The 500,621-nt window shown below is 44.8% G+C and overlaps 4 protein-coding genes and 2 long non-coding RNA genes across 10 annotated transcripts; 3 read left to right on the top strand and 3 right to left on the bottom strand.

The window, feature by feature from the left end:
* Positions 1-33,690: 33,690 nt before the first annotated feature.
* nipa1 (NIPA magnesium transporter 1) lies at positions 33,691-52,780 on the bottom strand. The gene is made up of 6 exons (XM_085999561.1): positions 52,543-52,780; positions 52,172-52,397; positions 46,889-46,936; positions 42,727-42,817; positions 40,997-41,157; positions 33,691-37,562 (listed from the first exon to the last, which is right to left on the bottom strand). Exons 2-6 carry the CDS (start codon positions 52,296-52,298, stop codon positions 37,051-37,053), a joined length of 939 nt encoding a protein of 312 aa, XP_085855687.1. The 5' UTR covers positions 52,299-52,397; positions 52,543-52,780; the 3' UTR covers positions 33,691-37,050.
* Positions 52,781-70,101: 17,321 nt separating this feature from the next.
* mpeg1.1 (macrophage expressed 1, tandem duplicate 1) lies at positions 70,102-74,124 on the top strand. The gene has a single exon (XM_085999560.1). It carries the CDS (start codon positions 70,281-70,283, stop codon positions 72,465-72,467), a length of 2,187 nt encoding a protein of 728 aa, XP_085855686.1. The 5' UTR covers positions 70,102-70,280; the 3' UTR covers positions 72,468-74,124.
* Positions 74,125-76,157: 2,033 nt separating this feature from the next.
* On the top strand, positions 76,158-128,883 carry LOC147112055 (uncharacterized). The gene is made up of 9 exons (XM_085999559.1): positions 76,158-76,310; positions 97,822-98,196; positions 101,380-101,655; positions 104,478-104,927; positions 106,293-106,323; positions 109,649-109,695; positions 110,147-110,221; positions 111,828-111,880; positions 128,450-128,883. Exons 1-9 carry the CDS (start codon positions 76,265-76,267, stop codon positions 128,528-128,530), a joined length of 1,434 nt encoding a protein of 477 aa, XP_085855685.1. The 5' UTR covers positions 76,158-76,264; the 3' UTR covers positions 128,531-128,883.
* A 683-nt stretch (positions 128,884-129,566) lies between these two features.
* LOC147112054 (uncharacterized) lies at positions 129,567-183,430 on the bottom strand. The gene is made up of 3 exons (XR_015079806.1): positions 183,239-183,430; positions 179,071-179,173; positions 129,567-130,543 (listed from the first exon to the last, which is right to left on the bottom strand). It is a non-coding gene; the product is annotated as an uncharacterized LOC147112054 (long non-coding RNA).
* herc2 (HECT and RLD domain containing E3 ubiquitin protein ligase 2) lies at positions 139,358-373,330 on the top strand. Of its 5 annotated transcripts, none has more exons than XM_085999555.1 (94): positions 139,358-139,576; positions 139,706-139,796; positions 172,188-172,305; positions 180,439-180,576; positions 187,189-187,408; positions 193,846-193,946; positions 194,060-194,216; positions 194,320-194,430; positions 199,729-199,894; positions 204,355-204,528; positions 205,935-206,123; positions 214,481-214,632; positions 216,100-216,257; positions 225,474-225,587; positions 227,094-227,345; positions 232,355-232,548; positions 235,195-235,395; positions 235,787-236,015; positions 236,397-236,521; positions 238,980-239,158; positions 239,749-239,933; positions 240,359-240,514; positions 244,050-244,235; positions 244,404-244,574; positions 246,869-246,972; positions 247,227-247,377; positions 248,064-248,272; positions 250,820-250,952; positions 256,687-256,814; positions 256,949-257,144; positions 258,184-258,317; positions 263,504-263,677; positions 263,800-263,936; positions 267,336-267,487; positions 272,584-272,775; positions 274,578-274,646; positions 279,680-279,867; positions 281,785-281,977; positions 283,455-283,637; positions 284,878-285,062; positions 286,966-287,113; positions 287,230-287,426; positions 288,489-288,719; positions 288,854-288,989; positions 289,605-289,748; positions 291,338-291,480; positions 293,030-293,297; positions 295,069-295,238; positions 295,340-295,438; positions 295,568-295,736; positions 295,864-295,989; positions 298,113-298,221; positions 299,668-299,807; positions 300,682-300,872; positions 303,420-303,525; positions 303,614-303,705; positions 306,060-306,238; positions 308,449-308,560; positions 308,994-309,075; positions 311,125-311,268; positions 311,350-311,440; positions 312,309-312,486; positions 312,988-313,069; positions 313,172-313,343; positions 313,498-313,642; positions 314,435-314,660; positions 315,521-315,692; positions 318,512-318,698; positions 320,952-321,092; positions 322,136-322,327; positions 324,342-324,495; positions 324,670-324,777; positions 327,062-327,193; positions 332,907-333,065; positions 333,162-333,280; positions 333,398-333,523; positions 336,997-337,152; positions 338,786-338,901; positions 339,619-339,817; positions 340,810-341,024; positions 341,895-342,072; positions 346,249-346,410; positions 350,140-350,231; positions 355,004-355,143; positions 357,868-358,052; positions 358,475-358,672; positions 359,371-359,454; positions 362,907-363,048; positions 363,196-363,390; positions 366,008-366,120; positions 367,508-367,698; positions 367,914-368,019; positions 370,950-371,162; positions 372,166-373,330. In XM_085999555.1, the coding sequence occupies exons 2-94, from the start codon at positions 139,725-139,727 to the stop codon at positions 372,436-372,438; spliced, it is 14,604 nt and encodes a 4,867-aa protein (XP_085855681.1). In that variant the 5' UTR covers positions 139,358-139,576; positions 139,706-139,724; the 3' UTR covers positions 372,439-373,330. The 5 variants fall into 5 exon arrangements, with proteins under 5 accessions (XP_085855681.1, XP_085855683.1, XP_085855684.1 ...); XM_085999557.1 differs by having other exon boundaries at positions 139,359-139,576; positions 194,060-194,201; positions 357,865-358,052; XM_085999558.1 differs by having other exon boundaries at positions 139,359-139,576; positions 274,578-274,622; positions 357,865-358,052.
* A 104,234-nt stretch (positions 373,331-477,564) lies between these two features.
* On the bottom strand, positions 477,565-486,562 carry LOC147112052 (uncharacterized). Its single transcript, XR_015079861.1, has 2 exons — positions 486,496-486,562; positions 477,565-477,812 (listed from the first exon to the last, which is right to left on the bottom strand). It is a non-coding gene; the product is annotated as an uncharacterized LOC147112052 (long non-coding RNA).
* Between the last annotated feature and the right edge of the window lie 14,059 nt (positions 486,563-500,621).

Raw genomic sequence — 500,621 nt, 5'->3', positions numbered from 1 at the left:
CCCCCTTCTTCGAAATAGTACCATAGGCTCTTTTGCATTCAGTTTAACGTCACATCCGAAAGATGGCACCTCCGACAGTGCAACACTCCCTCAGCACTGCGCTGGAGTGTCAGCCTAGATTTTTGTGCTCAAGTCTCTTCTGACTCAGAGGCGAGAGTGCTACCCACTGAGCCACAGCTGACACTCAGGAATCATAGAATAGTAAAAAAATATCTTTCATTTATATCAAAAAAACACCTCACTAGCTGTAAAGTGCTTTGGGATGTCCAGTGGTCACGAAAGGCGCTATATGAATGCAAGTCTTTCTTTTATATAGTGCCTTTCATGACCACCGGCTGTCCCAAAGCGCTTTACAGCCAATGAAGTACTTTTGGAGTGTAGTCACTGTTGTAATGTAGGAAGTATAGCACAGAAGGAGGCCATTCAGCCCATCCAGTCCACGTTGGCTCTTTCAGAGAGCAATCCCGTTCATCCCACTCCCCTGCTCTTTCACCACATCCCTGCAATTTTTTTCTCCTTGCAAGTATTTATCCAATTCCCATTTAAAGGCTACTATTGAATCTGGATCCACCACCCTATCAGGTAGTGCATTCCAAACCCTAACCACTCTCCATGTAGTAGAAAATCCAGTATTTTTTGATCTAAACAAAGACTTGCATTTATTTATTTTTATTTTTATTTGTTTATGGGATCTGGGCGTCTATTACCCATCCCTAGTTGCCCTTGAGAAGGTGGTGGTGAGCCGCCTTCTTGAACTGCAGTCCGTGTGGTGATGGTACTCCCACAGTGCTGTTAGGTAGGGAGTTCTAGGATTTTGACCCAGCGACAATGAAGGATCGGCGATATACTTCTAAGTCAGGATGGTGTGTGACTTGGAGGAGAACTTGGAGCTGGTGGTGTTCCCATGCGCCTGCTACCCTTGTCCTGCTAGGTGGAAGAGGTCGCGGGTTTGGGAGGTGCTGTCGAAGAAGCCTTGGTGAGTTGCTGCAGTGCATCTTTGTCCTGGATGGTGTCAAGCTTCTTGAGTGTTGTTGGAGCTGTACCCATCCAGGCAAGTGGAGAGTATTCCATCACACTCCTTACTTGCACCTTGTAGATGGTTGAAAGGCTTTGGGTAGTCAGGAGATGAGACACTTGCCACAGAATACCTAGCCTCTGACCTGCTCTTGTTGCCACAGTATTTATATGACTGGTCCAGTTAAGTTTCTGGTCAATGGTAACCCCCAGGATGTTGATAGTGGGGGATTCGGCGATGGTAATGCCATTGAATGTCAAGGGGAGGTGGTTAGACTCTCGCTTGTTGGAGATAGTCATTGCCTGGCACTTCTGTGGCGCGAATGTTACCTGCCACTTATCAGCCCAAGCCTGAACGTCGTCCACGTCTTGTTGCATGTGGGCATGGACTGCTTCATTATCTGCGGAGTTGTAAATGGTGCTGAACACTGTGCAGTCATCAGCGAACATCCCCATTTCTGACCTTATGTTGGAGGGAAGGTCATTGATGAAGCCGCTGAAGATGGTTGGGCCTAGGACACTGCCCTGAGGAACTCCTGCAGCGATGTCCTGTGGCTGTGATGATTGACCTTCAACCACCACAACCATCTTCCTTTGTGCTAGCTATGACTCCAGCCAGTGGAGTGTTTTCCCCCTGATTCCCATTGACTTCAGTTTTACTAGGGCTCCTTGATGCCAGACTTGGTCAAATGCTGCCTTGATGTCAAGGGCAGTCACTCACCTCATCTCTGGAATTCAGCTCCTTTGTCCATGTAATGAGGTCGGGAGCTGAGTGTTCTTGGTGGAACCCAAACTGGACATCAGTGAGCAGGTTATTGGTGAGTAAGTGCCGCTTGATAGCACTGTTGATGACACCTACCATCACTTTGCTGATGATTGAGAGTAGACTGATGGGACGGTAATTGGCCGGGTTGGATTTGTCCTGCTTTTTGTGGACGGGACATACCTGGGCAGTTTTCCACATTGTTGGATAGATGCTAGTGTTGTAGCTGTACTGGAACAGCTTGGCTAGAGGTACAGCTAGTTCTGGAGCACAAGTCTTCAGCATGATAGCCAATGTTGTCGGGGCCCATAGCCTTTGCTGTATCCAGTGCGCTCAGCCGTTTCTTGATATCACGTGGAGTGAATCGAATTGGCTGAAGACTGATTTCTGTGATGGTGGTGATCTCAGGAGTAGGCCGATATGGATCATCCACTCGGCACTTCTGGCTGAAGTTGGTTGCAAATGCTTCAGCCTTGTCTTTTGCACTCACATGCTGGGCTCCACCATCATTGAGGATGGGGATATTCTTGGAGCCTCCTCCTCCCGTTAGTTGTTTAATGGTCCACCACCATTCACGACTGGATGTGGCAAGACTGCAGGGCTTTGATCTGATCCGTTCATTGTGGGATCACTTAGCCCTGTCTATAGGATGCTGCTTCTGCTTTTTAGCATGCATGTAGTCCTGCGTTGCAGCTTCCCCAGGTTGGCACCTCATTTTTAGGTATGCCTGGTGCTGCTCCTGGCATGCTCGTCCACACTCATTGTTGAACCAGCGTTGGTCCCCTGGCTTGGTGGTAATGGTAGAGTGAGGGATATGTCGGGCCATGAGGATACAGATTGTGGTGGAATACAATTCTGCTGCTGCTGATGGCTTACATTGCCTTATGGATGCCCAGTTTTGAGCTGCTAGATCTGTTCTGAATCTATCCCATTTAGCATGGTGGTAGTGCCACACAACACGATGGAGGGTGTTCTCAGTGTGAAGACGGGACTTCGTCTCCACAATGACTGTGCGGTGGTTACTGCTGCCAATGCTGTCATGGACAGATGCATCTGCAACAGGTAGACTGGTGAGGACGAGATCAAGTAGGTTTTTCCCTCGTGTTTTTTCTCTCACCACCTGTCGCAGGCCCAGACTGGCAGCTATGTCCTGAAGGGCTCGGCCAGCTCGGTCGGTCTTGGTGATGGACATTGAAGTCCCCCACCCAGAGGACATTCTGTGCCCTTGCTACTCTCAGTGCTTCTTCCAAGTGGTGTTCAACATGGAGGAGTACTGATTCATCAGCTGAGGGAGGGCAGTAGGTGGTAATGAGCAGGAGGTTTCCTTGCCCATGCTTGACCTGAAGCCATGAGACTTCGTAGGGTCCGAAGTCAATGTTGAGAACTCCCAGGGCCACTCCTTCCCGACTGTATACTACTGTGCCACCACCCCTGGTGGGTCTGTCCTGCTGGTGGGACAGGACATACCCAGGGATACAGCACAGAAGGAAGCCATTCGGCCCATTGTGCTGGCTCTTTGAAAGAGCTATCCAATTAGTCCCGCTCCCATGCTCTTTCCCCACAGCCCAGCAATGTTTTTTCTCCCTTCAAGTATTTATCCAATTCCCTTTTGAAAGTCCACCACCCTTTCAGGCAGTGCATTCCAGATCATGTCAACTTGCTACGTTAAAGAAATTCTCCTCATCTCCCCTCTGGTTCTGTTACCAGGAGGAGGTTGCTGAAATAATTGCTGGAAATGCACAGTAACTCTCTCAGCAAATGAAAGAGAAAGATACGTTAGTGTTTCCAGTGTGACCCTTTGTCCGACTGGCCAGTTCTAACCAATACATTTATTGACCACTCACTGTTCTGATGACCTTTGATGATTTCAGATGCTCCAAAGCCCCAATCATCGTTTTACCATGGACTTTGTTTTATTGTGCACCTTCCTCCCGCTTCAGGATGAGCTCCAAGGTCACAGAATCACAGAATCTACAGTGCAGATAGAGGCCATTTCGGCCCATCGAGCCTGCACTGACACATATCCCACCCTATCCCCGTAACCCCACGTATTTAATCCCCTAACACTAAGGGTCAATTTATCATAGCCAAATCAACCTAACCTGCACATCTTTGGACTGTGGGAGGAAACCGGAGCACCCGGAGGAAACCCACGCAGACACAGGGAGAATGTGCAAACTCCACACAGACAGTCGCCCGAGGCCAGATTTGAACCCGGGTCCCTGGCGCTGTGAGGCAACAGTGCTAACCACTATGCCACCGTGCCCCTGATTTCTTGACTAGTGGCCAAACAAATCCCCACCCACCTCCTCCGCATGTCTGAACTTATTTTCAACTTGAACAACTCATTTCTCCAGACAAAAGGTGTTGCTGTGGGAGCTACTCCCAACGATGCTGTCTCTTTACAGGATTCCTGCAGGGCACTCTTTGTTCCAATCCTAGGTTGTATCCAACCCCAACCTTTTCATACATTGCTGACCAGGTTGGTAATGCTTCCTGCTGTCACCCTGATCTTGAAAATTTCATTAAGTGCGCTTCCACTTTCCACCCATCCTTCGCTTTCATGTGGTCCATCTCTGACTTTTCCCTTCCCTTTCTGGACTTTTCTCTTTCTATCTCTGGCGATGGGCTTTCCACAGAAATCTATTAAAATCACAGATTCCCTCAACTACCTGGAGCATGATTTTCCCCAGCCTGATTTATGTAAGGTCGCTATGCTGTTCTCCCAATGTCTTCATCGCCGTTGCTTCTGCTATGATGACTCCATCTTCCACACCAGAGCCTCTGAAATGCCCTTTTTCTCAGTCGACATTTCCCCTCCATGAGGGCCAATGGTGTCCTTGAGTGCATCCATTCCATTTCCTGTGCCTCTGTTGTCACCTCCTCCCCTAACTCTCACTCGAACAGGGTTTCCCTTGTTCTCACCTTCCACCCCACCAGCCTCCGTATTTGCCAGATCATCTGTCATTTACACCACTTACAACGTTGATCCCACCACCAAGCACATCTTCCCCTCCCCATCCCTCTCCATTTTCTGGAAAGAACTTTCCCTCCACAATATGCTTGTCCACTTTTCCATCACCCTAACTTTTCCCCTTCCCCTTCCAACTGGAGCAGGTGCAACACTTATGTTCAAGAGGGCAGGGGCAATGTGGCTGTAAGAGCGGTCACTGATGCTGAAACAGGGGGAAGTGAAGAACAAGGAGTAAACCCAGTGAAAGAGGATTCTGAAAGGGACAGCTGGAGAACATCACTGAGGGAAGATGGGATGAGACCATGGAGGGATTTGAAGGCAAGGATTAGAAAGTCAGTATGTTGTGGCATGGGAATCAAGTACAGCTTGGCAAGGACAAAGGTGATGGGAGTGCAGCTGAGGACATTTTTGAGTAAGTTGTAGTTTTTGGAGCATGGAGGCTAGCAGGAAGGGTATTGGAGAAGCAAAGCTGCACTATGATAAAGGTGTGGATGACAGTTTTGACAGCAGTGGGGAAGAGATAGGTGAACAGGCAAGCAATATTCCAGAGGTGGAGGAAGGCAGTTTTGGAAATAGATTGAATGTGAGGAAACCAGCTCAGGGTTGAGCACTGTGTCAACGTTCCACATCTCTGGAATTACCCTAAGACAGCAGTTGGAAAGGTTTAAGAAGTCAAGGCCACAAATGTTGTCAAGAATGGAAGAGGATGACTTTGATCTTGCTGACATCAAGGAGGTGTTTCTGGATGATATTGTCAAAGGGTAGTTTATGAATATTGAAAAGGAGGCGGCCAAGGGAGAAAACCTCTGGTAAACTGGAGGTGTTGTTTGGGAATGGAAGGAGGAACCATTAGAGGGGATGTAATACATTTGCTGCTACAGACATGAACGAAAATATAATAAAACAATGCTGTAGAAGTGGATTGCAGAGAAGAGACATTGGAGAGCGATGGAGTTGTTGGCTGTGTCAGAGGCAACAGAGTTGTCAAGGAGATAACGAAAGACAAAAACAACTACGTGGTGCATTTATCACTAAGGAAGCCAAGAAGTGATTTTTCAAAATAGGTGTCACTAAGGAAATACAGCATACACCAAAGGCAGAGAAAATTTGGGAAAGAGAAAGAAACTGGAAAATATATAATAAATGAAGTTTCATTCTTCAAGCAGGTTGCTTTCATAGGAACAGGAGTAGGCCATTCAGTGCCTTGAACCTGTTCTGCAGCAGGGAGTGTTAAAATGTCAGTCATTTTTTTACCTTTGATTTGTGATTGTCTTATACAGTCATGGTTCATTGCAATAGACCTTACGTTACAAATATATGCATTATATATATTGAACAACTTGACATATGGCATGCAACCATCAATGGCTTGTGGACAGTTCCGGCAATTTGTTTTATTTTTTTTTTGTTGCCTCCTTGGATACAGGCATTCAGAAAAGCATTCTATAAATGTCTTGGCTTTTTTGATCCATATCCATATGGCTCCCTTCCAGCTGGGCGTCTTGCCATATAGATTCCTGTTTGCGTAATTCATGTAAAGATATTGCTGGTTTGGCTTATGTGGTGCTGGCAATAGGCCAGAAACAGAGACTGCAGGAAGAAGGAAACTAAAGAAAATAAAAACAGAAAATGCTGGAAATACTCAGCAGGCCAGGCAGCATCTGTGGAGAGAGAAACAGAGTTAACGTTTCAGGTCATTGACCTTTCATCAGAACTGGAAAAAGTTAGAGATTTAGCAGGTTTTAAGCAAGTACAGAGGCAGAGTAAAGGGAAGGTCTGTGATAGGATGGAAGGCAGGAGTGATTAAATGACAAAAGGGATTATGGGGCAAGGCAAAATGGGGTGGTAATGTGACAAGTGAAGAAACAAAAGATGGGTCTAGTTGAGCTGTGAATGACAACAGCTGAACCATTACCAGAGCCTGCTGTGCGAAAAATTGGAAGCAGTGGTTATGATCTGAAATTGTTGAACTCGATGTTGAGTCCGGAAGGCTGTAAAGTGCCTGATCGAAAGATGAGGTGCTGTTCCTCGAGCTTCCGTTGAGCTTCATTGGAACAGTGTAGGAGACCGAGGACAGAGAGGTCAGGGTGGGAGTGGGACAGAGAATTAAAATGGTAAGCAACCGAAAGCTCAGGGCCACACTTACAGACTGAGCGGAGGTGGTCAGCAAAGTGATCACTCAATCTGCGTTTGGTCTCCCTAATGTAGAGGAGACCACATCGTCAGCAGCGAATACACTATACTAGATTGAAGGAAGTACAAGTAAATCGCTGTTTCACCTGGAAGGAGTGTTTGGGGACCTGAATGGTGGGAAGGGAGGAGGTAAAAGGGCAGGTGTTGCATCGTCTACGCTTGCATGGGAAGTTGCCGTGGGAAGAGGAGGGGGTGTTGGGGGTGATTGAAAAGTGGACCAGGGTGTCAGGGAGGGAATGGCCCCTTCGGAATGCTGAGAGGGGAGGGGAGGGGAAGATGTGTTTGGCGGGGGCCTCACGCTGGAGATGACAAAAATTGGCAGAGGAGGATCCATTGAATCTGAAGGCTGGTGGGGTGGAAGGTGAGGTCAAGGGGAACCCTATCGTGGTTCGAGGAGGTAGAGCAAAAGTGCGGGAAATGAAATGGACATGCTCAAGTGCCCGGTCAACCACGGCGGAGGGGAATCCTCGGTTGTGGAAGAAGGAAGACATATCGGAAAACGGGAAAGCAGGACATAAAGAAAACAAAAGAATTTGCTTGTATTCAAGTCTAGAAGAGTCACCAAGGTGAATGTCAGGAGACTGTGCTGGGTTCAGCCCAATGATGAACAGAGTAATTGCTTTGATTTCTCCAACATATTTTGTCAGTGGGAATGAGTTTTTGGGGCCACCTACAAGACAGAGGTTAGTGTCCTTTTACCACAGCTGCTCCAACACGTTCCTGAAAGTTTGGGATTCTATATGTAAGTTACTATAAGCTTATCAAATGGTCAACTGATTACCAGAACATAAGAACATAAGAAATAGGAGCAGGAGTAGGCCAATCGGCCCCTCGAGCCTGCTCAGCCATTTAATAAGATCATGGCTGATCTGATCCTAACCGCCAATCTACTATCACAGAACCATCTCCTGAATCTAACAGAATTAGACACACGAAATAGGAGCAGGATCAGGCTACACGGCCCCTGGGCCCGCTCCGCTACCCACAGGGCTTTGTCCGATCCGAATCTAGACTCATGTCCAAATTCCTGCCCGCTCCCCGTAACCCTTAATTCCCTTTACTTCTAGGAAACTGTCTGTTTCTGTTTTAAATTTATGTAATGATGTAGCTTCTACAGCTTTTTGGGGCAGCATATTCCATGGACCTACCACCCTCTGAGTGAAGTAGTTCCTCCTCATCTCAGTTTTGAAAGAGCAGCCCCTTATTCTAAGACTATGCCCCCTAGTTCTAGTTTCACCCATCATCGGGAACATCCTCCCCGCATCCACCCGATCCAACCCCTTCACAATCTTATATGTTTCAATAAGATCGCCTCTCATTCTTCTGAACTCCAATGAGTAGAGTCCCAATCTACTCAACCTCTCCTCATATGTCCATCCCCTCATCCCCGGGATTAACCGAGTGAACCTTCTTTGTACTGACTCGAGAGCAAGTATGTCCTTTCTTAAGTATGGACACCAAAACTGTATGCAGTATTCCAGGTGCGGTCTCACCAATACCTTGTACAACTGAAGCAATACATCCCTATTTTTATATTCTATCCCCCTAGCAATGAAAGCCAACATTCCATTGGCCTTCTTAATCACTTGCTGCACCTGCATACTAACCTTTTGAGTTTCGTGCACCAGGACCCCCAGATCCCTTTGTACTTCAGTACTTTCCAGTTTCTTGCCATTAAGATAATAGCTTGCTCTACGATTTTTCCTGCCAAAGTGCATAACCTCACACTTTCCAGTATTGTATTCCATCTGCCAAATCTCTGCCCACTTACTTAGCCTGTCTATGTCCCCTTGCAGGTTTTTTATGTCCTCCTCACTCACTACTTTCCCTCCCATCTTAGTATCATCTGCAAACTTTGATATGTTACACTCGGTCCCCTCCTCCAAATCATTAATATAGATTGTAAAGAGTTGGGGACCCAGCACCGACCCCTGCAGAACACCACTAGTTACTGATTGCCATTTTGAGAATGAACCATTTATCCCAACTCTCTGCCTTCTGTTAGATAGCCAATCCTCTATCCATGCCAGAATATTACCCCCAATCCCGTGATTTTTTATCTTAAGCAATAATCTTTTGTGTGGCACCTTATCAAATGCCTTTTGGAAGTCTAAATACACTACGTCCACTGGTTCCCCTTTATCCACCCTATAGGTTACTTCCTCAAAGAACTCCAGCAAATTTGTCAAACATGACTTCCCCTTCATAAAACCATGCTGACTTTGTCCTATTAAATGATGATTATCCAAATGTCCTGTTACTGTCTCCTTAATAATGGACTCCAAAATTTTACCTACCACAGATGTTAGGCTAACCGGTCTATAGTTTCCAGCCTTCTGTCTACTGCCATTTTTAAATAAGGGTGTTACATTAGCAGTTTTCCAGTCTGCTGGGACCTTTGCTGAGTCCAGGGAGTTTTGGAAAATTATTACCAATGCATCCACAATCCCTACCGCCACTTCCCTCAAGACCCTAGGATGTAAGCCATCAGGTCCAGGTGATTTATCCGCCTTGAGTCCCATTATTTTACCGAGTACCACTTCCTTAGTGATTTTGATCGTGTTTAGCTCCTCCCCCCCTATAGCCCCCTGTTTGTCCAGTGTTGGGATATTCTTAGTGTCTTCTACTGTAAAGACCGATACAAAATATTCATTCAGTGTTTTTGCCATCTCCATATTTCCCACCATTAATTTCCCGGTCTCATCCTCTAAGGGACCAACATTTACTTTAGCCACCCTTTTTCTTTTTATATAACTATAAAAACTCTTACTATCTGTTTTTATATTTTTTGCTAATTTACTTTCATAATCTATCTTCCCTTTCTTAATCAATCTTTTTGTTATTTTTTGCTGTCTTTTAAAGTTTTCCCAATCCTCTATCCTCCCACTAGATTTGGCTACCTTATATGCCCTTGTTTTTAGTCGAATACTATCCTTAATTTCTTTACTTAGCCACGGATGGCTGTCTTTTCTTTTACACCCTTTTCTTCTCAGTGGAATATATTTTTTTTGGAAGTTGTAAAATAACTCCTTAAATGTACACCACTGATCATGTATCGTCTTACCCTTTAATCTATTTTCCCAATCCACTCTACTCAATTCCGCTCTCATACCTTCATAGTCTCCTTTATTCAAGCTTAGCACGCTTGTTTCAGATCCAACCTTCTCACCCTCTAATTGAATATGGAATTCAACCATGTTATGGTCACTCATTCCAAGGGGATCCTTTACTAGGACATTTTTAATTAATCCTGTCTCGTTACACAGGACCAGATCTAAGGTTGCTTGCCCCCTGGTCGGTTCAGTTCCATACTGCTCAAGAAACCCATCCCTAATACACTCAATGAACTCATCCTCAAGGCAGCCCTGCCCAATTTGATTTGTCCAATTAATATGATTGTTAAAATCCCCCATAATTATAGATGTTCCCTTATTACAAGCCTCAACTATTTCCTGATTGATACTCTGTCCAACAGAGTTGCAACTGTTCGGAGGCCTATAGACTACGCCCACTAGTGTTTTTTCCCCCTTATTATTCCTTACCTCCACCCAAACTGTTTCATTATCCTGATCTTTTGACCCAATATCATTTCTCTGTATTACAGTGATTCCTTCCTTTATTAACATGGCCACCCCACCTCCCCTTCCTTCCTGCCTGTCCTTCCTGATTGTTAAATAACCTGGTATGTTTAATTCCCAGGCATTGTCACCCTGCAGCCATGTTTCTGTAATGGCCACAAGATCATACCCATATGTAGTTATTTGTGCCATTAACTCGTCTATTTTGTTACGAATGCTACGTGCATTCAGATAGAGAACTTTCAAATATGTTTTGTGACACTTAGTTCCTGCTTTTGCCCTTTTTATTACTTTACCTTTTACTCCATACCTTCTGCCCCTTCCTGACATGCTCTGGTTTTTAATTTCCCCATTGCTACCTAAGTCTATGACCTTCTCTGTTGTCATTTTTATTATTTGCTCTCTAGGAACCTCCCCCCCACTAGTTAGTTTAAAGCCCTCTCTACAGCCCTAGTTATATGATCCGCCAGGGCTCTAGTCCCAGCACTGGCCAAGTGAAGCCCGTCCCAACGGAACAGCTCCCTCCTGCCCCAGGGATTATAACTAGTGCATTTCTATTTTAAATCTGGTATATATCATTATATAAATAGCATACATTGTAGTTCTTCTTCTTAGGCATCCCTCAGAACTGAGGATGACTTGCTTCCACATGAAAAATGAGTTCGCAGGTGACTGATGAGTCCAATGCGGGACCTACAGTCTCTGTCACAGGTGGGGCAGACGGTGGTTGAAGGGGCGGGTGGGTGGGGTGCTTGGGTTGACGTGCGCTCCTTCCGCTGTTTGCGCTTGGCTTCCGCTTGCTCCCGGCGAAGAGACTCGAGGTGTTAGGCGCATTCCCGGATGCTTCTCCTCCAGTTTGTGCGGTCTTGGGCCAGGGATTCCCAGGTGTCAATGGGGATGTTACACTTTTTCAAGGAGGCTTTGAGGGTGTCCTTGAAGCGTTTCCTCTGCCCACCTGGGGCTCTCTTGCCGTGCCGGAGCTCCGAGTAGAGCGCTTGTTTTGGGAGTCTCATATCGGGCATGCGGACAATGTGACCCGTCCATCGGAACTGATTGAGCGTGGTCAAAGCTTCGATGCTGGGGATGTTGGCCTGAGCAAGAACACTGACTGACGTAAGAAAACTACTAGACACTTGGTCTAAGCATTAAACAAAGCTTTAATCAACTGTTTTTCAACATGGAGATCTAGTTGTGTCCTTCGCTAGTTCCTGTTAAAGAATGTCCTGAGCAAGCTGGGCCCATGCCCGAGTATTTATACTCTCCCTGGACAGCACCACCAGCAGGCCGCCCAGCATTATTTCATAAGTAATTTCCACATGAATGACAAGATTCATGTCACTGACGTTGATGCGCCTATCCTGCCAATGGATTTGCAGGATCTTGCGGAGGCAGCGTTGGTGGTACCTCTCCAGTGCTTTCTCGTACATACCTCACCACCCTTTCAGGCAGTGCATTCCAGATCACAACAACTCGCTGCGTAAAAAATGTTTCCTCATGTCACCTCTGGTTCTTTTGCCAATCACCTTAAATCTGTGTCCTCTGGTTACTGACCCTTCTGCCACTGGAAAGTTTCTCCTTATTTACTCTATCAAAACCCTTCATGATCTTGAACACCTCTATCAAATCTCCTCTTAATCTTCTCTGCTGTAAGGAGAAAAGCCTTGGCTTCTCCAGTCTCTCTACATAATTGTAGTTACCAGGCAGTGTGATACTATATTTCAATAACTCATTCCCGTCTGAAAATAATTTACTCATCACTTCAGAACACTCATGTTCCGCAGTCAGATATACTTGCACAAGTATTATATCACACCAGTAGCCTTGGGTACCAAATGGTGGATTATTGGCAAGAAATCAAGGTATTTTATAGTAATAGAACTAGGATACAACAATTAACAAATTCTATAGTGCTCTTCACGTGCAGGAAGATGTCTCAAAAGCATTAGGACAAAACAATGGATGCTGAGCAGGAGGGAGAAAAGGGAAGAATGGAGAAGGTAGAGTTGAGGAGAAAGAATTGGAGCAGCGAGGGAGGTGGCAAGGTGGAGGCAGTGCCCGACCAGCAGGACCAAAGTGGCTAAAAGAGCAGCCAGCAACAGTGGATCAAAGAAGCCCAGTGTTAGGATATATTTCATTTGACTGTTAATAAAAAAGACTTGCATTTCTATAGCACCTTTAACGACTTCAGGACATCCCAAAGTGCTTTACAGCCAATGAAGTACTTTTGCAATGTAATCACGGACGTAATGTAGGAAACGCGACAACCAATTTGCGCACAGCAAGCTCCTACAAACAGCAATGTGGGTAATGACCAGATAAATCTGTTTTATAGTGATGTTGATTGAGGGATAAATATTGGCGAGGACAATATGGAGGGGGTGAGAAAATCAAATCCTTAAGAACTAATTTAGAAGAGCCAAATCGTCTTCTTCTCAGGCAGTCCCTCGGAACCGAGGATGACTTGCTTCCACATTAAAAATGAGTTCTTGGGTGACTGATGAGTCCAATGCGAGACCTACAGTCTCTGTCGCAGGTGGGGCAGACGGTGGTTGAAGGGGCAGGTGGGTGGAGTGCTTGGGTTGACATGCGCTCCTTCCACTGTTTGCGCTTGGCTTCCGCTTGCTCCCGGCGAAGAGACTCGAGGTGTTCGGCGCCTTCCCAGATGCTTCTCCTCCACTTTGTGCGGTCTTGGGCCAGGGATTCCAGGTGTCGGAGGGGATGTTGCACTTTTTCAAGGGGGCTTTGAGGGTGTCCTTGAATATGTGTATGGAGTATGCCAATTGACAGTGATCTATAAATTAAGTCACTGAAAACTAAAAACTGTACTTGAATCAAGGGTTAAATGAAAGGCAAAGATAACACTTCACCACATGCTCAGACTGCTGGGCCTCGATTTTCATTGGGCTTTGAGGCAGGCGGGGGGTTAAAATCGCAAAAACTGGGGGCCGGGACCCCCCCCGCCTGGTTCCCGCCTCCACACCATTTTAACCTAGGTGTGTCTGATTGACCCGTTTCAGTCCCACCTGCAACAGGCGGGACTGGTCTTTAGGGCCCTTAAACAGCACTGATTGGCCTTTATAATCCCATTTTAACAGGCCCTTGCCTGTTTAACCCTTTTCCCACGTAAAACGCGCCTGGTGGGGATGACGCCTGTGAAACCTGGCGTGAACACTACTGGCTTGCTGACTATCAGCTGCAGGTCCAACATTAAAGAGGATATTTGATCAGTCATCATTTGCAGGTGGCAGGACTTTGTTGTCTCAGGTCTGGGGCAACTTTTACCAGGCCTAACCACACCTGTGGAAGGTTGGAGCCCAGTGTGACCTCCTGCGAAACCCCTCTCACCAGCCTCACTCAGCGCTTCCTCAACTGAGGCACCTACCAGAAGCATGGGAGGCCTTTTTCTCCTTCTCCTTTTGGCATTAGAGGACCTCCAGCCCCATTTGCGAAATGACACACGCCACAACTGCAGAAGTTGCCATCAGAATTTTTATCAAAAACACACAACTGATGGCATTTTCACAAAATACACAGCATTTCACCCAAGTGACTACCCTTGTGACTATTTGTGCTTTATTTTCCTCTTACGCATGCTCCTACGTAGTGATTCCCCTGTGGCTTCGGCAGATGTGGAGGCCCCTTGCTCACTTTCCTGCTGCTCCTGTCTCGACACCTTTGGCGGGCGTCCTCTGGGATGGCGAGCCTGTGAGGGCTCGTCAGCAGTCTGCTGCTCCTGCGGCTATGCAGAGGTTGAGACCTTTATCTCCGTTGGGTGTGGACTCCGGCGGGGCTCTGACCGAGGGCTCTGCAGTGGCATGGAAGTGTGAGCGCTTGGAGAGGAGCCCCCACTTCCTTGAGGTCTGCCACCAACCTCCCTCTCATGGGTCAGGCCCCCCTCAGTGCCTGCAAGTGGCTTGAGAGCAGCTTGCTGCACATCAGGGGGGCCCATGTGGACCTGTATCTGCAATGGCAGTCCTACTCAGAAGGACTTCCATGAAGGTCTGGTTTCTATGTTCAATAGATGCCCATTGCTCCTCAAGAGATGTCATTCTATTCTGAACACTCACCATGTTTTCCATACCCTGGTGACTAACCTCCTCCATGGCCGTAGCCCTCCTCTCCTCTACCGTAGCCAGCCTTACCACGGAGGCAGCAATCATTTCCACGTAGGTAGCCATCCTTTCCGTGTTGATGCGTTCATGTGCCAATGACTCCACAAAGGCTCTGCTCATGTTCGCTATGGACTCCTCCATTCGCTCCACACTCGCAGCTGTTGTGTATGTACCTTTAAGAGAAGAACTGATTTTATACTGCAGTACCGGCAGTGACCACACCTGTATAAAAAGCCATAGCAGGCTTCTGTACGTCAGTCTTAAGTTTACCCTCTGTTCAGTAAATACCTGTTTTATTGTTCTCCTGCAGTCCGTGTATTATTGATACTCGGACACTACACTGGCGACGAGCAGGTTCGAACTCACCTGCAGTACTACATCACCTCATGGGGATCTTTCCCCGAGAAGAAGCTTCTTGGAGGTCGAAGTCAGAGCAACGGGCGTCGACCGCGGGCAACCGCCCAAGGATCCATCGGTGTTCGGAGAATTGCAGGAGAGGCTGTGGCGAGCTGGGCTTGGCTCCCCAGTCAAGGTGTTCCAGCAAATCGTGCTGGTAGCAGGTAGTGCGCTGACCCTTCCGGACTGCGGCGGGCTCGAGCTCAATCGAGCGGCTCTGCAAAGGGGCCACGCAGCGTCGTCGGGAGGAAAGGGAGAGAGAGAGGGTGGAGTGCACAGGGCGCGGTCGGTGCTCAAGAACTGGGCAGCGTAGAGAAAATAAAACGAGGGGAAGGAAAAGTGAGACGCGCCGAAGCCACGGGTCGCCGCCATTACCCTGTAGAACGCTAGGAGCAGCGTGGCAGCAAGGAGAAGAAGGAAAAGCGCGGGAGGCGCCATTTTATTCCATTGGGGAAGAAGAAAAAGCGCGGGAGGCGCCATTTTAAATCACCCAAGATGCCGAAGAGTGGCAGTATCACTGCTTTCGACAACGAGGTAGAAGACTGGACCACGTATGTGGAAAGAATTGAAGTGTACTGCAATGCCAATGAGGTGGCCAATGGAAAGAAGGCGCCGGTATTATTAAATTTGCTGGGCGCGAGAACGTACGGCCTATTGCAGAATTTAATTACCCCAGCTAAACCAATGGAGAAAAGTTTTGAAGAGATTGTGAATATCTCTAAACCCTACACTGCTGCTGATGGCAGAAAGATTCAAGTTCCATAAAAGAAACCAGCACAACGATGAGAACAATGCTGACTATCTTACGGAACTACGCAAGTTATCGAAGCACTGCCAGTTCGGAGCAGGACTGGCAGGCACCTTACGGGATAAGTTTGTCTGCGGGCTCCAGAGTGAAGGAACCCAGAAACGACTACTTTCGGAAAAGGACCTGACGCGAGAACAGGCTTTCAGCGTGGCAGTATCCTACGAAGCAGCAGCACAGGGAGCTGCGGAAATACAACAGAAACCACAAGAATACAGCGCTAACGAAATGGCATGTGGAGCAGAAAAGTGCTATCGCTGCGGCAGAACGACCCATGATCAGAAGGACTGCTGGTTTAAGGACAAAGTATGCAGGCAATGCGGGAAAATGGGACATATAGCAAGAGTCTGCAGGTCGGGAAAGAAAACCAACACTGCAAGAACTACTAAGGAAAAGTACAAGAAAGTAAAAAAAATGACAGACAGTAGTTCGGAAGATCAGGAGAGTGATAATGACTCCGGGAGCAGGAGACTAAGTTGTCTAAAGTTACACAACGTGATCGCAAAGGAGGATCACCGAACCATTTGGGTCACCCTCATGACAGCAGGGTCCCAAGTAAAGATGGAATTGGATACAGGATCAGCCCTAACTGTCATGAATCGACGAGACTATGAGCGGCTATTCTCACACATACCCTTAAAGGACACGTCCATTGTATTGAAGACATACACGGGGCAAAAAGTCTACCCCAGAGGAAAAATAAGGGTGCCAGTTAAATACAAGGACTTGGGACTCTAAAAGGAGTAAAGGCAACGATAAAAATCAAAGATAACGCAAACCCAAAATTTTTAAAGGCCAGACCGGTACCGTACGCGATCCGCACAGCCGTTGAAGCAGAACTGGAGAGTCTGGAGTGTTCGGGTGTGCTGTCCAAGGTGGACTGGAGCGAGTGGGCCACACCCATCGTTCCTGTAATGAAGAAATCATTGAGCAGCACGCCTGGGGAGTCGAAGAAGGTTCGCATCTGTGGGGACTTCAAGGTAACTGTGAACCCAGTCCTGCACACAGTACAATATCCTCTTCCACGGATAGAAGATATTTTCGCCTCACTATCTGGAGGGAAATGCTTTACGAAGGTTGATCTGGCCCAAGCGTATCTACAAATGGAGGTGGAAGAAGCATCTAGGAAATACCTCACGATAAACACTCACAAAGGCCTTTACCAGTACAATCGACTGGTATTCGGGGTAGCATCAGCCCTGGCTATTTGGCAGAGGGCGATGGAACAAGTCCTGCAAGGGATCCCGGGGACCCAGTGTTATTTGGATGACATCCTGGTTACGGGCGAAAATGACAGTGAACACCTTGCCAACCTGGAGCAGGTGCTCACTAGATTGCAGGAATATGGGCTATGAGCCAACCGCCCCAAATGCGAGTTCTTCAGGAGACAAATCTCGTATTGTGGCCACATGATTGATGAGGAAGGGTTGCATAAGTCGCCAGACAAGATTGAGGCTGTAGTCAAGGCTCCAGTACCGGATATTGTGTCGCAACGGAGGTCGTTTCTCGGGTTGGTGAACTACTACCATAAGTTCTTGCCGGATTTATCTACAATTCTGCACCCACTGAACGCCCTGCTGCAAACTGGAGTAACATGGAAATGGAGTGATGAGTGTAAGTGTGCCTTTCAGAAATGTAAATGCATAATCACTTCAAAAGAAGTATTGGCCCACTACAACCCAACACTACCGATTCGGTTGGCATGTGATGCGTCTCCCTACGGCATTGGAGCGGTGCTGTCACACAAATTCCTTGACGGTTCAGAGAGGCCAATAGCCTTTGCGTCGCGCTCGTTAACCTCAGCCGAGCGTAACTATGCCCAGATTGACAGGGAGGCCCTCAGCCTGGTGTGGGGGGTGAAGAAGTTCAATCACTATCTGCACGGGCAGAAATTCACCCTACTGACTGATCATCAGCCCCTGGTCTCCATTTTTAACCCAAAGAAGGGCGTTCCGGTGATGACGGCGCAACGGCTGCAAAGATGGTCACTTTTTCTAGGGGCACATCAGTACGACATAGAGTACAAGGGTACAAAACAGCATGGAAACGCTGATGGGCTGTCGCACCTACCGTTGCCTACGGTAGAGGAAGCACCTGCAGTGGACCCTGTTGAGATATTCCATGCGACCATAGTCGAATGTCTACCTGTTACAAACTCAAGTATAGAGAAGGAAACCCGAAATGACCCGACACTCTCTCGGGTCTATGATTTGACGGTGAAGGGATGGCCGGCACATGGCGACTCACTGTTGCCAGCATTCTCGCCAAGGAGAGAACAGCTGTCAGTGTGCCGGGGGACCTTGATGTGTGGATCCTGAGTGGTAATTCCACCCAAGTTGAGAGACAGAGTGCTCAATGAGCTTCATGAGGGTCATCTGGGAGGGGTAAAAATGAAAAGCCTAGCCAGGGCTTATGTGTGGTGGCCGGGAATCGATAAACAAATCGAGGACCTGACCAAGAGCTGCTCAGGATGCCAGAAAGTCCAAAAATGCACCACCACAGGCCCCTCTACACCCATGGGAGTGGCCCTCATCTCCATGGCAACGGGTACACATTGATTTTGCTGGTCCATTTATGGACTCAATGTTTCTAATCGCCGTGGATGCCCATTCGAAATGGCCAGAGGTCATCAAAATGTCCTCCACCACCACGGAGAAAACTATTGCAGTCCTACGGACCATCTTCACCAGGAATGGCTTGCCAGAACAAATTTGCTCCGACAATGGGCCACAGTTTGTGTCCGAGGATTTCCGGAGGTTTCTGAGGAATAATGGGGTGAAACATTACACATCTGCCCCATAGCATCCAGCCACAAATGGATTGGCTGAGAGGTTTGTTCAGACCTTTAAAAAGGCAATAAAGGCGATGTATAACGACGACATACCACTACAACACAAGGTAGATAATTTCTTGTTTGCTTACCGGAATGCGACACATGCAGTCACCAACCAAGCTCCAGCCATAATGTTCTTCAACCGAAGGCTAAGATGTTGCCTGGATTTGCTCAAACCAAACATAAGACGAGATGTTGAGGATAAGCAATTCCAGCACATCAATGAGAAGCCAACCAGGAGCTTCAAGATAGGGCAACCAGTCTTGGCCCGTGACTACCGAACAGAAAAATGGCAGCCAGGAACGATATGCACACAGCAGGGACCACTAATGTACACAGTGGACGTTGGAGAGAGCATCGTGAGACGCCATGCTGACCAGATTCTAGAGTCACAGGAACAAGCCAAACCCATACCACGAGCATGTGCACCTGGTAATGAACCCGAAGTACAGATTGCGTCTACCTCAGAAGCAGTGGTATTGGAAGCTGACGAACCAACCAATGACAATGAGCCAGAACCGACTCCGCCGCAAGAACAGGATACTCGAGAAAGGCACTATCCAGTCAGGATCAGGAAGCCTCCTCAAAGACTGAACTTATAAATAATTATTTCAGTTGATGTATATAGTACAGAGACAATTGTAATTGTAATTAGTTATTATTTAGTTGTTAAATGAATGTTATGTACTGTTTATCTAAAAGGGGAGGAATTGTTGTGTATGTACCTTTAAGAGAAGAACTGATTTTATACTGCAGTACCAGCAGTGACCACACCTGTATAAAAAGCCATAGCAGGCTTCTGTACATCAGTCTTAAGTTTACCCTCTGTTCAGTAAATACCTGTTTTATTGTTCTCCTGCAGTCCATGTATTATTGATACTCGGACACTACAGCAGCGACCCCAGAGACAAAACCTGCCAAAGACTCCTGCATCTGTGCCTGGTGTTCCATCACCTCTGATCTTACGGATGGACCCAGAGGCAAAGGGTTGACATGCAGCTGAGCCGAGCTGGCAGAGTCCTGCGCCGTCCGACGAGAACTCTCCACTGCTGTCCCTGTCTCCACAATCTGCTGATGCTCACTTGTGAGCTGTGATACACCAGGTGACAACTCTACTCTATGTCCCGAAGGTCCCACCAAGGTGTGAGTGTCTGCGCTGGTGCTGGGTGCGCTTATTTCTGCTGACGCTGCGCCCTCAGAGGTTGCAGAATCCTCTGAGGAGTCTGGCTGCTCAGGCTCTTCCTCCTGCACAGTGGGGATGGGGGCTCTCGATGGTCCTGTGGGGGAGTCAAGGAAAAAGTTAGAGATGTGATGCCAAGGTTACATGCACATTGCATTTTGCAGATGATCATAAGTCCATATGATGTAGCTTCAGAATCATTATCAGTGACTCACGCAATGCCAATGAGAGAGATGGAAAAGTATTCTGTCACCAGCTTGCGGGGATGCTCCTGTCTGTCCTTCCCCAACATCCACATCTCGGTCAGCCCCGGCAATCTCCAGGACGCCTTCCTCCCAGGGGGTGAGCTGGGCTAATGAGGGCGGCCCTCCTCCTGTCTTGGCTCACTCTCTCCTGTTGTGAGCTCTCTTTTCCTGCAATGAGGGAGACAAGTGGAGGTTGAGTGAGAATGAAGGAGTGAGTGCAGAGATTGCACAGCATAGATACTTAGAAGGAGACAAAGATGGAGTGAGGTTGCAATACCAAGGGCCCTCTCTGTGTGTTGTCAGTTGTGGTCAAAGCATCAGAGTGAGAGGGAGTGTGAGGGCTGCATGGTGGCATAGTTCTGTGAATGTGAGCATAGAGAGAGAGGGAATGGGTAAGGGTGCATGGATGTGAGTGTCTAATGGGATGTGCAGGAAGAGATTGCTAAAGCTGAGTGCTGGTGAGGAAAGGCAATGGGGATCAGATTGAGGGTGATGGAAACATCATACAGTACTTACTTTTCCAGTGCGAAGAAGGTCATGGAATCTTTTCCTGCACTGCAACCACGTTCTTCGTGTGAGCCCCAAGCAGTTGACTTGACCTGCCACCTCTAGCCACACAGCCTTGGTCTGGCTGGGAGGCCTCTTCCTCCCTGAAGAAGGGAAGAAGACTTCCATGTGGGCCCTAGCACCATCCAGTAATGCCTGTAGTGAAGCCTCATCAAATTTGGGTGCAGATCTGGCCCTCCCGCTGGCCGTTCCTCCTGCGGGCTCCTGTGCCGTCTTAATGTGGAAGGTTGGAAGCCTGCAGAGGAAGCAAGGCTTAAAAGCAGCAGCAATGATGACGTCATATTCTGCGACTTTCTGACTGGAAATACTCAATTGCCAAGGCTTCCCACACGCTGGAAATCAATTGGCCAATTGAGTTAAAATTGCATCAATCTCAGACCCATTTAGAATCGTGTCAGAATCACTAAATTCAGGGAACCCGCCAATTCCCCGCACCTGAGATAAAATCGACCCCCTAGGAGTACACAAGCTGTCTAGATTCTCCAATTCTACCTTTTATCTCCAGCGATTCAGAACATATATATAATACTGTGGAGATAAAAACAATTGAAAACTAGAAATCTGAAATAAAACCAGAAAGTATTGGAAATGCACAGGAAGTCAGTCAGCATCTGAATGAGAAAATCAAATTGAGTTGGGTGTCAAACTTCCCATTTGTGTTTTTATAAAAATGTGGCCACTTTTAAAACTTACATCTCAAACGTTCAGTGACTTTATACAAAAAAAATTAATTTCAGTCTGCCAAACTCAAAACAGCGCCTGCTTAATAGCATTTTGTTTCAGAATATACTGTAGTAAGATATTATGAAAACAAATAATTAGAATCATTGAATAATACAGCACAGAAGGCGGCCATTCGGCCCATTGTGCCTGTGCCGGCTCTTTGGTAGAGCTGTCCAATTAGTCCCACTTCCCTGCTTTCCCCAAAGCCTTGTAAATTTTTTCCCTTCAAGTACTTAGCCAATTCCCTTTTGAAAGTGACCACTGAATCTGCTTCCACCACACTTTCAGGCAGTGCATTCCGGATCACAACAACTCGCTGCGTAAAAAATGTTTTCTCGTGTCGCCTCTCGTTCTTTTGCCAATCACCTTAAATCTGTGCCCTCCTGTTACCGACCCTTCTGCCACTGGAAACAGTTTCTCCTTATTTACTCTATCAAAACCCTTCATGATCTTGAACACCTCCATCAAATCTCCTCTTAATCTTCTCTGCTCCAAGGAGAAAAGCCTTGGCTTCTCCAGTCTCTCTACATAATTGAAGTGCCTCATCTCTGGTACCATTGTAGTAAATCTCTTCTCTACCCTCTCTAAGGCTTTGACATCCTTCCTAAAGTGTGGTGCCCAGAATTGAACACAATACTCCAGCTGGGGTCTAACCCGTGTTTTATAAAGGTTTAGCGTAACTTCCTTGCTTTTGTACTCTATACCTCTATTTATAAACGGGAACGGTAGCATAGTGGTAATGTCACTGGACTAATAATCCAGAGGTCTGGACTAATGATCCATGAGACGTGAGTTCAAATCCCACCACGGTAGCTACGGAATTTAAATTCAGTTAATTACATAAATCTGGAATAAAAAGCTAGTATCAGTAATGGTGACCATGAAACTATTGGATTGTCGTAAAAACCCATCTGGTTCACTAATGCCCTTTAGGGAAGGAAATCTACCGTCCTTACCTGGTCTGGCCTATATGTAACTCCAGACCCACAGCAATGACTCTTAACTGCTCTCTGAAATGGCCTAACAAGTCACTCAGTTGTAATTCACCGCTACAAAACAAAATAAGAATGAAACTGGACGATCGACACTGGCAACGGCATACCCAGCCCAGTCAACCCTGCAAAGTTCTCCTCACCAACATCTGGGGACTTGTGCCAAAATTGGGAGAGCTGTCCCATAGACTAGTCCCACAACAGCCTGACGTAGCCATACTCACAGAATCATACCTTTCAGCCAACGTCCCGAACTCCTCCATCACGATCCGTGGATATGTCCTGTCCCACCGGCAGGACAGACCCACCAGGCAGGGGTGGTGGCACAGTGGTATACAGTCGGGGAGGAGTGGCCCTGGGCGTCGTCAACATTGACTCCGGACTCCATGAAGTCTCATGGTTTCAGGTCAAGCATGGGCAAGGAAACCTCCTGCTGATTACCTCCCTCAGCTGATCAATCAGTACTCCTCCATGTTGAACACCACTTGGAAGAAGCACTGAGAGTAGCAAGGGCACAGAATGTACTCTGGGTGGGGGACTTCAATGTCCATCACCAAGAGTGGCTCGGTAGCACCACTACTGACCGAGCTGGCCGAATCCTGAAGGACATAACTACCAGTCTGGGCCTGTGACAGGGGGTGAGTGAACCAACACAAGGGGAAAAACCTACTTGACCTCGTCCTCACCAATCTACCTGTCACAGATGCATCTGTCCATGGCAGCATTGACCATCACACAGTCATTGTGAAGACAAAGTCCTGCCTTCACACTGAGAACACCCATCGTGTTGTATGGCACTACCACCGTGCTAAATGGGATAGATTCAGAACAGATCTAGCAGCTCAAAATTGGGCATCCATGAGGCGCTGTGGGCCATCAGCAGCAGCAGAATTGTATTCCACCACAATCTGCAACCTCATGGCTCAGTATATGCCTCACTCTACCATTACCATCAAGCCAGGGGACCAACCCTAGTTCAACGATGAGTGTAGAAGAGCATGCCAGGAGCAGCACCAGGCGTACCTAAAAATGTGGTGCCAACCTGGGGAAGCTGCAATACAGGACTACATGCATGCTAAAAAGCAGAAGCAGCATGCTATAGACAGGGCTAAGTGATCCCACAATCAAGCTCTGCAGTCCTGCCACATCCAGTTGTGAATGGTGATGAACCATTAAATAACTAACAGGAGGAGGAGGCTCCAAGAATACCCCCATCCTCAATGATGGTGGAGCCCAGCACGTGAGTGCAAAAGACAAGGCTGAAACGTTTGCAACCAACTTCAGCCAGAAGTGCCGAGTGGATGATCCATATCGGCCTAATCCTGAGATCCCCACCATCACAGAAGCCAGTCTTCAGTCAATTCGATTCACTCCACGTGATATCAAGAAACGGCTGAGCGCACTGGATACAGCAAAGGCTATGGGCCCCGACAACATCCCGGCTATCGTGCTGAAGACATGTGCTCCAGAACTAGCCGCGCCTCTAGCCAAGCTGTTCCAGTACAGCTACAACACTGGTATCTATCCGACGATGTGGAAAACAGCCCAGGTATGTCCTGTCCACAAAAAGCAGGACAAATCCAATCCGGCCAATTACCATCCCATCAGTCTACTCTCAATCATCAGCAAAGTGATGGAAGGTGTCATCAACAGTGCTATCAAGCGGCGCTTACTCACCAATAACCTACTCACTGATGCCCAGTTTGGGTTCCGCCAAGACCACTCGGCTCCCGACCTCATTACATGGACCAAGGAGCTGAATTCCAGAGGTGAGGTGAGAGTGACTGCCCTTGACATCAAGGTAGCATTTGACCGAGTCTGGCATCAAGGAGCCCTAGTAAAACTGAAGTCAATGGGAATCAGGGGGAAAATGCTCCACTGGCTGGAGTCATACCTAGCACAAAGGAAGGTGGTTGTGGTGGTTGAAGGTCAATCATCACAGCCGCAGGACATCGCTGCAGGAGTTCCTCAGGGCAGTGTCCTAGGCCCAACCATCTTCAGCTGCTTCATCAATGACCTTCCCACCAACATAAGGTCAGAAATGGGGATGTTCGCTGATGACTGCACAGTGTTCAGGGCCATTCGCAATTCCTCAGATGATGAAGCAGTCCATGCCCGCATGCAACAAGACCTGGATGACATTCAGGCTTGGGCTGATAAGTGGCAGGTAACATTCGTGCCACAGAAGTGCCAGGCAAGGACTATCTCCAACAAGCGAGAGTCTAACCACCTCCCCTTGACATTCAATGGCATTATCATCGCCGAATCCCCCACTATCAACATCCTGGGGGTCACCATTAACCAGAAACTTAACTGGACCAGCCACTTAAATACTGTGGCAACAAGAGCAGGTCAGAGGCTAGGTATTCTGCGGCGAGTGTCTCACCTCCCGACTCCCCAAAGCCTTTCCACCATCTACAAGGCACAAGTCAGGAGTGTGATGGAATACTCTCCACTTGCTTGGATGAGTGCAGCTCCAACAACACTCAAGAAGCTCAACACCATCCAGGACAAAGCAGCCCGCTTGATTGGTACCCCATCCACCACCTTCAGCATTCACTCCCTCCACCACCGGCGTACCATGGCTACAGTGTGTACCAGCTACAAGATGCACTGCAGCAACTCGCCAAGGCTTCTTCGGCAGCACCTCCCAAACCCGTGACCTCTTCCATCTAGAAGGACAAGGGCAGCAGGCGCATGGGAACACCACCACCTCCAAGTCACACACAATCTTGACTTAGAAGTATATCGCCGATCCTTCATCGTCGCTGGGTCAAAATCTTGGAACTCCCTGCCTAACAGCACTGTGGGAGTATCATCATCACACGGACTGCAGCAGTTGAAGGCGGCGGCTCACCACCACCTTCTCAGGGCAACTAGGGATGGGCAATAAATGCTGGCATTGCCAGCGACGCCCTGATCCCATAAACAAATAAAAAAATAAAAAATAAAGCTAAGGAACCCATATGCTTTTTAAACAGCTTTCTCGGCTTGTTCTGCCACCTTCAAAGATTTGTGTACGTACACCCCCAGGTCTCTCTGTTCCTGCACCCCCTTTAAAATTATACCATTTAGTTCATATTACCTCTCCTCATTCTTCCTTCCAAAACATATCACTTCACACTAACCTGCATTAAACTGCATCTGCCATGCGTCTGCCCATTTCACCAGTCTGTCTATGTCCTCCTGAAGTCTGTTGCTATCCTCCTCATTGTTTACTCGATTTGCAAGTTTCATGTCATCTGCAAATTATGCCCTGTATACCTAAGTCCAGGTCATTAATATATATCAAAAAGAGCAGTGGTCCTAATACTGACCCCAGGGGAACACCACTGTGCACCACCCTCCAGCCTGAAAAACAACCAACCGTTCATCACTACTCTCTGCTTTCTGTCCCTTAGCCAATTTTGTATCCACACTGCCACTGTCCCTTTAACCCCATGGGCTTTAATATTGCTAACAAGCCTATTACATGGTACTTTGTCATACACCTTTTGAAAAGCCAGATACACAATATCAACTGCACTACCCTAATCAACCCTCTCCGTTACTTCCTCAAGAACTCGACTGTGATAGCCAAACACGATTTGGCTTTAACAAATCCGTGCTGACTTTCATTTATTAGTCCATACTTTACCAAATGCCAATTAATTTTGTCCCGGATTATTGTCTCTGAAAGTTTCCCCACCACTGATGTTAGGCTGACTGGTCTGTCGATGCTGGGTTTATCCCTCTTCCCTTACAGGGGTGTAACATTTGCAACCCTCCAGTCCTCTGGCACCACCCCCAATATCCAAATTTACAGTTAATTTGGTTCAATAAAAAAGAGGACCCCCAATATCCAAAGAGGATTGGAAAATTGTGGTCAGAGCCTCTGTAATATCTACCCTTACTCCCTCAGTAACCTGGAATGCATCATATCCGGACCGGGTGACATTTCTACTTTGAGGAGTGCCAAACTTTTAAGTAACTCCTCTTTTTATTTTATCCAATATTCCTACTGCCTTTCCTTTACTGCTACATTGGCAGCATCCTCTTCTTGAATGAAGACAGATGCAAAGTATTCATTTAGTACCTCAGCTATGCCCTTATGCCTCCACAAGAATATCTCCTTTTTGGTCCCTAATTGGCCCCACCTTTCCTTTGACTACCTTTTACTATTTACATGTTTATAAAAGACTTTTGGGTTCCTTTTATGTTAGCCACTAATCTATTCTCATATACTCTCTCGCTCTTTGCCCCTCTTATTCCCTTTTTTTTTAGATCTCTGAACTTTCTGTATTCAGCTTGGGTTTGCTACTGTATTATGAACCTTATTTTTGTTATAAGCCTCCTTTTTCTGTCTTATTTTAACCTCTATATCTTTAGTCATCCAGTGAACTCTAGCTTTAGACACCCCTCATTTCCCTCTCATGAGAATGTCTCTACTCTGTACCTGAACCATCTCCTGCCTCCCATTATTCAATTACTGATTTGCCTGCCAATTTTTGACTCCAATCCACCCGGGCCAGATCACTTTTCAACTCACTGAAGTTAGCCCTCCTCCAGTTAAATATTTTTATGCTTGATTGTTCCTTGTCCTTTTCCACAACTATTCTGAACCTGATATTGGTCACTGTTCCCCAAATGCTCTCCCACTGAAACATGCTCCACTTCATTCCCCAGAACTAAATTCAGCACTTCTTCCTTCTTCGTTGGGCTGGGAACACACTGATCAAGAAAATTCTCTTGTACACATTTCAGGAATTCCTCCCCCTCTTTTCCCTTTACACTGTTACTATCCCAGTCTATATTAGGATAATTGAACTCCCCTATTATCACTACCCTGTAGTTTTTGCATCTTTCTGTGATTCACCTGCAAATTTGCTCCTCTATCTCCTTCCCACTATTTGGTGGCCTATAGTATACACCCATGTACCACAGGCACCTCAAAGCACTGGAGACGTACCAGCAACGCTGCCTCCGCAAGATCCTGCAAATCCATCGACAGGATAGGCGCACCAACGTCAGTGTTCTTGCTCAGGCCAACATCCCCAGCATCGAAGCTTTGACCACGCGCAATCAGCTCCGATGGATGGGTCATATTGTCCGCATGCCCGATACGAGACTCCCAAAACAAGCGCTCTACTCGGAGCTCCGGCACGGCAAGAAAGCCCCAGGTGGGCAGAGGAAACGCTTCAAGGACACCCTCAAAGCCTCCTTGAAAAAGTGTAACATCCCAATCGACATCTGGGAATCCCTGGCCCAAGATCGCACAAAATGGAGGAGAAGCATCCGGCAAGGTGCCGAACACCTCGAGTCTCTTCACCGGGAGCAAGCAGAAGCCAAGCGCAGGCAGCGCAAGGAGCGCACGACAACCCAAGCACCCCACCCAACCGCCCCTTCAACCACCGTCTGCCCCACCTGTGACAGAGACTGTAGGTCGCGCATTGGATTCATCAGTCACCCAAGAACTCATTTTTAATGTGGAAGCAAGTCATCCTCGGTTCCAAGGGACTGCCTAAGAAGAAGAATAGCTCCTCTATTGTTCCTTAATATTAACCAAATAGATTCTGGCTCGGATTTTTCAGTCAGCAGCGAAGGAACGCCGCTCGCCTTTGACTGCGAAAAAAGCTGCCCACAAAGTTTTAGCGGGCTCTAGCATGCAGACTTCTTGTTTTCTGACATCAGTTTGAATTTGGCGCCTTCTACAGGGGATCTGTGGCATCCAAGAACAGTGCAGGCAGCAGGCAGGCTGTTCAACCAATCTGATTGAAGAATTCTCACAGCTGGCAAAGCAGGAAGTAAAAAGCAGAGAATATAAATCACTTTTAATCATTCTACAGAAAGCACAATAAAGATTCGGACACATACATAGGATTAAGGGAGAAACTTCAATAGCAAAACACAAACTTTAAAAAAGTGTAATTTTTAATTTTTCTAAATCTACAACATTTAAATTTTCTTGAGGGAATGAGACCTCACATTTGTAAAATTAATTTTTCAGGGCCGGAGAGGTTGTTCAGCAGTAATTATGACTTAGTTTGCCGTTAAAAACTCACTTACTCCTGACTGAACAAGGCTTAACTTTTTCATCAGTCTTTACAGTGAAAATAGTGGGTAAATAGTTTAAGTTCACGCCAAATCAGTGATTTGTATGTTGATTCCACCTGGGAAGACTGCAACAGCACATCCTGTGGAGCAGCAGGGTATCTGGAAACATAGGACATAGAAAAATAGGAGCAGGAGTAGGCCATTCGGCTCTTCGAGCCTGCTCCATCACTCAATATGATCATGGCTGATCCTCTACCTTAATACCATATTCCAGCTCTCTGCCCATACCTCTGACAGCAACCTTCGATTTCCACGTTTAACTCTGCATGTGCGGACACCAGGTGTTGCTGTCAGTTTTACCCTGTAATAACAGCGAGCGCCGACAGCCTCGCCATTAGAACCACCGTAAATTCCGGGCCACTGTCTTTGACTCCTTAACTACATCGTCCCTCTTCAGTGCTAGAATAGTTTCTTTGATCAGTACTGCCAACCCTCCTCCTTTTATTTCCTTCCCTAAATACCTTGAGGCTAGGAATATTAAGTTCCCAATCCTTCCATTCTTTGAGCCAGGTCTCTGTTACTGCCACTAAATCATAGTCCCATGTGGAGACTTGTGCCTGTAGCTCACCAACCTTATTTACCACGCTACATGTATTTATGCACATGCACTCCAAACCCATCTTAGACTGCCTCACATATTCCAGTCTGATCCATCCCATTTTGGAACTATTCTTTACTCTAGTACTATTTGTCTCTCCGAGTCCTCTGTGCACTAATTCATTCATTCAGTCAGATTGTCCAATATTCGGACTACATTACATAGAAGATAGGAGCAGGAGTAGGCCATTCGGCCCCTCAAGCCTGTTCCGCCATTTAATGAGATCATGGCTGATCATCCAAATTCAGTACCCTGTTCCTGCCTTCTCTCCATATCCCTTGATCCCTTTAGCCTTAAGAAATATATCTTAATAGATTATCACATCCATATCAGCCTGTTGTTACACGGAATAGTTCATAAATGGAAACCACACTGTATTACTCAGACAGACAACTTACTTTCCATTGGGTTAGTGATCAGTTAATAAGTTCAGTATAAAAAATTATTTTAGCTATTTTTGGTTAACGTTTTGATAAATAATTTTAGTCACATCAAAAAAAACGTAAATACAAAATGAACCAGTTCCTACTGAAACGATGCTAAACCTTTCAATTACTGTAGAGTACAATAATAACTTACATTTCTAGGTACAAAAGGGTTCATTGCAACCATATGCAAACAAATGGTACTAACTGAACAAGATTAATGGAAAAAGACGGAAGAATATTTAATTTATAATTACAGAACACGCAAAGGCGTGCCAGACCTTTGATGTCAAATTGAGATCGCATCGGTCTGTTCCAGTGGACATTAATGATCCCACTGCATTATTCAAAGGGAAGCCAGAGTGTTCTCATTGTCCTGGTCAATTTTCCTCTGTCACAGTACAGTAGCCTGATGATTATGGCAGTGGACTAGCAACCTATATGTGGAGAATTCAAATCCCACTGTCGCAAGTTATAGAATCAAATTTGTGGGCACTAGAAAAAAAATTGACCATGAAAGCTGCTGGATGGTTATAAAACCCTACTGGTTCAATAAAGTCCTTCAGGGAGGGGAACCTGCAACCCCTGTATGTGACTCAAGTCCTGCAAAATGTGGTTGATTCAATGCTCTCTAAACGTGGCCGAGCAAGACATCCATTTGAAAAACAAACAATCACTACAAAACTGAACAATGAACTAGGCATTGGATCAGGCAATCTCAGCCCAGTAGATCCTGCAAGGTCCTCCTCCCCAACATCCGGAGGATCCAAGTTGGGATAGCTGCTCTGTCAGAGGATTGTTTTTAAATTTAGGATTAGATGTTCTATCAATTCCTCAAAGTCAATAAGCTTCTAGAAACGTTAAGGTCAAGTATTCAGAGATTTATTAAGTATATCATCATACACTTAAAATATTTACAACCACAACTGGATTTACAGTTCTGAGCTCAGTATTCAGGTTGATCAAATTCTTTGAATCCAAATCCTCATTACAGTCGGCCACTTTTTATACCTTTCTGCTACTTGACAACCAATATGTCTACTAGATTACATATTTAAACCAAAAATTACCTACTTGTATTTGCTGCACTTAATCCCTGTTCGACCATGAGCTTTTAACTACAAATTACTAACCTAAATGTATTTTCACATCACTAAAATTGCAGATTATAGGAATGATAGGTAATTTAACAATACTTAAGATTGATCGACATGGGTGAAGCTGTAAACATCTCGCTTCCCACTTTCTCAGGCGCCTTATCGCTTTCTCAAGGTCGCAAGACCATTCTAATTTCAGGCATTCTAATTTCTGTACTCTGTCTCGTGGCTCATGTCATGATAAAAATGAAGGTGTTTGCCTTTCTCTCTCTCTCTCTCATTCTCTGGCAGGAAACCTTTCTCCCTGTGATTCATGGAGAACTGAAGTTAGAACTCCACGTTTTAACCTTTTCGTACCCATGTCTCCCTACGATTCCAGAGTGTTCAAGCAACAGTTTTCAACAGAGTCATACTCACAGAATTACATTTAATCAGTGAATATCCCAGACTCCGCCATCTCCATCACCATCTCTGGGTATATCCTGTCCCAGTACTGTACAGTTGGCGGAATTGGCCTATGGGAGTCCTCAACATGGACTCCACGAAGCATCATATTATCATGTGAAATGAGGACAAGTAAACCTCCTTGTGACTGCTAACTACTGTTCGCCCTGCCCCTCTCCACTGATGAATCAGTACACCTCCGTGTAAAACATCACAAGAAAGCAAGGACACATAAAATACTCTGGGTGGGGGACTTCAATTGTATGACCACTGGTTGACAGAAAGGAGGATAAAAACCATATGGAATCAGGACAGCCACATAGAATTAGGACTACTGCTTTTGTGAAGGATAAACACCAGACTGTTAGGCCAAATATTTCCATAATTTTGTATTAACTGTGTAATTCTATTACATAACTTCTTCTTCTTAGGCAGTCCCTCGGAACCGAGGATGACTTGCTTCCACATTAAAAATAAGTTCTCAGGTGACTGAGGAGTCCAATGCGAGCCATGAAAGTCCTGACGTTCCAGGTCCCGAACTTCATTTTAAAAGGGTGGAAGATGCCTGTGCGTGAATTCTTTTAACGTGGGGTGGTCGTTGCACACCAGCTACCACACGGGCTTGACAGAGCAAGGTCTTGGTCCAATGGCAAGGGGATCCAAGACGATTGGAGACCAGGCTCTGCTACAACAGCCTAGCACACACACACACTTGTACTGTCCTCCTCCCCGCAGGTCCTCTCTGCCTGGGTTTCATAGGATGCATTGTGGTCCTCCCGACCTTGCTGTTGGCCCGTGCCGCACCGTCCCTGGGCCCCGACCCCACTGCTGAGCCACGCTGCACACTCTGGAGTCTTGAACTCACTGCTGGGCTCGTCCTCGCTCCTGGGACCCGGCCTCGGACATGAATGATGTTGTCTCTCACAGGATCAAATTAGCACTGATATTCTCGCGATCCCTGGTCCCGAGCTCCACTCGTGATCCTGCCAGAATGGGAATAACCTATTTGACCTCATCCCCACCAACCTGTCACAGACACGTCTGTCCACAATAACATTGTTAGGAGTAAACATTGCATAGTCCTTGTGAAGATAAAAGTTTCATCTTCATATGGGGGGCACCCTCTACTGTATAGTTTGGGACAGATCTCGCAACCCAAAACTGGGCAGCCACAGGTACTATGGTCCAGCAGCAGAATTGTATACCACATGACTCAGCATATCCCTCACTACCAACACAGAGCAGAGGCTGGGTATTCTGAAGAGTGGATCACCTCCCGACCCCCTCCCCAGTGTCTCTTAACAAGGGTCAAGCCAAAAGTCTGATGGAATACGCACCACGTATAACTGCAACACTGAAGACGCTCAACATCATCCGGGACAGAGCAATCCACTAGATCGCACCTTTGCCACCAAACGCAATATCCACCCTCTCCACCACTGGCACACTATGGCTGACGTACAGGATGCACTGCAGCAACTTGCTAGTTGCACAACCCCGACCACCGAGAACAACAAGAGCAGCAACATCATTATTTCCAAGTCACACACCACCCTGACTTGGGCATATACCGCTCTCCGTCATTGTTACTGGGTCAATGAATTCCCTACCTAACACTACCGTGGGAGTACCATCACCACGAGGGCTGCACCAGTTCAAGAAGGCCTTCAACCAGCACCTTCCCAGGGCACCTAGGGATAAGGCAATAAAAGCAGCCTTGCCAACATCACCCACACCCAAAGAACTAAAACGAAACTATCCAAAATAAAAGATTTCGTCTCGCCTTGAATATCTCTTAATGTCTCTTCACCTCTCAGACCTTCCCTTTTGTTCTTTCATCCCCTCCCCCATTTCCCAGCCCCCTAAACTTGCTTTTTCATCCGTTTCATTTCCTGCTTTTTTCTCAGTTCTGACGAAGGGCTTTCGACCTGAAACGTTAACTCTGTTTCTCTCTCCACGGATGTTGCCTGGCCTGCTGAGTTTTTCCAGCGTTTTCTGTTGTTATTTTAAAATAAAAGATTGACTGCTTATATGTCTCAGTTGTTTGTGGGACACTGCCGGCACAGAATGGCTGCCACAATTTGCATCCGTGTACACCTCAAAAAAATTCATCGTGTGAAACGCTTTGAGACGTACAGTTAGGGTTTCCATTTCTGATTGCTGTTCAGTGACCTCTGCTGGACAGTGCGGGCAAGAACAGGACCTAACTCAGCTGTGACAGCCTCCACCACTCCCTGCGAAAAAGCATTCCACGCTCTAACAATTCTCTGCGTAAAGACATTTCTCCTAACCTCTCTCCCTACACTGACAGTTTTAAACTGATAGCCCCTCGTCCCCAACCAAAGGATGTAGTCTTTCCCCTATCAAAATCATTCAAATTAAAAAATATATATTTTTCCAATTTAAAAGGAGCTACTATAGTCTAACAGTTACACACGCGTAATTATATACAATCTGTTATTTACTCATTTTGTTCATCTATTGTTCAATAAATTCATTTGGTAGTTAAAAATAAGACTCACCTATTATAGCTTAATTATGCAAGCTTAAATATCTAGCGTAAAGAGGGTGGCAAAGACCCAAAAAACATAAATGGTTTTAACACTTTTTCCTCTGTAATTAATTCTAGCAATGAAGGACTCAGTAATTACCAGCACAACATATGAATATTAGTCTTTATTACAGGATTCATGTGACAGGATACAGTATTCTAAAGCAGTTTTAAAAATACATACTTTTCCATTCTTGCCATAAAACACACATGTATTACATACGCACATCTATTAAATAGATTTCTGAATTACTTTCAGTTGCAGTCTGAGATTCTTTTCACAACAGCAGCCCTGATGCAGAATAATTAAAACTTCCAAGATGCAATTAAAATTATACCTCCATCAGTTTTATAAATCATCACACTCTTAATACAATTTCACAAAACTTCAAGTACTCCATTAATTCCAACGCAAGCGGAATATTCTCTCATCACAACACCCACCCCCCCTCCGACGTACAATTTGCGACTTGTAATATGTTAAAAGATATCTTCAAGTTTAATGCAGGCTTAATACATCCCACACAGAAGAACTAAATGGACATGGTATCTTAAGGTTGAATCATTAAAACAAATACCCATCCATTACTTCAGGACACTAAATATTTGATCAGGTTTTGAATGCCACAGTTACATTTAAAAAAAAGTGAGGCAAACTGACAGAAAAGTGCCAGCTCGCTATAAAATCCTTGAAAAGAAAACAAAAAGAGAGTTATTCAGAAGTGTCATTTTGGAAGGCGTATTGTGCAGAGCTAACCAACCAAAATTATTCACATCCATCATTTTGAAAACCACTAGTTTTACAGCTAGCTTTTTAATGAACCTTGTTACAGTGTATTCACCCATTTTAATACATAGGAAAATTGAACTAAACAACAAAAACCTTCAAGAGATTATTAGAGACACTAATCAGGATGACTTGTATTCAGAGCACTTCAGCCTCCATAAATCAAAGGAATGAACAAACGGTAGACTTTAACTTTGGGAGAACCAATACTGCAATCGCATCATAAAGCAACCCAAGCTTTCTTTCCCCTCCAGAGACTAGTGGACCTCTGGAACAGGCTGAGGGCTCGTGCGGTGGAGGCTGATCGCCGAATTCCTTCAAGCGAGAACTGGACCCGTTTCTGGGAATTCAGGGCCAGGGAGTGATCTCCTGGACTAGTTTTGATTGCCTAGATGGGTCGGAGAGGAATTTACCAGATTTTTTCTCCCCCCACAAATTGGCCTGGTTTTTAAAAAAATCTGTTTTTTCGCCTCTCCCAGGAAATCACATGGTTATCGGTGGAGTGGAGAGTATATGTTGTGATACACAAGGTATCGCAATTGTGGGGGACAGGCTCGATGGCAGAGGGTCTTTACTTGTCAGTCATTGTTAATTTAAAAGCTACTTAAAAAAATAATAATTGTGAAGGCAGCTGGGTGGATAAGTCGATAGGAGTCGGCACTATTTGCACATCTCAATTCTGACTCCATTTCCCAAGCCTTGGTGGTACAACCACACATGGAAGACAGGACTGGCTGGATGGAGAATGTGCTGGTAACTTAAAAAATTATTGCTTATAAAAATTACTCACAGCTCATGTGGAATGAAATACAAGAAGCTGCATTCAATAATAATCTCAACCCCACAGCAGAAAGTCACATTAGCGTCAGTCCTGTTCCTGGAAACATTGCTTTAAGTTGCACCTGTAGCCTTTGTTTAACTGTGCGGAGCAAGTTGTATATTTTTTAAAATTACTGTAAGTTGAAAAATCTACAAATTCCATTAAAAAAAAAAATCCATGTAAACTCATTTTAGCTCTCAAAATTATAATCACTTAAAATCTTCCAATTGCATTGAAGATTTGAGTTTTACAGCAGTAATGGTTAGTTTAACCCTTTGATCTGCATTCCCACTAAAGGATCATTTCTGATAAAAAGGCTTGTTCCAGGCCTCAGCACTGCACACTCCAGTGGGAGGCGCAGTCTTTCGGATGAGACGTTAAACCGTGGTCCCGTCTGCTCTCTCAGGCGGACGTAAAAGATCCCATGGCACTATTTTGAAGAAGAAGGGGAGTTGTCCCCGGTGTCCTGGCCAATATTTATCCCTCAACCAACATAACAAAAACAGATTATTTGGTCATTATCACATTGCTGTTTGTGGGAGCTTGCTGTGTGCAAACTGGCTGCCACGTTTCCCACATCACAACAGTGACTACACTTCAAAAGTACTTAATTGACTGTAAAGCGCTTTGAGACATCCGGTGGTCGTGAAAGGCGCTATATAAATACAAGTCTTTCTTTCTTGCTTTTAGAAGTTTCAGGTGACAATTCAGTACTCAAAAGATTAACAATTCATTGCCGCTATTTAGTGGTCACAAACACCGTGCATGAAGGCAATTAATTATATTAAAAGCATCACATGACAAGATTTCAGTTTTCAAAGGAGCAGTAGGTCTTTGGCAAGCATAAAAGAAACTGGAATATAAAGAATAAAAACTAATTGAAGTACCAACACATTAACAAATTCCCTTTTAGTCTTTATAAAACAGTGTTACTGCCCAACTTTCTGTTGTGAGCCATAATTCTGAGCAACTTCCTACTCAGCAGTGACTCTAGGCAACAACCCAAGTGCAGTGTAACTACAGAGTGACGGGACGTGGGTCTCTGCCTGTGATTTCTCATACAGTTAACGCGTCACACGGGCAGTCGCTAAGTGGAGGTTAGTTATTTCCTTGAAAAGAAAAGGTGGGACGAGGTGGGGACATATTACCAGGACCAATCCTTGTATTAAAACTATGGGTCCTACAGATGCTGGCACTGCCCTACTGCCTGGGCACACTCCCTAACATTCTCTCAATGGACAGCAAGTGAAAGATAGTGAATGGGGGCAGCAGGTGAAGGATAGTGAATAGTGAACCAGGGGCACAGAGAAGGAGGTCCGATGAGGGCCACAAATGATGGGGAAAGTGAGTCACATTAATCATACCAAGTACAGGAAACTCTTTTTTATCCAGCACCGACGGGACCGGCGTGGTGCCGGTTGATCAAAAAGTCCGGATTACAGAGATATACTTACCAAGGTACGAGAGCCCCGTACACGGCCACAGGTGCAGGAGCCCCGGTTACACGGCACTTGTGCAGGAGTCCCAGTTACACGGCCACAGATCCAGGAGTCCCTGTTGCACAGCCACAGGTGCAGGAACCCTGGTTACACGGCCACAGATCCAGGAACCCCAGTTACGCAGCCACTAATATATAGTAAAACTTACCTGAACCTACTCCTGAATTTTGCCGGTTAAGAGAGATTTCCAGATATTTAGGTGTTGGTTAAGAGAGAGTTTCCTGTACATGAAAAAGGGTTAAAATTGTTGCAACTTCCATTATTCGTGTTCCAAATGTCCCACGATATTCATTACTGCACAAGTATTTATCTGTTCATAAACTGAAATACAGCTGTGAAAGAGGCAGCAAATTCTTATGTTTCAGTGTTTCTTTGAAGCGACTTTTCTTAAGTCACCGATGGAGATGCTGAATTCCTTGAAGACCTGCAAGAGGATGATCCCAACAGAAACAGTGATAAATCCACACAGCATTCCAAGAAAATCTACAAATCCAACATCACTCCACTCTCGAAAGAGGATGGCGGATGCCAGAATGACCAAAACCGTGAAAACCACGTAGTAGATAGCACTGAAAATGGAGGAATCAAAGTACCGTAATGCCTTATTAATGTACATAAACTGAATGAGAATACTGCAAACCAGTGTTACCAACAGGATGCCAAAGAGGCACAGGGCTCTTCGACTTGACGGGTTATCACTAAATGCATCTTGAGCCGCTAAGCCGATGCCTTTACTGCTGGGTACAGTAAAGGTGCCCAGCAACGAACAAATGCCGATGTAAACCATGACGTTGGTGGAGCCATGAGAAGGTGCAATCCAGAAGATAAGCAGGATGAGAAGTGCGAGAATAACACAGACGTACGCAAGAAACACTGTAAAAGGAAGAAAAAAAAATCATTTTGAAAAGAGAAGTCAAAACTGTTTATATATTTAAAAAAAAAAAAAAATTTTTTTTAACCTCTTCCTTCTTCCACCCCCAATATGCAAAAGTTTTGCTAGTACCACAACAGACCTTGTTATAGGCTTGAATATTTCTAGTGCAGGTACAATGGCCCAAGCAGCCTTGTTCTGCGCTGTACAGTTCTATGATTCTATTCCCCCCTCCCTGATGTGCACGATTCCCTGACTGAGGGCATTCCGGCTGCACCAGTGATCTCAAGCAGACATTAAGCAGGTACAGCAGTGAGCTTGGTACAAGCTTAGTCACGTTCGGATTTTCCCTGCTTCGGTGGAAGACACAATCTGTATCTCATTAGAGAGAGAGACACATTAGCAGGCACATCAGTGGGCATGGCACAAGTTTAGTCACGCTCGGATTTTCCTTCCTTCGGTGGGGAAGATACAACCTTTATCTCATTAGACAGACACAGCTGTGATTCAAAAAAAATCACGAGGGACAACCCACTGTCTTGCACCAAAATTTATTTTTTTTATTTTTTTTAAACTCACCGGGATTTAAATGTTACTGGCACAAAAGTACAGCACTTACTTGCCCATGACGTGCATTTTTTCCATTTCCTTATAAACATTAATTGCACCACACTAAGCAATATAAAAGATTGTTTCAAATTTGGGAAATCTAGTTGAAAGGACAAGGCCCATGTTGCAGGAAAGAAAGACTTGCATTTATATAGCGTCTTTCACGACCTCGGTGTCCCAAAGCGCTTTACAACCGATGAAGTACTTTTTGAAGTGTAGTCAGTGTTGTAATGTAGGAAACGCAGTAACCAATTTGTGCACAGCAAGCTCCCACAAACAGCAATGTGATCATTTTTTTTTTTTTTTTTTATAAAAGTGATGTTGATTGAGGGATAAATATTGGCTAGCACACTAGGGAGAACTAGCGTGTAAAGTTAAGGCACATGGGATTGGGGGCAAGGTACTGACTTGGATAGAGAACTGGTTGGCAGACAGGAAGCAAAGAGTTGGAATAAACGGGTCTTTTTCCGAGTGGCAGGCAGTGACTAGTGGGGTACCGCAGGTAACGGTCCTAGGACCCCAGCTATTCACAATATATATATATATATATATATATATATATATAAAAATATAAATAAATGATCTAGACGAAGAAACTAGATGTAATATCTCCAAGTTTGCAGATGACACAAAGCTGGGTGGACGTGTGTGCTGTGAGGAGGATGCCGAGAAACTCCAGTACGATTTGGACAGGTTGGGTGATTGGGCAGAAGCATGGCAGATGCAGTATAATGTGGATAAATGCGAGGTTATCCACTTTGGTGGCAAAAACAGGAAGGTGTGGCGGAGCCACCAAGGGTCTCAGAACAATTAGTAATAACTACAGTATAGTGCAACCGCGGACTGCACCTTTAAACTGCCTGTTAACTGTACTGTATGGTGTTTTCCTGCACTCCACGTGATGACGTCATGACGCTGCTCACATGACCACCAGTGGCGCGAAGAACGTGATCACGTCAGCTTCCAGAATCTTCCAGTAGTCGTCGAGTGCCCAGCAAGCTGTATAGACCTGTATACCGTTTCTCCTGTAGTTTCCCTGCTAGCTTCATTGTTCATTAAAACCTGTTGATTTGATTCATCGAGTCGAATACTTTATTCAGCTAGGAACCTCCGTTCCTACAAAGGCAGATTATTATCTGAACTGCAATAAATTGAGAGAAGGGGAAGTGCAACGAGACCTGGGTGTCCTTGTGCACCAGTTGCTGAAGGTAAGCATGCAGGTGCAGCAGGCGGTTAAGAAGGCAAATGGTATGTTGGCCTTCGTAACAAGAGGGTTCGAGTACAGGAACAAGGTTGTCTTGCTGCAGTTGTACAAGGCCTTGGTGAGACCACACCTTGAGTATTGTGTGCAGTTTTGGTCGCCTTATCGGAGGAAGGATGTTCTTGCCATGGAGGGAGTGCAGCGAAGATTCACCAGGCTGATACCTGGGATGGCAGGAATGACGTATGAGGAGAGATTGGGTCGACTGGGCTTATACTCGCTGGAGTTTAGAAGAATGAGGGGGGATCTCATTGAAACTTATAAAATTCTAACAGGACTGGACAGACTAGATGCAGGAAGGATGTTCCCGATGGCCAGGGAGTCCAGAACCAGGGGTCACAGTCTAAGGATAAGGGGTAGGCCATTTAGGACAGCGATGAGGAGGAATTTCTTCACCCAGAGAGTGGTGAACCAGTGGAATTCTCTACCACAGAAGGCAGTTGAGGCCAATTCATTAAATATATTCAAGAAGGAGTTAGATATATTTCTTAAGGCTAAAGGGCTCAAGGGGTATGGGGAGAAGGCAAGGACAGGGTACTGAAATTGGATGATCAGCCATGATCTCATTGAATGGCAGAGCAGGCTCGAGGGGCCGAATGGCCTACTCCTGCTCCTATCTTCTATGTTTCTATGTTTCTAACTCCCCTGCTCTTCTTCAAAATAATGCCATGGGATCTTTTACGTCTGCCTGAGAGAGCAGACGGGGCCTCAGTTTAACATCTCGTCCAAAAGATGGCACCTCCGACAGTGCAGCACTCCCTCAGCACTGCACTGGAGTGTCAGCCTAGATTTGTATGCTCAAGTGGAGTGGGACCCACAACCTTCTGGGTCAGAGGCGAGGCTGCTACCAACTGAGCCATGGCTGACACTATGAAGGCAGAAAAAGGTAGGAGAGATGATGATGGAAATAAAAATGGAAGTTTTAGGCTAAAAAAGCTCAAAACAAATAAATGGTATTTATCCCAGTTACCAATAAAGATAAGGGATGAGATTTCTGATGCTCATTATATTGAAGCTGAACACTGACGAGGTCCCAATAGTTTGAAAATAGGCTAACATGGTGCCATTTGCAAAAAGGGTGACAAACACACCCAAGTAACTAGAGACCCAATTGTATTAAATCACGTCCAGGTAAAATAATTGAATCAATTATCAGAGTAAGATCAGGGATCAGCTGTACAATTATAACCCAGCAAATACCAGCCAACATAAATGTAGAAGGGGACGATCCTACCTGACCAACCTCTGACCTTTTCAGGAAGTGATAGCTTAAGCGAATCGTGGACAGCCCTACAACATGGTGGGACTGCATTCCCAAAAAGCATTGGACAAAGTTTTGCATGAAAAGCTACGATTTAAAGTTAAAGCTGTGGGGGTTCAGGGTAAAATTTCAGAATGGATTCAAAAAAATTGGCTCAAGGTTACGAAACTGGGTGAGTGTTGGAGGAGTTACATCAGGTAGTGGGAACTGCTGACTGGGGTGCTTCAGTGATCAGCGTTAGGGCCCTCCCATCCACTCTTTCTAATTTACATTAATGACACAGCACTACATCTACTCAAATTTACCTGGGTCTGTGAGTTTCTCTTCCAGTTGCACCCTCGATGTTATATTCTCCGTTTTGGGAGCATGAATGAGCAGTACAATTGATCCAGCACAGCTGAGCAGACATCCTAGTTTTCCCAACAAGTTTAGCTTCTCCTGCAATATATAGGAAGCCAAGAGTGACCTGGAAAGACAGACCAGGGTAGAAAAAGGATGGATTGGGTTAAAGAAAAGGAACATTGCGCATGCGCACACACACTTTTTAAATTCGTTCCTGGGATGTGGGCGTCGCTGGCAAGGCCAGCATTTATTGCCCATCCCTAGTTGCCCTCGAGAAGGTGGTGGTGAGCCGCCTTCTTGAACCGCTGCAGTCCGTGTGGTGAAGGTACTCTCACAGTGCTGTTAGGGAGGGAGTTCCAGCGACGATTAAGGAACGGTGATATATTTCCAAGTCAGGATGGAGTGTAAATATGTATACATTACACATTGGGGCAGAAATTCCTCCCCAAACGCGTGAGTACGGAAGGGGTACTCACGCGTCTGGACGGAGGAAATGCCGGTTTTCAGCATGCACAGCGCATGCGCTGAAAACCGGCATTTCCTCTCCTCCAACCCAAGAGTTGAAGAGGCTAGCGCGTGCGCTGTGCGGGGCAGCGCGTGCGTCTTGGATTTCCTCTGTTTTGGGGGATTTGCGCATGTGTAAAGGCCTCCGGTCTTTACGCTTGTAAAAAGCACACGTAAGTATTTATTTTTTACAGGTAAGTGGTGTTTTAGTGCAATTTAGAATTTTTTTTCCCCCCCCACAGGTTTACTATTTTAAAGAATCTACAATAAGGTAAGTTTAGTTTTAGACCCTTTTTATAAAAAATTTATTTTTTTCAAAAAAAAATTGTTTAAATTTTTTTTTAAACTTATTTATACTTAATTTAATGATTGGGGTGTTTTTTAAAATTTTATTTAAAGTTTAAGTAGTGTTTTGGGGTGCAGTACTTCTCATGAGTTTGACAGTTCTTACTCTCAAACTTATGAATGAAGTTTCCCCTCCCCTGATTGGCTGAACAGTGCTCACCTGATCCCAGCCGGCACATCGCACTAACTACGCCGCTGGGTCAGGTTAGCACAGCGCGCCGACATCAGAACCTGGCCACTGAAAGGAAATCCACTGCGGGCCAGGTTTCAGATGTCGGCGCGTCGGGTGAGCGCACATCGGGGGCTTGCACGCGCGGCAAGCCCCTGACACCAAGTTCTGGGCCATTAAAAAACTTATTTACTACACTATGGACGGTTGTGCAACATGTCACCAAAGCAGATTCCTGTCCTATTATTTTGAGTTCTAAACAGCTACTTCCCAAGTTCTTCAGCGAAGTCCTTCAGCAGTACATGCATTCCACTGGATTCATATTTTATCATTATTTCTAATTAAAAAGTTGGAGAACAGGAACTAGGTTATAATTACTGAAAATTTAAACATTAAATTGAGATTGTTTGAGAATCTGGGTGCTCCATCTCAGGAAACACTGAAACATCTATCTCTGAGCCGGCTTTGGAAGGGGGATGCGACCAAATCATCTAACACTTAAAGTTAGAACTATTTGTAACAAACACGGATACATCAGCAGGAGTCATACAACTATTAGTCAAACATTTTTTATGATCAGCCAGGCTACTATCATAGCCCTGCAATTGGACTCCGTAAGAAGTAATTTCCACGCCGTACATCAATATATACACAGATATCAAGTAAAAATAGTACCCAAATGGCACACCGAGGGCTCCTAGTGGCGTCACCAGTGCAGCAGGGGCAGTGTTGTATGCTAAGAAGTTTCCTATTTGACCCAGTCCCACTGTAACGAGGAGAAAATTGCAAAATATTAATTCACTCATGCTGGTTTCAAAAAAAGGTGTTGAACCACTTACCCCCAAAACCAAACATCTAGAAGACCATAATTTCAAGAATAAGAGGGTGATGCAGTATCACGGCACAATGAGCGCCAATATGTGACACCAGAGAGTGGCTTTAGTCTTCCTACTCCAACCTCAGGATCTGGACCTACCCGTGAGGAAAGTGCCAAATCCAGAATATAGCAAAAAACATATAAATTGTACTGTTTTTTTTAAAGCAATATATTTTCTGACACTGAACACTTTTTTGTAGGTTTGTGTTTTTAACAATGGCTCAGATTTTGCATTAAGAATAACGATGAGGCTATCAGCGCTCACCATTATGGAGAAAATGGGACAGCAACTTCCGGCATCTGCACGTGCCCAATTAAACGCAGAAATCCAGAGGTTGCTGACCGATTTGCCCTGCTCCTCCACAAGCTGTACTACACCAGTACCTCGCTGATACCCTTCATGTATTTTAATACGGAATCTATGATGTTGCTGTACTTACTCACTAGTTACCCACTAACCATGCCAGAAAAAGTTAGGGCGGGTGTAATCAAGTGTAAATGAATTTTTAACAGCATAAGTCTTCATTACTGCCAAACAACCGAACATTTAATTTTACAAAGTGTGGAGTCTCATTCCTACAGAATTTAATTATTGTTGCAGATTTTTTAAAAAAAACAAACATTTTCTTTGTCTCTGATCTCTCTCTCCCATCTTTCTTTCCCTCTCTTTATTTCGCTTTCTGTGCATGATTTTACATTGAATTAAATATTCTAAGTTATACTTCCTGGTTCAGACTCTGTGTCTCAGTGAGAATTCTTCAATCTGACTGGTTGAAGAGACACGCTGTTGTTTGTCCTGCTCACACACGCCACAGATCCCCTGTAGAGGAGGCAGTGCTGAAAATGATCGCTAAATACCGCAAGTTGCCGCTCACAAGCCCATGAAAAGTACGTGGGCAGCTGCAAGCAACGTTCCCCGTGAGCTGCGCCTTGTTCTGCGCGGCCTGTTTCTTTTATTGCGCAGTCCCTTTGAATTTCTGCGCGTGCGTTATTTACGATGTAAAAGCTGGTGAGCGGCCTGTGCGGGACCTTGCAGATCACTGCGCGGCCATGTCCGCGTGCACCTTAACGGGAACATTGGCTGTAAGCATAATGAATGGCGAACGCTGTTCCTTCGCAGCGGACCACAGAATCCGGGCTTGTGTGTTTTACAAATTCATCGAAACCAAGGTTTGCAAAACTCTTTCTCTAAATAAGCCCAGCACTTCAAATCAAATCCACCAGTTGGATTATTGGGAGTTAAAAAAAAGTTCAATCACAAAATTCTCCTCATCAAGAAATTCAAGACTACCGTCTTCTATTTTATTTCCCAACTTACTAATATGCAAGGTTTAATGAGAATTGGTGACTTAATCGTCTTGACAGCCAATGATAGTTATCAGAAGGAGTACATCTAAAAGAAAAAAGACTTGCATTTATATAGGGCGAGACTTGAACCCGCACCCTTCTGACTCGGAGGTGAGAGTGCTACCCACTGAGCCACATCTGACACTCAGAAATCAGAATAGTAAAAAATAGACTTGCAGTTATATTAAAAAAAGTACCTCACTGGCTGTAAAGCGCTTTGGGGCATCCGGTGGTTGCGAAAGGCGTTATATAAATGCAAGTCTTTCTTTTACATAACATCTTTTACAACCACCGGACATCCCAAAGCACTTTACAGCCAATGAAGTACTTTTGGAGTGTAGTCACTGTTGTAATGTAGGAAGTACAGCACAGGAGGCGGCCATTCGGCCCATCCAGTCCGCGCCAGCTCTTCCGGAGAGCAATCCAGTTACTCCCACTCCCCCCGCTCTTTCACCACATCCCTGCAATTTTTTTCTCCTTCAAGTATTTATCCAATTAACTTCTGAAGTCTACTATTGAATCTGGATCCACCACCCTATCAGGCGGTGCATTCCAAACCCTAACCACTCTCCATGCAGTAGAAAATCCAGTATTTTTTGATTTTTACAAAGACTTGCATTTATATAGCGCCTTTCACGACCACCAGACATCCCAAAGCGCTTCACAGCCAATGAAGTACTTTTGAACTGTAGTCACTGCTGTAATCTACATTAAACTATCCGCTCAAATAAGCAGTTGGGTCATCTTTTAATTTTTTTAAAAAAAGGTGTCAATATTTCCCATGATCCCTTCCCCGCATGGCTCAGTTAATAAACAAATATTGCAAGTGTCGCACAGAACCACACGGAACAGGAAACCCCAGGTTTAAATGCCTAATCTTTGATGAACTAAAACAGAAAATGCAAGAAAGACTCAGCAGGTTAATACAGACCTGTAGAGAGAACGGACAAATTGATGTTGCATTAAAACGGGAAAAAAATAATGCACAGCATTTAAAAAAAAAGAACAAAAAGGGGGGAAAGAAACCACACAGACACGAGAGGAAGTTATGTGTAGAATGGCCATGGTTGCATTTTTTTCTCCTGGGGTTACTCAAACCTGTCCAACTTTGCCAGCTTCCCCCATTTCCATTTCAGGCCTGCCTTATCCCCACCGCCTCAGCTATTCACACACATTCTCCAGGTCTCTTACATATCTTTAATTTCCTTTATTATTATGCTTATTCCTATATTAATAGGACTTCAACATCAACTTGCATTTGTATAGCGCCTTTGATGCAGCAAAACGTCCCAAGCAACGCTCCCTCGAAGCTGCACGGATGCGCTGCAGTCTGTGAGTTCCCGCGCAGGCCGCTCACCAGCGTTTGCATCGTAAAATAAAAAACCCGCGCAGCGCAAAATTTGAATAGGCCACGCAGCAATTAGGGATGGGCAACAAATGCTGGCCTTGCCAGCGACGCCCACGTCCCATAAACAAATTTTAATTTTTTTAAAATTTTTTTATAAAGGGACCACGCACGAAAAAAGAAATTAGAAGGAACATTGGTCCTAAGGCACTTCACAGGAGCGTTAACAGACAGAATTGGACACCGAGTCACATTAGGACAGGTGACCGAAAGCTTGGTCAAAGAGGCAGGTTTTGAGTATCTTAAAGGAGAGAGAGGTAGAGAAGCGGTGAGATTTCAGCCATTTAACAAGCTCCCGTTTTCCTTTTAAGCACTTTACAAGTCATTCTATAAATACTTCCTCTTGTCTGAGTGTTTTTTTTCTCCTCCCCTTTGTTCTGTTCCTATTAAAATACTATTTAACTTTGTTTCCAGTTCTGATGAAGGGTTACAATGAATCATTAGCTTGTCTGTTTCTCCGCAGATGCCTATTGACTCACTCCAGCATTTTCTATTTTTAGTCCGATTTCCAGCATTTGCATATTTTTAAAAACTTTTTATATTTCTTTGACGAACTATTTGATCTCAGCTGGGGTTAGTAGCGAGAAATAGCCACATGGGTAGGAGTCTCTCTCCTGATTGCTATCAAAGTGTGCAGGCGTGATGGGCAAAACACTCAATTAATTCACTGGCACTTACTGTGAAGGCTTAAACATAAATAAATAATCTCCACTTGGACAAGGTACTGGAGGATCAAGATGCTGATGGAGCTTTATCCCAGCAAATGTTGGCTAGCTTCTGAAAAGGGTTTAGATGAAATGGGGGGGTGGAAAGACAAGAGACACAACAACTTGTACTTAAATAGCGCCCTTAACGTAGTTAAACATCCCAAGGCGCTTCACAGGAGCGATTAACAAAATTTGACACCGAGCCACATAAGGAGATATTAGGACAGATGGCCAAAAGCTTGGTCAAAGAGGTAGGTTTTAAAGGCACGTCTTAAAAAGGAGAGGGATAGAGAGGCGAAGAGGTTTAGGGAGGGATTTCCAGAGCTTAGGGCTTTGGCAGCTGAAGGTATGGCAACCAATGGTGGAGCAATTAAAATTGGGGATGCGCAAGAGTGCCAGAATTGGAGGTGCTTGTAGGCCTGGTAGAGGTTACAGAGATAGAGGGGCGACGCCATGGAGGGATTTGCAAACAAGGATGATAATTTTAAAATCGACACTTACTTCCTACAGTTCCAGTCCACCAAACCAATTCTGTTAAATAGGAAGCACCTGTCAAAAGACAAGAGTTAGCATTTTCTCATTAGTAATCATTAGAAAAAGTTAGACCTCTGTTGATTTTTGAAGGAAGGCTGTGTCACGAATAGGGTCGGGACCTTGAGAACTTCTATCCCAAGCACCTCCCTACTGACCGCTATCTCTAGCGAACCAGACTGCGGTTCACTAGCCAGGGTGCGGGGGGATTTGTGCCTTAGGCTCAAGCACGGTTAGCCATACCGATAAATAGATTTGTTTAAAGAACTGATTATTTATTTAACATCAAGTTTCCTCATATACACGAATCGGACTTCAGGTGCCTTAGTTGAGCATCGACAGGCAGACAACAGAAGTTGACTTTACAACAGCAGTAGTCACATGCATTCCAGCTTACCCATAACCACACGACCGACTCAGGGTCATCTGATGCAATCAAGAGGCTTCACCAGGCCAGATTGCCTCAGATGTGTAGCTTACATCACGTTTTCTCTCGCAGCCAAGTCCCATCATATCCCGCAATGCTATTTCGTTATTAAATTCGCTCATCCCCCAATCATAAATTTTAGCTTTGGGTTTTTTCCATTACCAAGTGACTTCGATGGTGTTCAAAAAAAACCACAGCCTCTAGTTTCAGTCTCCTGTTAGTCAGAAATCACACTTCAGTTTGGTTAATCCATTTTCATGTTTTTACAATCTGACTAAGCCAGGGTCAGAGAACATATTTGTCCACTTCCATAGCACATGGGCGATTCCGGTCAAACATTTTTGCCTGCTTCAATAGGAAGTAGACTTTTCTAAATCTGTCACTGCAGCTTTGGTCAGCTTCAAGAGGAAATGAGCGAAGGCCACATGTTAAATACATCATAAATAGGCCCATTTTAACCTATTCATCATAAATAGGCCCATTTTAACCTATTCATCATTCCTTCAGAAATCACTCACATTCTCATACCAACAGAAGAAACGCAATACAGAAAATTTAGCGTGGAGATCACTGAAAGGCCCATTTGAAAAATTAGTGTTTTACTCAACTGTACAGGAAGATCCCAGAATCCATTACATGACAGCTGGCAGGCAGCACCTTAGCCCTTTGGGGTAAAGTATTGAACAGCAGTCATGTGAATTTGTCATCTTCATAATAATGTTTGTTGAATTGGATCTTAAGGCACCTTTTAAGTGAAGCTCCTGTTTAAAAACCATACCAAACAAATTTTTATTATAAAGATCCCAGTAGATTAAAATTTTCACCTAACACTTCCCCTCCCCACCCCAAGAATCCCATTTGCCTTTTAACGGCCTTTTCTACCTGCACCCTCATCTTTTAAAAATTACGTAGCAGCACTCCTTAATTCCATTAAGAATCCACTATTAGTGCACATCTCCTCCTGTGCTAACTGGCCCTCCAGCTAGTACCACGCTCCACAAAGCAGTGATCCACACAGTGTCTACCAATCCTCATTTCCTTCAGAACCAGCCTCCAGAGACTGGTCTTAACTAATTTCTCACATTTCAGACAGGAGATAAAGTTGGTTTGTTTCAGTCCCATTGGCTTCCAACTTGCCTCCTCCTGACTACACCTGCTGGCTTCCCTTGTCTTCCCTTTTCCTGATAACTTCTCTCAGGCCTTCCTCAACTTCCTGGCCAAGAACACCCATACTGTGGAACATCTGGCATAAAACTTTCACATCAACTGGTCTACTACGAAATGCACCGAGTTGCTTCTCAAGTTGACCAACAGTTGCTCAAATGCCATTACTAATTAATGCTTAGTGCAAATGTATTAATCTTCTATCATGCTCAGATATGCATACACATTGCATTTCACTGATCTCACCTTGGTATACACCCTTTATTAAATAACTTGCATCTTTATCTATAAAAGTCTTCTTACCTGAAATTTCTCATCACCCGTTGCCTTTTACAAAAAAAGAGCAATCACCACTTTTTACTCTATCACCCCTAACAGCCCTTCCCCTTCACCTTCCCGTGCAAGCGCAGGAGATGCAACACCTGCCCTTATACCTCCCCCCTTCCCACTGTCCAGGGCCCCAAACACCCCTTCCAGGTGAAACAGCAATTTACTTGGACTTCTTGCAATCTAGTATACTGTATTCGCTGCTCACGATGCGGTCTCCTCTACATTGGGGGAGACCAAACGCAGATTGGGTGACCGCTTTGCGGAACACCTCCGTTCAGTCCGTAAGGTTGACCCCGAGCTTCCGGTCGCCTGTCATTTTAATTCACCGCCCCATTCCCGCTCAGACCTCACTGTCCGCGGGCTCTTGCATTGTTCCACGGAAGCTCAGCGTAAGCTTGAGGAACAGCACCTCATCTTCCGATTAGGCACTTTACAGCCTTCCGGGCTCAATATCAAAGTTCAACAATTTCAGATCATAACCTTGGCCCCTATTACATTTTTACTTATATTTTTTATGCACACCTTTGTTTTGGCCCTTTCCTCCCCCCCTTTTTTTCTCCCACATGGCAGCTGTCTCCCATTCTGCCAGCGCATTTCACACCTAATCTAGAGCCGTCTTTTGTCTCCACTAGTCCTATCACCATCTCGTCTCGTTTTGAATACCTCTTAATGTCTCTTCACTTCTCTTTTGTTCTGTCCCAGCCCCCAAACTGCCCTTTTAACCTATTTCATTTCCTGTGCTTTTTCAGTCTTGATAAAGGGTTTTGACCTGAAACGTTGACTCTATTTTCTCTCCACGGATGTTGCCTGGCCTGCTGAGTTTTTCCAGCATTTTCTGTTGTTTTTATTCACTGCCCTCTAAACCTAAAGCAGTTTCTATATGCAAGCTGAGGACTAAGTGTCTCAGGAAAATTCCCAGCATATATCTGGTCCACAATTTCCTCGGTATATTCACAGTTGCATCATTCTGTGGTACTGTACTGCCTGGTTTAATACCTCAATTCAGGCAGTTTGCTTATAAACAGGCATCTCTTGCTCAAAAAGCAGAAGATTCATAAGCTACAATTTTCGACCATTGTCTTTTCAAATGTTGGCTTCCTGTAGTTAAGCAAGTCATTGCAACAACTTTTGAATTAATTGTGATCTACAAGTCTTTCAACACTGGTACACTGAGGGTAACAATTATCCTATTTAAAATGATCAGTTTTGTAATAAAATAATTCAAAAACACAATCTATGAAATTTTCCTGTAAAATAATGACAACTAAACCCCAATTTCATGTTGTTAAATGGGCTATATAATAAGTTTGAAAAACCAAGCTTAAACGCAAGTCATGTTTGACAAATTTAAGTTTTTGAAGTGACTGATTGGATAGGTAAGTGGAATGCAGTAGATGTAGTGCAAATGGATTTTCAGAAGGCATTCTATAAAAGGTGTCTCGCAAAAGACAATATATCAGCATTGATAGTAAGTTTGACGAGCAAGAAACAATGGCAAATGGATGTTGCTTGGATCGGAAAAAAGAGTTGAAAGTGGTATACCCCAGGGGTCAGTGCTGGCCCACTTTGAGTGTGCGTGTGCACGCGCGAGCGAGAGAGTATATATCCCTAGCTCTTTGTAAAATTGTATATATAGATACATGATTTCGGTTTTGGCACAGGGAGGACATTATTGAAATTTGCTAATGATACAAAAGTTGGGGGCTTGGCAAACAGCAAGAAAGACTGTAAAAAATGTCATAAATACATAGACTAGTTAGCAAAATGCAGACAAGTGGCGAATGCAAGCTAATGTGGAAGAGTGTGGGGTAATGCATTTTTGGAGAAAAACAAGGAATTCGATAGAAAGATGCTGAAAGGTGTGGATCAACAGAGACCTAGAGGTTCAATTACCTGTATATGGCAAAGCATTCTATGCTACAACAACCCTGAATAAAGACGTCTATCCTGACTTCTCCTCACTCTTCGTGACAATTTTAAATTGATGACCCCCCTTATCACCGATTCCCTAACCAGAGGAAATAATCTCTCCTTATTCACTATCAAAACCCCATCATAATTTGGAAAACCTCTATTAAATCTCCTCTCAACTGCTCCACTAGAAAAGTTCCAGTATGTTGAGCCTCTTTCCATAACTGTAATTTCTCATTCCTGACATCATCTGGGTGAATCTATGCTGTAAAACATTAATGTCTTTTCTATAATGGGGTGCCCAGAACTCTGCACAGTACTCTAACTGTGGCCTAATCAATGCTCTGTATAGATTTATCATTACTTCTTTACTTTCGTATTCTATGCCCCATTTATAAAATCAAAAAGCTGCACTCGAACTTTCAGGGAACAATATACTGTACATAGAAAAAGTTTCAGTAGATTTGACAACATCTATGTTGGATAATCCCATTTTTTTCTCTTGTATGACAACATAATCCTTTTATCTTTTTCAATATAACTACAGAATATTTTAGAGGATGCAATAATTTGAAAATATTGTTCTACTGTGAGACGCGAAAGACAAAAACCTAATTCATTGTAAATGCTATAGAACAATGATAGAATGTGTTAGATTTACTTTTTGAAGCCATCAAATGTGTGGCAAAGGCCAAATCAAATCACAAACTCCTTAATACACAGAATTTTACAAACTAATATTAGATAGCATTCCAATATAAAATGGTGGCTATCCAATTTATTTAATATATACACCTTACAAAATTGCTTGAAATAACCAAGCTAATTTAACCTTGTTGGAAAGACTTGCATTTCTATAGCGCCTTTCACAACCACCGCATGTCCCAAAGCGCTTTACAGCTAATGAAGTACTTCTGAAGTGTAGTCATAGGGTTACATAGATATATACGGCACAGAAACAGGCCATTCGGCCCAAACAGTCAACGTTTATGCTCAACTCGAGCCTCCTCCCGTCTTTCCTCATCTAAATCTATCAGCACTGTTGTAATATGGGCAACAGGGCAGCCAATTTGTGCACAGCAAGCTCCCACAAACAGCAATGTGATAATGACCAGATAATCCGTTTTTAATGTTGATTACTAGCACATTATTAAGTGAAAATAACACAGTTAAAACTTCAACTTTATCAGTATTGCTGCTGGTTGAATCGATGTTGTAAAACAACCACATATATGTCATCAGCGTCGAGCATTTCTGCTGCTCCTTCCCGTCAATGCTGCAATGTGGGCAGGCTAAGTCCTTTTCAGAGAAAGTTTGTGATGCAATGCTGCGAGGGCAGAATTTTTTTTTTTTGGGAAATTTGCTCCAAGTTTAATTTTGGAGAATTTGTTTCGGGTGGGAGGAATTCAGAATTTACACACCTCTGCTCTCGGCTCGGAGGATGCCTTTTCTCTGCAAAGCGAAAGTGGAGCCATTCACTAGGCTGGAAAGCAGGGCGATGGTGAGCCCGGTGCTCGCGGCTGCACCCTGCTCCGGGCCGCGTTCCATCCCGCGCGCGCTCGCTCGCTCACCTGGGCCAGGTAAAAGGGGCTGGCGCGACCCAGCCGCACGCCGATTAAACAGCTCGCACTGCACCACAACTCCAACCTGTTCAACAACAGTTAGCATTTAAAAAAATTATAATATCACTAATCAATCCAATGCATTTAATTTCCAAACAACAAAGAACATTTATCAGTAAGATTTTTTTTGTTTCATGAAAGTGATTAAAACAATGCATTTAATTTCCAACCTATCAAAGAACGTTTATCAGTAAGATTTTTATCAATAAAAAGTGATTCAAACAATGCACTTCCGTATTCTGAGACGGACACAACCCGGTTCCTACACATGCGCAGTGGAGAGAAAATAAAATAACAAGTTGCAAAGTCTGTTTCTCCAAGAGATTCCTCGCCGCCTAAGCAGCAGGCTCCAGGGCACCCCCTTACTGTCCGAGCACGGCAGTGCCAGAGACCAAATCTGATGTTAGCACAAAAAAGGGCTTTTCTGTTGGGTTAATCAATTTGCAGACCAGTCAAGTTTCACTCATTACTTTTTAAACGATCCATAAGGATGACACGAGGTTGCCCCTGTGTCATAAACAGATTTTTTTTTTTACACGTGCCACCTTTTTTTTTATTGGTTCAAGGGGTGTGGGCGTCGCTGGCAAGTCTGGCATTTATTGCCCATCCCTAGTTGCCCTTGAGAAGGTGGTGGTGAGCCACCTTTTTGAACCGCTGCAGTCCGTGTGGCGAACGTACTCCCACAGTGCTGTTAGAATCATAGAAATTTACAGCACAGAAGGAGGCCATTTGGCCCATCTTGTCCATGCCGGCCGACAAAGAGCTATCCACCCTAATCCCACTTTCCAGCACTTGGTCCGTAGCCCTGTAGGTTATGGCACTTCAAGAGCATATCCAAGTACTTTGTAAATGTGATGAGGGTCTCTGCCTCTACCACCCTTTCAGGCAGTGAGTTCCAGACCCCCACCACCTGGGTGAAAAAATTTCTCCTCAAATCCCCTCTAAACCTCCAACCAATTACTTTAAATCTATGCCCCCTGGTTATCGGCCCATCTGCTAAGGGAAATAAGTCCTTCCTATCCACTCTATCTAGGCCCCTCATAATTTTATACACCTCAATTCAGTCTCCCCTCAGCCTCCTCTGTTCCAAAGAAAACAACCCCAGCCTATCCAATCTTTCCTCATAGCTAAATGCCCCAGCCGAGGCAACATCCTCGTAAATCTCCTCTGCACCCTCTGTAGTGCAATCACATTCTTCCTGTAATGTGGTGACCAGAACTGCATGCAGCACTCTAGCTGCGCCCTAACTCGTGTTTTATACAGTTCAAGCATAACCCCCCTGCTCTTATATTCTGTGCCTCGACTAATAAAGGCAAGTAGCCTGTATGCCTTCTTAACCACCTTATCTACTTGTCCTGCTACCTTCAGGGATCTGTGGACATGCACTCCAAGGTCCCTCTGATCCTCTGCACTTCTCAGTGTCCTACCATTTATTGTGTATTCCCTTGCCTTGCTAGCCCTCCCCAAATGCATTACCTCACACTTCTCTGGATTGAATTCCATTTGCCACTGTTCTGCCCACCTGACCAGTCCATTGATATCTTCCTGCAGTCTACAGCTTCCTTCTTTATTATCAACCACACAGCCAATTTTTGTATTATCAGCAAATCATTGATATATACCACAAAAAGTAAAGGACCCAGTACTGAGGTAACAAGGAGGGTAGTGCGATTGATGTAGTCTATTTGGATTTTAGCAAGGCTTTTGATAAGCTCCCGCTTGGCAGACCCCACTGGAAACAGCCTTCCAGTCACAAAAACATCCGTTGACCATTACCCTTTGTTTCCTGCCTCTGAGCCAATTTTGGATATAACTTGCCACTTTGCCTTGGATCCCATGGGCTTTTACTTTCGTGGCCAGTCTGCCAAGCGGGACCTTATCAAAAGCCTTGCTAAAATCCATATAGACTACATCAATCGCACTACCCTCATCGACCCTCCTTGTTACCTCCTCAAAAAATTCAATCAAGTTAGTCGGACACGACCTTTCCTTAACAAATCCATGCTGACTGTCCCTGATTAATCCGTGTCTTTCTAACTGAAGATTTATCCTGTCCCTCAGAATTTTTTCCAATAATTTTCCCACCACTGAGCTTAGGCTAACTGGCCTCTAATTACTCGATCTATCCCTTTCTCCCTTTTTAAACAACGGTACCATGTTAGCAGTCCTCCAGTCTTCCGGCACCACACCTGTAGCCAGAGAGGACTGGAAAATGATGGTCAGAGCCTCTGCCATTTCCCCTCTTACTTCTCTTAACAGTCTGGGATACATTTCATTTGGGCCTGGGGATTTATCCACTTTCAAAGATGCTAAGCCCCTTAATACTTCCGCTTTCACTGTGTTTATTCCATCTAATATTTCACACTCCTCCTCCCTGATTGCAATTTCTGCATCGTCCCTCTCTTTTGTGAAAACAGACGCAAAGTATTCATTAAGAACCATACCCATGTCTTCTGCCTCCACACACATTACCTTTATGGTCCCTAATAGGCCCTACTCTTACTTTAGTTATCCTCTTGCTCTTAATGTATTTATAAAACATCTTTGGGTTTTCTTTGATTTTTACTTGCCAATATTTTTTCATGCCCTCTCTTTGCTTTCTTAATTTCCTTTTTAATTTCCCCCCTGCACTTTCTATACTCCTCTAGGATTTCTGCAGTATTGAGCCCTCGGTATCTGTCATAAGCTTCCCTTTTTTTCGTTACCCTTCCCTGTATGCCCCTTGACATCCAGGGAGCTCTAGATTTGTTAGTCCCACCCTTTTTCTTTAAGGGAACATACTTGCTCTGGACCCTCACTATCTCCTCCTTGAATGCCTCCCACTGCTCTGACACTGATTTACCTTCAAGTTTCTGTCTTCAGTCCACTTCGGCTAAATCACATCTCAGCTTAGTAAAATGAGCTTTTCCCCAATTTAGAACTTTTATTCCTGATCTATCCTTGTTCTTTTCCATAGCTACGCTAAATCTAACTGAATTATGATCACTACAATCAATATGCTTTCCCACTGATACCCTTTCCACCTGCCCAGCTTCATTCCCTAAAACTAGGTCCAGAACCGCCCCCTCTCTTGTTGGGCTTGCTACGTACTGGTTAGGGAGGGAACTCCTGAATGTTGACCCAGCCACAATGAAGGAACGGCGATATATTTCCAAGTCAGGATGGTGTGTGACTTAGAGGGGAACTTGGAAGTGATGGGGGGAAAAACTCAGTATCGCCCCATTTGGGGCGCCATTATCGGCCGTGCGCAAAGTTTAGCGCCTGGCGCTACTTATCGCCTCCGACGGCAAACTTGGCTTTTATTGCCCCTGGAGGTGATTGGAGCGCTAAATCAGGTGCTTCACACCTGTCTTAAGGCACAAAGGCTGAGGAGCGAGGCGCTACCTCAGAGCGCTGGCAAAGCAAGGAAGGGCAGATAAACCTGCAAAGTGCTGCTCAGTACTCAAAACTCCTTCACACAGCGTTGAATCTCTTCAGAAGTCTCTCTCTCTCAGAATGCGTGGTGCAAAAATGTCACCGACAAAAAAAAGGCAGGAAGCGGTCGCCTTTAAATAGCGCTCCCCCAGTCCCTTCCCAACTGCAAAACGCTCCCCTCAACCTGTCATTGCTAGCGGCAGGCGGTAAGGCAGGGTTAGTACCACGAGTTGCTGGGCGAGTTCATCATGCGGTGAGTATGGCGCTGGGGCATATCATTATCAGGAAAGGGTACTACACAAACATAGGACCCTAATTTGAATATTTTATTCATTGTTTTAAATAGTTCTGGCATATGCTCTGGACGCCTAGGGAGCAGTCCGATCCAATATGGCAGGTGGTACACTTGCAGCTCGTGATGAGTGCGCGGATATCCCTCAGCCATATTGGATGCTTAGACACCCATTTTGCACCTGAAAAACGGGTGCGGTGACATCTTTTCTAGGTGATATTCATCTCAAACAGAGCAAGCTTCAAGTTGTGCACCTGAATGGGCTACCACGTCTCTTGTGGGATTCAAAGAAGTACAACAGATCAGCCATGATCTTATTGAATGGCGGAGCAGGCTTGAGGGGCTGAATGGCCTGCTCCTGTTCCTATGTTCCTAGATGCTGGCTCCAAAAGCACATCACACAAAAGGCAACTAATCAAGGTGATGCAGGTATCTATCCTCTGATGAAAACCGTAAGTTTCTGTGGCAGTTACTGTAACAAAGAACTATTTGTTATACTATACCAATATATTATCAGTGAATCATTTTGAGACCATAGCCTAGAAATTACTGTTGGTAATATTGGTGAACAAAACCCCAATTTTTTGGTATAATATTCTTCGGTTTGCTATTTTAGCAGAGATGTTAACCTGTTTAAAATAAATGGGTTAACTCCTGCCTCAAAGTAATGGACAAAGAAACATCATATGAATGTATTAAGCATTTCACTAGTTAACTAATTTTTGGCTTAAAAATATAATGATATAGCAAGAAACAAGTTGAATCAAGAAACAAATATATTATTTTACGAATGATAATAATAATCAACTTTATTGTCATTGTTAGTGCACAAGTGCAGTACAACGAAATGTAAGCTTGCGGCTCCCGAGAGTGTACATTTTAGAAACATAGAAACATAGAAGATAGGAGCAGGAGTAGGCCATTCGGCCCTTCAAGCCTGCTCCGCCATTCAATGAGATCATGGCTGATCATCCAAATTCAGTACCCTGTCCCTGCCTTCTCCCCATATCCCTTGATCCCTTTAGCCTTAAGAAATATATCCAACTCTTTTTTGAATATATTTAATGAACTGGCCTCCACCGCCCTCTGTGGCAGAGAATTCCACAGGTTCACCACTCTCTGGGTGAAGAAATTCCTCCTCATTTCAGTCCTAAATGGCTTACCCCTTATCCTTAGACTATGACCACTGGTTCTGGACTCCCCGGCCATCATAAACATCCTTCCTGTATCTAGTCTGTCCAGGCCTGACAGAATTATATAGGTTTCGATGAGATCCCCTCTCAATCTTCTAAACTCCAGTGAGTATAAGCCCAATTGACACAATCTCTCCTCATATGTCATTCCTGCCATCCCAGGTATCAGCCTGGTGAATCTTCGCTGCACTCCTTCCATGGCAAGAACGTCCTTCCTCAGGTAAGGCGACCAAAACTGCACACAATACTCAAGGTGCGGTCTCACCAAGGCCCTGTACAACTGTAGCAAGACATCCTTGTTCCTGTACTCGAACCCTCTTGCTACGAAGGCCAACATACCATTTGCCTTCTTAACCGCCTGCTGCACCTGCATGCTTACCTTCAGCGACTGGTGCACAAGAACACCCAGGTCTCTTTGCACTTCCCCTTCTCCCAATCTATTGCCATTCAAATAATAATCTGCCTTCCTGTTTTTGCCACCAAAGTGGATAACCTCACATTTATCCAGATGATAGTGCATTTGCCATGTTTCTGCCCAATTACCCAATCTGTCAAAATCGTACTGGAGTTTCACGACATAATAAAGTGCATTGGCAGATGCGCAGGCTTTAGAGTTTATTTGCAGAGTTCAATAGGATGACAGCCCTGGGAAAGAAGCTGTTCCTAAATCTGGTCGTTCGGGTGCGAATGCATCTGTAGCGTCTCCCAGTTGGCAGGGGGGCGAACAAACTGTGGCTGGGGTGGGTAGGGTCTTTGATGATGGTCAGTGACCTCCGTAAACAGCGTTTCTGGTAGATGTTCTCAATGGTCGGTAGCCGGGTGCCGGTAATGCGCTGGGCAGTTTTGACTACCCGCTGCAGGGCTTTCCGGTCATAGGAGCTACAGCTACCATACCACACTGTGATACAGTTCGTCAGGATGCTCTCTATTGTGCAGCGGTAAAAGTTAGAGAGGATCTGGGGTGACAGGTTACATCCCTTCAGCCTCCTTAGGAAATATAGGCGCTGCTGGGCCTTCTTCACCAGAGAGGAGGTATTGAGGGACCAAGAGAGGTCTTCCGTGATGTGGACTCCGAGGAACTTAAAGCTGTCCACCCTTTCCACCACAGCCCCATGGATGTGGATGATTTACCACAATGTACAAGGTTCACTATTACAGTTTTCCACCCATCGCAGTAGGGTAAGTTCTCTCTTCTGAAATAGTATACAGATTCTAAAATATATACAGATATATAAAAATTGACTTCAAATTGCACCAAATAAAGTATCCAATCAAAACCCAAACATCCCGAGAAAATAAATACCATACATGGTGTACAGAATACCCACTTTAAAGTTTGCTATTATACAATTGTCTTTCTTTGACAATGCAAAACACTTATGCCTATTAAAATGATGTGCCCTGCAATAGTCCCACACAGATATATGATATGCAACAGTCAACAAGCAAGGCTGGTAATTTTAGAAGCATGGACGCTGAGACCAATGCTTCCTTCTTGGCAAATGTCTTAAGGGTTGTTCACTCTTGCTTAGTTCCTTCCCAGATGCTATACTATTTCCCCAGTATTATGCGGCATAGTGAAGTCAGTGAGAGATACAACTTGGTAAAAGCAGTGTGTGAGGAGGAAACGGTAGGGCGAGAGAGAAAATGAAGCTTGAAAGTTATATAAAATCTATTGGAATCGGTGCTCTATTACATTTAAGAAAACGCCATCCTCTCTGTCCCACACTTTCTACGTATATCAGCCGATTTTTGTTGAAATACATCATACGAAAAACAAAACACAATTTAAAAAAAGCTAACATTGCCACCATCTCTTGAATAACATTACATTACCAGAGATAAAGGTTTGTTTTAAAAAAAAATATTTCCTTCAGAGGCGATATATCTTCAGAGTGTATGGCAGCTCCAAGTCGCTGCATCTTAGAATAGTAAGTAATGAGCTTGATAATGCAATTTCCTGCATGGTGAGTTGTGGGGAAGTGCTGAGCAGAGGCTGCAAGGATGGCAGGAAAATCAGTCACGCTAGGCTAGACAAGCACACTTCCTAACTATCCAACAGCAACAGCGTGGGGTTATTGAACCTGCACCTCTCACTGCTGTGGCGCGGTGCGTTGATGTTCCAGGATGCTGTTCTACCACGCCATTCTAGATTCAACTTAAAAAAAAAATGTGCTGATCAGTGTTAAATATATATTAAAATAAGAACTGATGAAACTGCCCTTCTACCTGTAAGTATTAGTGTATTGAGTTCCTAAGGGAACTTGTGGCAGTTTTGTTGGACAATTGACAACTTCTGCAGGAAACATCTGCATTTTCCCATTCTTATCCATGCTTTTTAATCAAACATGTCCCCTAATGTAAATTTTTTAAATATAGAATTATTTTTGCTTATATCTAAAAAAGTGCATTTAAGCCTTTTATTTTGTAGAGGAATTATATATACAGGTAGACTATCCTTTATCCGAAAACCTCGGGACCAGCCGTGTTTCGGTTTTCGGAGAATTTCGGATTTCGGAAGGTGGGTCGGCAGGGGTCCGCGGGGGGATCGGCGGGGGGTCGTGCGCACAACTTACGCTGACGCGCAGCGTAAGTCGTGCGCACGACCCCCCGCCGACCCCCCCGTGGACCCCCGCCGGCGCCGACCCCCCCGCGGACCCCCGCTGACCCCCCGCCGACCCCGTCGACTTACGGTCGGGGTCGGCGGGGGTCCGCGGGGGGGTCGGCGGGGGTCGGGGCCGGCGGGGGTCCGCGGGGGGTCGTGCGCACGACTTACGCTGACGCTCAGCATAAGTCGGCGGGGGTCGGGGTCAGCGGGGGTCCGCGGGGGGGTCGGCGGGGGTCGGGGCCGGCGGGGGGGTCGGCGGGGGTCAGGGCCGGCGGGGGTCGGGGCCGGCGGGGGTCCGCGGGGGTCCTGCGCACGACTTACGCTGGACTTACGCTGACCGAAAAAACCTTCGGTTTTTAGAGGGTTTCGGTTTTCGGAAGTCCGGATAAAGGGTAGTCTACCTGTACTGGATGGAAGGCTCCATTTACAGTCTGTAAAGCCCGGACATTTCTGGGTCGTGTCTTTGCTGCCGGAAGTGCGATGGAGCACGATTCTCGTGCGTCGACAACCAAAGTTGTAGAACCCATTCTAAATCATGGTGACAGGACCTTTTCCATCATCGATCTAGTTGGTCCTTTCTCTGAGGTGTGTCTTGGGACCTTTGGAAGCCCCAGGACGATCTTAATCCAGCTGGATTTTTTTGGGTGGCGTGAAGGACAGAATTCCTAGGGTAGCCCAGGAATACCTCAGAAATGCCTCCAAAGTCTCTTCCAGACTTTACGGAGCCCTGATTTATACAGCAGTAAGGCTGTCACGTAACATTAGCACACAAGCTTAATTAAATTGAAATTCCTATCACAGCACCAACTATAGGGACAACTGCTGTTGCGTCTGAATATTAACACTTTTGAAATAGATTTTGCCATAGGCAGACACTGACATAGGAGTTTTCAATGAATTTTGAAATGGAATGTTACAACCTACTCATTGGTTTTAATATATACAGTAATAGATACTCCTTTACCTGTATATTTAATTTTTAAAGCAGTACTGGGAAAGGGGTGATGCGATTTAGGCACACTTGGGGGAATGTCCTGCATTTTGGTAGCACTGGGAGATGGTCCTTGGATTTAGTAGCACTGGACAATTATCCTGGAAATTGGGATGTGGTCCTGGGCTTTGACCAAACTGTGGCAAAACTGAGGTTTGACACATCTGGGGTGGAATGTGAGGTTTGGTGCACTGGTGGAATCCTGGTGTCTGTCACATCGCTTGCTTGCACTAAAGGCCTCTACAATCTCAGGCTGAAGGACCTCCCTGATCTGGACACCCCTTTGAAAGAAGAAGAAAAAACTTCCATTTCTAAAGCACCTTTCATGACCTCAGGACGTGCCAAAGCTCTTCACAGCCAATGAAGTACTTTTGAAATGTAGTCACTGTTCTAATGTAGGGAAACATGGGAGCAATTTGTGTTGTATCCGTGTTTAATGGAGACACGGAATGCAGGAGTTGGTTTACAGGTGTTTATTGAACAAAGTCTGGAGGTGAACTAAAAGATACAAGACACTATACAGGCTTATATAGCCCGAGTGGCCACTACCGGCATTACAGTACACAGGGGCTCTTAAAGGTACATACACCACAATTTGCATACAGCAAGGTCCCACAAGCAGCAATTGGCTGAGGGATAAATATTGGCCAGGAAACTGGGAGACCTTTCCTGCTCTTCTTTGAATAATACCATAGGATCTTTTACAGCCGCCTGAGAGGGCAGACAGAGACATCCGAAAGAGGATACCTCAGACAGTGCAGCACTCTCTCACTGGGAGTGTTGATTTGGATTATGGGCTCAAGTCTCTGGAATGGGGCTCAGACATGAGATTTCTACTAATGAGTCAAGGCTGACACAAAGGACTCTCAAGAGCATGGTCCCCATCACACCTCTTTTCTCAGCTGTTCCTTCTCGGAGTCCATCCCTGCCCCCCTCCGCCCCCCCACCAGTCTGGTGCCCTTATCAGCTCCCTGGTGATCTCCAGCACCAAGACCGCCTACTTCCACTTCAGTAACATCGCCCGACTCCACCTCTGCCTCAACTCATTTGCTGCCGAAATCCTCATCCATGCCTTTGTTACCACTAGACATGACTATTCAAATGCTCTCCTGGCCAGACTCCCACCTTGCAACCTCCATAAATTTGAGCTCGTCCAAAACTCTGCTACCCATATCCTAACTCGCACTAAGTCTCGTTCACCCATCACTCCTGTGCTCACTGACCTACATTGGCTCCCGGTCCAGCAACGCCTTGAGTTCTCATCCTTGTTTTTAAATCGCTCCATGGCCTCGTCCCTCCCTATCTCTGTAACCTCCTCTAGCCCTACAACCCTTCATGGTCTCTACACTCGTCCAATTCCTGCCTCTTGCGCTTCCCTGATCTTCATCGCTCCACCATTGGCGACCGTGCCTTCAGCTACTTAAACCCTAAACTCTGGAATTCCCTCCCTAAATCTTTTCGCTTCTCTGTCCTCCTTTAAGTCGCTCCTTAAAACCTACCCCTTTGGCAACCTGTCCTAATATCTCTTCATATTGGTCAGAGTCAAATTTTGTTTGATAATCGCTCCTGTGAAGCACCTTGAGACATTTTTACTATGTTAAAGGCACTATATAAATGCAAATTATTGTTGTTGTTACATAAGAACATAAGACGTAGGAGCAGGAGTCGGTCATTTGGCCCCTCGAGCCTGCTCCACCATTCAATAAGATCATGGCTGATCTGATCTTGGCCTCAGCTCCACTTCCCTGCCCGCTCCCCATAACCCTTGACTCCCTTACCTTTCAAAAATCTGTCTATCTCCACCTTAAATATATTCAGAGACTGTTGGTGATGGTGATCTTCACAACTAAGAACAGATTAGTTTCTCTTGCTGCACTCCGTTTCATAAGAACATAAGAAATAGGAGCAAGAGTAGGCTATTCGGCCCTTCGAACCTGCTCCACCATTCAATAAGGTCATGGCTGATCTTGTACCTCAACTCCATCTTCCTGCACTATCCCCATATCCCTTGATTCCCTTATTATCCAAAAATCTATCGATCTCTGTCTTGAATATACTCAACGACTGAGCCTCCACAGCCCTCTGGGGTAGAGAATTCCAAAGTTTCACTTCCTCAAAGATGGTTTTAGAATAAGCGTGATTTAATTCCCCATATCAGTTAGGGAATTATTCAGATAAGGAAGCTTCTTTATCCGAATAATTCACTAACTGATCTGGGGAATTAAATCATGTTTATTCTAAAACCACCTTTGAGGAAGTGAAACTCTTTGCCCACATGAAGCAAGACCTGGATGACATTCAGGTTTGGGCTGATAAGTGGCAAGTAACATTCGCGTCACACAAATGCCAGGCAATGACTATCTCCAACAAGTGAGAGTCTAACCACCGCCCCTTGACACTCAACGGCATTACAATAGCCGAATCCCCCACAATCGACATCCTGGGGGGTCACCATTGACCAAAAACTTAACTGGACCAGCCACATAAATACTGTGGCAACAAGAGCAGGTCAGGGGCTAGGTATTCTGTGGCGATTGTCTCACCTCCTGACTCCCCAAAGTCTTTCTACCATCTACAAGGCACAAGTAAGGAGTGTGATGGAATACTCTCCACTTGCCTGGATGAGTGCAGCTCCAACAACACTCAAGAAGCTCAACACCATCCAGGACAAAGCAGTCTGCTTGATTGGCACCCGATCCACCACCTTAAACATTTAGTCCCCCCAACGCTGGTGTACCATGGCTGCAGTGTGTACCATCTCCAAGTTCCCCTCCAAGTCACACACCATCCTGACTTGGAAGTATATCGGCATTCCTTCACCGTTGCTGGGTCAAAATCCTGTAACTCCCTCCCTACCAGCACTGTAGGAATACCTTCACCACGCGGACTGCAGCGGTTCAACAAGGCGGCTCACCACCACCTTCTCAAGGGCAATTAGGGATGGGCAATAAGAACATAAGAAATAGGAGCAGGAGTCGGCCATTTGACCCTTCGAGCCTGCTCTGCCATTCAATAAGATCATGGCTGATCTTCTACCTCATCTCCACTTTCCAGCACTATCCCCATATCCCTTGATTCTCTTAATATTCAAAAATCTATCCATCTCTGTCTTGAATATACTCAACGACTGAGCCTGCACAGCCCTCTGGGGTAGAGAATTCCAAAGATTCACCACCCTCTGAGTGAAGAAATTTCTCCTCATCTCAGTCCTAAATGGCCGACCCCTTATTCTGAGACTGTGACCACTGGTTCTAGACTCCCCAGCCAGGGGAAACATCCTCCCTGCATCTACCCTGTCAAGTCCAGTAAGAGTTTTTTATGTTTCAATGAGATCACCTCTCATTCGCCTAAACTCTAGAGAATATAGGCCTAGTCTACTCAATCTCTCCTCATAGGACAATCCCCCATCCCAGGAACCAGTCTGGTGAACCTTCATTGCACTCCCTCTATGGCAAGTATATCCTTCCTTAGGTAAGGAGACCAAAATTGTACACAATACTCCAGGTGTGGTCTCACCAGGGCCCTATATAATTGCAGTAAGACGTCTTTATTCTTAGTGGATAACTTCACATTTCTCCACATTATATTCCATTTGCCATGTTCTTGTCCACTCACTTAGCATTTTCCCTACTACTGATATCAGGCTAACTGGTCTGTAGTTCCCCGTTTTTCTCTCTCCCTCCTTTCTTAAATAGTGGGGTTACGTTTGCCACCTTCCAATCTGCGGGAACCGTTCAAGAATCTATGGAATTTTAGAAAATGACAAACAATGCATTCACTATCTTTATAGACACCTCTTTCAAAACCCTAAGATGCAAGCCATCAGGTCCAGGAGATTTATTGGCTTTCAGTCCAATTAATTTCTCCAGTACTATTTTTTTTCTAATACTAATTTCTTTCAGTTCCTCATTCTTGCTAGACCCTTGGTTCTCCACTATTACCGGAAAGTTTTTTACATCTTCCGTGAAGACAGACACAAAGGGCTCGATTTTCCAAGCCCCGAGGAGGCGGGTTTGGAGGCGGGAGTGGTGGGAAAATTGCAGAATCGGGGAGCAGGAACCCATCCCGCCCCCAACCCGCCTCGGTGCCAATGTCCCAGGAGGCGGGTACCCGACCTGTGCTGGGAGCCGCCTCCCTGAGGCGGGAAGGGGATTAGTGCCAATTAACTGCCTGTTAACAGGTAGTTAACAGGCAGTTTTTTGCCTAATCCCTATTTTTAGCCCTGATGAGTGGGCGTCCGACAGCTCCGAACCACGCCAAGTTAGCGAGGCGGACCGCCAGTCTGCAGGGGTTGGAGGGGTCGAGATGTCCGTTGTGCAGGCGAGCGATGGGTGCATGTGTGCAGAGGTAAGTGTGTGAGGTAAGTGTAAAGTGTTTTAATAAGTTTTACTTACCCTTACTTTCTCCTGCAGGCTTCCTTCCTTCAGGTCTCGGGAGTCCCTCAGTTCACCGGCACAGAAAGCAGAATGGCCGCTGAACTGTCAAAAGCTGCAGCCTCTGCTTTCTGGTCTGGAGAGCTCTCTAACTGAGTCTGAGTAGAAGGACTCAAGTTAGAAGACAGACTGTCAGTGTTTGACAGCTTCACAGAGCTGACAAAGGCTGATTTTTCATCTGTCAAAAGCTCTTGACAGATGAAATGTCAATCGCTGATGTCACCAGTAACCAGGTGTCCCTTAATTGGCCTGCTGAGCCCGCTGGGTGGGCTTAACAAGGTCAATCAAGGGAAAATAGCGTGGGTTGGCCACAAGTCGATGGGGACTACAACCCAAAAAGTGGGAGTCCCGCCTCCAAAAGCTCCCCATTGACAAAATCGAGCCCAAAGTATTTGATTAATTTCTCTGCCATTTCCTTATACCCTGTTATAATTTCTCCTGTCTCAGCCTGTAAGGGTCCCATATTTACTTTCGCTAATCTTTTCCTTTTTACATACATATAGAAGCTTTTACAGTCTGTTTTATGTCTCGCTAGTTTACTCTCATATTCTATTTTCCCTTTCTTTATCAATTTCTTGGTCCTCCTTTGCTGAATTCTAAAATCCTCCCAATCCTCAGGCTTACTATGCTTTTTGGCAACATTATAAGCCTCTTCCTTTGATCTAATACTATCTTTAACTTCTCTTAGCCACGGTTGAACCACTTTTCCTGTGAGGATTTTGTGCCTTAAAGGAATGTATATTTGTTGTAAATTATGTATTAATTCTTTAAATGCTAACCATTGCTTCTCTACCGTCATACCTTTTAAAGTAGTTTCCCAATCTACCTTAGCCAACTCTCCCCTCATACCTAAGTAGTTTGCTTTGTTTAGATTTAAGACCCTAGTTTTGGATTTAACTAAATCACTTTCAAGCTCAATATAAAATTCCAGCATATTATGGTCACTCTTCCCTAAAGGCCCCTCTACTACAAGGTTATTAATTTACCCTTTCTCATTGTACAATACTAGATCTAAAATAGCCTGTTCCCTAGTTGGTTCCTCAACATACTGATCTAGAAATCTATCTTGCGTACATTCCATGAATTCGTCCTCCACACTATTACTGCAAATCTGGTTTGCCCAGTCTATATGTAGATTAAAGTCCCCCATGATTACTGTATTACCCTTGTTACATGTGCCTCTAATTTCCTGATTTATACTCTGCCCTATATGCTGGCTTTGCCAGCGACGCCCACATCCCAGGAACTAAGAAAAAAAAGCTGACAAAGTAATTACGTTTCTTTAAAGGAGCAAAGTTTTGTGTTCAGAGTGAGATTTGAAGCTCTTTTAAAACTCAACGAGGCTAATTTTAATCTAACCGCCCCACTTCCCCAAGGTGGGAAACTAGGGGGATCGAGGCAGACTCCCGTTACATACCCCTCCCCCTCGCTCGATTTTAAACTCCATTGAAGTCCACGGAGAGTAAAATTGAGGGCGGTGTATAAAACAGGCGGCCGGTTTGCTAGCTCCTATTTTTAGCTCCGCCCCCCCCTGACCAATTTAACCCCACAACAAGAAAAAAGAAAGAACTCCCATTTATATAGCATCTTTCATGACTTCAGGACATCCCAAAGGGCTTTACAACCAATGAAGTACTTTTTTGAAGTGTAGTCACTGTTCCGATGTAGGAAATCTGGTAGCCAATTTGCGCACAGCAAGCTCCCACAAACAGCACTGAGATAATGACCAGGTAATCTGTTTTTAGTGATGTTGGTTGAGGGATAAATATTGGTCCAGCACACCGGGCAGAACGTCCCTACTCTTCTTCCAATAGTGCCATGAGATCTTTTACGTCCAACTGAGAGGGCAGATGTGGCGTCGGTTTAACATTTCATCCGAAAGATGGTATCTCCGATACTGCTGTATTCCTTCAGTACTGCACTGGTGTGTCAGCCTGGATTATGGGCACAAGTCTCTGGAAATGATTTGAACCCATGACTTTCTGACTCAGAGGCACTAAACCACAGCTAACACTTGGAACACAACAAACTCATCTCTGACTTGCAGCTGCTCGAGAATATATGACGGTGCACAACTCTCCTCTATTTCTGACAGAACAAGACTGGACCTAAACTGGCTCAACGGGAAATTCACAGAATCACAGAAACCCCACAGTGCAGATAGAGGCCATTTCGGCCCATCGAGCCTGCACCGACACATATCCCACCTGATCCCCGTAACCCCTACACCAACACATATCCCACCCTATCCCCATGTATTTAATCCCCCTAACACTAAAGGTCAATTTATCATAGCCAATCAACCTAACCTGCACATCTTTGGACTGTGGGAGGAAACCAGAGCACCCGGAGGAAACCCACGCAAACACGGGGAGAATGTGCAAACTCCACACAGTCACCCGAGGCCGGATTCGAACCCGGGTCCCTGGCACTGTGAGGCAACAGTGCTAACCACTATGCCACCGTCCTGGAAAGGGTTGTTGAGAATGAAGAACACAATGCCCCAGTAAGGTTTGGACAGAGAGTCAATTCAGCTGGTCGAAGGGGAGATCGGTACTTTTTGTTTTAACATTCATTCTAGGGATGTGGGCGTTGCTGGCAGGGCCAACATTTATTGCCCATCCGTATTTGGCCTGAGAAGTTGGCGGTGGGCCTGCGGCTTGAACTGCTGGGTCGCGGTTTTGGTACAAACTGCGTGGCTCGCTAGGCCACTTCAGAGGGCAGTTAAGAGTCAAACACGCTGGCGTGGGACTGGAGTCACAAATAGGCCAGACCGGGTAAGGAGGGCAGGTTTCCTTCCCTAAAGGAACCAGTTTTTTGACAATGCGACAGCTTCATGGTCACTTTTACTGACACCAGCTTTTTATTTCAACTGAATTCAAATTCCCAAGCTGCCATGGTGGGATTTGAGCTCACACTCTCTGGATTATTAGTCCAAGGCCTCTGGATTACTGGCCCAGTAACATAACTACAGTCGCTTGGGCATTAGGGATATTAAGGACAAGAGCAAGGAACTGGGATTAGAGAGACAGTGCTGTCGTGTCTCACCAACAGACTGGATTTTCCCAAGGGTCCCCAGACGTTCCCTAAAGTTAGAAAATGTACTGAAGGTTTTAGTGACTGAATCAGTGCTGGCGGGAGTGACGTACTCTTCCAATGTACAGAAGGCGGCAGGTTATCCGTGTGTGGCTTCATAAGAATATCCAACTCCCTTTTGAAAGGTAAGATTGAGTCTGCCTCCACCACCCTTTCAGGCAGTGCATTCCAAACCTTAACCACTCACTGTGTAAAGAAGTTTTTTCTTATGTCGCCTTTGGTTCTTTTGCCAAACACCTTAAATCTGTTTCCTCTGGTTCTTGCCGCTTCTGCTAATGGGAACAGTTTCTCTCTATCTACTCTGTCCAGACCCCTCATGATTTTGAACACCTCTATCAAATCTCCTCTCAATCTTCTCTGCTCCAAGGAGAACAACCCCAGCTTCTCCAGTCTATCAACATAACTGATGTCCTCCTGTGATTTGTTGCAGTCCTCCTCAGTATTGACTATCTCCCCCAATTTGGTGTCATCTGTAAATTTAGAAATTGTGTTTTTGATTCCTAAGTCTAAATCGTTAATGTAAATTGTGAACAGCAGTGGTCCCAGCACTGATCCTTGTGGAACACCACTACCCACCTTCTGCCACTGTGAATAGCTACCCTTTACTCCTACTCTCTGCTTTCTGTCCTGAAGCCAGCTAGCAATCCATTTTGCTACTTGTCTCCTGACTCTGTATTCTCTGACCTTGTTCATCAGTCTATTATGGGGTACCTTTTCAAAGGCCTTTTGAAAATCCAGATAAATTACATTTACTGCATTACCATCTGTCAATGGTGAGAGAGGTTGTTCCAATGAGGTGACACTGGATAGAGAGTTTGCTCCAAACACTTGCTAGCTGCATAAAGGTCAATCTGTCTTCCAAATTGATGCGCTATCAATTACTCATAAAAGACTGAGAGTTAGAAGAGTAACTAAAGGCTTTTATTAACAACAGAATGGAGGTCTGCCTCGAGTGGTCGACCGGTCCAGGATACCAAGGGCTGGGGAGCAGTCACCTTTATACTAGGACCTGTGGGAGGAGTCAGCCGAGGCATGTCCAGGCATGTACACAGTGGAATACAAACAGGACAAACAGGAATACAAACAGTGGTTTACCACACAAATGCAGTAAGCAACAGCTTCTAACCTTGGAGGGATACCGACCCGCTGCCAATCTTTGTGATTTTGACAGCGGACCCGCCTCCGAACCCGCTGTCTGAGCGCCGGCAAAATTCTGGCTTATAGAGGGTGATGTGCCTCAATAAATCCGAGACTCAATGTTAGCGGAACAAAACAAGGCTTTTATTAACTTAGAAGGTAACACACAGTGGAGAGGTGTCTTCCATCCAGAGGTCTGCAGCACTGGATGTGAGGCACGCTGAGCCTGCTTACATAGGGGCCAGGTATGGGCGGAGCCCTACACACAATACAATACAAGGTGAGGAAACAGAACTGAGGTAAGGGAAAGGAAACTGAAACTAAACCACAGTCACAGTCACAATCACACAGAGAATACAGATGAGTGATGAATGGCATATTTCATCACAGAGGGGTTGACTGGCCTCCTCCTGTTCTTAACTAACAGGCTTGAGTGGCTGAATTGCCAACTCCTGTTCCTAGCTATCCTCCATCCAAATTAAATAATGGTTGAATGCAAGTAAATTACCTCTTTAAGAGGATGTAGTGGGAAATGAAAGAGTTGACCTGAGATTTTCACCTGATGTGTGTTGACTGTGGAGTTCCCCTTTTGGAATTTCATTTTAAATGATGACGAACACCATTGTGAGTGGGAATGAGGAAGTAGCATGCATAAAAATAGAAAAGAAAGCAATAGCAGAAGCTCACTAGCTAAGAGATTTTGGTCGGATTAGGAGCTGCGAGAGAGAGGACTGGTCTTCAAGGATGGGTCTGGTCCTGGTCAATGCGTTCCTGTGGATTCTGACAGTGGGGGCAATAGACCCGGGGCTTCGAGTGCCAAGTGGGGATGGTCTGGCAGAATGTCGGAAGGGTCAAAGCTTGACCGCCCTGGAAGTTCTGCCGGGAGGAGGCTGGGATAACCTGAGGAACCTGGACCGGGGGCGAGTGATGAACATTAGCTACTCGCAGTGTAAAACCACAGATGACGGGACCTATTTCATCCCGGACCAGGTCTACGTGGTGCCCCAGAAGCAGACCAGCGTTGAGATTGTGTCGGAGCTGATTGAGAACTGGCGGTTCTACAAGAGCTCCACCAGTGCGTCGGTCAACGACGAGGTGTCCTACCTCTCCTTCTTGAACGGCAAGTTCTCCGCGGACAGCGAGAGGGTCAAAACCCACCAGGTGCGGGACAGCAGCATGACCACCAGGATCCAGGTGAGGAACTTGATGTACGAGGTCAAAGCCTCGCCCAATTTCCAACTGGACCAGGGCTTCAAGGGGCAGCTGATTGAGATAGCCAACTACCTGGAGAACAACCAGACGAAAGCTGCCGATTACTACGCTGAGCTGCTTGTCTTGAACTACGGGACCCATGTCTTGACCGAGGTCCACGCCGGGGCCAACCTGGTGCAGGAGGACCAGGTGCGCTCCAGCTTCGTGTCGGACAGCTGGAGTAGCAAGTCCACCATCACCACCTCGGCCGGTGTCACCTTCTTCCACATGGTGAACGTCGGGCTGAGCGCTCAGACGGAGAGCAGCCAGGAGTTCACCAGGCAATATGTGGGCAACAGGTCCCACTCCAGGATCGAGAGCCACGGGGGGGTGCCCTTCTACCCCGGCATCACCCTGCAGAAGTGGCAGCAGGAGATCTCCAACCAGCTGGTGGCCATCGACCGCTCCGGCCGGCCTTTGAGCTTCTTCGTCGGCCCGCACACCGTCCCGGAGCTCCCGGAGCCCACGGTCAGGAAGCTGGCCCGGACCCTCGAGAGGGCCATCGCCCTCTACTACACCGTCAACACCCACCCGGGCTGCGAGGACCTCCGCTCCCCCAACTTCAACTTCCAGGCCAACGTCGACGATGGCTCTTGCGAGGAAACGGGCACCAATTTCACCTTCGGGGGCCTTTACCAGGAATGTGCTGGGTTGTCGGGGGCGGACGCCCAGCCTCTGTGCCAGGCCCTGGGGCAGAGGAACCCCCTGACGGGGTCGTTCAGTTGCCCGGCTGAATACACAGCCATCCACCTGCACACGGGGGTGAAGGAGGAGGCCTACAGCCAGTACGAGTGCCACCAGCACTGCCATTCCTGTTGGATTTTCTTAGAATGCTGCAAGGACGTGTGCGGCGACGCTTACCACGTGCGCAAAGCCCAGTTCAAGGCGTACTGGTGCGCGGCGACAGGCCCGGTGAGCCAGTCCTCGGGCTACCTCTTCGGCGGTCTCTACAGCGCCGACGCCGGGAACCCGCTGACCCAGTCCCGCGCGTGCCCGCCGTCCTTCCACCCGCTGGGCCTCTTAGGAGACCTGAAGGTCTGCGTGAGCGATGACTACGAGATGGGGTTCCGCTACTCGGCGCCATTCGGCGGCTTCTTCAGCTGCGAGGCGGGCAACCCCCTGGCCGACCATCCCGGAGGTGACCGAGGCTCGGGGGGGCTGCGGAGCTTCATGCAGAAGGAGCCGAGCCCTTACCCCAAGAGGTGCCCCAAGGGCTACAGTCAACACCAAGCTGTCATCAGCGACGGGTGTGAGATACTCTACTGTGTAAAATTTGGCGCCTTTGATGCGGCTAATTTGCTCCCCATCAATCTGCCCCCATTCGCGCAGCTCCCTCTTCTGACCGTGGGTTCCACCAACACGGTGGTTGTCCTCTCTGAGTACCAAGAGCCCTGGCTGAAGGACACCAAGACCCACATGTGGAGAACGGTCAAGGCGTCGGAGGTCCACCGATTATTCGACGAGGGCTCGGCCATGTCCGGAGGGGCCGTGGCTGCCATCTCCATCACCGTCACCCTGGCCCTGGTGGGTTTGATTGCCCTTGCTTTCTACGGCAAGAAGCGGTGGAGAAACCGGGGCTACCAAGGTCTGGAGAGATACTCGGTGATTTCCAACCAGGAGACTGCGGAACACCAGGAAACGGCTGCTCTGTGTCCTCAAACCCAGAACGGTGACGACTGATTGGACAAAACGTTGGGTTGGGGGCAGGGGAGGGGAGGTTGCTGTATCCTTGACTACAACTCATTAAACTGGGAGTGCAGACATTCCTATATTCAGTCATGGGTTAGATTGACCAAAAAATATCACTGAGTGGATAGTTAAGTGAGCAGGAGAGTGGGATTAGACTGAATGGGACATTAAAGGGTATGGGGAATGAGCAAGAGTGTGGGGATAGACTGGTTGGGATATTAAAGGGTATGGTAAGTGAGCAGGAGAGCGGGAATAGGCTTGGTGGGATATGAAGGGGTAAGGGGAGTAACCAGGAGAGTGGGAATAGACTGGGTTGGATATTAAAGGGTATGTGACAGGGAGCAGGAGAGTGGAATATTAATGGTATGGGGAGTGAGCAGGAGAGTGGGATTAGACTAGATGGGACATTAAAGGGTATGGGGCAGTGAGCAGGAGAGTGGGATATTAAAGGGTATGGGGAGTGAGTAGGATTGAGTGGGATTAGACTGGTTGGGATATTAAAGGGTATGGTAAGTGAGCTGGAGAGCAGGAATAGGCTTGGTGGGATATGAAGGGGTAAGGGGAGTAACCAGGAGAGTGGGAATAGACTGGGTTGGATATTAAAGGGAATGGTGAGTGTTCAGGAGAGTGGGATTAGACTAGATGGGATACTAAAGGGTATGTGACAGGGAGCAGGAGAGCGGAATATTAATGGGAATGGGGGGTGAGCAGGAGAGTGGGGTTAGACTGGTTGGGACATTAAAGGGTATGGGGCAGTGAGCAGGAGAGTGGGATATTAAAGGGTATGGGGAGTGAGTAGGATTGAGTGGGATTAGACTGTGTGGGACATTAAAGGGTATGGTAAGTGAGCAGGAGAGTGGAGTTAGACAAAGTGGGGCATTAAAGGGTATGGTAAGTGAGCAGGAGAGTGGGGTTAGACAAAGTGGGACATTAAAGGGTATGGGGAGTGAGCAGGAGGAGTGGGATTAGACTGGGTGTGATATTAGAGTGTATGAGGGAATGAGCAGGAAGAGTGGGATTAGACTGGGTGGGATATTAAAGGGTATGGGGAGTGAGCAGGAGAGTGGGATTAGACTGGGTGGGATATTAAAGGGCATGGGGAGTGAGCAGGAGGAGTGGGCTTAGACTGGGTGTGATATTAGAGTGTATGAGGGAATGAGCAGGAGGAGTGGGATTAGACTGGGTGGGATATTAAAGGGTATGGGGAGTGAGCAGGAGAGTGGGATTAGACTGGGTGGGACATTAAAGGGTATGGGGAGTGAGCAGGAGGAGTGGGATTAGACTGGGTGGACCATGTTGAGTTAAACACTAGCACAGACACTGACTGTCCTGTTTCTGTCTGAAGACATTCTGTGATTCGAACTGAATTTCCTCAAATTCCATAATCGGCTGTTCTCTTGATCCTCTCAGTGTTATTTTTTGTTTTACCCCTTTGAACTGAGCGAGGCATTTTGACAAAGAATCACCTTGATTTGATGTTGTGAATCTTCTGTTAATTGAGATTGTGAATGGAATGACTGGGAAATGAGATGTAATTTTATTAACCGCGGTAACCCCTCTATATTGTTTGCAAAATTATACATGTAAACTACTAATGTAACCTCGAGAGAGCGAGAGGGAGAGAAAGCAATAAAATGTTAAAACGCAATTGAGGTGTGTTTGCTAAGTAAATTGAGCCGAATTCATTCACTCGATTTTTGCAGTGTGTGTCCACAATTTTCATTTTTATAGCAGCTTAAACGTGGCAAAACGTCCCAAGGCGTTTCACAGGAGCTAATCAGCAAAATTTTACACTGAGCCACATCAGGAGATCATAGGACAGGAGACCTGGTCAAAGAGGTAGGTTTTAAACAGGGTCTTGAAGGAGGAGAAAGAGGTCGAGAGGCTGGAGAGGTTTAGGGAAGGAACTCTGGAGCTTAGGGGCGAGGCAGCTGAAGGCACGGCCACCACTGGTGGGGTGAAGGGAGTCGCTTTTAATCTTAAATGGAAACAAGAAGCAAAACACCGCCGATGCTGCAATTGTGAAAATTCAGAAAATAACTGAAAACACACTGCTTCTCCGCAGCTGCTGTCTGATCTGCTCTGTGTCGTTCCTTTTTTGAATTCCTGCCTTAAAATTAATCCTGTGCACCAGCTTCGTGGTTCAGTGTTTCTCCGATTATATTTACTACTTAAGATTTAGATATAATCGTAATTTAAAAATATGTTGCCGGCTGTTGGGTTGTCCTGAGGGTGTGAAAGGACCTATAGAAATGGAAGATCTTTCTTCCTTAAAATGTCAAGTTCAAGCCCAGGCTTTTGGGAGGGGCTGGGGCCTTGAAAAGAAGAAAACTTTTGTCGAATGCAATTTTTGATGATAAAAGATTTAAAAAAAGACAATTCAATTGATAAATTTAATCATGTTATTTTGCAATAAGTAACTTTCCCAACTTTCCCCACAATAGACAATAGTTACCTTTCGTTTTATTTCATCTCTCCATCCTTGGAAGGATAGATTTGCTCTTGGACTCCTGCTTTTACTGGCAGAGGAAGTGGCAAATTTTTCTTTCAGGCTGTTTAATGCTGCACATGGCACTGCATTTTCCACTCTAACTTGTTTTTTTGTGCCCAGGTTTGTGTTGATTTGGCTCTCGGTATTGTTTGCATCAATGAATTTAATCTTCTGGTGACCTTCCCAGCTTTATCTGTAATAATATAAGTATTCTTTCCTGTTTCTCCTCCTGTGCTTTCTGCTTCCCAAAATTCGATATTAATTGGCGCTAATTTGTCAGTCACATTTGGACTGATCATAAGAATGGCTGTCGTGGTACAGTGGGCATTTTGGCATCTGAGATCGGGACAAAGCCACAGTATTACAGCAGGGTAGATGAACCTATACTCGGTATCTTATTCATTCTACACTTGACCTGGGTGTTCTGGATGTTGACACAAGGTGCAAAAAAAAAATTTAAATGTTCCACTTGGTAATTGTGAAACACTCACTTTGGTCACCATAAAATGAATGACGTATGAGGAGAGATTGGGTCTATATTCGCTGGAGTTTAGAAGAATGAGAGGGGATCTCATTGAAACTTATAAAATTCTAACAGGACTGGACAGACTAGATGCAGGAAGGATGTTCCCGATGGTGGGGGAGTCCAGAACCAGGGGTCACAGTCTAAGGATAAGGGGTAAGCCATTTAGGACAGAGATGAGGAGGAATTTCTTCACCCAGAGAGTGGTGAACCTGTGGAATTCTCTACCACAGAAGACAGTTGAGGCCAATTCATTAAATATATTCAAGAAGGAGTTAGATATATTTCTTAAGGCTAAAAGGATCAAGGGATATGGGGAGAAAGCAGGGACAAGGTACTGAATTTGGATGATCAGCCATGATCTCATTAAATGGCGGAGCAGGCTCGAGGGGCCGAATGGCCTACTCCTGCTCCTATTTTCTATGTTTCTATGCTCCCCCACTTTTTTTAACTAGGCAAATCAAATTGCTCTATATCTTTAAGTGGTTTCCCTTTCATCAGTTCCATTCAACAGCTTGCGTGTAATCGACAGAGCAACATATTTCTGAGAATTTTTTTAAAGTGTCGTTATTGGCAATGTTTGCATCAGTAGTTCAGGAAACACGCTAAAGCAAATTGGAGCTGTGTCTGTTGGGCCTTTTATTTTTTTGCCATTTATGGACAGGAATCAAAACCCTGTGTCTTCAGGATGTGAGGGTTAGTGTTTATTTCTGGTGCAATGAGGAAAAATCAGGTTTTCGGACTCTGACTGCGATCCCATTCACAGCTGAAACAATGCAATCCTGCAACATCTATCTACACCTCCAACTCCTCAGCCTGGGTGAGTACAACTGCCGACAGCAGCTCAGAACAAAAAATGATTGGGAGTTCAGTTGACTGGGGACAAGTAGGGACTTTTCTTATTAGAGTGGCATTGATTCTTTCAAGAGACTACAAAATAGTGTTGCCGTGGTAGCCCAGCATCATTATTCGTGTCATTTTTTCCAATTCTCCCAAGAAGTCATCTTGAAAAACAGCATCAGATATGATAGACTTCTTTGTCTCCGCAATGGAAAAATTCTTAAAAACAGGAAGGAAAACTAAAGTAACTCATTTACAATCACTTGACAGAGATCTTAACCAGTGAGTTTGGCAGAATTTTTAGAATCTTTCAGCAAACCCATCTTCAGGAAACTCAACTAGTTACGTTTGAGTGGTTTCGATAGGGTAGATAGGGAGAAAGTGTTTCCACTGAGAGGAGGGGCAGTAACCAGGAATCACAGATTTAAGATAATTGCCAAGAAAGCCGGTGGGGGGAGGAGATGAGGAGAATTAATTTTACTCAGCGAGTTGTGATGATCCGGAATGTATTGTCTGAAAGGGTGGTGGAAGGAGATTCAATAGTAGATTTCAAAAGGCAATTGGATATATACTTAAAAAGGAAAAGTTTGCTGGGCTTTGGAGAAAGAGCGGGGGAGTGGGACTAATTGGTAGTTCTTTCAGGGAGCCGGCACAGGCACGATGGACTAAATGGCCTCCTTCTGGTGTGTATATGATTATATGAAAACCCCAAGTGAAAGGCCAAAGCAAGAGACAACAAAGGTTGAAAGAATAGGATAACAGGTGTGGTACATCAAAAATAATGGGCAGGTGACTCCAAGGCTTGGTTTTAAAAACTTGCAGGGAAGAGAACAACGTGTAGAAACTGAATAGCCATCTATTAATACTCTTACAATGCCATTATACAGTACAGTAGAAAGTGCAGTACTGTATCAGCAAGATAATTAAGATAATATTAGCAAATGTGGGTTTTATTCTTTCGGGTTATATGCACCTCATTTTTAGAGATCATGGGGCAATATGCATCGTGTTTCACCTGCCAATCTCCAATCTTAAATAATTTGTTCAAGCCTGCATCTGAATATGGAAGTGTACATCATACACATATTTGTATTTATTTTTGTGAGAGATTTCCCCTCCACTATTTGTCGTTATTTGAGGGAAGGCAAGTTATTATTATTATTTGAAACAAGTTCATTCAGTTTTATAGTTTTATCATTTGGCTATTTCATATCGAGAAAAGCCAAGTAAATCTACACTCAATATAATTGAAGGTAAAGTCAATAAATAATGTTTTAATATTTCAGTCCTTGCATACTCTTAAACATTTCTTTCATCAGGTGTAGTTAGAATCTATTTCTGTCTCTATATAAGAAAAGCTAAACTTAGGCCTTTTAAAGAGGAATTATGTCAATGCTTTATGAAGAATTCTTCTCTCTCATCGTGAATGAATGAACCATTAGGCAAAATTAGATTGTATTGTACAATGGATAAGGACATTTTACACACTGCCTGTCCTCCAGGAGAGCTACTTTTATTGCTGTGTTTAGAACTTTTCTTATATTTACAATATATTTTTCACATTAAGTTGTCAGAATTAAATGTTGTTAAATCTTCTGGGGTGTTCGTCTGAGTACATTATTCGAGCAGAGTAGAGGGAACTTTACCTGACCTGGGAGTGCCTGACATGGGAAAAGTTCCATGCCTCACCATTCTCAAATTCTGCATTCTAAAACAATTTTCGATAGAATATTTTAGGTCTTGAAATGACACTGTGCAAATATTAAACTCTTTGTGTGTGTGTGTGTGTGTGTGTGTGTGTGGAATGTCCCTTGTCCGCTAATTTAAGTGAAAATGAACTTTGGAAATGCCCTTTTATAAAATCTTATTTTGTCCGATGGTGCATTTCTTTACAGTGAGCAAAGAAAATATCTAAGAATTCTTTGTAAAGGATTTTTCCATAACATTCCTTTTCCAACTCACTCAATCCTTAATGGATAATTTTGATTTACAAGGTCAAAGACAATATCAATGTTCAGCAACTCTAATCTGTCTTGGGTTAGGGAAGTAACTGAGCCAGACCAGGCGTGCAGTACTTCAGGCATGTTGATGATTGACGAGCTAGCCTGGCGGCTCATTAATGGAGCATAAAAGGCTTCACTCGCTTCTGGGAGCTGGCAATTTTCTCACTTATCTCCAGATTATCTTGTAAATGAATGCCTGCAAAGAGTAGGGTGGGCTGACTCAGGCTGGATAAACAGGAGAATGTTTACTCTGGTCTGTGCAGATAAGCTATGCAGTTTTATCTGGATACCTGGGCTCATGTCAACTTGTATCGAAACTCAAGATTTAGGTATGTGGCGCACCTTGACGGGAAGAGAGTGTGTACTCGAAATCAGTCAAACAGAAAATCTGCTGGTGTAGATTTCTCAGTATTTTTTTTTGGAGACTCTTAATGATTAGTTTCTGCTTATGTCAGCCACCTGGCCGACTAAAAAAAAAATCAAATTGAAGTTGCATTTCTTATTACAAAAGCAAAATACTGCGGATGCTGGAAATCTGAAATAAAAACAGAAAATGCTGGAAATACTCAGCAGGTCAGGCAGCATCTGTGGAGTGAGAAACAGAGTTAACATTTCAGGTCTGTGACCCTTCGTCAGAACTGGAAAAAGCTGGAGATGGAACAGGTTTTTAAGCACGGGGCGGGGAAAGGGGGGAGGGGAGGAAAGAACAAAAGGGAAGGTCTGTGATAGGATGGAAGGCAGGAGAGATTAAGAGATGGTGCAAGGCAAAAGGAGATGGTAATGGGACAAATTAAGAAACAAAAGATGGCTCTAGATGAAGTGTAAATGGTACTGGCAGAATGCAAAGACAGCTGCCAGGCGAGAGAGAGAAAAAAAAATGATAGGGGCCGAGGTTATGATCTGAAATTGTTGAACTCGATGTTGAGTTCAGAAGGCTGTAAAGTGCCTAATCAAAAGATGAGGTGCTGTTCCTCGAGCTCGTTAACTCTGTTTCTCTCTCCACAGATGCTGCCTGACCTGCTGAGTATTTCCAGCATTTTCTGTTTGCATTTCTTATTGTTCCCCTCCAGTTTTCTCCCCTCTTCTTTTGAAGGCACTGACTCATGCTAGGGTACAGCTTTTTTACATTTGTATATGGGATGTGGGCGTCGCTGGCAAGGCCAGCATTTATTGCCCATCCCTAACTGCCCTTGAGAAGCTGGTGGTGAGCCGCCTTCTTAGGTGCCAGTTATCCTCTATTAAATCATGAGTGATTGTTCTTCATACTTTTTGGCTTAGAAATTCGGTCGCGCAGCGCCCGTTTTTCTGTCGTTAAATGGCCTGATATGATGCCAATATGGCAGGCAGGAAGCGGGCGCACATTTCCATGTTGGAAGTACGCCTGCCAGCCATATTGGATAAGGCAGTTGAGCTGGGGTCAGGAGTGCATGTCGGCAGTATTTAAATGGAGAAATAATTTCTTTCAATTAGGGTCCTGCTCTTCTTGCAGGACCCATTCTCCGTTTACCAAGGCCTCAGCGCCTTCACCCACCCACGTGCTGAACTCGCACAGCACAACGTGTCACTAACAGGCAGGAAGGCCCCCAAACTTACCTGAACGTGGGAAGGAGAAGGAAGGCACATAATGCCAGGAGACAGCATCTCCACTCTCAGTCATCATGAAGAGGAAGCACTGTCAATCAGTGGAACAAACTCTGGACAAACAATTGAGAATGGAGATGGGAATGGGAATCAATTTTTTCTACATTTTCTACATTAAAAGAACACAGGCGACTCCACTGCCCCGGCTACCAATTCTCCCCCAAACCCGGCTACCAAAAATTACCGCCTCTGAATTTCTAGGCTGGGTGTATCAATAGACTATTCAACCATTTAGAAAAAAAAGGACTTTTTTTAACCATTTAGAGCGTCAAAATTATGACCAATCCTGTTGTCACCTGACCACTGTCATGAATCTGACCATTCATGTAGAAATGACTCATGAGATAACACTGGGCGGCCAGCTGGTGGCGCCGTCCAAGGAAAGTATAAATACTCGGGCGTGGGCCCAGCTTGCTCAGGACGTTTTTTCTACATGAATGGTAAGATTCATGACAACCACTGCACTCATCTACTTTCCACGGGAGTGACTGGTACCGGTCAAAAGCAGGAACACTGGCTGATATCTTCCCCTCCCTAATTTAGGGTCTGTTGGGCCAATAGTAACAACCCCTACTGCTATTCCAGTTGAGATCAGCACAGGTTAGAGATAAAACATGGGACCTTTTTAGCTTTAGGATTTAAAATTAATCCTTCTATATTGTAGTCGGACTTATATGAACACATTTTTACAAGAAGTGTGTACTGTAAGTTGTTTGCTTAGCTAGCACATGATCACACCGAGAGTGGTTAGAATGTGGAACTCGCTACCATATGAGATAGTTGAGGTGAACAGCATAGATGCATTTAAGGGGACGCTATATAAACAAATGAGAGAGGAAGGAATAGAAGGTTATGCTGATGGGGTTAAGTGCAGGGCGGTGGGAGGAGGCTCGCGTGGAGCATAAGAAATAGGAGCAGGAATAGGTGATTCGGCCCCTCAAAAAGATCATGGCTGATCTTCTACCTCAACTCCACCTTCCTGCACTATCCCCATATCCCTTGGGTCCCTTAGTATCCAAAAATCTATCGCTCTCGGTCTTGAATATACTCAACGACTGAGCATCCACAGCCCTCTGGGGTAGAAAACTCCAAAGATTCACCACCATCTGAGTGAAGAAATTTCTCCTCATCTCAGTCCTAAATGGCCGACCCCTTATTCTGCGACTGTGACCCCTGGTTCTAGACTCACCAGCCAGGGGAAACATCCTCCAAGCATCAACTCTATCAAGCCCCTTAAGAATTTTATACATTTCAATTAGATCATCATTCATCTTCTAAACTCTAGGGAATATAGGCCCATTCTACTCATCTTTCCTCACAGGACAATCCATTTTAGTGAATCTTAGTTGCACTCCCTCTATGGCAAGTATATCCTTCCTTAGGTAAGGAGACCAAAACTGTACACAATACCCCAGGTGTGATCTCACCAGGGCCCTATATAATTGCAGTAAGACGTCTTTACCCTTGTACTCAAATCCTTTTGTAATAAAGGCTAACATAACATTTGCTTTCCTGATTGCTCGCTGTACCTGCATGTTAACTTTCTGAATACCAACATTTCCCAATCTCTCACCATTTAAAAAATATTCTGCTTTTTTATTTTTCCTACCAAAGTGGATAACTTCACATTTCTCCACATTGTATTCCATCTGCCACATTCTTGCCCATTCACTTAGCCTGTCTATATCCCCTTGGAGCCTCTTTGCATCCTCCTCACAACTTACACTCCCACCCAGCTTTGTATCGTCAGCAAACTTGGATACATTACACTCGGTCCCCTCATCTAAGTCATTGATATAGATTGTGAATAGCTGAGGCCCAAGCACTGATCCCTGCGGTACCCCGCTAGTTACAGCCTTTACAGCCTGAAAATGACCCATTCCTACTCTCTGTTTTCTGTCCGTTAACCAATCCTCAATCAATGCTAATATTGTACTCCCAATCCCGTGAGCCCTAATTTTGTGTAATAACCTCTTGTGTGTCCCCTTATCGAATGTTTTTTTTAAATCCAAATAAACTACATCCACTGGTTCCCCCTTATCTACCCTGCTAGTTACAATCTCAAAAACACAATTTCCCTTTCATAAATCTGTGTTGACTCTGCCCAACCATATTGTGATTTTCTAAGTGCCCTGTTACCACGTCCCTAATAATAGATTCTAGCATTTTCCTTACTGCATGGACCAGTTGGGCCGAATGGCCTGTTTCTGTGCTGTACATTCTATGTATGTAATATGTGGACATGGCAATATCATGCCAAGCACTGCTGCACCATCACCGTCATTCAGAGAAAAGCACCAATCAAACGCATTAGCTCAGTCACTACAGAATCTTATCTGCAATGTATACATTTTTAAATATTATGGGCTGCTGAAGAGTTATTAATGAATTGGCCGTTAATGGGATCTTGCTGTATGCAAACTGGCTTTTGTGTTTGTCTATATAACAACTGTTAGTGAAATCAAAAGTAATTCATCAGTTGTAAAGTACTTTGAGATACCCTAAGAATGTGAAAGGTATATATTTTTTATTCATCCATAGGATGCGGGCGTCACTGGCAAGACCAGCATTTATTGTCCATCACTAATTGCTGTCTTGAAGGGGGTGGTGAGCCGCCTTCCTGAATACAACTGAGTGGCTTGCTAGGGAATTTCAGAGGGCAGTTAAGAGTCAACTACAGGAAACTCTTGTTTAAACGGCACCTAAATATCCGGAATTCTCTATTAACCGGCAAAATTCATACTCCGAAAACAACACCTCAATAACCGGAGATGTTGCCGAGTCCGAGTCAGTCTCCCGCGGTGGCCGAGTTAGTCAGTGGGGGTAGTTCTCCAAACTGCCACTACTTGGCTTCTTGGCGCTGTCGGAAGTCCGAACACCTCAATAACAGGAGTCTGACTCTCTCGCTGCCGGGAGTACCCAATTACTGTATACTGCACATTTCTTGATTTTTTAATTTTTGTTTGTTAAAAATAGCCTCAGTAGATATCCCTCTCCGTCATCCGGAATTTTTAATCAACCGGCACCATCCCGGTCCTGTCGGCGCCGGATACCAAAGAGTTTCCTGGATATTGCTGTGGGTCTGGAGTCAAAAATAGGCCAGACTGGATAAGGGTGGCAGATTTCCTTCCCTAAAGGACATGAGTGAACCGGATGGGTTTTTATGACAATCCGGCAGTTACATAGTCACCATTACTGATACTAGCTTTTTATTCCAGATTTATTTAATTAACTGAATTTAAATTCCCCAGCTGCCATGGTGGGATTTAAATGAGAGTTATTTCTTTTTTTATCTACATCCTAGATACTTTCCTCTGAATCAGAAGATTGTGGGTTCAAGCTCTATTTCAGAACTTAAGCGCATAACTGACACTTCTGTGCAGTACTGAGGGTGTGCTACACTGTCGAAGGTGCCGTCCTTTGGATGAGATGTAAAAGATCCCATGGCCAACGTTCCCTTTAAGCCGCGAGGCCGTGCAGCGCTCTGGACCTCCTACGCAGCTGGCTCGATGGCTTTTAAATGGGAAAAAACGCGCAATATGCAGCGCACCCCCCCCCCCCCCCCAAAAAAATTAAAGGGAACGTTGCCCATGGCACTATTTAAAGAGGAGCAGAGGAGTTCCCCTGGATTCCTGGTTAATATTTATCGCTCAACCCACATCACCAAAAAATACCTGATCATTTATCTCATTGTTGTTTGTGGGAGCTTGCTGTGCGTTAATAGGCTGCCGTGTTTCACTACATTACAACAGTACTTCTCGAGGGCAATTAGGGATGGGCAATAAATGCTGGCCTTGCCAGCGATGCCCACATCCCCGTGAACGAATAAAACAAAATTTCAAAAAGTACTTTATTGGCTGTGAAGTGTTTTGGGACATACTGAGGTCATGAAAGATGCTTTACAAATGCAAGTTCTTTCTTACACACTGCAGTTTTCTATACTAAGGCAGTAAAAGAAAATGGAATTGACAAACTCATTCTTTTTTACAGACACCAAATAAATATAACTGAGTAATCTATAGGTGTGGAATGGTTGTACTTTTTAAAAAAAAAATTGTCTGCATTCCAGTAAATTTACAGAGGTTGGCATCATTAGGTTGCACACAAATTTAGGCTGACAAGGAAATATTATTCTGTGTCTTAAATTGCTCATGTGTGGCCCAAAAAAAAGATTTTTCTTCCTATGTGACCTGAGCAGTACATTTACCCACTGGGCTATCAAGAGAGTCCACACTTAGGAATTTTCTAAACTTTTCAGGCAACATTTTTACTGCACTCTAGTGTGCACTGGCGTTATTTGTAAAATTATATTGTGACAATACACATATACAATTGATTAGAATCAAAATTATTGGTATCATTGAACCCTTTTATTGTCCCATGCAGGCGCATGGGAACACCGCCACCTCCGAGTTCCCCTCCAAGTCACACACCATCCTGACTTGGAAGTATATCTCCGTTCCTTCATCGTCGCTTGGTCAAAATCCATTAACTCCCTCCCTAACAGCACTGTGGGAGCACCTTCACCACACGGACTTCAGCGGTTCAAGAAGGCGGCTCACCACCACCTTCTCAAGGGCAGTTAGGGATGGGCAATAAATGTTGGCCTTGCCAGCGACGCCCACATCCCAGGAACGAATAAAAAAAATAGTTCTTTCTGTCAACCTGTTGCAAATACCAGGGTCCCATTCTGAATACAAAGTAAAGAATAACCGGGTATAAAACTGGAAAACTTATGTTGTTAACACCCTGGATCCTAGTGCCTGCCATGTGATACTGTATCATATTTTATTAAAATAAAAGCAGAAAATGCTGGAAATACTCAGCAGGGGATCAGGCAGCATCTGTGGAGAGAAAAACAGAGTTAACGTTTCAGGTTGATGACCCTTGATCAGAACATATAGGGGGTGAAATTGGTCATGGACGGGGATGCAAAACAGGCTGTATCACATCAGTCGCCTGTTATAGGTTCCGCCCGATATTCAGTTCCATTGACGTCAATATAACTGAATATCAGGCATGTTGTATAATGGTCGGCAAATGCGATTCCGCCTTTTCTGCATTCCTGCCCATGACCAATTTTAAACCCGTGGGGGGGAAAATTCAGTTGTTTGCGCCTCCCGTTAGCGCCTTAAGAGGGCGCTAATAGGGCTCAAAGCAACTAGCGCCCGTGCGCGGCGATGTTTGTGCTGCTCGTGAAATTAACTAGACATTTTGCAGTGGCGCTAAACACTACCACCACGATCTCCTGCGCCGGCAGGTCGTGATGTCAGTCGAGTGCGCAGCGCCCCGACCGGATAGTGAGTGGCGCCCCCTGCCTTACTGCCTGCTGCTAGCAACGACAGGTTGAGGGGAGCGTTTTGCAGTCAGGAAGGGACTGGGGGAGCGCTATTTAAAGGTGACCGCTTATTGCCTATTTTTGTTGGTGACATTTTTGCACCACGCATTCTGAGAGAGAGAGAGAGAGAGAGAGACTTCTGGAGAGATTCAACGCTGTGTGAAGGAGTTTTGGGTACTGAGCAGCACTTTGCAGGTTCATTTTGATTTGCCCTTCCTTGTATCGATTTAGAAGAGACTGTGGGGGCTGCACTGTGAGCTCTTTCCCTGGGCCTCTCGATTGTTCTTTCCAGCAGATTTGATGTACAGGTCTCTCCAGGCCGAGATTCAAGGCTGCAATGAGCAGAGTGTGGATGGAGAGCAAAATCAACCCTCCCCTTTAAGATAAAAACAGAAAATGCTGGAGAAACTCAGCAGGTCAAGCAGCATCTGTGAAGAGAGAAACAGAGTTAACGTTTCAGGCCGATGACCTTTCGTCAGAACTCCCCTTTAAGAACTGGCCAGCGCCAGTGTGTCTGTGTTCCATTGCTGACTGACATCACATGAGCTTCGCCAGCGCTCTGAGGTAGCGCCTCGCTCCTCGGCCTTTGCTCCTGAAGACAGGTGTGTAGCTCCTGATTTAGCGCTCCAATCACCTCCAGGGGCGATTAAAGCCAAGTTTGCCGTCAGAGGTGATAATTAGCACCAGGCGCTAAACTTTGCGCACAGCTGATAATGGCGCCCCAAATGGGGTGATACTGAATTTTTCCCCCATGCTATATTATTATATAAATAAAAACAGAAAATGATGGAAATACTCAGCAGGTCAGGCAGCATCTGTGGAGCGAGAAACCGAGTTAACGGGCTGGATTTTGCCAATGGGGAGCTTTTGGAGGTGGGACTCCCACTTGTCAGGTTTCAGTCCCGCCTCCATCGAGTTCTGACCAACCCACGCTATTTTCCCTTGATTGACCTTGTTAAGCTCGCCCAGTGGGCTCAGCAGGCCAATTAAGGGGAAGCCGGTTACAGAGAACATCAACGTATGATGTTTCATCTGTCAAAAATTTTTGATAGATGAATTGTCATCGTTTGACAGCTCTGTGAAACTGACATTCTCTGTAGTTTGATGAGTTCTTCAATTCAAGACTCATCAAACCTCTTTATTTAGCAGAAATTAGATGGTTGCTGTATTGGAGGATGCAGCAACCATCTGTCATCTCTGCCGCGGAGGTGCGAGACTCTCCACATACCCAACTGTTGAAGCCTGCAGGAAGAAACAAAGGTAAGTAAACTTTTTCTAACACTTTCCACTTACCTCACATACTCAGCTCTCCACACTTACACCCAACACTTACCTTCACAGCGCACCTTTGCACCCCTCCGACCCCCGCAGACCCACTGCTCGCCTCGGTGACCCTGGCGGGGTTTGCAGCCTTCGGGAGGCCTGCACTTGCGTGGGTAAAATGGGGATAATCCTCTTATCTGCCTGTTAACTACCCGTTAGCAGGCAGTTAAGTGGCACTAATCCCCGTCCCGCCTCCAAGGAGACGGGACCCGGTGCGGGTCGGCTACCCGCCTCCTGGCAAGATGGCACGGAGGCGGGTTGGGAGCGGGTTGGGCACCCGCCCCCAAATTCTGCCATTTTCCTGGCAGTCCCGCCTCCATATCCGCCTCCCCAGGGCTGGCAAGATCGCGCCCAACATTTCAGGTCGCTGAACTTTCATCAGAACTGGAAAAAGTTAGAGGAGTAACAGGTTTTAAGCAAGTGCAAGGGCAGGGAAAGGGGGAGGAAGGAGAGGAAAGAACAAAAGGGAAGCTCTGTGATAGGGTGGAAGGCAGGAGTGACTAAATGACAGAAGGGATGTTAGTACAAAGCAAAAGCAGATGGTAATGGGACAAGTAAAGAAACAACAGCTGAGACTAGAAGAGGCGTAAATGGGAATGGCAGAATCATCAACAGCTGCCATCTGAAAAAATAGGGGCAAAGGTTATGGTCTGAAATTGTTGAACTCGATGTTGAGTCCAGAAGGCTGTAAAGTGCCGAATCGAAAGATGAGGTGCTGTTCCTCGAGCTTACATTATGCTTTGTTGGAACAGTGTAAGAGGCTGAGGACAGAGAAGTCAGAGTGGGAGCAGGGTGGAGAATTAAAGTGACAGGCGACCGGAAACTCAGGGGGACTCTTATGGATTGAACGGAGGTGTTTCGCAAAGCGGTCACCCAATCTGCGTTTTGTAATGTATGTACCTTTAAGGGGCGAACTACTTTTTACAGCTTCTGTATACTGTAGTACCGGCAGTGACCACACCTGTATATAAACCCTGAGTAGTGATCTGTATAGTTAGTTCTAGAGTAACCCTCATTCAGTAAACACCTGTTGAATCGTTCCCTTCAGTCTGTTGTCTGATTATTGAAGGACACAACATTAAGATACACGGACATAACATTGGCGACGAGCAGATTCGAACCTACCTGCAACTCTGCATCACCTCCCAGGGATTCGCTCCTGGAGAACAGTGGAAGAAGGTCGAGTCCAGAAGCACGGGCGTCGACCACGGGCAACCGCCAATCATCCAGCGGAGATTTGAGCATCGCAGGGGAGGCTGTCGAGAGCCAGGCTTGGCTTTCCAGTCATGGTGGTCCAGCGAAACGGGCTGGCAACAGGTACTGCGCAGACCCTTCCCGGACAGCGACAGGCTAGAGCCCGACCGAGCGGCACAGATATAGGCCGAGCAGCGTCGACGGGGGAGAGAGAGAGGGCAGAGCGCACAGGGCGCAGCCGGTGTTCAGGACCGAGCGGCGTCAACGGGGGAGAGAGGCGAGAGAGAGCAGAGCGCAGCTGGTGTTCAAGGGCCGAGCAGCGTCAACGGGGGAGAGAGGCGCGCAGGAAAACGCGCAGAGCGCAGCCGGTGTTCAAGGGCCGAGCAGCGTCAATGGGGGAGAGAGGCGCGCAGGAAAACGCGCAGAGCGCAGCCGGTGTTCAAGGGCCAAGCAGCATCAACGGGGGAGAGAGGCGCGCAGGAAAACGCGAGGCGCTGCCATTGCCACGAGGACCGCAGAGAGCGGCGTTGGCAGCAGCGCAGGAGCAGCGCACGAAACCCACAGGGTGTCGCCATTTGTCACGAGGACCGCCGAGAGTAGCATTGGCAGCAGCGCGGGAGACGCCATTTTAAGCTGCAGCGGGGAAGAAAGGAAAGCGTGGGAGACGCCATTTTAAGCCGCAGCGGGGAAGAAAGGAAAGCGCGGGAGATGCCATTTTAAGCCAGTCTAACCGCACCCAAAAATGCCGAAGAGTGGCAGTATCACAGCGTTCGACAATGAAGTCGAAGATTGGACGACATATGTCGAACGCATAGAAGTATACTGCAAGGCGAATGAAGTGCCAGATGACAAGAAAGCGCTGGCATTGTTGAATTCAATGGGTGCCAAAACGTATGGCTTACCACGAAACCTAGTAACCCCAGAGAAGCCAGTAGAAAAGGATTTTGAAAACATAGTGTCAATCCTACAGGACCACTTAAACCCCACACCGCTGCTGATAGCAGAAAGATTTAAGTTTCACAAAAGGAACCAGCATAAAGATGAAAGTAATGCTGAGTATTTAACGGAACTGCGCTAGCTATCGAAACACTGCCAGTTTGGAACGGGACTAGCAGATACTTTAAATCAAATCAAATCAACTTTTACTGTCATTGTTAGGGCACAAGTGCAGTACAACGAAATGTAGGCTTGCGGCTCCCGAGAGTGTACATTTAGATTAAGACATTTAAACATTCAACATACATTTGGCTTGTAATACATTAACATAAACATAACCATAATAAAGTGCATTGGCAGATGTGCAGGCTTTAGAGTTTATTTGTGGAGTTCAGTAGGATGACAGCCCTGGGAAAGAAGCTGTTCCTAAATCTGGTCGTACGGGTGCGAATGCATCTGTAGCATCTCCCAGATGGCAGGAGGGCGAACAGACTGTGGCTGGGGTGGGTAGGGTCTTTGATGATGGACCGTGACCTCCGTAAACAGCGTTTCTGGTATATGTGCTCTATGGTCGGTAGCCGGGTGCCGGTAATGCGTTGGGCAGTTTTGACTACCCGCTGCAGGGCTTTCCGGTCATTGTAGCTACAGCTGCCATACCATACTGTGATACAGTTCGTCAGGATGCTCTCTATTGTGCAGCGGTAAAAGTTAGAGAGGATCAGGGGTGACAGGTTACATCCCTTCAGCCTCCTTAGGAAATATAGGCGCTGCTGGGCCTTCTTCACCAGAGAGGAGGTATTGAGGGACCAGGAGAGGTCTTCCGTGATGTGGACTCCGAGGAAGTTAAAGCTGTCCACCCTTTCCACCACAGCCCCATTGATGTGGATGGGGGTGTGACTTCCGCCTTTAGACTTCCTGAAGTCCACAATGATTTCTTTGGTTTTCTTGATGTTAAGGGCCAGGTTGTTATCGGCGCACCACTTCACGAGATGCTGGACCTCCTCCCTGTAGGCTGATTCATCGTTGTTGGTGATCTGGCCTACTACCGTGGTATCATCCGCAAACTTGATGATGGTGTTGGAGCCATGAACAGCCACACAGTCGTGGGTGAAGAGGGAATAGAGGAGGGGGCTCAGCACACATCCTTGTGGGGCCCCCGTGTTCAGGGTCAGGGGGGGGAGGTGTGGTTACCTAATTTGACAGACTGGGGTCTGTTTGTTAGGAAGTCCAGGGTCCAGTTGCAGAGGGAAGTGTTCAGGCCAAGAGTTTGGAGTTTGGTGGCCAGCTTGTTGGGGACGATAGTGTTGAATGCTGAGCTGTAGTCTATGAACAGCATTCTGATGTAGGTCTCTTTACCATCTAAGTGATTCAGTGCCGAGTGTAGAGCAGTTGTGATTGCATCCTCCGTTGATCTATTTGCACGATAGGCAAACTGGTGTTGGTCAAGAGAGGCGGGAACACTGGCTTTGATGTGAGCCAGGACCAGTCTCTCGAAACACTTCATTATGATGGGTGTGAGTGCGACAGGTCGATAGTCGTTCAGGCACGTCACAGCCGTTTGTTTTGGCACAGGAATAATGGTAGCGGTCTTGAAGCATGTAGGGACTACTGCCTGGGCCAATGACAGATTGAAGATGGCAGTGAAGACATCAGCCAGCTGATCAGCACATTCCTTGAGTACCCGTCCAGGGATTGAATGCTTGCCAGTAACTAACACTGGTATAGAGAAGGAGACCCGAAATCACCCGACACTGTCTCGGGTATATGATTTGACGGTGAAGGGATGGCCAGCACATGACGACTCACTGTTGCCAGCATTCTCATCCAGAAGAGAACAGCTGTCAGTATGCCAGGGGACCTTGATGTGTGGATCCCAAGTGGTAATTCCACCCAAGTTAAGGGAGAGAGTGCTCAATGAGCTTCACGAAGGTCATCTGGGAGGGGTGAAAATGAAAAGCCTTGCTAGGGCTTATGTGTGGTGGCCGGGGATCGATCAGCAAATCGAGGACCTGACAAAGAGCTGCTCAGGATGCCAGAAGGTCCAAAATGCATCACCACATGCCCCTCTACACCCATGGGAGTGGCCCTCATCTCCATGGCAACGGGTGCATATTGATTTTGCTGGTCCATTCATGGACTCAATCGGCTGAAAATTCAGTAGCCTTAGCGCCTCATTTGAGGCGCTAGAGGGCCTTGCGCCGGAGTTATGGCCAGTAGTGAAATTCCCTGGGGCCCTAAATCGGCGTTGCTCCGGTAGCGCTGCGCCGGCACCGATGACGTCATCGGTGTGCGCAGCGTCCCGGTTGCCGTGGTAACCCGCCCGAACTCTGAAATTGAGTTGCGGCCGCCTCGCCCGTGGCAGCCGCAACCAGCGTTTTGTCAGAGGTGCCTTACTGCAGTTAGCGCCGGCGCATTAAAGACCCCGCGGCGGCCGGCCGCTTTCCCGCCGGCCGCCTGCCCGCAGCTCCCTCCCCGGACTTCTCTCCCCCCCCCCGCCCGGAACAGATGCAAGCCCGGCACTTGTCCGAGGTGCTGGGCTCATTTTTAAGCAGATTTCCGCGGGCCGCGGCCAGGTGCAGGCAGCTCCTCCTTAACGGAAGGAGGAGGCCTGCACTTCCCCAGCCTGCCGCACCGCATCGGGTGCCGCAGCGCCGGAATTGCGGCGCGAAACGGCAGTTAGCGCCCTTTTCCAGGCGCTAAGACCCTTCAGTAGCGCCGGCAGCCGTTTGGGCGCGGCGCCACTGAATTTTTGGCGCGCGCAGGGGACTTAGCGCCGGCACTAATTTCCGGCGCTAAAGCCCTGTCTAAGCCAAAACCCAATTTCTAGGCCAATGTTTTTAATAGCCGTGGATGCGCACTCGAAATGGCCTGAGGTCATCAAAATGTCCTCCACCACCACGGAGAAAACTATTGCAGTCCTACGGACCATTTTTGCCAGGAACGGCTTGCCAGAGCAGATTTGCTCTGATAACGGACCACAGTTTGTGTCCGAAGAGTTTCGAAGATTTATGAGAAGGAATGGGGTAAGGCATTACACATCCACCCCGTATCATCCAGCCACAAATGGATTGGCTGAGAGGTTCGTACAAACCTTTAAGAAGGCAATAAAGGCTATGTACAATGACAACATTCCGCTGCAGCACAAGGTGGACAATTTCCTGTTCGCCTACCGGAATGCAACACATGCAGTCACCAGCCAGGCCCCAGCCATGATGTTCTTCAACCGAAGGTTAAGATCTCGCCTGGATTTGCTCAGACCAAACGTACGAAGAGATGTTGAGAGTAAGCAATTCCAGCACATCCATGAGAAGCCAACAAGGAGCTTCAATGTAGGGCAACCAGTCTTGGCCTGCGACTACCGAACAGAGAAATGGCAACCAGGAACGATATGCACACGGCAGGGCCCACTAATGTACACAGTGGACGTTGGGGAGAGCATCATGAGACGCCATGCTGACCAGATCCTAGAGTCACAGGAACAAGTCAACCCCATGCCTCGCCCATACGTACCTGGTGATGAACCCGACATACAGGTAGCATCTACCCCAGAAACAGTAGCATCGGAAGCTGATGAACCAACCGACGACAGGGGGCCAGAATCGCTTCCGCACCAAGAGCAAGACACTCGGGAAAAGCGCTATCCAGAAAGGATCAGGAAGCCTCCCCAAAGACTGAATTTATAAATAGACTATTTTCAGCTAATGTTGCATGTTAAAAGTGTTAATTGTAATTAGTTTGTTATTTAATTGTTAAATGAGTGTTATGGTACTGTTAATCTAAAAGGGGAGGAATTGTAATGTATGTACCTTTAAGGGGGGAACTACTTTTTACAGCTCCTGTATACTGTAGTACCAGCAGTGACCACACCTGTATGTAAACCCTGAGTAGTGATCTGTATAGTTAGTTCTAGAGTAACCCTCATTCAGTAAACACCTGTTGAATCGTTCCCGTCAGTCTGTTGTCTGATTATTGAAGGACACAACATTAAGATACACGGACATAACACGTTTGGCCTCCCCAGTGTAGAGGAGACCGCATCGTGAACAGCGAATACAGTTTACTAAATTGCAAGAAATTACAAGTAAATCGCTGTTTCACCTGGAAGGAGTGTTTGGGGCGCTGGATTATTATGTTGTTTGTGCCATGTTATTTGCTGCCATGTGTCTTGTAGGCTAGCCAGTTCCTAGTAATATAGTCAATATGATTGCTAAAGTAAAGACAACTGGGGTGAAATTCTACTTTTGCAAACCGGGTGGTAGTGGATTGGCTGCTCTTGATACACCCAGCCTGATTTTCAATAGAAAGGAAAATCAGGCAGGGTGTATATCTGGTGGCCGATTTGCTACCGTCCATTTTGCGCCCCTGCTGAAGTTGAATTTTATCCCCAGCAAGTCAGACAACATCCAAAAGAAAAAAAGATAGATTATCATTTGGGTGGGGCTTCTATTTTTCATCAGAGCTGGCTCGAAATGTAAAACTTATCATGTCTTTTACAGAAGCTGACTTGACTTGTGGTGCATTTTGATTTTATTTCAGAATTATAACTTTCATTAGTTTTCTGTTTTCTCTATTGTATGATTACTAACTGCATTGTAGACAGTTATTTTAAAACAACAACAACTTGTATTTATATAGCACCTTTAACGTAGTAAAACGTCCCAAGGCGATTCACAGGAGTATTATAAAACAAAATTTGACACCGAGCCACATAAGGCATTATTAGGGCAGGTGAGCAAAAGCTTGGTCAAAGAGGTAGGTTTTAAGGACTGTCTTAAAGGAGGAAAGAGAGGCAGAGAAGTGGAGAAGTTTAGGGAGGGAATTCCAGAGCTTAGGGCCTAGGCAGCTGAAGGCAAAGCTGCCAATGGTGGAGCGATTAAAATCGGGGACGCTCAAGAGGTCAGAATTAGGGGAGCGCAGATATCTCGGGGGGTTGTGGGGCTGGAGGAGATGACAGAGATAGGGAGGGGCGAGGCCGTGGAGCGATCTGAAAACAAGGATGAGATTTTTAAAATCGTGGCGTTGCTTAACCGGGAGCCAATGTAGGTCAGCGAGCACAGGGGGTGATGGGTGAATGGGACTTGGTGCGAGTTAGGACACGGGCAGCCGTGTTTTAGATGACCTCAAGTTTACGTAGGGTAGAACATGGGAGGCCAGCCAGGAGTGCAGTGGAATAGTTGAAATAAAGAGTAGATTGCCTTTCAAAAGCTAGGCTTTATTAACCTTAAAAAACCAACAAGTACATGTTGAGCACCCAGTCTCAACCACTGTAGAAAACTGAATTTAAGATGGCCACCACAGGTCACATGGAATCAACTAACCAATAAGTTTACAGCATATATCTCAAGGCAGGAAAACAGGCAACCAATTACAATGCTTCTTATAAAACAAGAATAATCACCACAATAGTCAAGTCTACAGGTAGCAAAGGCATGGATGAGCCTGAATTTCTCCAAACACTATCATATAACTGTGTTGTATTACTTGAGACATATGTAGAAGCCTCTGAATTATGACTGACACAAAACTAAAGAAACTTGGACTGAGCAAAATGACAGTGTTCTGAATCACTGAAAGGCCACTCGGACAGTTTATGTGAGCAGCAGGATTGGTGATTAATTTGCAAAGACAGTTTGCATTCATATGTAGAAGGAACAAGCCTGAGAAGAAGACCAGGAAATCATTGGTTAGATCATAATGCTTGAGGCAAACAGTTCAACAACAATGTGCATTTATATAGCACCTTTAATGTAATAAAATGTCCCAAGGCACTTCACAGGAGCATTATCAGACAAAATTTGACACCGCGCCACATAAGGAGATATTAAGACAGGTGACTAAAAGCTTGGTCAAAGAGGTAAGTTTTAAGGAGCGACTTAAAGGAGGAGGGAGAGGTAGAGATGCGGAGAGGTTTGGGGAGGGAATTCTAGAACTTGGTGCCTAGGCAGCTGAAGGCACGGCCGCCAATTCAGCTTTATTGAAGCAATGCATCAGCATGTAACTGAGCCATAAAGTCTGGAACGTCGCAAGTTTTATTCCAGGCATATGTTGAGTTCATTCATTTCATCTGAGGCACTAAACTTTGGCCTCAATGTCACTAGGTTGGAGAGGTTTAGGGCTGGATTTTGATACCGGAGGCGTGTAGGAGGTGGGACTACAACTTTCGGGGTTGTAGTCCCGCCTCCATCGAGTTGTGGCCAACCCACGCGATTTTCACTTGATTGACCTTGTTGAGCCAGCCCAGCGGGCTCAGCAGGCCAATTAAGGGCCACACGGCAACAGCTGACGTCATAGATTGACATTTCATCTGTCAAGAGCTTTTGACAGATGAAATATCAGCGTTTGACAGCTGTTTGAAGCTGTCAAACACTGACAATCTGTACTCCAAGTTAATTCCTTCCTCTCAGGCTGATTTAGAGATCTCTCCAGAACAGAAAGCTGAATGCTGCAGCTTTTGACAGATCGCGGCCATTCTGCTTTCTGTGCCGGTGAGATGCGGGACTCCCGAGACCTGAAGGAAGGAAGGCTGTAAAGGTAAGTAAAGGTAATTAAACTTCTTTAAACACTTTACACACACCAAACACACTTACCTCTGCACTCATGCACCCATCACTCACCTGAACACTGGACATCTCGAACCCTCCAAGCCCTTCAGCCCGACGGTCCGCCTTGCTAACTTGCCGTGGTTTGGAGCCGTCGGGAATCCCACACTTCAGCAATAAAAATAGGGATTAGGCTAAAAACTGCCTGTTAACTACCTGTTAACAGGCAGTTAATTGGCACTAATCCCCTTCCCGCCTCGGGGAGGCGGGTCCCAGCACAGGTCGGGTATCCGCCTCCTTTGAAACTGGCATGGAGGCGGGTTGGGGGCAGGATGGGTTCGTGCCCCCCGATTTCGAGATTTTAACCCCCCACACACCTCCAATCCCGCCTCCACGGCCCAATGAAAATCCTGCCCAAAAAGTCAAGAAGAGTTCCCACTCTTAACTGCTAAACAATAACCCCTGCCGCTAAGTGTGTGTTGGTGAACATTGGTTAACGATAGGGCCAGCCTTGGCTGTGATGCCCTGCATGGTTAAAAAGCTGGCCTACACTCTTTGTATCTCAGTTCATCCAGGAAGAATGGCCACTTGAAGTACCAGAGGGCAATTGCCAGCCATGGAGCTGTACCCCAGCAAGAAGTCAATGCCGTTAGGTGTCAAGGAGAGGGAAGATCTGGCAATATATTAATAAAATCAACTTAGAAACGCATGCAAAAAAGAAAAAATACCTCAAGTGTATTTTCAGCTATTATATTTGCGAATGTAAACTTTTTATTAGAGATAAAAAGAAAAACTGAATGCTGGAAATAAAAGCAGAAAATGCTAGAAATAGACAGTCAGCATGTGAAAGAGTAATGTGGCCCTGCATCAGAACTCAACTTATAGCTCATAGTGTAACTCAGGAACTCAGTCACATTGTTTAGTTGTGTCAGTATTTCATATGTAACCAGCTATTGTCTTAAGTAAGCTTCTTTGTAGTTACAATGGGATACAATGTCTTCTGTGTTGTGTAACAAAATCATAAAGCTGTTTAGAAAGTAGAATAGAACAGAAATCTTCCCCCGGTGTTGGCATCATCATTAGTATTCCAGGAAATGCCAAGATTTAGCAACAGAGGGCAATAGTCAACAACTAGAAGTGAAACGGGCTGAACCTCAGCTCGGAAACAGACTTCAGAAACAAAGAAATAGGATCATTCGAATTTTATTAAGTTCATTATTTCCTTTTAAAGCTTCTTTTCATCGTGTCGTCTTCAAAAACAGTCAGATCTACTTGTATGTAAATGTTATGCAAGTAAATTCCTAATAAATGAATATTCAGCAAATAATTTTCATCTAGTTTTACATATGGTTGTCTTTTCAGCAGGTTATTTGTTTGTGGGAACCATCAGAGCCTATCCCAAAATTATTGGCACCTGATGTCCCAATATATGTATATTCTAACTAAGTTCACTCGATAGCAAATGGAGTGGGAACACTGGTTCATTTTCCCCATTCCTAGCTAAAGACAACTGTACTGCCCCCTGCTGCCTCAGTAGGATGCAACCAATTTAACAAACTATTGTATCTCTGTGGGACTGCCCTTGCATGGTTCCATCCCTACCTATCCAAATGTCGCCAGTGCATCTCCAGAAATGTCTTCTCTTCTCTCCCCTGCACTCTTTGGAACACCCTTCCTAAACCTTCCTGCATCTCTCTCCACCTTCAAAAACCTCTTCACAACCCATCGCTTCAGCCTAGCTTTTAGTTCCTCCTCCCAATCTCTCCCTTCTTGGGTAGGTGTCCATTTTCCTTATGCCTATGTGTAAAGTGCCGAGGGATTTTTTTTTCACGCTAAAGGTGCTATATAAGTGCAACCTGGGACTCATCATTGTACGATAGCATCATTGTACGTCTGCCCTCAGCAGATCTCCAATTTCCAAAATAAACAGTTTGCTACCAATATTGCAAATGTTATAGTTCTGACTAGTTCCCCATTAGCACGGTGTAGAAATGAGCCATAGAGACCAGGAAAGTCACAGTTTTAATCCCTGATCAGCGCTAGGGTGAAAGTACAGGTGATATTATTATCCTCAGTACCCTTAGACTGCAGATAATCACCATCTTGTTTTTTTTATTCCTCATAAACATCACATATGCCATTCTACACACTGTTCTTCCTCACTGAATCCCTGCTGTGTTGAAATTAAGTCCCATTTTATTTCAGTCTCATACACTAACTTGTTCTTTGCAGTACCTCAGAACTATAGGGCACCTTACCTCCCCCCTTACGTCACTTCCTCCTACATGCTTCAGACTTTTGAAACCTAAGATTGATAGCATCTAATCATCACTTCTTGATTTACTTAATCTCCTCTTCTATTCTTTTCAGTGTTGGTGGTGTCCTATACTTTGGACCTTAGCTACCCATCCAGGTTTCTCAATAAAAAGAAAATTCCTACAGTTAATGGTAATTAATGAATTTTTAAGTAACATTGATACTGAAATTATGGTACATAATCTTGTGTTGCTATTTTAGCTCTGCTTGCCTTCATTGAACTGGCTGTTGGAGATAAACAGAAGGAGGTGTCAATGACCGTTGGGAATGTTGCTCCACTTAGCTGCTTAATCTCAGGGCAACTTCCGTATGACCGTCCTGTGACCTGGTATTGGACACCACTCTATCCAGAATGCAGCGGTTCCAATGGCGGCAAGGTTCTGGACATTTATCCGGATGGGCGAACAGTATTCGAAGAAGCGTTCAAAGGGCGCGTGCTTGTATACCGATCAAAAGTTAAAAAGGGTGACTATTCAATCACTCTAAGGGGAATAAAGATACCGGATTCAGGAGAGTTCATCTGCACCCATGAATACCTTTCAGAAGAGCAGAAAGTGAGGCTAATAGTGAAACCAGGTACGTGAGAGTAAAATACAGGCTGAGCAGATATAAAAGAGTTGGTTTGTCTCTATGTCTGTATGTCCGCTATACACTCAAAAGTTATAGGGCGTACCTACACACATGTTATATCAGAAGAAAGCTGATGATCAGGGGAGTGTCATAGGCATATTTACTTTTTGGTCAGACAAAAATTGTTCGGACAGTAGACCAAAAACTTTCAAAAAACTGAAATAATTCCACTCATTAGCCGTTGACCAATCCTACCGCTCATTAGCATTGAGTGACGTGATGGTTCACCAATCGTACAGGGGATAGCATTGAGTGACATGATGGTTGACCAATCCTACACTTCAGTGACCTGATGGTTGACCAATCGCTGCGTCACCGGGGGTGTTTCATTCTGTGTGTGGGCGGGCCTAATCCTGCAGCCTCCCGAAACTTTGCCGCCATTTTTAAAATGCCGAACGCGGGCACCCGCCGCATTAAGTAACACAATTAAATTGTTTTTAAAAAAAGTAAATTAATTTGTAAATATATTTTCTAAGCTCATTAATTTTCCCAGCTTTCACCCTATATTTTTGCTCTTGACTCGCTGCCTCCGCCGGGCGCCGCAACCTTGGAGGGTTACCCCGCCTGCAGGCCTCGAAGCCTCGGCCTCTCCTCGCCAGCCACGCCTGAGCTAGGCACCGCCCGTCCCGCTGGCCCCGATTACAAACAAGCGGCCCGCGATCGCTGCCATCTTCGTAAAGGCTGGCAGGGCGGTACGGAGCTCCGCGGAGCCATCACCTCCATCTTCCTAAAGGCTGGTGGGGTGGAACTGAGGCTGGGGTCACTTGCGCCGAGCCTGACCACTACGCCACCCACGGGGCCTCCGGCTCACCAAGGCCGGGCTCCCTCCCTCTCTCTCCCTCCTCCCCCACTCCTCTCCTCCTCCCCCCTCCCCGTCCCCTCGCCCCTCCTCCCCCCTCCTCTCTCCCCCTCTCTCCTCCCCCCTCCTCTCTCTCCTCCCCCTCTCCTCTCTCCTCTCCCCCTCTCTCCTCCCCCCTCTCCTCCCCCCTCCCCCTCTCCTCCCCTCCCTCTCTCCCCCCCTCCCCCTCTCCTTCCCACCCTCCCCCCCTCTCGCTCCTCCCCCTCCCTCTCCTCCCCCCCTCTCTCCTCCCCCCTCTCCTCCCCCCTCTCTCCTCCCCCTCTCTCTCCTCCCCCTCTCCTCTCTCCTCCCCCTCTCTCCTCCCCCCCTCCCCCCTCTCCTCCCCCCTCCCCCATCTCTCTCTTCCCCCTCTCTCCTCCCCCTCCCCCTCTCTCTCTCTTCCCCCTCTCTCCTCCCCCTCCCCCCTCTCTCTCCTCCTCCTCCCCCTCTCCTCCCCCCTCTCCTCCCCCTCCCCTCTCTCTCCTCCCCCCTCCCCCCTCTCCTCCCCCCTCCCCCCCTCTTCTCCCCCTCCCCCCTCTCCTCCCCCCTCTCCTCCCCCTCTCCTCCCCCCTCCCCCTCTCTCCTCCCCCTCCCCCCTCCACCCCTCCCCCTCTCTCCTCCCCCCTCTCTCCTCCCCCCTCTCTCCTGCCCCCTCTCTCCTCCCCCCCTCTCTCCTCCCCCCCCTCTCCTCCCCCCTCTCCTCTACTTTTTTCATAACAACATGCCGGGCACTCCAGCTGGTATGAATTAAATTGTTTCCCAATTTTCTCAGCTCCTTTCCTGTAGGCAATGATTCTCGCTGGAGTACATTTCCACGGATGCCAGCAGGCTCCAAAATCTGGCCCAGGTGGCCATTCATTACGCATGAGCCGAGGTACCTTAATCTAACTGGTTGAGTCAGAAGATGCAAAGGGTAATTGTTAAGCTTGTATCTACATGGAAAGAGGTGACTAGCGAGGTACTGTAGGATTCGATTCTGGGACTATTTGTTGTTTCCAATGTATGTTTATGATTTAGATCAAGGGAAAGTAACAAAGCTCACCGAGTTTGCTGCTGACACCAAATTGTGAGGAGTCATAAATAGTAGGGAACAAGCGGATCAGTCGCAGGTGGATCTGAGTAGATCAGGGGATTGGGCCAAAAAGCGGAAGATGTTGTTTAATGTAGAAAAGTGAAAAGTTATAAAGTTGAAAAAGAGGAAAAACAATGTGAAGTACAGAATAAATGGGGATAATTTACAGGGAAAGATAAAGGTGAGGGATCTGGGGGGGTTTAGTGAAAAACACACTTAAACCATCAGTGCAGTGTGGAGATAAGTGAAAAAGCAGTTTGAAGGATAGAGCACGTACCCCATCAAGTGGTAGTTAGCTTGTACAAAGCACTGATCTGTTTCACCTTGAGTACTGTGTACAGCTTTTGGCACTATACCACAGAGAGGGCCTTGGAGAAAGTACAAAGTAGGTCAATCAAATTGATAGAGGACCTTAGCTAGGAGGAAAGACAAAAAGATACTAGGGATGTTTACACTGGGGAAAAGGTAGCTTAGCGATGTCCTCAATGAGTTATTTAAGATCTTGGGGACTGGTCCGATGGATGGCGATGGTACTTTCTGATTTAATAGTCTTATGTTCCTGAGAACATTGGGACATATGTAGGATGGGGTAGGCGAGTTAGTTTAAGTATATCTAGTAATGCAACAGGAGTAATCATTGGACTTCTGGAGCTTGCTTGATTGCCTTAGATATTCAAGAGGAAATTCCTGGAGTTTTTTCTGAAATTTATCTCTTTTTTTCTCTCTGCTTGCTTGTCTCCTTCAGGAATATTGATTGTTGGGGAGGGTGATGCATCAGGTTGTACGATTCAGTGAATAGGATGAGCATCGATGGGCCTGGTGGCCTTTTCGCACCTCTCTTTTCATATGTCATTCTTCAAGTATGAGCTTGGACAGAAAATGTTGACAGGCTATTTGATTAGAATTGGCTGGTCAGCCACCACATCCACTTCCCTAGTTCAGGGATGCTGGAGCCCTAATAGCACCCCAGCCATGATCAACACATTCAGCACAGACAGTTGACTGACCCAGGGACCATCCTTGTCTCTAAAGGTTCAGTACCATCTCATAAGGAGCACTTACCCTTGAATCTATATTTAACTGAACCCATGATATTGTACGGGAAGACCATCTGTACAGAGAAGCTGTTTGAAGTCTACCCAAACATATATTTGTTACAGCTACTGTTGTTATTATTTTATATATAATACAGAAAGACTTGTATCTTTTTTTTTCCTAGGTTGCTGGTCTAACCTCCACCTCACAGTGGACCCACCTGTTGTGTCAGTTGGAGACAAAGTCACATTAACGTGCACGTACTGTGGGTCGAAAGTGCTAACGCCCCGAATAAAATGGCAGTACGATGGACTATCTATATCAGATACTGGAGTTGTGAGCATCAACAACGACGGACAGTCTCTTGTTATTAATCGTGTGGATCAGGAGCACTTAAAGAAGTATGGATGTAGTATGGCCAAAAAAGAATCTGTAGTTACTGAAATATGCCTGGACATAGGTAAAAAAAAACTTCCAATCAAAGTAATGGTATCTGAGAATTTACACCAACATTAATGTGTTTTAGGCTGGATGTACCAGAAAATGGGGCCACCCCTCCCAACTAGCATATTGCACTCAACCCCCATAACAGAAGGAACGCAAGGGCTACCCAATGCGAGCAGAGTTGTCAGCACCCTAATGCCTTGCTAAACTTCCACAGGGAGCAAGTGTTATCTAAACCCAGCATCCAGTGAGTCCCCTGTCCCAGCCTCCCCCATGTGTAACCCAAGTCCCGTGTCAGGGTACGGTTTCAGCCCTGTCATCAGTTACTGAACTGTGCTGGTCCCTCACTGTATGCATCTGCCAATATAATCTGTATATCATAATGTACTCTGTATTGTACCATCAAGTCAAAAGGTGCATATTTTGTACAATTTACTACAAATTTACCATTTTAATTTTTGAAATAATTTTTAACGTAATAGGGTAGATCTTGACTCTGAGCGATAGTGTAAAACAGGTGATGTGAGTTGGCAGCCGGGTTTACTTCTCTCCCGATTGAAGTCAATGGAAATAAAAACCGGGAGAGATGTAAACCGGGCTGCTGATTCGCTATCACCCGTTTTACACAAAGTCAAAATCTAACCCTTTTTTTTCGCTCCGGTTTTTCATAAAAATTTCCCCACTCCTTTTTGGGTCTTATAGTTGAGAGCAACGGCAGACTAACCACTTCCACTGCTGCTCTTGACCCAAGTGTGAGCAGGAGTGTAAAAGCAGCCCTGCGAAACTTGTACTTCAAAATTCCTTCCTTGTGGAGAATGTACTCGCCTCTGTTCCGCTTCTATTTCTTATACCACAGCCAAGGTCATGAACTCTTCCCACTGTTTCACCTTTTTCAGACATATTTTTCGGAGCTATGGCACGCCCTGAGGCGGCTGTTATTGATACGGCTCTGCTGCTAACATATTGGGGTGGGGTGGGGGGGCAGTTGGACCTTGTTATTGTGCTCTGTGTGGCTGCTGGTGAAACACTTGGAACCATTTTTTTTCTGCCAACTCCTCATCTCCTGAGGTACAACTCCATGGGCACTGACTGTCTTCCAGTATCTAGTCAGTGTTGACATAAGTGAATTTGGAATCACTCTTCAGTTGGCATGGTGAACTTACACTTGAGTGCTTGCAGGCTATTCCACCACAGAGGATATTAGAGCTGAATCTGATCCCACCCGATGTCCTTGTGTGCACACACTGCCAGCAGGACTCAAGGGATAGCAATTACGAATGAGGACAATGGTTTATTTTCTCCCCTCCCTAACCCAGAGACCTAGGGCGCTATCTTGCCAGCCCTGGGGAGGTGGGTTTGGAGGCGGGACCGCCGGGAAAATGGCAGAATCTGGGGGCGGGTGCCCATCCCGCCCCCAACCCGCCTCTGTGCCATCTTCCCAGGAAGCAGGTAGCCGACCCGCGCCGGGTCCCATCACCTGGAGGCGGGAAGGGGATTACAGCCACTTAACTGCCTGTTAACAGGTAGTTAACAGGCAGTTAAGAGGATTATCCCCATTTTTCCAGCAGAGGTGCGGGCTTCCCGACGTCGGGAAACCCCGCCAGAGTCACCGAGGCGAGCAGTGGGTCTGCGGGGGTCGGAGGGGTTCAAAAGTGCGCTGTGAAGGTAAGTGATGGGTGCAAGTGTGGAGGGGTGAGTATGTGAGGTGAGTGTAAAGTGATAGAAAATGTTTACTTATCTTTGTTTCTTCCTGCAGGCTTCAAACGTTGGGGATGCGGAGAGTCTCGCATCTCACCGGCAGAGATGACAGATGCCTGCTGCATTCTCCGATGTAACATCCATCTAATTTCTGCTCACAAAAGAGGTTTGATGAGCCTTGAATACAAGAACTCATCAAACAGAGATTGTCAGTGTTTGACAGCTTCACAGACCTGTCAAACAATGACAATGCATCTGTGAAAATTGTTTGACAGATGAAACGTCATACACTGACGTTCTCTGTAACCGGCTTCCCCTTAATTGGCCTGCTAAGCCTGCTGGGCGGGCTTAACAAGGTCAATCAAGGGAAAATAGCGTGGTTGGCCGAAAGTCGATGGAGGCGGGACTAAAACCCGACAAGCAGCAGTTCCGCCTCCAACGCATCCCCATTGACAAAATCGCCCCCATTGAGGCCATTTATAGCTCCTCTAATCTGCATTCTATCCAAGTTCGGCTAATTCAGCGAACAGGAGATCAAACCTGGGACTTTCCTGGTTAGTGTTGTTCAGTTACGCCCCACCTTGATGGACCACATGATGGCTTTGTTGAACTCAAGTCAAAGCCACAGGCCTTCAGGTTCAGTGACGGAGCTACAGAGTTGCCTATTTCTCAATTTTTGCAATTCCTTCAGCAGCATCTTGACCTGAAGTGTGTTATAAATTGTGGTGAAACTATTGGCAGTGTTGTCACTAGGATTTCAGTAATGCGTAAAGGTGGGCGCGAGACATTTTTGAATCATATCTACTTCAACTGTGGAAAAAATCTCAGCAGCACAATTATTGATTTTGTGCACCCAAATTTGGGTTTTCGCTAGCAAGAGCTGTACGACACCAGAGTGAAGTACTGGTGGTAACAGGCCTGTCAGTGGTGGTGATAGGAATGGGAACAATTTGACGTGATGTCTTAAAAGTATCGCAAAACATTGGCACAACATTAAAACATACCTTGATTTAATGCTTTGGCTAAAATGTGATTTTTCCTGTCATCAATTCACACCAGTACATTCAGTAAGCCAAGTGACAACACAGGTGTTTTTTTGGCTCTTGTTCAAAAAATCTAAAGTTTACTTCATTGTTTCAGAGCTTGATTTTCTAGACACCACAATGTTTGCTGGAGATTATGATTATCCAGTGAGTACACCAATACCTGTTATTACTTCTGAATCGACAACCACGTCAACCACCCCAGAAACCACTACACCGGTGATACCAACACCCGAGGCCACAAATGCTTCACTGATCATGTGGAACGATCTAGAGTGGATGCAGGACACCTCTCCAGTTACTAGTCTGAGAACTGAAAGTGACCCCACCAGAATACAATCTACAGTCAAAACCGAGGAAACATCTGATCCATGGAATGAAGACGTAAATCACGGTCAACTGGGATCAACTGAAAGAGACTGTCCTGTTGTAGTAGCAAATGGTCGTATGAGTCATCTTCCCACATACATGTGCATCATCCTGGGTGGAATTCTGCTACTTATAATCATCGCATTCCTTATCAAGCGACTCAAAGGATCCTGTAAACGTAAATATTTTCTTCTTTTTAAAAGTAGAAGTTTCCCCACTGGTTGAATGTAAATGTACCAATTGGATGTTACTGAGGCATGCAGGCCCAAGAAGATCCTGCTCTCTGCTGAGCAAGTTGATCTCGACCAGGGCAGCAGTGGAGTGCTCCAATTGGCTTGTGTATGGGAGTGTGGGAGGGGGGTTGATGAAATCAGCCGTGACTTACACTCCCGATGGCTGTTTAGTGACAACTGCTGGAAAGTGAATGCTTGAACTTTGTGTGAAGGCAGAATCAGGCTTGACTGTGATGCTCAGGTGAATGGCCACTCGGGCAACCGACATATGAAACCATGTCATAGCATGAGTCTGCACCTTTACGAGAAGGGGGGTGGGGGGCGCGGGGGTTAAGAGAGAGGAGAAAAAAATATAAAAATAGAGGGAATGTAACAGAGACCTGGTGGTAGAATTTCTGCAGAGTTCGCCCAATGATCTGCCATAACTTAGGTGGAAGATTGGCAGAAACGCCAGAGAAACTGCATAAACAACCATCTATGCTATTTCTCCAGGGTTTCTGCTGAAGTAATGACGGATAATCTGGAGAAACCATACAGAAATTCAGGAGCAGCTCTTTATGTAAAATAAATTACAAGGTGGTGCCTGCCAAGCACCATTAGGCCAACCATGGTTTATTTTGTGGGCCGATGGCTCTCAACAAATATTTTAGTTACACAACACAATTGATTCACAATTTTTTCTTAAGAGCATCGATCAACTTTACTTAGCTTTTCACTGATTTTGGATAGAAGTTAGAGCATGGACTTAGTGAGAGGCTACGGCGCATCACGCGTTCTACCATTGTCTGATGTGACTTGAATTTTTCAAGAAAGGTAACTTCCAACCTCAGTAAAGCTGGTGGTATCAGATCGGCGGCCCGTTATACATCCTGACATGAATCAGTCATTCATGAGAGAAAGACCTATGAAATAATACTGAGCGGCCTATGGGTGGCACTGTCCAGGGAGAGTATAAATACTCGGGCACGGGCCCAGCTTGCGCAGGACATTCTTAACAGGAACTAGTGAAGGACACAACTAGACCTCCATGTTGTAAAACAGTTGATTAAAGCTTTGTTTAACGCTTAGACCAAGTGCCTGGTAGTTTTCTTACGTCACACCCCGCCCCATTTTCCTTTTCACTGAATTCAATAGTAGCGATTGATGCGCCACCGTCCGTTTTGCTCCCCGCCCAAGTTGAATTTTACCCCGGTTTAATGCATTTCAAAGTGAGTGGTTTACAAAAAATAAGCAATGAGGAGCACAAAATGTAACCGTGAAAAGAGAAGCACAACCGCATTTAAGATGTTTGATTTCTGTTTTTTTAACAGGTGGAACCCATGATGTGGAACACAATGCAAGGTACAAACCAACGTGGATTTTCCACATATTACAGACTTTATCACATCGTCCTTGTTCGCACATCCTCAGTATTTTCAGATATGCCAGGCAGCAGGACAAAATGGCAAGGCTCAGGACCGTGAAGACCAAATTTAGGAAAATGTCAAGGGAATATTTGTTCACACAATGAGTGATCAACAGTTGGAACAGGTTGCCAGGGAAAGTGGTGGAGGTCATTCATTCAAGGAACAGCTAGATGCTGCAATGGGAATCCAGTAGGGATGGCACTCAGGAAGCTTATCAAATGAGTCTTCTTCATCTGTACCCATCTGGTGAAAAATTATGTTTTCATAAATATTTTTCTTGATACAACTTGCAGAAAAATTTGAGCCGTACATACACTAAATGGGATAGAATTATCAAGCGCCACAAATTGAATTTCCAATCCTGGCCATGATAATGCAGTTCTAGCTTTTCCCTAAACACTGAAATCAGTTCATGAAATCAGTTGAGAATACATGCAATGGAAGGACTTCCTCTAACCCATGTTTGAGATCTTTGACCAAACTGCATGCTGGAACATAAGAACATAAGAATTAGGAGCAGGAGTAGGCCATACGGCCCCTCGAGCCTGCTCCACCATTCAATAAGATCATGGCTGATCATCGACCTCAACTCCACTTTCCTGCCTGATCTCCATATCCCTTGATTCCCCTAGAGTCCAAAAATCTATCTATCTCAGCTTTGAATATACTCAAAGACTCAGCATTCACAGCCCTCTAGGGCAGAGAGTTCCAAAGATTCACAACCCTCTAAGTGAAGAAATTCTTCCTCATCTCAGTCTTAAATGGCCGACCCCTTATCCTGAGATTATGCCCCCTAGTTCTAAACACTCCAGCCAGAGGAAACAACCTCGTAGCATCTATTGGATTTGTGACAAAAAGGAGAAATGGTAGCAGGGAGGTAGGGCTCTGTCCTACCTCTACCTGTTACTTAGCATTTTGCAGTGGGAGACCGCCTCATGGCACCCCTTATATGAAGACTTCGATTGAACAGTTGGTGACAAGTACATCTGTTACACATCATTATACCTGGATATCTAGGCCATTAAGCTGGTTCGCATATCTTATGCTCTCATGCATAAGTCCATCATGCTAAAGCCAGATGTCTACCATATCGTTTAAGAAAGGCTTGGCATAACAGTTGCTGGAAGGCACTACCTGCAGAACAGTTTGAGACCATGGAGGAGAAATTTGGTATAGCCCCGTTTGGGGGCGCTAAAACTTTAAAAGTTGAAAGGGTAGCACCAGGCGCTAATCATTCTCGCCTCCCGCGAAATTCAGTTTTAGCGCTCCAAGAGGGAAGTGGAGCGCTAAATCAAGTGCTAAACTTAGGGCGCTCAAGTCCGAGAGCGGAGCAGTAGCGGCAGAGCACTAAACAATTTCGAGCGCATTGTAAATGGCACTCTTTCATCATGGAGGCTGCTTCCCTCGCTTAAAGGGAAGGGCCAATGATGCTGCACAAGCTAGTTGTCCGTCAGTTCTGTTTTGCAAGGCGACCTGGGCGACTGCCAGTACAGCCCCAAACACTCTCACAAAGTGGAGGGCATGGACATCTCGCACCAATGAAACATTAAAAACTTTGTGCAGGCACCAGACTGGTGCAAATAATAAAGGTTGCGCTAGCTGAAAAGCATTCCCTTTAATTACTGCCCCCGAAGCGGCCAGCCGAGTTCACAATGCCTCCTCTTGCTGGTGTTGTCGATGCGAGGCGATAAAGCAGAGGGCGAGAATCAATTTTCCAGCTGGGGCGATAACGGGGCGGTGAGCACTTTCTGACGTCACGATCTGCGAGGCACTAGAGGCCCAGGCGCTAAGAGTTACCGGCACTGAAGTTCGTGGGCGTTGCTGCATTCGCCGCGCCCGGGCACTAACTCCTTAACGCCCCCACTAGGCGCTAACGGGAGCCGTTAACATACCGAATTTCGCGGCCACACCTTGAGTATTATGTGCAGTTTTGGTCGCCTTATCTGAGGAAGGATGTTCTTGCCATTGAGGGAGTGCAGCGAAGTTTCACCAGACTGATACCTGGGATGGCAGGAATGATGTATGAGGAGAGATTGGGTCGATTGGGCTTATACTCGCTGGAGTTTAGAAGAATGAGAGGGGACCTCATTGAAACTTATAAAATTCTAACAGGACTAGACAGACTAGATGCAGGAAGGATGTTCCCGATGGCGGGGGAGTCCAGGACCAGGGGTCACAGTCTAAGGATAAGGGGTAAGCCATTTAGGACTGAGATGAGGAGGAATTTCTTCACCCAGAGAGTGGTGAACCTGTGGAATTCTCTGCCACAGAAGGCCATTTCATTAAATATATTCAAGAAGGAGTTAGATATATTTCTTGAGGCTAAAGGGATCAAGGGATATGGGGAGAAAGCAGGGACAGGGTACTGAATTTGGATGATCAGCCATGATCTCATTAAATGGCGGAGCGGGCTCGAGGGGCCGAATGGCCTACTCCTGCTCCTATCTTCTATGTTTCTATACATCCAGGGTTCAGTGCTTGCCAGGTTTGGAGGGGGCAAGAAGTTGCAACTGACACTCCACACTTCCATTTGGGAAAATGTTCTTGTTCAGTGTCCCTGCTCTGCTCAGTGGGATGGTCACACATTGTATGGTAAATTGCGCTACACACCATGCAGCAGAAACCCAGTTGCTCTGATTTCCTTATAAGGGCTGGAACCTCTGTCCACCCCTTACAGGGCAAATGACAAGAGGATGGAGACTCATGATGCCAGGAGCTCCCACTCCTTTGGCTGGAATGGGACCCAGTGTATCAGTGGACGGCAATACGCTGAGTGAAGTGAGGCATACCAGCTTCCTCACGGGCCCCACCTATGGAGTCGAGGCCAGGGAAGTGGCACTGGACCCCTGCAGAATTTTTGTTTCTTAAATTATTTTAATAGAGTGGCCTTTTTGCTCAAGGGGCTGAGGGGACCATGGCCAGGGGGCTGGACACCCTCCAGTGAGTGGTGGCTGAAGTCTCTGCACCATGGGGCAGGTTGGTGTCAGCAATGTGCCTGAACTGGCACTTGTGCTCATCTGCTCCATGTTAATTAGGCTCCTTCTCAGTGACCCCGCAAACTCTGGTGTAGTCAATGCTGGAGGGCGTCAACAGGTCCATCCTCATGTAACTGCCAGAATTGGGTCCCAAGGAATTTCAGCCAGGATAGCTATTACCAGTTAAATGCTAATACATGAATTTTCCATTCAGATTTATTTCTGTGGTATTTACATTTCTTCAGTATTTGGCAAAGTTCTCATTTAAAAAAATTGTTGTTGCAGTGATCCAATCAACCATGATTCCTCGGGCTCAGAGGGAATGCCACTTGGTAAGGAAGAATAAAGCATATCCCATTTCTCTTTAATAGGGTGGTTTGCATCTAAAAATGTTTTTTCTTCTTTTCCGTGCTTGGCATGCTGCATCTCTGGTCAACAACATAGACAAATTAGCTACTCACAGGCTTACACCAATGCTACTGTGAAATCAGATGCTCGGAGGCCTGTGAGGGCAGTCCAATGTGACTCTGTCTTCGATTTTACTTCTTTCTGTGTGGGGAAGCACTTGTCCTCCACTCACCACAGTGGCTACGGCTGAAATTGAGATCAGAGGATTGATGTGTAAACATATTCTCCTACTCTGTGCTGCAGTGTGTCCACACATTGCTGTGCTATACTCCCATGCAACTCTCAGTATCTGTATGATAAAGTGCACTGTCATCAATTTATGCTGTGTTTTTAACAAGGTTCACCTCATTTTGCTATTTGCTGTTTTTTTGAAAGAAACGCAAGATGAGTGCCTGGCGCAGACAGGGAATGAAGATGATGGCACTGGGGGGACTGCAAATGACATTAATGGTGAGTAGAATTACTTATAAGAAAATTAACTGTGCGGCTCATTAACGACACCATTCCATTTGACCAAAAACATTTGTGATGGACTCCAATGTAATATAACGCATTGCTTTTATTTTCAAGTTCACATCTCCCCTTTTATTCGGTCTCCCTACAACATCCCTAACTATGAGGGTGGGAAGACACTTGCTGTCCTATACTAATGTTTTCCTGTAATAAGCTGCCAGGATGTGAAAGTGAGCAGGCCAGGTGACTGTCTCTTTTTCTGAATATCTCTGTGGGGAAGTCTTTGAGTCATGCAAAACACATCGATTCCCCAACTGTGCTGAGTTAGTTGATCTTATCTGAGATGGTGGACCGGTGCTAAAATTAGCTTTAGTTCTAGAGATAGGGAGTGGGGAAAATCTACTGTATATCTCACCACATCATTCTTCTTCTTAGGCAGTCCCTCGGAACCGAGGATGACTTGCTTCCACATTAAAATGAGTTCGCAGGTGACTGATTAGTCCAATGCGGGACCTACAGTCTCTGTCACAGGTGGGGCAGACGGTGGTTGAAGGGATGGGTGGGTGGGGTGCTTGGGTTGACGTGCGCTCCTTGCGCTGCCTGCACTTGGCTTCCGCTTGCTCCCGGCGAAGAGACTCGAGGTGTTCGGCGCCGTCCCGGATGTTTCTCCTCCACTTTGTGCGGTCTTGGGCCAGGGATTCCCAGGTGTCGGTGGGGATGTTACACTTTTTCAAGGAGGCTTTGAGGGTTTCCTTGAAGCGTTCCCTCTGCCCACCTGGGGCTCTCTTGCCGTGCCGGAGCTCCGAGTAGAGCGCTTGTTTTGGGAGTCTCGTATCGGGCATGCAGACATCATTATACTCATCATCATTATACTCCAATCCTTGCTTAGGATATTGGGTGAGGATCAGAAATGCAGTGATATTTCCCCATAGTCAAATAGCCTCCTGCATTCATGGTCTAGGCTCTAACATGAAAAATGGCCACTTGCGTGAAGTACTTGGAGGGAAACTTGTGCCTGTAGAACCATAGCCTAATTTGTCTTCAAGAAAGAAATTAAAGCAGAGGTTAGACATTCAAGCTGCCTCTGGTATCAGCCTGCTATGGCATCACAACTTCCTTGTTTTGTTGAGCACTTGACATCACACACCTTTAAGTGCTTACCATCTCTAGTTGTCACATAGGGCAATTACTGAATTACTACATCTAGATCTTCATAATGCCCACCAATGGGAGTTTTTTCTCCAATTCTTCAAAGACAGTTTCTTCATGTCTTTAGCAAGTCTAACCAACAGTCAAGATACCTTAGTTTTGATGACTCCACTCAAGTCACCATACTGCAATATCCAGATTACCTCATCTTCTCTTTTATTCTTTCCAATCATGATGGTATCCTGCACAAAGGGCCTGGTCCCTTCACCGTGATTTTACAGGACAGACTGTTTTGCAAACTTTGCAACAAAAAAAAACGTTTTACTTAAATAAGAGCCCACAAAGTTGCGACAAGATTTATCACTGTGACATAAGACTGCTTTTTAAGAGTTACTGTGAAAAGGCAATGACATACTGGCTGTAGATTGCTGCATGTTGCTTATTGTCTCTCCAGGCAAAGTGCAGGAACCCAGCAAGGATGAAGATGAGGATACAACAGAATCTGAGGTCAGATCCTTTTGACAAAATGTGCGATAAATTAGTTGACTGAAAATCACTAGATAAACCCGAGGGCATTTACATAGAAACATAGAAAAATAGGAGCAGGAGTAGGCTATTTGGCCCTTCAAACCTACTCCGCCATTCAATATGAACATGGCTGATCCTCTATCTCAATACCATATTCCCGCTCTCTCCCCATACCCCTTGATGCCTTTTGTGTCTAGAAGTTTACAATTGATAACTTTCTCATCATGGAATGATTTTAGGTTGTCGCCCCCAATTTAGGCTAATTTAGCTTATATCACAATGCACAAGGTAAAGTCTGTAGGATTAGTCGTGTGGCTGTTCTACCAGTAATTTCCTTCACCATGAATGTAATTAAATCTCTTTGTATGTAGGTATGAAGTATTGCAGTAGCTGCAGCAGTTCTAAATCACACACTTGGAAATGTATGGAATAGAAGGTAGAAAATTGCAAATGTCATACCATTATTTAAGACAGGAGGGAGAGAGAAACCAGGAAACTACTGGTCAGTTTAACGTCTGCTGTGGGGATATTACTGGAATCTGTCATCAGGAACAGAATGACTGAGCATTTGAACAAGTATGAGGTTATCAGAGAGTCAGCATGGATTTGTGAAGGGTTGGTCATATCAGACTACTATAGTTGACGTGATGAAATATTCCATTCATCACTCATCAGTATTTCTCTGCCTGTGACTGTGGTTGGTTTCAGTTTCATTTCCATTGTATTGTACTGTGTGTAGGGCTCCGCCCATATCTGGCTCCTATGTAAGCTGGCCCAGCCTGCAGCACATCCAGTACGGCAGACCTCTGGATGGAAGATACATTCTCCTCTGTGTGTTACCTTCTAAGTCAATAAAAGCCTTGTTTTGTTTCGCTAACATCGAGTCTCGGATTTATTGAGGCACATCAATTTTATTGACTTAATTTTCAACACAATGGATCAACTCTTGAAACCCAAACGTTTGGATTTGGACCAGCATGCTTCGGACGCATCGGCACACTTCGGACACTGGTTTATGTGTATGGAATTCTTCCTGGACAATTCCGCAGCCGTCAAAGACGCTACGGACGCTGCGAGTATGAAACTCGGAATTCTGCAGAATTGGGTAAGCCACCGGGTTTACCCCCTCATCCAAGACGCCGACACGTACCCGGCCGCCTGCGACATCTTAAAGGCGCATTACCAGCAGCCTACGAATGAGGTGTATGCTAGGCATCTGCTCGCTAGTCGCGCACAGCGACCTGGGGAATCGGTGGAGGAGTTCCTAGGCACCCTGAAAACGCTTGGCAAAGACTGCAAGTGCCAAGATGTAAAAGCCGCAGTGTACACTGACGAGCTTGCTCACGATGCCTTTATCACAGGCCTCAGCTCCACTTACATCCGGCAGAGACTGCTGGAAAAAACGGGATTGGACCTGAAACAGGCTGCGGACACAGCACGATCCCTGGATGTGGCCCAGAGAAACTCGGACGCCTACTCTTCAGCCCGCGCCATCCACGCCGCCACCTGTGCACCAAGGGCACCGCCATCTTGGAAGGCATCTTCCCCGCCCGGCAGCCCGACACCGTCGGGGCCCCGCTCTCCCCCCAGAAGCCCTACGACAGCCGCGACGCGTCGGGGACCCAACTGCTACTTCTGCGGGCAGCCGAAGCACACCAGAAACCTGTGCCCGGCGAAAGGCACCACCTGCTTTAAGTGCGGTAAGAAGGGGCACTTCGGGAAGGTGTGCAGAGGGAACCCCGCCGGAAAACCCGCCACCGCCGCGTGTGCGCCGTGGGAGCGGCCATCTTGGACGCCATCTTGCCCGACCTCGTGGGGTCCGCCATCTTGTGAGCAGACAGCGTGGACGCCATCTTGTCTCGATCAGGGCCCTACAGTGGCATCGGTCACAGTGGACCAGACCAGGCCGCACCCGCTATCCAAATCAATGGTGGACATCGAGGTAAACGGGTGCAGGGTTAAATGTTTAATTGACAGTGGAAGCACGGAGAGTTTTATCCACCCTGAACTGGTACAACAACTCTCCCTAAAGGTGGTCCCTACTCGGGGTACCATCTCCATGGCTGATAAAACCCAGACATCGACCATTATGGGTTACTGCACGGTACAATTGTCCGTTAACGGAACTGTATACGATAATTTTAAAGTATTAATCATGAAGAATCTATGTGCGAGCGTGATCTTGGGCCTGGATTTCCAGTGCTACCACCAAAGCATCACGCTCAATTACGGTGGGTCCCAGCCGCCCCTCACAGTGTGCGGTCTGGCTACCCTGAAGGTAAAGCCGCCTTCGCTATTCGCGAACCTTACCCCTAACTGCCGGCCAATAGCGACCAAAAGCAGGAGGTACAGCTGGGAGGACAGGCGGTTTATCGCGACCGAGGTAGACAGGCTCCTGAAAGAGCGCATTATTGAACGCAGCAATAGCCCGTGGCGCGCCCAAGTGGTGGTGGTAAGGGGTAGCGAGAAGAAACGGATGGTGATCGACTATAGCCAAACGATCAACAGGTACACCCAACTAGACGCCTACCCGCTACCCCGCATATCAGAAATGGTGAACCAAATCGCCCAATACCGGGTGTTCTCCACCATCGACCTCAAGTCAGCGTACCACCAGCTCCCTATCAGACCAGAGGACCGCCCGTACACCGCCTTCGAGGCGAACGGACGCCTCTACCAATTCCTGAGTCCCCTTTGGGGTGACAAATGGGGTCTCGGTCTTCCAGAGGGAGATGGACCGCATGGTCGATGACCACCACTTGCAGGCAACCTTCCCCTACCTCGACAACGTCACCATCTGCGGTCACAACCAGCAGGATCACGACTCGAACCTCGAGAGGTTCCTGAAAACCGCACAAAAACTCAACCTCACCTACAACGAGGACAAGTGCGTTTACAACACCACGCGCCTCTGCATACTAGGCAGCGTGGTGGAGAATGGGGAAATCGGACCAGACCCCGACCGATTGCGCCCCCTACGGGAGCTGCCCCTGCCCAACACTCCCAAAGCCCTGAAAAGGTGCCTGGGGTTATTTTCTTATTATTCCCAATGGGTCCCCAACTACTCCGACAAAGCCCGCCCCCTCTTGAAAGCATCCTCTTTTCCACTCTCTGCTGAGGCCCATGCCGCCTTCAAAAGCATTAAGCAGGATATTGAGCGGGCCACGCTACAGGCAGTGGACGAGAACACTCCCTTTCAAGTGGAAAGTGATGCGTCTGACTTTGCCTTGGCGGCCACCCTCAACCAGGCGGGGCGGCCCGTAGCTTTCTTCTCGAGGACCCTCCAAGGGCCCGAGATCAGACACTCCTCCGTAGAAAAGGAGGCCCAAGCCATCGTGGAGGCAGTGCGCCACTGGCGCCACTACCTAGCCGGCAAACGCTTCACCCTACTTACCGACCAGCGGTCGGTAGCGTTTATGTTCAATAATAAACAGAGGGGGAAGATTAAAAATGATAAGATTCTTAGGTGGCGGATCGAGCTCTCCACCTTCGATTATGACATCATTTACCGGCCAGGGGCCCTTAACGAATCCCCCGACGCCCTCTCACGAGGGATGTGTGCCAGCGCCACCGGGGATCGGCTACAGACCCTCCACAATGACCTCTGCCACCCAGGGGTCACGCGGCTGTTCCACTTCATAAAGTCCCGCAACTTACCCTACTCGATTGAGGAAGTTCGGTCCCTGACCAGGAACTGTCGCACTTGCGCTGAGTGCAAGCCTCAGTTCTACCGCCCAGATAGAGCCCACTTAATCAAAGCTACACGGCCCTTTGAGCGGCTCAGCTTAGATTTCAAGGGCCCCCTCCCGTCCGTCGACCGCAATGTTTACTTCCTGAACATTGTGGATGAATACTCTCGTTTCCCATTCGCCTTCCCCTGCCCGGACATGACCAGCGCCACGGTCATTAAATGCCGCAACAGCCTGTTCTGCCTGTTCGGTATGCCGAGCTACATCCATACGGATAGGGGGGCGTCCTTCATGAGTGAAGAGCTACGCCAGTACATGCTGTCCAGGGGGATCGCCACGAGCCGTACCACCAGCTACAACCCCCGGGGTAACGGTCAAGTGGAGCGAGAGAACGGGACAGTATGGAAAGCAGTCACTCTAGCTCTAAGGACCAAAGGCCTCCCTATCTCCCGCTGGCAGGAAGTCCTCCCAGATGTGCTCCATTCGATATGGTCGCTATTGTGTACTGCCACTAATGCCACGCCTCATGAGCGAATGTTTGTCTTTCCCCGGAAATCCACCTCAGGCGTATCCATGCCGTCATGGCTCTCCACCCCAGGTCCAGTATTCGTGCGAAGGCATGTGAGGGGCCACAAGACGGACCCTCTCGTGGAGTCAGTGCACCTACTCCACGCCAACCCCCAATACGCGTATGTCCGGCACGCCGACGGAAGGGAGGACACCGTGTCCATAAAAGACGTCGCCCCAGCCGGTAACGACAACAACCACGACAACAGCAGCAACAACGACCACAGCAACTCTTACCCACCCACTACTCTTTCATCACCCCCGGAAGAACATCGACCAACGGTACCCCCACCAACTACCCCTTCAACAACCCTGGCGGCACCCCCGGCAGAGACCCAGGAGGCCACCGGGGACACCCAGCCGACACCCGCGGCACCACAACAGCCACGTCGGTCGCAGGGGACTATCAAACCCCCGAACAGACTAAATCTATAGAAGGGGTGAATGTGATGAAATATTCCATTCATCACTCATCAGTATTTCTCTGCCTGTGACTGTGGTTGGTTTCAGTTTCATTTCCATTGTATTGTACTGTGTGTAGGGCTCCGCCCATACCTGGCTCCTATGTAAGCTGGCCCAGCCTGCAGCACATCCAGTACGGCAGACCTCTGGATGGAAGATACATTCTCCTCTGTGTGTTACCTTCTAAGTCAATAAAAGCCTTGTTTTGTTTCGCTAACATCGAGTCTCGGATTTATTGAGGCACATCAGTTGATCGTTTGAGATTACTAATATGGTGGACAGGAGCGTCTATGAATGGTATCTATATGGCCATCCAGAAGGCATTTGATAAGGTTCCGCAAAAGAGATTATCAGCAAAAATGAGAGTGCATGGAAGGAGTTAGTATTTGGTTGGGAAGTAGGAGACAGAATAGGGATAAAGGGAATGCACTCTGATTAGCAGGATGTGACAAATGGTATTCCTCAGTAATCTGTACTTGGGCCTCAGCGTTTCACCGTATATATCAATAACTTGGATAAAGGAAAAGAGAACTGTATATCCAAGATTGCAGATGACACTGTTAGCAGGCACAGTAAGGGAGCAGGAAGTTACAAAGGGATACAGACAGATTAAGTGAGTGGGCAAAACTGTAGCAGATAATGTTCAACGTGGGGAAGTGTGAGGTCATCCACTCTGAATCCAAAACGCCCCAAATCAGAATATTTCTTAATGGCGAGAGACTAGAAGAGCAAAGGGATTTGGGTGTCCAAATTATTAAAAGCTAGTTCACAGGTACAAAAGTAATCAAAAAGGCTAATGGAATGTTGTCCTTTATCTCAAGGGGGTGGAATACAAAAGGAAATTATGCTTCAGTTGTAGAGCCTTGGTCAGACACCATCTGGAATACTGCGTTCAGTTTTGGGCATCGCCTCTCAGGAAAAATATATTGGCCTTGGAGGGGGTACAGTGAGGTTCACCAATATACCAGGGCAAAAAGGGTTAAAATTGTGAGAACAGATTGCACATACTTGACTTGTATTCCCTTGAATTTATAAGGTTGAGGGGTGATTTAATTTAGGTGTTTAAAATGATTCACCGGCAGCAGATGCAGTGAGTGCGGCCCTGGGTGGAGACCGAGCGCAGAGTCTGAGTGCGGTTTAAACAGATTGCTGCGAGTTGGGAATTGGTTCTTACTTTACACCAAGGAAAGAGTCCGAGAGCGGGAGCAGTCAAACAACAACAACTGCAAAGCCGCTAAAGTGACGTCACAACCAGGGAAGGAGCTGATTGGTAAGTACGACCTGGTGAGTATTTCTACAGTCCAGTCGTTAAAGTGAAAGTAAGGTCTCTAGTTTAGAGTAAGTAGTGTTTAAAGTGAAGTAAGGTCCCTAGTGTATTTAATATTCTTTAATTTAAAGGACGTAAAGGGAGTAAATTAAGGGTAGGACATGGCAGGGCAGCTCGGCAGGGTGGAGTGCTCCTCCTGTGCTATGTGGGAAGTCAGGGACACTTCAGGTGTCCAGGGCGAACACATGTGCAGGGTGTCTCCAGCTGCAGCTACTCGAAATCCACGTTTCGGAGCTGGAGCTGCGGCTGGAGTCACTGTGGAGCATCCACGAAGCTGAGATCTTCGTGGATAGCACGTTTAACGAGGTGGTCACACCGCAGGTAAAGAGTGCACAGGCAGACAGGAAATGGGTGACCGCCAGACAGAGTAAAAGAACGAGGAAGGTATTGCAGGAGTCCCCTGGGCTCATCTCCCTCTCCAACAGATTTTCCGTTTTGGATACTGCTGGGGGAGATGGTTTCTCAGGGGAATGCAGCAAGAGCCAAGTCCGTGGTACTACGAGTGGCTCAGCTGCACAGGAGGGGAGGAAAAAGAGTGGGAGAGCAATAGCGATAGGGGATTCTATCGTAAGGGGAACAGATAGACGTTTCTGTGGCTGCAGACGTGACTCCAGGATGGTTTGTTGCCTCCCTGGTGCCAGGGTCACTGAATGGCTGCAGGGCATTCTGAAGGGGGAGGGCGAACAGTCAGAGGTCGTGGTTCACATTGGTACCAATGACATGGGTAGAAAGATGGATGAGGTCCTGCAACAAGAATTTAGGGAGCTAGGTAGCAGATTAAAAAGGACCTCAAAGGTTGTAATCTCTGGATTACTCCCGGTGCCACGCGCTAGTGAGTATAGGAATAGGAGGATAGAGCAGATGAATGCGTGGCTAAAGAGTTGGTGCAGGAGGGAAGGCTTTAGTTTCCTGGATCACTGGGTCTGCTTCTGGGGAAGGTGGGACCTTTACAAGTCAGATGGGTTTCACCTGAACCGGAACGGGACCAACATCCTTGCGGGGAGGTTTGCTAGTACTGTTGCGGGGGGTTTAAACTAACTTGGCAGGGGGATGGGATACGGAGTGGAGCTATAGTAGGGGGTGATGCACAGCCAAATATAGAGGAAAAAACAAGTCAGCCTGGAAGGCAGAGCAAATATGTAATGGCACAAGGGAATATGGCAAGGCTGGATGGCATTTATTTTAATGCAAGGAGTCTTGCAAGTAAGGCAGATGAATTGAAGGTGTTGATGAACACATGGGAGTATGATATTGTTGATATCACAGAGACATGGCTGAGGGAGGGGCAGCACTGGCAGCTCAATATTCCGGGGTATAGAATCTTCAGGCGAGACAGAGGGGGGTGTAAAAGAGGAGGGGGTGTTGCAATATTAATCAAGGATTCAATTACTGCTGTAAGGAGGGATGATATCTTAGCAGGTTCCTCTAATGAGGCCATATGGGTAGAACTTAAAAACAAAAAGGGGGCAAGCACTTTGCTGGGAGTGTACTATAGGCCCCCAAACAGTCAGGGGGAGATAGAGGAACAGGTATGTAGGCAAATCTCAGAGAAGTGTAGAAATAATAGGGTAATAATAGTAGGGGATTTCAACTTCCCCAATATTAACTGGGATAGTCAGAGTGTGAAAGGCTTAGAGGGTGCGGAATTCTTAAAGTGCATCCAGGAGAGCTTTCTGAGCCAGCATGTAGAAAGTCCTACAAGAGAGGGGGCGGTACTGGACCTAATTCTAGGGAATGTAGCCGGGCAAATGGTAGATGTGTCAGTAGGAGAGCATTTTGGTGACAGTGACCATAATTCGGTGAGATTTAAGGTAGTCATGGAAAATGACAAAGATGGACCGGAAATAAAGGTTCTAATTTGGGAGAAGGCCGATTTTAATATGATAAGGCAGGATCTGGCCAAAGTGGGCTGGGATCAGATACTTGTAGGAAAATCCACATCAGAGCAGTGGGAGTCTTTCAGAAAGGAAATAGAGAGAGTACAACGGCAACATGTTCCCGTAAAGGTCAAGGATGAGACCAACAAGCCCAGGGAACCCTGGATGTCAAGGGATATACAAGAATGGATTAGGAAAAAAGGGAGGCTTTTGGCAGATACAAAGGACTAAAAACAGTGGAAGCCCTAGAGGAGTATAGAAAGTGCAGGGGGGTACTTAAAAAAGAAATTAGGACAGCGAAGAGGGGGCATGAAAAGACACTGGCGGGCAAAATAAAGGAAAATCCCAAGGTGTTTTATAAGTATATTAAGGGCAAGAGGATAACAAGGGAAAGAGTAGGGCCCATTAGGGACCAAAGTGGCAATGTGTGTGTAGAGCTGGAAGATGTAGGTGAGGTTTTAAATGAATATTTTGCATCTGTGTTCACTATGGAGAAGGGTGATGTTGGCATAGAAATCAGGCAGGAGGATTGTGATATACTTGAACAAATTAGTATTGCGAGGGAGGAGGTACTAACGGTTTTAGCGAGCTTAAAAGTGGATAAATCCCCAGGCCCTGACGGGATGTATCCCAGGCTGCTGTGTGAGGCAAGGGAGGAGATTGCAGGGGCTCTGACACAAATTTTCAGAACCTATCTGGCCACGGGGGAGGTGCCAGAGGACTGGAGAACAGCTAACATAGTACCATTGTTCAAGAAGGGTAGTGGGGATAAACCAGGGAATTACAGGCCAGTGAGCCCGAGGGACAGAATTAGTCTCCACTTGGAGAGGCAGGGATTAATCAGGGATAGTCAGCATGGCTTTGTTAGTGGGAGATCATGTCTGACCAATTTGATTGAATTTTTTTGAGGGGGTGACTAGGTGTGTGGATGAGGGTAGTGCAGTTGATGTAGTCTACATGGACTTCAGTAAGGCTTTTGACAAAGTCCCACATGGGAGAGTGGTCAAGAAGGTAAGAGCCCATGGGATCCAGGGCAATTTGGCACATTGGATCCAAAATTGGCTTAGTGGCAGGAGGCAGAGGGTGATGGTCGAAGGTTGTTTTTGTGACTGGAAACCTGTGTCCATTGGTGTACCATAGGGATCAGTGCTGGGTCCTTTATTGTTTGTACTGTACATTAATGATTTAGATATGAATGTAGGAGGTATGATCAGTAAGTTTGCAGATGACACCAAAATTGGTGGAGTGGTAAATAGCAAGGAGGGAAGCCTCAGGCTACAGGACGATATAAACGGGATGGTTAGATGGGCAGAACAGTGGCAAATGGAAGTTAACCCTGAAAAGTGTGAGGTGATGCATTTTGGGAGGACAAACAAGGCAAGGGAATACACAATGAATGGTAGGATCCGAGGAAAGACAGAGGATCAGAGGGACCTTGGTGTGCATGTACATAGATCCCTGAAGGCAGCAGGACAGGTAAAGTGGTTAAAAACGCACATGGGATACTTGCCTTCATTAGCCGAGACATAGACTATAAGAGCAGGGAGGTTATGATGGAGCTGTACAAAATGCTAGTTAGGTCACAGCTGGAATACTGTGTGCAGTTCTGGTTGCCACACTATAGGAAAGATGTGATTGCATTGGAGAGGGTGCAGAGGAGATTCACCAGGATGTTACCTGGGCTGGAGCACTTCAGCTATGAAGAGAGACTGGACAGGCTGGGGTTGTTTTCATTAGAGCAGAGAAGGCTGAGGGGGGACCTGATGGAGGTGTACAAAATTATAAGGGGCATAGATAGGGTAGATAGAAAGGAACTTTTCCCCTTAGTTGAGGGGTCAATAACCAGGGGGCATAGATTCAAGGTAAGGGGCAGGAGGTTTAGAGGGGATTTGAGGAAAAACTTTTTCACCCAGAGGGTGGTTGGAATCTGGAACTCACTGCTTGAAAGGGTGGTAGAGGCAGGAACCCTCACAACATTCAAGAAGCATTTAGATGAGCACTTGAAACGCCATAGCATACAAGGCTACGGACCAAGTGCTGGAAAATGGGATTAGATTGGACAGGGCTTGATGGCCGGCGTGGACACGATGGGCTGAAGGGCCTCTTTCTGTGCTGTATAACACTATGATGGCATTTGATGGAGTAGATACAGAATAGCTATTTCCTCTGGTAGGTAATCCAAAACAAGGGGGAACAATCATAAAATTAATTCTAGACCATTTAGGAGTGAAATCAGGAAGCACTTTATCGCACAAGGGTAGGAAATCTGGAATCCCCACTCCAACCCCAAAAGGCTATGGATGCTAAATCAATTCAAATAGTCAAGGCTATGATTGATAATATATTGGTTAGGTTAGGGTATCAAGGGATATGATCAAAGGTGAGTAAATGGAATTGAGGTGCAGATCATCCATGATCTAATGAAATAGTGGAACCAGCTCGAGGGGCTGAATCGCCCACTTGGGGTCCTATTTTGCTATGTAGTGTGCTGTCCATGTAAATCTTGGATGCCATGTTTCCTTTATTAATTTCCACAGTTGAGCTAGAAGGTTCTGCTTTTTGGGAATGTTGTGCTTTGTGGCTATCAACAGATTATTAAGCGTGTTGTAGCTAAATAGATTGTTAACAGTAATTTTCCACACGAATGTAATAGAATGTACACTCGGCTAACTACTCCACGTATACTTTACCAAGTTTGGTTTGTCAGGGGGCGATTTTTCCAGCCCTGGGGAGGCGGGTATGGAGGCGGGACTGCCAGGAAAATGGCAGAATTTGGTGGCGGGTGCCCAACCCACCCCCAAGCCATCTTCCCAGGATGCGAGTAGCCGTCCCGCGCCGGGTCCCGTCTCCTTGGAGGCGGGAAGGGATTAAAGCCTATTAACTGCCTGTTAACAATTACTTAACAGGCAGAAAATAGGATTATCCCGAAGGCTCCAAAACACGCCAGCTCAGCAAGGCGAGTACTGGGTCTGTGGGGGTGCAAAAGTGTTGTGTGAAGGTAAGTGATGGGTGCAGGAGTGTTGAGGTGAGTACCTGAGGTAAGTGCAAAGTGTTAGTAAAAGTGTACTTACCTTTGTTTCTTCCTGCAGGCTTCGGTCGGTGTGTAAGCGGAGAGTCTCGGACCTCCGTGTTGAGATTGACAGGTGGCCGTTGCATTCACAGATGCAACAACCATCTCAATTCTGTTAAAGAAAGAGGTTTGATGGGGCCTTGTATTCAAGACCTCATCAAACTGCAGAGAATGTCACTGTTTGACAGCTTCACAGAGCTGTCAAATGATGACAATTCATCTGTCAAAGATTTTTGACAGATGAAACATCATGCGTTGACGTGTTCTGCAACCGGCTTTCCCTTGATTGGCCTGCTAATCCCGCTGGGCGGGCTTAACAAGGTGAATCAAGGGAAAATAGCGTTGGTTGGCCACAAATCAATAGAGGCGGGACATTGACCCGACAAGCAGCAGTCTCGCCTCCAACGCACCCCCAGTCACAAAATCGCCCCCTCAGTTTTCACATTATGTTTTATAGGGGAGACTGGGGGATAAGTGACAGTGGGGGTAAATTTGACTTTGGGCAATAGTGTAAAATGGGTGATATTGGATCAGCCACCCAATTTTCATTTCTATTCCCTTCTACCGGGACAGATGTTCAAGAGGCAGCTAATCCCATATCGCCCGTTCCACACTTTCGCCCTCAATCAAAATTACCCCCCAGTGTATTCTTTGCATCCCTGTGAAAAAGATGAAAGCCATGGATGGACATTAACATACCAGCCAACTATTTAAAGGAATTGTTAACTGCATGGCCAAACATGATCACAGATAGTTACATAAAGGAGAAGGCAATTTTGCAGATAATTGCCATCACTTGCAGGTATTTCTGGAGACATAAAAATAATGTTTTTCATTTTTAGTTTTTAAATAACCTTCAATTACAGGGCTCCTCCGTGGAGTAGTCAGCCTTCATTTCAGGCATCCATGTAGAGTAGGGCACACGGGTTTGGGCAAGGATTGCTCCTTCAACACATCTTTCCCACAGAACAAGATCTTCTATTGCCAATTACATAGAGTCTATAATTGTGTGGTGGGTATTTCATTTTTCATTCAAGTTCCCTTATATTTTGGGAAATATTAGTTGATGCACATTAGTTGCCCCACGGAACTTATCTCTTCCTATCTTGACTCTATCTTTTCTCCCCTTGTCCAGTCTCTTCCCACCTACATCCGCGACTCTTCGGACGCCCTCCGCCACTTTAACAGTTTCCAGTTTCCTGGCCCCAACCGCTTCCTTTTCACCATGGACGTACAATCCCCCACCCGGATGGCCTGAGGGCGCTCCGCTTCTTCCTTGAACAGAGGCCCGACCAGTCCCCATCCACCACTACCCTCCTCCGCCTGGCTGAACTTGTTCTCACATTAAACAACTTCTCCTTTAACTCCACTCATTTCCTCCAAATCAAAGGTGTTGCCATGGGTACCCGCATGGGTCCTAGCTATGCCTGCCTTTTCGTGGGCTATGTGGAACAATCTTTGTTCCAGTCCTACTCGGGTCCCCTCCCTCACCTCTTTTTCCGATACATTGATGACTGTATCGGTGCCGTTTCCTGCTCTCGCCCCGAACTTGACAATTTCATTCACTTTGCCTCCAATTTCCACCCTTCCTTCACCTTCACATGGTCCATCTCTGACTCTTCCCTTCCCTTCCTCAACTTCTCCGTCTCCATCTCTGGGGATAGGTTATCGACCAATATTCACTACAATCCCACTGACTCCCACAGCTACCTGGACTACACTTCCTCCCACCCCGCCTCCTGTAAGGACTCTATTCCATTCTCCCAGTTTCTCCGTCTCCGCCGTATCTGCTCTGACGATGCCACCTTCCACACCAGTGCTTCAGACATGTCTTCCTTTTTCCGCAACCGAGGATTCCCCTCTACCGTGGTTGACACTGCCCTCGACCGTGTCAGTTCTATCTCCCGCACTTCTGCCCCTCCCTCCCGGAACCACGATAGGGTTCCCCTTGTCCTCACCTTTCACCCCACCAGCCTCCACATTCAACGGATCATCCTCCGGCATTTCCGCTACCTCCAAAGTGATCCCACCACCAAACGTATCTTCCCCTCCCCTTTCAGCATTCCGCAGGGACCGCTCCCTCCGAGACACCCTAGTCCACTCCTCTATCACCCCAAACAGCCCTTCCCCTGGCACCTTCCCGTGCAAGCGGAGATGTAACACCTGCCCCTATACCTCCCCCCTTCCCACTGTCCAGGGCCCCAAACACCCCTTCCAGGTGAAACAGCGATTTACTTGTACTTCTCGCAATCTAGTATACTGTATTCGCAGCTCATGATGCGGTCTCCTCTACATTGGGGAGACCAAACGCAGATTGGGTGACCGCTTTGCGGAACACCTCCATTCAGTCCGTAAGGGTGACCCCGAGCTTCCAGTCGCCTGTCATTTTAATTCACCGCTCCATTCCCACTCGGACCTCACCGTCCTTGGCCTCTTGTATTGTTCCACGGAAGCTCAACGTAAACTCGAGGAACAGCACCTCATCTTCCGATTAGGCACTCTGCAGCCTTCTGGACTCAATATCGAGTTCAACAATTTCAGATCATAAGCTCGGCCCCTATTTCATTTTTTCTTGTAATTTTTCCACTCCTTTCCCCCCCCCCCCTTTCCTTTTGTTTCTCTCTCACACCTGGTAGCTATCTCTTGCCCTGCCAGTACACTTTACACCTAATCTCAGCCTATTACCATCTCGTCTAGCTTCTAATCTCTTTTACTTCTTTTGTTTCTTTTATTCTTTTGTCCAATCGCAGCCCTGCCTTCGATCTAGTTTCTTTTCTTTCCAGTTTTGAAGAAGGGTTCAACCCGAAACGTCAACTCAAATTTCTCTCCACGGATGTTGCCTGACCTGCTGAGTTTTTCCAGCATTTTCTGTTGTTATTTCGGATTTCCAACATCTGCAGTATTTTGCTATCAACTAGATTCTTACTGCCTTTGGTGAAGGTAATGGAGAAGTGCAAAAGTCCCTGGGAAATAGGGAGTGACATAATTAATGGCATAAGTCACTTACTCCATCATTTCCTTACTCCTGCATCATTCAAGGGTCCCTGTGCTAATGGCGCAAGTCCCCAGGAAAATCTGGGCTACAGTTTATGGTCTCATTTACACTGAAAGGATCAGAATTACTTGTGAGTTGCAATGGTAAAGATTTCCAGATGAGTTGCTCCATAGATTTGACCACGTCTCACATTGTGAAGTTAAGTATATCTAATAATGCAGGGTTGAGGAAGAGTGTGAAATGGTTTTCAGTGGGAGGACACAGTTAGAACTTGAATGCTAAAAACAGCAGCTAGTCTAAAACTGTTACATGTAGCCTATTATTTATAGAATACTGGAGTTACATGTCATGACTTAAGCTATACTATAAATAATAACTGTTTCAGTGGCTAGCATGCTGCGCTGTCATTAACCTTGGGCACCCTGGTGGTCTCAGCTCCTAATACAAAATGTTCTCCCCTCCATTTTCAATGCTAATTTCCCATATTACTGCTAGATTATTTCTTAAATTAGTCAGGTACATAAATAATTGATCTGTGCTCCTCACCCATCATAGTTACACAAATAAATCTGTGCTCTTTATACCCATCCGGACATAAATAAATCAATCATCACCCTCATCTGTTCTTGGTTACAAGTAAATCTATGCTCCTTAGCCATGTCAGTTACATAAGTAATTACTCTACCCCATACTCATCCATTACATAAATAATCTGTGTGCTTCACCCATCGCAGCTACATAATAGGTGCCCCCTCATTCATTCTAGTTACCTAAATAAATTAACCTATGCCCCTCACTCACCATACTATAACCATTATTAAATAAATCTGCAACCCATAAATAAATCAATCAGTAGCCCTCAGAGCCCTGTCTCTTGCTGCATTAACCAGAGTTTGAGGCCAGATTGATGTCTCTCCTTATTCATTGGCCTGGAAGTTGAGCACTGCATTTCATAGGCCTTTCATTTATTGTGCTTCTTGGTGAAATTAACCATTATGAAACCGTTCACTGTTGTGCAGCAGTATCTTTGCATTTGTGTTGAAGATGAGGGTATTCATTAGCTGGGTACAAGGAGTGGGTGTGGTGGTAGCAGGGACTGTTGGTGCATTGGAGGCTGTGGAACTGTTCATTGATGATTCGCTGATGCACAGGTCTGGCAGCATTGCTGCCCAATGCTCTTCCTGTTCACGGCTGTAAGGCTTTCGCCCTGCTAAGGGCGAAGTTGTAGAGAATGCAGCAGACGCTGTTTCAGAACACCAATGGTTTGCTCTACGAGAGCTCCGGTGGTGTCCTGGCTTTGATTGTAGCACTGCTCAGCATCTGTCCATAGATTCCCGACAGAAGTTGTGAGCCAGGCGGTCGGGGATGAGCCCTTGTTCCCAAGCAGCCAGCCCAACACCTAATGGCCTGGATTTAAAATAGGAGGAAATTGAGGACTGGCGCAGGATAGAGGTGTAATGGCGACCGGCAAGAAATGGAGTACAGAGCTGCATGATCCGCTGCCTGTGGTCACACATCAGCTGAATATTCAGAGAACGGAAGCCCTTTCTATTGATGAATACTCTGGGGCTTTCATATGGAGCACGCAAAGCTATGTGAAAACAACTGGCGATTCCTTGGACATGTGGGAAGCCAGTAAATCAGGGGTAGCCCAAAGCTCTCTTCTCTTGTTTGGCAGACTCCATAGGAAAGATAATGAATGGTTCCACCTGTCAGAGTGCATTGGTCACCTGCCTTATGCAGCAGTGCACTGCAACTTGACATATTGGTGAGGTCACCTGTTTGCAGCCTAGAATGACCCTGAAACATAGCCATCGAGGGCCACAGTGACCTATACAGCCATGGCAATGCTGTGCATGCCATGCTGCTGGGCTGCAGTTTTTGTGCAACACGTGGCATAGCTCAGTCACAGCCTTCCTGCTGAAGGAGAGGTCACATTGCTCCTCACTGAAGTGGAGCTACAACATTGTTGTGGAAGACCCGTGTGATGCAAGGCCTTTGTGGTGCACCCGACCCTCCATCGCCCTCTTGTACCAGTAGCTGCAGGTCTCTGCTTGCTCCTCCAGCCCCATTTTTCAGCATTGAAGAGCTCAAGCCCCTGAACAAAATGCTGAAGCTCCTGAAAGTCACTTGCCACAAGATTTTCCAAATAGCCACTCAACTTTTCTCCTCTAGTTTGTTGCTAAAAGATTTTACACCCAAAATTTTATTACAAATTATGTATGGACACAGCTTTAAATGCTGATGTTTAAACATTGATCAATACGTATAATTTCCAAGGTAGTTTGTTTAACTGACAAATTTATAGATGAAGACTTGGGTTTTTGAAAATCCTTTGCCAACCTACCTGTGAGTATGTGACCACTGAGAAAAATTAGTGGTGCAGTGTGTGTTAGTGCACTGAGGGAGCTGGTCACTTGCTCGCTGCGTAGCCTGATATAAGGTAGGATGCAGGGAGGAGGTAAACAAAGAGAAAATACATTTAAAGGGTTGGATGTAAAGACATTTTCTTTGCATTGAATATAAAGTATATTAAAATACAAATGCTACTCTTTCTTTAGGTGAAAGAAATTGATGTAGGAGACTCCAATCAGGTAAAGGAATCAGAAGATTTGAAGTTACAAGATGAAGACCAGCAATGAATGACTTCTTCGTCTGTGGCTCAAATTTAACACATTGCATTCCCTAGGATACACAACAGCAGTTTGTGTTAATGTAGTGCCAGTGCTGTGCTTGCTGTCAAACAGCCGATGAATATCATTCACAAGATCATGTTAAGTCAACTAAATGTGCCCTTTACCCTCTCTATAATCTTGTTAATCATTCTAACTTTTAATGAAATAATAATCTACTTTCTGCTCCCTTAATAATGTTACTGTTATAGATGAACAGGACCTTTAAAAAAATCATATTGTACTATTTTATATAATACTACATAAAGAAGCTTGATACAACTGTATTTGTTCCTCGCTTGGTTGAATAAAGTGTGCTGTTGGAATTACTTTATTCATGCTTTCAATTAAGAAGTTACATATAATAAGTTTATGTTGGCCCATGATTAGAAAAGCTTTGGGTTGTATTTCTTACAGAATTACATGATTCTCTCTGACAAGTATTCCAGCTGTTGGTAAATGAGAGCCAGGAACAATTTTTTCCATTAGTCTCTCCCAATCAGTGTCTTCCTTGAAGGGCATTTTCAGGAACAACCCAACATACTGCTTGCACTACAAAGTGACAGGATGTGGGATCGTACCTCCAGTTACCCACAGGGTGAGAGGCTGGTTTTTCATTTGTTCATGGGATGTGGGTGTCGCCAGCAAGGCCAGCATTTATTGCCCATCACTAATTGCCCTTGAGAAGGTGGTGAGCCACCATTTCAGAGGGCAGTTAAGAGTCAATCACATTGCTCTTTGGTCTGGAGTTACATATGGGCCAGGTCAGGTAAGGATGGCAGATTTCCTTCCCTAAAGGAACCAGATGGGTTTTTACGACAATCACCATGGTCACCATTACTGATACAGGAAACTCTCGATTTAACGGCACCTGAATAACCGGAAATCTCTGTTAACCGGCAAAATTCAGGAGTAGGTTCAGGTAAGTTTTACTTCATATTAGTGGCCATTCCTGGATCTGTGGCCGTGTAACCGGGGATCCTGCACCTGTTGCTATGCAACAGGGACGCCTGCACCTGTTGCTATGCAACAGGGACGCCTGGATCTGTGACTGGGGTCCGTGCACCTGTTGCCATGCAACAGGGATGCTTGGTCTGTGGCTGGGGTTCCTGCACCTGTTGCCATGCAATAGGGACACCTGGATCTGTGGCCGTGTACGGGGCTCTCGTACCTTTTACTATACCTCTCTGTAATCCGGACTTTCTGATAAACCAGCACCACGCCGGTCCCGTCGGTGCCGGATAAAAAAGTTTCCTGTACTAGCTTTTTATTCCAGATATTTTTTTTTAATTAACTGAATTTAAATTCCCCAGCTGCTGTGGTGGGATGTGAACTCGCGTCTCCAGATCATTCGTCCAGGTCTCTGGATTACGAGTCCAGTAACATAAACACTATGCTACCGTCCGTGATCGGTGCTGGAAGTGCACATTTGTGAGCTTTGACAATGAATATCTGCAAGCTTTTCAATCAGAGAGCCATTATGGTTGAGCGGGAGGACAGGCTCACACTCAGCTGTGATCGATAAGCTTGCAGACAGTCATTGGCAAGGCCCACACAAGAATAGTGGCCACTTGGATTAGGCATTGGAGGATGTTTGGTACCTGTGGAAACATATGGCAGCAAGGAATCAATGCATTCAGTAAAAGGAGGGGGTAAAATTCTACCCAGTTTAGTCATATTCCCCCTCAATCATTCCTACTTGATGTGGGGCAAATGGTGACTTGGTCCCAAGATTTTGTAATTTGAAGACGACAAGGAGCTACGAGAGCAGCAAGATTGACTTTTTTGCCCATCCCTAATTGCCCTTGAGAAGATGGTGGTGAACTGCCGCAGTCCGTGCGGCGAAGGTACTCCCACAGTGCTGTTAGGGAGGGAGTTCCAGGATTCTGACCCAGCGACGATGAAAGATCGGCGATATACTTCTAAGTCAGGATGGTGTGTGACTTTGGAGGGGAACTGGGAGGTGGTGGTGTTCCCATGCGCCTGGGGAGGAAGAGAAAAGTTACACAGAGGATACCATATTAATATTTCAGAAAGTAAAATTTGAATAGTATACTCTCCCTGTTCCAGACAACCAGTTAGAGACTGGAGGAAAAACCTGCTGAGGTCAGAGCATGAACATCAGCTGAGACTGGAGTTTGAAGTCAAGTTCTCCAATGCTAAACTACTTGACCTATTTATATTTACAGATTCACATTGACTGTATTGTTAGCAGTTTCCCCCAATAAAAGGCATATAGTTATCAACATAATCTTATAATCCACACTCAGTCATTCCAATTTATTATATATAAGTACTCTATACAGAGAAACTATAGCTGCAATTTTTAAAAATGTTAACTTATCCATATCCCACGAGTGGTCAATAACCTTTTGAGAGATTCTCACTCTCAAGATACTTCAATTAGGTCATTATTTTAACTACAGATTCATTTTGTTCTTATACTATGAGCCTCAGTAACTCCTCCATGCCAGCTCTTTGATGATATCATCTAGCATTCAAACTAAAAGACTTACAAAATTCAACAATAAACAAGAAAACCCCCAAAAAAGGACTGAAGATAATCATGATTCTTTCCAACAGGTTTGATGGTGAAACTCACAAGGTGCACGTCGGACTAAATTAACATGTGTCATGTGTTTACCATGTTGCAGTTTCCAGAGATTAGTGTCAGAGAATTATTAGTGCTGGGAGACCAACTTGGAGCTGAAAAAATTCTCTCATTTTTCCTGTTAAATTTTGTATTATTCTCTTGAGATTTATTGAATGTTAATTAACATTAAAGCTCATCAACATATTCTGTGTAGGACGATAGCACTACTATAATTTTCAGAAAGAGCCCTGTTCTTTGCAATACTGCAAGTACTCACAAAGTACTGCTGTGGGTAATGGGTGATGTTCGAGGAACAGGAGTCGGCCATTCAGCCCCAAGCCTGTTCTGCTGTGCAATTAGATCATGGTGTGGAGATGCCGGAGTTGGACTGGGGTGGACAAATGTAAGAAGTCACAGGATCTGCTCAGACGAGGAGGAACGCGATGGACACCTACAGACACTGAAAGACGCCCTTGTAAGAACGGGATATGACGCTCGACTCGTCGATCGACAGTTCCGACGGGCCACAGCGAAAAATCGCATAGACCTCCTCAGAAGACAAACACGGGACACAACCAACAGAGTACCCTTCGTCGTCCAGTACTTCCCCGGAGCGGAGAAACTACGCCATGTTCTTCGCAGCCTTCAACATGTCATCTATGACGACGAACACCTCGCTAAGGCCATCCCCACGCCTCCACTACTCGCTTTCAAACAGCCGCCTAACCTCAAACAGACCATCGTTCGCAGCAAATTACCCAGCTTTCAGGAGAACAGCGACCACGACACCACACAACCCTGCCACAGCAACCTCTGCAAGACATGCCAGATCATCAACACAGATACCATCATCACACGTGAGGACACCACCCACCAGGTACATGGTACATACTCATGTGACTCGGCCAACGTTGTCTACCTCATACGTTGCAGGAAAGGATGCCCCGGAGCATGGTACATCGGCGAGACCATGCAGACACTGCGACAACGGATGAACGGACACCGCGCAACAATCACCAGGCAGGAGTGTTCCCTCCCAGTCGGGGAACACTTCAGCAGTCAAGGACATTCAGCCTCCGATCTTCGGGTAAGCATTCTCCAAGGTGGCCTTCGAGACACACGACAACGCAAAATCGTCGAGCAGAAACTGATAGCCAAGTTCCGCACCCATGAGGACGGCCTCAACCGAGATCTTGGGTTCATGTCACGCTACATGTAACCCCACCCGATGCAGGGTCATCCAGACTCGAGTCGACATTGGCTTGTTCTCTCTACACAAATGCGGCCGGACCTGCTGTGATTTCCAGCCAAAAAAAATGTTTTTTGTCTGTTTTTTTGTTTTTCATACAGACCCCAGCATCTGCAATATTTGACCCCTTGTGACCCCACCTCATTGTTCTTTGATGTAATGTTTCCCTGACTGACCTGTTTGGACACCATTCACACCTTTGACTGCTGTGATTATCTCTCTGCCGAGGTGTGATAAATGGCAGTTGGAAAGGTTACCTGTAAACATCTGACATGATTCTCTGACTATATAAGCTGTGTCTTTATGCATTTCTCCACTTCACCTGAAGGAGCAGCGCTCCAAAAGCTTGTGATTTCAAATAAAGCTGTTGGACTATAACCTGGTGTTGTGTGACTTCTTACAATTAGATCATGGCTGATCTGTATGATCTGACAAGGGCAGAGACTCACCAACTATAATTCCAATTTTTCCAACAGAGAGAGTAGACAATGGTAATGCAGTAGATGTAATTTATCTGGATTTTCAAAAGGCCTTCGATAAGGTATCCCATAATAGACTGATGAACAAGGTCAGAGAATGCGGAGTCAGAGGACATGTAGCAGAATGGATTGCTAGCTGGCTTCAAGACAGAAAGCAGAGAGTAGGAGTAAAGGATAGCTTTTCACAGTGGCAGAAGGTGGGTAGTCATGTTCCACAAGGATCAGTGCTATTGTTCACAATTTACATTAACGATTTAGACTTTGGAATCAAAATCACAATTTCTAAATTTGTAGATGACACCAAATTGGGGAGGATAGTCAATACTGAGGAGGACTGCAACAAATTAGAGGATTACATTAATAAACTTGCAGAATGGGCATATAATTGGCAAATGAAGTTCAACACAGATAAATATGAGGTATTACATTTTAGTAGGAATAGGGAGGTCACTGATGACATAAGAACTAGGAGCAGTAGGCCATACAGCCCCTCGAGCCTGCTCCGCCATTCAATAAGATCCTGGCTAATCTTCTACCTCAACTCCACTTTCCCGCCCGATCTCCATATCCCCCGATTCCCCATGAGTTCAAAAATCTGTCTATCCCAGTCTTGAATTTACTCAAAGACTCAGCATCCACAGCCCTTTGGGGTAGAGAATTTCAAAGATTCGCAGCCCTCTGAGTGAAGAAATTCCTCCTCATCTCAGTCTTAAATGGCTGACCCCTTATCCTGAGACTATGCCCCCTAGTTCTAGACACTCGAGCCAGGGGGAAACAACCTCTCAGCATCTACCCTGTCAATCCCCTTCAGAATCTTGTATTACTTGGAGGGTGTGAGTCTAGGTGGGGTAGTGGAACAAAGGGATCTCGGAGTACAAATACACAAATCACTAACAGTTGCGACGCAGATTAGCAAGGCCATAAAAAAAGCAAACCAAGCACTAGGGTTTATTTCTGGAGGGATAGAATTGAAAAGTAGGGAAGTTATGCTAAACCTGCATCGAACCTTGGTTAGACCACACTTAAGAGTACAGCGTACAGTTCTGGTCGCCATATTATAAAAAGGATATAGAGGTACTGGAGAGGATGCAGAGAAGATTTACAAGGATGATACCACAAATGTGAGGGTATACATATCAGGAAAGGATGAACAGGCTGGGCCTCTTTTCTCTTGAAAAAAGGCTGAGGGTGACATAATAGAAGTCTATAAAATTATGAAAGGTTTTGATAGAGTGGATAGAGAGAGAATGTTTCCACTTGTGGGGAAGAGCATAACTAGAGGCCATCAATATAAGACAGTCACCAAGAAATAGGGAATTCAGAAGAAACTTCTTTACCCAGAGAGTGGTGAGAATGTGGAACTCACTACCACAGGGAGTGGTTGAAGCGAATAACATAGATGCATTTAACGGAAGGCTAGACAAGCATATGAGGGAGAAGGGAATAGAGGGTTCTGCTGATAGATTTAGATAAGGAAAGACGGGAGGAGGCTCGAGTGGAGCATAACCGCCGGCATGGACTGCTTGGGCCGAATGGCCTGTTTCTGTGCCGTATATCCCATGTAATTTACTAAATGTGTGTGTGGAGTTTAATCAGTTAGCAGTTCTGCTGCTATATTCTACATCTTACCACAGGGAAGAAAAAAGGTAGAAACACCTTTAAAATGGATATATATCTAGTGCCATCTTGGGATTTTAGTGAAGCGTAATGGTATACTTTTTTTTATACGATGTTCACTTAAACTATGTAAAACACCCAGTATCACAATTATAGATTTTGTCCTTCCAAATCTGGTTTATGCCTGGCTAAAGTATTTTGCCCTATGTAACAGGGTGGCAGTACTGATGGTTACAGGTCTGTACAGTCTAATAGGGAAAGCAACTTGGTGAATTCAGATATTTTTTCCTACCGAGTAACGTTACACCATAAACTGCATAATACAAGTCACACAGACAGGCATAGGAGTCAAGAAAAAAAATCAGGCTCTTCCAGCTTCTAAGCAAGTGGCTAAGTGCTTGATCGAGGTATCTAAAATAGCAAATGGTGGAGAAACAAAATTGGTAAAGCATGTCAATGGGACAAGGGGGACACATGTTTGAGGCAATCCATAGTACCAAATGGAGAGGTTGGACATTATTAATGGTGCTAAAGATATCAAGCAGACTTCAGAGAGGAAAGTTTGTCTTGTTCAGGGTAAGATCAAGTTGCTCGTTTAAAAAAAAAGGGTTGAGAAAGAGAAATGCATCAGCCCAGCCTGAATATATGAATAAAAACTGAAAATGCTGGATACACTCAGCAGTTGACGTTTCAGGTCGATGACCTTTCATCAGAACTGGGAATATTATTTACCGACACCACTGCTCATTCTAAAACCCTTTTCTTCTATAACAGAGACACAAAAAAACTCCTCTGGTGATAAATTTAAAAAAAGCATTTCCCTTCACATCTACGACCCACACAGGTTGCCCTAAGTGTCAGCTGTGGCTCAGTTGGCAGTACTCTTGCCTCTCAGTCACAAGGTTGTGGGTTCAAGTCCCATTCCAGAGCTTTGAGCACAAAAATCTAGGCTGACACTCCAGTGCAGTACTGAAGGGGTGCTGCACTGTCGGAGGAGCCGTCTTTCAGATGAGATGTTTAACCGAGGCCCCGCCTGTCCTCTCAGGTGGATGTAAAAGATCCTATGGCACTATTTCTAACAGCAGGGGAGTTCTCCCCAGTGTCCTGGCCAGTGTTTATCACTCAATCAACATCACTATACCAGGTTATCTGGTCATTATCACATTGCTGTTTGTGGGAGCTTGCTATGTGCAAATTGGCTGCTGCGTTTCCTACATTACAACAGTGACAACACTTCAAAAAGTACTTCATTGGCTGTAAAGTGCTTTGTGACGTCCGGTGGTCATGAAAGGTGCTATATAAATAGTTATAAATTTTGTCCTTCCAAATCTGGTTTGTGTCTGGATAAAGTATTCTGCACGATATAACAGGGTGGAGCTACTGATGGTTACAGGTCTGTACCGGGGGTGATGATAGTGGAAGTAACTTGGTGAATTCAGAAATTTTTCCTACAGAATAACGGTGCACCATAAACTGCATAATACAAGTCACACAGACAGACATAGGAGTTAAGAAAAAATCAAACTCTTCCAGCTTGTAAGCAAGTGGACAGGAGGGTTCTTCATAGAGGTATCTAAAACAGCAAATGGCAGAGAAACAAAATTGGTTTGCCATGTCAATAGGACAAAGGGAACACATGTTTGAGGCAATCCACAGTACCAAATGGAGAGGTACTTTCATTCACGGGTCACCCAGAGTCTCTCTCTCTCCCTCCCTGGCCAGTGAGCCCCAAAGAAAATAAAGACTTGCATTTATATAGAGCCTTTCACGACCACCAGATGTTCCAAAGCACTTTACAGCCAGTAAAGTACTTGTTTTGAAGTGCAGTTACTGTTGTAATGTAGGAAACGCAGCAGCCAATTTTGCACACAAGCTCCCAAAGAGCAATTTGATAAATACGGGGTAATGTTTTAGAGATATTGATTGACGGATAAATATTAGTCAGGACAACTCTTCGTCGAAATAGTGCCATGGGATCTTTTACGTCCACCCGAGAGGGCAGACGGTTTAATGTCTCGTCGGAAAGACGGCGCCTCCGACAGTGTGGCGCTCCCTCTGTACTGTAGTGGGAGTTTCAGCCTAGATTTAGTGCTCCAGTCTCTGGAGTGGGGACTTGAACCCACAACCTTCCGCGCCGCTGCCTTCAGGTTTGGTTGGTTGCCACTTGCCCACCTGGAGTGAGGCTGGCGAGAGAAAGGGAAAAAAAATAAAGCAGCTGACTGACTGTCTGTTCTGACTGAGTGGGTAGCACTCTCACCTCTGAAGTCGTGGATTCAAGTCCCACCCCAGAGACTTGAGCACAAAAATCTAGGCCGACATTCCAGTGCAGTGCTGAGCGAGCGCCACACTGTCAGAGGTGCCATCTTTTGGGTGAGATGTTAAACCGAGGCCCCGCCTGCCCTCTCAGCTGGATGTAAAAGATCCCATGAAATGGCACTATTTCGAAGAAGAAGCAGGGGAGTTATCCCCGGTGTCCCGGACAATATTTCTCCCTCAATCAACATCTTCTTCTTCTTAGGCAGTCCCTCGGAACCGAGGATGACTTGCTTCCACATTAAAAAAGAGTTCTCAGGTGACTGATGAGTCCAATGCGGAACCTACAGTCTCTGTCACAGGTGGGGCAGACGGCGGTTGAAGGGGCGGGTGGGTGAGGTGCTTGGGTTGACGTGCGCTCCTTGCGCTGCCTGCGCTTGGCTTCCGCTTGCTCCCGGTGAAAAGACTCGAGGTGTTTGGCGCCTTCCTGGATGCTTCTCCTCCACTTTTACGGTCTTGGGCCAGGGATTCCCAGGTGTCGGTGGGGATGTTGCACTTTTTCCAAGGAGGTTTTGAGGGTGTCCTTGAAGCGCTTCCTCTGCCCACCTGGAGCTCTCTTGCCGTAACGGAGCTCAGAGTAGAGCGCTTGTTTTGGGAGTCTCGTACCGGGCATGCGGACGATGTGGCCCGTCCATCGGAGCTGATCGAACGTCGTCAGAGCTTCGATGCTGGCCTGAGCGCGAACACTGATGTTGGTGCGCCTATGCTGCCAATGGATTTGCAGGATCTTGCGGAGGCAGCGTTGGTGGTACCACTCTAGTGCTTTGAGGTGCCTTCTGTACATGGTCCATGTCTCTGAAGCATACAGGAGGGCGGGTATCACTACTGCTCTACCCTTGATAACGTGGACCACGTTCCATACCTCGGGAGCCTACTGTCAACAAGGGCAGACGTCGATGACGAAGTCCAACAATGCCTTCAGTGTGCCAGTGCAGCCTTCGGTCGCCTGAGGAAGAGTGTGTTTGAAGACCAGGACCTCAAACCCGGCACCAAGCTCATGGTCTACAGAGCAGATCAACATCACTAAAAAACAGATTATCTGGTCGCTATCACAATGGGCCAGAAATTCGGGTCCCCACGGGTGAGTACGCACTGTGTACTCACCCATAAGGCCAATGGAAGTGCCGGTTTCGCGCATGCACTGGAATCCGGAACTTCCGTTCCCTTGAAGGAAGGAGTTCGGCAGTCAAACGCGTGCGCCAAAGAGGCAGCGCGTAGACCTGGAACTTTCAATTTTTTTTATACAGGTTTCTCCGTGTGGATAAGTCCCTAGCAGCTGCGCGTGAAAAAAGCAGGCGCAAGGCCTGCTTTTAACATGGTAAGAGGTTAATTAAGTAAAATTAAAACATTTTTTCTTCTTCTTAGGCAGTCCCTCGGAACCGAGGATGACTTGCTTCCACACTAAAATGAGTTCTCAGGTGACTGATGAGTCCAATGCGGGACCTACAGTCTCTGTCACAGGTGGGGCAGACGGTGGTTGAAGGGGCAGGTGGGTGGGGTTTAAAATACTTTAAAAAAAGGCATGTTTATTTTTTAGCCCTGTTAAAAACTTTAAATAATTTTTTCAAAAATTTAAATTTGTTTAAAATAGTTAATTTATGTAATTTATATAGTTTTTAAAAATGTGATGTTTTTAAAAACATTTATTTGAAGTTTTACTGAGGTTTTGGGACCGATCTCTATTCAGATTTGACAGGTCTTCCTGTCGAATCTATGAATGGAGATTCCCTGCTCCGATTGGCTCCCCATGGCCCACGTGATCCCAGGGGACGCTGCGTACTAACTACGCCCCTGGGATACACAAGCACTGCACACCGGCAGCTGGAGGAGGTCCAGGATCGGAATCCCACGTGGGCCCCACAGCACAACGGCCGGCACGCTAGGTAACTGCAGGTCGGGGGGCTTTGCGCCCGCGGGAAGCCTCCGCCCCGAATTTCTGGCCCACTGTTGTTTGCGGGAGCTTGCGGAGTGCAAATTGGCTGCCGCGTTTCCTACATTACAACAAGTGACTGCACTTCAACAAAAAGTACTTGATTGGCTGTAAACGTGAAAGGCGCTGTGGAAATGCAAGTCTGAGAGGGGGGGGGGAAAGAGATTGCTGCTGCCAACTGGTGCCACTGGCTGACAGCAAAAAAAACCCCATCTCCCTCACACAGGTCAGCTCGGTGCGGCTGGTGTTAAAGTGAGGGAGGCGAAACCACGATCATATCGACTTCAACTGTCTTGATAAAGGGTTTTGACCCGAAACGTTGACTCTAATTTCTCTCCACGGATGTTGCCTGGCCTGCTGAGGTTTTTCCAGCATTTTCTGTTGTTATTTCGACTGCAACTGTACTTGAAAGAGCGCCTATTCACTCGACAACCTCACCACCAGCAAGCCGCCCGCTTCCCTCCCTCCTCCCCAAACCGACCGCTCACTCCAACTTGCTCGCGCCCAGGAAGTCCCGCCTCCAGCCCGCCACCGGCCAACCCGATTGGTCCCCGAGGGCGGGGCGGGCGCTGGCGCCGGCGTCCGATTGGCTGGGAGGAGAGGGGGGGGGGTTGCTGTCACTCGCCGTGACGTCATCGCTGCTAATGGCCGCTGCCTGCAGGTTTGGTTGGTCGCCACTTCCCCCCCTGAACTGAGGCTGGCAAAAGGAGAGAGAGCGGAAAAAAATAATAGCAGCTGATTGACTGTCCTGTTCTGAGCCAGGGGGGAGAAAGCGGGCTTTAACGGTATGGGGGAGGCGATGACGACGACACCCCCCTGTTAAAATTATCACAGGGTAAGGCCCGAGCTTGTGCAGACAGTGGTGGGGTGAACCTGGAGGGATTTGTGCACTGCATCTCCATTTATAATAATGCGTGTGTTTTTTACTTCCTCCCCTTTCTCTTGGCATTGAATCCACTTGAAGACCTGAGGTAGGGGGGAAGATGCCTTTCGAGTGTTTCTGCTTGGCAGCACAGGCTCGTTTCGACTCAAAGTGGTTGAAGACGGATTTGCAGGTATTAAAAAATTAAATAGGTGAATTATTTTTCAGGCTATGCGGGTGGAAGCTGAATCTGTTTCTAATCTAGGTTAATATAACTGTGATGATATTCTTTCTCCCCCCCCCCCCCCCCGAGAACTAGGGATGTAAAAGATGGACAGTTAGTGCTAATGTGTGTTTGGTTGGTTGGGTGAGGGATGCAGATTAATGCAGTGTGGTCATATTTCTAGTCTCTTCTGCAGACAAGCAGCCATGGGTCTGGATGGGTCTTTTCTCCCCTTCCCTCCTTTCCTCTACCATGCCTCTGTCAGCTTCAAGGATGGAAATATGAATTTTAAGTGTGATTTAAGAGGGCGTAAACAGGAACGCGTTTAAAAAGAAAAATATATTAATGTACATTTATTAAAGGCCCTTGTATTGTCTTGAGTTCAGTTTGCTCCTGGGGCGTGTATCAGCAGACACTGCAGGCAGTTACCAGTACTGAAACATTATACTGTATTTCAAAGATCAGTATGTACTTTCACTTCAGCATTGGATATTTAAAGAATTGCATCAATATCAACAAAATATCTGTTGCCATGCATTATCCTAATCTCGTTAGGACTTTAAGTAGGCCCACATTAAATGGAGATGCAGTAAGGTGAAGAACAGATGCATTAAAAAAAACCTATCATATAGAAGTATAATTAACAGGTTAACTTTATAAGACTCTCTTTCTGGAAGGTGTATTCATTGTGCTGAATTATTTGCATGCGTTGAGTAGCATTCAGAATGTATTCTATTGGTAGGTTACTTGTTTTGTGAAGATGCACTGTGTGGGGAGCATTCTATAGACTCTGGAACAGTTCCCATGGATTGGAGGGTAGCTAATGTAACCCCAATATTTAAAAAAGGTGGTAGAGAGAAAATGGGGAATTATAGACCGATAAGCCTGACATCGGTAGTGGGGAAAATGCTAGAGTCCATTATAAAAGATGTACTAGCAGAGCACTTGGAAAACAGTGACAGGATCGGACAAAGTCAACATGGATTTACAAAAGGTAAATCATGCTTGACTAATCTACTGGAATTTTTTGATGATGTAACTGGTAGAATAGATAAGGGAGAACCAGTGGATGTGGTGTATTTGGACTTTCAGAAGGCTTTCGATAAGGTCCTGCATAAGAGATTAGCATGCAAAGTTAAAGCACATGGGATTGGGGGATAAGGTACTGAGTATGATTTGGACAGGTTGGGTGATTTGGCAGATGCAGTATAATGTGGATAAATGCGAGGTTATCCAATTTGGTGGCAAAAACAGGAAGGCAGATTATTATCTGAATGGCAATAGATTGGGGAAAAAGGGAAGTGCAATGAGACCTGGGTGTCCTTGTGCACCAGTCGCTGAAGGTAAGCATGCAGATGCAGCAGACGGTTAAGAAGACAAATGGTATGTTGGCCTTCATAGCGTGAGGATTCGAGTACAGGAGCAAGGATGTCTTGCTGCAGTTGTTCAGGGCCTTGATGAGACCACACCTTGAGTATTGTGTGCAGTTTTGGTCGCCTTATCTGAGGAAGGATGTTCTTGCCATGGAAGGAGTGCAGCGAAGATTCACCAGACTGGTACCTGGGATGGCAGGAATGACGTATGAAGTGAGATTGGGTCGATTAGGCTTATATTCGCTAGAGTTTAGAAGAATGAGAGGGGATCTCATTGAAACTTATAAAATTCTAACAGGACTAGACAGACTAGATGCAGAAAGGATGTTCCCGATGGCCGAGGAGTCCAGAACCAAGGGTCACAGTCTAAGGATAAGGGGTAAGCCATTTAGGACTGTGATGAGGAGGAATTTCTTCACCTAGAGAGTGGTGAACCTTTGGAATTCTCTACCACAAAAGGCAGTTGAGGCCAATTCATTAAATATATTGAAGAAGGAGTTAGATATATTTCTTCAGGCTAAAGGGATCAAGGGATATGGGGAGAAGGCAGGGACAGGGTACTGAATTTGGATGATCAGCCATTATCTCATTGAATGGTGGAGCAGGCTCGAGGGGCTGAATGGCCTACTCCTGCTCCTATCTTCTATGTTTCTGAGAGGGAAGGACCCGATTGTCAATATGACTAAAGTAAACACCTATTAAAGGAGTGAATATTTGTGATGTGAATAAAAATTGGAAATTGATAGGATAGGGTAGTAATGCAGTATGTGCTGCAAATTACTTTCCTATGGAATATTGGTGTATAGATTTGTTCTTGCTGTTTTCCACAGATTGAATTTCAAACTCAATTGTGCAAATAGGGGAGAGGCCAGTAGAGGAAATGCATATTCCCATGTAATGCAGGGAGGAGAATTGTCATTTCAATGTGAGCTTATTTTCTCCTCTTGCCCCCCCAGCCAAAATCTTGCTGCTTTAATTTATCTTCTGGCATTCAGTTAGAGAGTAGGGGGAGAACTGAGAGCAGACCAGCTCTTTATCTTGTATGCAAGACAGAGTGATACATACTGAATTATACAGAAATTACAACATGGAAACAAGCTGTTTGGCCCCACCAATCCACATTGTCGTTTATCCTAATTCCATGTTCCTGCCCTCTTCTGATATCCCTTTATTCCCCTTTCCTTCAGTCACCTATGTAACCTATTCTTAAATGTTGATAGGGGCGCTGCTTCAGTCACTAACTCTGGTAGTCTCACAACCAAGAGAAGTTTCTGTCCTAAATCTCTTGCATTTTATTTTACTTGTGTCCCCTTGTTGTAGTCCCCATAATCACTGTAAATGGTCGTTATGATGTAGGAAGAACTGAAAATCCGAAACCATTGTAATTATGGGATTTCCTGCACAATTTCTATTCTCCAACAACCACTGAACTTATAGGGTCTTTAATTAATGCAACAAAATGTCCCAAGATAGAGTGGGAATAACAACAGAAAACTCTGGAAAAACTCAGCAGGCCAGGCAACATCCGTGGAGAGAGAAACAGAGTTAACGTTTCAGGTCGAAGACCCTTCGTCAGGACTGAGGAAAAAAAAGCAGGAAATGAAACAGATTAAGAAGCAAGTTACGGGGCTGGGAAATGGGGGTGGGGATGAAAGAACAAAAGGGAAGGTCTGGGAGGGGTGAGGAGACATTAAGAGATATTCAAGGTGAGACGAGATGGTAATAGGACAGGTAAAGAGACAGGATGGTTCTAGATGAAGTGTGAAATGTGCTGGCAGAATGAAAGACAGCTGCCTTGTGGGAGAGAGGGGGGAAAAAAAGGAAAAGGCACAAACCAAAAAGATAGAGGGGGATTGGACACTGAGCAGGAATTGGGAGAGGTGTTAGGAGAGGTGACTGAAAGCTAAGTCAAAGTGAAGGTTTTGGAAAAACTTCGAGCAAGATGGGGGTTTTAGGAAGAGCACGTCAGAGTGCAGGGCCGTGATAGCTGAAAAGGTTGGGGGCGGTGTTGTACATTAGCGAAGACCCAGCATAATGGAGGAGGCAAGCTGGGAAGTAGGATTGAAAGAGGTTGCTTAAGTAGGGTGGAATGGAGTCATTGAATGATTTGCGGATTGGGAAGAGAGGGTTTTGAAATCTATGTGCTGGATGTTGGGTAGCTAATGAAAGTTGGTGGAACAACAGTGATAGGCAGTGGGACTTGGGGATAAGAATGGAATTGGAGTTCTAGATGAGTTGAAGTAGACTGGACCATAGGCGGTGAACTAGAAGATCCTTGGGGGAGGGGGAAATGAGCCTGGCGATGAGCAAGGCATGGATGAGGATTTCAATGGTAAGACCCAGAGACTGACGTGGAAATACATAGTGCTGGTAATGGAATTGATGTAGGGTTCAGCCAAGGGTGTGCAATGTTGGGTTCAGTCTAAGTGAGCAGTGTGGGGAGGGATGGAATCTGGGCTGAGATGTGGGGGTATCAGCTGATGCATTACAGGGTTTCAGAAAGATTCTAATAAATGAGTTTCTAATGACCAGCACTTGTAGATAATCTGGCATCGTGATGAAGGTATTGAGCAACGGTATTGTCATGCTGTGTTGAAACAGCTTTACAAACCTGGTGTAAACAAATAGATTTAACGTTTTAAATGGATACTGATGAATTTTAAAACATTGGATTTGATTTTTGTTTTGTTAAAGTATAGTTTTGGAATAGCTTTTGTTGAAAGAAACACAAATTTACAGAAAGGAATATTAAGCTGATTCTTTTTGGTCCAAATGATCTTGTTCTGTTTACAGTCTTGTTGTAGTGAACAGAGTTTCATCCGAAACCATTAATAGAAAGAAATGTTTGCATTTATATCACCCCTTTTATGACCACTGGATGTCCCAAAGTGCTTTACAGCCAATGAAGTACTTTTTGAAGTGTAATCACTGTTGTAATGTAGGAAATGAGGCAGCCAATTTGCGCACAGCAAGCTCCCACAAACAGCAATGCGATAATCTGTTTAGTGATGTTGATTGAGGGATGAATATTGGCCAGGACACCAGAGAGAACTCCCCTGCTCTTTTTCGAAATAGTGCCATGGGATCTCTTGTGTCCACCTGAGAGAGCAGACAGTGCCTCGGTTTAATGTCTCATCTGAAAGACGGGCACCTCTGACAGTGCAGCACTCAATTCAATTCAATTCAATTCAAATCGCTTTATTGGCATGACAAGGTACATCTTATGTTGCCAAAGCATCGAAAAACATTTATGGTTGAACACATAAACACAGATCTATCCATACAGTGTATAAACAGATATATCCCTGAGTGTATAAATATACATACATTCATATAATTTGTATATACTCTTTTCTTAGATTTAATGGTTGTCCCTCTGTTTATGGCAAGCTGTAACATAGTGTGCCGCTAAGGTTACACAATTTCTCTCTTCCCCTAGTAGGTATGGGAGTTTTTGGTTGTCATTCAAATTTCTGAATTCCGGGCATATTTTTGTGAATTTTGGGTAGAAATTCTCCCTTATGCCCTGATATTTTCTACAAGCTGTGAGGAAGTGCATCTCTGTCTCCACCACTCCCTGACTGCAGTGAGAGCATATCCTGTCCTCTCTTGGTAGCCGGGTCTGCCTGTGTCTACCTTTTTCGATGGCCAGGCTATGTTCACGAAGTCTGTACATTGCCAAGGTTTTTCTCAGTTTGCTACCCTTTACCATGGTCAGGTAATCAGCCATGTTGTATTGTCTGTTTAGGGCCAAGTAGCAATTGAGTTTGTTTTGGGTTTTTGTTGTTTCTGCCCAATATGACATATTTTTCCTTTTGCTTAGTGACGATTGTGTTGGGTCGAATTCTTTGTGTTACGCTGTCGCTGTCCTTGGGCTGGTTATTGTTACTAGTGTTCAGTACTGTACTGGAGTGTCAGCCTAGATTATTGTGCTCCAGTCTCAGGAGTGGGACCTGAACCCACAACCTTCCGACTCGGGGGAGGGTGCTACCAACTGAGCCACAGCAGACACTTCAGAACTTGTGTATGTTCCCTGTAGAATTTCAATATAATTTCCCTACCACAAAGTAAAAGTTTTCTTCGTTCCATTCTAATGCAAAACAAAATAAATGGACTTGAAAAGTGGTGCTCGCTGATCCTTTGTAAGATTAACAAAAGGATGTTGATTGTAATGAGATGGAACAGATTAGTGATGTGATTTTTTTTTAGACTGATTGCAAAGCAAGAAAGAAAGACTGAGAACATAGATTTTGTCACCGGCAATGTTAGGATTTTTTGAAGAAAAAGGATATCTCTTCCAAACTTCTCTCTTGCCGTAGAAAGTAAAAGTAATGGTTTATTTAAAATTTGATGGTGTTCAGTTTAGGATGAAAGCAAAGTTCTGTGGGCAGTGAACACATTTTAGTAAAAATTGAAGTGCTCTATTTGTTTACTGTGCTCTGGTAGTACTGTGCATTGTAAGTAAGAGTGTAGTCATCTGGAACACAGCCCATTGTACGAAGAAGCTTAAATATCAAGTTAACCATCTCTTGGCTGTGGGAAGCCTCTGACTTGCTCAGTTCCACTCCTACAATTTGTTTGTCTTTTTATGCTCTCAACAACATGTGTCAAATTTGTGATCTGCTATGACAAAAATTGCATTTTGCTAAATCTTTAAGGCAAAATAATGGTAGCTGGGAATGCCGTAATGCATTAAAAAATGTATAATATACTGAACTGAGATAATCTAATCACTATTGGTATTTGTTTCTTGAACACATTTTAAAATTTTATTTAAACTATAGTTACTTTTGCTGATCAGTTTGCTTTGCATCTTTGTCTTGTGAAGGGGAGAGTTTTATTTTTTTTAAACACTGGATGACGATCTTTCAACTGCAAAGTGCAGTATGTCTTTTTCCCCTCTGAGGCATCTTAGTGAAAAATGGTATTTATATGTTGCATCTTAAAAATGTGGATGACATTGCTGTGAAATCCAGATCTGCTATCTACTAATGAGGAATGATCTTTATTGTATTTTAAGTATTTTCTCTCGGGCAGGCTTCTACGATGGGCTTTAAATTCCAACTAAAATGGGTACATGGTACCAGATTTGTAAGCAAGATGTATTTATACAAGTGTATGTTACTGATGCAAATACTAGAGCAATTCGCAGATTTCACTAGTCTTTGTGTGGTGTTTTTAACTTTCTATATACCTTGTAAGTTTCCCAATCTATCCTGTAGGATCACTCATCATCTGTGCTGGCCTGCACAAGTCCTGATGTTGCAGACTTATTAACTGCACTAGCCCACACAGCCCCCACGGGCTCTTGCATTGTTCCACGGAAGCTCAGCGTAAGCTCGAGGAACAGCACCTCATCTTCCGATTAGGCACTTTACAGCCTTCTGGACTCCATATCGAGTTCAACAATTTCAGCCCCTATTACATTTTTACTTTTTTATCCACACCTTTGTTTTGGCCTTTTTCTCCGCCCCCCCCTTTTTTCCTCTCCCACATGGCAGCTGTCTCCCATTCTGCCAGCGCATTTCACACCTAATCTAGAGCCGTCTTTTATCTCCACTAGTCCTATCACCATCTCGTCTCGTTTTGAATACCTTTTAATGTCTCTTCACTTCTCTTTTGTTCTCTCCCAGCCTGGCCTTTTAATCTATTTCATTTCCTGTGCTTCTCTAGTCTTGACAAAGGGTTTTGACCTGAAACGTTGGCCCAGAAATTCGAGTCGGGGGCTTGCCGCGCGTGTAAGCCCCCGATCTGCACTTACCCGACGCGCCGGCCGTTGAGCTTCAGGGACGCCTGGAATTGCTGTTTTAAAATGTTGACTCCCGGGCAGCGTCTGACGTCACGCCGCCCAGGAGTGCAGCCAGCGCGAAGCCTGTAGCGCGCTGTGCAACTGAGACACGCCCCTTGAGGTCTCAGTTTAACAGGACACGCCCCCAATGTTTCTGCCAAGCTGCTAAGCATTTTTACATGCAAAGCAGCAGTTTAAATAGGTTTTTGGAAGTTTTTTGAAGCTTTTGGTAACTTTTATAAACTTTTAAAAACGTTTACATTATTTTGAAGAATCTGAAGTAGTTTTAAACAGAATTAAAGCAATTTAAAGACTTTTAAAAGCCCTAAAAGAATTTTTTAAATTCCATTTATTTATTTAGCAATGTCGTCGTCATACGTGTCTTCACACTGTTCCCTTTGGGGAACTGTATGAAGTGGTGGAAGGATTTATGGCCATGATTAACGCTCATTCCGTGACCGTAACCATCTTTGAACCAGCCATTAGGGCGGTTAGTCCTATGGCGGGAGGGTTTTACGGGCTCCCACAAGCTATACAAGGAGGGGGGGCCACCCACACCCACGGACGCAAATATCCCACTGGATGTCAACCCAGAATTTAGAGCCGGAGCTCCGACTCCACTTGCCGGGACTGTCTGGAGCAGGGTTCGAAACCCTACCCTGATCTGGCCCAGCGGCGGGGATCCTACCGCTATGCCAAAGGCCCAATCCGATTAGCAACGTGAAATGGCTGGAATGAGCACAATTCACGGCATTAAAAGAACTCACAATTGAACTGATGATGACCTCAGCAATCTCCTCAAGGAGGTTGAGGTGCAGCACCTGCTCATCATTGGTAATGAGAAGTCAAAGGCGCCGCAAAAAGGGCAGATGATAGCTTGGTCTTTCAAGTGGCAGCATAGGGCTCCAGTCACAGGGAGGGAAAAGGCGCAGGAAACGTATGGGTGTCACCTTTTGTGCGGAGTGGGCCTTTTGCATAGCAGTAAGCATCCCCGCCGCTGGGCCAGAAGGAGTAGGGTTTCGAACCCCACTCCAGACAGTCCCGGCAAGTGGAGTCGGAGCTTCAACTATAAATTCTGGGTGGACATCCAGCGGGATACTTACGTCCGTGGGTGTGGGTGGCCCCCCCCCCCCTCAGATGGGTTGTGGGAGCCCGTAAAACCCTCACGCCATAGGACTAACCACCCTAATGGCTGGTTCAAAGATGGTTACGGTCACGGAATGAGCGTTAATCACGGCCATAAATCCTTCCACCACTTCATACAGTTCCCGAAAGGGAACAGTGTGAGGATAGGTACAACGATGACCTCTTGCACAATGCACCTCCTTGGACCCTCAGTCGCAGATGCGAGGGGGCAAATCGTGCAATTGTTAAATTTTTCATTTTATTGACATGTAAAATGTTGGCCCAGTAATTCCCTTCCAAATGCGCGAGTACGGTCGGGGTACTTACGCGTCTGGCCGGAGGAAATGCCGGTTTTCAGCATGCACAGCGCATGCGGGGAAAACCGGCATTTCCTGTCCTCTGAACGAAGGGGTTCAGAGGCAGAACGCGTGCGCAGTAAAATTCGCCGCTTTCATTCATGCTTTCAGTGAGGTCAAGTCCTTACAAGTTACACATGAAAAAAGCATGGGTACAGTTGCTCCAGAGGCTGCGGAGGAAGATATTTCTTATCGTGGAGCTTCTGAAAGTATGTATGTCTGTATATATTCCTTTGCGTGTTATGTATATATTCCTTATGTGTATGAATATTATTTAATTATGACTTTCAGAGAAAGTAACTTATTGGAAAATCATAATTAAAAACATACATTCATACACATAAGTAAAGGAATATAAAACATACATATACGTAAAGGAATATATGTGGACATACATACATAATTACTTACTGATGAAAAGTTTCTTTCTTAAAAGTGCTGGAAATGTTACATTACTCATTTTAGAACACTCATTTTCACATTCCATTCACACAGCCACAATTGCTCCTTCTACCTACCGTTCTGAAAACCCATTTAAAAAAAAAAAAAAAAAAAAAAAAAATTTAAACTTTAAAACTTACTTAAAATTTCTTAAAATAACTTCCCCCCCCCTTTCCCAAACAAAAATATTGCCTTTCAGAAGCTCCACGATAAAATATATCTTCCTCCGCAGCCTTGGAACAACTTTACACATGCTTTTTTCAAGTGTAACTTGTAAGGACTTACCCTCACTGAATCCATGAATGAAATCGACGAAGTTCACTGCGCAAGCGCTGCCTGTGCAGTCGCACGCGCTGTGCCTATGAACCCCTTCGTTCCGAGGACTGGAAATGCCGGCGTTCCCCGCATGCGCTGTGCATGCTGAACGCCGGCATTTCCAACGGCCAGATGCGTGAGTACCCAGACCGTACTCACGCATTTGGTCACGAATTTCTGGCCCTACGACTCTATTTTCTCTCCATGGATGTTGCCTGGCCTGCTGAGTTTTCCCAGCATTTTCTGTTGTTATTTCGGATTTCCAGCATCTGCAGTATTTTGCTATGTTGCCAAAGTTGGGCGCTGCTATTGAGTTGCCCCTTGTGTATGGCGTGGGGAGAGAGGAAGAGGAAAAGACCCCCAATGTGATGTGACCTTTACTATGTTGGTCTGTTGTGAGTCCTGGTTAAAGTTCCTGGTGAGGATCGAAATACTTTGGAATGGATAATATAAAGTGACAAGGAAATCCTGAAGGGCTTACAAGTGCTTGACAGAGAAATCTTTATTTGTCTGTTATGTCACTTTAGCCCTGCTGTGCTTAGTTTTACACAGTTTAACCTTTAAACAGCAGAGAAATATTTAAGGTGGTAAAGGAAGCAGAGAATCATCTGGAACTTCAATGTCCAATATGTGTATTGACTATTCTGAACTTCGATGAATTGTGAACTAGCACCCCTCCAAAAAATTGTTTTTCGTAACTGCAGATTAAACATGCTTTGTATTGTATTTTATCTCCATAGAACTTCTGATGAACCACTGAGATTATATAAGGCCTACAGTTTAACTAGTCCAGTTCAAACATTTCCTGTGTGTGTGCCTGCCCTTCCCATTTCACATTGCCAAGCACTTAAATTGTCAGCTTGTATGTTATGAAGGGAAGCTAAACTGAAGAGAGACGGGGTCAGATATTTAACTTTGGCCGTTGCCCAATTTCTGTTTATATCTGTGAAAAGAGACAACTGAGGCTACGAGAAAGAATGGAGAAATTAGATCTAACTGCTCCCCAGTCCCTGCCAAAGATCTTTGTGACAGTTGATGTGAGTCTTGCCCATTGTCCTGCCTATAAACCACTTTTTATCAGGCCTGGAGATCTGGCTCCATTCCAGAGCAGTTGTAAAAGGATACCAAATTTGACATTATTGTACAAGTGCACCATAAAGCTTGTGGGTTTGTTTCAGTCTCAAAATCTACCTGCGACCCATAGCTGAAAATTAGCCCCTTAGATAACTATCCAGCTTTTCTTGAGAATAGTTCTTGGCACTGGCGTACCTGCAGATATATCAGCAACAGCTTACATTTATATAGCGCCATTAACGTAGAGAAACTTCCCAAATCCTTGTTTAGTGGCCTGGCCTGTAGGGGTAAGCCAAGGGTGATATATTGTTGATTCTCTGGAATGCTTTCCAAAGCCTGCTGGAATTCTCGGAATAGTGAACATAACACATGATTCATGTTTTTTTTTATTCCGCGTATAGTCAGCAAAAGTTACAGAAACCAGTGTCCTATGCGTTGTATACAAGTCCATGAAAAACACTATTCTCTTTCGGATCACTGTTAGCTATATTGCCTCTGAATCAGAAGGTCATGTGTTCAAGCCCCACTCCAGGGACTTGAGCACATAATCTAGGCTGACAGTTAAGTGCAGTACTGAGAGAGCATTGCATTGTTGGTGGTGCCGTTTTTCAGATGAGGTGTTAAACCGAATCCCCATCTGACAGTTCAGTTGTACATAAAAGATCCCACAAAAAAATTTGGAGAGGAGCAGAGGAGTTCTTGCTCTGCCCTGGCCAACATTTATCCTTTATCCAACAGCACAATAAACAGATTAGTTGGTCATCTGATTGTGGAATTTTGATGTGCGCAAATAGGTTGTTCGAAAACACAATGGCAGATTCCATATGTACACTGACGACACCCAGCTCTACCTCACTATCACCTCTCTCGACCCCTCCACTGTCTCTGATTTGTCACACTGCTTGTCCGACATCTATTACTGGATGAGCAGAAATTTCCTCCAACCAAATATTGGGAAATATTAGGAAGACTGAAGCCATTGTCTTCGGTCCCCACCACAAACTCTGTTCCCTAGCCACCGACTCCATCCCTCTCCCTACCAACTATCTGAGGCTGAACCAGACCGTTCACGGCCTTGGAGTCTTATTTGACCCCGAAATGAGCTTCAGACCACATATCTGCACCATCACCCAGACTGTCTAATTTCATCTCCGTAACATCGGCCGACTCCGCCCCTGCCTCAGCACATCTGCTCATTCATGCCTTTGTTACCTCTATATTTGACTAGTCCAATGCTTTCCTGGCCGGCCTTCCATCTTCCTCCCTTCATAAACTGGAGCTCATCCAAAACTCTGCTGCTCGTATCCTAACTCGCACCAAGTTCCGTTCACCCATCGCACCTGTGGCCTCGCCCCTCCCTATCTCTAACCTCCTCCAACCCTCTGAGATTTCTGCACTCCTCCAATTCTGGTCTCTTACACATTCCTGATTTTAATCGCTCCACCATAGGTGGCCTGCGAAGTGCCTTGGGACGTTTTACTACATTAAAGGCGCTATATGAATGAAAGTTGTTGTTGTTTAATGACAAAATAACTATGTCCACACTTCAAAAGTAATTTATTGGCTGTAGACCACCGAGGGATGTTTTGAAGATGTCAGTAGTGCTATATATGTCATGGAGACATAATGGCACATAAGGAGGCCATTCGGCCCATCGAGTCCATGCCGGCTCTCTGTAGAGCAATCCAGTCAGTCCCATTCCCCCGCTCTATCCCCGTACCCCTGCAAGTTTATTTCTCTCAAGTACCTATCCAGTCTCCCCTTGAAAACATTGAGTGTCTCCGCTTCCACCACTTCCGTCAGCAGCGAGTTCCAGGTCCTCACCACTCGCTGCGTAAAAAAGTTTTTCCTCACATCCCCCCTGTATCTCTTGCCCAAAACCTTAAATCTGTGTCCCCTAGTCCTTGTACCATCAACTAGTGGGAACAGCCTTTCCCCGTCTAGCCTATCCAAACCCGTCATAATCTTGTACACCTCTATCAAATCACCCCTCAACCTCCTTTGGGACACCACTGTCCACCATCCTCCAGTCTGAAAAACAGCCATTTACCATAACTCGCTGTTTTCTGTCCTTAAACCAATTCCTTATCCAAGCTGCCACTATTCCATGAGCCTCAACTTTGTTAACCAGTCTTCTATGTGGTACTTTGTCAAACGCCTTCCTAAAATCCATGTAGACAACATCCATTGCATTCCCTTTATCGATCTTCCCTAGTACTTCATCAAAAAATTAAATTAGGTTAGTCAAACATGATCTGCCTTTTACAAATCCGTGTTGGCGCTCTTTCATTAGCTTAAACCTCTCCGAGTGTCTGTTAATTTTTTCCTTGATTATTGTTTCTAAAACTTTATCCATCAATGATGTTAAACTGACCGGCCTGTAGTTACTAAGATTGTCCTTGCACCCTTTCTTGGACAGTGGTGTCACATTTGCCACTTTCCAATCCCCAGGCACCTCCCCCGCATCTAGGGAAGATTGGAAAATTATGGCAAGCCCTTCTGCTATCTCCTCTCTCTTTGCCAATCTTATTTTCATCTTCACATCCCCTCTCAACTTATTGTATTTGGTCAGGTTCTCCCTTGAAGAATTCACCTGAGATGCAGCATACACCCTCCTTTGTTTGTTTCATTCCTTCTCTATCTCCCTCACCATCCAAGGAGCCCTTGCTTTGGTTCCCTTACCCTTCTCTCTTGTTGGAATGTACCTAGCCTGTACTTGGAACATCTCCTTAAAGATCACCCATTGTTCTGTTAACAGTTTTTCCTGTCAGTCTCTGGTTCCATTTTACCCTGGCTAGATCCTTTTGCATCCCGTTGAAGTTAGCCCTATTCCAGTTTAGAAGTTCCACTCTAGATTGTTCCTTGCTCCTCTTTATTGCTAATCTAAATCTTATGATACGATGATCACTCGTACCCAAGTGTTCTCCCACAGACACTTGGTCGACCTGGCCCACCTCATTCCCCAGCACCAGATCCAGCAATGGCTCCTTTCTAGTTGGGCCAAGAACATACTGGTCAAGGAAATTCTCCTGAACACATTTCAGAAATTCCTCCCCCCTCCTTTCCCTTTACCCTAGCATTATCCCAATCGATATTTGGGTAATTAAAGTCCCCCAATATCACCACTCTATGGCTCTTGCATATCTCTGCGATTTCCCTGCAGATTTGCTCCTCTTCCTCCCTCAATATTTGGAGGCCTGTAGAATACCCCCAATAGTGTGATCATACCCTTTTTGCTCCTCAACTCTAACCAAATGGATTCTGTCCTTGACCCCTCAATAACATCCTCCCTTTCCAACACTACAATGTCTTCCTTAATCAGCACTGCCGCCCACCTTCCTTTTTTCCTTCCCTATCTTTTCTGAACAGCTTGTACCCTTGAATATGAAGTGCCCAGTCCTCACCGTTTTTAAGCCACGTTTCCGTTATTTCCACAACATCATATTGCCACACGGCTAATTGTGCTTGTAGCTCACCAACCTTATCCACCACACTTTGTGTGTTTACGTACATGCATTCTAAACCCATTTTTGAATTTTTCTTAGTCTGCTTCTATTTAATATGGTACTACTTTCAACTCTAGTACTATCCGACACAATCACTCTTATGCACCTTATTCCTCTTTTCTACTCCTATATGCTGGTGCCCATCCCGTTGCCAAGCTAGCTTAAACCCTCCCCAACAGCACGAGCAAAATTCCCCACGAGAATATTGGTCCCGGCTCTGTTGAGGTGTAACCTCTCGGGCTTGTAGAGGTCCCAACTTCCGCAGAAATGGTCCCAATACCAGGAATCTAAAGCCCTCCCTCCTGCACCATCTCTCCAGCCACGCATTCATCTGTTCTATCCTCCTATTCCTGTATTCACTAGCACGTGGCACCGGGAGTAATCCGGAGATTGCTACCTTTTGAGGTCCTGCTTTTTAATCTCTCCTAGCACCCTAAACTCTGCATGCAGGACCTCATCCGTCTTTCTGCCTATGTTGTTGGTACCAATATGGACAACGACCTCTGGCTGTTCACGCTACCCCTTCAGCCGCTTAGTGACATCCTTGACCCTGGCACCAGGGAGGCAACATACCATCCTGGAGTCACGTATGCGACCGCAGAAACGCCTGTCTGCCCCCTTAACTATCGATTTCCCTACCACTATTGCTCTTCCACTCTTTTTCCCTCCCCCGGTGTGCAGCTGAGCCACCCATGGTGCCATGGACTTGTCTCTGGCTGCACTCCCCAGAGGAACCATCGCCCCCCACCAGTACACAGAACAGAATACTGGTTGGAGAGCGAGATGTACTCCGGGGACTCCTGCACTACATGCCTGGTCCTCCTCCTTCTGTCTGGCGGTCACCCTCTCTGCCTGCACACTCTTAAGCTGCGGGGTGACCACCTCCAGAAACGTGCCATCCACATAACTCTCAGCCTCCATTATTCGGAATGTATTATTCGGCAATATCTTCTGGATCAGTTGGAGCCTGGCCCTCACTGTTGTCCTATATATCATAATAATCCAGCATATTCTAGCATTTCAGTTAATTTTGATGTATAGTTGAGGGGGGTGGGAAGCAGTTGCGAAAGGTAGGTCGTGAGAGGAGCTTTGCCTATCACATAAGAACTTAATTCTGTCTGAGGGTCAGACCCAGGTTAACAGTGAACAACTCAACCATCACTTGAAGAGGAAACTTGAAATGATGTAATTTCTATTTCTCTTGCTCCTGCTCATTACCCAGCCCCAAAACAAAGCATCCTAAGGACCTGGAGTAATCTAATTGAAGATACTTCCCTTATGGCAGGAGTATCCAAACCTTGCAGGTCACATCAATGAACCCATTAATTGTTCATGTATCTCAAGTTACTGATGCTACCAGATTCTGATTCAGGATTTATCTATGAATATGGCTATAGTGGTAAGAACAACTCCTTCCAAGCTTCCAGGTCCATGAAATTCAAAAGGAGTACCAGGGAGTAAGGACAAAAATGGAATTAAATTGCCTAAGATTTGTTGGCTGGATTGACGGGGCTTGTGGTTTGGATGTGGTCCACATGCTGTATCTGGGAAGCCTTGCCATATGGCTTTCTGCATTTTATTGAGGTGAACCTGATTTTAAAGTTATTTAAAGCAGATTGTAGTATACAATCATTACCTTTTAAACTTTTTTAAGAAGCTATTCCATGTAGAAATGGTGTGAATAATGAATAAAAGTATACAGTCCCTACCACTTTATATCATCCATGCTTACCACGGGCAGCTGCCTATATCGGGCAAATGGCGCTAACCATTTGTCATTACCATTGAAGTCAATTACAAAGACGTCGCTAATAACACATTCGGGCTACATGGGAGGTGGAAAATCAGTATTCTTAATGTTCACAAGTTGCCACCGGTCCATTTAAATGCTTTTGAGTTAGCTGTATAAAGACACACAACACTTATTGAATGACTCCGATGTGGTGTAGCAGCAAACCGAGTTCACAAGGGAGTCCGGAGCAATAGGGAGAATCCCAATGATCCAGAGATGGAGACCTGGAGAAAATCCACGATTTTGATTTTTGTATACATCGTGCAGCAGTTTTACTGTCCACTCCCTTAATAGTGGGCAAATCACGTTAACACCAACGCACCCGCTATAAACAGGGACTGTATTTAGGAGTAGATTGCTGCTCAAGTTAGAGATCTTCCAATATTTATACTTTGTGACACGAGTATGAAATTATGTGATTAAAATAATATAACAACAACTTGTATTTATATAGCGCCTTTAACGTAGTCAGACGTCATAAGGTGTTATAAAACAAAATTTGGCACTGAGCGACATAAGGAGAAATTTGGGCAGATGGCCAAAAGCTTGGTCAAGAGGTAGGTTTTAAGGAGCGTCTTAAAGGGGGAAAGAGAGGCGGAAAGGTTTAGGGAGGGTATTCCGGAACTTAGGGCCTTGGCAGCTGAAAGCACGGCCACCAATGGTTGAGCGATTTATAATCAGGGATTTTCAAGAGGCCAGAATTTGAGAAGCGCAGATATCTCCGGGGTGGGTGGTGTGGCTGGAGGAGATTGCAGAGAGAGGGAGGGGCGAGGTCATGGAGGGATTTGATAACAAGGATGCTTAACTGGGAGCCAATGTAGGTCCGTGAGCACAGGGGTGATGGGCGAGCGGGACTTGGTGCGAGTTCGGACACAGGCAGCAGAGTTTTGGATGAGCTCAAGTTTACATATGGTAGAAGGTGGGAGGCCGGCCAGGAGTGTGTTGGAATAGTCAAGTCTGGAGGTAAGAAAGGCACGGCTGAGGGTTTCAGCAGCAGATGAGCAGAGGCAGAGTCGGGTGATGTGATGGAGGTGGAAATAAGCGGTCCTAGGTTTGGTGTGGATATGTGGTCAGAAGCCCATTTTAGGGTCAAATATGATGCCAAGGTTGCGAACAGTCTGGTTCCGCCTCAGACAGATGTTAGGGAGAGGGATGGAGTTGGTGGCTAGGGAACGGAGAGATTACCATAAGAACATAAGACGTAGGAGCAGGAGTAGGTCATTTGGCCCCTCGAGCCTGCTCCGCCATTCAGTAAGGTCATGGCTGGTCTGATCTTGGCCTCAACTCCACTTCCCTGCCCACTCCCCATAACCCTTGACTCCCTTATCGTTCAAAAATCTGTCTATCTCCACCTTAAATATATTCAATGGCTCCGCCTCCACAGCTCTCGGGAAGAGAATTCCAAATTTTCACGACCCTCTGAGAGAAGAAATTTCTCCTCATTTACGATTTAAGGGTGCCCTCTTATTCTTAAATTATGCCCCCTAGTTCTAGATTCCCCCACGAGGGAAAACATCCTCTCTGCATCTACCCTGTCAAGCCCCTTCAGAATCTTATGTTTCAATAAGATCCCCTCTCATTGTTCTAAACTCCAATGAGTATAGGCTCAACCTTCCTTCATTAGATAACCCCTTCATCTCCGGAATCAACCTCGTGAACCTTCTCTGAACTGCCTCCAATGCAAGTATATCCTTCCTTAAATAAGGAGACCAAAACTGTACGCAGTACTCCAGGTGTGGTCTCACCAGTGCCCTGTACAGTTGTAACAGGACTTTCCTACTTTTGTACTCCATTCCCTTTGCAATAAAGGCCAACACTCCATTTGCCTTCCTAATTACTTGCTATACTTGCATGCTAACATTTTGTGATTCATGTACAAGGACCCCCAGATCCCTCTGTACCTCAGCATTTAAATAATTTACTTTTTTATTTCCCACCCCAATAGCCCCTTAATTATCCATTATTGGGATGCTTTTAGTGTCTCTACCGTGAAGACTGATACAAAATATTTGTTTTGGTCTCTGCCATTTTCCTGTTTCCCACGATTAATTCCCCAGACTCATCCTCTCGGGGACCAACGTTCGCTATCATGTAGTACCTTCTCTCCAATTCCATAATGTTTGGTTCAAATCAATAAATGTAAGTCTATTCGTCTCTCTCAGCTAAATGCTATCTATCCCATATATTTATTTGTTTTGAGCACATTTAGTCTGCCTGGAACTTCTATACCATATGGTGAAATCATTAATTGTACTTCGGATATCTTTAGGAAAGGGCATGTTACTCATAACTTCCCTTGTGAATATGCATCTTTTATGGCTTGTACTTCTCTAACTGCCTTATTTAGTGGTAACTGTACTGAATTTTTTTTTTTTTTTTACTGTTATGCTTAACCCTAGCTAGTGCCTATCTCCAAGTCTTTCTTTTGTTTCTCTGATCACCCTTTTAACATATTACTGCACCTTCTATTATATTCATCCCAATGCACCCTTCCCCTTTTTCCAAACAGGATTTATCCAGGCCATTTTCCTCTTTATTTTACATCTAATTTATTTGTTAATCCATTTAGTGTCAAGTTTGCCTAGTCAGAGCTTGTAGGTTTTGGGAATGTTTTTATCCTGCATGCTCAGTGTTATTCCTTTTAAAGGTGCTCCACTTGTCGTCTTCTAAAGCATTGCTGGATAATGTTCTCCAATTGATTTGTTTTAGTTGTTTCCACTTTTATATTTTATTGCACTTTTAAAATTATATACCTGGCTCCTGTTCTTTGGTATTTCTGACTTCCAGGGCATGTTGAACGTTACCATTCTATGGTTGCTGTCCCACAGGGGTGCGACACTTCCATTTCTTGTACATTTCTCGGACATTAACTTAAACCAGGTCAAGAGAATCATTTCCTCCTGCGGATTCCTTGACACGGTAACCTTAGATAATATTGACGAGCAATGTCTGTTAGTGCAAATGTGTGGGCAAACTTGATTTATTTAAACTCCTTTGGGAAGGATTCAAAGAGCAGCTTAGATTAAGAATTCCATTGTTAACATTTTCTACTTAAATGGTCTTGAGAGTTTGCCATGATTGTACTTAATTGAATTTCTTGCAAAATAGTTGCTGCTCTTCCTGTGTATTTATGGTGCCAGAATTGTTTAAAAAAAAAAATTCAGCTTTTTTTTCTCCCTCGGATTTAACTATCTGCAACATTTCTTATTCAGATTTTAGTACCGATGAGGATGTTCCACGAACCACTGCAGATATGCTGTTTAATTGCAACATTCATAGGTTGTGAAGTAGCTATCACATCACTTATGGAGTTGAGATTGTATTTCCATAGTCCAGTTGTGAATTTTAGCAGCTTACTAAATGCCATATTTTTCAAATAATGCAGAAATAATAGAAGCTGTGTACCAAACCAAAAAAGTACGCAATTTACAAAGTTTAGGCTGTGATTTTTGGATATGTTCAGTCAGATTATTATACAAATAAACTAAATTAATGAGAGATATAAACAGAAAATGCTGGAAATACCCAGCAGGCCAGGCAGCATCTGTGGAGAGAGAAACCGAGTTATTGGCCCTGAATTTGCGGTCGGAGGCGTACCAGAAGAATATGCCTCCGAACCGAGAAAAAAATCTGAACTTACCTGGTGTCTCTGGAGCTTCGGACTCTTCGGGTCCTGGGACTGCAGGCATACGCCTGCGTAAAGGCCCACTGATCCCAGGGGCGCATGCGGTTTGCAAGCGTCCCTGGGATCATGTGGGCTCAGTCAGCCAATCAAAACGGGATTCCTATGATGCTTATGGGGATCCCATTTACGTACGGAATCCCCATAAGCATAATAGAAATCACCAAATAAATAAGAATTCACACCACTTAAATAAAAATAAATGATTACATGTTCAAAACTAATTAAAAGACCCTTTAATCATTTAAAATAAAAAAAAATATAAAAGCGATCACCCAATCTGCGTTTGGTCTCCCCAGTGTAGAGGAGACGGCATTGTGATCATCGTTTGCAATATCCTAAATTGAAAGAAGTACAAGTAAATCGTTGTTTCACCTGGAAGGAGTGTTTGGAGCCCTGGAAGGTGGGAAAGGAGGAGGTAAAAAGGCACCTCTTGCGCTTGCATGGGAAGGTGCTGTGGGAAGGGGAGGGGGTGATGGAAGAGTGGACCGGGGTGTCACAAAGGGAGCGGTCCCTTTGGAATGTTGAAAGGGGAGGGGCAGATGTGTTTGGTGGTGTCATCGCGCTGGAGATGGCATTATGGAGGATGGAGGATGAAATTAATATGAGACTCACTTTTTAAAAAACAAACATGTTATGTTGGGATATTCAACTGTGGTCTACTTTGGAGCTGGTAGCTTCAGAATTAGAGAGCTGATTATGAAATTGGGCCTACAGGATCTCTGGGATAAAAACATAAAATGCTGGAAATACTCGGCAGGTCAGGCAGCATCTGTGGAGAGAGAAACGGAGTTAACGTTTCAGGTCGATGAACTTTTGTCAGAACTGGAAATAGTGAAGTCTGCCATGTTGTTTAGAGTCTCCATTAAACCACAGTTGTCTTACTGCAATCTCAAGTGTGCGGGCAAAATGGCTGTCACCTAGAGCCCAAGTTTGTCTAACTCTTCATCCTTTCCTCTTTGCCTGGCCTCCTACCATTTGTTTGACAAAGTACCAAATAGAAGGTTGGTTAACAAAATTGAGGCTCATGGAATAGGTGGGTCAGTGGCAGTGAGCTGTGGTAAATGGCTGTTTTTCAGACTGGAGGATGGTGTATATATATCTGACTGCGACAGGACATAGAAAGGCTAGCAGAATGGGCCGACAAGTGGCAGATGGAATTTAGTACAGCGAAGAAGTGTGAGGTGATGAATTTTGGCAGAAGGAACAGGGAGAGGCAATATACACTTAATGGCACAGTTTTAAAGAGTGTGCAGGGACAGAGGGACCTGGGAGTTAATGTGCATAGGTCCCTGAAGGTGGCAGGACATATTGAGAGAGTGGTTAGCAAAGCATATGGGATCTTGGGCTTCATAAATAGAGGTATTGAGTACAAAAGTAGGGAAGTTATGCTGAACTTTATAAAGTGCTGGTTAGGCCACAACTGGAGTATTGTGTCCAGTTCTGGTCAACACACTTTAGGAAGGATGTGAAGGCCCTTGAGAGGGTGCAGAGGAGATTTACCAGAATGGTTCTGGGGATGTGGGGATCTTAGCTACAAGGACAGGTTGGAGAAGCTGGATTTGTTTTCATTAGAGCAAAGGAGGTTGAGGGGTGATTTGATAGAGGTGTACAAGATTATGACGGGTTTGGATAGGCTAGATGGGGAAAGGCTGTTCCCACTAGTTGATGGTACAAGGACTAGGGGACACAGATTTAAAGTTTTGGGCAAGAGATACAGGGGGGATGTGAGGGAAAACTTTTACGCAGCGAGTGGTGAGGACCTGGAACTCGCTGCTGATGGAAGTAGTGGAAGCGGAGACACTTGATGTTTTCAAGGGGAGACTGGATAGGCACTTGAGGCAAATAAACTTGCAGGGCTACAGGGATAGAGCGGGGGAATGGGACTGACTGCATTGCTCTACAGAAAGCAGGCTCGGACTTGATGGGCCGAATGGCCTCCTTCTGTGCCGTTATGACTATGACTCTATGATCATTTCTCCCAGTCAAACTTTCCTTGCTCCCTGACCTCACATGTTGCTTCTTCGCCTGCTGAACTTGTTTCCCTCCATTGTGATCTTTCCTCTGGATTAATTGTAAGCCTTCTCCCTATCTTCTGGCATGACCCAATGTCCTTCAAAACTGCTTACATCAACCTTTTTCTGTCCCACTTCTTAAAAAATACCTGCGCTCAACACCTCCGTTCTTTCCAACTATAGTCCCATCTCCAACTTTCCCTTTTTCTAAAGTCCTATGATTTGTATTGCATTGGATTTATGTCCCCAACTCGCCTCTCATTTCCTCATTAATACTCTCCAATCAGGCATCTGCATGCCCATAGACAATTTGATCGTAGGCTCAATTCAGCTGCATTGACCCCCATCTTCACGTGATCTCGCGTGTATGCATTATAGCAGGGGTTGCACTAGTAATCAAGAGCAGGAACCCTGGCTTTTCCTCCTCCTTCGGCCAATTGTACTGCTCCAATGCCGTCCCACAGGTCAGTTAACTCATTAAACCTGGAATCTTTGGTCTGTGTAAATAGCAAAAGAAAAAAAGAATGACTTGCATTTATATAGCGTCTTTCACGACCACTGGACATCCCAAAGTGCCTTACAGCCAATGAAGTACTTTTTGAAGTGTAGTCACTGTTGTAATGTAGGAAACACGACAGCCAATTTGCGCACAGCAAGTTCCCACAAACGACAATGTGATAATGACCAGATAATCTGTTTTAGTGATGTTAGTTGAGGGTTAAATATTGGCCAGGACACCGGGGATAACTCCCCTGCTCTCCTTCGAAATAGTGCCATGGGATCTTTTATGTCCACCTGAGAGAGCAGATGGGGCCTCGGTTTAACGTCTCATCTGAAAGACGGCGCCTCCGACAGTGCAGCACTCCCTCAGCACTGCACTAGAGTGTCGGCCTAGATTTTTGTGCTCCAGTCTCTGGAGTGGGACTTGAACCCACAACCTTCTGACTGAGGTGAGGGTGCTACCAGCTGAGCTACGGCTGACACTTACAGTGCAGTAACACGCCATAAGGTGTATTTACTCTTGAGAGCAGCTTAAATGCATGTATTTTTAGGGTTTGTTTTTTAATGTCTAGCTTAGATATTCTTCATGTTGTTTGAATTCAGGCACATGGGTTTAATTCCAACTGATGGAGGTAATATGAGGCCTGTAGCTATGAATATTTTTTGTTTGGTGTTGGCTGCAGGATTATGGTGCTAGTTTCTTAGCTTTGGCAGATGATATCTGTTTTGCAACATAATAACCTGTTGCCAGCCAACAAACTGATGAGCGGGAAGTGACGTAGACTGAGTTCAGTCCAGTAACGTGTACAAGGCTTAGATTGAACAGTTGCCTCTTTCATCATTTGAGTTTTGAAGACTGCATTGTCGGCTGCTTGAGTTTTTAAAAAAAAACTTGGATCCCCAGCAGCAGTAATGAGAGACGATGTGGTTTCACTAGTAATGCTAAACTGTAAAATCAGCATTGTTGTGCGGTGTGTTTTGATAAATCAGTGGCACAAATGAGATAGAGCAATGCCAATATTGCAATATAACTAACGTTAAAGGTTATACGGACGACTGGTGTGAGAAATGGAATAAAATGATTGTCTGTTTAGTAGGGGTGATTTTTGAGTTGATGCCAAGAGGTAGACGATTAGAGGAAAGGTTGCTGTTTATATAAAATAACAACAGAAAATGCTGGAAAAACTCAGCAGGTCAGGCAACATCCGTGGACAGAAATTTGAGTTGACGTTTCGGGTCGAACCCTTCTTCAGAACTGGAAAGAAAAGATAGATCGGAGGCAGGGCTGCGATCGGACAAAAGAATAAAAGAAACAAAAGAAGTAAAAAAGAGACAATGAAAGGTGTTAGAAGCTAGACGAGATGGTAATGGGCTGAGATTGGGTGTAAAGTGTACTGGCAGGGCAAGGGATAGCTGCCAGGTGTGAGAGCGAAACAAAAGGAAAGGGGGGGGGGGTGGGGGGGGGGGAAAGGAGTGGAAAAATTACAAGAAAAAATGAAATAGGGGCCGAGGTTATGATCTGAAATTGTTGAATTCGATATCGAGTCCGGAAGGCTGCAGACTGCCTAATCGGAAGATGAGGTGCTGTTCCTCACGTTTACGTTGAGCTTCTGTGGAACAATACAAGAGGCCAAGGACGGTGAGGTCCGAGTGGGAATGGAGCGTTGAATTAAAATGACAGGCGACCGGAAGCTCGGGGTCACCCTTACGGACTGAACGGAGGTGTTCCGCAAAGCTGTTTATATAACCTGCCTTTTTACGGCAAACTACTCCCACGGCCCTATATCTGCTAGTGGGATCCCAGAGTATAATAATGAAAGTCCCTTGTGATCTAGACTGGACCTGTGTGTCTTCAGCACATTCACTGGGCCTCGGCTTTTCACCATATTAATGACATAAACCAAGGAATAGAGAGTTGTATATCCAATTTTGAAGATGACACTCAGTTAAGAGTCGTGTGGATGGGAGCGGGAAGTTACAAAGGGACATAGACCGAGTAAGTGGGTGGGCAAAATTCACTTTGGATCTGCGAGACAAACCAGAATATTTTTTTAATAGCGAGATATAAGGAGCTATGGAGGAGCAAAGAGATTTAGGCGTCCATGTACATTATTTGAAGTGGAAAGATGAGAGCCTGTATTTTGCGGTCAGCAATCAACAAACGGCACCTGCTGTTCATTACACTTGCCCACAGACTTTCCATGGAGCTTTGCATTGGAACTTGCTGTGATTAGAAAGTCATTTTGGCGCAGCGTCCTCTATAGGGGATCTTGGACCAGTGTGAACAGAGTAAGCAACTGTGTATTTCCTTACGATAGCAAAATACTGCGGATGCTGGAAATCTGAAATAACAACAGAAAATGCTGGAAAAACTCAGCAGGTCAGGCAACATCCGTGGAGAGAAAATAGAGTCAACGTTTCGGGTCAAACCCTTTGTCGAGACTGAAGAAGCAGAGGAAATGAAATAGATTAAAAGGCCAGGCTGGGAGAGAACAAAATCTAGAGCTGTCTTTTGTCTCCACTAGTCCTATCACCATCTCGTCTCGTTTTGAATACCTCTTAATGTCTCTTCACTTCTCTTTTGTTTTCTCCCAGCCTGGCCTTTTAATCTATTCCATTTCCTGTGCTTTTTCAGTCTTGACAAAGGGTTTGACCCAAAACGTTGACTCTATTTTCTCTCCACGGATGTTGCCTGGCCTGCTGAGTTTTTCCAGCATTTTCTGTTGTTATTGTGTATTTCCTTAAGCAATCAGACTGAAGAATTTTTAATACGGCACAAAGAATCTGAACCAGGAAGTGTAAGAATAGTTAATTCAACACCAAATCATGTGCGGAAAGCAAAATAAAAGAGGGAAAGAAAGATATAGTTAAGAGAGAAAAAGTTTTTAATAAAAAGTTATTTGCATTTTATATATTTAAAAAATCTTCAATAATTAAAATCTGAAGGAATGAGACTCCACATTTGTAAGAGTTAATTTTTAGCGCCAGAGAGGTTGCTTAACAGTAATTAAGACATCACGCCGTTAAAAGTTTACTTACACTGGAATGTACAAGCCCTAACTCTGCCGTGTTTAGTGGGTATATATTATGTAAGAACAGCAACTTCACGCCGTTCCACGTGTTTTAATGCTGAGTCTCTCGGCGAGATACCAGTATCGAGCAGAGCAATTCGGACAGCAACTTCCTGATTTCCGCGTTTAACTGCACGTGTGGTCGCTGGAAGTTGCTGTCCAATTTACACTACAATAACTGTGAGCGTTGAGAGCGTTATTTTTACTGCAGAAACCGAGCTGAGGTTATGACTTGCAAATATTTTGAAGAGGAAGCTCAGTTTGCAGTGGAGGGCTATCCAGTTGATTGAGTTTATCTGGATTTTCAAAAAGTGATTTTGAAATGTAAAAATTTGAAAAATCTTGAGTTTCTAATGATGGTGGGTAGAATAAATACATAAATAAATTAGTGAGCTGTATTATGAATCATCTTGGCAGTAGGTAAGAGATGATGATCAATGGACAAGGATTGTTTGGTGGAGTTCTGCAGAAGACCATTATAACAGAAGTCTGCCCGTCAGTTGCCTCTATAGTGTATATATGCCCATTGGATGCGTCACACTTGACATGCAAAGTATGTATGCATTCACACGTGCTCCTGATTAACTCAGATATCATGTTTGTGAAACAGCAACAAATTACAACTGAGGAGGTAGGCTGTGTACCAATGACCAAGTTGCTAATGGGAATGAAAACTACCAATCAAGCATTTCAAACTACTAGTCTATGATTGGCAGTCAGCAAACATAAGAACATAAGAAATAGGAGCAGGAGTAGGCCAATTGGCCCCTTGAGCCTGCTCCACCATTCAATAAGATCATGGCTGATCTGATCCTAACCGCCAATCCACTATGACAGGACTATCTCCTGAATCTAACAGAATTAGACACACAAAACAGGAGCAGGATCAGGCTACCTGAGCCCGCTCCGCTACCCACAGGGCCATGACCGATCCGAATGAACCTAGACTCATGTCCAAATTCCTGCCCGCTCCCCGTAACCCTTAATTCCCTTTTCTTCTAGGAAACTGTCTATTTCTGTTCTAAATTTATGTAATGATGTAGCTTCGACAGCTTTTTGGGACAGCATATTCCATGGACCTACCACCCTCTGAGTGAAGTAGTTCCTCCTCATCTCAGTTTTGAAAGAGCAGCCCCTTATTCTAAGACTATGCCCCCTAGTTCTAGTTTCACCCATCATCTGGAACATCCTCCCTGCATCCACCCGATCCAACCCCTTCACAATCTTATGTGTTTCAATAAGATCGCCTCTCATTCTTCTGAACTCCAATGAGTAGAGTCCCAATCTACTCAACCTCTCCTCATATGTCCATCCCCTCATCCCCGGGATTAACCGAGTGAACCTTCTTTGTACTGACTCGAGAGCAAGTATGTCTTTTCTTAAGTATGGACACCAAAACTGTATGCAGTATTCCAGGTGCGGTCTCACCAATACCTTGTACAACTGAAGCAATACCTCCCTATTTTTATATTCTATCCCCCTAGCAATGAAAGCCAACATTCCATTGGCCGCCTTAATCACTTGCTGCACCTGCATACTAACCTTTTGAGTTTCGTGCACCAGGACCCCCAGATCCCTTTGTACTTCAGTACTTTCCAGTTTCTTGCCATTAAGATAATAACTTGCTCTACAATTTTTCCTGCCAAAGTGCATAACCTCACACTTTCCAGTATTGTATTCCATCTGCCAAATCTCTGCCCACTTACTTAGCCTGTCTATGTCCCCTTGCAGGTTTTTTATGTCCTCTTCACTCACTACTTTCCCTCCCATCTTAGTATCATCTGCAAACTTTGATATGTTACACTCGGTCCCCTCCTCCAAATCGTTAATATAGATTGTAAAGAGTTGGGGACCCAGCACTGACCCCTGCGGAACACCACTGGTTACTGATTGCCAGTCTGAGAATGAACCATTTATCCCAACTCTCTGCCTTCTGTTAGATAGCCAATCCTCTATCCATGCAAGAATATTACCCCCAATCCCGTGATTTTTTATCTTAAGCAATAATCTTTTGTGTGGCACCTTGTCAAATGCCTTTTGGAAGTCTAAATACACTACGTCCACTGGTTCACCTTTATCCACCCTATATGTTACTTCCTCACAGAACTCCAGCAAATTTGTCAAACATGACTTCCCCTTCATAAAACCATGCTGACTTTGTCTTATTAAATTATGATTATCCAAATGTCCTGTTACTGTCTCCTTAATAATGGACTCCAAAATTTTACCTATCACAGATGTTAGGCTAACCGGTCTATAGTTTCCAGCCTTCTGTCTACTGCCCTTTTTAAATAAGGGTGTTACATTAGCAGTTTTCCAGTCTGCCGGGACCTTTGCTGAGTCCAGGGAGTTTTGGAAGATTATTACCAATGCATCCACAATCCCTACCGCCACTTCCCTCAAGACCCTAGGATGTAAGCCATCAGGTCCAGGTGATTTATCCGCCTTGAGTCCCATTTATTTTACCGAGTACCACTTCCTTAGTGATTTTGATCGTGTTTATCTCCTTCCCCCCCCCCCCCCCCCCCCATAGCCCCCTGCTTGTCCAGTGTCCTCTACTGTAAAGACTGATACAAAATATTCATTCAGTGTTTTTGCCATCTCCATATTTCCCACCATTAATTTCCCGGTCTCATCCTCTAAGGGACCAACATTTACTTTAGCCACCCTTTTTCTTTTTATATAACTATAAAAACTCTTACTATCTGTTTTTTTATATTTTTTGCTAATTTACTTTCATAATCTATCTTCCCTTTCTTAATCAATCTTTTTGTTATTTTTTGCTGTCTTTTAAAGTTTTCCCAATCCTCTATCCTCCCACTAGATTTGGCTACCTTATATGCCCTTGTTTTTAGTCGAATACTATCCTTAATTTCTTTACTTAGCTACGGATGGCTGTCTTTTCTTCGACACCCTTTTTTTCTCAGTGGAATATACTTTTTTTGGAAGTTGTAAAATAACTCCTTAAATGTACACCACTGATCATGTATCGTCTTACCCTTTAATCTATTTTCCCAATCCACTTTACTCAATTCCGCTCTCATACCTTCATAGTCTCCTTTATTCAAGCTTAGCACGCTTGTTTGAGATACAACCTCCTCACCCTCTAATTGAATATGGAATTCAACCATGTTATGGTCACTCATTCCAAGGGGATCCTTTACTGGGACATTTTTAATTAATCCTGTCTCGTTACACAGGACCAGATCTAAGGTTGCTTGCCCCCTGGTTGGTTCAGTTACATACTGCTTAAGAAACCCATCCCTAATACACTCAATGAACTCATCCTCAAGGCAGCCCTGCCCAATTTGATTTGTCCAATTAATATAATAGTTAAAATCCCCCATAATTATAGATGTTCCCTTATTACAAGCCTCAACTATTTCCTGATTGATACTCCGTCCAACCGAGTTGCGACTGTTCGGAGGCCTATAGACTATGCCCACTAGTGTTTTTTTCCCCTTATTATTCCTTATCTCCACCCAAACTGTTTCATTATCCTGATCTTTTGACCCAATATCATTTCTCTGTATTAGTGATTCCTTCCTTTATTAACATAGCCACCCCATCTCCCCTTCCTTCCTGCCTGTCCTTCCTGATTGTTAAATAACCTGGTATGTTTAATTCCCAGGCATTGTCACCCTGCAGCCATGTTTCTGTAATGGCCACAAGATCATACCCATATGTAGTTATTTGCGCCATTAACTCGTCTATTTTGTTACGAATGCTACGTGCATTCAGATAGAGAACTTTCAAATGTGTTTTGTGACACTTAGTTCCTGCTTTTGCCCTTTTTATTACTTTACCTTTTACTCCATACCTTCTGCCCCTTCCTGACACGCTCTGGTTTTTAATTTCCCCACTGCTACCTAGGTTTATGACCTTCTCTTGTTATTTTTATTATTTGTTCTCTAGGAACCTTCCCCCCCCCCCCCCCCCCTAACCGCTACCAATTGCAAGGAACAGAAAGGGAACTGATGAAAACACTTAACACTTTTTCAAAACCTTTCCGGCCGCCACCTTTCCCTCTTACTAAGCTGAGAGACATAGGTTTAAATGTGAGGAGTTTTGATTATAAAGACATAAAAAATTCATAGTTCATAGGAAAATGATTCAACTTAACTATATAGTTGCCTTTGCTGTGTTTAAAATACCTGCAACATTTTTGTCTGAGGTCAGTTCCTCTGAAGTTTGGGGCTTCAAATCATGGGGGTTTCCCAGAGCTTTCATTAACTTAGCTGAATGGAAAGGCTCAAAGAAGAAGCAGACCAACTCCCAGCATAGACCAGCATCATTATATGGAAGTGGTCAATGCAGTACAAATCCTAGAATGTAGATAAAGAAAGCCTCCCTTCAGAATTTTTTTAAATGATTCATTCATGGGATGTGGGCGTCGCTGGCAAGGCCAATATTTATTGCCCATCCCTAATTGACCTTGAGAAGGTGGCGGTGAGCCGCCGCCTTGAACCACTGCAGTCGGTGTGTTGAAAGTACTCCCACAGTGAGTGGCTTGCTAGGGCATTTCAGAGGGCAGTTAAGAGTTAACCACATTGCTGTCTGGAGTCACATATAGGCCAGACCGGGTAAGGACGGCAGATTTCCTTCCCTAAAGGACATTAGTGAACCAGTGGGTTTTTACGACAATCCGATAGTTTCATGGTTACCATTACTGATACTAGCTTTTTATTCCAGATTTTATTTAGTTAAATCTAAGGAACACCACCATATTTTGGAGTTTGGGGCACGTAATATATTTTGGAGTTTGGGGCACGGAATCGACCACGAGTACATGTCCAATCACAAAGCATACCCGGCTTGCTGTTTGCAAGGTTCCCTCCCCTGCTAGTCCTACGATGGAAAAGGCCTGATAGCACTGAAACCAGGAAAGCCATTATAAGGACTACCAGCACAAACTTGAAGTTATCTGAATTGTTTCCTCCAAAACAGTGAAACATGAACTTTCGAGGTAACTTTAAAGGAAAAACAATGTATAAATAACTATAAAAAGACAGCAATGTCTTGGTGAATGGCGGGGGGGGGGTCGGCATTGTGGGGGGAAAGATCTATATACTGAGTCCTAGCACAAAAAACTCCCTATTATTGGCAGCCCAAGATCAATTCAAACTGTGTATTTTGTATTTTGAAAGTGGGGTGCCCACAACTGTAGGTAATATTCCACAGCACAGTGATGCATTGGAAATGGTTCAGGAAAGAGCAACAATGATTATGCTGTCTTTTTTCGATTATAAGAAAAATATAGCAGAAAAAATGAATGAAAGAAAACACAATTCAAATAGATAAAAAACTGCAAGATTGGATAATAAGTGGATTATGTAACTTAAAGTGCAACTCCATAATTAGAGGATTCTTGAGCCTCAAATCAAACGAGAGATTAGAAAGAATTTTGTTTCTTTCCACCACTAAGTATATCTCTGGAATTGGCTCTTGAGAATAGTTCATGCTCTTTCAAAGTTCCTTTTTAAAACAAAAAGAAATGAGTTTTATATCTTGAAGAATGAGACTGAAGGTTACAAATGATGAGATGACCTGAACAGCACAGGTGGTGAATTGTCTTTTTGAAGGAGCGGACAGATGGCTTTTTTTTTTTGTTCCATATTTAGTTCTCATGTTCTCAACATTAAAAGGTGCTCAGTCTTTGGTGCACCTGCCATCTTCCTTATCCAGTTTCATTAAGGTTTTTTTTTGCATTTGGCAGATGACCTTTGTATTCATATTGGCTTAAATAGAGGTTCATTCAAACACCTTTTTGGTACATTGGAGTGAATTTCCGCGTGATCGCTTTCATCGGGTGGGCGGAGCGAGCCCATCACCCACCCAATCAGTTGTGACGACAAAATAAAACTCCTGGAATGGAGCTCTGTTTAGATTTAACAAAAAAAAAACCTGCCACTCTGAAGATCCCTGAAAACCGTACATCATTTGTTGGTCAAGCTGTCTGGCAGTGCTACTGCTGTCAAGATGGTCACTCGATGTTGCTTAAGCAGTTCCCCAAATCTATGTGATGGCACAGCTGAGCTGGGGCACTTGCTGTGTGCCAAGTGATTGCTACATCAACCCGATGCATTGCTTGCAATCCCAGATATTTAATTGTTTCTGACCATTCATGTGAAGGGGAGTTCGTTCAGTAAAATGTATTCAACTGTCTGGGTTTAAGTGAGTTCCAGTTCATATGGGGTAATAGTTTTTAGTTTTGTAGGGAGGGGGAAGGACCTAAATATTGTAATATTCCATTGGTGTAGCGGCAGATGCAGCACACTGGCATCCTACTCTCATTCCTAGCAACCACGACACTTTCCATGTAGAATCTTTCAAAGAAAAAAAAGCACATTGGCCCAGAAATTCGGGTCTCCACGGGTGAGTACGCACGGAGTACTCACCCGTAGGCCCACTGGAAGTGCCGGTTTCCTGCATGCACTGCGCATGTGCAGGAAACCGGCACTTCCGTTCCCCTGAACGAAGAGGTTCAGAGGTCGAACGCGTGCGCGGGAGAGGCTACGCGTGCGCATCGAACTTAGGTTTTTTTTTACAGGTTTTCCTAGGAGGGTAAGTCTCCAGAAGTTAGACATGTAAAAAGCAGTCGCAAGGCCTGCTTGTTACAAGGTAAGTGGTGAATTAATTAAAATTAAAACATTTTTTCCACAGGTTTATTATTTTTAAATACTTTAAAGCAAGGTAAGTTTATTTTTAGCCCTGTTAGAAAATAAAATTATTTTTCCCAAAAATTTAAATTGTTTAAAATAGTTATTTCATGTAATTTATAGTTTATTTAAAAAATGTGATTTAAAAAAAAATTATTTGAAGATTTAGTGCTGTTTTGGGGCCGTAGTATTTATAACTTTTGACAGGTCTTCCTGTCAATCTTATGAATGGAGCATTCCCTGCTCCGATTGGCTCTCCATGGCCCACGTGATCCCAGGGGACGCATCGAACTAACTGCGCCCCTGGGATACGCAAGCACTGCGCGCCGGCAGTTGGAGGAGGCCCAGGATCGCAATTCCACGGGGGCCCACAGCTCAACGGCCGGCGCGTAAGGTAAGTGCAGATCGGGGGCTTGCACCCGCGAGAAGCCTCCGCCCCGAATTTCTGGGCCATTGCTAATACTAAGGGCACTGGAGTTACTTTAGTTTGGGAAGGAAAGGAATGAAGCAGAAGAATCTGTGTATAAATTCATTTCTGGACCTTTCTAACTTGCTCTTTGGAACTGTAGACTCTGTTGCCTTTACTTCTGAAGTTGAGGGGTTTTAAACTATTAAACTGTAAAGATAGCACTTAGTCATCTTTCTATTTTGCTTTAATCTTAGCTTGCCTTCACTCGAGATGGACTCTGTGGACTTTGGAATGAAATGGTCAAAGATGGCGAAATTGTTTATACTGGTCCTGAAGCGATGCAAAATCTCAATGACTCACTAACATCGAAAGGTAAGAATTTAAGTATGGTGTGAAATGAATATTCTTCATGTGACTGTCAGTCGTGTCAAGTTTCTTATCTTCGATTTTTCTTCTTCACTGACATGTTTAAGGGTTGTGTTTTAAAACGAAGTACATTTGCAGAAGTTTAAAAAAAGAAAGGCTACAGGCATTGGATAACATATGCGGGAAACTCTCTTTTTACCGACACCTAAATAACCGGAAAAATCTCTTAACCGGCAAAATTCAAGAGTAGGTTCAGGTAAGTTTTACTATATATTAGTGGCCGTGTAACCGGGGTTCCTGCACCTGTTGCCATGCAACAGGGACGCCTGGATCTGTGGCCGTGTACGGGGCTCTCTTAGCTTAGTAAGTATACCTCTCTGTAATCCAGACTTTTTGATCAACCGGCACCACGCCGGTCCCGTCGGTGCCGGATAAAAGAGAGTTTCCTGTATTAAAGCCAGTTGGGGAAATGTCACAATCAGTATTTCAAAGACCAATTCTTTTCATGTGGGCATGGCATGAGGTAACTGCAAACAATATACGCCTGAGAACAGGTAGATGATTTCGTGGTCGAGCCTACTGCCAAATCCCTGCACAGGAAGGTGCCAGAGACACCGTCCTCCTGTTTCCTGGGGTCAGAAAGGACTGTGACACACGGCGCTTGGTTGAAGCTGGAAGCTTAAAAATACAAGTAGGTCATGTCTTGTAGTTAGAAGTTGTCTGGAGAGACAGGAATGTCAAAAGCAAGTCGTCCCAAGAAAAGGGACAGTGTGTGGTTCATTTTTCCCCCTATTTTTTGAGAGGTGTGGAACTTGTTTTGACTGTTACGCTTTATGTTCACTTGCTGGTGGAATAAAACAACTTAATGATTTGTATCCAGGCTCATTCTCACCAAGGTCTGCCTTTGGAAAGATTGGAGAAGCACATGTAAGAGCAAGTGAGAAAGATACAATATCCAGTTCTGATCACTCGGATTATGCTATTGTATAGTTAGATATTGAGCAGTACTGGTACACTTCAGCTGCTCAGACTATTTACGGGTGTGACCAGCACTACTGTAACTGAGAGACTCCACGGACTCTAAACTTGTAGGCCACTTAACTGTGGGGCTATAACACCCAAAGCCAGTCCAATCTTTTGCTTTTCCACGTCATGCACCATTTTTGGGCTGAGGGAGTTAGTTGGCTGTTGATAATGAAGCCGCTTTTATTTTAATCAAATGACTGCTCCCGGTGTGTGAGTCTCAAGCAGCCAGCGGTAACATCCCTCTGATTACATTACCTGGTTTGCTAAGACCAGGGGTTGGGAAGAATTGTTTCTCTTATTTTTAAACTTGATCTTTCTAACTACTGCTAGTCTTTGAGGTTAAAAGCACTGATTCATTGTGTGCAGCCCATTGCTGTGACATTGTGACCCTCCATAGTGGTATGATACTAGCACAAAGAGGCACGTAGTCGACTCTTTTGTGTGCTTAAAAGACTGTCAGTGGTGAATGCGCAAGCATGGAATACTGGTCATCTTTTTACTTTGTACGTGTGCACAAATACTGAAGATTAAGTGCCACAATGTGGCTGCACTGTGTGGATGTAAACACGGAAGAGCAGCGTAATGAGGCTGCTCCATTCTGACCTAGCTTTAGAATATGGCATTGGGAGTTGTCAGGGTGGCCTGAGCTGACTGGTGCTGAGGCTTCTGCCCTTATCCCTGTGGAAAAACATCTGACAGCCACTTGTGGCCTCCCACGATGGCATTGCTGAAATTGGAAATTCGTCTTGTTGGTAATCATAAGTACCTTGGACCTCCAGTAAGCTGAGATGTCCCAATTGCAAAACAAACCCTGAGTCATGCACATACATGGTACTTATAATGCACTATTTTCTTGGCTTGCAAAGACAACATCCCACCAATCTTCCGCCGAATTTTAAAGTTGAGTGCACGGTTCTTTTAACGGGCTGCGCAGCCCATTCAAAGTTTTGCGCATGCGTGAAATTTCACATTGGAAAAGCCAGTCCTGGGCTGCGCGGGACTGGCAGCTTAGTGGGAACGTTGCATCCGACCCATAAGCCACCTCAATTCCATCATATATGGCAAATACAGTTCAGATTTAAAATAAAATAAGACAAACAGATCCTCCACCCTATCACAGACCCCTTTGTTCTTTTCTTGCCCCCCCTCCCCACCCAGATCTTTCCTGGCTCTGCACTTGTTTAAAAGCAATTCATTTCTAACCTCAGTTCTGATGAAAGGTCGTCGACCTGAAACATTAACTCTGTTTCTCTCTCCACAGTTGCTGCCTAACCTGCTGAGTGTTTCCCTGCATTTTCTGTTTGTATTTCATATTTCCAGCTTCTGCAGTATTTTGCTTTTGTGTCGGATTGTAAATCACCTGATTCAGAATAAACCATTCTTAGTGAATTTCTAATTATTTTTGTTGTCGTGAGAACCAAAGTAACTTGCGAGTGACAAAAATCCTACATCTTAAAAATACTTTTGGTTTCCAAGTTTTGTAATTGAAATCACAAGCTTTGTATCAATGATAATGCACAACCGTTAGACCAGCCTTGATGTGATTTGATATGATGTATTTTAATTTGGATGAGGTTACTATTAATAATTTTCAAATGGTACCTTTCTTGATGTTCACCCAACCAATTCTATGATAATCTTTGATTTGCAATGTTGTTTTGAAAGCCTGACAGAACATACGCAGTCAAATTTCAAGGCTTTGGATCATTTTTCTTTAACTTTAGGTGAAAAATTCCAGAGCAGGTATTTTTCTGAACACCCTCTTACAGATGGATTGTTACTTTAATGCTTCTGACAAATAGTGTAAACTGGGTATAAAAGAGTTTTCTATTACTTAGCAATGCTGCTGGTCTTAAATAGGATGCATTTCACCTTCATTATTATGATTGTTACTGTGATATCGGATACTAAGCTGCTGTGACAGATACTGGCCTAGAAATTTGGTTTTGGCGCAGCGACGGCTTTAGCGCCGGAAGTTAGTGCCGGAGCTAAGTCGCGCTGGGCGTGCCAAAAATTCACTAGTTCTGCGCCCAAACGGCTGCCGGCGCTGCTGAAAGCTGTTTGCGCCTGAAAACTGGCGCTACGCGCTGAATTGCGGCGCTATTCCGGCGCTGCGGCGCCCGCTGCGGTGCGGCAGGTTCGGGAAGTGCAGGCCTCCTCCTTCCCTTAAGGAGGAGCTGCCTGCACCCGGCCGCGGCCCGCGAAAATCATTGTAAAAATGAGCCCGGCACCTCGGACAAGTGCCGGGCTTGCATCTGTCCCGGGGGGGGGGGGGGGGGGGGGAGAGGAGGAGAGGAGAGAGAAGTCCGGGGAGGGAGCTGCGGCCAGGCGGCTGGTGGGAAAGCGGCCGGCCGCCGCGGGGCCTTTAATGCGCCGGCGCAAAGTCCAGTAAGGCACCTCTGCCAGAACGTTGCTTGCGGCTGCCACGGGCGAGGCGGCCGCAAGTCAATTTCGGAGTTCGGGCGGGTTACCATGGCAACCGGGACGCTGCGCACACCGATGACGTCATCGGTGCCGGCGCAGCGCTAACGGCCTAACGCCGATTTAGGGACCCACTCAATTTCCAAACTGGCCATAACTCCGGCGCTAGGCCCTCTAGCGCCTCAAAAGCGGCGCTAAGCCTACCGAATTTCTAGGCCACAATGTGTGTAGTTCCACTCGGGCGTGGGTAGGCGGGGCAACGGGTAGTAGTAGAATTTGCAATTTCATGAATTTCAATTGCAGGCGTCAAGGTGGTGCACAGAACTCCTTGAAATGTTTTTGCCCTAATGATGGAAGGGTTAGAAATAAAATGCTGGAATTACAGGCACCTGCTTTCAATATAGAATGTAAATGTAATTGGTATCTCTGAAACCTGGTTGGGTAATAATGATGGATTGGAAGTTCAGTTGAAAGGTTACACTGGATTTCATAAAGGTAGGCTGGGTCACAAAGAAGTGGCTGTAGCTTTAATTGCGAAGCAGGATATAACTAATTGAGTGGGAGGATATTGGTCAGCATAGTAATAACCGTGTTTCAGTAAAAAAAAATTATAATTTTAAATCAATGCTGCAGTACAATGAAATCTTGTACACCTATAGCTGGAAAAAGCTGGGGGGAGTCAAGGTTAAGGGAAGCCTACACCGTTAAATAGGGACATGAAAATAGAAATTTCCCGAACGAAAAGCATTTTACTATGTATAAAAAGTTCAGTTCTCAACAAAATAAGGACAAGTGTAAGAAGCAACTGAAGGGAACTAAAGCCAGGATTAGAAGATGGCATTAGAAAAAAAATGTACAATGGCCAATTGTACTAATGACGGCTGGGCTTTTCATTTCCAGTTATGTTAGAAGTCAGAGAATAATTAAGGGCTGCACTGTTCCTTTGCAGGATTTATCAGGGCAGGTTAAGTATGAAGATAAAGATATAGCAATTGAGCTAAGTAACTACAAAAATGGTTTTAGCTAAGGTTAGTTATGTGTAAAATTGTTAGGGCTGCAGGACTTGATGTAATTTACCCTAGAGTCCATGGGGAAGTGGAGAAGGTCATAATGAGTCAATGGCCTGTATATTCAATAGCTAATTAAGGTCCAGGTTGATTGCCAGGATTAAAGGGTGTGTCACTGCTCCCATTATTGGACCCTGCAACTTACAGGTTTATGAATTTGCCTTTGGAAGTAGGGAAGCAGTTGGAAAGTGTTATATTTTTTTTTATTCGTTCCGGGAGGTGGGCGTCGCTGGCAAGGCCAGCATTTATTGCCCATCCCTAATTGCCCTTGAAAAGGTGGTGGTGAGCCACCTTCTTGAACTGCTGCAGTCCATGTGAAGGTACTCCCACAGTGCTGTTAGGGAGGGAGTTCCAGGATTTTGACCCAGCGACAACGAAGGATCGGCAATATACTTCTAAGTCAGGATGGTGTGTGACTTGGAGGGGGACTTGGAGGGGAACTTGGAGGTGGTGGTGTTCCCATGCGCCTGCTGCCCTTGTCGCAGGTATGGGAGGTGCTGCCGAAGAAGCCTTGGCGAGTTGCTGCAGTGCATCTTGTAGATGAACGTATATGGAACGTGGCATATCATCATCTAGTGAGTTTTGGCAGTTACATAGAAACATAGAAGATAGGAGCAGGGTCGGCCATTCAATGCGATCATGGCTGATCATCCAAATTCAGTACCCTGTCCCTGCTTTCTCCCCATATCCCTTGATCCCTTTAGCCTTAAGAAATACATCCAACACCTTCTTGAGTATATTTAATGAATTGGCCTCTACTGCCTTCTGTGGTAGAGAATTCCACAGGTTCACCACTCTCTGGGTGAAGAAATTCCACCTCATTTCTGTCCTAAATGGCTTACCCCTTATTCTTAGACTGTGACCCCTGGTTCTGGACTCCCCGACCATCGGGAACATCCTTCCTGCATCTAGTCTGTCCAGTCCTGTCAGAATTTTATAAATTTCAATGAGATCCCCTCTCATTCTTCTAAACTGAAGCGAGGATAAGCCCAATCGACCCAATCTCTCCTCATACGTCATTCCTGCCATCCCAGGTATCAGCCTGGTGAATCTTTGCTGAACTCCCTTCATGGCAAGAACATCCTTCCTCAGATAAGACGACCAAAACTGCACACAATACTCTGTGGTCTCACCAAGGCCCTATACAACTGCAACAAGACATCCTTGTTCTTGTACTCAAACCCTCTTGCTACGAAGGCCAACATACCATTTGCCTTCTTAACTGCCTGCTGCACCTGCATGCTTACCTTCAGCGACTGGTGCACAAGGACACCCAGGTCTCGTTGCACTTCCCCTTCTTCCAATCTATTGCCATTCAGATAATCTGCCTTCCTGTTTTTGCCACCAAAGTGGATAACCTCGCATTTATCCACATTATATTGCATCTGCCATGCTTCTGCCCAATCACCCAACCTGTCCAAATCATCCTGGAGTTTCTCGGCATCCTCCTCACAGCACACACGCCCACCCAGCTTTGTGTCGTCTGCAAACTTGGAGATATTACATCTAATTCCCTTGTCTAGATCATTAATATATATTGTGAATAGCTGGGGTCCAAGGACCGATCCCTGCGGTACCCCACTAGTCACTGCCTGCCACTCGGAAAAAGACCCGTTTATTCCCGATACCCAACATGACTTTAGGAGACATGGGTCCTGCCTCACTAAACTGATTGGTTCTTGGAGGAAGTGACCAGAATAATGGATGAAGATGGCCTGGTTGATGTTGTATACTTCAACTTGCAAAAAACATTTGATAATGTAACATTAATAGCTATTAGAAAAAAATAGATCTCATGAGATTATAGTACACTTATTAGGTTGGATCGGTAGCTGGCTGAAATCATGGAAGCAAAGTATTGTTAATGGAAGTAGTTCTGATAGAAATCAAAATACAATTGGAGACCCACAGGGCTCTGTATTAGGATCACTGCTGATTATCAGTAATGATCTAGAGGGCTTAAATGAAATAAATCATAAATTCATGGACAATACAAAAATGTGAATGGGGATTAATCATCCCGCCTAATATCTCCTCCTGTGCCTAGCGTGATTTTAGTCTGATTATGTTTCTGTGAAGTGCTTTGGGATGTTTTTCCACGTTAAAGCAGCTATATAAATGTAAGTTGTTGAATAAATTACCTGCACAATCCCTCTACATTTTGTGTTTTAAGATTACAATTTTGAAGCGTGGAAAAAGTAAACACGTTTCTGATTAAATAGTTAACTAGCGGTGAAGGGATAATTACTAGTCTTACCCCGGATCAGGCGTATTCCTCAGACGTTCACTTTCAACTGAAGCTTGAGGTAGTTGAATCCTAAAGGCGCTTAATTGGGTCTAAAGGTCCAGACTATCTCTCCCTAAAGGAAAGGAACAACCTGAAGATGTTACTGTCCTCCAGATAGCACTTTTAATAAGTTTAGCTAGACTGTAACCTTCCGGATATTATGAGGGTCCGGAAAACTCCCTCAGAGTTCTGCAACTCCTCACCAAGGAGCGTACAGAGATTGAGTTTGCGAGTTTGATACAGAAGTATTATGCGAGACAATTCTAAAAAAAATATATAGGTTTATTAAAGAACAGACAGGTAATTACAGTAGGTGTTTCAGTCGCAACATTAACAGTTCCAAAAACAGAAAGCTTATAATTCTATTATCAGAGATCCTTATTCTCAAATCTTAACTTCTCTACAGTTTTACAGTTCTCGGTCTTATTCAGAATATCCACCAAAATCAAATACCTTTGATACCCGAGGTACAAAGAGGTGTAGACTTACAGGGCCTGCCTCTGAAGCTGAGAATCGCTTTGCCCCTTCACAGCGAATCTATCATCCCATTTGAAAGTTCAATTTTTATACCCTTTTCCAGTGGTATTTCCTTTGAAGTTTTCTGCTGATGTAAGCTAATTATCTCTCGTCATTTTTCTGCTGACCCCTACTATTCTCAGATCAGCTGGTAGCATTAAGAAGTATGTCTCTACCTCAGGTGTTCGAAGCTTATCATAAAAAACGGTGTAATCAGCAGGTGCATCTATTTGATGTCATTTTTACCAAGGTCTTCTGTTTGTGTCTTTTTACGACGTGTAAATTAAAACACCTCAACTAGGGTGATCTATGCAATTCTTATTTACCTCTGCTGGTTGCAACACAGAATCTTGTCTCCTGTGTTTTCTTTTGATGTCATTTTTACGAAGGCATATGTTAATTTTCTGTGTTTCTTTCCGAAGTGTAATTTAGGACACCTTAACAGGGTGTACCATTGTGTTCTTTCCAAGGCTGCAGACTTCAGGAGCCTCCAACCTCCTGTTTCAATAAGGTTATTGATTCAGTGTCAACAACTTATCTTATCTCAATAGCCTGTATGCTGTTAACAGCTTTAGATTGTTGAGGCTTCCAGATTTCCAGACCCAGTTTGTCATGTTTCAATAAGACTAGAATTCTTTCATAGAATGGAGTATTTTTCTGAATATGGCTTATTCCTTCACAGCGGCTCCTCCTCCTGTTCTAGTTAGAATTTGTATTTCATTATAATCCACAAAGTGATTGTGTTGTGTTCCACCATTGTATTTGGTGAAAGTACGGTTATATTCTGAGCCTTAATGTGTGACTTTCCCCCCCACCTCCCAGAGGATAATAATGAATGTCAGGCTGGCTCAAAGAAGGATGAGCAGAATGACAAAGAGAAAAAGGATGAAGAGGAGACCCCAGCATCCATTCATCGAGCCAAATCAATCATTGAGTCGTGGGTTTGGGGCAGGCAGCCAGGTAATATATATATACAGAAGCATGATGCCTCCTCCTGAGTTGTAATACATTCATAAGCGTACAAGTATTGCTCGTATCATTAAGTTTTAATGCTGTTGGTGTATGGTGTTGCTTTGTGTTTGTCATGTGTCTTTGTGGAAAATTTACTGCAATTACGGAATCCATCACTACAGAACTGTAGGTCACACGGCCTAGTTAACCAGTATTACTATGCTTAGTGTTAATTTTTTCTGAATTCAGTTGGAATTTCTTCTGAATTTAGAAAAGATTGTTACTGAATTTACTTCAATATTTACAGACCATTACTATGCTTGACCCCTTTTCAGTACTGAAAGACCGTAATTAAAAAAAAAAAATGTTCTCCTTCCTTTCCTTGACTATGGAACTGGTTCTACAAACTTGTGAATTGTTCTAGAATTGGCACACAGGGCAAGAATATTGCTTAATGTTAAAACCTATCCTGCTAAATCCTAGGTCCTGCTAGACCTTATAAAATGAGATTTCAGATTTTCCAGCCTCTGCAGTATTTTGCTTTTGTATTGCAAAACAAGATATCTGCGCACTCATTTATTGCCTATTGGTTGTGTTTTATGTTTTAGAACTGCTATTTAGAGGTAGCTTTGGGATGCCTAACTTACCTGTGATATGTGAAGTTCTAATCCAGAGACATCCAGGGCGGGGTGTGCTGTCCATGTTGTATCTGGACTAGAACTTTGTGATTTGACTAGGGAGGAAAGTGCTGTTGGGAGTGTAAACATTTCTGTATACTCTGTTGCCATCTCCACGGTTTCTGACTTCTGATTCAGGAAACTCATGTCTATGATGGGTCCATTGAAATCTAGCTATCTGGACCACCTCAATCTTTGATTGTTGATTAATTCTCATTGACATTGAGTTATGGATGACATAAAGACTACCATCAGTTTGCTGGTCATTCATCTTTTGATGTGCCACAATTCTCATTTTACTTTGTATGATCTTGACTAAAGATCCTTTTAGCCTCCACTTGCGTCTTAATTTTCTCCAGTCTCCACTCCATCTGCTTTTTTCATGATTTTAGTTATCTGCCATTTCATTTAGGTTCCTCCACTCTCTACCCCTCTTGCTTCTATTTTATCTTTGTACCACTCTTTCATTTGCCATCCTGAGCGTCTGCAGCAACTCTGATTTTCTTGGAATCATACAGCACTAAAGGAGGCCGTTCGGCACATTATACCTGTTTCAGCTCTTTTGAAAGAGCTATTCAATTAATCCCACTCCCCTGCTCTTTCTCCATAACCCTGTAAATTCAGATCACAACAGTTCACCGTGTGGAAAAAATTCTCCTCGTCTCCCCACTGGAATTTTTGCCAATTATCTTAAACGTCTTGAGGTTGTGAAAGGCTCTATATAAATGCTAGTTAGTTAGTTAGCTGACTCTATTAAAACCCCACATAATTTTGAACACCTGTATTAAATCTCCCCTTAACCTTCTTTGCGCTAAAGAGAACAACCCCATTCTGTTAAATCTCCTCTGCACCCTCTCCAAGGCCTGGATGTCCTCTCTAAAGTGTGGTGCTGAGAATTGGCCACAATACTCCAGCTGAGGTCTAACCAGCGATTTATAAAGGCTTACCATCACTCCCTTGCTTTTATACTCTATGCCTCTATAAAGCCGAGGATCCTGTATGCTTTTTTAACAGCTTCATCAACTTGTCCTGCCACCTTCAAAGATTTGTGTATATGAATTTTGAGGAGATATTTGAGGATTCAGGCTGTCCTCAGATTTTTTTCCCCCCACCTTTGTTCTTTTGGGTTTTTTGTTAGTCTCATCGGAGTTTACATTTCTGTAGAGTAAACTCCGATGAGACTAACAAAGTTTTTAGTTTTTGGCCATTATGCAAGCTGCCCATTTAGTGGCATTCTCTTCTCTTTTCCCCATACCTTTTTAAATTTTTCTTTTTCAAATATTTAACCACTTCCCTTTTTAAAAGCTGATATGGATTCTTTTTCCACCACTATAGGACATTTCATATCTGTCTTAAAAAAAATTTGTAACTTCTCCCTTCATCTTTTTAGTATTGATCTTAAATTTATGCCCATTTATCAACATTGACCAGTAGAAATTATTTTTCAGGATTTAGTTTATCAAAACCTCTAATGATTTTTAAGCACCTCTACTAGATATCTTAACCACCTTTGCTCTAAAGAGCCCCAATTGCTCTAATCCGTCCTCCTGTCTAACGCCTGATATTTTAGTGAATCTCCTCTGCACCCTCTCCATGGTCTTAATAGACTTCTCAAAATAAGACGCCCGGAGCTGGACATAGTATTATAACTGCCGGTTAACCAGTGTATAAGTTTAGCATTACCTCTTCCATTTTCACTCCAGTAGCTACTAGCTATAAAACCTAGCATCCCATATGCATTTTTGACAGCTTTAACAACATGTCCTCCTACTTTTATTGCATTTATACATAGCTTACTGTCCTTGGCTTGTTGTGGGGACAGTGTGGTGGTGGGGGAGCAGGGGGTGTACTTCTAAGTCTCGACCGTTGAAGATGCTCACGAGGGAAAAGCTGCTTTAACAGGGGCAAGAACTGCAATGTTGGTCGTTTCCTCTCCAGATTTTGTCCCTCGGCTAAGAATGATCAAAACTAACCGAACCGGGAAATCGACTCACATGACTGGCAGGCATGGGATGTGACGTTCTTATTTTGGTCAGATGCCACCTGTTCCACTGATTTTGGTACAGGGTTTCACTGGACTTCGGTGTGTTTCGAAAGGTCACTGCTTAGTCCATGAAAACATTGCGCTCCCCAGGATGCACAGTGCAGGGCTGATCAGGCCTGTGGAGCAGCTGCTTGTTGTGCAGCTGAACTCGAGTCACAAGACCAGCCTGGCTAACAGATCGGTTAAAAGATCATTGGCACGTGATGGGTGTCATCTTGGTGCTGCTGCCAAATTATTAGCTGTGTACAAACTTGCAGAGGACATTAAACTTGCAATACACTTTTTGCTATGTTCTGGTTAAAGGAAAACAAAAATGTTTTCTATACTGGTTAATGCAGCTACTGGTATTTTTTGGAGGCAACCCTTTGTTAATCTGATTCTTTCTTCATTACTGTTTTAACTTGTATTTTTAAATTCTTACTGATCAGAAGATGAAAGTTTATTTAAACTTTTTTTTACAATGAATTTAAATGTTGAATCCAGTTTAAAAAAAAAAAAAAAACAGTTTTGAAGTGTGCTCAAGAAACTAATTGTTCTGATCTAAAGCGAGAAAATTGATGTGTGTGAAGTGTGACATAAGTTGGTTCTTGGAAACTGCATTACAGGGAAGTTGGTTTTGCTTGGCTCAGATGTGACATTTTGCAAGTTGACAGCAGGATTAGTGAGCTGATCTGTGGCCCATTGTCATGCTAACCACCTGGAAGCTGAAGGAGTAATTAAGCACAAGTATAAAAAGATATTTTTGTAACCTATAGATAAAAGAAATAAGCAAGGGAGCTTGTAACACATAGCCATAAGTAAGACCACAGTAGTATTGTATAACGTTGGGAAAATAACTCCCATTTACAGAAAAAGTAGTTAGTCCCTACTGGTACAAAGTAATATATACTGAATGGAAAGGGGAGAATAAGTTAACATGATTGGTAAAGAAAAAAGACTTGCATTTATATAGCGCCTTTCATGACCACTGGGCATCCCAAAGCGCTTTACAACCAGTGAAATACGTTTTAGAGTGTAGTTACAGTTGTAATGTGGGAAATGCGGCAGACAATTTACGCACAGCAAGCTCCACAAACAGCAACAGTGATAATGACCAGATAATCTCTTTTTTTAGTGATGTTGATTGAGGGATAAATATTGGCCAGGATGCCGGGGAGAACTCTCCTGCTTTTCAAAATAGTGTCCTGGGATCTTTTACGTCCACCTGAGAGAGCAGATGGGGCCTCGGTTTAACGTCTCATCCGAAAGACGGCACCTCCGACAGTGCAGCACTCCCTCAGCACTGCACTGGAGTGTCAGCCTAGATTCTTTTTTTGTGCTCTATTGTCTGGCGTGGGATTTGAACCCACAATCTTCTGACTCCGGCGAGGGTGCTACCCACTGAGCCACACTGACATAAATGACACCCAAAAGAGATTCTACCTGACGGACCTTGACTTTTTTTTGAAGAAGTTAACATCCCAAGTAAACCTGGGAAGGCCCTTTGATTTAGTGCAGCTTGACTTCCCAAAGCCTGCAATAAATTCCTGCATGTAAGTCTGCTACACAAGCTTAAGGCAGTGCATATCATAGGTAAAACCTGAAAGTGGATAAAGAATTGGTGATAAAGGAAGCATCACATCGAGGAATGATGCAAGGTTGGGGAAATGTACGAATTGGAGAGTCCCAGGGATCAGTGCTGGGGCCTCTTAAGTGCATCCCCCATATTTTTCTTTGAATGTGCAACAGTAATGAATGGTGATGAACAGGCTAAGGGAGATGCTGAAGGAAATCTGGCAGTGGTCGTAGATCTAACCAGGGGGTCACAGACTAAAGATATTTAGGACTGAGATGAGGAGGAATTTCTTCACCCAGAGAGTGGTGAACCTGTGGAATTCTCTACCACAAAAGGCAGTTGAGGCCAATTCATTAAATATATTCAAGAAGGAGTTAGATATATTTCTCAAGGCTAAAGGGATCAAGGGATTTGGGGAGACAGCAGGGACAGGGTACTGAGTTTGGATGATCAGCCATGATCTCATTAAATGGCAGAGCAGGCTCGAGGGGCCGAATAGCCTACTCCTGCTCCTATCTTCTATGCTTCTGTTTCTAACACTTACCTTGTCCAGTCATTGTAGAGCAGCAGTCAACAAACCCAGCAGAATTCTGTGCTACATTGCCAAATCAGTAGATTATAAATATGAATGAGGATTGAGTTATGATGCATACATGCCAGCCTGGTACATGAAAGCCTGAAAGGGGAATTACAAACATTGAAGGCACAAAATTGGTGGTGCAATTCTAGGGAGTTTGGGAGCATGCTTTCCTGGAAAATGTTGAATTTTTACATTAAAATGATGCAATTTATCAGTTTTATATTTCACAATTGAGATATTTAATGTTAAAGAGAAAAAGAAAATGATATTTCAATTTTCAACAGACCATCACTACCCTAAAAGTTCTCAACAGTTACACTCCCACATTCAAACCCCACACCCCCATCCCGACCAACTTCACAGAGGCACTCTCGCCCCTCTAGGTTCATATTCCCTGGATGCCATCCAACCCCTCACCCTTTTACGGAGACACTTGTCCCCAAACCTGCAAGTTGATACTGGCCCTCTTCTTCCTTTCTCCTCATAATTCAACTTGGCACATTTTTCTACCCATTGTTCAAGTTGGAACTCTTCCTTCCAACCTTCTCATCCCTGCCCCTCCTCAAAACACTGCTCCCAGCTTCTCGCACTCTCTCTCGCTCTTTTCCCCCCCCCCCCCCTTTCACTCTATATCTCTCTCCTACAATTTTCTATCCCTCTGGTTTTCTGTATTTCTCTTCTCAATTCCCTCTTATTTTTCTCATTCCTCTGTTTCGCGTTGTCCATTTGTGGGTTACTGATTCATTCTCCACACATTGTGATGCTGAAATTCAAATAAGACAGTTTTAGTATGTTAATCTTATACAACTAAAATAAATACTTTAAGTAAGAATATATATCTGTTTGCTGCCTATTTTTGCTTTTATTTATCTAATATAACCTATTCTACATTTTATACGTGTGTGTGTGTGTGTGTGTGTGTATACTACATCAAGTGAAGCATTTTTTTAATCAGCTGGGTTGCTGTGGTCTGGCCTGGGAGAGAACAGGGAGGCTGCTATCGAGTGGAGGGGGAACGGGCATGGCGTGTGTGGGCATTGGTTCCTGATTAGTATGTGGTTACTGGGAACACTTGGCAGTAAGGACATGATAAGCACATTTGTGTATGTGTATATCTCAACGCATGGTTTGTATTTAGTGAGATAAGGAAATGTCAGAATATTCTAATTATGGGTTTGCATGCAGATACAGGAAATTTGTCTGATTTTTAATGTTAAAATGCAAGACACCTACTTGGAAGATGAATTGTTTTCAATCATTTTGCAAAACAGAATCTTTTTTTCCCCCCTTTTTGAATGAATGTTTTCTTTGACCCTGAAAAAGGATATAATGTGCTACTTCAGAGCCATATAGATGTGTCTGTGGGCTGTCTGCTGCTCAAATGTGCTTGAAGTGATCTGTCAATTATTGGGATGATGCAGATTGAATGTACCACTTGAGATTTCTGAAATGGGGGGAGTGAATGAGAGAAAAAAGTGAAGTATTTTTCTGTCTTGGTTTGTAGTAGGTGTCCTTCTGTTGGATGCACACGAGACAGAGGGGGTTTTGGAATAATCTGTGGTCTCACTCTCCTATATGAATGAAGTTGCATTGAGTCATGAAGCTTTCTTGAGGGAGGGATGTACTCGAATAAGCTCTGGTGAAAATACTGTGCATTAACGTCTCATATTCTACAGGCTATACTAATCTCCTTTTGATATTTACAATGGAGAGCATTTTTTTTTATTCCTTGAAAGTAATAACTATTATTGAATTTTAATTGTAGATGTGAGCGAATTGAAAGAGTGTCTACATGTACTTGTGAAGGAGCAGCAGACAGTTGCTGCACAAGCTGCGACCACGACCCTCTCTGGGATAAGAGTGAAGCAGAGATTGGCAGTCCTTGAACGATACTTCATCGCATTGAGTAGAAGTGTGCTCCTGGAACATACAAATGTTAAATGGAAGAGCATTAGTGTTGCTATGCCTGTTGCTGACAAGAAAAGGTATATTTCAAGACTAATATTGTTCCTCCTTTGTCGATAAGATTGAGGCCATCCGTTCAGCTGCCTCTGCTGCTATTCCCCTTCCCCTTGCCTGCCCTAGCCCTGAACTCACGTCATTCTCTAGTTTCTCTCCTCTCTCCCCTTGCGCCATCTCCAAATTCACCTTGTCCATGAGACCCACCTCTGCTCTCTTAACCGCATTCCCGCTAAATTGTTGACCATCCAACTTCCCTTCCTGACCCCCATGCTAGTTGACATTGTACATGATTCCCTCTCCTCCAGTACTGCCCCCTCCCTTTCAAAAGTGCAGTCATCACCTCCCTCCTCAAAAAAGATTCTCGATCTTTATGCCCTTTCAAACTACTGCACCATCTCCAACCCCTCTTTCCTCTCAAGTCCTTGAATATGTTGCCTCTAATATGTGCCCATCTTCCTGCAACTCCATCTTTGAATCTCTCCAATCAGGTTTCCAGCCCTGCCACAGCACTGAAATAGTCCTAATGAAAGTCACAAATGACATCCTCTGCGACTGTGACCATGTACACTATCCCTCCTTGTCCTCCTTTGATCTGCCTGCAGCTTTTGACATGGTTGACCACACTATCCTTCTCCAACACCACCTCTATTGTCAGTGGACTGCCCTGGTTGGTTCCACTCTTAGCTATCTGAGCACAGCCATAACATCTCTATCAATTCCTTCCCTTCCCAGCCTTACAGCATTACCTCTGGAGTCTCCCAAGGATCTATCCTTCTCCCCACGCCCCTTCCTCATCTACATGCTGCCCCTTGGTGACATCATCCGCAAGCAGGAGGCCAGCTTCCACATGTCCGTTGGTGGGACCCAGCTGTACCTTTCTACCACCGCTGTTGACTGCTTTACTGTCTGTGTTGTTAGAGTGCTTATCTGACATCCAGTCCTGGATGAGCCACAATTTCCTCCTGTTAAACATTGGGAAGACCAAAGCCGCTGCCACAAACTCTCTTCCCTTGCCAGCGATTCCATCCTTCTCCCTGACCACAGTCGTCCTTTGGCTTGGTGTCACTTTTCATCTGATTACGCTTCTGTAAAGTACTTTAGGACATTTTTCTATGTTAAAGGTGCTATCTAAATGCAAGTTATTTTTTGTGAGATATCTTTATTGCTGCTTACACATAAAATAAGGTTTAGATAGGCATTTGAAGTGGGCTTGTTTTTCACTGCTTTCATTTGATCCTTGACCTTTGGTTCAACTTTGGAGGAAAAACCGGTCCATGCTGCCTGCGCTGTACATACTGGGGGTTATTTTAACTTGGGTGTTAGCTTCAATTTCCAACGGCTTTAGTGGAAATAAAAATCGGGAGAGTTGTAAAACGGGCTGCCGACTCTCTTTCACCCATTTACCACTATCGCACAAAGTCAAGGCCTACCACTTTGGCCCAGTAATTCCGTTCCAAACGTGAGAGTACGGTCGGGGTACTCACGCGTCTGGCCGGAGGAAATGCCGGTTTTCAGCATGCATAGCGCATGCGGGGAAAACCGGCATTTCCTGTCCTCTGAACGAAGGGGTTCAGAGGCACAGCGCGTGCGACTGCACAGGCAGCGCGTGCGCAGTGAACTTCGTCGATTTCATTCGTGGATTCAGTGAGGTTAAGTCCTTACAACTTACACATGAAAAAAGCATGTGTAAAGTTGCTCCAGAGGCTGCGGAGGAAGATATATTTTATCGTGGAGCTTCTGAAGGGCAATATTTTTGTTTGGGAAAGGGAGGAAAGTTATTTTAAGAAATGCTGAGGTAAGTTTTAAAGTTTAATTTTTTTTTTTTAAACGGGTTTTCAGTACTGTAGGTAGAAGGAGCAATTGTGGCTGTGTGAATTGAATTTGCTGTGTTTATTAAATGTGAAAATGACTGTTCTAAAATGAGAGTAATGTAACATTTCCAACATTTTTAAGAAAGAAACTGTTCATCAGTAATATATTCTTTTAAGTAATTATGTATGTATGTCCGTATATATTCCTTTACGTATATGTATATATTCCTTTACTTATGTGTATGAATATATGTATTTAATTATGATTTTCCAATAAGTTACTTTCTCTGAAAGTCATAATTAAATACATACATTCATACACATAAGTAAAGGAATATATACATACATATACGCAAAGGAATATATACAGACATACATACATAATTACTTAAAAGATATTACTGATGAAAAGTTTTTTTCTTAAAAATGTTGGAGTCATTTTCACATTTAATAAACACAGCAAATTCAATTCACATAGCCACAATTGCTCCTTCTACCTACAGTACTGAAAACCCGTTTTAAAAAACAAAAATAAACTTTAAAACTTACCTCAGCATTTCTTAAAATAACTTTCCTCCCTTTCCCAAACACAAATATTGCCTTTCAGAAGCTCCACGATAAAATATATCTTCCTCCGCAGCCTCTGGAGCAACTGTACTCATGCTTTTTTCATGTGTAAGTTGTAAGGACTTAACCTCACTGAAAGCATGAATGAAACCGGCGAATTTTACTGCGCACGCGCTGCCTGTGCAGTCGCACGTGTTCTGCCTCTGAACCCCTTCGTTCAGAGGACAGGAAATGCTGGTTTTCCCCGCATGCACTGTGCATGCTGAAAACCGGCATTTCCTCCGGCCAGACGCGTGAGTACCCCGACCGTACTCACGCGTTTGGAATGGAATTACTGGGCCAACATTTTACATGTCAATAAAATGAAAAATTTAACAATTGCACGATTTGCCCCCTTGCATCTGCGACTGAGGGTCCAAGGAAGTGCATTGCGCAAGAGGTCATCGTCGTACGTATCCTCACACTGTTCCCTTTCGGGAACTGTATGAAGTGGTGGAAGGATTTCTGGCCACGTTAACGCTCCTTCCGTGACCATAACCATCTTCATACCAGCCATTAGGGTGGTTAGTCCTATGGCGTGAGGGTTTTACGGGCTCCCACAACCCATCTGAGGGGGGGGGGCCACCCACACCCGCGGACGCAAGTATCCCGCTGGATGTCCACCCAGAATTTATAGTTGGAGCTCCGACTCCACTGTGTGGAGCGGGGATCGAAACCCTACTCCTTCTGGCCTAGCGGCGGGGATGCTTACCGCTACGCAAAAGGCCCACTCCGCGCAAAAGGTGATACCCATACGTTTCCTGCGCCTTTTCCCTCCCCGTGACTGGAGCCCTATGCTGCCACTTGAAAGACCAAGCTATCATCTGTCCTTTTTGCGGCGCCTTTGACTTCTCATTACCAATGATGAGCAGGCGCTGCGCCTCCACCTCGTTGAGGAGATTGCTGAGGTCATCATCAGTTCAATTGTGAGTTCTTTTAATGCCGTGAATTGTGCTCATTCCAGCCATTTCACGTTGCTAATCGGAGTGGGCCTTTGGCGTAGCGGTAGGATCCCCGCCGCTGGGCCAGACGGGGTAGGGTTTCGAACCCCGCTCCAGACAGTCCCGGCAAGTGGAGTCGGAGCTCCGGCTCTAAATTCTGGGTTGACATCCAGTGGGATATTTGCGTCCGTGGGTGTGGGTGGCCTCCCCTGCCCCCCCTCCTCGTATAGTTTGTGGGAGCCCGTAAAACCCTCCCGCCATAGGACTAACCACCCTAATGGCTGGTTCAAAGATGGTTACGGTCACGGAATGAGCGTTAATCACGGCCATAAATCCTTCCACCACTTCATACAGTTCCCCAAAGGGAACAGTGTGAAGACACGTATGACGACGATGTTGCTAAATAAATAAATGGAATGAAAAAAATTCTTTCAGGGCTTTTAAAAGTCTTTAAATTGCTTTAATTCTGTTTAAAGCTACTTCAGATTCTTCAAAATAATGTAAACGTTTTTAAAAGTTTATAAAAGTTACCAAATGCTTCATAAAAATACCAAAAACCTATTTGAAATGCTGCTCTGCATGTAAAAATGCTTTTCAGCTTGTGAGAAACATTGGGGGCGTGTCCTATTAAACTGAGACCTCAAGGGGCGTGTCTCACTTGCACTGCGCGCTACAGGCTTCGCGCTGGCTGCACTCCTGGGCGGCGTGACGTCAGACGCTGCCCGGGATTCTTCTGTTTCAAAAAGGAATTCCAGGCGTCCCTGGAGGTGAACGGCAGGCGCGTCGGGTAAGTGCAGATCGGGGGTTTGCACGCACGGCAAGCCCCCGACCCGAATTTCTGCCCCATTGTCTTTTGACCTCTTTCACTTTTTACTAATGGTTGATATTTCTGTTAGGCTGAAAATGTGGCCAAACAGCCTTCTGCAGGTCAGTTTTAGTGAACTGAAGTTGCATAAGATTAACTGTAATCACAGGTGCACATTGCAGCTACATGGGCTTCCATTGAGGTGGAGTTGGACTGGATTGTTTGGACCAGTTAAAGATCATCTCTGGATTTTTAAAATATTTGTTAATAGTTGGGTATACTTAATGCTGACTGCATATATTGGGCCTGAATTTGCGGTCGGCGGCTTCCCGCAGGCAGATGTCTCCGAACGGCAAAAAATCTACGAACCTACCTGATGGTCCCAGATCCATGGAAACTCATACTCCTGGATGCCTCTGCGTAGAGGCCCACGTATCCCAGGGGCGCAGGCGGTTTGCAATCACCCCTGGGATCACGTGGGCCGGCCCAACCAATGAAAGAAGGGGGAATCCCCATTCATGCTTATGGAGGTTCGTACGTATGGAATCCCCATAAGCATGAATGGGGATCACATTAAAAACATTTACATAACAAATTTAAAAAAAGGAATTGCATATTTAAAATGAATTAAAATACAATTTAATTAAACATTTAAAACAAAAATGTAATTTTTTGAAAAATAAATTTAAATGTTTTACGGGGCTAAAAATAACCGTAACTTATTTTACAGGTGTTTTAATGTTTAAATAATTGAAAGAAAATTATTTTTATATTCATTTAAACTCTTACGCTGGTAAAAGCAGGCCTTGTGTCTGCTTTTACCAGGTGTAAGAATTTCACGGGCAATCGTTGGGCCCATAGCCCAACTCTCCGCCTGCAGATGCCCTTTTCCCTGGGATGGCGCGCGCGAAAACCTGGAACTTGCGGGACCCTTATGGGCGTGTACGCACCCATAAGCCCTGGAAAATCCGGGCCATTATTTTTTTTTCCCTGAGTTTTAAACAAATGCAGTTGGATAGTTTTGAAATGTTTGAGACTTATAAAACAAGATGTTGCTAAGCAGTATTGATTTTAAATTTGCACATATGCACAATTTTTAAAAATGTATTCTTGGGATGTGAGCATCGCTGGCAAGACTGGCATTTATTGCTCATCCCTAATAGCCCTGTTTGATACAACTGAGCGTCTTGCTAGGCCACATCAGAGGGCAGTTCAGAATCAGCCACATTGGGATAGGACTGGAGCCACGTATAGGCCAGGATGGCAGGTTTCCTTCCCTAAAGGATATTAGTGAACCAGTTACTGTACAACAATTTGAAAATAAGGTAACTTTCAAATAAAAGGGAGCAAGAACAGAATAAAAGAAAATAAAAAGTAAAATTTAGAAAAAATTGAGTTAAATAGAGCAATGGAATGAGCCAAACCTAATACAGGAAACTTTTTTTTATCCGGGACCGACGTGGTGCCGGTTCATCAACAATTCCGGATAACCGAAAGCTATAGTAAAAGATACGGAGCTGAGAGCTCCGTATAAAGCAACAAACCCTGTTGCTTAGCAACAGGTTCAGAACAATGGCCACAAGTTCCAAGCGTCTCTGTAGCTTAGCAACAGCTGCAGCCACACCCTTGCACAGCAACAGATGGAGGAAGGCAAGTAATAAAACTTACCTGAACCCACTCCTGAATTTTGCCGGTTAACCAAGATTTCCGGTTATTTAGGTGCCGATAAATCGAAAGTTTCCTGTAAAAGAAACACCTATATTTGCCTTACTAACCATATTTATGCATATTAAAACGTATTATAACCCTCTCCGATGGTGCCTGATGTAGCACTAAGCTTTACAGAGCAGAAGGTTCCAGGTTCGATTCTCGGTCTGCGCTGATTTCATTTGGGATGCAACAGTTGGTCTCGGCCCCACAGGGTTAGACAGTGGAAAGATTGGCCAGGGTTCCTTTCCTGAATGCTGTCGAGTGACCCCGATGAACAGTGTGCATGGGGTGTGTGAATGTCGGATGAGAACAGCATCAGGTTTATTAGTGAAGCCCTCCAGGGTCAACTGGCCTGCTGATACTCTGTCTTGGTTTACATGTGAAGAATGATCACTTGGGTGAGATAATGGAGGCCAGCTGCTATTCGGAAGCACCATTGACATTCATAGAACTGTACCCCCATCAAGAGCTGGTGCTTTTAAGAGAGAATAGAAGAAAAAAAAGGGGTTATTTTGTTTCTATTTCAAACATTTGAAAGTTTGCATATGTGTTGCCGCTTGTCATTTTAACATTTTTTTTAATGTTAGTTCTAGGCCAGTTGGGAAAGGTGTTGAAGGACTTGCTAGAGTTGGATCTAGAGCAGCACTTTCATTTGCCTTTGCATTCCTTCGCAGAGCTTGGAGATCAGGTAAGGGGATGCTGCACGGCATTGTAGAGCCTTGTTATTTTTTTAAGGGTTAATTGCAGATTTCGCCTCTGTGAGCTCTCTGGACACATTTTTCTTTGTCGTTTGCTTTTAAGGTGAAGATGCAGACCTGTGCAGTGAGTTACTGCAGGAATCTCTTGATGCACTTCGTTCTCTCCCGGAAGCATCATTGTTCGACGAAGGCACAGTATCCAGCGTGTGGCTCGAAGTTGTGGAGAGAGCAACAAAATTTCTCAGGTCTGTTGTTACAGGGTAAGTTGGTATTAACAGACAAGTTAAGTTTGATATTTCAATTAGAAAGGAAATGGTTATTTATGGTAGTTAATAATTGGCTTAAAATTCTGTTGTTCTGCAGTGATCTTCATGGAGCACCAAGCTCTAAGGGGCCAGGGAACATTCCACTTCAGGACCAGCACTTAGCTCTTGCAATACTTCTAGAACTGGCTGTGCAGAGGGGAACACTGAGGTAAGGAATACAAAATAGTGTATTGTTCGTGCTTAAATCACCTTACTTGACTATACAGAATTTTGTAACTGAACAGTTTTATTTCCAAGCAGTTGGTGAGCTACACAGCCTTAATCATGGAGAGGGAAGGTGGGTGTCAAGTTAATTTGAGGCACTGGCTGGCAATCTCCTGGTTTAGTCCATCTGTTGATATTTATGAAAAAATTAGACTTTAATATATAGTGGGGTAAAAATTGGTTATGGCCCCTATTCGGCAGCATAACCAACAGGGCTTGCAAAACAACCGGGAGGCCCGAGGATTTAAATAATCTGGGTGAGTTGCCGGCACCTGTCGCTCGGCCATTGCTAGTATTCCAATTTCGGGCCACCTGCCTCGCCGGCAGCAAGCCTCAGGTAAGTCCCGGGGGATGGGGTGGGAACGATCGAGGACCGATACTCCTATTCCTCCCGGCGCTGTAAAAAAAAAAAAAATGTTCTTTATGGCAGTGGTCGCTACTTAGGCCGCAGTAACCACTGAAGAATCCTGAGCCAGAGTAGGCCTGGAGCCAACTCCACTCATTGCGCACCAATTTAGTGTAGGGACCCTAAAATGGGCTTTGGGCCCCTCATTTACATATGTAAGTGACCTAGCCAGTTTGAGGCGGGCACCTGCCTATGTTGATATGGTGGCACCTGTACCCTTGGTGCTGATCGGGCGCTGGATGTTGCTCCCTGAAATTGGCCCTTGTGCCTATTTTGGCCTTGAATCATGAATCACAAAATGTTAGCATGCAGGTACAGCAAATAATTAGGAAGGCAAATGGAATGTTGGCTTTTATTGCAAAGGGAATGGAGTATAAAAGCAGGGAAGTTCTGTTACAACTGTACAGGGTGTTGGTGAGACCACACCTGGAGTACTGCATACAGTTTTGGCCTCCTTATTTACGGAAGGATATACTTGCATTGGAGGCAGTTCAGAGAAGGTTCACAAGGTTGATTCCGAAGATGAAGGGGTTGTCTTTTGAAGAAAGGTTGGGTCTATACTCATTGGAGTTTAGAAGAATGAGAGGGGATCTTATTGAAACATAGAAGATTCTGAAGGGGCTTGACAGGGTAGATGCAGAAAGGATGTTTCCCCTCGTGGGGGAATCTAGAACTAGGGGGCATAATTTCAGAATAAGGGGGCACCCTTTTAAATCGGAAATGAGGAGGAATTTCTTGTCTGAGGGTCGTGAATCTTTGGAATTCTCTTCCCCAGAGAGCTGTGGAGGCTGGGTCATTGAATATATTTAAGGTGGAGATGGACAGATTTTTTATAGGTGAGGGAGTCGAGGGTGTGTGCTGTGAGGAGGATGCCGAGAAACTCCAGGATGATTTGGACAGGTTGGGTGATTGGGCAAAAGCATGGCAGATGCAATACAACGTGGATAAATGCGAGGTTATCCACTTTGGTGGCAAAAACAGGAAGGCAGATTATTATCTGAATGGCAATAGATTGGGAGAAGGGGAAGTGAAATGAGACCTGGGTGTCCTTGTGCACCAGTCACTGAAGGTAAGCATGCAGGTGCAGCAGGCGGTTAAGAAGGCAAATGGCATGTTGGCCTTCGTAGCGAGAGGGTTTGAGTGCAGGAACAAGGATGTCTTGCTGCAGTTATACAGGCCTTGGTGAGACCACATCTTGAGTATTGTGTGCCGTTTTGGTCGCCTTATCTGAGGAAGGATGTTCTTGCCATGGAAGGAGTTCAGCGAAGATTCACCAGGCTGATACCTGGGATGGCAGGAATGACGTATGAGGAGAGATTGGGTCGATTGGGTTTGTACTCGCTGGAGTTTAGAAGAATGAGAGGGGATCTCATTGAAACTTATAAAATTCTGTCAGGCCTGGACAGACTAGATGCAGGCCTGATGTTCCTGATGGCGGGGGAGTCCAGAACCAGGGGTCGCAGTCTAAGGATAAGGGGTAAGCCATTTAGGACAGAAATGAGGAGGAATTTCTTCACCCAGAGAGTGGTGAACCTGTGGAATTCTCTACCACAGAGGGCAGTTGAGGCCAATACATTAAATATATTGAAGAAGGAGTTGGACATATTTCTTATGGCTAAAGGGATCAAGGGGTATGGGGAGAAAGCCGGGACCGGGTACTGAATTTGGATGATCAGCCATGATCGCATTGAATGGCGGAGCAGGCTCGAGGGGCCGAATGGCCTACTCCTGCTCCTATCTTCTATGTTGCATTGGAGGCAGTTCAGAGAAGGTTCACGAGGTTGATTCTGAAGATGAAGGGGTTGCCTTTTGAAGAAAGGTTGAGCAGGTTGGTCCTATACTCATTGTAGTTTAGAAGAATGAGAGGGGATCTTATTGAAATATAGAAGATTCTGAAGGGGCTTGACAGGGTAGATGCAGAGAGGATGTTTCCCCTCATGGGGGAATCTAGAACTAGGGGGCATAATTTCAGAATAAGTGGGCACCCTTTTAAATCTGAAATGAGGAGGAATTTCTTCTGAGGGTCGTGAATGTTTGGAATTCTCTTCCCCAGAGAGCTGTGGAGGCTGGGTCATTGAATATATTTAAGGCGGAGATAGACAGATTTTTGAACGATAAGGGAGTCAAGGGTTATGGGGAGCGGGCAGGGAAGTGGAGTTGAGGCCAAGATCAGATCAGCCATGATCTTATTGAATGGCGGAGCAGGCTCGAGGGGCCAAGTGACCTACTCCTGCTCCTAGGTCTTATGTTCTTGTGTAGGCTTGTAAAATGGGTGCAGCGAGGTCTAATTTCTACCCCACTGACTGTTACTTTCCAGTAATCAATTGCACAAGGAGGGTTTTTGCAGCTGTTGTCCATCATGATGCCCATAAAGTTAAAAATAAAAGTGCGAAAGCACAGATTGTACAACTGATGGGTGGGAGTGTCTATAAGCAGTTATCTCAGTATTCTTGAGGTTTGACATATGAACCCCTCGCCGAGTTTACAGCCTTGTAATCACGCCCAAGTATCCAGTATTATGTCTACTGTATAACCAACCTTTCTAAATGACTTACTACTTGCTATCATACAGCTTCCTTTATGAAAATTGGTGTACTGAGCCCTCCTCAGATCTTGCTCTTGTATCTCAGTGGTGTGTTACTGTAATATCTTCAGAGCTAATTATTGGATTTTCAGTGACTTCTTTGGTGATTGGCTGGAAATTACCCACATGTTGATCCTGTGCATTTGTAAGCACCAACTTGGAACTTTGGTATATGTCAAGATAATCTAATTTCTACAAAGTAACATCCTTTTATACATTGGGTTAATTTTGAAAACTTCTCATGCTGACATCACATTCTAGACATTTCAGAACACTAACCTCGGCTCTTCACTGGCTTAAGCCTGACATTTCGCTTATCAAGTCAGTTCCTATATTTTGTTAGCTGTGACGACTCTTTTTAACCATATACTCTTGCCCTTTCCTCATAATCGTTAATACACTTGCTTCACAATCAAGTATCTATCTCCCTTTCAAACCCCTCAATTGATTCTGCAACTGTGGCTTTCTGGGGTGGTGCATGTCACATTCTTATGACCTTGCGTGTCACCCTTGGCTCAGTGGTAGCACTCTCACTTCTGAATCAGAAGGTTGTGGGTTCAAACCCCACTCCAGAGACTTAAGCACATAATCTTGGCTAACACTTCAGTGCAGTACGGAGGGAGTTCTGCACTGTCGGAGGTCCTGTCTTGTTGATGAGACGTTGAACCACGTCAGGTGGGCGTAAACGATCCACGGCACTATTAGAAGAAGAGCAGGGGAGTTATCCCTGGTGTCTTGGTCAATATTTATCCCTAAACCAACATCAAAAACAGATTATCTGGTCATTATCACATTGCTGTTTGTGGGAGCTTGCTGTGTGCAAATTGGTTGCCTCGCCTCCTGCAGTACAACAGCGACTACACTTCAAAAGTACCTAATCAGCTGTGAAATGCTTTGGGAAATCCTGAGGGCTGGGAAGGGGCTATATAAATGGAAGCTCTTTTCCTTTTTGTTCTTTCCTGTGATTTGCTTTTCTGGCTTGTATTGAATTCGAAGATTATGAACCCTTGTTCTGGATTTTCCTGCTGGAGGGAAGAGTCATTAACCTATCTACCTTATCAATTCCTGCATTATTTTAGCCACCTTGATCAGATCACCTCTTAATCTCGTAATCTCCAGCCCCTCTTCTTTGGTATCATTCTGGTGAGTTGTTATTGGACTTTCTCCAATTGTGTCCTTCCTAAGGTGGAGCACCCAAAATTGTTCACCATATTCCAAATGAGGCCTGACCGAGACCTGTGTGTAATTGCAGTAATACTTCATCGATTTTATGTTTATACCTTTTATGATGAAGCCTAGCATCCTAGTTAGCTTTTTTGGCTGCTTTTTGTACTTCTTTGACCAAGCTATTGGTCACTTCTTCTACTCTCTGCATCCATTTTGTTTCCTTGCTCCTCTGTGAAGAGCCTTGGGATGTTGTTCTACTTTAAATGTGCTTATATAAATGCAAATTGTTACTGTTGTTGAAAATGTACAAGTATGGATGCCAGGTGAGAATAGGAACAGTAATACAAAACGAAAATACTGCAGATGCTAGAAATCTGAAATAAAAACAGAAAATGCTGGAGGTACTCAGCAGGTCAGGCAGCATCTGTGAAGAGAGAAACAGAGTTAACGTTTCAGGTCGATGACCTTTTGTCAGAACTGGAAAAAAGCAGGAAATGGAACAGATTTTTTAAGCAAGTGTAGGGGCTGGGAAATGGGGGAGGGGATGAAAGAACAAAAGGGAAGGTCTGTGATAGGATAGAAGGCAGGAGAGGTTACGAGATATTCAAGGCAAAAGGAGATGGTAATGGGACAGGTTAAGAAACAAAGAATAGGAACAGGCTTGTCTACGAGGACTTCCATGGTTGAAGGGCCCACTGATGCTCGCTGTCTAGCCTCACACTTAGAGTGGCCACTTGGGTGGGGACTCTGCACCTCTGAGAGGAGGGGAGGAAAATGGGCTTGTAGAGTTCACCAGTATCACACTCTCAGGATATGTGACTTTTTGCTGAACCAAAAAATTATGCAAAACAACATGCTGATGTACAAGTTAGACCCTTACATGTACACTAAAACTAAATGGGTTTTAAATAGTGGACAAGTACAGTGTTTTGGCATTAGCGCATACGAAACATGGAATGAATGAAGGGCATTTGATCTGTCAAGGCTGCTCAAATATTTTTATCACTCTTTGAAATATTGACCAAGTGTGAGAGAGAACCTTGGCTTGAGTGCCTCGTTTATTGAATGTTTATTTCCTTTTATAGCCAAATGCTGTCCGCTGTGTTACTACTACTGCAGCTTTGGGAAAATGGAACCAGAGAAACTGACAACGAACGATCATCACAGGGAACCAGCGCACCACTTTTACCTCTTCTGCAGAGATTCCAGAGCATACAGTGCAGCAAAGATTTGCCAACTGCTGATGAAGAGGTACAGGTAGACTTGTGGAAGTGCTTTTAGTGGCATGTCAGTGAAGTGTTTCATGCTTTTGTCTTGCACTGTTGGTATGAAATACAAAAGGTTCAATGAATTCTTGTGTGCATTTTTGAATGAAGGTTGCTGAGAATATGATGTCATCAAGCATGCTTGCACCCCCCCACCCCCAGCCTCTGCTGATAGCAGAATGTAAAGTTTGTTTCATTTTATTGACCGTAGTAGTTCCGAGTAATACAAAATGTCAGTGAAGGGAACCATTTGAATTTACACTGGGGAAACCCTGGTTTAGAAATTCCTTTTTTTTAATAAAAAAAATTGCATTCACAAGCTTAAGGATGGGCAGTGTGGGGAGTAGAGCGACCGATCCATTTGGCGTACTGTTCTGAGGTTGAGGTTAAAGCAAAAGGCAAAATACATTCAATTCTCAGCTTTTGATTGGACATTAAATCGAAAAAGTGTTGATGGAGAGCATATGCATCCAGCAACAGGTTTGTGGCTCAGTTACTTGCGAGTATTTTGGGGGAATTTGAATTTATTGTCTGTACCAATCTATCTGATGTTGATTTAAAAAAAAAAAAAGCCACTAGTTTCTTGATTGTGGCCTCTTGAACATCCCTGATTTTAATCGCTCCATCATTGGCAGCCGTGTCTTCAGCTGCCTAGGTCCTAAGCTCTGGAATTCCTTCCCTAAACCTCTCCACCTCTCCTCCTTAAAACCTACCTCTTTGGCTCGGTGTCAAACCTTGGTTTTGATAACGCTCCTGTGAAGCGCCTTGGGACGTTTTATTACGTTAAAGGTGCTATATAAATACAAGTTGTTGTAGTTACAGAATTCTAATGTTTGCAGTTTTTTGCCTCTATTTTAATCAGTTTTCATTTCTAGCTTCTATATGAGCCACTCATTAATTTCATGATTAAGTTGGGAAGGTGTTGGTGTGGATTCTGGATTTTGCTATGCTTGTTAGCAATGGCATATTGTATTGGTTGCCAGGAGATGCAGCTATTATGGCGATATGACTGACTGTCAGATTTTCCCCTTCTACGCAAATGGAGTGCTCGCCCATATCATGTTGCCCTACCTGACAGCTTGGCTGAGAATTGAGTAAACGTAATCGCAGTAGTGAGAAGCGAGCCTAAGTGAGTAGTCCTGAGACTTGAACTCTTAACTGTTGGGTTGTAAAGTAGAAATAATAATTCCCGAGCCTTGGGTCACTTCATAAAGCTTCTACACATCTGCTTGCAATTGGTGCACTGGGTTAGCACATCGATCTTTCACCTCCGAGCCTAATGCAGTGAAGATCTTCCCTCTATGTTGGCTGTAATGTTCCAGCTGTCATAAGTTTAGACAATCTCATTGTAGGTCCCAGGGAGCATGAGGCTACAGTTTATAAAAAAAAACAAACACTTTTTCAGTATTTGGCACAAATTGCCGGTTGAATTCGGAGACACTAAGAATAGGACCTGTGAGGGGAGAAAGGAAAATTTGCACTGATGTCGTAGGGAGTGCTCTTGTGCGTTGGTTTATGACAGATTAGATAGATTAGGTTTTTCCCAGATTTACTCTACAACTATCTGTGCCATACCTGGTCTGGAAAGGTTGATGAATAGAAAGGAAAAAAATGTTCTTTTACTCTGCATCGATGTATCATCTTGATCGACAGTTGCCCCCAAAAAGTTGGGGGTTTCTGTTTGAGTGCTCCTATACTTAGAGTTTAAAATGTAAACCATGATGTTTAGTTGAAATGCCTGTGTATTTTTAGTCAGTAGACCAGATGAAACTTCATTGAAATAAACCCATGATGAGAATTAGTTCTGCATACATATATGGGCTTATTACAGTATGAAGCCGAGCACAGCACATCGTACTCTAACTGAGGTCATATTAAGGTGTTTTATAAGCCCAGCATTACCTCTTGGCTTTATATTCTATACCTCGTGATAAAACCTGGAATTCCATTAGCATTTTTTATCACTTTATCCACCTGCTCCCTTTAATGTCCTGTGAACCTGTACCCTCAAATCACTCTGCATTCAGAGTATAATTACTGCTAATTTTTTTACCAAAATGCATCACTTCACATTCATTGACATTGAATTCATCTGTCACTTTATAGCCCATTCGTCCATCTTCTCAATATCCCTTTGCAGCTTCCTTTAGTCTTCTAAAGTATTAACGAAACCTCTTATTTTGGTATTGTCTGCAAATTTTGACCCCACTCCCTCTAGGCCTATATTCAAATCATTGATATACACAGTGAACAGACGTGGCCCTAGAACTGAACCCTATGGGACACCACTACCCACTTCCAACCACTCCGAGAAACTGCCCTTAACTCTGACTCTCTGTTTTCTCCCTTCTAAACTATTTTAAATTCCGTTTGCTACCCTCCCCTCAATTCCAACCCCCTTATTCTTCTTTAGTAATCTCCCATGTGGCACCTTGTCAAAGGCTTTCCTAAAGTCCATGCCCGTTACATCCACTGCATTTCCCCATCTACCATATCTGTTACCTTTGGAAACAATTCCATGAGCACAATTAACCGTTTTGAAATCCGTGCTGGCTACTTCTAACTATTGTTTCTTTATCTAGATACGTGGTAATTTCATCCTAGAGACTCAAATATTTTCTCTGTCACATACGTTAAACTAACTGGTCTATAATTATCCGGATGAGCTCTGTCTCCCTTTTTAAAAATGGGTACTACATTGGCCACTCTCCATACCTCTGGCTCACAGCCGCACTTGAAACAGCCCTGAAATACAATTTCTCGGACCACTGCAATTTCCTTCCTCGGGGCCCTAGAATGTATGCTGTGAGCCTGGGCGTTTTTGTCTTCCTTTAGCCTAACTAACCGATTGAAAATTTCCTTTTATTCATAATAATAACTAACCGCTTCCAGATTCATCTGTTCTGATATCCTTCACTTTTAGTAAAGAGCAATGTAACGTACTTAAATACCTCCGCTATTTTTTAAACGTCATTTACAAATTGACAGTCCTCTCCTCTCGGGTCCCACCTCGCTTCAGAAATTCTCTTGTTACTGATATACTTGTAAAATGATTGACTCTTCCTTTTGATGTTTTAAAAAATGTTTCCTCATACTCCCTCTTGGCTTTATTTATCCCATTCTTAACTTTTTTAAATATTCTCATAGTCTACTATAGTATTTTAATTATTATTCTGATAGTCCTTACAGGCCCTCTTCAATTTTAATTGGTGTCTAACCTCTTTAGTTATCCATAACTTCCCAAAAAAACTACCAGTAGTTTCCTTTTTTGGGGGAATTTACTAAGAACATAAAACAGAACGTAAGAAATAGGAGCAGGAGTTGGCCATTTGGCCCTTTGCTCCGCCATTCAATAAGATCATGGCTGATCTTCTACCTCATCACTTTCCTTCACTATCCCCATATCTGTTGATTCCCTTAATATTCAAAAATCTTTCAATCCCTGTCTTGAATATACTCAACAACTGAGCCTCCACAGCCCTCTGGGGTAGAGAATTCCAAAGATTCACCACCCTCTGAGTGAAGAACTTTCTCCTCATCTCAGTCCTAAATGGCCGACCCCTTATTCTGAGACTGTGATCCCTGGTTCTAGACTCCCCAGCCAGGGGAAACATCCTCCCTGCATCTACCCTGTCAAACCCTGTAAGAATTTTGTATGTTTCAATGAGATCACCTCTCATTCTTCTAAACTCCAGAGAATATAGGCCTCGTCTACTCAATCTCTCCTCATAGGACAATCCCCCCATCCCAGGAACCAGTCTGGTGAACCTTCGTTGCATTCCCTCTATGGCAAGTATATCCGTCCTTGGGTAAGGAGACAAAAACTGTACACAATACTCCAGGTGTGGTCTCACCAGGGCCCGATATAATTGCAGTCTTTACTCTTGTACTCAAATCTTCTTGTAATAAAGGCCAACATATCATTTGCTTTCCTAATTGCTTGCTGTACCTAATTTTGTATCTTTGCAATCTTCCACTGTTGCTCTACAGGCCTGAATGCCAACTTCTCCTTCCACCTAAGCTAGCTTGCTCCTCATCTTTCTAAAATCTACCCTAATGTGGTGTTCTAGCTTTGGTACTGACTTTTTCCTTTTCTAATTGGATCTTAAAGTTTATCATATTGTGGTCGCTACTCCCAAGGTGCTCATGCACATTTAGATTATCCACCTGATATAGTTCATTACCCAGAAGCAGCTCTAGCATCACCTCCACCTCTGTAGGCTTATTAACACACTGCTTGAGGAAGAAGCCCTGTACACATTTTAGGAATTCCATTCCTGTTTCTCCATTTAATCGCTCTGGTTTCATGAGCTTGTTAGAGGGTTTGTCTAATTTTAGATTTGCACCGTTGTCATATAACTAACTGAGTGGTGAGTGGCCGTAATTTACTAGCTATTGAAAAATCATTAACTAAATAAGGAATTTTTTGTTTGCGTTTTTTTCCAGATATTGGGAAATCCCTTGAGCCCAAATGAATGCTTTTTGAGGTACCTTACTTTACCGCAAGATAATGATTTGGCCATAGATCTACGGCAGACAGCAGTTGTGATTATGGCTCATCTGGACCGTTTGGCAGTTCCTTGCATGCCACCACAGTGTAGCTCTCCTCCATCTCAAAAGGTAAAAATATGTGTAAATAACCTCAAAAGGCTCAACTACCTTGTGTAGAAACATCCACTTCAAATTGTTTGCCATACATTCTGCTTGAAATGTCTGTACTCCAAATTTGGATGCTATATATTATAAAGCTATGTTGCTGTGACAAAAGGGTATTGGAAGACTGCAGTTTCACCTTTTACTACCTTTATTTGAATCCAGTTCTATCATAGCTGCGTGTGTCTTGAGGTTGCAAGAATGGCTGGTTGAAAAATGGGAATATCACACTGCTACAGTAACAGATGCCCTTCTGAAGTTGAAGTGAAAGGCTCGTTGGTGCAGACTAGAGGGGACTTTCCTTGGCAATCTAAGGTGTTAAATATTTTGGGTTGGCCTTAGGTATTCTCTTGGGTTCAGCAGTGCTCATCATTCCCAAATATCCCTTGCTATTTTTAAAATGAAAGGGACCATCTAGACATAATAGCTCCAATATTTACGGAGAGGCGGGTGAGTGTGTTTGCGGGGAGGGAAATCCATGGAATGCCGAGTTTAAGTGGAATGATAGGAAAATAAGAGTCCACATTTTAATACGAACTGTAACTTCAGATTGAGCTTGGGTAAGTACACTACAGATTGAGTTTGCAGCAGGTAGTAGGGATACCAACTCTGGTTGGGCATATCTCTGGAGGCTTCATCACATAACCTTTTGCCTCCAACCGCCCAGTCAAATAGTCCTTCTTCTCCATCTCTAATATTTTTATAACTCAGAAATAAGTGTTCAAAGAAAATGAAAACACACTCTGTTTCTTTTATACCTCTATGATTTTTCTCCTGGGGTGCTTGTAGCAGTGTTCTGGAGATTAATCTTCAATCCCTGGAGACTCCAGGGCAATCCTGGTGGGTTGGCAACCCTAAGCAGTAGTCAACTCCTGGAGTGTACTCCTGGGCTCAGGAACAGCTCCCAGGCTGGTCTGAAGTTGTGGCCCTCGTTGAACTGGACCCGAGCAGCTCCAGGACACGGGCAGCTCCAGGACACGGGCAGCTCCTTGCTATTGAAGCAGTCTCTGCAACAACTCTGGAGGGAGACCTCAAAAAATTGTGGAAACTTCATAAGATTCCAGGATACTTCTAAGCAAAAACAGAAAGTGCTGTAACTATGCAGCAGGCGAGTCAGCATCTGTGGAGAGAAAAGACAGGTTGATGTTTCTGACGGGGCTCTTCCCACTCCCCCACCCCCCCCTCCCCAGCATTTGCAGTTTTTTGCTTTTTATTAAAATATTTCTGTAACTTGTTAGAGTAAGTCTATCACCAGATAATTGTTTCCCCTTTAACTAGAATTTGCAAAGAAAGGTGAGTACTGTACTAACTTTTTTCCCCAGAAGCAACTTTTACATTAGAAGGCTTTTTTGTCTGCTTTATTTTTGTGGTAGGGATCTTTGCAAGAAGTCCTTGGCTGGGGGTTGCTTGGTTGGAGAAGTCAGACAACAGTGATTTGTCCCATTCAATGTGAAGGTATTGCTAATCTTGGAGTCACGCAGATAGCCTGTGCTGAGAAATGCTTTATTATTCTGTCAAGGAACGGAAGGGTTTACATGCAAGTATACAGCAGTGATACACTGGTAAGTTATGATGTTTCTTTTTCCTTTCTGCTGATTACTGGTATTGATTGAGTTTCCCGTAGTATCTCCAATGATTCACTCCAGCGTAAAGATAGCAATAAAAACCAGTTGTAAAATGAGATGTAAGTTTAAGGTGTTATGATCGCAAATACTGAAAGTCGTTCATGTGGGATGTTTGTGTGAGAAACTGTATTTTGGTGGGGACCTTATTTTTTGTGAATCATGTGGTTGCTTGTCTTGTCACAGAAGAAAATTGTAACCACTTCAACCGTTTTCATCACATTTATACAAAATTAAAATCATGCAAATTTTTTTAAAGAAAGAGCTTGCATTTATATAGCACCTTTCATGTCCTCACAGCTAATAAATTACTTTTGAAATGTAGCCACTTTTGTTCAGTCGGCAAGTGTAATATCCACACAGCAAGGCCCCAAAAACAGCAAATGAGAGAACTGACCAGTTAATCTGTGTTTGTGCTGTTGGTTGAACAGGATACTCAGAGAACTCCCTACTCTTTGAAAACGATCCCTGGGATCTTTTACATCAAAATACATAGCTACACAGAATCACAGAAACCCCACAATGCAGATAGAGGCCATTTCGGCCCATTGAGCCTGCACCGACACATATCCCACCCGATCCCCGTAACCCCTACACCAACACATATCCCACCCTATCCCCGTAACCCCATGTATTTAATCCCCCTAACACTAAGGGTCAATTTATCATAGCCAATCAACCTAACCCGCACATCTTTGGACTGTGGGAGGAAACCGGAGCACCCGGAGGAAACCCACGCAAAACAAACATTTGGCCCAACTAGTCCATTTAGGCATTTACCCTCCAAATGGGTAAATAGTTCGAAACATTTAGCCACCGTGTTCCCATATCCCTTCAACCATCATCTATTTCCTTCACCACCTACGTGATCTAATCTTGAATGTTTGTATGGTTTCTGCCACTGGTGAATTCCACAGCCTCACAACTCTCTGTGCAAAGATGTTTTCCCAGCCCTCTTCTAAACCTCTTGCATTTCATCTTGTGTCTTGTGGTCCCTTGTTCTTGACCCCACAACTACTGGACAAAGCCTGCTTCTATCTACCCAGTTCCACCCTTTCATACGAACATACGAATTAGGAGCAGAATTAGGCCTCTCGGCCCCTTGCGCCTGCTCCGCCATTCAGTAAGATTCTGGCTGATCTGATTACTCCACATTCTCGCCTACCCCCGATAACCTTGCTTATCAAGAATCTATCTACCTCTGCCTTAAAAATATTCAAAGACTTTGCTTCCACCACCCTCTGAGGAAGAGAGTTCCAAAGACTCCTGACCCTCTGAGGGAAAAAATTTCTCCTCATCTCTGTCTTAAATGGGCGACCCCTTATTTTTAAACAGTGACCCCCTAGTTCTAGATTCTCCCACAAGAGGAAACATCCACCCTGTCAAGACCCCTCAGGATCTTGTATGTTTCAATCAAGTCACCTCTTACTCGTCTAAACTCCAGCGGATACAAGCCCAGCCTGTCCAACCTTTCCTCATAAGACAACCCGCCCATTCCAGGTATTAGTCTAGTAAACCTCCTCTGAACTGCTTCCAACGCATTTACATCCTTCCATGAATAAGGAGACCAATACTGTACACAGTACTCCAGATGTGGTCTCACCAATGCCCTGTATAACTGAAGCATAATCTCCCACTTTTGTATTCAATTCCCCTCGCAATAAACAATAACATTCTATTAGCTTTCCTAATTACTTGCTGTACCTGCATAGTAACCTTTTGCGATTCATGCACTAGGACACCCAGATCCCTCTGCATCTCGGAGCTCTGCAATCTCTCACCATTTAGATAATATGCTTCTTTTTTATTCTTCCTGCCAAAATGGACAACTTCACATTTTCCCACATTATACTCCATTTGCCAGATCTTTGCCCACTCACTTAACCTATTTATATTCTTTTGTAGCCTCCTTATGTCCTCTTCACAATTTACTTTCCTACCTATCTTTGTGTCATCAGCAAATTTAGCAACCATACCTTCGGTCCCTTCATCCAAGTCATTTATATAAATTGTAAAAAGTTGAGGCCCCAGCACTGGTCCCTGTGGCACACCACTCGTTCCATCTTACCAATCAGAAAATGACCCATTTATGCCTACTCTCTGTTTCCTGTTAGCTAGCCAATCTTCTATCCATGCCAATATGTTACCCCCTACACCATGAGCTTTTATTTTCCACAATAACCTTTGATGTGGCATCTTATCAAATGCCTTCTGGAATAAGTACAGTACACCCACCAGTTCCCCTTTATCCACAGCACATGTTACTTCCTCAAAGAACTCCAATAAATTGGTTAAACATGATTTCCCTTTCACAAAACCAGGTTGACTCTGCCTGATTACCTTCAACTTTTCCAAGTGCCCTGCTATAACGTCTTTAATAATAGCTTCTAACATCTTCCCTATGACGGATGTTAAGCTAATTGGCCTGTAGTTTCCTGCTTTCTGTCTCCCTCTCTTTTTGAATAATGGAGTTGCATTCGCTATTTTCCAATCTAATGGAACCTTCCCCGAATCTAGGGAATTTTGGAAAATTAAAACCAACACATCAACTATCTCACTAGCCACTTCTTTAAGACCCTAACTTTAACCATTCTATCATATCGCCTGACAATTTGCAATGTTCTAATGGGAAAAAAAGCACAATATTTTTAACTCTTTGTATTTATATTTACTTATACCAGGCAGCATCCTAGTGAATCTGCATTGCACCCTCACTAAAGCCTCAATACCCTTCCTATAGTATGGAGCCCAACACTGCAAGCAATACTCTAACTGAAATCTTATTAAAGTTTTATATAGGCTCATCTTTGCTTCTTGTTTTTTATATTTTATATCTCGTGATGAAACCTAGAATATTATTAGCATTTTTTTTACAGCCTTATCAACCGGAGGTGCTGCCTTCAGCATCCTGTGAACCTGTACCTCCAAATCACTCTGTTTATTCAGAGTATAATTACTGCTGTTAATGCATCACCTCACACTTGCTGATATTGAAATCAATCTGCCACTTTTTATCCCATTCCCCCATCTATTCAATATCATTTTGCAGCTTCTAAAGAATTTACTATTTTGGTATCATTTGCAAATTTTGACACCACTCCCTCTGGGCCTATAATCCAGATCATTTGATATACACAGTGAACAGAAAGGGCCCCAGAACTGAATGCTTCAGGACACCACTATCCACTTTCAAATACTCTGGGGGAAAAACTAACCTTAACTCCTGCTCTCCTTATCTCCAACCAATTTCAAACCAGTTTGTTTTGCTCTACCTAATTCTATACCCCTTAACCTTCTTTAGTAATCTCCAGTGTGGTACCTCCAAAGGCTTTCTTAAAATCCATGTCCACGATATTCACTGCATTTCTCCCCGCTACAATGTCTGTTACCTCCTCAAATAATTAAGGTTTGCCGAGCAACTTCATCCCTTTCGAAATCCATGCTGGCTACATCTATTTTCTCTTTATCTAGATATGTGGTAATTTCATAGTTAATTAGCAACTCTAAAATTTTCATAGGTTAAGCTAACTTGCCTGTAATTACCCGGAATACCTCTGTCTTCCCTTTTAAAAAATGAGTACTGCATTGGCCACTCCCCAGTCCTCTGGCACATGTCCACAATCGATGCAGCTGTGAAATATAATTTCTCGGGATTCTGCACTTTCCACCTGAACAGATGGAAGGAGCCTTGGTTTAATGTCTTATCCAAAAGACTGCACATCCAGCAGAACAACACACGTTCATTACAGCATTGAAGTGTCAGCTTAGATTATATTATTAAATCCTGGATTGGGGCTTGAACGCACAACCTTCTGACCCAGTGGCGAGAGCACTAGCGTTGAGCCAAGCTGAAGCTTGCTTTTACAAACATTATCTGATTTCCATCATTTCTAATTCACCAAGCAGCCCAGCTGCTGCTTATTGTATTAACAATTATTACACGAAAGAAACAAGTAAAAGTTTGATAAGTCTTTTCAGACGCCTGAACCTAATCTCTCTCGTACTGTCTAGCAAGGGTGTGGTTATGTTACTGGACTAGTAATCCAGAGGCCTGGACTAATGATCCAGAGACAGGAGTTCAAATCCCACCATGGCAGCTGGGGAATTTAAATTCAGGATTAAAAAGCTAGTATCAGTGATGTGACCATGACCCTAGCGGATTGTCGTAACAACCCATCTGGTTCACTAATTCACAATCTTTTAGGGAAGGAAACCTGCCGTGTCCTTACCCTGTCTGTGACGATGTGACTCCAGACTTCTCGATGGCAATTAGGGATGGGCGATAAATGCTGGCCTTGCCAGCGACGCCCACATCCAATAAATAAAAAAAAGACTTCAGTTTACGCTGCTTAGCATTTTAAATTTCTTCTCTGGGTGTGGACAACGCTGGCAAGGCCGTACTTTCTGCTCATTTTTAGTTGCCCTCAGAGGGTGTTCGTGGAACTTCTCATTGAACCGCTGCATGCTTTGTGGTGTTAGGTACAAAATCCCAGGAGATTGACGCAGCGATGATGAAGGAATGTCAGAGTCAGGAAGGTGTGTGACTTGGGAACCTGGAGGCGATGGTGTCGCTGTGACATTGCCGCTCTTGTCTGTCTCTGGTAGCATTCGTGGGGAAAGGGTGTATTGTTGAAGTAACCTTGGTTAGATGCAGTGCATCTGTAGATACTGTAGCCACAGTGTGTGACACAAGAAAACTATTAGGCACTTGGTCTGAGTATTAAACAAGGCTTTAATCAACTGTTTTTCAACATGGAGATCGAGTTGTGTCCTTCACTAGTTCCTGTTAAAGAATGCCCTGAGCAAGCTGGGCCCATGCCCGAGTATTTATACTCTCCCTGGACAGTGCCACCAGCAGGACGTCCAGTATAATTTCATAAGTCATTTCCACATGAATGGCAAGATTCATGAGTGCTGATAGTGGAGGGGATGGATATTGAGTCTAATGCCAGGGCACGAATCAAGCGAATTACTGTGAAATAAAAACAGAAAATGTTGGAAATACTCAGCATGTCAGGCAGCATCTGTGGAGAGAGAAACAGAGTTAATGTTTCAGGTCGATGACCTTTCATCAGAACTGGAAAATGTTAGAGATGTAACAGATTTTAAGCAAGTGCTGGGGCAGGGAAAGGGGGAGGGGAGGAAAGAACAAAAGGAAAGGTCTGTGATAGGGTGGAGGGCAGGATTGATTAAATGACAAAGGGTATGATTGTACAAAGCAAAAGGAGATGGTAATGGGACAAGTCAAGAAACAAAAGATGAGTCTAGAAGATGTGTAAATGGGAATGGCAGAATCATAAACAGCTGCCATCTGGAAAAAATAGGGGCAGAGGTTATGGTCTGAAATTGTTGAAGTCAGTGTTGAGTCCAGAAGGCTGTAAGTGCCAATAGAAAGATGAGGTGCTGTTCCTTGAGCTTCGTTGGAACAGTATAAGAGGCCGAGAACAGAGGTCAGAGTGTGAGCGGAGAATTAAAGTGACAGGCGACGGGAAGCTCGAGGTCAAGCTTGTGTACTGAACGGAGGTGTTCCGCAAAGTGGTCACTCAATCTTCATTTGGTCTCCTCAGTGTAGAGGAGTCCGCATCGGGAGGTGTAAAAGCAAGTTTTGGTAGATACCTAATCAAACACGAGAAGGGAAACCGAAAGTAATGAAGATGAACAAGGTAAAAGTGAATTACTCTGTCCTGCATGGTGTTGAGCTGCTTGAGTATTGTTGCAGTGGCATCCATCCAGGCAAGTCGTGAGTATTCCATCATACTCTGAACTTGAACTTTGCAGATGGTGGAAAGGCTTTAAGGACGTGAGCCAGTCGTCGCATTGTACCTAGTCTCTCTTCTACTTTTGCAGATATGGTGTTGATATGGTTAATCCAGTTCAGTTTCTAGTCACTGGGTGTTGATGGTGGGCTATATTTTGATGGTACCATTGAAGGGCAGGGCTAAATGGCTGGGCTTTCTCTTGTTCAAGATGGTCATTTTCTGGCACTTGTGTGCCACAAATGGCACCAAGACAAACTAATGGGGCTAAAGGCCGATAAGTCCCCTGGACCTGATGGCCTGCATCCTAGGGTCTTAAAAGAAGTGGCTGCAAAGATAGTGGATGCGTTGGTTGTAATCTACCAAAATTCCCTGGATTCTGGAGAGGTCCCAGCGGATTGGAAAACCGTAAATGTAACGCCACTATTCAAGAAAGGAGGGAGACAGAAAGCAGGAAACTATAGGCCAGTTAGCCTAACATCTGTCATTGGGAAAATGCTGGAATCCATTATTAAGGAGGTAATAGCAGGACATTTAGAAAATCATAATACAATCAAGCAGCATCAACATGGTTTTATGAAAGGGAAATTGTGTTTGACAAATTTGCTAGAGTTCTTTGAGGATGTAACAAACAGGGTGGATAAAGGGGAACCAGTGGATGTGGTGTATTTGGATTTCCAGAAGGGATTCGATAAGGTGCCACATAAATGGTTACCGCACAAGATAAGAACGCACGGGGTTGGGGGTAATATTTTGGCATGGATAGGGGATTGGCTAACTAACAGAAAACAGTCGGGATAAATGGGTCATTTTCCGGTTGGCAACCAGTAACTAGTGGGGTGCCACAGGGATCAGTGCTGGGGCCTCAACTATTTATACAATCTATATTAATGACTTGGATGAAGGGACTGCGTGTACTGCAGCCAAATTTGCTGATGATACAAAGATAGGTGGGTTAGCAAGTTGTGAGGGGGGACCCAGAGAGTCTGCAAACTGTATGCAGTACTCCAGGTGCATTGTGGATATACAGTAGGTAGGTTAAGTGAGTGGGCAAAAATTTGGCAGATGGAGTACAATGGGAAAATGTGAGGAAGAATGAAAAAGCAAATTATTATTTAAATGGAATGAGACTACAAAATGCTGTGGTACAGAGGGATCTGGGGGTCCTAGGACATGAAACACAAAAAGTGAGCATGCAGGTACAGCAAGTAATTGGGAAGGCTAATGGAATGTTGGCCTTTATTGCAAGGGGCATGGAGTATAAAAGTAGGGAAGTTTTGATGCAACTTTACAGGATGCTGGTGAGACCGCACCTGGAGTACTGCGTACAGTTGTGGTTTCCGTATTTAAGGAAGGATATACTTGCCTTGGAGGCAGTGCAGAGAAGGTTCACGAGGTTGATTCCTGGGATGAAGGGGTTGACGTATGACGAAAGGTTGAGCAGGTTGGGCCTATACTCATTGGAGTTTAGATGAATGAGAGGTGATCTTATTGAAACATATACGATTCTGAGGGGGATTGACTGGGTGAATGCTGAGAGGATGTTTCCCCTCGTGGGGGTATCTAGAACTAGGGGGCATAGTTTCAGAATAAGGGGTCGCCCATTTAAGACGGAGATGAGGAGGAATTTCTTCTCTCAGAGGGTCGTGAATCTTTGGAATTCTCTACCCCAGAGAGCTGTGGAGGCGGAGTCATTGAATATATTCAAGGCGGAGATTGACAGACATTTGAACTACAAGGGAGTCGAGGGTTATGGGGAGAGGGCGGGAAAGTGGTGATGACAAGATTGGATCAGCCATGATCTTATTGAATGGCGGAGCAGGCTCGAGGGGCCGATTGGCCTACTCCTGCTCCTGTTCTTATGTTCTTAATCACTTGTCATCCCAAGTCTGGGTGTTACTCAGATCCTGCTGGAGACTGGCATGAGCTGCTTCGTTATCAGAGGCATTGTGAATGGAGATGAACACTGTAGAATCATCAGTGAATAGCCACACTCCTGACTCCTTGCAGGCAGCTGTATTTTTGAATGTGCCCATGTCTTTGATGACATTACTTGGTAGATTACTCTAAACGGTTAACTGTTGAATGAACAATTTTTCTAATCTGTTTTGAATTTATTTTTCCTTCCTATAAATGTGTGCCATCTTGCCCTACTGACTTTGCCGACCTTGAAGTAATATTTTGGCTCACCTCAACTATATCGTTTAGTAGTAATTTATACATCTCGGTGAGGTTCCTCCCTTAATCTCTGTCTCGATGAAAGACCTAAAGCTTCTCTAACTTTTCCTCATGGCTCATCCCCTTTACACTTGGCATCATTTTTGTTGCTGTTCTTAATAAATCCATGTTTCTGTTAACCTTTTGCAATATAGATACTCTTCCAGCCTCACCCTATTGATAGACTATTGGGTTGGTGGTACTTGGGTCAGATTTGTTTTTCTAAAATATGTTGGTATGCTTGCTCGCTTCAAGAATAGATTTACTTTTTATGTGCTTCATGTTGCTGATATGGTCATAATTTTTCATTTCTTTTTTAAACAGGCACCTCAGTTGGTGCAAGGACTTGCCTCAAGGAACATTATAAAAATTGCAGCACATCCTGATGGTCAACATTTTCTGGCTTTGTCTGCAGCTGGGGAGGTGTTCTCTTGGGGCTGTGGTGATGGTGGAAGACTTGGCCACGGAGACACTGTGTATGTATTAGAAAACCTTTCAATTACTATAATACAACCACAGTGAATAACTGAACAAGTGTTGTCATGGAAGTGGAAAAAAACCCTAAAATGGTTGAATTTGATGGCATTCGTTAGTGTGAACTTTTTGTGCTCACCAAGGTGAACGATGTTCGTGCTGGGCAATGGTACTCTTAACGATTTTGTGCACTCAGTGCCAACATAGAGCACTCCTATATGTCAACTGCGGTAGAAAATGCAAAGTGAAACACCTACTCTCTGCCAACAATGTGCGTTGGCCGCAGTTTTAGAGGAGCACATTTTATTGTGCTAGAGAGGCATCTTTTCATTTCGCTGCCATCAGTTCTGGGTCTTCGCTGATTGAGATTGCCAACTTGGTGCCAATTAACCAAATGAGGAACATTTACTTGAGCCAAACTTTTGTCCTGCTCCACGGGAGGTTTCTGTCCTCCCTGAGCATGCATTGTGTTCAATGCCAAATAAGGAGCATTTTTGTGCTTTTACCCTCTGCCCACTTGAAACTGGACTAAGACAGCAAAGATTTATGTCGGACCTTTTACGCTTTGCAAAGAGAAGACTTTGATCTTCGAGCCTAGAGGTGAAAGGGCAATATCTAACCCACTACACCCCAGTCCGTAACAGCTTTTTAAACCTTAGGATTGCTGAAAAAGCCAAATCAGCACATTATTACTTGTGTGATATCATCGAGTCATGTAAACTGTGTATTTTTCATTTTTCATTAAACTTGCTCTCCTCCTGTAGCTCCTTGTGTACCATTTCCTGACCTGGTACAGAGGCTGGTGATCTGTTTTCAGCTTTCTCTCAATGGTGGTCTGTGATTGACTGCTAGCAGTTTGTTGAGTGATGTGGGGGGAATTTCTTTGACCGCTTGTTTTTTTTTTGGTGTGGCGCCTCCTTCTGAAAATCTAACTTAAACTGGGAGCCCTACCACTCTGCATGGTGTGATAGAATTAAACACGACTAAGTCAGGCATTGTGTGTAGCTCCCCATATCCTTAAGAATATGCTCCATTCTGGAGAGAGTGGACACTTTTATGCATATGGCCAGATTTCAAATCTTTAAAACGTTCAGGTATGTGAGAATGGATTAAAAGACTTACCTGTGTAAGAGTTTAATTTTAGGCTTTTTCTGACCTGGAGCTGAAAATTTATCAGTACATTACATTTGTTATTTAATTGTGTCCTAAAACACAGAAAATTATATTGGAAATGTTTTAATATTTCCAAGGGTGTGTTTTTTCATACATTTTTATTTTCACTGATCGATGTGAATGGTATAATATTTGGTAAACTCCACTATGATAACTGATGTGATATCAGCAAACTTCATTTATTTAAAGGGTTTGATTGAAAATAACCATAATCCATATTTATGAGGTACCTTTTTGAAGAAGGTCTAAAAAATGTTTTGTTATATTTTGAGTGTCTTTTTGTGTATTTTGAACAGATCCCTTGAAGAGCCAAAAATGTTAGCTGCTTTGTCAGGGAAGCAAGTGGGCAAGCACGTTGTTCACGTGGCCTGTGGAAGCACCTACAGTGCAGCTATAACCTCAGATGGAGAACTGTATACATGGGGAAGAGGAAACTATGGTCGACTTGGGCATGGTACTGATGCAATTTGTTTGCTGAAAGTTCTGCGCTAATTGTAACAGATACGAAGCGTATTTCCCCTTTTGGATCTTGGGTATTCAGAAAGACAGTGCTTCGGTTGGCACAGTGCTATGCCAAATACTCTACACTGGAATTGTCAAAAACGGAAATTTATTTAGATATTTCTAATTTCCTAATATTCTCGGACATTAAATATCTTGAGATAAATTTTCTTTATTTGAGGGAAGGGTAAATGTTTATGAACACTTAATTTTTTCCTGATTTATCTTCTATATACTGTGGGTAAGCTGGACAATTGAATCGGCCAAACTTGTCTCTGTTAGACAGTTGGATCGTGGAAAGCTGAAGTAAATGGTAGTCAGTATAGAGTTACTAATCTTTGTATTTATAAATTTTATTTTTATCATGATTTCATTTTTCTTCCACCTGATGCTATTTAAGATATTCTTTAAAATCATTGTAAATGGCAGTGCGAGTGTTGGAAAAGGACAAAGGCTGGAGAGTCGCATTGCCAGCGGGTAATGGATGGCGGGGCTCGGGGGCGTAATGAACCCGACGTGGGCGGATAGGCTTCATAAACAGTTGGTGTAGGCCGCAAGCCCCGATTAATAACCTAATGGTCCCGCAATTGCTGCTGCGGGGCTTTTTCCCGGTAGTAGGCCCAGGTTAACGGCTGCCATCCTGGTAAAGGAGAGTGGGAAGCTTCACTGTGCAGCCATCTTGGTACAGGAACGACGAGTGGGCTGCGCTTCAGGGGCCCTGTTCCCAACCTGAGCCAAGTGCCCCGGGGGTGAAAACCATTGGTGGATTGTGTGTCACGTGTGTGTCCAGCTGCAGGTTTGATTGGTCAGTTATGCCCGGGTTACCCAGGGGTTTAAAGTCACAGCAGGGCGCATGCGCGGCCACCTTGGGACAGGAACCAGGAGGAGAGAATGTTCTCAATTTCTATACTGGACTCTCAGTGATGGCTTTTGTAAACTGAGAGTGTGCAGCTATCAGGAAAGATTGAACAGGTTGGGGATTTTTTCTTCAGAAAAGGGAAGACTTCGAGGAGACCTGATAGAGGTCTGTAAAATTATAAATGGCTTGGACAGGATAGATGTGAAGAGAATCCAAAACTAGGGGCCATAAATACAAGATAGTTACTAATAAATCCAACAGGGAAATGAGAAATTTCTTTACTCCGAGTGGTTAGAATGTGGAACTCGCTAATACAGGAATAAAAACAGAAAATGCTGGAAATATATTAATGATCTAGACGAGGGAACTAGATGTAATATCTCCAAGTTTGCAGACAACACAAAGCTGGGTGGGCGTGTGCGCTGTGAGGAGGATGCTGCAAAACTCCAGTATGATTTGGATAGGTTGGGTGATTGGGCAGATGCATGGCAGATGCAGTATAATGTGGATAAATGCGAGGTTATCCACTTTGGTGGCAAAAACAGGAAGGCAGATTATTATCTGAATAGCAATAGATTGGGAGAAGGGGAAGTGCAACGAGACCTGGGTGTCCTTGTGCACCAGTCGCTGAAGGTAAGCATGCAGGTGCAGCAGGCGGTTAAGAAGGCAAATGGTATGTTGGCCTTCGTAGTGAGAGGGTTCGAGTACAGGAACAAGGATGTCTTGCTGCAGTTATACAGGGCCTTGGTGAGACCACACCTTGAGTATCGTGTAGTTTTGGTCGCCTTATCTGAGGAAGGATGTTCTTGCCATGGAGGGAGTGCAGCGAAGATTCACCAGACTGATACCTGGGATGGCAGGAATGAAGTATGAAGAGAGATTGAGTCGATTGGGCTTATACTCGCTGGAGTTTAGAAGAATGAGAGGGATCTCATTGAAACTTATAAAACTCTAACAGGATTAGACAGACTAGATGCAGGAAGGATGTTCCCGATGGCCGGGGAGTCCAGAACCAGGAGTCACAGTCTAAGGATAAGGGGTAAGCCATTTAGGACAGAGATGAGGAGGAATTTCTTCACCCAGAGAGTGGTGAACCTGTGGAATTCTCTACCACAGAAGGCAGTTGAGGCCAATTCATTAAATATATTCAAGAAGGAGTTAGATATATTTCTTAAGGCTAAAGGGATCAAGGGATATGTGGAGAAAGGGACAGGGTACTGAATTTGGATGATCAGCCATGATCGCATTGAATGGCGGAGCAGGCTCAAGGGGCCGAATGGCCTACTCCTGCTCCTATCTTCTATGTTTCTAAATCCCTGTAGCTCGATAAACCTAAGAAGGCTGACAATCTTGGGGAAGATTTCCTGTGTTTATTTGTGGCAGCATTTTGTAAATACTTTTCATAAATGTTTGTTTTTGCTGAAAGTAACACCTGATGGAAATCTTTCCTCTTGGTCTTTACATTTACATCAATCTCTGGAAAAACAGTCAATAAGGAACAGTTTTACATGTGTTCTCATTTCTTTAATTACCTAAATAGAGTCAATTAAAATGTTTGCATTAGATGTAACAAAATTGGAAAGATACTCTTTATATACAAGTTTATGATTTTGCTACACTTGGTGAACATGGAAAATCGTCCCCATTGCTTTTTTTTTAATAAAAGCTATTTTTACCATACATTTGCATTTTTTTTGGTAAGTTCAGCTTTACATACATAGGATATATGGCACAGGCACAGAAACAGGTCATTCGGCCCAACCAGTCCAGGCTGGCATTTATGCTCCTCTCAAGCCTCCTCCCGTCTTTCCTCGTCTAAATCTATCAGCATGACCCTCCATTCCCTTCTCCCTCATATGCTTGTCTAACCTCCCCTTAAATGCATCTATACTTTTCGCTTCAACCACTCCCTGTGGTAGCGAGTTCCACATTCTCACCACTCTCTGGGTAAAGAAGTTTCTTCTGAATTTCCTATTGGATTTCTTGGTAACTATCTTATATTGATGACCTCTCGTTATGCTCTTCCCCACAAGTGGAAACATTCTCTCTCTATCCACTCTATCAAAACCTTTCATAATTTTAAAGACCTCTATTAGGTCACCGCTCAGCCTTTTTTCAAGAGAAAAGAGACCCATCCTGTTCATCCTCTCCTGATATGTATACCCTCTCATTTCTGGTGTCACCCTTGTAAACCTCATATTTATCTGTGTTGAACTTCATTTGCCAATTATATGCCCATTCTGCAAGTTTATTAATGTCCTCCTGTAATGTGTTGCAGTCCGCCTCAGTATTGACTACCCCCCCCCCCCCACACACAATTTGGTGTTATCCACAAATTTAGAAATTGTGTTTTTGATTCCAAAGTCTAAATCGTTGATATAAATTGTGAACAGCAGTGGTCCCAGCACTGATCCTTGTGGAACACTACTATCCACCTTCTGCCACTGTGAATAGCTATCTTTTACCCATACTCTCTGCTTTCTGTCTTGAAGTCAGCTAGCTATCCATTCTGCTACATGTCCCCGACTCCGCATTCTCTGACCTTGTTCCTCAGTCTATTATGGGGTACCTCATCGAAGGCCTTTTGAAAATCTAGATAAATTACATCTACTGCATTACCATTGTCTACTCTCTCTGTTACCTCTTCAAAAAATTCAGTGAGGTTGGCCAAGCAAGACTTTCCTTTTTGGAATCCATGCTGAATATTCATTACTATGTTTTTCGTTTCTAGATGTTCTTCTATTTTCTTCTTTAGTAGGGATTCCATTATTTTTCCTACCACCGATGTTAAACTGACTGGTCTATAATTCCCTGGACATGTTCACAGAATCACACAGAAACCCCACAGTGCAGATAGAGGCCATTTCGGCCCATCGAGCCTGCACCGACACATAGCCCACCCGATCCCCATAACCCCTACACCAACACATGTCCCACCCTATCCCTGTAACCCCACGTATTTAATCCCCCTAACACGAAGGGTCAATTTATCATAGCCAATCAACCTAACCCGCACATCTATCCCCTTTCTTAAATATAGGTATTATGTTAGCTATCCGCCAGTCCTCTGGCACTGCACCTTTTTCTAATGAATTATTAAATATGTGTAGTAATGCCTCTGCTATCACTTTGCTAGATTTTTAAAAAAATGCGTAGATGCAATCCATCCGGATCAGGGGTTTTATCCTCTTTGAGTTTGATTAGTTTATTTAACATATCCCCTCTTTATTTTTAATGCACTTATCTCATTACTAATCTCATCATCCAATGTCATGTCCACCTGTTCTATCTCCCTGGTACATAAGAACATAAGAAATAGGAGCAGGAGTAGGCCATACGGCCCCTCGGGCCTGCTTCGCCATTCAATAGGATCATGGCTGATCCGAATCTAGACTCGCGTCCACTTCCCTGCCCTCTCCCCGTAACCCCTAATTCCCTTATCTGCTAGGACAATGTCTATCTCCATTTTAATTTTATTTAATGTTGCAGCTTCCACAGCTCTCTGGGGTAGCAAATTCCATAGATTTATTACCCTCTGAGTGAAGAAGTTTCTCCTCATCTCAGTTTTGAAAGGGCAGCCCCTTATTCTGAGATTATGCCCCCTAGTTCTAGTCTCACCCATCAGTGGAAACATCCTCCCCGCATCCACCCGATCAAGCCCCCTCACAATCTTATACGTTTCGATAAGATCGCCTCACATTCTTCTGAATTCCAATGAGTAGAGTCCCAACCTATTCAACCTTTCCTTATACGTCAACCCCCTCATCTCTGGAATCAACCGAGTGAACCTTCTCTGAACCGCCTCGAGAGCAAGTATATCTTTTCTTAAATATGGAAACCAAAACTGCACGCAGTATTCCAGGTGTGGCCTCACCAATACCCTGTATAACTGCAGCAAGACTTCCCTGTTTTTATACTCCATCCCCTTGCAATAAATGCCAAGATTCCATTGGCCTTCCTGATCACCTGCATACTAACTTTGTGTTTCATGTACCAGGACCCCCAGATCCCTTTGTACTGTAGCACTTTGCAGTTTCTCTCCATTTAGATAATAACTTGCTCTTTGATTTTTTTCTGCCAAAGTGCATAACCTCACACTTTCCAACATTATATTGCATCTGCCAAATCTCTGCCCACTCACTTAGCCTGTCTATGTCCTTTTGCAGGTTTTTTTATGTCCTCCTCACACTGCTTTCCCTCCCATCTTTGTATCGTCGGCAAACTTGGATATGTTGCACTCGGTCCCTTCCTCCAAATCGTTCATATAGATTGTAAAGAGTTGGGGTCCCAACACTGACCCCTGCGGAACACCACTAGTTACTGATTGCCAGCCCGAGAACGAACCATTTATCCCAACTCTTTGTTTTCTGTTAGATAGCCAATCTTCCACCCATGCCAGTATATTACCCCCAATCCTGTGATTTTTTAACTTGATCAGTAATCTTTTGTGTGGAACCTTGTCAAATGCCTTTTGGAAGTCCAAATACACTACATCCACTGGTTCCCCATTATCCACCCTGTATGTTACATCCTCAAAGAATTCGAGCAAATTTGTCAAACATGACTTCCCCTTCGTAAAACCATGCTGACTCTGTCCTATTAAATTATGTTTATCCAAATGCTCTGTTACTGTTTCCTTAATAATGGACTCCAAGATTTTGCCAACCACAGATGTTAGGCTAACTAGTTCCAGCTTTTTGCCTACTTCCTTTCTTAAATAAGGGTGTTACATTAGCAGTTTTCCAATCTGCCGGGACCTTTCCTGAGTCCAGGGAGTTCTGGAAAATGATCACCAATGCATCCACAATCCCTACCGCCACTTCTCTCAAGACCCTAGGATGTAGGCCATCAGGTCCGGGGGATTTATCCGCCTTAAGTCCCATTATTTTACTGAGTACCATCTCTTTAGTGATTTTAATCATGTTTAGCTCCTCCCCCCCCCCCCCCCCCCCCCATTGCACCCTGTTTGTCCAGTGTTGGGATATTTTTAGTGTCCTCTCCTGTAAAGACTGATACAAAATATTTGTTCAGCGTCTTTGCCATCTCCATGTTCCCCACCACTAGTTTCCCAGTCCCATCCTCTAAGGGACCAATGTTCACTTTAGCCATCCTTTTTCTTTTTATATAGCTGTAGAAACTCTTGCTATCTGTTTTTATATTTTTTGCTAGTTTACTTTCATAATCTATCTTCCCTTTCTTAATTAATCTTTTAGTTATTGTTTGCTGGCTTTTAAATGCTTCCCAATCTTCTATCCTCCCACTAGATTTGGCTAATTTATATGCCCTTGTTTTCAGTCGAATATTATCCTTTATTACTTTACTAAGCCACGGATGGCTGTCTTTTCTTTTACTCCCCTTTTTCCTCAGTGGAATATATTTATCTTGAAAGATGTGAAATATCTCCTTTTAATGTAGACCACTGCTCTTGTACCGTCTTACACTTTAATCTGTTTTCCCAGTCCACTTTAGTCAATTCTACTCTCATACCTTCACAGTCTCCTTTATTTAAGCTTAGTATGCTGGTTTGAGATCCAACTCTCTCACCCTCAAACTGAATTTGGAATTCAACCATGTTATGGTCACTCATTCCAAGGGGATCCTTTACTAGGACATTTTTTATTAATCCTGTCTCATTACACAGGACCAGATCTAAGATTGCCTGCCCCCTGGTTGGTTCAGTTACATACTGCTCAAGGAAGCCGTCCCTAATACACTCTATGAACTCTTCCTCAATGCTGCCATGCTCAATTTGATTAGTCCAGTCAATATGAAAGTTAAAATCCCCCATGATTATAGCTGTTCCCTTATTACAAGCCCCAACTATTTCCTGATTTATATTCCGACCAACAGAGTTGCAACTGTTAGGAGGCCTATAGACTACGCCCACTAGTGACTTTTTCCCCTTATTATTCCTTATCTCCACCCAAACTGTTTCACTATCCTGATCCTTTGACCCAATATCATTTCTGACTTAACAACAGAAAATGCTGGAAAAGCTCAGCAGGTCAGGCAACATCCGTGGAGAGAAATTTGAGTTGACGTTTCGGGTTGGACCCTTCTTCAAAACTGGAAAGAAAAGAAACTAGATCGGAGGCAGGGCTGCGATCGGACAAAAGAATAAAAGAAACAAAAGAAGTAAAAGAGATTAGAAGCTAGACGGTAATAGGCTGGGATTAGGTGTAAAGTGTACTGGCAGGGCAAAAGATAGCTGCCAGGTGTGAGAGAGAAACAAAAGGAAAGGGGGGGGGGGGGGGGGGGGGAAGGAGTGGAACAATTACAAGAGAAAATGAAATGGGGGCCGAGCTTATGATCTGAAATTGTTGAACTCGATATTGAGTCCGGAAGGCTGCAGACTGCCTAATCGGAAGATGAGGTGCTGTTCCTCGAGTTTACGTTGAGCTTCCGTGGAACAATACAAGAGGCCAAGGACGGTGAGGTCCAAGTGGGAATGGAGCGGTGAATTAAAATGACAGGCGACCGGAAGCTCATTTCTGACTATTGCAGTGATTCCATCCTTGATTAACATAGCAACCCCACCTCCCTTTCCTTCCTGTCTATCCTTCCTAATTGTCAAATACCCTTGTATGTTTGGTTCCCAGTCATGATTATCTTGTAGCCATGTTTCCGTAATGGCCACCAGATCATACCCATGTGTAGTTATTTGCACCGTCAACTCGTCAATTTTGTTACGAATGCTGCGTGCATTCAGATAAAGAATTTTCAAATATGTTTTCTGACAATTTATTCCTGCTTTTACCCCTTTTACTACTTTACCTTTATCATTATACATCCTGTCCCTTCCTGACACGCTCTGGTTTTTAATTCCCCCACTGCTACCTTGCTCTATTGCCTTCTCCGCTGTCATTTTTATTTTTCGCTCTCTTAAAACCTCCCCCCCACTAATTAGTTTAAAGCCCTCTCTACAGCCCTAGTTATTCGATTCGCCAGGATTCTAGTCCCAGCACTGGCCAAGTGAAGTCCGTCCCAACGGAACAGCTCTCTCCTGTCCCAGTACTGATGCCAGTGTCCCAGGAAGCAAAACCCATTTCTCCCACACCAGTCTTTGAGCCACGCATTTAACTCTCTAATTTTATTTACCCTAGCCAAATTTGCATGTGGCTCAGGTAGTAATCCAGAGATTATTACCCTTGTGGTTCTGCTTTTTAATTTGGCCCCTAGCTGCTCAAACTCCCTCAGCAGAACCTCCTTCCTTGTCCTATCTATGTCGTTGGTACCAACATGGACCACGACAACTGGATCCTCCACCTCCCACTCCAAGTTTCTCTCCAGCCCAGAGGAGATGTCCTTAACCCTGGCACCGGGCAGGCAACACAGCCTTCGGGGCTCTCGCTCTCGGCTGCAAAGAACTCTTATCTATCCCCCTAACGATACTGAAGCAGAATTATTTAATATTTCTGCCATCTCTCTATCGTTACCTGTGGTATTATCAATTGTTCCCTCATGGCTTTATTTATCCATGGAGTTTCATTCGTGTTTAGTTTGTTCTTTCCTTTTAGTAGAGTATATTGTTCCTGCACTCTGTTCAACACTGTTTTAAATATTTCCCATTGCTGTTCTATATCGTTGTTTGCCAATATTGTTGCCCATTTTATTTTCCCAAGCCCCTCAAAATCAGCTTTTCTCCAATCTATTACCCTGGTTTTCATCACACTTATGTCCTTCTCAATTATCATCTTAAATTGTATTATATTATGGTCACTATTGCCTAGATGTTCCCCTACTTTAACTTCTCTTATCTGCTCTGGTTTATTCCCCAATACTAAGATCCAATAGCGAATCCTCCCTTGTTGGGCTTTTTACATATTGGGTTAGAAAAGAGTCCTATACACATTGTAGGAACTGCATTCCCTTATCTCCTTTACCTACCTCTTCTATCCAGTTAATATCAGGATAGTTGAAATCCCCCATGATTATTTTGTTTTTTCACTCATTTCTCTAATTTGTCTGCATATTTCTTCCTCCACCTCCCTTCCACTATTAGGTGGTCTGTAGACTGCACCTATTAGTGTGATTGATCCTTTATTATCTTTTATCTCTATCCACATGGATTCTATTTTTGTCTTGCTGATATCTGTCACTTTTTTCTACTGCCATTGTTATCCCTAATAAGTACAACTACTCCACCTCCCCTTTTTCCCTCCCTATCTTTTCTAAATATGTTATACCCTGCAATGTTTAATTCCCAGCCCTGATTTTTCTGCAGCCATGTCTCAGTAATCCTTACTAGCTGTTATTGAGAAAACAAAATATGTAAGTGCTCAATTTTTTTAAACTTCTCTGCCTTTTCAGGGTCCAGTGAAGATCAGACCACACCCATACTGGTGACTGGATTGAAAGGATTGAAAATTATCGATGTTGCATGTGGCAGTGGGGATGCCCAGACACTAGCAGTGGCTGAGAATGGTAGGTAATAAAGATTAACCTGCAGTACCATTTCAAGTTAAACCTCAACTGTAGTGCATAAGACTGTAGGGACATGCAATCAAACTGGTAAAAAGGCAAATTCAGGACTGTTGTCATGAAGTACTTTTCCATGGAGTAGTGGAGACCAAAAGACTGGAATTTGTTCAAGAGTAAGTTGAATGCTGTGGTGGGATCATCGGCTTCTGTGGAAATTTGGGCTGAATGGCCTCCCCCAGGTGTTCCGATCTTTGATGCCTCATCTTTAACTTCTACAAACGAAGAGGGGGAATATTTTAATAGTTAACTTGTTTGGTACAAAATATATCTATATATGCTGGGTATGTTCTTTCATGGAGGGGTTTATTGAGGGAAGAGCCATTCTAGCTGTAATTGTGCACCTCAAACAATCTGTTCTGTGATATTAGGAGAGATCTAGGATCAGGTGGCCTTCTGCCATTTTGCTTCAAAATAGTGTGCAATGCAGGAGGACCAACAGTTGAAAAGGAGCAAATATGTAATAGGAGTCTTGCCTTCAGGAAAATCCTTTGGGCAAAAATTGGGTGGCGCCCATGTCGGGGCGCTAATTTCAGCAAAAAGTTAGCCCCCCCCCCCCCCCCCCCCCGGCCCGTAAATTCAGTAGTGGCGCCCCAAGCAGGAGGTGGAGTGCTACTGGAGAGGTGCTGGCAGTTGGCCAAAATAAAAATGGCCGCCCGACACCTGCCCTTTAACTTGAGCCGCCTCCGCTGCCAAACTGCCCCTTGATCCTGTCGCACATATCGCGCGGTGATAAGTCAGGGGGTGCAAGGGAAGTTTGCGTCCGGGGCGCTGTGCACGGCGATGACGTCATTGCTGGGGGCGCCACGGGGTGCTACCGGCTACCGCCGCAGCTAACCTCCCGCTGAATTTCGCGGGAGGCGTTGGCAGCGCCGTGCCCTGGCGCTCGGGGATTTGCGCCCCGGGGGGCACTAACGAGGTGCAAGCCAACCCAATTTTCCCCCCCTTTGTGTGCAATGAGAATTGGGGGAGGTGGCTTAATTGGAACATAAATTAGACGCTTTGTAATTTGAGCCTCGGGCATGACTATTTAGAGGGGTGTCTCATGATGTAATTTACTATGGTAACCTACTTCTGCTTGCGTATTGTGTGTACTAGTTGCAGAAAACACTCTTGATTTTGAGGAAGTGCGCTGAATTAGTTTTTTAAAAAGCTTTTGTTGTCTGGAAGAATACTTTTTTATGATTTGATCTGTTACTGTGTAATTCAATCCTTCTGCTGTCCGTATCAGTGGTTTTGGCAAAGAAAAGAAACCACTTGCGATAAGGAAACATTTGAGACTGCGGTGTATCTCCTGTAGCTGTTACTATGTACTCTATTTCAGCTCTGTTATCCTTGTATACTAAAATTTTAATTTGAAGTAGTTTTTTTGTGAATACTGTATGATGCTTCTTGAACATTTTTCCTGTTCTAGATATGTGAGCTTAATGTGTGATTTTAATTTCTATGCAGGCCAAGTATGGTCCTGGGGAGATGGTGACTATGGAAAATTGGGCCGAGGTGGCAGCGATGGCTGTAAGACCCCTAAGTTGATTGAAAAGCTTCAAGACCTTGATATTATAAAAGTGTGCTGTGGCAGCCAGTTCTCAGTTGCTATTACAAAAGATGGACAGATTTACACCTGGGGAAAGGGTGATACCCAAAGACTTGGACATGGAACTGAAGAGCATGTGCGATATCCCAAATTATTGGAGTGTCTTCAGGGTTAGTACTGTTTAGCCTCAGCTCATCTGCTGCTGAAACCCGAATCCATGCCTTTGTTACCTCTAGACTTGACTCTTCCAATGGTCTCCTGGCTGGCCTCCCATCGTCCACCCTCCATTAACTTGAGCTCATCTGAAACTCGGCTGCTCGTGTCCTAACTCGCACCAAGTCCCGTTCACCCATCACCCCTGTGCTCGCTGACCTACTTTGGCTCCCGGTCCAGCGCGCCTTGATTTTAAAATTCTCATCCTAGTTTTTACATCCCTCCATGGCCTCGCCCTTCCCTATCTCTGTAACCACTTCTAGCCGTACAACCCTCAGAGCTCTTTGCTCCTCCAATTCTGGCCTCTTGCGAGTTCCCGATCTGAATCGCTGCACCATTGGCGGCCGTGCCTTCAGTAACCTAAGCCCTAAACTCTGGAATTCCCTCCCTAAATCTCTCTGCCTCTCTACCTTTCTTTCCTCCTTAAAACCTACCTCTTTGACCAAGCTTTTGGTCACATGCTCTAATATCTCCTTAGATGGCTCGGTGCCAAATTTTGTTTGATATTCACTCCTGTGAAGCGCCTTGGAACGTTTTGCTGCGTTAAAGACGTAATATAAATGCAAGTTGTTGTCCTTGTTGCATTGAATCTTTTCAAAAGTTGAAAATAAACTTGCATCCCTGATGGCTAAAGTGGTCAAGTTGGTGAGTAACTAAGCCTTGATCATGAAGATCCCAGCTTCGAGCCCTGGTCTATATTGAATAATCTGATCTCAGTGGTAGGTACAATTGGCCGTAGCAAATTTGGGGGGAGAAGTTGAAAATTGGTCAGAGTTCTTGCTTCTGATCGCTGTTCAGCAACTTCTGTTAGAATTAGGATATTGTAGATATTGGGTGATGAGAAAATCAGGCTCTGCTCCCACTAATCAAATAGCCTATCGCCACTCACTGTTTAAGCGAGTGCATAAAGAGTGGTGACTGGACAGAATCAATATATTCAGTTGCGCAAAACACTGTTTTTAAGTCTGCGGAATCCAAGAGACATTGAAATCAATAGTTCATAGAAATATGTGATTCCAGAAAAAAATTATACTCTTAGCAATATTAAAATGGCAATTTGCTGAATTCAGTTTTAGCTAATGTTCAACAAACTTGGGGCGGAGGGAGGGGAAAAGATCCTATGGTACCATTCGAAGAAGAACTGGGGAGTTCTCCTATCGGCCTGGCCAACATGCATCCCTCAACCAATGCTGAGCAGATTGTCTGGTCATTCATCTCATTGCTGTTTGTGGGACCTTGCTGTGGGCAAATTGGCTGCTGCATTCACCTACATACAGGAAACAGAGTAGGAATAAATGGGTCTTTCAGGGTGGCAGACGGTGACTAGGGGTGGGTACCGCAGGGATCAATGCTTACATAAGAAATAGGAGCAGGAGTAGGCCATACGGCCCCTCGGGCCTGCTCCGCCATTCAATAGGATCATGGCTGATCCAAATCAAGACTCACGTCCACTTCCCTGCCCTCTCCCCGTAACCCCTAATTCCCTTATCTGCTAGGAAACTGTCTGGCCTAGAAATTCAGTGCCCTTGGCACCGATTTTGCGGCGCTAGAGGGCCTAGCGCTGCAATTGGCGCCGGTTCCTAAATTGCCTGGGGCCCTTCTGCGGCGGTAGACCGGTAGCGCTGCGCCGGCACCGATGACGTCATCGGTCTGCGCAGCGTCCCGGTTCCCGTGGTAACCCGGCCCCAAGCTGAAATTCAGTTGCGCCCGCCTCGCCCGTGGCAGGCGCAACTAAGACTCTGGCAACAGAGTCTTCCCCCAGTGTGCGCCGGCGCATAAAGGTGGAGCGGCGGCCGGCCGCGTTCCCGGCGGCCGCCTGCCCGCACCTCCCTTCCCGGACTCCTGCATTCCCCCCCCCGCGGCCCTGATCAGTGTCTCATGCGAGCCCGGCACTTCCCCGAGGTGCCGGGCTCAGATGTCGGGTCAATCCGCCGGACAGTTGTCGGCTGCAGGCAGCTCCTCCTTAACAGGAGGAGGAGGCCTGCAGTTCCCCCACCTGCCGCACCGCATCGGGTGCCGCAGCGGGGGATTAGCGCCGGGAAACCGAAGTTCACGCCCGTTTTGAGGCGCTAAAGGAGGGTTTTAGCGCCCGCCGCACCCGAATTTTCGTCGGGCGCTGCCGCATTACCGCTGGCGCAAACTTTCTGGCGCTACAGCCCTGGCAAGACCAGAACCCAATTTCTAGGCCTCTATCTCCGTTTTAAATTTATTTAATGTTGCAGCTTCCACAGCTCTCTGGGGTAGCAAATTTCATAGATTTACTACCCTCTGAGTGAAGAAGTTTCTCCTCATCTCAGTTTTGAAAGGGCAGCCCCTTATTCTAAGATTATGCCCCCTAGTTCTAGTTTCACCCATCAGTGGAAACATCCTCACCGCATCCACCCGATCAAGCCCCCTCACAATCTTATATGTTTCGATAAGATCGCCTCTCATTCTTCTGAATTCCAATGAGTAGAGGCCCAACCTACTCAACCTTTCCTCATACGTCAACCCCCTCATCTCTGGAATCAACCGAGTGAACCTTCTCTGAACCGCCTCAAGAGCAAGTATATCTTTTCTTAAATATGGAAACCAAAACTGCACGCAGTATTCCAGGTGTGGCCTCACCAATACCCTGTATAACTGCAGCAAGACTTCCCTGTTTTTATACTCCATCCCCCTTGCAATAAAAGCCAAGATTCCATTGGCCTTCCTGATCACCTGCATACTAACTTTTTGTATTTCATGCACCAGGACCCCCAGATCCCTTTGTACTATAGCACTTTGCAGTTTCTCTCCATTTAGATAATAACTTGCTCTTTGATTTTTTTCTGCCAAAGTGCATAACCTCACACTTTCCAATATTATATTCTATCTGCCAAATCTCTGCCCACTCACTTAGCCTGTCTATGTCCTTTTGCAGGTTTTTTATGTCCTCCTCACTCACTGCTTTCCCTCCCATCTTTGTATCGTCGGCAAACTTGGATATGTTGCACTCGGTCCCTTCCTCCAAATCGTTCATATAGATTGGGCCCCAGCTGTTCACAATATATATCAATGATTTGGATGAGGGAACCAAATGTAATATTCCCAAGTTTGCTGACAACACAAAGCTAGGTGGGATTGTGAGTTGTGAAGAGGATGCAAGGAGGCTTCAAGGCGATTTGGGCAAGTTGAGTGAGTGGGCAAATACATGGCAGATGCAGTATAATGTGGATAAATGTGAAGTTATTCACTTCGGTAGGAAAAACAGAAAGGCAGAGTATTATTTAAATGGTGATCGATTGGGAAATGTTGATGTACAGAGGGACCTGGGTGTCTTTGTACACCAGTCACTGAAAGCAAACATGCAGGTGCAGCAAGCAGTTAGGAAGGCAAATGGTATGTTGGCCTTCATTGCAAGAGGATTTGAGTACAGGAGCAAGGATGTCTTACTACAGTTGTACAGGGCCTTGGTGAGACCACACCTGGAGTACTGTGTGCAGTTTTGGTCTCCTTACCCAAGAAAGGATAGACTTGCCATAGAGGGAGTGCAGCGAAGATTCACCAGACTGATTCCTGGGATGGCGGGTCTGTCATATGAGGAGAGATTGGGTCGACTGGGCCTGTATTCACTAGAGTTTAGAAGAATGAGAGGGGATCTCGTGGAAACGTATAAAATTCTGACGGGGCTAGACAGACTGGATGCAGGGAGGATGTTTCCCCTGGCGGGGTGTTCTAGAACGAGGGGTCACAGTCTCAGGATACAGGGTAGGACATTTATGACTGAGATGAGGAGAAATGTCTTCACTCAGAGGGTGGTGAACCTGTGGAATTCTCTACCACAGAAGGCTGTGGAGGCCAAGTCACTGAATATATTTAAGAAGGAGATAGATAGATTTCTGGACACAAAAGGCATCAAGGGGTATGGGGAGAGAGCGCGAATATTGTACTGTATTGAGATAGAGGATCAGCCATGGTCATATTGAATGGCGGAGCAGGCTCGAAGGGCCGAATGGCCCACTACTCCTCCTATTTTTCTATGTTACATAATAACAGTGACTGTACTTTAAAAGTACTTCATTGGCTGTGAAGTACTTTGGGACATTGTGAGGTGCTATTTAAATGAAATTTCTATTTATCGATCCATTTTCTTTGACAGAAAAAGAAAATCCTAACTTTTTGTTGCAACCGAAATTCTGACCTGACTTGCAGATAAGGGATCAAGCTAGGGTTGTGTATAGCTTAGTGGCACAGCACATGGTACATTTTCTTATTCCATAGAGAGGCATGCGCAGCAATCTTTTTGAAAACTTCTTATGCGATATGCCCCCATGCCCATGAGGAAATAGATTGAGACTCATCAAATCCATCTCTTGCAGCCAGAACAGGAAGGAGAGGTTCTTTGAGTTCAGATGCAGCACAGATGAAGGGGCATTGTGCAAATCAACAGTATGCTAGTCTCGCTCATGTATTTTCTAAATTGATAATTGCAACAGTTTTTGCAAACTACTTCCAGTATAATTTTATTGTCTGGAACATTTGGTCCACAAAGTATCTTCTCTGCACTTTGAGTTCTATACTTGAACAGTTTGGTGGGAGATAGGGAAACATCTGGCATTGTCAGAGTTCACAGCTCAGTGTTTACAGCTGGTTACAGAGCCTGGCAAAAAATGCACGATAATTCTTTGCAAACGTTTCATCAGGCAACAGAGTTTATGATCCACAGATTTATACTTCAATCATTTGTACAAATATATACACTTGTAATTCTCTCTGCTTTTGTGCTTCTAACAGGTATAGTTACATTTTTGTGCCATAGGTAAGGGTTATTTTTAATTGCAGGGCAAAAGAGGAAAGCTTTTTTGAGCCTTCCCTGGAACGTTTCTTCAGAGTTTTCAACACATTATTCCGATGCCTTCCACTCCATTAGAAAGTATATATGTATATATGCATCCGCTTCAGATGCTAAATGATTTGTTTTGTGGGTTATTCTGTTTAATTGCAGGTAAAAAAGTAGTTGATGTAGCTGTTGGATCCACACACTGCATGGTACTGACTGAAGATGGTGAAGTACATAGTTGGGGCAGCAATGATCAGTGTCAGCATTTTGATACTCTGAGGATAACAAAACCAGAACCAGCTGCTCTGCCCGGGCTAGATACAAAACACATCGTTGGTATTGCTTGTGGGGCTGCTCAGGTAAACTCACTGAATTTCAAATGCACACCTGTCCCTGTATCCTGAGGTGATTTCTTTTGTTAAGACAATTTAAATTACACCCTACTTCTTATTGGCAGTAGGATTTGAGTAAAGCGCAATGGTGAGTGTATAAAGTTTTCATGCAATGTTCATTTAAACTGTGGAAAAGCATCCATCAATGCAGTTAATAGAATTGTGTCTGAAGACAGTATTTTTAACTGTATAACTCGAGGGTGCAGCACTGATAGTCACAGGGGTGTCCATAGTAGTGGTAGCGGTCGGACCAATTTGAGGAGATGAATTGTAACAGTTTTACCTTTCTCCTATAATGCACTTAGTACAAGTAGATATCCAGTCAAAAGACTTATTTTGGGAAAATGGTAAAGTACAGGAGCAGAAGTCCATCTGGCCAGTCCCAAAAACCAAAAATCAATTATTTGACCACTCCCTGAAATATCTCTGCAATTCTCCCTTAAATTGTTTCCACACTTCATCCACTGCCTTCCTACGCAGTCTGTTTCACATGTTAAACCTAATCTGTCTGTGCACTTTATTATTTATAAGCTTGAGCCTGTGATCACTGATTGGAGAGTTGGTGGCAATCTCAAACATATATAAGTTCAATTTATCTATTCCCATAAGAAATTGGAATACTTGAATGACATCTCCCAAGCCATCTCCTCCGGAGTAAACCGTCCTAGGCTCTTCAACCTCTTCTCGTAGCTCAAATGCCCAAAGCCAGGTATCAGTTTAGTTGCACTTTTCTACACTGCTCTAATGCCTGGAGATCCTTGCTGTGGTATGGTGACCAAAATTGCCGCAGCACAGTGTGTAGTCGTACCAGTGCCCTTTTTTTTCAATCCTTACATGCTGTCTTTCCATCTTGGCACCTTTGTTCCAGCAAAACTTCAATTGCTGGCACAACATATTTATAATTTATCTATTTTCCTAGTTTTGTTTCCACTGCTGAATAATTCTGATATTTACATGTTAATATTGAAACTCATATGCTGAAGTTTTTTGGTATAAGAGTGTCTTTTATCACTTCTTCTGGTGTCTGGGTTTGAGTCCTACACAGTCAAACAAAGTACCAGCTTCCTTTCAGTTAGCTGTCAATGGCCTGAAGTTAAAGCATTTTAATTCGGGTTTTACAGCAATTAATATATTTAATTGGAGTTGACTGGTTAGAAACCCTTAAGTATGACTTGAATGAGAAATAATAATGTCGCAGTTTCCCCAATTAAAAAAAAAAAATCCTTAAATAAAGCTTGTCCACAAAGATTTACAGTGAGCTTTACAGACTGTGTCTTCAATATGTTCCCTTATCTCAAGATAATTATGAATGAGGAAGGCCATTTGGCCCATCTTAATTCACCCATTTGGAAAGACTCTAGTCCCCCCCTCTATTGCAGCATGTAATTGTTTCATAACTGATTCCAGGGTTTCTGCCTCCACTACTCTTATCAGGAAGTCCATTCCATGTGTTGATCACTCTTGGCATGAAGCAGAGCTTCCTGATATCAGCCCTAAATTTACCTTCTACTAGTTTAAACCTCTGTCCCCTTACACTATGCCTCTATAAGATCACCTCTCAAGGCACCTCCTTTGCAAGCTGAAAAGGCTAAGTAACTGCAGTCTTTCCTCATAATTCAGGCCTTTAGTACTAGGAATCAGCCTTGTGTTTCTTTGCACTCTCTCCAATGCTCGAGCATCTCCCTTTTGTTATGGCGACCAGAAGTGAACTTAGTACTCCATGTATGGTCTGATGAGATCATTGTATGGTTTGATCGTGACTTCTATTCGAACTTATATTCTAGTTTTGGCTATGTGGTTCAACATTTTATTGGCTTTGTTGATGCTCTGCATTGGTTGGACATGTTAAATGTTGAGTCAATTAAGACTCTTGGGTTCCTTTCAACTTTGTCCTTAGCTATTTTGTGAATGGTTTAAATGTGTTGACCATTTTCCCTTCCTATGTACAGTACTTTGCACCTGGTTGTCTGCATTAAATTCCATCTGCCATTATTTTGCCCACTTGTATATTTTGAATTGATTTTATTAGGATTTCCAGGCCAGACTTTTAAGGCAGATGAAGGGACGTTTTTGTAACAATTGTTCATTTGAAATGGGGTGAAAATATATCTTAAAAATCTTAGAACTATGTTTTTATTTCTTCTCTTGCCAGCTACTTTCTGTAAGGTTTTGGCACTGAGTTACAGTTGGATGGGTTGCACTTCCCAGACTTGGTCCAAGTGGCCATCATTCTCGTGTCAGCCTTTCTTGGTGAATGTCAGTACGTATTTTATTTGATTAAAGAGAGCATCATACCTGAGCCTGATTTATCCTCAGCTGATGTGCACACCCTCGCTTCGCTAGGTGCCAGTGATCAGGAGCATTGGCATCTTTTTTTAACACTCTAGCTCAAGGACGATGAAGCTGCTTGTAGCTCCTTTATCAGGGGCTGAAATGTGGCACCTTCCTCGTCTGCATGACTCAGTTACTCATTTGGACTTGCTCAATGAGAGAGTCAAGAGTGGTTTAAATTTTGAGCTGTAAGAATGAATTCTAGGTCACGTATCAGTAAATTAACAGCATTATAGCTGCATCATTTGGCTTTGTGTATAAAATTACTTTCTGTTGCTTTAGAGCTTTGCTTGGTCCTCGTGTTCAGAATGGTCAATTGGCCTACGTGTGCCCTTTGTTGTGGATGTTTGCCAGATGACATATGAGCAACTGGATTTGCTGTTGCGGCAAGTAAGTGAAGGGATGGATGGTAGTTCGGACTGGCCTCCACCACAGGAGAAAGAATGTATGGCCGTGGCAACGCTCAATCTACTGAGGCTTCAGGTAATGGGATGTCTGCACCTAAATCAAGAGCTGTGTGTTTCAATTCATCACAATTTAACTTTTTAGCAATGGTGAAGGCAGCTCCTTAAAACACAAATTACTCCGAGGAAAAAGCATTGTTGAATTCAACTGCAAAATGCGGGATTTTTTTTGTAATTGAATGACTCGCTGTGATTTTAATTCTTCCCAACTATGTATTGTCTTGGCTGTATACCAGGCAAATGGACTGACCAGAATTAGCATTTTTTTTTAAATGAATTTCCTTTTGCCTGCCTTTTAAGCTGGGGGGTGAGCCGGGTTTTTTGGGGGGCGGGAGACGGGAAGGAAATCTGACTGAGAAATAGACAAACTATATAATTTAATTTTAATTTTCTTTTGTTTTTTATTCTAGCTTCATGCTGCTATTAGCCATCAAGTTGACCCAGAATGCCTTGGTTTGGGCATAGGCAGTGGCCTGTTGAATAGCTTGAAACAGACTGTGGTGACTCTTGCCAGCAACGCTGGGGTTCTCAATACAGTACAATCATCTGCACAGGCTGTGTTGCAGAGCGGCTGGTCTGTGTTGCTCCCTACAGCAGAAGAGCGAGCCAGAGCCCTTTCGGCATTGCTGCCTAATGCAGGTAAGGCTGAGAGTTTTTTTATGAGGGATGTTGGTGCTGAAAATGGAAACTGTCCCATTCCCTAGCAGTAGGTCCAAGGCCAGTTAAAACATGCTCTGATGTACAGTGAAGCTCTCATCTGTTTTGCCCTAACAGTATACCTCAGTCCTGCTGAGTGCACCCGCGTGGCTTCTCTGAGTGAGGTTGCCAAATTAGGCACAGGATTTTACTACCCACGGAGCCCTGGTGAGACTTACTCTTTGAGCCCAGGTTCAGTGGGTGAAAGGCCAGTATTTAACCCACCGCACCACCAAGCCCACTGTGCAAAGACTTCAATTTAAACCCGTTACATTTTTGTGCATATTCAGAGTTGATCTCATTTTAATTTTATTGCAAATTAAGTTTCAGGGAATGAAATGAATGTAAGTCCGGGTCGTCGCTTTATGATCGATCTTTTGGTGAGCAGTCTGATGGCAGATGGTGGCTTGGAGTCGGCACTCAATGCTGCAATTACAGCTGAAATCCAGGTAAAAAACAATCATTTAACTCCAACTCCTTCAGTATTCAGGCCGTCTTCAATTATTTAGAGGCTGAAATTTCACAGGGTAAGAGCCCTTTTTACTTTTACACGTGAAACACTGTGTCATGGAACTGGTTGTAAATTGATTTAGCATATTCAAACAGTAGGACTGATGAATGACCGATCATTGCATCATTTTGCTCCATAACGTGTGTGGTCTATAGAGATTATACTTCATTGCTTCAGGACCACTTCCATTGACTGTCCAATTTTGCCATACGCCTCTGCTTCAAGATAGCTTTCTTTAGACCGACATCACTTTCTTTATCTCTCTTTAATCTGCCTCTTTCTTTCCGGTGTGTCTCTTTCCTTAGATCCTATTTTCTTCCATTTATATCTTATTAGTTTTCTAGGTGTGGTTACTCCAGCAGGCCTATCTAAGTTATAGTGCTGCAGAAATGTTTTGTTTAACATCAGACCTTTATTATAATTGGATCTATCAAAACAAGGATAAACCGTACTAATTTAGTTTTATGAAAAGTTCAATTTCAAACCTCACTATAATGTAATACATAAAAAAAGAAACTACTTGTATTTAAATATCAACTTTCATAACCTCAGGATGACCCAAAGCACTTCAGAGCCAATTAATTATTTTACAGTTTAGTCACTAATATAGGAAGCACAGCAGCCAATTTGTGCATGGCAGTATCCCACAAACGTCAAATGAGGTAAATGACCATTTAATCTGTTTTGCTTATTTTTGAGGGATAGATCTAGGCCAAGATTCCGGGAGGAATTCCCTGCTCCTCTTCGAATAGTGCTATGGGATTATTAATGTCTTGCTGAACAGGTGTTGGTTTAGTGTCTCATCCGAAAGACAGCACCTCCAACAATGCAGCGCTCCCTCAGAACTGTAACCTAGATTATTTGTTCAAGTCCTTTTGGCTAGGACTTGAACCCATGACCTTGTGGCTCAGAGTGAGAGTGCTACTGTTAACACCTTATAAACAGTGTTTGCCTTCTTAGCATTGTGACCTTTAGTTTGTGATTTTGCTTTTGGTGAACCTTTGCTATGAATTGTTATAATGCATTGTCTTACATTATGTACGTAATTGGTACATTTCAGCAAAATTATGCTTGACATTTCCCCCCCCCCCCCCCCCCCCCCCCCCCCCCAATCCCCCTCTGCCGAATGTGCTGATTTATGCTGGAGCACTCATCCGCAAGTGCCAATAGTCTTCCAGTACCCTATTGAAGTGACCATTTCTCCCCTGTGAACCTAACTGTGTTTACTCCTCCAGCCCAACAACCCTCCAAGAACACTGCTTTCCTCCAATTCTGGCCTCTTCTGCCTCCCCGATTTCCTTTGCCCCTCCATTGGCGGCTGTGCCTTCAGCTGCCCTGCCCTAAGTTTTGGACTTTTCTTCCTCAACCTCTCCGCCTCTCTAGCTCTTTCTCTCCTCCTTTAAGACGCTCTTTAAACAAGCTTCTGGGCACCTGCCCCAATTTCTCCTTCAGTGCCTCGGTGTCAGGTTTTTGCCTGATCGCTCCTGTGACGTGCCTTGGTATGTTTTACTATATTAAAGGTGCTATATAAATGCAAGTTGTTGTCGTCGTCATCGTCAGTTGAAGCACTCCTCCAGCCACCTTGGCAGAATCGGCTAACTCAACATGGACCCGAGATCAAGCCTGGAAATTTACTGGTTTTATGGCTCAGTATCACTTGATGTAGTGGGGGGGAATGGGGGGGAGACGGCTAGTTAAGTTTGTAATTTTAAAACTGTTTTAACCACCCTTTCACCATTCCTCTGGCCGAGTGTCAGGGCAGGAGGCTTCTGCTAGTGCTGCATTGGTAACTGGTTACTGGAATGTAGGAGAGATCGAATTGGGGTAACTCGGCCACACAGATATATTCCTTCCTTTCTTGAAAACTTTTGTCAGCTTTTCCCAGAATATCCAAACAAAAAGTTAAGGAATAGCAAAATACTGCGGATGCTGGAAATCTGAAATAACAACAGAAAATGATGGAAACACTGAGCAGGCCAGGCAGCATCCGTGGAGAGAGACTGAGTCAAGGTTTCGGGTTCTGACGAAGGGTGTGACCCGAACCGTTAACTCTGTTTCTCTCTCCTCGATGCCGGCTGACCTGCTGAGTGTTTCCAGCACTTTGTTATTTAAAAAGTTAAGGAACTCTAATATACAGAATTGCTTGTAGAAAGCTGTGTTAATGTGCTATGCACTGGTTCCTGACACATTGTTAAGGAATATAAGGGTGTAAAAATATCCAGACGCTATAGTTTGCTCAAATTCCCATATCTTCAAATGGAATCCGAATGTGACTGCTTATGTAATGCATTTAACTATCTTATAGCCGTACAAAACATTGATTCAAGCAACTGTGTTTCTTTGGATGATCAGCAGTGAGTTCTTGTCTGTTGAATAATAATTTTTGTTTTTTTTAGGACATAGAAGCTAAGAAAGAAGCCCAAAAAGAGAAGGAGATAGATGAACAGGAAGCCAATGCTTCAACGCTCCATCGGAGCAGAACACCACTGGATAAGGATCTCATCAATACTGGCATATACGAGTCTTCTGGGAAACAAAGCTTACCACTCGTTCAGCTTGTACAGCAGTTATTGAGGTACTGGTAAATATTTTGTTGCACTTATTTTTCTTCTTCTTTCTCTCTCCCTCTTTTCTCCCCATCACTCCTAAAAAGAATGGTGTATGCTGAAATATGGCTCTACAGGCACCGGCCATACTTTAATGCTTCACCCAGTGGTTATTCTTCATATGCAAGCCTAGATGCTGAATGTTAGCAGTCTGTTGAACCATGGGGGAAATTCACCAGACTGTGTCCTCAGCAGAGGTCATTCGAACCTAGGGAATTGGGTTCTTTCTGCTGAGTTATCTGATCTTGGGTGCGCTCGTAGCAGGAGTGCTGCACTTCGCTCTCCTGATCACTGTTGAGTGGTACCCATTGGAAGTTCATACGTGTGGATATCAGATGTGTTCAGGACTGGGCTCAGCTGTGATGCTTTCTGTGAATCCAATACCTTGTGAATGAGTAGTGGCCGTTTGGGTAACAGCTAGCACTCCAGCAAGGAGTCAGCGCCTTGGAGAGGAAGGGAGAAGACAAAATTGGCAAGTAAAAAGGGAAGAGAAAATAAAACTAATGTCTTATTTAAAAAAAAAAAGAGATATTGAGCTGTTTATCTTTTTCTTTTAAAGAAACATTGCATCGCAGAGTATAGCTAAATTGAAAGATGTCACTCGCCACATTTCTTCATGTTTGGACCATGAGCACTTCAATCAAGAAAGGTCGGCTTCTTTGGATCTGTTGCTGCGATTTCAGCGTCTGCTAATCAGCAAACTTTACCCAGGTGTAAATTTCAGCTATGAGACCAATGGATACAGTAAGTGAATTTTCTGATAAACTTCTCTCACCACCTTCGTGTAGCTAATGAACAATGCAATGCAAATCTAGCTTACGGGTCAGTAGATTCGATATGAAAGTCACATTCAATTGATACAGAATCTGCAGTAAAGCTGCAATGATCTGAGCCCAATTTGGTTTGAAGAAGAAGGTGGTGTCTCGTGTCAACTCACCTGTTGGCTCAAGGAGAATAATACGTGATGTGTCTGAATAATTACAATTGATGGGCATCACTTTGTTTAATTATGAATGGTTTTAATTTGATCAATATTTTTAAAGTTGGGTGACGAATACTCTCATGTTTTACCTTTTACAAAACTAGTGTGCTTTTAATCTTTCAGTTTTAATGTTTATGATTTGAAATTGGCCAACCTAACTAGTAACTACCATTTCATTTTTTTGCAGGTCCAGAGCTTTTAGGAGTGGGATCATTGCTTAAAAAATATATTGCCCTTCTGTGTACACACATAGGGGACATTTTGCCGGTGGCAATCAGCATTGCTTCAACCAGTTACAGGCATTTTGCAGAGGTGTCTCATATTCTCGAAGGAGATTTGACAGGTGATTTACAGTGATACTTTTAAACAAATAAATGTGCATATAGTATTCTAGGAAAGGATATTTAGAATTTCAGTGCATCTGTTCTCAATGCACTTGAAATATGCAGTTGCTACAGTGATGCATTGTAGAACAAGGCAACCCTTATAGCATTTCTGATGAAGAGTGCGCCTGAAACATTATCTCGTCTGTTGTCTCTATAGGCTGCTGCCAGACCTGCTGAGTATTTTCAGCATTTTCTGTTGTTTCAGATTTCCAGCATCTGCATTATTTTACTTTTTGTTCCACCCATGTAACATAATCTTCAAAATAGAAGTCATATAATCATAGCTATATGGGCACGGTAGTGTAGTGATTGTTACTGGACCAGTAATCCAGAGGCCTGCAGTAATAATCTAGAGAACTTGAGTTCAAATCCCACCATATTTAAAAAAAAATCCTGGAAGTAAAAAGCTGGTATTGGTAAAAGTGACCATGAAGCTGTTGGATTATTGTAAAAACCCAACTAGTTCACTACCGTGTCCTTTAGGGAAGGAAACCTGCTGTTCTTAGCTGGTCTGGCCTATATGTGACTTCAGTTTACTCTTAATTGCCCTTTGAAATGGACTAGCAAGCCACAGTTGTGTCATTCAGTTGTATTGAAGAAGGCGGCCCACCATCACCTTATCAGGGCATCTAGGGATGGGCAGTAAGTGTCAGCCTTGCCAGTGATGCCTTTGCTGGCACTTTCTGTCTCCACTTTCTTTGCTACAATTTGGGTTAATTCCCAATATTCTTTTCAGGTTCTCCACAATAATCCACTTCTTCAGGCAAGCTTGCACTTCCCACCTGCTTTTTCTGCAGTGTGAATCCCGCATTGGGTTATGTACAGGAACTGATATGGCTGCCGCATTGTGTGCTCCAGATTTCTCCTGAAGTGATGGGAGAACGGCATGCTGCCGGAACATGTTGTTCAGGCTAAAAGTACTCATTTGTATTTATTAAATAATAGACGTGTAGAGGCAAAAAAATGCAGATTAAATAGCATACAGTATTCTACTTAACTTTACACCATCTATTCCAAAATAATGAATTCCAAACTCTTAGCAGTTCTCTTCAATAACTTTTCAATAAATTGGTGCAAAGGATGATGAAAAGATATCCTTCACAATTAAACAAAACAACTATATTGATCAAATCCAATGTCCAAGATACTTGTATCATTATACAAGCTAAATTAATTACCAATAAATCCCCATTCAGGTCTTGCATATTCAATAAATGTCTTGATAAGTCATTGTGCCCAAGTAATTCAGGCACCAGGTTTTGTACCTGTTCTCTTTCTCTCTGTTTAGTCCCATTTAAGGACTTGCTTATCTTCCAGTTTCCAGTGCTGAGTCTACACTCAAAAACATTAATACGATAGCAAAATACTGCAGATGCTGGAAATCCGAAATAACAGAAAACGCTGGAAAAACTCAGCAGGCCAGGCAACATCCGTGGAGAGAGAAATAGAGTTAACATTTCAGGTCGAAGACCCTTCGTCAGAACTGAGAAAAAAAGCAGGAAATGCAACAGATTAAAAAGCAAGTTTGGGGGCTGGGAAATGGGGGAGGGGATGAAAGAATAAAAGGGAAGATCTGTGGGGGGTGAAGAGACATTAAGAGATATTCAAGGCGAGACGAGATGGTAATAGGACAGGTAAAGAGACAAAGGATGGCTCTAGATGAAGTGTGAAATGCGCTGGCAGAATGAGAGACAGCTGCCATGTGGGAGAGAAAAAAAAAAGGAAAAGGCACAAACCAAAAGTGTGGATAAAAAATAAATAAAAATATGATAGGGGCCGAGGTTATGATCTGAAATTGTTGAACTCGATATAGAGTCCGGAAGGCTGTAAAGTGCCTAATCAGAAGATGAGGTGCTGTTCCGCGAGCTTATGCTGAGCTTCCATGGAACAATGCAAGAGGCCAAGGACGGTGAGGTCTGAGTGGGAATGGAGCAGTGAATTAAAGTGACAGGCAACCGGAAGCTCGGGGTCACCCTTACGGACTGAACGGAGGTGTTCCGCAAAGCAGTCACCCAATCTGCGTTTGGTCTCCCCAATGTAGAGGAGACCACATTGTGAGCAGCGATGTTCTCACCTTTCACCCCACCAGCCTCCACATTCAACGGATCATCCTCTGCCATTTCTGCCACCTCCAACGTGATCCCACCACCAAACGCACCTTCCCTTCCCCCTCCCCTCCCCTCCCCTTTCAGCATTCCATAGGGACCGCTCCCTCCGAGACACCCTAGTCCACTCCTCTATCACCCCCCCTTCCCCTTCCCCTTCGCCTGGCACCTTCCCGTGCAAGCGCAGGAGATGCAACACCTGCCCTTATACCTCCCCCACTCCCCCCTTCCACTGTCCAGGGCCCCAAACACCCCTTCCAGGTGAAACAGCGATTTACTTGTACTTCTTGCAATCTAGTATACTGTATTCGCTGCTCACGATGTGGTCTCCTTTACATTGGGGAGACCAAATGCAGATTGGGTGTCTGCTTTGCGGAACACCTCCATTCAGTCCGTAAGGGTGACTCCGAGCTTCCGGTCGCCTGTCATTTCAGTTCACCGCTCCATTCCCACTCGGACCTCACCGTCCTCGGCCTCTTGCATTGTTCCACGGAAGCTCAGCGTAAGCTCGAGGAACAGCACCTCATCTTCCGATTAGGCACTTTACAGCCTTCCGGACTCTCTATCGAGTTCAACAATTTCAGATCATAACCTCGGCCCCTATCATTTTTATTTATTTTTTATCCACACTTTTGGTTTGTGCCTTTTCCTTTTTTTCTCTTCCACATGGCAGCTGTCTCTCACTCTGCCAGCGCATTTCACACTTCATCTAGAGCCATCCTTTGTCTCTTTACCTGTCCTATTACCATCTCGTCTCGCCTTGAATATCTCTTAATGTCTCTTCACCTCCCACAGACCTTCCCTTTTGTTCTTTCATCCCCTCCCCCATTTCCCAGCCCCCAAACTTGCTTTTTAATCTGTTTCATTTCCTGCTTTTTTCTCAGTTCTGACGAAGGGTCTTCGACCTGAAACGTTAACTCTGTTTCTTTCTCCGCGGATGTTGCCTGGCCTGCTGAGTTTTTCCAGCATTTTCTGTTGTTATTTCTCAAACATTAACTTGTCTCTTCTCTTTTACAGTTAAATTTCAGTCTGTTCAGATTTTTAATTCAGGTTCATCATTGCAAACATTTACAAATACTTTTCAAGCAACTGCACCTGTTGTGAACAAAGGGATTGTCTGGTATTCCTAAAATGTGAAACTTTTGCGCTGTTTTCTTCTTTTTCTTTTTACTTTTGCCTTCTGACTTTCATCCTGTAAGAAAATCTTTTTGAGGTTGGTGGGGGAAAAAAGACTGAAAAGCTTCAAGTACTGTCTGTGTTTAAATTTAATATAAAGTAACTTGTCGCTAAGTGCAGGATTTCAACTTTGGCGAGTGAGTTAATGGATAGGTACAAGGGCCACTTCTGTTTTGGCTGTTATGTTCTATTCTGTTTTGTTTTGATGTAGGAGTTCTGTTTCCTGAGCTGGTGGTTTGTGTTGTGCTGCTTCTCACTAAAAATGCTGGACTGATGCAAGAGGCTGGGGCCATCCCTCTGTTGGCTGGCTTGTTGGAACATTTAGACAGGTTTAACCAATTGGCACCTGGCAAAGAGAGGGATGATAACGATGATTTAGCATGGCCTGGAATAATGGGTATGTCAATTTAACGGATAGTTTGTCCATTATTTTAATGCAAATTTGGTTAAAAAAAATACTTGAAGTTGAGTTAAGTTGTCAGTCATTCACATTTTAACTGTAACCTAGAGATTTGCAGATTGATTTTTTAAATTGTCATTAATTTTTTAATATATGGTTTTACAGGTTCATTCTTCACAAATCCGAGCTCGCGAAATAATGAGGAGATTACTCTCATTAGAAAAGCTGATCTTGAAAATCATAATAAAGATGGTGGCTTTTGGACAGTAATTGATGCAAAGGTTTATGACATCAAAGATTTCCAGACCCAATCATTGAGTGGGAGCAGCATACTTGGTGAGATTAATTTATAATATTTCAAAAGGAATTTCACTGATTATAGTGAACATGACGAGGTGGTTCAATCAGCTCTCAACGCATAAGCCCTGTCGCCCTGTTCAGGACTAATGTATCCCAACTTGTATCACAAACCTGGGGCACCCTCATACAGAAACCGTACAAAACCTTTTCTAGGACCTGGTGGGTCTTATTGCTGCACAAAAAAATCTAACCTGTTTTGAAATCAGTCAAGATTTCTGTAATTGATAGATTTTTTAAACCATAACATGGATAGTACTTTGAACAAAAAGTGCTTCTTCCCCCTCCCCTGGACTTCATCCTGTAGACTGGCAGCCCAGCAATAATAGTGCTAGCTCCCCAGCTAGATATTAGTTTGTGTTCAAACTTCAGGATTATCATTCAGGATAAGTTATTACATCTCCATGTGCAGATAATTTTTTTCAAAATTATTACACACTGACAGGTAAGCAGTTTAATCACTTTTTTCTCAATTCTGCATTCCAGTCAAATTACTTTCTTTTTGTTTGGTGCCTTCATCTAGACGAAGGATGTGCGTGGAATGGAACACTCCTCTGCTTTTAGTGTCTAGTTTATATATCGTATTCCCAGATCAGGATAGCTCATTAAGCACTTCCTACTCTGCCCCAACAATGTGTCTTCATCCCGACTGCAAAGGAAAGCACCTACTGCACCAGTGGGACATTTCCATTTCCCACACTCGCCATTCTTATAGTCTGCGCATATGACAGCCAGCTAGTATAGAATTGTGACTTTTTTTTGTGCCTTTAGACTAATGTTCATTAGGGAATTGGTTGAGACTGTCAAACTTAACTTCACTTGTAGGATCGTTATTCTGACTTGGTAGGTACAGTGTTGATGCTATTTATATAGTGGTGTGCGAAGGAAGTGCCCAATCGCAGTGCCTACTCGCAATGCTATGGGCAGTTAATGAGAGAGCTCCAAGCAGGCTTATACACAGAGTGTAATTTACTGGTCCTTTGTCCTGCCAAGTGTCCAATGATTGAAAAAAGGCTAACGGGAAAATAGCGTGACTATATAGCTGACTGGAATATAGATTGATTGCACAGGAGATCGTCTTAAGGTTTTTTATAAAAAGGAAGGTGCTGGGCACTAAGAAAACTGATGCAGGACTGCTTCTTTGAGATGATCTTGCTAAGTTTGGAAGAGTGATGGCTGAGCCAATATTGACAGTAGTTCTACTGCTGTTTTTCGAGCCATGCGGGGTATGATCCCAAAAGTGCATAAAAATTTTATGACATTAGGGCTATTATGGTCAGGAGAGAAAAGGAACATTTCTCATCAGTCAATCCAAGAAGTGACAGAAGAGAGTTCTAACTCACTCTGCTTGTGTACTTAAATTTTTAACAGCTTTTTGTAGTCACCCCTTGTCCTATTTCTTTTTTTTTTTTTATAAATACTTTTTGTAAATAATGTCTTTAATTTCTTATGACTCATAATTTCAACTACACTAAAAATTATGGCCACTTTTAGCAATGTACCACTATTGACTTTTTTTTTTCGTTCTTGGGACAGGTACAGTTTAATTTACATGTCAACCAGGTTACTTGCCTGCTTTTGGGCATGTAAGTATAGGAATTTTGAACCCATGTAATGAGATCTGCCTGCCACTGTTCCTTGTTTGTGTTGTTGGGTCGTGGAGGATTCCACTTTTTAGGTGGGGAGATTTTAACGCTATGAGGTAGAAATTCATCTTGGGCGGTGGCACAAAATGGGCGGTATTGGATTGGATCGGATCAGCCGCCCGTTATACGCAGCGCCTGATAGTCAGTACTATTGCAGTCAATAGAACTGAATATCTGGCGTTTTGTATAACAGGCGGCCGGTCTGATAGCTCTTGTTTTGCGCCACCGCCTGAGACGAAATTCTACCCGTGTGTGTCTTGCCCTCACTCCATGTATGCCTCATTTTCACCGATCAGAGCGGGGTTGGTTGCGTTTATGGGGAAGTCGGTGCCCAGGGATCTTGTGACTAAAGGAGGTTGTTTTGAGAGTGCAACCCTTGGGAAGGCGACAATGTGCTTAAAATTTACAAATTTATATTGGTTGAGACAAAAATAACAATCAGATCCCAATTGTGAAGAGGCCTGCAAAATAAATAGAGTAGCCATTTGCCCATTGGAATAAAAAAGCCAGCGCGTTTCGTTAATCCAGACAACGCTAACAGGATTGGTATTTTACAAATGTGCTTGTTACTGGTAGAAAGCTTCTTTGTTGTAAATGACGGTGATAGCAGGGTATTTTTGCTTTCAGCTCAATTTGCTGGAGAAGACCCAGTGGTTGCATTGGAAGCTGCCCTCCAGTTCGAAGATACACGAGAATCGATGCAAGCATTTTGCGTTGGCCAGTATGTGGAGGTACAGAAGCATTTAGTAAAGCTGTACAAAGATCTGCTCCATTGTTACCTCAGAGTTTAATGAATGGGTTAATTGTTCTTGGCTTCCATTTTTAAGTCCATTTTGAAAACAAAAAATACTGCATCATATACTACTGTTTGTAATGTAAGGAAAAATAAGTATAACATTTCTAACCTACTTCAGACTGAGTAAATAGTTTTTTTTTAAATGTGTTTAATAGCTTTTTAATCTCTTTCCTTGTCTCTCCAATATAGCCAGATCAGGAAGTAGTCACCACGCCAGACCTTGGCAGTTTGTCTTCGCCTCTGATAGACACAGAAAGGAATCTTGGTCTCCTCCTAGGATTACATGCATCATATTTGGGAATGAGTACCCCTTTGTCGTCTCTGGAGGTCGAATGTGCCAGTTAGTATGCTGACAATACCTCATGCGCCAAAGCCCTTAGTTTTGTAATACTTTGAGGATTGCCAATATTTTGCATCCAAAGTAAAAAAGGGTTTAACACAGTTGTTGTGCTAATGTCTCCTCTGTACACCTGCCCAGGTCAAACAGCTTAAAAGATTTTGAGAGTGTTTTACAAGCTTAGCTTTTCAAAGCATAAGCTTCTATAGTTTTGAAGTTGGGTTTATTTAGCAGTTAGGGTCTCGCTGTATACTTTTACTAGCTGGGGGAGCCCGGCTTTGCCAGGGCTGTTTTGGGCCGGGTGGTTTAAATCGAGTGCGAGGCTTTGGGGCGCCTCTGTGTCCCTCTGTGAATCTGCTGCCGGGCAACATTTTAAATCGAGTCCCAGGCTTTTGGGCCCTGTCTGTGTCCCTCTCTCAATCTGCTGCCGGGCAACATTTCTACCTTTTTAATACCTTGAAAGATGAAAGTGAAAGTACTTATAAAACGTTTTTGGTAAATCTTATGTTATTTTTAAAAGAGATACTAACTTTTTCAAAGCTGGATGATCAAAGTAGTTTGAGCTGGAAGCAGTGAAACAATGGCTGCCACATCCCTGGACAGTTAACCTCCAGAATAAACCAAAGTTTCCTGTAATGTGAAAAACGTGCAGTTGTTTGTAGAATTAATACAATTTCTATCTTTAACAGAATGGCTGCAATCTTCCCTTTTCTCCGGTGGCTTGCAGACAAGCCAGATTCATTACAGTTACAATGAGGAGAAAGATGAGGACCATTGCAGCTCCACCACTACGCCAGACAAGGCCAAACTGTATGTCCGAAATTTAACACTAGGTGATCACACTCAGCCATTCCTGCAGGCAATTGCAGACAACAATATTCAAGATCACAATGTAAAGGTGCGTGTTCCAAACAATCAGCTTCTGAAAGGTGAAGAAAATGCTTTACTTTGCCTGTTGCTACTTTTATCTGAGATTTAAGATGATTGTCCACTTTAGGCACTTTAAATAACATTAAATTAAGTTTTTGTATAAAATTTGCATGACAAACCTGTGGGCTAAAGGAAGCTGCAGTACAAATTGATGTCACGATTGGGTAGGAGAAACAGGGTAATCAATGATTTCAATTGATTGCTGGTCCACGGGTCTTATGGCAGACCAATTGACTGAATACAAACTCATTTAAACTGAATTTGAAGCCATTTAAAGTCATTGTAGCATCAGTATGAGAAACAGCCGAGTAAGGCTGCTTCAGTTGACTGCTGGTCACTGCAGTTGTGACCACGGATGCCTGTGTGCCTGAAATCCTGGCCGCAATGTGATGAGCACCCCTGAACTGGCGCAGTTGGCAGAAACTCGCCGTGCCAACCTGGGGGCGAGACCAGTTTTGTGGGCGGGGACTGCTTAGGGGAAAATTGATTTGACAGTGTAAAAGATCGCGGAACTTCGAGCGTAAATGGTTATGGGCAATGTTCCCTGGAAGCTAGCACTCCAGGGATGTGCGCTATTTTGAATGCCCCGCCCGGCCCCAAACAAAATTAGAGGGAACATTGGTTATGCCCGTAACTCACGCACGTTTTAAATTCCGCGATTTTTTAACGCTATTTCAGTTGATTCCGCTCAGATTGCACTGGTATCTGGGCGGAAACCAAGTCGAAACTCCAGACCATTGTGTTAAATAAAAGTTACTTACAAATTTATGGATACTGTTACGAATTTGGGTCTGCTGTGGATACCTCTTTGGGTTCAGTGATGTAATTTGCTCTATTAAGTACTCTGAGTGCCTTACTTAGATGGGAGTTGATTTGCACTGCTCCATATCTGCTTATGTGATGGCGTTAACCAGAGATGTAACAAAAGCATCTCCTTATAATCTGGACTGGATGCTGGTATCTTTTGCACGTGTATTCAGTCTCTCGCTCTCTCTGAAGGTGAACCAAGAGAATGTGGCAAGGCTTGATACAAAAAGTTAAGCTGTGTTATTTCACGTTGGGTGAATGTACAGTGCAACACTTATGATCAGCTTCACTGATTTAAATCAGTACAACGTGCCTTTGTGTAATAATATAAAATAATGAAGATGTTTACACTTCCCCACATCAGTGGTCATCTTATTTAACATAGACAGATAAGCTTTCTGGCCTTCAGCCCTGGGTAGAACCTCGTTTTCCTGCAGCCTTCTGCCTTTTTGCTGAGCCTGCCTACAGCTTTCACGGCTCTCTGTTTAATAAAAAAAAAGCTTGACTACTGGTGGCCTTGCTAAGATCAGCTGACTCAGTACAGAACAGCTTTGCGCCTAACCCCTTCTAATCTGCATTGTTTAGTGTGACAACATACTGTACATTTATCCATGGTGTCATTGGGCAAGCTTGAAATACTGATTCTAGAGGAAGAGATACAGATGGTGGGGACCTGGGTGTCCTGAGCTGAGTTTCCAACTCCCGTGTGCTCTCCATCTCAAAGACTTGCATTACCTCGTCTGTCACGGCTCATCTGCTACTGAAATGCTCATTGATGCCTTTCTCACCTCCAGACTCATTTTACTTTCAATGCGGTTCTGGCCAGGCTACCATCTTTCACCCTTCATAAACTTCAGTTCACTCTATTGCCAATATCCTATCCTGCACTAAGTCCCCCTCACTCATCACCCCAGTCCTCTTGGTCCCCCAGTGCCTCGCATTTAAAATTTTCATTCTTGTGTTTAAAGTTCCCCATAACCTTGCCCCTCCCCATGTCTAACTTCCTTCAGCTCTACAACTGCACCGTCCCCAAACTCTCTATTCCCGAGTCTGGCTTCTTGTGCATCCCCTCCAGTGGTAGCCATGCTACAGCTGCTTAGGCCCCATGTCCGTCTAATTGCCTTCCCAAACCCCTCTGCCCCTCAGTCTCCCTCTCCTTAAAGACCCTTGTTAAATCCCACCTCTTTGTCCAAGCTTTTGCTCACCCCTCTCCTAATCTTTCCTTCTTGGCATCTGTTTTTCCTTATTTTCCATCAGTTGTCTTGAGGCATTTCTCTATATCAAAGGTGCTATATAAATGCATGGTGGTGGTGGTGCTGCTGCTGCTCCTTTCTGACTGATCTTTGTGAGCTAGATGGTTATCATGCTCTCAAGGCACCTATTTGGTATCTTCGGGATGGGGTGAGTGGAAGAATGTATCCAACCAGTCCCAGAGAATTTTTTTTTAAACCAAAGCCAAGTACAGTGTCTTGGCTTACATTATAGAAGTTAAAACTTAAAAATGATTAAGATCTAATTTTATTTGCTAGAATGAATTATGTGGAAAAATGAAGCTGTGTAGGTTTTTCTTTATAGAAATAGCTTTACTGAATTTTTAAAGCATTTGCTTTGAAGTGAAATGTTGTGCACTGCTCTCCAAATCTTGGTTTTCTTCATTACTACTGTATCTGTATTTGTTTATATTGACCCACTTACATTCCATTGGCAGGATTTCTTGTGCCAAATAGAACGCTATTGCAAGCAGTGTCACCTGACGACACCAATCACTTTCCCTCCTGAGCATCCCGTGGAAGACGTAGGGCGGTTACTCATGTGCTGTCTTCTGAAGCACCAGGATTTAGGTTGGACTCTTTGCTAAATCTTAAACTCCTATTACTGAACATAGAATTATTTTTAATAATTTGCATGCCATGTTCTGAACTGTCGACGGGCCTCAAAATAGCTGATACCAGAATCTTTTTGCAGATGCAAGAATTTTTTGGTCTGAGCAGATCTAATGGTCTAATTTTCCTTCAGTATCGCTAGTGTGTTAGATACATAGTGCTATCAAAGTAATCTCCACTTATCCTCTGCTACTTGAGACTGCAGCCCAAAGTCCTCACTGACGTGCACATCGGTCATCTCTCCTTTTTAGTGTGTATTGTTCCCTATTGTTCATTTGTAGACATCATCAGCAAGCGGTCTCTAGTTCCTTATTGGTGTGCTGAGTTGAACTCTAATTTTGCAATTATATGTAAGGCTTCATTTTTCTAAAACTTTGATTAGTTCAGATTTTGGCATTGAGGGGTACATTTTCCTATCAGCACTGTTTTACTGCTGCCTTTAATCTGTTTACTTTAGACTGATTACTGCTGGTATTGAAATAAAGCTGATAGGAAAACATTACACCTTAGAATCATGAGTGCACTGGCGCTGATAGGAAAATCATAATACTTGTCAACATGCTTCTAATGTAAAAGGAAATTCAGCACTTCCAACATTTTGATTTTTTTTTTGTATACTCTCTGGCCGAAATTTTCTGAGGTAAGAGTGGGTGGGTTGGATGCGTAGGGGGAGGGAAAGTTGAAAAAATGTGAACCCCGACCCCAACCCGCTCACTTTCACCTTTTCATACGGGGGGCGGGCTGCCAAGAGGCGGGTTGGCAATTTAAATATTATAATAAGGCCTGAAGCCTCTACTTTAACCTGCTTTGCAGGCTGTCAAGCAACCTCCTTTCTCCTCTGGTTCACAACAACACATTTCGAGTAAGCATGAGACTTCGCAGTGGAGTATAGGGACTTTATTGATACACCGTAAAGGTGGTCGGCCGTAACTATATACAGAGTGACTACCGGTTTCTGTATCTTTCGCGTACACTCTGAGATACTGTTGAAAACCATGATCCTTCAAATTCCAAATTCCAAAAACGATTATCTATGTAAACAGCTTGCAATTGTTTACCTCAGAACCATTTCCCTTAAACAAAACTTCCTTTACCTACTGTTATCTTTAGCAAATGGACTCTACCCCTGTTTTATTGCACACCACTTATTTCCTTACACAGGCACTTTACATACCAGAAGACAAGCGATGCTTTCTCCGCAACACTTCAATGTCGTCCTGTTTATTTCGGAAAGCCTGACGATGCATTCCTTTAACGACACTTCAATATCATCCTGTTTAACAAAGAAGTTCGACTGTTAAACTTTTAACTCCCCAAGGTGTCCAACATACATCTCTCCGGGATGTCTTGACACAGGCGGCTGGGGATCCCGGTGCTTGAGATTCCCGGTGGCTGCAATGAGGCGGCCTCGGCCTCGGAGAGCAAGGCTTGGGGGCCGGCAGGAGCAGGAGTGCTTCCTTTCTGCCCTGCAAGCTCCCCCAGCAGCCTGGCCCTCCGCCCACCCCCCCGACTCCAACCCCCTTGGGATCGCAATTTGGCCTTGGAGTCGGGGATCGTGACTCCGATCAGACACCTGGGCGACCCCATCCCCCCCGGGCTTGGACCCCCACCCCACCCCCCAACATCCTGGGCCCAGCACTTACCTGTTGCTGTGGCCTCCTTCTCCGTGTTCCCTGCATGACTGGAAGCCAGTCTGTCAATCAGGCTGACTTGGAGAAACATAGAAGATAGGAGCAGGAGTAGGCCATTCGGCCCCTCAAGCCTGCTCCGCCATTCAATGAGATCATGGCTGATCATCCAAATTCAGTACCCTGTCCCTGCTTTCTCCCCATATCTCTTGGTCCCTTTAACCTTAAGAAATATATCTAACTCCTTCTTGAATATATTTAATGAATTGGCCTCAACTGCCTTCTGTGGTAGAGAATTCCACAGGTTCACCACTCTCTGGATGAAGAAATTCCTCCTCATTTCTGTCCTAAATGGCTTACCCCTTATTCTTAGACTGTGACCCCTGGTTCTGGACTCCCCCGCCATCAGGAACATCCTTCCTGCATCTAGTCTGTCTAGTCCTGTTAGAATTTTATAAGTTTCAATGAGATCTCCTCTCATTCTTCTAAACTCCAGCGAATATAAGCCCAGTCGACCCAATCTCTCCTCATAAGTCATTCCTGCCATCCCAGGTATCAGTCTGGTGAATCTTCGCTGCACTCCCTCCATGGCAAGAACACCCTTCCTCAGATTAGGCGACCAAAACTGCACACAATACTCAAGGTGTGGTCTCGCCAAGGCCCTGTACAACTGCAGCAAGACATCCTTGTTCCTGTACTCAAACCCTCTCGCTATGAAGGCCAACATACCATTTGCCTTCATAACCGCCTGCTGCACCTGCATGCTTACCTTCAGCGACTGGTGCACAAGGACACCCAGGTCTCGTTGCACTTCCCCTTCTCCCAATCTATTGCCGTTCAGATAATCTGCCTTCCTGTTTTTGCCACCAAAGTGGATAACCTCGCATTTATCCACATTATACTGCATCTGCCATGCGTCTGCCCAATCACCCAACCTGTCCAAATCATACTGGAGTTTCTCAGCATCCTCCTCACAGCGCACACGCCCACCCAGCTTTGTGTCTTCTGCAAACTTGGAGATATTACATCTAGTTCCCTCGTCTAGATCATTAATATCTATTGTGAATAGCTGGGGTCCTAGCACCGATCCCTGCGGTACTCCACTAGTCACTGCCTGCCTCTCGGAAAAAGACCCGTTTATTCCAACTCTTTGCTTCCTGTCTGCCAACTAGTTCACTATCCAAGTCAGTACCTTACCCCCAATCCCATGTGCTTTAACTTTGCACTCTAATCTCTTATGTGGGACCTTATCGAAAGCCTTCTGCAAGTCCAAATACACCACATCCACTGGTTCTCCCTTATCTATTCTACCAGTTACATCCTCAAAAAATTCCAGTAGATTAGTCAAGCACGATTTACCTTTTGTAAATCCATGTTGACTTTGTCCGATCCTGTCACTGCTTTCGAAGTGCTCTGCTATTACATCTTTTATAATGGACTCTAGCATTTTCTCCAATGGTATCAGGCTTACCGGTCTATAATTCCCCATTTTCTCTCTACCACCTTTTTTAAATATTGGGGTTACATTAGCTACCCTCCAATCCATGGGAACTGTGCCAGAGTCTATAGAATTTTGGAAGATGACCAGCAATGCATCTACTATTTCTAGGGCCACTTCCTTAAGTACCCTAGGATGTAGATTATCAGGCTCTGGGGATTTATCGGCCTCCAATCCCGTCAATTTCCCTAACGCCATTTCCGTACAAATACTGATTTCATTCAGTTCCTCCCTTTCATTAGACCCTATGTTCCCCGACATCTCTGGGAGGTTATTGGTGTCCTCCTTTGTGAAGACAGAACCAAAGTATGTATTTAATTGGTCAGCCATTTCTTTGTTCTTCATTATAAATTCCTCTGATTCTGATTGCAAGGGACCTACGCTTGACTTCACCAATCTTTTTCTCTTCACATATCTATAGAAGCTTTTACAGTCAGTTTTTATGTTCCCTGCAAGCTTACTCTCATACTCTATTTCCCCCCTCTTAATTAATCCTTTTGTCCTCCTTTGCTGAATCCTAAACTGCTCCCAATCCTCAGGTTTGCTGCTTTTACTGGCCAATTTATATGTCCTCTCCTTGGATCTTATGCTATCCCTAATTTCCCTTGTTAGCAACGGTTGCGCCACCTTTTTTGTTTTATTTTTTTGCCAGACGGATGAACAAATTCTGTAGTTCATCCATGCGATCTTTAAATATTTGCCATTGCCTATTTACCGTCAACCCTTTAAGTAACATTCCCCAATCCCTCCTAGCCAACTCTCGCCTCATACCATCGTAGTTTCCTTTATTTAAATTCAGGATCCTAGTCTCTGAGTCAACTACTTCACTCTTCATCTTAATGAGGAATTCTATCATATTATGATCGCTCCTCCCCAAGTGGCCTCGCACAACAAGATTGCTAATCAATCCTTTCTCATGACATAATACCCGGGCAGGGAACCCGTCCCCGACGTCGCACGCACGCTGTGAAGTTAAAACTCCGCAGTGTGTCGGAAAACCCGACTTTCCAGGTTCCCGCCGGGTCCCCCCGCACCATATGTGTGGGACCTGGGAAATTCCAGTCCTTTCTCGTTTTGTCCTCTTCTCCCCCCCCCCCCCCCCCCCAAACCCAGAAAGATCTTAGACAGTGGTAGGATTTAGATTCTTATAATTTGAATAATGGAAAGTAGACACTATTTTTAATCCTTCTCAGCTGCAATCAGTACTGTTGCTGTCAACACGCACCCCCCCCCCCTCGCAGCCCCCTGCAAACAAACTGATACCATTTGGCTGCACTTGATGGCTGCACTTGATGTGCTGCAGAAATACAGTGGAACCCTTTATATAAAAATATATTGCAATCCACTGTTCCTCATGTAACAAAACTCCCTGAAACAAATGACAATATCAGTACCTGATGAGATAGGGAAGACAAAGTGGTGCGCTGCAATAGTGCACTGACTTTAGAGAGTGGGAGGACACGATCACCCAGCGGGTGAATTCCTGATTAGATACTGGTTGTTAGACACGAAGGAAAATAGGAGGAGCATGTTACTTGCATGCTGCATACTCTAGGAATGTTGGGTTGGAATAGCAAGAGGGGAGGGGAAATGGAAAAAAAAGTTGCAAATGAAATGGAGAAGTATAAACTAAATTACAGTATATAATAATAATCAACTTTATTGTCATTGTTAGTGCACAAGTGCAGTACAACGAAATGTAGGCTTGCGGCTCCTGAGTGTACATTTAGATTAAGACATTTAAACATTCAACATACATTTGGCTTGTAATACATTAACATAAACGTAGCCATAATAAAGTGCATTGGCAGATGTGCAGGCTTTAGAGTTTATTTGTGGAGTTCAGTAGGATGACGGCCCTGGGAAAGAAGCTGTTCCTAAATCTGGTCGTACGGGTGCGAATGCATCTGTAGCGTCTCCCAGATGGCAGGAGGGCGAACAGACTGTGGCTGGGGTGGGTAGGGTCTTTGATGATGGACCGTGACCTCCGTAAACAGCGTTTCTGGTATATGTGCTCTATGGTCGGTAGCCGGGTGCCGGTAATGCGTTGGGCAGTTTTGACTACCCGCTGCAGGGCTTTCCGGTCATAGTAGCTACAGCTGCCATACCATACTGTGATACAGTTCGTCAGGATGCTCTCTATTGTGCAGCGGTAAAAGTTAGAGAGGATCAGGGGTGACAGGTTACATCTCTTCAGCCTCCTTAGGAAATATAGCCTGCTGAGTTTGAAATGGTTGACGATTATTGTGCAATGAATCTGACATGAGTGACTGTACTTTCTAAAAGACAGGGCTGTCGGTGAACAAGATTGATTTTAAAAAAAAAATAAGAGCAGGGCAGTGATATACGGTGGCATAGTGGCCAGTGGTATTCTGGATGCAAGTCTGATTTCTTTCCCCTCCACCCCCTCCTCCCTTTCCACACCCCGGAGTTGCTGATCTCGGCCATATTGCTGTGGGAGGCACTGAATGGAATTTTACTGTTAATAAAATCTCCTGTTATTATATCAGTTCACTGTCTGGCTTCAATTTAATTTGTGCTTTTTTTCTATGTACACTTGATGCAGGCCATGCAGCATTGTCTGTTATCAATCAAAGTGCCCTAGGAGTGGATCAAGGAAAGCTCCGAGCCTTGCCTAAATCAGTGGGTGATGTTTGTCGAGTGGTATATCAGGCCAAGTGCTCTTTAATAAAGGTAAATATATTTTGTATATGCTCATATGTAACTGCTTTTCAACAGTTAACCTTAGATGTTACTTTTAAGGTGCTGTCCTGTTGACGATGTAAGTTGTTGCAATCTGATTAATTTGTTTTGCATTGAAATCTTAGACCCACCAAGAGCAAGGACGTTCATACAAAGAGGTGTGTGCACCGGTAATTGAACGTCTGAGGTTTTTGTTCAACGAGCTGCGGCCTGCTGTCAGTAACGACCTTTCTATAATGTCTAAACTGAAACTGCTAAGTTCATCGCCTCGATGGCGGAAAATTACCCAGAAAATCATCCGTGAAAGGAGGAGGATGAGAGGTATGTAGAAATAGAAATGATCCCGCTTGGCAAGACTGAAGAATAAAACGCATGCACCCACACAAAAGGCTTGCATGAAGCGTGCATATTTTTACTTGTATATCATATCTGTATATGTGAAAAATACAAGCCATAAATTTGATCAAAAGGTGCTATTGTATTGAAGTACAGTTTTGGGAGCAAAATTTTTTCAAAATTTTAGTTCTACAAAAAAGGAGAAGGCAATTAACTTTACGGCAATGACTTTGTTTATATAAACTTTAACCTTGTCCTGTTTTTAATATTTATATAACCTATTAAGTTCCTCATTGAGATTCAAACCTTTAATTTCTTAGTACTTCATGTGAGCAAAAGAAGTTGCAAATTAGATTAAACATTGACCTCAATATACAAAACTCATTTGTCTCTCAAGTAGAGGAGATACCTTAAAAGCTGCATGTTTTTTTTTGTTGTTGCCTTCTTTCAACTTCACCTTTGGCCTCACTATTGAACCTGTAGAGTTTTCCCAATGACACAAGCAGTGTCATAACTTAGTTGACTGGCTAGGTGTGAGCAGGAGGCATCAACTCCGACTAGACTAGCAAAAGTTCCGTGAATATTAATCCTCCGTAGAAACATCAGCTGAAACTCAGGTTCAGATTCATTTTTTTTCCTTCTAGTCGAGAGTTACGATCACTTTCCTGCCATTCTGCCATTGAAAATTTGGTTCAAGGTTTTTGGTGGCTTACACATCTGGATTGATGTTGGCTGATATTGTAGTTAATCATTTTTATGTAATAGTGTTGCATTTGTGAGTTTTGCTGTACCTGACTTGCAATTTTAAACGAAAAAGAAAACTACGTAGCTCAAGCTAACCGTGAACATTTATAATGACCAAGTGCTAATGCGCCAAGTAAAAGTTTCTTACTTTTATGTTGTGTTGCTTTTAGCTTTTTGTTCCCGTGTTTTTTAAAAGAAACTTTCGTCCCTTGTATGGAAGATCACCTGTGGTTTGCTCTCAACCTATTCATAGTGCTGACTGTGTGGTGACTCTTCACAGTTCCAAAGAAGTCTGAATCTGCTGATGTGGAAGAATCCAAGATTGAAAACAGTGAGAGTGATGTAGAAGATTCCTGTGTTGTACCTCTTAGCCCTGGAGGTGTGGATAAAAAGGCCATTCCTCTGAAATCAAAGGTAAGATAGTAACAAAGATTCCTGTTTCATGTGGAGCGTGTATTTTTAAAAAACCTCAAAAGATCCAGGATGGTGTGTTGCCTCCCTGGTGCAAGGGTCAAGGATGTCTCAGAGCGGCTGCAGAACATTTTGGAAGGGGAGGGTGAACAGCCAGTTGTCGTGGTGCATATAGGTACCAACGATATAGGTAAAAAACGGGATGAGGTCCTAAAAGCTGAATATAGGGAGTTAGGAGGTAAATTAAAAATAGGACCTCAAAGGTAGTAATCTCAGGATTGCTACCAGTGCCACGTGCTAGTCAGAGTAGAAATACAGGAAACTTTGAGCTATCCGGAAGTTGAATGTCCAGCAACTTTGATCTAACGGCAGAAATCAGCAGCCGTTTTGGTTAGGTGTTTTTTTTTCTCCTAGCACTTTTTTCACAGGCAGGCTCTGGAAAGCGTCTTTGTCGCTTAGCAACAGCTTCAGAGACGCTTCCAAGCTACTGGGCCGAGTGTTTACAAGCTGTTGCTGAGCAACAGTGTTTGTGGTCAGACACGGCATGCTCTAGAAAGCGTCTCTGTATCTTAGCAACAGCTTCAGAGACGCTTCCAAGCCACGGGCCGAGTGGTTACAAGCTGTTGCTGAGCAACAGTGTTTGTGGTCAGATACTGCGATGAAAAGCTCCTATCTGATAACATTGACGCTGGTCTATCCGGAGCTTTTAAAAAAACGGCAGTAGCTCGGTCCCATGGGTGCCGGATAGCACAAAGTTTCCTGTAGAAGGATATTTCAGATGAATACGTGGCTAGAGGAATGGTGCCAGGGGGAGGGATTCAAATTCCTGGGACATTGGAACCGGTTCTGGGGGAGGTGGGACCAGAACAAACCAGATGGTTTGCACCTGGGCAGGGCCGGGACCGATGTCTTAGGGGGAGTGTTTGCTAGTGCTCTGGGGGAGGGTTTAAACTGAAATGGCAGGGGGTTGGGAACCTGAGCAGGGAGACAGAGGAAAGGGAAACGAGGATAAAAGCAAAAGATAGGAAGGAGAAAAACAGAAGTGGCAGTCAGAGAAATCAAGGGTTTAAATCAAACATGGCCACCGTAAATAATAATTCTAATAGGTCTAAGAGCATTAAAAAAACAAGCCTGAAGGCTTTGTGTCTTAATGCGAGGAGCATTCGTAATAAGGTGGATGAATTAGCTGCACAAATAGAGGTAAACGAATATGATTTGATTGGAATTACGGAAACATGGCTCCAGGGTGGCCAAGGCTGGGATTTCAACATCCAGGGGTATTCAATATTCAGGAAAGATAGGCAAAAAGGAAATGGAGGTGAGATAGCATTGGTGGTTAAAGAGGGGATTAACACAATTGTAAGGAAGGATATTAGCTCTGATGATGTGGAATTTGTATGGGTAGAACTGAGAAATACCAAGGGACAGAAAACGTTAGTGGGAGTGGTATATCGACCTCCAAACAGTAATGCGGAGGTTGGGGATGGTATTAAAAGGGAAATTAGAGAAGCGTGCAAAAGGGCACAGCGGTCATCATGGGTGACTTTAATCTACATATAGATTGGGCTAACCAAATTAGTAACAATACTGTGGAGGAGGAATTCCTGGAGTGTTTATGGGATGGTTTCCTGGACCAATATGTCGAGGAACCAACTAGAGATCAGGCCATCTTAGACTGGGTATTATGTAATGAGAAAGGATTAATTAGCAATCTTGTTGTACGAGGCCCCTTAGGTCGGAGCGATCATAATATGATCGAATTCTTCATTAAGATGAAGAGTGAAGTAGTTGACTCAGAGACTAGGGTCCTGAATTTAAATAAAGGAAACTACGATGGTATGAGGCGTGAGTTGGGTAGGATTGATTGGGGAATGTCACTCAAAGTGTTGATGGTGGATAGGCAATGGCAAACATTCAAAGACCGCATGGATGAACTACAGAATTTGTTCATCCCAGTTTGGCATAAAAAAAAACAAAAAAGGTGACTCAACCGTGACTAACAAGGGAAATTAGGGATAGTATAAGATCCAAGGAGAGGACATATAAATTGGCCAGAAAAAGCAGTAAACCTGAGGATTGGGAGCAGTTTAGGATTCAACAAAGGAGGACAAAGGGATTAATTAAGAGGGGAAAATAGAATATGAGAGTAAGCTTGCAGGGAACATAAAAACTAACTGTAAAAGCTTTTATAGATATGTGAAGAGAAAAAGATTGGTGAAGTCAAGCGTAGGTCCCTTGCAGTCAGAATCAGGGGAATTTATAATGGGGAACAAAGAAATGGCGGACCAGTTAAATACATATTTTGGTTCTGTCTTCACAAAGGAGGACACAAATAACCTCCCAGAGATGTCGGGGAACATAGGGTCTGATGAAAGGGAGGAACTGAAAGAAATCAGTATTTGTAGGGAAATGGTGTTAGGGAAATTGACGGGATTGAAGGCCGATAAATCCCCAGGGCCTGATAATTTACATCCTAGGGTACTTAAGGAAGTGGCCCTAGAAATAGTAGATGCATTGCTGATCATCTTCCAACATTCGATGGAATCTGGAACAGTACCCATGGATTGGAGGGTAGCTAATGTTACCCCACTATTCAAAAAAGGTGGTAGAGAGAAAACGGGGAATGACAGACCGGTAAGCCTGACATCGGTAGTGGGGAAAATGCTAGAGTCCATTATAAAAGATGGAATAGCAGAGCACTTTGAAAGCAGTGACAGGATCGGACAAAGTCAACATGGATTTACAAAAGGTAAATCGTGCTTGACTAATCTACTGGCTTTTTTTGAGGATGTAACTGGTAAAATAGATAAGGGAGAACCAGTGGATGTGGTATATTTGGACTTTCAGAAGGCTTTTGATAAGGTCCCGCATAAGAGATTAGTGTGTAAAGTTAAGCCACATGGGATTGGGGGCAAGGTATTGACTTGGATAGAGAACTGGTTGGCAGACAGAAAGCAAAGAGTTGGAATAAACGGGTCTTTTTCCGAGTGGCAGGCAGTGACTAGTGGCGTACCGCAGGGATCGGTCCTTGGACCCCAGCTATTTACAATATATATTAATGATCTAGACAAGGGAACTAGATGTAATATCTCCAAGTTTGCAGAAGACACAAAGCTGGGTGAGCGTGTGTGCTGTGAGGAGGATGCCGAGAAACTCCAGGATGATTTGGACAGGTTGGGTGATTGGGCAGAAGCATGGCAGATGCAATATAACGTGGATAAATGTGAGGTTATCCACTTTGGTGTCCAAAACAGGAAGGCAGATTATTATCTGAATGGCAATAGATTGGGAGAAGGGGAAGTGCAACGAGACCTGGGTGTCCTTGTGCACCAGTCACTGAAGGTAAGCATGCAGGTGCAGCAGGCGGTTATGAAGGCAAATGGTATGTTGGCCTTCATAGCGAGAGGGTTTGAGTACAGGAACAAGGATGTCTTGCTCTAGTTGTACAGGGCCTTGGTGAGACCACACCTTGAGTATTGTGTGCAGTTTTGATCGCCTTATCTGAGGAAGGATGTTCTTGACATGGAGGGAGTTTAGCAAAGATTCACCAGGCTGATACCTGGGATGGCAGGAATGACGTATGAGGAGAGATTGGGTCGATTGGGCTTGTACTCGCTGGAGTTTAGAAGAATGAGAGGGGATCTCATTGAAACTTATAAAATTCTGATGGGACTGGACAGACTAGATGCAGGAAGGATGTTCCCGATGGCAGGGGAGTCCAGAACCAGGGGTCACAGTCTAAGGATAAGGGGTAAGCCATTTAGGACAGAAATGAGGAGGAATTTCTTCATCCAGAGAGTGGTGAACCTGTGGAATTCTCTACCACAGAAGGCAGTAGAGGCCAATTCATTAAATATATTCAAGAAGGAGTTGGATATATTTCTTAAGGCTAAAGGGATCAAGGGATATGGGGAGAAAGCAGGGACAGGGTACTGAATTTGGATGATCAGCCATGATCGCATTGAATGGCGGAGCAGGCTTGAGGGGCCGAATGGCCTACTCCTGCTCCTATCTTCTATGTTTCTATGTCATTGTTATGCCTGCGGAATTTTGAAAAACCTTGGCCTAGAAATTCGGTGGGTTGCGCCACCAGTTAGCGCCTAAAGAGGGCACTCAGTGGCTTTCGCGCCACTGGCCGCGCCTCCAGCGATATTTAGCTGGGGCGCTAATGGTGGCGTTCGCCTGTTGCGCTGCGCCGCCACCGATGACGTCATCGGTGTGCGCAGCGCCCCGATCACGATATTTGGCAGCGACCGCCTCTGTAGCGCCGTTCGCAAATGGCGCCCGGTTCACGGGGCCTACCTGTGGCGGCAGTGGCGCAAATTAAGGTGGAGGTGCGGGGCGGCCGTTTTTTGCGGCGGCCGCCTGCCAGCACCTCCGTCCCCGGCCTCCTGATCGCCCCCCGCGGCATTGCTGGCTGTTTTCCGTGAGCCCGGCACTTCTCCTCGGTGCCGGGCTCTTTTGCCGGCACTCGCGATCTCCGATCGTGCTGGTGCAGGCCCCTCCCCCTTAAGAATGGGAGGAAGGCCTGCAGTACCGCAGCGCGCTGACGCTGCGGCGCGTTGCATTGCGATATTCAGTTTCAGCGCCTTAAGAGGGACGCGGAGCGCCTCGAGCCTCTCCCCGTGTCCCTCTTGGGGCGCTTAAGCTGAATTTCCAGCGGCCGCTAATGCTCCAAATGCTGCGCTAAATCCGGCGCCCAGGCGAGCTTGGCGCCTCATTTGCGGCTCCACCCAATTTCTCCCCCCTTGACTTTGGAATGAACGGAACAAATGGGGAAAGTATATCCGTGTATACTATACTTAAAAACCTTTCATAATTGGCTGTAAGTTAAATTATGTTTGTATTCTTTAATTATTTCCATTCTTTTGTGCATAAGAATCAAACCGGGTAAAATTTTCCCTGTCTTCTCTTTCCTCTTCCTTACATACTCTCTCTTTACTTACACATCTCTTCATGGTGTGCCTCTTTCTTTGTCTTCCATGCTTTCTGTCTCATTTCTCACTCATTCTGATTCTGAGATACTGGCCCAGATTTTCTTTGGAGACCTGTGCCATTATAATGGCAAACACATTTGGCTGCAAGCAAACCTGTGTGCTTTTGAAATTTTGCATTTTGTGAGGCCACCTTCATTCTATAAATAACATGCTGATTTAAATTTGTGTATTTTATTCTGTGTTGTGATCCAGGACAAGTGGCAGCCGCTTCTTTCTTCTGTAGCAAGTGTTCACCGATACAAATGGCTGAAACACAATGTTCAGGGTTCTTTTCCACAATCGGCATTGATGGCTAATATAGTTGACTTTGCACTGAAGGAAGAGCCAATAGATGTGGAGAAAATGAGAAAATGTCTCTTAAAACAGGTGAGGCAGAGTTTCCCACTGAATGTAAGACTGTTATACTGAGAAGATTTTATTTCCTGTTACAATTCCTCAACTTGGTGACTTGTTTTAAATATTTATTGATCTATTTTTTGCTTTTGCAGTTGGAGAGAGCTGAAGTTCGTTTGGAGGGAATAGACACCATGCTTAAACTGGTATCAAAAAGTTTTTTGCTTCCATCAGTGCAATATGGCATGTTATGTGGTTGGCAAAGACTCATCCCTGAGGGGATAAATATAGGGTAAAAGTGCTTATTTTTAATTTTCTTTTAAGGGGTTATTTGTATGTATACACCTCATATATTTGAAAGTGGGTAGAATTGGAGGTTCACCATAGCATAATTTATGGCGGAAATGGTAGTACAGGAAACTTTGTGCTATCCGGGACCGAGCTGCTGCCGTTGCCTCAAAACCGCCGGACACTCCAGAGTTAATGTTGAAAGATATGGAGATTTTTATCTCCGTATCTGACAACAAACACTGTTGCTTAGCAACAGCTTCTAAACACTCGGGTGTGGCTGCAAGCGTCTGTAGCTGAAGCTGTTGCTATAGCTACAGACCTTGCAGTGTTTTACTGGGGGAAAAAAAGCAAAGAAAACAAACGAAAAGAATAAAAAACGGCTCCTGATTTTTGCCGGTGGCTCCAGCTTGCCGGATGGTTCGCCTCCGGATAGCACAAAGTTTCCTGTATATTGTAATTCTACTTCACGTCATCTAATGGTGAAAAAATATTCTTGATATTTAGCAAGGTTTCCTGTGGTTTTCTTTTTTGCACAGGAAAGAAATTTCAACGTTTATTCGAACTTGAGAAAGATTTGAACAGACCACAGTCAGTCAAATTTGTTATTAATCAGTCTGGCTGCAGCAGGTGCATGTATTCCATTTACCATACAAGTGATGGAGCTGGGTTGGTGGCCTCGTGGTGTAATTTTTATCATTTTAGGTAGGATACAGAAAAAGAGTTGGGAAATGGGATTAGATGGCATAGTTACAGATGCAAAGCTAGCAATTGGGGCGTGGTAACAGGGCACTTAGAAAATCATAATATAATTGGGCAGAGTCAACACGGATTTATGAAAGGGAAATTGTGTTTGACAAATCTAATAGAATTTTTTGAGGGTATAACTAGCAGGGTAAATAAGGAGGAGTCAGTACATGTAGAATATTTGGATTTCCAAAAGGCATTCGATAAGGTGTTACACAAGATTAGGGCTCATGGGATTGGAGGTACTGTAATATATTAGCTTGGATTGAGGATTGGTTAACAGACAGAAAACAGAGAGTAGGAATAAATGTGTCATTTTTGGGTTGGCAGGTTGTAACTGGTGGGGTGCTGCAAGGATCAATGTTGGGGCCTCAGCTATTTACAATCTATATTAATGACCGAGATGAAGGGACCGAGTGTAATGTATCCAAGTTTGCTGATGCTACAAAGCTAGGTGGGACAGTAAGCTGTGAGGCGAACACAGAATCTGCAAAGGGATGTAGACAGACTCAGTGAGTGGGCAGTAAGGTGGCAGATGGAGTGTAATGTAGGGAAATGTGAGGTTATTCACTTGGTAGGAAGAATAGAAAAACAGAATATTTTTTAAATGGTGAGAAACTTTCAAATGTTGGTGTTCAGAGAGATTTGGGTGTCCTCGTGCAAGAAACACAGAAAGCTAGCATGCAAGTACAGCAAGCAATAAGGAAGGCAAATGGTATGTTGGCCTTTATTGCAAGGGGGGGCCTTGGTGAGACCACGCCTGGAGTACTGTGCGCAGTTTTGGTCTCCTTATCTAAGGAAGGATATACTTGCCTTGGAGGCGGTGCAACGAAGGTTCACTAGATTGATTCCTGGGATGAGAGGGCTGTCCTATGATGAGAGATTGTGTAGAATGGGCCTATACTCGCTGGGGTTTAGAAGAATAAGAGTTGATCTCATTGAAACAAAAAAGATTCTGAAGGCATTGACAGGGTAGATGCTGAGAGGTTGTTTTCCCCTAGCTGGAGTGTCTAGAACTAGGGGGCATAGTCTCAGGATAAGAGGTAGGCCATTTAAGACTGAGATGAGGAGGAATTTCTTCACTCAGGGTTGTGAATCTTTGGAATTCTCTGCCCCAGAAGGCTGTCGATACTCAGTCGATGAGTATATTTAAGAAAAAGACCAATAGATTTCTGGACACTAAGGGTATCAAGGGATATGGGCTAGGGCAGGAAAGTGAAGTTGAGGTAGAAGCTCAGCCATGATCTTATTGAATGGCAGAGCAGGCTCGAGGGGCTGTATGACCTACTCCTGCTCCTATTACCCATGTTCTTAATGGCACAGGTGTGATGGGTTGAATTATTCCTCCTCGAATCATAGAATGGTACAGCACGGGAGGAGGCCATTCGGCCCATCGAGTCTGCGCCGGCTCTTTCAATTCAATAAAGATAATTAATTTCCTGCTGTGTTACAAGGCCATGGCACTAGATTGATTTAACATGACCTCAAACCCAACATGTGTTAAATGCTTTGAAAAGCATTCCAGGGTTACACTGGGAGGGGTTGGCGGCCTTGTGGGTATCTTGGCTTGTAAGGCAAGGGGAAGGGAGGGAGGCAGCTGAGCGGCTAGTTTCAATCTTAGCAACAAAAGTCCATGAGCTCCTTGCGCTTGTTATTGGAGGTGAGGGTGGAGGAGGCTGGAGAGAGGGATTTGATGTATATGGCTGGTAGTGGAGAAAAGAGTAGATATGCATATACAAGAAACTTTGTGCTATCCGGAGGTGAGCTATCTGGCAATCTGGAGCCACCGGCAAAAATCAGCAGCTGTTTTTTATTCTTTTTGTTTGTTTTTTTTGCTTTGTTTGAATAGTCAAGCTGTGCAAGGTCTGTAGCTATAGCAACAGCTTCAGCTACAGAGCTTGCAGGCCACACCCGAGTGTTTAGAAGCTGTTGCTAAGCAAGAGTGTTTGTTGTCAAATACGGAGATAAGAATCTCCGTATCTCTCAACATTAACTCTGGAGAGTACGGCAGTTTTGAGGCAACGGCAGCAGCTCGGTCCCGTGGGTGCCGGATAGCACAAAGTTTCCTGTACATGTTTGTGTGTGTATAATATATATTATATATGCATGTGTGTATGTATGAATATAATATAGCATTTTATTTATTACGATAGTTTTTTGATTATTATATATTACATTGTTATATTCATGGTGTACAACATACTCAGCAGTATACGTGGTACAGATGCCCTTAAGGGTTTGGAGTTTAAATTGGAATTTCTACTTGTAAAGCTGAACTAATTGCTCTCTGCTATTAGAACACATTTCCAATGATTAGCGACTCTATGCGTGGCAGAAAGCTCCTACTGCAGCACTATAACTTATTACTTGGTGTCCACAGATCTGTGTTCAGTGTGAAGTTTTCTGTTGGGCTTCATCCGTGGACAGTTGAATTTGCATTTGCAATTTGGCATAATTTGTAGGCTTGACTGGCTTGTAAACTATTTCATGATGCAAATCTTAAGTTTTGAAAGGAAACTTATTTCTGAAATGTAAGCTGTGTTATTGAATCATTTTTTCATGTCATCTAATAAGTGAAGCTTTAAGTACTAAATTTTTCAGTGTCTGATTTTATTCATGTTCTCACTTCATACTAAAATAAAAATTCTCTGTTTAGTGAGTCTGTTTCAGACTGCCTAAAAGATGTAGATCTCATTCCTCCATTCAACCGTATGCTACTTGAAGTTACTTTTGGCAAACTTTATGCCTGGGCTATTCAGAACATTCGCACTATGCTGCTGGATGCACAAGGCAGATTTGATGATCTAGGTAAGAATGTGTTAATTCAGAAATAATGTAAAGAACTTATGAAGTGCTTCTTTCAGTAGTATCTACTATTAATAGCTGCTCTGGTAAAAGCATGTCATTTATTGAATGTGTTAAAATTTCTGTGAGGAGTTGAACATTGAGGTTTTCTTGGTAAAAGTCAGGAAAACTCTAGTTACTTACAATGCTTAGTTTTAGAGAGTGAACATATTGGGACATTCATTCACCGAGCTTATTGTGTTCAGCTGACCGAGTAACCTAGTTCCTTGAAGTTTTGAAGTCCCAGTACAGTGGTTCAGAATGGTAATTGGACAATAAAAGTCACACTGCATGTAAAAGCCTAAAATACCAGCCTGATTAAAACTTTTTGAGAGCCTCATAAATTAAACTGGTAACATTGCTCTGGGGTAATTAGATGTGCATGTTTACATATTTGTAAATTTATTACAAATTGTAGGGAGAAATATGACCACTCTCTAACTCTGGCAATCTATTGGTGTTTTATCAGTACTCCTGCACATGGCATGCTGTTAACTGGGTATCTGTGCTCAACATAATGTAGGAATTGACCTGTGCAACCTGGAGCACACTGTCCTTCTTTCTAGCATTGCAAGCACCATCAAGAATGATACCTATTGTAAGAATGGCATACATCTCCCATACAATACGCATGCCATTGTTGGCATTTTACACAGGATATCCTGGTTTAAAAAAACAACTAGTTTTATTGTCTCCCCTAGTGAATAAATGTGTTAAGGCAGTTAAATGCTGGTTAAGAAAGAAAAATATGGAAACTGCAGAAACAAAAAGTTGTAAAATGAATCCTTTTTAACAGGGTTCTGATGGTGAGGTGCGTCTATTATGTTTAAGCTTGTTTCAAATAGCCAGTTACAAGTCATCCTTATATGATACGGCTTTGTTAAAGTGAACATGTTTACGATTTGGTACAGAGAAACTATGACCTTTTTTATTTCTATTGTGACCTGTTCTATTTGTTTTCACAGAAGAACACAATGGCACTAGTAACATGTACAACAAGTTTTATTCTAGTTTAATTGGTAGCTGCACTCAGCTGATTTTGACCTCCATTTTTAGCATTCTGGAATGAGTAATCATCTGATAAAATATTCCTCAACGATTTATTTTCAAAATAGCAAACATGTTTGTAATGATGCAGCCATATTGTATATTAATAACATTGGATGCAAGAGAAGCACTAAAGTTTAAAAAAAACAGTTGCAATTGATTTTTTAAATATTTATAGAATATCAGTCCTCTGGCATTGCATTCAGTGAGTCAAGGTGTGAGTCTTTGCGTAAAGTGGGATGTGGGTGAGGGATAATTGGACCAGGAGATCCAGATATAATTCAGTCCCCATTTTAAAAGTCAGAGATTTTTATATATTCCTATTAAAAGTTCCTATATCTACATCTCTAATGGAAAATGGCTTTGTAAACTTGTCATAATGGCTTGGATTTTTAGCTGTCCACAAAGATCTAGCGATCTCTGTGGCGTGAATTTCACCTTTCCGACATTAATTTGATTCTGACGGCAAGGCGAGGGGATCTCCAGGATCCAGCAACAGTGATGCCATGAAGCAGGCTAAGCAGCGAATCACATTGAAGAATTCTCATAGACCGCAAACCAGGAAGTAAAATTCACTGATTATCGTTCACTTTTTACAAATTTTACAGAGAGCGAAATAAAGATTGTGACATACACACAGGATTAAGGTAGAAACTGAAATATCATAAACTTTAAAAATCATTTTTATTATATTAAAAAAATATGCAATTTTGATCATAATGGAAAAAATTGACATTCGACAAATATAAAATTGAGTTTTTCATGGCCAGAGAGGTTGTGCAACAGTAATTGTAACTTGGTACGCCATTCAAAAACTCAGTTACACCTCATTGAACAAGACTTAATTTTTCAGGGTTTTTTATCAGCGCTATTACAGTGTAAAGTTCTTGTCAGTTCAGTGATTTCTTAAAGATTGCCGTCTGCAGGGACTTCAGCAGCGCACCCTGTGGAGTAGCAGGCAATCGCCGCAGAAACTTCTGGATTTCCGTGTTTAACTGCGCAAGTGCGGGCACCAGAAGTTGCTTGCAGTTTCACAGGGTAATGACAGCTGCCAGTTTTGCCGTCATTACAACCGTAAAATCCGGGCCAATGTAATTACACCTTGCTGCCATTGACCAGGCTTCATTGCATGGTGAGAGGATGCAATTCCACATGATAAGTTAATGTAGGCAATTTCCATTATAAATGTGGACATATGAATTTATATTACTAAAAGCTATTGGGATATGTGCATAAATGTGGGATTTTTAATACTTTAGGAGAGGGATGAGAGAAGCAGAAGGGAAAGGGGAGAGTGTGGAAATAATATATATGTGCACTTCAAAGATGTCTGGGAATTCATAATGGAAATTTAAAAATATGGACAGAATGTTATACTGTTAAATGGGGACTGAAATACGTCTCAGCATCCATGTAAGATTAGGATCACAGGTCACACACAGATTACCCAAAGGGTCTTGGGAGTTGCAAGGCTTTTTATTGAAGAGCTACAGTTTTAAATCCTAATTGGATATTACATATGGTTTAATCTGAGTATAATAGACATACAACCTGTGACGGTGGAGAGCAATCTACGATGCCCAAATCGGAATGCCACAACTGGACGGACAGGGAGGCAGTACAGTGGTCTTGGATTGGGTGGATTCCTGCAGTCTGCTGCAGCGGTCACTTCTGTTGGGTCATCCCTCGAGCTGTTGGAGGTGTTGGGCCGTCAGCCACCTCAGAGGCTAAACTTGACCAAGGTGTTAGGCCGTAGCCACCTTGGGGAAGCCTTTGCCCCTAACTGCCTGATTTCCCCCCTCAGTGGTCTATATTTATAGTTATTTCAGTGGGCTGGTGGACACCTGGTGTCAATCATTTGTACCCCATCCTATTGTCCAATTACAAGGGAGAGGCTACCTATTACAGCCCCCTCCCAGCCTCATGAGGTCATTTTCCTCCTTATGTCTGTTCTGAAGGTCTTGTTGCCCTCTTTGTAGACAGCTTGTTTATCCTACAGCTCCTTGCTACATCCCGTATCAGGCCTAGTTATGCCCACTTGAAGGCCTGTTTTTTCTGTTCTGACCTTGTAATTCAGCTCTCTGTACAGCTATTTTTCTGACGTGACTGGAACCTTTGTGTCATCAACTTGGGCAAACTGCTGATCTAGGGAACCCGTAACAGACTATTATTTCTTTCAATCCACGGTTTCTTACATCCGTGTCCATTTTTCCCCTGCCCTCTTAGTTCACCTCACCTGATGATTGCACTTGGTTCTTGCATCCTTGAGTACAAAGCCATGCTCGACATTTAAAAAAAAAAAAATCAAAGTTTGAAGAAACTTCGAAGCTTAAAGAAATTTAAAAAAAAAAGTAAAAATAGCTGGAGACCTCCTTAGTGGCAAGCACAGGAAAAATGGCAGCAGAGCTTAGAAAAAGTCAAATTTTGTTCAGAGACGCACAAGTATTTACAAGGTAACAAGTTTATTTAGGCCGAAGCTATTATAAACATGGACGTGGCAATTTATAATGGGGGGGGGGGGGAAAGTTGACACTAAAAGTGTAACAACTGGAAATCAAGTGGTGCAGACAGCAAGTGCATACAGATGTAAGATTTTTAGTATACTTGTATGAATATAACAAAGTATTTTATTTTGTATGACTTTCTGAATTTTTTTATCTCCATGTCTAACAGTGAAAATTATTTCAATAGGAGATGCATTTTGCCTTTTCAGCATGTTGTGGCGTCAAGTATGAGTGATTTGTGCCAGTGATGTTGGCTCCTCCCCAATACCTTGGAGAATTCCAAATCTTGGCCAAACTTGTCAGGAGGTGGGCTGTAGCAGAGATTAGTTGCTTTCCTATAGGGAGTGAGAGGAATGAGTCGTTGCAGGGGGCCCTTGTTGTTTGTGCATTTAGCTACAGTATATGGCAGCATTTACAGTGCTTGAGAAGTGATGGTCTGGCTGCCTTCTCTGGCTGGGAGTGGTGTGTAGCACGGGGAGGAGGAATAATGAATTGCAAACAGCTAAATAATAGAGCATTCATTCAGCAATTTTATAGTCTTGGATATATCTTATAAGTTGAGGTCTTCCAGTACTCAAACTGTTAGAAGTTTCCAATGCAGTGTTGGTCTTTAAGTGTATTTGGCATATTAGCATCAGTATGCTGTGGCAAAACTCCCCACATTGCTTCATGTGTTTTATTCTAAGTTTATCACCCGAAATTCCCCCTTCACTGCACCACCAATGACTGACCTGCAGTCACTGATGTTTCATCCTGCTTTTGTACAGCTAAAAGTGCTTTCTCCAGGCCCAATCCAAGCATGGAAGATAAAACTATCTGTACTGCTGGGTGTTTTTCACAGTGCAAGCCACATTGCGGTCATCACTGATAGGTCAGTGAAATGTAACTGCTGAAACAATGGGCAATTACTGAACTGACCAGCAACAATGCTAACGAGCTAATCAGTATCCTGGAGGGAAAGGCCACATAAACTTAATTCAATCACATTAGCATCTCTGAATTTTGATACATCTGGTTTAAGTAACCTGCACAACTGCTGGGTTCGTAGATAGTAATGAGATTTACTGCACACTATGATTTAATTTTATCCTTTTTTCCTTGATTGTTTATCTGTATGTTCACAATGTAAAGTGTTCCATTTCCCAGCACTAACACAGAATTTGCAGAAAAAGAGTAAACAGTAAAACAACAGTTTGTGGGACCCTCGACAACAAAGAAAATATGGTGACCAATTTGTTATAATGAGCTATGGCAGTTGCTGATTGTCAACACATAGTAAATGTTGCATGTCTTTTCAGCATTTTGGTATACCTATAAATACTACAACTGCAGGATGGGGGCAGGTTGCCCCCTTTTTACACCCAGTATTTCAGGAACACAAATTATTTTCACTGGGCATTCGGTCACCTGACCATTTCGAATGAGAGGATTAATTTGAGTTTGAGATGTAAGGTAATTGCAAATGACTACATCAAAATATTGCTAATTGAAAGCTTATCTCCTTCTTAGGCATGCAGTCTGTCCCTCTGCAAACCGTTACCAATGAGAATCCTTCAGGACCAAGCCTTGGTACCATTCCACAAGCTCGCTTCTTGCTCATCATGATAAACATGCTGACGCTTCAGCATGGAGCCAACAGTCTCGGCCTTCTGTTAAACTCTGGCTTGCTCGCATTGACTCAAACAGTTCTGCGGCTGATAGGTCAGTGAAATGTAAATGCTCCAGTATGAAATCTGTTGTTCAAGAAGTTTTATCGGTGATCACACTAAACTGGTCTTCCGTAATTTTGTTTATCCTTGTGAGTTATGAAAATGAAGAATGTCGGCTTGTGTGTGAACATGTTCCTTAATGGCGTGCGAGGTGTAGAATCTTATCTTTAGGATAGCTGGAATGGGACAATTAAAGTAGTTACAGTCAGATTTTTTTATTATTGTGAATGTATAGTAACTTAAAACTCTTTCTTCAGTTAACCTCTAAATACTAAGCGGATATTGCAGTCTTCCCACAAGGGAATAGCATCTGGGAAGCCTGTCCTGAAAGAAATTTACACTGCGATTGATCAACTGATCTCTTTCTGCCCCACCCCCCGCCACTTTCAATCTACTGTGTATTGACTGTTCTGCCCTGTATCTTTCGTTTTTTTCTCATTATCTAGAGTGAATCTTTGTCCTCTGCTACCTCAAACGTTCGTAACATGCCCTTCATCACTTCTTTTGTCATCAAAATAGTTTCACACTTTCTGCTGCAGTCCTAGCCATGTCACCTTAGAGCCACCTAAACCCCAAAGAGAACTAGTCTACCTCATCTCTCCCCTCCATCCGCCCACCTCCATGAGGATAGCTACTGGTTAGCAGTAAACTGCTTATTTACACTAGGTATTAGGAGGCCTTCACGAGCAGCTTAACTCATTATAAAGGCCTGTGAACGATTGGGGCAGCTTATAGACGTGGAGAAGAATGAAGCCAAAGATGGAACCTTCAGGTCCCACAAACAGTAGCCATGTGGGGGCAGGCGAAGGTATTGTCGGGGATGTCCTAGCTTGTTACAGATAGGGGGTGGAGCCACACGAGGCAAGTGTCATGGGTTGAACCATGGAGGGGTATGGAGTATTAGTTTGACATTGTGGAGATGTCTAGGAGGAAAAGGAAGGACAGTGTGCCATGGTGACGATCACAAAACCTGTGCTTGGTGACTTTGAGGGCAATCTTTGTGCTGTGGGCAGGGTGGAAACTGGACTTGAGGGACTTGAACAGGGGAATGATGGGGGAAGTGGTCACAGACCTAATTGGGGGAAAATTATACCATCTCACTGTGTTCAACTTACTTCAATATTTTTTTCTTTATGTATGTTTCCAGGTCTGTTATTGAGCTCCTTTGATTGTCTTAGCCTGCATAATATCTTTTTCTTTCCTTCTGCCAATTTGGACAAAAAGTGGGCTCCATTGTTCTGAAAATTAAGCAGGTTTTCTACTGTTTCATTTTATTTTGCCGCACAATCTACATTAGAAACAGATGATACTCTTTTTTAAAAAAAAAAAAAAGGATTTAGGGCACTGATTATCTGTGGAAAATTAACTTGTTCTCTCAATTTATAAGCATGGCATATTTTGCTTATAACTTGGTCTAATGAGCTGCAACCTTTCAAAAATGAGACTGAGACCCTTGTTAACTGTTGATGCAGCCCCTCAAAGTTTAAAACTTGTTTCCTGATTTTTTCAGAAAATTTCCTTTCGTTATTTCCCGGCTTTGTTGAAATTCTTACTTTGTTGAAATTCTAAAGCAGCCAGCTGTTCATCCATCCATAACTATATTTGAATGCTATATATTTTGTACCAATAGCTTTTTATTTCTAGTGTGTAGAGGTTGAAGATTCTCCCCTTGTGATTAGTATCGTTTTAAGACCGCTTTTCCCTGCTATAAAACTGCCAGGAATGATAAATGATGCCATCCAAAAACAACCTCAATACCAGTTTATAATTCAAAGAAGCGATTTGTACTTTCAGGAACAGGACCGTCCATATCAAAATTGGAAAGAAACAGATTTAAAGGTGGGGCTGTGTTGTGCGCATGCGGTAAGTGTGCACCTTAGGAATTATGGAAACATTTGGATAAAAAGACATGTGCGGTGCTTTCTGTTCCCGTACTTAAATGCAATTTTTAACATTTATTTTTGTGTATAATCTTATGCACATCCTTGTCACTGATCTTGGAACAGGAATGATACAACTGGGACCTTTAAAATGTATTTTTTCCCCCCCCAGAACTCGTAGTTAAGTTGGTGGTTCTTCTGTATTATCGTCTTTGAGCTGTACTTCGACATAGTTGGCCATACCATCACCCTGCAGCACCTCCTTCGTTGTCCAGATCAGTGGGACTGCCCTTGCTTGGATGCACTATTATATAATATTACCAAATGTAGCCAGAGCATCTCCAGCAATGGCTTCTCTTCCTGCCCCTCCACTATTGGGGACTGGTGGGGGTGTGGGGGTGGGGTGTGGTAATGGGACATGGTACTTTGTGTGGGATAGGATGTGAGCCATATAGTTTTGGGCAGGTGGAGGATGGAAGGCTGGCAAGGAGAGCATTGGGGTAATTCGGCTGGTAGGTAATAAAGATATGTTTGAGGATTTCTTTATAGACGGCCTGATGTTAGAGGCGAGTGTAAGCAATTTTTGTCTCTGAGAGGATATGGGGTGGAAATTCATCTCTGCGTTAAGCAGGACTCTGAGGTGGCACACAGCCTAGTGCAGCCTGCGATAGTGGCTGAGGAGGCGATTAGAGTCGGTGGCAAGGGAGCAGAGTTTGTGACGAAGGCCAAAGACAATGGCTTCAGTCTTCGCAATGGAGAAGGTTCATCCAAGACTGGCTATCGGCCAAGCAGTTTGACAGCACAGAGGCAGTAGAATGGTCGAGAGAGGTGATGGAGGATGGAAGGAAAAACCATTGCTGGAAATTCTCTGGCATAGGTAAAAGTGGAATTAAGCCTAGGCATTTCCACAGTCCCATGGAGCTGGATAACAGGAGAGATGTTGGAGGGGAATTGTGTGGTGTACCATGTTGATAGCTGTAAAGAGGGTGAGGAGAGATAAAGTACCCTGGTCATAGTCACAGATGTCATTTATGAACTTGGTTAGGACTGTTTTGTGAGGGTTGGAAATTCAGTTAGAGGAATTTAAACAGTGGGTTGCAGGAAAGATGGGGTAGAGCTGGAAAGTAACAACATGTCGAAGGACCTGGGAGAGGAAAGGGAGGTGGCAAGGTCAGTGTGGTTGAGGGTGGGTTTTTTTTGAGCAGAGGTCTGATGATAGTGGTTTTGAAAGGAAGAGGGACAGTGCTTGAGGAGAAGAAACCATTTACAGCTAACAGGGCCCAGGGAGGGAAGCTGGGTAGTCAGGGGTTTAGTGGAATAGGGTTGAGGGAGCATGAAAGTACGTTGCATGAGCAACGTGAGATTAGATGTGGAAGAAATTAAAGAGAGATGGGGGTTCAGGTGTGGAGTGGGAAGAGGACTGGGGATGAAAGCAGTGAAGGCAGCTAAACCAGTGGTCTCTATCTTGATGACAAAAAAGATCCACAAACTCCTCACTTGTTAGAAGACAGATAGAAAGGGCAGCAGAATGGAGTTTCCAGAGGCATTCGATAATAGAGAAAAGGACCCTGGCATTATCTTTGCCAACAATAACTTGTATTTATAATAGGTCAGGCAGCATCTGTGGAGAGAGAAACAACCTGAAATCTTAACTCTGTTTCTCTCTCCACAGATGCTGCCTGACCTGCTGAGTATTTCCAGCATTTTCTGTTTCTAGTTCAGATTTCCAGCATCCGCAGTATTTTGATTTTGTAACTTGTATTTATATAGCGCCTTTAACGTAGTAAAACGTCCCAAGGCGCTTCACAGGAGCGTTATCAAACAAAATTTGACACCGAGCCACTAAGGAGAAATTCGGGCAAAGCTTGGTCAAAGAGCTAGATTTTAAGGAGCATCTTAAAGGAGGAAAGACAGGCGGAGAGGTTTAAGGATTTCCAGAGCTGAGGGCCTCTGCAGCTGAAGGCAAGGCCACCACTGGTTGAGCGATTTAAAATCAGGGATGCTCAAGAGGCCAGAATTAGAGGAGTGCAAATATCTCTGGTTGGGGGGGGCTGGAGGAGATCCATAATCCTTGACTGCCTGTAAGAGAGAGTTAAATTTACATGTACTGTTGGGAAATACCTCCTCTCTGAAGCACCCTCTTTTAATTTTAACTCTCTTGTTCATCCAGGCCAGCTTCCTCTGATGCCTTCAAAAATCACTGCAATATATCATTTCAAAAAGCTAGTGTTGGTAGATTGAAGGGGAAGTAAGAATTTAATTCTAATTTTCTTATTTCTTTTGAATAGGACACTGTTGGTACGTCCCTTTTTAAACAGGCTATGACATAAAAGGAGCTCAGCAGCTGACCTTTAAACCATGCTAAGGGCATTGCTTCCTTAAACTTTTGTTTTTGCCACTACAGACAGACTAAAAAAAAAAAATGCCATCATGCAATGCATACAACGTATTCCCTGCTTGTCCATTGCTGACTGAACAACCGGGTCCCAAATGAAGGTCGCTGTTTAAAGAAATGAGTTTATTGTTTTCGCACAATGCAAGCCATGTATCTGTTTGTTTTTTTTTGTCATTTGTTCAGTCTCCATATAGAAATGAATAGGCCATCGACTCGCTAGGCACTGACTCTTTCTTTCAATACTTGTTTCCTTGTAACTCAGTCACAGACCACTTTGCTGTCCCATGGATTGGGCTGTATGTAATGCCTTATTCTGGATTACCTCCCCAGTTTATTTTCCCCCTGCCATTGCCAGAGCAGTGCTCTGTTGGTATTTCACACGGCGCTGCTTCAAACTTGTATGCATGGCCCTTTTCTCATTTAGCTCTCCGCTTAGAAACTGGCGCTTTTGAAAATTTATTTTCCTTTTGTATACTTCGTTATGTTCATTTTGGTACGGGATCTCCAACTTTGATTTAGTTTTCGATGTTATATCGTTCAGTTAATCCACTTCCATGCTCTGCTGGAAGTTCCATCCATGCCAGTGGCCAGTTTCAATTCTTGCGCATCGTGTCACCAGATATTTCCAGCAATAGCCACCAAATTTGCCTGTGCTGTCCACTTGCATTCCTAACTTTTTGCAGTGTATGGTCCGATCCAGATTTTTGAACAATGGAACCGCTGTAAAGTGATGCCTGCAAGAAAAAATGGTTGCTAGGTCATTCATGCATTCCAGGTGAAATTCCAGAGTCCAGTCAACTTCTAAAATGCAAGAACACTAGTTCAGATAATGTGTAGCCAGTTTTTGGACTATTCTGCATTAAAAGCACTGACTAATGAGAATAATCAACTTCTAAGTCAGAACAACAACAACTTGCATTTATATAGTGCTTTTAACGTAGTAAAATGTCCCAAGGCACTTCACAGGAGAGTTACTAAACAAAATTTGACAATGAGCCACATGAGATATTGGGCCAGGTGAGAGGTAGCTTTTAAGGAACATCTTATAGGAGGAGAGAGAGGCAAAGAGGCTTAGAGAGGGAATTCCAGAGCTTGGGACCCAGGCAGCTGATGGCACGGCCGCCAGTGGTGGAGCGATTAAAATTGGAGGAGCGCAGAGATCTCAGGGTTGTACGGCTGGAGACGGTTACAGAGATAAGGGGGGATGAGGTCATGGAGGGATTTGAAAACGAGGATGAACATTTTAAAATTGAGGCTTTGCCGGACTGGGAGCCAGTGTAGGTCAGCGTGCACAGGGATGATGGGTGAGGGGAATTGGTGCGAGATAGGTTACAGGCAGCAGAGTTTTGGATAAGTTCAAGTTTACGGAGGGTGAAAGATGAGAGGGCAGCCAGGAGTGTGTTGGAATGGTCAATTCTCAAGGTAACAAAGGCATGGACGAGGGTTTCAGCAGCACATGAGCTGAGGTGGGGGCGGAGACGGGTGTAGTTACAGAGTTGGAAGTAGGGGGTCTTGGAGACGGAGCAGACATGTGGTCACAAGCTCATCTCAGGGTCAAATAGGACGCAAAGATTGCGAATTGTCTGGTTCAGCCTCAGACAATGACCAAGGTGAGGGATGGAGTTGTAGCGGGGTCTGAAGAAAGGCATCAGAGCTCCATTTTGATTCTTAGCTTGCCACGATCCTCCCACTGTCCACACCTGCATTTGGTATTGGTTTCAGTGAATTTGTGAAAAGGAGCCGAAGGCCTGGCTGATGGATTTTTTTCTACTTTTTTCCCCCCTCTGCCCCACCAGTGCCACGACTAGTTCAGCATTGACTATTCTACTCTATATGGCTCAATACCATACAATGTGGTGTAGTTTGCCATTGAGCCTTCAGGAAAGGGTAGTGGAAATGATGGAACACTCTCTCCCAAAAAGCTGTTACGGCTTGGTCAATTGAAAATTTCAAAACTGAGATTGATAGATTTTTGTTAGCTAAGGGTATTAAGCAACCTGGAACCAAGACAGGTTAATGGAGTTAAGATACAGATCAGCCACGATCTAATTGAATGGCAGAGCAGACTCGAGGGCTGAATGGCTTACTCCTGTTAGTATGAAAGTACCCATCTTTATTTCCTGAAATGCTTTGGCATAATATGTATGTGGAGTTATTATAGATTTGGTTTTCCTTAATTTTTGGATTTAGTTCAACCTTATGTACAAAAATCCCCCACCATCTTTTCATTGGCTTTCCTTCTCTTTGACCGACCTGGTTTGCTTGGAGCTTTCATCTTGGCTTCTGCGGCTGTCTCAGTCAAAGAACTGGGGTGGGAATTCAAAAATGAAGTCTTGAAATACAGCACAGCCCAGAGGGGAGCTTAAGACCCCTACAAGGAAAGAAGTATTTTGAAAGAAACAGTGTCTGTACTCCCTTATGGTCTGTGGTTAATCATTTGTATAAGGTAAATGAAGGATACTCAAAGAAAGGTGAAACCATATTGAAGGCTAATGTTATCAATTTGTAATAAAAATATTTTAAAGAGTTCAATAAGATGTGATTTCTTGCCTCCTGGAACATTTGATAATGTTACTTTGCATCCAAACAGATTTAAACCTAATATTGTAACCTTCCTTTAGGTCCTGCTTCTGATAGTGGTGAGGATGATGTTGGTACTTCTCTTCATGGAGCCTCAGCCACTGTTTTGGAGGAGTCGAGAAAGGAAACCACACCAGTTCCACTGCCTGTCTCTGGTCCAGAGCTAGCGTCAATGATGAAAATTGGCACTAGAGTGATGAGAGGCGTGGACTGGAAATGGGGTGATCAGGTACAGAGGCAAACAATATTGAATTATTCTAAAACTATTAGGAATGTCCAGGGCAGAATTTGTCTGTCTCGGCCTGTTCATTTCAGAGGGGAGAAGCTGGGGAAGGGAAGTTGAGATGTGATTATTTCTGGTTCAGCTGTGGATCAATGTTTCTATAGAGATGCTGTAGGTTGGTCTGTCCTCTTTGTATATCTTGTTTTAATTGGATGTGTAGCACAGTGGGGTAGCATGCTGCCCTTTTATTTCTGTGTGCAGTTCCACTGTCATTTATGCCTCACTGCAAACTGTTTTTTGTTCAATAATGATGCAAAAGTTACTATTTAACTCGGGTGTCAAGTCCCAATATGACTTTGAAACATAGCAGGGAGGCCTTCTTACAATGCTTGGGCTTGACACTGCACGGAGAACAATTCCAGGTTTTTGAAAAATGCTTAAAAACTCAGTCGGATTAAGCTCTTGTTTTATCTTATTTTATACTTTAATGGCCCAGAAATTAGGATCGGGGGCTTGCCGCGCGTGTAAGCCCCCGATGCGCACTTACCGGCGCGCCGACAGCTGAAGCCTGGGACTGCTTGGAATTCCTGTCGCTGGCCCGGTGCAGCTGTCGGCGCGCTGTGCTTGCCTGATCCAGCGGCGTAGTTAGTGCGATGTGCCGGCTGGGATCAGGTGAGCACTGGGCAGCCAATCGGGAGGGGAAACTTCATTCATGAGTTTGATAGTAAGAACTGTCAAACTCATGAAAACTACAGGCGCCCAAAACACTACTTAAACTTTAAATAACATTTTAAAAAACATCCCACTAATTAAATGAACTATAAATAACTTTAAAAAACTATTTTAAACAATTAATCAAATTTTTGAAAAAAATAATTATTTAAGAAATCGGGTCTAAAAATAAACTTACCTTACTGTAAAGTCCTTAAAAACAATAAAGCTGTGGAAAAAATGTTATAATTTTAAATAATAGACCACTTACCTTAAAGAATCAAGTCCTTACGCCTCCTTTTTACATTTCTAAAAAGTTCAGGCCCTTACACACGGGCGAACCTATCAAAGAGAAGGAAGTTCAACGCGTGCGTGCAGAGTCCTGCGTGCACGCGTTGGACCTCTGAACCCCTTGGAGGAAATGCCGGTTTCCCGCGCATGCGCTGTGCATGCTGAAATCCGGCACTTCCAACGGGCCCACGCGTGAGTACCCCGTCCGTACTCGCGCGTTGGGACCGGAATTACTGGCCCTATAAATTTAAGTGCTTCCCCCGTTTTGATAAAATTTGCACTTGTCTATGCTTGCCATGCATTCAAAATTCAACAGTCGAGAGCAAAACTCTGCCCAGAATGTGATTCATAGGCCACAGCATAACTTTGGTGTTTCTCGCAATGCAGCTGTTGGTATGGAAGGTCTAACTATATAACTGCAGCATTTTAAATCTGCGTTGGAATCCTGTTTGTTGTTGGTGGCAATTTGTTTTTTTTGTAAACCAATGTCCTATTGATTGTGGAGCCACAGCACAAAAGTGCCCACATTTCAGCAAAAATTGGCAATCTGACTGAGAGGCCAATACTGATGGCTGGTGTGGGGAATGGGTGGGGTGGTGTGGGGAGGGGGGGCTTCATACTGCTGGAACCAAGAGTGTTCCTCTGAGGTTTGGGTAAATAAAAAAGTATTTTTTTATCTACTCTGTCCCATTCCTTCATAATTTTAAACACCTCTGTCAAATCACCCATAATCTATTTTGTCCTAAAGAAAACTTTCAGCTGTCAACTTAATAAATTTAAATATGAAAAGAAAAATTTAATTTGAACTAATATATTATGAATGCATTTGACTGGCTATGGAGCTATTACTGTAGCATGAGTATCCTGTTTTGTTTTTAGCCTTTTATCATTGTTCCCTTTAATCCACAAATTCCTCTTCAGGATGGACCGCCTCCAGGATTAGGCCGTGTTATTGGGGAATTGGGGGATGACGGTTGGATCAGGGTCCAGTGGGACACTGGTAGCACCAACTCCTACAGAATGGGAAAAGAAGGGAAGTATGATCTGAAATTGGCTGAACCACCGCCTGCTGCACAGCCAGCTACAGAAGACTCGGACACCGAGGACGATTCTGGTCAGTAATAAAATGCTTGATGAATTCTCATGAGTTTTCGATGACGAGAGGTCATCGACCTGAAATGTTGACTCTGTTTCTCTCTCCGCAGATGCTGCCTGACCTGCTGAGTGTTTCCAGCATTTTGTTTTTGTTTCAGATATCCAGCATCCGCAGTATTTTTGCTTTTGCATTAGTGCTCGATGAATTGTTATAATTTACTTTCGATGGAAGAATTTCGGTCTTTTGTAAAAACAAATTTATAGGTTTGATGTTTTTGGAGACAAAAAAAAATGTTGTGGGCATTACAACTATAGAACGGGGCGCTTTTCAAACTAATCAGGTTTGAGGAGTCCGAGCGTGTTTGTTTTTCATGTGCTTGCTGTAATATTTTTGAAGAATATTTAGCATTTTGATTTGAATGCCAGCGTTTCGTTTCAGCATAATGGGCCGGATATTCCGATCCCTACGGTGTGTACAGGCTGTGTACCCACCCGTAGGGAAATCGGAAATGCCAGTTTCAGACATGCCATGCGCATGCGCTGAAAACTGGCATTTCTGATGTCAAGAATGCTCTTGACAGATCGGACAACCGCCCTGGAGAAGGGCCTCTGTGGGCGGATAGTTCCGCTTTCTGGAGACCCTCCGCCCGCAGAAAACCCTTAGAATTATTACGCCTGGTAAAAGCAGGATAAGAGTTGAGAAAAAGTTTATTTAAAAAAATATATTTTTTTCACTCATTTATCATTTTAAAATACTTTAAAAAAGCTAAGTTTATTTTTATCCCTGTAAAAACTTTAATTATTTTTTCAAAAAATTTAATTTTTGTTTGAAATATTTAATTTATTGTAATTTTTAAAATGTGATTTAAAAAAAAAAAATGTTTTTAATGTTTTAAAGTGTTTTTGGGGTGATCTCCATTCATGTATTTGACAGGTCTATCTGTCAAGTGTATGAAGGGAGATTCCCTTCTTTGATTGGCTCCCCATGGCCCACGTGATCCCAGGGACGCTTGTGAACCACATGCGCCTCTGGGATACGTAGGCCCTGCACATTTCGCAGAGCAGAGGCCCAGGAACGGAAGTGTATGCACCTCGGGAGCCCTCGGGTAAATGCGTAGATTTTTTTTCCAGATCGGAGGCCTCCACACGCGGGAAGCCTCCGATCGGAAAATATGACCCATTGTATAATGAGGAAATCCTTTGTGCTAATGGAGGAATTGAAAATGTAGTTGAGTGGCGTCAAAGCAGATTGCAGCTTTGTCATTATTGTCAGAATATGTTGTTATAGTAATTTAGTCAAATGGTCTTTTCAGGTTTTCTGCACAATTTCATAATGAAAACTCCCTGCCATTTAGTACTAATTCTGCATGTGCTTTAATGGTTAGTACACTGGGGCTTTCTCCACATTTTGTCAGGGTGAGGAAGGAGGGATACTTGCATTTAGAAAAATAAATCCGTCTAATCAAAGTTTTCTTGTGATGCTGTTTTGTGCACAGAAGTGGAACCCATGGAGAAGAACACTCACCCAACTGTGATGCTGTTGATGGGGACGGTTAACCTTCTGCAGACCTTGTCACTTTCTGCTGGGATTCACTCTGACATAGTCCAGAATGAAGCCACCAAAACTCTGTGTGGGCTTTTGCGGATGCTAGTAGAGAGCGGAGCATCAGATAAAACAGGTACCGAACTGTAAAACCTTAAACAATCTTTAGTCAGTGACAATGTTCTCGAATGCATTTACTTCTGCGTTTTTCATGAGTAGAGAGTAAAAAAATCATGTTCTGAAAATGATAGTTGTTTATTTTTATTTTTATGATATATTGGAGTGTAGAACAGGAGGTTTGGTTTCTCATTTTTACTTCCTAACTCCAGCTGTATTGCTGTGGGGAGCTGCTAAATAGAAGCCAGGAGGTTTCTCACAGAAGGGATAGGGCAGCTTGGGCAAGTTGCAGGTTTAAAGTAGACTTGATTTAAATATTGGGTCATTATAGAGTTTAGAAGAATGGGAGGTGATCTCATTGAAATGTATAAATTCTTAAAAGGCTTGACAGGGTAGATGCCCGGAGGATGTTTCCCCTGGCTGGGAAGTCTAGAACTAGGAGTCTCAGTCTCGGAATAAGGGGTTGGCCATTTAGGACTGAGACGAGGAGACATTTCTTCACTTGAGGGTTGTGAATCTTTGGAATTCTCCACCCAGAAGGCTGTGGATGCTCAGTCATTGAGAATATTCAAGACAGAGATCGATAGATTTTTAGACACTAAGGGAATCAAAGGATATGGGGATAGGGTGGGAAAGTGGAGTTGAGGTAGAAGATCAGCCATGATCTCATTGAATGGCGGAGCACTCAAAGGGCTGAATGACTTTTACTCCTGTTCCTAATTCTTATGTTATGTATGGACATTCCAAATTAAGCATCATTTGTCAGTCATGAGCCCAATCCCCCAACAGATCAAGATCCTTTGAAGCAGTCAAGCATCGTCTAGTCCTAACACGAGCACAGATCATCTGCAAATTTGTAGTTCGTGTCCCCAACACCTACATTTAGATCATTAATTAAAAATAGTAGAGTTTTTTTCCCTGTGTTGGGACTGTTGCTTTTTACTATAGGGAAGAGGAGCTTTGTGTTGTTCTGATACATCAGGGTTATTAATAAATTTAATTCTACTTGGCAAGATCAGAGTTTTGGTTATGGAAACAGTTGAGTTCTTTGACATAGGAAGCTATACTGACACTGATTTTAAACAAAATGTGTAGCCGGTAACAATGTAACACGGGAGTGGCTGTTTTTAATTCCTGTAACTCATTCTTTGTTAAACTGATGGCATACTTTACTTGCCTTTGCATCTAATCTACTGCAGGAAAAGAAAACTTCTGCGCATTGTTTGGAGAAGTTAAAATGTTCGTGTTGTTTTTTCTAGCTCCTTCAGTAAACAAAATAGTATCCAGAGAACAGCACAGGAGCTGGTGCACACTGGGTTTCATTAGAAGTATAGCACTTACTCCGCGAATGTGTAGTACTCTGAGTTCATCTCAGTGGATCAGCTTGCTGACCAGGATTGTTGAAGGACAACAATCATTCACTGCTGTGTCTCTGCAGCGACAGGTGAGAACTTCAATTGTCGAACTCCTTTTTCAAGGAGCGAAGGGCCAGATGCAATATTCCCTGTAATATATATTTTTTGGGCCACACAGCCCCTTTAACGGATTGCGCAGCCCATTCAAAACTCCGCGCATGTGCAGTTTTTCTCATTAAAAGTCGACTCACCGGCTGCGTGGTACCTCCAGAGCGCTGTGCAGCTTGCGTGGCCGCGCAGCTTAAAAGGAACGTTGGCCAGACGTACAAAACACTGCTAAAACAATATATGATTTGTCTGAGATTGTTTTTGTCCGTAAATCTCAATACTTCAGCTTTTGTGCCCACCAAAGTGAGGAATATTAACACTGACAGATGGAACATTTTCATATTTTGTACCTGGGGCTGCATCATAGTCTTGGGTTAAGGAGGAAGGGTGTTAGATTCAGCATGTCAATAGCAGGGAATATGTTCCTTTGTTCACTAAAGTTAGCAGAAAAAGTCCGCATGCATATAAAATGGGTTTCCGACCTTTTTTTTCTTGAATTGGCGAATAGCGGAAATAGAGGATTTGAAAGGACCGTGCTCTTTTTTTCCCCCAAATTTATTCACTCCTCTTCTGAAAGCGCTGACTTTTTCTGGGGTCTGCAGCTGCCCGACAACCCGCTGATACCTTGTCCAAGTGGGTGATCTTCACGTCGTGTGTCTAGACAGAGTGTCATCAGTGCATGTGACCATGGAGGATACCTCCATTGAGCCTGGTTCTGTTGTCACCTGATGCGCTCTCATGCATTTTCTAGCACCAATCACTAGTTCGCTTTTGGTTAATTATTTTCTCTCCCTTTCCCACCTTCCTCCCAACTCGGTGAAGTGGAAAGCAATTGTGATACTTCAACTGCTGAGATGAAGTTACCCGAAACCTTCTGTTCCATGTGGCTTAGTGTTACACCAGGCATAACCATTATTCACTAGGCTATCTATCAAGGGAGCAAAGGACAGAGATGGGGGAAATGGAGTTAATGGCCTAGAATTTCGCTATCGCCGCGCCAGGTCTTTAGCGCCCGAAATTTAGCGCTCGCTCGGATTCCCGTAGTGCCTGCCTGAAATTCAGTTGCAGCGCCCCAAGACGGAGGCGGGCGCTATTGCAGGGTTTGGCCGCCTCGCTTGGGGCGATGAAAGTCAATTTCAGGCGTCCAGCTGCCGCTGCGCCACCCGATGCGGTGCGGCAGGCTGGGGTACTGCAGGCCTCCTCCTTCTCTTAAGGAGGAGCTGCCTGCAGCCGTGAGATCGCCGCTGGATTCCCCCGGCAAATGAGCCCGGCACCGCGGAGAAGTGCCGGGCTCGCGGGGGTCAGAGACCAATGCCGCGGGGGGGGTGGTGTGGGAGTCCGGGGAGGAAGAAGCGGCCGCCGGGAAAGCGGCCGGCCGCACCTCCACCTTTACGCCCCGGCCTCTCGGAGCTGCAAGGCCCCGTTTTACAAACGCTCCTTGCGCCCGCTACGGGTGAGGCGGCGGCAAGTGAATTTGGGCGTTGGGCCGGCATTGCGTTGAAACCGGGGCGCTGCGCACACGGATGACTTCATCGGTGCCGGCGCAGCGCTACCGGCTAACGCCACCATTTGCGCTACACTGAATTCCAGGCTACCAACAGCGCCGGCGCTAAAGACCTCTTTAGGCGCTAAGTGGGCGCTAACACCACTGAATTTCTAGGCCAATGTGTCTTACAAGGACGTTAAGAAAGCATTTGACAAGATGCCACATGGGAGACTATTGGAGAAGATTAAGCGGTATGGAATTAGGAGAAAGATAGCAAATTGGATTCAAACTGATGAGGGAGAAAACAGTATGAGTTATCTTTCACATTAGAGGTGGATTGTGTTCACATTGGTATTGTCTTTTGTTAACATGGATTTTTGCTATTCTATTTGTGTTAGATCTTAGCCCTGCGCTTGCTGCAAGCAGTCCTTCCTTCCTGGGACAGAGATGAGCGATCAAGAGACATGAAGTTCCTTGTTGAAAAGCTGTTTGTTTTTTTGGGTAGTCTTCTAAGCACCTGCTCATCTGACCTTCCACTCCTGAGAGGTGAGCGTCCTCTTTTTGACTGGCGCATACTTGTCAACTCATAAAGGAAAATATATGTAACATTTAAAAAAAAAATCGATGTATGGTTAAAGCAGCTTCTGGCTGTGTTTTCACAGAAGGAATGTTGAGAAGAAGAAAATCTAGACCTCAAGCTTCTCTGACTGCCACCCACAGTAGCACACTGGCGGAGGAAATAGTTGCACTGTTGCGGACCCTTCACTCTCTGAATCAGTGGAATGGACTTATTAATGAATACATCAATTCTCAGCTTAATTGCATCAGCGAAATCATGGCAGATAAACCACCAGAGGCAGTAAGTACAACATTGTGTTTCATTATACTGGGGGAACTCGCTGTTCTTTGAAAACTACTGCCATGGGATCTTTAATGTTGACAGGAATCCCAAGAATAAATGTTTTTTAAATTGTCATGTTTAAACATTAACTTACTACGTTAACTGTTTAAAGCGTTACCTGCTTTTTAAAGTGCACAAGAATATTCTTGCCATCTAATGCTTGATTCCTTTGGAAATCGGATGAGCTCACAACCATTCCTGCAGCTATAAGAATAAGGACGATGAAGTGAGTTTGCACAATTTAAAAGCAATTCACTAAGTTTGGAACGACATAAATACCCTCTTATCAGAGGATTGGTTTTATTTAAAATAGCAGTATTTCATTCTTCTTCAATTTAAACTTTTCAAAACTTGTATTCCCAGAGCTTTTATCTCAGCGGTGAGAGATTTTATGGTTCTACTACTGTTTTTGTCATGATATTTTTGAGTAATTACATGTCGCACTTTTTTTAGAAGGATGGAGGTGTCCACATTTCTGACTTAAGTTTGTCACCTTGCGACTCCATGAACATTTGCGCGGCATTAGCATCACACTAAATCAAGAGGTGTAGAATTTTGCAATGTTGCTCCACTCCAAACTCCGCTTCCCCCTCAAAACCCTTTGTCCATTGTTTTTCCTCATTGTAAAGTTCTTTGAGACACCTTCCTGTACATGAGTGCTACAGAAATGCGAGTTAGTCGCTAACTGCCTATTTTGTAAGATGCGTCAAGTCTCTGTTGCTTAATTATTTTTGCTAATCAAACATTGCATACTTTATTGCCCCCACCTTTATTTTGAGGACTCTGAATCCAGGTGTACTGCCTCCCCTGGTTCCCTGGCTGAGACTGCCTAACATAGAAAACAAAGGGATTGAGCTTGCACTTGCTTGTTTTGGGTCTCGTTGGGCACCATACAATTTGTCTACCCTCGGGAAAGGGGGGCCATGATCTTGGACTATGAGGACATTTGGATTAATTTTTATGTAAGACAGTAAAATATTTTTGCGTGTCTGAAATCTTCTCGATTTTGTGTCCTTGCAGACAGTCTTGGAAGATTATTTTCCTGATTCGGACAACCCAGAGAGTAGTGGGTTAATGGCAGTGTTGGCTGTGATTGGTGGAATAGATGGACGCCTGCGGTTGGGTGGTCAGGTGATACATGAAGAGCTTGGAGAGGGGACAGTGGCTCGTATTACCCCCAAGGGAAAAATTACAGTACAGTTCCATGACATGAGAACATACAGAGTTTGTCCTTTGAGCCAGTTACAACCGGTAGGTGATACGTGGCTACTAAGCTCTCTCTCCTCCTTGCCCAAACATTATATGAGCAGCCCAACGGTGTTTTTGCCTGATTGGCCAGTTCATAATCTAAATGGTGGTCATAATGAATTTGTCTTTTGTTTCAGCTCCCAGTGACTGCCTTCAGTGTTAACAACTTGCCCTTTGCTGACCTAATGCTGTCTGTCTGGGCTCAGCTGGTGAATCTGGCAGGGAGCAAGCTTGAAAAGCACAGGGTGAAGAAATCCAGTCAGAGCCTCACAGGTAATTAAAATATTAGCTTCAGCTTTAGCTTTGAACTAGCAGAGTGGAGACTCTCTCCACCACTTCAGACCATCATTACTCAGGAAATCTGCTGTGCTGTGCTATAAACGAGGTAGGTTAGGAGAACTGCACACAGGATGTTTGACAATGCATCATTGCAATGATTTCCATTAATGTGGCTCAGTAGTTTACTTTTGGTTGTTTTATAAACCATTGTAATTCTTATTCAGACCAGAGTGAAACCAGCAATTAAATAGGTGAATTGCACGTTGAATTGAGATTTTGTCTTAGTTTTAGTGACAATTTCTTCTGAAACTCTACTGAATTCATTAGATGACAACATTTTAGTGCACTTAGGATTCAAATGTTCTCCCCTGATAATATTGAAGTCTGAATCTTTTTAGAATTGCACCCTGTACTGCACTAGACCTGAGTGGGTGATATATTAAATGTATATTCACTGTGCAAAAGCTGTACATTCTAAGATAAAACAAACATTTTTCATGATAGCTTTTTACATTATTTTGGATGTGCTTTTTCTTGATAAAATTTGTTTGTTTTGAGACACTTTTCTGAGTTTAGCATTAATGTACATTTTCTTCCTCCTCCTTTCAGATCAAGTGGATTTATATTTGCTGAGATGTCAGCAGCTGAGATTGTACATACTGAAGGCAGCACGGGCCTTGCTCATGCATCAGGATAAATTGAGACAGATTCTTTCGCAGCCTGCTGTATTTGAAACAGGACCACTTTGTACAGGTATGAACCAGCCAGTTACCCTTTATCTCCCACTGCAAAATAATATGTTTTGAGTTATGTGTTCATATTAACATGAAAGCTCTATCAAATCTAACCCATCAAGTGGAGGCCCTGGCTCAGTGGTAGTAGTCTCGCCTCAGTCGGAAGGTTGTCTGTTTTAGCCCTGCTGCAGAGATTTGATCATGTAACCTAGGCTGACGTTTCAGCGCTGTACTGAGAGAGCGCTGCTGTCTTTCGGATGAGACGATAAGTGCATGTAAAAGATTCTAAAGCACTATTCGAAGAAGAGCAGGGAAGCTCTTTCAGTGCCCTGTCCGACATTTATCTCTCAATCAATGCCAACTAAAAACAGTTTATCTGGTTATTGAACTCATTGCTGTTTGTGGGACCTTGCTTTGTGGAAATTGCCCGCATGACGGCATTGACCGCACTTCAAAAATACTTAATTGTCTGTGAAGCACTTTAGGATGTTCCACGCAGGTGTTGTATAAATGCAGTGTTTCTTTTCCCCTTTCCCTTACAAGTTTTCTAAACCATGCTAATTTACAAATAGCATTGAGCTAACTCAAATTAAGTACATCAAAACTATTGTGATTTTGATAAAGTTAGAACATACAAAATTGACGGGAAGGAAAAGACTGGCTGGTCCATCGAGCCTGCTCCACACACATGATGACTGGAGCATCATGACCAGACAAGCCCCCTGCCCTCGCTGCCATGTAATCTCCTGGGAGAGCCAAAAAAAAACCGGACCAGTAAGGGAAAAAATACTCTGCCTAAGTGGGTCGGAGAGAAATTTTCCAATCAAAAGAAGTCCAAGGGATCACATGGACTGAGTGTTATCTATAAAGACACTTAAGTAATTAATTACTTTCGCTTGCTTTAAAACACAGACTATAAATCAAAGCATAGTGATTGGTTCTTATTATTGCAGTAACAGTCTGTTTTAAGGGCTTGTTAGATAGAATCAGCATCACACAGGTAAACATTTGCCTTTGTGTAAAATGAGTTCTGCCAAAAGCCATTGTTGGAGTTTTTGACACAATGTATGGGATCTAGTTTGATGTTTATTTCGTCACTGACGGGGATGGCAATTTTTTGACAGCCAACATTATTATACCTGTGCTCATTTTAAGTCCGATTCCAGGAGACTGGGGTCCTTAAACCAGCTCCTGACGTTTACAATACTAAATCATAGAAGCACTGAAGATAGGAGCAGGAGTAGGCCATTCAGCCCCTCGAGCCTGCTCCGCCATTCAATGCGATCATGGCTGATCATCCAAATTCAGTACCCTGTCCCTGCCTTCTCCCCATATCCCTTGATCCCCTTTAGCCTTAAGAAATATAGAAACATAGAAGATAGGAGCAGGCCCTCCAATCCCTGTGACAGAATCGTTGACCCACGATAAACTGGCTCTGCAATTCTGCTGCTGCGATAAGAGACTGTATTTTGTAGTGTAAGTGCCAGATGCTGGTTTCCTAGAATCCAACCTAAACAAGCGGCAGTAGGTTATGGGTTGCACGTTTTCTGGGACCTAATATTTCTCTTACTGGTTTTATTATACTATCATTTTACATCTTCATTTCAGAGGATGCACCACCTTCCACTCCAGACACTGCCGACTTTTCACCTGAGGGGCCACAACCCCCGTTGATCTTACTGCAGCAACTGCTGAGTGCAGCTACCCAGCCATCACCGGTGAAAGCTGTGTTTGATAGACCGGAGCTTGAGGTTTGTTTTTGGAAGCTTTTCCCGACTAACAAAAGTCTGAATTTATTTTTCTGAATAAGCACTCTAGCATAGATAGTTCATTAAAATTAGTGAATTAAAAAAAAGTCTAGCAAGTGTCATAATGTCAGTGAGCTGAGGGCACTGCTGCACAAGATGTTTGTTGTGGAGGGGGCTTCTCTTGCTTTGAGGCGGTCTTGTCAAACTTTAGCCAATGGTAGCCTTACTCTGTTGTTAATTTGCTTCTGCAACGTGTTTTAAATGAAACGAGGCATAGACACGATGGACCGAATGGCCTCCTTCTGTGCCGTAAATGTCTATGATTCTAGGAAAGAGTGTTATGGGTGGCTTTAAACATGCTATTGTATGGTACTCTGACAGGGCTGGAAACGCACCCCACCCCAGACCAGGAACCTGAATTTCCTAGGTTGTATTATGCTACAAAACTGCTGCAAATTTAGATGCCTACTTAAACGTTAAACCATATAAGAGCTGTGTGTAGAAAGTGCTTACGGCTAAAAGTACTCTGTTCCAAATCAACACAAAAGAAGACCCGTCTTTGCCGAGAACAGATACTCACCGCTTGCATAATTGGATAGCAAATCACCTGGAGACATGCCATGCTGCCTCCCAGCTGAAAAATCTATAACACTGTGTCTATTTGTGGTTGGCTGCTCCTCATTCAGGTTGTTCGTGAGAAATGTGAGTTCTCAATGAATAAATCCTGGAGAAATACACTGACACTTCTCTCCAGCTTGATTAATGCCTGTGTACAATCGGTCTCTGTTCCCTTTTGTCCCAGTTTCTGGAACCACTCTCAACTCTTTGCTAGCAGAATGTTAAGAGGTTTTATCAAACCTCCAACCTGATGAAGCAAATATTTCTATTCAATTTATTTGTACTTCCTTAAACAACACCAAAACAGGCATTGTAAATGAGCTCAAGAGACAGATTTTTGGAGAGAGAAAGGATTGAAGGATATGGTGGAACTGCAGGCATGAAAAGGGTAGGCCTGTTTGGGTCTAGCGGCTATTTCTTGTTCCTAAAATTTCTCGGGGCCGATTTTCCTCGGCTGGAAAGTGCTCAGTTAACGGTTGCAAAGCAAACGAAAAGCGAGGGAGAGCCCTTACACCGAGGGCCTCCTGACATTTCCTGAGGGAATGTGACTGTTACATCCACATGAGGTGTCAGTAGGGTCAACCAATACAGCCAGAAAACTCCACATCTAGTCCCTGCTGCTGCTGCAACAGATCAATCGGGGCCCTGCAACAGCAGCTGACTCCCATTCCCCACTTCCAGGCACTAGGTTCTACTTTGGGACGGCCTATGCTGGGGAACAGCTGACCTATGCAATTGAGCTTAACCTGAAAATATAAGTGGGTTCAGGTCATGTCAGGCAGAGCACCCCTTGGGGGCACTCTGTCTGACTCATGTGGAGGCCAGGGAGGGAGGAAGGGATCATTATTATCATATTCTGTGTCATATATTTATTTATGTAGTTTTTATGTTAAGGATTTCAGTCTGTATAATCAGTTTTTCTTTGTTGTGTCAGGCGGCAGCCCTTGCTGTTTGCCAGTTCTTGGCGGTGGAGTCTACCCATCCATCTACACCTGTATTTGATGACAGCAGCTCAAGTGAGGCTACGACACCTGTTACAGTGCAGCCCGTACGGTCAATAAAACACAAGAAGCGCAAGCCTTCTCCCCCTCCACCCTTGCCCATTGTGGCTCAGCTAATGGAAATGGGATTCGGGCGGAAAAATATTGAATTTGCACTAAAATCACTTACAGGAGGCTCCGGAAATGCTACGGGATTACCAGGTAAAACAAATTGCAATGTACAGGAAGCTCTCCCTTTTTACCGGCACCTAAATAACCGGAAAAATCTCTTAACCGGCAAAATTCAGGGGTAGGTTCAGGTAAGTTTTACTTCATATTAGTGGCCGTGTAACCGGGGTTCCTGGATCTGTGGCCGTGTAACCGGGGTTCCTGCACCTGTTGCCATGCAACAGGGACGCCTGGATCTGTGGCCGTGTACGGGGTTCTCGTACCTTAGTAAGTATACCTCACTGTAATCCGGACTTTTTGATTAACCGGCACCACGCCAGTCCCGTCGGTGCCGGATAAAAGAGTTTCCTGTAAATAAACCCATTCTGACACTAGCAAATACTTTCTCACTTTTTTGCATTCTAATTTTTTTTTAAATAAATATTTGGCACAGGAGCTGAGTAAGGAAAGGGCTGTTTGGAAATTGCAACATGACTGAGTGCAATCTAGAAAGTAGTTGCTAATGAGTTAACTAATGTGTAGGAACTATAACATGTTTCAGAAACTTCCTCTGGTATCTCAACTCGTGATGAATGGGACTCGGCCACTCACTTGTAATTTTTTCCAAATCTATACAGGAAACTTTGTGCTATCTGGCACCGACGGGGACCGAGCTGTTGCCGTTCCCTCAAAACTGCCGGACAAACCAGCGTTAATGTTGAAGCATACGGAGCTTTTTAGCTCCGTATCTGGCAACAAACACTGTTGCTTAGCAACAGCTTCTAAACAGTCGGCCGTACCTTGGAAGCGTCTCTGTCGCTTAACAACAGCTTCAGAGAGACTTTGCAGAGCCTGACTGTTGGGGGAAAAAAAGCCACAAGAAGAAAAAAACCCGAACAAAACGGCTCCTGATTTTTGCCGGTGGATCGAGGTTTCCGGACATACAACCTCCGGATAAACCAAAGTTTCCTGTAATTGATTTAGTGGAAAAGTAAGGTTAAATGTTGTTCTCCCTCATTTCTTCATCCTCCATGTAGAAATGAACGGGCTGGGAAATTGCAAGACCGAGCTTCCTTACAACTTTTTTGTAATTCATGTACTTAAACGCTATGGTGTGTAAGGAGTCGTAACTTTGAACCCACACCCTGCCAGTCTGTGAAGTAGCATGTTAATGGTAAATGTGCTGTACCACTGAACGCTAGCTTATTGATGCCACGGGAAGTAGCAGTGTTTTTATCAATAGCATACTGTATTTTGAAGTGTGTCAGATTTATTGTGCATGGGAAGAAATCATCTTCCTGTTTTTATAAAAAAAAAAATAAAAAAAAAAAATTTTTGGAGGAGGAAAGTTACAAAAGGTACCTTTGGGATGGGTATGGTTAGCTGCATTCCAAAATTTCAAGGGAATTTGTTAAAATCAAATGCTCACTTTTTTAAGAGAGTTTTGCACAATGTACTTTTGAACCAACAAATATTTAACATTTTTATAACACTGGAATTTGGGCACTCGCCTTCATATTATCACAATAATGCGCTGTTCGTAATATTTGTAGCCTTGGAATGCTGTGGTGACTAAAAGCCAAACCTGTTCGAAATGTGCAGATTTCCTGAGTAAGATATAAATATGTTTTGTTCAAAAGTTGATTGGCCCACATCAAGGAAAGGACCACTTTAGTGCATGGATAAAAGTTGATTTGAGGAGTCAGTAAGTTGAAGAGTAGCCTCCTGCGTGAATGTTCTTTTCCAGATATGTGACAAAAGAAACATTAAACATCATTGTACCCGTGGCAGTTTACACTTTTTTTCCTCGAATTTTATTTCGAAGGTGTGGAAGCATTGGTCGGTTGGCTGTTGGATCATCCTGATGTGCAGATTGCAGATCTTTCTGATGTGGAGAGCACTTTATCGGAGTACTCGGATGAAGAGATTCTAGAAGAAGTAGAAGAGGCTGAAGCTGCATATGCTGTGATTGGTCCTCAACCGACTCTACCTAATGTACTTTTGAAGCCGAATGTACTTAGCATATTTGAATAACATTGGGGTCATTTGGGTGCTGACATTCAAGCTATAATAACACACTGTTCTTAATTTTGTAGCCTTGGGCTGCTGTGGTGACTGAAAGCCAAACCTTTAAGAAACGTGCAGATTTCCTGAGTAATGATGATTATGCCGTGTACGTAAGGGAGAATATTCAGGTATGGATTGCCTTGCAATTTAAAGATTGCAAACCTACTGTATTGGGTTTTCCGTGCAACGAATATTTTAATATTTATGGCGATAAGGCGCAGGTTACACTTTATTCTGGGCTTTATTGTATCATGCAGGTGGGAATGATGGTCCGATGCTGCAGAACTTATGAAGAAGTTTGCGAGGGAGATATGGGAAAAGTAATTAAATTGGATCGCGATGGATTGCATGATTTAAATGTGCAGTGTGACTGGCAGCAAAAAGGTGGCACTTACTGGGTTAGATACATCCATGTTGAACTATTGGGTAGGTTCATACTATACTATACTATTCAGAAACACCAGTACTGTACAGTAGTTACTGCTCTTGTTATCTTTTCAAGTGCAGCTCAGCAGATGTTTAATTTTCATTGCACATATTTTTTTTGCATCAGGTTTCCCCCCACAGAATTCTACTTCCCACATAAAGATTGCAGATAAAGTACGGGTTAAGGCTTCAGTTACCACTCCAAAATACAAGTGGGGATCCGTTACACATAGGAGTGTGGGAGTTGTAAAAGGTAAACGAATCGCGCTTGCATTCTCTCCTTCTGTTTCACAAAAAATACTCACGTGAATTGTGCGATGTATTGATTCAAGACTTGGAAAGCTGCTACAAGATAAGAAAAAAAAGACTTGTATTTATATAGCGTCTTTCACAACCACCCGATGTCGCAAAGCGCTTTACAGCCAATGAAGTATTTTTTTGCAGTGTAGTCACTGTTGTAATGTAGGAAATGCAGCAATCAATTTGCGCACAGCAAGCTCTCACAAACAGCAATGTGATAATGACCAGATAATCTATTTTAGTGATGTTGATTGAGGGATAAATATTGGCCAGGACACCGGGGATAACTCCCCTGCTCTTCTTCGAAATAGTGCCATGGGATCTTTTACGTCCACCTGAGAGCAGACGGTGCCTCGGTTTAACGTCTCATCCGAAAGACGGCACCTCCGACAGTGCAGGACTCCCTCAGTGCTGCACTGGAGCTCAGCCTAGATTTTTGTGCTCAGATCTCTGGAATAAGCTGCAGGAATCTACTGTAGTTTTGCAGTGATGCATGTAAGATTACTAAATGTTGTTGCATAACTTCACAGTAGGGAGAAATGCCCTCCACTCTCACTTTGATTTGTAATATGTTAGCGTTTTTTGACAAATTACAGATGATGTGTAAATGAGCCGGAGTTTTCTAAAGCTTTTCCTAAGCACCCTGAGATGTTTATCTAGTTTAAGGGTACTATATAAATACAAGTTGTTGTTGTTGTTGTTGTAAGGCTGAAGATTGTGTTCATTGTCCATGAATGTGGTTTAAAAAAAAAATTAAGAATAAATGATTTATCTCCTTTGTGATTTGGTAATATGGCTGCAAGAAACACTTTGTGGGAGAAATTTGGTATCGCCCCATTTGAGGCGCAATTATCGGCCGAGGGCAAAGTTTAGCGCCTGGCGCTAATTATCGCCTCCTACTGCAAACTTGGCTTCTATCGCCTCTGGAGGTGATTTGAGCACTAAATCAGGCGCTACACGCCTCTCAAGGCGCTAACGCCGAGGAGCGAGGCGCTACCTCAGCGCTGGCGAAGCTCATGGCGCCAGCCAGTTCTTAAAGGGGAGGGTCGATCTTGCTCTCCAGCCACACCCTGCTCATTGCAGCCGTAAATCCGGGCCTCGAGAGACCTGTACATCAATTCTGCTGGAAAGAACAATGGAGAGGCCCAGGGAAAGAGCTCAGAGTGCAGTCCCCATAGTCTCTTCTAAATCGATGCAAGGAAGGTCAAATCAAAATGAACCTGCAAAGTGATGCTCAGAACCCAAAACTCCTTCACACAGCGTTGAATCTCTCAGAATGCGTGGTGCAAAAATGTCGCCGACAAAAAAAGGCAGGAAACAGCTGCCTTTAAATAGTGCTCCTCCAGTCCCTTCCCGACTGCAAAATGTTCCCCTCTACCTGTCGTTGCTAGCGGCAGGTGGAAAGGCAGGGGGTGCCACTCAATATCCGGTCTGGGGCATTGCACGCGCGACTGACGTCACGATCTGCAGGCACAGGAGATCGTGGCGGTAGTGTTTAGCGCCGCCGCAAAATGTCTGGTCAATTTCACGAGCGGCACAAATATTGCTGCGCCTGGGCGCTAGTTGCTTTACACCCCATTAGTACTCTCTTAGGGCGCTAATGGAAGGCGCTAATCAACTGAATTTTTCCCCCTTTATCTCCTAATTTTCCGTAAGAGACCAGTTTTCCGTAAGAGACCAGTTTTAGTGTAGAGTAAGCTTTTTCTTGATTAATGAATGTTAAGATTGGACTGGAATAACTCCTGGGTCTTTTGGTAGCAATGCTGTTACTTATCTCGGTGAGTCTATTGTACAATTTCTTCCACCCCCCCCCCCCCCCCTTTTCAGGAACCTATTTAAGTCTACAACTTGTTGTGTACAAAGGTCTAACAGGTTTGTATGACACTATTTTGTTTGCTATGTTAGTGGGGATATTGAACTTTGGAGGTACAACTTGTCACAGTTAAAACAGCAAAGATGATTATTGCATATTTTAAGTGTATGCAAGGATTAGTGCAGTATACTTTCCAGGCTGAGTCTGTTGCTGCTTGTAATCCTGAAGAATTACCAATATATGGTGGCATTTCTTTCTTTCAGCATTTAGTGCTAACGGGAAGGACGTTATTGTTGATTTCCCTCAACAGTCTCACTGGACTGGTCTGCTGTCTGAAATGGAGTTGGTACCCAGCATTCATCCAGGAGTCACGTAAGAAATTTAATAAATTAACCAAACTGGCACTTTTTAATCATGTTCTTTTCCATTTCTCCTGTGAAATAAAGAAAAAAAGTGTTTCATATAAGAATACTAATTTACAGTAAAATCTAGAATTATAAATTACTCTTATTTTTATGATTGGGTTAGTTTTTAAAGAAATGGAACAATGTACAATTTGGTCCATTGCATTTAGTGACAGTAAACAGGATATTTTTAATTTATTTATTCTTGTAAAGTTTTACAGGACATCTGTGTGCGGGTGGGGGGCGGTGTGGTGGGCAGAAGCATAAGGAAATAATGCTATAAAAAGAGTTTGTCTTGTGGAAGTAGGGCTGTTCCTTTAAGGTCCCCCACTGCATATTCTACCTAGTTTGTATTACTGTTAAATATTACTATTGCCTTACTACTTCTGGATCATCCTGGAGGGCAAGGACTACCTTAAACTTCTCTTCCACCACCACCTTCAGCCATTCATCTTCCTCTTCCCCACCCCTGCTGACATTGTGAGGAGCTCTTAGATTTCTTTGCTTCCAAAATTTGAGACCATTTGCTTCAGTTTCCTCCTGTCCAGCCCAAAACAAAAATATTCAGTTTCTCCCCTAACTTCTTTCTTTCCCCATCTCCCAACTAGCTGTCATCAGGCTCACCTCCATGAAAACCACCACTCGTCTGGACTTTTCCCAATCCAGCTTCTGACCACTCGGTGACTTCCTCTCAACCAAGTACTTGCCAGTGTCATCAACAACCCCATTTTGTTTGCCATCTCCCCTGCAAGACTTCTCATCATCTCCTTAAAACATCTACCCTTGACCCACCTGCTCTTGCCACTAGCTGAATGCTTGCTGACATTGTCTCTTTCTCCTTTGAGACTACTGTCATCATCCCTCTCAACTTGATCTATCCATCCTTGCTAACTATCACCCATCTCCAAGCTCCTCAAATGTACTTCTTCACCCAGCTCTGTGTCTACCTCTTTCACCATTCATTGTTTGAATTCCTTCAGTCTGGCTTCTGTCCCATCCAAACACGAAGACTGGCCCTGGTCCATGTCTATTATTTTGATTCCATTTAGGCAATAGTCCCTTCCTGGATTCTTTCCCCACATGAAGCACTTTGCATTTCTTTACATTGAACTTCATCTGCCACCTGGCTGCCCAATTCACAAGTATATTCAAATCCTCCTGTCACTTATCCTTTATATACATTGGGAATAGGAGGTGAAATAATTCCCTGCTTGCATGACTTCTGAAGGCAGTTGAAGAACAGTTCCTTTGTTTTAGTTGGGTACCTGCTTTATTTCTGTGGAAGTTGAATTACATTCAGTGAATAAGGAGATTATAGATAGGCATACATTTTGTTACATCATGATGGCGTTTGTGTTTTTAAAATGTAATAGTTTATCTTCAGTAATCAATCTTTTTAAAAAAAAAAAAACAGGTGTGATGGCTGTCAAATGTTTCCAATGAATGGGCCCAGGTTCAAATGCAGAAACTGTGATGATTTTGACTACTGTGAAAACTGTTTCAAGACGAGGAAACACAATGTCAGACATACATTTGGTAGAATTAATGAGCCAGGTGAGATGCACTGGAAGGTTGCTTAGTAAATAAATATAATAATTTTTAAATTGCATTTTATGGAATCCAGCATCATATACATACAAAAAACTTCTAATTGTATTTCAAATAGTCCACACCAACTTGGCTATGCCTACTAATTCTGTTATGCAGGAACTATGTGACAATTAACAATATTACTATGTACAGGAAACTTTCGTTTAACCGGAGGTTAAATGTCCGGAAAGCTCTATCCACCGGCAAAATTCAGGAGTCGGCTCAGATAAGTTTTTTTTACTTTTCGTTGCTTTTTTACTCCAGTCTGGCTCTGCAAGCGTCTAGCTGAAGCTGTTGCTTAGCTACAGAGACGCTTGTAAGCTACGCCGACTGTTTTGAAGCTGTTGCTAAGCAACAGGGTTTGTTGCTAGATACGGCGCTGAGAAGCTCCGTATGTTTTAACATTAGTGCTGGTTTCTACGGCAGTTTTGATGGGACGGCAACAGCTCGGTCCCGTCAGTGCCGGATACCAGAAAGTTTCCTGTATTTGTATTATTTTAAGCCCCAAATGTAGGTATTATGCTATTTTAGTATTGTTAGTAAAGATAATTTTTGTTTAAAGGGAATATTGGACAATCTTTGTATAAACTATTTCACATTCTATCAGTATTTGTACTTTAAGTAACTGTGCGGATAAAAGTTAAATTCTGTTTCTCTCATAACTCTCCGATTCCATAAGTTTGGGTTCCTTTTGCTGTGTCTTTTTTTGTGACCCCAGTGATCACATATGTCATTGCTGGGAAATACAAAGTTTTTTTTTTCATGGTTTTGCCTATCCAACTGTGTGGCAACATTATAAAATAGTTGTGTTAGTAATAACTTCTATATTGGTTTAAAGGACAAACACCAGTATTTACTGGGCGTTCAGGCAAACAACAGAAAAAGCGATATAGCTGTCAGAGAGGAATGTTGTTAGATGATTGGTCAAGGGTTGTGAAGAACTTTGGAGTCTCCTCGTCTGTCAGTCAAGCTTCCCGCCTCGTCGATGGCTCTGGGCAGTGTTGGCAGTCTTCAGGCTCACAAGGGAAAGTAAGTGAGAAGTCACTGGTATGACCAGCCACTCTACCTTGTACATTTGTCTTCCACATACCTTAAGGATAAATTCATCATTCACTGGAACTCTGTCTCTCCAGAACTCTCCTTTCATTTATAAAATTGTGTTGCTGATTATCTTTTTCAGTTCTTCATCTCCTGCTTTCAGCTGCAAGGCTTCTTGCTCTCAGTAGGAAAAGCTCCCAAATGTTTTCTGCTTCAAGGAAGCTGAATCTAAATTGTTGAGTTTGTGTTGTCCTCAACTTAATCAAACATGTTTAACATTGTTACATAACACCTCCCTGCTGCTGCTTATTTCAAATGAGGTGTTTTAATACATGTTTACAATGAGTTTTTGGTGTGGACCTAATGACTTCACTCAGTTTACCTTTGCCCAGTGTATCTTCACTCACCAGGATTCAGTCTTGGGAACTCTGCCTCAGCCCAGACTAAAGAAGTACCTTGTTGCTAGTACTGTATGTTGCAAAAAAACTTACCTCAGTCCTCCAGGAAAAGAACAGGGATTTATCTCAATCTTTTTCCAAGCTGGCCCCTTGGTCAGGAAGGAACTATTAACCTGAGGGCTCTGATTTGCCTCATTGGACTTGCAGGTCCAAGCAGCTCTGAGTTGTTGGTTGACGCTTCCTCTTTGGTTGACATACATGGGACATAAGTGCATCTAGCAGTCACTGTGCATTCCTGAGTAATTCCCTTTCAAAAAATCTCTTTTGAAGTATTAGTTTGGGCCAAAGTGCTCAGACCATATAAACTTTTGGTAAATCCTGCGACAAGAATAAGCATCCTATGAAAACCATCATGCATAGATTTGCTTCAGTGCCAGCAGTTATTAAGAATTGGATATTTGATAAAGCTGTTCAGAAGAGTGATTTGAAAGAAAGAACTTGCATTGGTATAACTCTTTCATGACCTGAGGAAGTCCCAAAGCTCTTCACAGCAAATTAACTATTTTTGAAGTGTAGTCATTTGGAATGTAGGGAAATGAGGCGCTCCCACAACACTTTAAGTGTCTGCACTAAGTATCAGCCTTGATTATGTAATCAAGCCTATGGAGTTCTGACTCTGAGGCGAGAGTGCTACCATTGAGGCAAGGCTAACACCTAAATTACTGCTGCCTGTGGCCAATGCTCTGGCATATCCGTTGTCTGGTGCAATTTATCTTTTCTGCAAGCACTGGGTAAGTTTACTTGGAGATGTTTAGAATATTGTTGATAACCCTTTGAGGCTTTCTGACTTTGTGGGTTGAATGTACATATCGGAATTACTTCCGTACAGATTTCTCCTTCCACGTGGTGTATAGCAGATAGGTAGGGTTTAAGTCCCTTTTCATCTAACACCCAATGTCCACCTAATGGTCCAACTGGCCAACAAGAAAACCTTGATCTTTTATTTACATTCTCCATATACCACAAGGATATAGAGTGAACACTTGGGCAGTTTCACACCCTGTGATGCTCCAATGGGCCGACACCAAGATTTTGCTACCTGTTGCATCACAGACTAGCTTTGAGGAATATTATTTGGATTTTGCACCTGCTTTACTCGCCCATCTTGATCGTGAAAACAAGGATTTGCTTTCAACGCCAACATTTGGTGCTCATATGTCTCGATACTGTTCATCCTAGCCTCTGAGATTCCCTGTATTTAAAAAAAAAAAAAAAAAATTCTATACTGAGAAGGTAAGAAAAATCAAAGAAAATGAATTGAGGATCTTATGCATGAATAGGGCTTATCTGATAGCTATCAGATTCACCAAGTGTCTTGCATTGTTCTAATTTAGCTCTGAACAGAGTAAAATGGCAGAAATTAGTGAATGAAATGTAATCGCTATTTTGGACAATATAAAGACCTCGGCACCATATTCAGTGCCTACTGATTTATATATTTTTGTCATTAGTCATTTTGATTTTACATTGTCGACTTGGTATTTCCTCTACTCCTTACAAATAATTATTTTGCTTTGTGATCCCTACTGCTGCCATCTGTTACTATGCTTTGCTGTCAGCCGGGAGATTGTGCATTCTGGAGCACTCACCTATGGATGATGGTCATCCTCGCCACTCTTAATTGTCTTGCCAGTTGCACTTTTGTGGGAGATGGAGCACTGGTAACAAATTGCTAATTGAGTGTGTGGTTACGTTGCCCCTGCATCCCCATGCCACTTGCCCTACAGCAGGCATGCTTTCAAAGAGGAATAAATGGTTTCCCTTTAGTTGGTTGAATGGCACAGCTAATACAGTCTGAGAACTGATGAAACTGGATGCATGTGTGGTTAGTAGGTTGGAGTATTCTGTGCAGCTCAGAACTGATGCTCATGGCTGTGTTGCTCTAAGTTGTCCATAAAATAAAGAACATCCATTTTAGTGTATCTTAATTGTACCATTTGTTGCATTTCAATTCTATCGTATCCAGGATGTTTGGGTTTTGCTGAATGAAGTAATATGATCAGTTCAGCAACCTTGTTTGTTGCAACGGTTTTTGGCTTCAACTTATTGTTCTCTTAACCTTGCATTTTTACTTCACCAGCACTGGATTCGATTAGAGATCTTCCCAGATGTCCTTGTTCATAGACTAAAGATGGTTGTAGATCCTGCTGACAGTAGTTATATGCCTTCATTAGTAGTGGTCTCGGGTAAGTTAAATACCTAAGTGCCATTTACATACTCCTGTTTGTGCTTAGATAAAAATATATTGATCAATTACTGACTGTTTCATTTCAGGTGGAAACTCATTAGACAATCTTATTGAGCTGAAGACGATCAATATCACCCCTACAGACACTGTGGTAATGCTTCTTAATGAATGTGTGGAGGTATGTGTTTTCAACAATATACAGTCTCTTTAAAAGGAAGAGTGTATTTTGTCCTTCATTTGTGTTCTCCACTAACTCCTAAGATAAGCGCAGGTAACCAGTGGAAAGAATCACTAAAGCATCTTGAGTTGAGGTGAAATAACAACAGAAAATGCTGGAAATACTCAGCAGGCCAAGCAGCATCCGTGGAGAGAGAAACAGAATTAACGTTTCAGGTCTTCAGATTTCCAGCATCCGCAGTATTTTGCTATTGAGTTGAGGTGAAACTGTTTCATCTGGACTTTCAGTCCTGAACAGTATCATTTTCCCACATTGGTGAAATAATTGCCACTGACTCTCGGGGCCAACCCCTCGATCATGCTATCACCCGTGGAAGCTAATGAAGGTGGTAGACTCCAAAGCTGAACAGGATAAGCTACAGGAGGATTTGACTATGCTTGGGAATTGGGCAAACAGGTGGCAGATGAAATTTAACTAGAGAAATACAAAGTGCTTCACATGGGGACAAAACATCTAAGGGACTATGGGCCAGAAATTCAGTGGGCTTTGCGCCCAGTTGCCGCCCAAAGAGGGCTTCTGCGCAAGTGTAAGAGGGTGCGCTGATATTCAGCGCTGCGGTAATGGCGGCGGTAGCCGGTAGCGCTGCGCCGACACCGATGACGTCATCGGTGTGCGCAGTGCCCCGGTTCCGCCCCGCTCCGGCCCAAACCCCATATTTAGTTGCGGCCGCCTCTTCTGCAGCGGCCGCAAACAGCGATTGAAAAACGGGGCCGTACTGCTGCGCTACTGGGGCGCTTTAAGGTGGAGGTGCGGCCGGCCACTTTTTCGGCGGCTGCCTGCCCGCACCTCCTTCCCCGGCCTCCTCCACCCCCCCACCCCCCCGCGGCATTGCCGGCTGCTTTCCGCGAGCCCGGCACTTCTGCTTGGTGCCGGGCTCATTTGCCGGCACAATCCAGCGGCGATCTCGCTGTTGCAGGCACCTCCCCCTTAAGAGAAGGAGGAGGCCTGCAGTACCGCAGCCTGCCGCTCCGCAGCGGGTGGCGCAGCGGGGCCTACAGCGCAGAACTTCAGTTTCAGCGCCCCAAGCGGGGGCGGGCACACCCTGGAATAGCGCCCGGTTCCGACTTGGGGCGCAAAAGCCGAATATCTGACGGGCGCACCTGGCTCCGCGCGCAGCGCTAACTTGCTGGCGGGCCTTAACTGAATTTCTAGGCCTATTACTTTAAAGGAAATAAAAATAACGTGCATGGAAAATGAAAGATCTGGGTGTCCTGATTGACAATAAATTGAAGCTATCGCAATAATGCTCGGTGGCAGTAAGTGAAGCAAATCAGATGTTGATGTATTACAAGGACAATATTGAGCTGAAATAGTGAATGGAATTCCCTGCCTAAATCCCTCAGCAACTCCATCTTTAAGACCTTCCTCGACCAAAACTTTGGTCATGACTCCTAATAACCCCCTTTGGCGGGCGGCTCATTGATTATGCCTCCAAGAACCGTCTTGGGACATTTTCTGTCTCCGTTTAAGGTGCTATATGAATGCAAGTTGTTTGTGTCTTTTTTGAGAATGATAAAGCCATGTGCAGTGTCTGCCTTACACTCATTCCATGATCTCTGAATACTTTCTCACGAGATGCAAAGCCTTTGTGAAACAAAGCATTACAGCAATGGGTATTTACAAGAAATGCTAAAATAATGACATCGACACAAGTGCCAAGGCCCAGCCGTCATGATCTCATTCTCTCTGGTGTTGGGCATCTTTCATTAGGTCTTTTCCACTGATTATTGTCTGTACCATTTAGGATGAAAGGATATGCATATACAGGAAACTTTCTGGTATCCGGCACGGACGGGACCGACGTGGTGCCGGTTCAGCAACAATTCCGGATAACCGAACGCTATAGTAAAAGATACGGAGCTCAGAGCTCCGTATAAAGCAACAAACCCTGTTGCTTAGCAACAGCTTCAGAACAACGTCCACAAGTTGCAAGCGTCTCTGTAGCTTAGCAACAGCTGCAGCCAAACCCTTGCCTTCCTCCATTTGTTGCTGTGCAAGTTATAAAAGTTACCTGAAACCGACTCCTGAATTTTGCCGGTTAACCGACATTTCTGGTTATTTAGGGGCCGGTTAATCGAAAGTTTCCTGTAATTAAGTGTTTTGTGTACTTTACGCCTACTGTACTTTTGTAGGTTTTTTTCTCATGATTCTGTTTTGTTCCTGCCCAAAGTAGCAGAGGTGACTGTTGCTAGTCAACACGCCCAGAACTTCGTGTTCGGACAGCAATGTTTTTGTACTTTATGAAACTGTGGACCACATTTAATTTTTTTTTTAACCAAGTCTCATTTTCTCAGCAGCACAGGTACATTGAGATTGCTATCAAACAGTGCAGAAGTTCTGGGATTGATTGCAAAATTCATGGCTTGAGCATCGTAGGACGTATCCGAGCAGAGGATGAGGATCTTGCAGCAAATTTTCCTTTTCTTGCTTCGGATAATGAGGAGGAGGATGATGATAAAAGCAATACTGGAAGGTACCAACATTCTGTGTTTACTGATAACTGGAGTAAATGATGCAGGAGGGTTGGAAGTTTATTTTAAGATAAACTATCATCCATCTTTCCTTCTGAAATTGGCTTGATGGTACTTTGATTTCCCCTTTTTTGGGTATCCAACCTCTAAGACCCTCCAATGCTGCAATGAAGCTAGCAGCTTAGTACTGGTAGAAAGACCCAGGGTAACTCTCCTATGTGGAAGTACTTGCCCGCCACTCAGCACTGTCCCACAGTATCATGGATCTGATTGGGGAAATTAATACATGGAAGGTCACAGATGCAGACCTGGGTCCTACCACTCTAAAACCGTATGCTTCTGCAGCAATGACTGTCTGCTCTTCAAAGTAATCCATTTTATTTGAAGTACTTTAGGATGTTTTTGGAAAGACGTGATGAGGCGCTGTATAAATGCAACATTTTTCCCTTCTTGCCCCGCTCACTACATTCTGGAATTTTTTTTTGTTGTACCAGATAGATTAGAAATTTCTACTTATCTGTAATATATTAATAATCTTGTCAGCATGTACTTCCTGTCAACTTTTCCATTAAAAATTCTTGCAATGACATTTATAATGGGATGTCTGAATGCAAACTTGTCATGCTGTATTTACAACCTCCTGCCAATGGAGGTGCTGAAGTGCCGCAACTGGTGGGTGGGCATAATTACAGGGTAACAATTTTACATAGGTAGTTTCCATTACAGATGTGTACTTATGGATTTGTTATGGAAATATAAAAATGACAATGTATGACTTTAAAATGGTGACTGAGTGACATCTACAAGTCCCAGTTCAATTATCTGTCGCCCTCTAATGCTGCTTCATCATCATACTACACTTGGTGTTGGCTCCCTGTGTGCAGATTGACAAGTAATATATTAAAAGTCTTGTGTACAGCTGCACTTCCTGTAAGCATCGCAATTACTTTGTCACACTTGCATAGAAACATAGAACTTAGGAGCAGGAGTAGGCCATTCAGCCCCTCGAGCCTGCTCCGCCATTTAATGAGATCATGGCTGATCATCCAAATTCAGTACCCTGTCCCTGCTTTCTCCCCATATCCCTTTAGCCTTAAGAAATATATCTAACTCCTTCTTGAATATATTTAATGAATTGGCCTCAACTGCCTTTTGTGGTAGAGAATGCCACAGGTTCACCATTCTCTGGGTGAAGAAATTCCTCCTCATCTCTGTCCTAAATGGCTTACCCCTTATCTTTAGACTGTGACCCCTGGTTCTGGACTCCCCGACCATCGGGAACATCCTTCCTGCATCTAGTCTGTCTAGTCCTGTTAGAATTTTATAAGTTTCAATGAGATCCCCTCTCATTCTTCTAAACTCCAGCGAGTATAAGCCCAATCGACCCAATCTCTCCTCATACGTCATTCCTGCCATCCCAGGTATCAGTCTGGTGAATCTTCGCTGCACTCCCTCCACGGCAAGAACATCCTTCCTCAGATATCACTTTAGCCATCGCAATTAATCATGTCCTCAGAATTGCAGTGAGCAAAGCCGCAGGAGGTCTGTCAGTAATATTATTAAATGTGTTACATGGGGCTTGCATGTCATTGAGAACTCCTATGTAAACCCTCTTTTTCAGTTATAAAAGTGTACATTTTCTTGCAGTTACCTTTAATGCCCGTAGACGGCGCTATGTTGCCACATCCCCCTTGTCATGTAATCTCCACTGCTTGTGAGTGTCCTGCAGGGTACTCGTATATTGAATAGCTTTTGAATTTTCATCCTGCAGTTACAGGCTTCCCACAGTATGTGGTACTAGTTGCTCAGGTTTGTTTCTATCAGTTTATGCTAATCATTTTAATTTTATTTATAAGTCAGAACTTAAATATTTTTTTATTTGTAAAAATATATTTTTGTCGTCTTTGGTATCAGTTAATGTCTCACACAAAAGATGGCACTTTTGACAATGCAGCACTCCCTCAGTACTGCACTGAAGTGCAAACCTGGATTTATATGCTCAATGTTTGGAGAGTGAATTGCACCACAACCTTCTGACTTGAGCCAGGCTGACACTACAACTAGTACATTATATTTGTCGTAGAACTAATTAGAATTGAGAAGTTTTGTGTTACGATAATTTGTTAAATTTTATTAGATATCCTGAGGGATAACCAAAAATGTTATCCTTGTATAATAAAACTTTAGAAATTATATTTTCTTTCTTCCCAAGCCTTGTAAGGAAGAAAGCATCTGGCTTAGAGTCTGCAGCTACTATTAGAACAAAAGTGTTCGTCTGGGGTCTAAATGACAAAGACCAGCTAGGAGGACTGAAAGGTTCAAAGGTAGAGTTACTATTTCTGTTAGTTTTGTTGTCATAACGTTTGCTTTTCTTAATGTGACTTGAATCAGATAACTAGCTCTGCACATAACTGCTTTACATGTGCCCCTCCATTCAATAGTATAATGTTCTCTGTAATAAAGCTACTAGTCTGTGGCTCCTGAGTTAATTATTTTTTCATGTTGCTGATTATGGCACATGTTTCATTATCTAATTCTTGAGTACGGAGGAGAATGTTTAATCCTTTGAATTGTAAATATAATTGACAAAAGTGTGTCAGTTCTTATGAGCTGTCTGTACTTTTTGTGTGAATAATTAGTTCCGGGATTTAAAAACCACTCTTAAAAAAAAAAAAAAAAAATTGTACTGTTGTTTACTTGTTGGTCCGCGCCACCTATTTGCAAAACTGACAATAGCTCTTCCACTTTCACTTTTAGATAAAGGTCCCCTCGTTTTCTGAGACATTGTCGGCTTTAAATGTTGTCCAGGTGGCTGGTGGCTCCAAAAGCCTTTTTGCAGGTAATGTTACTTTAGATGATGACTTATACTAAATAATACAATAGCATTTCTTGTTACGTAAGTGTACAAATTTGTATTTGGCTTTTGTGTTCATGAAAGCATGGATATCAATCCTGGAAAAGAGAATATTTTTCTTATTTCAGATATTCAGTTCCAACATTGAGTACTCAAGAGATCAGGTACTATATGGCCACCTGCAGATTTACTCCACCTCTATTCTGACCCAAACAATGTGGCTTACTCCAAACCTCTGCTACAACAGTGTGCTTTTTATTGAGCCACCAACATCAGCCACCCTACTGGTGTATCTGAGTGAGATTGTTGATTAGTGCCAAACAAGAGCCACTTTTGTCTTGTCGCCTTGTGCCCATTAGAGACTGGGCTGAGATTTCACAAACTCATTTCGCTTGGGAGCTTTATAGTCAAACAAGAGGCATTCCTTTCAGCAGTCTGAACTGGGTTATAATGCCATTTATAGAAGTTAAAGGACAATGTGCTTAATCCATTTAAGAGGAGCCCTACCCAGCTCCTTTAAGACTACAGTTAATTAACGATGGATTTCCTTGGACTGTATTTCATTATATTTGATGAAATAAAGTGGTAATTGGTTTTTCGATAGTTTAGATATTTGTCATTTATATAAAATCTCTATGTCTGATCTTAGTGTGAATACTATAGTCTTGTAATTTTATTTTGAATTTTAGACATTTAAGAATGTCACTGGCTAGTATTTTTTAAATGGATTCTCGATTAGCATGGTTTCCAGTTGTAATATTCATTTGTGTTGGCATTCCTATTGATGAGTTGTAATTTTCAGAAGTATTCATTTGGGTAATCTTTTGGAGAAGAATATCTTGGAGCAGATTTCAGAAAGCAACATCTATTGTGAGCGTTTAGCTAATGACTTGGAAACACAGCCCAACCGAAGTCGTGCTTTGTCAATTCAGTTGCATGACCTGTGAGCCCAGTCAGTAAAGTTATCAATGACCTTTGCGGATGAATTGGCCAATATAATTTTCCCTTGAAATGCAGCAATCCTGAGAGGCAATAAGTTAGCTTCAGTATTATGTCATTGAGGTTCCCATCTTTGTTTTCTATGCTGTTTTGCTGCAATGTGCTTTCATTGTAGAAACTGCGTGAATTAGTAGTATTGCGCATACCTGCTTTTGTTATGGTCTTATTTCTTAAAACCTCCCTGTGTACAAAGCTTCATTCCTGTCTGCCCTTCTGTTCACTTTTTGACATAACTTGGAGGCATTCTATCTTTGTGTGTTTAAACCTTATCTGGCTTCCTTTGAAAAGAACAAAGGCATGCTTCAAGAGAATGGCCTTGATGTACAGTGGTTGGGGAAGTCTACTATGACTCCTATATGGTGCTAACCTTTATTATCTTCACACTTTTCTCCCCTTCTTTGTTGAATATGCTGACTCATGCAGTCTATGGTTCTATCGTTGCCTGGCAGCTCATGTTGGTGGCAGTTCCTCGTATGTAAACCTTGATGGTGAACATAGGCTGGCTATTTGGCTGTAGGGTAAGGGAAAAAATATCACAACCGAGCACAATCCTGTCTTCAACATGACATTGATGGATGCACACTTTCCAGCAAGTGTCACTGGATGCTGTTGAGTAACGGGAACACTTGCTGATTTCCCGTCCACTCCCTGACTCGAGCATTGCAGGCAATTTTGATGTTTCTATCACTGTCTGCATTAGTTCAGCTAACTTGTCACATAACTCGGTTTAAACATGGGACTTCCTGCTCCATATGGTTCAGTATCACAATGGACAATGTGTTTACTCAGGAGAGCAAAATCTTTGAAGGGACAGCTTCCTGTATTCCTCTACCAACTCCTTAATTTATGGATGATGGCTGAACTTGAAAGTTACATGGTGTATTCTGCAATTGGAAATGGAGTCACATTATCAAACCATGTTAATTTCCTCTCATCCTGCATAGATTTGTGTTTGAAAAATTTGCAAAATCTTAATTTTTTGCTTTGTCAGAAGGACTTTTATGCATGTTGCTAACTTTGAGTTTTGCCTTGTAGTTACTGCTGAGGGTAAAGTCTATGCCTGTGGAGAAGCTACAAATGGGAGACTTGGACTTGGAATATCCAGTGGGACAATACCCATCCCACGACAGATCTCAGCTCTTAGCAATTACGTTGTGAAGAAAGTCGCTGTACATTCAGGTATGTAGTTCAAATTTCTTTTTAAAGCATCGTGCTGTAATTTACCTACAAAATATATTTATAAGTCACTTTGCATTGCAGGTGGTCGTCACGCAATGGCTTTAACTGTCGATGGAAAGGTATTTTCCTGGGGTGAAGGAGACGACGGAAAGCTTGGACACTTCAACAGAATGTAAAAATATTACTTGTTTTTTTCTGCACTTTTTATTCTGCTAAATCAACTCCCATGTAGTTAGGACTAGAGCTTTAAGGGTTAACTTTTTTTCAGGATGCCAAGTAGCCTTTCTGCATTAACATAAGAAACATTAATAAGGTTTCTTTATAAGTTTTTTCTTGTGTTATGTTTCCTTCCCCACCCTCCTATCTCACATTCCCTGGCTAAGTGGATTTCCGTGCACCCTCTTCCATGCCTTTGTTAAAGCTGTTTTTCTGCCCATTTCTCCATTGTGGCTGGTTGTTGCTCTAGTGTTTTCTTTGAGTTGTATGTGTGTTTTTAAGATTCTCTCCTCTTCCTGTGGGAAATCGCTTGACCTGCACTATGCTCTTTCCCCTGATGAGAGCTGAATACAGGAGCTAGTTTTAGGGACTTGAGTTTTTTTAAAATTGCAAAATGCATTATGTCGCTTAGATTGTTGTAATTCTAAGAGTGCATTTACGCTGCAAAGCACTTTTGCTTCATACCAACGCTGCAGTTATAGTTTAAATGGAGTCTGAATCTAGCGTCATGGTATGAACTGACACCAGAGCGAGTCAGTTTGGGCCTTGACACCAAATTTACACTCCACGTTTGGTGTGAGCGTGAAGCTGAAACCACCTTGCACCACTGCTAAGCTTGTTGTATGAATGCACCATCAGGTTCTGCTGTGTAACACTTCATATTAGAAATATACGGGGAATCAGTTTTGTGATTTGAAAAAACAGAAGCTGTGCATATGTTGCGATATAGCTACATTTAGTATATTTGGGGTTTTCACAGGACTTGCATTAATAAGAATATTCACTTTCTTTTTATAAAAAAAAAAAAAAAAACCCATTTTCAGGAATTGTGATAAACCAAGACTGATTGAGGCGTTAAAAACCAAGCGTATTCGAGATATTGCTTGTGGGAGTTCTCACAGTGCTGCCATAACCTCCAGTGGTGAGCTGTACTCGTGGGGCCTCGGCGAGTACGGCAGACTTGGACATGGGGACAACACAACACAGCTGAGACCAAAATTGGTATTTACACTAATTTGTGAACTACATAGCTAATCATTCTTTCCATTTTGCACCCTTTTCTTACTTTGTTTAAGAAAGTTAAAGGTTCTGGTTACTGGTGCTTTTCTGGCAAAATAAAATTGATTAAACTTGCTTGTACCAATGGACTTATATAGATAATAATATGATAAACATTTATTGCGCGCCTTCAATAAAGAAAGCTAATTTCTGCCTTCTGGTTAGGAAACCAGGGTGATCGAGGCCACAGGCTCGTCACAATTTGAGTTAGCTGAAAACGTGCTTCTTCAAGATAGAACAGAGTTCAAATGAGGGGTCAACACCCAACTCATCTGTTCTCTCCACAGATGCCGGCTCACCTACTGAGTATTTTTGGCATTTTCTATTTCTGTAATAGAACACATTGCATTCCTTCATTCAAAGTAGTTGCAATAGTCTTTATATAGTGGTCTTAGTACTGCTAGAAGATTGAAGTTAAAAAAATTTATGTTTTCCACTTTCTAGGTGAAAGTTCTTCTGGGGCATCGAGTCATCCAAGTAGCATGTGGAAGTCGAGATGCACAGACACTAGCGCTAACTGATGAAGGTAAGGAAGAAATTGCTATTAAGTTATAACCTGTTTTAAATACAAAATCCTTCATTGCCTGCAGTGCATCTAATGTATTTTGTTTTTTTTAAAATTCTGCAGGGCTGGTATTTTCGTGGGGAGATGGTGACTTTGGAAAGCTGGGACGTGGAGGAAGTGAAGGTTGCAATGTTCCACAAAACATTGAAAGGCTCAATGGCCAAGGGGTTTGCCAGATTGAGTGTGGTGCCCAGTTCTCATTGGCACTTACAAAGTCTGGTGTGGTATGGACCTGGTAGGTTTAAGTTTAAAAAGAATATTGTGATGTAAATATTTGATTGTCATATTAAGTAGGCACAATATTTTCTTCATTGTTGGGGGAGGGGGTGTATTGTCAAACCATAAATACAATTACATTTGTTCCCTTGTTTAACTTTTCTTGCACACAGGGGCAAAGGTGACTACTTCAGACTAGGCCATGGCACTGATGTTCATGTTCGGAAGCCACAAGTAGTGGAAGGTCTGCGTGGGAAAAAGATTATTCACGTGGCTGTAGGTGCACTGCACTGTCTTGCTGTCTCTGATACAGGCCAAGTAAGTGACTATATTTGTTTAACAAATGGGTATTCGCCACGAACATAGTTCAGACTTGCGCAAGACAAAGAAAAAAAGTCTACATTTATTTTGTAAAAACAAAAAACTTGCAGAAATGATCCAATGTCTTCAATTTAGAAAATCATAAATTTCAAGTTGACCTGTTCATTTTCTTGTAATTTTTATTTACCATTTTTCATAGGCCATAAAATGAAAGTTGAAACTAACTTCATATACAGGAAACTTTGGTTTATCCGGAGGTTAACTGTCCGGAATGCTCGAGCCACTGGCAAAAATCAGGAGTCGTTTCGTTAGGTTTTTTTTCTTTTTGTTGCTTTTTTTTCACCAGTCAGGCTCTGCAAGGTGTCGCTGAAGCTGTTGCTAAGCTACAGAGACGCTTGCAAGGTACGGCCGACTGTTTGTTTAGAAGCTAAGCAACAGGGTTTGTTGCCAGATACGGAGCTCAAAATCTCCGTATGTTTCAACAGTAGCGCTGGTTTGTCCGGCAGTTTTGATGGGACGGCAACAGCTCGGTCCCGTCAGTGCCAGATAGCACAAAGTTTCCTGTACTATTTCAGCATATTTATTTATTCTAATGCTTTCATAATCTGTTCTGCTAATGTTCGAGTTGATGTGTTTATGATGGATAACTAGAAGGGTTTTCAGTCATTTGAGGGGTGCCTTTCTGTTGTACCATAATGTAGAACAAGTGCACTTTATAACATGTCCAATGTTGCATTTCAAATTCTTAGCTTTACATACAATGTTTTTTTCCTAATATTACATTTCTAGGTTTATGCCTGGGGTGATAATGACCATGGCCAGCAAGGAAATGGAACCACAACTGTAAATAGGAAACCTACCCTTGTACAGGGGCTAGAGGGACAGAAAATCACTCGGGTTGCTTGTGGTTCTTCTCACAGTGTAGCATGGACAACAGTGGATGTGGCAACACCTTCAGTGCATGAGCCAGTCCTATTCCAAACTGCTAGGGACCCTTTGGGCGCTTCATACTTGGGTAATTTTATTAATTGTGGCTTGCTGAGCATTTAACTGGTATATTTGCCAAGGATTTCTGAATGTCAATACTTTTGTAAAATACAGTCCGAGAAGTGGTATATCAGAGTTCTGTATTTGCGAAGAGTTAAGTATTGTATATAGAGTGCAAGTGTGTTTGTGTGCTTGTACTTTTAATCTGGAATGTATAATTTTAGGTTAGGATTACTATTGCTATATATGTACGTGGATTTGTGTATTTTTGCAAAGCTGAAAGCAAATGTTATACCTACTTTAAAGAAAGTTCTCAATTCTCATGCAAAAGCAAAATACTGCTGATGCTGGAAATCTGAAATAAAAACAGAAAATGCTGGAAATACTCAGCAGGTCAGGCAGCATCTGTGGAGAGAGAAACCGAGTTAACGTTTCAGGTCGATGACCTTTCAGCAGGATGTGGGTGGAACTAACCACTCAAGTTCTGACGAAGGGTCATCGAGCTGAAGCGTTAACTCTGCTTCCCTCCACAGATGCTGCCTAACCCGCTTGATAGTTCCAGCATCTTCTGTTTTTATTTCTCAATTCTCATGTCGGAGGTTTACTGAGCAGACAAAATGTTTAGGTATTGAACAGTAACCCTTTAACTCTTGCTGTCCCATCCCATGCATGCGATATAAATTTAGGGTATTTTGTGATTAGTCCATTTTGTAAATACACTTTCATGTTTTATTTAAGAATTACTTTCTTTAAAAAGGACACATTTTATTGAGTGTGATCTTGAACTGTTTAAAGCGTCCCTTTTTATTCATCTATAGGAAGGATTTTAGTTTTGGAGAACATGGTGACATCCTGTCATTTGTAATTCCATTCACTTACTTTATGTAGGTGTTCAGTCAGATATGGACTCCATCACCATCAGCAACAAAATTAGTGGCTCAAACAATTCAAAACCCAATCGTCCCTCTCTGGCGAAGATTCTACTGTCTTTGGATGGGAACCACGCCAAGCAGCAGGCATTGTCCCATGTGCTGACAGCTCTGCAGATCATGTATTCTAGGTAAGGGCTCACAATTGAATGCTATTGCTAAAGTAAGTGATTCTCGGGCCTTAAATAAGTTACCAGAGATTCCTAAATTAAGCAGCAAACTTCCTACCTTTTTGAAATAGTATGGCCCAGAAATTCGGGTCCCAACGCGCGAGTACGCACGGGGTACTCGCGCTTGGGCCCAACGAAAGTGCCGGTTTCCTGCATGCACTGCGCATGCGAGGGAAACCGGCACTTCCGTTCCCCCGAAAGAAGGGGTTCAGTGGTCGAACGCGTGCGCCGGAGAGGCAGCGTGTGCGCATTGAACTTACGTTTTTTTTGCAGGTTTCCCCAGGAGGGTAAGCCTCCAACAGTTACACTTTTAAAAAGCAGGCGCAAGGCCTGCTTTTAACAAGATAAGTGGTGAATTAATTAAAATTAAAACATTTTTTCCACAGGTTTATTATTTTTAAATACTTTAAAGAAAGGTAAGTTTATTTTTAGCCCCGTTAGAAAATGTAATTAATTTTGTCAAATTTTAATTATTGTTTAAAATAGTTATTTCATGTAATTTATAGTTATTTTAAAAATGTGATTTTTAAAAACATTTATTTGAAGTTTTAGTGATTTTTGGGGCTTATAGTATTTATAGGTTTGACAGCTCTTCCTGTCAAACTTATGAATGAAGCATTCCCTGCTACCATTGGCTCTCCATGGCCCACGTGATCCCAGGGGACGCATCGAACTAACTGCGCGCCGGCAGTTGAAGGAGGCCCAGGATCGGAATCCCACGCGGGTCCACAGCTCAACGGCCGGCGCGCTAGGTAAGTGCAGGTCGGGGGCTTGTACCCGCCGGAAGCCCCCGACCTGAATTTCTGGGCCAGTATGTTTCAAGTTTTTTTTTACATGTTAGTGAGCCCCACAATTTGGCAACCCTTCTGTGCTAATTTCTGATGGGCATGTCAATGGGCCAAAGCCAAATACAGCTGTTGCACAAAATGTTTTGTATTAGTATGCAGCTATAGAAATAGTAAACGACATTCAATGATTCTCACAAACAGAAATCTAATGACCTCATGGGCCCCTGGGTTTCATAGTTCTCAGTTGTGGGATCCATTTTTAAGAATGTTGTTACTACCACAGTAACATTGAAGACCTTTGTTGCTGGACTGTTATCAGCAAATCTCTGGCGTATGTACCCCGGTGCCATTTTCAGCTGAAGTATGCGTGTAAATATTTCTGGTCATTTGTTGGATAAGTAAATATCCGAAGGGGTTTGAATTCCTTCCAGCATCAACTGCACTGCAATCACATGTTGTTTAGCAGTCCTATTATAAATCTCTGGCTAAAACATTCCCAGAGTCCTTGCTAGAAACAAGTTCTCAAAGTTATAACAACTAACAAAATGATCCAGCGTGAGTAGTGCACAGCAACTCAGTCAGCATCTGAAAGCGAAAGATGGGTTGGTGTGTCAGGTGTGACTCTTGAATAGAATAGTCAATAAAGAGTCCCACCTGAAGTATTCACCTTCCCTTTTCCTTTCAGATTGTCAGTCACCAACAACATCCTCTGTGACTGTGACCATGGTGCACTCTCCCTTTTTGTTCTCCTCAACCTCTTTGCAGCATTTGCTGTGATCAGCCACTCTATCCTGCTCCGCTGCTTCCTCTGTGGTCCAGCTCTGGGGGACTATCCTTTCTTTGTTCTGCTCCTTCCTTTCCCAGTGTAGCCAGAACCCCTCTGGCTTCTCCTCCCCACCAACATAATCACCTTGGGAGTACTCCAAGGTTGCACCCCTAGGCTGCCTTTTTTTCCTTGTTTAAAGGTGCCCTCCTCCTCCCCGGTTGCGTGCTCATTCTGATGCTGATGGTGCATGACCTTGATTTCCTGTTTGACATCGTGCTGGGCTATAAAATCTCCAATCGTGCACCAGGACTGCTTGCGTGCATCTCTGAAACATCACCCACCTCTACCCTAACCCGCATCCCTGCTGCCACCGATACCCTTATTCAGGCTTTTGTGACCTCCATGCTCAATTTCTCCAATGCCCTCCTTGCAAACCTCCCACACTTGACCTTACATATACTCCAACTCATCCAAAACTGCTGACCCCCCATCCTGCCTCCATTAAGTTCCACTCACCCACCACCACCACTGGCTTCACCCACTTCTACTCACTCACCACCCCAATGCATTGAATTTGAAGTCCTTTTCCTTGTTTACAAATCCCTCAACAGCCTTGTCCCATCTTATCTCTCTAACCTCCTGAAGCCCTATGTGCTATTGCAGCCCTTTGTTATTCCAGTTCTGGTCTCCTGTGCATTCACTTGTCCCTCTGCCCCACCATTGGATTCTGAGCATTTTATCCATCTTGTTGATTGTGGTAAACCACTGTTATTGTTGTTCACCGTTGTTGTTGTTGTTGCACACTGTTGTATCTATGCATGCCTCAGCTGGCTCCGCCCCTGGCTCCACCCACATGCCCAGGTATAAAGGTGACTGCTCTGCAGCCCCCTGCCTTCTTGGAAACCAGTCAACCACGAGAGGCATGCTCTGTTCTTTGTTAATAAAAGCCTTTAGTTACTCTCCTAACTCTCCGTCTTTTATGAGTAATTAATAGCGCATCATTGATCAACTTGCTTCCCTTTTGCAGCAGTTTCTCCTTTCAAATTTTTAACATTGGTGGTTTCTCTTATTTCAATGGTTATTTTCAACACTTTCCCACTTTTATTAGAATAATTGGCTGGGGCTTTCAGCTTCTGCACTCGTCAGACTATGATTTTCAATTCTTTCATTATAATGGGTGGAAAATTGCATGTTTTTTTTTTTAAGTATTGATTTTTTTCCTTCAGGGATGCTCTGGTCGGAGCCCTGATGCCAGCCAGCATGATTGCACCTGTGGAATGCACATCATCGTCTCCTGTACCACCAGCAGACTCGTCTGCAGCCACAAGCCCCGCTGGTGAGGGGGCTTCAGAAGTGGCGAGTGACGGGGAAGAGAGAGTGAGTCCAAATCCTTGGCAGGACCGGAGAGGGGAGGTGAGAATACCAATGCAAGTCTGACATGGCAGTTTGTTGCTGGATAGAATCCTCTAAATGAACATTTAAAAACAGATGTACAGCAAAACATTTGGGAACCTGGATGAGTTCAAAAATAAAGTAAAGGAGCACTTTATTTGGCATTGGGCCATAATCCTAAATGTTATAAAGGGCACTTACTGGTGTCCGTCGGTTAACCCTTTGTTGGCTTTCCCTCCCCTCCCCCTACCCCTAATAGCTTACCTTTTTGGACAGAGGCTGGAAAAGGACATTTTGCCAGAACTTGTCCATCCTAGAAATGGTGTGGCTTATCAGTTGCTTCCTCAAAAGCAGCAGAGACTTGTTCATCCCTTTTATTCACAGAATAGGACATTACAAAAACCAAGGACGGAATTTTCCGGGGTGTCAGCGGGCAGGATCGGTGGTGGGTCGGGTGGGAAAGTTTTTTTTTTTGGACTGTTGGTCGTCTCAACACGCCTTTCCCAATGTTTGATCTGTCAGCGCTGAGCAGACCCGACAGGCAGTGGCGGGCGACCCAATTAAACTCATTATAATGTACTGGACAGACCATTAACAAGCTTTGTAACTTTAACTTCATGGCCACGGGAACCACGCCGTTCGGGGACCACGCCTGTCAACCTTAGGTGGGAATTCAGGGGCCCTTGCTCCAGCTGATTACTTGACAGCTTCAAATGTACAGTAAAAGCTCCCACCTGACAGATCATCACTTTCCGCAGCCGCAAACTGTTTCTCAGTCCACTTTCCGCTCTCCATCCACTCTCACCTCATTGGAAGAACTCTCTCACCATTGACAGAATGCTTCTGTCATCTGTATTTCACCTGCCATCTGTTCCATCAACATGGGTGCCCTTCATACTCTCTCACCTTGGCCCTCAGAATGCGACCACGATCAGCCCCAACACCAGCAGCACCAACAACAACACCAACCTTCTCCGCAATCACCTGATGCTGCATAGGACAGAGGGCATCAGCACCCGAGCACATTACTGCCAGGGATGGCCTCACCATGGCCAGATTTACTTCACTTGACGCTGTACACCCTGGCTGCCACATGATGCGCCAGGTTGGCACCACCCCACACCAACACTGTAAAGCATCCCTACAATGTCCAAGCCATTCCTTTCACACTCGCCACCATTGGGGGGGGGGGGGGGGTTACTGCAATGTCTCACCATTCACTGCAACTCACTGAGCCACTTCCAAAGGTGCACACAAATCTGTCGAAGAACGCAGAGTGTTGAAAATAAAGGTTTCAATGTTTGACAGCACAGTAACTTTGAACATTGGATAAAACATCCAAGTGGCTACCCTTGTGTGTTGTTAGTTTGTATGAGTGCCCGAGGATGTGGGTGAGTGTGAGGGGGTGGCTAGTGAGATGGGGATGTGATAATGTTGATCGAGAGAGAGAGAGGAATGGGTGGAGGTGCAAGATAAGTTGGTGTGAGTAAGGACGTGCAGGAGCAGGGTAGGGAAGGCAGAGTGATGGGGATGTGATGAGAGGCACAGCAGGATGAGGTTGCGTGTGGCTTTGTACTAATGTTTCGTGATCTAATGAGATCATTGAAAGGTTTGCGCCACTGCACCCAGGACCCCCTGACCACATCCCTGCTTGTGACCTCCTCTGCAGTGTGCAACCAGGCTGTGTTGGGGAGGTCTGGGACATATGGAGGGTGTCATGAGAGAACCTGGGTGCAGCCCTGCACCTCTGTGCAGTGATTGTCAGTGTTTGCAGCACTTCAGTGCTGTTGAACACTGACCGCTCAAACATCAAAAGTAAGGTGGCCGTGGTCCCTTTAAGGAAACCGGCGGATGACACCATGAATGACGTCACTAGAGCCGCTTTCTCTAATTGGGCCGGGAAATGTGCTGAATGGGCTCAACAAGCCCTATCCACGTAAATTCAATTTCCAGAGTGGGATGGAGCCAGCAGCGGGGTCCCGACCCGCCACCGACATCGCCCACACCGGACCCAAGTTAGTGTAGTGGTTATGTTACTGAACGAGTAATTCAAAGGCCTGGACTAATGGGTCAGTGAAATTCAGTCATTGAGGACATCTCTGCTTGAACAATTGATTTAGACTGTCCTTCAGATTTGTTCCCTCTACTTGTATGTCCAATGCTCGACTGCTAGATCCAGTGGGCTGCTAAGATGTAATACCTTTTAACAATTTTCTGAGACTTTCAAGAACCAGATCTCTAAAAGATGTTTGTTCCTTTTTTTTTGTCTTGAAGGTTGCACCTTCGGAAGAAGCCGTAACGCCATCTGCAGTAACTCCCTCTACCTCAGCTACCTCTGCTCGTCCTTTCATTCCTGTAACTGATGATCCTGGAGCTGCCAGTATTATAGCAGAGACTATGACCAAAACAAAGGAGGTAATCCATGCAATAGCAATACAATTGAAATGATTTGCTAAGGAAGGCATGCTTTTTTTAAAATTCATTTATGGGATGTGGGTGTCGTTGGCAAGGCCAGCATTTATTGCCCATCCCTAATTGCCCTTGAGAAAGTGGTGGTGAGCTGCCTTCTTGAACCACTGCAGTCAGTGTGCTGAAGGTACTCCCACAGTGCTGTTAGGTAAGGAGTTCCATAATTTTGACCCAACGACGATGAAGGATCGGCGATATACTTCTAAGTCAGGATGGTGTGTGATTTAGAGGTGGTGGTGTTCCCATGCGCCTGCTGCCCTTGTCCTTCTAGATGGAAGAGGTCGCGGGTTTGGGAGGTTCTGCCGAAGAAGCCTTGGTGAGTTGCTGTAGTGCATCGTGTAGATGGTACATACTGCAGCCACGGTACGCCGGTGGCGGAGGGAGTGAATGTTTAAAGTGGTGGATGGGGTGCCAATCAAGCAGGCTGCTTTGTCCTGAAGCATGCTGGCGTGTCTTGTTGATCATGCCAGGTGGATAGTAAGTGGTAATAATGGATAAATGGTTTGGGTAAGAATCAACCTTTTTAAGGAGTTTAGTGGGAAATGGCTGCACTGATATTTTTCTCCAGGGCATAAGTGGTGGTTTCCGTGTTCTCTCCCTTACTCGAAAGCCACATCTATATTCTTCCACTGCTGTCCCCTGTATCTCTGGTCTCATGTAGCCAGGGGCCAAGAGAAGTTAAAATTGTTGGATGTTGTTAGACAAGTGGATCTTGCTGCCTGCCACTGAGGCTTTGCTAGAGGGAGGTCAAGGAAAGTGTGTGATGGCTGTGGATAGAGCATTTGAGCGCAACTTGAAATACTGACTGTCGATCAGACTTCCAAGTGTACATTGAAGCATATCTGCAGAATGGAGGACGCACTCTATAAATTTTAAAGGCAAATAAAAACATATTTTGAACATTTATCTGTTTAATATTTTAAATAAATGCACACAATCTTGATTTTATTTAAACTTTTGAGTTAAAATAATTCTTTTTCCTCAAAAAGGATTCAGAAAGTCAGGCTAAATCGTCGGGGCCAGAACCACAACATCTGGATGAATTCACAAGTCTCCTTGTACCAGACGACACTCGAGTAATGGTTGATTTGTTGAAGTTGGCCGTGTCGAGCCGTGCTGGTGAAAAAGGCAAAGATGTCTTGTCGGCTGTGCTATCAGCCATGGGTACTGCCTATCCACAGGTAAATACAAACACTTCAACACTACCAAACAAAGGCGTGGTTCAGTAACCTAGGAGGCAAAGCACTTCCTTTTCGACACGAGCTTTGAAATTGCTGTATGGGATATTAGCGTATGACTTTACTTCGCTGTTGTAGTGGAGGCATTAACCTGTTTAAAATAAGCGGGTGAATGCCTTTGTTAAAATAGTGGGCAATGTAAAGTCATAGAATTGCGTTAGGCATGCGTACGCTTAGCACACAGTAATTTCAAATTGACAGAGATTAAGAAGAGCCACATCCCACCTTTTGGGGAAGTAAAAATACCAGCTATACCTTATTTAACAGCAACTACCATGGATAGCCTATTATGTAATGTGTTGGAAGCAGTCATGAGGACATGTACATCATTTGACCTATCCAAACTTCTTGGCTGAAGGATAGGCGACAGAACTGAACTCTCTTTTATCTGATACAAGAGTCAAAATGGTGGGTGATTTTTCTTAAATTCTGCTCCGGCTTTTTTGCTGATTTTGTCCCTTTGCTTCAAACTTGAAACAACTCCTGATACGGTACAGTTCTGCGAGTGACAGCTGCCCTCCAGCATTTTGCCCAGTGACCATTCTATGTACCTTCATGGTGCTCCCCCTGACTGAGCGTTGACCAGGGATCAAGAATTGATCCAATGATCCTACTGGGGAGGCAGGGGCAGGATTGACGATCAATGACTCGCGATTTCATTATGACTTTGGAATGTAATAAATGTATGTTACTAAATCAAAACGGTGATCCCAACAAATTTAGAAGGAATATAGATTGTTGTAGTGGAAAAGATTAAGAAAAGAGGCGACATGAGGAAAAACCTTTTTACACAACGAATGGTTAGGATTTGAAATGCACTGTCTGATGGGGTGGTGGATACAGATTCAATAGCAGCCTTCGAAAGGGAATTGGATAAATACTTGAAGGAGAAAAAATAGCAGGGATAAGGGGAAGAGCGGTGGAGTGGGACTAACTGGATTGCTCTTCGAAAGAGCCGGCGCCGACTCGATGGGCTGAATGGTCTTCTGTGCTGTATATGATTCAAATTGGATATACAATGTCTAAAATTTCATGGGTAATGTAGAGTGGTTGACTGACACTAAACGTTATTTAATGATTACACATCTAAGCTATACCAGTAAATGGAGGATCAGTTAAAGATTAAAAATTACAAATTTAGTCAATCGGATATACTGTAACTTTGGCAAGATGAAAACAGCCTGCTATCGCTGTACTTGTGTCGTCATTTTTTTGGGCTTCATATAGAACTCATAATGGGATGAAATGGACTTGTTTTCAAATCCCTCCATGGCCTCGCCCCTTCCTATCTCTCTAAACTCCTTCAGCCCCACAACCCCCCCGAGATAGCTACGTTCCTCTAATTCTGCCCTCTTAATCATCCCTGCTTATAATCGCTCAACCTTCGGTGGCCGTGCCTTCTGTTGCCTAGGCCCTACGCTCTGGAATTCCCTGGCTAAACCTCTCCGCCTCGCTACCTCTTTCCTCCTTTAAGTCGTTCCTTAAAACCTACCTCTTTGACCAAGCTTTTGGTCACCTGCCCTAATTTATCCTTATGTGGCTTGGTGTCAAATTTTTTGTCTTATAATACTCCTGTGAAGCGCCTTGGGACGTTTTACTACGTTAAAGGCGCTATATAAATACACGTTGTTGTATCTTTTCTGTCTTGTTTATTGGAGCCTTTAAAAGATTTTTGATTTTGCCTTTTGATTTCCTAAAACTTCAAAAGTCAAACATTTGAGTATTTCATTTTGTTAACCTAAATTATGTCAGTGAAAATAAGAATGTATATTCTAAAACAAAAAGTTTTCAAACCCGGTTTCATTATCTATAATTATTGTATTGGGGTCATGTTTGCCTCAAGGCAAACTTTCATGACTTCTAATCCCCGATGGACTTCTCATTCATTCCAAACTTTATTATTAGTTCATGTCCTGTGTTTGTTTGTTCTTTTGATTTCACCATTTCCACTCTGCAGGTAGCTGACATGTTGTTGGAGCTGTGCGTGACTGAGTTAGAAGATGTGGCCTCAGATTCTCAAAGTGGGCGCCATTCCCCTCAGCCAGTGATAGTGGAAAGCAGTCACCCGTACACTGATGACACATCTACCAGTGGGACAGTGAAAATACCAGGTATCTACCTCGCGCAAGTGTGTTGGTGTCAAAAGGCACCGATGCAGTATGCTCGGTCGCTCATGTTCTTTGCCACCTTTTTGTATTTGGAATGAATAACTAATCTGTGGAAGGAAAGCTGAGATGTGCAAGCGGATAACTTTTTTGGGGGGGGTGGTTTTGGCTGTTTCTTAGGTGCTGAAGGTCTTCGAGTCGAGTTTGACCGGCAGTGTTCCACGGAGCGCCGTCACGACCCATTGACCATAATGGATGGTGCCAACAGGATAGTGTCTGTTCGATCAGGTAAGAACTTTTGTACAACCTAACTGTTTTCCCATGCATGTGATTCCAAGTATTGAATGTTTTTAATATGTAAGGCTGGAATGTTAAATTGATGGTATTTATAAAGCTGCTTTCCTTTTCCCATTTATCTAAATAAATGGGAAAAGGAATATACTTGAACTGCTTCCAGAATTCAGTGTACAAGAAGCTCATAACATTATTGGAAGTATCCAGGTCATGTACTTTCTGAAACAACCTGGAGCACTGTGCATTATAATTTTATTTGACCTTTCTAAGTAAAGGAACAGCTCCTGTTGATGGCAAATTGAAAAATGATTTAATGAATTCAGCTAAGGAATGCCAATCTCAAAGTGAGACAGAGCATAGATAAACTGGTCACTGAGCAGATTTTGTACAGAAAATCATTAATCTTGCACTGAATGAAATCTAGCTTATTGATTATGATTTTCTGTTAATTCATATGTTTCTCCCTTGCCCAGTCTTTTAAAGGTCATGGACCAGAAAAAGAAATGGTATTCTGACAAAGAGCCACTTGTTTCTATCTTACTTTCTCTCATGATCTTTTCGAATTTACTTCTATCTCCATAATATCGCCTGCCTCCACTCCTACCTCGGCCCATCTGCTGCTGAAACCCTCATCCATCCCTTTGACACCATTTATACCCTGGGGTAATTGTCACCCTAACCTGCCAGTCTGGTGGGAAACTAATGCGATCCGATAGGCTACCTGTTTTACACCCCATCTGATTTGAAGTCAATGGAAAGTAAAATGGGTGTCTGATTCAATCCAATAACAGTTTCCCGCCGCACTGATTAGATTAGAATTATTCCCCCCGCCCACCCGTTGCAGTAGCCATATTGGGGATGCTGATGCCTTTCGTATTTGGGGCAAATGCTCGTGACCTTTAATCCCTGCCGGACTTTTCTCACTCATTCTAACTTTTATTATTTGTTAATGTGTGTTTGTTAACCTTTTTATTTTAAACACTGTGGGCAATCTGCAGGCAGCTGACATGTTGGAACGGTATAGATTTAAGTTATTGGAATGCTCTCCAAGCTGGGCCGTCGTCCACTGCCCATTTTCTATTCCTCACCATGTTCCACTTACCCATCGCCCTGCCCTCGCTGACTCCCGGTCCTACAATGCCTCAAATTTAAAATTCTTATCCACATGTTTAAGTTGCCTCATGGCCTAGCCACTCCCTATCTCTGTAACCTCTTTCCCCTCCTTGCTTTGCTGTACCATTAGCGGCCGTGCCTTTAGCCACCTAGGCCCCATGTTCTAGAATTTCCACCCTAAATGCCTCCACATCCCTCTCCTTTTAAGATCTTCCTTAAAACCCCCTTCATTGACCAACCTTTTGGTCACCCTTCCAATACCTCGTTCTTTAGTTCAGCATCTGTATTTTTGGTTATAGCTCTGTGAAGCCCCTTTGATACTTTTGTACATTAAAGGTGCTATATAAATGCAAGTTGTTATTCTCTCTTCCCCTACAATGCTCATTCCCTCTCTCTTTGCCCCCTTCATTTCTCTCTCTCGCATGCATTAATTTTTGGCAGATTACGATCCAATTAATTGTTTTACTGCTGAGTTGCATGCAGCAGGCTCTGCTTACTTCGATGGTGTGGTGCATTCAGGCTAATTTTACATTAAATAAATGTGAAGAAATAAACAAATTTAACTGACGACCGGTGCATTTCAGAATCATAGTTAAGTAAAACCATAATCCATGTGGCTCATTTCAAAACCGTTCTTGTTCACAGAAACAACGATTGCAGCTAATAGGATACAGCAGTGTTTTGATTTTTGCCTCTTAATCATGTTTTGTTAAAATTCCCCCCAGAGTTACCATCAAAACCTGACGAATGGATCATTCTGTAATTTGTACTTTTCCTACCTCGAGCTCACTCTTCAGCAATTTAGGATTTTAGAGTGACACACATTATATTCTGCTGTGCTGTAATACACAGATTTATACCTTCAGGGAATTTTGTAAATGGGAGAGAGAAAAAGTAGGCCAGAGTGCAGTATAAATGTTTGGAGGAATAAAAATGCAACCTCAAAGATCTGTGGCAGCAGATTTAAAAATAAACTTGGCGATTTGTTATCACTTCAGTCCACTCAGAAATGGTCTTTCCACTGGCTCCATAATTTTTTGTGCAAAATTGTGACACTCTAGGCAGCAAATCACACAGTACGCACAGAAAGCTGCGGGGTGTCGTGGTGCGACAGATTATGTGCCGTACTTGGTTTAGTTATGCAATTATACCTTGGCTGTCACAGGTCGAGAGTGGTCTGACTGGTCCAGTGAGCTGAGAATTCCGGGTGATGAGCTGAAGTGGAAGTTTACCAGTGATGGTTCTGTGAATGGCTGGGGGTGGCGATTTACAGTGTATCCCATAATGCCTGCTGCAGGTAACGTATGCTTGTGTATTTTTGTATTATAAAGTGCACCGATAAGGAAGCCAAGCAGCACTGGCAGTGAGACTGTTCCCATTTTTTTGCTCCACATTAGAGAGTCATAGAGTCATAGAGAGTCATAGAGTTTTACAGCACAGAAAGAGGCCCTTCGGCCCATCGTGTCTGCGCCGCCCATCCATCCCTGTCCAGTCTAATCCCATTTTCCAGCATTTGGTCCATAGCCTTGTATGCAATGGCATTTCAAGTGCTCATCCAAATGCTTCTTGAATGTTGTGAGGGTTCCTGCCTCCACCACCCTTTCAGGCATTGAGTTCCACATTCCAACCACCCTCTGGGTGAAAAAGTTCCTCCTCAAATCCCCTCTAAATCTCCTGCCCCTTACCCTGAATCTATGCCCCCTTGTTATTGACCCCCCCACTAAGGGGAAAAGTTCCTCTTTATCTACCCTATCTATGCCCCTCATTATTTTGTACACCTCAATCAGGTCCCCCCTCAGCCTTCTCTGCTCCAAGGAAAACAACTCCAGCCTGTCCAGCCTCTCTTCATAGCTGAGGCGCTCCATCCCAGGTAACATCCTGGTGAATCTTCTCTGCACCCTCTCCAAAGCAATCACATCCTTCCTATAGTGAGGCGACCAGAACTGCACACAGTACTCCAGCTGTGGCCTCACCAGCGTTTTGTACAGCTCTATCATAACCTCCCTGCTCTTATATTCTATGCCTCGGCTAATGAAGGCAAGTATCCCATATGCCTTTTTAACCACCTTATCTACCTGCTCCGCTGCCTTCAGGGATCTATGTACATGTACACCAAGGTCCCTCTGACCCTCTGTACTTCCTAGGGTCCTACCACTCATTGTGTATGCCCTTGCCTTATTTGTCCGTCCAAAATGCATCACCTCGCACTTTTCAGGGTTAAATTCCATTTGCCACTTTTCCGCCCATCTGACCAACCCGTTTATATCGTCCTGTAGCCGGAGGCTTTCCTCCTCGCAATTTACCACCCCACCAATTTTCGTGTCATCTGCGAACTTACTGATCATACCTTTTACATTCTCATCCAAATCATTTATGTAGATCACAAACAATAAGGGACCCAGCACCGATCCCTGAGGTACCCCACTGGACACAGGCTTCCAGTCACAAAAGCAACCTTCGACCATCACCCTCTGCCTCCTGCCACATTGCAGAGTGCTTTTACAGGAATTGAAAGCCAGTGGTACATTTTGAGAGATCCAAATGTTGCAGTACAGGTAGACTATCCTTTATCCGAAAACCTTGGGACCAGCCGTGTTTCGGATTTCGGAAAATTTCGGATTTCAGAAGGTATTACGGGGCAGCACCCCGTAAGCCACCGCATTAATATTTCTGCAGCGAACCTTATGAATACCTGTATTCACACTGAGTGGGATAAATAAAGACTATAAATACTGTAGTATTACAGGGATAAATACTCTAGTACAGTTTATTTATAAGGAAAACATTCAGTAAAACTTCAAACATATACAGGTACAAACTAAGCTAAATACCTGTACATATACATGCAGTAAAGGTACATTACATCTGGCTTGAGGATCTTGGAGAAGAGGGTACATCAGTGTTGTCATCGTCGTCATCAGGTTGGAGTCGGACATCTGAAGGTGGGCCAGGAACAGGATTCTCAAGTGATGAAGCAGCACTACGACAGACGGCCTTTTTAAAGATTTCTTCCAGTGTCATGTGTCTCATTAACATTGGTTTCTGTCTAAGCAGTCTCTCCTTAATTGAGTAAACTTGCATAATCTCTTGCTCACTGATAAATGCACGTTGTTCAAGGCCAGCAATTAACTGATCACACATTGTCACCATATCGTCTATGGGGATTTTTTCACCTGTGTTCACAATGTCATCATCATCATCAGTACTGCCCTCATGCTTGTCTTTATTTAACACCATTTCAGTAATTTCCCCATCACTCAACGAATGCACAACAGGTGCATCATTGTCAATGTTCAGCACTTCTTCAATGTCAGCTTCCTCTAACTTATTTACACTTTCGGATGATAAACCTTTGGCGTAAGTAAGGAGGTTTGATATCATCATCTTCTCCTGACTGACAGGAAATCCTTCAAAATCTTCATCTGCAGGTCCATCTTTATGAAACATCGTTGAAGGCCAAAGTCTGTGCCAAGCATTTATTAATGTTGGTTTGTCAACATCGTTCCAAGCATTAGCAACTGCGTAAATGGCATTCTTAACATTGAACTTGTAGGGGGGGCATCTATTACCTGGTTTATGGTAACATACCTGGCCAGCAGCCTTTTTGCCTGCTCCACTGTAAACCAATTTTAACAGCGGTTCCGAATCGCTACCCCACCTTTCAGTTCTGACTGGAGGACTTACAATTAATGATGTTAAAGCGGACAATTGGTTTGGATATGAGCAAAGTCAAAATTTATTAAACTAAAGAACCATAATCAAATATAAACTGTACCACACGAACACAGTAAATGCAGTAAAAGTATATAACAAGGGGGTACAGATGGCAAAAACGAGGGATACAATGGCTACAATGTTATTTAAACAATCTTAGCAATTCCCTTAAATCACCACCCCAAACTCCTTGCTAGGTTGTCTTGTTGAGGAGTCAGAACATTCTGCTCACCTGTGGTCCAGCGAAGTAAAAAAGAGGGCAGATAGCTTCTCAGTAGCTATCTTTATACCTGTGTGCTGCTGCCGTTCTGTCTGGAAAAATTCCCGCCTAAAGTTCCAGTACACAAACAAAAGGACTGTGATTGATTGGTTGCTGAATTGCTTGTTTAAACATAGCCAGCCATAATCGGCCTTGGGACAAGTGGGCAACTCCTGACCTCCCTGGTTTGATTGACAGGTCTTTCATGCTCCTGCCGTTCTGTCTGGCCAGTACACAAAAAAAGGACTGTGATTGGCTGCTGAATCATAGCCAGCCATAATCGGCCTTGGGTCAAGTGGGCAACTCCTGGCCTCCCTGGTTTGATTGACAGGTCTTTCATGCTCCTGCCGTTCTGTCTGGCCAGTACACAAAAAAAGGACTGTGATTGGTTGCTGAATCATAGCCAGCCATAACAACCTGTCTCTGTGGCCTCGGGTCAAGTGGGCAACTCCTGACCTCCCTGGTTTGATTGACAGGTCTTTCACACAAACACATTACAAGCTGTAAACCTCTGTGTTTGACCGGGCTCAAAAGCACAAGTTTTAATCAAGATATTCTTCTCAATGTGTGTGAATACTTCCACGAATTTCCTCGATTCCGTTGTAGTCCAGCTCAGCCCAGCTCAGCAGTCTTTTGTGGTTCTGAGCATGCTTTAAAACATTGATCTGACCCAGAGGCAATTCAAAACACATAAATCTTCATCCACGATGTGGACCAATGTTTCTTTTGTTTTCAGGGGAATTTTGCGAAACTCCTACAAACTCTTTCAGGAAGCTTTGGATTCCTATGCCTCTGTTGATTGCATCAAGCATAGAGTTCAAAAAAATGTCTTTATACTTGCTCTTCATGGAGCGTAAAATTCCTTGGTCACAAGGCTGTATTAAAGATGTCACATTAGGGGGAAAGTTAATGGCGAAAACATAACTTTTCACAAGAAGTTCAGGAGGGGGATGTGCGGAGCAGTTGTCCAGGAACAATAACATTTTGCAGATTTCTTCCAGTCCAACTTGCCTGCAATGAGCTCGTGTCGCTGGTACGAAGTGGTTATTGAACCAGTGAGAAAATATTCCTCTGGTTACCCATGCTTTCTTGCTCGCATAATAATGCACAGGTAAATTGCATACACCTTTCAAACATCTTGGATGTTGCCTTTTTCCAATCACTACCAACTTTAACTTGTGTGTGCCTGCAGCATTGGCACACCCAAGAACAGTCAGCCTGTCCTTAAAACCTGCTGGTGCACTCTCATCAGCCGTTGCTAATGTTTTTCTAGGAACGTAGCACCAGAACAGAGCTGTTTCATCAGCATTGTAAATTTGTTCAGGACCGAGGTTTTCATCAGATATTATTTTTGCAAATTCGTCTATGTAATTTTCAGCTGCTTCATGATCAGCAGAAGCTTTTTTGCCACAGATTTTCAGATATTTTATACCATGACGCTTCTTAAATTTATGCAGCCAACCTTCTGAATATTCACACTCAACTTCAATGTCCAGTTCTTCATGGTATATTCTAGCTTGTTTCATGACCATCAAACCAGTCAGTGGCACACGTTCACCTCTGCGTTGTCGAATCCACTCAATCAGCACACGGTCAAGATCTTCATTTTTTGCTCTATGCAATGTTTTCCTACTTTTCATTAGTTTATGGTCATCACTGTCAGTGTAAAACTTCAACAACTTGTCTTTCTGTTTCTTTAAGTCATATATGGTGGTAGTTCCCACACCATATTCTTCAGTAAGACGTCGCACAGACACACCACGATCAAGCTTCTGCAATAACTCCACTTTCTGCGATATCGATAATGAGAGATGTTTCCTTCTCTGCTTCTCACTGTTACCCATAGGGGTATCTGCAGCTCTTTTTAGCATTTTCACAAATCGTAAAAAAACAACAAATATCAAAGAGAGCAGCAGGCGCACGTGTGACAGCGCTGAGACACAACTGACGCCTCACACCTGCGTGGGTCAAGCATCGGCCGCGTCGGGTCATGTTTTGCACCACTCAGGTCATGTCGTGCGCACGACTTACGCTCCACGAGAAAATTTCGGTTTTCGGAAGTGCGGAAAAAGGATAGTCTACCTGTATATGAATTGAATACTGTCTTTTATTTTTCTTAAGATCTGTATGAAAACTGCTGTGATTAGATGCCTGTTTTGTCCTCCACGTCTGTGGATTTTTATATTGTTTAGTTTTCTGCAGAACTATTACCCACTACTGTTGTGATTACTATCCATAGAGGTTCTTTTAGTGACTGACTACCTATCAAAGTTCAGCATTGGGTGTCTTTAAATTCTTTCAGCACTGAACCTACTGTGCAACATTTCAATAATTTCCTTTTTTTACTCCCTTTCTTGCTTGATGTACCATCCTTTAGTTAAAAAAAGTAGACGAGGAATGCACTACCTCTCGGTCGAAGCACAAGAAGAAAGATCAGAGCAGTCTGGGGGAGTAGTCCATTTGTCAGATCATTGATTTTTCTTTTTTTTCTTTTTAATCCTCCCTCCCATTTGTGAATTACTAAATGTTTGTTCCTAATGTCATAGTTGAGATCAGGAGCCTTCTGTCTCTTTGTTTCATCACTCCATGAATCCATGATGAGAAATTTCTTCTCTCAGGGTGGTGAACCTCTAGAATTCTCTACCACAGAAGGCTGTGGAGGCCAAGTCACTGAATATATTTAAGAAGGCGATAGATAGATTTCTAGACACAAGGCATCAAGGGATATGGGGAGAGAGCGGGAATATGGTATTGAGATAGAGGATCAGCCATGATCATATTGAATGGCGGAGCAGGCTCGAAGGGCCGAATGACCTTCTCCTATTTTTCTATGTTCTATGTTTCTAATCCTATTAATCTGGTACAGCTTTCTTAATATGGACTTGTTTAATCATATAAGAGTAATGGAAATGGATTTCTGTAAATTTGTAATATAACATTTTTCCTAAGAATAAACATCTTTGGTTTTGATTTGTCAAGTATTGTGATTTATTTTTTTGCTGTAATCATACAATTAACTTTTTAATATTTGAACCAGGTCCTAAAGATCTACTGTCAGATCGTTGCATTTTGTCATGCCCTTCAATGGATTTAGTTACCTGCCTGTTGGATTTCCGATTAAGCTTTGCATCAAACAGAAGTATTGTGCCCCGTTTAGCTGCCTCCTTGGCAGCTTGTGCTCAGCTAAGTGCGCTTGGTAGGTATTAAGAGGTGAAGAAGTACAGAAACTGTTCCTTCATCGGTCATTATGAAGTCTGTGACGTATTAACAATCTTTTTGCTTTATATGAAAGCTGCCAGTCACAGGATGTGGGCCTTGCAGAGACTGCGTAAACTTTTGACCACCGAGTTTGGTCAGACTATAAATATCAATAGGCTTCTTGGTGACAGTGATGGGGAGTCACGATCTCTGGTATGTTGACAACCCATTTAAGAATGTATATTAAATAATATTTGCTCATTGCTGGCTTTTATTAAAAAAAAACTATCTCGTATAGTTTGCTCATTTTGAGAGTTTTTTTCCTTTTAGAGCTTTACTGGGACTGCTCTGGCCGCATTAGTCAAAGGTCTTCCAGAAGCTTTACAGCGTCAGTATGAATATGAAGATCCTATAGTAAGAGGGGGAAAGCAGCTCCTTCACAGCCCATTCTTCAAGGTAATCATTTTTGTTTCTGTGTATGTCGTTAAACACTTGCAATTGGAGAAGTTGGAAGTTTAGATTTAAGCGTAAATATTTTCCTAACCTTTTCACACACGAGCTCCTCCAATGGCCTGGTAGAGAAAAGCACAACCAGAAGGCCTTGAGCTTGTCTCTTGGCCTGTGCTGAGTTAGCTGGTCTCAGCTTGTAGCACTGGGAGCAATGTTCCCTCTAATGTTTAGTTCTGGTGCGCGGTCCCTTTAAATTTGCTGCGCATGCGCGGTATCTTATCCAGCGGAACAGCTGGTGAGCAGCCTGCGCGGGATCTCCCGATCGATGCACGCCTGCGCAGCTTAGGGGAAACGTGGACTGGGAGGTGTTGCAAATAGCCTCAGCACCCCTAGGCTAGGGAGGAAGAAAATCGAGCTAGAGTTTCCACTCCTGATTGCTATCCATTATCTTCAGCTTGAAAGCAGACCTGTGGAATGACGTGCCTGCTGTTTAATGAAGTAGTATTATAGAGAAAGCATGATTTCAGTGCTACAAGATTCCTGCTGCAAAAATTGTCACACTTTTTGATACAAACTGAAAATTATTAAAATGCAATTTAAGTGATCAGGTATATATTCTTAACAGTGGGATTTGCATTCTTTTAGCCACAATGGCCTAGAAATTCAGTGGGCTGCGCCACCAGTTAGCGCCCAAAGAGGGCACTCAGTGGCTTTAGCGCCACTGGCCACACCTCCCGCGATATTTAGCGGGGCGCTAATGGCGGCGTTAGCCTGTAGCGCTGCGCCGCCACCGATGACGTCATTGGTGTGCGCAGCGCCCCGCTCCCGCCCCGATCACCATATTTGGTCGCGCCCGCCTCTTTAACGCCGGTCGCAAATCGCGACCGGTTCACAGGGCCTACCTGTGGCGGTAGTGGCGCAAGTTAAGGTGGAGGTGCGGGGCGGCCGCCTGCCAGCACCTCCGTCTCCGGCCTCCTAAACCCCCCCCCCCCCCCCCCCCCCCCCGCGGCATTGCCGGCTGTTTCCCGAGAGCCCGGCACTTCTCCTTGGTGCCGGGCTCATTTGCCGGCACTCGCGAGCGGGGATCGCGCTGTTGCAGGCACCTCCCCCTTAACAGTGGGAGGAAGGCCTGCAGTACCGCAGCGTGCCGTGCCGCAGCGTGTGGCGCTGTGGCCCTTAGCGCAGCGATATTCAGGGTGAGCACCCCAAGCGGGGCGCGGGGAGCCTCGAGTAGCGGCCCGCTTCCGTTTGGGGCGCAGAAACTGAATATCGGGATGGCGCAAGTGGCTCCGCTCGCAGCGGTAATTCCGGCGAGCTTGGCGCCCCAAACGGCGCCCAACTGAATTTCTAGGCCAATGTGTGATCTACTCTTTTTGAATAGAGCACCTATGATAGCAGATGTTGGCGTGCAATTACTGTTTTTCTTTCCCCTTTTTAAAAATGGCCCTCTCCCAGGTTCTTCTCTTAAATGTGCCCAAATTATGACCAAACGAGTGGGCAAGCTCCCTGTTCTGCACTAATTCTGCTCTGTAACCCTCTACTTGGTGATTTTTGAGAGTGCAACAATCTAATTTCCCCCTTTTGATTCTTTCTTGCTGTGGGGCAGCCTCTCTTTTCCCCCCGCCCCCTTCCTGCTATGGCATACAGCCTTGAATCTCACCACTGGCAGTCGAACTGTTTACAGTGTGAGGTTATCCCAATAGTATTAGCAGGGCTGACCAGAGTGGTAGATTTTGAGGAGGTTGGTATCAAATTGTGAACCCATAAAGGAGCAAGGGTTTGCGAAACGTATTTTCATGAAGAGGGTGCTGCTTTTTAACAAGTCAGAAGTATCTTCTATTGGTGAAGTAGACGGAAACCAATTATTGTTAGTTTAATGCCCACCAGGTCACCAGCTTAATTCCTTCACTAGACATTCCTATGGGTTTACAGGAACTATTTAGATTTGGGGTTAGTACTTCAAGAGACAATTAATTGTCCAGCAATACTGCATTTACACACACAAGTTATTTGCACAAAAGTAAAGAGTTGAGTTTTATTTACATGGGACTGTAATCTTGTCCAGAGTGTTGGGTACTAATGAACATTTAAAAAAAAAAATAAACAGTTGAAATTTAACATTCTACCATCTCCACACTTTGCCCTAGGGACCTCCCCGGGTCAATTTAATCCACTCTTAAGAACAAATTAGAAAGAACTTGCACTTGTAAAGCACCTTTATGACCTCAGGACCTCCCAACGCACTTTATAGCCAATAATGTACTTTTGAAGTGTAGTCACTGTTTAATGTAGGAATGTGGCAGCCAATTTGCGCACAGCAAGGTCCCACAAACAGCAATGTGATGGTGACCAGATAATCTCTCTGTGATGTTGGCTAAATATTGGTCAGGACCCAAATTGTGATCAGTTATCATTTGATTGATGTTTCCTTAATGGAAATAAATTGTACAAAGAAATCTTGCCGCAGAATTACTTCTGTTAAGATACTTTTAGTACACAAACTGTGAAAATATTATTTCATATACTACAGGAAACTTTGTGCTATCCGGCACCCACGGGACCGAGCTGCTGCCGTTGCCTCAAAACTTCCGGATAGACCAGCGTCAATGTTATCAGATAGGAGCTTTTCATCTCCGTATCTGACAACAAAGACTGTTGCTTAGCAACAGCTTGTCAACACTCGGCCCGTGGCTTGGAAGCGTCTCTGAAGCTGTTGCTAAGATACAGAGACACCTTCCAGAGCCTGCCGTATCTGACCACAAACACTGTTGCTCAGCAACAGCTTGTAAACACTCGGCCCAGTAGCTTGGAAGCGTCTCTGAAGCTGTTGCTAAGCTACAAAGACGCTTTCCAGAGCCTGCCTGTGAAAAGAATGCTAGGAGAAGAAAAAAAACCTAACCAAAGCGGCTGCTGATTTCTGCCGTTAGATCGAAGCTGCCGGACATTCAACCTCCGGATAGCACAAAGTTTCCTGTACTTTCCTCCCCATCATTGACTCCTTGACGCTACAGATGCATTCGCACCCGAACGACCAGATTCAGGAAAAGCTTCTTTCCCAGGGCTGTCATCCTACTGAACTCCACAAATAAACTCTAAAGCCTGCACATCTGCCAATGCACTTTATAATGTTTATGTTAATGTATTACAAGCCAAATGAATGTTGAATGTTTAAATGTCTTAATCTAAATGTACACTCTCGGGAGCCGCAAGCCTACATTTCGTTGTACTGCACTTGTGCACTAACAATGACAATAAAGTTGATTATTATGAGTGTAATTCTGTGGGTGGATGGAGCTCTCCGACACCTTGCTCCAGTGCCCGTTCTTAGTGTGTCATTTCAAGAGCGACCTTTTGGCAGATTATTTGACTGGAAAACAGCTCAGCTGAGCACAAACCTTTCCTCACCTGATGTCCACTTTTTTGTCTGAAGACAGAATTATAGAGAAACCTTTACTTAAGCAGTTCTTTATGTTTTGCAGGTTTTAGTCGCTCTGGCATGTGACTTAGAGCTCGATACTCTGCCTTGTTGTGCTGAGACGCACAAGTGGGCTTGGTTTAGAAGGTACTGCACGGCCTTGAGAGTTGCTGTGGCTCTAGATAAGAGAACACCATTGCCACGGCAGTTTCCTGATGAGGTAATAAATATTAAGAATGCTTACGTAGCCCCAGCCTTGCCTATTGCTAGTCAACACTCAAACATGTGTTATTTTCCAAACCGTAGACCTACCTATGAAATTAGGTACAATGTTAACTATCTGTGCACTCTTGAACTAACTTGTTGCCTTCAAATCTCAAAAACTCTGCTGATTTGTAGTACATCCTTGATTTCCTCAAGTTAGATTAAATTTCCAACCATTGACCGGGTGGAAAATCTAGCCCAAATACTTAGTTCTGATCAAAAATTTGCATATTTCCTCACCCAATAATCTGTCCACCTTTGGTTGTTACAATGATGAGTAGTGTTAAAAGAAAATGGCATTGGGCCGTATTTTCCGATCGGAGGCTTCCCGCATGCAGAGGCCTCCGATCAAGAAAAAAATCTACGGACTTACCTGAGGTCCGGACACTTCCGCTCCTGGGCCTCTCCCAACTCGAAATGTGCAGGACCCACGTATCCCAGAGGTGCATGCAGTTCACAGGTGTCTCTGGGATCATGTGGGCCATGGGGAGCCAATCAAAGAAGGGAATCTTCCTTCATACACTTGACAGATAGACCTGTCAAATATATGAATGGAGATCACCCCAAAAACACTGTAAAACATTAAATAATTTTTTTAAATCAAAGTTTTAAAATTAGTTGAAATTACATTTAAACAAAAATTTAAATTTTTTGAAAAAAATGTTTTTTACGGGGCTAAAAATAAACTTATTTTAAATGATAAATGAGTGAATTTTTGTTTTTTACTTTTTTCAAATCTTATTCTGGTAAAAGCCAGCCTTACGCCTGCTTTTACCAGGCGTAAGATTTCTAAGGGTTTTCTGCGGGCAGAGGTTCTACAGAAAGCGGAACTATCCGCCCGCAGCGGCCCTTCTCCAGGGCAGGTGGAGGATCTGTCAAGAGCATTCTTGACAGAGCGGAAATGCCGGTTTTCAGTGCATGCGCTTTGCGCGCTTGAAACCGGCATTTTCAATGTCCCTACGGGTGTGTACACAGCTCCGTTCACACCCGTAGGCATCTGAATATCCGGCCCAATATGTTGTTTTTCCTCTGAACAGGATTTATTACAGATGAGGAAGGCTATTTGGCCCATCCTAATTCATCCATCCAGAAAGACCCTCGTGGAAATTTTATATTAACATAATTTGCAGGTTATAGCAAATAGCACCATCAGTAGCTGATTCTTTCGTTGTGGGTTTTATTGGGTAGATATGGAGTCATATCGTAAGGATGGAACTTGTTTTTTCAGTTATACAGAAATCTTCTAATAAGTTTGTTAATTGCATAAATGAATCATAATTAACAAGTTGAATTCTATGATATTTGTAGACCATTGCATCCATATTTCATAGTGGATTTGTAAATTTTTAGTTGTTGATGTAAGCATGGGAATGTTCCTGCTGATGATGGTACTCTACCACTATACAAAATAAAAATGTTTAATAAACTTTACAATCTTTAACTTTTAATATTATTTGGCTAGTCAAACCTTATTCTTAATTATTTTGGTTTCTAGCTGCCTCTAGACTGTTTTGGGTATACATCAACTGAAGTAGAAAATTGGAAACGGTTTAGAACATAATTTCACATTCCTATATTTTCTGGTACAGGTGGCAAAAAAAATCCGTGAACTAATGATCGATCATGAAAATATGAATGTTCTTCATGAAAGCCATGACGTGTTTAGAAGAGAGCAAGATGAACAACTTGTCCAGTGGATAAACAGGTACTAAGCCTATAGCGTCGCTATTTCAATACATGTAAAAAATACTCTGATAGTGTCACTAAATTTTATTGTGACTGTGTATAAATGCCATATTTATTAATCTGATTTTATAAACAATTTTAAAGGACTGTTTTTCTGATTTTTATGTTCCTACTTTCTTTGGCATGATCTCAAAAATAGTAATGAGCAGCTTGACGCATGATAGCACTTTTACTGCAATTATTTTCCCCCCTCCATATAGTGAAATCTAACAATGTCAATGCATAGCTTAATGCTTTTTCCTCTGCCTTCCCCCATTTTCTCCCTGCTTCATGCCAGATGAAAAGCCAGGCAGTGACCTACTCCCAAGTTCTTCCCAAGGTATTCACTTACAGCCACCAGCAGCTGTGTAAGATGGAGTCCCGGGGTGACACTTCCCGTATTCTGCTGTAGAGAAGCAGTTGATCTCTCTACGATGGCATTGATGAGATCACCAAATCACTGTTCAGACGATCATTAGCAGAAGTCTAGCACCCATCATGTCTTGACACTAAGTGTGACGAGACCAAATTGTATTGACCGATTTTACTGGGATATTTACGGACCGAGTGATAGACGGGGAAAATTTTGCAGTTCTTAAATATCTCATTTACCCATGAAGCTGAGTGAGAGAGAGCCGAGAAAAATGAGACTTGACAGAAAATGTATACGTACTTCAAATGTATTTTTGTTTAATAGGCGGTCTGATGATTGGACTCTTTCTGCTGGCGGAAGTGGAACTATTTACGGCTGGGGGCACAACCACAGAGGTCAGCTGGGGGGTATAGAAGGTGCGAAAGTTAAGGTTCCAACACCATGTGAGGCGTTAGCAACCTTAAGACCTGTGCAGCTGATTGGTGGCGAACAGACGTTGTTTGCAGTAACAGCAGATGGAAAGGTGAACGTTCACATGTCCTTTGTTGTTACTCTCAATGAATGGTATCTTATCTTGAAGAATGCATATGTGTGACATCAGTTCATTTTTTGAGGTATTGTAGTGTAAGTCATCAGAAATAATGGGTACAATGAAATCTACCAAATACTGGGCTAGAAATTGCGGTTAGAGGCGTACCTCCGGACTACTCCTCCGACCCACAAAAGAATTACGAAAGTACCTGCTGGCTGCCAGGCTGTGAAAACTTGGGGTCTCAGGCCTCGAGGCGGAGGGCAGTGTAATGGTCCACGGTTCCCAGGGGCGCAGACGGTGCGGAAGCCTACCTGGGATCACGTGGGCCTGGTCCTCCAATCAATAAGCAAAATTACATTTCAGTCATTTACGAATGGGATCCCCTAACGAGATGCAATGGAATCCCCAAATCTAATAATTATACAATGTATAGAATTGGAATTTTATTCATAATTACCTTCATTCCACCACCTTCACTAAAAAAAAAATTAAATTTTAAAATAATTTTATACATTAAAACTGTAATCCGGGCCAATATTTGCATAAACCCATTTCATACAGTGTATGTGCATAATTTAGGATATGAAAATGTTTAATTAAAGCCATAGATATCCCCTTACGCTGTTGCACACAGGCCCTGCACCTGCTTGCATCAACTGTAAGACATCCGTGGGCAATTGCTGGCCAGTCTCAGGGCAAATAGTCCAACTCTGCGCCAGCGATTGCTTTTTCGTGGCCCCCACGGATGGCCTGTCAATCCGTACGTTGACCGGCTGCAAGTTCCAGACTTCGCGCATGTGGCAATCCCAAACTTGCGGTGGATTTCAGGGCCAATATCTTGACTTTATTAATAGCAAAATGGCACTGTTTAAACTATTTTGCAGTCTTCAATAATTGGCCAGTGAAAAATCAGATGGAATATGGCTGTAAGGCAATAAAGATACATTGCATGAATAATTCTGATTCTTACTGTATTACATTAGTTGTATGCCACGGGATACGGAGCTGGAGGAAGACTGGGGATTGGAGGAACAGAGTCTGTATCTACCCCCACTTTGCTGGAATCCATTCAACATGTTTTTGTAAAGAAGGTGGCAGTGAATTCGGGGGGCAAGCACTGCCTTGCCTTGTCATCTGAAGGAGAAGTCTACTCTTGGGGTGAGGCAGAAGATGGCAAGCTGGGGCATGGCAATAGGAGGTAGGAGAGAAGTTGTGTATTCTAAAAATAATTGATAATATAAAATATGTAGTTTATAAATTTCAAGGCAGACATTTTATCCTAGGCATGTTAATTCCACATTCTATATTTTCTTTAAGTGCCAACACAGTCTTCTGTAGAAATGTATTGCTTTTGCCTCCGAGGGAAATGGGAAACACTTGCCTCCCAAAAAAAAAATACCACAGTGTCAACCCCAAATTGCTCTGGATTTATCTGTGGCCTTGGTTCGAACAAGGAGAAAACCAGAGACTAATCTCAGTATTAATAAAATACCTGGCTTGTGTCACCAGTACTCAATGTTGTTGCCTTAATTTGAGTTATCATCTGACTCCAGCACTGTGATTGTAATGTGGGTATACCTAGTGCCTCTTTCCTAGAAGCTGTTTGAAATTGCTTGTTCCTCTATTTGTTTTTCTTATAAAATAGGCTTGTATTTTTATTTTATTTTAAGTACGTTATTTTCTGCTTCTCTTTCCTTCTAAGCTGGGTGTTGCCATGCAAGTTTCAGTCAGCCAGGTGAGAGTGTCTTCACTGCAGCCACTGTATGTGATGCTGCTTGGTGGATGATGAGAGTTACAATTCAAGTTGGGTGAGCTGGTCCATGTTGGTGGTACTTTCCTCGCACCTTGTTTCCATGATGTGCGAATATTCCAGCTGACAGCCAAGCAGATCCCGTTGACTAAAATTGACAGTTTTGGCTGATGGGCAGCTGAAGCTTTCAAATTTTTGACCTTTGTGGTTGGAAGCAAGTGTTACTAAGTGACCGTTTTAATATTCTGATTTCAAGTAACTTTTTGAGAAACTCCCTGGAGAAGACATTTATTTCATTTGATTTTTTGCCTCCTTCAGTCCTTGCGACCGCCCTCGTGTTATCGAATCACTGCGTGGTATAGAAGTGATTGACGTTGCTGCCGGAGGAGCACATAGTGCTTGCATTACTGCAGCAGGAGAGCTTTACACCTGGGGCAAGGGCAGATACGGAAGACTAGGACATGGGGACAGTGAAGATCAGCTGAAACCAAAGTTGGTGAGTACTTCTGATAAAGAATTGATTGAAACCTAAAACATGATTGCAGTATTGATGATGGAGGTACATTCTTGTTATGCCTGTTTCATTGCATGCATTCATAGACCCAAGAATTCAACACTTTTTATATGTATATGTTTAGCCTATTTTGTGTACATATGCAGCCTTCTGGAGTTAAAGCTTAATCATTGCTTTCACTTAGCTTGGATCTGAACTCCCTGGCCTACTGTGCAACATGTCTGTGATTTTTTTTTTCCCCAATGCTTCATTTTTATTTCCTTTCTTCTGCTCAAACAACTTTTCCATTTTTAAAATTCAATTTCATTGGCCCAGAAATTCGGGTCGGAGGCTTCCCGCGGGTGCAAGCCTCCGACCTGCACTTAGCTAGCGCGCCGGCCGTTGTGCTGTGGACCCGCGTGGGATTCCGATCCTGGGCCTGCTCCAACTGCCGGCGTGCAGTGCTTGCGTATCCCAGGGGCGCAGTTAGTTCGAAGCGTCCCCTGGGATCACGTGGGCCATGGAGAGCCAATGGTAGCAGGGAATCTGTATTCATAGATTTGACAGGAAGAGCTGTCAAATCTATGAATACAATTCGGCCCCAAAACATCACTAAAACGTCAAATAATTAAAAAAAAAAAAAAAAAATTTTTGAAAAAATTAATTACAGTTTCTAAGGGCTAAAAATAAACTTCCCTTTCTTTAAAGTATTTAAAAATAATAAACCTGTGCAAAAAATGTTTTAATTTAACTTAATTCACCACTTACCTTGTTAAAAGCAGGCCTTGCGACTGCTTTTTACAAGCGTAGCTACTGGAGACTTACCCTCCCGGAGAAACCTGCAAAAAAAACGGAAGTTCCAGGCGTACGCGCTGCCTCTCCGGCGCACGCGTTTGACTTGTAAACCCCTTCCTTTAAGGGAACGGAAGTTCCGGTTTCCCGTGCATGCACGAAACCGGCACCTTCGTTGGGCCTACGCGTGAGTACCCAGCGCGTACTCGCCCGTGGGGACCCGAAATTCTGGCCCATTGTGTTGAGAATTGGTATCATAATAAAGTGAAGTCCCAAATTATGTGTGCGCATAAGAGTTTAGAGCCTGGAAATTTCTGGCGGCTTTAAGCCTAACATCTGCCAGTAAGAACAGAAAAGGGCTGCCCGTGATCTTGGGTGGCATACAAGGCTCACCATCTGGTCAGGCAGCTAAGCGACATAGTAGGTCCATTGTATCGGGCACAGCTACGTGAACATGACAAATGAGATCTAACTAAGGAGACCGAGATTTAGCAGATAGGTTGCAAAGAGTTTGTCCATCTCCTTAAAGACGACGTCCAGATAACATCTAACATTTGCACAGCGGTGTCATTGGGTGTCAAAGACACTTTAGCCTTCAGTTTTTATCCACCAGGCTTATACTGGGAGCGTTAGTGTTTTCCAGTTTCCTGTCCAAAAGGTATCAAGGTAGTCACACGTACGTTATTTAGCAGGCCAGCGACTTAATCACTTTAACCGTTGACCAAAAGCAGCAACATGAGAGAGCAGCACAGTTTTACAAATTTGTTGGCAATTTGCTCGAGTTCAAGGGTTTGTTAATTGCACCCGTGCTGTCATTCGGTACCCGATGCACAATGCCACGTTGTATATGAGCCAAGGAATTTTGTTCTCTTAGTATGCAGCTGGTATGTGACCAACAGCATAGAGTCATGCAGGTGAATGCCTGCTCCTCTAGAAGCTCCCACGATGCCTTCGTTTTAAAGCAATTATCAGTGTCGCCCTTGCTTGAAGGGGAAGGAAGAATGGAAAAGTAGCCCTTAAGACCAAAGCTACCCTCTGTTGCTGGGGTTCATTTCTTTTTTGGTTATCACCCTGTTTGAATGTACAAATCAAAGTGCCTGGAAATCTGCACCCACCTGTGTGGTTTTTATTTGCCGAAGATGGAGTACACACTCCTTGCAGGGACACATGCTACTTGCTCCAGTACAGAGAGCATAGGCAAAGGAGTAGGAACTCCCCAGGAATACTGCTGAAAGTTAACCAGCTAAAACAATGCAGCTTATCAGTATAGTGCATTGAGTTTCAATTGTCAGACTTTACAACCTTCCGGACTCAACATTGAGTTCAACAATTTCAGTTCATAACCACTGCTCCTATTTATTCGGACAGCAGTTGTTGGTAATGGCACTGCTGTTGCCATTTACAGCTCCTCTAGACCCATCTTTTGTTTCTTTACTTGTCCCATTACCACCCCCTTTTGCCTTGTGCCATCATGCCTTTTGTCATTTAATCACACCTGCCTTCCACCCTATCACAGCCCTTCCCTTTGTGTTCTTTCCTCCACTTTCCCAGCCTCTGTACTTGCTTAAAAACTGTTACATCTCTAACTTCTTTCAGTTCTGACGAAAGGTCATCGACCTGAAACGGTTGACTCTGTTTCTCTCTCCACAGACGCTGCCTGACCTGCTGAGTGTTTCCTGCATTTTCTGTTTTTATTTCAGATTTCCAGCATTCGCAGTATTTTGCTTTTGTTAGGTCAGAGGGGTCCTTTACGGAACATTAGGAGGTGGCAGATGAACTAAACTAATTATTTTTGTTGGTCTTTACAAAAACCTATGCACTAATTGTTTGTAATGTATAATGTTTTATATAGCGTCATATCAAGTCAAGACATAGGAGGAGACCAATTTGCCTTTGTGTCTGCTCTGAAATTAGGTGGTTCTTGGGGACTGAGTTTGCAGAGTCTTATTACCCACAATGGGATTAGTTTTCTCCCCCATTCTCTCGTATTGTTTAAGCAATTATCCAGTACATTTTTTGAATGCTGTAATCAATTTAGTATTGATCATCATTTGTGGCAAAGCATTCCACAATCCAATCATTCCTTACAGAAAAAGTTCCTTCTAATCTCCCCTTTAATGTATCTTGTGCTCATCTTGAGATCATAGCCTTGTAACTTCAATTTACCTGTCAACGGAAATTATCTATGTTTACCTCGTCTATTTCTTTCATAATTTTGAATACTATCAAATCCCTCCTTAATCATCTTAGTTTGAGAGTGCACATCTTTAGTTTCCCTAGCCTTTCCTCCTAACTATCATCCTGATAAATCTGAATTGCAATTTATCCAGGGCTATTACATCTCTCCCAATGCAAGAACGCAAGAGCATAAGAGATAGGAGCAGGAGTAGGCCATTCAGCCCCTCGAGCCTGCTCCGCCATTCAATAAGATCACAGCTGATCTTCTACCTCAACTCCATCTTCCTGCACTATCCCCATATCCCTTGATTCCCTTAGAGTCCAAAAATCTATCGATCTCTGTCTTGAATATACTCAACGACTGAGTCTCCACAGCCCTCTGGGGTAGAGAATTTCAAAGATTCACCACCCTCTGAGTGAAGCAATTTCTCCTCCTCTCAGTCCTAAATAGCCAACCCCTTATTCTGAGATTGTGACCCCTTGTTCTAGACACTCCAGCCAGTGGAAACATCCACCCAGCATCTACCCTGCCAAGCCCCTTAACAATTTTGTATGTTTCAATGAGATCACCTCTCATTCTTCTAAACTCTAAGGAATATAGGCCGAGTCTACTCAATCTCTCCTCCTAGGACAATCCTCAGGAAATCAATCTGGTGAACTTTTGTTGCACTCCCTCTAAGGCAAGTATATCCTTCCTTGGGTAAGGAGACCATAAAATCTGCTGATCATACCGAGCAGTGTGGCCAGGTGCCAAGTGTATGTGATATGGACAAATGCTAATGAATGGCATTTGGAATTTAGGTTGATTTGTGTTCCTTGTTCATTTAAACCATCATGTTAAAAATAAAGTTTCCTCTGCTTTGCCTCAAATTGACCCCCAAGTTCAGAAGAGCACCGACTAAATATGATTTTATTTTTACGTTTCTCACTTTGCTAACCTGAAACCACCAAAATGGAAACACCTGCAAGAATGACTACTTGCTTGTAGGGCCGCTTGATAACAGAGTCGTCGGACACACCAGCCAGACTTCTTTACTGTGTGAGGTTGATCAGATGGCTCACAGAAGAAGAGCCTGCCTTTATCGTTGTCCTGAGTACTACAACCCTAATCAGCCATGTTCAATTGATTGATATTGTGTCCTGGCCTCTGTTGAGGATGGTGCTCTGCACAGTTGTTCTCCTAAATTTGAACTTGTGCCTGTTTCTCAGGTGGAAGCACTGCAGGGTTACAGGGTCGTCGATGTTGCGTGTGGAAGTGGAGACGCACAGACTCTTTGTCTGACCGACGATGACACTGTCTGGTCCTGGGGAGATGGAGATTATGGAAAACTTGGAAGAGGAGGCAGCGATGGCTGTAAAGTTCCAATGAAGGTACAGGGAGTTTTTAAACAGTGCAGATAAATCCATACAAATTATATTTTTCTCTTGGTTCTGTTTTCACTTGTGTTGCTGTTTGCTAGGCTATATATATAATATTAACATTTTATTTTGATCCACATATTTACTCCAAATGAAAACTTTGAGGACAATAGTTCTGTATCAAAATGAAGACAAAATAATTGGGGGGAAAATGTAGTTAATTCACAGCATTCTTCAAATGTATTCCGTATATTTCCTTAATTCGGTTTTATAATCCACATTAGAAATGACCAGAAGATGTTGTGAGACTTCTCTGTGTATTTTGAAAGCTTTAATGAACAACCTTCAAAATCAAGAAGCCCTGTTGGTTTAGTACCTGATCAGCAGTGTTACAATTATTGAAGACTTGCACATGTTGTTTGTACAGAATCTTCTTCATTTTTGTGTAGTATAAAAGTTATGGCATTTCTTAAAGGTTAAAGTTTCTTCCTCCATACCTGTGTACCTTCCCTGTTCCTAACTTGAACCAGTGTCTCATGATTCTATAGTTTGTGGCAATCTTGAACTTATTACCGGGGTTCAATTTATCTATTTCCTTAAGAATCTTGAACATTTGAATAACAGCTCCTGTGAGCCTACTGCTCTCCAGAGTAAACAATCCTAAGCTCCTCAGCCTCTCCTCGTAGCTTAGGTGTCTTAAGCTAGTTATCAGTTTGGTTGTCCTTTTCTGCACTGCCTCCAATGCCTGGATATTCTTGCTGTAGTATGGCGAGCAGAATTGTACACCGTACACCAGGTCCATTCCAGTGCCTTGTATAGACTCTTTTTACCACCTCCTGGAATTTCTGTTTTTGAGGGAAGCATCCAAGCTTTCCTGACATAGATGCGGCCTAGCAGGTGGCCATGACCAAAAAAGTAAGTAAAAATTTGTTTTCAAATCTTGATATGGAGCCAGGAAGAGCAGGAGTGCTCCTCCCAGCTCCACAGCACTCCTGAGGACCGCTGTGGACCTGCGATCAGTCCCCCTCACGTTCTCCTCGCCATGCATTCATATCTGCTTCTCCTTAATTTGAGTAGCGTATGCTATCTCCGCTTGCTGCCCTTGAGGTCTTGCACTTTAGTGTAGAGTTGAACTCTTCAAATTCTCAGGAAGACCTCCTACTCTTCATGTCATTGATTCTAGCTTGAACCACAACTGCTGGTTGGTTTATCTCCCCTTTCAGAGGTTTTTCCACCCACTGTTGTGTCTCTTATTTTGGCACCTGGAAGCCAACAGACCATTTGTGATCCCTGGGCACCTTTGCAAGACAGGCTATCTGTGTGCCCCGAATTATAGAATCCTCCACACCTGCCACTCTGCTATTTTCATGGCTGCAGACTCTCTGTCTGTCTCTCTCTCTCTTCCCACCCACCTTGGCTAACCCTTTGCTTCATAGTGCCATAATGTTTCTTTTCATTACCTCATTACCAGTACCTCCATCCTTGTCTTCATCATTAGTATCGAGAACTGTATACCTATTGGACAAGTCCATATGCACAGTTTCCCTATACTGGCTCCTCCAGTTTCCTTCGCTTTTCCCCACCACCACCCCCCCCACCCCTCACTTGTCTTGCACTGTAGGGTGATCACCTTCTGAATGGTTTTCCAGAAACCTTTCCTCCCCATATATGTTGCAGAATGTCGCCAGCTAACTCTTGAGCTCAGCATTTCTCTGCTCAAGCAACACAACTTTCTGACACTTCATACAGAGAGGCCTAGAAATTGGAGGGTTTGGCACTGGCTATTAAGGCCAGTTTTGCTGAAAAAAGTGGCAGCTGCCTTACTTTCACCTTCCGGCGGGTCCCGCGGCGGCTGCCATTTTCGGCAGGCCGGCAGTGCTGCTGTTGCCTGCGCTCGTGGTAAGTACTTTAGTCAGCAGGAGCGTGCGGCGCGCAGTGCCGAATTGACGCACGCTCATTCATTTTGGAGCTCGCCGCTCTTCTTACCGCCCTCTCCAAAGCACGCCCATGCGTGCAACCGTTGATGGCGCGGAGAGGTGGGCGAAAGCCGCAGTGAGCTATAACCCGTACAGTAAACAGCTGCTGGGGTAACTGGTATCTTTGGAGAGCTCAGACTATGTAATTGGAGTGAAAACTGCTTCCAATGAGAGGCATCAAATCTCCCTTCTGCTCAATCAAACATGGCAGGAGGCAAATGCTTTTAAAATAAACTATACTGTACTACAGTTGTAAGAAGCTCAGGAAAAAAATCAAAGCTGCATTTCTGTAAATTTTATACATTGGGTTTTCTAGTTTAGGAACAGATAAAATAAGATGCAAAGTTTGGAAGTCTGTTTTTAAAAGGCTTAACACCATATTCTCACCAAGAGTTCTTCAGAAGTCTGCTGTTAAAAATTTAACTGAACTCTCTTCTGCACCATTTACACCAGTAAACTCCTGACCAAGAGTTCATGTTCCCTTTTTAAAATTTATTTCCATTGATGTCTCATGCAACGGTTTAAGAATAGTCTTTATGTGGTGTTTCCAGTCACAGTCCCTTCGGATCTGAGCCTGTGCTTTAAGAGCCACTCACCAGGGAGTGAATGCCCTATGCGATATGCAGGCTAATGCACTGTCACTGCTAGCTGCAATACAGTGCATCCCCCTCCAGCGCCATGATGGAGCACAAACCTCCACACAGCAATCATCTGGGTGAAAGGATCTGTAGAGCTATGGCAGCCAGCGACGGTGTGAGTACCAGGCAGTGTGGCACACATCTGTGGACAAATGTCTGCGAAAGTAAGAGGGGAGCTGTGGACAAACCATTGCCTCCTAATGTGTCGCAATGCTCCAACCCTACAAGGGCCACCAGCGGACTCGATATCTCCTGACCCAGCAAAACCCAGGAGCCATCACCAAATGATCTGAAACAGCACATTGCCCGAGAATGCTGCACCGATCCTTCAGACGCGGCCTTCGGCCTCCTGCTGAGATTGGCGCTGGAAAGAGCGCGTTGCGCAAGAGATTCTCCGCTCTATTCATGTAAATCAACAGGCAGCACCGAAATGCCAGTGCTGCCTACGCTCGTTTTGCAGACGGCTGTTAGCCTAGGCCCGCAGTATCACCGGCGTTTTTCGGCCTAATCAAATTTCTAGACCATGTAGTCCTTCTAGAAACTTTGTAAATCCAGGATGTCCCACATCATACTTGCTGCATACATCACTAGCCTAGGTCTTAATCCTGCTATTACCGCACTTCAACTTCTCCTCAAATTAATAATTAATTCAAATTTATTCTCCCTTATCTGCCTTGTCTTTCAGATTCAGCCCTCTCTGTCTTGGTGTCTGTTCAGACCAAACTCGTTTCTTTAACTTATCTCAGCAAAAGTCATTCTAACTCAGAATTTCACTCGTCGGGCTCTTGATTATTTAATCCAAGACTGAGAACTCGGCGGAAATAAAACCACAAAATGCATGTGTGTGGAGAACTCTCGAAGTCCTGTCACAAAGCAGGAATCTGTAAAAGTGTTCATTCTCAACTACCTGGAGACTGACTTTCTCATGTTTCTAGGGCTTTGAGTGCCCTCTGCTGTTTGGTTTCAACTCTGTACAACTTATTTAAAAAAAAGCTCATTTTATTTCTTTTAAATTCAACCTTTCATTAAGTTTCCAGTTGATTAAGACCAGTTAGGTGGAGTATTAATAAAATTGACAACTTTTGGGATTGCTCCTACTGAGAGATATCATTATTTTCCCCAAATAGATTGATTCCCTAACTGGACTTGGTGTGGTTAAAGTGGAATGTGGATCACAATTTTCTGTGGCCTTAACTAAATCTGGATCTGTTTATACTTGGTAAGTATATATCTTTTACAGTCTGTATTTCTCTCACTCAGCGGCTTTTATCAGTTCCTACAGACCTAAAGAAGAATTTTTATGGTAAGATCGAGATTTTCTTTTTAACCCTCTGCTTGGTTTTAGCAATCTGAAGTTCCCTTGCTGTCTGCCTCATAGAGACTCAATAAAATGAAAGTCAGTAGCAGATGATTAGCGTCCATTTTATTAATAATAATTTGCATTTATGTAGAATCATAGAAATTTACAGCACAGAAGGAGGCCATTCAGCCCATTGTGTTCATGCCGGCCATAAAAGAGCTATCCACCCTAATCCCACTTTCCAGCTCTTGGTCCGTAGCCCTGTAGGTTACGGCACTTGAATTGTACATCCAAGTACTTTTTAAATGTAATGAGGGTCTCTGCCTCTACCACCCTTTCAGACAGTGAGTTCCAGACCCCCACCACCCTCTGGGTGAAAAAAGTTCTCCTCAACCAATTATTTGAAATTTATGTCCCCTGGTTATTAACCTCTCTGCTAAGGAAAATAGGTCCTTCCTATCTACTCCATCTAGGCCCCTCATAATTTTATACACCTCAGTTAAGTTTCCCTGCAGCCCCCTCTGTTCCTAAGAAAACATTCCCACCCTATCCAACCTTTCCTCATAGCTAAAATTCTCCAGTCCTGGCAACATCCTCGTAAATCTCCTCTGTACCCTCTCTAGTGCAATCACATCCTTCCTGTAATGTGGTGACCAGAACTGTACACATTACTCTAGCTGTCGCCGAACTAGTGTTTTATACAATTCAAGCATAAACTCCCTGCTCTTATCATAGAATGATTACAGCACAGAAGGAGGCCATTCGGCCTGTCGAGCCCATGCCGGCTCTCTGCAAGAGCACTTCAGCTAGTCCCACTCCCCTGCCCTTTCTCCGTAGCCCTGCAAATTTTTTTCCTTCAGGTACTTATCCAATTCCCTTTTGAAAACCACGATTGAATCTGCCTCCACCACCCTTTCAGGCAGTGCATTCCAGACCTAACCACTCGCTACCTGAAGGTTTTTCCTCATGTCGCCTTTGGTTCTTCTGCCAATCACCTTAAATCTGTATCTTCTGGTCCTCGACCCTTCCGCCAATGGGAACAGTTTCTCTCTATCTACTCTGTCTAGACGGCTCATGATTTTGAACACCTCTATCAAATCTCTTTTCAACCTTCTCTGCTCCAAGGAGAACAACCTCCGCTTCTCCAGTCTATCCATGTAACTGAAGTCCCTCATCCCTGGAACCATTCTTGTAACATTTTTCTGCACCCTCTCTAAGGCCTTCACATCCTTCCTAAAGTGCAGTGCCCAGAATTGGACACAATACTCCAGTTGAGACCGAACCAGTGTTTTATAAAGGTTCATCATAACTTCCTTGCTTTCGTACTCTATGCCTCTATTTATGAAGCCCAGGATCCCGTATGCTTTTTTAACCACTTTCTCAACCTGCCCTGCCACCTTCAACGATTTGTGCACATATACCCCAGGTCTCTCTGTTCCTGCACCCACTTTAGAATTGTACCCTTTAATTTATATTGCCGCTCCTCGTTCTTCCTCCCAAAATGTATCACTTTGCACTTTTCTGCGTTAAATTTAATCTGCCACGTGTCTGCCCATTCCACCAGCCTGTCTATGTCCTCTTGAAGTCTATCACTATCCTCCTCAGTGTTCACTATACTTCCAAGTTTTGTCATCTGCAAATTTTGAAATTGTGCCCTGCCCAAGTCTAAGTCATTAAAATATATCGAGAAAAGCAGTGGTCCTAGAACCGACCCCTGGGGAACCCCACTGTGTACCTTCCTCCAGGCCGATAAACAACCGTTCACCACTACTCTCTGTTGCCTGTCACTTAGCCAATTTCATATCCATGTTGCCACTGTCCCTTTTATTCCATGGGCTTCAACTTTGCTGGCAAGCCTATTATGTGGCACTTTATCAAACACCTTTTGGAAGTCCATGTACACCACGTCAACCGCATTGCCCTCATCGACCCTCTCTGTTACCTCATCAAAAAACTCAGCCAAGTTAGTTAAACACGATTTGCCTTTAACAAATCCGTGCTGGCTTTTCTTAATTAATCTACACTTGTTCAAGTGACTGTTAATTTTGTCCCTGATTATCATTTCTAAAAGCTTCCCCACTACTGAGGTTAAACTGACTGGCATGTAGTTGCTGGGTTTACAAGGGTGTAATATTTGCAACCCTCCAGTCCTCTGGCACCACCCCTGTATCCAAGAAGGATTGGCAGATACTGGCCAGTACCTCTGCAATTTCCACCTTTACTTCCCTCAGCATCCTAGGATGCATCTCATCCAGTCCTGGTGACTTATCCACTTTAAATACAGCCAGTCTTTCTAGTACCTCCTCTTTATCAAGTTTTATCCCATCCAGTATCTCAACTATCTCCTCTTTCACTGACTTTGGCAGCATCTTCTTCCTTGGTAAAGACAGATGCAAAGTACTGATTTAGTACCTCAGCCATGCCCTCTGCCTCCATGCGTACATCTCCATTTTGGTCCCTAATCGGTCCCATTCCTCTTCTTACTACCCGTTTACTATTTATATGCCTATAGAAGACTTTTGGATTCCCTTTTATGTTAGCTGCCGGTCTATTCTCATACCCTCTCTTTGCCCCTCTTATTTCCTTTTTCACGTCTCTTCTGAATTTTCTATATTCAGCCAGGTATATTCTGTGCCTCGGCTAATAAAAAAAAGGAAAGAAATAAATGTAGCTCCTTTAATGTAGAAAAAGGTGTCAAGGTGCTTTACAGGCATAAATAAAAACATGGACACTGAGCCAAAGGAAATTTAGGAGGGGTTCCTAAAGCGTGGTCAAAAAGGTGGGTTTTAAGGAGCATCGTAAAGGAGGAAAGAGAGGTGGAAGGAAGGGGAAAAGCATGAGAGAAAAGTCGTCCGTTTAGAAGGGAAAGTAAGCTTTAAGTATATTGGGATTAAAGTGGTAGAAATAGTGAAAGAAGTTAAACTGGATGATCGTTAAACAAGGAAATTAAGACGTGGGAAGACAACAAAGGAAAAATTGCTGAACCTACTGCAGTCTATTGTACAAGTTCAATACTAACTTTTTGCTTTTGTATTCTATGCCTTCAGAATTGTGTACATTTTGGGCACCCTATTGGAAGGAAATAAAAGTAATGCAAGAGGGTCAGAGTAGATTCACTGGGATGTTAGGGGTGAGGGATTACAGTTATGGAGAAACTTGAGAAATCAGGACTTCCTTCATTAGAGTGAAAAAGTTTGAGGAGTGACCTGACAGAGGGTTTCAAGATTATGAAGGTTTATAATAATGTAAATGGTAATAGATTGCTTCCACTGGTCAGTGAGATGCGAAGAGAGCAAAAATTTAAGACAGTCATCATAAGAATTAGAGGGGAGGTTAGAAAAACTGTCTTTAAACAGTGGAATTCTCTGCCACAAACATAAGGGCAGGAGTAGGCCAATTCAACCCCTTGAACCTGTGCCATTCAGTTAGATTATAACTGAGCTGTCTCCCAACTCCATTCATCCTGTCAATCTCCGTTTTGAAAAATTCAGTTGACCTAGCATCCACAGCCTTTTGAGGGAGAAAATTCCAGATTTCCACCACCCTTTGTGCTTCCTTATTTCAGCCCTAAATGGCCTAACTCTAATTTTAAGATTATTCCATCACTGAAGCAGAGTTAATAAAGTCTCTGTGACTTTATAATTAAAAAAAAAAAAAAATTATCCTTGCACTCCTTTTCAGTCCTCTCAAAATGATTAGGTGGCCACTGTTCAGGCTATAGAATCCTTAACTACTCCTAATGCTTCGCTGGCTGGCGTGAACATTTTATCAGATCAGTTCTGCTCTGTTTCCTCCCACTCCCCAAGGCACCTTCCTCTGTTGTAACGTGGTGCAATACTACTGTCCCACGGTAAAGACCGTGGCAGGTTTGACTGATAAGCGACCCGAGATGTAAATCTGACTCCTAATTGAGAAGCAAGCATCTTGCCCTTAATGTTGCAGATCAGAATAAATGCTTGCAATATACACTATTGTTCATACAATCCTGGCCAATATTTATCCCTCAACCAACATCTCTAAAACAGATTATCTGCTCATTATCGCATTGCTGTTTGTGGGGCCTTGCTGTGTGCAAATTGACTGCCATGTTTCCTATATTACAACAGTGACTACACTTCCAAAAAGTACAGGAAACTTTTTTTTATCCGGCGCCGACGGGACCGGCGTGGTGCCGGTTTATCAAAAAGTCTGGATTACAGAGAGGTATAGTAAAAGGCACGAGAGCCCCGTACACGGCCACAGATCCAGGCATCCCTGTTGCATAGCAACAGGTGCAGGAACCCCGGTTACACGGCCACAGATCCAGGAACGGCCACTAATATGAAGTAAAACTTACCTGAACCTACTCCTGAATTTTGCCGGTTAACAGAGATTTCCGGTTATTTAGGTGCCGGTAAATCGAGAGTTTCCTGTAGTTCATTGACTGTAAAGTGCTTTGGGATGTCCGGTGCTTGTAAAAGGCGCTATATAAATGCAAGCTTTTCCTTTCTCTTTTTTTTCTTTTTCTTTTCTTTCTTTTTCTTTTATTGTTTCTCTTTTTCCTTCCCTCTCTCACAGTGTGACATCTATTCATTTCATTTACTGGTATCGGCTAAACCAACCTATTGCCAGGAAATCAGCAGGGCTTTTAAAAAAAAAAACTGAGCTGCTAAGTTCTTAATCATATACTGTGTAATTCTTTCGTTTTACAGGGGTAAAGGTGACTACCATAGGTTGGGTCATGGTTCTGATGACCATGTCAGGAGACCTCGGCAAGTCCAGGGTTTACAAGGAAAGAAGGTGATTGCAATTGCAACTGGATCTTTGCACTGCGTGTGCTGCACTGAGGATGGTAAGACTTGTAGTATTTGAAAGGCTTTTAGACAAGCTGATGCAGGCCTACTTTAACTACTGCACCCATGGGAGTTTGCCACACACAATTTTAATTACAAAATTGACTGCTGGCTATAATTTACTGTCAGCAGTGTTATTATTGTATATATGAATGCTTAACAGGCTTGTTTCAAATTCCCCTCTGATATTTTAATTGGTGCCAATCTGTAATATTGGTTAATGCCTCTGTTAAAATAATGCAGAGAAATTTGATTCAAAGGTGTTGAGCACTCGTACAAAATTACCAGTGGCAATAATTCTTGTTTATGTCAAATATGTTGTATCTTATTTGTTAGCTGTGCTGAAGCTGCATTCTGTGGTCACCCATCATTAATTTGCCTCATTAGGGATAGAAGCAAGTGGATCAATTTGTTCCTATTAGGCATGAGAGGGATTTTTTTTTTCCGTCTGAATGACTGATGAACAAGAAGTTGTAAAAAATTAAAAAAAATGTGGGGAATATAGATTAGGGACCCTGAGGTCAGTTTGGGAGGAGTGGGAAAGGAGGTCACATCAAAAAGACAAATTTGATTTTATGTTCATCACTGATTTTTTTTTTAATGTATTCGTTCCTGGGATGTGGGCATCGCGAGCGAGGCCAACATTTATTGCCCATCCCTAGTTGCTCGAGAAGGTGGTGGAGAGCCGTCGCCTTGAACTGTTGCAGGGGACTCCAACTAATTGTATCTGGTTTAACTCTTTTTGAAATTTATACTTGTAAAAATATATACACCAATTACAAAATTGAAAGTAATGGCAAGGGTTTTAGCCTTTATAAAGATTTGATTTCCATTAGTTTGTATGAAGTATTTTTTTAAGTGAACGTATGTTCTTTGATTAGGGATGAAGAGTGCTGTTCACAAAGCCATTTAAATTCCAAATATAATGTGCACCATTAAATCATGGAGCTCGGGCAAAATTTATCTCTGTACTTGATATTTGGTGTCAGCCTTGGCCCAGTGAAGTCAGAAGCGTGTGGGTCCAAGCAGCACCTCAGCGAGTAGAGCACATAATTTCGGCTGGCACTTAAGTTCAATACTGCTGTATTTTGGGCAAGACGTTAAACTGAGGTCCCATCTGCCTACTCGGGTGGACATAAAAGAGCCAGTGTCACTTTTTGATGAAGCAGGAAAACTTTCCTGGTGTCCTGGCCAAAATTTGTCTCTCAACCAACACCACTAAAAACAGATTTCCTGGTCATTTATCTCAGCTATTTGTGGGACCTTTCTGTGTGCAAATTGGCAGCCACATTTTCTTATGTTGCAACTGTGACTAAAGTTCAAGAAGTACTTCATTGGCTGTGAAGCGTTTTGAGCTGTTCTGAGAATGTGAAAGGCACTACATACATGAATGCCTTTCACTAAAGAGAAAGGGGGGAAAATTCAGTTGTTTGCGCCTCCCGTTAGCGCCTTAAGAGGGCGCTAATGGGGCGCGGCGATGTTTGCGCCGCTCACGAAATTAACTAGACATTTTGTGGCGGCACTAAACACTACCGGCAGATCGTGACGTCAGTTGAGTGTGCAACGCCCCGGACCGGATATTGAGTGGCGCCCCCTGCCTTACCGCCTGCCGCTAGCAATGACAGGTTGAGGGGAGCGTTATGCTGTCAGAAAGGGACTAGGGGAGCACTATTTAAAGGCGACCGCTTCCTGCCTTTTTTTGTTGGTGACATTTTTGCACCACGCATTCTGAGAGAGAGAGAGAGAGAGAGAGAGAGAGAGAGACTTCTGGAGAGATTCAACGCTGTGTGAAGGAGTTTTGGGTACTGAGCAGCACTTTGCAGGTTCATTTTGGTTTGCCCTTGTATCTATTTAGAAGAGACTGTGGGGGCTGCACTCTGAGCTCTTTCCCTGGGTCTCACCATTGTTCTTTCCAGCAGATTTTAAGTACAGGTCACTCCTGGCCGAGATTCAAGGCTGCAATGAGCAGGATGTGGATGGAGAGCAAAATCAAACCTCCCATTTAAGATAAAAACAGGAAATGCTGGAGAAACTCGGCAGGTCAAGCAGCATCTGTGAAGAGAGAAACAGAGTTAACGTTTCAGGTCGATGACCTTTCGTCAGAACTCCCCTTTAAGAACTGGCCGGCGCCAGTGTGTCTGTGTTCCATTGCTGACCGACATCACATGAGCTCCGCCAGCGCTCAGAGGTAGCGCCTCGCTCCTCGGCCTTTGCGCCTTAAGACAGGTGTGAAGCGCCTGATTTAGCGCTCCAAACACCTCCGGGGCGATAAAAGCCAAGTTTGCGGTCGGAGGCGATAATTAGCACCAGGCGCTAAACTTTGCGCACGGCCAATAATGGCGCCCCAAACGGGGCGATACTGAATTTTTCCCCCAAAATATTTTCAGTCTATGCTCAATTAGGTGACTTCAGCCTGGCGGTATTTCCAGTACGGTTTGTCTCCGCAGCCCTGGGTTAGGGCATTCCCCCACTGTTAAATAGTCTGCTGTCGCTCACTGTCCAGGCTCGCTCATCAACAGTGGCCAACTGGGCAAGGTACTGGAGGGCACTCATCCCCTGTAGATCGGTATGCCAGCAAAGGAGTCTGTGTTTTCAGGAGAGGAGGATAAGGAAGAAAATTAGTGAGGGGGAGAGGAGTGCGCAAATATACTGCATATCCAAAGATTGTTTCATGTAAAAATTGACTTCTGTATTAAGTTTTCTTTTCCTTTCCTAACAAGGAGAAGTTTACACATGGGGAGACAATGATGAAGGGCAGCTTGGAGATGGAACCACCAATGCCATCCAGCGGCCCCGCTTGGTTGCTGCACTGCAGGGTAAAAAGATAAATCGTGTTGCATGTGGCTCGGCCCACACCCTGGCATGGTCTACCAGCAAGCCTGCCAATGCAGGCAAGCTTCCATCACAGGTTAGTTAATAGCATTGGCAGTTAATTGAAAGCATTTTTGTAAGTCAGGTCTACAGAAGAACATATGCTAATGTGTCGCCAAGGTGCCCTGTGAAGTGACGGGGTTCCGTGCCTGATGGTCTTCATCTGCTGAGTTCCCAAACTCAGTCAGAATTAGCTAGGCAAAAATGGAATTGAGGTGAATGTATTTACCAGAAAGGAAAGAAGAATCAGAAGGCAATTAACTCTTGTTGCTGTGCCCACCTACACTCTTGCAACTTGGTCACCAAGTGGTGTCAGCAAGACTTGGCAGCAAGATACTGCCCATTTTGGTCAGGTGGTGGGTTTTGAAATTGGCAGCTTTACTTGGAGACAGAAACTTGGAAAAATTAGCATCTTTTTAAAGTAAAATTTGTAAATCTGTTAATTCTTGTGTATTTAAGATTCCAATGGAATACAACTACCTCCAGGAAATCCCAATAATCTCATTGCGGAATAGACTGTTACTACTGCACCATATCTCCGAACTCTTCTGCCCCTGTATTCCAATGTTTGACTTGGAAGGCCGACTTGATGAAACCGGGCAAGGCCCATCAGTTGGCCTTGATACTTTACGTGGAATATTAATATCGCAGGGCAAGGTAAGACCCTGTGCTTACAAAGGGCTCAGCGTTTGTGGAATAGCCGCCTTCATCAAACGGCATATGCATTGTAAAATAGTGAAGAGAGCGTAAGGAGAATTCAGCAGCAGCTCTACCTGCATTTGCACTCTTTCAATCCATATCAATTACAGCCCTGGCAGAGGCCGTGGGGAAGTATTTTCTTGAAATAGTGAATAATGGCATTTGCAGGAAAGTTAAGCAGGTTATCTCCCAGCCGAAAGGTTTTTGAGAGGGTAAATAGTGCAAGATTGTTTCCACTGGTTAACACAGCGATAACAAGAGGACAAGGTCTAATGATTCTCACTTGAAGACCAAAGGGGGAAGTTTGAGGAAATTTTCACACACAAGGTTATTAGAACATGGAATACCTTACTACAAGTGGCATTTGAGGCAGAGACTGTAACATCATTTAAAATCGAATTTGATAAGTATTTGAAAAGGGAGACTATGGGAAAGGAGCAGGGAAATGGGATTAGCGATGACAACTCCAGTTGAACAACTAGCACAGGCACAGTGAGTGAAATTATGTCCTTTTTGTGCTTAAATTCTATGATTTAAGTAAGAACAATTTTAATTGACTTTTTAATCCGACTATCCTACTTGCTTCCTTAAGAGCAGTTCACTGATAGCGGTTGGTTGTCTAGCAGTGTCCTAACCACTTCACCATTTTATTGCAGGAAGCTGCTTTCCGCAAGGTAGTCCAGGCAACAATGGTACGAGATCGACAGCATGGGCCTGTTGTGGAGCTCAACAGAATCCAGGTACAATCGCGCAGCTGAAAACCCAGTAAAACTTTAAAACTGGAAGCTTGACCTTTCTGGCAGCTATTCTTGATCTTTATACCTCGAGGTTATGCGCGCAATACATTTGGGCAGTAGCACATGATTAAGTTTAATAGCACTCCACTTTTTCTTCGAGTAAGTTGTCTTTGGCTCCCAATTTAACTTCATTTTTGTGGTTGGATAACATTTTGTCAAAGAAGAATGCTTTTGTTTTTAAATGAGTCTGGTCATCAATCTGGTAGAACATCTGATTCCTTCCTGGCAGTTCAGAACAAACAAACATTACTCTCACTGAGTTCACCTTTTTATTTGAATTGCCGAGGACAGTGACTTTTACTCTTGTGCTTTGTGACTGCTGTTTCAGAGTGCATTTCTTAGATGTTCAATTTTTATTTGTGATAAAGAATGCTTTTAACTGAGAAACATACGTAAGGGGCCAAGACCCATAGTACAGGACAATGCCAAGGTTGATGAGAGTTGGAGACATATCAAGAACTGGTCGTTGGGTTTTAAGCTTATAGATTGTAGGAGGCAGGGAAGACTGAGGTTAGTAAAGGAGTTCCACAGTTTTGCGTTCGAGTAGAAGACAACTGGGTATGACTGGATTTAAGGAGAGGAAGAGCCTATAGGGTGATGTTTATTTGGAGCTGAAGTGCAGAAGAGAAGAGTTCAGAGCAGCAATAATCATTAGTATTATCAGTAAAATAGAGGACTGCACAGGTTGTGACCAGTGGGAGGAAGAGAATAAATGGAGGCTGGAAATGGATTGCCTGTTAGATAAGTATTTTTTGAATCCTGTCTTGAAGAGCTGTCCTTGATAGGGAGTAGTATTAAAGTCTTGGATGACTTGTGCTCTGCAGAGAATTGCTGATTGTTATATAATCTCATTATGACATTTGTATAGTTTAGTCCCTTCTAATCCACTGCTGAAAAAGCTCAGTGCTGCAGTACTGGTTAGATTCTCCCATATACCTTCTCAATCTATCAGTGTCTGCTTTATTACCTTTTTATGTGTAGTTCCACTTCTCTTACACTTAATGTGATCGCTGCATAATAAGAAAATCAAAATCAATCAAATCAAATCAACTTTTATTGTCATTGTTAGTGCACAAGTGCAGTACAACGAAATGTAGGCTTGCGGCTCCCGAAAGTGTACATTTAGATTAAGACATTTAAACATTCAACATACATTTGGCTTGTAATACATTAACATAAACATAACCATAATAAAGTGCATTGGCAGATGTGCAGGCTTTAGAGTTTATTTGTAGAGTTCAGTAGGATGACGGCCCTGGGAAAGAAGCTGTTCCTAAATCTGGTCGTACGGGTGCGAATGCATCTGTAGCGTCTCCCAGATGGCAGGAGGGCAAACAGACTGTGGCTGGGGTGGGTAGGGTCTTTGATGATGGACCGTGACCTCCGTAAACAGCGTTTCTGGTACATGTGCTCTATGGTCGGTAGCCGGGTGCCGGTAATGCGTTGGGCAGTTTTGACTACCCGCTGCAGGGCTTTCCGGTCATAGTAGCTACAGCTGCCATACCATACTGTGATACAGTTCGTCAGGATGCTCTCTATTGTGCAGCGGTAAAAGTTAGAGAGGATCAGGGGTGACAGGTTACATCCCTTCAGCCTCCTTAGGAAATATAGGCGCTGCTGGGCCTTCTTCACCAGAGAGGAGGTATTGAGGGACCAGGAGAGGTCTTCTGTGATGTGGACTCCGAGGAACTTAAAGCTGTCCACCCTTTCCACCACAGCCCCATTGATGTGGATGGGGGTGTGACTTCCGCCTTTAGACTTCTTGAAGTCCACAATGATTTCTTTGGTTTTCTTGATGTTAAGGGCCAGGTTGTTATCGGCGCACCACTTCACGAGACGCTGGACCTCCTCCCTGTAGGCTGACTCATCGTTGTTGGTGATCTGGCCTACTACCGTGGTATCATCCGCAAAGATTAATCATTTGGGGAAAAAATTATCACATATAATCCAGCTAATAGTGGGTTTATGAAGTAATTCTTCGCTCCCTCAAGTGCGAGGGCTGGAGATTTGAGAGTATCTGGCATTCAACTGGTTTAACCATCCATTGCTAGAGTTAGATGAACCACATGAAGCACTGTTGGTCCTTGGTCTCCTCTGCTTAAAGCACTTGCTACTCCAGGATCATCTTTGATCACACCTGGGCCCTTTCTCCACTACCAAGTGTTTTCGTAAACCCCTCACCCTTGCCTCTTCTGCTGTCTATATCCTATTCTGCACCAAATTTTGCTTACCCATCATTCCTATGCTTGCTGACCTACATAGGCTTCCAGTCCCCCAAAGCCTCAAATTTAAAATTCTCATCTTTGTGTCCAGATCCCTCCAGGGCCTCGTCCCTCCATATTTCTGTAACCTTCAACCCTACAACCCTCCGAGATCTCTGCGTTGCTCCAACTCTGGCGTCTTGAGCATCCCGAAATCCCTTCACCCCACCATTGGCGAATGTGCCTTCAGCTATCTAAGGAATAAAGTGTGGAATTCCTAAACCCCTCTGCCTCTCCTCCTCCTTTAATATGCTCCTTAAAGCCCATCTCTTTGCTCAAGCTTATAGTTACCCCTCCTAATAATACCTTCGGCTTGGTGTTCAACTTCGTCTGATTAAGTTTCTGTGAAGCAGCTTGGAATATTTTCTATAGTAAAGGCGCTATATAAATGCAAGTTGACATTCACAACCACTTGAACTTTCCCTTGACGGTTTCATATCCGCACAGTTTAATTTATATTACAGCACTAACATTTATACTGCACTCCTCATGTAGATGTACATCTCAAAACACTTTTCAAGGGGAAGAGGTGGACACTGAGCAGGGAGTGAAAGAGTTGAGGGAGAGAACCTAGAAGCATGGTTAAAGAGAGAGATTACAGCTAGGCTTTTAAAAGCAGGGAGACAGGTCAAGTAGTTTTGGAACTGGGTTTCAGAGGGCAGGAATATAGTGGCTGAAAGATCGTCTTCTGTTGGAGTGGGAGCAAACAGTAATGCCGTGTCCGAGCAGTGCAAGTCAATGCGAGGCTAAAGAAGTTTCTCCAGATTGGGTGCAGCGAGGCCGTGGAGGAATCTTGAACTCAGTTCACTGAGGCACAGTGAGCCAATGGGGCTTAGTGAGAGCAGGGGCGATGGATGTGTGGGAGCGGACTCGAAGCTCAGAGTTCTGAATTGGCTGAAGTTTGTGAAGGGTGCAGTTAAGTGAGGAGAAGATTGCAAAAACCGATCCTAGAGATGATGATGATTTGGGTAATGGTTTCTGCAGTGGTGGATGAGAGGCTGGGTTGGGACTAGGCAGTCTTCCTAACTTGCCTCCTGGTATTTGAACCCTTCACACATGCCTTTTGAAATACATGGCTCTTTACACTTCAGACTGCTTTCTGCACTGATGCTTAAATTTTACCTTTGTCTTCAGGTCAAACGCTCCAGAAGTAAAGGAGGATTGGCAGGTCCTGATGGCACAAAGTCTGTTTTTGGTCAGATGTGCGCAAAGATGAGCTCTCTAAGTCCTGATAGTCTGTTGCTCCCGCACCGTGTCTGGAAAGTCAAGTTTGTCGGTATATTTAATTATGCAACTAAACTTTCAGATTTCCAGCATCTGCAGTATTTTGCTTTAGTTGAAATGTATGCTATTCTGCAAGGATTTTGTATATTGGTTGTTGAGGAACAGTTATCTGACTGAAACCTGTTGTCCCTTTGTCCAGGTGAGTCTGTGGATGATTGTGGTGGAGGTTACAGCGAATCGATTGCAGAGATGTGTGAAGAGCTCCAAAATGGTTTGACGCCATTGTTGATTGTTACCCCAAATGGAAGGGATGAGTCTGGAGCCAACCGGGACTGCTTTTTATTAAATCCAGCTGCCAAATCGCTACTTCACATGAACATGTTCAGATTTCTAGGTATGTGGGTTATTAGTACAGTTTTGTGTTCTCGCAGTTTTTAAAAAAAAAACTTGAAGGAAGAAAGTCGAAGTTTGAAGGCTCAATATAAAATACCTATAAGTATGGCCTCCCTAATAAGCTCATGAGTAAATCATAGAATGGTCACAGCACAGAAGGAGGCCATTCGGCCCGTCGAGCCCATGCTGGCTCTCTGCAAGAGCGCTTCAGCTAGTCCCACTCCCCTGCCCTTTCCCCGTAGCCCTGCAAATTTTTTTCCTTCAGGTACTTATCCAATTCCCTTTTGAAAGTCACTGATGCCGCAAATATGCATGTGTTGGGAGAGGATGGGATGAGGCATGGGTGACTAGCCTTACAACATTTCCCATCAAGAATGGCTACACGCACAAGGTATCAGATGCTGGCTGGTGCTGGTTCCCATTGGATCAGACGCCACTGCAATAGAATGCCTGAAGAAGAAAGTTAGAAAGGGCGGGGGAGAGTATTACCTCATAGGAAATACTTTCATTTAGTGGTTAATTTTCTCTCCAGTTGTGATCCTAATGTCTGTTTATATAGTTTATGGACAAGGCTTGGCAAAGTGGCAATTGCTAATGCAACTATTGATGCTTTGGACTGGCATGGAGGCAGAGGTGCCTGAGCTGGGACAAGTTAGTCTTGGTCGAGTACACAGCAATAACAAGCTGATACTAAAATTTCTTGAGTTGATTTCGGACCCCTCTGGATCAGCATTTGATTTGTGCATTAGTGAATGATACACAGGGCAACCCTCGTATACCCTTTATTTGATCATCTGACTCGGGCACTTAAATGGCAGATTTGCACGAGAGCAAAAAATTGGTCATGAAATTGAAGCTGTCTTGAAATGAGTATTCATTTTCTTTATTTTAATTAGTATACATCCAACAATACTTCACACTGGAATTACTTTGTTCTCCTTTCTGGGGTGTATAACGGGGGGCCAATCCACTATTGCCAGTTTTCCACTTGATGGTGAAAGTTCAAATCTACCCCGTTGGCTCCATTCAGAGAAGTAGGACTAGAATTAGACAAGGGCAGTTCCACAAAGCTGGGCTACAGAGGAAGCTGGCATGGTTCACTGTGCTGTTGAGGGGTCGAAGAGCATGAAGAAGGATAGCACACCATGGTCATTGACAGTTACAGTTACTGAGGATGTCATTTGTGATTTTGGCCAGGCTTGTGATCGGGGAGATGCTGGAATGGAATGATTCGAACATGGGGTTTCGAGAGATTGAGGAAAGTAACTGGGAGGTTCAAATTGGGGTGGTAGTTGGAGAGAACTGAAAAGTCAGAGGTGGTTTTTTTGAGGAGGAAGTGATGACAACAGTTTTAAAAGGTGTCTGAGGAAAGCGAATCATTAGCAATGCCTGCCGTCATGGTTGCCTGGAGGGGAAGTTGAGGAGGGAGGGGATCAAGGGGGCAGGAGGTGGTTCTTCTGGAGAAAATAAGGGAGAAGAGGGCATGAGGAGAGATTGGGGAGAAATTGCAGTGATGGGGTATCGGGGCTAGAATGGGTAGGGGACTGGGGAAGGTCCGCAAAGTCATAAGGGGAGGTAGAGCAAAGCCACCTGCATGAATGGTCTCGGTCTTTAAACTAAGGAACCCATGAGCTCACTGCACCTGGTGTTGGAGGGAAGAGGGTGGGGTAAGGGGTTGGGGAGTATGTTGTCTGTGGTGAAAAGGAGCCATGGGTTATTCTTGCTCTCCAAAATGATCCTGAAGTGGGTGCTTTGGCTGAAAAGAGCGACGCATGGTAATGCTTGATGTGGTTGAGTCAGATCTGATGATGGATGTACAATCTAGATGTGTACCAAGTTTGTTCAAGTTTAAGAGGCCTTCTGACTTGAGGGAGTGAAGATATGCACTATGCTGGGGGAATAGTAGAGGTGGAAATGGTGAGTGGTTTGGAGGGAACCAAGATATCAAAGGCAGAGTTGAGAGAACAGTTAAGTAGCAGGATGTCCGGATGGGTGGAGGGCCAGAGAAGACGTAGTTGGGTGTTTGAGACTGAGCTAATGAAGGAGCTAGCAGCAGCTTTTTTCCAAGAATAGAATGTGACTGAAGGAGGCATTCGGTGTACATCCCTTGAATGGACCCTGGCAGGAGAAGAGTCGGGAGACCTTGACTGATGTGGAAAAGAATAATTACGCCAGAGGAAAATGTACTCCGTTGGTGAAATTGGGCAAAAGGACAACCAGTCTTTGAAGATCAAGCTAGATGGAGGAATCTGATTGCAGTTTTATCCGTCACCAGCCAGGAAGAAGATGAATAACAACTTGAAAATGCATAAAATATAGAGTAACATTTAACCTCTTGGGAATCTATAGACTCTTGATTTATGCAAAATCAGATGTACTTCATTTTGTTTTTAATTTTTAATGGCCTCCGAGAAGGTCAGCACTGAATTTTGCAGAGTACAACTACAGCAAAGTATGATCCAAAATTTGCTGCAGACATGTCACACTATACATGGAAAGTTTAAATGGAGCATGAGAAAAGGGTGCTTTCTTGCCGTTTGTGATCCGTTCATAGATTATCTTGTTTCACTTCTAACAAGGAATTTATCCTGAAACTTTCCATTTCTGCCCTCTATTAGGTGTGCTTTTGGGTATTGCTATACGTACTGGCAGTCCCCTGAGTCTCAATTTGGCTGAGCCTGTGTGGAAGCAACTGGCAGGAATGAATCTAACAATTGCTGACCTGAGTGAGGTAAATCCTGACTTTTCTTCCTATACCTTTAACCCTTGTGTTTAATACATATGTTATAAATAAATACACATTTTAAACTTTTTTTTGGAGTTAGAATGCTGTAACTTCTTTGTGAGCAAATATTATAAATAAAACTATATTCCCCCCTCAAAAAAACAGCCATTGACCCCTCTGTCCTTGAGAACTGCCACCCCATCTCCAACCTCCCTTTCATCTCCTTGAATGTATTGTCATCTTCTAAAATCCTTCCCGCAACCCCATGTCTGAATCTCTCCAATCAGGTTTCCACCCCTGCCACAGCACTGAAAAAACCCTAATCATAGTCACAAATGACATCTATGACTCTGGACATGGTGCACCATCCCTCCTCATCCTTCTCAATCTCTCTCCAGCCTTTGACACACTACACCACCATCCTCCAATCCCTCTCCTCTGTTGTCTAGCTCAGTGGACAGCCCTTGCTTGGTTCCACTCTTGCCTATCTAATTGTAGATAGAGCATCTACGGCAATGGCTTTTCTTCCTGTTCCTGCACTGTTATCTCTGGAGTCCCCCAAGGATCTTTCCTTGGCTCCCTCCTCATGATCATCTACATGCTGCCTCTTGACAACATCATCCGCAGACATGGGGTCAGGTTCATATGTACGCCAACGACAGTCAGCTCTACCTCGCCACCACCTCGATATTGATCCCTCCACTACATCAGCATTGTCAGACTGCTTGTCCGGCATCCAGGCCTGGATGAGCTGCAATTTTCTTCAGTTAAACATTGGAAAAACTGAAGCCATTGTCTTAATCCCCACCAATAACTGCAGCTTTGTCACCAGTTCCAGGCTTGACTATTCCAATGCTCGCCTGGCCGGCCTTCCATACTCCACCCTCATTGAAAGTCTGCTGCCTGTAACTTATCCCGACCTACATTGGCTCCTGGTCCCCAAATGCCTCAAATTTAAAATTCTCATCCTTGTGTTTAAATGCCTTCATTGCCATGGCCCTCCCCATCTCTGCAACTTCTCCAGGCCTCGGAGAAGTCTCTGTTCCTCCAACTCGAGCCTCCTGTACATGCTCATTGCTTTTGCCCACCATTGGTGGCTGTGCCTTCAACCGTCTAGGTCCTAAGCTCTGGAATTCCCTTCCTAAACCCCTCTGCCTCATCACCTCTATCCTCCTTTCAGACCCTCTTTAAAACCCCTATCTTTGACCAAGCTTTCAGTCACCCCTCCTAGTATTTCCTTCTTTGGCTCGGTGTTGATTTTTGTCTAATGCTTGTGCGAAATTCCTTGGGGCGTTTTTTTTTACATTAAAGGCGCTATGTATAAATGTTATACATTAATACTCTGGATGCATTAAAAAAAGATATATTATTTAGCCTGTGTTCTTGCACTTAGGTTGACAAAGATTTTATTCCTGGGCTCATGTACATCAGAGATAATGAAGCTACAGCTGAGGAGTTTGAGGCCATGGCTTTGCCCTTCACCGTGCCAAATGCGAGTGGTCAAGATATTCAGCTGAGCTCCAAGCACTTGCATATTACATTGGAGAACAGGGCTGAGTACGTTCGGCTGGCCATAAACTACAGGTAAAGTGAATCATTCAGCAGCATTGCCTTTCCACAGACATATTTCACAGTAGCTTACCCAGTTATAGATGGTGCTTGATCGTATTGTAGTCATGGATGATCACTGCATCATGAGGTGTTGCTATTACATTATTTTATGTCCCTAAAAGCTATGCTTAATAAACATTTGTAGTAAAAAATAATTTTTCTTATGTAGTGTGCTTTGTCTGTTACAGGTTGCATGAATTTGATGAGCAGGTCGCTGCTGTCCGGGAGGGTATGGCTAGAGTAGTCCCTGTGCCTCTACTTTCACTCTTCACTGGCTACGAACTGGAAACAATGGTACAATGTTCCTTTTGACAGACTCTAAACTGAAAGTTCTCAATTACATGATTAGTTTAAATATAAAGGATGGCACTCCTTTATTTTCAGTCAGCGCTTTTTGAGAATTCATTTTTAAATAAAGTATTGAATTGGTACAAATGTTTCTACCTCTTGGAGGTTTGTACCTGAAAGTCTAATGTTCCCCTTTGCTTCATGATTATATGTAAGATGTGCTTAGATGTTGGGTTTTCAAATGAGGGGCACTAGTTTGAATCAGCTGGTAACGGGGATCCATCGTTCAAATTTCCTTGCCACCAAAATGTTCCTACACCAGTAATTCCATGAACAGGTGACTCACCTTAACGTGGTCTCCGTGCGGCCTAACCAGTGGTCATTAAAGGAGGTCGCCACCAAAGAGATAAGCTTGTTTAAAAAATACTTGACTGAATCATAGAATGGTTACAGCACAGAAGGAAACCATTCGGCCTGTCGAGCCCATGCCGGCTCTCTGCAACAGCACTTCAGCTTGTCCCACTCCCCCTGCCCTTTCTCCGTAGCCCTGCAAATTTTTTTCCTTCAGGTACTTATCCAATTCCCTTTTGAAAGCCACAATTGAATCTGCCTCCACCACCCTTTCAGGTAGTGCATTCCAGATCATAACCACTCACTGCATAAAAAAAGTTTTTCCTTATGTCGCCTTTGGTTCTTTGCCAATCACCTTAAATCTGTGTCCTCTGGTTCTCGACCCTTCCACCCATGGGAACAGTTTCTCTCTCTCTCTCTACTCTGTCTAGACCCCTCATGATTTTGAACACCTCTATCAAATCTCCTCTCAGCCTTCTCTGCTCTAAGGAGAACAGCCCCAGTTTCTCCAGTCTATCCACGTAACTGAAGTCCCTCCTCCCTGGAACCATTCTCATAAACCTTTTCTGCACCCTCTCAAAGGCCTTCACATCCTTCCTAAAGTGCGGTGCGCAGAATAGGACACAATACTCCAGTTGAGGCCGAACCAGTGTTTTATAAAGGTTCATCATAACTTCCTTGCTTTTGTATTCTATGCCTCTATTTATGGAGCCCAGGACCCCGTATGCTTTTTAACTGCTTTCTCAACCTGCCCTGCCACCTTCAATGATTTGTGCGCACATACCCCCAGGTCTCTCTGTTCCTGCACCCACTTAGAATTGTACCCTTTAGTTTATATTGCCTCTCCTCATTCTTCCTCCTAAAATGTATCACTTTGCACTTTTCTGCGTTTAAATTTCATCTGCCACGTGTCCGCCCATTCCACCAGCATGTCTATGTCCTCTTGAAGTCTATCACTATCCTCCTCACTGTTCACTATACTTCCAAGTTTTGTGTCATCTGTAAATTTTGAAATTTGTACACCCAAGTCATTAATATATATCAAGAAAAGCAGTGGTCCTAGTACCGACCCCTGGGGAACACTACTGTGTAACTTCCTCCTGTCTGAAAACAACCGTTCACCACTACTCTGTTTCCTGTTACTTAGCCAATTTCGTCTCCATGCTGCCACTGTCCCTTTTATTCCATGGGCTTCAACTTTGTGGCACTTTATCAAACGCCTTTTGGAAGTCCATGTACACCACGTCAACCGCATTGCCCTCATCAACCCTCTCTGTTACCTCATCAAAAAACTCAATCAAGTTAGTTAAGCATGATTTGCCTTTAACAAATCCGTGCTGGCTTTCCTTAATTAATCTACACTTGTCCAAGTGACTTGTTAATTTTGTCCCGGGTAATTGTTTCTAAAAGCTTCCCCACCACCGAGGTTAAACTGACTGGCCTGTAGTTGCCAGGTTTATCCTTTACATGTGGAGCACCCAGCTCCACAGCAGTGCCGACTCCTGCTCGGCTCCTTCCCGATCGCTTTTCCCTCCCGATTGCCTCACCCCCCCCCCCTTCCTGATCGCTTCACCCCCTTCCTTCCCAATCACTTTCCCCTCCCCGAGGCCCGTTTCTGGCGATGCAGTGGCCTGAAATCCAATGCCAATTCTCCGGCGAGCTGCATAGGGATGACCAGCAGTCATCCGCAGCTCGCCGGACTAATTTAAATGAGGCCTGAGGCCCAATATTGGGTGTGCCTCGGGCCGACCCGTGCCGGTGCAGGAATTATTCCCTGCGTGCAACCAATGCACGCTGGCAGACTGGCATGAACCAATTTCAAGGCCATGCACATGCCTTTGATTCAGGGGTGGTTGTAAGTGACATTTGACCCAATTGTCCAGCCTTTGGGGTTAAGAGTTGGTGACTCGCTTTGTAATGAATATAATGTGTCAATCCCTTGCCAGTTGCTGTGTATGAAATTGGATTACTCTGCACATTGGCAGAAACACAAATCCAAGCCTCTTCAATTGAAAGCGTTTTAAGGTCCAGGATCTGGTGGGGATCCAGGGAGTGGATCTCCAGCAGTAGCAATTTTGGTTTATTTTTGGTCGCAAGAGCTTTTCAAATAATTAAGTTACAGGAAACTGGTTTATCCGGAGGTTGTATGTCCAGAAACCTCGATCTACCGGCAGAAATCAGGAGCCGTTTTGTTAGGTTTTTTTTCTTCTCGTGGCTTTGTTTTCAACAATCGGGCTCTGGAAAGTCTTTCTGAAGCTGTTGCTAAGCTACAGAGACGCTTCCAAGGTACGGGCCGACTGTTTACAAGCTGTTGCTAAGCAACAGTGTTTGTTGTCAGATACGGAGATGAAAACCTCCATATGCTTCAACATTAACTTTGTATGTCCGGCAGTTTTGATAGATCGGCAACAGCTCGGTCCCGTCGGTGCCGGATATAACAAAGTTTCCTGTATGTTTTTTGTAGTAAGTGGTAAAATGGCAGTATAAAATTTTGCACTGTTTGCAATTTTAATATTAAAGTAATAAGCTGTAGAAAAGATTTGATGTGAACTGAACTGAATATCCTGTTCATTGTAACATTGCAGGTATGTGGAAGTCCCGATATACCGCTTCACCTTTTAAAGTCTGTAGCCACGTACAAAGGAATAGAACCGACTGCTCCGTTAATTCAGTGGTTCTGGGAGGTGATGGAATCCTTCTCCAATACTGAGCGCTCACTTTTCCTGCGTTTTGTGTGGGGCAGGACCCGACTCCCGAGGACAATTGCAGACTTCAGAGGGCGGGATTTTGTTGTTCAGGTAATGCCAATAGATAAAGATACAACGTTGGATGATGCACCAGAGGTGCTTGAGCTTTCCTAATTCAGTGTCAGCTGTGGCTCAGTTGGTAGCACTCTCACCTCTGAGTCAGCCATGATCTTATTGAATGGCGGAGCAGGCCCGAAGGGCCAAGTGGCCTTTTCCTGCTCCTATTTCTTATGGCCCAGAAATTCGGGTCTCCACGGGTGAGTACGCACGGGGTACTCGCCCGTAGGCCCAATGGAAGTGCCGGTTTCGTGCATGTGCTGCGCATGCGCTGGAAACCAGAACTTCCGTTCCCTCGAAAGAAGGGGTTCAGAGATGGAACGTGTGCGCCGGAGAGGCAGCGCGTACGCCTGGAACTTACGTTTTTTTGCAGGTTTTTCCAGGAGGGTAAGTCTCCAGGAGTTACACATATAAAAAGCAGGCGCAAGGCCTGCTTTTAACAAGGTAAGTGGTGAATTAATTAAAATTAAAACATTTTTTCCACAGGTTTATTATTTTTAAATACTTTAAAGAAAGGTAAGTTTATTTTTAGCCCTGTTACAAAATGTAATTAATTTTTTCAAAAATTTAAATTATTGTTTAAAATAGTTATTTTATATAATTTATAGTTATTTTAAAAATGTGATTTAAAAAAAAAAAAAAAAAAAAAAATTTTTATTTGAAGTTTTAATGATTTGGGGCTTATAGTATTTATGGTTTTGACAGCTCTTCCTGTCAATTTTATGAATGGGCATTTCCCTGCTACCATTGGCTCTCCATGGCCCACGTGATCCCAGGGGACGCATCAAACTAACTGCGCCCCTGGGATACGTGAGCACTGCGCGCCGGCAGTTGGAGCAGGCCCAGGATCGGAATCCCACGCGGGCCCACAGCTCAACGGCCGGTGAGCTAGGTAAGTGCAGGTCGGAGGGCTTGCACCCGCGGGAAGCCTCCGCCCCGAATTTCTGGGCCATTGTTCTTGCAGTTAACGGTAGCTCTATTTTACTTTTTGTGGCAGGTGCTGGACAAGTACAACCCTCCAGACCACTTCCTTCCCGAGTCGTACACTTGTTTCTTCTTGCTGAAATTGCCCCGATACTCGTGTAAACAGGTGTTGGAAGAAAAGCTGAAGTACGCTATTCATTTCTGCAAATCAATAGACACAGATGATTATGCTCGTATTGCACTAACCGGAGAGCCGGCCGCTGATGACAGCAGTGATGACTCCGACAATGAGGACGCAGACTCTTTTGCATCTGATTCCACACAAGACTACTTAACAGGCCATTAGAGGAAGAAGGCGGGAGAAAAAAAAATTAGACTCGAGATCAAGCAACATCTTTTTGGGGTGTACTTCTGGGGTAATAACCTCTCCGAAATATCTGCAGGAATTTAGATTCTCTTCAAAGAACAAAGGTGGATTCAGATGGTAGAATAATGTGGAAAATTTACAGAGTTCTCAGAACCGCAGTGGACAAATGTAATTATTTATTGCTATCAGTAACCGACTAATACTTTAGAGCCAATGTGTAATTTAGAATATGGTACTGTACCCCTCACAAACTCCATGCATATGTTTTGTTTGATGAGGTTTTACTTTTCTTTCACAATGCTGCACAACCATAGACACGGAATTAGATTTGAGTACCTCTTTGTGTTTACTGATGTTTTTTTTTAAATGTCTTTTTAGTCCAGAGGTAATATAGTGACATGAAGCATCACCCAAGATGAGTCTCTTGAGCCCTTTCACTGTGGTAGGGCGCCATGTTAAGTTGTTTTGGGGGCTCAAAATAATTGTTGTGTTATGTGCATTTTTTTCCCTGCTGTATATTGAGATAATGTGCAACAACTGAGATAGTATTATAAATACTATGTAAGCTGACTTTATTAGCAGTGTTTGTTTATATGACAGTGAACATTTTGAATGTTGTATCATTTCAAGTTCGATATTCTTAAAACAATAACAACACATATTACAAATTGTCTCACCTCTATTACTTTCTGGTCTTTTTTTCCCTAAAGTTTTAAAATTCTGCTAAATGTTCACAAATTAACTCCACTGTAAGGTATGAAGGCAGTCATTCTACTTACATAGGCAAATGTACATAATTTGATATTGTGCCATGTATGCACACAAGGTAAAGTCGCTCATTTTCTTGTGAATAAAACATTGGTTTAAACGACTTAAGTTAAATCGATCCCAATTCCTAATTTATTATACTCCACATACTATGAACATCACTGGCATGGCTTTCCAAATTAGATTTCCTTTATACAGGAACAGGAGTAGGCTATTTTGCCCATTGAGCCTGCTGTGTCATTTTGATAGCCATGCAACTCTCCCTAGGTGTCAGCTGTGGCTCAGTGGTAGCACACTCCGCCTCTGAGTCAGAAGGACTTTCAAGTCCCAGAAACCTGAGCACAAAATTTTGGCTGACACTTCAGTGCAGTACTGATGGTGCTGGCTAATATATATCCCTCAACCACCATCACTAAAAACAGATTGCTGGATTTTCCGACCCCCACGGGTGGGTACAAGCTGTGTATGCGCCCGTAGGGGCCTCGCAAGTGCTGGTTTCAGGCATGCGAAGTCTGTCCGGGAGAAGGGCCTTTGCGGGTGGAGAGTTCCGCTTTCTGCAGAACCTCCGCCCGCTGAAAACCTGTAAAAATCTTACGTCTGGTAAAAGCACATGCAAGGCCTGCATTTACCAGCGTAAGAGTTTTAAAAAAAATTTAAAAATTTTTTTTCACTCATTTATAATTTAAAAATACTTTTTAAAAAAGGTAAGTTTATTTTTAGCCCCGTAAAAAACTTCATTTTTTTCAAAATAATTTTTTGTTTAAAATGCAATTTTAACTTATTTTAAATACGTGATTTTTAAAACATTTATTTAATGCTTAACTGTTTTTTGAGTGATCCCCATTCACACTTTGGACAGATCTATGCGGAGAGACCTGTCAAAAGTGTGATGGGGGGATTCCCTTCTTTGATTGGTTCCCCATGGCCCACGTGATCCCAGGAATGCTTGCGAACCGCCTGGACCCCTGGGCCTGGGCCTCTGCGTGTGGACGAGGAGAGGATATTGTCGGGACCTACGGAGCCAGCAGGTAAGTTCGTAGATTTTTCCCGATCGGAGGCATCCGCACGCAGGAAACCTCCGATCGGAAAATCCGGCCCAGTATTTGGTCATTATTACATTGCTGTTTGTGGGACCTTGCTGTGCACAAAGTTGCGTTTCCTACATTACAACAGTGAGTACACTTCAAAAGTACTTCATTAGCTGTAAAGTGCTTTGGGACGTACTGAGGTTGTGAAAGGCGCTATATAAATACAATTTTTTCTTTTTATCTTTGTTCTAATTCCTTGTCTATTCTCCATTTCCCTTACTGAGCTTTTTAAACACCTAAATTCCCTTTGAATCTGGCTGCCTGGGGCAGTGTGTTCCACATTTTCACAATCTTTTGTGTGGATAATTTTTTTCTGGATGTATTTTTAACCAGTTTAGCTCCATTCCCTTGTAAACCAGTTACACCCCCCTCCCCAGCCACCTCTTCAGGATAGATTTGACAGTGCAAAACCTTGGTGCCTGTCCAACCCAGAGCTGAGCTTCAAACTGCACATCCTATCCATCACCAAGACCACTTGCTTTCACCTCTGCAATATTGCCTGCCTCTGTCCCCAACTTGCCCCCACTGCTGCCGAAAGCCTTATTTCCCACCCTTTTCACCTCTAGGCTCGCTTTCTCCACGGTCCTTATTGGCTTTCTGTCTTTCACCCTGTATAAAATCCTAACTTATCCAAAACTCAGCTATCTGTATTTTGTCCTGCACTAAGTTCTGCTTGCTTATCACACCCGTTCTCACTGACCTATATTCATTTCTTCTCCCCCGACCAATTACATTTAAGACTCCTCTTCTTGTATTGAGTTCATTCCATGCCCTTGTCCCATCCTGTTGCCGTCGCCTCCTCCAGTCTTGTGTCCCCTCTTGCACCGTTCGGTTCTTAACTTTGGCCTTTTGTGCATTCCCCTTCTTTTGTCTTGCCACTGGCCACAGAGGCTTCAGTTGCCTTGGCTCTACTCTCTGGAGCTCCCTGCCTAAAGTCCTCGGTCTCTCCAATTCCCTCTACTTTTAAAAACGTTCTCCAAATCTATTTATATGATCTAGGTTTCGGTCACCACTCCTAACTCTTGCACCATCGCTTTGCATCTGTTCCTTTATTCCTTTTCTTTTTCTCTACTTAGGGATGGTTTTTAAATTAAATACATGTTCATAGAATCAATCATAGAATCATACAGCGCAGAAGGAGGCCATTTTGGCCCATCGTGCCTGTGCTGGCTCTGGTAGAGCTATCCAGTTAATCCCACTCCCCTGCGCTTTCCCCATAGCCCTGTAATTCTTTTTCCCTTCAAGTATTTAACCAATTCTCTTTTGAATGTTGCCATTGAATCTGCTTCCACCACTCTTTCAGGCATTGCATTCCAGATCACAACAACTTGCTGTGTTTTTAAAAAAAAAAAAAAAAAGTTTCCTCATGTCGCCTTTGGTTCTTTTGCCAATTACCTTGAATCTGTGTCCTCTGGTTACTGTCCCTTCCACCACTGGAAACAGTTTCTCCTTATTTACTCTTATCTAAACCATTCATGATTTTGAACACCTCTTTCAAATCGCCTCTCAACCTTCTCTGCACTAAGGAGAACAACCCCAGCTTCTCCAGTTCTTCAACATAACTGCAGTCCCTCGTCCCTGGTACCATTCTAGTAAATCTCTGCACCCTCTCCAAGGCCTTGACATCCTTCCTAAAGTGTGGTGCCCAGAAATGAACACGATAGGCATAACCAGTGTTTTATAAAGGTTTAGCATAACTTCCTTGCTTTTATACTCCATTCCTCTATTAATAAAGCCAAGGATCCCGTATGATTTTTTTTTTTTTTTAACAGACTTCTCAACTTGTTCTACCACCTTCAAGGATTTGTGTACAAGCACACCCAGGTCTCTGTTCCTGCACCCCCTTTAAAATTGTACCATTTAGTTCATATTGCCTCTCCTCATTCTTCCTATCAAATTGGAAAACATTCTGAGGGACAGAATTAGTCTCCACTTGGAGAGGCAAGGTTTAATCAAGGATAGTCAGCATGGCTTTGTCAGGGGGAGATCATGTCTAACCAATTTGATCGAATTTTTTGAGGGGGTGACTAGGTGCGTGGATGAGGGTAGTGCAGTTGATGTAGTCTACATGGACTTCAGTAAGGCTTTTGATGAAGTCCCGCATGGGAGACTGGTCAAGAAGGTAAGAGCCCATGGGATCTAGGGCAATTTGGCACATTGGATCCAAAATTGGCTTAGTGGCAGGAGGCAGAGGGTGATGGTCAAAGGTTGCTTTTTTTACTGGAAGCCTGTGTCCTGTGGTGTACCGCAGGGATCGGTGCAGGGTCCTTTGCTGTTTGTAGTGTACATTAATGATTTAGATATGAATGTAGGAGGTATGATCAGTAAGTTCGCAGATGACACGAAAATTGGTGGAGTGGTAAATAGCGAGGAGGGAAGCCTCAGGTTACAGGACGATATAGACGGGTTGGTCAGATGGGCAGAACAGTGGCAAATGGAATTTAACCCTGAAAGGTGTGAGGTGATGCATTTTGGGCGGACTAACAAGGCAAGGGACTACACAATGAATGGTAGGACCCTAGGAAGGACAGAGGGATGTTGGTGCACCTGTACATAGATCCCTGAAGGCAGCAGGACAGGTAGATAAGGTGGTTAAAAAAGCATATGGGATACTTGCCTTCATTAGCCGAGGCATAGAATATAAGAGCAGGGAGGTTATGATGGAGCTGTACAAAACGCTAGTTAGGCCACAGCTGGAATACTGTGTGCAGTTCTGGTCGCCACACTATAGGAAGGATGTGATTGCATTGGAGAGGGTGCAGAGGAGATTCACCAGGATGTTACCTGGGCTGGAGCGCTTCAGCTATGAAGAGACACTGGACAGGCTGGGGTTGTTTTCCTTTAGAGCAGAGAAGGCTGAGGGGGAACCTGATTGAGGTGTACAAAATTATGAGGGGCATAGATAGGGTAGATAGGAACTTTTCCCCTTAGTAGAGGGGTCACTAACCAGGGGGCATAGTTTCAAGGTAAGGGGCAGGAGGTTTAGAGGGGATTTGAGGAAAAACTTTTTCACCCAGAGGGTGGTTGGAATCTGGAGCTCTGCCTGAAAGGGTGGTAGAGGCAGGAACCCTCACAACATTCAAGAAGCATTTAGATGAGCACTTGAAACGCCATAGCATACAAGGCTACGGACCAAGTGCTGGAAAATGGGATTAGAATAGACGGGGCTTGATGGCCGGCGCGGACATGATGGGCCGAATGGCCTCTTTCTGTGCTGTATAAATCTATGACTTATCACTTCACATAAATGGCAACTGCTGCCAATAGTCCTTTATACTTGTTCGTAGTGTCACCAAAGATGCCATTTTACTGCAAGTAGCTGCTCCGAGGATGCCTGTTAACCATCAATCAGATTAGGCCATTCAGCCTCTTGAGCCTGCTCTGCCATTCAATGAGATCCTGGCTGATCTGCGACCCAACTCCATATACCCACTTTTGGCCCATATCCCTTAATAACTTTGGTTAACCGAAAACTATCAATCTCCGATTTAAAATTAACAATTGATCTAGTATCAATTGCCGTTTGCAGAAGAGAGCTCTGAAATTCTGCCACCCTTTGTATAAGTGTTTCCTAGTTTCACTCCTGGAAGGTCTGGCTCTAATTTTTAGACTCTGCCCCCCAGTCCTAAAATCCCCAACCAGTGGAAATAGTTTCTCCCTATCTGCCCTATCTGTCCCCCTTAATATCTTGAAAACTTTGATCAGGTCACCCCTTAACCTTCTAAATTCCAGAGCATACAACCCTAATTTGTGTAAACTCTCCTCGTAACTTAACCCTTGAAGTCCGGGTATCATTCTGGTAAACCTACGCTGCACTCCCTCCAAGGCCAATATAACCTTCCTCAGGTGTGGTGCCCAGAACTGCTCACAGTGCTCCAGGTGTGGTCTAACCAGGGCTTTGTACAGCTGCAGCATAACTTCTACCCCCCTGTATTCTAGTCCTCTAGATATAAAGGCCAGCATTCCATTAGCCTTTTTGATTATTTTCTGTAGCTGTTCATGACATTTTAATGATCTATACCTGGACCCCCCAAGTGTCTCTCTGGACCTTCACTGTTTTTAGCTTTTCACCATTTAGAAGGTACCCTGTTCTATCCTTTTTAGGTCCAAAGTGGATGACCTCACATTTGCCGACATTGAGATACATTTGCTGACATTGAGATCCATTTGCCATGGTTTTGCCCATTCACTTAATCTGTCGATATCCCTTTGTAATTTTATGCTTCCATCTACAATTCCACCTATCTTTGTGTCATCAGCAAAGTTGGATTTATGACTTTCTATGCCATCATCTAAGTTGTTAATAAATACTGTGAATAGTTGAGGCCCCAACACAGGTCGCTGCGGGACACCACTAGTCACCTCCTGCCAATTTGATTACCTACCCATTATCTCTCCCGCCGCTCAGCCAATTTCCTAATCGGGTCAATAATTTGCCCTCAATTCTGTGGGCTTCTACCTTAGTTAACAGTCTCTTGTGCAGGACTTTATCAAATGTCTTCTGGAAGTCCATATAAATAACATCCATAGACATTCCCCTGTCCATTACTTTAGTCACCTCCTCAAATAATTCAATCAGGTTTGTCAGACATGACCTACCTTTCACAAATCCATGCTGGCTCTCAGATCAACTGAAAATTTTCAAGGTGTTCAGTCACCGTATCCTTAATTATAGACTCTAGCAATTTCCCGACAACAGATGTTAGACTAACTGGTCTATAATTCCCTGGTTTCCCCCTCTCTCCATTTTTAAATAGAGGAGTGACGTGCAATTTTCCAATCTAAAGGAACAGTTCTTGAATCTAGAGAACTTTGGAAGATTATAGTTAGGGCATCTGCAATGTGCTCATCTACTTCCTTTAAAACCCTGGGATGGAAACCATCTGGTCCTGGGAATTTGTCCCTCTTTAGTGCCATTATTTTCTTCTTTACTGTTATTTTACTTAAATTAATTTTATTGAGTCCCTGTCCCTGATTCAGTATTAATTTCCTTGAGATTTCCGGCATGCTATCTTCTACTGTAAATACTGACGCAAAGTAATTATTCAACATGTCCACCATTTCCTTATTATCATTGATAATATCGCTGCTTTCAGTTTTTAAGGGGCCAACATTGCTCCTGACTACCTTCTTTTTCCTAATATAGTAAAAATCTGTGTTGATTTTGATATCCCTTGCAAATTTCTAACAGGACTAGACAGACTAGATGCAGGAATTATGTTCCCGATGGTCGGGGAGTCCAGAACCAGGGGTCACAGTCTAAGGATAAGGGGGTAAGCCATTTAGGACAGAGATGAGGAGGAATTTCTTCACCCAGAGAGTGGTGAACCTGTGGAATTCTCTACCACAGAAGGCAGTAGAGGCCAATACATTGTATATTCAAGAAGGAGTTGGAGAAAGCAGTGACAGGGTACTGAATTTGGATGATCAGCCATGATCTCATTGAATGGCGGAGCAGGCTCGAGGGGCCGAATGGCCTACTCCTGCTCCTATCTTCTATGTTTCTTTTCATTCTCCCTTTTTGTAGCTCGTACTATCTGTTTTGTGACTCTTTGCTGTTCTTTGTATCTTTCCCATTCGCCAGGATCTGTGCTATTTTTTGCATTTTTATGTGCTTTTTCTTTTAGTTTTAAGCTGTCCCTTACCTCTTTAGTCATCCATGGCTGTTTCTTTTGGCACGTAGAGCTCTTGCCCCTCAGGGGTATAAACTGGTTCTGTATCACCTTAAATTATTTTTTGAACATCTCCCACTGATCATCTGTCGTTTTGTCCATTGACAGACTTCCCCTGTTACTGTGGACAGTCTCTGTCTCATCCCTTACCCAACTCTAAAATCTTCGTACAGTAGCTGTTTTGCGTTTCTCCCTTTCAAACATTATGTTGAACTCGATCATGTTATGATTGCGATTGGATAAATGTTCATGCACTGTTAGGCTATTAACTAAATCTGGTTCATTACTCATTACTAAATCTAATATAGCTTGACCCCTTGTTGCCTCTAGGACATATTGTTGTAGAAAATTATCCCGGACACATTCAAGAAATTTACTACCTTTCTGACAGGTACTAGTCTGCGTATCCCAATCTATATGAAAGTTAAATTCCCCCATTAAAACCACTCTGCCTTTGCTACATGCTTGTCTAATCTCTGCATTTATACAATCTAGCATTTCACAGCTGCTACCAGAGGGCCTATACACAACTCCCACTACAGTCTTAAATCCTTTCCTATTTCTTAATTCTACCCAAAATGTCTCCACTGCCTGCTTCCCTCTCGTTATATCCTCTCTTATCATTGAAGTGATTTCATCCTCCCCCTCTGCCATGTTGCCTATCTTTCCTGTAGACCTTATAACCTGGTATATTTAGTTCCCAGTCCTGACCATCTTGCAGCTATGTCTCAGTAATGGCTACCATGTCATACCCTCCAATTTGAATTTGTGCTTACAGTTCATTCAATTTATTCCTTATACTCTACATTTATATAAAGAATGCTTATTTGGGCCACACGCCCTAGCCTGTCCATCGGCTCTAATGTTTTTCTCACTTGTTTCTTATTTCTCTCACCTGGTTTAATCATTTTACATCTTTCAGTTTTCCCTCTACATGTAGTGCCTAAATCTATTTAAATGTACTTGCCATCAAGTGAAGCTTTTTTTTGGGACCAGTCTCTCGTGAGAAAATCAAAGATTGACTTGGTTATGATTGTGCCAACCATCTGGCTTGTATAAAAAAAAATAGCCATTGAATCTCGATTTCTTGAAATCAAAGGCTCATTGTTTTTCAGTGTTGCTCCCATCTTTCAAAAATTACCACGTAGAGTTGATGTGGTGTATGTAACCTGTACCACCTTAAGAGACTACCTTAAGAGATGGACTACTTTCTCTTGGCTACTGTATATTGTAGTACCGGTGGTGACCACACCGGTATATAAACTCAGTGTAGTAATTTGCTAAGCAGTTCAGCCTTGACCTTCGATTAGTAAAGACCTGTTTAAGTTATTCTTGTTGTCTGTGTCCAGTGATTTAGAATAAGCATATCTGGGACACTCAGACTCAACAGTGGCGACGAGTCCGATCTTACCCTGCGGCAGTTTTGCATCCAAGGCAGCTTCGTCCTCAGAACGGGCGTCGAGAAGAGGCATCCGCCCTCATCAGCCTGCTGAGCACCGCATCGCACGGGAGGCATCGAGAACCCGGGTTGAAATTACTGACCACGAAGTCCTCCATCAGCGACAGGCAGTGATCATCCTTCTACCACGGTGGTGGGTAAGTCGATCTAGCGACACGGGCAGAAAGTCGGCCACATTGTCAGTGGAGAAGGGGAGGGAAACCGGAGGAAAAAGGGCGGAGAACTCGACCACAGCCGGTGTAAAGGGCCGGGCTGCAATCGGGGCCGAGAGGCGCAGCGACAAGGGCAGCGTTAATGCCACGAGAACCGCGGAGAACTCGACCACAGCCGGTGTAAAGGGCCGGCCTGCAATCGGGGCTGAGAGGCGCAGCAACAAGGGAAGCGTTAATGCCCACGAGAACCGCGGGGGAACAAAAGCAGTGTCGGGGAAATTAAGAACCGCTGGGAGGCGAGAACGGCAACAGCACGGTAATCGCCATTGTAGCCAGCGGGGGAAGAAGACCAGCGCGGGAAGCCGCCATTGTAGTTGGCGGGGGAAGAAGACAAGCGCGGGAAAAGCCACCAAGCGCGGGAAGCCGCCATTTTAGTAGGCGGGGGAAGAAGACAAGCGCGGGAAGCCGCCATTTTGGGAAAATAAAATATTTAAAGAAACTCTCAAGGATGCCTAAACACGGTAACATCACTGCTTTTGATAGCGATGTTGAAGATTGGGCCACATGTAGAACGCATTGGAGTTTATTGTACAGCAAATGAGGTACCAGATGATAAGAAAGCAATAACCTTATTAAATTCAATGGGTGCGAAGACGTACGGGTTATTGAGGCACCTTGTAACACCAGATAAACCGGCGGATCAGACTTTTGCGAATATTGTTACTATCCTGCAAGAACATTTAAACCCCACGCCGCTGCTGATAGCGGAACGATTTAAATTTTACAGAAGAACGCAGCTGAAAGAGGAAAGCAACGCTGAATTCTTAATTGAACTGCGCAAGCTATCAAAGTACTGTCAGTTGGTACAGGACTAGCAGATGCTCTGAGAGATAAATTCGTGTGTGGATTATTAAAAGAAGGAACACAAAAACGACTGCTAGAGGAAAAGGACCTTACGCTAGATAAAGCTGTCACCATTGCAGCATCGCAAGAGGCACCGCGGAAATGCAGCTAAGGTCATCGGAACTCCGCACCAATCAAATGGCATTGGGTGCAGTAAAGTGTTATCGTTGCGGAAGGACAACGCACGATCAGAACCAGTGCTGGTTCAAAAATCAGGAATGCAGAAAATGTGGCAAGCTCGGTCACATAGCTAAAGTATGCCGGTCAGGAAAGAAGACCAGCAACAAAATGTCACCGCAGGAAAAGTGCAAAAAGGTACACAAGGTGACAGAGAACAGTTCGGATGAACAGAAGACGGATTCAGACTCCAGCAGTAAGGAACTGGGTTGTCTAAGAATACATAATGTGGGTAACACAGCAGACCACCAAACTATCTGGGTCACACTTCAGAGCTAGCAGGAGTCCAAGTGAAGATGGAATTGGACACTGGATCGGCATTGACGGTCATGAATAAGCAAGATTACAAAAGATTATTCTCACACATTCCCCTAAGGGATACGGAGATTGTATTGAAAACATACACTGGGCAAAGAGTATACCCCATTGGAAAGATAAAGGTAAAGGTGGTCCACAAGGGTAAAGAAAGCCGAGGAATGGACTTATATGTGTTACCTGAGGGAGGTCCACCACTATTGGGACGGGAATGGATCAGGAGAATAAATATGGACTGGCATTCCTTAAAAGCACTAACTGTAGATTCCGGTAAAAAGGACGATGTCAAACCTAAACGACTGTCCAGAATATTGGACGATGCTAAAGAGGTGTTCCAGCAGGGACTGGGAACACTGAAAGGAATTACGGCAAACATCAAGGTTGAAGAACATGCAAACCCGAAATTTTTCAAAGCTAGACCGGTACCTTATGCGATACGACCTGCTGTGGAAGCAGAGCTGGAAGGACTAGAACGTTCCGGAGTACTGTCAAAGGTGGACTGGAGTGAATGGGCCACGCCCATTGTACCCGTCCTGAAGCGTTCATCGAGTAACAAGCCGGGGGAACCGGGGAAGGTTCGCATCTGTGGCGATTTCAAGATCACTGTTAATCCGTTGCTTCACACGGTGCAATATCCGCTTCCACGGATTGAGGATATCTTCGCTTCGTTGTCTGGCGGGAAACACTTCACCAAGATAGACCTGGCGCAGGCGTACTTACAGATGGAAGTTGATGAAGCGTCACGCCAGTATCTCACGATCAACACGCATAAGGGCTTATATCGGTATAATAGACTAGTTTTTGGAGTGGCATCGGCTCCAGCGATTTGGCAAAGGGCCATGGAGCAGATATTACAGGGAATTCCAGGCACGCAATGCTACCTGGATGACATTCTGATTACAGGAGATGATGATGAGGAACACCTTGCAAATTTGGAACAGGTGCTCACCAGATTGAAAGAATATGGACTTCGAGTTAATCGCCAGAAATGTGAGTTCTTTCAGAAGCAAATCTCGTACTGTGGTCATGTCATTGACCAGGAGGGGCTTCACAAGTCACCTGACAAGATCAAAGCTGTTGTGAAGGCTCCCGCTCCGGAAAATGTATCCCAGTTGAAGTCATTCCTAGGGTTGATTAACTATTACCATAAGTTTCTGCCAAATTTATTCACGGTGCTACACCCGCTGAACGCTCTTTTGCAGAAGGGAGTGCCATGGAAGTGGAGCGAGGACTGTAAGCGGGCCTTTCACAAAAGCAAGGCATTGATCACCTCTAAGGAAGTGTTGGCTCACTTTAACCCAACGCTGCCTATTCGTTTAGCTTGTGACGCTTCTCCATATGGTATTGGGGCAGTGCTCTCACATAAGTTGCCAAATGGCTTGGAAAGACCAGTCGCATTCGCATCCAGATCATTGACCTCTGCTGAGTGCAACTATGCTCAGATAGATAGGGAGGCTCTCAGCCTTGTGTGGGGAGTAAAAAAAATTTAATCATTACCTGCAAGGGCAAAAGTTTACGCTGCTGACAGACCACCAGCCGTTGGTTTCCATTTTTAACCCTAAGAAGGGTGTTTTGGTGATGACAGCGCAGAGGCTCCAGAGATGGTCCCTTTTCCTAGGGGCACATCAATATCAGATCGAATTCAAAGGTACAAAGCAACATGGTAATGCTGATGGGCTGTCGCACCTGCCACTACCTACAGCGGAAGAGGAACCGACAGTTGACCCTGTTGAGTTATTTCACTCGACCATCGTCGAATGTTTGCCAGTCACCAATGCAAGTATTGAGAGAGAAACCAGGAACGACCCGACACTGTCTCGGATCTACGAATTGACAGTGAAGGGATGGCCAGCTCATGGTGAACCACTGTTACCAGCATTCTCAGCCAGACGAGAACAGCTGTCCGTCTGTCAAGGAACATTGATGTATGGAACAAGGGTGATTATTCCTCCTAAATTAAGGGAGAGAGTTCTAAAGGAACTGCATGAAGGTCATCTGGGGGGAGTCGAGATGAAAGGCCTTGCTAGGGCTTATGTGTGGTGGCCAGGTATCGACCAACAAATAGAGGATCTGACTAAAAGCTGCTCAGGGTGCCAAAAAGTTCAAAATGCACCTCCAATTGCACCGCTGCATCCATGGGAATGGCCTTCAACCCCATGGCAACGTGTACATATTGACTTCGCAGGTCCATTCATGGACTCCATGTTTTTAATTGCGGTAGACGCACATTCTAAATGGCCAGAAGTGATTAAGATGGCGACCACTACCTCGGAAAAGACGATCGCAGTTCTAAGAACGATATTCGCAAGAAATGGATTGCCAGAACAAATATGTTCAGACAACGGACTGCAGTTCGTGTCAGAAGAATTCCAGAAATTCATGAAGAAGAATGGGGTGAAACATTATACCTCTGCCCCATATCATCCGGCTACAAATGGGTTGGCCGAGAGATTTGTACAAACGTTCAAAAAGGCGATAAAGGCCATGAGCGAAGACCAGATTCCACTACAACACAAGGTGGACAATTTCCTAATGGCATATCGAAACGCCACTCATGCAGTGACAAATCAAAGCCCTGCCATGATGTTCTATAACAGGAGGTTGCGGTCCAGGTTGGACTTGTTAAAACCAAATGTGCGGAGGGAAGTCAAAAACAAACAGTTCCAGCATATAAATAAGAAGACCACTCGGAGTTTCGAAATAGGACAACCAGTGTTAGCCCGGGACTATAAGAATGAGAAATGGCAATCTGGAACAATTCGTGCCAGACAAGGACCCCTGATGTACACGGTAGATATTGGTGAAAACTTAATACGACGTCATGCTGACCAACTTGTAGAATCGAGAACAAGGGTCGAACCCATGACTACGACAGAGATGCCAGTGGAAGAAGTTAGTGAACCTGAAGCATCTACCTCAGACGCCAATGTATCTGATGATGTCCAATCCATAAGAGATCAACTAGATGAGTCACCCCAGCAACGAGAATCAGAGACCCCTGAAAGGCGTTATCCAACATGAATCAGGAGGCCTCCTCAGAGACTGAATCTTTGAACAGTTTTGCATGAAGTTGTATATATGTTATCCATGTTATGTTTAAATTGGGATGTACACTGTTAAGCTAAAAAGGGAGGAATTGTGGTGTATGTAACCTGTACCACCTTAAGAGACTACCTTAAGAGATGGACTACTTTCTCTTGGCTACTGTATATTGTAGTACCGGTGGTGACCACACCGGTATATAAACTCTGTGTAGTAATTTGCTAAGCAGTTCAGCCCTGACCTTCGATTAGTAAAGACCTGTTTAAGTTATTCTTGTTGTCTGTGTCCAGTGATTTAGAATAAGCATATCTGGGGCACTCAGACTCAACAGTTGAGAACGAGGGTTTTAAAACTCTCTTTTTAAGAAAAAGAGAATAGCTAACATATGGTATATTAGATAAAGATGGCGTAAAAGTAAAGTTTAAATAATGAAACGAGAGAAGAGGATGAAAAAGGCAAGAAATAATATACTTAAAATTAAATTTTGTCTTTCTGATGCAAGCTTTGAGTAACTTTATGACTGTAATGTTAGTGTTTATTTCAAAGTCAATAGTGTGTGAGCTGTAAACTTAAAAAAAAAAAAATTATGCGTAGCCCAGGAACGATGGCATTGGCTGGATCTTCTGGCTGTTTAGCAATGAAATCCATAAATGTTTGTGCTTAAAATTCATGGAGTGCTGCTGGAAGTGTGGTAAGGAAGGACTTCCGGTTGCTGGTCTGCCCCATCCTAGGGCTGGCATCATTTTATGGGTACCAGACCTATTTATGGCACTCCTTGGGGATCTGCCTCATGTGCTAAGAGGGGCAGAGGGTTGAACCAGGAATCTTGGTGGGGCATCGTGCCAATCCGTCACCATCTTTCCACCATCTACAAGGCACAAGTCAGGAGTGTGATGGAATACTCTCCACTTGCCTGGATGAGTGCAGCTCCAACAACGCTCAAGAAGCTCGACACCATGCAGGACAAAGCAGCCCGCTTGATTGCCACCCCATCCACCACGTTAAACTTTCACTTCCCCCCCCCACCGGCGTACTGTGGCTACAGTGTGTGTCATCTACAGAATGCACTGCAGCAACTTGCCAAGGCTTCTTCGGCAGCATCTCCCAAAACTGCATCCTCTTCCACCACCACCTTCTTAGGCAGTCCCTCGGTACCGATGCTGACTTGCTTCCACATTAAAAATGAGTTATCAGGTGACTGAGGAGTCCAATGTGGGACCTGCAGTCTCTAACAGGTGGGGCAGACGGTGGTTGAAGGGGCAGGTGGGTGGGGTGCTTGGGGTGACGTGCACTCCTTCCACTATTTGCGCTTGGCTTCCGCTTGCTCCCGGTGAGGAGATTCGAGGTGTTCGGCGCCTTCCCAGATGCTTCTCCTCCACTTTGTGCGGTCTTGGGCCAGGGATTCCCAGGTGTCGGTGGGGATGTTGCACATTTTCAAGGAGGCTTTGAGAGTGCCCTTGAAGCATTTCCTCTGCCCACCCGGGGCATCTTGCCGTGTCGCAGCTCCGAGTAGAGCGCTTCTTTTGGAAGTCTTGTATCGGGCATGTGGACGATGTGACCTGTTCATTGGAGCTGATCGAGCATGGTCAAAGCTTCGATGCTGGGGATGTTGGCCTGAGCGAAAACACTGATGTTGGTGCGCCTATCCTGCCAATGGATTTGCAGGATCTTGCGGAGGCAGCGTTGGTGGTACCTCTCCTGTGCTGCCTTCCACCTAGAAGGACAAGTGCAGCAGGTGCATGGGAACACCACCACTTCCAAGTTCACTTCCCAGTTCCCCTCCAGGTCACACACCATCCTGACTTAGAAGTATATCGGCCAATCCTTTATCGTCGCTGGGTCAAAATCCTGGCACTCCCTCCCTAACAGCACTGTGGGAGTACCTTCACCACACGGACTGCAGCGGTTCAAGAAGGCAGCTCACCACCACCTTCTCGAGGGCAATTAGGGATGGGCAATAAATGCTGGCCTTGCCAGCGATGCCCACATCCCATAAACGAATAGAAAAAAAAGGGGATGGGCTGTACCGACTGAAGGCAGAAGGTTTTTCTTAAAAGCTTGAATTTACCATTGCCACTTTCCTAATCTATCACAGTTTGATCAATTCCCATTAGGCAACCAGCATTGTGCATTCCATGTCTGCCAGGCTGTCATCCTCATATGAAAGTATGCCTCCATCTTGCAGAGGTACTTTGCATGGTGTAATGAAATCTGTTTGTCTTGCCTGTATTCGTTCTTGCCTGTATTCGTTTTGCACTCATGTATATTACCCTCCCCCACACGGTGTATAGTTTCACTTCCTCTTTCCTGACTAACCTGGAAGGTTCCAGGTCTTGGCTCTTGGCTCCGCCCCTGACTTCTCTTACATAAAGATCCCAGGATCTGTATGACTCATTCCTGCGAGCCAGTCAGTGTGTTGAGATGTTAGCTCTGATCTTAGTGATTAAAAGCCAACTTGTTAAAGTCTATCACTTCTAGTTTTGTGGTTATTGAAGGCCCATCAATTTTAATCACTAAAGAATACTAGGATGGATCGACTCCTAAAACCAGAGCGTCTGGACTTGGATCCACATTCTGCTGAAGCATCAAATCAATTTGGACACTGGCTCAAATGCTTCGAACTCTTCGCGAGGGCCTCATCCGCTAGCGAGGTAGATAAACTGAGTCTACTGACGACTCGCGTTAATCATCGGATTTATTCGTTCATCCGGGACGCCACCTCTTACACGGAGGCCATCACTATCCTGAAGGCCTAATACCAGAGGCCAGTAAATGAAGTGTACGCCAGACATCTGCTGGCTACACGCAGGCAGCGACCTGAGGAATCAATGGACGATTTCTTACAGGGCCTAAAGGACTTGGTCCGGGACTGTAACTGCAAGGCCGTGACGGCCAACGTGTACTCTGACGAATTGGTCCGCGATTCCTCAATCACGGGCCTCAAATCGAATTATATCCGGCAGAGACTGCTGGAGAAGGAGGTCCTGGACTTAAAAAAGGCAGTGGCCACTGCGCAATCGCTGGACGTGGCCCAGAAAAACTCTGACTCTTATTCTTCCGGCCATGCGGCCCTCACCGCCTCGTGCGCGCCGAGCGGGCCACCATCTTGGAATCAGCCATCTTCCCCATCCAGGTCTCAGACCAGCTCTACACCGCCGGAGTCCCCACACAGAAGTTCACCCAGGAGTCCTCCTACAGCGGCAATGTCTCGAGGCCCGAAATGCTACTTCTGCGGCCAGGCCAAGCACCCCAGACAACGATGCCCAGCGAAAGACGCTACATGCTTCAAATGTAAGAAAAAGGGGCATTTTAGCAAAGTCTGCAGGGGGAATCCGATTTCCAACTCCGTCACCGCCTCGTGCGGGCCGCCATCTTGGGATCCGCCATCTTTTCCCGACTCAACGGCCGCCCAGGGCCCAACAGTGGCTTCGATCACGGTGGATCAATCCAGGCCACACCCGTTGACAAAATCCATGATGGACATACAGGTAAACGGGAATTTAACGAAATGTTTAATTGACTGTGGGAGTACCGAGAGTTTTATCCACCCTAGCCTGGTACGGCGGCACTCATTAACGGTAACCCCTACACGGAGCAGAATTGCAATGGCTGCTAAGCCCCACACTTCGGACATTTTAGGCTACTGTGTGGTAACACTGACTGTAAAAGGCACGGACTACAAGGATTTTAAACTCCTCGTGATGCCAGAACTCTGTGTTAATGTAATCTTGGGCCTGGACTTCCAGTGCCACCACGAAAGTGTCACGCTAGCATATGGCGGGTCCCAGCCGCCACTCACAGTCTGTGGCCTATCAACCTTAAAAATCAGCCCGCCCTCTTTATTCGCTAATCTCGCTCCGAACTGTAGGCTCATAGCGACCAAAAGTAGACGGTACAGTCTGGAAGACAGACACTTTATCAAGGCGGAAGTGGACAGACTCCTGCGGGAAGGCATTATTGAATGCAGTACCAGTCCGTGGCGTGCCCAAGTAGTCATAGTTAAAAATAGCGAAAAGAAACGGATGGTAATTGACTACAGCCAGACTGTTAATATTTATACCCAGCTGGACGCCTACCCTTTACCCCGCATATCAGAAATGGTCAACCAGATCACGCAATACCGAGTCTTCTCGACTATCGACCTCAAATCCGCGTATCACCAGCTCCCCATTAGAACGGAGGACCCACCCATACACCGCCTTTGAGGCGAACGGACGCCTCTACCATTTTCTCAGAGTGCCCTTCGGGGTAACAAATGGGGTCTCGGTCTTCCAACGTGAGATGGACCGCATGGTTGACGAGAATAAACTACAAGCTACCTACCCCTATCTGGACAATGTCACTATCTGCGGGCACAACCAGCAAGACCACGATCTAAATCTTGCGAGATTTTTAAAAACTGCCCTAAAGCTGAATCTAACCGACAACGAAGACAAATGTGTCTTCAACACAACCCGTCTCTGTATCCTCGGCTGTGTGGTGGAAGATGGGGTAATTGGACCAGACCCTGACCGATTACGCCCCCTAAAGGAACTGCCCCTGCCACACAATCCCAAAGCTTTAAAAAGGTGCCTGGGATTTTTTTCGTATTATGCCCAATGGGTGCCCAATTACTCTGATAAGGCCCGACCCCTCGTTAAATCGACGTCCTTCCCACTATCAGCTGAAGCTCGGGAGGCTTTCACCAGTATCAAACAGGACATTGAAAGGGCTGCACTGTGTGCAGTGGACGAAAGCATTCCCTTTCAAGTCGAAAGCGATGCGTCAGACTTTGCTTTAGCTGCGACCCTCAATCAGGCTGGGAGACCTGTGGCCTTCTTCTCCCGAACCCTTCAGGGACCTGAAATCAGGCACTCTTCTGTCGAGAAGGAGGCACAGGCTATAGTGGAGGCAGTGCGGCACTGGAGACACTACCTAGCCGGCAAACGTTTCACCCTGCTCACCGACCAGCGGTCGGTGGCTTTCATGTTTAATAACAAACAAAGGGGGAAAATCAAGAATGACAAAATACTCAGGTGGAGGATCGAACTATCCACGTTCGACTATGATATTATGTACAGGCCGGGAGCCCTTAATGAACCCCCAGACGCCCTATCGCGGGGAATGTGTGCCAGCATTCATACGGACAAATTACAGGGTCTCCACAACGACCTCTGTCACCCAGGGGTCACCCGACTATACCATTTTATAAAGTCCCACAATCTGCCCCACTCCATCGAGGAGGTCAGGGCAATGACCAGAGCCTGCCGCATCTGTGCGGAATGCAAGCCTCGTTTCTACAGGCCTGACCGTGCACACCTTATCAAAGCCACACGGCCATTCGAGCACCTAAGTCTGGACTTCAAGGGACCCCTTCCCTCTGCCGACCGTAACGTATACTTCCTCAATATCATCGATGAATATTCCCGCTTCCCCTTCGCCATTCCCTGCCCAGACATGACCAGTGCCACGGTCATCAAGTGTCTCGGTAATCTATTCTGCACGTTTGGCATGCCGAACTACATACACAGCGATAGGGGGACGTCATTTATGAGTGACGAACTGCGCCAGTTCTTGCTCTCGAAGGGGATAGCCACTAGCAGAACCACTAGCTACAACCCCTGGGGTAATGGGCAAGTGGAAAGGGAGAATGCTACTGTTTGGAAGGCTGTCACGTTAGCCTTAAAGTCAAAAGGCCTTCCGACCTCCCGCTGGCAGGAAGTCCTCCCAGACGTGCTCCACTCCATAAGGTCTCTGTTATGTACAGCCACTAACGCTACCCCTCACGAAAAGATGTTCGTTTTCCCCCGGGAATCGACCTCGGGCATATCTCTACCCGCGTGGCTGATGTCTCCGGGGACAGTACTATTGCGGAAGCACGTGAGAGGCCATAAAACGGACCCCCTTGTGGAAAAGGTACAGCTCCTCCATGCAAACCCTCAGTACACCTATATCGAATACTCTGACGGGCGAGAGGACACTGTTTCCATAAAAGACCTCGCTCCCTCGGGGAGCGGAGAGAACAATGAGAGACTACCCGAGGAAGACCTACACCAAAAAGAGACAGGACGCCCAGAGGTATTAATATCCAACTTTAACCTGGAGGACACTGCAGATAACCTGGAAGACACTGCGGAGGCCCGGAGAGCGGAGGAACCAGAATCCACTCCCCTAGAGGCACCCCAACCGGCTTTGCGCCGATCACTGAGAACCGCAAAACCTCCTGACAGACTCACTTATACCAACTTTTAAGAAACATCACCCCGATGGACTAAATCTAAAGAAGGGGTGAATGTAATGAAATCTGTTTGTCTTGCCTGTATTCGTTTTGCACTCGTGTATATTACCCTCCCCCACACGGTGTATAGTTTCACTTCCTCTTTCCCGACTAACCTGGGAGGTTCCAGGTCTTGGCTCTTGGCTCCGCCCCTGACTTCTCTTACATAAAGATCCCAGGATCTGTATGACTCATTCCTGCGAGCCAGTCAGTGTGTTGAGATGTTAGCTCTGATCTTAGTGATTAAAAGCCAACTTGTTAAAGTCTATCACTTCTAGTTTTGTGGTTATTGAAGGCACATCACATGGGGAATGGGTGAGGCGGGGGGGGCGGTGGGAATGGGTGGTCAAGTGATGCGGAATTGGCAGGATTTCTGCTGGGTGACATTGTCTCGTTTCCTCTTGTGACGTCAGCTCAGTTGTGGATGCTGGTAGATCACGTTCTCTCTATCGAAAATTTCATCAGTTAAAAATGTAGTGGGGACCTGTTGGAACCTGGTCCCACCCCACATTCCTCCCATCCAGTTTTCACCTCCGTAACGCAGTCCCAAGCCCAGAAATATTGGGCATCTTATATTTAGTGTAATACCCACTGGAAATGTTATGTACGCTAAGTATGGTTATCAATCTTTAACTTAGACACTGTATTATCATTGTTATAAATCCCTGGGTTAAAGTTGCCCATGTGAAGGTACGGCAAGAACTTTTAAGGACACAATGTGACTAAGAGCAGACTTTCCATAATTCTGCACCAGTATCAACTGTTGCAGACAGTGAGGCTGCGCAGTCTCCAGGCAGAAACCCCAGGAGGAAGGGGTGGAGTCGGGGTTTTCGAGCGGGAAGAGGGAGCGACTGGAAGAAAAGAGGGCTCGGGAGGCAAATGGCTGCCGCATCCCGCCCTGGGCTTCCAAAATCGGCTGCCGCCCTTCGTATTAGTAGCACTGCATCCTGAACTGGCTGGCTGCAAGTCACCAGTACCGGGGGATCGTCGCCTGAACCCAGATCTGCAAGGCAGAGGTCTGGGGAGAGCTGCTTGCCTCGTGCTGATGGGGAGCTACTTGGAAAAGCTGCAGAGAGAGAGAGAGTCACCAACTCCAACTGCTGCTGCGTGCTCTGCATCCAGAACTCAAATTGGGATTCAGTGATCGTGAAGAGAATTCAACGAAGGGGTTCGGAGTCGTAAGTCTTGCAGACATTATACATACCATGAGCTCCAACTTAAGCGCGCCAACGAAAGAGTGCACTCGAATTTGGACACGGACAGATTCTCCTTTGAATCCATGTAAATGAAGAATGTATGTTTATTATGTCTGGATTCATTCTAATGCATGCAAATGTCTAATTTAGTTCATTGACCTGTAATCTTCTTATACTGTCTGATGTTAAAACTATAAAGTAAGATAATTAGAATTAAGCCATTGTAGTAGTGATCTCCTTACTGGACTATAGAATATTGTTTACAACAGAGACTACATCTCACATATATCTAGAGAACCGTGAAGGGGTTACATTAACTTTTACTATTTTTCTGGTTTATTTTTTCTAGTTTTGTCTCCAGATTATTCTTCTACAGTAACCTATTGTTGTAACTATTGCAAAACATCAAACCCCTACGTATAGCATTCACTCATATAATTAGACAAGGCATTATCTCACACATGACCTTTGGGAACTGAGTAATTTTTGCCCAGATTTTGCTGCAGCAGGATATCTAACGGTGTCTGCCCTCAGTTAGATTTGCCCTTGCACATTCACCAGAATGGTGCCAAGGATATGGGGCTTCAGTTATGTGGAGAGACTAGAGAAACTGGAAATGTTCTTCTAAGAGCAGAGAAGGTTATGGGGAGATTTGATAGATGTTCAACATTATCAGGGGTTTTGATACAGTAGCTGGAGAGAAACTTGCCTGGATATTAAGTTGGGGGGGGGGGGGGGGGTGGTGGTATCTTGAGGTGGCCATAGATGGAGACGGACACAGGTTAACTCCATAACATGGTTTAATCAACACTTGCACATAAAAGCTTCTGCCATGAGGCAGCAAAAACAAAGAGTACAACCAGTACAGACCAGACTTAACTCAGGAGACCAATTGCCACAGCACCACCTGGTGGATCAGGTTACTCATAACCTCCCAGGTTACTACAGGGGGGGTGCTTAGTTTTGGATGGGAATCCCTCCAGGTCTGGGTTTTCCCGCATCTTCTGTCATTGACATGTTCCCCGCCGGAGGTCAGCCTGATTAACAGGCTTAGCTTCCAGTCGGGCGGGGGGAGTCCAGAGCAGGCCGCAAGACCAGGTCTGATCCATAACCCTGGGGGGGTGTCCAATCCCAGGAGTTCTGATCCTTGATCGAGATCCTGGGGGGGTGGTCCAATCCCCAATCCTGGGGGCCTTTTTATTGGGGGGTGGGTTGGATTGGGGGAGAGCCTGAGGAGCCGGGGGGGGGTGGGAAACACTCCTGCTCCTCCGTTTCCACAGGCAGTGCCGTAAAGGCACTTACCTCCTTCCTGAACCGGTCCTCCCCTCACTTTAGCTGCCAGGTTTCCCACTGCCTGGGAAACCTGGCCGACCACTGTAAAACATGTAAGACAGGTTAAATCAGAGGCTGGCGGCCTCATTAAAATATTTAAATTGCCAACCCGCCTCCTAAAGCGGGTTGGCTACCTGCCCGCCCTTTGCCCCGCCTCCATTAAACCATGTCCTTAATAATAGATTCAAGCATTTTCCCTACTACTGATGTCAGGCTAACTGGTCTGTAGTTCCCTGTTTTCTCTCTCCCTCCTTTCTTAAATAGTGGGGTTACATTTGCTACCTTCCAATCCATGGGAACCATTCTAGAATCTATGGAACTTTGGAAAATGACAACCAATGCATCCACTGACTCTTTAGCCACCTCTTTTCCTGTGGGGATTTTGTGCCTTAAAGGAATGTATATTTGTTGTAAATTATGTATTAATTCTTTAAATGCTAGCCATTGCTTCTCTACCGTCATACCTTTTAATGTAGTTTCCTAATCTAGCTTAGCCAACTCGCCCCTCATACCTACGTAGTTTGCTTTGTTTGATTTAAGACCCTAGTTTCGGATTTAACTAAATCACTTTCAAACTCTATATATAATTCTATCATATTATGGTCACTCTTCCCTAAAGGCCCCTTTACTGTAAGGTTATTAATTAATAATTTCTCATTGCACAGTGCTAGATCTAAAATAGCCTATTCCCTAGTTGGTTTCTCAACATACTGATCTAGAAAACTATCTTGCATACATTCCATGAATTCATCCTCCACACTATTACTGCAAATTTGGTTTGCCCAGTCTGTATGTAGATTAAAGTCCCCCATGATTACTGTATTACCCTTGTTACATGCGCCTCTAATTTCCTGATTTATACTCTGCCCTACATTACAACTATTGTTTGGGGGCCTATAAACAACTCCCACCACTGTTTTCTGCCCCTTGCTGTTTCTTAGCTCCACCCAAACTGATTCTACTTCTTGATTTTCAGCGCTAAGATCCTTTCTCTCTACTGTTTTTATCCCATCCTTTATTATCAGGGCTACCCCTCCTCCTTTTCCATTTTGCCTATCTCTGCTAAAAGTTAAGTATCCTGGAATATTTAGTTCCCAACCTTGGCCACATTGCAACCACGTCTCTGTTATGGCTATTAGATCAAACCTATTCATTTCTATCTGCGCTATTAATTCATCTATTTTGTTGCAAATGCTTCACGCACTCAGATATAGTGCATTTAGCTTTGACTTTTTTCTATTTTTCCCTGATGTCACCATAGTCACTGGTACCTTATTACCTTTGTTATTCTCTCAGTCCCTTCCTGACCCACTCTGCTTATTTTTACCCAAAACTCTACTCTGCTCCAGAGCCGTGACATTTCTTTTGGTGTTTTTAAATTTACTCTTTCCTGAATCCTCCCACCAGCCCCCCTTCATTAGTTTAAAGCCCTCTCTACTGTCCCAGTTATTCTGGTTTAAGTGGAGCCCGTCCCATCGGAACAGCTCCCTCTTTCCCCAGTACTCGTGTCAGTGCTCCATGAACTGAAACCCCTTCCTCCCACACCACTCTTTGAGCCACACATTTAAACCTCTAATCTGTTTGTACCTATGCCAATTTGCACGTGGCTCAGGTAACAATTCAGAGATTATTACCTTTGAGCTTTTGCTTTTTAATTGGATCCTAGCTCCTCAAGCTCCCTCAGCAGAACCTCATTCCTAGTTCTACCTATGTCGTTGGTTTCGACGTGGACCACGACAACTGGATCCTCCCCCTCCCACTCCAAGTTCTTCTCCAGCCACGAGAAGATATCCTTAACCGTGGCACTGGGCAGTCAACACAGCCTTCGGTACTCCGGAAAGGAAGCATAGTGGTTATGTTGCTGGACTAGTAATCCAGAGGCCTGGGCTAATGATCAAGTTCAAATCCCACCACAGCAGCTGGGGAATTTAAATTCAGTTAATTAAATAAATCTGGAATAAAAACTAGTATCAGTAGTGATCATGAAACGATTGGATTGTGGTAAAAATGCATCTGGTTCAGTAATGTCCTTTAGGGAAGGAAATCTGCCGTCCTTATCTGGAGACCACATCGTGAGCAGCAAATACAGTATGCTAGATTGCAAGAAGTACAAGTAAATCACTGTTTCACCTGGAAGGGGTGTTTGGGGCCCTGGACAGTGGGAAGGGGGGAGGTATAAGGGCATGTGTTGCATCTCCTGTGCTTGCACGGGAAGGTGCCGGGCGAAGGGGTGTTGGGGGTGATAGCGGAGTGGACAAGTGTGTCGCGGAGGGAGCGGTCCCTACGGAATGCTGAATGGGGAGGTGAGGGGAAGTTGTGTTTGGTGGTGGGATCACGCTGGAGGTGGCTGAAATGGCGGAGGATGATCCGTTGAATGTGGAAGCTGGTGGGGTGAAAGGTGAGGACAAGGGGAACTCTGTCGTGGTTCCAGGAGGGAGGGGCAGGGGTGAGGGCAGAAGTGCAGGAGATAGAACGGACACGTTCAAGGGCCATGCCAACCACTGTAGAGGGGAATCCTCGGTTGAGGAACAAGGAAGACAAGTCAGAAGCATTGGTATGGAAGGTGGCATCGTCAGAGCAGATGCGGCGGAGACAGAAAAACTGGGAGAATGGAATAGAGTCCTTACAGGGGCCGGGGTGGGAGGAAGTGTAGTCCAGGTAGCTGTGGGAGTCAGTGGGCTTGTAGTGAATGTTTGTCAATAACCTATCCCCAGAGATGGAGACGGAGAAGTCGAGGAAGGGAGGAGTCGGAGATGGACCATGTGAAGGTGAGGGAAGGGTGGAAATTGGAAGCAAAGTGAATGAAATTATCTAGTTCAGGACGAGAGCAGGAAACGTCACCGATACAGTCGTCAATGTCATAGAGTCATAGAGTCATAGAGTTTTACAGCACAGAAAGAGGCCCTTCGGCCCATCCATCCCTGTCCAGTCTAATCCCATTTTCCAGCATTTGGTCCATAGCCTTGTATGCAATGGCATTTCAAGTGCTCATCCAAATGCTTCTTGAATGTTGTGAGGGTTCCTGCCTCTACCACCCTTTCAGGCATTGAGTTCCACATTCTAACCACCCTCTGGGTGAAAAAGTTCCTCCTCAAATCCCCTCAAAATCTCCTGCCCCTTACCCTGAATCTATGCCCCCTTGTTATTGACCCCCCTACTAAGGGGAAAAGTTCCTCTTTGTCTACCCTATCTATGCCCCTCATCATTTTGTACACCTCAATCAGGTCCCCCCTCAGCCTTCTTTGCTCCAAGGAAAACAACCCCAGCCTGTCCAGCCTCTCTTCATAGCTGAGGCGCTCCATCCCAGGTAACATCCTGGTGAATCTTCTCTGCACCCTCTCCAAAGCAATCACATCCTTCCTATAGTGAGGTGACCAGAACTGCACACAGTACTCCAGCTGTGGCCTCACCAGTGTTTTGTACAGCTCCATCATAACCTCCCTGCTCTTATATTCTATGCCTCGGCTAATGAAGGCAAGTATCCCATATGCCTTTTTAACCACCTTATCTACCTGTTCCGCTGCCTTCAGGGATCTATGTACATGTACACCAAGGTCCCTCTGACCCTCTGTACTTCCTAGGGTCCTACCACTCATTGTGTATTCCCTTGCCTTATTTGTCCGTCCAAAATGCATCACCTCGCACTTTTCAGGGTTAAATTCCATTTGCCACTTTTCCGCCCATCTGACCAACCCGTTTATATCGTCCTGTAGCCTGAGGCTTTCCTCCTCGCAATTTACCACCCCACCAATTTTCGTGTCATCTGCGAACTTACTGATCATACCTTTCACATTCTCATCCAAATCATTTATGTAGATCACAAACAACAAGGGACCCAGCACCGATCCCTGAGGTACCCCACTGGACACAGGCTTCCAGTCACAAAAGCAACCTTCGACCATCACCCTCTGCCTCCTGCCACTCAGCCAGTTTAGGATCCAACGCGCCAAGGCACCCTGGATCCCATGGGCTCTTACCTTCTTGACCAGTCTCCTATGCGGGACTTTGTCAAAAGCTTTACTGAAGTCCATGTAAACCACATCCACAGCATTTCCCTCATCCACCGCCCTAGTCACCCCCTCGAAAAATTCAATCAGATTTGTCAGACATGATTTACCCTTGACAAAGCCATGCTGACTATCCCCGATTAATCCTTGCCTCTCCAAGTGGAGACTAATTTTGTCCCTCAGAATTTTTTCCAATAATTTCCCTACCACAGATGTTAGGCTCACTGGCCTGTAATTCCCTGGTTTATCCCTGCTACCCTTCTTGTATAATGGTACTACATTAGCTGTTCTCCAGTCCTCTGGTACATCCCCTGTGGCCAGAGAGGTTCTGAAAATTTGTGTCAGAGCCCCTGCAATCTCCTCCTTTGCCTCCCACAGCAGCCTGGGATACATCTCGTCCGGGCCTGGGGATTTATCCACTTTTTGGCCTGCTAAAACCGCTAGCACCTCCTCCCTCTCGATGCTAATATGTTCAAGTATGTCACAGTCCCCTTGCCCGATTTCTATGTCCGCATCGTTTTTCTCCATAGTGAACACAGATGCAAAAAATTCATTTAAAACCCCGCCTACATCATCTGGCTCTACACACACATTGCCACTTTGGTCCCTAATGGGCCCTACCCTTTCCCTGGTTATCCTCTTGCCCTTAATATACTTAGAAAACATCTTAGGATTTTCCTTTATTTTGCTCGCCAGTGTTATTTCATGGCCCCTCCTCGCCCTCCTAATTTCTTTTTTAAGTATGCCCCTGCACTTTTTATACTCCTCTAGGGCTTCTTCCGTCTTTAGTCTTTTGTAACTGCCAAAAGCCCCCCTTTTATTTCTAATGCATTTTTGTATATCCCTTGTCATCCAAGGTTCCCTTTGCTTGTTGGTCCCACCCTTGACCTTTACAGGAACATGTTGGCGTTGTACTCTCTCTATTTCCCTTCTGAAAGTCTCCCACTGTTTTGATGTGGATTTTCCTATAAGTAGCTGCTCCCAGTCCACTTTGGCCAGATCCTGCCTTATATTAAAATCGGCCTTCCCCCAATTTAGAACCCTTATTTCCGGGCCGTCTTTGTCTTTTTCCATGACCACCTTAAATCTCACCGAATTATGGTCACTGTCGCCAAAATGCTCTCCTACTGATACTTCCACCACTTGCCCGGCTACATTCCCCAGAATTAGGTCCAGTACCGCCCCCTCTCTTGTAGGACTTTCTACATGTTGGCTCAAAAAGCTCTCCTGGATGCACTTTAAGAATTCTGCACCCTCTAAGCCTTTCACACTCTGACTATCCCAATTTATATTGGGGAAGTTGAAATCCCCCACTATTATTACCCTATTATTTTCACACTTCTCTGAGATTTGCCTACATATCTGTTCCTCTATTCTCCCTGACTGTTTGGGGGCCTATAGTACACTCCCAGCAAAGTGCTTGCCCCCTTTTTGTTTTTAAGTTCTACCCATAAGGCCTCATTAGAGGAACCCGCTAATATATCATCCCTCCTTACAGCAGTAATTGACTCCTTAATTAATATTGCAACACCCCCTCCCCTTTTACACCCCCCTCTGTCTCGCCTGAAGATTCTATACCCCGGAATATTGAGCTGCCAGTCCTGACCCTCCCTCAACCATGTCTCCGTGATGGCAACAATATCGTACTCCCATGTGTTCAACAACAACTTCAGTTCATCCACCTTATTTACAAGACTCCTTGCATTAAAATAAATGCCTTCCAGCCCTGCCATATTCCCTTTTGCCTTCACATATTTGCTCTGCCTTCCCAGCTGACTTGTTTTTTCCTCTGTATTTGGCTGTAAATCACCCCCTACTATAGCTCCACTCTGTACCCCATCCCCCTGCCAAGTTAGTTTAAACCCCCCCCCCCAGCAGTGCTAGCAAACCTCCCCGCAAGGATATTGGTTCCCCTCTGGTTCAGGTGTAAACCGTCCGACTTGTACAAGTCCCACCTTTCCCAGAAGCAGACCCAGTGATCCAGGAAACTAAAGCCCTCCCCCCTGCACCATCCCTTTAGCCACGCATTCATCTGTTCTATCTTCCTATTCCTATACCCACTAGCACGTGGCACCGGGAGTAATCCAGAGATTACAACCTTTGAGGTCCTGCTCTTTAATCCTTCACCTAGCTCCCTAAATTCTTGCTGCAGGACCTCATCCCTCTTTTTACCTATGTCGTTGGTACCAATGTGGACCACGACCTCTGGCTGTTCACCCTCCCCCTCCAGAATGCCCTGCAGCCGCTCAGTGATATCCTTGACCCTGGCACCAGGGAGGCAACAAACCATCCTGGATTCACGTCTACGGCCACAGAAACGCCTATCTGTTCCCCTTACTATAGAATCCCCTACCGCTATTGCTCTCCCACTCTTTTTCCCCCCTTCCTGGGCAGCAGGAGCACCCCCAGTGCCAGGAAGTTGGCTGCTGCTGCCTTCCCCTGGTGAGTCATCCCCCTCAACAGTATCCAAAGCGGTATACTTGTTTGAGAGGGGAATGGTCACAGGGGTCTCCTGCACTACCTGCCTGCTTCTATTGCTCCGCCTGGTGGTCACCCATTTCCTGTCTTCCTGTGCAGCCCTTCCCTGCGGTGTGACCAACTCACTAAACGTGCTATCCACGAACCTCTCAGCATCGTGAATGCTCAACAACCCATCCACCCGCAGCTCCAGCGCCTCAATGCGGTCTGCTAGTAGCTGCAGATGGATGCATCTCTGGCACACGTGGTCATCAGGGGCACCGGGGTCCCTGAATTCCCACATAGAGCAAGAGGAGCATATCACGGGGCTGGGCTCACCTGGCATGACCTTCCCTTTACTTAATTTAAATTAATTTACTATCACCAATTAAAGATATCTCTAAGGCGCTTGTATAGTCTACCAACAGTCCCTGCTACACCAGAAAGACCCTGGTAACTATAAACTACAGAGTTAAAGTTTAAAAAAGAGAAATACTCACCAACCAATCACTTACCTGCTCCCTGGTGACGTCACACTCTGATTACTTTTTACCTCTCTCCCCGCTGCTGAGTTGGTCGGGCCTCACTGGTCGCCGGTTTTTATCCCGGGCTCACCACGCTGCTCCCGACTGGTCTCGGGCCTCGCTGGTCGCCGGTTTTTATCCCGGGCTCACCACGCTGCTCCCGCTGCTCCCGACTGGTCTCGGGCCTCGCTGGTCACCGGTTTTTATCCCGGGCTCACCACGCTGCTCCCGCTGGTCCCGACTGGTCTCGGGCCTCGCTGAATCCGCCGGTTTTTATACCGGGCTCACCCCGCTGGTCCCGACTGGTCTCGGGCCTCGCTGGTCGCCGGTTTTTATCCCGGGCTCACCACGCTGCTCCCGCTGGTCCCGACTGGTCTCGGGCCTCGCTGAATCCGCCGGTTTTTATACCGGGCTCCTCACCACGCTGCTCCCGCTGGTCCCGACTGGTCTCGGGCCTCGCTGCTCTCCGGTTTTTATACTGGGCTCACCACGCTGCTCCCACTGGTCCCGACTGGTCTTGGGCCTCGCTGAATCCGCCAGTTTTTATACCGGGCTCCTCACCACGCTGCTCCCGCTGGTCCCGACTGGTCTCGGGCCTCGCTGCTCTCCGGTTTTTATACCGGGCTCACCACGCTGGTCCCGACTGGTCTCGGGCCTCGCTGCTCTCCGGTTTTTATACCGGGCTCACCGGAAAAAGAGGTGAGGGAGGGGACCTGAGTAGGACTGGAACAAAGAGTGTTCCACATATCCCACGAAAAGGCAGGCATAGCTAGGACCCATGCGAGTTCCCATAGCAACACCTTTGATTTGGAGGAAGTGAGTGGAGTCAGAGGAGAAGTTGTTCAATGTGAGAACAAGTTCAGCCAGGCGGAGGAGGATGGTGGTGGATGGGGACTGGTTGGGCCTCTGTTCAAGGAAGAAGCGGAGCGCCCTCAGGCCATCCTGGTGGGGGATGGAGGTGTAGCAGGATTGTACGTCCATAGTGAAAAGGAGGCGGTTGGGGCCAGGAAACTTGAAACTGTTAAAGTGGCGGAGGGTGTTGGAAGAGTCGCGGATGTAGGTGGGAAGAGACTGGACAAGGGGAGAAAAAATAGAGTCGAGATAGGAAGAGATAAGTTCCGTGGGGCAAGAACAAGCTGAAACGATGTGTCTACCAGGGCAGTCCTGTTTGTGGATCTTGGGAAGGAGGTAGAAGTGGGCTGTGCGGGGTTGGGGAACTATGAGGTTGGCGGTCGTGGGGGGGAGGGGAAGATCTCCAGAGGAGATGAGGTCAGTGACAATCTTGGAAACGGTGGTTTGATGTTCGGTGGTGGGGTCAAGGTCCAGGCGGAGGTAGGAGGAGGTGTCGGAGAGTTGCCGTTCAGCTTCCACTCGGTAGGGGTCGGTTCGCCAAACAACAACAGCACCACCCTTGTCAGCGGGTTTAATGACAATGTCGGGGTTGGATCTGAGAGAATGGAGTGCTGGAAGTTCAGAGGGCGGTAGGTTGGAGTGAGTGAGGGGAGCAGAGAAATGGAGACGGCCGATGTCACGCCGGCAGTTCGCAATGAAAAGATCTAGAGAGGGTAAGAGGCCAGAGGGAGGGGTCCAGGTAGAACAGGAATTCAGAAAGTGGGAGAAAGGGTCAGGCGTGCGGGGGGAAGACTCCTGGCCAAAGACGTGGGCACGGAGATGAAGGCGGCGGAAAAAGAGCTCAGCATCGTGCCGAGCTCGAAATTCATTGAGGTGGGGGTGTAAGGGGGATGAAGCTCAGGCCTTTGCTAAGGACTGATCGTTCGGGGCCAGAGAGGGGAAGGTCAGAGGGGATAGTGAAAACGCGGCAGGGGGTGAGATTGGGAGAAGGGGGGTCAGAGGAAAGTGAAGGGGAAGAAGGTTCCGGAGGGGCGTTGGTGTCCAAGAGTTGTTGAAGCTTGCAATCCTTGACATCTGAAAGGAAGATAAAAAGTTTTTTGTTAAAGCGCTGGATGAGGCGAAGGATGAAATGGAACTATGGACCAGGACAGCTTTGAGATAGTGAGTCGGTGCTGTTGAAGAGAGAGGTCGAGGGTGTGCATGTGGCATCGCATGGCATTCAGCGTGGATCTCAGGATACGGTGAGAGCAGTGGTTCGAGGAACGCCGAATATCTTGGAGATATCTGTAGTCCTGTGGGGATCCAAAACACGAAGGGTGGAATTTCAGTTGGAATCCACGTGGAGTAAGTCAGAACCGGAAACAGTTGCTGAGGAAAGATATGTGGCTGTGAAAGCTATATGACTATACTGTTGCCTACCACTACCACATTCCTTTTTACTCTCCCCAACTTGAATGGCCTCCTGTACCATGGTGTCGTGGTCAGTTTGCCCATCCTCCCTGCAGTCCTTGTTCTCATCCATACAGCAGCAAGTACCTCGTGCCTGTTGGACAACGTCCAGGGCTGAGGCTCCTCCATCACTATATCCTGGGTCCCCATACCTTCCTGACTCGCAGTCACACTCTCCTGTCCCTGACCACCAACTAACTCTGAAGAACTGCTTAACCTAAGGGGTGTGACTGCCTCCTGGAACAAAGTGTCCAGGTAACTCTCTCCTTCCCTGATGCATCGCAATGTCTGCAGCTCGGACTCTAGCTCAACAACTCTGAGCCGAAGTTTCTCAAGCTGCAGGCACTTACCGCAGATGTGGTTGCTCAGGATCTCGTTGGTCTCCACCAACTCCTACATGCTGCAGTTACAACACACCACCTGCACTGCCATCTCTATATAACCTTATTATATTTATATAATTAGTTATAGTATTTATTCAAATGATTATTTTTACTTTTTATTTTTAGTTTTAATTAGTTAATTTAGTTGAAGTTATTATTTCAATAAAGTTATAATAGTTAATACTCCAGTTCTGAATTTAATCTACTTACTTAACCCAGAGAGCAAAAGAGCTGTAATACTCACTAGCCAATCACCTACCTGCTGTCCTGTAACGTCACTCATGTTTTTGTTTTTTTAAATCGCTGCTCAGCTCCCTTCATGGGTCTTCTCTGATGCTCCCTGTAAGCTGCCGCCGCGTCCGCGCTGTGTCCTGGGCCTTCCACGGTGCTCCCTTTAAGCCGTCTTTCGAATGGGACGTTTAACCGAGGCCCCGTCTGCTCTCTCAGGTGGATGTAAAAGATCCCATGGCACTATTTCGAAGAAGAGCAGGGGAGTTATCCCCTGTGTCCTGGCCAATATTTATCCCTCAATCAACGTCACTAGAACAGATTATCTGGACATTATCACATTGCTGTTTGTGGGAGCTTGCTGTGTGCAAATTAGCTGCTGGCTTTCCTACATTACAACAATGACTACACTTCAAAAAGCACTTAATTGGCTGTAAAGTGCTTTGGGACACCCTGGGGTCATGAAAAGCGCCATATAAATGCAAGTCTTTTTTGAAAAGGTGGTGGAAGCAGATTCAACAGGAGCTTTCAAAAGGGAATTGGATATATACTTGAAAAGGCGAAATTTGCAGGGCTATGGGCAAAGATCAGGGGAGTGGGGATAATTGGAGAGCTCTTTCAAAGAGCTGGCACAAACAAGATGGGCCGAATGGCGGCCTCCTGTGCTGTATGACTCTATGATTCTGGAAACTGCCAGCTATTTCTAAACCTATTATCTTATAGTTACTGTTATTTGAGATGACACACTATGTTTTTCCATCAATATTAAAAAGTAGAAATTAAATTGCAGTGCAGTCACTTTTTATAGCTAAAGCCTGCTGATGGCTTATTCATTCGGATAATCCATGTACAGTGAGTCCCTCGACATCAGAGATAACATTCGCAGCAAGTATCCAGCAAAGAGAAACTAGCGGAGTAGATTTCTCCCGAGTCGGGCTTGGAGACTCTTGGTGATGGTATGTCACACACCTGATTAACTAACAAAAAAAACATTCTCAATAGTGCATTATCTGTGACAGCCTGGGAGCAAGTTCACTACAAACTGTGCAACAGCAGAGTGCCTTCAGAGACATTACCCAGACTAATATGGCAATACTGTTAAATTCCTTATTCCTCTTTCATCACGGTTGAGTAAAGTTGGCGCCAGATGTTTCTGTTTAATCTTACATTTTACAGTTTAACGACTTCTCCCAATATTTCCAATTATGATCTCACGGGAAAGCCTTAATGAACTGTAAATGCCTCTGACAAAGAGTGAAATGAGTTGCTTTGATCAAGAAGGGAAGTCAAGTGGACACACAGTCGTTGGAGCCGGGATTTCTGTGCTCAGCATGTTTACTCTTCTAAAGTCGAGGCTACAAACAGATTTGCAAACCCGATCCAAAGATGCCGTCGTGGCAATGTATGACACACAAGTGACAAAGGGAGAGGAAAGAGGAGATGTGACATTCGACCGTGGATCAGTAACTGAACAGCCCATAAGGCTTATTTGCGACGGGATGCACAAATGTCAAATACCAGGAACTTGATTTTTTTCACAGAAATTCACAGAAACCCCACAGTGCAGATAGAGGCCATTTCGGCCCATCGAGCCTGCACCGACACATATCCCACCCGATCCCCGTAATCCCTACACCAACACACATCCCACCCTATCCCCGTAACCCCACGTATTTAATCCCCCTAGCACTAAGGGTCAATTTTATCATAGCCAATCAACCTAACCCGCACATCTTTGGACTGTGGGAGGAAACCGGAGCACCCGGAGGAAACCCACGCAAACACGGGGAGAATGTGCAAACTCCACACAGACAGTCACCCGAGGCCGGATTCGAACCCGGGTCCCTGGCGCTGTGAGGCAACAGTGCTAACCACTATGCCACCGTGCTGCCCCATTCTCAATGAGCCAGATCCCATTCTCAAGTCTTCACCACTGAGGCAGAGCTAATGGCTTAAACAAAATAGTAACTGTGGCCCAGAAATTTGGGTCGGAGGCTTCCCGCGGGTGCAAGCCTTCGACTTGCACTTACCTAACGCGCTGGCCGTTGAGCTGTGGGCCCGCGTGGGATTCCGATCCTGGGTCTGCTCCAACTGCCGGCATGCAGTGCTTGCGTATCCCGGGGCGCAGTTAGTTCAAAGCATCCCCTGGGATCACGCGGGCCATGGAGAGCCAATGGTAGCAGGGAATCTGTATTCATAGATTTGACAGGAAGAGCTGTCAAATCTATGAATACAATTCAGCCCCAAAACATCACTAAAACTTCAAATAATTTTTTTTTAAATCACATTTTTAAAATAACTATAAATTACATAAAATAACTATTTTAAACAATAATTTAAATTTTTGAAAAAAATAATTACAGTTTCTAACGAGGCTAAAAATAAACTTACCTTTCTTTAAAGTATTTAAAAATAATAAACCTGTAGCCCCTGGAGACTTACCCTCCCGGAGAAAGCTGCAAAAAAATGGAAGTTCCAGGCGTACGCGCTGCCTCTCTGGCGCACACGTTCGACCTGTGAACTCCTTCCTTTAAGGGAACGGAAGTTCCGGTTTCCCACACATGCGCAGTGCATGCACGAAACCGGCACTTTCGTTGGGCCTACGGGTGAGTACCCAGCGCGTACTGACCCGTGGGGACCCGAAGTTCTGGCTCACTGAGTATAAAAGAAAAAAATCAATGTGGCCTCATTAGGAGAGGGAAAATACTTTTTTCTGAAATATAAGTGATCTGAATCAAGACCCAGATCTAGGTTAAATGTCAGGAGGTGGATCTTCTCCCAAGAATAGTGGGCCTCTGGAATAGGCTGACGTCTCGTGCGGTGGAAGCTGATTCGCTGAATTCCTTCAAGTGAGAGCTGGACCTGTTTCTGGCTGGGGTGGAGATCACTTCCTGCAGAAGGTAGGTACTGCAGGGAATTCAGGTCCAGACTGATCTCCTGCACTAATTTCGATCGCCTGGATGGGTCAGAGAGGAATTTCCCAGATTTTTTCCCCCAAATTGGCCTGGGTTTTTATTCTGGTTTTTCACCTCTCCCAGGGGATCACATGGTTTCGGGAGGGGTAGAGAGTATATGTTGTGATACACAAGGTATCGCAATTGTGTGGGACAGGCTTGATGGACCAGAGGGTCTTTACCTGTCCGCCATTGGTCGTATGTTTGTATGTAGTAGCTAGTGACATACTTGAAAACAATGCAAAATAGGTGATATTTTTTCCCTATAATGAGAAAAGAGCAGACAGTTAGCAGGAACCAACCCACTCAAATTCATGGAAGTACACATTGGAAATTGTAGGCAGGGTAAGCGATGTCCTAATAATAAAAATAGATTGGTCTGAAATAGCTATGCTCGTGGACAACAAATAACGTGTCTATCTTTTTGTACGGCCTCTTGGATTTCTCTTTCTGTCCTCTGTTAATCTCTCTCACTTTACTGATGCATTTATTTTCCATCTCTTACCTTTTTTAAAGGCTAGGGTATGCAGCCAAATAAGAGAGTTGGAGGTGGGTACCAGGATAGGGTGGGAGAGGCTGTATCATGGCTGGGTCAGCTCAGAGGTGGGGGTGTGGGGAGGTGGTCAGGCCAGGCAGGGGTGGTGAGGCTGCTCCTGAGAGGGGGCTGTGAGGGTTGTGGCCAGCGGATACCAGGAGCTGGCACCATTGCATGGTATGGAGTGGGCGGAGTAGGAAGGTGCCCGGGACTGCGAGTAATCAGGGGGTTGGAGACCTAGGAGCACTCAGCGAGGTTGTGCTTTGGGCCTTGGGAACACTCGTACAAATGGGCGTGTTGTCTGGAAGTACAGGGTTGAGATGAGAAGACATTTTTGAACTCAGCGAGTTGTTATGATCGGGAATGCATTACCTGAAAGGGCGGTGGAAGCAGATTCAATAGTAATTTTCAAAAGGGAATTGGATAAATACTTGAAAAGGACAAGTTTGCAGAGCTATGGGTAAAGAGTAGGGGAGTGGTACTAATTGAGAGCTCTTTCAGACAGCCGGCACAGGCACGATGGGCCAAATGGCCTCCTTCAGTGCTGTATGATTCTACACCAAGTCTGTAATACACACTGGATTAACTACAATCCTCTTATGCTTGAAATTGTATACTTTCTTGTCTATGTGCTTGATTGACTAATAGATGCTGTTGCTTCTGATGCTCATGGTTGATCGTTTGCTTTGAGCAATGACGTTTGCTGCTTTCATTTAACCCATTCATAAATCACAATTTTCTCGATGGTGAAATGTCCGTCAAACGTTTCCAAGACTTTTTACTTTAATAATCTGTCAGGTTTAATGATGGGATAACATCCTCTGCTTTATCACCCATTCACCAAACCAGTGTGTTTACATGTCTAAATCTAAAAGTCAAAAAATCTAACAAAGAGCAATCGATTATAAATCAGAGGCAGTCATGCTCAAGCTGTATAGCAGTCTGGCCAGACCACAGAATAAAAGGGATGTTTTCCTCTGTATTATTGTAAAAAAGTGTAAATCCTTTAAATTTTATAACACATAGAACCCAGAGGAAATCTTCCCTCTGGTTCTTAGACCACAACGTACATAGTTAAAAAGATGCTTCAAACAATGACCAATCACATGAAAGTCACTATGCGCAAATGTTGCGAGCTACTTTGGCATGGACCCATATAGATATCTATTCAACTATGTGAACAGAAGATTTGTATTCTAAGCACTCAAACTCAAAGCCAAGGGTTTGGAGAGGGTACAGAAGGGATTTACTAGAATGGTTCCAGGGATGAGGGCCAGTTCTGACAAAGGGTCATCGATCTGAAACATTAACTCTGTTTCTCTCTCCACAGATGCTGCCTGACCTGCTGAGTATTTCCAGCATTTTCTGTTTTTATTCCAGGGATGAGGGACTTCAGTTACGTGGATAGACTGGAGAAGCTGAGGTTGTTCTCTGTAGTGCAGGGGAGGTTGAGAGGAGATTTGATAGAGGTGTTTAGATAGAGTAAATAAAGAGAAACTGTTTCCGTTGGCTGAAGTCGATAACCAGAGGGCACAGATTTAAGGTGATTGGCAAATGAACCAGAGGCGACATGAGGAAAAACTTTTTTTACGGAACGAGTGGTTTGGATTTGGAATGCACTGCCTGATAGGGCGGTGGATGCAGATTCAAGAGTAGCCTTCAAAGGGGAATTGGATAAATACTTGGAGAAAAAATTGCAGGGATATGGGGAAAGAGCCAGGGGAGTGGGACTAACTGGATTGCTCTTCGTAAGAGCTGAATGGCCTCTTTCTGTGCTGTACTATTCTATGATTCTATGATTTGATTTTCTTCTTTCGTATGGTAGTAGCAAAGCAAATCAGATGTCAACATCTAAGTATTATATCCAGGCCAAAGCTTCCGGTGTAACAGTGTGGATACCTTGTAGGCTGCCTGTGAATTTCCTCGGAGGGCAGTGCTCAATGATGTGTTCCACGGTCTGATCAGGAGCTCCACAGTCACATGATGGGGATGCTTTAATCTTCCACCTATGGAGAAGGTGGCAGCCTCTACCATGACCGGTTCTGAGGTGGTTGATGTTTGTCCATTGCTTGCGAGGACGGTTTGATCCTTCAGGTTGCACTGTGGGGTCCTCAACAAGGAATCCATTCCGTATGTCACAGTTCTTACAAACATTTCGCCCTCGGTCATCAAGGCTGAAGGGAGGTCGCTGAAGGGCTTCGGTGACGGTCCAAAATGACCTTCTAGATTTGAGACGGGTTGGCGGTAGGTTGTTCAAGTCGGCCTGGATCGGCATGCCTTTGCTGGTGCAGCGGTTGTTCTCTGGAGACTGCATATTCGCGGTGTAGGTGTGGTGGTGCGATGTTTGCAAGCTCGGGCAGCCAAGATGTTGGTGTCGATAAAAGCGTACTGGTGATAATTCTCATAGTAGAATTCAGCTGGACATCAACAGATTTGCCATACAGACTCGATAGCCATGCTGGAGAGCAGTACTCCGCTGTAGAGTACACCAGGGCGAGTGCTGCTGTACGGAGGGTTTGAGCGTCTGCTCCCCATGTGGATCCGGTGAGTTTCTGGATCAAATTGACCCTACTCTTTAGTTTCTTCCCAAGGTTCTGGAGATGTTGTCTACAAGACAGGGTGCGATCAAGCGTAACTCCTAAATAGGAGGTTTTTTTTGGCATGGTTTACCTCTGCGCCGCAAAAGGAGACTTTCAAAGCTTGGTTTGCTTGGTGGATGTTGAGGTGGAATGTCGAGGTGACGGTCTTTCACGGGTTTGGCCGAAGTCGCCATCGGCAGAAGTAGGCCTCCATCCTCTGTAAATCACTGGTCAGGGTCTCTGGTGATGGACAGATTCATGTTTTGCGTGGCCAAGGCAATGACATCAGTGAATACGAACTTGCGGGACTATGTTTTGGGCAGGTGACTGGTGTAAACCTTGAATAACATGGGTGCCAGGACAGAACCCTGTGGGAATCCATTGTTCAATGTCCTAGATCTGCTCTTCTTGGTGCCAGAATACACACGGAAGTGTCGGTTGCTAAGCATGGAGTTGAGAAGATGGATCGTTGTTCTGCAGGGTAAAATAGTGGAGAGCTTGAAAAGCAGCCCATGCTTCCACACTGTGTCATGCACCGCGGACAGGCCCACGGGTGCTCCGGCGGTCTTGAGCTGGCGCTGGAAGCCTGATTCGATAAAGCTATGAATGGGCTGAAGTGAATGGTGCGTGAATTTGTAAGTGATCCTAATCAAGATTTTCAGCCACACAAAGACCGTTTTCAATAAAGAAAAATGAGAAACATTTTCCTAAGGGCTGTGAAAATCAAGGCCATGAGAAGCGGGGTCACACTGACTGCTCTGTAAGAGTTAGTTCACAAGATCACAGTTTGTGCAGAAGAACAAAGTCTTGCACGCAGCGTGACGTTAGTCATATGCATGAAATAGTAAACAACTAGAGTGCATCAAAGTCATAAGATTTTCAAAAGACATAGAGGACAATCAGAGAAAGTGGGCCTCAGTAATACTGCAACTACTTACTAATGTCTATTGGGTGCAATTTGCAGTAGGCAAACCCTTCTTACATTGCAGACTACAGGAAACTCTTTTTTATCCGGCACCGACGGGACCGGCGTGGTGCCGCTTTATCAAAAAGTCCGGATTACAGAGAGTTATAATTAAAAAGTACGAGAGCTCCATACACAGCAACGAATCCAGGCTTCCCTGTTGCTTAGCAACAGGTGCAAGAAGACCGGCCACAGACCAAGCGTCCCTGTTGCTTAGCAACAAGTGCAGAAACCCCCGATGACACAACCAAGAATCAAGAAACGGCCATTAATATGAAGAAAAACTTAACTGAACCTACTCCTGAATTTTGCCGGTTAACCAAGATTTCCGGTTGTTTGGGTGCCGGCGAATCGAGAGTTTCCTGTAACTAGCATTTGAGGAGTTATACTGCTACTTTCGACTCGCTTCAGTTTGGTGCACATCGGCACCTCTGTGTACGTGTGTTTGGATGTGTGTCCAGGGCTCTGCTCCAAACTAGCTTTTAATATAGAGAGAGCTCAGGAGCCAGACTCCACTTTGTAGAAAAAAAACATGCAAACGGATTTACAAAAGCTTGGCACAAGGATATTCAGCAGTTGATAAAATCTTCCTAAACATGTTTTTCTTACAGGCCAAGGCAGTGTACAATCATGATGGAATACCTCCTCGCATCCTGAGGGAGAGGATGGAGGAAATTGCAGAGACCCAAGAAGTCATATTTCAGGTTTCCATTGAGTGTGGATGTGTCCCAGGGGACTGGAGAGTGGCCAACGTACTACCCATTTTTTAAAAAGGGAGACAGGTAATTACAGGCCATCTGTGGTAGGGAAATTTTTTTGAGTTTTTAATTAAGGATGAATTTACCATTGCCTAGATAAAGAGAGAATGGTTAGATGTAGCCAGCACAGATATCAAAAGGGACGATCATGCTCACAGGAACAGGAGGAGGCCATTCAGCCCCTTGAGCCTGTTCTGCCATTCAATTAGATCATGGCTGATCTGTACCTTAACTCCATCTACCTGCTTTGGTTCCGATACCTTTAATACCTGAACTCAGCACTAAGGTCCAAGTTCGTGAGGGGACGTTAAGTTGGTGTTGCACGCTGACTGACGTCAACTTCTCTAATTTAAATTTCCATGGCCATTGCTGTTACCAGCAGCGTTGCCGGCCCGTGGAAAATGGCAGACGTCGCGGGACGTGCCACCGGCTGGCGAAAGAGTGGCGGGCGCCATGTTCTCGCAATATTTTGACGGTAACGGGTGGTGTAAAACACACACATTTTTAGCCCAATATAGAGGGCAGGAGAATGGGGGAAAAATTCAGTATCACCCCATTTGGGGTGCCATTATCAGCCGTGCGCAAAGTTTAGCGCCTGGCGCTAATTTTCACCTCCAACGGCAAACTTGGCTTTTATCGCCCCTGGAGGTGATTGGAGCGCTAAATCAGGCGCTTCACACCTGTCTTAAGGTGCAAAGGCCGAGCAGCGAGGCGCTACCTCAGAGCACTGGCGAAGCAAGGAAGGGCAAATCAAAATGAACCTGCAAAGTGCTGCTCAGTATTCAAAACCCCTTCACACAGCGTTGAATCTCTCCAGAAGTCTCTCTCTCTCTCTCTCTCAGAATGCGTGGTGCAAAAATGTCACCAACAAAAAAAGACAGGAAGCGGTCGCCTTTAAATAGCGCTCCCCTAGTCCCTTTCTGACTGCAAAACGCTCCCCTCAACCTGTCGTTGCTAGCGGCAGGCAGTAAGACTGTAAGGGGGCGCCACTCAATATCCGGTCCGGGACGTTGCGCACTCGACTGACGTCACGATCTGCCGGCGCAGGAGATCGTGGCGGTAGTGTTTAGCGCCGCCGCAACATGTCTAGTTAATTTTGCGAGCGGCGCAAATATCGCTGTGCCCAGGCGCTAGTTGCTTTGCGCCCTCTTAAGGCGTTAACGGGAGGTGCAAACAACTGAATTTTCCCCCCAATGCTTTTACAGGGAGAGTTCTGAGGCTGTGGAGTTCACTTCTAGGGTTAATGTTTGAGGCAGAAGCTCTGCCAACATTCAAGATTACACTGGATAGGTGGATGAAGGAAAAGGAGTTGAAGAAATATGGGAACAGAACGGCAAAGGTGATTAGAACCAATTGCTCACGTGCAGAGTAAACACCAACACAGACTGGTTGGACCGAACGGCCTGATTCTGTGTTGTAACTTCTGTGAGGTGCCTGGACAGACCAGCTACCAACCGTACTGAAGCAGTTCACCCAGTATGAGGAAATGGCCCTGGCCCTTTTCACCGTAAATCTATTGGTGACAGGGAATCGGCAAGTGAAAGTTTGGAGGTGTCAGCACCCAGGAAGTATCTGACACTCATTATTATCTTTCCTCATTTTCATGACACGGGCTTTATTCACAAAGTAGGTATGTGATTCACAAGACGTCTTGGGATTTTACCTGTCTTTGAAGGCATTGTCTTGGGAAACATTCTAAATCTTCCACATTTTCTCTTCTTGTAGATTCCTCCCAAGATGTGGCGGCCAGAGAATGTGGCACCATGGATCTTGACACTTCACAGCACAGTGTGTTGAGAGCTCCACCTGCCCTCAGCACCTGCTCAGGTACCAGCACTCTGGAGAATGTAGGGAATGAGTTTGAGGAAAGTCCATTGGGTGATTCTTGCATTGGAGGTGGTTCAGAGACGATTCACATGGTCGATTCCAGAGATGAGGGGGTTGACTTTTGAGGAAAGGTTGAGCAGGTTGGGCCGATACTCATTGGAGTTTAGAAGAATGAGAGGGGATCTTATTGAAACATATAAGATGCTGAGGGGGCTCGACAAGGTAGATGCAGAGAGGATGTTTCCCCTCGTGGGGAAATCTAGAACTCGGGGGCACAGTTTCAGAATAAAGGGTCGCCCTTTTAGAACTGAGATGAGGAGGAATTTCTTCTCTGAGGGTCGTAAATCTGTGGAATTCTCTGCCCCAGAGAGCTGTGGAGGCTGGGTCATTCAATACATTTAAGGTGGAGATAGACAGATTTTTGCAAGATATGGGAGTGAAGGCTTATGGGGAGCGGGCAGGGAAGTGGCTTTGAGCCCAAGATCGGCCATGATCTTATTGAATGGCGGAGCAGGCTCGAGGGGCCAAGTGACCTATTCCTGCTCCTATTTCTTATGTTCTTATGTTCCACAACTCACAAGTGCTAAGGAAGAAATAGAGTTGGCACGAGAGGAAGAGGAAAGATCTTCTGCATGGGCAAGGGACTGACATCAGGCTTAATAATGGCAGGCTTATCCCATGAGGGAGACACCCGACCGACTGCTGTCATGCAGATTTCTGGTTATCTATTTGGGGTGGCTGGCGGAGGAAGCATTACAGGAGAAGGGCCCATTGAAGTGGGCGTGAAGCATTTTGGTCAAAAATATACCGTGATGTTGGCTTCTTTCTTTCTATTATAGTTCACAAGGGGTTAAAAAAAAATCAGCTGCATTCAGAGGAAATGTCCTGGCTGACTTGGATACAGTTATTGCCGAATCGGTCATTTGTTTGAGCCGGGTGTCCAAGGGAGGAGCCAAGCCATGTAATTCAAATGTAAACATCTTGTGAGATTGTTTCAAATATATATTTGACGAACTGGTCTTTCTGAGTATAACACATATTTAAATTTACTTCCTGATGTAATAAAACTCACTACACACTTGGTTTGAGTATAAAGCAAGGCTTTAATCAACTTGTTTCAGAACATGGAGGTCTAGTTCTACTTCACTAGTTCCTTGTCTTACAAAATGTCCCTGGAAAGCTGGGGCCCACGCCTGAGTATTTATACTCCTTGGACGGCGACACCAGCTGGCCGTCCAGCGTTATTTCACAAGTAGTTTCTTGATGATGAAATTTATAACACTTCCTCCTGGTCATTTTTTGGAAAGTATTTCTTGGCCTGTCTGATTCCGATTGAAGAGACTGCCTGAAGCCTCTGGGGGGAAATCTTCAAGACAGCGAACTGCCATGAATGGTGAAAAAATAAACAGCCACCATATAAGAATATTATTTACATTATAATACAATAGTCATGACTATTTGTTAATTTTTTACTTCAGTTAAGCTTCAAAGCTATTGTAAAATCAACTGTATGGCAATGACTGTTAACTTAGTCTTTTACTGGTAAAGCCTCAGTCACAATTTAGTGAAGAGTTATACTTCCACCTTACGCGAGGGCACGTGATGAAATCAGCGAGCTGAAATAGAGTTTCTGTTCGATCCCTGGGCTTGCTATAGATTTATCTAGATATCTGGGCAGATGAGATGGTAGCGCCTTTTTTCTCAACACCTGGGTCATAGGATGTGAGGGCCTACCTATGGGAGTGGTCTGAGAGGTTGAACTCAACCCTAGAGTTATAAAAAGAGTAACAACCCCCCACCACCACAAAAAATAAGTAACAGTGGTTTCCTCTCAGGGTGTCTGCACCTCCTATCACTCCAGCTAGGTGTCTCTTTTAGTAGTGAATTAAAGTTATTTTTAACCATGCGGGACTCCTGTGCCTAACGGAGGTAGAGAGAGACAGAGAGAGTTTGTAAAGGAAGGAAAGGTAATGAAAATATAACCACAACACAGAGTATCCATTAGAACCGACCAGATTCAGAGTGGAAAGTTAAACTGTATGTCTAATTCCCCTATGAGAATCAATAACATCCATAGACTCTCTTATCTACCACGTTAGTTACTTTCTCAAAAAAGTCGACTAGGTTTGTTCATGACTTACGCTATCGAAATCCATACTGGCTCTCTCTGATCAGCTCATATTTGTCCAACCGTTCAGTCACTCTGTCCCTAATAACAGATTCCAGTAACTCTCCCACAACTGACGTTAAACTAATAGCTCTATAATTTCCTACTTTATCTCTCCTACCATTCTTAAATAATGGAGTGACATTGGCAGTTTTCCAAATCAAAGGGGACAATACCTGAATCGAGAGTGTTGTGTCAGTACCTTTCTACCTAGACACAATTAGAACTCAGAACCCAGAGATTCAAACATGACGTGCTTTATTCAGGAAGGAAAGGAAAGTTCTGGAGAGTTCCGAACAAAGAGAGCTAAACTTAACCAAGAGAACACCCAACCATTTATCTGCTGTGACAGCGCCACCACAGGTGGGAGGAGAACACACAATATATAACATATTCCTCCCCTCTTAAATGAAAGGTCCACATTATTCCTCAACAGGTAAGTTACTTTCAATGCACTCAACTAACCAAGGGTAGAGGTAGACTGCCTCAAACCCTAACTTTACCCTGGGGTTTATTCTGCCCCAGTCTTGTGGGTAAGTCACAGCCTACAGATCCAAGCGTCTTGGAGGCCGCCGCTCCCTGACAGGATACCGGCGGTCATCGCTGGCTTCCACAGCAGTAGGCATTGACACAGGCCTGGATGGAGAAGGTGCCTGTGTCAGTCGAAAGTCAGGAGTTTGCACAGGTGGAACAGTCTCTTTGACTTCCTGTGTTGGAGAAGAGCACTGTGGTAAAGGATGCTGGTTTGCGGTATCTGTGATGAAATATATGCCTTCATCAGCCCATGTGTTTTACCTGCTTGTATTGTGTGAACCGCCCCCTTTTGTTCCTATTGTGTGTATTGGCTACGCCCCTGTCTTTTGCCATATAAAGGTCTCAAAAGCTGTATGAGTCATTCCTACCAGACGAACCCGATGTGGGAAGACCTGTAATGCTGCAATGTTCTTAGTGATTAAAAGCCTTCAGTTGAATCCTTGTCTTTGAGTCATTGATGACATATCAATTTTAATCACTAAAACACCAAGATGGATCGACTCCTGAAACCAGAGCGCTTGGATCTGGACCCCCATGCCTCAGACGCAGCCACACAGTTCGGACACTGGTTCCAATGCTTCGAATTTTTCATTGCAAACTCATCCACCACCATAGCAGCCGCAACCGCTACCGGAGACATGAAACTGGGAATCCTGCGAAACTGGGTGAGCCATCGGGTCTCCCCTCATCCAAGATGCCACCAGCTACGGGGATGCCTGCACCATTCTGAAGGCCCACTACGTGCGGCCAATAAACGAGGTGTACGCCAGGCATCTTCTGACTACTCGCACGCAGCGGCATGGTGAGTCACTAGAGGACTTTATACTAAGCCTAAAAGTACTGGGCAGAGACTGTAACTGTAAGGCCGTGTCTGCCATCGTGTACACGGAGGAGCTGATTCGAGACTCCCTTATTGCGGGCCTCAGTTCAAATTACATTCGGCAGAAACTGTTTGAAAAGGAGGGACTGGACTTAAACCAGGCTATAGATATAGCGCGATCACTGGATATGGCCCAGAAGAACTCTGAATCCTGTTCCCCAGGCCATGCGGCCCACTCCGCCTTGTGGGGGCCGCCATCTTGGAAGCCATCTTCACCTCCCAGGTCTCAGGCCAGCCCAGCACCATCGGAGCCCCAGCCTCCACCCAGGAGCCCCACTACTGCCGCGATGCATCGGGGCCCGAAATGCTACTTCTGCGGCCAGGGCAAACACTCCAGGCATCTGTGCCCAGCGAAGGGCACCACCTGTTCTAAATGCGGGAAGAAAGGACATTTCAGCAAAGTCTGCAGAGGGGACCCCGCCTCCAACTCCACCACCGCCGCGTGCGCGCCATGGGAGCGGCCATCTTGGAAGCCATCTTGTCCACCCTCATGGAGTCCACCATCTTGCCCCGACTACACGGACCTCCAGGACCCACTGGTGGCCTCGATCACAGTGGATCAATCCAGGCCGCATCCGTTGTCTAAGTCGATGATGGACATAGAGGTAAACGGGAACAAGGTTAAATGCTTGATTGACTGCGGGAGCACCGAAAGCTTTATTCATCCTAGCCTGGTAAAACGACTTTCACTAACGATAGTCCCCACACAGGGCAGAATCGCCATGGCCGATAAGACTCATACCTCAAAAATGACAGGTTTCTGCGCGGTTATGTTGTCGGTAAAAGGCAATGATTACAGAGATTTTAAACTATTGATAATGCCAGATCTCTGTGTGAGCGTGATCTTGGGTCTGGACTTCCAGTGCCACCACCAAAGTATCACGCTTACCTACGGTGGGTCCCAGCCGCCCCTCACAGTGTGCGGTCTGGCTACCCTGAAGGTCAAGCCGCCCTCTCTGTTCGCCAACCTCGCACCCAACTGTCGACCCATAGCGACCAAGAGTAGGCGGTACAGCTGGGAGGACAGACGGTTCATTGCGTCGGAAGTAGAAAGACTCAAGTGGGAGGGTATCATCGAATGCAGTACCAGCCCGTGGCGCGCCCAGGTAGTAGTTAAGGGTAGCGAAAAGAAGCGGATGGTGATAGATTATAGCCAGACGGTTAATCTATACACCCAGCTAGACGCCTACCGTCTGCCCCGCATAGCGGATATGGTTAACCAAATCGCGCAATACCGGGTGTTTTCCACCATCGACCTAAAATCGGCATACCACCAGCTCCCCATTAGGCCGGAGGACCGTCCATACACCGCTTTCGAGGTGAACGGACGTCTCTACCACTTCCTCAGAGTCCCCTTTGGGGTAACGAACGGGGTCTCGGTCTTCCAGCGGGAGATGGACCGCATGGTCGATGAGAACCAGTTAACAGCCACCTACCCATACCTAGACAACGTCACTATCTGCGGCCACGACCAGCAAGACCACGACTCGAACCTTGCGAGATTTCTGAAAACCGCCCTCGGACTCAATCTCACTTACAACGAGGATAAGTGTGCCTTTAGCACCACGCGCCTCTGTATCCTGAGCTGCGTGGTGGAAAACGGGGAAATCGGTCCAGACCCCGACCGATTGCGCCCCCTACGGGAGCTACCCCTACCAAACACTCCCAAGGCCCAGAAAAGGTGCCTGGGGTTCTTCTCCTATTACGCCCAATGGGTCCCCAATTATTCCGACAAGGCCCGTCCGCTCCTGAAATTAACGTCCTTCCCGCTCACGGCCGAGGCCCACGCCGCCTTCAACAGCATTAAACACGATATTGAAAAGGCTGCGCTGCGGGCAGTGGACGAAAACATCCCTTTCCAGGTCGAAAGCGATGCATCCGACTTCACTTTAGCAGCCACCCTCAACCAGGATGGGCGGCCCGTAGCCTTTTTCTCAAGAACCCTCCAAGGGCCCGAGATCAGGCACTCCTCGGTAGAGAAGGAGGCCCAGGCCATAGTGGAGGCAGTGCGGCACTGGAGGCACTACCTAGCCGGCAAACGCTTCACCCTGCTTACCGACCAGCGGTCGGTAGCCTTCATGTTTAACAACAAACAGAGGGGGAAGATCAAGAACGACAAAATTCTCAGGTGGCGGATCGAACTCTCCACGTTTGAGTATGACATAATATATAGGCCGGGGGCCCTCAACGAATCCCCCAACGCCCTATCACGAGGGATGTGTGCCAGCATCCAGGGGGACAGGCTACAGGGCCTCCACAATGGCCTCTGCCACCCGGGGGTCACCCGGCTATTCCACTTTATAAAATCCCGTAACCTGCCCTATTCCATCGAGGAGGTCCGGTCTATGACCAGGGACTGCCGCACTTGTGCGGAATGCAAGCCCCGTTTTTTCAGGCCCGACCGAGCCCACCTGACCAAAGCTACATGGCCATTCGAGCGCCTGAGCTTAGATTTCAAGGGACCACTCCCCTCCACCGACCGCAATGTGTACTTTCTCAACATTGTGGACGAGTACTCCCGCTTCCCATTCGCCTACCCCTGTCCAGATATGACCAGTGCCATGGTCATCAAGTGCCTCGGCAACCTGTTTTGCACATTCGGCATGCCTAACTACATCCACACTGACAGGGGGGCGTCGTTCATGAGCGATGAACTGCGCCAATACCTGCTGTCAAAGGGGATAGCCACGAGTCGGACCACTAGTTATAACCCCCAGGGTAATGGGCAAGTGGAGAGGGAGAACGCGACAGTGTGGAAGGCGGTCACCTTAGCACTAAGGTCTAAAGGCCTCCCCACCTCCCGCTGGCAGGAGGTCCTCCCAGACGTACTCAACTCGATAAGGTCGCTACTGTGTACTGCTACTAACGCCACTCCCCACGAGAAGATGTTTGTTTTTCCCCGCAAATCAACCTCAGGAGTATCCCTACCCTCATGGCTCTCCACCCCAGGGACAGTCCTGTTACGGAAGCATGTGAGGGGCCACAAAACGGATCCCCTCGTGGAGGCAGTACACCTACTCCACGCAAACCCACAGTACGCGTACGTCAAGCATGCCGACGGGCGTGAAGACACCGTGTTCATAAAGGACCTCGCCTCGGCAGGAAGCGACGACGACGACCCATCACCACCACCCCCAGAAGAACCTCCACCATCCCCAGAGGTATCCTCACCACCCCCAGAAGTACCTGCAACACCCCCAGCACATGGGTATGCCCAGGAGGGCACCACGGACTCCCGGTCGGAACCCGAGGTACTGTTGCGACGTTCAGGAAGGACTATCACACCCCCGGACAGACTAAATCTGTAGAAGGGGTGAATATGATAAAATATATGCCTTCATCAGCCCATGTGTTTTACCTGCTTGTATTGTGTGAACCGCCCCCTTTTGTTCCTATTGTGTGTATTAGCTACGCCCCTGTCTTTTGCCATATAAAGGTCGCAAAAGCTGTATGAGTCATTCCTACCAGACGAACCCGATGTGGGAAGACCTGTAATGCTGCAATGTTCTTAGTGATTAAAAGCCTTCAGTTGAATCCTTGTCTTTGAGTCATTGATGGCATATCAGTATCATCCGGAAACAGTTCAGGCCAACCAGCCGTTGGAGCCTCTGTGGCTGTCTCTGCTCCTAGCAACAGTTGATCTGCGTGTCTTCTCCAGACAACGTCCTCGGCAGTCTCAACCGTGTAAGACACAGGGCCCGTCTGCGCGATCACCGTAGCAGGAACCCATTTCGACCCAGTGTTGTAGTTTCGAGCTAGGACGTGCTCTCCAGGGTGAAACCGTCTCTCCTTGGCTCTTTTCTCTCTCTTTTCAACTTGAGCTTGTTGTTGACAATGGACAACCTGTTCTGCCCTTGGAGGTTTGAGTAAGTCAAAACTTGTCCGCAACTGCCTCTTCATCATGAGCGAAGCGGGGAAGTTTTGGTTGTGGCATGCGGCTCGTTCCTGTAGGACAACAGGAAGCTTTTCAGACGTTGGTGGATTGAGCCCTGACCTTGCGATGCCTTCAAGGTGTGCTTCAAAGTTTGCACGAACCTTTCTGCCTGGCCGTTAGTAGAGGGATGATAGGGCGCAGACCTGATGTGTTGGACACCATTCACATGCAGGAAGGTTGCAAACTCCTGTGATACAAATTGTGGACCGTTGTCACTTACGAGTTGTTCCGGTGAGCCATAACAGCTGAACATCTCGCCAAGTTTCTCAATTGTTTTCTCTGCCATGGTAGACCTCATCACAGCGACCTCTGGCCACTTGCTACGAGTGTCCACAACCACCATAAACATCTTCTCTTCGAAAGGACCGGCGAAGTCCACATGTACTCGCTGCCACACTTCTGCAGGCCAATCCCAGGGATGTAGGGTTGCCAGCTGTGGAACATTCCGGACCCTTTGACATGGGGAACATGTTTTGGCTTTCTCCTCAATATTTCCATCGAGACCTGGCCACCAGAAGTAGCTTCTTTCCATTTCCTTCATCCGAACCAACCCACTGTTACCTGTATGAAGTTGTTGCAGTATAGGTTCCCTCAGAGGTGGTGGAATGATGACACGGCGTCCCCAAAGAAGACAACCTGCCTGGACGGAGAGCTCATTTCTTTTTGAAACGTCAGGTTTCAAACTAGGAGAATCTCCTATAGCTCTCCCTCGAATGACATCGTCCATTACCTCAGACAGGACTGGATCGTTGCGGGTGTACCTTCGCACCTGAACTGCCATGACAGGTGCTCCCTCCACTTGTCTAAAGTAGAAGATGTCTATCTGACAAGGCTCTGGGGGAGTAACAGGCAAGGGTAGCCTCGAGAGACCGTCTGCGTTGCCGTACAAGTCTGATTTGCAATATTTGATGTCGTATGTGTGTCCTGACAACAGTAAAGCCCACCTTTGCATCCTGCTTGCAGCAAGAGACGGAATTCCGGTGTGGGGCCCGAAGATTGAAGTCAATGGACGGTGGTCCGTCAGGAGTGTGAACCTTCTCCCAAACAGGTACTGATGAAATTTTCGAATTCCAAAAACGATTCCCAAGGCCTTGCGCTCAATCTGTGCATAGTTACTCTTGGCGTTGTTCAAGGTGCGTGATGCGAAGGCGATAGGTTTCTTTTCACCAGAAGGCATGATGTGGGATATGACTGCTCCCACGCCATATGGTGACGCATCACATGCTAGCTGCACGGGTAGCTTTGGGTCGAAGTGTGTCAGGACCTCCGATTTCAGCAATGCTTTCTTTGCTTGGGCGAAAGCTTCGTTGCACAGTTCAGTCCATTTCCATGTTTTGCCTTGACATAGCAACTGATGTAACGGCTTCAGTAATGTTGCTAAGTCTGGAATAAACTTCCCATAGTAGTTAAGTAGCCCCAGAAATGAACGTAACTGGCTCACATTCTGGGGTGCTGGGGCCTCCACGATCGCCTTGACCTTTGACGGCGCCTTATGCAGGCCAGTAGCGTCAATCACATGCCCCAGGTACTCCACTGAAGACTGAAAGAATTCACGTTTGTCTTTACGAACTCTGAGACCGTACTCTTTCAGTCGTTGTAGTGTCGCATCCAAGTTCAGAAGATGATCCTCATTTGTCCCGGTGACAAGGATGTCGTCCAGGTAGCACTGGACTCCTGGCAGTCCACTCAAAATCTGATCCATTGCCCTTTGGAACAGAGCAGGGGCCGACGTAATTCCAAACGGAAGGCGGCAGTACCTGTATAGCCCCTTGTGTGTCACAATTGTCAGCAGCTCCTTTGATTTGTCATCGACATGCATTTGTAGATAAGCCTGGCATAAGTCTATTTTGCTGAACTTTTGCCCTCCGGCCAGGCCCGTAAAAAGATCATCAATGAGGGGAAGAGGGTACTGATCCGCAGAGAGCACCGGGTTAATAGTCACTTTAAAATCCCCGCAGATTCGAACAGATCCATCCTTTTTCAGGACAGGAACAATGGGTGTGGCCCATTTGCTCACACTCACAGGCTCCAGGACTCCATTCTCGACTAAGGCCTCTAAGTTAGCCTCAACTTTTGGCCTAATTGCACAGGGTACAGGTCGGGCTTTGTGAAACTTCGGCTTGCTGTCAGGTTTAATGTCCAGTCTCACGCTGATCTTTTTCATGCTCCCAAGTTCCCCATTGAAGAGTTCTGCATGTTTGTTCAACACTGCAGTCAGACCTGACTCCCCTTTTGACATCATGCGGACTGCAGGCCAGTCCAGTGTGATTTTCTCTAGCCACGCATGTCCCAGTAGCGATGGGTAATTTCCCTTTACCACATATAGTGGCAGTTTCGCAGTCTGTCCGTTCAATTTAACTGTCACCTCAATGGCGCCTCTCGTGGTCACAGGTTCGCCGGTATACGTCTTTAGCACAATGTTTGTTGGCTGAAGGGTAAGATGCTTTAGCATTTTGTTGCAGACAGTGTCTGAAACAAGGGACACAGCCGCGCCTGTGTCCACCTCCATCCGCACTGATTGTCCCTCCACCAGTGGTGACACCCAGTAGCCATTTGAACCACCTGCAACCATCAGTATGTGCACCTCTTCCTCCTCAGAGATGTCGCTCCCCTCTGTTTTGCTTGTTCCATCATACTGCACTGAATGAACACTCTTTTTCCTCTCTTGTCCAAATACAGACATTTTGCTTTCATGCTTCCCAGCTCTGTCTGTTCTTTTTTTACCTCTACAGGCGCGTTCAATGTGACCCTTTTTGCCACAATTTCGGCATTCCAGCTCTGTACACCAGCAGTCATTAGCGTGATGGCTCGTTTTCCCACAACGGTAACATGTGCCGTTCCGCGCACCTTTAGGCTCAGACGACACCTTGTGAACTCTCCCTGTTGACCTCAACTGGTGAGCCTCCTTTTCCGCCATCTCCATGGAGACACTAACTTCAATGGCCTTTTCAAGAGTAAGGTTGTCCTCAGTAAGAAGGCGCTTCTGTGTGGCTGCACTTTGCAGACCACACACGTCTGTCTCTAATGGTGTCATTCAGCACCTCCTTGAACTCGCAGTGTTCTGACAACCTTTTTATAGCAGCAATAAACATTGTCACTGATTCCCCCTCCTCTTGATTTCATTTGTGAAATCTAAATTTCTCAGCAATAACCAGAGGTTTTGGTGAAAAATGTGCTCCAAGAATTTCCACTAGTAGCTTATATGTTTTAGTTCCTGGCTTATCTGCCTGCACAAGGCTGCGAAGTAAATTGAATGTCTTCAGCCCCATTACACTCAAAAAGGTAGGCATGACCTTTTCGTTTGCCACCGCATTTGCCAATACAAAATAGTCAAAACGTTCTATATAAGCGCTCCATTGCCCCACATTTTCATCAAAATCACCGATGTTTCCTAATATAGTAGCCATCTCACGTTTCAAATTAAAATTTCTGTTTACTCACTGCACCCGTAACGTTAATGTGATGCTGCAATCTCTGTTCCGAGTGTTTTGTAGTCGAAAACAAGAAAGTTCCCACAACGCAGATTCATCCGATCCTCATCGCCACTTTGTTGTGTCAGTACCTTTCTACCTAGACACAATTAGAACTCGGAACCCAGAGATTCAAACATGAAGTGCTTTATTCAGGAAGGAAAGGAAAGTTCTGGAGAGTTCCGAACAAAAAGAGCTAAACTTAACCAAGAGAACACCCAACCATTTATCTGCTGTGACAGCGCCACCACAGGTGGGAGGAGAACACACAATACATAACAGAGAGTGTTTTGGAAGATCATGACTAATGCATCAACAATTTCCTCACCTACTTCTTTTAATATCCTGGGCTGGAAACCATCGGGTCCTGGAGATTTGTTTATTTTTAATCTCATTAGTTTCTTCATTACCATTTTTAAACTTATATTGAATGTACAGGAAACTTTGTGCTATCCGGAGGTGAGCTATCCGGCAATCTGGAGCCACCGGCAAAAATCAGCAGCCGTTTTTTATTCTTTTTGTTTGTTTTTTTTGCTTTGTTTGAACAGTCAAGCTGTGCAAGGTCTGTAGCTATAGCAACAGCTTCAGCTACAGAGCTTGCAGGCCACACCCGAGTGTTTAGAAGCTGTTGCTAAGCAACAGTGTTTGTTGTCAAATACGGAGATAAGAATCTCCGTATCTCTCAACATTAACTCTGGAGAGTACGGTAGTTTTGAGGCAACGGCAGCAGCTCGGTCCCGTGGGTGCCGGATAGCACAAAGTTTCCTGTAGTTAGTGCCTCTTCTTGCGTTATTTTTAGGTTCCCTTGTATCTCTGGTATTTTATCCTCCTGTCAGCCAATGACTCAGTGGGTAGCACCCTCATCTCTGGGTGAGAAGGTTGTGGGTTCAAATCCCACTCCAGAGACTTTAGCACAAAAATTCCAGGCTGTCACTCCAGTACAGGACTGAGGGAGTGCTGCACTGACAGTGGTACTATCCTTTGGATGAAATGTTAAAGCGAGGCCCCCGTCTGCGCTCTCAAGTGGAAGATCCCACGGCACTATTTCGAAGAAGAGCAGGGGAGTCGGGAGGCCTGAGCCATGTTCATGTTTGGGCCTCATTCAAATTTCACCGGTAACCTGCAGGCACCGAACAGGCGTTCCACTGCAGCTTGCTGGTTTGGTGCCCTGGAAAAACTGTTGGCTTCTGCATAGAGCCATCTGGCAGGTGGGGACTGCTGGGGGCAGTGGGGGGGACAGAAAGAAAGACTTACATTTCTATAGCACACTCACAACCTCAGGATGTCCCAAAGCGCTTTACGGCCAATTCAGTACTTTTGAAATGCAGTCACTGCTGTAATGTGGGAAATGCAACAGCCAAGTTATGCACAGCAAGATCCCACAAACAGCAATGTGATAACGAACAGATAACCTGGATTTTTTTTTTTTTTTTTTTAAGTGTCATTGGCTGAAGGATAAATATTGGCCGGGACACTGGGGGAAAACTCCCCTGCTCTTCCTCGAATAGTGGCCATGGGATCTTTTACGTCCACCTGAGAGGGCAGACAGGGGGCCTCGGTTTAACGTCTCTTCCGAAAGACGGCCCCTCCGAAAGTGCAGCGCTCCCTCAGCACAGCACTGGGAGTGTCAGCCTGGACTTTTGTGCTGAAGTCTCTCGAGTGGGAATTTGAACCCACAACCTTCTGGCTCAGAGGTGAGGGCGCTAACAACCGAGCCACCTGACACCTAAAGGGAAGTGGATCCCGGGGGCCGGGGACGGGGATGGGGGTATGGGGGTACGAATGGACCGGAAGAATTTTGTGGGGCTAGGAAGAGCACATCTTAAAAAAAATAAAAATATTAAAAAGAAAAAAAGATTTTTTTACCTTGAAGGACAACAGCTTAGGCCCTTCAACACCGATAAAAAGAACCCAGAGAAAATGTTAGCTGCCCTGATAAAACTGTCAGATAGATCAATCTGTGCTAAATAGATATGCACGCATCTAATTTTCCAATTGAAAATAAGAGCTGTGCAGAATTGGAAATAATTTTTATGGTCATTAAAGACGAATCACACAGCTGCAGGCCAAGAGGGAAACCCACCCAGCCTTGGCCTTCTGAAGAGGCATCTCCCATCTGAGTTTTCCCTTTGTCTCCCACTCCTGCAGTGGCAAGCATCGACCCTCGCGGAGGATTAGTTACTGAAATAATGCTGGAAACCTGAAATAAGAACAGAAAATACTGGCAACACGCAGCAGGTCACTCAGCACCTGTACAGAGCAAGGACAGGTTATGGTGTTTCCTGGGCGGGAGACGAGCGCTGAGTGGTCTAACATGGCGTGCTGCGCCGCTCAGTCTGTGCCGGAACAGCGCCGGGTGCTGTATTCGTCTGGGGCGCACGCCTGATACAGGCGTCGGCAACATCGCCGATGCAATTTTTTAGGCTCGTTTTAGGCCCCATGCATGCTGAGGTCCAGGTTCTCAGGCCCACAGCAAGCAAACCAGCTTAAAGGAGACGCTGGAGGCTACCACTAAAAAAGGGAAGTGCAACATTTTATACCTACCTGAATGCGGAGACGCGATCCTCATTGACCCACATTCAAACAGCCGGCTGCTGCCAGCCCGTGCTTCCTCCTCTGCCAATTACCTCACCCGCTTCGCCCTGGACTTACCTGCTGCCCTTGGCCGGCATCCCAGTTGGCCAATTGGCCAATCTTGATTCCCCACACCCCCCGCCAACCGCGACCATCGAGCTGCCACCGGGACCGCGACTGGCGCCCGCAGCTCTCTGGTAATAGACAAGCACGTGCCGCGGCCGCTACGCCTGGATCGCACCCGGATTCGGCTGGGACCCAATTGCTAGGCCCAAATGTTGAACAGGCAGAAGTAACGATGTACTGCTGTGGGAGGGTCTGGGGGGGCAGATATTCTGCAACGTGTTGACTTCACATATTAAAAATGATGCATTGTGGTTCATTTTAGCGTTTGAATCCTTTACGATTGGCAGATATTTCATCTGTAAAAGGAAAAGCGAAGTGACGCTCCGACCCCAGTTCTATTGTTAATGGACGTGATTTGGCCCCTGTGTACGGCAGGCTGGAATTCCTATTCTCACAATTAATCCCACCTACAGTATGAGAAAGAAAGAAAGACTTGCATTTATATAGCGCCTTTCACGACCACCGGACGTCTCAAAGCAGTGAAGTGCTTTTGAAGTGGAGCCACTGTTGTGATGTGGGAAACGCGGCAGCCAATTTGCGCACAGCAAGCTCCCACAAACAGCAATGTGATAATGACCAGATAATCTGGTTTTTGTTATGTTGGTTGAGGGATAAAAATTGGCCAGGACACCGGGGAGAACTCCCCTGCTCTTCTTCGAAATAGTGCCGTGGGATCTTTTACGTCCACCTGAGAGAGCAGACAGCAACTGTGATGACTTCTATTAACAGTAGGACTCGAGCAATGACACTGAGGGGAGAGGGGACCATTCTGTGCTGGCATCAGATTCCCAAACACCAGATTGTTTACTTTTGCTGGTTGCATTCGCTTTGAATCAATGAGGCGTTGCTAAGGTGACTGTGTAACAGGCTGGGTCCCTGATTTTTCTTTCTTAAGTTTAAATCTAAAAGCTTGTACACTATAGGAAGAAAGCAAACTGAGAAAGAAAGCAAGATTGAGAGAATCAGAATCATACAGCACAAAAGGAGTCCATTCGGCCCATCGTGTCTGTGCCGGCTCTATGAAAGAGCTATCCAATTAGTCCCACTCCCCACCACCCCCCCCCCCGCCCTGTTCTTTCTCCATAGCCCAGCAAATTTCTCCTTTTCAAGTACATAGTATAGAAGTAAGTGTTTTGCCTCTCTGTTTTTCTTTTATATGATCAAGGAGATGCCAGAGGCTGCATTTCCAAACAATTCTAAGCCATCACAGCCCCAGGAACTCGACCCACCTCGCACAGTGACTAACAGTGAGTGCGACGCACATAAAGATGCAGGCAATTGCTCAGCCTACGCAGCAGATGGTGCTGTTCAAGGAAGCTTTATCCAAGCTAGCTGTCAGCTGATTCAACATAGCAAGTTAAGAACATAGAAATATAGGTAAGCACAGGGCTAGAAAAGTCAAGGCGTTCTTCTTATGGGAGGCGAACCAGAAACTCCGCCATATTGCGGTCACTGTTGCCAAGGTGCTTGCTGGCTCTGACCCGCTCAACCATCTGCTGGTTATTACTTGATATCAAGTCCAATACTGCCTTGCTTGTGTGAGTTTATTGACCAATTGTTTGATATAGCTATTCAATATTGGGTCCATAATCCTGGTTGATCTATGAGGTGTTTAAACTGATAAAAGAATTCAATAGGGTAGATCCAGTGCAACTATTTCCTCTGGTGCAGGGATGCAGCAGAGGGTTTAATCTTAAAATCAGAGCTAAACCATTTAGGAGTGAAACCAGGAAGCGCATTTTCACACAAAGTCTAATGGAAATCTGGCACCTACTCCCCAAAAGGCTGTGGATACTGGATTGATTGAAATTTTCAAGATCGATAGATTTTTGCCAACAAAAATGCATGTAATAACAATATTTTTTTTTGAAGGGTTGCTTCTTCAGGGAAAATCATCGTTAATGGTGGTAATATCAAAGATTGTGCTATATTATAGAGCCTTATTTATTAATGTTAACAAAGGAGGAGGACATTATTACTTCTCTCAGGTTTCCTCTGTTGCCCCTCATAAGCTGACTGAGCGACTGCCCTTGACACCAATGCAGCATTTGACTGAGTGTGGCATCAAGGAGCTCTAGTAAAACTGAAGTCAATGGGAGTCGGGGGGAAAACTCTCCACTGGCTGGAGTCATACCTAGCACAAAGGAAGATGGTTGTTGTTAAGTCTGTGTGTCCCAGTTAAGCTTATTATAAATCACTGGACACAGACCACAAGAATAACTTTAACAGGTCTTTACTATTCGGAGGTCAGGGCTAAACTGCCCAGCAAATCCCTACACAACACTTATATACCGGTGTGGGCACCACCGGTATTACAGTATACAGCAGCCAAGAGAAAGTAGTACATCTCTTAAGGTAGTTCTCTTAAGGTGGAACAGGTTACATACACCACAGTTGTGGTGGTTGAAGGTCAATCATCACAGCCCCAGGACATTGCTGCAGGAGTTCCTCAAGGCAGTGTCCTAGGCCCAACCATCTTCAGCTGCTTCATCAATGACCTTCCCTCCAACATAAGGTCAGAAATGGGGATGTTCGCTGATGACTGCACAGTGTTCAGCGCCATTCACAACTCCTCAGATAATGAAGCAGTCCATGCCCGCATGCAACAAGATCTGGACGACGTTCAGTCTTGGGCTGATAAGTGGCAGGTAACATTCACGCCACAGAAGTGCCAGGCAATGACTATCTCCAACAATCGAGAGTCTAACCACCGCCCCTTGACATTCAATGGCATTACCATCGCCGAATCCCCCACTATCAACATCCCGGGGTCACCATTGAGCAGAAACTTAACTGTGGCAACAAGAGCAGGTCAGAGGCTGGGTATTCTGTGGCGAGTGTCTCACCTCCTGACTCCCCAAAGCCTCTACAAGGCACAAGTAAGGAGTGTGATGGAATACTCTCCACTTGCCTGGATGAGTGCAGCTCCAACAACACTCAAGAAGCTTGACACCATCCAGGACAAAGCAGCCCGCTTGATTGGCACCCCATCCAGCAGCTTAAACATTCACTCCCTCCACCACCGGTGTACCGTGGCTGCAGTGTGTACCATCTACAAGATGCACTGCAGCAACTCGCCAAGGCTTATTCGGCAGCACCTCCCAAACCCACGACCTCTTCCACCTAGAAGGACAAGGGCAACAGGCACATGGGAACACCACCACCTCCAAGTTCCCTTCCAAGTTTCACGCCATCCTGACTTAGAAATATATCGCCGATCCTTCATCGTCGCTGTGTCAAAATCCTGGAGCTCCCTCCCTAACAGCACTGTGGGAGCACCTTCACCACACGGACTGCAGTGGTTTAAGAAGGCGGCTCACCACCACCTTCTCGAGGGCAATTAAGGATGGGCAATAAATGCTGGCCTTGCCAGCGACGCCCACATCCCATAAACGAATGAAAAAAAAAGCTCCAAATACATTGTTCAACATATCATTTGTACAAAGGATGTTACATAAAGACTGATCAGACTGTTCTCAACTCCAACCAATCAGGGTGCCTGAGGTGTGGGACTTGCATCGACTGATGGGGAGGTTCGCAGGGCAGCCACTTTCTACAGGCCCTTGTTAAGAGCCTAGGGGAGGCAGTGGGGGTTTATTCCCCTTATTTTGCACAAGGCCGACCTCCGAGGACCTCAACACTGGAGCTCCTTAACTTCCTCAGTTTTTTTTCTTCCTCCTACAATCTTTTTGATGCTTTTTGGAAACCTAAACTTGGCATCATCTAACCAGTACGTCCCCTCCCTCTCTCTCTCTCACCTCTTCCAGCCCTACAACCCTTCAAGATCTCTGCGCTCTTCCAATTCTGCCCTCTTACGCATCCCCGATTTTAATTGCTCCATCATTGGCGGCCATGACTTCAGTTGCCTAGGCCCTAAGCTCTGGAATTCCCTCCCTAAACCTCTCCAGCCTCTCTACCTCTCTTTCCTCCTTTAAGACGCTCCTTAAAACCTACCTCTTTGTCCAAACTTTTGGTCATCTGCCCTAATTTCTCCTTACGTGGCTCGGTGTCAATATTTGTTTGATCAGGCTCCTGTGAAGCGCATGGGGATGTTTTCTTCTTCTTCTTAGGCAGTCCCTCGGAACCGAGGATGACTTGCTTCCACATTAAAAATGAGTTCGCAGGTGACTGATTAGTCCAATGCGGGACCTACAGTCTCTGTCACAGGTGGGGCAGACGGTGGTTGAAGGGGCGGGTGGGTGGGGTGCTTGGGTTGACGTGCGCTCCTTGCGCTTGGCTTCCGCTTGCTCCCGGCTCCTTCCCGAATGTTTCTCCTCCACTTTGTGCGGTCTTGGGCCAGGGATTCCCAGGTGTCGGTGGGGATGTTACATTTTTCAAGGAGGCTTTGAGGGTGTCCTTGAAGCATTTCCTCTGCCCACCTGGGGCTCTCTTGCCGTGCTGGAGCTCCGAGTAAAGCGCTTGGTTTGGGAGTCTCGTATCGGGCCTGTGGACAATATGACGCGTCCATCAAAGCTGATTGAGCGTGGTCAAAGCTTCGATGCTGGGGATGTTGGCCTGAGCAAGAACACTGGCGTTGGTGCGCCTATCCTGCCAATGGATTTGCAGGATCTTGCGGAGGCAGCGTTGGTGGTACCTCTCCAGTGCTTTGAGGTGCCTGCTGTACATGGTCCATGTCTCTGAGGCATACAGGAGGGCGGGTATCACTGCTGCCCTGTAGACTATGAGCTTAGTGCTGGGTTTGAGGTCCTGGTCTTCAAACACTCTCTTCCTCAGGCGACCGAAGGCTGCACTACGTTAAAGGTGCTACAGGAAACTTTGTGCTATCCGGCACCGACGGGACCGAGCTGTTGCCGTCCCATCAAAACTGCCGGACAAACCAGCGCTAATGTTGAAACATATGGAGATTTTGAGCTCCGTATCTGGCAACAAACCCTGTTGCTTAGCAACAGCTTCTAAACAGTCGGCCGTACCTTGCAAGCGTCTCTGTAGCTTAGCAACAGCTTCAGCGACACCTTACAGAGCCTGACTGGTGGAAAAAAAAAATAACGAAACGGCTCCTGATTTTTGCCGGTGGCTCGAGCATTCCGGACAGTTAACCTCCGGATAAACCAAAGTTTCCTGTACATAAATGTAAGTTATTGCTGTTGATGATATATCTGTGTTTTCTCCTCTTTTCCACTTAAGTGGTAATCCTTCACTTAGGTTTCTTGATCAAAAGTTAGTTTTTTTTGTTCGCTATTTGCAAAGATTTTATTAAACTTTTTTGGATAATTGCGGAAAAGTTCAGAAAGAGAGTAGATCTGAAAATGCTTCTGAGTCCTTTTGTTTTTTTTAAAGAAAACTTTCATTTGGCATTGAATTTGTGATTTGTGAATACCGTCTTTAATATATGGAAGAAATCACAAGCCAAGCACAGGACACCAGTACAAGAACTGGTGCTAAACTTATCTGTGTGAGTCTCATTAATAAGTGCTGGGTTCATCCCTCCTTGCAGTAAGTCACAGGGCAGTCATTTTACCATCTGCTTGGTACAGGAATGTAATCACATGTAGATCAGGCTTTTATACATTCTCCCATGTTAGGAGCTGTGTGCAAAGTCAGTTAAACCATCTGCTGAACACCAGCAGTAAGTCTATTGTTATGCTTTAGATGTTACTTACTGTAACTAGTAAAAGCAGAGGGTCACGGGCAACTTACTGCGCTGCACTGGCACCTTTTAGCCCTCTAAAACACGCTGATCTTAACCGTGGTAAGGGTGTGCCAGCTGACTCCATCACCTCTGGGCCTTGTTTTCAAATCCCACCATGGCCTCGCCCCCTCCCTATCTCTGTAACCTGCCCCAGCCCTACAACCCTCCGGGATCTCTGCGCTCCTCCAATTCTGGACTCTTGCGCATCACTGATTTTAATCGCTCCACCATTGGCGGCCGTGCCTTCAGCTGCCTGGGCTCTAGGCTCTGGAATTCCCACCCTAAACCCCTCCAGCCTCTCTAACTCTCTCTCCTCCTTTAAGACGCTCCTTAAAACTTACTTCTTTGACCAAGCTTTTGGTCACCTTTCCTAATATCTCCTTATGGGGCTCGGTGTCAAATTTTGTTTGATAATCGCTCCTGTGAAGTGACTTGGAACGTTTTACTATGTTAAAGACACTATATAAATGCAAGTTGTTGTTGTCGCTGTTGGTTAAAATCAGACAGGGCTCCCATTCCTGATCGCTATCCAGTGACCCGCCTTGGAAAGTGCGCTTATGTGGATAGGACAGGATTTGGGCACCAGTGAATGCCTTGAAGATGGGGAGAAAATTGAACAAAGAAGTCTGCTTGATCTTCAATTGTAGAGACTCCATCCCACTATGATGTCCGATCAGCCTGTACCTCTGTAAAACCCAGTGGGAATATATAGTAGGTTTAGCTGTGCAGAGCAGATATATGGGCCTGAATTTGCGGTCGGTATGACGGCATACTCTCCGATCTATCAAATTGCGACTGTGCACCAGCTTCTCTGCATGTTTCACCAACCCATTCAAATCAAGGGTGGGCGCCGCGGGGACTGGAGTGCATTATCAACCCGGAAAACCAAATTTTAATTTGATTTGTTAAGTTTTCGTTGAACTTTTGTTTATTTACAGTCCAATTGGGGTTTTTTTTGGGTCCAAACAAAAAGAGTACCCATTCAAATCAACATGCTGGCGAAAACCTACTGCGCATAAACTACTTGGTACAAGAATGTAGTCTTTTATACATTCTCCCATGTTAGGAGCTGTGTGCAAAGTCAGTTAAACCATCTGCTGAACATCTTTATGTCTGGTGCAAACAGGCGCAGGAGCCTGTTGCACAGCGTAAAGGGAGGGGAGGTTGCGGGGAGATGAGAATATTGTATTAATGTTGAGCTAGGTTTATGCTACAGCCCATAACGTTGAGGCACTGGTTCGTGTCTGAGTGGATACAAACTATGAAAGAAACTTTCATTTGTTTTTAGTTTGAAAACAGGGCCTTTTTGTGTCACCATCTTTGCTACCCAAAAGCCTTTTGTAGTTCCGGTTTAATTGTTTCCCAACTTCTATTTAGATAGGATCTAATTCACTTTCATGATTCCCTCATGTTATCAGACGTTTAACATCTCGATTTTAGATTATTTAAATTAATCAAAAGTTCATTAGTCTTGTCGAGGAGAAACGAATTCGGTAGGACTATAACACTGTAATTATGTTGCCATGGGCCAGAATTAAAGGGCCAATGTTAATTCAGCTGCATGCTTTGTATAAAAAGCATCCAAAACGAGTTTTATAGTTTTAAGGACACCTTCAGTCAGTATCTCAAGACTTTTCAGTGTTTGATCGAATTCTATTAATGTTGAAATCTTGAATTGCGTATTAATTACTATTGCAAGACCGTTAATTTATTAATAAAATAGCATTTCTGGCTGCTAAATTAATTTAACTGAGTAGTGGGTAAATCAGCAATCTCCTCTGTTTCCTGATTGGCTAGGAGTCAGGAAGTGAAAGGAGCACCGCCCCACGTAACCCCAGGTTTGCAGACGCACAACGGTGCACCCCTGGGGTCCCTGGGCCGCTACGCCACGCACAACAACTTCTCGAAGGGAGGTTCGCACGAGCTAAGTGCGGATTTGGTTCAGAAGCCGGCGGAGCTCTCCTCGGCTACGCCGCTGGCCGCAAATTCAGGGCCAATCTCTCCCAGAGTTTTACGACTGACATTTTGATGGCATTGAAGTGTACTGGAAACATATTCAAAGAGAGATTTACATACGAGCAATGTATCCCCTAATGCGGAGTTTTACCACCCGGCAGTGATCCAGTGTAGAAATAATGAGGGTGAATTTCCTCAGAGCTGATCCCACCCCACCACCCGTGAAGGTGCGGAAATCTTTCTTAGGTCAACAAACAGCGTTTCCTCTGCACTTCCGGTGAAGTTATGGCGATGGTCACAGGAGCACCTCCGAGGAAATGCCTGGCCAATGTAAATATTGATCATTGAAGGTATACTTTCAAGCCATTCAATGTTGTAATCTCGCTTTATGTATACATATTTGAAAGAATTACGCAGGCAGGAGGCTTTACATTTCATCAAATGTTTCTGTCTTGTAACAGTATGGCTTCAATCTTCACTCTCTGTAAGTAGCCCAGAACTCTGCTGTGTGTCCTTCCTATCCTGCATTAAGGCCGACTTGCCCATCCCTGCTGACCTACATTGTGTGGAGCATCAACACTGGCATGAGCCTGTTGGGCCGAATGCCCTGTTTCTGTGCTGTAAACACTTTGCAATACATTGGCTCCCCATCTTCCAGGAGGAACAGGTTTAAAATCATCATTCTTATCTAGAAATCTTTCTCTGCCCTTGTCGCTCCCTGCCTCTTTTAACTTTGCAGCCTTCCATTCCCTCCTGCGTCTTCTGTTCCTCTGGCTCCAGCCTCCTGCGCACCTTCCCCCTCTCTTTACAATTAGCAAAATACTGCGGATGCTGGAAATCTGAAATAACAACAGAAAATGCTGGAAACACTCGGCAGGCCAGGCAGCATCAGTGGAGAGAGAAACAGAGTTAACGCTTCAGGTCGATGACCCTTCGTCAGAACTGGAAAAAATTAGAGATGTAACAGGTTTTAAGCAGGCGCAGGGGCAGGGAAAGGGGGGATGGAGGGGAGGAGAGAACAACAGGGAGGGTCTGTGATAGGATGGAAGGCAGAAGAGATTAAATGTTGCAAATGGGGATGGCAGAATCATCAACAGCTGCCATGTGAAAAAATAGGGGCAGAGGTTAAAGTCTGAAATTGTTGAACTCAATGTTGAGTCCAGAAGGCTGTAAAGTGCCTAATCGAAAGGTGAGGTGCTGTTCCTCGAGCTTACGTTGAGCTTCATTGGAACAGTGTAAGAGACCGAGGACAGAGAGGTCAGAGTGGGAGTGGAGCGGAGAATTAAAGTGACAATTAAAGTCCCTCAAACCTCTCCACCTTTCGACCCCATGTTTAAAACCATTCTCAAAACACATCTCTTAAGTCAAGTTCTTCCTCACGTCTCCTAACCCCCTCATAAATGCTCAGTGTCTTCTTTTCTCCCCTGTGAAGTACCTTCAGATGTTTTTCTACATTGAAGACGCTATATAAAGGCAAGTTTTTACTGTTTGCTAAGTATAACCTAAGGAGTAATTCCTTCACGTTTAGAGCTGTTACGTAATAAAATGCAATGAATATAGACTTAATTAAATATTCAAAAAGGAAATGGATAGATTCTTGATTTGATAGGGAGAGCAGAATTACAAGCTTGGCAGTAGGAACATAGGAATTGTTAGATGAAAAAAGCCCCAGGTCCATTGACTTCATCTTCTACCATCCTAGTAGTCATGTGATACAACAATAATGGAGTTGTTGACTAATCACGGCAATCAATCTCTATCAATTCATCGACAACAGACCCAGACATGATGTGAGGAAAACCCCCAGTGGTGGAGAGTTTTGTGAACCACAGGTCCAAAGCCACCTGTTCCTCCCGAGCCTTCTACACTTACTACGTGTCATGTCTCAAACTACTCATATCCTGTATCCCAAATGTTACTTTCTGCAAGGAATCTATATAAGTCAGACTTAGTCAGGAGGGAGATGAAAATAGTGAATGGCCTGGATTCAAAACACAAACCACAAAAAACAGAGTAAGCTGAATTCATTCAGTGACCATTTCTTGTTCCTTGCTTCTATGATCACTGTACTATAATGCCTTGAAGTGAGAATTGAAAAGGCTTGTTTTATGCCAGGACTGGTATCGACTGGAACTTCAGAATCATCAGCAGGGACGTTCCATTCACAGAGGAGATCCTTATGTAATCTGCTACCATTTGACACTGGTATATCTAAACCTTACAATCTCCCTCAGTTATGGTCACGTACTGAGAGTATAATAGTTGGCCACCCGAATCGCTCTCCTCAACTGAAAGGATGATGGTTGCTACATTAGGAACAAAAATACTCATTGCGGCTCTCCTGCTGGGTTTTGCTGTCAGGTTTGTCATCTCCATCTCTGAGCTGGATGTGTAGATGATATTGGCAGCTGCCACATGATTGGAAAGTGCAACGTTACCTGCTTTGGCTCGATTTCACTCTCATATAATGAGAATTGATGTGTTCGTAAGAGGGTTTCAACATATTAGGAGTCAAGGGTTATGGGGAGCGGGCAGGGAAGTGGAGTTGAGGCCAAGATCAGATCAGCCATGATCTTATTGAATGGCGGAACAGGCTCGAGGGGCCAAATGACCTACTCCTGCTCCTACGTCTTATGTTCTTATCTATTAAATCTGTGGCAGCGTTAGTAGCCTCTGTTAATGGTGGATGACTGATTCCGCGTGCCATTAGAACATTAGAAACATTGCTGACCAGTCAAGGAATTCCTCCACTCCCCTTGTTTTGTCCCTGTATCTACTTATATTTCCAATGGAGACTGGGTTGGTCAGGTGGTATTCTACCATCACTCAGAACTGTTCTAAATCTCCTTGGTACTGTCGGCCATTTTGCTGGTCAAGTGTATGATTAGTTTCATTCAGTGGATTATTGGTCATGCATGTGTGGATTGCACTTCCTTCAGCCGCCTACCAGCTGTAAGTCTAGCATTCTCCTCTTTAAAGCTTCTTTAACATGCCAGTGATGTGAAATAATAAGCCTTCATTAACTAACTAATTTTAGCTGAAAATTAAAGGTTGCACCTAGCTCAATGCATTTTCCCCATTTCTTTGTGAAAGATCATTAAATTGAGCTGGCTGTCGCAACTTTCACCCAAGAAATTCAGCACAATCAGCAAGTATTGCAAAGTATTTCCAGCACAGAAACAGGCCATTCATCTCAACAGGTCCGTGCCAGTGTTTATGCTCCCCACGAGCCTCCTCCCACCCCTCTTCATCTCACCCCATCAACAGGAGGCGGTGGTTGGAGGGAAACAAGCTGGAGAGAAAGACAGAAGAGCCTATACAGTCTGCGTCGCTTCCCACGTTCATCCAGTCATTGTATGAGAAAACATTTTGTAAAGTACAATGATGATGTGCTTACATTTAATCAGCTGGAGAGAGAGAGAGAGAGGGAGACTAGTCAGTGGACACATCACGAGTGCATGCAGCTTTAGAACTCCCAAATTCACTAAAGGGAAACAAAAAGGGTCAGTTCATTTCATATTTACCCTGAAGCTGCAGACTTTTAAGAATGTACAGAAATAGTTGTGTGTAGAATGCAGTGATGCATATGTACCTCATCAATGTGTTGCCTTTTGTAGTCAATATGCTTTGGGCATTAAAAGGCAGTCATATGATAACTAAAGAAATGGGATAGCATTATTTGATGGTTTGTACAGAGCAGGATGAACCAGACTTTAAGAGAAGGATGAACCATCCGTGGCTAACTAAGGAAGTAAAGGATGGTATCAAATTGAAAACAAAAGCATACAATTTTGCGAAGAATAGTGAAAGGCCAGAGGATTGGAAAATTTTTAAAAAGCAGCAAAGGATGACTAAAAAAATGATAAAGAGAGGGAAGATAGCTTATCAGAGTAAGTTAGCAAGAAATATAAAAACAGACAGGAAGAGCCTCCACAGGTATACAAAAAGGAAGAGAGTAGCTAAAGTAAATGTTGGTCCCCTAGAGGATGAGTCTGGGGAATTAATAATGGGAAACAGGGAAATGGCGGAGACCTAGAACAAATATTTTGTATCGGTCTTCACGGTAGAAGATGCTAAAAGCATCCCAATAATGGATAATTAAGGGGCTATTGTGGGGTGGGGGAACTTAAAACAATCATTATCACTAGAGAGAAAGTACTAGGAAAACTAATGGGACTAAAGTTGGACAAGGCCCCTGGACCCGATGGCGTGCATCCTAGAGTCTTAAAAGAGGTGGCTGCAGAGATAGTGGATGCATTGGTTGTTATCTACCAAAATTCCCTGGATTCTGGAGAGGTCCCAGCAGACTGGAAAACCGCAAATGGAGCGCCCCTATTTAAGAAAGGAGGGAGACAGAAAGCAGGCAACTATCGACCAGTTAGCCTAACATCTGTCATTGGGAAAATGCTGGAGTCCATCATTAAGGAAGTGGTAGCAGAACATTTAGAAAATCATAATACCTGTATAGTCAAGCAGAGTCAGCATGGTTTTATGAAAGGGAAATCATGTTTGACAAATTTGCTGGAGTTCTTTGAGGATGTAATGAACAGGGTGGATAAAGGGGAACCAGTAGATGTTGTGTATTTGGATTTCCAGAAGGCATTCGATAAGGTGCCACATAAAATGTTACTACACAAGATAAGAGCTCACGGGGTTGGTGGTAATATATTAGCATGGATAGAGGATTGCCTAACTAACAGAAAACAGAGAGTCGGGATAAATGGGTCATTTTCAGGTTGGCAAACTGTAAGTAGTGGGGTGCCGCAGGGATCAGTGCTGGGGCCTCAACTATTTACAATCTATATTAATGACTTGGATGAAGGGACCGAGTGTACTGTAGCCAAATTTGCTGATGATGCAAAGATAGGTGGGAAAGCAAATTGTGAGGAGGACACAAAAGGGGAAAAATTCGGTATCGCCCCGTTTGGGGCGCTATTACTGGCGGTGCACAAAGTTTAGCGCCAGACGCGATTGATCGCCACCTCGAGCGATATTGGGTTGTAGCGCCCCTGAAGGTGATTGTGGCGCTAAATCAGGCGCTGCACGGTAGTCTTAAGGCGCTAACCCGGCGGCGCAACGCAATTTCCCCGCGGGCGGGCGCAGCGCAGGTGCTGTCAATAATCGATTGGACCTAGACACGCTGGCGCCGGTCAGCCCTTAAAGGGGCGGATCGATTCTCATCTGCAGCCACACTCTGCGCCTTGTAGGCCTCAAACTCGATGGCAACCTACCTGTGGCGGCCAAAACTTCAAGGACATGGAGAGGGTCAGGGAGAGAGCGCAGTGCTTCAGCGAGGGGGCATTGGATGCTCTGGTTGGCGCGGTGGAGCGCTGGTGAGGTGTGCTGTACCCGGAGAATGGCAGGAGGCCTAATCAGACCGAGTACCGCAGAGCTTGGAGGGAGGTTTCCCAAAGAGTCACCTCCAGCAGCATGGTGCCCAGGACTCCTGTGCAACGCAGGAAGAAGTTCAACGACCTCACTCGGGTCGTTAGGGTGAGTGCCTTTTTCAGATTTATCTTCATCCCTCCATTTGCACCTCACTTTATGGCCAGAGGGTGTGCAAAGCCCCAATGGCCAGCTGTCATCCAGCACCCATGGCCCTTTCTGGAAACACACACGCACATTCAGCTCAGTGCATAATGTAAGGGCTATTCTACCATGGGAGGCATGTGATGTCAGCTCAGGGCAGCATAATGTAAGGGCTATTCTACCATGGGAGGCATGTGATGTCAGCTCAGGGCAGCATAATGTAAGGGCTATTCTACCATGGGAGGCATGTGATGTCAGCTCAGGGCAGCATGTTTCATCACACCGCGTCCTTTCTCTTGCAGGCCAAGCTGGCGAGTAACCGCAGGCAACAGCTTCGTACCGGAGGAGGCCGGCCTCACCTGCAGACCCTTACTTACCTGGAGGAGCGAGTCCACCAGATCGTTGCAAGCCGAATGAGTGGTCCCGTCGCCTCTGGAGCTGCCAACCCCATTGTGCACAGCGATGGTAAGGTCATCACCTTTTTGAACTCTCTCCTTCCACTTGTTCCCCCCACCAGCATGCTTTTTCACTCTGGACCCAAGTCAGAGCATTGCAGCACACATGCATCCCTTGCTGCCACCCTGTCCTTTCGCTAAAGCCACTCTTCAACCTCCCTGCTTTCAGATGCTGCATCACCAGCTCGGGAGCCGGGCCCTCAAGCTGCCACTGCGACTGACTCAGGAGGCGATGAGCAGGAGGAAGCCGAGCCATCCGAACCACCCTCAGGCGAGCCAGCCCATCTGCAGACTGGGGAGACTACTTCCCTGGAGGGGAGCGGGGGGGAATGCTCTGAGGAGGATCCAGCTCCAGGAACCAGCGGTCTGCAGCAATGCGAGGGGGGTAGGGAAGCTCGGGGGCCATCTCCCCGGAGGGCGAGTCGGGCCCCGAGTGCTGCTGCACAGAGCGCAGAAGAGGTGCGTGCCCTCGCAGAAATGAGTGCCCAGGCTCGGCTGAGGCACACTGAGCTCATGGCTGCAGTGGCAAGGATGCCTGAATCCATCGAGACACTGGCAAGGAGTGTCCAAGACTTCGGTGCAGCACAGGCCAGGAGTGCGCAGGACTTCGCGACAGCACTGGCAAGGAGTGCGCAGGACTTCGGGACAGCACTGGAAAGGATTGTCCAGGGCTTCACCGAAGCACTGGCACCTGCCACGCAAGTGCTGAGTGCTGCCACGCAGTCACTCGCTGGTCTCATGCAGACGCAGATTGAGGCCATGCAAGCACTGACTGCTGCCACCCTTGCTGGATCAGGCAGGATTACCCGGGGCCCTTGCAGCACCACAGCAGGCCAGCAATCTGTGGACCAGCCAATTGCTGCGCATGCTGCGGTGCTGCCCCGTCAGAGTGCCAGTGTGTCGGCCGACCAGGGAGCTGCTGTCCGCTCTCAGGATGACAGCATTCCTGATGCCACCACTGGCACGTCTCCACTGTGGCTGCCACCACCTGTAGGACAGACTGCTTCCACCCATGCAGAGTTGGAGCAGTCAGCAGCCGGGCCCTCCAAGCCCAGAGCTCGTCAAGGCCGTCCCTCAGGGACATCTGCACTTTCGGACAGTCAGCAGGCCTCCCCCAGCCTTGCTGCAGCCACTGGGGTCCCATTACGGAGGAGCTGCAGGGAGGGAAGGGGCCAATCTCGCAAGCGAAGCAGATCACCATCGAGTGAGAGAAAGTAGAAGGTGCTGCTCTTACCTGTTATTTGTAGAATTCAAGGCCGAGGATGCTGGTCTGAATGTTAGTGATTTTTGGACAGTCTCCCGGGTGTGCGAGGCACTTATGTGGCAGTCTGTTTGTTTAGCTTTTTGTTGCCATTGCTTTGTCATGCAGGAAGGAAGCACATTTTGTTAAATAAACAAATTTCTTTATTTACAATGGCCATGTCTGCTCTTTACATACATTTTGCCCTTCACAGACTTTGGGGTATCAGAACGGTTCTGTTGTGTATGTACCTTTAAGGGCATAACTGGTCTTAGACTGCAGTACCGGCAGTGACCACCCCTGTATAAAAGGCCCTAGCAGGTTTCTGTAGTTTCAGTTTCAAGCTGCCTATTGTTCAGTAAAGTACCTGTTAAACTGTTCTCCCGAAGTCCATGTATTATTGAGGCGCGGACTTTACAGTGGCGACGAGTAAGTTCGAACTCACCTGCAGTGTGGCATCATCTCACGGGGATCTCGCCTGAAAGGAAGGTCCTGGAAGGTCGTAGTCTGAGCAACGGGCGTCGACCGAGGGCAACCGCCCAAAGAATCCATCGGTGTTTGGAGAATTGCGGGAGAGACTGTGGTTCCAGCGAATCGTGCTGGTAGCAGGTAGCGCGCTGACCTTTCCGGACTGCGGCGGGCTCAAGCTCGATCGAGCGGCTCTACAAATCGGGCCGTGCAGCGTCACCAGGAAAAGAAAGCAAGAGAGAGAGGGTGGAGCGCACAGGGCGCGGTCGGTGCTCGAGAACAGGACAGCGGAGAGAAACCAAACCGGGGGGGGGGGGGAAGGAAAGTGAGACGCGCCGAAGCTGCGGGTCGCCGCCATTACCCCGTAGAACTCTAGGAGCAGCGTGGCAGTAAGGGGAAGAAGCAAATGCGCGGGAGGCGCCATTTTATTCCATTGGGGAAGAAGCAAAAGCGCGGGAGGCGCCATTTAAAATCGCCCAAGATGCTGAAAAGTAGCAGTATCACTGCTTTCGACAACGAGGTAGAAGACTGGACCACGTATGTAGAAAGAATCGAAGTGTACTGCAAGGCAAATGAGGTGGCCGATGGAAAGAGGGCGTCGGTATTATTAAATCTGATGGGTGCGAATACGTACGGCCTATTGCGGAATTTAATTACCCCAGCTAAACCAATGGAGAAAACTTTTGAGGAGATTGTTCATATCTTACAGGAACACCTAACCCCTACACCACTGCTGATAGCAGAAAGATTCAAGTTCCATAAAAGAAACCAGCACAAAGATGAGAGCAATGCTGACTATCTTACGGAACTACGCAAGTTATCGAAGCACTGCCAGTTCGGAGCAGGACTGGCAGACACCTTACGGGATAAGTTTGTCTGCGGGCTCCAGAGTGAAGGAACCCAGAAACGACTACTTTCAAAAAAGGACCTGACGCTAGAACAGGCTTTCAGCGTGGCAGTATCCTACAAAGCAGCAGCACGGGAAGCTGCGGAAATACAACAGAAACCACAAGAATACAGCGCTAACGAAATGGCATATGGAGCCGAAAAGTGCTATTGCTGTGGCAGAACAACCCATGAGTAGAAGGACTGCTGGTTTAAAGACAAAATATGCAGGCAATGCGGAAAAATGGGACATATAGCAAAAGTCTGCAGGTCGGGAAAGAAGAGCAACACGACAAGAACTACTAAGGAACAGTACAGGAAAGTAAAGAAACTGACAGATAGTAGTTCCGAAGATCAGGAGAGTGATAAGGACTCCGGGAGCAGGCGACTAAGTTGTTTAAAATTACACAACGTGATCGCAAAAGATCACCGAACCATTTGGGTCACCCTCATGATAGCAGGGTCCCCAGTGAAGATGGAATTGGACACAGGATCAGCCCTAACTGTCATGAATCGACGAGACTATGAGCGGCTATTCTCACACATACCCTTAAAGGACACGTCCATTGTATTGAAGACATACACGGGGCAAAAGGTCTACCCCAGAGGAAAAATAAGTGTACCAGTTGAATATAACAGAAAGGAAACACAGAAACTATACTTGTATATACTACGAGATGGAGGACCACCATTATTGGGACGTGAATGGATCCAAAGACTACAATTGGATTGGCATTCCATTCTGGCACTAACTTTGACTGACAAAAAAGATGATGACGTCGCACCTGGACGCCTGTCACAAATTCTATCTGACGCGGAAGAGGTGTTCCAACAAGGACTTGGGACTCTAAAAGGAGTAACGGCAACCATAAAGATTGAGGATAACGCAACCCCAAAATTTTTCAAGGCCAGATCGGTGCCATACGCGATACGCCCAGCCGTTGAAGCTGAACTGGAGAGTCTGGAGCGTTTGGGGATGCTGTCTAAGGTGGACTGGAGCGAGTGGGCCACACCCATCGTTCCTGTAATGAAGAAAGCATTGAGCAGCACGCCTGGGGAGCCAAGGAAGGTTCGCATCTGTGGGGACTTCAAGGTGACTGTGAACCCAGTCCTGCACACAGTACAGTATCCGCTTCCGCGGATAGAAGATATTTTCGCCTCACTATCTGGAGGGAAATGTTTTACAAAGATTGACCTGGCTCAAGCGTATCTACAAATGGAGGTGGAAGAAGCATCTAGGAAATACCTCACGATAAACACTCACAAAGGCCTTTGCCAGTACAATCGACTGGTATTTGGGGTAGCATCAGCCCCGGCTATGTGGCAGAGGGCAATGGAACAAGTCCTGCAAGGGATCCCGGGGACCCAGTGTTATTTGGACGACATCCTGGTTACGGGCGAAAATGACAATGAACACCTTGCCAACCTGGAACAGGTGCTCACGAGATTGCAGGAATATGGGCTACGAGCCAACCGTCCCAAATGCGAGTTCTTCAGGAGACAAATCTCGTATTGTGGCCACATGATTGATGAGGAAGGGTTGCATAAGTCGCCGGACAAGATTGAGGCTGTAGTCAAGGCTCCAGCACCGGAAAATGTGTCGCAACTGAGGTCGTTCCTCGGGTTGGTGAACTACTACCATAAGTTCTTGCTGAATTTATCTACAATTCTGCACCCACTGAATGCCCTCCTTAAAACTGGTGTAACATGGAAATGGAGTGATGAGTGTAAGCGTGCCTTTCAGGAATGTAAATGCCAAATCACTTCAAAAGAAGTATTGGCCCACTATAACCCAACACTACCGATTCGGTTGGCATGTGATGCGTCACCTTACGGCATTGGAGCGGTGCTGTCACACAAATTCCGTGACGGTTCAGAGAGGCCAATAGCCTTTGCATCGCGCTCGCTAACCTCAGCCGAGCGTAACTACGCCCAGATTGACAGGGAGGCCCTCAGCCTGGTGTGGGGGGGTGAAGAAGTTCAATCACTATCTGCACGGGCAGAAATTCACCCTACTGACTGATCATCAACCCCTGGTCTCAATTTTTAACCCAAAGAAGGGCATTCCGGTGATGACGGCGCAACAGCTGCAGAGATGGTCACTTTTTCTAGGGGCACATCAGTATGACATAGAGTACAAAGGTACGAAACAACATGGAAACGCTGATGGGCTGTCGCACCTACCGTTGCCTATGGCGGAAGAAGCATCTGCAGTGGACCCTGTGGAGATATTCCATGCGACCATAGTCGAATGTTTGCCTGTTACAAACGCAAGTATTGAGAAGGAAACCCGAAATGACCCGACACACTCTCGGGTCTATGATTTGACGGTGAAGGGATGGCCAGCATATGGCGACTCACTGTTGCCAGCATTCTCGCCAAGGACGGAACAACTGTCAGTGTGCCAGGGAACCTTGATGTGTGGATCCCGAGTGGTAATTCCACCCAAGTTGAGAGAGAGAGTGCTCAATGAGCTTCACGAGGGTCATCTGGGAGGGGTAAAAATGAAGAGCCTAGCCAGGGCGTTTGTGTGGTGGCCGGGAATCGATAAAGAAATCGAGGATAGGACCAAGAGATGCACAGGATGCCAGAAGGCCCAAAACACTCCACCACAGGCCCCGCTACATCCATGGGAGTGGCCCTCATCTCCATGGCAACGGGTACACATTGATTTCGCTGGTCCATTTATGGACTCAATGTTTCTAATCGCTGTGGACGCCCATTCGAAATGGCCAGAGGTCATTAAAATGTCCTCCACCACCACGGAGAAAACTATTGCAGTCCTAAGGACCATCTTCGCCAGGAATGGGTTGCCAGAACAGATCTGTTCCGACAATGGCCCACAGTTTGTGTCTGAGGATTTCCGGAGGTTCCTGAAGAATAATGGGGTGAAACATTACACATCTGCCCCATATCATCCAGCCACAAATGGATTGGCTGAGAGGTTTGTTCAGACCTTTAAAAAGGCCATAAAGGCAATGTATAATGACGACATACCACTGCAACACAAGGTGGATAACTTCCTGTTTGCTTACCGGAATGCGACACATGCAGTAACCAACCAAACTCCAGTCGTACTGTTTTTCAACCGGAGACTAAGATGTCGCTTGGATTTGCTCAAACCAAACATAAGACGAGATGTTGAGGATAAGCAGTTCCAGCACATAAATGAGAAGCCAACCAGGAGCTTCAAGATAGGGCAACCAGTCTTGGCCCGCAACTACCGAACAGAAAAATGGCAGCCAGGCACGATATGCACACAGCAGGGACCACTAATGTACACAGTGGACGTTGGAGAGAGCATCGTGAGACGCCATGCTGACCAGATTCTAGAGTCACAGGAACAAGCCAAACCTGTACCACAAGCATGTGCACCTGGTAATGAGCCCGAAGTACAGATTGCGTCTACCTCAGAAGCAGTGGTATTGGAAGCTGACGAACCAACCAGTGACAATGAACCAGAATTGACTCCACCGCCAGAACAGGATACTCGAGAAAGGCGCTATCCAGTCCGGATCAGGAAGCCTCCTTAAAGACTGAACTTATAAATGACTATTTCAGTTGATGTATATATTACTGAGAAAATTGTAATTGTAATTAGTTATTATTTAGTTGTTAAATGAATGTTATGTACTGTTTATCTAAAAGGGGAGGAATTGTTGTGTATGTACCTTTAAGGGAATAACTGGTCTTAGACTGCAATACCGGCAGTGACCACCCCTGTATAAAAGGCCCTAGCAGGCTTCTGTAGTTTCAGTTTCAAGCTGCCTCTTGTTCAGTAAAGTACTTGTTAAACTGTCCTCCCGAAGTCCTTGTATTATTGAGGCGCGGACTTTACAGGTTCCATTCCTGTTCTTGGAATGGCAGCAAGCATTCCCTGAGAGTGGCCTAGAAGCAACTTCTGATAAGCCTCTGACGGATGGCTCTTCCAGTTTGTGCCTCCCTCCCGTCTTGGTCCTCCTCCTCCTCCTCCTCCTCTGCTGGTGCTTCAATGTCTGGTGGCATTGGCTGGGTCCTCAGGATGGCGAGGTTATGTAGCATGCAACACACAACCACGAAGTGGGAGACTCACTCAGGTGAGTACTGAAGCGCACCTCCGGAATGGTCCAGACAACAGAACCGTTGCTTCAGCACGCTAATTGTGTGCTCAATAATGTTCCTGTTCGCTTGATGGCTCGCATTGTAGCATTCTTCAGCAGGGGAGCTGGGCGAACGGAGCGGGTCATCAGCCACGGGCACAGAGCATAGCCCTTGTCCCCAAGAAGCCAGTCTCCTGGGTGAGCTGGGGCCTCAAAGGTCTGCCACAGAGGTCTGGCGCAAGATGAAGGCGTCGTGGCTGCTGCCTGGAAACTGGGCATTCACAGCGAGGATCAGCTGTCGGTGGTCACAGACCAGCTGAACATTCAATGAATGGAACCCCTTGCGGTTGCAGAACTCCTCCGCATTCTCTACAGGCGCCCGCAAAGCCACATGTGTGCAGTCAATGGCGCCCTGCACCATGGGGAAGTCCACTATTCTTGCGAAGCCCTCTGCGTGCTCCCCCTGCTTGTCCGGGGTCATCGGGAAGGAGATGTATTGCCGCCTCCTTTTAAAGAGGGCATCAGTCACTTGACGGATGCAGCAATGCACCACAAACTGCGAGATGTTGGCTATGTCCCCAGTTGCGGCCTGAAAGGAGCCGCTTGCATAGAAGTTAAGGGCAACAGTGATCTTCACAGCCACTGACAGAGATGTCCTGCACCTTAACTGAGGCTGCAGATCTGGCTGAAGCAGGTGGCACAGCTCAGTCACCACCTCCCGACTAAAGCGCAGCCTTCGGAAACACTGCTCCTCCGACATGTTCAAATATGAAAATTGCTGTCGGAAAATCCTGGCAGTGTAAGGTCTCGTGTGGCGACGTCTGTTGGCCCTCCTCCGTCTGGCCATGCCTGCCCCTCTATCCCTGTGTCTCTGTGCCCTGTCAAGATGGTTCAGAAGCAGGATGTTCCCATCCAATGCAGCCCCCATATTAAGTGCGCACAGAAAATTTTGCCGTTTCAGCTGCTCACCAACAGCAAGGTAATGGTCAGAAGGCTGAAGTTCTTCTGCCAGTGCTGGCTCAATGTTGAAATGGCTCTCCGTCTGCAGCTGAGCAACTCTCTCTGTATCTCTCTAAGAAGTTGTGGTCCCAAAATGGCTGCCGCTTTTAAACCACACCAGTCCCCTTTAAAGAACGCCCCCCCCAGCCCGACAGCAACTGGGAAACGTTCCAGGTAAGCGGTCCTTATTAGCGCCAGGCGGAACGGAGGGGGGCGCCACTGAATTTGCGGTCCGGGGCGCCCCGAAGGCGTTGCACACTGAAATTACATCATGATCTGCGTGCGCTGGTGAGCAGGCGCTACGGTTTAGCGCCGGCGCAAAATGTCCGCTCAATATGGGGAGAGGCGCAGGGTTCACTGCGCCCGGGTGCTAGTTGGATAGCGCCCCACTTGTCGGCCTCTTTAGGCGCTAACGGGTGGCGCAAACAACCGAATTTTTCCCCCAAAGAATCTCCAAAGAGATATAGATAGGCTAAGTAAGTGGGCAAAAATCTGGCAGATGGAGTTTAATGTGGGAAAATGCGAGGTTATCCACTTTGGTAGGAAAAATAAAAAAGCAAATTATTATTTAAACGGGGAGAGATTACAAAATGCTGAGGTACAGAGGGATCTGGGGGTCCTTGTACGTGAATCATAAAAAGTTAGCATGCAGGTACAGCAAGTAATTAGGAAGGCAAATGGAGTGTTGGCCTTTATTGCAAAGGGAATGGAGTATAAAAGTAGGGAAGTCCTGTTACAACTGTACAGGGCGTTGGTGAGACCACACCTGGAATACTGCGTACAGTTTTTGTCTCCTTATTTAAGGAAGGATATACTTGCATTGGAGGCAGTTCAGAGAAGGTTCACAAGGTTGATTCCGGAGATGAAGGGGTTGTCTTATGAAGAAAGGTTGAGCAGGTTGGGCCTATACTCATTGGAGTTTAGAAGAATGAGAGGGGATCTTATTGAAACATATAAGATTCTGAAGGGGCTTGACAGGGTAGATGCAGAGAGGATGTTTCCCCTCGTGGGGGAATCTAGAACGAGGGGGCATAATTTCAGAATAAGGGGGCACCCTTTTAAAAGGGAAATGAGGAGGAATTCCTTCTCTGAGGGTCGTGAATCTTTGGAATTCTCTTCCCCAGAGAGCTGTGGAGGCTGGGTCATTGAATATATTTAAGGTGGAGATAGACAGATTTTTGAACGGTAAGGGAGTCGAGGGTTACGGGGAGCGGGCAGGGAAGTGGAGTTGAGGCCAAGATCAGATCAGCTGTGATCTTATTGAATGGCGGAGCAGGCTCGAGGGGCCCAAATGACCTACTCCTGCTCCTACGTCTTATGTCTTATGTTCTAAATTCTTCATTCAGTTCTATTTTTCCAACGTTGGTGATGAGTGTGTAATCCAAAACTATCAAATTTATAGAGACGCAGTTGAACAGGTAAAACTTCTGATTGTAAATGAAAACACATGGAGCCATATTTTGCAACCCCTACAGGTAAGTACGAGGTGTGTACACGCCCGTGGGGCCGCGCACGTTCCGGGTTTAGGCATGTGAAGCGCATGCGCTGAAACCTGGTACTTGCGATCTGTCAAGAATCCCCATGGTCACTTTTACTGATACCAGCTTTTTATTTCCAGATTTTATAAATCTGAATTCAAATTCTCAATGGGATTTGGGTGTCCAGGTACACAAATCACTAAAAGCTAGTGGCCAGGATGGAAAATGTAGGTTGCGCAGTGTTGCGAGGATTTTTTTTTAGCACCCTATATTTTCACAGTTGCACACATACACTACAAATGGGCATAAAATTACCGCGGATATGGTGTCACACTATTGAAGCGCATTCAGACACCGTTTATAAATAATTCAGTGTCAGCTGTGGCTCAGTGGGTAGCCCCCTCGCCTCTGAGTCAGAATGTTCTGGGTTCAAGTCCCACTCCAGGGACTTGAGCACAAAAATCTAGGCTGATTCTCCAGTGCAGTGCTGAGGGAGCTGCACTGTTGGAGGTGCCGTCTTTTGGGTGAGACATTAAACCGAGGTCCCGTCTGCGCTTTCAGGTGGACGGAAAAGATCCCATGGCACTATTTCGAAGAAGAGCAGGGGAGTTATCCCCGGTGTCCTGGCCAATGTTTCTCCCTCAATCAACATAACAAAAACAGATTATCTGGTCATTAACACATTGCTGTTTGTGGGAGCTTGCTGTGCGCAAATTGGCTGCCGCGTTTCCTACATTACAACAGTGACTCCACTTCAACAAGTACTTCATTGGCTGTAAAGCACTTTGGGACGTCTGGTGGTCGTGAAAGGCGCTATATAAATGCAAGTCTTTCTTTTCTTTAACACAATAACACTGTTCAGGAACGTCAGTTTTTCATACCCACTGTCTATATGGCCTATTCAGAAAATCTCATTTATTTTTCACAGATTTATTAATTGCTGTGCTATCTCCACATTTCAAGAAAACCGGCATGATGACTTTGTTGCTTCTGCTAGTGGAATACGTGCAGCGATTAACCTCCATCAACCATCACGCAGTCAACGATAATATGGACATGTGTAACAGGTGCTCTGCTGTACGCTATTTCCAAGATATCAAAGGTTACACGGGAGGGTCTCTGACAGTTTACTCATGCTCCTATCGTTAGTTTTTAAAAATTAATTCATGGGAAGTGGCATCGCTGGCAAGGCCAGCATTTATTGCTATAATAATCTGGGATGTTATGATTAAGGTTATCCACCAGGTGGTGCTGTAGCCAATGCTGCTGCTAAGGTCAGGGGTTGCTTCCTGCTAAGGTCAGCAAAGGTGCAATGCCTGGAAGCAGGCCTGCTTGGTTGCCTCACAGTCGTTCAATAAAGTACTCGTCTTAATCCTCATACCTCGCCTCTTCGAGTTCCTTGCCTCACTACATGGATTTATCACATTTGGCAATGAGGTAAAACAGGACCCTGAATAAGAGAAGTCTGCCAGGACGTTTAAACAACAAAATCACGAGCTGCAGTTAGCTACCAGTTGGAAGAGAGCATGGCTGCCATGGTAAGTGTTGTGTCGGTACCTTTCTACCTAGACACAATTTAGGACTCAGAACTCAGAGATTCAAACATGAAGTGCTTTATTCAGGAAGGAAAGGAAGTTCTGGAAAGTTCCGAACAAAGAGAGCTAAACTTAACCAAGAGAACACCCAACCATTTATCTGCTGTGACAGCGCCACCACAGGTGGGAGGAGAACACACACTACGTAACATATTCCTCCCCTCTTAAATGAAAGGTCCACATTATTCCTCAACAGCTAAGTTACTTTCAATGCACTCACTAACCAAGGGTAGAGGTAGACTGCCTCAAACCCTGACTTTACCCTGGGGTTTATTCTGCCCCAGTCTTGTGGGTAAGTCACTAAGCCTACAGATCCGGCGGTCATCGCTGGCTTCCACAGCAGTAGGCATTGACACAGGCCTGGATGGAGAAGGTGCCTGTGTCAGTCAAAAGTCAGGAGTTTGCACAGGTAGAACAGTCTCTATGACTTCCTGTGTTGGAGAAGAGCACTGTGGCAAAGGATGCTGGTTTGCGGTATCATCCGTAAACAGTTCAGGCCAACCAGCCGTTGGAGCCTCTGTGGCTGTCTCTGCTCCTAGCAACAGTTGATCTGCGTGTCTTCTCCAGACGACGTCCTCGGCAGTCTCAACTGTGTAAGACACGGGGCCTGTCTGCGCGATCACCGTAGCAGGAACCCATTTCGGTCCAGTGTTGTAGTTTCGAGCTAGGACGTGCTCTCCAGGGTGAAACCGTCTCTCCTTGGCTCTTTTCTCTCTCTTTTCAATTTGAGCTTGTTGTTGACAATGGACAATCTGTTCTGCCCTTGGAGGTTTACGTAAGTCAAAACTTGTCCGCAACTGCCTCTTCATCTTAAGCGAAGCGGGGGAAGTTTTGGTTGTGGCATGTGGCTCGTTCCTGTAGGACAACAGGAAGCTGTTCAGACATTGATGGATGGAGTCCTGACCTTGCGATGCTTTCAAGGCGTGCTTCAAAGTTTGCACGAACTTTTCTGCCAGGCCGTTAGTAGAGGGATGATAGGGTGCAGACCTGATGTGTTGGACACCATTCACATGCAGGAAGGTTGCAAACTCCTGTGATACAAATTGTGAACTGTTGTCACTTACAAGTTGTTCCGGTGAGCCATAACGGCTGAACATCTCACCAAGTTTCTCAATTGTTTTCTCTGCCATGGTAGACCTCATCACAGCGACCTCCGGCCACTTGCTACGAGTGTCCACAACCACCATAAACATCTTCTCTTCGAAAGGACCGGCGAAGTCCACATGTACTCGCTGCCACACTTCTGCAGGCCAATCCCAGGGGTGTAGGGTTGCCAGCTGAGGAACATTCCGGACCCTTTGACATGGGGAACATGTTTTGGCTTTCTCCTCAATATTTCCATCAAGACCTGGCCACCAGAAGTAGCTTCTTGCCATTTCCTTCATCCGAACCATCCCATTGTGGCCTGTATGAAGTTGTTGCAGTATAGGTTCCCTCAGAGGTGGCGGAATGATGACACGGCGTCCCCAAAGTAGACAACCTGCCTGGACGGAGAGCTCATTTCTTTTTGAAATGTCAGGTTTCAAAACTAGGAGAATCTCCTATAGCTCTCCCTTGAATGACATCGTCCATTACCTCAGACAGGACTGGATCGTTGCGGGTGTACCTTCGCACCTGAACTGCCATGACAGGTGCTCCCTCCACTTGTCTAAAGTAGAAGATGTCTATCTGACGAGGCTCTGGGGGAGTAACAGGCAAGGGCAGCCTCGAGAGACCGTCTGCGTTGCCGTGCAGGTCTGATTTGCGATATTTGATGTCGTATGTGTGTCCTGACAACAGTAAAGCCCACCTTTGCATCCTGCTTGCAGCAAGAGACGGAATTCCGGTGTGGGGCCCGAAGATTGAAGTCAATGGACAGTGCTCCATCAGGAGTGTGAACCTTCTCCCAAACAGGTACTGATGAAATTTTCGAATTCCAAAAACGATTCCCAAGGCTTCGCGCTCAATCTGTGCATAGTTACTCTCGGCCTTGTTCAAGGTGCGTGATGCGAAGGCGATAGGTTTCTCTTCACCAGAAGGCATGATGTGGGATATGACTGCTCCCACACCATATGGTGACGCATCACATGCTAGCTGCACGGGTAGCTTTAGGTCGAAGTGTGTCAGGACCTCCGATTTCAGCAATGCTTTCTTTGCTTGGGCGAAAGCTTTGTTGCACAGTTCAGTCCATTTCCATGTTTTGCCTTGACATAGCAACTGATGTAACGGCTTCAGCAATGTTGCTAAGTCTGGAATAAACTTCCCATAGTAGTTAAGTAGCCCCAGAAATGAACGTAACTGGCTCACATTCTGGGGTGCTGGGGCCTCCACGATCGCCTTGACCTTTGACGGCGCCTTATGCAGACCAGTAGCGTCAATCACATGCCCCAGGTACTCAACTGAAGACTGAAAGAATTCACATTTGTCCTTACGAACTCTGAGACCGTACTCTTTCAGTCGTTGTAGTGTCGCATCCAAGTTCAGAAGATGATCCTCATTTGTCCCAGTGACAAGGATGTTGTCCAGGTAGCACTGGACTCCTGGCAGTCCACTCAAAATCTGATCCATTGCCCTTTGGAATAGAGCAGGGGCTGACGTGATTCCAAACGGAAGGTGGTAGTACCTGTATAGCCCCTTGTGTGTCACAATTGTCAGCAGCTCCTTTGATTTGTCATCGACATGCATTTGTAGATAAGCCTGGCATAAGTCTATTTTGCTGAACTTTTGCCCTCCGGCCAGGCCCGTAAAAAGATCATCAATGAGGGGAAGAGGGTACTGTTCCGCAGACAGCACCGGGTTAATAGTCACTTTAAAATCCCCGCAGATTCGAACAGATCCATCCTTTTTCAGGACAGGAACAATGGGTGTGGCCTATTTGCTCATGCTCACAGGCTCCAGGACTCCATTCTCGACTAAGGCCTCCAAGTTAGCCTCAACTTTTGGCCTAATTGCATAGGGTACAGGTCGGGCTTTGTGAAACTTCGGCTTGCTGTCAGGTTTAATGTCCAGTCTCACGCTGATCTTTTTCATGCTCCCAAGTTCCCCATTGAAGAGTTCTGCATGTTTGTTTAACACTGCAGTCAGACCTGACTCCCCTTTTGACCAGTCCAGCGTGATTTTCTCTAGCCACGCACGTCCCAGTAGAGATGGGTAATTTCCCTTTACCACATATAGTGGCAGTTTCGCAGTCTGTCCGTTCAATTTAACTGTCACCTCAATGGCGCCTCTCATGGCCACAGGTTTGCCGGTATACGTCTTTAGCACAATGTTTGTTGGCTGAAGGGTAAGATGCTTTAGCATTTTGTTGTAGACAGTGTCTGAAACAAGGGACACAGCCGCGCCTGTGTCCACCTCCATCCGCACTGATTGTCCCTCCACCAGTGGTGATACCCAGTAGCCATTTGAACCACCTGCAACCGTCAGTATGTGCACCTCTTCCTCCTCAGAGGTGTCGCTCCCCTCTGTTTTGCTTGTTCCATCATACTTCACTGAATGAACACTCCTTTTCCTCTCTTGTCCAAATACAGACATTTTGCTTTCATGCTTCCCAGCTCTGTCTGTTCTTTTTTTACCTCTACAGGCACGTTCAATGTGACCCTTTTTGCCACAATTTCGGCATTCCAGCTCCGTACACCAGCAGTCATTAGCGTGATGGCCCGTTTTCCCACAACGGTAACATGTGCCGTTCCGCGCACCTTTAGGCTCAGATGACACCTTGTGAACTCTCCCTGTTGAACTCAACTGGTGAGTCTCCTTTTCCGCCATCTCCATGGAGACACTAACTTCAATGGCCTTTTCAAGAGTAAGGTTGTCTTCAGTAAGAAGGCGCTTCTGTGTGGCTGCATTTTGCAGACCACACATGAGTCTGTCTCTAATGGTGTCCTTCAGCACCTCCTTGAACTCGCAGTGTTCTGACAACCTTTTTAAAGCAGCAATAAACATAGTCACTGATTCCCCCTCCTCTTGATTCCATTTGTGAAATCTAAATCTCTCAGCAATAACCAGAGGTTTTGGTGAAAAATGTGCTCCAAGAATTTCCACTAGTTGCTTATATGTTTTAGTTCCTGGCTTATCTGACTGCACGAGGCTGCGAAGTAAACTAAATGTCTTCAGCCCCATTACACTCAAAGGTAGGCACGACATTTTTGTTTGCCACCGCATTCGCCAATACAAAATAGTCAAAACGTTCCGTATATGCGCTCCATTGCTCCACATTTTCATCAAAATCACCGATGTTTCCTAATATAGTAGCCATCTCACGTTTCAAATTAAAATTTCTGTTTACTCACTGCCGTAATGTTAATGTGATGCTGTAATCTCTGTTCCGAGTGTTTTGCAGTCGAAAACAAGAAAGTTCCCACAACGCAGATTCATCCGATCCTCGTCGCCACTTGTTGTGTCGGTACCTTTCTACCTAAACACAATTTAGGACTCAGAACTCAGAGATTCAAACATGAAGTGCTTTATTCAGGAAGGAAAGGAAGTTGTGGAAAGTTCCGAACAAAGAGAGCTAAACTTAACCAAGAGAACACCCAACCATTTATCTGCTGTGACAGCGCCACCACAGGTGGGAGGAGAACACACAATACATAACAGTAGGAACGGTCTCTGCTTTTGATATTCAAGCACAAACTTGGGAGGAATACTGTGAAGTGTTGGGTTAGTTTTTCGAAGCAACTGAAATAAATGATGCCGGAAAAAGGAAAGCCATTCTGCTTAGTTCAGTGGGAAGCCAAACCTACAGTTTGATGAAGAACCTGCTCAGTCCTGAAAAGCCCGGAGACAAATCATTTGTTGAATTAGTGGCTGTGCTAAAAGAACATTTCAACCCTAAGCCTAGTGAGATTGTACAGCGGTTCAAGTTTAATTCAAGGAACAGGAAAGAGGAAGAGCGTGTTAATGGACTATGTAGTGGTGTTGCGTAAATTGGCACAAGATTGCAATTATGGGAACAACCTGAAGGAAATGCTGAGAGATAGGCTAGTTTGCGGAATAATGGACGGCCGAATGCAGCGCAGGTTATTATCCGAGACTGGGCTTACTTATGAAAAAGCATTGGAGCTTTCTCAAGCCATAGAGACAGCAAACCGAGATGTAAAAGAAATACAGGGTTCAGACAGGGCTAATGCTACGCAAGTTGCAGTTCAGGTTGTTGTGCACATGTTGTACATGCATCAGAAACCACAACATGAGCATGTGAAGGCATGTTATAGATGCAAGGGCGATCACCTGGCGAGTGAATGCCGGTTTCTGGAGGAAAAGTGCTACAAGTGTGGGAAACAAGGACACATAAAACAAGCTTGCAGGGCGAAATCACCTGTGGAGGAATCCAAACCAAAAGGGGGAGGACAGCAAAACCAAGGGAGAGAAGTGAAAAAACATGGAGCACACCACATCAGCGGGGAAGCTGAGGAAGAAGAGGACATGTTCATAATGTATGGCATGTTAGAGAACATTCCAAAAGTGGCTCCTATCACATTGCAACTGACAGTAAATGACTCTAAGGTGAACTTTGAAGTGGATACAGGGTGCGGGGTGACCATAATGAACAAGCCAGAGTACTCAAAATTGTGGAACCGTGCAAAAGTTCCAGAGTTAAAGCCTTGCTCCCTGCATCTTAAAACATATACAGGTGAACGAGTAGCGACATTAGGTACAGCTAAGGTAACTTTGCAACACAGGGACACAGTGGAACAGCTACCTGTAGTTATAGTATCGGGTACCGGACCAAACCTGTTAGGTCGGGGCTGGATAAAAGAACTTAAATTAGACTGGGGAGCAGTACATCAAATAGATGCGGACAAACAGTTGACTTTACAAGAAGTATTGAGTGAACATGAGAATGTGTTCAAGGAGGAACTTGGCACACTTAATGGCCCCCCAGCTAAGATTTATGTAGACAAGGAGGCACCGCCAAGCTTTTTTAAACAACGACCTGTGCCTTATGCCATGAAGCCAAAGGTAGAGGCTGAGCTTGACCGTCTATTGAGAGAGAACATACTGGAGCCAGTGAAATGTTTGGAATGGGCAGCTCCCATAGTACCTGTTTTAAAACCGGACAATTCGGTAAGACTCTGTGGAGACTATAAATTGACAGTCAATCGGGTGTCCAAACTAGAGCAGTATCCTATTCCCAAAACACAGGATCTCTTTGCAAACCTGGCTGGAGGAAAGAAATTCACAAAGTTGGATATGAGTCATGCCTACTTGCAGATTACACTGGATGACGAATCAAAGAAGTATGTCACCATAAATACACACAAGGGCTTGTTTACATATAACCGCTTACCATTTGGTGTCTCATCTAGTCCAGCTATCTTCCAGAGGACAATCGAAGGTGTACTGCAAGGGATTCCACATGTTTCCATCTATCTGGATGACATTCTGGTGACGGGAAGAACCGACCAGGAGCATCTGAGCGCTCAGAGAGGTACTACAGAGATTGGAGAGGGCAGGGTTCTGGCTCAAGAGGAGTAAGTGCACTTTCCTGGGGAACAGAGTAGACGCCACCGGGCTCCATCCACTCAAGGAGAATGTACAAGCACTGCAGGATGCCCCTGCTCCTACAAATGTGGCTGAGTTAAAAGCTTACCTGGGACTGCTGAACTATTATAACAGGTTTTTACCAAACTTGTCAACAGTGTTAGCATCTCTTCACAAACTACTGCGCAAGGAGACACAGTGGCAGTGGGAGAGGAGCAGGGGGTTTCATTTGAACAGTCCAAGAAACTGATGCTGTTGTCGGATGTGCTGGTTCACTACAATGCAGAGAAAGACATCATTCTCTCTTGTGATGCTTCACCTTATGGGGTGGGGGCAGTTCTTTCACACTGCATGGAAGATGGAACTGAAAGACCAATGGGGTTTATGTCCCGAACTCTAACACCAGCGGAAAAAAACTATTCCCAGTTAGACAAAGAGGGGTTAGCAGTAATGTTTGGGTTACAGAGGTTCCACAAGTACATATATGGCAGGAAGTTCACCATATGCACCGATCATAAACCTCTTAACTCTCTTTTCAATGAAATGAAAGCAGTTCCACAGATGGTGTCACCCCGGATCCAGAGGTGGGCCGTGACGTTGAGGGCATATGAGTATGTCATCGTCTACAAGGCAGGCGCAAGTACCATGGGAACGCAGATGCCTTGAGCCGTCTTCCACTGCCAGGCGCACCTATCCGTGCAGCTCCAGAGAACAGAGTGTTGATGTTGGAGGACACTGACACAGCACTTGTGACTGCAGAGCAAGTAAGAACATGGACAGGTAAAAATCCAGTACTGTCTAGAGTTCGAGAATATGTGGTGAGGGGATGGCCACAGCATCCGGAAGGGGCTGACTTCACACCCTACAGTGTCAGGAAAACAGAGCTGAGTGTGCAGGATGGTTGCGTGTTGTGGGGAACACGAGTGATTATTCCACAGCCAGCACGACAGTCTATCCTGGAGCAACTACATCAGTGTCATCCTGGGGTTTCGCGTATGAAAGCCTTGGCTAGGAGTTACTTGTTGTGGCCAAAGCTAGATGAGGAGATAGAAAATCTAGTCAAGACATGCAGCACTTGTCAAGAACACCGGAAGGCACCAGCAGCGGCTCCTCTCCACCCCTGGGAGTGGCCGGATAAACCATGGAGAAGATTGCACTTAGATTATGCGGGTCCATTCATGGGGAAGATGTTCCTCATAATCATTGATGCACATTCCAAATGGATGGATGTTTATCCTGTAAATTCTGCTTCTGCCACTACTACTATAGACTGCCTGCATCGGAGCTTCAGTAATCAAGGGCTACCGGAGATCGTGGTGAGTGACAATGCCACTTGTTTTGTGAGTACAGAGACAAAAGAGTTCTTGAGAAAAAATGGCATAGTGCAGGTGACCTCGGCCCCATATCATCTGTCCTCAAATGGACTTGCGGAGAGAGCCGTACAAGCATTTAAAGAGATGATGAAAAAAAGTGCAGAAGGGAGTTTAGCAGCCAAAGTGTCACGGGTTTTGTTCAGCTACAGAATAACACCTCAATCCACCACAGGACTCTCTCCTGCTGAGATGTTATTAGGTCATAGACTACGCTTCACCCTTGACCTTGTCCACCCAGATCTAAAAAGGAAAATGGAAAACAGACAAAACAAACAAAGAGAACCATGACAAAAGAACAAAGAGCCGAAGTTTTGGAGAAGGAGATGCGGTCCTTATCAAGAATTTCAGTTATGGACCCAAGTGGATTCCTGGCTTCATAGACTCAATGACTGGTCCCGTATCATACAAGGTCATGTTGGGTGATGGTAGGGTAGTACGCAGACATGTAGATCAGATACTTACCAGACAAGGGGAAGTTGAAATGAAGGTTCCAGATGCCATGGCTGAGGACAGGGTTGCCCCCAGTTATCCAAGTGCATCTGTGGTGCCACCACTAGGGACAGAGACAATTCCACAGGAACCCATTCATCAGGAGGAAACTATAGTTGCAGAGTCAGATACTCCGAGCACTGCTCAGGAGCAGCTGGTGGCTTCACCACAAACAAGCAGGGACTTTACTGTCAGATGTTCACAAAGGACTCGCAAGCCACCAGAGAGATTGATACTGACCTGTTAGATTCGTCAAGTATGGAACATGGTGAATGGAGACTTCTTATGTGACCCTTAGGAATGGTTGTTTGTTAATAAATTCATACTGAAATCTTAAGGGAGGAGGGATATAGTAATCTGGGATGTTATGATTAAGGTTATCCACCAGGTGGTGCTGTAGCCAATGCTGCTGCTAAGGTCAGGGGTTAGCTTCCTGCTAAGGTCAGCAAAGGTGCAATGCCTGGAAGCAGGCCTGCCTGGTTGTCTTGCAGTCGTTCAATAAAGTACTCGTCTTAATCCTCATACCTCGCCTCTTCGAGGTCCTTGCCTCACTACATGGATTTATCACAATTGCCCATCCCTAATTGCCCTTGAGAAGGTGGTGGTGAGCCACCTTCTTGAACCACTGCAGTCCGTGTGGTGAAGGTACTCCCACAGTGCTGTTGAAGGAAATGCGATATATTTCCAATTCAGGATGGTGTGTGACTTGGAGGGGAACTTGGTGGCGGTGGTGTTCCCTTGCGCCTGCTGCCCTTGTCCTTCTAGGTGGAAGAGGTCGCGGGTTTGGGAGGTTCTCCCAAAGAAGCATTGGCGAGTTGCTGCAGTGCATCTTGCAGACGGCACACACTGCAGCCACGGTACGCCAGTGGTGGAGGGAGTGAATGTTTAAGGTGGTGGATGAGGTGCCAATCAAGCAGGCTGCTTTGTCCTGGATGGTGTCGAGCTTCTTGAGTGTTATTGGAGCTGCACTCATCCAGGCAAGTGGAGAGTATTCCATCACACTCCTTACTTAACATAAGAAATAGGAGCAGGAATAGGCCACTTGGCCCCTCGAGCCTGCTGGGTTAGGGAGGGAGTTCCAGGATTTTGACCCAGCGACGATGAAGGATCGGCGATATACTTCTAAGTCAGGATGGTGTGTGACTTGGAGGGGAATTTGGAGGTGATGGTGTTCCCATGCGCCTGCTGCCCTTGTCCTTCTAGGTGGAAGAGGTCGCGGGTTTGGGAGGTGCTGCTGAAGAAGCCTTGGCGAGTTGCTGCAGTGCATCTTGTCGATGGTACACACTGCAGCCATGGTGCGCCGGTGGTGGAGGGAGTGAATGTTTAAGGTGGTGGATGGGGTGCCAATCAGCGTGGTCACCCTAAACTAGTTCCTTGCTGCCAAATACAGTACTCTGTTTTTTCACTTGTCTCAAGACAGGCAAGCGAAAGACTTGCATTGCTGGGAGGGATTAGAGAAGTTAAAGGCCAAAGTTGACTATCCCTGATAGGATTACTGAGATATTCAGTCAAGGGTTACCACGGGCTGAAAACATTTGACTTCTTTGGGATAATTCCTGAGACCAGTCAGAAAGCCAATGAGGCACCTCTGCAGGGCGCTGAAGGCTAATTGACAGTAAGGAAACCACATAGTGAGAGGACTTAAGAGGAAAAAAAAAAGAGAATATTCTATGCTGAGCCACTAAGTATCTTTAAGAGATTTATGTATTAAATACTCGTTAGTGGCTGCAGAGGCAAGCAGCACCAATTCCAGGCACAATGGTGGGAACTGCTGCTAAATAGCTATAACTCGACACGACGATGGTGGAATTCATTTTAAATCAGGTTGTGTTATAAGGGTAAGTAGAGTTTTAATGGGCCAGCTTTGCTTCTGTGAGATACTGCTTGAAAGATATCTCTTCGTTGGAACATAGGAACAGGATTTGGCCATTCAGCCCCTCGAGCCTGCTCCACCATGCAATTAGATCATGGCTGATCTGTATCTTAACTCCATTTACCCGCCTTGGTTCCATATCCCTTAATACCCTTACCTAACAAAAATCTATCAAATTTTCTGTTGACCCAGCTTCCATTTTTTGGGAGGGGGGGAGAGTTCCAGATTTCCACTACCCTTTGTGTGAAGAAGTATTTCCTGACACCCCCCACCCCCCTGAACAGCCCAGCTCTAATTTTAAGTTTATGTCCCGTTCTCCCCCCCCCCCCCCCCCCCCCCTTGTTCTGGATTCCCCCACCAGAGGAAATAGTTTCTCTGGCCGTAATTTTTCGAGGGGTCAGCGGGCGGGATACAATATCATGATCTGGTGGTGTAACAAGGAGACCCCTCTTTGTTTTATGGACTGGATACTGTAATCTTCTGCTCGAGCCTGTCCTCCAATGCACTCCTCCAATGTTCCAGTGGGTAGACTGATTCACACTTTAATGAGATGAGGATGGGTGCAAGTCTATGCACTATTTTGCAATTGTTAGGTGACCAAATAGAGAAACATTTGATGTAAATATCACCACAATATGACTTCATCTCATTTTCCTCTACATAATTATTAAAACCATACCACACTGCCAATTAAACGGGCTACCCCACTCTGGGTTACAGGCTTCTGTTTCGATAATGAATAGTGCAGAGATTCGCAAACTTTACTTATTGCGTACCCCCTTCCAGGTCTACCAGCTACCCACGTATCTCTACCAGCAGATTCTGAGGGGGCTTGACAGGATGGATGCTGAGAGGATGTTTCCCCTTGTGGGGGTATCTAGAACTAGGGGGCATAGTTTCAGAATAAGGGCTCGCCCATTTAAGACGGAGATGAGGAGGAATTTCTTCTGTCAGAGGGTCGTGAATTTTTGGAATTCTCTGCCCCAGCGAGCTGTGGAGGCGGAGTCAGTGAATATATTCAAGGCTGAGATAGACAGATATTTGAGCTACAGGGGAGTCAAGGGTTATGGGGAGCGGGCAGGAAAGTGGAGTTGAGGCCAAGATCAGATCAGCCATGATCTTATTGAATAGCGGAGCAGGCTCGAGGGGCCGAATGGCCGACTCCTGCTCCTATTTCTTATGTTCTTATGTTCTTATACAGGTGCTGGGCAACTGAAGCCACACTGTAGTATATGGTGATTGGAGGAGAGGGCTCTGTATGTCATCGTCTCTGTGTATCTGTGTTCTCATTGGTACATCTTGAAGTAAATGGATTATTTTATATAACAAATTCCCAGAGTCTTAAAGCTTTGTCTGAGTAGCCTATTAGAAAAATGCAATAAATAAATAAATAAAATAATTAATAAATAAAACCCACCATTAGACAATTTCTCCCGTGTACCCACCAGAGATGTCTCGTGTGGGTACACGTACCACAGTTTGGGAACCCCTGGAACAATGTTATTCCAACACAATTAACCTGGATGGTTCACATGAACAACCCACATTGTTAGATCAGAAGACATGGAACATTCCAACAGTAAGTCAGTCTGGGCTGATTGCACATCTCCTCCTCATTCTGTCTTATGAGGAATCTGATAGGTGGCGGAGCGAGCGATTGAAGAAATTTGAGGCGGGATTGGTGCATGGCGTGGGAGGGGGGGCGCGGCGGTGATGGGCAAAGGGGGCAGCGGCCGGTTATGAGCAGGGACCCAAAAGAATAGTCCCTGACATTGGGCAGGATTTTCATTCAGGAGTTGGGTTGGAGGCGGGACTACAACTTTCGGGGTTGTAGTCCCACCTCCATCGAGATGCGGCCAATCCACACGATTTTGACTTGATTAACCTTGTTGAGCCCGCCCAGCAGGCTCAGCAGGCCAATTAGGGGCCACACGGCAACAGGTGACATCGCTGGCTGAAATTTCATTTGTCAAGAGGTTTTGACAGATGAAATATCAGTGTTTCACAGCTGTTTGAAGCTGTCAAACACTGACAGTCTTACTTCCAACCTGAGTCCTTCTACACAGACTCAGTTAGAAATCTCTCCTGCACAGTAATCTGCAGGCTGTCACTTTTGACAGTTCGCAGCCATTCTGCTTTCTGTGCCAGTGAGATGAGGGACTCCCAGGACCTGAAGGAAGGCTGAAAAGGTAAGAAAGGTAATTTAAACTTCTTTAAACACACCAAACACACTTACCTTTGCACTCATGCACACATCACTCACCTGAACACCGACATCTCGACCCCTCCAAGTCCTTCAACCCGATGGCCCGCCTCCTCTAACTTGGCGTGGTTTGGAGCCGTCGGGAATCCCACACTTCAACCTTAAAAATAGGGATTAGGCTAAAAACTGCCTGTTGACTACATGTTAACACAGGCAGTTAATTGGCACTAATCCCTTCCCACCTCGGGTAGGCGGGTCCCAGTGCGGGGCGGGTACCCACCTCCTTTGAAACTGGCATGGAGGTGGGTTTGGGGGAGGGATGGGGTCGGGACCCCTGATTTCAGGCTTTTTAACCTCCCACACACCTCCAATCCCGACTCCACGGCTCAATGAAAATCCTGCCCAAAGTAAGTGCTGGGAGTGGGGGTGCGGGGAGGGCAGAAGGGTGGGGGGAGTTGCAGAGCTAATGCTGGTTGGAGGAGGGAGAGGAATGTGGGGGGGCTCAACGACTCCAGAGTAAAAAACTGGAGGAAAGAGAAGGCAGATAAATGTGTAGTGCGGTGGGTCAGCATATTGGAATGGAAGGTTATTGATTTGCAATGTGATCATCCACATGCTGTTCCAATATGAACCATTCAGTTTGCAGGGAGGTGCTGAATTGAAACATAGAAATATAGAAGATAGGAGTAGGAGTAGGCCATTCGGCCCCTCGAGCCTGCTCTGCCATTCAATGAGATCATGGCTGATCATCTAAATTCAGTACCCTGTCCCTGCCTTCTCCCCATATTCCTTGATCCCTTTAGCCTCAAGAAATATATCCAACTCCTTCTTGAATATATTTAATGAACTGGCCTCCACCGCCCTCTGTGGCAGAGAATTTCACAGGTTCACCACTCTCTGGGTGAAGAAATTCCTCCTCATCTCAGTCCTAAATGGCTTACCCCTTATCCTTAGACTATGACCCCTGGTTCTGGACTCCCCTGCCATCGGAAACATCCTTCCTGCATCTAGTCTGTCCAGGCCTGACAGAATTTTATAGGTTTCGATGAGATCCCCTCTCAATCTTCTAAACTCCAGTGAGTATAAGCCCAATCGACACAATCTCTCCTCATACGTCATTCCTGCCATCCCAGGTATCAGCCTGATGAATCTTCACTACACTCCTTCCATGGCAAGAACGTCCTTCCTCAGATAAGGTGACCAAAACTGCACACAATACTCAAGGTGCGGTCTCACCAAGGGCCTGTACAACTGCAGCAAGACATCCTTGTTCCTGTACTCGAACCCTCTTGCTACGAAGGCCAACATACCATTTGCCTTCTTAACCGCCTGCTGCACCTGCATGCTTACCTTCAGCGACTGGTGCACAAGAACACCCAGGTCTCTTTGCACTTCTCCTTCTCCCAATCTATTGCCATTCAAATAATAATCTGCCTTCCTGTTTTTGCCACCAAAGTGGATAACCTCACATTTATCCACATTATAGTGCATTTGCCATGTTTCTGCCCAATCACCCAACCTGTCCAAATTGTACTGGAGTTTCTCGACATCCTCCTCATAGCATACCCTCCCACCCAGCTTTGTGTCGTCTGCAAATTTGGAGACATTACATCCAATTCCCTCGTCCAGATCATTAATATATATTGTGAACAGCTGGGGTCCTAGGACCGATCCTTGCGGTACCCCACTAGTTACTGCCTGCCACTCGGAAAACGACCCGTTTATTCCAACTCTTTGCTTTCTGTCCGCCAACCAGTTCTCTATCCAAGTCAATACCTTGCTCCCAATCCCATGTGCCTTAATTTTGCACGCTAATCTCTTATGCGGGACCTTATCGAAAGCCTTCTGAAAGCCCAAATACACCACATCCACTGGTTCTCCCTTATCTATTTTACCAGTTACATCCTCAAAAAATTCCAGTAGATTAGTCAAGCACGATTTACCTTTTGTAAATCCATGTTGACTTTGTCCGATCCTGTCACTGCTTTCCAAGTGCTCTGCTATTACATCTTTTATAATGGACTCCAGCATTTTCCCCACTACCGATGTCAGGCTTACCGGTCTATAATTCCCCGCTTTTTCTCTACCACCTTTTTTGAATAGTGGGGTAACATTAGCTACCCTCCAATCCATGGGTACTGTTCCAGAGTCTATCGAGTTCTGGAAGATGACCAGCAATGCATCTACTATTTCTAGGGCCACTTCCTTATGTACCCTAGGATGTAGGTTATCAGGCCCTGGGGATTTATCGGCCTTCAGTCCCATCAATTTTCCTAACACCATTTCCCTACAAGTACTGATTTCTTTCAGTTCCACCCTTTCATCAGACCCTATGTTCCCCGGCATCTCTGGAAGGTTATTTGTGTCCTCCTTTGTGAAGACAGAACCAAAATATGTATTTAGTTGGTCTGCCATTTCTTTGTTCCCCATTATAAATTCCCCTGATTCTGACTGCAAGGGACCTACACTTGACTTCACCAATCTTTTTCTCTTCACATATCTATAAAAGCTTTTACAGTCAGTTTTTATGTTCCCTGAAAGCTTACTCTCATATTCTATTTTCCCCTTCTTAATTAATCCCTTCGTCCTCCTTTGCTTAATCCTAAACTGCTCCCAATCCTCAGGATTATTGCTTTTTCTGGCCAAGTTAAGCACTTCCCGAGAGAGCGGAGGAGGGAAGATCAGATAGCTAATCACCTGAAGCTGTGCCTCCTAGCCACCAACTTATACAGCAGGAGCCTTGGACCTAATCTCCAGCCTGTCCTCTCGGCCAAAGCAGGTGTGTAGAACGGGAATCTGGAAAGAGGAAACAATTACAAAACCAATGGTTCAAAGAAATGACCAGAATTACCATCCATTCATAGTCAACAAAATCTGGCCCTAGTGGATTTATAATGTTACAATAGCTGAACTTAGTATGATACTGGGAGCCACTGGAGTGAGTTAATTAACACACCATCACCAAATACATTTTTTTTAATAAAAGGCTCCCCTGGTAACTGAGTTAAGAAGCTGTTGCCCAGTCAGGAACTGAAGTACAAAGAGCAGGAAGGCCCAAGTTTAATCCCCAGTCTGTACTGAGCTAGCTGACCTCGGCTGGGCTGGTGAAAGAGACAGTTTCTCAGTATCCATAGGTTGGGAAGGGAGTCAAAAACAAAATCAGACTTCCTGCATGTGATCTCGTGCTGGTGACCCCTGCTGGAAAGTGCTGTGTGTTGATTTTCAGAGAGCACAGGACTGGCCGTGGTTGCAATGCCACACATGGTCGAATAGCCAAGCGAGTATTAGAGAGCAATTAGTGTGCATGGAACTATACCTCAGCAGTATCTTGAGGAGAAGAGCGCGAGAGAGAGAGAAAACTGGGAAGAATGCAATAAACTATTTCAAAAAATATTTTTAATGAAAAATTATTTGGCAAAGGCGGGACCACATTGGAAATGTTTGCTCCATCTCCTTGGAGTTCTGGTATCTCCTTGGAGTAAACTGTTATTCATCTACTTGTATTGGTTCCCTTCTCCCTCCCCTTGTACCTGCTTACATGATGCAGTGGTTAAGAACATAGAAACTTAAGAATTAGGAGCATGAGTAGGCCTTACGGCCCCTCGAGCCTGCTCTGCCATTCAATAAGAGCATGGCTGATCTTTGGCTTCAACTCCACTTTCCTGCCCTATCCCCGTATCCCTTGATTCCTCTGGAGTCCAAAAAGCTAATAAGAACATATGGTCACGGACACATTTGGCACACTAAAGACTTAAGAGGAAAAATCTCTAAGCAATTAAGCACATCTGCACAAACACCTCTCCAACTCTGAAATAAAGTTTACAAAAGTTAAGAGTGACTACAAGGTTCAACTTTTCACACTTTTGCCTGACTGTGTTACAGTAAAGGTTTCAGTTTGCTGAGGAAAGGCTGAGACTCTTGAAAGCTGTTTGTTTCTCAAACACATGGGTAACTTCTAATTCATCTTCTTCGGTCCACCAGCCAATGGGCCAACAGCACGGGTTATACAAGGAATAGGGAATGTGGCAATCAAATGCACTATTTGCTTTTAATTGGCCATCACATGATGGCCAACCCAGGCAGTCTGACTTAGCCAAGTGTGTTGAGAAGGTTTCACTCCCATTTATGACAGGGTACCAGCTGCAGTGAGCTGATTCCAGTTCAGTCCAGCCCTTCATCAGTCTAAAATTACAACCAGCTTTCCATTCAGGGAACTCTTTGGCTGTCTTTGCTGTTTGTCAGCTAAAACTTGAAGTAATTTCGATACTCCAATAATTCTATTTGCACCAACCGTTGCCTGTGGGACTTTGTTCTGAAAGCAGAGAGATCTCTGGCAATTGTTGCTCTGAAGTTCTTCAACGGAATTATTTGCACAGGTAAAATAAAGTTTATTTGGTAAACTTAATATTTTCCTTTTATTTTTACCTTCAGTTATATTTACTTGCATTTTAATCTTAAAAATAAAATAACCTTTTTCCCTGTGTTTACTCCGCTATTTGTCCACCTTCTCTTTAGACTCTTGCTAAGTACAGCCTCTTGGGTGCCAGCACCCATCTCATACCTCGCTGAAATGTTCATTCTTTTAAGTGTGAGCCTGGATACAGGGTGGCTATTCAACTACATGGGGCACCATGGCTCAGCCTGGTCTTCTCTACCCACGCTTTCTTTTTTTCATCTTCGTAGTTTAATTCTGTGACAAATTGATTTTGATTGCAGTAATATCCTGTGGTACTTCGAATGTGGCATTTTATCAACAGGGAACGCTATTCCTTCACCTGCATTTCTTTCCTAGGAATGTGTCAGCTGTGGCTCAGTGGGTAGCACTCTCGCTTCTGAGTCGGAAGGTTGTGTGTTCAAGTCCCACTCCAGAGACTTGAGCACAAAAATCTAGGCTGACACTCCAGCGCAGTGCTGAGGGAGTGCTGTCTTTTGGATGAGACGTTAAACCAAGACCCCGTCTGCCCTCTCAGGTGGATGTAAAAGATCCCGTGGCACCATTTTGAAGAGCAGGGAAGCTATCCTCGGTGTCCTGGCCAATATTTATTGCTCAATCAGCACCACTGCAAAGGTCATCTGGTCATTATCACATTGCTGTTTTTGGGAGCTTGCTGTGTGCAAATTGGTTGTCATGTTTCCTACATTACAACAGTGACTACACTTCAGAAAAAATACCTAATTGACTGTAAAGCACTTTGGGACGTTCGGTAGTCGTGAAAGGCGCTATATAAATGCAAGTCAGTCTTCCTTTTCATAAAGACAATAGAACAACGTTCAGCTTCTGACGAATAAAACCACTTGAGCACATTCTATAATTGTGTGTATGTAAAAGAAAAAAAGTCAATCGTCGGGACTACCAGCAGAAATTAGTCACACTGTGCAACAAATCAATAAGTAAGTTTGTGACGACCATTTCCAGTTTTAAGTTTGAAAACGAGACATTAGCGCGACTATCTCTGCTTGTTCAATGTTTTTTTAGTGCCATCGAGAACAGCTGAGGTATTGTTCTAATTACTCTTGTGAAAACCGAAAGCGGTATTGCAACGTTGCAGAAACCTAAACAAAACAAATTCAATTCGATCCAGCATCGCTAACCGATTGGCGTATATTCGCCTGAGTTCGGTTCACCCAGTGTCACAGCAGTTCTGTCGTTAGGCTGAGTCATTTGATGTATTTGGAACATGGGAACAGGAGTCGGCCATTCAGCCCCTTGAGCCTGTTCTGTCATTCAATGAGATCATGAGTTCTTACTGCCATAAGCAGAATGAATAGAGGCTTCAGATAAAACAAAACACAAATGCACAGCCGGTCAGTCAGCATCTGAAAGAGAAAAGCAGTTTAATATTTCGGGGCAAGCCTCTTCCTCAGAACCTATAAACGTTTCAGTGTGCTTATGATAGAGAAGACACCAGGCTAGTGAATGGAGCATCTGCATTAACCCTGATACTACCCTACGTAAACTTGAGGTCATCCAAAACTCGGCTGCCCGTGTCCTAGCTCGCACCAAGTCCCGTTCGCCCATCACCCCTGTGCTCGCTGACCTGCATTGGCTCCCGGTTAAGCAGCGCCTCGATTTCAAAATTCTCATCCTTGTTTTCAAATCCCTCCATGGCCTCGCCCCTCCCTATCTCTGTAACCTTCTTCAGCCCCACAACCCCCCCGAGATATCTGTGCTCCTCTAATTCTACCCTCTTGAACATCCCTGATTATAATTGCTCAACCATCGGTGGCCGTGCCATCTGTTGCCTAGGCCCTAAGCTCTGGAATTCCCTGCCTAAACCTCTCCGCCTCTCTTTCCTCCTTTAAGACGTTCCTTAAAACCAATCTCTTTGACCAAGCTTTAGGTCACCTGCCCTAATTTATCCTTATGTGGATCAGTGTCAAATTTTTTGTCTTAAAATACTCCTGTGCAGTGCCTTGGGATGTTTTACTACTTTAAAGGCGCTATATAAATACAAGTTGTTGTTGTTGATACATCAATGTGGATTTAACTTTGCTTTGAAGCCATATTTATTGAGATATTTTAAAGGAGCGATACTTTGAAAAGTTTACATTTTTCTAAAAATTAAAGTAGACCGGACATTCATCTCCCAGAGAGCATCACGTTTACAATCACTTTTGCTGTGGTTGCTAATTTTATCTCCTCTACACGTCCTCTGCTTCTGAAGCTGTTGAGTCCTTCTCTGGGGTTCCAGGGTGCCTTGCTCAAGTGGACATTCATCATATGTCAGTCAGCTGATCGTCTGCAGGGGCCTCACAGTCAAGCCTGATTCCGTTCTCACTCATTCACCTGCGGAAAGGCACTTTTCAGCAGGAGTCACTCGATGGTGATCAGGAATGGGTGCAGCGTCTGATTCTCGTCTCCCGTAACCCATGGGCGCAGAGGTCATAGAAACATAGAAGATAGCAGTAGGAGTAGGTCAATCGTGTTGCCCGTACAGCCCCCACTGCCTGTAGCGGGCGCGTTCGTGCGAAAGCGATTTGCCCGATATACGCGATGGCCGGTGTAATGCGGTCACGCTGTTTAACAAGAATGCCGTAGTCACTCAACCGCATCTGCTGATTTATCACATGTGTTGACCTGACAGGGAAAGCGCCAAACTGATACACAACCACTGGGAACTAAATTATTAGAATCCCCTTGGGTGATGCGTCTTACCACCCTGCATTAGTTGTGTAAATGTGTGGACTATTGACACAGAACCAAAAAAAAAATGCGAGCGTTGAACTTCACCGTGCAGTAACGGTCCATTTTTATCACTAACCATTGCTTGAGCTCTTACCTCGATGAATCTGACGGATTCTGCACCAATAGCTGACAATGAACACTTGACATTAGTACAGCGCTAGTCGTTGCTTCGATAATTTTTTGTTCTCGTATTTGCTCTTTTGACGAAAACCATTCACTTTGTAATGTAACAAACACATGACCCTGAAAACCTGTGCAATTCACAAGAATGTCGTAGACTGCCGACTGCCCGTTTTCAACGCGGATGGTTTAAGTGGTGGGGACTGCACCTACTCAGATGGTGGAAGCAGATTCAATGGTAACTTTCAAAAGAGAATTAGATAAATGCTTGAAAAGCAAATGTTTGCAGGGCTTTGGGGAAAGAGCAGGGGGAGTGGGACTAATTGGATAGTTCTTTCAAAGAGCCAGCACAGGCACGATGGGCCGAATGGCCTCCTTCTGTGCTGTAAGGTTTTTTGGTAACTACCATTCCAGCAGAGGTCAGTTAACTCAGCAGAGACTGATGATTGAACGGGGATTTTTTGCGTCTGTATGTCTCAGCTGCTCACTGTATTAACCCATCAAACTATCGGGGGAGATCTTATTCTGTACCTAGAGCCCAGCCAATCCCACCTCATAATGCTATGGCTCAGTGGGCAGCACACCCTGAGTCAGAAGGTTGTGGGTTCAAGTCCCACTCCAGAAACTGGAGCACATAAATCTAGGTTGACACTCCAGTGGAGTACTGAGGGAGTGCTGCACTGTCGGAGGTGCCGTCTTTCGGATGAGATATTAAACCGAGGCCCCATCTGCTCTTTCAGGTGGATGTACAAGATGCCAAGGCACTATTTCGAAGAAGAGTAAGGGAGTTATCCCTGGTGTCCTGGCCAATAATTATCCCTCAACCAACATAACAAAAAAACAGATTATCTGGTCATTATCACATTGCTGTTTGTGGGAGCTTGCTGTGTGCAAATTGGCTGCCGAGTTTCCCACATTACAACAGTGACTCCACTTCAAAAGTACTTCATTGGCTGTAAAGCGCTTTGATATGTCCGGTGGTCGTGAAAGGCGCTATATAAATGCAAGTCTTTCTTTCTTCATAAAAAAGGTGACTCAACCGTGGCTAACGAGGGAAATTAGGGATAGCATAAGATCCAAGGAGAGGACATATAAATTGGCCAGAAAAAGCAGCAAACCTGAGGATTGGGAGCAGTTTAGGAATCAGCAAAGGAGGACAAAAGGATTAATTAAGAGGGGGAAAATAGCATATGAGAGTAAGCTTGCAGGGAACATAAAAACTGACTCTAAAAGCTTCTATAGATATGTGAAGAGAAAAAGATTGGTGAAGTCAAGCGTAGGTCCCTTGCAGTCAGAATCAGGGGAATTTATAATGGGGAACAAAGAAATGGCAGACCAATTAAATACATTGGTTCTGTCTTCACAAAGGAGGACACAAATAACCTCCCAGAGATGTCGGGGAACATAGGGTCTAATGAGAGGGAGGAACTGAATGAAATCAGTATTTGTAGGGAAATGGTGTTAGGGAAATTGACGGGATTGAAGGCCGATAAATCCCCAGGGCCTGATAATCTACATCCTAGGGAACTTAAGGAAGTGGCCCTAGAAATAGTAGATGCAGTGCTGGTCATCTTCCAAAATTCTATAGACTCGGGCACAGTTCCCATGGATTGGAGGGTAGCTAATGTAACCCCACATTTAAAAAAGGTGGTAGGGAGAAAACAGGGAATTATAGACCAGTAAGCCTGACATCGGTAGTGGGAAAAATGTTAGAGTCCATTATAAAAGATGTAATAGCAGAGCACTTGGAAAACAGTGACAGGATCGGATAAAGTCAACATGGAATTACAAAAGGTAAATCGTGCTTGGCTAATCTACTGTAATTTTTTGAGGATGTAACTGGTAGAATAGATAAGGGAGAACCAGTGGATGTGGTGTATTTGGACTTTCAGAAGGCTTTTGATAAGGTCCCGCATAAGAGATTAGCGTGCAAAATTAAAGCACATGGGATTCGGGGTAAGGTACTGACTTGGATAGAGAACTGGTTGGCAGACAGGAAGCAAAGAGTTGGAATAAACGGGCCTTTTTCCGAGTGGCAGGCAGTGACTAGTGGGGTACCGCAGGGATCGGTGCTAGGACCCCAGCTATTCACAATATATATTAATGATCTAGACAAGGGAACTAGATGTAATATCTCCAAGTTTGCAAACGACACAAAGCTGGATGGGCGTGTGTGCTGTGAGGAGGATGCAGAGAAACTCCAGTATGATTTGGACAGGTTGGGTGATTGGACAGATGCATGGCAGATGCAGTATAATGTGGATAATGCGAGGTTATCCACTTTGGTGGCAAAAACAGGAAGGCAGATTATTATCTGAACAGCAATAGATTGGGAGAAAGGGAAGTGCAACGAGACCTGGGTGTCCTTGTGCACCAGTCACTGAAGGTAAGCATGCAAGTGCAGCAGGCGGTTAAGAAGGCAAATGGTATGTTGGCCTTCATAGCGAGAGGATTCGAGTACAGGAGCAAGGATTTCTTGCTGCAGTTGTACAGGGCCTTGGTGAGACCACACCTTGAGTATTGTGTGCAGTTTTGGTTGCCTTATCTGACGAAGGATGTTCTTGCCATGGAGTGAGTGCAGCGAAGATTCACCAGACTGATACCTGGGATGGCAGGAATGATATATGAGGAGAGATTGGGTCGATTGGGCTTATATTTGCTAGAGTTTAGAAGAATGAGAGGGGATCTCATTGAAACTTATAAAATTCTAACAGGGCTACACAGACTAGATGCAGGAAGGATGCTCCTGATGGCCGGGGAGTCCAGAACCAGGGGTCACAGTCTAAGGATAAGGGGTAAGTCATTTGGGACTGAGATGAGGAGGAATTTCTTCACCCAGAGAGTTGTAAACCTGTGGAATTTTCTACCACAGAAGGCAGTTGAGACCAATTCATTAAATATATTCAGAAGGGGTTAGATATATTTCTTAAGACTAAAGGGATCAAGGGATATGGGGAGAAAGCAGGGACAGGGTATTGAATTTGGATGATCAGCCATGATCTCATTAAATGGTGGAACAGGCTCGCGGGGCCGAATGGCCTACTCCTGCTCCTATCTTCTATGTTTCTATGTTACTTTTTATAATAGATCAGCAGCAGTGACGTACAAGCTAACTACCTTAGTGCATTGTTTGCTGTCACACAAGCAGCATGTGAAATGCAGTGCAAATGCATAAACAGGGTCCCTACAGTGAGAGTGTCCCAGACCCAGGTGCCCATACAGAGGGTCCTGACAGTGAGAGAGTCCCAGACCCACCTGCCCATACACAGGGAGCCCCGACAGTGAGAGAGTCCCAGACCCACCTGCCCATACACAGGGTCCCGACAGTGAGAGTGTCCCAGACACACCTGCCCATACACAGGGTCCCGACAGTGAGAGTGTCCCAGACACACCTGCCCATACACAGGGTCCCGACAGTGAGAGCATCCCAGACCCACCCACCCATACACAGGGTCCCCACAGTGAGAGAGTCCCAGACCCACCTGCCCATACACAGGGTCCCGACAGAGAGAGAGTCCCAGACCCAACTCCCCTTTCAGGGGGTCCCGACAGTGAGAGCGTTCCAGACCCACCTGCCCATACACAGGGTCCCGACAGTGAGAGAGTCGCAGACCCACCTGCCCATACACAGGGTCCCGACAGTGAGAGAGTCCCAGACCCACCTGCCCATACACAGGGTCCCGACAGTGAGAGTGTCCCAGACCCACCTGCCCATACACAGGGTCCCGACAGTGAGAGAGTCCCAGACCCACCTGCCCATACACAGGGTCTCGACAGTGAGAGAGTCCCAGACCCACCTGCCCATACACAGGGTCCCGACAGTGAGAGAGTCCCAGACCCACCTGCCCATACACAGGGTCTCGACAGTGAGAGAGTCCCAGACCCACCTGCCCATACACAGGGTCCCGACAGTGAGAACGTCCCAGACCCACCTACCCATACACAGGGTCCCGACAGTGAGAGAGTCCCAGACCCACCTACCCATACAGGGGGTCCCGACAGTGAGAGAGTCCCAGACCCACCTGCCCATACACAGGGTCCCGACAGTGAGAGAGTCCCAGACCCACCTGCCCATACAGGGGGTCCCGACAGTGAGAGAGTCCCAGACCCACCTGCCCATACACTGGGTGACAGTGAGAGTGTCCCAGACCCACCTGCCCATACACAGGGTCCCGACAGTAAGAGTGTCCCAGACCCACCTGCCAATACACAGGGTCCCGACAGTGAGAGAGTCCCAGACCCACCTGCCCATACACAGGGTCCCGACAGTGAGAGTGTCCCAGACCCACCTGCCAATACACAGGGTCCCGACAATGAGAGAGTCCCAGACCCACCTGCCCATACAGGGGGTCCCGACAGTGAGAGAGTCCCAGACCCACCTGCCCATACACAGGGTCCCGACAGTGAGAGAGTCCCAGACCCACCTCCCCATACACAGGGTCCCGACAGTGAGAGTGTCCCAGACCCACCTGCCCATACACAGGGTCCCGACAGTGAGAGAGTCCCAGACCCACCTGCCCATACACAGGGTCCCGACAGTGAGAGAGTCCCAGACCCACCTGCCCATACACAGGGTCCCGACAGTGAGACTCCCAGACCCACCTGCCCATACACAGGGTCCCGACAGTGAGAGAGTCCCAGACCCACCTGCCCATACACTGGGTGACAGTGAGAATGTCCCAGACCCACCTGCCCATACACAGGGTCCCGACAGTGAGAGTGTCCCAGACCCACCTGCCAATACACAGGGTCCCGACAGTGAGAGAGTCCCAGACCCACCTGCCCATACACAGGGTCCCGACAGTGAGAGAGTCCCAGACCCACCTGCCCATACACAGGGTCCCGACAGTGAGAGAGTCCCAGGCCCACCTCCCCATACACAGGGTCCCGACAGTGAGAGTGTCCCAGACCCACCTGCTCATACACAGGGTCCCGACAGTGAGAGAGTCCCAGACCCACCTGCCCATACACAGGGTCTCGACAGTGAGAGAGTCCCAGACCCACCTACCCATACACAGGGTCCCGACAGTGAGAGAGTCCCAGACCCACCTGCCCATACACAGGGTCCCGACAGTGAGCGAGTCCCAGACCCACCTCCCCATATAGGGGGTCTCGACAGTGAGAGAGTCCCAGACCCACCTGCCAATACACAGGGTCCCAACAGTGAGAGAATCTCAGACCCACCTGCCCATACACAGGGTCCCGACAGTGAGAGTGTCCCAGACCCACCTGCTCATACACAGGGTCCCGACAGTGAGAGAGTCCCAGACCCACCTACCCATACACAGAGCCCCAACAGTGATACCTTAACAATTCTGCATAGAAATATCTGTCCAATTCTTGTACCTTGAAATTAGACTCTTTGAAAATGACCACATGAAACGTTAATGCATTAGTATAACATCCCTTTGTATGTTATTTGAATGGGTGACTTTAATTATTTAAAATAAGTGGGTTAATGCCTCTGATAAATTAATGGACAAAGTAATTTTATGCACACATGTTAAGTATTGATACCTTTATATTTCGTGGTGTAGTTGTCATTCACTAACCGTATGGCTGACACCAGGAACTTTGCGATAACTGTTGAATACAACAGAGGGGTTTAGATGACTTCATTGTCACAGTTCAAGAAGTCATCCGAAGTCCTGCGACTTTGTCCTCAGATCTCCGTGCGCCTTTCATTTTTGCCTGTGGCAGACTGTCTCCACACGATTTTAGTTTTAATCTAACCAAGCCTAAGCAGAAATCCTATTGAGGTTGAAAAAAGTTAAAAGGATTAGGCTTACGACACTTCAAGCGTTCTTTGTTTCTCTATTATTGGCAGGCCTTCAGAAATGAGACTGTGAAAGAGTTGTGTTTTATACAGACACAGAAAGCACTACTTTAAGTGTCTTTTCTGCAGGAACAGCATCTAATTTTGTGCAGGCCACTATTTAATTGGATACATCAGTACTCACAAATCTATTAGCTGCAGCTTACTTTATTCTGGAAGCAAACACATTTTCTAGTTCATTTATCCTGAACAAACCTTCCAGCCGTGGCTCAGTGGGTAGCACCCCTGCCTCAGAGTCACTTCACCTGACGAAGGAGCAGCGCTCCGAAAGCTTGTGATTTCAAATAAAGCTGTTGGACTATAACCTGGTGTTGTGTGACTTCTTACATCAGAGTCAGAAGTGGTACGAGTTCAAGTCCCACTCCAGAGACTTGAGCAGAAAATCTAGGCTGACACTCCCATGCAGTGCTGCACTGTCGGAGGTGCCGTCTTTCGGATGAGACGTTAAACCGAGGCCCCGTCTGCTCTCTCAGGTGGACGTAAAAGATCCCACGGCGCTATTACAAAGAAGAGCGGGGCGGGGGGGAGGGGAGTTATCCCCGGTGTCCTGGCCACTATTTATCCCTCAGTTCAGAGACTCTGGTCATTATCACGTTCTGGGACCTGGCTCGGCGCAAATTGGCTGCCGCATTTCCTACATTACAACAGTGACTACACTTCAAAAAGACTTATTTGGCTGTAAAGCGCTCTGGGTTGTCCTGAGGTCGTGAAAGGCGCTATATAAATGCAAGTTCTTTCTTTCTTTCCGTTCAAATCTTTTCAATCTGATGTTACAATTATTACAAATTGGAAGTGCTTTACTGGTACATCATTTTCTATCACTAGGACTGAAGCCAAGTGCTGCACAGCTCTGGTACTGTAGTTTTCTACCGGCCTCTTCATCTGTTTGAAAGTAAAGGACATATTTATAGATTTTGATGTTAAATTCTTTAAGACACAATTATGTTAAAGTTATACCAGCTTGAGAATGATGACTGCTTGGAACATTGCTGGGCCAGTATATATAGTTACACTGCCTACATTACTCATACTGGTACACACTGCAGCCACGCTGGTGGTGGAGGGAGTGAATGTTTAAGGTGGTGGATGGGGTGCCAATCAAGCGGGCTGCTTTGTCCTGGATGGTGTCAAGCTTCGTGAGTGTTGTTGGAGCTGCACTCATCCAGGCAAGTGGAGAGTATTGCATCACACTCCTTACTTGTGCCTTGTAGATGGTGGAAAGGCTTTGGGGAGTCTGGAGGTGAGACACTCACCGCAGAATACCTAGCCTCTGACCTGCTCTTGTTGCCACAGTATTTATGTGGCTGGTCCAGTTAAGTTTCTGGTCAATGGTGACCCCCAGGATGTTGATGGTGGGGGATTCCGCGATGGTAATGCCATTGAATATCAAGGGGCGGTGGTTAGACTCTCGCTTGTTGGAGACAGTCATTGCCTGGCACTTCGGTGGTGTTGTGTCGGTACCTTTCTACCTAGACACAGTTTAGGACTCAGAACTCAGAGATTCAAACATGAAGTGCTTTATTGGAAGGAAAAGAAGTTCTGGAAAGTTCTGAACAAAGAGAGCTAAACTTAACAGAGAACACCCAACCATTTATCTCCTGTGACAGCGCCACCACAGGTGGGAGGAGAACACACAATAGAACACACAATACATAACAGGTGGCACGAATGTTACCTGCCACTTATCAGCCCAAGCCTGAGCGTCGTCCAGGTCTTTTTGCATGTGGGCATGGACTGCTTCATTATCTGAGGAGTTGCGAATGGCGCTGAACATTGTGCAGTCATCAGCGAACATCCCCATTTCTGAGCTTATGTTGGAGGGAAGGTCATTGATGAAGCATCTGAAGATGGTTGGACCGAGGACACTGCCGTGAGGAACTCCTGCAGCGATGTCCTGGGGCTGTGATGATTGACCTTCAATGACCACAACCATCTTCCTTTGTGCTAGGTATGACTCCAGCCAGTGGAGAGTTTTCCCCCCGATTCCCATTGACTTCAGTTTTACTAGGGCTCCTTGATGCCACACTCGGTCAAATGCTGCCTTGATGTCAAGGGCAGTCACTCTTACCTCACCTCTGGAATTCAGCTCCTTTGTCCATGTTTGGACCAAGGCTGTAATGAGGTCAGGAGCCGAGTGGTCTTGGCAGAACCCAAACTGGGCGTCCGTGAGCAGATTATTGGTGAGCAAGTGCTGCTTGATAGCACTATTGATGACACCTTCCATCACTTTGCTGATGATTGAGAGTAGACTGATGGGGCGGTAATTGGCCGGGTTGGATTTGTCCTGCTTTTTGTGGACAGGACACACCTGGGCAGTTTTCCACATTGTTGGATAGATGCCAGTGTTGTAGCTGTACTGGAACAGCTTGGCTAGAGGCGTGGCTAGTTCTGGAGCACAAGTCTTCAGCATGATAGCTGGGATGTTGTCAGGGCCCATAGCCTTTGCTGTATCCAGTGCGTTCAGCCGTTTCTTGATATCATGTGGAGTGAATCGAATTGGCTGAAGACTGGCTTCTGTGATGGTGGGGTCCTCAGGAGGAGGCTGAGATGGATTATCCGCTGGGTACTTTTGGCTGAAGATGGTTGCAAACGCTTCAGCCTTGTCTTTTGCACTCATGTGCTGGGCTCCACCATCATTGAGGATGGGAATATTCATGAGCCTCCTCCTCCCATTAGTTGTTTCATGGTCCACCACCATTCACGACTGGATGTGGCAGGACTGCAGAGCTTTGATCTGATCTGTTGATTGTGTGCTCGCTTAGCCTTGTCTATAGCATGCTGCTTCCGCCTTTTAGCATGCATGTTGTCCTGTGTTGCAGCTTCCCCAGGTTGGCACCTCATTTTTAGGTACGCCTGGTGCTGCTCACGGCATGCTCTTCTACACTCCTTATTGAAACAGGGTTGGTCCCCTGGCTTGATGGTAATGGTAGAGTGAGGGATATGCCGGGCCATGAGGTTACAGATTGTGGTGGAATACAATTCTGCTGCTGCTGATGGCCCATAGCGCCTCATGGATGCCCAGATTTGAGTTGCTAGATCTGTTCTGAATCTATCCCATTTAGCACGGTGGTAATGCCACACAACACGATGGAGGGTGTCCTCAGTGTGAAGATGGGACTTTGTCTCCACAATGACTGTGCGGTGGTCACTGCTACCAATACTGTCATGAACAGATGCATCTGCGACAGGCAGATTGGTGAGGACGAGGTCAAGTATGTTTTTCCGTCATGTTGGTTATCTCACCACCTGTCGCAGGCATAGACTGGCAGCTATGTCCTTCAGGACTCGGCCAGCTTGGTCAGTTGTGGTGCTACCGAGCCACTCTTGGTGATGGACATTGAAACCCCCACCCAGAGTACATTCTGTGCCCTTGCTACTCTCAGTGCTTCTTCCAAGTAGTGTTCAACATGGAGGAGTACCGATTGATCAGCTGAGGAAGGGCGGTAGGTAGTAATCAGCAGGAGCTTTCCTTGCCCATGCTTGACCTGAAGCCATGAGACTTCATGGGGTCCAGAGTCAATGTTGAGAACTCCCAGGGCCACTCCTTCCCGATGCTATACCACTGTGCTGCCACCCCCAGTGGGACAGGACATACCCAGGGATGGTAATGGAGGAGTTTGGGACATTAGCTGAAAGGTATGATTCTGTGAGTATGACTATGTCAGGCTGTTGCTTGACTAGTCTGTGGGACAGTTCTCCCAATTTTGGCACAAGTCATCAGATGTTGGTGAGGAGGACTTTGCAGGGTCGACTGGGTTGGGTGTGCCATTGCCGTGTCCGTAGCCGGTGCCAAGGTCGATGCCGGGAACAAGATGCACTGTAGCAACTCGAGACTTCTTCGGCAGCACCTCCCAAACCCGCGACCTCTTCCACCTAGAAGGACAAAGGCAGCAGGCGCATGGGAACACCAACACCTCCAAGTTCCCCTCCAAGTCACACATCATCCTGAATTAGAAGTATATCGCCGATCCTTCATCGTCACTGGGTCAAAATCCTGGAACTCCCTTACCTAACAGCACTGTGGAAGTACCTTCAACACACGGACTTCAGCGGTTCAAGAAGGCGGCTCACCACCACCTTCTGAAGAGCAATTAGGGATGGGCAATAAATGCTGGCCTTGCCTGCGGCACCCACATCCCATAAATGAATTAAAAAAAATTACTTATAATCTAAGCTGACACATCAATGCAATATTGAGGGTGTGCTGCACTGTCGGAGGTGCTGTCTTTCAGATGAGACTCAGGTGGACGTAAAAGATTCCATGGCACTATTTGAAGAAGAGCAGGGGAGCACCTTTCATAACCTCAGGACGTCCCTATATTTTTTATTGTTACTTTTTCTTTTACTAAAGAGCCCTTAGAATCTCAACTCCTCAGATAATCCCAGTTGCTTGTCTCTGCAATTTCTAATGTTCACATGTTGAATATTGAATATTTCCAAGGACCTTTGGAAGCTGATGCATAAAATTGATACTAGTAAAAAAAAAACCTCGGTACTGTATTTAGAATGAAAACTGATTGGAAAATATTCTTGAATTCCTATAATTCAAGAGTACTTCATTGGCTGTAAAGTGCTTTGGGACGTCGTAAGGTCATGAACGGCACTATATAAATGCAAGTCATTCTTTCATTAAAGTATTGCAGATTGTCATTTTAACATTAAGAGCATAAGAACACAAAAAATAAGAGCAGGAGTAGGCCATATGACCCCTCGAGTCTGCTCTGCCATTCAATAAGATCATGGCTGATCATCGACCTCAACTCCACTTTCCCGCCTGATCTCCATATCCCTTGATTCCTCTAGAGTCCAAAAATCTATCTATCTCAGCCTTGAATATACTCAAAGACTCAGCATTCACAGCCCTCTGGGGCAGAGAATTCCAAAGATTCACAACCCTCTGAATGAAGAAACTCCTCATCTCGGTCTTAAATGGCCTACCCCTTATCCTGAGACTATGCCCCTTAGTTCTAGACACTCCGGCCAGGGGAAACAACCTCTCAGCATCTACCCTGCCAATCCCCTTCAGAATCTTGTATGTTTTAAGGAGATCACCTCTCATTCTTCTAAACTCCAGAGAGTATAGGCCCATTCTACACAATCTCTCATCATAGGACAGCCTTCTCATCCCAGGAATCAATCCAGTGAACCTTCGTTGCACCACCTCCAAGGCAAGTATATCCTTCCTTAGATAAGGAGACCAAAACTGTGCACAGTACTCCAGGTGTGGTCTCACCAAGGCCCTGTACAAATGTAGCAAGACTTCCTTACTCTTATACTCCAACCCCCTTGCAATAAAGGCCAACATGCCATTTGCCTTCCTTATTGCTTGCTGTACCTGCAAGCTAGCTTTCTGTGTTTCTTGCACGAGGACACCCAGATCCCTCTGAACACCAACATTTGAAAGTTTCTCACCATTTAAAAATATTCTGTTTTTCTATTCTTCCTACCAAAGTGAATAACCTCACATTTCCCTACATTATACTCCATCTGCCACCTTACTGTCCACTCACTTAGTCTGTCTATATCCCTTTGCAGACTCTCTGGGCTCGATTTTCATTGGGCCGTTGAGGCGGGATTGGAGGCATGTGGGGGGTTAAAATCTCGAAATCGGGGGGGCACGAATCCAACCCGCCCCCAACCCGCCTCCATGCCAGTTTCAATGGAGGCTGATACCCGACCTGTGCTGAGAGCCGCCTCCCCGAGGCGGGAAGGGGATTAGTGCCAATTAACTGCCTGTTAACAGGTAGTTAACAGGCAGTTTTTAGCCTAATCCCTATTTTTATCCCTGAAGTGTGGGATTCCCGATGGCTCCAAACCACGGCAAGTTAGCGAGGCGGACCGTCGGGCTGAAGGGCTTGGAGGGTTCGAAATGTCCGGTGTTCAGGTGAGTGATGGGTGTATGAGTGAAGAGGTAAGTGTGTTTGGTGTGTGTAAAGTGTTTAAATAAGTTTTACTTACCTTTACTTACCTTTACAGCCTTCCTTCCTTCAGGTCTCAGGAGTCCCTCATCTCACCGGCACAGAAAGCAGAATGGCCGCGAGCTGTCAAAGGTTGCAGCATTCAGCTTTCTGTTCTGGAGAGATCTCTAAATCAGCCTGAGAGGAAGGAATTAACTTAGTGTACAGATTGTCAGTGTTTGACAGCTTCAAAGAGCTGTCAAACGCTGATATTTCATCTGTCAAAAGCTCTTGACAGAGGAAATGTCAATCTGTGACATCACCTGTTGCCGGGTGGCCCTTAATTGGCCTGCTAAGCCCGCTGGGCTTTGTGAAAACTTGAATTGTGTGCCAATGTCTACTAATAGTTTTTAGCCAGGTGTGTCCTGAAATCTGCCAACCTGCTGTATTTTTTTAATGGACTATTGGAAAAAAGCATACAGCTGTGATACTCCAGCTGTGCATGTAAACTTAGTACGATTGGTAACAGCTCTCATCTGTCATCTACATAGGTGGAATGTAACCTAACATTCAGTTGTTTTGAATTTAAAGAACAGTCAGATCGAAACTTCAGTGTGGTGTAATTTTTATAAAATTGCTTGGCAAATCCTTTTTTCATTTGATGTAACTCATGTTTAACGGTGTCAGCTAGTGGCTCAGTTGGAAGCACTCTTGTCTCTGGGTCAGAAGGTCGTGGGTTCAAGTCCCTCTCCAGAGACTTGAGCACAAAAATCTAGGCTGACACTCCCAGTGCAGTGCAGAGGGAGCGCTGCACTGTCGGAGGTGCTGTCTTTCGGATGAGACCTTAAACCAAGATGCCCTCTTGGGTGGATGTAACAGATCCCGCGGCACTATTTCAAAGAAGAGCAGGGGAGTTATCCCCGGTGTCCTGGCCAATATTTATCCCTCAACCAACATCACTAAAACAGATTATCTGGTCATTATCACATTGCTGTTTATGGGAAATTGCTGTTTGCAGATTGGCTGCCACGTTTCCTACATTACAACAGTGCCTACACTTCAAAAGTACTTCATTGGCTGTAAAGCACTTTGGGACGTCTTGAAGTTGTGAAAGACGCTATAGAAATGCAAGTCTGTCTTTTTCTTTATGTCAAAGTATATGATTGTCATGACAATGTAATGTATCATTCCCTCCTTCCTATCCACCTTCAACAAGAATTTGGAATTATTAATACTTTCTAATACCAATTTGCTGTACATTCATTACAGACCTAATAACTATCACAAACTGTAAGAGAACACTTTGACGACAGATAATATCATATTATGATGATACGGCCCAGAGATTGGTGAGAATGTAGAACTCGCTACCACAGGGAGTGGTTGAAGTGAATAATATAGATGCATTTAAGGGGAATCTGGATAAGTATATGAGGGAGAAGGGAATAGAGGGTTATGCTGATTAAGTTAGATGAGGAAAGATGGGAGGAGGCTCGTGTGGAGCATAAACACCAGCATGGACTGGTTGGTGCCAAATGACCTGTCACCTTGAACATTGTGTGCAGTTTTGGTCGCTGGAGTTTAGAAGAATGAGAGGGGATCTCATTGACACTTATAAAATTCTAACAGGACTAGACAGACTAAATGCAGGAAGGATGTTCCCGATGGCGGGGGAGTCCAGAACCAGGGGTCACAGTCTAAGGATAAGGGGTAAGCCATTTAGGACAGAGATGAGGAGGAATTTCTTCACCCAGAGAGTGGTGAACCTGTGGAATTCTCTACCACAGAAGGCAGTTGAGGCCAACTTATTACATAATATTCAAGAAGGAGTTAAATATATTTCTTACGGCTAAAGGGATCAAGGGCTATGGGGAGAAAGCAGGGACAGGGTACTGAATTTGGATGATCAGCCATGATCTCATTAAATGGCGGAACAGGCTCGAGGGGCCGAATGGCCTACTCCTGCTCCTATGTTTCTATGTTTCTGTGTCGTATATCCTATGTAATATGTGGCAGCAGGTGGAGCTCATATCATACCTGTTTCTAAATGCTTTTATTACTTCAATAAAGTACTGGATCAATTCCCATAAAGAGATACTTTCAACCAGTCTAAAATAAATTGTGGACAAACTCCAATCACCTGAGATAAAATGAGTAAGAATTTAGAAATGTATGGATTGATCAACAACAGCTAGTATGGATTTATTAAAGGCCCTTCATGCTTGACAAATGTAACAGATTTTTTTGAAGAGACTGGACAGATAAAGGGGTGTAGTGTATGTGGATTTTCAAAAGGTGTTTGACTTCAATGGAAATAAATGTCGGGAGCGATGCTGCCGATTCGCTATCACCTGTTTTATACTATCACACCAAGTTAGAATTACCCCGACTGTTCTTCACATGCTGCCATGAGACCCTTTACATCCATCAGAACTGTAGGAACAGACTGACAGGATCTCGGTTTAAGTTTTCATCCACTAGAAGGCACCTCTGACAATGTAGTACTCTCTCGGTATTACAATGAAGCCAGCCTTGATTATGTGCTCAAGTTCTGCAGTGGGGATTGAAACCCACAATCTTCAGACTCAGAGGCAACAGTGGTATCAACTGAACCAAGCTGATACATAAGAAAGAGCAAAGAATAAAGTAAGAAAAGGTCAGTCAGCCCATTCTTCCACACATTGGCTGGAATTTTGCCTACTTGAGCGGGTCCGGTGCGGACGGTGTCCGTGTCGGGTCCTGACCCCGCTGCTCGCTCCATCCTGCTTTTGAAAATGAACTGACCTTAATGGAGCCTATTAGGCCCCGCCCAGCACGTTACCCGGCCCAATGAGATGGAGCGGGTCGGGTAACGTCATCCATGACGGGTTTTCAGCCGGGATCTTTAAAGGGACCATGGCCACATTACATTTGGAGTTTCATCTAATGTAGTGCTGTCAGTGCACTACAACATTGGAGTGCAGCAAACACTGACAATGACTGCACAGAGGCAGAGGGCTGCGCCCAGGTTCTCCCATGACTCCCTCCATATGCTTGTGGAGGGAGTCAGAGCACGCGGGTAAACCCTCTTCCCTTCCGATGGGCGGAAGAGACCTCCCCAGGACACCAAGACAGCCTGGTTGCAGAATGCAGAGGAGGTCACAAGCAGGGATGTGGTCAGGAGGACCAGGCTGCAGTGGCGCAAACCTTTCAATTATCTCATTAGATCAGGAAACGTTAGTACAAAGCCACACTCAACTTCATTCTGCTGTGCCTCTCATCACATCCCCATCACTCTGCCTTACCTACCCTACTCTTGCTCATCCTTACTCACACCAACTTACCTTGAACCTCCACCCAACCCCCTCTATCTACATTATCACATCCCCATCTCACTAGCCACCCCTCACGCTCACCCTCATCCTAGTGCAATCATACCAACTACCAACACACACGGGTAGGCACTTGGGCGTTTTATCCAATGTTGATGTAAAGTTTCTGTTAATGTGGTGTCAAACATTGAAACCTTTATTTTCAACACTTTCCGTTCTTGGACAGATTTGGAAGTGTCTTAGTGAGTTGCAGTGAATGGTGAGACATAACGGTACCCCTCGCAATGGTGATGAGTGTGAAAGGAATGGCTTGGACATTGTAGTGATGCTTTATAGTGTTGGTGTAGGGTGGTGGCAACCTGGTGCATCATGTGGCAGCCAGGGTGTACAGCGTCAAGTGAAGTAAATCTGGCCATGGGGAGGCCATCCCTGGCCTCCCGGGCAGCAATGAGCTCGGGTGCTGATGCCCTGTGTCCTATGTAGTATCAGGTGATTGGGGAGAAGGTTGGTGTTGTTGGTGCTGCTGGTTTGCTTGGTGCTGCTGGTGTTGGGGCTCATCATGGTCCGATTCTGAGGACCAAGGTGAGACAGTATAAAGGGATGAGTATTGATGAAATAGATGGCAAGTGAAGTACAGATGACAGAAGCCTTCTGTCAATGGTGAGAGAGTTCCTCCAATGAGTGGGACTGGATGGAGACTTTGCTGGAAAGACTTGCAGCCTGCAGAATCTGTGCTGGAAATGGACTGAGCAACAGCTTCTGCCTGAGGAAAGTGATCATCTGTCAGGTGGGAGCGTTTACTGAACATTTCATGCTGTCAAGTAATCAGCTGGAGCAATGGCCATGGAGCTCCTGCCTCAGGTTGACAGACATGGTTCCCGAGCTGCGTGAATCCCATGGCCATGCAGGGAAATTTAAAACATAGGGGGAAAAAAGGCTCTTATGTGCCTGTAAACTACCTGATAACATTTTCAATTGGGTCGCCCGCCGCGGCTGGATAGGTTGGCTCTGCAATGACAGACGTGCCTGGGGGAAAGGCGTGTGGGAGGGAGATGACTAACAACTTTCCCACCCGACCCGCCAGCGATCGCGTCCGCTACCACCCTGGAAAATTCAGGCCATTGTGTATAATTTGTTCTATCACAGCCTCTATCCAACGCAATTCATCTACTGAAAGAGGTTCCCAGTCACTAACAAGGTAAATTGGATACTGGGATGCACACGTCAGAATAGGTTGTTTTGGGAAATATACAGCTCAATGGTGATCCAAATTCTGGAGTATGGCACACAGTTCAGGTTACTTTACTCAGTTCCTGGTCAGCTCTGGCTCAGTGGGTAGCACACTCGCCTCTGAGTCATGAAGGCTGTGGGTTCAAGTCCCACTCCAGGGACTTGCGTACATAAAGCTAGGCTGACACTCCAGTGCAGTGCTGAGGGAGCGCTGCGCTGTCGGAGGTGCCGTCTTTCGGATGTGACATTAAACCGAGGCCCCGTCTTCTCTCTCGGGTGGACGTAAAAGATCCCAAGGCACTATTTCGAAGAAGAGCAGGGGAGTTCTCCCGGGTGTCCTGGCCAATATTTATCCCTCAACCCACATAACAAAAATCGATAATCTGGTTATTATCACATTGCTGTTTGTGGAAGCTTGCTGTGTGCAAATTGGTGTTTCCCACATTACAACAGTGACTACATTTCAAAAGTACTTCATTGGCTGTAAAGCGCTTTGAGACGTCCGGTGGTCATGAAAGGCGCTATATAAATGCACGTCTTTCTTTCTTTACTCTGGTAACTATATTAGGGTTCAGAGAAGATTGACCAAGATGATTGATGATCTTGGGGGATTAAGTTATGAAGAAAAGTTGAAGCAACCAAACTTATTTTCAGTGGAGAGTAAAAGAGAAAGATATGATATAATCCTTCCAAATAATCAAGGGTGTGGATGGGGTGGAAGGATTGGACAGTGGGCCTAAAACAAGAAGCCGGAAGGACAGCATTCACAGGCATTGAGCCGGGTTAGGGATTAGCAGAAGCTTTTTATTTTGTCCCCACATGATAGTGGATATAAATTCCCAGAGAAGGGAACAGATTCAGAAAGAATTGACACCTTAAAAAAAAAAAGGAGTTGGATGATTTCCGCTGGGAAGGGAATGAGGGTGATGGAGATGTTCACAACACTGCCTGAATTTCTTTTTCAGGGGAGATCAGACAAGGAAAGAGATGAGTGTTTTTAAAAAACAGGGGATTAACGGGTGGAGTGGGAGGGAAACCCGTGTTGGGCCCTGGAGGGAGCAGGATGAATGGGCTGAACGGCCTTTCTTTGCTCTGAATGCTCTTATGTTCCTTTCTGCTACCAAAGGTAAATTAAGCAACATTCATCCATCTTTACAATCCTACGTTATACATTTAAAATTGGCTGTATTCCTTGGCATGGCATTTGATTGGTAAGGAGAAGAGGAGATTCCTATTTCTACCCAAATAGTATTAGCACCAGTGCTACTTTTGGGGTAAGAATTCCTCTGGTCGCTATGTGCAGTGACCCTGTAAATTAATACATGAAGGCTTCCTCTGGGGGGCCACTGGTAGCATTTGTGATTTTGCTAAAAGTGCCATAAGAACATAGGAAATAGGAGCAGGAGTAGGCCATTCGGCCCCTCGAGCCTGCCGCGCTATTCAATAAGATTTTGGCTGATCTGATCTTGGCCTCAACTCCACTTTCCTGCCCGCTCCCCATAACCCTTGACTCCCCTGTAGCTCAAATATCTATCTATCTCCGCCTTGAATATATTCAATGACCCAGCCTCCACAGCTTTCAGGGGTAGAGAATTCCAAAGCTTCACGATCCTCTGAGGGAAGAAATTCCTCCTCATCTCCGTTTTAAATGGGCATCCTTATTCTGAAACTATGCCTCCTAGTTCTAGATTCCCCCATGAGGGGAAACATCCTCTCAGCATCTACCCTGTCAAGCCCCATCAGAATCTTATATGTTTCAATAAGATCACCTCTCATTCTTCTAAACTCCAATGAGTATAGGCCCAACCTGCTCAACCTTTCTTCATAAGACAGCCCCTTCATCTCAGGAATTAACCTAGTGATCCTTCTCTGAACTGCCTCCAATGCAAGTATATCCCTCCTTAAATATGGAGACCAAAACTGCACGCAGTACTCCAGGTGTGGTCTCACCAGCACCCTGTACAGTTGAAGCAAGACTTCCCTACTTTTATACTCCATCCCCCTTGCAATAAAGGCCAACATTCCATTTGCCTTCCTAATTACTTGCTGTACCTGCATGCTAACTTTTTGTGTTTCATGTACGAGGACCACCAGATCCCTCTGTACCGCAGCATTTTGTAGCCTCTCTCCATTTAAATAATAATTTGTATTTTTATTTTTCCTACCAAAGTGGATAACCTCACATTTTCCCACATTATATTCCATCTGCCAAATTTTTGCCCACTCACTTAACCTCTCTATATCCCTTTGCAGACTATGTCCACCTCACAACTTGCTTTCCCACCTATCTTTGTATTGTCTTAAAATTTGGCTACAGTACACACGGTCCCTTCATCCAAGTCATTAATATATATTGTAAATAGTTGAGGCCCCAGCACTGATTCCTGTGGCACCCCACTAGATACAGTTTGCCAACCTGAAAATTACCCATTTATCCCGACTCTCTGCTTTCTGTTAGTTAGCCAATCCTCTATCCTTGCTAATATATTACCCCCAACCCTGTGAGCTCTTATCTTGTGCAGTAACCTTTTATGTGGCACCTTATCGAATGCCTTCTGGAAATACCAATACACTACATCTATTGGTTCCCATTTATTCATCCTGGTCATTACATCCTCAAAGAACTCCAGCAAATTTGTCAAACACGATTTCCCTTTCATAAAACCATGTTGACCTTGCTTGATTGTATTATGATTCTCTAAATGTCCTGCTATTACTTCCTCAATAATGGATTCCAGCATTTTCCCAATGACAGATGTTAGGCTAACTGGCCTATAGTTTCCTGCTTTCTGTCTCCCACCTTTCTTGAATAGGAACGTTACATTTGCGGTTTTCCAATCCGCTGGGAATCCAGGGAATTTTGGTAGATTACAACCAACGCATCCACTATCTCTGCAGCCATTTCTTTTAAGACTCTAGAAGGTAGGCCATCAGGTCGAGGAGACTTGTCAGTCTTTAGTCCACTCAGAGAAAATCTTTAAACATGCAATTACATATGGCAGTCTGTAAAACCTTCATCCTCTGAGAGAGCTCCCACAATGTCCTCAAAATGAACAAAGAGAAAACTCTGCCTATTGTTTAGGAGTCAAAGACAAACAACATGCAACACTCTGTGACATTTGGAAGAAAGCTCCACCCTAACAGCTTAAAAATAGGAAGTCATTTCTTAGTGTCTTTTGACTATTCTTGCACGAATGTTATACTCTCCATTTTCTCTAGCTCCTCTGCTCCTATTTCACTATCGAAGGTCCCAACTCCTCAATAACCCAAAGCCCCGATAATAATAAGGCATAAAAAAAGTTGTACTGTACTGAGGAACAATGAGTTATTCTCCCATTAGGAAAAATATGCAAACGCTCCTGTGAAGTGCCTTGGGGCGTTAAAGGCACTATATAAATGCAAGTTGTTGTTGTTGACTATAACTGGTGCCTTTACAAAATACTTAATTTTCATGCCAATATGTAAACATTTTGTCGCAGTTTTCATCGTAATATCGTGCCTCAACTTTTAACTCTCAAAGCCCAAAGTGAAATTTTGTCACAGAACCCCACAGAAGGACGTCAATTATCGAGGCTAATTAAAGGCATCCAGGCCAGATAATGTACGGATGCTTTCGTCTTTTTGAGGAACATAAGAACATAACATAAGAAATAGGAGCAGGAGTAGGCCAATCGGCCCCTCGAGCCTGCTCCGCCATTCAATAAGATCATGGCTGATCTGATCCTAACCGCCAATCCACTATCACAGAACCATCTCCTGAATCTAACAGAATTAGACACACGAAATAGGAGCAGGATCAGGCTACACGGCCCCTGGGCCCGCTCCGCTACCCACAGGGCCATGACCGATCCAAACCTAGACTCATGTCCAAATTCCTGCCCGCTCCCCGTAACCCTTAATTCCCTTTACTTCTAGGAAACTGTCTATTTCTGTTTTAAATTTATGTAATGATGTAGCTTCTACAGCTTTTTGGGGCAGCATATTCCATGGACCTACCACCCTCTGAGTGAAGTAGTTCCTCCTCATCTCAGTTTTGAAAGAGCAGCCCCTTATTCTAAGACTATGCCCCCTAGTTCTAGTTTCACCCATCATCGGGAACATCTTCCCCGCATCCACCCGATCCAACCCCTTCACAATCTTATATGTTTCAATAAGATCGCCTCCCATTCTTCTGAACTCCAATGAGTAGAGTCCCAATCTACTCAACCTCTCCTCATATGTCCATCCCCTCATCCCCGGGATTAACCGAGTGAACCTTCTTTGTACTGACTCGAGAGCAAGTATGTCCTTTCTTAAGTATGGACACCAAAACTGTACGCAGTATTCCAGGTGTGGTCTCACCAATACCTTGTACAACTGAAGCAATACCTCCCTATTTTTATATTCTATCCCCCTAGCAATGAAAGCCAACATTCCATTGGCCTTCTTAATCACTTGCTGCACCTGCATACTAACCTTTTGAGTTTCGTGCACCAGGACCCCCAGATCCCTTTGTACTTCAGTACTTTCCAATTTCTTGCCATTAAGATAATAACTTGCTCTACGATTTTTCCTGCCAAAGTGCATAACCTCACACTTTCCAGTATTGTATTCCATCTGCCAAATCTCTGCTCACTTACTTAGCCTGTCGATGTCCCCTTGCAGGTTTTTTATGTCCTCCTCACTCACTACTTTCCCTCCCATCTTAGTATCATCTGCAAACTTTGATATGTTACACTCGGTCCCCTCCTCCAAATCGTTAATATAGATTGTAAAGAGTTGGGGACCCAGCACTGACCCCTGCGGAACACCACTAGTTACTGATTGCCAGTCTGAGAATGAACCATTTATCCCAACTCTCTGCCTTCTGTTAGATAGCCAATCCTCTATCCATGCCAGAATATTACCCCCAATCCCGTGATTTTTTATCTTAAGCAATAAGAGACCACTTAGCCTTCAGTAGAGACAGGTTCCTGCCGCTGCTGAAGCTTTCTGGGCCCTATTTACATGCTGGCCCAGTAGGTGGTTCCAGCAACACACAAGGCTTCCCTGAAGCAGCCACGGCTCTGTTAACGACTCCAAATTCATTCTCGGGGTGTGGGCATCGCAGGCAAGGCCAGCAATAATTGCCCATTCCTAGTTAACTTGATTGAGTGGCTTGCTAGGCCACTTCAGAGGGCAGCTAAGAGCCAACTACATTGGTGTGGGACTGGAGTCACATATAGGCCCAGCAGGATGGCAGGTTTCCTTCCCTAAAGGACATTAGTGAACCAGTTGGATTTTTACAACAATCCGACAGCTTCACGGTCACTTACTATTTTATTTTTGAAGTTAAGAAAAAACAGAATTCAAATTCTCAAACTGCTACGGTGAGGATTTGAATTCGCTTTCAGGCTGGATTATTAGTTCAGGCCTCTGGATTACTAGTCCAGTAACATAATGACCACACTACCGTTCACTGCACGGGCACTGTTGGGCATCCTTCCCATTTGCTCGGGCGAGAACACAACATTTCTGTCACTCAGACCCTCCTGTGTGAACTTTGGGATCTACAGTACTAGCAAAATTAATGGGACTAAAAGTCGATGAATCCCAAGGACCGGATGACCTACATCCTAGGGTTTTGAAAGAGGTGGCCATTGGGATAGTGGACGCATTGGTTGCCATCTTCCGAAATTCTATAGATTCTGGAATGGTTCCTGCAGATTGGAGGATAGCAAATGTAACCCTATTTAAGAAAGGAGGGAGAGAGAAAACAGGGAACTACCAACCTGTTAGCCTCACATCAGTAGTTGGGAAAATGCTGGAATCTATTATAAAGGATGCAATAACTGGGCACTTAGAAACTAATAGTAAGATTGGGCAGAGTCAACGTGGATTTATGAAAGGGAAATCCTGTTTGACAAACCTATTGGAGTTCTTTGAGGATGTAGCTAGTGGAGTAGACAAAGTGGAATCGGTAGATGTGGTGTATTTGGATTTTCAGAAGGCCTTTGATAAGATCCCACACAAGAGGTTGGTGAACAAAATTAGGGCACATGGAATTGGGGGTAATATACTAGCATGGATTAAGAATTGGTTAACAGACAGAAAACAAAGAGTAGGGATAAACGGGTCTTTTTCAGGATGGCAGGCTGTGACTAGTGGGGTACCGCAAGGATTGCTGCTTGGGCCCCAGCTATTCACAATCTATATCAATGATTTGGATGAGGGGACTAAATGTAACATTTCCAAATTTGCTGATGATACAAAGCTAGGTGGCAGTGTCAGTTGTGAAGAGGATGTGAAGAGGCTTCAAGGGGATCTCGACAGGCTCAGTGAGTGGGCGAGAACATGGCAGATGGAATATAATGTGGATAAATGTGAAGTTATCCACTTTGGTAGAAAAAACAGAGAGGCAGAGTATTTCCTAAATGGTGAAAGATTGGGGAATGCAGATGCTCAAAGGGACCTGGGTGTCCTTGTACATGAGTCACTGAAAGTGAATGTGCAGGTGCAGCAAGCCATTAGGAAGGCAAATGGTATGCTGGCCTTCATTACAAGAGGATTTGAGTACAGGAGTAACGAAGTCTTACTCCAATTATATAGGGCCTTGGTGAGATCACACCTGGAGTACTGTGTACAATTTTGGTCTCCTTACCTAAGGAAGTATATACTTGCCATAGAGGGAGTGCAACAAAGGTTCATGAGATTGATTCCTGGGATGGCAGGACTGTCGTATGAGAAGAGATTGAGTAAACTAGGCCTGTATTCTCTTGCGTTCAGATGAATGAGAGGGAATCTCATTGAAGCATACAAAATTATTACAGGGCTTGATAGGGTGGATGCTGGGAGAATGTTTCCCTTGGCTGGGGAGTCTAGAACCAGGGGCCACAGCCTCAGGATAAAGGGTAGGCCATTCAGGACTGAGATGAGAAGAAATTTCTTCACACAGAGAGTGGTGAATCTTTGGAATTCTCTGCCCCAGAGGGCTGTGGAGGCTCAATCATTGGGTTTATTCAAAACAGAAGTCGATAGATTTCTGACTAGTAAAGGCATCAAGGGATATGGCGATAGGGCTGGTGAATGGAGTTGAGGCAGAAGATTAGCGATGATCTCATTGGATGGCAGAGCAGGCTCGAAGGGCCGAATCTCCTGCTCCTATTTCTTATGTTCTTATGTTCTTATGTACTTTTAAAACATTTGTGCCAGTTTGAGGCTCCAGCTTTGAAAGACCTCCAGCAAATGCGCTGAGGATGGAAATCCCAACTTGACTCAGCCGTCGGAATCCCATGCTGATCAGAGCCGCTCCATTTTGTTACTGTTAAAGTTAGTTACAGTTAATTAAAGGCTTTCCCGTGAGATTCTAGTTAGAAACCTCTGGAAAGTTCATTTGAATCCTGCAATTACAGTAATCTTTAAGATTAAGTAGAAAATCTGGTGCGAAGATTACTGAGCTGTAGTAAGAGCAGTGCTGCCGGGAGGAAATCAGCCCTGTTAATCCGGATAATACGTTTCAAGGTAAAACACTGCAACTAGGGGCTAGCCATTGGGTAATAGAGTGCTGCTCCAGTCCCATGAGCCAGCCTACATAACAACTGTAAAACTGTAACTGTATCATCTTACTGTGTGTTCTCAGCTTTAAAGTGGTTAGGGATAATAATAATAGTGTAATCTATCTCTCTATCTCTGTCAATATCTCTATCAATATTTCTATCTCTCCATCTCTCTCTCTCTCTCTCTCTTCATCTATCTCTCTTGCTCTACTACTATCTCTCTCCTCTCTCTCTCTTTCATACTCGCTCTCTATCTGTATCCCGATCTCTCTATCTCTATGTATCTCTCTTTCTCTATGTATCTCTCTTTCTATCTCTATGTATTGCTCTCTCTATCTCTATGTATCTCACTCTCTGTCTATGTATCTCTCTATTTATCTCTCTATCTCTATCTCTCTATCTATGTATCAGTGCCAGCTGTGGCTCAGTGGGTAGCGCACTCTAGGTGGGAGGGGCTAGGAGTGAGCCAGGTGTTACTGGTTGCCTAATTGCAGCTGGGTGTTGGAGGGAGTTTTGTAAAAAGTTGGTGGTGGGTTTTGTTTTCAGGTTTTAGGGCCTTTTTGGCCCACAAAAAATAGCCAGGTGGCTGCTGTGGGGTCCGGAGAGCCGGGCCCCTCGGAGGACAGTGTTCCCGAGAGGAATTTAATTAGGGAAGAAACTGTGGTGGGAAAGGAAAAAAGAAGGCCCAAAGATTTGGGCCGGGACCCCAGGAGGTTTGGTAAAGAAAATACGGTGGTGGTGCAGTGTGACGATAAGAAGATTCAAGCCTGGGATATAATCCAGGTGGTTCATGAGGACTGTGGTGAGGGAAGCTGCTTTGCCTGCCGACCAAAGCCGAATGTGGGGTTTGAGGTGACGGTCAGTGGCCATGAGGAGGTGGAAAAACTGCTACTCAGTCTGAAAGTTGGTGAGAAATTCTTGGAGGTGACTCTGCTATATTCAGAGGAGGTGGTGGTTTCATTTTTGAACTTGCCAGTGTACATTGAGGACGAAGTGCTGAGTAAAAAGTTGGAGTCGTGGGACATTAAAATCTGTTCTGAAATAAAGAGGAGGTACTATCCGGGAACAAGGGTAGCAGACGGAACCCGGTATGTAAAGGTGCGGTTCCCAGAGGGGGTGAGGTCTTTGCCGTACAGTATGAAGTTCGAGACACTGGAAGGAGTGCAGTACTTTCGTGTGCTGCACGATAACCAAGTAAAGGTGTGCTATTATTGTCTGGGACATGACCATCTCGTAAGAAACTGTCCAGATTTGTATTGTTACAATTGCGGTGAGTCGGGACATATCGCTCGGAGCTGCAAGGCGGAGAGCTGTGGGGTGTGTCACAAAGGCCCCACCCGCTGTGAGTGTGTGGCAGAAGGGAGCGATATGAGTGATGAGGAGATGGGAGAAGGGGAAGGAGATGAGAGTGGAACGGTCGGAGGAGCGGTGCAGTCGGAGGACACAGCCGGTAAAATGAAGGAGAAAGGAGCACAGGAAGAGGCAGAGGATGGCGGAGCAGAGGACGGGATGGAGATGGTGGAAAACATGCTGAGTGCTGTGGAGGGGAACAAAGACAGCAGCGGGCAGCGAGGGTCAAGTGCAGACTCGAGCCTTAGTGCAGTTCGGCTCCCCCTGGGGAGTCTGGTGGCTGCGGGGGGAGAGGAGGCGGGAGCGGGGTGTGTGGTGGATGTGGGTGCTCCGGGGAGAGGCGGGGAGTCGGACACCTTGGTGAGCGGGAGGGGGCAGGAAGGGGAGAGGGAGCAAGAAGCAGGAGCCTTAAAGGGACAGCAGGATGGGATCGGCGAGATAGAGACATCAGAAGGGAACAATTTAGGTGCGCCATTGTCCCATGGAGAGAGGGAACAGGGTGCAAGGGTCAGAGGTGGAGATGTGGTCAAAGGGAGCGGCACAGTGGGAGAAACTGCGATAGCAGGAAGACTCTCTATGGGAGATGAAGTATCTGACGGGGAGCAGGCACAGGGGGTTGCAGAAGAGCTTGAGTGTGAGGAATTAGAGGGGGACAGAGACATGGAAGTCGGGGGTGGGGTGGCATCATGTGGAAAGGGAAAGGTTAGTGAGGGATAGAAGGAGGGCGGAAGGGCAGCTCCTGGGCCCAAACTTAATGCAAAGAAGAGGCTGAAACAGCAGGGAAAGTTTAAACAGGAGGGGAAAAAGAGTCGGAGGCTGCAGAAAAAAGCAACAGCTGCCCGAGAAGTTGGGAAGGAGCATGTGAGGAGGGAAGGGCCAGAGATTAAATGATGGGGAGATTATCAGGCATACTTCCCTTCTTTGGAGCCATGATTACATTGGTCTCGATTAATGTGAACGGACTGAGGGGTGAGAAGAAATTGCAGCAGTTGTTGCAGGGTTTTAAAGGTACGGACTTGTTGTGTCTGCAAGAAACCTTTTGGGATGAGGATATCCTAGAAAGAGTTCAGAAGGTTTGGAAGGGAGAGGTGTTTGCAAGTTGTGCAAATAATAACCGTAGAGGGGTGGCTGTTTTGGTGAGTCCGTCCATAAAAGAGAACGTTGCCTTAATGGACAAGGACGCTGAGGGGAGATTTTTGCGGCTAAGTGTAAAAATGGAGGGATTTAATTGCGATCTCTTTAATATCTATGCATGGAGTCATAGGCCGGGACATCGCAGCGTCGCAAGTTTTTTTGGGGGTTATTCACTGAAGCGGCAGAGATGGAAAATCCTTGTATTGTGGGGGATTTTAATGTATTTTTATCTCGGATGGACATTTCCGCCCATATGACCTTTAAGGATGATAACTCCAGAGAGATGATTGTAAAAATGATGGCCAATTGAAATTTGAGAGACTTATGGAGGGACCGGAACCCCATAAAAAGGGAGTTCTCCAGATCAGGTTGGGTGGGTGATGTTTTAAAACAGAGCCGAATAGATTTTGTGTTAATGCGGGAAGGGTTAAGTTCTGAGGTGATGGAGATTTATTATAAAAAAGTATTTTTTAGTGATCACTCGGCTTTGGTTCTTAGAATTAGGAACAGCAGAGTTAAGATCGGTTCAGGGGTGTGGATTTTAAACAATCAATACCTGAAAGAAATTGCTTATAAAGAAGGGATTATAAATATAATAAAGGATGCTCGGAAGGAACCTTTGTTCTTGAAAGAAAGAAGAGTTTGGTGGGATAATTTCAAATATGAGGTAAAAGTTTTTTCGGTATGTTATGGGAAAAAGAGGGCGGCAGCTAACCAGTGTTGAGAAGAGAATATAAATAAAAGGTTTACGGAAGTCTGTAAAGCAGTTGACGGAGGGGATAAGGGAGCGGAGAGTAAGTTCCGGGTGCTAAAGGAAGAGTGGGAATTATTGCAAGTTGAAAAATGCAAGGGGGCCATTCTCCGTGCAAAGGCTAGAGATGCATTGGAGGGCGAAAGATGCACTAGATATTTTCTAGAGCAAGAAAAGCTGCGACAGAGATTATCGTTAATTGAATAGTTGAAGGTTGGGGAGAAGATCATTCATGAAAGTGGGGAAATTTTAGAGGCGGCTAGCAGCTTTTATCAAGAGTTATATATTAAAGAAGACATTTCCAATTTGGCGATGGAGAAGGTTACTGCTTTTATTGAAGAGGGTTTAAAGGAGGATGAGAGAAGCATGTGTGACAAAGAAGTAGGTTTAGCGGAAATAAAAGTAGCAATAAGTGGAATGAAGGGGGGGAAAAGCCCAGGGTCCGATGGACTAAGTGCAGAATTTTATAAAGAATTTTGCGAGATTTTAAGTCCATTGCTTGTAGAAGTTTTTAAGGAAACTAAAATTGAGGGAAGCCTGGCCCCATCTATGAGGAGAGTGATCATAAGCTTAGCTTATAAAAATAAAGGGGATAGACGGGATCTGAAGAATTGGAGGCCCATCACATTATTAAATGTGGATTATAAGATCTTGGCGAGGGTTATGGCAAATCATTTGAAGGAGGTGTTACCGCAGATAGTTTGGCCCTCTCAGTCCTATGGAGTCATAGGCCGGGACATCGCAGACTCTGTGGTCTCAATCCGAGATGCGATAGAGCTCATGGAAGAGCGTGGGAGGGAGGCTTATATGTATTAAAGATAGATCAAGAGAAAGCCTTTGATAGGGTCTCTCATGAGTTTTTATTGAAGGTTTTGGAAGCATTTGGTTTCAAGGAAAATTTCATTCAGTGGATAAGGATTTTTTATTCAAACATATTTAGCTGTGTTAAATGTAATGGTTTTTTATCCAAGTATTTTCCGATACAGAGATCAGTGAGACAGGGTTGTCCCCTGTCCCCATTGTTGTACACATTGGTTGCAGAAGCATTAGGTTACATGATGCGAAAGAAACAAGGTGTACCTGGGATTGTGGTCCCCAGTTCTGGGCTGGTGTCGGTGATATACCAATATGCAGATGACACAACCTTAACATTGAGAAATGGGGAGTCAGTGAGGAAAGCTATGGATGTAGTGGAGGAATATTGTAGAGCTTCAGGAGCCAGTGTGAATTATAGTAAGTCCCAATGCTTGGTTGCAGGGAGGGGTAGGGGGGAATGGTTGGGGGAATGTCCCTTTAAGGTGGTGGAGGTTTTGGAAGTTCTGGGGGTGCATATGAGGTGCAAGAAAGACAGGGATAAAGTGGATCGATTAAATTGGGAACCGAAGGTTATGAAAATTAAAAAGATTTTGGGAAGATGGGAAAGAAGGTGGTTGAAAGTGCAAGGAAGAGCAACATTGGTGTCTGCCCTCCTGCTATCTAAGCTATGGTACTTATTGACGGTGGAGGATATTCCTGAGTGGGCGGAAAAGTCCATCCA

Source organism: Somniosus microcephalus, chromosome 10 (genome assembly GCF_052327205.1).
Source record: "Somniosus microcephalus isolate GS21.2 chromosome 10, FLI_Smic_1.0, whole genome shotgun sequence".
NCBI lineage: Eukaryota > Metazoa > Chordata > Chondrichthyes > Squaliformes > Somniosidae > Somniosus > Somniosus microcephalus.
This window is presented reverse-complemented; position numbering and strand designations above follow the sequence as displayed.

Excerpts from the sequence above, each read along its gene's own strand:
- nipa1 (XM_085999561.1), bottom strand. The coding sequence starts at position 52,298 with ATGGAACGCGGCCCGGAGCAGGGTGCAGCCGCGAGCACCGGGCTCACC. Across the intron at positions 46,937-52,171 it reads CCTCCGAGCCGAGAGCAGAG|GTGCTTCCTATTTAACAGAA; the intron begins GTGTGTAAATTC and ends GTCTTTTGACAG. Across the intron at positions 37,563-40,996 it reads AGAGAAACTCACAGACCCAG|TGTTTCTTGCGTACGTCTGT; the intron begins GTAAATTTGAGT and ends TTCCTTTTACAG.
- mpeg1.1 (XM_085999560.1), top strand. The coding sequence starts at position 70,281 with ATGGGTCTGGTCCTGGTCAATGCGTTCCTGTGGATTCTGACAGTGGGG.
- LOC147112055 (XM_085999559.1), top strand. The coding sequence starts at position 76,265 with ATGCAATCCTGCAACATCTATCTACACCTCCAACTCCTCAGCCTGG. Across the intron at positions 98,197-101,379 it reads GAGGCTAATAGTGAAACCAG|GTTGCTGGTCTAACCTCCAC; the intron begins GTACGTGAGAGT and ends TTTTTTTCCTAG. Across the intron at positions 106,324-109,648 it reads GATGTGGAACACAATGCAAG|TGATCCAATCAACCATGATT; the intron begins GTACAAACCAAC and ends TTGTTGTTGCAG.
- herc2 (XM_085999553.1), top strand. The coding sequence starts at position 139,725 with ATGCCTTTCGAGTGTTTCTGCTTGGCAGCACAGGCTCGTTTCGACTCA. Across the intron at positions 172,306-180,438 it reads TGACTCACTAACATCGAAAG|AGGATAATAATGAATGTCAG; the intron begins GTAAGAATTTAA and ends CCCACCTCCCAG. Across the intron at positions 367,699-367,913 it reads CGGCTGGCCATAAACTACAG|GTTGCATGAATTTGATGAGC; the intron begins GTAAAGTGAATC and ends TGTCTGTTACAG.